Genomic DNA, 576,716 nt, shown 5'->3' on the forward strand with positions numbered 1-576,716 from the left:
CCACTGGGGATGTACCCACAACCAAGGTACATGCCGTTGACGGCAATTGAACCTGGGACCCTTCATTCCACAGGCCGACGCTTTATCCACTGAGCCAAACCAGTTAGGGCAGTAGCTAGATTTAATGATATTTTATATATCACTCAGATTTTTCTATTCAATAAAATTAACTACTTTTGAATTGGATAGAGAAAACTTCAAAGTACCCAGAAAATATTAGGAATTAAGAAAATGAGTGAATAAATGAGTACATGAACATTCTCCTTTCTCTATATTTCCAATGTTGGCTAGCCAAGTTCTTTGGATTTGGGCCCCATTTTGTGAAATCTATTATATGAGAGCTCACCACTGGATCTAGAAGGTAAAGCATAACAAGCTGACCATCAGTTGTCTGAAGATACTCATCCAAGGACTGTTTCTATGTGATTACTAGCAATAGTCGGTTTTATAAGGAATTCAGAGACTAGCCTTTTAGAATGGCTAGAGCTGTAACTAAATATGCACTCTTCCAAACTTTGTGCTGCCTTCCTCCTCAATGTTAAATACATTTAGTGAACAGGAAAATAACCTTTGTAATCCTGAATGGCTTGCCATTCCAGTCATAAACACTCTACTCCTTTCTAGCAACCGAAGCTAATTCCTTTTATGACCAAGCTGTGGCATTTGGTTATTTCCTTAAGCTTGGTACCAGGCACTTACCCTAAATTTTGCTCCTGACCTTTCCTGATTTGGGTGGGTTTGGGTGCCTCTAGATTCTAGAAAGTACTTTACTGTGATTGCTCTCTTTCATTTGAGTGGTCCTCTCTACTGCCCATTGCCTGTTCTTTTTTCTATAGGTTTCTCTTTCTTTTGATTTGGTTACCTGCTTCTGGCAAGGTGGAGCTTTCCCAAAAACTGGATCTGCAGCAATGTAATAGCAGTAACCCTTTCATTACCAGAGTAATTTTCTTCACTTGTTTTGAACTTCAGCATTTACTGGCAGCTGCTATAAAATTCAAAGGCAAAAATGACGTGCCTTTTTTCTGCTTTTAGAAGTCTAGAGTAGTTACAGTCAAGGTTATAGGGTTTTGAAGCCATTTTTTCCTCTTTTTTTTCAGATTTATTACCATTTTAAATTTATCTTTATTGTTGAAAGTATTACAATGTTCCTCCCTTATTTCCCCCAGGCCTTCACTGTAATATTATCTGTGTCCATGGGTTATGCATACATGCATATACATTCTTTGGTTAATCTCTTACTGCCCGCCCCCCAACCCTCCAACCCCCTCTGAAGCTGAGGTAGGCCTTTCCTCCATTTAAACAAAACACACCAACCTGGTAACAAAACTAAGGTAATATTTTCAAGATTTCTGCAGTTCAACCTAGAGGAGTAAATAAAAACTAGTTAGAATTTAGCATTATATAGATTTTGACTTTTTTGTAATATCTGTGGTCTTTTATTTTCTTGAATGAGTCAGTAATAAAGTTGTCCAAACAGGGAGAAAACCAAGGGATAAGACCTTGCTATCTTGGGCAATTTCCTATTCCAGACATTAGTCATGTGGTCTCTGTAATTTCATACTTACCAGGCTATATAAAGAGACTCATAAAATGGCCTCCCTGGGATGTAGCAGGCTTAATGATTATTCTAAAGTAGTTTAAGGCACCTGGATGAAAGGTGGCTGTAGTTATGAACACAATTCCCAGAAAATTTAAAAAACTTGATTTCTATAGAAATCAAACTAGATGAAGGGGGAAGTTACTCTGAATTTGATTGATACCTCTAGTAATTACATTTTTTAAATTATAGAGCTTCCTTTTACAATTTTAGCAAGACACAAAAATTGCTCAGAATTGGGGGTTTAGTATTTAAAGTGTAGAGGCCAGAGAGTTGAATTTCCAAGGAGGGCCCCCAACACAGAAATCTAGATTGAAACACATTAATTTATCTTGTAACATGCAGAAGTTGAGGCTTCACAATTTCTGGCTGATCCAGTATAGTTGCAACATTTTACCTACGGATATATATTTATGTAATAGGCACTGACAACATCAAAGGCTATACTGGTTTCTAATAGCAACCTAACAGTCCTGCCAAAGCAGGGAAGACTAGCGACATCCTTGATGCATTCTGTGCATACTCAACGTGCTGCAGGCTTTGTATTGTGGGGAAGTGGGGCACAGTTTCTGCCCTCAAAAGTGTGTCGACATTTAAATTAGGGCAGTAATGCTGGTCAGTGCTAGAGATTCCAGCAGAATTTCGACCTTGGGGAGGGTGTGTCTGTGTGTGTACTATGATCTGTTTTGAACCTTAGACCAAAAGACAAGACAAACACAAAATAACCACTTAATTTAATACTACAGTAATATTCTTTGAGCAAATTATGTAAATGGAGGGGGCGGAATTTTCCAGTTAACGATACTCAGTTCCAATTCATTTATTCATTCACCCACTCACTTATTCAACAGAGGTTTCTTGAACACCCGTTCTGCGCTAGGCACCGCCGAGCCATCACAGACGTGGTCCCTAACGCCATGGCGTTGACAGTCTAGTCCAGTCACTGAGGGACTTAAAACACGTTCTGGCATCATTGCTACTGCTATTGCACCGGGTGAGGATCGGCCCCTCCAACTCTCCCACGTGGGCCCGGCAGGTGAATGTGGGTGTGAGCGCGTGAGTGGGGAGTGTGAGAGCGCACGTGTGTCAGAATGGCGCGTGTCACAGTGCGCGGGCAGGAGTCGGCGTGGTACGCGTTTCCATAACCGCCGGAGCCTGGCTGTGCGGGCCGCAGTAGGCTAGTCTCTCCCACCCACGTACCGGAGGCGGCGCGGGAACCCCCGGACCCGCGCGATTGTGAGTGAGCGCGGGCGCGCGCGCAGGAGGCGAGGGGGTGGGGCGCGCCGCGCTGGCGGCGCTGCGCGCAGGCGCAGAGCGGAGAGCGGACCGCGGCCGCCGCAGAGTGCCCGGGGGCGGAGCAGAGAGCACTGGAGGCCATGGCCGCCGCCGGCTGCTGACGGGCTCTGCCCGCGAGCGCACGCTGCCGCGGACGATGGTGACCGTACGCGTCGGGCCGTTGCCGCCGCCGCTGCCGCCGCCTCCCGAGACACAGCAACCAAGGCCCGGCGCGGAGGAGCCGCCGCTGTGAGCCCTGCTGTCCCGGCCCCCGCCGCCGCCGCCGCTCTAGAAGAACGGGAGGGCGGGCGAGAGAGCCAGGCATTTGCGGAGCCTTCAGCCCTCGGCTGCGCCGCCTCGCAGGCAGGGACGCTGCAGCCCGAGGTGACCGCACCGTCCGCCACGGCCGGCCCCTTCCCACCCGGGTGCCCCCCATCCGCTGCCGGCATCCTCCCTTCCCCCATTCCGTCGCCGCGCCTGCCCTTTCTCTGCCTGCGCCCCTTCTCCCGTTCTGCTCTCTCCTCTCCGGCGGCGTCCACGTCCCTTCTTCACCGGTGGCGCCTACTCCCTCGCCAGCCCCTCCCGCGGTCCTCCTGGCCCCCTCACCGGCCCTTCCCTCCCGGAGCCCCACACAAGGGCCCCTTCCCGCGCCGGGTCGGCTGCCCCCCCCCATCTCCCCCACCCTCCTGGAGCTATCCCTCGCCTCCCCCGTCATTCCTAAGGTACCCTCACTCTGCTCTTTCCCCCATCATCTCCCCAGCATCCCATTTCAAGGCCTTTTCTAAGCTCCTTCCTAAGCTGCCCCTTTCCTAGTTGCTTCTTTTCTCTAGTTCCTACTTCCAACTTTCCTTCTTTCGCGTCTTTGTCCACTTTGCGTCCAGGTTTGTCCCCTCTTCCCTCTTGCCTTACCCATCTCCGGTCTACGCAGCCCCAAACAGCCTCCTTCTCTCTTGAGGTTCGAGGTTTGGGGGTTACAGAAAGGCCTGCCAAGCTATTCTTCGAATGGGGACCCATTTGCTGTGCATCCCGTCTGTGGGTCCTTTTTTACAGTAAGAGCATTCCTCATCCCTTTTTGTCCCGATCGCTTCCTCTTCCTCGCTTGCCATTCCTTCTGCACCCTCCCCCTCCGCCCCCTCCCCCCGCCCAGTTCGGTTTTTCCCACCCAGGGACCCCAAGACCCAGGCCCTTCTTTAAGGAACGAGACTCCTTCCCGCTCGGGGATAAAGAACTTCCCCGCATCTTTCTTTGGAATCTTTCTGGTGTTCGGCGCGGAGGAGCCAGCACCCTTTGCTAGACGAGGAGAGCCCCCTGGCACGGGCCTCTCTCCTGGCAGAGTTTTTGTGAACGTAATCCCCTACCCCACGGCGGCGGCGGCAGCGGCAGCGGCCCCGGCCCCGCTGCTGCTGCTGCTGCTGCTGCTTGCTTTGCAGCGAGCTGAGTTGGGGTTACTATAGTTCAAACGCGTCTGAGATCCGCAGGCGTGGCGGTGGGGGAGGAGATGCAGGGACGAGGAAGGGGGCTTTGCAGTGTGAAGGCATCAAAGATTAATGGATGGCTTTGCATCGCAGTTTACAGGAAACAGGAAACTAGTGTGAAAGGAAAGGAGAGGACTGTGTCTTTTTATGTTTTAAAATACGGAGTGTGCAGTTCTGACTCTTGAATTACGCCCAAAGGATGAGCTTTCGGTGCTGCAGTCGTGACCCCGGTAGAGCGCTGAATGGCAGAGGTAGCAGTTTTTACTTCCACTGTCTGGCTCCTTAAGTTGAAAGATTCAGAGTGGTCTCTATCTTTGCTGAGATTTGGAGATGCTGAGAAACTACGGGACTGTTAGTAGTTTATGTGGAAATCAGGTACATACAAAATTAGCTAGCAATGAGTGGGAGTGGGGAGGACCAGCTATATTTAAGACATGTGCCAATGCTTATGTAAGAAGTGCATACTCCTCCCCGGTGTTTTTGGCAGAGTTGACTTATGGTTTTAGGCTCTAGTCTTATCCTTTTACATTTTTTAGAGCTTATCATACTAACATATGGACAACTAGAAAATCTGTCAGTTTTAAGATTGGTTTTAGCTGATGGTAGAATATTTTTTGATTGGATGGGACAAAGGAAATTGATGATGAGTGGTAGTTTTTTTTTTTTCCTTTTGATGGAAAAAAGGTGTAGAAACTTTCAGCCTTAAATTATCCTAAGTATGTACTGAATAATTTTAAATTGGGTTATATAGTATTCTTATTTTTGCTTTGTCTTTTTAAAAGGGAGTTTATCCAGGAGATGTGAATACTATTCATTTTTTTGAAATATCACATTATTTTCCATTTCTGTTATTTACCACAATTGATCTATGACTTTAAAATTTTCAACTGAGATGAGCTATGACTTTAAAATTTTATGTTTATCAGATTGTTTGTGATAACTTGTTTGATTTCTTTAGATTTAAAACCAATGCAGTGTTTTCAGGGAAGTGTAGAATGAGGCTCCCTGTGTTTCCTAAACCACAAATACGAATGGTGAACCATACAGCGTTATACTTGTACAGACATTACTGTGTTTGTAAGTAGTGATTACTGCTTCCAAGCCTGGGAAAGTCATTTAATGAAATAATTGTGGTCCTGTTTTTGGTTAGCATTTGTTGAACCTTTTTTTCCCATTATTGGACAGAGAGGCTTTTTATTTTTTTTGAATTGTTTGTTTAAACTATTTTACTGGGTAAAGCATCTTTAAATTTTAGTCACATTTAGTTTATGTTACTTGCTGAGACATGGTGTTGGAGTATTACTTTTCCAATTCTTTTCATAGTTCAAGGAGAAAATTTTAAAATTTTTCATTGAAAGTAAAATGTATGTAACTGAACTGGGCTGGAAGTAGCTTATATGTTTGTTTTTAGGAGTGTCGAGCCTTTCAGTTTTCTTTGCCTTTAGCTTTCTTCCTTATTTTTGAGAATTATTTGGTCTTGTTTTGGTTTTAAGAGGATTTTGAGCTCCCTCTGACTTAGTATATGCTCATTAGATCTATCCAACAAGTCTAAGGAAAAAAGATAAATTAAGCTTGAACCAAAATCATAAAGGTATAATAATCTCTTTACTCCAGGAGAGAAGGCTCTATTTTGACTAAAAGCTTGTAATCATTGATTTGGCAGGTATGAGTGATTTCAGGTATCTGCAAATCAAATATTTCAGCATTTTGTTTAGGTGTTGGTTTAGTTTATGGTGCTAGAGTGTTGCATATGGTATTTATTTGTGCTGATCACTACTCTTATATGGCATTTCTACTTTAGAAAGATTAAAAATTATTTAGAGAAAATGTTTTTTTTTCTTTTTTTCTTTCCATATCTTTTGTGGGTAACATTTTAGATTTGTTTTTTCATGTATTAACATTGTTTCCTCCACGACCCCTGCACATGGCATTCACGTACAGAAATAAACGAAAAGTTTAATAAGCAATAGATTTGTTATTAAATGGACATATTTCATTCTATCCAAGGTCCTTCTTAATTTAGACTCTTGAGTTTACTATAGAGTTTGGGGCTCTGCCTTGAATATTCTTCTGTACTGACAACTTTAGGGATCCATGATTCTCTTTTTATTCTTGTTCTGTTTGTGAGACAGGAGTAGAGGTAAATACGAGGGAATGTGTACCATTGTACTAATGGTCTTTTGTAATGGTGATGATTCTTTGTAAGAATTAGGGAGGTTTTTTCCCCCAAAAAACAGTTCAGATCTTGATTTCTAATGCAGGGTTGGTTATTTGTTTCAAGTTTTTTCTCTACCCCTTAAGAGCTACAGTGAAGGATGAAAGTGGGTACATTTAAAAATAACATTAAAAAGAGGAAGGTTCCAAATCAGATGAAGTAAATATGGACCACAAATATTAACTCAGTAAATATTTTCTTTTATGTTGTTGTTGCTTAAAAAAGGAGTAGTGATTTATATTGGATTTTAGAATATGGAAAAATAGCTAAACTCCTAAAGAGCACATTGAGTTATCAGTTTAAACCACCAGAATAAGCTGTTATTTCCTGTGTGTGTGTGTGAGTATTTTTTTTGAAATCCTCACCTGAGGATAGGCTTACATTGATTTGAGAGAGAGAGAGAGAGAGAGAGAGAGAGAGAGAGAGAGAGAGAGAGAGAGAAAGAAACATCGATGGGTTGCTTCCTGCCGGACCATGCCAGATCTCTCAGGATGTGCTCTGACTGGGAATCAAACCCAAGACCTTTTGGGTGCTTGGGACCACGCTCCAACCAACTGAGCCACACTGGCAGGGCTCCTGTATACATTCTTAAGTAGATGGCACAAGCACATTACACTTTTTAGCAAGAATTTTTCTTTTTTTAAGTGCATCTCCACACCTTCCAAATAACACACGGATAGTCTAAAACATTTGGAAAACAGGAAAAGGTAGAAAGAAGGGAATAAAAATTACCCCAGCCCCACTGTTGAAAGGATGTTAATATTTTGGTGTATTTCTTCCCAGGCTTTTTTTCCCCCCCTTAAATATGAGCTTTGAGAAACTTAGGATCCTGAATAGTGTTATTTGCAATAAATGTTGATTTGAGATTTTATTTTTCAGTGCTTTTTTTTCCCTTAGGCCCACCTATTTGATTTGGATTCTCTCACCATATTATTTTTTCTTATGTAGGAAAATTATTAAAGTTGTCTTGTTCATTTAAAGTAACCAGAATTTCAGTATTTACAAAAACGTTAATTATGCGGTATTGATAGGATATGTGTATATGTAACGTGGGCAATAGGAATGATATGTGATTAGCCAACTATCAATGAAATTATCATTTTTTCCATGCGTGAAAAACTTATAATAACAGTGTGCCAAGTTGTGCTGCCCCCTTTTTTAAAAAAGAAATAACACAAAAAACAACTATCTGAGCTTGGAAGCAATGAAAATTAGAGGGTAAAATGGAAATACTGACAAATATTTAACTATAGTATAGCAATCTGTCACTATAATTTTCTTCAGAAATAAATGTTTTCATTTGTCTGAAATCACTGCCAAAGCTAGACATGTGTTTAGCTTTCTCAGCGAAATTCTTAAAAGGATATTGTCAGAGCCCACAATTCAGAATTATCTTAAAATTGCCCTTTACCCACCTTTGTCCTATCCTCTTTCTTGTAATTTCTTGGGTTAATTTGCAGCTCATTTATATAAAAGAGTATTCCACTGAATTGTCCTTTTAAATAGATTTGTCCAGGAGATCCTTAATTTCCTTCTTTTTCCCCTCTTCACTCTACTACTCATCAGCAATTCAGTAAAGTCGGGGGCTGCAGACTCACACAATGCCTGACTTCTTTCATGAGCCATCAAGCATGTCTGTGTATCATGGGAAGAATCTAAATTATTTTCCTACCTTGAAGGCAGATGATGGAGATTTCAGATTAAGAGTTTAACTCTAATAATTCAAGGAAACAGTATTGCAAATAATGGTTCCTTTACATGTACATATCCCCAGTTCTCTGGATTTTTTCTATAGCATGTAAATTCAGTACTTCTGTTTTGATTGTAAGTGATAAGGAAAAGGATAGACTGAGATGCTGCAAACTAAATATGTAATTATCAAATTTTTATTGAATTGCTTAGGTTTTTAACATTAATATTTAATGTTTTCCTTCATTTAGAGCTACATATATCTCAATTTCATAGGAGTGAATTTTTTATCGCAAATTAATTGGACAAAAGCTACAATATTCTTTTAGGGTATTTTTGTTGCTAAGTGCCTAGATTTGGAATTAGGGGCTTTTTAAAAATAAATTTGGAGGCCTGAACATTTTATCAGAATCTTAATGTGGCTAGTAAGTTTCATACAGTCCAATATAGTCTTTGAATAGTATGTGAAAATCCATTAGATTCATAAGAAGATATCTAAAAGCTATTTGGGGTGACTTGTTTTTATATATTGTGCCTCTTGAATTTTAGGTCTGCTCCAAGAAAAAACATGGCTGCAAAGGAGAAAATGGAGGCAGTGTTAAATGTGGCCCTGAGGGTGCCAAGCATCATGCTGTTGGATGTCCTGTACAGATGGGATGTCAGCTCCTTCTTTCAGCAGATCCAAAGAAGTAGCCTCAATCACAACCCTCTTTTCCAATATAAGTATTTGGCTCTTAATATGCATTATGTAGGTAAGTATCTGCATCACCTTTTGTCGTCTTTCAGTGAGCTATGATGAACGTTTATGAATCTTGTTTATAGTCTTACTATTGCATATGGATTATTAGGGGTAGAAGAAAACAGTTGCATTATTTTACTGGACGAAACTAGAAGGCAGAAGAAAACATTTTAGATTTTAATATGATAAAATGTAAATAATGAAGAATACTTTTCTAGATATTTAGCTTGTTTTAATTTGTGATTATTTGTGGTTTTGGTAGTGATTCAGAAAGTAAGCTTCTTAAAATGCGTTATTCTTTATTGTTCCAAACATCAGTTGAAAATAAAGCCTTCATTTCAGTTAAATGAAAGGTGGGAAATGATATAATATTTTCTTTTAAAATACTCCTTGAAATATAATTGATATGATTTGGAGTTAGTTATAAAAGTAATGTTGAGGGGGTTAAAGAAATTAAAGTCAAGAAATACTTTCAGGAAACATAAAATTCATCTACATTAAAAGTTATGAGTCTCAATTTTTTGGTTAATTTTTGGTTTACATCAAATGATAGCAACAATATATTTTATTTAACATTGCTATTGCATAACTCAATACATGGTTTGAATGATGTACTATAGTGGTTTTATTAATATTTTTACTAGAATTGCCCATCAACAAGTGCATCTTTTATAAAATTGTGAAGGGTTGTCCTTTCTCTATGAGATTTATTTTTATCTATTGAAGGACTTCTCAGGTTCCAAAGCCTAGCCCTGAGAACCCCTTCCAGCTCTAAGAGATTATTACCAAGTAAGTCATTGTGGGAAGAAATAAGATCTAGCAGAAGAGACAGTGTGTACTGGAAGCAGAACATCTGAATACAATAAACTGTCTCTCTTAGGTGGCACTACATTGGGAAAGTCTGTGACATGAGAAGATTCTTTTATGCTGTGAAACACTATAATTCTCAGCCCTTTATTTGGCTTTGTATGTTAGCCAATTTATGGAAAATAATTCCAGTCTGTTTTAGAAGAACAATTGAGTACTTGGCTTAGATGTTTAGCTTAATCAGCAAATAATTTACAGGGTGGTTTAAAAAAATGTGTTTATCATGTATATTATTTCTTAATAGATTTAAATATTTGTTATAAAAACAGCCATTTAGTAACCAGAAACATTAATTTTAGAAATTGAATGTGTTCTAGTTCAGTTGCCGTTCATGCCCACTGACATAACTTTGTGAATGTAACTCTTAAATACTCTTAGTATATGCTATGGTAGAGTAAGCTCAGTGATTACATAGTAGAAAATTTCAGCTTGAATAGTTTTTTGGTTGTAGAAACTCCTGTGTCAAAGTATTATGTAGGGCTTAGATAATGTTCTTGATTATAGAAATTTCCTCCTTAAACACTGTAATGTATTTATGTTCAAAAATCAACAAGCATAAAAAGTATACAGTGAAAAGTATCTTCCCCTATATCTGTTTCTCATTCATTAAGTTCTCACTCTGAGCCTGAACAAGCAGCTATTTTTATTTCTTTGTATATAATCTTAGAGATATTTTTGTGTATATATAAATAAGTATAAAAATGTTTTGATATATAAGTGTAAATATAACATATAAGTTTAAGTGTATATATTTCCCCTTTTTTGTACTGTTAGTATAATGCACACTATTCTTAACCTTTTGTTTGTTTTAACTTAATGACAAATTAGAACCATAACTACTGCTTTTAGATATTCATGAAATAAAGTTTTGTATTCTGTTCTGCCAAATCAAAAGATTCTGAGATAATGTTGAGTCCTCACTCTCGCCCCAATCGAATAACTGTTTCATACTAGCATAGTGTCCTTATATAGTCTATTGAACTAACCATTAGTGGACATTTTAGGTAGATCCTGTCTTCTATTTCATTAAGTATTGTACTAAATAATTTGGTATAGCCATAATTTCATCGGGTACAAATATATTGTTGGGATAAATTACTAGAAGTGAAATTGCTGGATTAAAGAGTGTATAGGTTTGTAATATTGAGCAATAGCACTCTCCGTAGGGTTTTACTATTTTGTACCTCCAGGAACAATGGTTGAGAGTTCCTGCAGTCCTACATCCTTTTCAAAGCAGTGTTATCAAACTTTCATATTTGGCTATTTTCAGTATGTGAAAAATGGATGTTTTTAAATGTAGTTTTAATTTTTCTCATTATGAGTGAGATTTAATTTATTTACATTTAAGAAAAATGTGTATTTCCTCTTGGGAAAGTTGTCAGTTAATGTCCTTTGCCCACTTTTCTATGAGATTGTTAGCGTTTTTTTTAACAATTTGTGGGAGAAACTTACCCTTCGAAATCATTTTTCCCAGTTTCAGTTCTCTTAATTATGCTTGATTTTTTTTGACATGCAGAATTTGTTTTTATTTTTATTTTTTAAATATATTTTATTGATTTTTTACAGAGAGGAAGAGAGAGGGATAGAGAGTTAGAAACATTGATGGGAGAGAAACATCAATCAGCTGCCTCTTGCACACCTCCTACTGGGGATGTGCCCGCAACCAAGGTACATGCCCTTGACCGGAATCGAACCTGGGACCTTTCAGTCCACAGGCCGATGCTCTATCCACTGAGCCAAACCAGTTAGGGCCAGAATTTGTTTTTAATGTGATTGAATTTATTGTTTCTTCTTTTATAACTTTACAATTTTGAATTGATTAGAAAAGCTTTTCTGAATTTATATGCATGCACAGTGTGTTACAGGTATAATTTTTTCCCCAGATAACTGTCCGGTAGTCTCTGTGTATTTATTAAACAGTTTTCCTGACTGATTATTATATACTAAATTATATATACTTACACAGCATACTAATATACTATATTATCACATACATTTTGTTCTATTTCTGAACTTTTTTTCCTGTCTTTATTTTTAAGCCTCATCCAAGGATGTTTATTGATTTTAGAAAAAGAATTATCTAGTCTTTTAGTTCAAAAGTTTTATTCATACTACTCTCATTTTTGCATAAGTATTCATAATCTCTCAAAAATCTTGTGCAGTATGTTATTATCACAGTTATTTTTCCACTGGAATGTGAAAATGGGGGTGCTGGTTCTTTTTTGTTGTTGTTGTTGGTTTGTTTTTTTGTTTGTTTTCTTGCCTAACCTAATGGGTCTCTAAAGGGTTTGAGACCCATTAGTTCAGTCTAAACTCCTTATTGTCCTTTACAAGGCTTTATATTGAGGCTTTTGCCACCAGTTCTGTCAGCACTATCTCCCAATACTCTCCCAATGTTCTTTCTATTGACACCAAATTTTAATCTAGCCTACAGAATTGACTGTCTTCTGAAAACACTCTGTGATTTTATGGTTTTCATTCCGGCTATTCTCTTTTCCTAGAATGTTTTTCCTTTCTTCCTCCTGGTAGAAAGATTCATTCACCCTTTGAGGTCCAGATCAAATTTAATCAGTTAATCAACCATAGCCCTTCGAATGTTTGCTTATTAAAGCAAAAATATTGTATCATACTTTTGTCCATGTCTATACTTCACTAGACTGATTATTTTATTCTCCTTTGGATCTTCCATGTCTAGGAATGCATATGGGTCATACTTTACATGTAATAATGTTGGTGGAGTGACTGGGTAATTGACAGAATGAATTAAATGAATATGTTCAATCTAGAGGATTTGGCAGCTGATTTTATGAGATGCACAGGGGAAGAGAAAGATAATAGATGGAAAGGAAAAGGATAGTTCATTCAAAGAATTTAAGGAGAAGTTTTATGCCATAGACTGATCAGAAAAATTCTTCAGCCACAAACACTAAAAATGCTTGTTAAATATAATAAATATCCTTTTAAATACCTCTATTTAGAACCAACACCCCCATTTTCACATTCCAGGTATTTAACAATATAAATTTGGGCAATTATTTTAAGAAATGAAAAGCGAATAGAAGGAATATCTGTGCCCTAATAAAGACCCATTAATAAGTGGAAAATAGTGACAGATTAGATTAACCAGATTTAGCAAGACCTAGAATATCAGACTGGGAAGTTTAGAACTTTAACGCTTTAGAACAAGAGAGTTGCCTAGATGAAAGTGATGGTTTTGAGAATATTACCCTGATAATGAAATATAGGATGTATGAAGATGAAAGGAGACTGAAAGAAGAATAGTAATTAGTATGCTTATATATTACCGAGTGAATTAGGATGGGCACCTAGGGACTGGAAAGGAAGGGTAACATGTGACAGACTTATTGAGAAAGACTCAGCAGGACTTGGTAATAGGAGAAAAGATGACTCAGATTTGAGTCAGCATGAATGGGATTTAGGAGAGTGAAAGAGGGTGAGCAAGCTTGTTGAGGAAGGAGGCAGGAGCTCAGTTTGTACTTGTTGTATATGAGAACATCTCACTGGAATATGACCAGGCGTCATGTGCTATGAGATGTCTACTTAGAATAAGAAATGATTAAGCTTTGGAGGAGGGGGGTAAAGAGGGAGAAAACGGGAGATATCTGTAATACTATCAACAGTAAAAAATATATTAAAAAAAGAAATGATAAAGTTTTTTACTTAGAAAAGAAAGGATTAAGGTTTTTTTTTTTGCTTATGTAATAGGTTCTGAGTAACTATTTGTCCATACCATACATCTAGAATGGTATATTTGAAACAACAAAATTCACTATTTAAGCTACATATTTTATACAGAGAAAAGCTGTTGTTCAGAGACTAAATTTTCTATGTTCATTTGAGAGGGTGAAAAGAAAGTGGAGGGGAGGATTTCGAGGGTAAAAGGAAATTCATGTCACAGAGTCAAAGAATCATTTTGAGAGCAGTTACCTTCGATGCTGGGACAAAGATACACAGGTTGTCTTCTTTAGAGTGGAAAGGGGGTTTGGTAGAGGATGTGTAGATTATATAAAAAGGGAATAATAGATGGTTAGAAAATAGAGACACTTGCTCGGCTGGTATGGCTCAGTGGTTTAGCATCAATCCATGAATCTAGAGCTCCCCATTGGATTCCAGGTCAGGGCATATGCCCAGTTTGTGGGCTCGATCCCCAATAGGGGGCATGCAGGTGACAGCCGACCATGTTTCTCTCTCATCAATGTTTCTATCTCTATCCCTCTCCCTGCCACTTTCTCTAAAATCAATAAAAAAAATTAAACAAAAAAGAAAATAGAGACACTGATACACATAGTTTATAACATTTGTCAGTGGAATGAGAAAAATAGGCAATAGAAAAAGGAGAAATTAGTGTGAAGAGAAATTTTCCTCAGGACTTGGGGAAGAGGCCTGCACGTTGTTTGAAAAGAGAGGTAAGGACTGGTATCGGGAATGATTGGAGATGAAGAAGGTAGAGTCTTTAGGAGTTGGAAAAATAAGATCTTAAGTGAAATGGAAGGGGAAGCCTTCGAGGGACATGAAGATGCCCAGGTCTTCCTCTGGGACTAGGGAATGGGAGCCTTGGTGTAGAACCAGTGAATGGACATCAGGAAGGGTAGATGATGAGAGGAGTCCGCTGTGCCTTTGTGTGATGTGTCCAATTATAAAGTACAAACACCTACAAAAGAAGTGAAAAGTGCTTTACATCTTCAACAAAAAAATCTGCAGTGATTTTACTGTGCTGAATTTACTTTGGTAGTGAAGTAAAAAAACCCTTAAGTTGTTGAAATCTAATTGGAAAGTAATTTACTTCAATCTCTTTTTATTGGTGTAATTAATTGGGAGACTAAATTAGAACCGTATTTTGTTTATATTTCTCTTAATTTTTACTACAGGTTATATCTTAAGTGTTGTGCTACTAACCTTGCCCAGGCAATACCTGGTTCAGCTTTACCTATATTTTTTGACTGCCCTTCTCCTCTATGCTGGACATCAAATCTCCAGGTAAGAATGTGACCCCATTTTTGAAATGAATGACTGAATTTCAAGTTTTTCTTTACCAAAAAAATTCTTTTCATGAACACAGTTAAGAACCTGAGGCTTTGGTAGGTATCCAAAACCTTTTTTTAAATACTTGTTTTCTAAATAAATATTAGCATACAGGATTAATAGCTGGGGTTATGTCTCAAATTTTATTTTTGCTTTTAAAAACAATCTTATATAAAATGGGCCTTAAGGTTATGTTTACAGTGATACCCATGAGCTTTTCTGTATTACCTGAGAAAAGAATTTCCAAAGACAGGCTATAGGACCACTTTAATAGTTACAGACTTCATTACTTTCATTATTTTAGGAAGTCAGTGTATATTGCATGAGAATCAGTATAAGATGCAACCATGTACATAGTGGATGATTAATATAAATTATTTGATGGGGTTAATTGTATAGCTCAGAACTTCTACCTCTTTGGCAAGAGTGTCTGTTTGCCTAGGTCTACTAGCCCTAAAATTTAAGACCACTCACTGATTATGAGTGTCCTACTTTGGAACAAAATGTTAAAATACAGGTGAACCAAAATCCACACAGTCAATGGAATAGAGTAGAATACATTTTGGAGTATTATTTCTTCTGTTTTGATTGAAATGTATAAAATATACTCCCTAGTCTAAGAAGAGTGACAGCTACTTTGCATATATAACAAGATATAATTATCTAGAGGTCTGAAACAGATATTGGTGTAGGCTTGAAATTTAATGTTGGAAATAGCATTTTTATATGACTAGAATCGAATAGTTGACTTTTTAAAAAGCCCCTTTCCTCCCGATTATAAAATAACATAGTACTGCTCACCTTAGACAATTTTTGGGAAACAGAACATTTAAAGACAGTAATAATCACCTGAAATTATGCCACCCAGAGATAAACCTGTTAAAATTCTGGTATGTCCTTCCAGTTTTTTAATACCTTTCAGTTTTCACCACTGCATTGGATATGAAAAAGTGAAAATAATTAAAAGTCACTGACAAATGGCCTTTCTTGTTGAAGCAGGAAAGGTCTTACTTCATCCTCCTTAATATTTCATCTAGTTAATTCTCAGAGGCTCCAGAGTGTTTCCCAGAAACCAGTCTTCTCACATTCCTCACCTCTGTTTCTGTCTGATTGATTTCCTCTGCTCAAAAAGGTACCTGGAGGGTGGGGAATTCTCTTGTCTTGCCCAGGGTATGTCCTCACATGTCAAAGTTGCAAAATCTGGAGCTGCCAGAGTAGTGCTGCATTTCTTGTAACCCTCACAGTGTTTCAAGTCAAGTTGTGTTTGACTCTCACGTGGAGGCAATGACTTTTCTAATTTGGTGTCACACAAGTATGTCCCTGTGTCTTAGGCTCCATCATGGGAACAACTTGGGCCTTCTCCTGTAGCATCGTTTTCTCCATAGGTCCAAGGGCCAGTGCTGACACACACAACATGCTGGCCTTCCCATTCCAATACCCGCCCCAAAACCTGGACACAGTTTCTCCTATGGTCTTACCCAGACACCAGAATCTCAGCTCACACTCAGAGTAAACAGAAGTTGTGTCTGTAGAGTATAATGCAGTACGTCACCCTTTTAGGGTATAAATGAGTGTCCAGGCACCTAAGAGCACCACATCTTTTGGATAAATGAATAGGTGATTTCATAGGTTCACATTTCACGGTCCTTATTTACTAATCCGTAACCATAGTGTCACTTATCAGAAAGATAGGTCTCAGTTTTCCTCACTTGTAAAATGGTGATAATATCTTAAGACCTATTGTAAAGTTTATGTAAGATAAAGCACGTAAAGCTGTTAGCCCAGTTTCTGACATAAAAGTGCTTAGTGAATTTTAACTGACATTCTTAAGTATTTTTATTAGCATTGTTTTATGAGCATTTTCCTATGTTGTTAGTTCTTAAAAAAATGATTTTGAAATGGCAGAATATTTTATGCTATAGCAAATGATAGCTTTTTATCTTTTTTTAAAAAAATCTTCACCCAAGGATATGTCTTTCATTGATTCTAGAGAGAAAGAGGAAGAAGGGAGAGTGAGATAGAAACATCAATAGGTTCCTCACCCACGTGCCCCAACCCCGACCAAGGATCTTACCTGTAACCTAAATATGTGCCCTGACTGGGAATTGAGCCTATGGCCCTTTGGTGCACAGGATAACGCTCTAACCACTGATCACACCAGCCAGGGCATGATAGCTCTTAAAAGTTAATAGAACTTTTTTTTTCTATTTTATTTTTTTCAGTACCATTTATCAAGTACCATATGATTTCACTCATGGAATTGAATGAACAAACTGAGCTGTGAAGCAAAATACAGATAAACTCATAGATAGAAAAGCAGGCAGACAGCACTGGTAGGGGGAATATTGGTGGGGGTGGAGGGATTGAACAAGAAAGTTAATAGCATTTTGATGATTAATCAGAGAAATCTCAAAGTTGAAGGTAGACCTATTAAAATTATTGCTTTGGCCCTAACCGGTTTGGCTCAGTGGCAAGAGCGTCGGCCTGGGGACTGAGGGGTCCCGGGTTCGATTCCGGTCAAGGGCATGTACCTTGGTTGCGGGCACATCCCCAGTGGGGGGTGTGCAGGAGGCAGCTGATCGATGTCTCTCTCTCATCGATGTTTCTAACTCTCTATCCCTCTCCCTTCCTCTCTGTGAAAAATCAGTAAAATATATTTTAAAATTATTGCTTTGGCCTGGCTGGCATGGCTCAGTGATTAAGTGTTGACCTAAGAACCAGAAGGTCACAGTTCAATCCGTCAGGGCATATATATGTCGGGTGTGCAGGAGGAAGCCAATCAATGATTCTCTCTCATCATTGATGTTTCTATTTCTCCATCTCTGGAATCAATAAAAATATATATTAAAAATTTGTTGCTTTGCTAGTTATAATTCTGTGTAAACACACACACACACACACACACAAAAAAAAAAAACAAAAAACAATGAACCTGCCCTTTCCCTCATGGTTTTTCAGTTTTCATGTGGTTTGTGGTATAGTGGTGCTGAAATCATGTAGCTCTATTTTTATCTATGGTATTACCATCCTGGCTTTTTTAGAGAGGTCACACTTCTATTATGTAAAGATAAAAGGATCAGCTGTAAAGAAAAGCCTTTTTCTAATTATTTTTGTGGCAATTTCAACTTTTTAGTTTTAATTTATGAAGTAATGCTTTTTTCTGATGTTTAAAGTTTGTTTTCATTATTAGAAAGTTTAAACTTACTTTAAACAATAAAAGAATTATAATAGAACTTTACAAAAATATTTCCAGTTCTTGATTTCATTTTGATCCTTATTATAATGCTTTGAGATTTACAGATAAAAAAAAAAAAACCTGAAGGGATTATTCAGACTTTAACTTGACTTCAGGTTTTCTGATTCTTAGTTCTCTTAGGGGAGACAGGATGGTTAGTGGAAAGAAAATTAGTTTTAGAATCAGACTGGGTATGAAATAGTTTTACTACTGAGTGAATACTATGTTACCTTGGCAAGTTGCTTCTTTGAAACTAAAGTAAGACTCATCCATCTTAGAGTTAGTTTTGATATTAACAAATTTCAAGAAATGACATATTTTAGTATTTATCCTCAGTATAATTTACCCTACATGATGCTATGTCACAAAAGATTTGCAAAGATGTGTTATTCTTGTTCATAATGTATCACATGTATAATTCATTAAGGCCGAAATTTTTAGTTTGTTTAAAAAACTGGTTCAGATTTCATGTAGCAGTTTATAACCAAGTGTCTTAAAAAATAAGACACTTTATTTAAAAACTAGAGGCCTGATGCACAAATTCGTGCATGGGTGGGGTCCGGCCAGCCTGCCCCGATTGGGACCGATCTGGCCAGGCCAGCCAAGGGGAGGGGCCGAGGATGGTTGGCAGGCTGGCCCCACCCACAATTGGGATGGGGGGTGTTTGGGGATAGGGCTGGCCAGGGGGAGGGGCCATGCGTGGTTAGCGGGCCGGCCCTACCCTCTGGTCCAGCTCCTGCTCGAACTCCCAGTTGAGGGACAATTTGCATATTAGCCTTTTATTATATAGGAAGGATAAAGCTTTATTGAAATGTATACATTGAATTTTACAGTATGTGGTTCTTTGTGCCTGGCTTTTTGCACTTAGCATATGTTCAAGGTTCATCCATGGTGTAGTATGTATCACTTCATTTTTCTGTCCAAATCATATTCTGTTTTATGAATAGACCACATTTTGTTTGTCCACTCATTCATTGATGGATATTTGGCTATTATGACTAATGCTGTAAACATTCATGGTGGACATCCTTTTTTTTTTTTTTTTTTTTTTTAAATATATTTTATTGATATTTTACAGAGAGGAAGGGAGAGGGATAGAGAGCTAGAAACATCGATGAGAGAGAAACATCGATCAGCTGCCTCCTGCACACCTCCCCCTGGAGATGTGCCTGCAACCAAGGTACATGCCCTTGACCGGAATCGAACCCGGGACCCTTCAGTCTGCAGGCCGACGCTCTTTCCACTGAGCCAAACCGGTTTCGGCTGGACATCCTTTTTTTTCTTGGAGTGGAATTTGTAGATCATATGACATTTATATTTAACTTTTTGAGGAACTGTCAGACTATTTCTGAAGTGGCTGCACTATTTTATGTTTCCACCAGCAGTGTATGAGGGTTTCAATTTTTCCATATCCTTGCCAGCACTTGTTGATATGTCTGTCTTTTTTAGTATAGACATCATAGTTAGTATGAGGATTCAAGTTTCTCCATATCATTGCCAACACTTGTTGGTGGCTGTCTTTTTTAGTATAGACATTGTATTTAATATGAAGTGATATTTCATTGGGGTTTTGATTTGCATTTTCTTGATGGCTAATGAGGTTTAGGATCTTTTCATGTTAATCTTCTTTGGAAAAATGTTTATGCATATCCTTTTGTCCATTATTGAATGGGGTTATCTTTTTAAAAATTGAGTTGTAGGATATTTTCACATGTCCTAGATACAAGTTCCTTATTCATTATATGATTTACAAGTATTTCCACCATTACTCCCATCTACTTATATCTAGGTAGTGTATAATACAGTCCTGAGAAGAAGAGTCACACTTTAATTTGGTACTTCAAAAACTGGTTATATATAAAGACATTTGCAAATATTAATTTATTAAATAGAAATTTTCATAAACTCTTGAAAAACTGGATCTCTGTTTTCCCTAAATACATGTACTCACACAATGAAGCTGATTATTCTTAAGTGAATAAAAAAATCTGTTTAGAATATGTCTGTAGAATGGATATGGCTTATAGTTCAGAAAATTTAAGACCCAGGGGCTCAGGTGGTATAGTATGAACATTTAATACTATATGAATTAAACTCATGAGAATTGAACTCATTAGAATTTGATAAAATTCTTAGAATCACTAAACTATACTCTTAATTTTGAGTGATGTATGGAATGTTACTTCAAGTACCAATCCTACTGTAATATTGAGACTATCAGAAATACAGGGGAAAAAGAAAACTTCAATTTACATGACCATTCCTATGAGGGTGTGCTCATGGTTCAGATCCACTGTTCTTTGTTTTTTTCTAAAACTTTTAAATTCTAGTTTTCTTAAAATTTCTTGCTTAATTGTTAGATTTTTGAATCAACATATCAGTTTTCATGTATGGCCTCAATTAAGAGGCTGTGCTTTTAAAAAATGAAAGTATACTTTTTTCATACTGGTCTGTCTTGGGTATATAAGTATGGTTTCAAATGTAAAAATTTCCCAAGAGTTACCTGTGTAAAATACAGGTAACCAGCTCTCCATCTTATGAAAGCTTGTATAATTCTTATCTGTAGATGAGGGTTTCTCTATTTGGGGGCCATTAGCATTTTGAGCTGGGCCATTCTTTGCTGTGGGTGGCAGTTCTGTGGTTTTCATAGAGTGATAGAGAAGAATTGCTAAATCACCCATGAAACTTAGGATTGTTCCCCAAACTGCTATTCTTAACAATTTGTCATTTAAGTTTTTAATTTTGATTTTTGGCAGTACTCTCCTTGCTGATTATGTAAGGGTCATTTCTTGTTTGGCTGTGGTATGCTAAAGGAATTCAACTTGATTGCTTAATAGGAAGTAATTTCATGGAAAAAGTAAATACAGCCATATGAGTTTGTTCAGAAATACTTGCCACATTCAAGCCGTTTTGAAACACAGTGAATAAAGCATTCATCAATTGAAGAAAAGAGGAAGGATATTTAAACAAATTTCCCCACTTTGATGTCATAAAACTTAAACAACCACTTTCTAGTGTTACCATTTAACTTACTGATTAATAAATTAAATTATCCCCTGCTGTGTTTCCCACCTATGCCCTAGAAGTTGTTTTCTCAGAGTATAAAGGCTTCTTGGCTATTACTTAAATCGTGTTGTTTCTTAGTAATCACATGTTATATGAATTAAGTTTAAAAAGGGATATTTGATTTGGTTTAAGATTTGTTTCAAAATAAATGTATAGACTACTTAAATTCCCTAGAGACTTAAAAGTGACATTTTTAAAGTGTTTTCCTCTTATGAGCCAGTTTTCTAACTAGTTTAAGGTTTTACCTGTGATTAATTAAGTATAACTGGGGACAAAACTTTGGGGAAAAGTAAGACAGGGTGGATGGAGGAAGAGAGCCAAAAGAGGAAATAGTTAATGTAATATTGGTGGATATTATTAAATAGTAGAGTAGAGAAATGATGCTTCAACTGGCTTTTTACTGGGTGTAAATTATTTAATAAGGTCATGGGAAGAAAGAAAGTCCCACACAATGGAGGTTTGCCTGTCTTCTCTGCATAGTAAACTCCCATTTCTGTAAATTCTTTTTCAGTGCTTGGAGGAAGGAGATGAAGGCCATTCCTGTATAAGTCATTATACCTAAATTTTTCCTTAGAAGTGGAAAGAGGAGTTAAGAGGAGAATACGCTTTTTATAAGAATTCTGTGCTTTAGCTGCTTCTGTCTGCCATCTGCACTTGGGATGTATCTAATCCATTCTTACCATTTTACTTTTATAGGGACTATGTTCGAAGTGAACTGGAGTCTGCCTATGAAGGACCGATGTATTTAGAACCTCTCTCCATGAATCGATTTACCACAGCCTTAATAGGTAAGTACTATAAAAGAATTAAAAGTGTAGGTAGGAACCAACCAGTTTTGCTCTTATAATTACTACAAAAAAAATTACTACCAAAAACAAACAAAACTCAGAGATTCTTTCAAACTACAGCCATTGGTAAATGTTCCCTTTTCTTAGTCTCTTTTCCCCTTGCATCAGTGCTTTTTATTTTATGTGTTTATAATCATACACTAGAAGCCCAGTGCACAAAATTCATGCACTGTGTGTGTGTGTCCCTCAGCCCAGAGTGCACCCTCTCCAATCGGGGATCCCTCTCACAATCCAGGACTGCTGGCTCCCAACCGCTCGCCTGCCTGCCTGCCTGCCTGCCTGATTGTCCCTAACCACTTCTGCCTGCCAGCCTGATCACCCCCTAACTACTCTCCTGCCAGCCTGATCAACGCCTAACTGCTCCCCTGCTGGCCCAATTGCCCCTAACGGCCTTCCCCTGCCAGCCTGGTCACTCCTAACTGCCCTCCCCTGCTGGCCTGGTTGCCCCCAACTGCCCTCCCCTGCAGGCCTGTTCCCCCCCAACTGCCCTCCCATGCAGGCCTGGTTGTCTCCAACTGCCCTCCCCTGCAGGCCTGGTTGTCCCCAACTGCCCTCCCTTGCAGGCCTGGTTCCCCCCAACTGCCCTCCCCTGCTGGCCTGATTGCCCATAACTGCCTTCCCCTGCCAGCCATCTTGTGGTGGCCATCTTGTGTCCACATGGGGGTGGCCATCTTGTGTTTTGGAGTGATGGTAAATTTGCATATCACTTCTTTATTATATAGGATTGCCTATAGTTGCTTGTGCTTTTTAGTGGTATTTTGAGTATTTGGGAAGATTAATCAAGCTAATTATGACTTTGTAAGATTAAAATAAAATGTGTAATGTGTTACAAGTTATTTATTACTATTGAAAGCCATTACCTTATAGCCAAAAATAAATTGCCAGAAACTTCAAGAACTTGAGACATGATTGAAATATTCAGGTAACAAAATGTAAAAGTAGAAGTGTTGGCTAAGGCCCCAAAACAATATAGATACAGTGTAAAGTGAGGAACCAGAGTTGCATAAAAAGAAGTGAGAGAAAACATATTTGTGGCTCTTAACCTCACCTATGCAAGTATTAAAAAGGTCCATTGTTGGAGATTAAAGGAGGGTTTCTTTTTTTAACTATTATTATTAATATATTTTTATTGAATTGAGAGAGGAAGGGAGAGGGAGAGAGAGAGAAACATTAAGGAAAAGAAAGAATCATTGATGGGCTTGCCTCCTGCATGCCCCCTACTGGGGATCAAGCCCGCAACCCTGGCATGTGCCCTTGATCGGAATTGAACCTAGGACCCTTCAGTCTGCAGGCTGATGCTGTATCTACTGAGCCAAACCAGCTAGGGCAAAGGAGGGTTTCTTTAGAGAGAACTGTTTTCTCTGAAATACTTCTCCAGCCCTTTACATCTAGAGAATTCAGTGCTGGGCCTTTGCAGGGGTGGGGAATGTCTGGCCTGTGGGCTGTTATAAGGCCTGAGAAATCATTTGGTCTAGTCCTGCCAAGGCATTAGGGGTGAGTTAATTAAATGTTTGACCAAATATAGCAGGCTGGTTTTTTTTAAGTATATTTTTATTGATTTCAGAAAGGAAAGGAGAGGGAGAGCAAGATAGAGACATCAAGGATGAGAGAGAGGATCATTGATGAGCTTGCCTCCTGCATGCCTCCTGCTGGGGATTGAGCCCGCAACCCTGGCATGTGTCCTTGACTGGAATCAAACCTGGGACCCTTCGGTATGCAGGCCAGTGCTCTATCCCCTGACTCAAACCGGCTAGGGCAAGCAGGCTAATTTTTAAGTTGATAATTTTGTATGGCCCCAGAGTGATGTTATAAATATTCAAATGGCCCTTGGCAGAAAAAAGGTTCCCCACCCCTGATTTAGAGAGTCACATGTCTTCTGTGGCTTGGGGGAGGGGGGGTGTGATACTATGGACTGGTGTCTGACCCAAGTCTGCAAAATCTAAAGCTGTGTCATCCAAAACTAGCTGCATGTGGGCACTGAGCACTTGAAATGTGGCTAGTGCACATTCAGATACACAAGTGTAAAACACACATCCAGTTTCTAAGACTTTGTACAGAAAGGATGTAAAATGTGTTGTTAATTTTTTTATGTGGATTTGAATATCTATATGATATTTGGGATATGTTATGTTAAAAAAATATATTGTTAATTTAGCTGTTATTTTTAACTTTCTAAAATAAGGCTTAAATTCCCTATAGAGTCGGCACATATGTAAATTAAAAATTACGCATGTGCCTCATTATAATTCTAATCTACACTAATAAAAGAGAAATATGCAAATTGACCATACCTCCGCTATGACCACCAGCCAACCAGGAGTGAGTATGCAAATTAACCCAACAAAGATGACGGGTTAATTTGCACACGCAGGTGTGGAGCGGCCTGGCGGGGCGGGATGCCTGTTATGAGGGGGATGGTGGGGGGCAGAGGGAGCTACAGGAGCGGTGCTCTGGCCAGAGTGGAGAAGACTGAAGGCTCTGGCCGGAGTGAACACTGAAGGCTTCAGCTTGAGCGAAGAATCCAGGTGGCCAGAGCAAAGACTCTGGCCGGAGTGAAGATGGAAGGCAGCAGCCAGAGCGAAGGCCTGGGTCCTGGGTGCCAGAGGAAAACCGGTGCTGGCAGCCAGGGGAAGGAAGGCCTATTGCATGAATCTTCGTGCAACGGGCCTCTAGTCTGATATAAAGGCCAACAGTGGAGTGGCTGGCTGTTGAGTTTTCTGACTGTGGAGTGAGAATGACTTGTGGGGTTCTTTGCATCTCCTAATCTGTTTAGGCAAAGGATGCTAGTTTCCTATGGACTGGGTGGAGGGATTTTCTTAGTCCTTCCAGGAGGGCCCTTTAGAAGGATGACAAGACCCCCAATAGGGATTGAACTTCCAAGATTCCCAGGAGTTGAGGAAAGAACCAAAAAACAGCCAGAGGAAGGTACATAGCAAGCCTCAGGGGTACTGCAGATGAGATCCATACTGATGGGGACAATCTCAGAAGAAACCATGTAATTGCCCAGGAGAAAAATCACTTTTAAATTCCCCCAATTCCAGGGAGCACCAGCATATCGTTTGTCAGTACACTTGAGTAAGAATTTCCTACGTCCCTCCCTCTCCTTCCCTATCTTTTTTAATCCTGGGTAAATGAGAAGAGAGGGAGATGGTGCTGGCAAAGAAAGAGGTAGAATCCTGTCATACCTGCTCCATCGTGGACCCTCTCACAAGGCAGGTTTTCATCCATAGTCTCATAGGCCTAGGCCAGAGTAAAGGGAAAGCCTCAACTTTAAATCAGTGTCCATTGTAGTTATCAGATTGAGACTGAAAATTAAGCTAAAAAAGTTATGGGACTTACTTTTGGGATAGGAGCACACTAATCTTCAGAATGGGTTTTAAAAGACAGTAGGAGATAAAGATAATGTTGCTTTATGAGTATATCCTGAGTTGGTGTATTCAGTAATGGTAACATTCAAGTGTGAGGATGTTTGGTAGGTTAGAAAGCTTGTAAATTATTCTCTCTTATTCTGTGATAGCTACAATTTAGTATAAATCTGAAACATTTTCTTAAATTGTTCCTTTCAGTAGTTATAATAGTATACTCAAATAAGATTCAATTAATTAGAAATAAAACAAAACCCATACACTATTAATAAGTAGCATGTTTTCTTCTGACTTTGATTTTAAAGTAACTCCTTTCCTTCCATTTCATTAATGAGCTTTTAATGAAAAACTAAGTAATTTGAATATGCTATCATTTATTAGGGTTGCAGATTTCTTGGAGATATTTCTAATAGTGGAATTTAGAAATCCAAAGAATACGTTGAGATTTTGATTTATTCAGACTTATAAGTGTTAATAAACAATTTCCTGTTCTTTTGGAGCTACTGAAGAGATTTCCACGAATTGACTCCTTCTTCCATCTAAGTAGGAGGAGAAGTCTGCTCTTAGAATCATAGCACATGAGTCATATTCTTCTATGAAAGAAGATAAGTGAAGCCTGTTGTCCAGAGCTGAGCACTGAGTGCTGGCGTAGGCTTGTGGGAATGTTCAGAGCTTAGAAGTTATCATTCTGAACAAGGAAATTTAAGTGTCATAGCTATGAGCACAGTGAAAACAAGCTTTGTCAGAAAGAAAATTCCTAATCTTTCCTAGTATTAAAGCATTTCCTTAAAAGTGAAGAAATACTACAATTTTATGAAGAAAATCAGCTCTGTCCTGTACCTCTCCGATCCACTCAGGTGTTGTTTTGCTGTTTTCTCTTTTATCCTTTTCTGGAAATCCTGTTAATTGTCTAAGATTTCTCCTACATTGAGCCCCTAACTTTCTTACGGTTCTGTTTTTTTTTTCTTCCTTTCTTTTTGTCTTTCTGAAATTTCTCACTTTATCTTCCAACACTTCTATTGCATTTTCTTGTTACATATTTTTAATATCCAGGAGCTTGTTTTTAATGAATACTTCTTTGTGCTATAACAGTCTTTTTTTTTTAATATATTTTTATTGATTTCAGGGAGAGAGAGATGGAAACATCAATGATAAGAGAGGATCACTGAAGTACTGGGGTATCAAGCCTGAAACCTGGGCATGTGCCCTTGATCAGAATTGAATCCGGGACCCTTCAGTCTGCAGGCCGATGCTCTATGCACTGAGCCATACTGGCTAGGGCATGATAATCTTTTTTATTTCTTAAATGTATTAGTTATCTCTTTGAAGCTTTCTTTTGTTCCATTTCCTCAGATCTATTTTTCTGTTTGTTTTGGTCTTTGTCTTTCATGAGACAGCAATGCTGCTCAAACCTGGATTGGAAACACCTGGTTATTTTTTTAAAATTATGAATACTGATGCTAGGCCCCAGCTGAGGCTAATTAAGCTATACGTTTTTACTTAAATACCTGGGAGTTTTTGGCAGATCATTTGTTTTAAAGTGAGTTATTAAGTTGGTGACTGGAATCTCTTTAGGGCTGAGAGTTTGACATGCTTGCTTTAGGGCTTAGCAGCTGGTATGAACACAGTAGGTGTTCAGGTGGGACTGGCTACTTTAAGTGTATGTGTAGGTCTTTTTACTTAGAGCTGATAGTAAAATACTAAAGGCCCGGTGCACGAAATTCGTGCATGGGGGGCGGGGTGTCCCTCAGCCCAGCCTGCACCCTCTCCAATCTGGGACCCCTCTCACAATCCAGGACTGCTGGCTCCCAACTGCTTGCCTGCTTGCCTTCCTGATTGCCCCTAACTGCTTCTGCCTGCCAGCCTGATCACCCCTAACCACTCCCCTGCCAGCCTGATTGGTGCCTAACTGCTCCCCTGCCAGCCTGTTTGCCCCTAACTGCCCTTCCCTGCAGGCCTGGTACCCCCCAACTGCTCTCCCCTGCAGGCCTGGGTCCCCCCCAACTGCCCTTCTCTGCAGACCCAGTCACCCCCAACTTCCCTCCTCTGCCGGCCGGGTGACCCCTAACTGCCCTCCCCAGCAGGCTGGCCACGCCCCCCGGCAACCCAGGCAGAGGCCCTGGGATCTGGGATTTATTTATCTTCTATAATTGAAACTTTGTAGCCTGGAGTGGAGCCAAGCCTTCTGCTTGCTCCATTTGGCAGCCATTTCTGTTGGGATTTATGTATCTTCTATAATTGAAACTTTGTAGCCTTAAGCGGAGGCCAAAGCAGGCCAGGGCTGCAGAAGCTTGGCTTCCTCCATCGCTGTGGGAAACCCTAGCCTCCTGCTCTCTCCAGCCCCGTGGCTGCCGCCATTTCTGTTGGGCTTTATTTATCTTCTATAATTGAAACTTTGTAGCATTGAGTGGAGGCCTGGGCCGGCAAGGGCAGGCGGAAAGCTTGGCTTTCTCCATTGCCAGGGAAACCCAAGCCTCCCTCCTGCTCTCTGTGGCTGCAGCCACCTTGGTTGGGTTTATTTGCATATTCCTTCCTGATTGGCTGGTGGGCGTGGCTGGTGGGCATGGCTAGTGGGTGTAGCGGAGGTACGATCAACTTGCATATTACTCTTTTATTAGATAGGATGTACACTACACATTTTCTTTACCTGAAACATCTGTGTATATCCATGTGCATGGTATAAGTCTGGTCATTATCCCTAAAGGGGAATCTTTCTGTCCCCTCTGTGACTAGAACCTGGGTGGCAGCAAACGTGGTAGCAGTGTTTGGAGATCTAGAGAGATCTCGTCTTTTGAGGTGCAGGTTTTTATTTTAATCCCCTCTTTTCTTTGGGGCACCTCACATGCCCTGGGCTGTTCAGGAGTCTATTCAGCCTCTCCAGAGCAGACTTTAGCCTTCCTCCCGGGCAGGGAAGCATATTGGCCTGGCTGAAACCATGCTGCCTCATAGCTCTGTTTTCTCTCCTATACAGTGTTGGCCTGTCTCACTTGGTGGCCTCTCTTCTGTGTGTTTTTTTTTTTATTGTAACGGGGTTTCCTCTTTTTTTTATGCCTTTGTGAATGTTTTTTCACATTATATGAATATCAGTTCTTTAAAGGCTAAAATTAATACGTGGGAGAAAATACCACATGTTTTATAGCAAGTAGGTTCTTCATAAACATTTGGCTTTGTGTAAAAATGTTGCCATTTTTGTATTCTTCTAACAGTAATATGAATGGAACACAAACAGAAATCCCAGAGTATTGTTTTGCTTTTCATTGGCAAGAAGGAAGATAATTTGACTAAGTGTTATTTTTTTTGGAGGGGGGGGCGTTCTGAGACTTCTAGATACCTTTAAAACAATCTTCACCTGAGGATATGTTTTTATTGCTTTTAGAGAGGGGGGAGGGCACAACCTGCGTATGTGCCCTGACCAGGAATTGAACCTTTTGGTGTACAGGATAATGCTCCAACCAACTGAGCCACATTGGCCAGGGCCCTGTATGCTCTTGAGTAAGAGGAACCATGTAATTAACCATGGCAGCAAAGATGGAAACCATTAAGGAAAAGACTGATAGGTTTGACTCTTTACAATAAAAACTTAAACTAATAGGAACAAATGTTATTAAAATAGAGAGGTGACACATTTGGAAATACATTCATATGGCAAACTAAAGTCTTAATCAAACAATAGAAGACTACATATTCAAGTAGAAGAATGGGCAGAAAGTGTGAATAAGAATTTCAACAAATAATTGCAAGTTTTTAAAAAACTTAGAAAATATTCCTTGCTCTTCCTTAAATTATTTTCACTTTGGCAAGTCAGTGGGAAAATGGGCGTCCTATACACTGGGTATTTTGTTTCTGCAGGGCAATCGGATAGTGTATGTCAAAAGTCTTAAAAAGTGTTTATTATAGTCTGTAGTCCCATTTTTAGGAATTGAGTCTAAGAAAATATTAGGAAATGTGCACCAAGTATCTCATAAATATGCAAAGCTTTTTATAATTATGAAATATTTAAAAACAGACAAATGCTAATATTATGTCATATACATTAAGTGTAATAATATACCATACAGCAACAACAAAAAGACCAGGTATATATTTTTATTGGTATGGAGAGGTATATGAATAAAATATGTATTAAATAACAAGAGCTGATTATAAAATACTAGAGGCCTGGTGCACAAAATTCGTGCACGGGGGTGTGTGTCCCTCAGCCCAGCCTGCACCCTCTCCAATCTGGGACCCCTCGAGGGATGTCCGACTGCCCATTTAGGCCAGATTCTGGTAGGCCTAAACAATCCAGGACTGCTGGCTCCCAACTGCTCGCCTGCCTGCCTTCCTGATTGCCCCTTACCGCTTCTGCCTGCCAGCCTGATCACCCCCTAACCCAGCCATGGGCAAACTACAGCCCGCGGGCCGGATCCGGCCCATTCGGCTGTTCTATCCGGCCCGCGGAGCCGAAAGAGCGGAGGGTTCTCTTGCTCTCCCCTCCGCTCCTTTGCTTTGAATTTATATTAGTTCACACAAACACTCCATCCATGCTTTTGTTCCAGCCCTCCAGTCCAGTTTAAGAACCCATTGTGGCCCTCGAGTCAAAAAGTTTGCCCACCCCTGCCCTAACCACTCCCCTGCCAGCCTGATTGATGCCTAACTGCTCCCCTGCCAGCCTGTTTGCCCCTAACTGCCCTCCCCTGCAGGCCTGGTCACCCCTAACTGCCCTCCCCTGCAGGCCTGGTCCCCCCCAACTGCTCTCCCCTGCAGGCCTGGGTCCTCCCCAACAGACCCGGTTGACCCCAACTTCCCTTTTCTGCCAGCCTGGTTACCCCTAACTGCCCTCCCCTGCAGGCTTGATTGCCCCCAAGTGCCCTCCCTGGCAGGCCTGGTCCCTCCCAACTGCCCTCCCCTGCTGGCCATCTTGTGGAGGCCATCTTGTGTCCACATGGGGCCAGTCATCTTTGACCACATGGGGGCAGCCATCTTGTGTGTTATAGTGATGGTCAATTTGCATATTATTCTTTTATTAGATAGGATTATGTACACTAAACATTTCCTTTACATAAAACATCCATGTATATTCATGTGTATGGCATAAATCTGAAAAGGTAACGAATAATATGGATGGATAACTTTTGTTGAGCACTTACTAGGTTTCAAATACAATGCTAAGGCTTTATATGTAGTACTTCATTTAATGGAACGAAGACATACTTTTGGGTGATAAAATTGTAAGAGATTGGGATTTTTTTCCTTTTTTACTTCTCGATATTTCCTAAATTTTCTATAATGATTATGCATAATCCTCTTTGAGAATTCCTTGCCTCAGCTTTTCAGTTTTAACTTTAATTATTGAGTCATTTGAGAAGGCTTTTATAGTGCTGTAAAAGCAAGTAAAGATCAAAAACTTCAGAATAAATGTTGTCACAGCATGATCTTGGACAGGTAACGGGCCCTCTTGGATTTATATTTTCCCCTGCAGACCAGGAGAGTTAAATATTGAGTACCTTTGTAAAAGGAGCTATATGTATAATAGCAGTAACTGAATTATACTATTGAATTAGACATTTTAGAAACTTTCTCCATATTACACATGCCATCTGGAATGGGATGAAGACCAGTGAATATTTGTGCTGCTTTTTTCAAATAATAGGGAATTGCTGCTCAAAATCCATAGAACATGTGAATATGTAATTACAGTCAGATGAAGTTAAAATTGGTCTAAGTCAAGGATGTCAAACTCGCACCTGCAGGCTGCATGCCTTGTTTATTTAGCCTGTGTTAGCCTTTGAGTTTGACATGCATGGTCTAAGTCCGTGGTCGGCAAACTGCGGCTCGCGAGCCACATGCGGCTCTTTGGCCCCTTGAGTGTGGCTCTTCCACAAAATACCACGGCCTGGGCGAGTCTATTTTGAAGAAGTAGTGTTAGAAGAAGTTTAAGTTTAAAAAATTTGGCTCTCAAAAGAAATTTCAGTCGTTGTACTGTTGATATTTGGCTCTGTTGACTAATGAGTTTGCTGACCACTGGTCTAAGTGATCTTAGACTTCTTCAAAAGCTGTGTCATCATCCTTATTGACGGGGTTTTGTTTTCACTTTGTGGACACCAAATCTCAAAAGTAAATGCCTTCTTCCCCTTTAGGTCAGTTGGTGGTGTGTACTTTATGCTCCTGTGTCATGAAAACGAAGCAGATTTGGCTCTTTTCCGCCCACATGCTTCCTCTGCTAGCACGGCTCTGCCTAGTTCCTCTGGAGACCATTGTTATCATCAACAAATTCGCTATGATTTTTACTGGATTGGAAGTTCTCTATTTTCTTGGGTCTAATCTTTTGGTACCTTATAACCTTGCTAAGTCTGCATACAGAGAATTGGTTCAGGTAAGACTGACAACCACACACAGGTAGATAAAACTCTACATAAGTACTACATATATTAAAGATTTAGTTCACTTTTTTTTCACAGTCCTGATCATGGTAACCTGTTTGATGGTTTCAAGATAGCAACTATTTTCAACCCAATTAGGAACATCTGAGATTCTTTGTTGGGATGTGCCATTGAGAGGCAGTAAAGGGGAGTGATTTCTCTGGGTTTTTACTCTGGTGCTGCTGTTGACTAGCTGTGTAATCTGGGGATAGCCACTTAACTTCACTTACCTATAAAATGGAACTGATAATAGCAGTTGTACTTAATTCAGAGGGTTGCCTTGAGATTCAAATGAGTTCAGTGCCAGGCAGGTGATGTTTAGTATGTATTAATTGTTGTAATGAAGACAGTTAATACATACTGGAGGTCAGATCCTGTTTTCCCCCTGATAATAGTCCTACTGTAACTGCAGTTTTCCCTCTATGTTTGCCTAATTTGCTTAAACTGAGAAGTTAAATAGTTCTGGACTGTAACATGATGGACTTCGTTTAGTACTTGAACTGACTTGCTAATATAACGTGCTTCTGTCTCCTACTTTTTTTCAGACTTTGTTCTAAAACATTATTCCTAGATACAAACAGTAGATATGCAGGAGATAAATATTTCTATTTGATTTCATCGAGAAATTGCAGTATCTATATATGTAAAAGCCTACGTGACCATCTGACCATTCAGCCAGTAACTATGATGTGCAATGACCACCAGGGGGCAGACGCTTTGACTGGTAGCTATGACGCGCACTGACCACCAGGGGGCAGACACTTAACGCAGGAGCTGCCGATCTGCAGTGACTTGGCAGATGCGGTCCTCGGGTGACGCACCCGGAACCAGAGAGGAGGGAGTTTGATTCCAGGGTGTGTTACCCGAGAACTGCCCTCTCACAATTTGGAACCCCTCGGGGGATGTCGGAGAGCTGGTTTCAGCCCGATCCCTGCAGGCCAGGCCGAGGGACCCCACTGGTGCACGAACCCGTGAACCAGGCCTCTAGCCCCCCCCCCCCCTCTCTCTCTCTCTCTCTCTCTCTCTCTCTCTCTCTCTATATATATATATATATATATATATATATATATATATATATATATATATATATATAAAATAGAGCTTAGAACTGACCTTGGTATAAAAAGAGAGTGTTGAAATGGGCATTCTCTTCTCTTGACTGTGTGTATATGACCTTAAGGTACAGGAAGCTCTCAGGTTGTCCAAACATACTAGATGAAGCAGGCTTTTGTGTTGTTGTGGCCCAGGAGCAGATTTCCCAGAGAAAAATTTTCCAAACACTTGACCTTAGCCTGAACTTCCTTCTTTCTTCATCTTACACAATGTTGGGTGATTCCTGAAAGTAGATCTTCCAGAGATGAGGTTATTTTCGGTCTCTTTATGAAAAGTTGCTCCAAAGGGAAGGTTGCCATTGTCTTCAGAGAGAGAGTGACCAATTTAATTTGTGTATTTTCTTCTTTGAATTCAGTCTCATGGAGCTGTCCTAGTTTGTAAGAAACAGTAGACATTGAGTAAGTATTAATGCTCACTGTTTAATCTCCAAAAGGGCAAAGTCTTCATTTTCAGTGTCATGTTTCAATGCCATTTTCAGTGTCAAGGAGTTGATTGCCATAAGATTCATGCATTACTTAGTGTGGCAGTTGAAAACACATTATAAGTTATGGAGTTAATGACCTGGAAGGAATTTTTTAAAGGTTTTTTAAAAAAATACGTTTTTATTGATTTTTAGAGAGAGAGGAAGGGAGAAGGATAGAGTTAGAAACATCAATGAGAGAGAAACATCATTGATGGACTGCCTCCTGCACACCCCCTTACTGGGGATTGAGCCTAGACCTCTCAGTTTGTGGGTCAAAGCTCAACCACTGAACTATACCAGCTGGGCTGACCTAGAAAGAATTTGATGGGCAAGAAGTGAAAACTGTCAGGTTTTTTAGTGATCTGCTCCTTGAATGGAAAGGAGAAAAATTACTCTACCTCTCTCAATGATCAGTTTGCTGCTAATAATAATTTGCAGCTAGTTGAGCCATTTCCTTTCCCCCTCCCCCTCCAATATTTTCAAGTTGGGGGAAAGAGAGGTTAATTTTTTACTAGTTTTTAGAAAAAGCATTTGATTTAGTGGTACAGATGAAAAAAAATTAAATTTAGAATACCCTGCAAGTGAGTGTATTTTAACTTAATACTTAAAAGATCTTTACCTACCTAGAGAGATACTAATTAGAAACCAGAACAACTTGCAACCCCATGTATTTTAAGATCTTTATAATTTATTGAAGAATCACATTGAGAGTTCCAGCAAGACCAGTTGACTGCTTTAGAGCATGTAGCCTGGCCTGGGGTGTTTTTTTTTTAAGGTATACCTTGTTTCCTGATGTTAATGTACTTGACAAACCAAATTGAGAAATGTTGCTTGATAAATACACAGTAGGAGCGAAGGAAAAAACTTGCTGATTTCCTGGAGGGACAAACTCGTTAATTATCTTTGCTTCACGATAAAGTAAACCTCTCCAGTGATTATTCTGTCTTCCATCGAACTATTTCTCATTGTTGATATTCCTGAATAAAACCTGAAAAATACTTCCTTGTATATTTTCTTTTTTCCCTAGTACTTCAAGCAATATTGCATTAATTGTGCTAGTCCTGATCATTTTGATTAAGATAATAGTAAGTTTAGCAAATCTCCTGGTATTGCCCTTGATATAGTTTTACTCTGCGCATAACTTTATTCCTGAACTATCAAGGCAATTTACTCTTCTAATTGATAAGTGTGTGTTAAGTGTTAATAATAATGCAGAAATCAATAAATTTTTAAAAATATGCTATTGGCTAACTATATGGGTAGAGTGACTTTAAAGGAATTTATTAGAAACAATCTTGCAATAAAAGTGATTCAATTTTTATCTGTAGTACTTTAGAATAAACTCTTAAGTTTAAAACTAGAGACACTGTGCATGGATTCATGCACCAGTGGGGTCCCTCGGCCTGGCCTGTGGGGATCGGGCCGAAACCCGCTCTCCAGCATCCCCCGAAGGGTCCCAGATTGCGAGAGGGCACAGGCCAGGCTGAGGGCCCCCACTGCTGCACAATCGGGCCGGGGAAGGATCGCGGGAGGGCTCCAGGGCATGTCCCGCCCATCTTGCCCAGTTCTGGTCGGCTGGACCCCAGCAGCCAAGCTAACCTACCAGTCAGAGCGTCTGTCCCTTGGTGGTCAGTGCACGTCATAGCAACTGGTCGAATGGTCTGGCACAGCATATTAGGCTTTTATTACACAGGATTGTTTATTAATGTGTGATACAAGATAAGATGTTTTTCTATTTATTTTCTTTTTCAGGTTGTGGAGGTATATGGCCTTCTAGCCTTGGGAATGTCCCTGTGGAATCAACTGGTGGTCCCTGTCCTTTTCATGGTTTTCTGGCTCGTCTTGTTTGCTCTTCAGATTTACTCCTACTTCAGTACTCGAGATCAGCCTGCGTCGCGGGAGAGGCTTCTTTTCCTTTTCTTGACCAGGTAACTAATATGAGTGTCTGATACCGCCATACCTTAGGAAGAGAACACTGAGCTAGGAACAGTAAGTTCTACAAATTAACTTTTATCGGTTTTATTATAGTACTTCATATTTAATTAAGATAGGATTTTCATTCAGTGGCTGTCCAGGTCTGGTGATGCTGGTGCCTTTGTTATTATTACCATTTTATAGCTGAGGACACTGTACCAAGTCACCCAGGTGGTGCTGCGGAAAAAGCAGCGCTGACCCTGAAACCCCATCTGACTTCAAACCCTGTGGCTTACCTATGCGTTTTCACTATGCCCCATTATCGTTATTATTATTATTAGTTTAATATATTTGTATTGATTTTAGAGAGGCAGGGAGAGGGAGAGAGAGAGAGAAACATCAGTGATGAGAGAGAATCATTGATCCGCTGCCTCCTGCACACCCTGCACACCCCCTACTGGGGATCAAGCCCGCAACCCAGGCATGCGCCCTGACTGGGAATCGAACCTGGGACTCTTCAGTCCACAGGCCGATGCTCTATCCACTGAGCCAAACCAGCTAGGGCACTATGCCCCATTATTTTTAATGTTTTGCTTCATTATTGAGATAGAGTCAAATAATTAGTGAAATGGGTTATTTACAGTTCTTTACTACTAAACCCCAAGGAATTCTAAGACTTGGTTTTTAAAGTTTAATATGAAAAAAAGTCCTTAGAGTCTTTTCTCACTTCACTGTCTTTGCTGTGAGCTTATGCTAGATCCCCATCTGCCATTTTTCCACTTGGAGTTGGAATCTTGAGCCCTCAGAATCTAGCACATGGGTACACATCTTTGTTCCCTGGCTCACTGTCGCCTTAAAAGGCAAGAATGAAACTGTCCTTCTGGAAAGTAAATACTACAGGTGGATAAAAGTCTTGAGTTTTAGTTGATAGAACCATTGTTTTCCAGCCATCCAAAATGATGGAACACAGTGTACTAAGTGGTACAAGGAATGAAAAGTTTAAGACAAATTTACGGTCCTTAAGGAGCATGTTACTTGTTAAGATCGAACATGTTACACAAAGTTAAGTATGAATAAAAATGTCATAGGGCAGTACCTATGTTAACAAAAACGTAGAGTAAACTTACTGGTACTAAGTCAGATTTTGTACTTTCTGAAAATAACACTTTTAATTGATAAGTAGATTCTATAAACATACAATAAATTGGTATCAAACACATTTTAATGGCCCATTATTAACTAAGTTTTACTGCTGTTTACTTCCGTGTAAATATGGAGGTTTTATGTAGAATTTTAAAATAATGTAAAAAGTAACTGAATTTAATGAGAAAGAGAGATAAAAATCCTGTGGTTATAATAATAACCTAAATATGACTGTGTTTTAAACCAGATTGCTATTCATTGTAAAGCACAATCAAATGAAGTATAGCATAGTGCAGTAAATAGGCTCAACAATCAGTAAGCTGTGAATGAATTTGGACTTAATTACAAAGTCAGAAAAATAATACTGAGATTTTAGATGAGGTTTAGATATATTGCCAAACTAATTTTTCTCTTTATTCTTTTTTTTATATATAGGATAGATTGATCCTCAAAATAAGAATGCTTCAATTTGTTTTTTTTTTAATATATTTTATTGGTTTTCTACAGAGAGGAAGAGAGAGGGATAGAGAGCCAGAAACATCAATGAGAGAGAAACACCAATCAGCTGCCTCGTGCACACCCCCCACTGGGTATGCGCCCGCAACCATGGCACATGCCCTTGACGGGAATCGAACCTGGGACCCTTGAGTCCGCAGGCAGACGCTCCATTCACTGAGCCAAACTGGTCAGGGCTCAAGTTGTTTTTTAATAGAGAAGTTCCCATATGGTTCTTTGCTTAATTTATATCTCTGCAAGTATTGTTTTTTGGTCTTCTTGATGCTCTTGTGTGCCAAGTTATATTTGTGTGTTGCCTTGCCAAAAAATAAAAACAAAACTTATTTACAAAAAGGAGGGTTGCAACTTTATCAGAACACCCGGACTAAACAAACCAACCAAAAAGCATACACAAACTGAAAAACAAAAAGAAGCTTCTTTTGCAGCTAGAAAAATAGAAACTAAAATTAATAAAATGGCTCATTGAAGAGAGAGGGGACAAAAAGAAGCTTCTTTTGCAGCTAGAAAAATAGAAACTAAAATTAATAAAATGGCTCATTGAAGAGAGAGGGGAAGAAAAAAATTTATAAATTTCCCAGAATCTTTCACTTCCCCAAAGCTAGGTTGAAACATCTAGTTTTCTTTGGTATGCTCTCTTTTGAAAAATAGCAACACATTCTTTTCTAAAGTAAGGGAAGATGAATGTGCTCCTCTTGAAAATGTAATTAGATCACCCTTCTTTGGGTGTAAAAGATTACTTTAAATATAGATAGAGGAATAATATGGACCTTCATTAAAATTTTCAGATTTTCCAGTGAGAATAAGATAAAATTTTTAGTGTTATTTTCAGCCATGATTTTCCTATTTTTTAAATTACTGGACAATATGTTTAAACATGTTATATAATGATTTCTCTAAGAAAAATGTCGAACATTTCAGAAATTAGATTTGTAAGAATGCCATATAATATTTATTCTTTTAGCTATCAGCCAGTAGAATTGATAGGTATTTTCATTCCTAACATAAAGCCAGACACTTTTTTCTCATTAGAAGGTATATTGGTCTGCATAAAATTAGATATTTTCCTATGAAAACTAGCTAGTAAGCAGTAATGTAGGAAGGATACCTATGTAGCAGAAGCATGGAGCTGCCTAGTAAAGGACTGATAGATTCCCCTGAATAAACTCCTCAGGCATCCAAATGAAATTAAAACCTGAAGATACAGGGCTTTAAACATTTCTTAGATGCTGTGTGAATGCTAAGTCCAAATTATTGGTACATAATATATATATTTGCAAAATACTTACGTTAATAACTAATATGTTCAGTGAATGTATTTCCATAAAATATGAAAATGTTTCCCAGCTTCAGTGTAAGATCTTCCAGTTTTCCTTGTAAGTGATATTCATAGCAAACTTTAATGTTAAATATCGATATTAAAATATTCTTAAATGGTCTTGAGCTATATTCTTGGACTTGCTTTAAAAATAACCCAAAATAAAATGAATTGATCTAAACCTAAATTAAACTAAGCCTAAATAAATTTATTTTATAGCATCAACAGTATGACGTTGAAGTGAGGTCAGGGACGTCAGAGCCAACATAGACCCTGCCCCATAGCAGTTTGGCCAAATAAAGAGTTTTGACTAGTAACTACGGTCGCAGTACAGTCAGAACAATTTGAACAGCCAACATTTTTCAGAAAGAACAGTGGACAACTATACATGTCCCTTTGAATATCACCAATATGTTAATGATGTGTTTCTTAAAGTTTGAACAAGCTGTAAGCCCTGGGAGTTTTAAGGAGATGATGCATTTGATGGAGATCCTAGATAAATAAAAATTAAGAAGCCTCTGTTTCAGATATGGTGCTGTGTACTGAATATTTGCCAAAGGGGTAAGAAAATGTAGGTTAGGATAATAAGAACAGATTTAAATTATTAATCAGGTGTTTAGGAGATGACATCTGAAATTTTAGTTTGGAGTGTTTTAATTAATGAGGATTAGGTCAAGTTTGGTGATTATTTGAAAGTTTAAGATGTTTTTATTCCAAATAGAAAATTTTTATCTGCCACTGTTTCCCCTTTTCTTCTAGTATTGCTGAATGCTGCAGCACTCCTTATTCTCTTTTGGGTTTGGTCTTCACGGTTTCTTTTGTTGCCTTGGGTGTTCTGACACTCTGCAAGTTTTACTTGCAGGGTTATCGAGCTTTCATGAATGATCCTGCCATGAACCGGTAAGTCCTCTACTCCGAATATTTCTAGACATTTAAATCTTATCTATAACTTGAAGAAGTAATGATAAATTCTTTTTGTTGATGCACTTTAGAGGAAATGGAATTTTGAGTTTTTTGTTTTTGTTTTTTTTAATGGTTGCAACATTTGGGTTAAAATACTATGAAAAAATAATTAAATGTCTATGTGTAAAAGGTGATTTTTATTCTATGTACATAATGCATATTGGACACTTCCCTTTTCTAAATTTGTTTTAGAGGTTTTTGATAGCTTATTTTAAAATCAGATTTCTATATTTGATCCTTCAAAGTTTTTTTAATGTTTGAACATAATTTTGATACTAATCAAAGTTTCAACGGATCATTAATGAGAATGCATAATAGTTAAAATCTAGTGGTTATTAAATTACTAAGATCAGGTTATTGGGAAACCCTGTTTCTAGAACTTGTCATGATGTCTGTTTAAATATAGGAGTTTCATTTATATAAGTTTATATAGCTTCTCCTTAAACTCTAAATTTTTATGGATTATTTAAGAATTAGTAGATAGTGAATATCTTGTAAATTGGGGGGGGGATTTTGGAGGAGTGTATATTATATTTTTATTACAGAAAATTTAAAAACCTGTGCTCTATAATCTTCCTGCCAGTCCCAGCCAACACCTTTGTGATGGGAATAAAGGGGAGAGGGCAAGAAAGAAAAATAACTCATGTGTAAATTGACAATTTAAAGTGTTCAAAAAGTACAAAATGGATAGTGATACTTTCCTCCTTCTACTTTCCATTTCCTCTCCCCAAGCCTAACAGCTATAGATGGTTACTTTAAAATTTCTTATTTAAAAGTATTTTTTCCTTCTTACCCATTTTTAAAAAATGTATTTTTCAATTACAGTTGACATACAATATTATATTTGTTTTAGGTGTACAACATAGTGATTAGACATTTATATGTGTTATGAAGCACCCCAATAAATCTAGTACCCATCTGACACCATACATAGTTATTACAATATTATTGACCATATTTCCTCTGCTGTACTTTACATCCCCGTGACAATTATAAGTTTAAGTTTTATCTATAACTTGACTTATAGGGAAAAGTGCATATATATATATTTTTTGGCTCATTTCTGCATGCTATACACACTATTGTGCACCTTATTGTTTCACTAATGTTTTATGTAGTGTTTTTTTTTATGTCAGTACATGTAAATACATCTCATTCTTTTTGATGAAAGCATAGTATTCCAAATGAGTTGATCTTATTTTTTTTTTTTTGCTGTTAAAAAGTAATGCTGTTATGAATAACTTTATATATGTCTCTCTTATTTTTAAACCCTTAATTAGGCAAATTTAAAACCAACAAAGCTGAGAGAGGAGTGAAATAAATTCTCAAGTACAGTCTTGTGTCACCCATGTCCTTATCAACTTCACCCACCCCATCCCTTCCTCCATAAAGCCCTGGCTGCATTTGTTTGGAGTAAATCCCAGATATACTTTTACCTAAGTATTTTTGTCTATTAAGTTTTTGAAAAAACATAACTATAATAGAATGTTTATTCCTAACAAAAGAATTCCTTGACATCAAATACCCAGTTGGTGTTCAGATTTCCCTAGTAATCTAAAATGTTTTAAACATTTTGTTTGGTCAACTCAAGATCCATATAAGACCGTATTGCACTTGTTTGATATGTCTCTTAAGTCACTTTTAATATTTAGGTCCCTACTATCTCTGTATTTTCTTTCATTTTATTTATTGAAGATACCACCAGTCCTACTTCATTTTTCAGAGTCTCAATTTTGCTGATTGTATCCCCATGATATCATATAACATGTTCCATCATTCACTATATTTTCTTTGATACATAACTTTTGTAGTACATTCATAGGAAAAATTATTTGTGGTAAGTTTATTGAGTTGAAGGGTATGTTCATTTTAAATTTATTAGCAAATTTTTCTCCAGAAAGGTTTTATCTGTTTATGTCTCATGCTGTAAAAATGTGTAATTCATTGGATATCTAAGAATGGTAGATGTATTTTGATCATTACCAAACTCTAGTTAGAACACTTATTTATCTCAAAAGTTGCTTTTTTCTTTTGATTGTATGTTCAAGAAATAGCTATTATATTTTGCTCATTTACTGATTCATTATGACTGTATATTATTACATTCATGTTATATGATAAGTTAATATTCTGATTTTTTTTTTAATCTAACGATCACAGATATGTAACAACAGACTGGGCGTTTAGATTGTTTTCTGTTGGAATTAAATGAGATTCTGATTGTTTTTCTGAAATTGTATGCTTCTTAGGGGCATGACAGAAGGAGTCACGCTGTTAATCCTGGCGGTGCAGACGGGTCTCATTGAGCTGCAGGTGGTTCACCGGGCATTCCTGCTCAGTATTATCCTTTTCATTGTTGTAGCTTCTATCCTACAGTCTATGCTGGAGATTGCAGATCCTATTGTTTTGGCGCTGGGAGCATCTAGAGACAAGTAAGAAACTTGCTAAGAGAAGTTTTTGTAGTATGCTTTACATGAGTTTGTTGTCTGAAGATTTGGATAATGTTTACAGACAGAAAATGGATGAATAATTGGTATTAACTTAAGTGAACAAATTTACATTTTAATTTTTTATATGGCTGACTTTTCTGTTTTATTTTTTCTCTTAAGATTCCTATAGTTAAAAGTAATATCAAAGGCCATTTATTAAAAATAAACTTTTCTTCAGAGAAATTTAATACTTTTTACAATTGTCCAGTTTTAAAATGAAGAACATAGAGCATAAAACTTATTTTAGTAAATACAGCAATTAATGCATTATTTTATTCTCTGTAATGCTCAAGGAGAGAAAGCATTGAGAGAAATGTAAATGAAAAAAAAAGACTGGAGGCAATCAGAGAGACAGGCATTTATGGAGTAACAACCTCATCTGATGGCCTTTTAGACAGTTGTAACTTACTAAGGTTGCATTGGGGAATCTCGACATATTATGGTACCAGATAAAATTGATGGCTGGATTCATGTTCATCTCATATAACAGAAATTTTAAGGAATAAAAGTCATTAATTTAGCTCTTTAATTTACTATTTTGACTTACTGTAGTTTATACAAGTACATTCTATAAGGAATTGCTTAAAATTCAGTGCCTCTTTTTTTCAGTATCTATCTACACTGATTATTGATTATTGAAATACCTGTTTTTATTGCTTCTTTGGTAGTGTTTAATGAGTAAGGGAGCAGGCAATGTTTTGGGAGATAGAATTTCAACAGCAAATTTTCAAAACATTCCAAATTAGCATTTTAATTATAGTTCATCAGGTTTATCTTTTTATCCCTAGATAAGAAACCCTTCTAAGGTGTCTTAGAAGCATTTAAGATGTTGAACTCAATAGTGAACTCAGTTAATAGCCACTTTAATTGGATTATTTTTAATTTAAGTACTGTTTTGTCTGGCAATATTTTTTATTATTAATTAAGCATATGTCAATAAGTTAAGATAATACTATAGAAAGTTTGGGCAAGAGAAAGGAAAAAAACACATAATTCCACTGCCATAAGATTTTTATTAAATTTTAACTGCTTAAATAAGGAGATAATATGTTTGTGTTTATATGTATAAACACAAAAATTAGATATAAATTTAAAGCTCTTTGCATATTATTCTAGTAGAGCCTTAGGAAGCTTAGTCTGGCTGGTGGTGTCCAAGATAGGTCTCTGGGGAGGAAGAGCAGCTAGTAGGTCTTGCCTCAGTTTTTCCTCCAACCTCAGCAGATGTGAGGATTAATATACCTGTCATCAGAGAGCATTCCTCTCACTAATCCTGCATTCACGGGAGCCGAGATTTTCATCACGGTGGAGTGGGCTGGGAGAGGGGATGGTGATGGCATATGACTTAAGAACACAAATTACTGTTAAAATTGTTAAGGTTTAATGCTACGAAAGCCTGAAATTGCTTTCAAATAGCTAGGACTGGGAATGAAACTGAAAGCAAACTATTGAGGAAAAAAAGAATTGATGATACCTGGCAGTGGCTGAGTGTGGAGACTAAGAGAAAAGAAACGAGTCAGGTGGACACACCGGGCCTGAGCCCTGCCCTGCCCTGCCCTTTAGTGCAGTGACGGGCTGGTGAAGGGTGCTCAGGACGGTATTTGTAAACACCTGTTAGCTGGGAATGGAATGGCTGTGTTACTAGGAAACAGGCACTTTAAAAGAATACTTTTCTTTCTCTAGGAGTTTATGGAAACACTTCCGTGCTGTGAGCCTTTGTTTATTTTTACTGATATTCCCCGCTTACATGGCTTACATGATTTGCCAGTTTTTCCACATGGATTTTTGGCTTCTTATCATTATTTCTAGCAGCATTCTTACCTCTCTTCAGGTAAGCCAAAGTTATTAACTTCGTGTAATAACTAAAACTTTTTAAGGATTCATGATAATATGTGGCCTATGTAGGTGATTACTTCCTACCTTCTTTACTAAAATATGTGACATTTATTTGAGCATAGGAGTTGAAGGTAGTTTATTAAAATACTAGGCTGTCTTGTCACTGTATTCTATTTTATCAAGGTAATTAAACATTGTACTTTCTCTTTTTCAAAATGGTATGATACGGAGCTGTTATGTAAATCATAAATTGAAGTAATTACAAAATATTAAAAGATTTTAGCACTTGTTTGGAGCACTTTTTTTTTTTTTTTTTTTAGTAAATACCATTCAGAAATATCCGTAGTTTCATGATGTTTATAAATACATGATGTGTGTATTACACACATACACAGTATTGTCCTGAAAATGATAAGCTTATTATAACTCAGAGGTGGATCTTTGCTGCCTGATCCGTAGGAAGTAAAAGAAAATGTAGCACTGGCAATAGGATTTATTCACTGTTCCTTGTAGAAGTAACAGTTCTTTCAAAGTGGAGGAACACGTATGACTACAGACTGAAGAAAATTCAGATAGAATTTTTATGGGTTTTGGTGACCTAGGGACTAAGAGGAAGGAAAGAGTCAGAGAAAACTAATTACTAATTAGAACTGTTTTAGGAAAGTTGTGTCTTAAGGTATGGCTTTTTGGTATCTAATACCTGGATTACTGAAATCACCCACCCACATTTTAATTATGTCACTGTCTCCTCTAGATATTAATATGGCATCCAAAAGTGTTAGGAATGTGTTAATGTTTAACGTGTATGGAAAACCTTTCACAGTGATCATACTCTGTTTTAATGTACATGACTTTTCTTTCAGGTTCTGGGAACACTTTTTATTTATGTCTTATTTATGGTTGAGGAATTCAGAAAAGAGCCAGTAGAAAATATGGATGATGTCATCTACTATGTGAATGGCACTTATCGCCTGCTGGAGTTTCTTGTGGCGCTTTGTGTGGTGGCCTATGGCGTCTCGGAGACCATCTTTGGAGAGTGGACAGTAATGGGCTCAATGATCATCTTCATCCATTCCTACTACAATGTGTGGCTTCGGGCCCAGCTGGGCTGGAAGAGCTTTCTTCTCCGCAGGGATGCTGTGAATAAGATTAAATCATTACCTCTCGCAACGAAAGAGCAGCTTGAGAAACACAATGATATTTGTGCCATCTGTTATCAGGTAAGTTGCACAGTAAGAATCCATGTGGGTGGGTCATACTGTATCCTTTGGTGTATCCCTTTGGACATTAACTACATTATCCAGATTCAAGTTAAATTTCCAGGCAGAATTATCTCCTGGGTACAAAGAACGTGGGCCTCAGAAATGATTAGACCTGATAAAATATTTCCATTTTATTTCTAAATTTAAGTTTTTAATTTAGTTCCTCAAATTCTAATATATTGTTATTTTCAACATTATTGCTCACCCATAAATAAAGGAAAAACAGGTCAGGTGTATTTTATATTTTACTCCTGAGTACATTTACACACACACACTTATATATATGCACTATCAAATACATACTGTCACTCAGGAGTCAGCAACTTCTGAAAAGTGGTGTGCCAAGAATCAACTCTTTTTCTTCTGGTATTCCCAGGGTGGGGAAGAAGTGTTACTTTACCTTCCGTAGGTGGAGAGAGTATGTGCTACCTGTGGATATCTGCGATGGTTACAAGTCTCTTTGTGTGGGTTGGGTGGGCACATAGGGTAGAGGCAACCAGTTGGTATCCTATTGCATTGGCCTACCTTTGGCACATGTGCCATGTATTGCTCATGATTACCTTCTATTAAAAATCTAAAGATGTCTGTGTCCATTGATTAGGCTTATATGCATGCATATAAGTCCTTTGGTTGATCTCTCCTCCTTACCCCCACTGTCCCCTACCTTCCCTGAGGTTTGACGTTCTGATTGATGTTTCTCTGTCTCTGGATCTGGGTGGGGCATGAATGGGACGTGGGGGGTAATACCTTAATTAATAAAGAAATTAAAAAAAAAAAATCTAGCCGAAACCGGTTTGGCTCAGTGGATAGAGCGTCGGCCTGCGGACTGAAGGGTCCCAGGTTCGATTCCGGTCAAGGGCATGTACCTTGGTTGCGGGCACATCCCCAGTGGGAGGTGTGCAGGAGGCAGCTGATGGATGTTTCTCTCTCATCGATGTTTCTAGCTCTCTATCCCTCTCCCTTCCTCTCTGTAAAATATAAATAAAATATATTTTTTAAAAAATCAAAAAAAAAATCTAAAGATGTTATTTAAATCAGCTTGAAAATATAACAACAAAAAACAGGCCTAGAGTTTAATCACCAGTCATGTGCAAAGGGGTGATTGAGTAGCAGCTTTTACAGCTCAGCTGTACTGTTGGGAGTGTGGACAGAAATGATGGGCAGCAGCAGAAGCTGCACGTGTAAAGCAGGGGTGGGGAGCATCCAGCCCGTGGGCAGTATGAGGCCTGTGAAATCATTTGGTCTGGCCCTGCCAAGGCATTAGGGGTGAGTTAATTAAATGGCCAAATATAGCAGGCTAATTTTTAAGTTGATAATTTTGTATGGCCCCCAAGTAATGTTATAAATATTCAAATGGCCCTTGGCAGGGGGAAGACCCCCCCGCCCCCCGCTCTAAAGTCACTCTTGGAGTGTGGTGAGTGTGGCCCGTGGGATAAAGCCGCAGAGTGTCAGTGAGGACACAGGGAACGTCCTCCCTCCAAGGCTGCTATACCATCTAGATTAGAATTTTTTTCTTAAGAGTAAAAGGCATTTATGTACCACACTTCATTGTTATTAGAACACACTTTTGGGTACTGGCAAAATACTGTTTCTTGGTTTGTTTTTGCATTTGAGAGGACTTGGCGTATAATGTAGGTTCCCCGAGTTTAAGTGGTTGCTGTTTCAGTTTTGGCACTTGGTGCTTAGCACCTTGTCATGTGCAGGACAGAGCCTCGCAGTGACAGATTCAGGGCACAGCAGCTCCAGTGGCCAGCCTGTGTCTAAATATTCCAGTGCTGGGATTTGAGTCCTCTTTCTATTTCCTGTTGTCACATCACTTTTTTTGAGGTGCTTGAACTACCTGCTGATGCCACACAGAAAATGGAAGTCAAATTGCTTAACTTCCAAGCTGGCTGCATTTCCTTGGATGGCTTTCTGCTTAATAGTTGACTCCCAGGTGTTACCAGCTCTTGACAAGGGATTTCTAGAAATTCTTTGTTTTGGGACTTTAAATAACCCTAATGGTTAGTTCACTAAATTATCTTAAATTTAAACTTCATGTCCTCAGCCTTCCCTCCCCAAATATATCTTAAGCAAGGAATATTAATGCAAAGTCTACCACCTCATATTCCAGTGGTTATTGAACTTAAATGTGCATAAAAGTCACGCGGATGGCTAGCTGTAACTAGATTGTGAACGGCATCTTCAGTTGTCAACTTCTGGCTCACGCATATGCATGGTTAACCAGCGCTCTGGGCAGTTCTGATGCAAGTTGAGAAACACTGGCTCGGCTTACACAGACCATATCTTGAAAATTGGATATATACGTTGAAACTGAAATGCTATTTCTTTGCCAATACCCTGGTGTTTTGTGGCTGATTTTGTCTCCTTGCCAATAATCTCATCATGGAATAATCTGTTCAACTGTGGAAAAGCCCTGTCTTCATCAGATTTTTCTGAGGTTCCGATTATACTTGTGCCATACCCAATGGAGACCTAGTAATTCTACTGCTTTCTACAGTTCTGTAATCCTTGCGTTTCAAACAAGGCAGAAACCAGTTAAAGAGGTCATTTCTTCCTTGTTTTTGGCTTTTACTTATTTTAAAAAATTATTTAGCCAGTGGTTCTTGCATTATTTGTAATGGGGGTGGGTGTTTCTCTGATGGCAAGAAAATTATTACTAAAATATAAAATGAGTTTTAACCTAAGATCTGTGTTACAAATTTTCTTTGGGGAATTGTGGGGAAAAAATGTGGCAACTATAACTTTTGGGGATATCATCAAAGATTGTAGATAATAAACACTTACGAGGTATCTTTATTCCCCATTAGGACATGAAGTCCGCTGTGATCACGCCTTGCAGTCATTTCTTCCACGCAGGCTGTCTGAAGAAGTGGCTGTATGTCCAGGAGACCTGCCCCCTGTGCCACTGCCACCTCAAAAACTCTTCCCAGTTCCCAGGGTCAGGGACCGAGCAGGCTCCACAACCGCGTGCTGGAGCCGAGCAAAACGCTGTGCGTCAGGAAGGGACCGAGCCGGCTCCACAACCGCATGCTGGAGCCGAGCAAAACGCTGTGCGTCAGGAAGGGACCGAGCCGGCTCCACAACCGCATGCTGGAGCTGAGCAAAACGCTGTGCGTCAGGAAGGGACCCAGCTGGCTCCACAACCGGCTCCACAACCACATGCTGGAGCCGAGCAAAACGCTGAGCGTCAGGAAGGGACCCAGCCGGCTCCACAACCGCATGCTGGAGCCGAGGAAAACGCTGAGCATCAGGAAGGGACCCAGCCGGCTCCACAACCGCATGCTGGAGCCGAGGAAAACGCTGAGCGTCAGGAAGGGACCCAGCCGGCTCCACAACCGCATGCTGGAGCCGAGGAAAATGCTGAGCGTCAGGAAGGGACTGCACCCCCAGACCAAGAGCATCCTCGAGGGACTGGAATGGAAGAAGGTTCCAGAGACAATAATGAGTGCATTGCCAGCAGATCAGGTAGCCAGGAAGGGACTTGTGAGCCCACGGAATAGTTTCTTGGTGCAAAAGATGAAGCACGTCCTGCTGAGGTCAACCCACAAGAAAAGCAGCAGGAGTAACGCTGTGTATGCTGGCGGGAGGCTAACTCCGATGGCATTTGTGCCCAGATTTGAGAAACAAATATATGGGGTGATTAGGTGGGAAATTTGACATTCCAAGGATCTAATCCAGGAAGTACTTACTCTCAGTGGAGACCACCTGCTTTCATGCCCTTGACATTGTGGGAGAAATTTTACAATGTATGTTAATCAAAATGTATTTATATATCCTATGCTGATGTTTTGTAGAGGTTTGCCAAGGAAATTTAACCTCAACAACTTCAGAAACTGTCCCTGATTTGTAAGGGATAAATAAAATCAGATTTGAGTGTTTGAAAGGGGCTAAAGAAAGGAAGACAACGTAAGGACAATCTGGGAAGAGGCAGGCAGAGTGGAACTGACATTTCACTTTCTATGGGACAGGATCATTTTTGTTACAAAATATGAGTAGTGACCAGCCCCTTTCTGCACCCCCTTTTCCCTCAGCTAATTGGAACTCAGTCTGGTAATTAAGTTTTGTACAGCACTGATTGAAATCAAAGATATAAAGGCATTAATTGTATCCAGAGATCGAAACACGCTCATACTTCGTATGTGCTTTAGTGGAGGGGCGGGTGGGCATTTGGCCTCAGGTACATTCACGTAACCTGAGACCCTTGAACTTTCTGATGGAGTCCTCAATATTTTGTGTATATGAAACTTTTGTTAATATATCGTACACTATGTTGGCTGTGTGAAGTAATCTAAAACTCTAATGAACACTTTGGAGTCCACATTAGTGTGGGAGACCAAAGTGGGAAGGGCTTTAGGGCACTGATAGAGGCCTTGTGTACTTTTCAATCCTGTGTAATGTTTAGTTCTTGCAACTGAATCAACAGTGTTAAATTATGGCAATATTTGCACTTGGGAATGAGTACATAACTGTATGATCACACTCTGCAAATGCCACTTTTAAAGCTGTTAATAGACTTTGCACCTTTTCTTTGATAAGGATGTGTCATATTTAAATTTTTACATTCATCATGGCTTTAGGTAGACCTGGGGGGGGGGGTACAATTTTTTTATGGGAATTTTGATATGAAAAGAAACTAGTCATTTATTTATACAATAGGCTTGATTCAGAAAGTGTTTTTTCAGACTTGGTATTCCTAATGTGGCTTGTGACTTTATTTTATTTTTAGTAGCAAATTTGGATGTAGACTGACAGACATAGCTGAATGTCTTAATAAATTTAAATTTGAAGATAACTATGTTTTTCCCCCCTGTGATTATTATTATTATTATTGTAAAGTGTTTTGTTCTTAGGAGACTTTTTCCCCCCTCTCCAGCTGGGTTTCTTATATCTTGATCCCTGTCTAAAATGCCCTGTAGATGACAAAATTTTTTACTTGAAAAAGGGCCAGTTCTTTGAAATCTCCTACACCAGTGATAGCAAACTCAGCTCTGCACAAGAGCATCTGGAGAACTTTTTTAAAAAAGTACACATTTTTTAACATTACTTCAGACCCATTGAATCAGCTTCAGGGGAGCCTGAGAGCGGGCACTTCAGAGCTTCCTGGGTGATTTTATCCAAGACTGCCATTAGCACTGTTGCACCTTTAGAAAAGAAGTGGCTAGATTAGGATGAATTTCTCCCTGGTGGAGCTGAAAGTTTCCCACCATCCTATTGGTGAGCCAGGTTAGGCAGCAAAAAGAGCAGATGGCTCCCTCTAGTGGTGGTCAGGCCATTGTGCAAGACCTAGCAGTGATCTCTGATTTAAAACAGATTTTTGGCCTTTGTGGAAAAGGTAAGTGTTCAAATATTAACCTTTTTGGTGCTTCATTTGAAGGAATTAAAATTGCAGATGAAGTTGAAATCATTTGTGTCACAGTGACCTCGGCCAGCCTTGAGCACCATCTACACTTCTGACCAAAGGATTCTCATGTACACCTAAGGAAAAGTAGATGTTTAATAAAAGCAGGGGCTTCTTTGACACCAAGTTTCACATTAGAATACACTTTTTTTTTTTTACCTCCTAATAGCATGGAGACCCCAGCTCTACTTGCCAGGTTGCAGCAGCCTGGTGGACGAATAACAGTCTCTCCGTTACTCAGTCTACCTGTTAATGCTTCTGCTTCAGTCAGGAGAGCTATCTTGTGTTGTAGTGATGAAAATCCTCCCAATCTCTGGCCCTAAAACAACAAAGGTTTATGCCTCACATCGCATATGTGTCTATTTGCTTTGGAGCAGACACTCAGGGATCTAGACTGAGTGGAACAGCCAGTCTTGAACCTTCCTGATGGCCACACCAAGAGAAAGGGCTCTGGGAGGCTTAGCAAGTACATGCTCCTCCCAGTGGTGGGTGCATGTCCCTTCTGTTCATCACCCTTCACCATCCCGTGTCTGGAACTGTGGTCACACCAGCACACGAGGGTGTAGACGTTCAGTCTTCCTCCTGTGGTCTGGGAAGAGGACACAGCAGTGCTGGTGACTACCACACCTCTGCTGAAGCAACATGTACTTTTATTTACTCATTAAAAACTCGGGAGCACACCTGTGAATTTTTCAAAATACACTGGTTGGTTGCAAACCTCTTTCTTAATTTGCTTCTTGTTCTAATATGCTGGGACGGTAGGTAGCATTGTCTAATGCCATCTGTCTTTCACATTTCTGTTTTCCAGCCATGTTTCCTACTCCCTGACTTTGGACCTGAGAAGACAAAGTTTAATCACCTAGTTTGTACCACGGAAGAGAAAACAAGAAAATCAGATCAGATTTCACTTATACTTGATCAAATGAAGTGAGAAAATAGCACATTCCTGATGGGCTCTTGTTAGGCCACTTTTCCTATCCACTTAATTTCTCAGTGTGTATGTACTTTTCACCCATGATCACTTTTCTCTTAGAAATTTTATTCCCTTATGAACTTTGACATCAAAGTTAGTGCTAAACAATCTCAATTCTCATACTAGTTATCAGTGTATATTTCTAGTTTGTGTTGTTTCTCATTTTAGAAAGCTGTTCTAGAGGTCTAAATCATGCTATTTGCACAGCATGTCTTTATAGAGGTCTGGTTTTCTTTTTTTGTTAATCCTCACCCAAAGATGTTTTTTCCATTGATTTTTAGAGAGAGTGGAAGGAAGGAAAGGAGGGGGGAAGAGAGAGAGAGAGAAAAATAACAATGTAAGAGATACACACTGATTGGTTGCCTCTCATTTGAATTCCCTAGTAGTCCAGTGGTCAGGGACTCCTTAGCCCAGAGGCTGGGTCTGCCTTGAGTCTCACGCCTTGATTGTCCCTGTTCTGAGCTGTACTCCATTTCCCCATGGAGCTGGTCCCACAGGTGTAAGCTGCAGGTGCTTGGGGTCCTCCTTGCTTTTGCCTTGTTGCACTGTCTGATGCAGTGTCTATGGCTGGGACCCAAACACTGTTTCTGACTAATTAGATCAGGCAAAGACTCAAAGTCTGCAGAGACCTGCCTCTGCCTGCAAACTGATTGGATTCAGCCTTGAGTAACCTTGCACTTGTCCACAGGTGGGGTGAGAGGTTTTCCAACTGGGTGGGGTGATTGCTTTTGCCTGGAGGCTAATTGTTATTCTCAGTTTCTTAATGGGCCTCAGAAATTCTGTATAGTACCTTAGGGCAAGGTGTTTTCCATTAGGGTGGGTCAACTGTCTTCCCCCCAGGCAAAAACCACCTGGATAGCAAATGTCAGCCTGAGAAAAATGACCTTTGCAGCATGGAAAATGACTCAGGAAACTGGGGTGTCTGCCTTCCAAGTGCTAACCCCAGAGCCCCCAACCCTGGCTTCTGCTCACCCAGCTCCAGTCATTCTGCACTCCCTCTGCTGGAGCCCAAGGTGAGTGGCTGTACACAAAACTTTGTGCATTGGCCCTTTAAGAGGGTGCCTGCATTTCCAGCAGTCTCTCCCTGGCAGACAGCAAGCTGCTGCTTTTCACAGCCAGATATTGTGTGGGTACCCTTCTCAGTTCTGGTGCTCTCTGCTGGGAGGTCCATCTTGGGGATTAGACCCCAGAGTTCTCGGTGGCAACCCCCTACAAGCTGAGCTATCTGTCTGGAACTTCAGCTGCTGTCTGTGGGGGCTCAGCCAGCCCTTCATGCCTCTCCTACCAGTCTCTATGTGTCTTCACTTTCCGTCCTTGATTATCAGGGTTCTCTCCAGTGAGACTTCAGTTGATTATTCAGGATGTTTTGGGTTTTTTGTTTGTTTGTTTACTTTTTGTATTTTAGTTGTAAATGTAATTCCAGTTTGGTCCTGTAGTGTGTCTGTGTAGCATCCACTTCACTGCCATTTTTAATCTGGAAAAGTATTTTAAAAGAATAAAAATCCCACCTAATCTCACTTTTGGAATTAGTCTTTTCAAGTTATTTTTATATCTGGTGATAGCAGACACCCCTCCCCCCACCATGGAGAAGCACAACCCCCAGAGAGTCATTTCCACTTCTCTTTTAAAGTTAACTGCCTATCTTTTGGTTTCTGAAATTCAAATACATTCCAAACAGTATAGCAATTCATCAGTTGAAGCACACCTGTTTCTCCCACCTTTGCAGACAAAGAATGCTATGACTTTAAAAAATAGGGTTACATCTTATAGGTAGTACTTGCTTAGAAAATAATAAAAAAAATACTAGGAGTCACTTATGGAGCTAGTCATTTTTGTAGCCACTCAGAAACATGCTTCCTTTTTCTCCAGTGGGTTCTGCAGTAACATGCAAGCTGTGGACAGGTTGAGAGTCAAGGAAGACATTCACAGTGAAGATAGCAAACTCTGCTATTAACCATGCTTCTGGCATCCTCTTTATTGTCCTTGCTCATACCTACACTGATATTCGGGTTCTTTTCCTAATCTATTTTTTAATGAAAGTTGACTGTTTGACCCTTAATTTCTCTTTCTATTCTTAATAGATGTAAGCAACCCCTTGCTTTCCTATTGTTGTTACATACTAGAGGCCCGGTGCACAAAATATATGCATGGGTGCAGTCCCTAGGCCTGGCTGAGGATTGAAGTGTGAGCATCTGGAATGGAAGGGCAGGTCCCAGCTGACCTCTGGGCCCTGGGCAGCACCTGGGCCCCTGGACCCCTGCACGCCCCCATACCCTAAGTCATAGCGCCTGAGTCCCCATGCGGAGATGCGGTGAGCGTGACCTGACGCCGTGGGCTGGGGTACAGCGTGGGCCTCTGGGCTGCCCAGTGGTGCTGCATGGAAACTGGGCAAGCAGCGCACGCTCTAATGGCTGGCCTCATGGACCGTTTCCTGCGTGAACCCAGGGGGAGCCCGACTGGCCCCTGCAGTCCTGGTGGCTGCAGCCCACCCAGCTCACTGGGAAGAGGCTGTGCGGGTGTGGGGCTGGCTACTTGTGGGCACCCAGCACCTGAGCACGGGGGCTTCCCTGGTGCATGAGCCCTGGCATCCCGAGGGAGGGAAGCAGAGGGAGTGAGAGAGAGCTTGGTGGACACCCTGCATTCCCACTGCACTTTCATCCTTGTCACCCCTGCCCCCAGGTAGCTGGCAAGAGGTCACAGCCCCCTGCCTGGGCGCCGCAGGAGGTTGGTTGCCGCCACCCACCCCCAGTTCCCTGTCCCAGCCCGGGACCCAGTCCAGATTGGGCGATCAGGGCCTGCTGGCTGCTGGTCACCATCTGTGGGGTGATCAATTGGAGCTGGGCCCCCCCTACCCCCCACTCCCTCAGTGCCTGGGAGCTGGATGGCAGCCCCGCCCCTGCCACCACCACTGGTTGCCGTCTGCGGGGCTATTGGTGGGACGATCGGGCCCCCACTCGCACCCGCCTTGGCTTGGCACCATCTGTTCACCTGCTCCACCATCCCACCGTGGTCCCACTCTTGTCGGGGCCCATTGGGTCCAGCAGCGCCTCCACTGCCGCCTGCTGCCAGTGCCACATCGCTGACACCTGCCATGTTCTGCACCACCCCCTGGTGGTCAGCGCACATCATAGCAAGCGGTTGAACTCCTGGTCGAAGGGACAATTTGTATATTAGGCTTTTATTATATAGGATTCTAATGTATGGCTTCCGACTTGCAGGAAATAATCTCCATGGATGTAGAAGAAATCTTGAGCCAATTCTAGATGGAATATTCTATTGCTTTCCAGGTGAGAACTTGCCAAACTGATTTTTCTGAGGGCCATCAGGCCTGCTAAGTTTCCTTTGATAAGTCTTTATGAGCCCCCTCGGGTTTAGAGAACCAGGTGGTGGAAGGAGGAGACTTGACTGAAGGCAGGATCTCTGGGCTGTACTTTTTACTCCCTTTCACGCTGTGTGATCCTTGGCCAGCCTCTGTTTTTCTGGGCTTCAGTCTCATCTGAAAAAAATGATCTCTGAGGTCTTTTTCTGCTCAAGATTTTGCTCATCTGTATTAATTTTTAACACTGATGAGTCTCATATATTTGATGAACCTCATATATTTTTATGTACTATGCAAATATTAAACTTAACTAAGGTTGGGTTTATTCTATGTTCCCAGTGCCTGACACAGGGCAGGAGCTCTCTGAGTATCTGCTGAGTGAACAAATTAACCGAGTCTATGGCTCCTTGTACAAACCCTATAGTTAAAAAAAAAAAAAAGGCAGAGCATTTCGCTAGTTCTAGTGGCAGAGCGCATAACACTGCGTGCCATCTAGATGAGGTCATTTCTGTGAGTGGCTTTTGATCTGGGGCATCCAGGTGAAATCTGGGCTGACGAATTTTGCTTTGTTCTATGGTTTGGCCTCAGTCGTGCATTAAACATCATGTGTTCCAAAACATTAGAATCAGTTGCCAACCACTTAAAAATTGCAAGCCTATAAATACAAATTTGAATTTTCCAGCTTCTCAGAAAACTGGAAGAGCTGGCTGCATGAGGTTACTCATGCCTGCCTGGCAACCGTTGGCAGGAGCCGAGGTGGGTTGAGTGGGCTAGTTTCTAAATTCATCCTGGATCCCTCCCCACCACGACCTGCTCTTGAAAATTAGATTGTTATCATCAAACTCTTCTGTTCCCATAAGAAATGCTGTGATTACTGGGCAAGTTTGGCTTCTCATTAAATGAAATTGTGTAATGCAAATATTCTGTACTGATCAAAGGGAAAAATGTAAAAAGAACCAGAAGCAATGTGGATAAGTCCGATGTTCAGATGGGAAAGTGTAGTCTGTATATTTATATTTTTATTTTTCTCTCATTACAGTAGTTCAGTTTTAAAAAAAATACTAAGTGACCTAGTCTTTCATTTGCATCTATTTTCAATTTGAGTCTATGTTTGAGTTTTGCACTCTGACGTTGCCAAATTGTGGCATGACCTTAGGCCAGTGTTTTTCCTTCTTTAATGGGCGTTGCTAGCAGGTGGGAAGCTTGTTAAAAATACAGATGCCAGGGCCCAGCCTCACAGGTGCTGATGGGGCAGGTTTGGGGTGGAGATTGAGCATCTGTTATCCTTTTACAAATTTTGCAGATGATCCTGATCCCGTGGAAACGTGAGAACCTTTGATCTAGAGTAAATATTCTTGCTCTTTTGGTGCGGGGGCGGGTCCTGATTTTGGGAACTACTGCTTTTATGGAAGAAGATTCTTAGAGAGGAGGCACACATGAAGACGGTTGCCTCTGAGGAAGGTCTGTGGTTAAGGATGGCAGCAGACCTCACAGCTTACGGGGCTTCTGCAGTGAAGCACCAAAGCCTGCAGGTGCACGCGTGAGATCCGGCCTCGTTGACCAAACATTTTGGTTGATTAACCACCCAGAAATGTCTGAAACTATTTATATTTGAAAGTAAAACATTGTCAGCCCTCCTCCCCCGCCCCCTCCCCAAACATACAGAATTAAAGAACCATAGGATTTTGGAAACAAATCAGCCTTTGGCGATCTAGCAGTGTGATGCACTTAGAATCCAATATGAAGGCACAAATAATAACACACCATTGCAAGAGGTGGCCTTTGAGGGTCCCCACCAACTACCCTGGCATGGGGGTCAGGGTCAGTGTGTGTATAATCATTCTCACTGAGTCACCCAGTCCTTATAGTGACGACCACCATGTATTTAAAGAGCTAAACAGAGTCAGAACTGGGGAACTGCCTTCCCTTTCCCTTCAGTTTGATCCCAAGGTTTTAAAACCCTGTGTCCTAGTTAACAGGGTTCACGGTCCACGTTTTTCATGCACCTGACAGGAGATGACTAAAGGCAGGATAAGTAGCATCACATCCTTTTTACCTAATATTCTCCAACGAAATAATAGCGGACAGTTGCCTTATGCTAGGTACTATTTTAATCCCTTTACACAAAATAACGCCCTACATTCAACCTGTTCATGTGAGTATTACCATCCCCATTTTCCAGATGAGGCAACTGAGGCAGAGAGTCATTCAAGGACTTGCTCCAAGTCCAGAGTGGTATTTGAACCCAGGAAATTTGGCTTCAGAGTCTATTTAATCTTTATAGTGTGTACCTATTCCAAAACACATGTTTTTCAGAATTTTTTATTCTTATACTTAAAATTTTGGAGGTGGTAGGAAAGACAGTTTAGGGACTACTTCCTATAGGCGTCTATGTTCTAGGTACTTTGCAGGTTTCATTCATTCAGTAGCCACCAGAGGTGATCTCTGTCAGATCCCAACCCTATTCTCTGACATGGACAACTGATGTTTTCTCCTTTCTATGCAAAGTGTTATAGAAACAGCTTCAACCAGTGTCCCATCCCTTCTCCTCCCTGTCCCCAACTAGCTTGCCTTTCCTATGTCCCCGTGGTCTCTAATAGACACATGTTGGAAGTTACTCCTAGACACCAGACATGGGCTCAATGTCAGGCACAGCCCCTGCCCTCATAGAGCCCTCATCGAGCATTCAGAAGACACAACACTAAATAAGACCAAAGTGTGGCTCAGCCGGTGTTGCTCAGTGGTTGAGCATCGACCCAGGAGCCAAGAGGTCACTGATTTGATTCCTGATCAGGGCACCTGCCTGGGTTTCAGGTTCCATCCCCAGTAGGGGGCGTGCAGGAGGCAGCCGATGGATGATGAGTCTCATGAATGTTTCTATCTCTCTATCCCTCTCCCTTCCTCTCTCTCTAAAAATCAATAAAAACACATTTTAAAAAAGAATATGTCCTCTTAAAAAAAAAAAAAAAGAATAAAGAGTGATGATAGGGAGCCCAACTTCTCTACTTCACCTGTGCTTTTGTGAAGTCCATTGTTCATAAGTCCAAAGAAAGTAAAAAGGGGTTTCAGCTTGTCACCCCTGGATTAATTTTTCTGTCCAATATGAGAACACATTCAATATTTAAAATTGAAGTACTCTTCTTGCCTTCTATGAGGCATATTGCTTCCACCCAAACCAGCTTTATCAACACTGCAGAGACAGGGTCTCAGAATCAGAGAGGCGTTCCCTAGCTGGAGTGTAGTGGTGATCTAACTTGCTGCACGTTGGAATCCCCTGGGCTGGGTGAAACCTGCGCATCACGATTTTGAAAAGCTCCCTAAGGGGTTCCTGTATGCACCAAAGTCTGGGAACCAGAGTGTCCAGGGGATCTGCACTCTTCAGCCCTGTCACTTTGATGCTCTGTAGGTAGAACTGATGGGCCTGGGACCTTGGCAACCAGGGTCCCTGGGTTGTAGCAGTTTCCCCATCCTGAGCCTTTATATTCCCAGCTCCCAACCTTCTCTTGAATCAGCTTCAGGCAAGTTGATCTCTGCTGCTGATATGGGCTCAAACTTGATAAACTGGCACCAGAGGCCTGAATCTGACTGGTTTTATTTTGCTTAGACAGTGTTTCTAAAAACATTTGAGCTAAAAGAAAGATTTCATATTAAAAATCTGGGCTCCTGAGTTTTCTGAAAAAATAAGAACTCTAAGCCCATTCTCACTGTGTTATTCAATAGGGGCTCCTGTTCCTTAAATTGGCATCTACCTCACCTCCAACCACCTAGTGCACCAGGCCCTACCCAGACCCCATCATTCTTGTTACCTATGACCCCTGCAGGTCATGTGACAGTTGCATTTACTCACCTTTTGCTAAATATTGATTACATACACATAGCGCTTTTCCAGCCATGGGTTGCTTCCTGCTTGCACAATTCACACACACACACACACACACACACACACACACACACCCCACTTTCCAGGTTCATGATCCCTACTTTCATATTCACTTTTCAGATCACGTCCACTTCTCTTTTCAAACTTTCCTAATGGGATAGGGTTAGTGGTGTTTTTCAAAACATTGCAAAATTAAGTAGAAACCCAAAAGTATATGGCAGACCAGGTTCTCAAATTCAAATGCCTACAGGGGTCAGGTCAGTAATGTCAAGGGCAGGAGTGGGCTGCCTGGGGAGCGCCAGGCCTGAGGAGCACTCGCATCTGAAGAAGGCAGCCCTCCCAGCTTCCCTTCAGAGGGTGGTGCTGTAGGACACTTGATGATGACAGGAGAGCCCACTGCTCCATCCAACACGGCAGCCACGAGCCACGCGTGGCTAGTGAGCATGTGAAGTGTGGCTGCTGAGATGGAGGAACTACATTTTAAGTTTCATTTAATTTTTATTACTTTAAGTTCAAAGAGCCACATGTGGCTAGTGACCACCCTCTCAAAACAAGTCTAGCTAAGTCTTCCTGATAAAGGTGAGTGTGGGTCCAGTGTGGCTTGGGTTGGTTGAGCATCGTCCCATGCACCAAGAGGTCACCAGATCAACTCCTAGTCAGGGCACATGCCTGGGTTGCAGGCTCGATCCCCAGGAGGGGGCATGTAGGAGGCAGCCCATCAATGTGATGTTTTTCTCATTGATGTTTTTCTTTCTTCCTCTCTCCCTTCCTCTGTCTCTAAAGTAAATTTAAAAAAAATGAAAAAGAAAGTTCATCAGTGGCAGAGTTTATATACCTCCCATCCTATGAAAGCATATAACAAGGGTCGTGTAGCCTGAGACATAATGGATGAAGAAAAGGTCTTCAAAGGAGAGGGAGCAGCAAGGGAAAGTCCTAAGGACCAGAGAGGACACAGTTGGCTGGGGACCTAAAGAGATTTGATGTGTCCGCTCTGTCCAATATAGTAGCCACTAGCCACCTAGGGCTATTAACTGTAATAAAACTTCCAACATTGAACATTCAGTTTCTCAGTCACGTTAGCCACAGTTCAAGTGCTCAATAGCCATGCATGGCTCGTCACTGCCATATGGGACCTTGGAGGTACTGGGCTTCTTTATTTTTGTACAAGTCTATTGGAAAATACTAGAGCTCAGGGGGTGTGGGAGGCAAAGCTGGGGATGGGGCCTCATGAAAGGGGCTACAGAGAGATTCGGGGGCCAGGCTGCAAGGTCCCAAGGGGCCAGTGCAGCTCATCGCGAAGTTTGGACTTGGAGCCGAAGGTTTGTCATCTAGGATGCTTGTGCTGCTGTGCTGTGTGGAAACGGATTGACGATTGGAAGGAGAACCAGAGTGGAGGGACGTGATAAGAGGGGTGCCAGTCCAGGTAAGGGGTGAAGATGTGGCCCTGGCTGGGTAGCTCAGTTGGTGAGAGCATCATCCCGATACATGAAGGTTACGGGTTTGATCTGGTCAGGGCACAAAGGAGAATCAGCAATGTATGCATAAATAAGAGGAACAACAAATCCATCTCTCTCTCTCTCTCTCTCTCTCTCTCTCTCTCTCTCTCTCTCTCTCTCTCTCTCTCTCCAATTTTAAAAGAGAGAGAGATAAAGATGACCGAACAGTTACACATTATCTGTTCTCCACCATCCACCATACTCGGCTCAGGAAAAGCGTACAGTCACCACTTGCAGTGGGGACATAGAATCACCCACTCAAAACAGGCCTGATTTCTCAGGAGAGGACACGGAGGTTCATGGTGGTTAAATACACCAGCTTCACAGGCCATGCAGCCAGTTCATTCCAGAACGATGCTTCTAATCCTCGGCTATTAGTTTCAAAACCTGAGATTAGCTTTTATTTTAGTTTTTTTCTCACATCAACTTCCCCCACACCCAGTGAGTCACTCCCTCTAACTGCAATCTCACCCACACTCTGTATTCCGTTCCCTATAAGATGAAGAGAATTATATTTTAGAGCTTTTTTTCTCTCTCAGAGCCAGCTTATTCTATTCCACATTAAGGATAATCACAGCTGGTTGGTTGAGTTCAATGCCAGAACCCGACCTAGATAAAAGTCTTTTGTATGTGATAGTAAATGTGTGAGCTTTTATGAAAATATGTGTGCCTTTGAGGAATTCTTCAGACATCGGGGGAATTTAAACTAGTAATTTATAATAGATTTTCTTGACTAGCGTGATAATTTCCTAATGAAAAGAGTGGGGCTTTATCGCAAACTGTGTGTAGCAGTGAAAATAAACTTTTCTGAGGCTCAGTATTCTCAAGCCTCTAGGTGTAAATTTACCTGTTTATTTTGCTCATTTTTTTCATTTGTTTTTCAAAATAAATCAAACTTTAAAAAACTCCTTAAAACCTTATTTTTGCTTTTTTGGTAACTTCTATTTTGATATAATTTCAAATTTACAGAAAAGTTGCTAGAATAGTACAAAGAATCACTGTGTACACTTCACCTAGACACACCAATTATTAACATTTGACACACTTGCTTATTTTCTTTCAACATATACACACACACGCATGCACAAAATAATTTTTGAACCACTTGAGAATAAGCTGCAGACATAATGCTGCTTTACCCCTGAATATTTTAGTGTGTATTTTCTAATACTTTTAAAAATATTTTTATTGACTTCAGAGAGGAAGGGAGAGGGAGAGATAGAAACATCAATGATGGGGGAGAATCCTTGATTAGCTGCCTCCTGCATGTTGTGGAGCGAACACGAGTAAACGACCACTGGAGTCCAGACCAAATTAAAATCTGGGGAGCCTTTATTAGCCGGCCAGTGACTGCACTGCCTTTCTCCACGCAGGGAGTCCAGAGAGCAGCCCCGACCCTTTGTGCAGGACCGCTTTTAAGCACATTTACCACATCTTGTTTTTGCAGAGCAAGCAATTTAAGACAAAACAGTTTTTCTTAAGTAATGTCAGGGTCATGTTATTGATGACCATGTTATTTACAGGGTCATCCTGTTCTTCAGAAAGCTGATAGTGTTCTATCTTGCAATGCTATTTTGTGAGGTGCAGCTGTGATTCAAGGCTAAGTCGACTAGGAGGAAGCATGCTCAAAAATTTCTACTCTCTAACACCCTACTGGGGATCGAGCCCTGGGCATATGACCTGACCAGGAATCCAAACTGTGACCTCCTGGTTCATAGGTCGACACTTAACCGCTGAGCCACACCAGCTGGGCTAATATTTTTATTTTACATAATACAGTAAATTGATCAAAACAGAAAATTTAGCACTGGGAGAGTATCATTATTCAATCCACAATATCTAATTCAAAAGATTATTCATATTTTACCAAGTACCCCGATAATGTCCTTTCTAGCTATTTACAACTCCTTCCACAACATTCCAGGCAGAATTGAATCCAGGATTATGCATAACATTGAGTCATTAATCTCTTTAGTCTCCTTAAATTGGAAAAATTCCTCATTTTTTTTTTTTTTTTTACTTTCATGGTATATATTTTTGAAGAGAAATAACAATAGATTCTGGATTATGAATAATATAATTATATATAGTACTAGAGGCCTGGTGCATGAAATTCATGCATGGGGGGGCGGGTCCCCTCAGCCACCTGCACCCTCTCCAATCCGGGACCCCTCAGGGGATGTCCAACTGCCGGTTTAGGCCCGATCCCGGGGATTGGGCCTAAACCGGCAGTCAGACATCCCTCTCACAATCTGGGACCACTGGCTCCTAACTACTCACCTACCTGCCTGACTGATCACCTCTAACTGCTTCTGCCTGCCAGCCTAATCATCCCCAACTGCCCCCCCTGCCAGCCTGGTTGCCTCCAACTGCTCCCCCCTGCTGGCCTGGTTGCTCCCAACTGCCCCCCCTGCTGGCCTGGTCACCCCCAACTGCCTCCCCCTGCTGGCCTGGTTGCCCCTCACGGCCCCCCCTACCAGCCTGGTTGCCCCCAACTGCCCTGCCCCCTCCCCTGCCGGCCTGGTCGCCCCACGCAGCCTGCTTGTTCAGTCATTACTGTGAGGGCATCCTGACCAATTTGCATATTACCCTTTTATTAGTATAGATGCTATAGATGATGTAAGAATTCATGAGTCCATATTAATAAATACAAACACAAATAAATAAGAAATAGGGAAAGCTCTTCTTTCAGTAAAATGATAACTGGTAAAAATGTAGAAAAAATAAACAGAATTAGAGAATTCTGTTACATTATAGTAATAATTGATTTAGTCAAGAATTACTATTTTTCCAGTTTATAATTTTTGTTTTTATATTACTTTGTATTAATTTCAGGTGTACAACCTCGTGATTAGACAATTCTATACTTTGCAAAATGTTCCCCCAGGCAAGACTTACTAATGGATAGTAAAATTAGCAAATAAAAGTTTAAGAGAAAAAAGATGTTTATATAGCTTCAAAATATTGCCCCACAAATATGTGATGAATTAGATAGGAAAGGACAATAACTTTACAGAGTATAAACCTGGCAGGTACCCTGTTAACCAAATAGTTAAAGTTAACACACTAATAATGGGATAAGCCATTATCACCTGTTTCTTGGTATGATGCACAACTTCACTTAGGTGGAATTCCTGTTAAAAAATAAATCTATTTGGTTTGGCTCAGTGGATAGAGCATCGGCGTTTGGAATGAAGGGTTCCAGGTACGACTCTAGTCAAGGGCACATGCCCGAGTTGCAGGTTTGATCCCCAGTGTGGGGCGTACAGGAGGCAGCCGATCATCCTTGATGTTTCTATTTCTCTCTCCCTCTTCCTTCCACTCTGAATTCAATAAAAATATACTTTAAAAAATAAATCTATTGCCCTGGCCGGTGATCTCAGTGGTTAGAGCGTCGGCCCCCACACCAAAGGGACCGCTGCCAGTGTTTGATTCCCAGTTAAGGGCTCGTACCTGGGTTGTAGGTGTTATCCCTGCCCGAGTCGGGGCACATTCGGGAGGCAACCAGTCCTTGTGTTGTGTGTTTCTCTCTCTCCCGCTCCAACTTCCCTATCCCCTTCCCTCCCTCTCTCTCTCTAAAAATTAATGGAAAAATATCTTGGGGTGAGCATTAAAACAAACAAACAAACTAAATCCATAGATATATTTATGAGGAAATAGACAAACTCAAACTGAGGGATAGTGTCCGCTTTTTTAAATGACAAACTTGCTCAAATCAAAGGTTGCATCAAAAGTTGCAGTATTGAGGAATACCACTAGACGTCACTGTGGTTTTACAAGTTGCACTCTGACTGTCTGTGATTTAAGCTGATAATTTCTTGGCTAAAATAATTTCAGTGCCCTTTGTAAGATTTTTGCCCAACCACATTGGACCCACTATTGGTTTTCTTTGCTTTTTCACCTGTACTCTAATTTATCTAATGTTTATCTTTAAGCTGACTCTGTTGTTTTTTTTTAAGGAAATAAATTTATAGGTGGATAACAAATGGAAACCAGTTCCACTTGCCATAGATGGAAGGTAACCGCAAAAATAAATGTAACAAAAACAACCTCATATAATTAAATTGGAGCTAGATACTAGTGTCTGCCAAAGACTCAGAGCCTGCGGCCTGACTTTTTATTTTATTTTTAAAGAGAAGTGTTAAAGAGAAGTTGAAGACAGACTAACCCTGCCACTTTCCCCCTGATGTAAGCAGAAGAATTGAGACTGAGAGCAGAAGACCTTTCTGTCCATGCTGTTCAGTATATTTAAGTCTGTATCCACAAAACCTACCACAATACTTCATATACCATCACCAGTCCCTGCTTTCATAAGCTGTTCTAAGTTGTATTATTCCCTCTCACCCTCCCTTTCTTCCTTTCATTCTTTTCTGTTTTTCTTTAACTCTTGCTTCTTCACTATTCCTAACAGACCAGAAATAATGTAGAAATCATACACTATTAATCTTTTTCTTCTATCTATAGTTAAGCTTTCGTTTTATTTTGCTATCCCTTTCAGTTTAGTATCCGTTTAACTGGCTTTCGTGTTTATTTAAATCTGCTTTTATATTCAGTCTTCTACCATTTAAACCGCTCACTCCCTTTTAAACAGAGGAGATGATATATATCCCTGTGCTGTCAACGTCGAAGCAATTATATGCCACCAAATGACTTGTGATTTGGCATCTTCTCCTGATAAAGGCTTGTGATAGATAGGATGTGGCAGAGGTCAGGAATTCTGCTGAGTACAACCTGAGGGGATGCTTCAAATTGCTTGAGCTTTATCCAAATCCCCCAGGACACAATCAGAAAACTGGTCCCCTTCAATTTTGGTGCAGAGGGTTTTCTTCTTCCTTCTTCACAGAGATTCAGAGTGAAGACATCGGAGGCTGAACCATCTAATTGCAAGCTTTACTCCTTCACATTAGTGTAGCTTTTTCCTGCTTTGTATAATTTGTTATAATTACTAATTTGCTGGCCACAACTAGGGGATTTTATAGGAGCCGAGACAATTTTTTAGCGACCCGATGTTACTAAATAATTTGAAAAGGGGAAGGCCAAGAATTTACATCAAACATGTTTTGTTTTGTTAATGCCTGAGTTGCAATTTAGGAAAACCATTATAAGGCAAGAAAATCAGGAAATGTGTGAAGATCATTATTCCAATTATTTTCTGCATTATAGTTATTCTTCCTATAGTTTCCTTTTCTCGGTAAGATGGATTTACTATGCCATTAGGAGCTCCAAACCTGAGAGGTCAGCTTCACTGGTCAACAAAACAGAATGCTTTTCATCTTGCATGGTGCCCTGTTCCTATCTGCAAGAAAACTACCTAAAGTGATTTCAGAAGAAATTTCCATGACATGGTTGATAATGAATCAATGGAAACTTTTTTTCTCTACACCAAATTCTGTAAAACTATACTCTTGCGACTCACCCACCCCAATTCAGAGTAAGAACCCCTGGGGTTTTTTTTTTTGTTGTTGTTGTTTGTTTGTTTTCTTTTCTTTTCTCAATGTTCATCCCTGTAAGTATGCTGAGATTCAAACCAGGGTGAGCAGATAAAAGATTTTATGAAATCCACTAAATACAGTAATAAAAATCAAATACAAAGCATGATTGTTTTGTGAGGGTTTTTTTTTTTTTTGTGAGAGAAATATTTGAGGTTTGCTAGAGAATTCTTTGGATTTCCCTTAGCCCTATTTTACTGGTGCTTAGTGTTTATGGTTCCATTACTCACTTTATGTTTATAGATTCCAGGCCCCCAGCATTCACTCAATTGCTTTATTATATGTTGACATTGGTCTTAATGAAGGATGGTTCTTTGGCAGAGCCTCCTTCCAAGGTTTGCTGAATATCACCAGTCAGTGAGCCCATTTCTGGAACTATATCCCAAGTATGTCCCCAGGGTTGCAAATTATACTTTATTTCATTGTTTCAAAGTGTGTAGAGCCAACATGTCTGTTTGAGATACTGAGCCAAGTATTGTCTTCCCAGCACATCTATAACTATTGATTCCTATGAGGGAGGCCTAATTATATTTGTGCTTATCTTAGGACTACAGCATCGAAAGAGGCCTTAAAGATCTCTCATCCCATCTAGTGCTCGGGTCCCCATTGAATCAGCCTTCTGTGATGCAAGTAATAAAAACCAACGCTGGGCAAGTTAAACCAAAAAGGGTATATATTTTATTAATAAAGGGTGGCTCATGAATAGAACAAGCAAACAAAAAAAAACAGCCCAAGAACCAGACTCTGCAGGGTCAGAAACCACATTCACTGGGTTTTAGGTAATAGTTCCTAATGGGCAACGTCTTTAGGAGTTACCCAGTGGTGACTTCAAGGGGATATTTGGGGGAGCTTTTAACACCCCCCCAAAAAAAAACACCCCAATTCTTAGTCTAGGCAGGTGAAGTTTCTTATCCTTTTTCAAAATGCTTTGCTATAGAATCCCAGCCAGCCCTCTCCCTTCTACACAGAAATAGTAAGGCTGGTACTGAAACAACCACGAGGGGGCATTCGGTTCGCATTTTCCCCAGCTCCATCCCCGAACCGCTGCGGAGAAGAGGGTTCTGAGGGAGGAAGCCCACTTGACTCGCTCTAAGTCATGATGTGACCACTCTTTGTCCAGGGTTATTGTGAAGTCTCAAGGCTGCCACAATAGGGGAGAGATCATTCCCCATAGGAAGGTAGGAGGCTCTTTTTCAAGAAAGGAGGAATGACCAGAAAACACATGTTCGCTGAACTTGCGGACGCCTCAAGTAGCTCTTGATGAGGGACTTGAACCAATGGTAGCGTTATGGAGGGCTGCCAAACCTATTTTCAAAAGAGAGTGGGATAGATTTTTTTTAAATCTTGAGCCATTTTAAAAAGCTTTATTAGGGTATAATTTATATGTAATAAATTGTATATGTTTACAGTGTAGTATGTGATAAGTTTTGAATACATATGTACCTGTGAAACCATATCTATAATAGATACCATATATATACAGGGTGTCCTCCAAAAATGTATACAGACTTTTTTTCTGGTAGCTCAATTGATGTTTCTTTTTTTTTTTTTTCATATTTAACCCATTGGAATTAATAACTTTTCAAAGTGTGTACACATTTTTGGGGGGACTATATATATATCTGTATTGTATATATACATATATACACCTATATAAACACACACATATATAATAGATTGTTTAAGAAGTGGTTATAAAGTGAACTTTTGTTAACCACCACCCAGGTGAAGAAATGGCATGGTATTGGCACCCCAGAAATCATCCCTGTACTTTATCCATTTCCAACCACAACCCCTTTCTCCTCAATGAGTTAACTACTGTTCTCGTGTGATAATCATTTACTTGTGTTTCTTCATAGTATTACTCATCCCTAGACCAGGTATTTTGGTCTTGCCCGAACTTAGAACTAAATATGGATGGAATGATACTGGATGACTCCTTTGCACCTTGATTATTTTGCTCAAGGTTATGTGTTTAGGCTTCTAACTTCTGGCATGATGGAGTGAGAAGGTTGACAAATATCATCCTTAAGTTGGTCAAAACTTCAAAAACAACCATATCAGTGCTCTGAAAATTTACCTAAAGCATACCACTAACTGTTGTCTTTTAATAGGCAGAGAGTTTCCATTTTAGGAGATGAAAGATCGGTTGCACAACAATGTGAATATATTTAACACAACTGAACTGTACACACTTAAACATGGTTAAGATGATAAATTTTATGTTGTGTATATTTTATCACAATTTTTAAAAGGAGGGAAAAGCCTGCTTGGAGAGTGAGCTTTCAACACTTGTCACTACACCTCTATAAACACAATGTACCCCCAATTTTTTCTTTAAAAATATAAGTACAGAAATTGAACTAGCAATTAAAACTATTATCACAGAGAGAAAAGTCCAGCAGATGATTTTTTATTGGTAAATTCTAGCAAATATTTAAAGAAGAAATCATATTGACCCTTCACAAACTTTTAAAAAAATATGTAGCAGGAAAAAAACTTGTAAACTCATTTTGTAAGGCTACTATTATCCTGTTACCAAAACTAGACAAAGATCTCATTAAAAAGAAAGTCCATGAATCTTCAGAGGGAAGGCAGGGGAGGGTATGGGGGGGGAGTAAGAGATCAACCAAAGGACTTGTATGCATGCATATAAGCATAACCAATGGACATGGACACTAGGGGGGTGAGGGCATGTGCCAGGGAGTGGGGTGGCCAATGAGAAAAAAAGGAGACATATGTAATACTATATGTAATACTTTAAACAATGAAGAATTTTTAAAAATAAAAAGAAAGAAAGAAAGAAAGAAAACTACAGAGCAATTTTCCTCAGGAACAGAGATATATTTTTTAAAAAAGTGTTTATTTATTGGTTTTTATTTGTTGTTCCACCTATTTATACATTCACTGGTTGCTTCTTGCATGTGCCCTGACCAGGGATCGAACCCGCAGCCTTTTCATATTGGGATGATGCTCCAACCAACTGAACCACCCAGCCAGGGCTGTAGAACTAAGTTTAAAGTACTACTACATTTTTAAAAATGCAAATTATGAAACATTTTGGTCTGAAGGTATAATTATACTCTTACGGTCCTGAGCTTACCTATTGTCCTGAACTTCCGTGCTGATGTGGCCCACACATTTCAAAATCCGGTCTCTATTCTGTTTTTAATCCTATATGCCTTTTGAAGGGCAAAGTTTATCACACAAGAAAATATTTTCTTTTTTCTTACTCAAACAACACACATATTCATGCCATTTAATTTCAGAGCATAAGTAATGAGTTCACTGTTCTTCATTCTCTAAAAAGTCAAGTGAGGTAAGAATAATGGCTGTAAAATACATATGACAGAAGTTATTTCCTTTCCCTGTGGTTTCCAACAGCAAGGACGATGGAGTCAGAGTAGGCAATGAGTGTACCGGCCGGCATGGCTCAGTGGTTGAAGCATAAACCTATGAATCAGAAAGTCATGGTTCGATTCCCAGTCAGGGCACATTGCCCGGGTTGCAGGCTCGATCTCCAGTGTGGTGTGTGCAAAAGGCAGCTAATCAATGATTCTCTCTCATCATTGATATTTCTCTCTCTCTCCCTTCCTCTCTAATAAACATATTTTTAAAAATATATTTATCCATAAAAATATATATTTTTAAAAAGAGTAGGCAATGAGTGAACATCACATGGGCTTTTCCAGGGACCAGGGTACTGATGTTGTTTCCTCAATTTGTGTGAGAAGCCAGAAGAAACCTGCCCCTGCCCCTGACTCCATAGGTTCTTGATGACCCACCTCCAATTCCAGAGCCTTGAGGTTCTGAGTGACAGAACCTCAGGAATAGCTGACTCCAGTCATTGGGGTGGTTCTTCCACATTGATTTTGCACATATGCTCAGAGTAGGGGCATGGCCTCTGTGGATGGCTGAGATTGAATGTTGTCTTCACCACTTATTGCCTTTGGGACTACTCCAAACTCTCACCCTCCTGTGCCTCAGTTTTCTCAATGGTTAGAGGAGGGAAAAGGACTGTTTTCACATCACAGACTTGCTGTGAGGAATACATGAGGTCATAAGTGGGAAGGATTCTGTCATTGGCATCTAAAAAGTGCTCAATAAATGTTGGATATTAATCTTCAGACTTGAGGAACAGTAGGCACATATTTGGTTAACTCACCTGGGGAGAGTAATATTCTTGAGAGAGAGTCTTGAATGTAGTTCAGAAATAATTAAATGCCTTCCTTGATTGAAATAGAAAGGCAATTAAGACAATGCAGCTTTTTTCTCTATGTTATCTAGGACATATTTTTCTCATTTCCTCCTGTAATGGGAAAATTTGAAGCTCGCACAGAATGGTGAAAAATTACTCATCTTGAGGTTAATTGTTCCCCAACAAATACATTTCAAATAGGGAAGGTGGGAAAGATTCCGGAGGTGTTGGAAGCCAACCAGTAGCATCCTGTTTGGGACGCGGGCAGGCCTAGGTGTCCTGTGTTGCCAGCATATGATTTTGGAAAAATTCTTTAACCCTTCTGGGTTTCAGGCTCCTTGACTATAAGTTAGGGGTAAAAAGTGGCAAACTGCAGTGGTGATATTGGCAGTTTTACAGGTGACAGGCTATAGGAGGACTCTTCCATTGTAGCTGAGCAACAATCCAAAACTTTGCAATAGATCCTGGGGAATTACTATAAAAGGGAGTTACCTGTTTACATAAAATGAGCCAGTTAAACAAGCTCCAGTCATGTTAGCCAAGCAAACTGTCTCCCAAATGTGTGTCTCTGATTATCTGGAATGGGGCACAGAACAACCCAGATATGTGTCAAGGTACAGGGTGGTGGGATGGAGAGAGAGAACAAGGACCACTTAGAATGTCGTAGATGTTGCATTCATTAATTTCTCCACACACATAATTATTTACTGATAGTGTTTTATTTATTTAATTAACAATATGCACTGGGAAGGCTCTATGAGAGAACCTGTGGGAACATTTCAAGGGGAAGGAGAAAAGAGCCTCGGATTGCCTGGGGTCAAGTTCATCCACAGTCACGTCCTCTTGATGACCTCCTCCAACAATATCAGAGCAGGCTAATGCCAAAATAACCCTAAAATCTCAGTGACCTCACATGATAGAAGTTTAGTTGTTGCTTGTAAAAAGTCCGTTTCCTCATGCAGTCATTGAGTGACCCAGATTCCTTCCACCCTGTGATTCTGATACATCCTAGAGCAGGGGGGTTAGCCAACTATGGTTCATGGGCCCAATTTGACCTACTATTCTTGTAAAAAAAAATTTGTGTGTAAATTAAGTTTTATTGGAACACAGCCACACTCATTTATTACGTATCACTTGGGCTTTGTAGCTCCTCTGACGCTTACAATGGCAGAGTGGAGAACTTGCGACAGACTCTATGGCCCATGAACCCTAAAATATCAACTATCAGACTTTTCACAGGAAAAGTTTGCTAAGCTCTAGAGCATTGGGTCTTATCTTGGATTCTCTGATTCAGCCCACAGAGGGAGAAGAAGAGTGGAAGATTTATGAACTATGTCTTCCATCAATTCCATCTGCGGGTTTTTTGTTTTTGTTTTTTGTCAGATCTCAGTCATGTAGCCTACCTAGCTGCTAGGGAAGCTGAGAAATTCAGCTTAGCAATGGCCCAGAAGGAAAACACATAGAAGTCCTCCATAGACAGGTACTGCACTAGATTCTTCCACTCATTCTATCCTCTGTGTTCTTCAAAACAACTGTTTAAGATAAGTACAGTACTACTGTGCAAATGAGGTACCTGAGGTTCAGAGAGGTCAAACAACTTGCCTCAAGGTTGCCCAGCATCAGAATAGTAGGAGTGAGGATTTGATAGTCAGAATATGTTGTTCTGAAGCCTGTGCTATTCTTTCTGAAAAAAATTTAAATTGTGGTAAAATATACAGAAAATGTGCCATTTAAACCATTTTAAGTGTATAGTTCTGTGGCATATGATATATATATGTGTGTGTGTATGTGTGTGTGTGTGTGTGTGTATATATATATATATATATATGTATATATATATACACACACACACACACACACATACACACACACTAGAGGCCCAGTGCACAAAATTTGTGCAAGGGGGAGGAGTGTCCCTCAGCCCGGCCTGCACCCTCTTGCAATCTAAGACCCCTTGGGTAGGGTCCCTAGGCCTGCCCAGTGATCAGGGCCTATTGGGGCTTTCCTGCCCCCCAGCTGCTGGCAGCTGGCCCCGCCCCCGCCGCTGCCACTGCTTGCCATCTGTGCAGCACTGCCCCCCCCCCTCCTGCCACCGGTTGCCTCCCTCTGCAGGCGACAGGTGTGGGGTGCGATTGCTTGGTTGGCCTGGGCCTCCCTCTTTGGGGCAATCGATCACAGAGCCCCTCCATTGATTGCCCTGCAGAGGGTGACCTGGGCCTCCCTCTGTGGGGTGATCGTGGGGCAATGGCTGGGCCCCATGACCAATTGCATTGCACCCACCTTGGCTGGCCTGACACCAGTACGTGTCATAGCATGGTTGTCTGGACGGTTGTTCTGCTGTTTGGTCGTTCGGTCGATTTGCATATTATGCTTTTATTATTATGGACTTAATATATGAATATATTTTTATTGATTTTAGAGACAGAGAGGAAGAGAGAGAGAGAGAGAGAGAGAGAGAGAGAGAGAGAGAGAGAGAAACATCAGTGTGAAAAATAAACATCTTGGCTGTCTCTCACACTGGGGATTGAGCCCCCAACTTGGGCATATGCCCTGACTGGGAATACATTCCGACACCTTTCATTGCATGGGACGAAGCTCAAACAACCGAGCCACACCGGCCAGTGCTGAAATATATTTTTGAAAGTGGAAGATTCCTAGATTTTGATAGAAATGTGAAAGCGTAGGGCTTTCACTGCAATGATTGTCTTAAAAAGTTAAACATAGTCAGGCTTAAAACTGAATGCTAACACAAAGTTTCCAAGCTCCAATTTCAGTCAATGTTTATTGGTGCCAACAGTGGGCTGATTACAAAGGGACAGAGGTTGATTTGATAGTAAAATGACTCATTTAAGCTTTCCCTATAATATATTATTAAGGAATGCTTTTCAGTCATTCAGAAAATGGTAGGACAATTGAGACATCACCCAGGACATAATTTTATAGACATGCCATGCTCCAATTAACCTATTTTATTGAATTCAGAACCATGTTGATGTTTGAGTGGCAATTTAGTTTCCACAAAACAATGGCATCCAGCACATTTTATTATTGTTCATTTATAAATCTTTGGTGTTGTGGCATTTTTCTTTTCCATTAACTTTGAAATTGGGTTTCACAGTTGTTTAAGTGTTATATGCATAAAGATTGTATTCCTAGTTTTATGCTATGCATATTTAAGAAGATAGTAAAATTAATTTAAATAAAAACATGAGAGAGCCAGGGAAATTTTTCTCTTTAAAAGGTGTGTGTATAAGACTCAAGTTTACAAGAGTCCACCCCACAAAGATAGTTCCCTTTTACAAAACACTGAAATTTGAATTAGGAAACTGTACCGGTCAGGACAGACTAAGTTAAGCTGCTGTAACAAGCAACCCCTAGATTCTAGTGGCTTAACCCACTTGCTTGCATTAAATCAGTTGCAGATGGGTAAATAGCTCTGCTTATCATGATCCTGATAGCAGGACCCAAACTGATGGATCTATCTCCAGTAATATTTCTGGCTTAGGGGAGCAAGTACTCTGGGGGTTTTCTGACCTTGAAGTAAAATGCTCTGGCTCAAGAAAGTCTGATGACCACACCTAACTTCAGGAAGAGGACTACAGTCTTTTTGGGTGCCCAGAAGAGAGAGAAACCAGTTGACAGCTATAATGTCTGCAACAAGAAGTACCCTGCATCTTTCTATAAAGGAGTGCCCTATGGCCTGGTTTTGACACTTTCTATTTCCTAGTAAAGTTGCAGAGAGCTTTCTTAATTTCACAGGAGTCTGTGGCTCCTGGGTTATAGCCAAACCCTGCTGCTTACCAGCCCCATGGCATAGGCAGCTCTAAACCTCAGCTCCTCCCCTGTGAAATGGGGGTGGGGGAAGTGGTGGGAAGATGTCTGTTGCACTGTTTGTTGAGAAGAGTCAAAGTAATGACTGGTGAAACCTCTTCATCAGTTGTAAATTATTATCTAGATGAAGGAAGTAGTATTATTCCTGGCAATCAGTCATGCCATGTGAAGGAGAAAGAACACATAATAATGATTTCACCCCACAGCACTTGTCACACAATCAATATTGTCTCACAAAACTTTCCCAGAAATTCACAAGAAATTTCCTTTGGTGATCAGATAATGAAACCCGAAGAGAGTGGTTCTCCAATAAAAAAGCAAAAATTTCCTCTTGGTTGGAAAATGACAAAGCATTTTACATGACCCTAAATCTATATGGCCCACTTTTCTAGCAGATTTCCACATTCAAAAAAAAAAAAAAAAAAATGAGGTTGAAGAAAAGAAGTACTATCTATCTTGCCTAAGAAACATTTTTTAAAAAGTTGGGATCTGTGTGGAAAAATTAAAAATGTTTTACTAAAGAGTGCTGAGGATAGAAACACAGGGAGAGTCTTATATGGTAGGATTGGCTCCTGAAACTGCTATCACCCAAATATCCCAGAGTTCTGGCTTTGTAGAGAGAACTGAATGGCACTCTGGTTTTGCCTAACACTCCTGTTTTCCAGATGAAGTAAGGTCTAGCCTAACACATGTTCCTTAAGCACAAGTTGGTTAGCCAAGTGTTCTTCCCTTCCACCAACCTGAAATTATAGAAATGAACACAATGGAGGAAGAAGTGTTTCTTCCACATAACTGTGAATCTGATCCGAGCCTATGAAATTCCCTTCACTGTGCACCTGCAAAGCGGGCAAAGGGCTCCCTGGACATTCTTGAAGATGGTCCAGCAATGATTTTGACAACCCTTCTCAGCATTTCTAAAATTCCGTTGTTTTCCCCATTTCAGAGTTTTCTAAATAGTGCTTTTGACTCTCAGGAAATGTATGAATTAAATAAGAAAACAAGAAACAGATTTCAGATGGAGTAACTTCATTCTTTGATTGTTCTACTTAATTAGATGTGGAAGCCTACATTGTACTCTAGGAGAAGAATTCTCACACTGTCCCCCAAAAAGAAAGGAAAGATGTGTTGCCTTCCTACGCGTATTTGTCAGGAGAGGCTGGATTTGCTCTGGGATTTACAGTAACGAAAGATGATTTCCCATTCATGCGAAAAGTCCACCGTGGGCTCAAAGGGTCTCCACTCCGCATTAGCTTTGCAAAGAGTGGCAGGGGGAGGAAACTGCGTCTGGGGGTCACCTGCATCTGTGGCACAGGTGCTTTTAAAGCTCCTGCCTATAAATAATGCATATTACTTCTGCTAATTTCTCATTTGTCAAAGCAAATCACAGGGTCACATCTAAATGCAGGGAGGTCAGAATACTTCCATTTTACTATGCACCTGGAAGAAGAAAAATTGATTTTGATGAACATCTCTGATGACTACCATACTAGGAATAAAAGAAAAAAAACAGACCCCTCCCCCAAATGACAAAAAGCCAGTGTCTACTACCAGCAATATGAATAAAAGCCCAAATCAGGATAATAAAATATCTGTCAACTCTACAATAAAGTCATTTAACACATTACTTTGCTGCAGCTAAAGTTTTCTGAATTTGTTTCTTCCTACAAGAGTATTGCATAGAACGAGCAGCAGGTACAAATGAAGTAAACCAAATTGGGGCTGGCTGAGATGAAGTTTCTAGAAAGTCATTATGGGCCAACTAAATAGGGAGGCACACTTATGCTTTCTGTAGATTTTATTAGACTCATTTCTCTGAGGAGAAATAGCTTCTTTATGACAGGACCATGCTAGTCAACAGCCTTTCTGAAATAATTTGATAGTAGGAAAGTTATACCCTGATCCAAAGAAGAGTTTGTTTTCATTTAAATTGCTAATAGGAGTAATTGTTTAATGGGTCATTCTAAAAAGAGACACTTGCCCATCCAGTGTGGCTAGGTGGTTGAGCGGCTGACCCAAGAACCAGGAGGTTGCTGGTTAGATTCGGGGTGAGGCACCTGCTGGGTTGCCAGCTTGATCCCCGGTGGGGAAGCGGGGTGGGGTCGGGGGGGGGGGAGCAGACAGACGTACAGGAGGCAGCCGGTCTATGTTTCTGTCTTTCTGTCCCTCTTCCTTCCTCTCTCTGAAATCAATAAAAACATATTTAAAAAATAAAAAAGGCCGTGAACCTTTAAAACTTAGCCTTTTGGGGAGATGTCTGGAATATGTTTAAACAACCCTCATTTGTTTCTTTTATTTGGGTACAATCATTTGCTTAGATACATATTTTTAAACTTTTTGTATATTACCAGCAACAAAGTGTTTCAAGTGGGGAAAACGCAAACTAGCTCAGAATGTCCCCTAAATTAAAAAATAGAGTTTTGTACTTTCCAGAATAATAAGCATTTTTTATAGTCTTTCTTTAAATCTTTCTTGGTATAAATCTACAAAGCAGGAGGAAAGGGTGAGAGTCAATGTCCACTGATTGACCGTTTAATTATATCATCTCCCCCCGCACTCGCCCCTTAAAATTTTATAACAGAGCAAGGTTAACATGAACATGCCAAACACAATAAACCTACTTTATTAGATATTTTATGTCCAAGATGAAAATGAAGACATAACAGTGAGATCATTTTATACAGAGGTACAGTGAATTCCATGTGAGTAGGGGAAAGTCAATTTTGTGTTTTGTGCTTTAGTTTTTAAAGCTATCATTAATAATGGTATCATAGTAAAATTTTATTGAGCATTGACCACAGTATGAGGGACCATATCAAGTACTTTGCAATTATTCCTCATTAAATCCTCACAGCAAACTTTCTTTCACAAATGAGGAAATTGAGGAGGAAGTGCCTTGACCAAGGTCATCTAGCTAGTGAGTAAAGGAATACTCTTTGGGGGTAAATCATTATAGTAACATTTCAGTTAAGGTATCTGATAACTGCAGTATGTTTATAGCCCAACTCTCTCAGAGAAGAAGGATTTAAATCTGGAAGTGGTTCGTTTATTCATAAGTATACGAATGCCCACTCTGTGCCTGGTCCTAAACTCCATGCATATGGAGCTGAATAAGTCTGCAAGGCGCAGAAGTCCAGAAAAGTGGGCTCTAGCATCAGACAAACAGACGTGGGTTGGGCTCTGCACTGTGACTTTGTACTAGAACTCTCTAGTCTCATCCATAAATCGGGAAATTATATTGGTGCTTACTTCATGGTTTTGCTGGGAAAATTAAATGAGATAATGGAAGTGCTTATAATGAACAGCACATTGCATAAGATGCTCCATGGTATGCTCAGTAAATAGTAGGTTTTAATTGTTATTTGCATTGTCCTTACCATACGCAACAGTAATAATCATTGTTGGGGAGCTCTTGATTGGGGAGGGGAGAGACATTTAAACATTTCTTATCCAATGTGATATGAGCACTAGGGAAATCCGGGAAGGCAAGGGTGATTGCCTAGAGTGGTCTGAAGAAGTTTCACAGAAGAGGTGAACTTTGAGCCCATGGGAGCGCAGCTTCTCAGGTGGAGAAGGGTGTAGGCATGCCAGTCTCCTGGAAGGTACAGCGGCTAGGCGACGGCAAGGCATGTTTGGGGAACCTGGAGGCTCCTGCGAAGTGGAACTCCAGGGGATCGCGAGGTGGCGCTGTGGTTCCACGAAAGGAGGATATTCGCGCGCCCACGGCTCACCGCATGCCCAGGGCGGCTTCCAAGAGGCGGGGCAGTGCTGTATTGCTCGGTTGGGCACGATCTTCAGACAGCCACCAAATAACGACAGTGATAAAGATAATAAATACAAAGGCAAATAACTCTGAAGCAGTCTCCGTTAGGACACGCGGCATCAATAATGATTAAAAGCGTGGAACTGTCCAGCAGGGATCATTGCGAGCGCAGTCCTGGTAAACTTGTGGGGCGCCCGTGGGAATCCCGTTCGCCCGCCCTGGGCGCTAACCTGCAGCCTCCAGGCGGGTCGGCTTCCTGCTACCCTCAGGCAGAAGGAGCAACAGTTTCCACACCGGCCTTCTGTGATCAGTGTGCACGCTGCCTGCGCCTTGCTTTTGACTGGACCTGAGATTTTAGAGATTTCTTTGCAGCATTTCACATGCACACATGGACACACGCGAACCACGTCTGGGCTCAGGCTCACACACAAGTGTACGATCCTCTGGCACACACACCCACTCGCATAAACAAGACACTTGGCACATGCACACACTATACACATGCACGCTTGTGTGCAACAATCCTCCTGGAGCGCACGCCCACACATGCACCCAAGTGCGCGCTGTCACTCACCGGCACACGCTCTTACTGGACTGGCCCACAAACAGGCAGCCACTCTTCGTTCATACAAGCATATTTACACACTCACATCACACACATCTTGCATCTCGGTAGCTAACAAAGACCTCCAAGCAGTGAGCGGTGCCTAAATATATATGAATTGTGACCTGGGTACCTTGTGCTAAACTCCACACTTCCCCATAAGGGGAACAGGCCTACAGCGCTCTCTCCCTTCCTCTCCAAATCTTCGCCAGCCTCAGTTTCTAGCAAATAGATTTGCATTTGAAGGGATGCTAATTTCCAAAGAGCCGCGAGCTCCCCCCTCCCGCATTTGAGCCTCCTTCCTCCGTAGAAGCAAGCGAGGGCCCTTCCCCGATTCCATTTTCTAATAGTGTGGTTGGAGGACTTTGGGGAAGGGTCCCGGTGAGGTATGGTCGCACCCAGCAACAGCCTGGGATTGGGAGATCCTTTCCGGGCAGTGCCCCCAACTGGATTCTCTCGGCTCAGAATACCTTTAGCTTTTAGCCATTTATGGCCATGCCAAGGCTATCTGGTCTGCCTCCTTTAGAGCACATCCGCAGGTGCCCAGATTTCTGTCCTCGGATGGGTGTCTCAAGCATCCCCCAAAAGTCTCGTGTTTAGCCCATTTCAATTCAGCGACTTTGCCCCCGCCCGGAACTTGAAGACCTCAGCTAGGAGTGGGAGAAGCAGATGACTGGGGTTCATTTAGCAAAGATGGCAGAGCCGAGGCTGAGTGGATGCAACCCTGGCGCCCTATCTCGGGAAGCCAGGAGGGTCATGAGTCCCTCTCTGACCGCAGGGTTACACATCCAGTCTTTTCATTAGGACTTTGCACAGTCCTTGCTTTCCCCTCCTCTCTCCCTTCTGCTGCCTGCCCTCAGGAGGCAACTTGCACCCAAGTTCTTCTGTCACCCAGATACCCAGGGGCTTGGGAGCGGAAGGGATCTGTGCGTGCCGGGGTGGGGGTGGGGGGGTTCGCACCGGGGGGGGGAGGCGCAGCTGCTGAGTGAGTGGTTTGGAGCTAAGGTTAAGGGCACAGGTTCTGGGTAATTTCGGGCGCGGCGACTTTATTAGCAGTGTGGCCCCGAACAGGCTGACTCATTTCAGTCACAGGGCGTCTGTTTCTTCACCTGTAAAACAGGAGTGATCTTACCTGCCTTCTAGGTCTGTTGTGGGAATTCAGTGAGTTTATGCCCGTAAAGCCTTCAACAAAGGAGATCTATTATTATCTGGGGACCGCCCAGGGGAAACCCCAGAGAGTGGGCAGGCTCCCTCTGAGAAAGGTTTGTTCCAACCCGGTGCCCCAAGCCCTCATCCTAGGCAGAAGAAGAGCTCACAAGCCCTGGACTGATCCCACCCCTCCACCCCACCCCACCCCCACGATGTTGTCTGCCTGCTCTCCACCTCTTAGCTGTCTGTGGGTACCTCTGTCACTCCCTGGGCCTCGGTTTCCCCGTCTTGTACTACGGGGGCTCCCAGGGGCCGGCAGTGTCCTTCAGACGGGGCAAGCAAAGGGGACCTTGTCGGCAGCGCGGGGTCAGAAACTGGGATCAGGTTGGAGAAATGACCCCTTCCCTTTGCCACTTGCCAGAGATGGCTGAGGGCGAGGAGAGAGAACAGACGGATTTCCGGAGCAACCGTGGCCCGCTGCTCCTGCGTGCTCCCGGAGGGCAGCGATGGAAGTCTCAGAGGGGCAGGGGCAGGGTTTTGACCGCGGGCCACCGGACCCTGCTGCTCCGCCATCCCGCCACCGTCCCGGGCCGCTCAGGCGCCGCTGCGGGGTTGTGCCGCGTTCAGGTCCTCACTTCCCCAGGGTTTCGGGCTGCCTGACACCCACTGCCACTCCTCTCTTCTTGCGGGCGGCGCCCGGCCTCTGCTACCCCCCGTCCCTGCCGCGGCTCCAGGGGGCCAGTCGACGCCTTCGGAGCCGGCGGTGTGCGGAGGGACTTGGCGCCTTCGGCCTTCATACTCCCCCCCCCCCGCCCCGCTTTTCCCTCTGCTTCTTCTCAGCAAACCAGGAGGCGTTTTTCCTCCGTCTCCCTCTCCGCGGTCTCAGGCTAGCGGCAAAAGGAAGCTGACATTTCCCGGGCTAGGTGGCCCCTTTGGGAGGCGCGTCTTCACTAGGGAAACGGAGATCCAGGGAATTTTCTAAGTGAGAGGTCTCAAGTCTGGCCTCCTGGGGGCGGACGAGCAGAGAGGATCCTCGGTCCCGGGGACGTGCGGGCCAGGCTGTTCCAACCCGGTGTCCCAGTATTTCTAGTTTGGCAGTATTTCTAGGCTCTGCTCTTTTGGGGCTGGCGGGGATGGTTCCACCTGCACCCCCCTACCCCGTACATCTCTGCGTCGATTGTTGCCCTTCAGGAAAGGGAATTGATTTCCCTATGAGTAGGAGGGTTGGGATATCCAAAAGCGAGAAGGTTTCAAAGTTCGGAGTGAGGGGTGTTGGCGGCTTCCTTCCTGGGCCTGCGCTTCCTTTAGCCGGGAGCAAGGGCTGGGCAGCCTTATCTACTTTTTGGAGCAACGGAGAAGGAGGGGTTTTGAGGATGCTCACTTCTACCAGGAAAGAAACTCTGAGAAGCTCTGCTGGAGAATTAAGTCCAGGGGGGAATAGCATGCCTTTCCTTCCCATTGCTTCTTCCACATATAAACCCATCTTGCTGTATATTTTTCTCATGCACAGGTTCCCCTCTCCCCCCACAACACACTTCCTTCCCCCCGAATTCTGCAGGTTTGGACAAAACCTGGAAATCTGCATGTCTATCCCACCCTCCCATATGATCAGGCTGCGTGGGGTTGGGCCTGACTCTTACAAGCTACCCTAAAGTTACCTCAGAGATATACGATAAAGCCTGGGCACGATTATCCATACAAGTGTCTCTCCTTGCTGGAGATGTGACTATAACGTAAAAAGGATGAAACCAGTATATACGTTATAGTCCCACCCTCCCCAGGTATGCTGTGCCTTCTCGAGGTGGTGCTAACCTGACATCAGTGAAGGGATTTTTCAAAGTTTAAAATTGCAGTTGCGAATTCAATATTCACTAGAGGAAATTCACCAAAATCTAGGGCTCTGCTGGCCTGGTGTCATCCTTCTTTGTCTCTTTTCTACCTTCTCTTTAGGTGGGAAGAAGGAATTCTTACTTAAACACTTATTACTGGGTGAGAACGCCAGGTTGAAAGCACAAGGACACCAGAAGAAAAGCTATGGCTACCCTCTGCTAGAAGAAAATAAAGTGTACTCACCATCCCAGGTGAGGCACCTGCTGCCCCCCACACAGCCAAAGGGCCCTAGTCTTCTCAAAAGATTCCTGCCCCCTCACATTTTCCCTCCTTCTATGGCCTGGCAGATATGGAGATTGCCTCCTCTTATTTAATGCTTGAAGATTACTGGCTCTGGGGCAGGAATTGGGTGGCTGGAAGCTTCGATTTCTCTGGACCAATCTCTCTTTTGAACCAGGCAGCTTCAGGCCCCTCAACAAATGCATCATTCTTGAGTGCTTCTATATTCTCCTTGACTCCCCCACCCCCATCCATCTGTTGTGCCTCATGATCCTGATCCTCAGAGAGGCTGGATCTCTCCTTTCTCTGGCACTTTTACCACCTCCCTTTAACAGTGATCTTGTCCCCCATGGTGTACTCCCTATCACTGGGGTATATTCCTCACCCAACTCAATTTGGAGTCCTGAATACTATTTACTGCAGAGTAAAATGGAGGCTCAGGTAATTACAAAGAGGGAGGCCTGGGTCTTATGCCAGGGCTATCTGGGACTCAGTGATAGGACTGTGGCCTCTGCTTCTTGGTCCCCCTCCCTTCAAGGATCCCCTCAGAGCAGGCAGGGGGAGAGGTTGGCTCTTGAGGACCCTTTGGGCCTTGAGATTAACCTTGGAACTTTGGGAAGTTTTCAGCAGGCCCAGTTTCAACTTTGTATTTAAATCCTAAAGAGATGGAGAAGGTCCAACTCCCTCTCTTTCGTCCCCACAAACCTACAATCCTTCAATTCTCTGCACCAACATGTCCCTCTTGCACACCCACTGTGTGCCAGGAACTCTGGTAGATGCTGTGGGAATCCTGATGGATCAGACAGAGCTCTTCAGGAGTGTCTTGGAAGAGATGGCATGAATTATGGTGCCAGGGAGAAAGTGATGAGCATGCTAGTGGTCCTGATGAGATGGTCTGAGAGCTGGGAGGCTTTGTGCATAAGAGATAAAGTGTTTTGAGGACAGTGGCCATGTACTGAAAGGCCTGGAACACAGGCTTTCATCTAGTTTGGGAATCAGGAAGTGCCTCCCACTTTCCTGCTTTGCCAAGAGTACAGAGCATAACTCTTGCCTGTCTCCATTCCATTCTACATGGGCATGTGTACTTTTCCATCACTGACCCCATGAGCTTCCTAAATCAAAGGGCCAAGCAAGGCCAGCAGAAAGGGGACCTGGATTTCTGGCAAAGATTTTCCCCGAAGGAGTCCTTAGCAGATTTGGCTGTAGCCAGGGAGTTCCTTTGAGGGCAATGAAACAGAAGTTCATCATGTGCTTATTAGAGGTTACAACCTGCTAAAAAATGATGGGGCACATTACCCAGAAACATCTACCTATTTCCTTTGCCAGCCTCAAGCATACATGCCAAAGGCCTGAGGTAGGAGATCTTTCCTTCCTTCTTTCCTGCTTTCCTTCAATCTCTCTCTTGACATATGCCAGGGGCAGAATTTGGGGAGGGTTTGTTCAAGCCCGCCCCCATTTGAACAAAAAGAATGAGGATGAGAGAAACCCTACACCAAATAAACGACTACTCAGAGGCCTTGTTGTTGCTTTGGTAGTGACTCTAAAGGAAAACTACTATGGGGGCGGAGGTGAGGGGCTGGGATAAAAAATGAGTCAATTTTAAAACACATCCTGACACAGTTCCAGTGAGAGCATTCATTCCACCGTTTACATATCCGCGGATTACTAGAGGGAGGTGAGCATATGAGGACAGTACCTCTAAAGCCTGTGGCCTCAAGGCTAGCGGCCAAGTGAGAAGCGTTTGCAGAGGCCAGACTAGGGGCAGAGCCCGCCCCCCGCTCCACCCCTCCCCAGCGTGAAGGCAGTACGCTCGGCGAGCCACCAGCCCCGACCTCCAGCACCCATTTTCCACCCCACCACCCCCTCCTCAAAGCGAAGAGGTGGGCACCTGGGACGCGCGTCCTGCTTTTTCTGCCTGGGATCTCCCGTCTCCTCCACTTTGCCCCCGACGTCCCAGAACAGCGGAGCAGGACGCGGGCAACGGCCCTGGGAGGGCGCAGCCTGTGCTCCTCCAGCGCGCTCAGGGCGCGGCGAGGATGCTAAACCGCAACGACCAGGATGCAGATCCCAGCTCAATCCCCGAGAAGAATATCCCCACCCGTTCCTTCTGTCCCCATTCTCTTGCCAGGCTCTGCCCTGCTCAGCCCCGCTCCTTCCAGCTCAGACGCTCGAGCTCAGCGGTCCTTCGCTCGCCACTTTGCGAGGAACTTTGGCCGGCTCCCGGGAGCCGCCGGGAGAGGGATGTTAATGAGGGAGCGTGGTCCTGCACTGCGAGCCAGCAGGCTCCTGAGTCGCGATTGGCTGCGGCGAGGCGGAAGAATGACGTTATGCAAATGAAGGGGCGGGCCTGGGAGGCGCGGGCCCCGCCTCCTCCCTTTGAGGTTAGTGTGCCTGTGTTTAGCTCTGGGGAGAGTCAAACTGGATTCCATAGGGAAAGCCTGCAAATCACTTCTATTTTAGCGAGGAGAAAACAGAATCTCCATCCAGCAGGGTCCACCCCTCTCTCTTTCTCCCTCTCCTCTCCTTCTCTCTCTCTCTCCCTCCCCCCCTTCCTCTCTCCCTCTTTCTCCCCCCTTCCCCCCATCCCAATCTCCCTCTCTGGTGTATCTGTCTACGGCAACCAGCGTCCTCCTCAGCTATACGCACTGAAGGAAAGAAACATCTTTGGTTGGGAGAGAAGGAGGGAAAAAAAGAAAGAGGAAAAAAACTTGCCTGGTTGTGGAAAATGACACTTGAAGTAGCAAAGCCGGCAGCGCGAGTTGAGTCTATTGTTTCTTAAATTGCCATCAGGGCTTTTTTTTTTCTTCCTGCTTCTTCAAGTGAAGGGTACCTCTGCAAAAGGAAACTCCAGCCCCTCCTGCCCTCCACCGGCCTGTGATCATTACAAAAAAAAAAAAAAAAAAAAAAAAAAAAGCAAAAAAAAAAAAAAAAGCACCCAAACCAAAAATTAACCAACCAAACAACCCCCAACAGCCAAGCATACATCTCATTTTTTTTTTTTTTGGTCTTTTCGTTGGATTTTCCCTTCTTTTTTTTCTGCCTTTTTTTCCGGGTTATCGCTCAGTTTTGAGCGACGGTTTACATTTTTTAAAAATTTGCTTTCTAGCCCGCCTTGATCTTCTAACGCGAGTTCACCGTCTTAAAAAAAAATCTCTGGCTGGCGTTTTTCTTTCCTTTTTTTTTTTTTTTTTAATATTTTCAAGGGGGAGGAGATTTTCCACAAGAAAAGGTTGTTTTCATGTTTGGGATTCAGGAAAGCATCCAACGGAGTGGAAGCAGCATGAAGGAAGAGCCGCTGGGCAGCGGCATGAACGCGGTGCGGACGTGGATGCAGGGCGCCGGGGTGCTGGACGCCAACACGGCGGCGCAGAGGTGGGTACCGCTCGGGGACCGCGGCCGGGGAGGCAAGCCGCGAGCAGAGGAGCCGGGAGGCGGTGGCGGCGGCGGCCGCCGCGGGGCCTGGCCGCATTCGTGCGGCCGCCGCTCCGCTCTGCTCGCCTCCCGGGCTCCGCGCTCCCGGGGCCGCGCCGCCTTAGTCGCCTGAGGCCGGAGGGCCGGGAGCTCCCGCGAGGAGCCCACGCTTTGCCGGCACTTTCCCCTGCCGGGTCTGTGACTGTTTTCATTTTGTTTTAAGCTAGAAGAGGCGAGAGTCTCACCAGCTTGATGTTGGATATCTGTGTTTTTATGACTGCTTTCTTCCTTCCTTTTCTTTCTCTTTCTTTTCCTTCTTTCTTTTTCTTTCTTTCTTCCTTTCTTTTTCTTTTTCTTTCCTCCTTCCTTCCTTCATTTCTTTCTCGTTCCTTCCTTTCCTTCTGCCTTGCTTTTTTTGTCTTCCCTCATTTTAAAACTTTCCTTCTCTTTCCCTTCATTCCTTTCCTCCCTCCCTCTTCTTCCTCCCTCCTTCCTTCCCTTTTACTTCCTTTTCACCCTTCTTTCCTTTCTTCCCTTTTTTTACTTCCCTTCCTTTTCTCTTCCCTTCTTCCCTCTCTTCCTTCCTCTCTTTCTTTCCTCTTCTTTCTTCACTCCTCCCCCTCATTTTCCATCCCTGACCCTCTTTTTTCTCTTCTTTCCTGTTTTCATTTTGCCCCAGAATCTTCTTCTATTTCTCCTATCAGTTTTTCTCAGACCACTCCGGAGAACAGCAACTCCCAACTTTAATTCTGACATCTCCTAAAAGTCTTCCCCACCCTGTGTCCATGGCCCCTCTAGCCCCTCTCCCACTCTTGGCCTCTGGGATGCTAGATTGTGTTGCCTTGAGGCACTGCCCTTGGAGATTGACGGGGGAACTTCCCTGGGCGCCCTCGGCACTCTTTCTGGGGACTCCTGGTCCCAAGTGAGAAATGGTCATTGCTTCCCCACCCCTCTAGGCCACCAGCTGGGCTTCAGGGAGTGGGAGACCTGGCGGCCCCAGGCCTTATCGGACCCAGAGAGGGCGGAAGGGGAAGAAGGAAGATGACTAATTACATCATCCTTATTTTCTCTGGGCTGCGGACAAGTGTCGTTAACACTGTTTCCATCCCCACTGTGTATAAAGATGGGGGTGGTAGGTAGTGAGAGTGAGTTGGATAACTGGGCTTGAAGTGAAAGTGTGTGTGTGTGTGTGACACGTGTGTATGTGTGTGTGTGTGAGCGCGCTTGTGTTGGGCAGGTCGAGCTGTCAGTGGCCGCCGCCCTGCTCCCCGGGCGTCCCAGCCTCTAGCCCCAGGTGGGCGCTCTCAGCCTTCTGCCCTAGTTGTTAGGGTTTCTGGAAAGAGTGTGAGGATTTCTGCGGAACAGCTAAAGTTTGTCAGGACAGGTCTTTTTAAAAAAACACCAAACACAAAACACCCCCAGCTCCCTTTTCCACAGTGACCACCCCTGACAGCTCTGCGTTCCACCCTTAGATTCCTTTTCTCCATGCTTTATGGGGTGGGTGGGGAGCATGTGGCTTCCCGAGGCCGGGCGTCCGCGCCTGCAGGGGTGCATGAGGTTTCCTGGAGGATGGTTTCAGCAGCGAGCAGCTGAGCATGTTCCCCATCCCTCCTCACCAGCCCACGGAGCAGAGACTAGAGAATCGAGGGGGTGGCGGGAACCAATTCCCATGCCCCCTCCCTCTAAGCTGTCAATGAACTGCTCTATTCCGCGTACGCGGGTTCACCTCCTCCACCGCCACGTTCCTTTCTCCCCACGCAGCGCGCGTCCGGTCGGAGTCCATGCTTACTGCGTTTTACCTCCTGCGCAAAACCCAAACAAAACTTTCGCAGCGCTTCTGCGAGTTGGGAGGGGGGATGCCCTGTGCTCCGCGCGGAGGACAGGACGCGCGAGAACACGCCAATCCCGCCGTCGGGTGGGCACGAGGCGTCTGAGTGGAGGGCGCCCCCCGGGCGTTTGGGGGGCAGAGGAGGCGCGTGTGTACGGGGCGACCAGGGGTCGCGTGTGGGTGTCCCGTTTAGCCGTCTAACTCTGCCTCTTTGGCCGCAGCGGGGTGGGTCTGGCCCGGGCTCACTTTGAGAAGCAGCCGCCTTCCAACCTGAGGAAATCCAACTTCTTCCACTTCGTCCTGGCCCTCTACGACAGACAGGGCCAGCCCGTGGAGATCGAGAGGACCGCCTTTGTGGGCTTCGTGGAGAAGGAAAAAGTAAGTGGGCGCCGCGCCGCTGCCCCTCGCCCGGCGGGGGAGCAGGCCCAGGCGCTCGGGAAGCGCGCTCCTCCTTCCGTGCAAAGCATTCCTAACACTCGTGCGCAGGGTCTCCCGAGCCACTTCCCGTCCTGGGCGAACCCCGGCTCCTTGTCCGGGAGGTTCTGCTCCAAAAAGAGTTTGCGCGGAGCCCCCAGAGTTGGAGAGAGGCGAGCCCGGCTTCACACGTCAGGGCGCCCGGGATGAACCCGCCCTCCACTGCGCGACCCCGCGCGGCTCCTGCCTCTGCTGGCCCAGGCCCGAGCCCCCAGGGGATGGGGATCGCCTGTGCGTGCCCCACGGAATTTTCTGGAAGGGAAGGGGGAGCAGTCAGGGTCGTGTTGGGGGGCGGCAGAGGGATCCCAGTTGGCCGCAATTTCTGCTGTTCCCGGGACTGTCCGGGCTCCCCGGCCAGGGGCCCGGATGGGAAAGTTGCCTCGAAGTCAGGCCACGAGCTCACGCCGACCTCTCTCCTGCGTCTCTTGTGTCTTTGCGTCCTGATGCGACCCAGGAAGCCAACAGCGAAAAGACCAACAACGGGATTCACTACCGGCTGCAACTCCTCTACAGCAATGGTGAGGCTCCCAGCGTGCGCGCCGGCACCTGGGGCTCGGGGCTCGGGTGGGGGCGCGGGGAACCGCAGGGGAGGAGAGCGCCAGCTAGACTCAGTCCTCGTTCACCCGAGTTTCGCCTGAAGAGGCTTCACCTGAGAAGCCCTTGAGTGGCCCGTGGACGGGCGTGTGGGGCCTGTGCTTACCTTCACCTGAGAAGCCCTTGAGCGGCTCGTGGACGGGCGTGTGGGGCCTGTGCTTACCTGGGGCCAGGTGTGGCTCCTCGGCCCTCGTTGGGCCGCTTTTCCCCTTCCTTCCCTTTCTAAGGCCGGTTCCCTCCGCTTAGGCCCAAAGTCTCTGGGTGGCTCCCGGGGACAGGAGAGCGCGCAGGGGTTTCCCTGGGAAGGCCGAGTGGCCAGGTGGGGCCCGGCCCCATTCCCCGCTGCGGGCTTGGGGGCTGGCTTGCTAGGGCTAGGCCCGAGGCCCCTCTCTGGACCCTGGGGAAGGGGGTCCTGGCTGTGCTTCTCGGGGCCTTGGAGTCCCATTCTTTGTGTGCTTGTTTGTTTGTTGGTTTTCGCGCAGATCCTCTCTCACTTAATGCTCCTTGTTCCCCTCCCCCGCTCCCCCAGGGATAAGGACGGAACAGGATTTCTACGTGCGCCTCATTGACTCCATGACAAAACAAGTAAGTTTCTTCATTTCGCGCCGCAGGGGTACTTGTAGGGCCGCCACATTTAGGGTAATCCAGAAGCTGGCTACTCCTAAGCGAGTGGGCTGGGACTCGAACTCTCAGCGTCAGGGCCGGCCGCGGACCTGGCTCTCAGCGCCGCCTTCCAAGTGCCCATGCACTCAGGCACTTGTGCCCGCCGCGTGGGGAAGATGGCTCGACGGCTCCTTAGGGAAACGCAGACCTTAGGACTACGGGCTGCTGAGTGCGGAGAATATGGGCTCAACTTTGCTTGACCCCGCCGGGTGCCCCAGGGGGCGCGCAAGGTGTCCCGGGAAACTGGTGAGGAGTGGGCCAGATGTGTAAAACCCAAACCACTTGGGCCTCCCCCAGGAGGCCTGGGGTAGAGGGAGCGGGTGGGGGCAAAGGCAGTTTCTCCAGTAGTGGTGAGGAGGGCTGAGGACACAGATGATCCAAGTCACAGATTTTTAAAAAGGAGGTGGTAGTGGTGGTGGTGGTGGTGTGTTGGAAGAGGGAGCGACAATTGTTAGAGAATATTTTGCAAAAATCCTCCTGCTTTTGCCTCTAAGTTTGGCAAGAAGCCAGGCAGCATGAGTGAGCTTGTGGTCTTAAAGGTACATAGACAGCATTTTCTTAAGCTCCCCAACAGGCATTGAGTCAAGCAGTATACATTAAGGTTGAGTTATGGTTTAAAAGATACAATTATGAGCCCAGTCAGAAAAGAGGCCTGACGTTTTAATGAGGCACAGGAGCTTTCCCCCGCCTTTCTTTTAAATTTTAAGAAAAAGTTTAGTTTCAGAATTAAGTAGTAGCTGGTTTAGGTAGTTGGAGAACTTAGTCACAGAAAAAAGAAGACAGCTTTATTGGGTGAGGGAAAGAAATCAGAACAAAGAGAAAAGTTATCCATTGTGTACCAACTACCAATTTAGTAGGAGGGTTAAAACGTACTTCCTTGATTGTGATTTAAAAAGATTTCCTTTGAAATAAGGGTGGTGATCTTCTTTCATTGATATTGGTTTGGAAGGTTTCAAATTAAGGTATATATACATATTTAAAATTTGTTTTTAGATAAGCATGTCTTAAGTATGTTGTACAAAATGCATACCATTAAGCTGTTGTAAGTTATAAAATCTATCAGCAAGAATAAATTTAATAACAGCTAATTTTTATTATTACCTCATATTTAATTGCGAACCAAGTAGAAAAGGAGGGTATGAAATATATTTTTAAGATAATAAATATCTATTGAAACATATTTCAAATATTTGCAAAAAATTGGACTTTCTTAAAGATCTAGTTATTTCTTGGTTGATTGTTCAGAGTAAATCCACATTTATACTTTTAGTCTTGGTCTTTTTTTTTTTTTTACTGTTTTTTATTGTTATATAGGAGAATTCCCTTTTAATTGGATATATTATATTTTGTTAATTTTTTCCCTGCCAAGCAGAAACACAAAAGCCTGATTTCAAGAACAGTTGTTTTTTTCACGATATGAAAACAAAAATGTCTTAAGTGATGTTTTGTTTTAAAAAAATTGTCTTTGATACCTTGATTATTCTTCCCTGCCATTCTCATCCCAGGAAAGAAAAGATGGGAGGGGGTGGGGAAAATATGAACTCTAATATGTATTCCATATGTATTCGTTAGAATTTACTTTTTGAAAAAATCTCCACATACTAGTATATAAGGCCTGTCTGCTTGTGCAACATTGACAACTTAAATATTAAATTATAGGCAGCACTATGAAAGCAACAGTTGTAGGGAGCACAAAATTAGGACATGTTTGAAGTGATTAACTTCTCTCAAAACTTTATATTAGACCCCTTACACAAAAAGTGCCACCAAAAATCAATTTTCCCATTAGGAAATGAACTGACTTTACACACTTTCATATGGTGGGAGAATACTCTTTTATGTTTTTATAAAGCAGTTTCATGATTTTTATAAAGCAATACATCAAATATCATTTTACTAACAAGGTCACAGAGCTTAAGAAAAACTATAGCTTAAGGCATCCTTTGACCTCTTTGTTATCATAAATTCTACCAGTTGTGTGTGTGTGGACTAGAACAAGATACAGTTTATTTTTAATAATAGCAGGTATGAGTAAGTCATTTGCCATAATATGACATCTCACTGGAAGTTAAAATGACAAATGTATACAATTCCATATTTTGGTGAGGAGTGACCTGAGAAAAGGTTTAAATAATTCTCTGAATTTAGTCTAAAAATATCAAGAAAAAGAGATTTCTTTTTTTGAGTCATACCTGTTTGCTTTCAGAATAATTTCCTAATGCCTTCTGTGTAGCTTTCACTTTGAAAGGCAATCTTTGCCCATTCTCCGGCTGCATGATTGTTGATTATGTGCTGTAAGAGTTTGGGAAGTAGGTTAGCTTCTTGTGTACACAATTAACACAATAGTCTTTAAAAAGCAAATCAGTTTGAAGAGGCATAACTTTCCTTAGCTGTGACATAATTATTATATTTTAGCCTTGATGAGTAAAACAGGGGGTTCTCATTTAGCTTGAATTATTCTATGATAATTAACTACCAAGTCTGATAACAAAATTCTTGAATTTTTTGATTTTAGTTAAATATGCGGTAACCCATTCAATCAGAAGTAAGGCTAAAGCTGACTGAATAAATGGTTAACCCCCTTCCCCATCACCCCCCCCACTCAAATTCTTCTAGATAGACTCAGGATTTTGATACTTAGAATGCAGACTGGAATATTTTCAGTGCTGTGATGAGTTCTAATAGCATCATAAGTTTCAGAGAGAATACGTAGCCACAGTTCAAGTCTTCGATTAGCTGCTGGTTTATTGTAACATTTTTCAGATCTGAGATACAGCGTTATGTGTGTGATGTCATATCTTTGCCTCACAAGATGGGGTTAAAATTCAAAGGGAATCTTTGGCAAGCAGAATCCAAAACTAGCTGTGTACTCCACATTTTCATAGAATGTCCCTGATCTTGGGTGGAGTTAGAATCATTGAGATCAAACAGAAATGTACTCAACCAAGATATGTTGGTATGACACACAGTATTTCACACCTTTTCAGAGTGTCTCATGACACTCTTTTGGATAATGACTCTTAATTTTGGACTCTCCCAGGAAGATGAAGCTTCATTAGAAGTGAATGTGTAAGGACCCGAGCCCCCTATCTCTCTGCCTCTCGTATAAAACACAGAGGATATAAGGATATTTTAAAAATTCATCCACCAACTAGAAAATAAGAGGCTTGCTTTTTGGGAAGGGTTGTTCAAAACCAAGTTTAGCTGGACTAAAAATAGGTTGTTTTTGTGTCATTGCTGTTTTTGGTATTCCATTAGTGAGCATGCAAAAACGCCTGTAGAATTCAGAACTTTATGGCTGTTGCATCCAGAAACAGCATCTACTGCAGAAGCTCAAGTGAACCTGGTGGGGAGGTCTGAGGTTTAATCTGCTTCATTTCAGGTTTTCATGTAGTATTTGAAATTGGACTATGTTCTGTGATTGCTTCACTGAGTTATTTATCTTTCAATAGTTAAAAAAAAAAAAGCCTTTAACTTATCTTTCCTCCTAATACCTTGCTTTAAAAAAAGTGACATTTTTATAATTCAAAGAAAGAGTACCAAAGTCCATAAAGTTATCAAAAACAAAACTCTCCCTGCCCCCAAACAAATGATTTTTTTTTTTGAAAGGGGAAAATAATGGCCACATAATCCTTGAATGTATGGTTGAAGGTAGGTGATGTGGTGAGGGAACTCTAAAAGGTCCCAGCACAGTGGGAGGTGCAAGGAACAATAATCAGAAATGCTGTCATATTTCTTTTCCCATCTAATCTTTATATATTTGTTTTGATGTTCCTGGTTCTTTAAGTTATTGATGCAAGTGCATTTTTCCTTATTGATTGTTTCATTATATCCTGCCACAGCTACGTAGATTTGATTAACAACCCTTTCAGTTCGTGGTTCTTCATTGGTAGATAAACACATTTTTAGTATATCAATAAGTTCCAAAGGAATTCACTAGGTCAGGAGAGAGGGTCTTTCATACATTTGGGGAAACAAACAAAAAGCACAGGGCAAGATTATAGTCAGGAGCCATATTTCAGCAGCTTTCTCTCTTCTTTGGTAAAACGTAAAAAATGCAGGTGATTTAAATTTCCTTGCACATGGAGGAATGAAGAAGTTTGGAATTTTTATGCATGATCAGGACCTGTGTTTGGGAAAATGTAAACTCATCACAGTGGAAAATGTGTTGTTTGGAGTCTGGGGGTGAAAACAAAGCTGATGGTTTTGGAGAGATTGCCGGAGCCAGATGGCCTAGTACTTCCCCAGTCTGGCGGTCCAACTGCTCCCTCCTGGATAATATACAGCCATTTGTTCGGGGATATTTACGCTAGAGCTGTTTCCATGTGAATGTTTGAACAGCATTAAAAACGAACATATTAGTAGTGATGCATTTCTAGAACTTGTATGACTACACTGATAGACTGTTCTTATGCCTTTACTTACATTGCTGAGAGGCAGGAATGAGGGTTTGGATATTGGTGAATTGTTTATATAGTTGTTGAACAAGAATAATTTGGTCTTAGTTAGTAATTAGAATATGTAAGCATTTGGAATTAAATTAATGGAAATAAGGGGAGCACCTACCTCGGAGCTCTGTTGTGAGAATTATATGAACTCATACATGTAAAGTGCTTCGAATAGTGATGGGCACACATTAAGTGCTTAATAAATTAGCTGCTATTATTATTATTATTATTATTATCCCATTGGGTTGACAAAGCCAGTTGAATCCACTAATATAGATGTAAATGTAGTTATCATAGAAGTGAAATATCTTTTATAATATGGGGTTGTTAGAATGATTCTGTTTTTATCTTGGTGTTTGAATAATATAAGGGATTTTATTTTTTTGAGACATAAAAGATGTATTCTAAAGCTAACTGCTTTTGGTACACATTCTCTTTTTATTCAGGGCTGTGATGTAATTGAACAGCATACTGAATATGATATCATTCCTTTGCAACTTTCCTAATTCAGTCCTGAAAAAGGCCTGTTTAGCTGCTGAGCTGAAATTACATCTTTGTAACTTGTTCACCAGTAGTCAAGCTGCTAATTGAAGCAAAATAATTTTTTATTTTATCCCACTATTAATGTTGGAAGGCTGTTTGACACAATTGTTTATGAAATGTCAGATGTGTAGTGTTTTCTTTGGCTCAGGTTAATTTCTAACTAACCTTCTGGAAATTTCTAGGATCACATTAGCCAGCACTTTTTTTTTTTTTTAAATGACAAGCAGTAGAACTTGGTGGTCAAATGTAATGATTCATATCACAGTATGCTGATATTGTAGGTGTTAGTATTATTTTTGATTAGTTTCAATTCTTGATAATTTGCTACCAAAGCCTTATTGACAGTCTATTTAGAGGACGCTTCACTTCTGGTTGAAGGAGATACTTTGTACATTCATGAACTCTTTTTTTTTTTTTAATGAACTGATTATTTAACGTGACACATTAGGTTTGGCCTTTTATTTTGTGTGGGAAAAATAGAGTAACATATATTCAAGGTTACTCTTTGGTTTAATTGGAAAATTAGGCATTTTTTGTTAGTTATACATAACTTATCTACCTTTCTTCCTCCCCCGCCCCCCAAACTAATGAGGACAAATCTCCTATTATTTGGTTGTAAACCAAAACGACTAATACAAACATTTTGTTTCTAAAACCCTTTTGGATTTTGACGAACCAAAGTCAAAATATTCTCCTCACCCTCTTTCTTTTGGCAAGGAACACAAAGAGTTAAAACTATTAGAAAAATAAACAAAGAAGGCCATGCTTAATTCTCTGTATTTCCTTTGGCATCCTATTGAAGTGTGATCCTGGAGTGTATGTTCACCATGTATTTTTTGTTTTACTGTGTGGTCTTTATCCACAGTAAGTTTCAATTAACTTTTAAAACCCAGTGATATTTTAGAAAAGCAGGATGAATCACACTTCACAAGATGCCTTCTAAAAACAGTGGCAACCAAAGCAGATTTTCACTATTGATTGATTATTTCTTTGCAAAGATGCTATAGGTTAATTTATAATTAGGCATTTGAAATTGATGGCATTTTATCCTCTCATGATAAACCTTCTGCCTTGTTGCGTAAGGATGTGAAAATTTAACAATTCCTATTTTTTTCTTCATTTTTGTTAATTATAAAACATTATTTGGGGAGAAAAAACAAACCTCTCAATATGAAAGTTAATAAAGTATTAAAAATAATTGCATATTTTCTTTCTGCTTAATAGAGGAGGGCATTAAAAAAAGGGAGGCTAGTCTATCAGAAAAATAAATCTCCAGTTATGTTGTTTTGACAACTTGTTTGTCAATTTCTCCAGGTTTTTAAAGTTGCGATGAAGTTAACTCTGTTTATTCTTCTACTTTTCTTCCTGAACAAGCATTCCTGCCACCTTAGGCCATTTACTTGCCATTGGTAGGATTAATATACACATTGTGTCCTACTTGGTATTGTATTTTTTGTTTCCTTGCTTAAAATTTCAACTTGCTTTACCATCCATTCACTTATTTAAATAATATATTTTTCTATGTCTTCTCTTCCCTGCCTGCCCATCTCTGTGACAGGCCTCCCATCCTTACTCCTGGTAAACACATTGATTTATTTAAACCACTGTTGTCTTTGTTGCTCTCACAGCAGACTACCTTCCTCACAGGGAGCAGACGCATGATTTACTATAGAGGATGAAAATAAGCCTTCTTCTTGGTGTTCTATTGTTTGGGCCCTAAACCAGCTGTCTATTAAAATGGTTTCACTTAAAATAGTCAATGCTGTTTATATGCTTCTGTGATCTCCCAGCTGATCCAGCCTCAATGAGCTTTACTCACACCCCACAGAGACACACATTTAAATTAGGAAGAAAAGCAGGAACTTCTTCCGAAGTTGGTGTTAAAGGATCCCTTTCCTTTTAGGCTTGAAGTCTGGGTTTGCTAAACTGTGAACCAGTCTTGGTGTGTGTACTGACTGTAGATGGTAGAGTTAATGTGTGGCTGCCAGTTGTGTGTACAAGCTGGAGGGTGAACTTGGTGGCATTTTTAAAAGTCTGTCTTATTTTTGACAATCTGCCTTAGGGATATTCGCCAACATGAATTTATCATGTTTCCCTATGTTGGATCTCATTAGACTGTTGATTTCCTGGCCCATACCTTTTATATAATACTGTGTGTGTGTGTGTGTGTGTGTGTGTGTGTGTTTCGTTAGTAACAAAAACCGCTTTAGGTGAGGCTGGAGGTGAATCCGTCTTTGACTGAGTTCCACTCCCTAGCTGTTACACGGAGGTTCCAGTTTACTCTAGTCAAAGGATTTGAGCTCTACTCACGGGACAGTGAAAAGGCTCCTTGTTTCACTTGCTTTTATTTCAGAAGTCACAGAAGCAGCAAGCGCTTCTTTCTCTGCATTTAGGTGCTGAAAAATATTGTTCTGTTGAGGCCCCCAAGAAGGGGACAGCAGAAACTTCATGCTTCATTTCTCCCCAGAGTTCCTAACAACTTCTGAGCAAATCCAAACTCACGCTTTCATTTTTCTATGCTTGATTTGGAGAAAGATTCTCCATTTGGACTCTGTTGCCAGAGGCCAAGTGGCAGTTTGGCATTTGGTAGAGATGTATTACAGAGGCCCTGGAACTTCAGCAAATGATGCTTCCTCACCAGAGATGAAAACATGGGGTTCCTGGGAGTCCATGGGTTATTGACTGTTTGGGGTGTCATGTGCATTTTTGCAGCATATCTTTAACTGAATATCATAATGGGCCCACTGATTTTAATGAAACTGGCAGCCGTAGTAAAAATAATACATGTCATCCAGAAATAATCAAAACAAGAAGGCCTGATGTAAGGGATACTCCCTCCTCCCCAAAAGAACAACGAAATTTTTTTTTTTTTTTTTGCAGTAGGGAAAACACCACCAATACCTGTGAATTTATTTACCAAGTTACTAGTTTAGCATGACAAAAAACTGAAATTGACACAGAGGTTATCAGGGATATTAAGAGAACATACAGAATGTAGTGATAATAGGATTTTACAGAAATGAGTGATTAGAATTTTTTAGCATCGTGCATGAGATCTAATCAGTTATTTACAGCATTTCTTTGGTTTTCCAGCTGTGATTGCAGAAAATAAAGCAGGCAGATATAATTTTTTGGTTCACAAAACATTTTCAGTTCACATAATGCATTTTTTTTGAGTAAAGCAACTTCTTGGGTATTTGAAAAGTTCCTTTAAGAATACAGGAAATCATCAATGCATATCATAACTAGAGGATGAAAATTTGAGGGATAATGGAATATTAGCATAATCTAGATATTTTCCCCAGAAGATAGTTGTGAATTACATAGGGTGTGGAAGTCTGGCTGATGATCTCTGTTGGACAACAGGCACCACCTTAACCAAATGGCCAGAGTTTACTGCCAGTAGTGCATCTAGTTGACAGTGAGATTTGATACACTGAGAACTCAGCACCATGTCTGTGTTATTCTGGCCCTGAATTATATAACTTTAGTGTAAGTCTGAGGAGACATCAGACAAACCCAAAATGAGGATGTTCTACAAAAGAACTGGCCTGTATTCAACAATGTCAATGCCATGAAATGCAAAGACTCAGGAATATTCCCATATTGGAGACATAACAACTGAATGCAATGATTGGTATTGGAATATGGTGTTTTTTTTTTTTTTTTTGGCTGTTAGGACATTATTGGGTAGTTGATGAATCTCAATTAAGGTCTGTAGATTAGATGATTGTATCAATGTTGCTTTTCTGATTCAGATCATTGTACTGTGGTTATGTAAGATAATTCCTTGTTTTAAGGAATATATGCTGAAGTATTTAGGGTGTGTCTACAATTTACTAATAAATGGTTCAAGGAAGAATAGAAAAGAATAAAGCAAATTCAGTAAAATTTAAATATTTGAAGAGTCTGGGTAAAGATATGTTGAACTTATATATCTTTGCAACTTTTCTGAAAGTCTAAAATTATGTCAAAATAAAACGTTAAAAAATGATAGGCTAACCATAAAAAAATCATTTTGGTGGGCCAGTGGTAGGGAAATGTTTTCTTTCTATGCACATGCTTTTGTAATTTTTAAATTTGTTGCTATTTTTGTTTTGTATTGGAGTTAGATATCTTAACCAGAGCATGCTCATGGGTCCCCACCCACAGTGTCTTAAGTTTCCCTCATCATTTATAGGCTCTAAAAGTCCTGGGCTCATCAACAAAGCACATTAGAGCCAACTAACTATAAGTTAGTTATACATCTGTATGTACCAAATAAGGATAGTTTCTGGGTAATTTAAGTAGTTTTATCACCAAGCAACTGAGGGTTAGGTGAATGTGGGAAAGTAATTTTATTAACAATTTGAAGCTGTATTATGCAGTGATACAGTGTTAAATTAAATGTATCCCAATGTGGAGAAAAGGAAGATGGGGGCGTTGGTAAATGTCTGTACTCACTGCCTCCCACAACCATGTCAAAATTACAACTAAAATACAGAGCAACCATCATCCAGAACCACTGGAAAGCTGGATGAATGGAAGTCCTACAACTATAGAAGAAGAAAGAACACTGAGACTGGTAGGAGGTTCAGAGGCGCGAAATGGGCTGGCCTGGCAACCCCATGTGGCGCTTTTTTAATCCGGAGGGAGATCCTCTCTGTGGAGGATGCCTGGAGGAGCAAGGGGTCCCAGCCCCTGACCAGACCCCTAACCCAAAGTCCCAGAGCTGGGAAATGAAGTCCCTATGGGCAGTAAGAACTACAGGCTGTAAAAACCATTGCAGATTGGGGCTCAGTGACACAGAGGCTGCTGGAGACCCAGCTGTTCCTCTTAAAAGGCCATCACCATGAACTGAACTTACAAGGTCCTGCTTCCTCTGAGCTCTAGCACTAGGGCGAGGCTTTAGGCAACACAGACACCTATGAGGAGGAACTGGATTGTCTGGCATTGGGGCAGGAACTTGGGGGCGGCTTTCTCCCAGACAGAAGTGCTCATAGGGATCATGGTTCCTATGCTGGGACCTCAGCATTGCAGGGATGATTGGCAGCCATTTCTGTTTGCTCCACCCGGGTGATTCCCTAAGACCCCATCTCATCCAGTTTACAACCCCACCAAAGCTGTGTGCAGTGGCTTTTGAATATGAATAGCCTGTCCTTTCCCAGGCCTTGCTTCATAGGTGGGCCTCATCTGGGCACTTCCAAACCCGATACAAAGAGGAGGAATCTGCAGATCTCTTTGTAGCTCCTGCTGGGTGGCCTCAGGCAGTGGCTGACTTTGCACCTCCCTGGAGAACCAAGAGCCAGTGTACCCAGTGGTCAGTGTCAGACCATACCAGATTATAACTGTACACATCTATAAGTGACACACTCAAGGGGCAGACTCAGTGAGCACCAAAGCCCCACTGAAGCAAGTCCTGTTCCATAGGGGTGTCTCCTGAACAGCAGCTCTCCCACTGTAGTGGCAGCTGGTCCTCACCACCAATTGCCTTGGAGGTCAATTCCTCCCAGTGATACCAACAGCAATCAAGTCTCAACGACAACAAGATTGTGCTCACAGCCCACAAAGGGGTGCACCTAGAGTGCCCAGCTCAGGTGACTGGGGAGGTTGGGCCACTGGGACTGATAGAACACCTATTACACAAGGCCTCTCTACCAACTCAAGGAGACATAGCAGCTCTACCCAATACATAGAAACAAACACAGGGAAGCAGCCAAAATGCGGAGACAAAGAAACATGTCACAAATGAAAGAAATGGAAGAAAGCAAACTACTGGATATAGAGTTCAAAATCACAGTTACAAGGTTACTCAAGAATTTTCTAGGAACCTCCCCCCAAAATGGAAAAGGACCAGTCAGAAATTAAGCATAACTGACTGAAATAAAGAATAATATACAGGGATTCAACAGTAGACTAGAAGATTCTGAGAATCAAATCAATGATTTGAAATATGAGGAAGCAAAGAACACACAACCAGAAGAGCAGAAAGAAAAAAGAATCTAAAAATATGAAGATAGTATAAGGAGCCTCAGGGGAAACTTCAAGTGTACCAACATTTGCATTATGGGGGTGCCAGAAGAAGAGAGAGAGAGCAAGATATTGAAAACCTATTTGAAGAAATAATGATAGAAAACTTCCCCTACCTGGTGAAAGAAATAGACTTACAAGTGCAGGAAGCACACAGAGTCCCAAACAAGAGGAACCCAAAGAGGACCACAGCAAGATACATCATAATTGAAAGACCAAGGGCTAAAGACAAAGAGAGAATCTTAAAAGCAGCGAGAGAAAAACAGTTCAGTTAGTTACCTACAAGGGAATGCCCATACGACTGTCAGCTGATTTCTCAACAGAAACTGTGCAGGCCAGAAGGGAGTGGTAAGAAATATTCAAAGTAATGAATAGCAAGGACCTACAACCAAGATTACTCTACCCAGCAAAGCTATCATGAAGGGTCAGATAAAGAGCTTCACAGACAAGAAAAAGCTAAAGGAGTTCATTACCACCAAAGCAGTATTATATGAAATGTTGAAGGGTATTCTTTAAGAAGAGGAAGAAGAATAAAAAGAAAATGATAAAAATATAAACAACAAAATGGCAACGAATACATACCTATCAACAATTGAATCTAAAAATCAAAATAAACGAATAAGAAATCTAATGAACAAAATAAACTGGAGAATAAAATAGAGTCAGAAGCATGGAAATGGAACAGACTGATAACTCTCAGAGGGAAGGAGGTGGGAGCGGGAAGAGATTAAACAAAGATATTATATGTATATATGCATTACCTATGGACACAGGCAATAGGGTGGCGAAGGCCTGGGGCGGGACGGGAACTGGGTAGAAGGGGTTAATGGGGGGAAAAAGAAGGACATCTGCAATAATCTCAACAATAAAGATTTTTAAAAAAACCCACTAAAATAAACAAGTAAATAAATAAATAAAATGTATCCCAATGCAGAGCACTGCTCTACTAATAGCTGTGAGTTTTTCTTTGGCTCAGGTATTAACATGTAGATCTTCCAGGAAGCTGAGTTCTCAGGGAAACTTCCTAGTGATCATAAGCAAAATGTTTGTACACACATAACTAAAAACAGACAGAGACATCTTGGCTGGTGAGGTGGTTTGGGACTCCAGATTTTGAGAATCGGATGTAATTCTTCTTAGTTTAGGGAGATGGCTCTGTGGCTTAAGCCCACACATATGCTGGCGAACATTACTGTATGGGTGGGTGTACACCCTGGAGAGCACATGTTTTCTGCCTGCTGGTGGGAAGAAGGGTTTTCCCTGATTGATGAATCATCTCAGAGGAGACAGTGAGTGAATGAATTCATTGATCATACCTCCTCCACTTGTTTTCTACTGCTCATCTCTGGAACACTATATGCTGGGGCTGGAAGTTGTAAAATGAGGAGGGAAATACATACAAATCCGTATAGTTTTCTATATTTTAAATCAATAGTATTTCAATCTGCTAAAACGGCTGGGTTCCCCTCGTCATTGATTAGATTTCTTTTATTCTGAATTGAGGATGAATTGTGGTTGTCTTGATGACAGACACCCATCTCACACACGGATGCAAAGATGTGTGTCATAATGAGGCCACAGAGAAACATAGCTGCTTCCACTCAGTTTGGGTTGATCCTTAACAAACTATCTTGAAACTATCAGCCCAGAGAGGCGTTAGCTCCTGAAAACTTCTGGGCCCGCAGCAGTGGGGAAGTGGTCAAGAACTCAACTGTGATAATTTGTTCTCTGCTACTTGTTTCCATTCTTAACTCAAATCCTGCCTTTTTTTTTTCCTTCTTTTTTTTTTTTTTTTTACAGGCCATAGTGTATGAAGGCCAAGACAAGAACCCAGAAATGTGCCGAGTCTTGCTCACACACGAGATCATGTGCAGGTAAGAAATACCTTGTTCTCTCCCTTTAATTAGCAAAGAGAAGATGAATTTGTATCTCCAATCTAGGTGAACTCAGGTTTATTTTGGGGTATATATTTAATCTTCGATTAGACAATCTAAAAAGAACCTATGGACTTGAGTATTTGGCACTAAATTGTCAGGCATCAGAGTGGTTCTCAATTATTTATCAGAGCCCATCCTGTAAGATATACATTTCCATGTTGATATCTGCACTTTTAATGGGCACAAAGCAGTACCCTCCCCTTCTTCCTTTCAATCGAATAAAATACAATATAACCCTTTTAGTGTTAATATATGCACTCAACCACATTGCTAGTAAAATGAGTAAGAGTTCTATTGATGTTAGCAGAAGCCTCCGCTTGATAAGACTTAAGGTATACAGTGGTTCCCGCTTTTAATACTTCCACTTAAAAATAGAACGTCCATACATAGGTAGCATTCCTCCTTAAACTGAGCGTGGATTTTCTGTCATTCGCCCCCCGCCCCCGCCCCCGACTCTGATCTCTTAATCTTAGTTACCCAGTGTGTAACTATGACAGTGTAACTAATATTTCTGAGGGCTGGTGAGTTTTTGGAAGGATAGCAAAGAGGAGTCCCTGAAAACTATAAAAATTCATGTCACTTGCAAATGAGTGTCTTTATTTTTGCCTGATACCTGACTGAAGCTACATTTGAAAACAGGCCCCTGGACCACATTCAGTTCCCTGATCTCAGCCAGTCCTCCACATGTGGGAAAGCAGACCAGAGAAGGAACACTTTTTTTTAAAAAAAAATTTCTTTATAGATTAAAGTATTACATATGTGTCCTTATTCCCCCATTAGAGAATGAACACTTTTTAACTTGCAGTTTAGGATTTTTATTCTTCATAAAGTAACAGTGGTACTTGGCTCCCAGTATATTTTGAGTAGTTGGATGAAGCATGAAGATGCCACTATGCATCAGAGAAAGGCTACTAATTGCTTTGTTAGCCATTCAGGCTGGGCTCAAGCAGGCTTGGCCCCTGACTATTACTGACCAATCCTGTTAGGGCTTCAGCATGGGTGGGCTTTATTTGCTGCTCCTGGACTTGTAGTGAACTCAGTCTTAAAGCTCTAGTTGGAAATAAATTAGAAAGGGCTTAATGTATAAACATGTTTACTTACTGAAATCTCAAATATTAACTTCTTTATCTAGAATTATGTATATGTCTGAAAATTTCCTTTTTTCTTTTCCTTTAAAAAACATACTTCTAATATATTATTATAAAATATATAGGAGTGTCACAAGTTTTCACTTCAGTGATTTGTAAACCTTGTTAATTATTCCAAAAACAGGTTGCTTTTCTCTAACTTTAAAGCAGTAGCAAAATCCAAAAATATGGTCGTAAATTTCTTAGAAGATATTACTAGGCAAAAATCAGCATTATACTGCATACAATAATTGTATGATTAAAGCTGAGTTGCACTTTACAGAATTAAATGAGTAAAACCATTTTGAAAAGCCTTAAAAAATGACCTCCTTTGTATTACTATTTTTCAGACTGTATTTTAGCTTCCCACAATTAACATGTTATTAGAATGAATTATCAATGTTCTATTACATGTGATTCTAGCAAAATAGGAGACAGACAGGAAGATGGATCTCAACCAATAGGCCACCTAATATCTATATATCATAGATTTGCATCTCAGATCTGCACATGTTTGGACTCTGCTAGAAATAATTCTGTTCTTGAAATACTTAAAGATATATTATGCCTTTCACACACAAGCATACCCTCTATTAATGCAGTTTATATTTTTCTTGTTCTTAAAATTCATTGGTCCAAGGTATTTTATTATGCTGGTTGCTGTGCTTTACTGCTGGTGTTCTTTCTATTTTTCAGAAACATAAAAATAGCAAAAATAAAATTCTCAAGCCACTGAAGGCAAATGATGATGTTTGTACTGCATGGCTGATAGGGAAAAGCTATATTCAAAATGCCATCCTGTTAATGTTACAGATTACGGTTTTTCTGGCTGCCTATAGATGTGTAAGGGGTACTGTTTGTTTACCAGGCTGCCATGACCCTATTACACAAACCTGTCATCTATTGTGTGGCTAACAGTCTTTTAAATTGCAAATCAGATGCTCTTTAGGGGGCTTTAGGAAAAAAAAATCTCACTTTCCACACCATCCTATTTCTCTTGATTTCTTGCCTGTTGTAAGTGGAAGTTGGGATGTGCTGAATTTGCACCAGGGGTGCAAATGCAGGCTCAATTATAAGCATAAAATTAGAGTCTGTTCACCATTAATCAGCCTGGCTAATTGCTATGCACCACCATTAGCCATATGGTGTGAAAGACAGCTTGCTCTCCCCAAGATGAAATTTCTCCATTGCAGACATGAAATAGTGAGGGCCCTGGATTCTAAAATAGCATGTTTTAGATATTTAATTTCTAAACAACTTTCCGCTGTGCTTTCTATCAAGGCTAACAGCACAATAAAACTTTGCGTTTATGTCACAAAAACTGTATATTTATAGTACGTTGGAGCGATAGTAAAGGAGACAGAGAATTTACATCGACAGGAAAGGGTTTGGGATGGTTCTGTTTTGTTGCGGAAAAGGGGGAAAAAGAAAAAAAAAAGGAAAGAAAGACAGAAAAGAAATGAGATAAGAGAAAAGAAGGAAGTTTTGTCTCAGGTGGCTACAAATTTAAGAAATCCATTTTGTTCTGTTGTGAGGATAACTCCGTGGCATGAGTTGACTAAAGGACTTGCCACCATTGGATTACAATGATTGCTACTCTTTGAGACAAAACCTTGTTGACTTGGTGGCATAGAGTAGTGGCATAGAGCTCTTTCTGTGGAATTTTGGGAGAGTTTCTACATTTTTGGTAAATTAGAATCTATCATTACATTTTGATAATACCTGGTGGTTAAGGCCTTAAAATAATGTGGCCCCATGAAGGATTTTTTTTTAAAAACTGACCTCAACCAGTAGGCCACCTAATATCTATATATCATAGATTTGCATCCGTAAGAGATTTGATTTTAAGTGCATCTCAACATCCTGTATTTAAATGTGACTGGAAAACAGGAACTATACCTGGTGGTTGAACCAGCTCCCAACCTCCCAGGAAGGCTGAAGCAGGTTTTCTCTCCTTCCAGGTCACAGGATGGTTTCTCAGGCTGGGTGCTCTGTTGAGGCGAGCGATCATTTTCCATGATCAGTGCCTGGCTTTTTGTGGGGCCATGGCTTAGTTCTCAGGGTCAGCCGCTCCCTTGATCAGGCCTCTTCTTCTTTCTCTTTTGCTGGCTTATTCTGATTTTCCCTTCAGATCCCCACTTCAGCGTGATTTCTTCAGGAAAGCCTCCCTAGCCCTTGTCCTGAATTGTATCTCCTTGTTAGGCATTCTTATTCTATCCTGTGCTTTTCCCTCAAAGCACTCAGGGCATTGTAACTGTGGGTCCATGGCTTGGATTCCTTGCTGGACTAAGGACTTGCAGGCAGGGAAATTACTCAGTTCTCCTCTGAGCCTCAGTTGTTCCATGTGTGAAATGGGTGAAAAATATTACCTCATAGGTAGTTGTTAAGATTAAATGCTATAACCTATAAATGCTTATCATGGTACCTGCCATATAGAAAGTACTGAATGTCTATTGTTAGTATTTAGAGCAGTGGCAGTAATATTAGTATTAATATTAATAGAAGCAGAAGTAGTAGTTGAAGCCATAGCAGCAATATCCAGTGTCTAGCTAGATATCTGGCACATAGTTGTTCAGAGTGAAAGATTGATAAGAGAACTTTGAAAGGAAGTGAAGCATCCCTTGGTCTGGCCTGTGGGATCGAGCCAAAACCAGCTCTCCGACATCCCCCGAGGGGTCCCGCATTGCAAGAGGGCTCAGGCCAGGCCAATGGACCCCACCGGTGCTCGATTGGGGCCGGGGAGGGATGCGGGATGTTGGGTCGCTGGGGAGGGACCGTGGGAGGGCTCCAGGGCATGTCTGGTCCATCTTGCTCAGGCCCGATTGGCTGGACTCCAGCAGCAAACTCACCTACTGGTTGGAGCATCTTCCCCCTGGTGGACAGTGTATGTCATAGCCACTGGTTGACTGGCCTACTGTCTGCCCCCTGGTGGTCAGTGCATGTCATAGAGAGTGGTTGAGTGGCCATAGCATATCATTAGCATATTACACTTTGATTGGTTGAACGAACGACTGGATGACCGGACATTTAACATATTAGGTTTTTATTATATAGAATATCCTATCTAATTAAAGGGTAATATGCAAATTAACTGTCACTCCGTCATAAAGATGGTGGCACCCATAACCACAAGGTGGCGGCGCCTAGTTTTCTTAGCCCTGCCTGAGTCCCCCAGTCCCAGGGGGGCGGCCGCTGAGAGCGGGCAGCATGAGCGGCCTAGTGGAATGCTTGCTTCGTTGCTGTGCCCGGCTTGGGCTGGCCCCCCAGAGCTGGAGTGGACATGGACAGGGACAAGGGGGCCGGCCTGCAGCCTCCGCAGCTGAGTGCAGGCATGGAGAGGAGATGGCGGGAATGCCTCCTGCAGAAGCAGCGCAGATCCCTCCCGCCTCCCACGGAATCTGCGCAGGTCCCTCCTGGCTCCCGCGGAATGAACACGGGTCTCTCCCGCCTCCTGTGGAAGCAGCGCGGCTTCTGGTGGTGCACTGCGGTTCCCACTGGCTCTCGCAGAAGTGGCAGGCGGCCTACTGCATGCGATATCACGCGATGGGCTACTAGTATATCCTATCTAATAAAAGAGCAGTATGCAAATTGACTGTACCTCCATTACACCCACAAGCCACACCCACCAGCCAATCAGGAGCGAGTATGCAAATTAACCCAACCAAGATGGCTACAGCCACAGAGAGAGCAGGAGGCTTGGGTTGCCCCTGACAATGGAGGAAGCCAAGCTTTCCGAACACCCTGGCGGGCCCAGGCCTCCGCTCAAGGCTACAAAGTTTCAATTATAGAAGATAGATAAATCCCAGATACCAGGGCTCCGCTTGGGTTGCTGGGGGGGCGTGGCCAGCCTGCAAACCACCACAGGCCCCTCACCCAGGCTGCCTCATGCCCCAAGGGAATCCCCACCCTGATCTGGGACACCCTTCAGGGCAAACCAGCCAGCCCCCACCCATGCACCAGGCCTCTATCCAATCTAATCCTATATAATAAGAGGATAATATGCAAATTGACCATCACTCCAACACACAAGATGGTTGCCCCCAAGTGGTCAAAGATGACTGCCCCCATGTGGACACAAGATGGCCACCACAAGATGGCCAGCAGGGGAGGGCAGTTGGGAGGGACCAGGTCTGCAAGGGAGGGCAGTTGTGGGCGATCAGGCCAGCAGGGGAGGGCAGTTGGGAGGGACCAGGCCTGCAGGGGAGAGCAGTTGGGGGGGATCAGGCCTCAGGGGAGGGCAGTTAGGGGTGACCAGGCCTGCAGGGGAGGGCAGTTAGGAGAGACCAGGCTGGCAGAAAAGGGAAGTTGGGGGCGACCGGGCCTGCAGGGAAGGGCAGTTGGCGGGGACCTAGGCCTGCAGGGGAGAGCAGTTGGGGGGGATCAGGCCTGCAGGGGAGGGCAGTTAGGGGTGACCAGGCCTGCAGGGGAGTGGTTAGGGGGTGATCAGGCTGGCAGGCAGAAGCAGTTAGGGGCAATCAGGAAGGCAGACAGGTGAGCAGTTGGGAGCCAGCAGACCTGGACTGTGAGAGGGATCCCAGATTGGAGAGGGTGCAGGCTGGGCTGAGAGACACACCCCCCATGCACAAATTTCGTGCACCGGGCCTCTAGTATGTGTGTGTGTGTGTGTGTGTGTGTGTGTGTGTGTGTATGTGTATATATGAGTGGGGAAGAATGGAGGATATATATATCCTCCATTCTTCCCCACTCTTATTTCATAATGTACTTTGTTCATTCTAAATGTGGTGGTTAAGGATGTTTTCATTCATTCTTTTAGCCCCTACTGAGTGCAAAGCACTGTGGAATGCCGAGCCCAAAAGGACTGAGTCCTGTCGTAGGAGAGCTGACAGATTAGATGAGACTTGTGGGCAGAGTACCAGACTGCTCTGTAGAAAGAGTTGACTGTGATCAGAGCTGAGGCAAAGGATTGTGGCTCTTCAGAGAAGACAGGACATACTTGTAGGCAGGTAGTAGCCTCAGAAATGGGGAGGAGGGTGAGATAGGACAAGGATTTTAGAGGATGCATGAAGAAGTGTTTGGGCCCGTTTGTTGGTGGTCTAGATAGGATTTCTCTTTGGAGAGGTCTAAAGGTGGGTGGCCCTGTGACCTGGAGCTGGGAAGAGAGTCAGGGTGAAAGACAACCCACTTCAGAGGTCTCTTCCCAAAGGTGAGAGTTGAAGCTATGGGCTTAGAAGGGGTTGACAAGGGTGGGAGAAAAGAGAGCAAAGGGTCCTTGGATACATTCTTGGGGAATAATCACACATTAGCAAGGAGGGAGGGTGTGTTCAAGAATTAGGGAAAAGAACCTTGAGCATCCAGGCCTTAGAAAGAAAAGGAGGGTGTTTCAAAGATGTGGGCCATCCATGTAAGTGCTAGGGAGGCTCCACATGGGTATGGAGACTGAGAAAAACAGCAAAAAGGTCACTGGTGAACAAAGCCAGTTTTTATGGGGTTAAGGTGGCAAGAACTGGTGGAGACTTTGGCAAGGAGAGGGTTGGACAGCAAAGAAACTAACTCAAGATGGAGCAAGTCTTTTTTTTTTTTTTTTTAAGAGAATGGGAAAACTTGCCCTAACCAGTTTGGCTCAGTGGATAGAGCATTGGCCTGCGGACTTAAGGGTCCCAGGTTTGATTCTGGTCAAGGGCATGTACCTTGGTTGCAGGCACATCCCCAACAGGAGGTGTGCAGGAGGCAGCTGATCGATGTTTCTCTTCCATCGATGTTTCCAACTCTCTATCCCTCTCCCTTCCTCTCTGTAAAAAAATCAATAAAATATATTTAAAAAAAAAAGAATGGGAAAACTTGACAATGTATATAAACTGAGGGAAAGAATGAACTTATCCTCACAACCATTTATCAGACTCTTTGGGTAATTCCTATATCTCCCTCTCCAGCCACTTTGGATAAACAGGCAAGACATTTTACATTTTATTGCAAAGCTTAGAGATTGATATGGTGTTTTTCTCTAGTTGAGAGAGCCTCTACTTATCGGAAAAACTGCATGTTCCTAAGATGAGGATCTGCCGGTCCCGTGACTAGGAGACATCTAGCCATTTCTTGCCGTGATTTATGGAGCTGCGTGTCAGCTCACTGGAGATACACCACCTGTGTCAGGCTGCTATGGAAGAGACTCATAAGTTTGCCTTTCCCTGGGTGTGCAGAATTGTCCAGGAGACGCACGAGCCTGCTGGGGAAAGGGCTGCTGTTTTGAGTCCACAGTGTACTTATGGCATCAGGTGCTGGGTATCCTACTCCTGTGACAGGCCACATTGCTCTCCTGCCAGTTCGGTCGCAGGTTGAGAAGGGACGTGAAATAGTGGGAGTCCTGCCCTGTGACAAAACAAATTAGGCAACTCCAAGCCCTCCCACACGATAGATGTCTGCATTAGGGAGCCAATACCAGATCTGAGTCTGGCACAGTGCCTGCCACACAAGTAGGAGCCGGAGAAACACCTTTTAGACTAGATGAAGACGCATCCATCACACAGTAATGAGGATATAATTATTACTGAGAGTTCTTTCACTACCATGGTAACTTTTCCTTTGAAATGCTTTTGCATTTGTTGTCCCAACATACTATAGTGTTTCTTTCTGAGTCCTCTTCTGCCTTACACGTAAAGGAATCTGTGCTCTTTTCAGCCATCCTTGGTTGATGCCTGTCTTGTGTATGGTGGAGGTTGGTGCCACCTTTCTGGGTTCTTCTGAGTTCCATGGAAGAAACTAGGGGAGGTTCAGCTCAGAGCACAGAGGACTCTCGAGGGCAGGGAACAGTCATGGGAAGAAGGACAGGTCTTTGCTTGGCGCTCGGATTAGAATTAGGGAGCTACAGGGGGATCCATGTCAGCTCAGTCTAAGGGAAGACCTTCCTTCTCCCGCTGACAGTTGATTTTTCATTGGAAAGTAATAATGCAATACAAAGCAGAAGACTGAAAATGTTTTTAAATAAAATATACACCCTCCATTATTCCCCATTCCTATTTCCCTTGCTATAGGTTACAGCTTTGAGGTATTCATTTATTAAATATTTTCCGAGGGCCCAGAGTGTACTAGGCTCTGTCCTGGTTGCTGGGGATATAAAGGTGAATAAAAACGTCTAAGGTCCTGTCCTCATGGGGTTTATATTCTAGTGTGAGTGTCAGACAATAATGAAGAAGATAAATCAATATTAAATATAATGTGGGGAGTGCTAGGAAGAAAAGTGATGCAGAGTAAGGGGCTAGAGAGCTCTGGGTGGTCAGGGAAGCCTTTCTAAGGCAGTGACTTTGTGCAGAGATTTGAGTGACATGAGGGTGTGGACCATGCTTATGACATTCTCTCTGTCTATCTGTCTCTCTCTGTCTCTCTCTCCCCCTCGCTTCCCTCACCTCCTCACATTTTTCTCTCAGAAATTGGACCATACAGTACATACTATTTTGCAACTTATTTTTCTCTCTTTACAATATAATGTTGACTTCTTTTCATGATAATTCATAAAACCCACCTTCATTCATTTTTAATGCTGCACAGAACTCCATATATACATGTACATGTATATATTATATATATATATATATGTATACACACATACAGACACACACACACACACACACACACACAAATATATATTTAAAGTGGGCTCATACCATAGACACTATTTTGTCATCACCCCAGGAGCAGAGCAGAGCCCAGGTGTCTCATTTTGGGAAAACTATATGATGCAGTGACATGGCCTGGGAGATAGGAACCTGTTGGAATATTTTTCATCCTTTGCCTAAAGTTTTTTATAAGTGATAAGTGACCTCCAGCAGCCCCTTGATTCTGTTTTCTCTTCGTTCATTCCCCCATTTTAGTCCTATTCTGTCCTTCCTTCCGCACTCCTGTTCTTCGAATCTGCCTGCTCCACTGGGTCCCTTGGGGCACAGCACAGAGGGGATGGTTCTTATTTATGCTATTCTTCAAATCCTCTGGCTTCTCTCTAAGTCATTTTTATTTGGGACAGTGCTTAAGTCAAAGGACAAATCTCTGGCCTAGTGTGGCCCTCCCTTGGGGGAGGTGGTTTGGTGTATGGGGTGGGGTGATAGCAACCCCCTCTTTCCATCGGGAGTGCCTGCCCAGAGGGTCAGCGTGGCTCTCTTTATCTGTCACCTTTCCGCTTTCATGGGTTATATTCCATCACCCCGATACGTTATACTCATTCATGAAGTTAATCAATCCAATATTTGCGCTTCTCTGTTCTATTCTAGGTTTTATGCTGCTCCTTAGGTAATTAAAATTGACAGTTTTTTCCTTTAAGAAAAATATGGGTTAATGAGGGAGGGGTGTGCAAGGAGAAAGATAGCAACAAAAAAACCACACACACAAATATATACATGCAAGAATGGACTTTCATTGTGTTAAGTGCCCTGAAAGGAAAAACAGGACAGACCTAACTTTGATTAAGGGCAGATGTCAGGGCCAACCTCTCAGAGGAAAGAGCCTAGAGGCTGAAGTCTGAAGGGGGACCAGGGGCTGCCTAACTAGGGAGGGGTCGAAGGAGAGCAGAGCAGGTGGGAGGCCTGGCCTGACCTGGGCCTGGGATCAGACTGAGCGTGCCTATCAGAGAGATTGAAATTGGCCAGTGAGACTGCAGCTTGGCAAGTTGGAGAAGAGTGACAGGAGATTGGGAGGTGGTCTGGCATCCTGTCATGCCATAGATTTATTCTAAGTGTTGTGGGAAGGCATTAAAAGGTCCTGGGCAGTGAAGTGACACAGTCCCATTGACATTTTGAAAAGATCACTCAGGCTGTTACAGGGAGTAAAGAGTAGGCAGCAAGAGTAGGCCACTGGAGGAATCCAAGGACAAATGAAAGTGATTGGACCAGGGTGGTGGCAGTGGGGAGGGAGAGAATCAGGTAAGCTTGAGATGTAGATTCTACTCCACAATTATCATCATGCAAGTTGGAGGAGACTGGAGGGCGGGGGGAGGGGGAAGGAAGAGGACATTTAGTCTGGGCAGGACCTTGGTGAGGGCGTGGCCACTGGGGACTTGCATTGCCCACTCACTGTTTTGGAAAAAAAAGGAAAAAAAAAAGGAAAACAGGAGAATATAGGCCATCCCATTCATTGGTTTTCTCCGTGGATAAAGGGGGCTATGGGGCTCTGTAGATGGGCTGCTTTTGGAGAGTTGCTGCCTCTGAGGAGGAGGCAGGAGCCGGGAGTGACAGTGATGCTGAGCGCTTAGTAGGTCCAGTCATGGAGCCCGGCTTTACATCCTTACTGCATTGAATCTGCGCCTCCTCACTTAGGGGTGGGTACAATCATTGTTCCATTTTACAAATGAGGGAACTATGAGCTGTGAGGGGTAAGGCGACACAGGTAGTTCTGTCTGATTCCAGAGCCAGTGTTTTTAACCACTGTGCTCCTCTGCCCTTGAAATGTAGGCATAGAGGATCAGAGTTTAGGGAGGATGGAGTTGAGTTTTTAACTTACTTTTTTGCATTCAGCCCAACTACTGTACTTCTCATTCCTGTTCCTCATGTGTCTTATACATTGGGACACTTTAGGCCTTCTATCCCCAGAGCACCAGCACTGCAGAACTCAGGCCCGAAGGAAATAGTTCCCTCAGAATCAGACAGGCAAAAACTATAGGGGGTGGAGTGGTTTTTAGCTGGGGCTTTGACAAAGGAAATACAATTCTTAGTATTGCTTTCTGAACATATGGGAGACACAGAATTAGCACCAAATTTGGAAGCTGATTCTCTTCTCAGGGATATAGTTACAGCAAGGAAAGAGACTTCCCAACTTTGGGGAAAGACTCCCTATGCAGAAGTATATCTCTAGGTCCTGAAAGTGAAGTTCAATGTTTGATTCTCTCTGGCAGCTCTAAATTTAGGCTCTGTGATTCACTAAGTCAAGTGTGTGTGTGTGTGTGTGTGTGAGAGAGGGAGAGAGGGAGAGAGGGAGAGAGGGAGAGAGAGGGAGAGAGAGGGAGAGAGAGGGAGAGAGAGGGAGAGGGAGAGGGAGAGAGAGAGAGAGAGAGAGAGAGAGAGAGAGAGAGAGAGAGAGAGAGATCATGCATGTGTGCCTGTGTAAGAAAGTGGGAGCAAAGTGCATATTATTTGTGCATGGTAACGTATAACCCTTGGTTAACTTCCTCACCTCCTTGACTGATCAAATATTTGCTTTTATAGTGTGCCCTTGTGGACAGACAATGTTTTATTTGCAAACAAGTCTCAGGTGCATAGGTTTCCATTGATCATGGATAATTTTCAAAAACCATAATTTTTTACCCTTTAGAAGCATCTTAAGGTCACAGCTGGGGTGGGATTTGGATAGGGGTGCATTTCTTGCCCATGGCTGCTTTTTCTGATCTAATAAAGAGTGCCCACTGGCAGGGCTGTGATAGCCTTTCGACCAACTGTCCCTAGTGCTTCCAGAAAACTTAAGTGTTGGCCAGTGCAAGACACAAAAGCACAAGAGGGCATGCTGGTCTCCACGTTGTTTTATCCCGTTTCTTGGTTTGTCTTAATTATTGTGTCATGCTTTTATTGTCATGAAGATGGTTCAAAAGCAAGCACTTGCAGCTTTAGGATTTTAGAAAGCCTTGGTTGAAGAAAATGTCTCCCATAAAAGAGAAAGGAGGAGGAAAAAGAATCCATTTAATACAAAATGACTGGAGGGGGAGAAATCACTCATACCTCATTATTGATGCGTTCCACACAATTAGTGTGATCTTGAGGGAAGAACGTTTGAGCCACCCACAACCCTGAATATTCTCATTGGGTAGATGTAATAATAATGCATTTCACAGTGAACCCTTCCAATACCGTGGGCAGTGATGGGGAGACCCCATCTTAGGGCTGTCAGTCCTGGCTCCCAGAGAGTCCCTTTCTCTCCTTCTTTGTGCAGGGAGAGGTTAAGCCTGGCCATTAACCCATAGGTGACCCAAATAGAATTTTCTGTCCCAGGGATCCATTGATTGCCAGGTATGGCTTTGTGGTAATTCTAGCATTTGCAACCCAGCAATTTGAACCTTCTGTCTGCCTAAATGATGATTTTACATTGTAATGGTTGTACTAAATCCTTTCGCTTTTGCTCCATAGCCGCTGTTGTGACAAGAAAAGCTGTGGCAACCGAAATGAGACTCCCTCAGATCCAGTGATAATTGACAGGTAGGGACCACTCTACTTTCACTGGATTCTTATTCCTCATTATAATGAAACACCTGCCTTGTGTCGCTCATGGGCGAGGGTTAGGAATGCATGTGGCCGAAATTTGCCTGTTGGTCATGACTTAATCCGCGCAGAGCTATTGCGATTCATGGGAAAGCCATATGGAATGTTCTTTGGAGGCCTGTTTTCTTGGATTGCTCCGGTTTTGTGTCTGATTCATGCTCCTAAAGGAATATTTTTTTTTTCCTGACTTTCAGTAGCTCAGTCCTCACGCTGTGCCAGGAAGCTTCAGAAATAAAATAATAATAGTTTGTGATTTATGAAATGTGGTTGGGTGCTTATAAATATTTAACTTTTATTTGAAAAATGTTTGAATCATTATCACTTTTAGCTACAGTAGTTCTGTTGGATGTAATCCATCTACATTTTAAGGTTTTATTTATGCATAAAAGCAGTTTTAAAGAGATCTGCGAACCAAGATTTTCCTACTGTTATTTCCTAGGTTTGATTGTAGCTTATACTGTATCGTAAGTTGATTAATTTATCCTGCTTGTCTTAATTATCGTGTTTTTAAACAGATCCATATTACTAATCTGACATGACCGAGTAAATCACTGTGGAACGATAAATCTGTTTTAGTTGTTCGGTGCAATTTGAAGCCAGTCTGTGCACATATTATGCAAAGCCACATTCCAAATATTCATTTTACATTTTAATTATTGAAATTCATTGTATGGAAACATGTATGATAAACCATTTGTTACATAGCACTACTCATTGAGAGTTAAATGGCCTGGAAGGTTTATAGATGCTGTTGGTTGTCAGCTAGGAAAAGAGCTAGCACCCTCCATTAGCCGGAAAAGAGTCTTGCAAGCAAGACTGACCAATCCCTCATTGAAGGAACCTACAGCTGAACAAAAGTCTTGCTTTTGGAGTTTGATAATATTGTTTTTTGACAATGCTCCCCTCCCCCCCACTTCTCTGTCTTCCTAATTCTTTTTATCATTTAGGGACTTGCCTAATCATTTTTCAGTGAACTGGAAAGTGTTTGCTTCATCATAATTTATGACAAAACATTGGTTGTTGATTTTGACATATGTGGTTCTTCAGGCTTAAGCCCAATTTTGTTTATTTTATTTTATTTTATTTTTAAGCCCAATTTTGATTGCCAAGTAGCTTCCTAAAGCTCACATTTCAATTGGATATTTTACTTAAATATTTCTCACTAATGTTCACTAACAACATACACTTTTGCCCGATAAATAAGTATGAATATACTTGATTCAAAGGTAACACAGGTAATGTTTGCGGTGTAGTGAGGTAGTGTGCTGTCTATAGAATTAGAATGACATGTTTATCTGAGACCACAGGCCTGCCATTCATATAATATTTTTTTCTGCAATAGAAGATAAATATTCAAATAATATAAAACAATAAGTATCACCTTTGTGCTGTTTGTTTCATTTAAGTACACCTCTTCAAAATACCACTTCTTATTTTAAGTTTTTCTTACTCAGCCATTAAAAAGAAAGTGTTCTGATCAAAGGACCAGCCCAGATCGTCCCCCCAAATTTGAAACTCTACGCATTTAGTTCTGCTACCCAGTTCCTTTTGGTTTAGATGATGACAAGAACTTACCTTGCCACACTCAATGAAAACACTTTTTTTGCTTGTGAATGGGTTAAGCTTTTAAGTTCTTCGTTTGGTTTTAAGCCGTGACTCTGATATAGAAGGTTGATAGGACTGTGGTTTGAATAACATTTGATTTTGACCTGTTCCTGTGGGTTGCAATGGCATAAGAAACTTGACTCAGCAGCGCTGTAATTAGCCCGGCCCGTGTTTTTGAAACAGGATTGTGTTACCTGGATTGCATTAGTGTGGCTTCTATTGTTGCCGCTTTGCATCTGTCCCAGTAGGGTACTTAAAACCTTTTCTTGGCTGGGGTAGTTCAAACAATTTAGGCAAAATAAGTATGCACTTTATACTGTTGGTGGCTTTTGAGATATTACTCAGGACATTTATCCTTTTCATTTTTTTTTTTTTCCTTTTCGGTCTGACAAAGTAGAAAACTGTGTGTAGCCAGTGTTGGTCTCTTAAGAGAGGAGAATTTTACAAACAGCTGAAACTCAGTGCATCTGCACAAGTCCAGCGTGTGTTTATTTGCTGACTGTTGCCACTGTCTCCTGTGAACTATCTTTTTAAGCAGTGATGCCAGCTGATATGCAAAAACCCATTTAACTATCCTTTATTTGCCAAAGGCTTTTAAAGCTCCAGTCTTGTCTATGCTGATATGTGAAACTTCCATTTTTAACGACGAGAGAAGAGAATAACAGTAAGAAAAGAACTCACACAAGGAAGGGCAAAATAGAAAAGATTTTTCAATTCCATACAATTGCTGCAAAGGAAAAAAAAATGAAGGCAACTGTGTTTGAATTTCATAGTTTCCAATTTGATTCTATATTACTGATTGCATAATATCCGTGTTACATGCTTAGGGTTTGATTTGTTTTCAGATTTATGGATGTGAATCCCTGCATATTTTGGAAAAGTAGGTTATGGGGCCTGCATTCAGTAGCAGTAGTAACTGTTTTTTTTACAAGATGCACACAGTATGTAATTATAGAGCTGAGGGTAGGCAATCGTTGTGTTAGGATTTAGCATAGTTTTAACACACAGTTACCTTTTGGGCACCAATACTTTTTAGCTCCCTTTGCTTGTCCTTCGGATTTTGGAAGAACACTGCTAAAAAAAAGACTTTAAGCAGTGGTTATGCAGGAAAACTATTTATAGGGTAGATAGAAGAGGCTCTCTAGTCATACGGCAATGGTGCAGGGTAAGCTATTTCTGTGTTAAATTTTGGCTGTATTATTTGCCACCAGTGATTTGGGGACATCAGCTTGGCATAGTCTATCCAAAAAGTGGAATTAACAAAATCAGCAGTAGCACACTATGAGGTAGAAAATGACTCCTTTTACAATTGTGACAATTTGTCGAGTCACTTCGAAAAGCTTTTTGGAAAATTCTCTGCAAACGTAGGAAGTGTGCATCTGTAGTTGACTGCCAGGTTATATTTTATATTTCTGCCTGATACCAAATGGCTTGTTGAAGAATGATAAAACCCAGGCTGTGCCTAATGATCCAGATATTTGGGCTGTGTAGACATGGAAAAAGTCAAATGTGTTATGTTTAATAGCTGATGACCAGGAACTAATAATAGCAAATTTCATTATTGTTGAGGTAAAGGGCTATGTATAGTAATTATTGTTAAGTAAAAAGCAAAACAATGATTTGCAGTTATTGAATTACAGTGGAGATTGACTTAACGTATTCACACAGTAACTCATATTTGAATTTAAAAGGTTTGCAATAAAATTCATGTTTAGAAATTGAATAAATCGTAGTTTTATTACCACATTGGATATCCTTGTGTCCTAACCTTTTTCCTTGGAGTTATCTAAGTTCAATAAATAAAACCTCATTAGACTATTCCCATTTCAACGAGTTTATTAAATTTTGCAGGAGTAATTATCATAAGCTGTGCTAATTTTTCTGGAAGACTAATGAGGGAGATTTTTAATTAGGTTTACTTTGTAAGAATCAGAAAAGATGATAATGACAAAAGTCACATAGGGTAGTCTGAATTGGGAACCCAGTTTTTCTGAATCTGTAAAAAAAAGCTTCAATTTTTTAGATGGAAACTTCTTTATAAATGCTTGAACTGAATACATGAAATGTGCAGAATGTCATTTTGTATCTAGTTGTTAGGATTACCATCCATTCTTGATTTGCTTCACAAAACTTTATTTTCCTACCCTCGACTCACTAAACTATCTTTAAGCAGTGACATGGATGAATACAGATGGTCTTACAAAAACGTTTCTTTCTCCAAATTATACTGCAGGATTCCTTACACATGGAGCCCTAAAATTTCTCGCCAGGTTTGTGTCACTTAAGCAGGATAGGGGATGACTCAATATTTGTGTTTTTTTTTTTTTCAAATTTATTCTATCAGAGTGCTTGATAGAATAGTTAGGCCACTAAATAAAAGGAAAAAATAAGGGCTTAGTTCTTTCTTTCCTTGTACTGTGGATCTTGAGCAGTTAATAGTGAATTTTTGAAAACAGAAATAATACAAGATGAAATTCTTCCTCAAATTATATTCTCCTGTCTCATGTGAATTTAGACGTAGCCCTTTCGGGATATGTAGCTCAAGCAACCTGCAAAGTTTTGAGTTCCTCAGAACCAATATTTAAAGCATGGATTTTTAAAGCCTGTCAATTAAGATTTTAGGCTTGCACATTGTAACCTTAACAGATTTGTCTTTATTTTCCATTTATACAAATTCTTGTATCTATGTTTGAGATGAAAGCTTTGACATGTAACATAAAAAATGCATACTGATTTCATAGAGTGAGAAGCCTAGTCTGTTTGGAATTACTCAAGGGTCTCCTAAAAAGAAAAAAAAGCATAAAATAAATATATATATATTTTTAAAGATCTTCCATATCTAGATCACTTTCATTTAGGTAACATTAATTGGGTATGTCTTATGTTTATTGGTTGAAAAAATGTTCAGGAGTGAAAACATTAGGATGCTTATTTTACCTGTTGATTTTACAGGATGTAAATCACCTGAATAGAAAAGCTTAACCATGTCAGGGTTGATGAAAGAACCGATTTTATTTACGATATATTCTTCATCTAAGAGATATAAATATTGTGATAGGACATTTCATAAAGTGCAGTGTTATCACCAAGCTAATTTCTTGATTAAATTGATCCCGATACATTTATATAACACGTATATTCATTTGTATAATAAGAAATAATATTAAAACTTTAGAATTAGCATATAATTGTGTGTTTTTTTCCAGCCATTGAGCAGGGTGGGGTATATCCTAATTTCTAAATTCACAATCGTGAGGTTGTGAAGGCATCTGGGCCCCTCAACAATAAATGACTTCCTTCTGTCTTTTATTAACAGAGGTAAACCCCCAAAGCCATTAAATTTTTTTTTTATCTTCTGTAAAAATAGTCTTCAACTAACATGAATATAAACATATACTTTTATTTAAGTTGCAAATGAGGCTTTCAGACAGAATTTCTTGGTTTCATTTAATTGACCTTTCAACTCTTAATATTTTGGTCTTTATCCAGTTTTTAGAAGGACCAACCACTAAACATAATCCCTCCGTAAGATATACAAACGACTTGTTTGGGGTGTGAAAAACCAGAGGTGTACCTGCATTTCTTGGAGTTCTGATAAGCCTTTATACCACCCGATTTCCTAACCTGGAATGCTGGGTTAAAGTAAAAGGAGGAGGAATTCACCTTTAAACTCGCCCCAGGCAGGATAATTGCTGTCCTCTTGGCAGGTTTGGGAGGTTGCATTTTTGTAAAAGCGACAAGCCAGCATCTACACCGAGCATGAATTTACGGATGTTTATTAAGTCTAGCATATTTAAACATTTGTTTTCTCAGTGGGAAATTCATATGCGATTATTAGGAATGAGACTTATGTGAGAGAGTATCATTCTAAATTTTATCACATATCAGATAATACCATTCTGAATATGAGATGAGCCCTGTACATTTCACTGCAGTTTGCTTCCGTGTTAAGAAAATAACGAATACAATAAGCTAATAGCAGCCTATATCCCATTTGCTACCAGCTATTCCCAAATACACAACCAGGATACATTAAAATGCATTTCAAATATGCTGACAATATATCATAATGCAAAGCACTTTTACATGGTATAATGCTACTGCAGACACTGTATAATGAACAACAGTGGTTTTCCTGTAAAGGAAATAATGGCAGCCACTTCCAAGAAATGTATTTAACGGAGATTCAGAGAATCAGCAGTGGATATGTGTAACTGGCCTGGGTGTCAGCTCATGGTGTGGGTTTTTCTTAACCCTATGTCATCATAACGTTGCTCTTGTAATGGTTGTAGAAAAATACAGAAAAGCAGTACAAAGTCCCCTGTGTGTCATCTGGCAACTTTGCACCGTCAGTTTGTGATGAGAATATATCACTGTATTAAATATGCTTTTACTTTTCTAATAGAAGTTGCTTAGAATGAAAATAAAACCACACTCCTCTTCAAGTTCAGCTCTTCATTGATGAATTTCACTCATATATCCCTACTTCCAGCACCTGACCAAACTCTTTAATAAAAACTGACCAGGTTTTTAAAACTCTATTTAGAGGTTCCTGCATATAAAGAGATAGTATTTTGGCCATTTTAAATTGAGGCAGTATTTGAAATAGACAACTAATTCTTCTTTCCCTCCCCTGCCCACAGCCCATCCCTCTCCATACAAACTGTGTAACTATATACAGTCCCGGACAATATAAAAGTGACCTAAATACTCCAATTGCAGTCAATGAAATATGGTGAACAGTGCAGGTTTGTCTTTGGTTGCTCGCTGCCTTTAAAGGTGTGGGTAGATGAAGATAAATCTCCCTCCCAAACTCTTTCTCCAGTTACAAGCCTTTGTCCAGAAGCAAATGAAGGTTTTAACGTTACAGTACTTATTGTAATAGAATTTTAATTGCCTTAAGTGTGAAGCTGAGTGCATGTGTGTTTGTGTATATGTGTTCTTCATGGGGAGGAGAGTCAAGACAACCCTCCCCCACTCACACTCGTCAACAAAACTGCATATGTCCATGGGACGTGGTGGTCATATATGGTAAATGACACAAACTTAGTGAAATAGATTGTGAGGAAGGGAAGGCCTTTGGCGTTTGATCCACATAATCTGAACTCCACTTTCAGTAGGGGTAGAGTGGTCTTCAGTGTGCTTTAGGGATTTTTGTTATTGAAGGTGAAGTGCTTGGTCTTCCAAACCCTACTCGTAAAGACTTAACTAGACAAGCTAGCAAGTTATAAAGCTGGATCCCACACAATAGCCTCCAAAATGGCCCTCGGTAACTATACCATCCCGCTCACTGTTTGAGGCACAATAGTTTGGTAATATAATATAAAGTATTAGTGTTGGCCAACACATCTTTAATAAGATATTGTCCGTGCCTTTGCCATATGCTACAGAGCAGCCTCTCACTCGGTGGGCCTTTTGATTCCTCTCAATAAGATTATTTCAAATGCTCTAATCCTGAATCATTGACATGAATACAAAAGCCTAGTGACATCTAATAGATGCCTCTTAGCTTTGCTTTTCCTCTTGTTCCTTCCCTTTTTCTTGTCTTTTTACCTGACAAAAAGCTTATAGACACTTGGGCTGCTCGGTCTCTCAGTAGCAGCATGGGGGGCTCCTCATGAAATATAAAGGAGGAAAAAGGACTGACAGAGGCCCGATAAGCTACAGAGTGAAGGGCCATAGATTAAAAGTAAATGCCAGTAAATCCTACCCTGTACACTTACTTGTTCTTCTATTGTTTTCTTTAACACTTTCGGGTCCAGGTCAGACGGGGGAAAAAAGAGAAAATGATAATCACATAGTGCCTAGGCATTTTTTAAGCTGGACACGGTTACTATACATATTGTATGGGGTTTGGGTAAGATTTTCAAATTTCAGTTCATGTAAAGGTTGTGGTGATAACTTTTCTCATGCTCAGAGGTTCCCTTATCTACCTTTCCAAAGAAATCATGATTTGACTAAAGCTTTGTTTTTTTGTTTTTTTACTCTGTCTTAGATCAGACAACCATGCTACTTGCAACTTATTTGTTATTGTTCCACAGATAAACTGGGATTTCCCCCAATTTTTTAATATGCTTCCCATTCATTAGTGTTTTGATTTGTTAGTAATATCTAAAAATAGCATTTTAAAAATAGTCTTGAATGCACTATTGATTGAAGTCCCTCACAAAATGGAAAGGTAGTTTGAAGAACATTGGACCTACATCAGGTTTGGTTACTGTCACATGTAAACACACACACACAACACAAAGACAAAAACAAAGATGAAAAATGAGAAGTCTCTTTTTATTAATTAGAACGTATTTTAGAAAAGAAAGTTGGCTAAGAGTTAACCTGGTTATCTTTGAAGCTATTACAATGTAAAAAACCCATGTTTCTCTATACGATCTTGGTGTTATCTTAAAGGTAGATTCTAATCTCAGAATATCTTTAAAAAACGGAGTCCTTCTTTCTGTGGCGATGGGAGTGGGAGTGTCTAGTTCTGGCCCCCGGCGTAAGTTCTCTGGCCAGCATCAGAATCCTGACCCTATGAGCACCTGAAAGCAAAAGCAAACCCCTAACCTTTGTGGATTAATAGTAACTTATGTCTGAATGATACTTGCAAAGTGACAAAGCAGGTGGTTAGGAACTTCATTGCCTAGCTCTCAGCCTGATCTTTTTCCTTCCTCAATTGCCCAGTAAAAAAAAAATTACTGTTTTCAGTATTTCATAATAGTCTCATTTTTTTTTCTTGGTGTTCACAATTCATACTTTCCATGTATGACTCTAAACTTCTTTACCTAAGCAGTTTTCTTAGTAGATCCTGCACTTAACTTTTGGGATTAAAAAAATAATAATGTGACATATAAATTGTTGAACCCATTGCTGGAGCAGTGTTTGAGTTCTGGTGTCCTCATTCAATTTGATGAGTGAACCACTACGTTTTGTGTGGAAAAAGCAGGCTACTCTCCTACTTTTTCCAATGAGAAATCTAGGAGAAGGCAGAATATTATGGAAAAGACATAGATTTTGGAGTCCATCATTTGTGGGATCAAATCCCTCCACTGCTACTTACCAGCACCTCTGCCTTAGGGGGCATCTCAGTTTTCCCATCTTTAAAATGGGAAACATCTTTCTATTTTGAAGAGTTGCAAGGGTTAAAATACCTAGCACTGGGCGTGGTACCTTGTGGGTACTTGAAATCAGATAGCTCTTGCAATTTGAATATATTTCATGTGGATTGTTAGTCTTAATGTGATGATTGCCATGGATCTTTCTTATAAGCAAAACTAACTCACCAAAGTTTATCATGGTAGCTAACCTCCTTGGATGAAGAGGCACTCAGTTTACTTTTTCCATAAATATTTACTGATCTTCTACTATATGCCGTGCACTGTTTTTAGGGTTGGAGATATAACATGGTTCCTGCCCTCAGGGAGCTTTCAGTGCCTCAGAGTTGAAAAAAAAAATTTTGGAAGAGTGAGTGTAAACAAAGAATATCTTGATAAAAAAAAAAAGAAATAGAGGAATGCTATTTTAAGTACGGATCATGATGCAGAGGAGAAAAATCCCTGGGCTATTACTCTTATCCCTGGGTTATTGAACTTGGGCAAACTCATGGCTTTATTGCACTCCTCCGAGGCAGTCTACACAGTGGTTAAGACCCACAGGCTGTGGAGTCAGACGATGTTGGGTCAAATTCAGCTCTTCCAGTGTTAACTGTGGGGCTGCAAGCAGATCATTTAACTTCCTTAAACACCAGTTTCTTCATTTTTAAGGCCAGAATAAGAGTAGAAGCTCCTCTTTTATAGGGTTATGGTGAAAAAAAAATGCATGGAGAGTACTTAGCACAGTGCCTGGCACATAAATCATATTCAGTAGAAGGTGGCTATTATTTTTTAAAATAAGGGCTGGAATGAAGAGATCTCTGAGGCTCTTTCCAGCTATGAAATTCCAATTTTAGTTCCCTGTGGTATTCCTGAGGCAGATAAACTCGTTAGGAGGTAGACTGTGAGCCCCAGAGGGCAGTGATTCATGTGTGCTGGTTGTTGTTGTATCCCCAGCACACAGCACAGTGCCTCGCTCCTGTGCAAGATGAGTATGTTTTTGTGAAATGGAAGAAAGAATGAAAGAAGCTAGAAATGCAGTTTGTTGAATCTGGTGGTCTCATCTCTCTGGGTAAAGACAGGCTTGTTAAAGCTACACAATAAAGTGAGAAGGCACTGCCATTAAAGAATGATGAGAAACAGAAAATGTGAGATAAAGATATTAAATTTGTTACACTTAAAAATGTTAATCTTCACACAATTACCATGCAAATCCCCTGGTTGCCTAACTGTTTAATTGATCAAGTAAATCACAGAAGAGACAAGTAAGAGAAAAACCCTGCTGTTGACATTCTCACAAAGCATATTTCCAAGAATATATTCTGGTAACTAGTATGTGTATTACAGACAACGTGAATTAAAAGGCACGTGTACACACACACACACACACACACACAAACACACACACACACACACACACACACACACAGCATCCTCTGTAAGCAAGCAGATTTCAGACAGTTTGGGGAGAGCTTTATTTTTATGGCAACTTGGTCATCTCCCATTATGATACCAAACGTGGAATCAGCATTAGGGTAACAGATGTTTTAGCAGTGCCTTTATTTTACATAATGTTAGAAGACTTAAGTTACCATTTTTTCTTTTAAAAGAAAAACTATATAGGTATATTTTGACATGCCTCTCATGATTTAAAGGGTCAATGAATTCTCTCTCTCTGTCTCTCTCTCCTTCTCTCTCTTCTTCCTACCCTCTCTCCCTCCCTCCCTCCCTCCCGAAACACCCTTCTCCCCCCACCCCAATCCCATCATGTGCCTGGTTGACTCTGAAAAAAGAGGCTTGGAGTTGCCCACAGGGCATCTCTTTTCCCAGCCTCCTCCAAGGCCACCTGGGCAGATGGGAGCTTGCCTCCTGTCCTTAGGACACAAAATCCAATCAGGCTCTGAGGCTTGCTAGTCTCTCTGACCTTCCAGCTGGGAAAGAGGAGGAGAAGCAGAGACCGCTCACATTTAATAGGCTTCATCTCTGCGGCTTAAGGGGGCTCCTGCCTCTACTGGAGGAAGGAAGTTCTCTCTCATTTTCCAGATAAGGTGTCGCTCATGAGGGCAGTGTGCTGAACTAATCAGGTTAATTGAGAGGCCTCAAATCATCCTCATTGAGGCCAGCTCTTCTTCCTGTTAAAGGCAGATAGTGCAGACAGACAGATGACACATACTGTAGTTTTCTCCCCCAAAGCCCATGAAATCTGCAGGGGTGCAGGTCATATAGGTTTAGCCAAGTGTCATTCAGGCTATTTGAGCATGGGTTCTTACAGAACAGGGTAGCATTAAAACAAAAACAAAACACAGTGCCTTTGAGCATCCAGTATCTTCTTTGCTTTTGCTTAGTGTTACAATAGCCTCAGTATTTCAGATCAGCCTGGAATGACTGTCAGTTAAAGGATCCAGATAGATTCCTCCTTGGCTATTTTATTTAAGATCAAAACTTAAGAAATCTCACTGTGATGTGTCATCAGTAACAAGGAATTTCTCAGGCTGTGTTTCGGTTCCTCAGCATCCAAACTGGACGTGGGGGTCCAAGCCAGACACCACGGTGCTGTAGCCCTGATTAATGGCACCTCTGGCCTCCCCTGGAGACCCCCTCCCCCCACAATGAAGAAGAAAACAGAGCTGGTTCAACTGAATCCCATGAAGGGTGGGGGTTCCTCCTCCCTCTTCTGCACTCGGAATGATTTGTCATAGTCTAATTTTAAACGCTATCATTGACTATTCTTTCCTTCGACCCCACCTCTTCCCCCCCCCCTTTTTTTCTTGGAAGTTCCAGGAATGACTTTAATTATCTCCACAATCAAATTCTCATTGCTGCCTCTGTGAAAGTGTGTAGTCATAGATCGCAGGGATTATTTTCTTTAGCACTTGGGGATAGAGAAACCGGTTGTTTCAAAATGAGAACCAGCTGGTTCCACAGAGCCCTCTTTAATGGGGAGCCACTTTGTACACAAACCTTGGCTCAGGTCAGTCATTACGCCAAGCCCCAAATCAGCAGTGTTTGGTCTAGCACCCTTTATTAAATGTCGAGTGAGGAGTGATTTAGCCGATATGATAATAATACTAATAATTAAAAAAAACCCACATACCCTGCATCTTCAGTTTTGCCTCTGCCAAGTACTTGGGTTTATAAGGAACATTTCTCAAACCTGTTCCTATGGTAATTATATCATAGACCTAGTTTACCACTGCTCTCTCCTAGATGCTGTGTGTGTGTGTGTGTGTGTGTGTGTGTGTGTGTGTGTGTGTGTAGCTTTAACCCTCTCCAAATCCACAAAATAAAATTAAGCTCATCTTTCAACATGATCTTTTATCTGACAAGCACAGTAGATAGATGAAAAGTAGATATCCAAGTTGGGTGTCCCATTAATAGAACCAATTGGAGGACAGAGATAACTACTATTATCAAACATCTTTGATGCCATTCTGTAAAATAGGGAGGAGGGTGATCCACCACATGTATTTTGCTGTCTTTCGAGCTTATGGAAACTGGTTTGTTGTCATACCATGTTAATCGCTAGCAGCACCAAATTCAATTTGAAATAAGGGAAGAACTTTCACTAGTTGACTGTACAAAATATTTCTGAGGCATGCAAAGAAGGAAAAGAAGCATAAAAGACACATAAAACCATGGGTAGATATTTAGTTTGTTTTTAGACCCTGAGTTGCATTTTTATAAGCTAAACTAATAAAAAGAACAGCTTCATAGAGATTTTTAAAAATCTAATTTAACCAAATTTTGTTTTACAAAGGTGAGACATTACTTTGCATTATTAATAAAAATGTATGGTTAATTCATTATAACATGCTTTTTTACATTAACATCAGCACAATAAAATAATTTGAGGAAAGGGTAAAAATTTAGAAATTTATTTTCACAGGTAGTTTGATCAATAAGCACTGGTTTATATGCTTTTACTTGTTTTTGTTTTAAGGATTTTCTTGTTAAAATATGGCTTGAGTAAAATTTTATTTAATAAATATTTTATTTGTTGATCAATTACATTGATTATATACTGTCTTTTTAGTTCTTAGTGTAATTCTATTGCATATTTCCTGTATCTGTATTTAAAAAAATTTGTGGGTTTTTTAATATAAAAAACAAATAACTGTTATATTTCCAGTCACTCAAATTTGAACTGAATTTTACTTCCTGTTTCAAAGGTCAAGGCAGACTGACCTCAACAGCAGTGTGGAGGCTGCTGAATTATTCATATCATTGACTTTGTGTCAGCTTCCACATTTGTGGAGAGGGATGTTTTATTCATTTATCTCATTTAGGGTTCTTCTCTGCACCTGTTTCTACCATTAAGTACCCTGTAATTTGCATTTGATGCTAATTTAGTTTCATATCAGCCTGGTCCCCTCTTGTTAATTTAATTTTCTAAGACCCTTTTCATTACAGTAGAACTGTTTTCCTCTTTAAAGCAAACATCTATACAAGTAATTGTATAAACTGCCTTTTAAATAATATCTTTTAGAAGATTCCATCGTTTAATTCCTTAATTCCTATAATTAGCCATGGTTTGATTAATGTTTCAAAGGGTTAAATTAAAATGCAGAATTACTCAAATGCATACTTGAATAATTTCTTATATATGGATGGCAGTGTTCATGTTTCAGTACTCTTCCTGATAATTCTCTAAACAGTGGTAATTTTCTTCATTTAGACTGCTGTTTAGTTTACTAATAGTAGTTTCTTTCAAATCATGGCATTCTCAACATTACTTTTTAAATTGTTAGCTTTTTCTTTCATTAAATTACAGATAGACAGTGGCTTAAAAATGTTTCTGCAACATTAATAGTGACATACCCAAAATAATCAGGGCAGAATTAGGTTTGATTCCTTGATATGTCATGGAAATTTGATATAATGGATTTCAGGATAATGTGTTACATTATGTGTCTGTTTCTCTTCTCCCCAAGTCTTTTTCTTTCTCTCTGCTGCTCAGAGGAGATTTCCTGGGAATTTCTGTTTCCCAGACATGGTAGTTTTAGCAAACTTTTGTTTGCTTCTTTGAGCACCCATTGGTCTTCAGTTGCCACCTAGATATTGTAGAAATTAGGAGAAATGTTGCTTAAGGAGGCCTCACTGAAATGGTGGCTACCTTGGTAGGAGCAGCCGTGTCCCTGGAGCATCCACAAAGCTAGCTGAATGCTCCATAAGAGGAAAGGGTAAAATTGGGGATTTGGAAGGCATGAGAACTAGCAACTCCTATAAGCTAGGTATGCAGGCCCTCCCTCCCCCCCCCCCCCCCCCAGGGTTGAAGAAAGAACTCTTCCTCAGTCGTTTCCCTGTTAACTGCCTGGAAGGTTGTTGACACAAACATGCAAATATTCCTCATAGGCTCACTCGGGTGGGAATTTAAAACAAGGGCATGAATAACGATTTGAAGTTCCAAGCTACACAGGAATTACAGAGAAGGAAAAGCTGTGGCAGTAGCTGAATGTTACCAAAAAATTGGCCCAAGCTCTAAGGTGACCCTTTTGCCACAGGTTGGGTTAGTTTTATCTGTTGTTCATACTCTCTGGGGAGAGCAAATGGTGCCGTAGCTTTGGGTTTCCAGAAGGCTCTCAGGCCTATTGAAATTGGAGTTTGAAGGCGGCTTCTCTTGTTCTCTCAGTTATAAATGATTCTTGGGGCCTCCCACAAACAACTTTGTAATTGTGGAAAATGAAAGGGAATCTCGGTTTTCTAGCAGACAGCTTCATCTGTCTGGTTTCCAGACAGGGCCATGGGTGGACTGCATGCTCCCAAGGGTCCCCTTCAGCTGGGGACTTCTCAGGTATGTCCCATCACAGAGAATTTTCTTATTCTTATGGAGCATTCAGCTAGCTTTGTGCTTCTGCTGATGGGTCTAAAACAACGGGAGATTTTTTAGGAATGAAACGTGGGATCTTTATTCATTAACAAAACATTTACTTACAGACTCTCTCTTCCCCGCATTTAGACATGTTTGTGAGCTCCACCAGAAACATTTTAATGAGGTTTGATTAACCAACCAGGTTTAAGTACAATAAGAAATATTTGGGGAGTTCTTAAGATGTAGGAAAGGTTTTCCCACCCAACTTTGGCTGATGCTTAGAATTCTGTTAGAGTCCCATCTCTTTAGCTAAGAGTCATTGCTCTCTACTAAGACATACCTAACTTTGGGAAGGCAAACACTGTCATTCTGTCTCTCATCTACCTCTGAGGGAATGAAATAAAGATTGTACATGAGTTCAGCTATTTGCAGTTTACAGAGCTCTGTGACCTACATTGTTTTAGTTCCCATGGCAACATAGGTAGGGGTTTTTGTACCCATTTCGTGGTTATGGAGAATGAATAATTTAGCTCTAGGAAGCTAGTAAATAACCTGTCTAGGTCTCAAGGGCAGGTTTTCTGAGGAATCTAGGTTGTTGTAGAAAGAGACCAGGTTTCCATTTGAGCCACATTGGCTCTCAGAAATTTTGGTGCAATCCCTTCATTTTACAGATGAGAAAGCTGAGGTCAAGAGAAGCTCGGTCACGTTCCCAAAGATCTAATTAGCCTCAGAGCCAGGACTGTAAGCCAAGTCCCTGGTTCTGATTCCAGTGGCTTTTCTCCTACTACTCTGGGCCACCTGTGTCCACCTCTGCTCTCCATGTCATCTGTGAGATCAGGCTCAGGGAAATGTATAACTTGTATTTTCTGGATTTTGATGCCAAGGAAACTCTGCACATACGTGTTAATTGTTTCTCAGGAATTATAACATGGGGAGGAGGAAGCTACAGAATACCCAATCGTAAAGAGTTAATTTAGTTTTAAAAGCTCACATATTTCTGTCATTTGCTACTGTGCTTGTTCATGCTATGTCATACTACTGTGCAAAAAAAAAAAAGTAATTTTTGTTTATACTCGTCAGAGCTACTTCATCGATAGTCATCTTCCAGTAGGTATTTTATAAAAGTCCTTTCTATCCTAGACATCTCATCATGAGCAGTTGTCTCTGACTATTATCTTTCTCTGGAAGGCACTGACATGTATAAATATTGAATTTGGCAAGTTTCAAAGTAAGTCCTAATTTAAAACAATTATCTTATATTTAAACCTAAACAAATGTAATAAACTGTCCCTTCCAGAAATAATAATAAAGGAAATGAGGCATTGCTGTAGAATATAATTCTGAAGAAATCATAGTGAAAGGGGGAAAAAGTACATTGAACTTCCTCCTCCTCAAAACCACCTTTGTGTACAGTGCTGTCTGAACAGGTTTGTCACACCTTTTGAACTGCCAAGGAGGGGGAGCCATGGCCACGGTGCTGAGAGAAATGAGTAGCCCCTGGCGTAGTCTCAAGCTGAACTGTAGGGGAGCTTTCAGATGGTAGGCTGGAAGGAGGAGTGAGTGATTAGCATATTTTGTACTTTTTCGGGATGTGGGCAGACAGGGGGAACAGCAAATATCTCAGTTTCTGAATGAAATGCCTTTCTGGCCTGCCTGAAATGATTGAGCTGATATGGGAAAATTTTCCTCTTGATACAGCGATGTGACTGAATATCAAGAGCTGTCTTCCTCTCCTTTATCCACTGTCTGTCTGGCCATTTAAAGCCCATGTCCTACTTTAAAAATGATGACATTTCAAATATATGTATTTTCTCTTCCTCTCTTTTCAAACTCTTCCCAAATTATCACAAACCACTCAACAAGCTGAATTTGGTTGTGCTCCCGAATGCTTTGATGTCGGAGTGCAGAGAGAATAATTCTGCTAACCCTACAGCAGGTTGTTTCATGATAGGGTAGGCTCTTGTTTGGAACCATGGCTTTCATTTCACAGAGGCCATGAAGACAGGCACCCATGATTCCATTGACCTTAAACAGGGGAAACAAAGACACCAGCATGTTAATTTATTCACTAAATGTTCAGAAAGCATCTACTGTATGAAGTAGGCGGTAGCCCCTAGCCCTGAGTGAGGCACTTCTGGGGCACTCACTTACTAAGGAAATTGCAGTCGGTTAGGATCTATTTTTTCCAAATCATCACCAATTTGATTGAGTCGTTCATCTTTCTCCTGCCATCCCCTTGGCCCCCTGCCTCACTCCCAACCTAAGATCTGAAGTAATTCATTATACATCAGATTCAGTGTAGGTTAATGCCCTACTATGCTAATTTTCAATCTTCAAGTTTACTGTTACCTCCATGATGAACCCCAAATCGAGTGTATCCTTCTGCGGAGAGAGCATGCTTTGGTTCTCTTATAGGCCTGATAAGTTAAACCCCTCATGCTGAAGTTGGAGTTTTCATTTATAATGAAAATGAGAAGCAGCCTGGTGTAGAATGCTGAACTGGGACACAGGAGACCTGGTTTTCAATGCGGCCTCCGCCGTTAGTTAGATATGTGAGCCTCAGCAAGTCTCTTACCTTCTCTGGGTTTCAGTTTCCCCATTTATAAAATGAGAGAATTGGACGCCTAGGATCTTTAAGGTTATCTCTTGCTCAATGATTTTAATCCTCTATACTCCTATAAATCTGGTCACCTCTTATATCTAACATTGCACAATAGCCTATTATTAAAGACTAGAGACCCAATGCATGAAACTCGTGCATGAGTGGGCCTTCGCAGCCACGATGGCTGCCCCGATCCCTCCCTCGCAGCCAGGGCAGCTGCCTCAATCCCACAGTTGCAGCCCTGGCTTAGTCCAGAAGGACATCTGGTCTAATTAGCATATTAAACTTTTATTATTATAGGTTTGCTTGGGCAGCAGGTACTATATGGGAAATAGCAGCTCAATTCTCACAGTCAGAATTGAACAACCAGCAATATTCTCCACCAACTTTCACTCCTCCTTCATTACCTGTCCCAGGTATCAGCTAGGTCAATGGTTGGTAAACTGTGGCTCGCGAGCCGCAGTTTGCCACTCTGTTGACTAATGAGTTTGCCGACCACTGAGCTAGGTAATAAGAGGGTAAGGCTTGCACAGCACACGTCTATTGCTAAAATTACCTTAAGGCAGGGGCTATTGGATGAGGTCATTAGGTGATATATCTTATAAGGTTAATTGAGCCAGTATATTTAAATTTATTGGTAGCATAACTTGGGAAAGATGGGGAAGGGATCTAGTAAAAAGAAAATTGCAGGCTTGTAAAGTGTGAGGCACACGGACAAACACTTTCGTCTACGTGAGACAGTAACCCCAAAAGGCTGTCAGCAGAGGCTACCTATGTGGCATCCAGAGTCATCTAACCAGATTCCTCCAGTTTAGACTTGTCTTCCAGATGAAGCAGCCTAAATGTTGATATATGAAGACACATACTCAGTTGTACATAGAACATGCTCATTGAATGATTAAGTATATCTCTTTTGTATCTGTACTTTTGGAGGTGGACAATTCCCTTTAAGGCCAAATAACTCTGAGTCTCTTTAGAATGAAGCTATGAGATAGTATGCTCTGCTAGAAAGTACCCTGTCCGTGTATGTGAGAATACAGTGTATATCCCTTAAACTTAAAGAAATTAGAATCTCACAAACTCCCAAAAACGTGTTTGTTTTTTTTAAATTTTGCCTTGTGCAGAGATGAGAGACTGAGAAATAAAACTTTATCTAGGGCAAGAGTAAGATTCTTTATCTACATATTTTTTTAAAATTTGAAATTCTTAAATCTTTACATATAAACATTATAATATTAGATAGGTCCCCAAGGAAACACATTTGTGAGTCCTCTGGATAATGACTTTCTGAGAATTCCAGGTACAGAATAGGCCCTCTCAGGATTTCCTGTTTTTCGTTTGCTTTCCTTTATTTCTTATTTTATGTCTAATAAACCTTTACTTTAAGCAGGATCAAGTGTTAAGACAAACCAACTACAGAGCTAATGTATAGAACATTAATTCTATAGTAATGCTCTATAAAAAACCAAAAGAAATAAGACCAACTATTAAAAGAAATCCATATGTCTCTGGAATTTTTATTTAAGTTTATATTAGCGATAATGACCTTGGTTCCAGGGAATTCGGTAACAATTAATGACCAGCAAGGGGTCACTGGCCCCATGGTGCTTTGTGCCAACAATTCCTTCCAAAATGGTCAAGAATTGGTCATTTATCCCAAGGAAGTGCCCTGAGGTGAGGTCCTTATCCTTTTGCCATCTGATTATAATTTAACCTCAGCTTTCAAAGGGCCCCTAGGAACAAAGGTACAATGGGTCATGCTTATAGTATTTTAAAGAGTTTATTTTTGCCATGCAATTTCTAATTGAGTGTCATCAAATAGAGTTATCAAAATAAAGTTAATAATTATGTTCCTTTTATTCTGGGGTGTGAGTACTCATTTTCTGCCTGAGTATCTGCTGGCTAGTATTGGTGTAGTATGTATCCATGTATATGCTTATATTCGTACTCTTGTGTCTGGGGTGTGTGTGTGTGTGTGTGTGTATGTGTGTGTGTGTGTGTGTGTGAGAGAGAGAGAGAGAGAGAGAGCGAAAGAGAGAGAGATGTATGCAGTATAAACAGAATAAAACAAAATTGGGATTATAGAAATTCAGTTACATCAGTTTTCCTTGAAGTTTGGCAAGCCTGTAGTTCTATAATACATAAAATAAGAGGCTAGAGGCAAAGTAAAATTAGTCTTTTCCTGGGGTAGAAATGACCAGTGTCATGGTGACTGGCATTGGCTTTTTCATGTTCTATGTTATTGTTGTAATTATTGGTGATGATGATGGTAATAATAGTTAACATTTACTATGCTACATATTTGCTAAGTATGCTCCTCATCTATAAAATGGGGGGGGGGAATAAGATGAGGAAGAGGGGGCTCTGAGAGATTAAATAACTTGCCCAAGGTCACCAGAGCTACTAAGTGGTGTAGTTGGGATGCCAGCCCTGCTGTTTTGGATCCCAAAGATCAGGGTCTTAATCATGACACCATTCTGCCTCTATTTAAAAAACTAACATTTCCATTTTCTGAGCGCAGCCTTTAACATATTCATTTAGGCAAATTTCCATCCTTTGCTGGCATAATCACTATTCCTTTTGTTGGTCATTGCTCCCCTGGGCTTCCCTCAAACATGGTCAGAGGTGCCCCGGACTTTTTAAAGATGGAAGAAAGGCCACATGGCTCTGCATAATTTGACCGAGACAGCTGTGCAGTTGGTTGTCTCATTTAAATTACAACCACAAAAAAAGATGTGCCAGGCTTCATTGACACAGGCTAAGGGCAGGAACACGAAATGGTTTCTTGAACCTGCCCTGGGTTACTGCCAAAGGTAAGCAGCCACGCTCAGCAGGGTCTCATGGACCACTGAGGGGGCAGTGAGCTTCACTAAAACAATTATCCTTCCCTGGGCCTCTTCTGACGGGTTGCAGCTCCAAATTCTCAGGGTAGAGATCCTGCCCGTTTCTTAATTGCCGCGTGGAATGGCTGACCGAGGCAGGAACTTGAAGACAATCTGTCTGAGAGTCAGGGAGAAAAAGAAAGATGTGGGATTTAAGAGGCTGGTGTTGCAAAGCATCCTCTTGACAGGCTGTGGCTCAGATTTAAAGAAACCCCAAACTGATTTGCTGAAGGCTGAACGCGGAACCTTGTAACCACAGACCAGAGAGGCATTCATGAGACCTGACAGGCCTACTTTTACTACAGAGTCTGGTACAAAGTTTCATGTGTGTATTTTTTGCGGTGGGCCTCCCCCCCCCGCCCCCCGCCATATCTTTTGGAATTGCGGCTGAGAGTCCAAAGGAGAGATTTCATGTGCAATATTTTCTTCTTTGATTTGAGATAATTATTAGCTTTTCTGGGGCAGCAAAGCAATACACCTATGTCTACATGACATAGGATGTCTTTTTTTTTTTTTTTTTTTGGTGGAATTTTTACATTACATTGTTTGCCCTCTGTTCAATGATTTTTAACATCCATTACTTTTTTTTCTTTACCATTTCCCCAAAACGTCATTTATAGTAGATGCTTTCCAAATCAGATTTGGTTGTATTAAAATTATTATGTCTTTTTGAAGCAAACACACGCACTCTTCCATAACAGTGATATAATATATTTTTTTGCATGTGAGTGTATTGTGAGCCCCCGTGTGTGTGTGCGCGCGCGCCACAGAGGTTTGTGTAAACATGAATGTAGTATGACTTCTCTATTGCCATTATAAGTGACTATAGAACATTTTTGAAGTCTGTTGGGTTTTAACAAATTATGGTAAAAGGAAGGTGGTGGGGATTACTTTTCCCCCTCTAATAGTAAAAAAAAAAAAAATTATAAGGAAATGAATGAGGACAAACTGCACGTGCGGTGCCGGGGGTGATGGGCTCGGAGGGCGGCCAGCGAGCGGGAGCACGGACGGGTCTTCCCCGCTCAGTGCCTCTCAGTGGTGGCATTGTGGGGACTGATGAATGACCCCTTACAGTCGGGGCTCCCTGCTATAAATCCAGCCTGGTGCCGAGCGCACTGCGGGCAGCGGAGCACAGAACAGGGGCCGCCGGTGTTTGTGTTGTTGTTAGCGATACGTAGCGAGTTCCTCCGAAACGGAAGGCCCCGGCTCCAGTTTGTCGCCAGTGAAAGCCGAAACATGAGTCGCACATGTGGACGGGAGGGGAGCCGCCGGCTGCCTGGGGTGCAGGGGGAGCTGCCTGCAGAGGGCCCGGCACCGCCACCACCCACCCCGGGCATTTGTTTGGAGGGGAATGAAGAGGGGGTGGGCGGGAGCAAAGAAAATAGCCCGAGGGGAACTAGGCAAAGGATACCCTGACCCCTAACCGGTATGGGCCTTTCCATTACATCTCACTACTTGTCCGAATACTTGAGAGAATTAAAAAAAAAAAGTACCCTCTGTGGCGTGGCTTTCAAATGGCTTTCTTTCTCAGGAAATCCTGTGTCTGTCTTTGGGTGGGGTTTTTATGGGTTTTCTAGGATAGGAGATGGTCTTCTTCTATCCCTTTAAGAGGTAAACACATGAAAAGAATGTAAATGTCGGGACTTTAACACTTCCCCCCCTTCCTAACATTCATATAATTGCTGTTAAGCCACATTGAAAACCCTGGGGCCTGGTGTGCACCAGGGTAAAGTTACATTTCACAAGCAGAAAATTGACTCACCACTTAGGAAAATTGGCTACCAATTATGTGTCAAAGGCTCTAAAGTCAACCTGAGGTTTTCTTTTTGCCAGAACGTGGAATTAAAAAGGGCCCAGGGGCCCAGCCTGTCCCCTCTCCCCCTCCCTGGAGGGACTTCCTTCTTGCCCGGAGTTTGAGACTTTCCTTCTCAGGCTTCTGAGTCCTGGTGAGGAGGGAGGGCTCCCAGCCGGGGAGGGACAGGCTGGGAGGAGGAACAGGGATAGGAGAAAAGGAGACAATCAATAGAAGTGAGTTCATGCGTAAGTATTTTAAAAATCTGCTTAGGACACACACGGGGAGAAAGTCACTCTTGCCCCAGTGCTTTTGGCCCAAGGTCTGAGAGCTGTGACTGAGTCTCCTGGGGCCGAGGGGCACTGGGGAAAGGGGTGCTGGGGAAAGAGGGGTGCTGAAGGCCAAGCCTCCACTGTCCTGGGACATCTGCTGTCTCTGGGGACATGGCACCATGTGTGGAGCCCTTTCTGGAAGCTCACTGATCGCTCCTGTTGTAGGAGGAGCCCCCCAGGGGAGGAGGGGGACCAGTTCCAGGGGCAGGAGGATCCATGCTCCTAGGGGCACGTGGGGGGTGGGGCGTGAAAAGCAGGAGAGAGAAAGAGAGGGGTGGGGAAGGATTATATGGTTACATGGGAGAGGGTGAGACAGGATATGGACGATAGTGCGGGAGGAGATGGAAGAGGGAGAGAGCCAGTGGTCTGTACATCACCTTTTGCCTCCCACCCTGTCTGCCCCCGTGCCCTGTATCTCCTCTGTGCAACTTTCTTGACACACTGCTTGCCTTCTTTCAAGGCCTGCTTTCTGTGCCTGTTGCAGTGGCTTATCCCAAGTTTTATTTCTTAATGCCTTGAAATCAAGCCTTATTTAGTGCTTCATTTTCTGCCTCTAGAGGGAGAGAAAGAGAAAGCGTTGGGACTTGCCAAATTGAGTGAATCTGCTGTGGTGTGCTGGAGAGAGTTAGTTTTCTAGGACAACCAGGATGCAAATGCATACTGGATTTTATCCCAAGATAAGCATCCCTCCTGACAACAGGATGTGATATGTAATAATTTTAGTGAGACAAACCATCCACATTTTGCCTCCTGGGAAATCTTATGCTTGCTGTTTCTGTTTGATTCTCATGTTGGAAATTTTCCAGACCTCTCAAGAACCAACTATCTTAAATTTTCAACGATTTTGACAGAGAAGACTGTTTTGTCGAAGGGACAGCAATTCTAGGGCTGAGTCTTAACCAAAAGATCTAATTTCAACTTAGTCCTAGCATCTTAGCTGGAACAAATAGAGAAAGAATTTATACTTTGCAGAATATATAGTTGACCTCAGTGTCTTTATTGTGTTAAAAAAAATGTATGTGTGAGTTTTTCCTTATGCAACAATTCAGAATGCATGGAAGTTTATGTTTTTCTAATCACGACACAAATAATTGGAGTGAATTCCCCCTTCCCAACCCCCATCTTTTATGTTTGAGTGATCTTTTCAGGTTTTAAGAATCTCACGGGCTCCCTCAAGTGATGCTTAATTAGAGAAGCCTTCTACCCACTAAGTATTTTCTTAAATGTATAATTGATTGTGCAAGGAAGGAAGAGTGGCAGGAGTGAAAATCATACATCATTTCATTATTAATGACAATGTCTAAATAAAATGCAGACTTTGTCATGCTAATGGATGGTTGAGTATGTTTAAATCAGAAGCTTTTCTTCTTTCTTTACTGTTCTGGGATCATTTTAGGAAGTTTACATAGCATTTAATATATTGATAAATATGTTCTAACATCCAATCAATCTCTGAAGAATGTGAGGGAAAGGTGTGACAAAACTAGTAACTGGGAAGCCACATACATTACCTCCTTTTTATTGTGAAGAAACTGGATTTTTACCAGGATTTAATTGACAAGCTATGCATTTAGCACTTACTATGTGATGTTTTCATGGCAGCACTCCACAGATATCCTCATAGAACCACAGAACTGCAAGTTTCTGAATAGCCCTCACCCTGGTTTCCATGTGGAATTCATTAGCCAGAGGGAAAGCTAGAGTATCTCATGGAGACTGAAATGGCTGCTTTCTTTTATTTAAATTTAATTTAATTTTTTCCATCACCATTTGTCCCCTCTATGCCCTCTTCCACCTCCCCTCTTCCCCTTTCAATTAGAAGCTATCTAAGTTTGAAATTCTCCTGAAAGTACTAGTAGACCTTCCAGAGGGATTTGGATGCAGGTAGTTTACGTGGGCATGATCCTAGGAAGCAGGAACTGAGGAGAGTGACAGGTAAGGAAGAAACATTGAGATAATGACACATTTTCAAAGTCACTGCTTAGGCAATAGGTGTTCAATCCTGTTGTGATCTCCTAAGAGGCAGACTAAAACATACCCACCCATTCCCCGCCCCCTCCCCAAATTATGCGCCTGAAGGACAAGAGGCTAGAACATTTATTTCCTGGCTCTTCTCCCCCTTGGATTGAGGGTTGTCCATGGATGCGCCTCAGAAGCTGTGCTTGCGTGTCAGCCAGGCAACTCCTACAGAGTTGGTGTGCCATGGAAGGAAGCCTTCTTGTGGTGACTTGCGGTCAGGGTGAGCTAGGTGGTTGAAATCAGAGTGGACTACGGAGATGGGAGGCAAGCACCAGAGGCATCCTTTACAGAACCTGAGTATAAAGTGCCTATGGGGAGGGAAGCTTTGATACTTGAAAGTTAATTTTTTCTTTATTGAGTACCTGCTGTGTGGCATAGTAGGCATTCCGTGATTCCCTGTTGAATCAATAATGCACAAAATTCATACACAATATATGTTCGGTGAGTGCTTATTGTGTGTCTGGAGATCTCTCTGTCTGTCTTCTTCTAAGTGTTCATGTTGTTAGACCACCTGTTGTGATTTTGCTTTGGAAAATATGGTACCAAAATATGGAAAATATGGTATCTATCTGTTGACAAATCCAGGCATTACAAAGATGAATGAGACATGATCTGAGCCCTGTGTCCTCAGCCTAAATACACACAGTTCTGGGGTGTGTGGCTCTGTTAGATGTTGAGTGTTTGCCTCCCACCAAGAAGCAAGGATCAGAAAGCAAGTTTGGGAAGGGGATTCTGCTGATGGAGGGAAGTGGCAGTAAAATGGGTTTTATGGCAACTGGTGTGAAAGGAGGCTGGGAGGAAAGTAGGGACCAGTGTGTAAGGGCCCTGAAGGCCATGATAAGAGATAAGGATTTTCTTTTGTGGGGGCCAATTTTACATATAGGGCTGAGAAGTTAGGAGGTGGGGACATAAAATCCATATTGAAGAACTTAGTGTCCAAATATGAACTCTCAACTGTGGTTCCTAGACCAGGTCATATTCTTCATATTACTTACAGATTTCTCTCTCCCTCCAGTTGTAGAAACTTGGGAATTATCCTTGTTGCTTCTTTATTCCTCATACCCGGCAGCCAGTATCTCTCAACTCTGTCTTCTTCACACCATCCACATGCTTACCATGCCTGTGTCCACCTCAACTCCTGCTATAACTCCAGGTTAATGTCTCTGCACCCATTTGACCTCTCTAGAATCCATTCATTCCACACAGAAGCCAGAGTAATTGAATTTTCAGAATTCAAGTTTCATAGTGCCCCTCCCTAGTGTAAAACCCACCACTGGCTTCTTATAACTTGTAGGATAATGTCCAAATTCCTAACTCATGTGCTAGCACACCTTTTCTAACCTCCACAGCTGGGTCAGTTCCCACAAGGTATGTTGTCACTTCCCTGAGGCCAGGGTCTCTGGCTGTTTGTCTACTATTTTATTTCTACCCAGCATAGTGCCTGACACTTAATGGTGATCAATAAATAGCTATTGGATGAATTATTGGGTAATGGGAAACTTAGCTTGTGGCTGTGGGGAGATAGATCTTGTCCTGTGGTGTGCTGTAACTGGCCTGCATGGGCTCATGAGAATCAACTGAGTGAATCTCTTCCCAACTGTGTTCAGTGGTCTTACACTGGTAGCTTGAAATCACTCACGGTGGGAATATTTACACTATGGGAATTGGCAAACACTGGGAAGTAGGAGTCCCTCCATCCCCTTTAGCAGAACATTGGTGATTCTGTCAGTCATGATTCCTATAAAATCTTTTGTTTTTCAAACTTTTTCCATATTTAGTCTTTGCTATCAGCACTGTGGAAGGCAGAGACCACATCTTATCAAGCTTTGAGTCATCAGCACATAGCAAAGCATATAATTCAATAAGCATTTGTTTAGAAAAAGAAAGCAAAGTAACCAGTAGCTTGAATCTCCAGTCAAGCAGTGCTGTCTGTCCCTGTCTGATCTAACCTGCTCCTTGAGAAAGGAATTTTGAAATGATATTTCAGCCTACTTTGAGCCTCTTTTCATCCTCTACTCCATTTAGGCCAATGACTCTTACACATTCTACTTGTGTTATAGGAGCATGTTTTAATAAGCAGGATTCTTGTCATCATGGACAACACAGCACAATTAAGTGAATAGTTCAATTCCACAATAAAGCTAATGGGTTAAATTCAGTGAGAATAATGAGGGTCTCTTTTGTGGATACCCTATTGCTCAGGGTATTGTACAGACATTTGAGGCTTTTTCTGCCCTCAAATGTCTGTACAATTGAGAGGTGCAGACCAATAAGATGTTAGGTGGTGTGCTAGAGTACCAAGGAACACCCATATCAAGGACTAGGAAGAAGTAATATTTGAGTTGGACTTGGAGGGATGAAAAGAGAAAGCTGTAGAGGGTGTTGCCCAGAGGCAAGGAGACCAAGTTAGGAAGTTACTGTGATAGTAAGGCCCAGAGGGGATGAAGTCTCAGTGAGTACTGGAGGCAGGAATGGAGGGAAGCGAACAAAGCATCAGATTAGCTGTGGGGAGGTGAGAGAGAAGAGAATGAAGGCAAACTGGCCCGATCATTTTCTCAGCCACCCCTTTTTAGGGTGGGAAGATGGAAGAATTGAAATGATCTAAATATGGTTTCTTAATGTTCATATTATCTTGACTAATCTTGATAAGACTTTATGACAGCTTTATCTCAAGCTGCTGCGGTTGCAATAGAAATTGGATTGTAGGATGCACAATTTGATTAAGCCAAACAGCTTTGGACTTGCATCCTATTTCATTGTCCCTGAGTTTCATTACTGTCATTGTCTGCAACTTAATTCTATTTCTATTTGAATCACTCATTAAGCACCTTAAAATTATGCATGTAGTAAATTCACAGGATAACGTATGCAAATAAGAAGCACCCCTCACCCTAGTTCTAAATAAACACTGTGGGTTTGTTAAATAAACTTAGGAGTTTCAGATCATTTCTTTTATGTAATGAAATTGTAGACGCATACTTCCAATACAGCTAGGACTCTTTCTTCCCTCTCCCTTTAAATACAAGGAGAAAAAAAATATTTTCATTTTGAGTCAGAAGTTGGAGAGGGGGGGGCATGCAGAGGAGAGAGATGAAGAGGGAGGGAGGGAATGTATACAGCTTCTCTTTTGGATTTTGGCAAAAAAGAGTAATTCCCATCAACTCAGCTTGGCTAAGAGAAGCCTCTAGATAAGAATTCTTGAGATCTCTGACTCTTCTCCACATAAAAATTAAAAAAATAATAATAAAAAAATTACAAATGATCTGGTCTTGAAGGCCAAAAGTGTAACCTTTGATGTTGGCTTTTCGGAAGTTAAATAATAAACCAGTTTCTTTTTTCTCATTTTTAAAGAGGACTGCTTTATAAAATCTATCTCTATAATAAAAAGAAAGAAAACATAAACAAAAGACACTCAAATATTTACACAGTTATTCAAAGGATTGAGTGTATTTTGTAAGGTCTAAGGTTATTTGATATTTTCCTCTTTTTTTGAGTCTTTGTTTTTAGCTCTGGTCCATTGAGGATATTTCTTTTCCCTGTGGTTTGGTTTATAGAAAATTAACTAATTTCCTTATAATCCTGGCCAAAGTTACATTAGCTATATGCAAATACAAATGAATGAGAGAGATGGTATAGATGAGATAGGAAATATTTAAATCATTATGGTTTTTATATTACAGTGCTTAATTAACACCTAGTGTTATTGAATAAATAACAAAACCATGAATAATTGCCTACTGATAGATAAAGATCTCAGGGACCCATAATCTAGAATAATATAATTTTGCTTTAAACTTTTTGTTTGTTTTGTTAAGCCTCACCTGAGGATATTTTTTCCACTGATTTTTAGACAGAGTGGAAGGGAGGGTTGGGTGGGGGGGGGGGGAAGAGAGAGAGAGAGAGAGAAAGAGAGAGAGACATTGATTGGTTGCCTCCTACGCATGCCCCAACTGAAGCTAGGGATGGAACCTGCAACCCAGGTAGGTGCCCTTGACTAGGAATCAAACCCAGGAGACTTTGGGCAGACACTCTAACCACTTAGAAACACCGACCAGGGCTAAACTTTTATATTCTGGCAATGTACTAGTACATACTAGTATTCACATGCATTTTGGGAAAGAAGGAGAATGATTAATTTAAAAATGAAGTGTATTTGTATTTGTTATGAGTCTAATTAGGGCTAATTCTACTAATGTCCTCCCTCTCCTGCACTCTAGCTAGGATGCTTTTATGAAAACATACCAAACTTCTCTTTAGAGTTTTAATTTGTTTTATTATATCAAAATTTAAATATCCAGATAGTAGTTTCTGGTGGATTAAAACAACAACACCAACACCAACCATAATGCCTTACCTTACACCTTTTGAAAGTCCCAATGTTATAATTTCTTAGTAAATAAGAGGTTGGGACCAAATATCCTATATTTAGACCATCATCACTTTCTACTTACTATGACTTAATTTCCTCTTAACAAACACTAATGGGTGTTCTATGTAGTTAAATATTCTGGTTAGTAGATAATTTCTTCTTGTGCTCTACACAGAACATCATTTTCAGATACAATAACATAGTTGTTATGATCAATATAGTTTTATTCAATGATTATGTGTTGTATAAAGCCCCTGGGAGAATTGTATAATGTGGTCTCTACTCTCAAAGAACTTCTTACCTAATGTCATTTTTCTATGATCCAGAGGATATCTTGGTGACTTGTTGTGAATTAGGGTCAGAATTATGACCATCATTTATCATTGTACTGTGACTGCACAAGTGCTGGTTAATAGAGGATTCAGAATGATAGAATGCCGGGTAAATCACATCACCTTCTCCTGGAGCCGTGTCTTGGTGAGCGGGAGCAGAAGCAGAGAATGGAACTGATATCATTTCCATCTGCAAGCCCTGGTGACGTATGAAGTGCGTGAGACATTTATGGCTTTGTTGCTACCATCAAAACCTTTGGCAGAGTTCTAAACTTATTTTGGTCTCTCTCTCCCTCTCCTTTTTTTTTTTTTTATTTTGTTAGCTATTTCCAGCTGTTTATTTTTATCTTGCTTTGAGATGCTTAAATGAAAGACATAATTTGAATCTAAATTGTGGTTGTTATCAGATCTGGCTAGGACAATTAGAGAGTGATAGCCACTTGGGTTCTCCTGGCTATGTATTGTGTGCTGAATTATAGCAAAGGTAAGTTTGAAATAGTGGCTCATTCATTCATTCATTCATTCACACACTGAGTACCTACTATGTGCCAGCAAAGACTGTTTAGACCTTGCATAGACCTTATAGTTGAGTAGGAAAGATAGTCATTCAAAGAATCACATAAATAAAGGCAAGATAACAATTATATTAGACTAGAGGCCTGGTGCACGAAATTCGTGCACTGGGTGGGGGCGTCCCTCAGCCCAGCCTGTGCCCTCTCACATTCCGGGAGCCCCGCGATGGATCGCCTTCATAGAGGGAGGCCCTGCCCACTTGCTGCAGTGCCCACCCACTGCAGTGCCGCAGCCAGGTAGCCTGGGCCTCCCTCTTTGGGGCCATCAATAGCAGGGCTCCGCCATCAATCGCCCCAAAGAGGTAGGCCCTGCCCATCCACCATGGATTGCCTTCACAGAAGGAGGACCTGACCACCCAGCACAGTGCTGTGCTGGGTAGCCTGTGCCTCCCTCTTTGGGGCAATCGATTGTGCCCTGAAGAGGGAGGCCCTGCCCACCCGCTGCAGCCTGCTGGCTGGTAGCCTTGGCCTCCCTCTTTGGGGTGATCGTGGAGCCCCCCGATTGATTGATCGCCCTGCCAGCCCCTGGCCTGGGCCTCCTTCTGCAGGGCGATCATGGGGCAATGGCCAGACACCTGACCAATCACATCGCACCCACCTTGGCTGGCCTGGCGCCAGTGGGTGTCATAGCGTGGTTGTCCGGATGGTCGTTCTGCTGTTCAGCCATTCGGTCGATTTGCATATTACACTTTTATTATTATAGATATTATAGATATTATAAAGGCAAGTGCAGGAGGAGGATTTGAGTGCATGTATTAGGGAGAAAAAGAACTGACTAATGGTGGTGGGAGGGTGTCAGGGAACTTGCCCCCAGGGAAGTTGTGATCAAACCAAGAGCAAATTCCTATGGCTGCATGCTCCTTTTAGTCAGAGTGGCACAGTAGAAATAGCACGGACTCTGGAATCAGATGGACAGGGTTCCAAACCTCCTGTCCATTCACTAGCTGTGTGACCTTGGATGAGTAATCTCATCCTTTTAAAATTTAGGATTTTTTTAATCTGCAAAGTAAGGAAAGCAATATCCATCTGCTGGATTGTTTTGTGTTGTAGGAGTAGTACATTCTTTTGTTTTTATTAAATATATTTTTATTGATGTCAGAGAGGAAGGGAGAGGGAGAGAGAGATAGAAACATCAGTGATGAGAGAGAATCATTGATCGGCTGCCTCCTGCATTTCCCCTACTGGGGATCGAGCCCACAACCAGGCATGTGCCCTTGACGGGAATCGAACCTGGGACCCTTCAGTCTGCAGGCTGGCGCTCTATCCACTGAGCCAAACCAGCTAGGGCGGAGTAGAACATTCTTTACATACCTGGTTCAGTTAGATAGTAGGTGCTCACTATTAGTTTTTTTCATCTATGACAAGATGTAAATTTTGTAAATCAGGCCCTATCCTTTCCAGAAAGATCTTTTAAAACAGACGTTTCCTGACTACCTAATCTAAACCAGCTCCCTATCATGGCATCCTGTTAAACTTTTAATTTTTCAACTGTTCATATTTGCTACATAAAAATAGTATATGTAATGATTATGCTAGGAAGCACAGTGAATAAAAACCCAGAACCCCTTATTGAACTTAAAGACTTAGTCTTTTTGAAATTTAAGATATTAACAAATATGAGACCTATGGTACAATTCTGTTCAGAAGATAGTTGTTTGTTTTTTTTTAAAGAAAAGCCAAAATGATGCTAACTATTTTAAGCCTCAATACAGTTTTTGTTGCTGGGAGACCAGAAAACAAATACACACAGATGTACATACACATAAAGAAAAAATTTTTTTTTTTCCTTTGGGAAAACAGTAATATGTCTAAGTTGGTTTGGAGGAAGTTGATTGTTTCCCAACCAGAATGACATTTGGGATAACATTTGAATTGGTTGACCATGGTTTTAGGTAAATAAACTCGGAAATAGGTCAGCTTTTTAGATGTATGGAGGGGGAGGGACTCTGGGCAAGGGTGCAGGAAGATGCTGAGTTCTGGTCCTGGCTTTGCCTTTGCCTTTGACCATGCACCTGAGATTTGTTTAGTTTGCTTGTCTAGGCTTCGTTTCCTCAACTCTAAATCAAGTTGATGAAATGACCTCGGAAGTTTAATGATCCTTCAGTCTGTGGCTCGTGACCTGTGCTCTTCACAGATCCAGGTCCCTCGGTGACCAGAGGGCATAAGCATGGTCCAGGCTCCAGTCAGGGAGCGAGACTGGCCGCAGGTGTACATTCTTTCATGCCAGTGTGCCATCTCTGATGGGTTGGTGCCTACAGCAAGCTTCTTTGTGTGGGAAAAAGTTCCCTTCCAATTACACAGCAGTTTTGTGGTGGCTGAGGGCTATAATGGGAAAGCTTTGCAGCCAAAGCACTTTCATTCATAAATTCCACTGTGCCACTCTCTAATTATTTTTCTCTTTTGGAGAGATCACTATTTTGTGGTTCCTTCTACCATAGCCATGCAAGCAAATGTGAGTAGATTGTCATGGCTTTTTAAGTCCCTGCAACAGATGGACATGGCATTGTCAGTCATCAGCAATATTTGGTGCAGTAAATATGAGTGAACTGACCCTCTAATATCTTCTAAGAAGCTCTCTTTAAAATGAACTACAGGAAGGAGCTGAAGAAGGGAGCTGGTTTGTTTCTAGTTTATGGATTTCTCTGGAAATAGACATTTTATTCTGGTAAAAGCCCTCTGTTCATCACACACAGCTCGATACATATGCTGAATGTCAACCCATTTGTGCAGGTGTGAATATCTATTGTAAATTATGGAAATTTAGGCTGCATATCTAAAAAAAATATTTTCTACATCTGTTTTTGCAACTTGCATTATTCCTGGGTTCTCTTTTTGGAAGTGACTAAAATGAAGAAGGAAAATAAAAGTAAATATTTAAACAAACACAGAAGAATCTAAAATAACCATACAGAATCCATATGCAACGCAGACTATTTTAGTGTTTATTTATTTTTTAAACACGAGAAGTATATTCTCTTAAAGCCAGTGTATTGTTCGCCATGGTGGCGATCTAAAAGAGTTATGCCTCATGAAAAAACTGTTCTTTGTAGGATCTTTACCCTGTGTTGGTGTAGGTATATACATGGAGCAGAGCATTAAAAAGTTAACATTTGGTTTCTGCCATGTGGTGTTTATGTTTTCATGGCAGTGATAAGGGATACTACAATTAGATTCAGCATAAGTGTAATTTCAGAAGTACTGTTAGCTCATTAAAGCATTGAAGATTGGTCAAGTTTAGCTCAAATAACCATGGATGCGTATGAGGTTGGGTACCGCATTGTGGTGTAATGAATTTGTAGATCATAACTCTGGCAAGGGCTTGCCTCCGTATTTCCCTTTGAAAAAGATGACGGTTCCTCTGTAGATATGTAGCACAGAATCTGTTTCTAAACAGCTCCAATAAAATCTGTTTATTGGTGTCTCTTGTCTACATACAGCCACCTGTCTAAAAGCATAAATTCACATGTATGGAGTGGTCTATTCTCCCCTGTATAAGTATATGTCACCCCCACCGGCATCAATGAAAGCTGTGTTCTTACCAGCAGGAGAATAGATTCATATGCTGTGAAAAGGTATGGAATTCTGATTTATGGTCTGTGTTGCTTTTAATGGATATACCTGCAACAGCCACAGAGCTAGAAACTGTAAGGTGTTAAAATAAAACATTTTACAGTGCAATATATTGCCTGCTTGTTAGTTAAAAGCACTACCAGGGAGCACATTTTAGCTAAATTTGGCAGTATTAAAAATACATGTGGTGTATCCTTGCCTTTTTTTTTCTTCAGTCTTGCTCTCTGCCTCTCTCCGAGTATCCTTTCCCTGTTTGGGGACTTGCTGCCTGTGACCTCCAGGGCAGCGAGGGTGGACATTCCTTGTGGCTTCAGATGAAACTAAAATGAAAGATTAAAGCAATTCTGAAAGATTTCATGATAGGCTACTGCCAACTCAGTTTCAGAAGAAGAAAAAGGAAAAGAAACACGTTTCTTGAGTCGCCTGCAATTTGGATCATTGATGGCCATTTCGGTGGTGTTCTCAGTGGACGTAACGTAGCTAGTGCTTTCAAACTCTTCATGCTAGGGCTCAGAAGCCTTTGCAGAACCGTTTATTAAATATTTAAGCATTTCCTCTTTCTGCCTCTCACTCAGCCACAGAGAGAGCTGGAGAGCAGCATTTTCCAAACCCAGCAAGGGACCAGTGGGCGGCCATCATTCCTTCGGTTTCAGGCAAGGGTCAGCTTTGTTTTGGGGGATGATTCTGCAGTAAGCTCCTTTCACCCATCACTGAGGACTCCCATGGTCCAAAATCCAAATGCTAACGAAAGCCCCTGCATGCATGTTCCCTGTAGTCTTTAATTGGGGTGGCTATTTAAGAAATTCATGGTACTTCAGAGATTGGTTAATATTATGTTTGAGCAGAAAACAATTTTAGGCATAAAATTTAGGGTTGCCTCAAGCAAGCTTTTGTTTTGTTTTGTCATCTTTTAGAGCTACTGCAGGAAATATTTTAAACCTAACCATATATATCAAGAACCCGTGGGCCTCATTATTGGAAATGCTGGGTTGCACTCATTCGATATTTTATGCTTTACATGTTTTTACTCGCTGCCCAGTTCTTGCTTTTAGGTGGGTATTAGTTATTCTAAGAGCTCTTGAGAAGAAGGAATAATGGTATGAGTTGGTTTTAAGTTTCATGGTGAAATTGCTTTTCATATTTAAATAATTTCTCTTTTGAAATGAGGAACTTCAATAAGAAAGTTATTTAATAGCTAAGTTACTTTAGCAACTGGCTTTCCTAGTTCTTTCTTAAAGTCTGGAATAGTGCTAAGATAAAGTATAATGTAATATTTAAAATAAATATACCTGGGGCCTGTGAAAATCCTACTTCACAGCATTTGTAGGAAAATGTAATGCATGCAAAAGTACACAGTAGTTTATATAGTGGTTTTATTTTAACTAGTACAATATAACAACCCGACATGCTGTGAAAAATAAATAACTTTTTGAAAACGCATTTTCCAAGTATGAAAGTAATATTGAAAAACGACAAAAGTAATCTCTTTTGCATAGATTCTGAAAGGGGGAGAGAGGGAAAGAATAATTTATGGTTTAATGCATAGAATTTTACAAATGTATGAGAGATTTCCTTTTTTTTTTGTGGAACCTGAAAGAATATGCTTTGCCATTTTGCAAAAAGACTCAGGAAAGACAGCTGACTTGTGAGAGAGCGTTTGCCAAAGTCTTGGCCAACTCATTTATACCATGGACTCTCTTTGTTTTTGGTTTGGGGGTTAGCAGATTGAGTAAATGGATTTCTTGTTATTTCTTCATAGGGAAAAAAGACTTCTTTGGCTGTTAAATTTCAGTTTTCCAAAGGAAGTAAACATTCCATCTCAGGCTTCTCACACATTCAGATAAACAAACCACTTTGAATCACATAATGTTTATGGAGAGGAAATAGCCTCTCCATTTTATAGATGAAGGTCCAGAGAGGAGGCGACTCACTCAAGGTCATACAGCTAGTCATTATCCAAACCAGGATCACTTTCTGCCCAATTCCATTACTGTTGACTGTCATACTTTCACAGGCAATTAGGTGCACAGGTACTAGACCAGGGACATTGAAAGTGTTGCTGATAGTCTTGCTAATATAATGGGTCAAGAAACCCCAAACAAACCAAATATCACTAGGTCATTGACACTACCAAGGTATGGCTTAGACGTATCAGCTCCTCCCAGTCCCACTCAAATACACACACACTCTGAGTTAAACTGGTGTTTACTTGCTGTGGAGTTTAGCTTCTAGACAAGTTTACAAGCTTTCTTCTCCCCATCCTACCCAACATAATCATACCCTAGACTTGTATTGATAGTCTAGAGCAGTGGTCGGCAAACTGCGGCTTGCGAGCCACATGTGGCTCTTTGGCCCCTTGAGTGTGGCTCTTCCACAAAATACCACGGCCTGGGCGAATCTATTTTGAAGAAGTGGCATTAGAAGAAGTTTAAGTTTAAAAAAATTGGCTCTCAAAAGAAATTTCAATCGTTGTACTGTTGATATTTGGCTCTGTTGACTAATGAGTTTGCCGACTACTGGTCTAGAGCCAACCACTGCATTCAATTTTAAGTTGTTTTGACCCTGAGTCTTGATATCTCTCTTTGGTGTGATCAGCTCGGTACATCTTGATTGGATAATATATACAAAAAACATGTTATTTTCTTTGGCTCTAAAAGTGTGAAGTATCTGGGCTGATACATAAGTGCTAAGTAGAGAAGGTCTGGGTGGGTTTGTTTCCCTCCACTGCTTCCCCTGGCTTTTTTACTTTTTTGCCATGAGGTTTGCAAGTCAAGAGGAAGAGAAGGTGAGTCTACCTTTCTATCTACCAAAAGGGATGTTTGTGGTGGGGCATGGGTCAAGGGAGAAAGGACTACTAAAATAAAATAAGATCATGAATCCCAGGGTAGCAAAGAGCAATGCAGGATAAGGGGCAAAATTAAGATACTAGTACTCCTTCTTCCCAGTTTCCCCAGAACTGTGATAAGTCCTTAAAAAATAGCCCTGGCAGCTGGCACCACCTGTCACTTGGGCACTGCCCATGAGCCTAGCTGAAGGCATTTGTGCAGAAACAGTTCTTGCAAATGGATCTCCCCCTCCCCGCCCCTCCAGTCCTCTTTTGCTAGAAGATCTAAAGGTGCCTGATGTGGCAGGTGGGAAGGTGACAGTGGTCCTCATTGCTAAGGAAGCTGGGGGATTCAAGTGATTAGCTTATCTCCCTTTCTATCAGAAACAGGGTACCCGGAAGTGCTGGATAATGGCTGATAAGATGATGGAGCAGTTAAAGCACAACTCTGGAATCCTTCTCTTCTTCCCCGCTTTCTTTAGTCTGTTTTCTTTTTCAGTTTCATTCCTCATTCTGCACACATAAAGCCAGTGCTCCCCAGGGCCCAAGTCTCTCCTGACAAAGGAGTGGGAAGAGGAGGAGAACTTTCATTTTATATCTTTGGAGAGACCAACCCAAGGACTGATTTTTAATGGTAAAAGTCAAGGTTCTCCAAATCCAAGAGAGAGATTTTGAGGAGGGGGTAGTTCTCACAATACTTCCATGTGTACATGAAATTGGGAAGGGCAATAACTTGATACATTCTGATCCTCCACATCCTTCAGTTTCCCCATTTATAAAATGAGGCTGAAAAATTACTTCTTCCCTACTCATACAAGTATTTTAGGGTCTGGTTACATAATGATAGCCAACATTACTTACTGCACACAAGACTATGTGGTCATCCTTATGGATAGATGGGGAAGATTAAAGCTTAGAGAAGGTAAGGGGCTTATACAAAATCTACAGCTAGTTAGCAGAAAAACTGAGATTTGAATGTAAGTGGTTTAACTTTGCAGTCTCCATGGCTTCCTCCAAATATGGCTGAAGATCCTTCACTCCTGTGGTTTATAGCATCAAATTCTGCTGGTAATTTAACCTTTGGTATTGTTTAATACCAAGAGCTGCCAACTAGATTTTTCTGACTTGGAATTCTCAGTTTCTTCTTGGCATTTTTGGGGTTTATTTTGGTGTGTGTGTGTGTTTCTGATGCTTCATATAGTAAAAATACAGGTAAAATTTTTTTTGTGTGATTTGGGAATTTTCCCTTTCTTGAAAGCTTTTAGTTGATGTTTGATGAGTCTTTATGTTTATTGCTCCCTTGATGAAACAGTGCCCTAAATTCTCTTGGCTTGATTTCTCCCTTTCTCTCTCTTTGATGGCTTCAACAAACCAATTATATAATAAAGCAACAAAAATAGAGAAATAACTAAGGCTCCTGGTTTTTGATTTTCTAGTAAGAAATATCTTCAATCCTTAATGTTTCATGGCATATGTTTTCCAAAGAGCTTCATGTTAAACTGGATCTTATAGAGTGGTTTTTGTTTTTATAGAGGGAAAAAATGGGGGTAAGGCACCGTTCTGAGTAACCCAGGTGGGTGGGAACCATACTGCAGGAGGATTATGTGCTTCACTCTTGGTTTTTATTACCTGGACTTCCATCATGAGTCTCAGGGTGGATTGAAATCCTATATTGAGGCCAAAAGTGAAAGGAAAACGAGGACAAAGAAATCTGCAGGGCAAGGGGAGGGGCTTGCTTAGCAAGAGCGATGGAAAACGACAATGAAGTAGCTTGTAGCTTGCTGCCTAATATGTGTAAAGCGTTGGTACAGGCAAGATGGAGTTAATTCAATAAAATAAATATAAAATACTCTCTCCTCTGTCAGGCCACGCTGGAAGCGGGTCAGAGGTCACTGAGCCGCTTCACTGGAGCACTAATCGATTTGCTGTCAAGGTGGCCTGCTGGGGTTTCAAGCCGGAGAGGAATTGAGAGGTGCTCTGGCCCAATTTCCATAATTGCTCACTGCCTTTAGTGTACAACCTTTTATGAAACACAAAAAATATATCATGGAATTGTATTGATTAGCCATTGGACTGAATAATTCACTTAGTATTTATTACCTGACCCCCAGAGGTTAAATAAATCCACTATCTAACTTGGGTTTGTGAGAAATATTACTTATTCATTGAAATGTGGGCTGATTATTGCACAATAGGCCTGTATCTTTGTTTCTTGATTTTGCAATCAAGGTTAACCCTTCTTGCATTTTGGGGGCCAATGAGTTGGAATACAAAAAGCACAGTTTGAGTGCTTCCCCAAAGAAGCCTAATATAATCACTGCTGGAGTATCATTTTGAAGTCATTTTCTTATCTTGAATTTGAGTCATTTGAGTCAAGTTTCAAAATGGCCCCCAACTTTATGGATAATGATGAAATGCAGGCATAAACCTGGCTTTCATTGCAAACACTATATTTCATAATAACAGACTTATTAATGGTGACATCTAAGCCCAATTTTATTACACCATTTTTGGAAGCTTATGCTATTGTGATAAACATTCATAAATTAAGTGTCCTGGGAAACAAAAGGGTGGGTAGGAAGAAGACTCTTTCAGTCTTAAAGATGAATCAGTCATGGGCAGATGACTGATATTCATTCCAAAAAAGATGATTTCAGGTAACTTGAAAATATGATGGAATTTTATTGGTAGGGCATTTTATGAATGTCTAGCCTTTGTGGGTAATCATTACTTATTTACAGGCATTTGTATATTTCTTTTACTCTGACTAAAAGCTAAATCCTTTTTGATGTGCTATACATCCCAGTCACAACTACATGGCATCCAAATCTAATTATTTTCTTGGTTGCCATGAGCTCTCACTGTCAAGTTCCAATCCTTCCCTGCCACCGCCCTCCCTCCAGAAAAGACGTTTTTAACTTTTGTGCAAAGCCTTTCTTCAGTTTCCTGTCCGCATCCTCCAGCATCTCAAAGCATTGTTTCTGAAGTTTAATGGAATTTGTTGTAGGTCAAGAAAAGGAAGCATGTGAAGCTTTGTTTTTTTTCTCTCTCGCTTCAATAAAAGGGAAAGGGGAAAAATTCATTTGAGTTCAGTGCTAACTGTATGTTTGTTGATCCTTTAACATTTCTGTATCCAGGATCTAACTTTGCGATTAATGGTAGGAAAAGCCAGGGCTCTAGTGTTAGACTCAGAATGGGTCTTTCCTGTGCTGTGTGGTGGAAGGAAGAGATGGCTGAAGAGCAGGTTAAATGTGTACAGAACTCCCCCGAGCAAGTTCAGGTGTGCCCCACTTCCCCTCTTCCATGTGGCTGCTCATGTGAATTGGAGCATTGCATTTAATTTTTTTGTATTCCATGTTAAAATGATTTTCTGATTAGCACTTTGGGAATTTTCAAGTTTGGGTTTTGGTGTTTGGTCTCTATATTTAGTTTGGGGGTGGGGCGGATGTGGGAGGGTGGAGAACCTTGGGGAGGGAAAGAGAGAGGGAAGAGAATATTAAAAAAAATTTTTTTAAAGTGGAATTTCAAGCCTTATTCTCCTTCCCCTCCTTTCTGTCTGTGTGGGGCTCAGTTAAATGGAGAACATAGTTAACAAAATGACTCAAGAGCTCCAGATAGCCTCTTGAGGTAATTTGGTTTTAAGCACTGAACAAAATGCATTCCCTGGATCTACTCATTTCAAGTGCTAATTGTAAATGCTAAATTTTTAAGGAAGCCGGTGTCATAATATTGTTCATGGCAATTCCAAAATAAACATTAGTGAAATGTTGTAAAAGTCTGGCGTGGTGTAAGAGATATGTTCCCCCCTCTTCACCCCTGTAGAATTCTTCTATTATTTAACATAGGCTCTGACATTAGGCACAGACATTGCATATGTTCAAGAATAACAATATACAGATAAGAGGTTTGTTCAAGGGTCTAGAAATTTAGTCCAAGGAAACTAAATAAGAGCTGATCAAGGAACCAGTGGTACATCTTGATGTCTAAATATAGCTGTGTTGGGTAGACGAGGGGAATTTATTCATATGGAAGAAATGCAATGGAAAAAGGCTGGATTTTGAATAAAACGGTCCCGGGTTTGAATACTGGTTACCATGTATACCTGGGTAAATTAACTTATTTTGTGTCTTTAATTTGTACAGCAGAGGTAATAGCACCTACCTGCACAGAGTTGTGGATTGAGGATTATAGGATTACTAGTATAGGATATGATTCTGGCACATAATGTATAAATAAGTGGTAGCTGTACTGTTCTTCTTCTTCAGATATTTTCTTAAAAAATATTTTTATTGATTTCAGAGTGGAAGGGAGAGGAAGAGAGAGATAGAAACATCAATGATGAAAGAGAATCATAGATCGGCTGCTTCTTGCATGCCCCCTATTGGGGATCGAGCCCGAAACCTGGGCATGTACCCTGACCGGGAATTGAATCCTGACCTCTTGGTTCATAGGTCCATACTCAATCACTGAGCCATGCTGGTTGGGTTATTCTTTAGATATTTGTTATAACCCATTGATATTGTTTGGACATTTTGGGGCTGGTCTTGGTGGAGATTCTAACCCAAAAACAACCTCCACCTTCTAGAGCAGTGGTCCTCAACCTTTCTAATGCCGTGACCCTTTAATACAGTTCCTCATGTTGTGGTGACCCCCAACCATAAAATTATTTTCCTTGTTACTTCATAACTGTAATTTTGCTACTGTTAATGAATCGTAATGTAAATATCTGTGTTTTCCGATGGTCTTAGGCTCTACAGCAGCGGTTTTCAACCTGTGGGTCGCGAACCACAGGTTGAGAACCACTAGCAGGGTCGCCTAAGACCATCGGAAAACACAGATATTTAACATTATGATTCTTAACAGTAGCAAAATTACAGTTATGAAGTAGCAACGAAAATAATTTTATGGTTGTGGGTCACCACAACATGAGGAACTGTATTAAAGGGTCTCGGCATTAGAAAGGCTGAGAACCACTGTTCTAGAGCATCCTGGAACATATCCCCCAGGTAATCTAAAAGGAAAGCATGGTTTGACATTTTTGAAAAAAAAAAATTTTTTTTTTAACCATGAACATTTCTTCAAAGAGGGGAGGAGTAGGGAAGATTTTTCAACTGCACCCACAAATATGGAGGTTTTGTTTTTTATTTTAACTAAAAGTGGCCAAGATTTCCCAACTGTTCTATTTTTACAAATTTTAAAAGTTTCATCGCTGGGTCAGATTTAGGGCTTGTGTGGGAAACAGTGAGCGCTGCCAGCAGCTCAGCCAGATTCCTGCTGTGTTGTGGTTTCCATGTATTTTTACATTCCGTGCATTGCTGAACTGTGTATAGCAGGGAGCTCTAAATCACCGGTGCTTTATGTGCATTTGCAACCTTCTGATTTGGGCTTCAGAGTTAATGCATTATGTTAAAACTGGAGAAGGTATGCTAGTGAGTCCTCCACAGATTTCTCCTCCCCTTCTCCCTGCTCCACCCCTCACTTCCCCAGTGGAGGTCGAAGGTAAACTTTATATAGCACAGGAAACATTTGGGACTGCTAATAAACAAAAGTTAGAAATGACGAGGCTTTAATTTTTGGATGTGCACACGCACGCTCGGGCACTAAAGAAAGCCTGGTTGAGATGGGGAGTTAAGGAGGGAGTTTCTGTTTCCAAGAAATGTATAGACTTCTTAAGGACAGGTTATATGTCTTCATGGATCGCAGGCATGTTGTTGGAGAGTTCTACATATAGTCCCTACCCATGCGGTGGTTCTCATCTATCCATCCCTACAGCTCCTACACTGAGTCAGCCTGGGATCTCTCAGGGCCTTCCAACTGGTGTCTGGGGCCTTGTTATCTTCACAGCCCGTGGCACCACATCCAGTCCGCTGTGCACACTCCAGCCACGTTAGTCTTCATCAGGTCCAGCCCCGATCATGTCGTTTCTTCTCACCAAAGGCCTCCCGAATGAAGCCTAAACTATTTAGCCTGTGGGCGTAAACCACCTTTTCAGCCTCCTATTCCTCAAATGTCCTCAAGGTGCCTCATGCTCTGCAACCCAGACGTCTTCCTTTTTCCAGACACTTGTATTGCTTGCTGAATCTCCAAATTCTGCTGGCTGTCTTTCCCTTCTGCATGAATTGGAGCCTTGCTATGGCTCCTCCAGAGAAACTTCTCCTGCCTCTCCTACTGCTTCATTTATAATCAGATTTTAATTAAAAAAATATATCTATTTAGTCAGCCAGTATTTGTGGAGTTTCTCTTCTCTGCCAGCTCTTTTGCTTGATGCTGAGATGCAGAGAATAATAATACATGGTCCCCTGTACATTAAGGTTACTTTTAGGCATATTTTTTCTTTAGTAAGTTATGATTAATTTAACTAAATTCCAGAAAAATTGGGGTAGAAATACAAAAGGAAAGAAAATCCCACAATCCAACCATGCACATAGCATTTTTAATTCATGTGCATCTTTACAAACTTACGATAATATGACTAGAATTCCGTGTTTTTTGTTTTAAATTCCAATGATATATAATTTTGTAATTACATGTAAAGTATGATATATATACAAATTTTCATGAATAGCTCATGTTTAATGAATAATAAATTATTTTCCTACGATTGAAAATTAAGTTTTTTCATTTTTCACTATTATAAATAATACTGATGAACATAATCATATTTATAGTGATTTTTTATCATTTGGATTATTTCTTTAAGAGAATAGTTTTGTTTCTCTTAAGTTAAGTATCAGCAGTCCCTTTTTCAGTAAACTCTGTTATATATTCAGGACCCTGAAGACATAAAACAGAGCTGTGCTGGGTCATGGGGTAGAATACCTAAACCCTTCCTTCCCTTTCAGAATCACCAGAGGCCTTGAGGCACCTCTGCAGAACCCGAGGGCTTCATAGAAAATACTTTCAAAGCCTTGTGATAAATCTCAGAAGAAGAATTACTTCTTCAGACATTATAAACATTTTCATGGCACTCCATGCATAACATCAAATGGTTTTCCAACAGCTTGAGTTCCCAGTGCTCAAGTCTATTATTTGTGAGAGTACCACTTTCTCTGGATCTTTGCCAGTATTGTATATTATCATTACACTTACTTTTTCCTCATTTAATAGATGAACATTAGTCTTACGTGTGCACTTCTCTTATTACCAGTGTGGTTGGGCATTTTCCATGTGTGCATTTATCATTTTCATGTCCTTTTTTTTTTTTTATAACTTCTCTATTTTCTTCTCATTGAGGATTTCCTTATTGGAATTATAGTAATTTTATTATCATTTTGTTTAAATATTTATACAATAAAGATAATAGCTATCAAAAATAATGCCTTGTACATATTTTATGGTTTTGAAACACATATGATTGATTCTTCTATTTTGTTTACAAAACAAATAGCTAAGATTTTATTCTTAAAAAATTCTGGCTAACCCTCCTTGGGGTAAAGGAGCCTTTGTATTCTCCATAGGAATTCCCATTGAGTTTTTTATATATCAGAGGTTCTGAAAATGCCGGTTGGATGGACAAAGTTCCTATCACAGCTCCTTTCTGTTTTCCATCCTCAGTCCTCTCCAGGTGCACCCATCTCCAACCCGGCCACGGTCCCTGCTGCCCAGGGCTGCTGCCACACATGTTAGCCTCACTGGCCTCCTTCTGACATTCCAGACCTGTTAATGTCTTGAGAACTTGCTGTTCCTTCTTTCTGGAACTTCTCATAAAGAACATTTATGATGGCCTCTTTCTTGCTTCTCAGCTCAAATGTCACCTTCTTAGCGAAGCCTTTCTTATTCACTTTTTCTTTTTTTTTTTAAAAAAACAACACATAAATCTTTATTGTTTAGATTATTACAGGTGTTCCTCTTTTTTTCCCCCCATAGCTTCCCTCCACCTGATTCCCCACCCCACCCCATGCCCTTCCCCCCACCACTGTCTTCATCCATAGGTGTAAGATTTTTGTCCAATCTCTTCCCGCACCCCTCACACCCCCTTCTCCCTGAGAATTGTCAGTCCACTTCTTTCTATGTCCCTGATTCTATTATATTCACCAGTCCATTCTGTTCTTCAGATTTTTTATTCACTTGATTTTTAGATTCACTTGTTGGTAGCTATGTATTTGTTGTCATTTTGTTGTTCATAATTTTTATTTTTACCTTTTTCTTCTTTTCCTCTTCTTAAAGAATACCCTTCAGCATTTCATGTAATCCTGGTTTGGTGGTGATGAACTCCTTTAGCTTTTTCTTGTCTGTGAAGCTCTTTATCTGACCTTCAATTCTGAATGATAGTTTTGCTGGGTAGAGTAATCTTGGTGGTAGGTTCTTGCTGTTCATCACTTTGAATATTTCTTGCCACTCCCTTCTGGCCTGCATAGTTTCTGTTGAGAAATCAGCTGACAGTTGTATGGGTACTCCCTTATAGGTAACTAACTGTTTTTCTCTTGCTGCTTTCAAGATTCTCTCTTTGTTTTTTGCCCTTGGCATTTTAATTATGATGTGTCTTGGTGTGGTCCTCTTTGGATTCCTCTTGTTTGGGGTTCTCTGCGCTTCCTGGACTTGTAAGTCTATTTCTTTCACCAGGTAGGGAGAGTTTTCTGTCATTATTTCTTCTAATAGGTTTTCAGTATTTTGCTCTCTCTCTTCTTCTGGCACCCCAATAATTCAGATGTTGGTACGCTTAAAGTTGTCCCAGAGGCTCCTTACACTATCTTCATATTTTTGGATTCTTTTTTCTTTTTGTTTTTCTGGCTGGGTGTTTTTTGTTTCCTCATATTTCAGATCTTTGGTTTGATTCTTGGGGTCCTTTGATCTACAGTTGAATTTCTGTATATTCTTTATTTCAGACAGTGTATGCTTAATTTTTGACTGGTCCTTTTCCATTTTTTTTTTTTTTGGCATTCTCATTAAGGTCCTTGAAGGTCTCACTAAGCTCCTCGGAGATCTCATCAAGTTTCTCGGTGGTTTTTAGAAGATTCTTGAGTAACCTTATAAATGTGGTTTTGAACTCTATGTCCAGTAGTTTGTTTTCCTCCATTTCTTTAATTCATGACATGTTTCTTTGTCTCCTCATTTTGCTGCTTCCCTGTGTTGATGGAGCGGTTTTCTGTGGTAGGTGACCAGTGGTTCAGCCTATCACCTGAGGTGGACACTCTTGGTGCACCCCTTTGTGGGCTGAGTGCAAAGTCTTGGTGTAGTTAAGCCTTGATTGCTGTTGGTACACTGGGAGGAATTGACCTCCTGGCCAATTGGCTGTGAGGACCCGTTGTGTCTATAATGGAAGAACTGCTGTGCTGGAGACACGCTTATGGGGCAGGACTTGCTTCAGTGGGGCTTTGGTGCTCACTGAGTCTGCCTTTTGAATGTGTCACTTATGGATGTGAGTAGTTGAAATCTGGTGTTGTCTCACACTGACCACTAGATACACTAGCTTCTGGATCTCTAATGGGGTGCTGGTTACCTACTGTCTGAGGCCACCCAGCAGGAGCTACAGTGAGAACTACAGTTTTCTTCTCTTTGCTTGGGGTTTGGAGGTTTTGGAGCTGTCTGACCAGAGCTGCAGTTTGTTAGGTTAAGCTGTGATAGGGAAGATCATTTATATGCAAAAGCTGCTGCATGGAACTTGGGGGGGTTTGTAGATTGTACGGGGCGGGGTCTCAGGGAGTCACTAGTCTAGGGCGTGGCAAACAGCAAGGCTGCCAGTCAGCCGTCTCCGCATTTCCAAGTCCCCGCGCCCCAGCACAGTAAACAATGATTGCTGCACGCACCTCTGCAAGAAAGCCACCCTCACTTTCCGACCCGATGGCAGATAGTCCAGCTTCTCCCCGTAGGAGTTTGGATCAGTTCAGAGTAATGGGAACTTGTCTCCCTTCGGGTTGAAAAAAGCAGCGCACCCAGTTGCCCTCCGCCAGCCCGATTTGCGCGCCTCTGTACCTCAGCTTTTCAGCGCTTGTGCACGTCTCAATGCTCTTCTCTCTTTCCTTCTAGTTGTAGAACTTCCACTCAGCCAGCTTTCCCGTGGTTCTGGGTGATAGACGTTTTATCTTTTAGTTGTAGTTTTGAAATTGTTGTGCGAGGCAGCAGTTTAGGTGTTTACCTATGCCGCCATCTTGGTTCCTCCACTTTTTCTCCTACCTCCCCTCCCATCTTTACATCTAACCATCCATTCATTTATCCATCCAACCCTCCATTCATCCTTGAACACATAGTATTTGTTGAGTCCACACTACCGTGCTTGGTGCAGGGGATACAGTAGTGAACAACACAGATGAGGTCCCTGCTCTCATTGGAGTATCTTTTTTGTTTCCTTGTTAATTGTACAATTCTCTCACTGCCACCCATAGAATGATAATTCCATGTGAGCAGATACTTTATTCTTCTTGTTCATCATTACATTCCAGCCCTATATATGCTAAATAAATAATTGATGAGTGAATAAGTGTTTCATCTCCTACCCCAACTTGATACTATTTCAATTGCTTAGAATGTTGATGGCATCTTTTCAGAAGTGTAGACTTTCTTAGCTGAGCAGGCCATAATTTTTGGGGGGTATTTTTTTCTGTTTCTTTTAAAAATTTTTTTTTAATTACAGTTGACGTACAATATTATATTAGTTTCAGGTGTACAACATAGTGATTAGATGTTTATGTACCTTACGAGGTGATTACCCCAATAATTCTAGTACCCACCTGGCATCATCCATAGATATTGCTGACTGTATTCCCTATGCTGTAATTTATATCCCCATGACTATTTTTATAACTGGTCATCTTCATTGGTTTCTCTCTTCCTGCCTTGTCACCAAATTCTTGGAGAGAATGAAATTAAGGATCGTTCTCTTATTTACCCTCACTCCCACCCCAGGTCTTCCTGTTCCCATCCAGCCACCTACTAGGTTTTGCCCAAAGGATGTGCTCTCTCTTTAGTGCAAGAGCCCAGCTTCCATTAGTGCTAAGGAGGATGATCCTGTCTCATCTAGAGCCTGCTGGGATTTTTCAAGCACTATCCACACACTTAAAATAGAGACACTTCGTAAAGTAGGAAGCAGTTACACAAAGCCCCAACTTCAACCTGCTTTTAATAATAGAAATCCTTATTTGCCAAGTTCATGTCAGTTTTTCCCTTGCAAGCTTTATTTGGAAAAGGCTTGGGCTGAAGTTCATTCTTCCAAAAGAGAGTAAAGGAAAGATCCATATGAATTTGGGGAACCCTAGGCATGACAAGCTTGAAAGTACTTTGTACAACTCAGGAGCTGCAAAGATCTATGTAAGGTTCAGTGATGATCTACCCTGCTGAGCAGCTGTTGTGTGAGGGCTGGAAAAGGAGGACTAGATGTTTCAATTCAGTGTTAATCAAATGCCAGCGACATGTTAGGCCCAGCACTGAGTAGTGGGGGAATGACTGTGACTAAGACGTGAACTCTACCTAATTGGGTTAACATTTTGGGACAGTGCTATCTGAGTCACCTGTGTTTGAATCACTTTGGTCAAATGAAGATTTCCAAGCCTCTGTCAGAATCAAGAGTTTCTGGGAACAGATGATTGAGAATTTACATTTTTGTCAAACTTCCCTGTGGATTCTTTTGCATTCTAAGGCCTGAAAAAACACAGGTCTGGTAATTATTGAGAGTTGAGTGTTAAACAAGGAGAGGGTCTGTCAGGGCAGCCTAACCTGATCTGGGAATGAGTAGTGGTCTGAGAAGGCTTCCTGAGAAACATTATTTCCAGGGTGACTTGGAGGAGTAGTAGTTAATGGGAAGGCAATGGGGTCTGGGCCTGGTCTAGGATAAACCATAGATTAATAGGAGGAAGAATTTAGTCCCTCTCTGAGAAGAATTCAGGTCATCAGAGTGAGTGAGCATAGTGTCCATGTGTTTAAACAATATTAAAGTTTGGGAGTACTGTACAAGGTAAGGGTTTCTTACTCATGACAAAGTCAGGCTACGTAGACAGTAACACTGCCCCTGCTGAAATGCTGGACATACCCTCTTCCTGTTTTCTAATGGAGGGAACAAATGGATCCTGGATGTCATGGCGATGAGAATAGGCACTGATGGTCCAGATAGATGCCTGAGGCCAGAAAAGCCAACTGGGTGGGGCTAATGGAAATTGGGCAGGGCCCAAACCAAATGAAATAGACCCTATCCCTTCTTTCTCTTCACTCTTTGTTTTGTTGGATTTTCCCCTGATGGGAATTTGTATGTGCTGTAGACAGATGCCAGTTTTCCCCTTTTAACTTAGAGACACAGGGAGTGTGAGGGACAGAAAAAGAAAAATTTGATGATTAGAAAATAAAGTGGCATGGACCCTGTTCTTGTCTCTCATGCTATGCTCTCGGTAGGTAGAAGTTAAAAAAAATTCTTAATCTGATGCCCTTGATTTAAGTATTTCAGGTTGCATTAAGCTTAGGAGAAGAAAAGTTTGAGCAGATGGATGGCTTCTAAGTCTTGTAGTTCTGACTTGTACAGAGCAGAAAGAACTGAGAGGCCAGTTTCCTGGTCTTTCCTGTGCCAGGGAACAAAGGCCTGGGCACCTCTGGGATGTGAGAACAATGGTGGCCAGCCTAGGAGTGCACATTAAGGAAGCATTTGAGCCATGGACTCTGCTGGCTATTGGCTCAGGCTTTCCCATCTTTGTTGGTAGGAAATGTTATTTTTGCACCCACAGTTGTTAACATTTATGTTTGCTTGGTTTGTTAGCACTGACTGGCTTCCCTCTATATCCTCTCTTTCCCATGGTCTAAAATGTCCTTATACTGACAGGGATATTTAAAACTGTGATTTCCCTGATTTGGGGATATTGATACTCAATCTGGAATTTTTCTTCCCTATGTTTCAATGATAAGAAAACTAGTCTTCATTAACACGGGAGCCTGCTCATCAAAATACATACTAAATCTGGCTGTAGAATTTGACTTCGTGACCTTTTTGGGTGGTGAATGTCAAAGACCGAGCCCCGGGCAGTGTGAAATAATAAACAACTGGGCTGTAAGATCCAGCTTGATGGGTATCATCTGAAATCACCTCCCTGAATTTATTAGAGTTAATCAATCCAGGCTGAAAAACGGAGCTAGGAAATCTCACCCACCATACTCAGTTTTATTCACACTTACACCAGGTAATAGAAGTTTGTGAGTTTGTTTCACTGGTGGATTTTGTCGAGACAATCAAAGGTGTCCCCAAATGGGCACTAGTTGGATGTAATGTAAAAAGTGATAAACCGCCCAAGAAGCGAATTACCAAGTTGTTTCACTTGAATTGCTCAGAGCATTTTTCCAAAGGTAAAACGTATCCCTCCTCTTCCAAGGTGTATGTTGGTGGTGACTAAAGTTAGCAGGAATCACATCTCATTTCAAACATCCAGGCAGACCTGTAGAGATACATTAAGGAGACGACCCGTTGAAAGAGAACTACCTATAGAAAAATCTTTCAGGGTTCAGGCTAGGGCAGTTGCTTGTGACCTCAAGGAATGGAAATAAAAAATCTGTTATTAGTTCCACGTTGGTTCTCAGGGCGAACGTTGCAGAGTGATGGAGGGTGTTAAGCTGTCAAATACTAGCAAGGGTTAATAAGGTTAAGGAAGAAATAAAAGCTGGTCAACAATAAAGCAGTGTGGGTAAATCAGCTCCAATAAATAAAAACATGTCACATCATGTATACACTGTGCAGGAAAAACAAAAATCGTGACACATTCTTGAGCAATAGTTGTAGAATTCTGCACCGAAACATCCCAGGTTATTTCCCTGGGCATCTGGCATGCTCGCTTGGAGACCTCAGCAGCCCCTTTTCCTTTCTGGAAACCGCTTAATCACTTTCCTTGTGGGAGAATTCTCTAACATCAATCAGAGTGCAAAATATAAGAAGAACAGAGTCAGTGTATAGCTTAGCACCTGATGTCAAGGGAAGGTCCTTATAAAGCACCATGCCAAAGAGGTGATTCACTTTCAGCCCCCTTTGACCTCTGCCCTGGAAAGAGAGGTCAGATAGATGCCTTCTGTGTGGGCTGAGTTTGCTTAGCAGACTGGGGAAATGCATGACTCTGGTGGCTAAAGGATTTTGCTGATTTTGTACATGGCCCATCAGTAATGCAAGGACTTGAGGAGCATGTAGCTGAAATTCCTTCACAACCTCAGACCCTTGCCGTTGGCCACAGCAAGCCCTCAAGAACAGGCAAGGTGGCTCTTTTTACTTATGTTGGTATGTAAGCCCCAGGTTCTGGCTCGGTTGTAAGTGGCTGGTAACTGGCCATTCTAGCTGACCCATGAGCCTCATTTTTATTGTTTCATGGCTACTTCCAGATCCTGTGGAGAATACTTCTGCTTTATCAGTCAGTCTCATTTAGACGTGATTCTCTATAGCATGAGTACAAGGAGTCATATGATGTATTTGTTTTTTTAAAGAAGTACACCCCCACTCACACATCCAAGTGAATAATTGCTCTTTTGGGGAACCATCAGTTTCTTTCATTTCTTTAAACCTTGTTTGCCCCTCAACTTGCAGCATATTATTTTGAGTATCCTTGATAGCAACAAGCCTTAGTCTTTGGGGGCTGTGTTTGGAAAGAGCCAAGCTTCAGGAGTCAAGCAGGTGGTCAACTTGGACGATTTTTCTTTGTTGCATTAGATATAAAGTACAAATGCTGATTTTTTTTGGGGGGGGGCAGTTTGGTTTGTTTTGCAGTAGGACTGTAAAGGAGTTTCCAAAAGACTGGTTCCAAAAATATACCAAGCAAAGGCCATAACATTGGAAAAACTGCATAGTTACTCGAAGGGTTAAGTTCTGGTAGGTGTGTTAGTTAAGCTAGAAGTTACCATTTTATAGTCTCAGGTTGTCAACTGCAGGACCAGTCAAGTTTGTGGAGGTGAGGCTTCTGTTCTCAGGACTGGTCTTCCAGCCGGCAATAAGAAGTTTATGAAAAGTGACCACAGTGACTTCTCTGCTTGGATCTGCTAAGCCTTTTGAACTCCAGAAATTGGCTTGTAGAGCATGTAGGGTCCTGGGATCTCAGCCTGGAAGTGACCCAACTCACAGAGACGTTTATCTGAATACTGTTGGCTTTCCCATTCTAAGGAAGTGAATTTCTTACCTTCAGCCACTGCTTTCACTGACAATTAGTTTTTCCTTGCTTGAGTAATCCTAGTAGCAATCTAAAAAAAAATTTTCATTCCAAAGAAACAAACTCATAAAGAGAATTGTGAATTGTTAAGAAAACATGCATGTTTCTCATATGCCTGTCCTGCCCCTCCCCCATTTCCCACTCTTTCCTTCAGCTCCACATGTAACGAAGGGTGGTTTTATTTAGACAGCAAGGCCTGATTATTTTTACATGGATTGATTTCCTATCAGTGGGTTCTCTCTGTCACAATGCTATTTTATGGCAAGCAAGATATTTGTGACTGTTGAACAGAGGGGGAGGTTTGGAAACTAGCTGCTAGAATTTTGTTTTTGTGAGTAAAAGGCAGGTTAATGTAAAAAGTAAGCAAACATAATCCTCTCCTATCACCAGCTGCATGTTCCAAATTATGCAAATTTGTAACTTTACAAATACAGCATGGTGTAGGCAGGGCTTCTCTGCGCCAAAGGTTTTAACTGCTTGAGACTATGTTTTCAGCCCGAGGTAGAAGGGCAGTGGAAAGACTTATGACAAAAGCATAGCTTGGGCATCAGACAGAACTGGGTTTGAATTTTGGCATTTTCCTTTCCAGTTGGAAGGCTTTACTTGGTTTAGCCTGAACTTCCTTTCTATACAATAAACATAATTCCTGCTTCATAGTGTTTTTAGACTGTATCTATCATGTAACTGTAATATCCCAGGATAAAACCAGCACTCAGTCTCTCCATTCTCTTCTTTTGTTGAAAGTTATTTGCATAAAGTGAATTGCACAAACTAAGTATTTTTGTGTGTGTGTGTGAGAAAATTCTGGCACTGATATAGAAAATAAGTTAACATTTGCTTGAGAGTACTCTTTTCTACAAGTGAAGCATAGATTTTTATGGCTCTCAATGGCCCCAATTTTTCACAATTCTCGAAGCAGAGAAATAAATCCAGGAACTTTGCTATATTGAAGGAAGAGCTGGAAAGGCCAGGTCCAAAATCAGGGACACTTTGGAAATAGTTGTTTAATTTCACAATTCTTTTTTATATTTTATTCAGTGAGTCACAAACATTTTTTTAAAAGTCAAATGCTGAAAAACAGACACTTGGAATACAGAAGTACTTACACGTTCTATTCTTTTGCTCTCTGTCCATCTGTCCATCTGTCTCTCTTTTAATACAGTGAAGGTGAGGAGTCCCTTTTAGAAGCACGTGACATTGTTTTGCCCACCCACCCTGTATCTTTATACCAATGGCCAGTCTTCAGAAAATAGAAAGGACTGCTTTCAGTCCCTTTCCTTTTCATTATATACAGACTGCAATTCAGAAAGCCTTTTTGCCTGTCCCCTAATTCCTCAGCCCATCCTTAATTAGTGTTTTTATGGTTAATCCCCACCATATATCTTTAAGAGTTTCACATGAGTCGGCTCCCTACAAGTTTTATTGCATTCAAAATAGAGGCAAGCTGGCAGTGTGTGATGGTGGGAATATATACAGTCACCACGAGGGGTTGGCTGTTACTTGTAATTGATTGCTCACTGAAGCCTGCCCGCGCACTTTACCCCGAGGCCTCGCTCTCCTCCATATGCCTAGTGTCAGAACTTGGAAGCCAGCTGGTCAGTCAGCGCACATCCTGTGGGAAGAGGCAGACACAGGCGGCCGGGTAGCCATCAGCCTCCCCGAGCACATTTCCTCTGTGTTTTGATAATAGTTCTGTAAGCTTTAATTATGCTGTGTGACAACACATTCACGAACTATCAAAATAAATCCTTTGAGGAGATGGCTGCTAATAAGTTTTGAAGCCACCGTGCTTGTTGGAGAGACGTAAGGAGCAAGGCAATCAGAGTTTTCAGGATCCCCCTCGACGTTGAAACCAGATGAAACGTTTTCTTGCCTTTTTATCGTGCAGACAAATGCTCCTTTTAAAGTGGTGCCCTTAAGAAGTTAACTGAAGACACTTATTGCAACACTCGAGTGTATCCAACACAAGGGCTTTACAATTAGCGGCGGTAATGTGAGCATAAAAGCTGTGCCCCAATATCGGTATATAATCTGAAGGAACACTGCGGGGTCCATTAAAGCCATTTACAGTTGAGACGGAGACTAATGGTATTAAATTATTACAGCTATTGCTAAGGGGGCATTCTAAGTGAATTCCTTCCAGCTGGGTTAGCTGTATGTGCTCGTTGACAACAGTGCAGTCCTTTAAGGATATGCTTGTTGTTCATGATCATTTAGACGTGATGCCACGTGCTTTACAGAAAGTATAAATAACACCCACCAGAAAGACTGGGAATTAGGGTTGGATGAAACTTGGCTTAGAGTTAAGTGGAACTGGGTAGTTCTTGGGCAAAGCCTGCTTGTCTTCACACACACATATAGACTCTGGTGGGCTCACACTCAGGAGTATCTGTGTTCAAGAACTGTGTGTGGTGGCAGTTTTTGCCTGGCTCCACATGACCAGGTAGACCCAGAAGTCAGTTAAGAGTTACTTGCATTGTTCTGTGTCATTGTTCTGTTTGGAACTCGGCAGAATTTAGGGAATTGGAGAGTTAGAAGAGAATTCTATTTGGAACCCAAGTGTTTAAGAAATAAGAACCATTTATAATCTTTCAATACACATTAACCTCTCTCTCTCTCTCCCCCCCCCCCCATGGGTATGATTGTCCTTTATTTGGATAAAAGATTATGCAAATCTCTTTCAAGGTTGGTAGCACTATTAACTCTTAAGATATTTTAGCTTCCCCAAGACCTAGTCAAACAGTGGGAAACTATTTTACAGAATAATTGAGCACTAGAGTCTTCGATTTCAATTTATTAAAGCAAGGAAGTTGCAAAGAGAAATTTGGGAATAAATGCCAAGTTGCTAATGAACTTAAATAATGCACATGGCACGAATCAATAACACCAGAGATACAAGAGAGAAAAGACTAAAATCACAGAGGAACCTGTCTTCTCAGGCAGGGGTCAAAAGTCATTGCAAATAAGATCAAGGTGGCTGCCATATTAGGAATATTCATATATATTGTACATATGCTATATATGTGTGTCTTCGTCCTATTGTATGCATTAAATTCATAAAGATAATTGAATAATTTTTGTTATTTACTCTTGTAGTTTACCTTGGTCAGATATATTTATTGAGCAGCAACTTTGTGAATTCCACTTTACTAGGCACTTAGGAGGGAGAGGAGAGTCCATCAGACATGCCTCTTGCCTCAAGGAGTTTGTAATCAAGTTGCAAAGAATAAAGGAACAGAAAAGATAAACTTGTTCAGTGTGATCATGTAGTGATGGTTGAGTAGATTGGAGTTTAAGAAGGGGTGAAATGTCTGAGCTAAGTTTGTAGCATCATAGAACTGAAGTGAGGTGGTGGTAAGAACAGATCTTGAAGTCTGCAGGGGGTTGGGAGATACCATGAAGGATTGCTGGGTTAAGGTAGAGCCTTGTCCTGTCCTCCCCCTCTGAGATCTTAGAGCCTATGCATCTTTCCATTGAAATAAAAATTTGTTTGCAAAGAATTCAAGGAACTCATGGTCCCTTTGAAGCCCATCAATTGATTCTTTGATCCAAGGTTAAGAATTGTTGCCTCACAGGAATGTAGGGTAATGCAAAGGGAATATAGTCAACAATATTGTAATAGCTACCTATGGTGCCAGGTGGGCACTTGCATTATCTGAGGGAACACTTTCTAACCTAGAACCGTGGTCGGCAAACTGTGGCTCGCGAGCCACATGCGGCTCTTTGGCCCCTTGAGTGTGGCTCTTCCACAAAATACCTGGGCGAGTCTATTTTGAAGAAGTGGCGTTAGAAGTTTAAGTTTAAAAAATTTGGCTCTCAAAAGAAATTTCAATCGTTGTACTGTTGATATTTGGCTCTGTTGACTAATGAGTTTGCCGACCACTGACCTAGAAGAATGTTTGGCTGCTGTGCTGTTCACCTGAAACTAATATAAAATTACGTTGAATGCAAACTAATCAACAAATGAAATGGAAAAACACATACCCATCGCTATTCAGAGGAGGAATTTTCAAACATATAGCATCAAGATACTTAAAAATACTAATACTCTGACCCAAGAATTGCACATATAGGAATCTGGCCTAATAGAAAAAATATTGATTTATAACTGTTTTCATTACAACAGTACTTATAATATCTTTAAAAAGAGAGAATGATTAAATGAGTTGAGGTACATGCAAAGGATATAATATCCAGTTATGAATGGTTTGAGGAGTAAAAAACAAGAACAACTCAATGGCCACTAAAAAAATGCTGGCTCGTGGGAATTGTAGGACATAAGTTTAAGATGGGACTGTTTTTTGTTTTTTTTCTTGGGGGGGCACTAAAAACCTGGAAAAGGAGACAGACTGACATAGGAGACAATAGAAAGACTCTAAAAAGACTTACAAAGAGTGTTAAAGATAGGCCATTGTCCACCTACCTGTTTCCAGGTGGTGAAACTGAGAGCCAGGGGCAGAGGACACCACCCAAGCTCCCCAGCTGGTCCTAGTGGCTCTTTATCATCTATCTGCAGCTGAGTGGACACTGCCCGCCTGGGGCAGGTACTCGTGGGAATTCCCAGGGTGGCAGCAAAGTGTGAAAGATGAAAAACCGACCTTTGGTTAACATCTCTTTAGCTGAGAGGCACGAAGAAAACCCAGGGCTATAGGAGAAAAGGAGAATTTTGGAGGAATAAAGGACAAAGGATGGGACCACCGGTGTGAGAGAAGCTCTACGGGGTATAGTTTTAATGCACAGAGATAATGTCAGTGAGAAACCGCTTCTTCAACTTTGCAACAAAGCAGAGAATCTTTGCAATCTTTGAAACCTTTCACTTCGGAAATATCCACAAAACAAATGGGAAAAACAAACATTAATGAGGCAGATATAAAACACTTTGGAGAAAAAAAAATTTAGCATTTTTATAGTTGCTATAGAAACACCTCAGCCCTCTCACTCTTGCTAATTAGTTGGATTTTACACATTTTATATTTGGAAATGCAAATCAGTTTTCATAAATTATTACTTGTATTTTTTTCAGTTACATTTACAGTACTGGTATGCAGATCCACCGAAAGTCTAGGATATTATTTAGTTATAGAATGTGACATAGTTATGTGAGCATGACATTTATATCCAGTAAGACATTGCTTAGTTTAAATATTCTCCTGTTAAATGTTGTGGGAAATTATACTGAGATTTATAATTTTTACAGAAGAAAATGAGAAAATGTAAATTATGCGGTGGCTTACTAAAGTGTTTTCTCATGGAGTCTTGAGAGAGAAGGGAGAGATCTGGCCCCCCTCACAGTTAACTCTAAATAATAAACATTTAAAAACTTTTCTCTAGTCGTGGGAATTGTGGTTGGTTTGGGTGTCTTCTGAACTTTGGGTACTAAACACTCGCCATCTGTAAACACTTACTGGATTCTCGCTGATTGGAGAAGACACGGAAATGTTTGGAGGAGTGGGACTACAGGACAGGTCCAAGATGTGGAGTGGCTGGTTGTCTTGCGGAGAGGAGGCGAGCAAATGCTCAGACTCAGGCGATGGGAATTGCAGACATGTTTGCTGTCGGTAGTCAGAAGACAGTCGGTGTGAAGCTGTGGACGAGGGCTTTCTTATTGAAAAGGGGTTTCATTGATAGACTAAAGTCAACTGCTGGCCCCACTTGCTGCAAGATTTGGGGCAGATTTATTGACCACTTCGAGCCAATTCCTATAAAATGAGGACCAAAAGGATGATTCCTGCATCCCAGAGTTTTTGTGAAGATGATAATAGAATGTTTATAAAGTGCTTGGTGGGGCCCGGTACATTGTAAGTGCTTAGCTAGTGGTATCATAAAATTATCACCACAGTTGATTTTCATTGTGCATGCATTTATCTTTCTGATTTCAGCTGTATGGAGTTGAACAAAAAATAAAAAAGAGAAAAAAATGCTAAGAGGAAAAGAACAGTTTAAATAATATTGTCCATTCCACTCACTGGGTACATGTCTCTGAGTGAGCTCTAGAGGTGAACTTACTGATAATCAGGCTTTTGTATACATATTAATGCTTATGCTGTAAACACATGTATACCACATTCTCTGTGTAGCTTAAGGGATTTTCAAGCACTATTTTGACTTTATGTAATTTTTATCTGACTTTAAAAGCTAACTCCCACATCACAGTTGAAGCCACTGTATTATTATTGTTGTTGTGTTGTTCATGTTATTATTAGAGGCCCAGTACATGAAATTTGTGCACGGGTAGGGTCCCTAGACCTGGCCGGTGATCAGGGCCAACCTCTGGGGTGACCAGCGGGGTAATTCCCCCTACCCCCCCCGCCCCCCCCGCTGGCACCTGACTTGGCTGGCCTGGCTGCCCCTGCCACTGCCACCTCTCTCCTCTCTCTGTGGCTTCGGGGTCTGCGGGCTGGGGACAGCTCCTGCATTGAGTGTCTGTCCCCTGGTGGTTGGTGTGCATCATAGCGACAAGTTGTTCCGCCATTTAGTCGATTTGCATATTAGGCTTTTATTATATAGGATTGGCCTGTTGTGAAGGAACCAGTAGGGCAGCTGACAGAATGACTGGAACCTTCAGTTGAGACCTTGGATTAGGTCTGGATGTCCCTGGGTGGTTTTGATATGAAGAGAAAATAGGTATCAGGGAGGGGTGGTAAAAGACTCTTAAATGTCTAGGGTGCAGGAGAGAGAAAAAAAAGGGGATGGGGCTGAAGGTGAGAGATGCTGGGAGGGGCTGTGGCCCAGTGCCAGGTCTTGACAAGGGGTCCTGGAGAGAGGAAACCAGTCTCAGAGAAATGAGAGCCACAGAGACGGGAGGGACTGGGTGACTAGCCACATGTGGGAAATAAGCAACACACAGAGAAAAATGTTTATATATGCTGGTATTCTCAGAGACCAAGGTCCTTTTAGTGATATGTTTGAATAACAAGGTGTTCTAATGCTTCTCAGCCTTATGTCTTCAGTTATTTGAAAAACAGAGTAAACAGGATCACTTTCTTCCCCAGGCTGATTTCCGCCCTTTCCTGAATCAATAAGCAAGAATTTGTTTCTTCTGTGTGTGGATGACCCCATTTAAATTCAGGGTTCATGGTAACATAAATGGTAAGTGGGAGGAAAACAAATAAAGTACAAATACATAAATACATTTCTTTTTCAGAATTTACCACATTAAACAAGCCAATAGTTTTGATGTTATCTCCATAGGTTGTGGCTGTGCTGTTTACTGTGCCAGCTGGGGGATGGCCAGGCAGGAAATCTAAGGAATTGAAGCAGTGGGTTCTGAGCGGGATGATGGCTTTTAAAGGGAGGTGCTGCAGTCATTTCTCAGCTCTACCTCCTTTGTGTTTAGTGGAGCACTGGAACCCAGGGTTGCCAGACATGGCCTTTCAACAGAAGCCAGAAACGGGTATTTTAATGTGAAATCTGATTTCAAATGATGGTAACTAATTAAAAAAAAAATCAAAGCCCAAACAAAATTACTCTGTGGGTTGCAAGCTTGCCACCCCTTCTTTTAGAGCGACACTCTCCAATATGGTAGCCCCTGCCTGGGGGTGGCTACTGACCACTTACAACATGGCCAGTTCAAATTGAGACATCCTGTAAGTGTAAAAAACACACTGGATTTTGCAGATTATAAAATATATTAAGGTTTAAAAAGATTAATTGCATGTTGAAATGATAATAATATTATGGATATGTTGGATTCAATAAAACATTTGCTAAAATTAATGTACCTGGTTCTTTTTACTTTTTTAACAAAGGTGGCTACTAGGAAATTTAAAATGACATCTGTGATTTGCATTCCATTTTGAGTGGACATGCGGTGCTCGAGTGCTTGAGCTGTGTTTTCCCTCTGAGGCAGTCTCTAAGTGTGTTTGTGGTTTTGGGTGGGTGAAGGTCCATACACTCACCTACTGGTGCAGTCCTTTCTTCTGTCTCAGGTCAACCTAAAGATCAAGAAAGGCCTGCCTTTTTGGTGTGCCCTCCAGCCAGGTCAGTTTTGAGCCAAGGATAGAGCTAAAAATAGATCTCATGCCTCGAGCTCAGGTTTTGGTTGGCTGGCAGGTGTGCACCCAGCTGTCCCCGCCAGAAGTGGTGACACTGACATCTGGCATCCCAGACATGGGCACGCAGCCCTTGGTACCTGGGCTCTTCAGAAGAAATGGTGAACTCCTGGGAACCACATTTCTTTTGTTTGCCTTTATGTTGCTTAGAAGCCTGTGTATAGTGGGGAAAAAGGAGCAAACACTTTAAATCTGCCCAAGGTGAGGACAAGCTGTCATTGGCACCGTGGGAGTCACGTCATGCTCACATTTTAACGGGTTCAAATGATTTAGGAAGTCACCAGAGGTGGTGGCTGGTCAGTGGGGCCACAGTGGAAATGCCAACTTGAAAAGAGGGAAAGCCCCTGGTCAGTTCTCCTCTCCAGCTTTTCAGAGAACAGTGTTTTCCGGTTGAATTGAGCAAGCGCTAGATTCAAATCCAGGAAATACTGTCCCACCTGCTAGGTGCTAGGCTCTGTATGGAGTGTCTTCACACACATTATCTCATTTAATTCTCACCTCATAAAACATCTCTGGTAACCTCTGTTGGGGTTTTATGTGCTTCATATCAAAAGAGGAGAGGATGAAAGCATCAGTCATCAACCATCCCCAGACCTGTAAGGAATTACATAATTTTCTTAAAGGCAGGAGAGATTGAATGCTCAGAGACTTTAAGGCTATGAGCACAGAGACTTTTACTTAGTTCAGCTTAGTAGTTCTCAATCTTTAGTGTAAACACAAATCCATAGGCAGTGTGGTACTTTATGAATGATGTAAGTGGTTTTCAAGGATAATTTTGACTATGTGTGATTGTTGTCTTCCCTGCTAACTTGAGGACCTGGCTTCCTGGCTAAGAAGTAACTCCTCTAATATGTGTAAGAGTTCTTAGTGCATGATCCCAGGTGGTTGGACACAAAGATGTGCAGTAAATATCCACTGTTCCCACGAATTACAGAATAATGTGCATTCTTTTTTTTAAAATATATTTTATTGATTTTTTACAGAGAGGAAAGAAGAGTGATAGATAGTCAGAAACATCGATGAGAGAGAAACATCGACCAGCTGCCTCCTGCACACCTCCCACTGGGGATGTGCTCTCAACCAAGTTACATGCCCTTGACCGGAATCGAACCCGGGACCCTTCAGTCCGCAGGCTGACGCTCTATCCACTGAGCCAAACCGGTTTTGGGTAATGTGCATTCTTAATGTAAGGGTTGGCAGGCTGGGGAGAAAACTCATGAAGCTTAGGCAGTGTCAGTGTTCCTGAGGTGAGGGAACAGAGGAGACATTCTTTGGAAGTGGTGGAGGCAGCAGAGGGCAGTATGAATGGGAAAACAGCTGGGTCCCACAGCTGCCCGGGATCAGAGATCCACAGGCATTATAGCTCCCTCAGGTACTTTGGTCCATTTAAGCCATAGTCATGTTATCTCCAGAAGGATCTTCAGGACCAGCTCTAAGATAAGCCCCTGCAACTTGCAATAGTGTCAGTTATGGGGCTCACAACTTAAAGTGCAAGCTGGATGTTGGAACTTTAGTGCTTGTTATGGAGAATCCAGTGAATTTCATCAGCTCTGAGAGTTTCCTATGAATTCTATCGTGTAGGGAATATGGTGGTAGTAAGCTAACATTTACTGAGGGCTTCTTATATGCCTGGGACTGTGCTAAATATTACAGTTACATCATATCTCATGTGATTCACACAATATGAGATTGGTATTACTCATCCTAGTTTTATATATCAGGAAATCAGGAGGTTAAATAATTTACTCAGAGTATCACGCTTTTCTCTATGTGACTACATCAGCCTTGGTTAGATTTAGCTGTAAGTGAGGGAATCTGTGCCCTGAACCTGCCCCCCTCAAAACCAAAACAAAACAGTGGCCTAAATAAGACAGAAGTTTATTACTTTCACATAAATGAAGCCTGGAGGTAAGCAGCCCAGGGCTCGGGGGAGGCTTGGCTCCACCAAGCCCTTAAGGCATGCTCCCTTTACCACATTCTTCTACCATCTGGAGGGTGGCCTCATTTCTGCTGTCCAGTATCCATAGACAACATCCAATGTTCCAGAAGCCTCCCTAATAGCAAAATAAAGGAAGGAGGGGGCCGGACAGATTCCTTCTCTTAACACACTGGATTTTGCATACAGTGTTCTGCTTACCTCTCATTGGCCAGAACTTGGTCATGTGATCATGTAGCTATAAGGGAGTCTGGGAAATATCATTTTTATTCTCAGTTCCATGCTTAGATAAAGATTAAAGATGTTACTACTTCACATGAAGGGGAAAACAGATATTTGAGGTTAGCAATGGATTTTGGTCACCCCAGTGACCTTGGACAGATCACTTAGGCTCCCCCCGATTTATCTGTAAAATGAAATGATGAGAATAGATCCTAATTCTAAGGTCAGTGTCCCATAGTGGTATCATTCAAAACATCATAGCTATTTTACACTGTAACACGACCAATCTTTTCTTACTCATGTTCATTTTGGGTATATAGTAACACAAGTCACTAGAGAAAGATGCTTGCTTTTACATTTTCTCCCTGGTATTCTAGTTCACTATTAAATAATACTTGTGAATTTCTTGGCTACCATGTAACTTTAGTTCAATATCTGTTTTCCTCTCACCTGAGGTGGTAAGATTCAGTGATCATGCGTTCTATAAGATTTGGCGAAGAAATCATGGGAGGTGAGATAAGTTGGTTTTCTTTCTTTTTCTATTGATACTGTCCCAGATGGTCTATTTTTCTTGTAGAACTGAATTTTACATTGTGTGCTTGGAAAGTTGTGTGTTAATGTAGCCATAATGTAAAATAATTTAAAAACTTTTTAAAGGGAGGGGTTAATTCTGAAATTTTACATCTGGACCTAGGGTGTCACTGTATAAGATTGGCTGAAAAGAGAGGCATACTTTTTAAAACAGAGGCTTGTACTCTTTTTTAAAAAATGTATTTTTTTATTGATTTTTAGAGATAGAGGGATAGAGAGATAGAAACATGGATGAGAAGGAAACTTCACTGATTGACTGCCTCCTGCATGTCCTCTACTGGGGATCAAGTTCACAATCTGGACATGTGCCTTGACGGGGAATCGAACAGGTGACCTCTTGGTTCCTGGGTCAGTGTTCAACCACTGAGCAACACCAGCTAGGCTTGTACTCTTTTTTGAAACACTGATAACTACCATTAAAATTCAACACCTTGGAGAGATAATTTTGTAAATTGGCAGTTACAGAATAGTCATGGGGATGTAAAGTACAGCATAGGGAATATAGTCAATAATATTGTAATAACTATGCATGGTGTCATGTGGGCACTAGACTTAACAGGGGGAACATTTTTGTAAGTTATTTAAATGTTTAACCACTATGCTGTACACCTGAACCTAACACAACATTGAATGTCGACTGTAATTGAAAAATAAAAAAATAATCAACACCTTTGATGAGGAGATATGCATGGGCCAAAGAGTGCTGTATCTTTAGTTTGGACCAGATCTTGACAAGTTTTGCAGGAGGTAGTGATGCACTGAATCCTAAGCTAAAATCCTTCAATGGCATCCCATCTGGATTCAGTCCACAGTGCAGGGCAAGGTCCTGGTGGTCTGATCCTGCCTGCCTCATTGGCCCAGCATTCTAGGTGCTCCGACCACACGCGTTCTCCCTCTGACCCTGGGGCTCTTCTGCAGTTTGATCCCCCTGCCTGGAGTACCTCCCTGCCCTCTATGCTTACTTATCTACTCCCCATCCTCCAACCCCACTTCCAGGAAAGCTCCTCTGAGGTTGGCCAGACTTCTTGGTTTTTACTCTCATAACATGGGCCACTTCCCCCCAGAATGCCCGTCTTGGGCTGTAATGATAGGCTTTTTTAGGTGACCATGTGGTTCACATCTGCCTTCTCCTCTAGTCTGTGAGCTCAGTGAAGGCTGGGTAGATGTGTCTGCTTTGGCTACCATGTCCCCTGTTCTTTGGCCCTGTGCTCAACAACTATTTGTGGAAGGGATTAATTTAAAAATCTATAAATTATCTATGGATCATCCTCTGGCAACTTATAGGACCTGCTGCTAAACAACTTTTTTTCCTTTGGGGAAAAAAAAAAGCTTAACAATTGCTCAGTGGGCATCATGGACTCTACCTAACACAGAAGTTTAATAAGTCAGCATTCTCTAAGCAGAGACTGGGGTGGCTGTGGCCCAACCTGGCCTGGTTAGAGTAAGGCCCAGCCAGGCAGCTTTTGAATGACACAGCGAGAAAGGCAGAGAATGGGACCCCTAAGGGTAGGTGGTCCACATGAAAGAGCAAGATTTATTTTTATTATGTTTTTTCTTAACTGAGGGCATCTTATCTAGTTAGTCAGGCTTTGTTGGAACCAAATTTTGTTCTTTGTGACATTTGGAATTAATATGAGGAAATAACTCTTTGTATTGCCTGGTATTGAAAATGTCAGTAAACAAACTCAGCAGTCACAGAAGGGGAGTGGGGGTGGTTCATAACAAAAGACATTGTTTCTTGGTGCAGGAGGTAAACAAGAGAGTATAGAACAAAGGTTTTCTCAAAATAGGCTTTTTAGCAAGCTTCGCAGCCTGGCTCTCGAACCCCACCCGCCTCCATTCTGCTGGAGCTGGGGTGCTGATGAGAATCCTTATTATTTTAACCAGCCTCCCGAACTTACCAACACAAACACACTCTTAATGTCTGTGCTGACAGCAGGCCTGGGAAGGTCCTTATAGGATCACAAAACAACCGGGCAGTTGAGGGCTTCCGGCAGCCAGCTAACAAAAATATACTCTCAGAGGATGCAGCTCAGGGAGGCGTGGGACCCGCACAGCAGTGAGCCTGAAAGCCGGCTTTTCCGTTTTTTTACAGAGCTTCACCCCTCACATCTGGTGGAGCTGTGACAATCAGCGTTAGACCATTTTAGAAATCAGATACCCTGGGTACCAGGAAGTTGATTTGCCTTCCACTTCCTTAAGAAAACACACATTAATATTTAAGCCGGGTTTTCATAAAAGAAGCGTTGTGTTGAGATGCGAAATAAAGTCAGGGGGCTGGGAGACCTCCCCCAGATACAGTGACCCTGATGCAATTCAAATCGTCCTCCCGATTTGCAAAGGAAAAGGCTCCTCCTCCCCCGGGGAACTTGTGGCATTTGGTATATGCTGTTTTATGGTGTGTGTCTATAATTTGGGAAGAACTGGACTTGAAGTTGTAACTTCCTTTTCTGTAAACAGAAGTTGGAGAGCCACGGAGGTTACCTTCGAAAGTGATCCCGAGAAACAGTGTTTAGGATTCCCACCTCTGTATTGTTTCTTTGCAGCTTTTTGCAACTAGAGGACTGTGTGGTGCACACGGTCCCATTTCTGGGCTCATGGTAGCCCTTGTGCTCATGGTCCAGCCTTATGCATTTTCCTACACTCCTTTGGGTCCACTCTGCTCTATGTGGAGCTGACATGGAGATTGTGTCCGATAAATCAGGCGAGACAATCCTGCTAGTGCCTTCTTGAATACAGAGTGAGATTTTTTTGATATGTCTTTCAAAAAATTGTGGAGACAAATACAGTTCTGAAAGGGTGAAAGGGGTTTTTCAAAGATCAGTGTAAATGGCTTACTTTAAAAATAAACATTTTAAATCACTTTGATCTTGGTTGTCTAAAAGATGCAAACTAGTCATGCTTCTGGGGAGTATTTTCCGGGGTTTTAAACCTAGCATAGACATTTCCTCTTTGCTTGTAAGAAGCTAAATAATTTTTGAGACAATAGAAGACATGAAGAAGCAATTGTGCAGCTAATAGGCAAGTAGGACATTGAAGGTACTGTAAGATCACAGGTTGATTTTGCATTTGCAAATGGAGATTTCAGTAGCTTCTCTTGGCAAAGTTATTTATAGATTTGAATCCTAAAAATTGCCTTTCCTCTCTTTGTGTTTATTCACCCACTCATCCACATGCATCGCATCTGCAGGGTTTTACCATGACCTTTTTTTGGGTTAGATACCTTCCTGAAAATTTGCTCATGCTATTCTCTGGTATGTCTTAAATCTTTTGTTTTACTAATTAGACTTTACTCTTTTGGAACATATACTTGCCTGTTCACCAGGCATCATCATTTAAATATGATTCCAACATTAACTGGGTATTTGAATGTACCTGTATTTGGTATTTTGGTATAGTGGTTAGCATTTTGAAGACTGCCTAAATTTTAGACTTTGATTAAGTAAAACAATTGCAATGGGAGTAAGTTCTGATGCACTTGAAAAACCCAACCACAAATTATTCAAAGATGAAATGATTTTGAGGTTTCCCACAGGTTTCTTTTGCATGGGAAGCAAGTGTCAACTGTACTAACATCACATACTATTTAATCCTTAAACTATTTTTCTGTTAGTTTTCTATGTGATGTATAAAATGGTGATTTCATGGATGGCAGAAAGTTGTCCTCAATAGATCAGCCATCTTTTTTCATATTTGTGCTATGAATTGTTACCCTAAAAATTAACAAGTCAAGCAATCATTTTTTAAAAAATATTTTTATTGATTTCAGAGAGGAAGGGAGAGGTAGAGAGAGATAGAAACATCAATGATGAGTGAGAATCATTGATTGGCTGCCTCTTGCACACCCCCTACTGGCGATTGAGCCCCTGCAACCTGGGCATATGGCCTTGACTGGAATCAAACCCAGGAACCTTTAGTCCACAGGCCGACGCTCTAGCCACTGAGCCAAACCAGCTAGGGCTCAAGCAATCATTTTCAAAGAAGATGCTCAAAGACCAAGATTGACATAGTAAAGGAAGTCTGATATTTTACTTTCAACTGGTTTCCAGTGGCATTTTAAAAACAGGGTTCCTTTTTCATGTTCTGTAGTCATGGTGTGAGGGTTGGGGTGCCGTGCAAGATACTTTGGGTGATTCTATGTGGGTCTCCTACCACTATAAAGCAATGAGCTATAAACGTGTGCTCTTCCTTGGGCAGATAGAATCACATCGTGGACATAGGGGAATCTGAATTAGGATATTTGAGTTTTAATCTGAGATCCTCCATTAACAAGCTATGTGACCCTAGGGACTGACTCTTAACATTTCTGGGTGGTGGCTTCTCACTTATACATTGAAAAGGGTTTGACTTGACAGCAAATTAAAAATATATAGAGAATAAATAAAGGCAAAGCTGCTATTGTTAAGAAGAACATGAGCCTGGGGTAGCCTTCCACTGGCTAGGCCTGTCCCCTCAGCCACGCAGAGGTCCCAAGACCCCTGGAGCCTCTGGCACCCAGTGTGGAAGTCACCTTCTATTGCTGGCATTTGACATTCCGTAAGTCTAAAAGAGATCACGTTCATTGGAATTTAAACTCATAAAAGCCATTTGACTTCTTTCAAGTGTCCTTTTGCTGATATTCCATATTGCAGAAAACTTGGGATATATGGGAAAGTTTACAAAGGTAACCAAAGTACCTCATGGGTGCCACTACCCAGAGATACACATTTGATATACTTTCTTGCTTTTCCTTTTCTTTCCATTTTCTTATATATATTATTCTAAGAAAATACACACACACACACACACACACACACACACACAGGATTTCAATGATTATCATGTGCCATAAACTGCGGAGTATGGTTAATGACAAACAAAACCTGATCATCTGTATGTACAGCTTTGAATCCTGTAACTTCTAATTAATAGGGTGTTATGAGAATTTTTCTAGGCATTTTGGGAAAGTATCTTAATGGTGATTTAATGTCTCATTGACCAGTCCCTCCTTATTGGATATTTAGGTTATTGCTGGTTTTTCACATCCATGAATGTCACCATGATGAACATCTCTGACTGCTGCTCTGATTACAGTCTTAGGATAAATTCCTTGATGTAGATAGAATTCCTAGGTCAAAAGTTTGACTTCTTGTTGTCCCAGTGATCTTATTTTAATTTTGGTTGGCACTACTTGTTTAAGTAGAAATAATCTTTTATTTTTATATGTGGAAATCTGACGAGTTGTTCAGACTGTGAGGTGAAAGAATATTCTGAAAAGTAGTGAACACGAAGCAGTTCTTCCAGATTGTAGAATAAAATATAGCTCCCGCGTCACTATTAAACGGGTCGTTGTCCTCATTGAGTGTCATGACTGAGAGTTGCTCTCCAAGTCAGAGAAAGTGACCTGCGGAATCAATGCTAACATTTGTCATATATCTGATTGCTAAGGTTTTTCTCTCCTTAGCATCGTAGGGTACTTACCATTGGTTTAAACAAGCACAACTTATGTCTTTCCAACTCCCCTCATTTCTGAACTCCTAGCTTTGGGGAAAAAATGTTGGAACGAGGCATTTTGGGGGGAGCATGAATGCATATTTAAGGTATGAATGCTTCTTTCAGGAATGATCTGCATCTTGGCTGGCAAACCTCTCAGGTGCACATAGGGGCCCTGGCTACTTGGTCATTCGTGGAGGAATATATTTTAAAAATGCTTTCTTGACCTTCTTCTAACTTGGAGACAAGCACATTCCTCACTTTTTCCCAACCAAAGCGAACAAAATTTTCATGTGCAGAGGATGTGTTTTCAGTGGATTAGACCCAAAGCCATGTTGTTCTAGAGGTCTTAGAACTGCTTATGTAGTGCACAATAAGCTTTGTAGCACAATTTAAATGTTGATTTTAACATATAAACAGTCATCCAAAAGCATTTCAGTGAAGCTGTTTTTAGGAATTGGCTTCAAAATATATTGGATAATGATTTTCCAAGCATGTTTGTGTGTGTGTGTGTGTGTGTGTGTGTGTGTGTGTGTGTGTGTGTGTCTTTATTTAGGCATATAAAGTTTTTCCTTTTACTTGGACCCCATAAAAGAAGTTCTGGGTCTGCTTTCTCTTTCTCTGGGCTCCCTCCCTTCCTTTTCCAGCTGTTTCTTTTACTCATCTGAGACATTAGACAACATCCTTTATTATGCCGACAATGACTTATTTATCCCTAATTGCCTGATTCTGAGGTTGTTAGGAAACTGTATTGACAACGATAATTTTCAGTAGTCTCACAATGAGGGCACACGAATTAACACAGATCCCAATCAAAACATGGCAAGTGAAAAACAAAGCCCCCACCAAAAGCATGTTTCTGACACTGTCTTTGTTAAGTGTTGCATTAATGGGAAGGTGACATTCTTTTGAGAAGTAAAGCATATGTAAATAGGAAGTGTTTTTAAAAATAGAATTCTGCAAGACAGACTCATTTCTACAGCTTTAGAAGGCAAAAAATAAGTTAGAAGTCTCCTGTTTAATAGAGAATAGAAATTGGAGCTGTTTTCCTGCTTCATTGAAGAGCCAAACTTTCTATTGTGTTGGGCATAGCTGGGTATAGTTGGGTATAAATCTGACACATTGATTCGTATTTGAATTTCATCACAAGTGAGAACCCAAGACGGACCTTTTTTTTTTTGACATGACTGTGAGTGTATGAGTTTGTGATATTGCAAACTTAACTGCTGGGCAGCATTAAAACAGGAATTACCTGGAGTGGAGTCTCTGGTTGCTTTGCGATTTGGCCATTATGGCTCTTGATGTATTTCTTTCTATAAGAAAGGAATAAAAGTGCTGCATTCACTAATGACCAAATTGGTTGGTTCCACTCATATGCCCCACTCTGCCTCTGTACCATTCAGTCCTTTCCAAGTTAATCTATTGTAAAATTAGATTGTAAAAATGGACACAGCCGTCGCCACCCTGGGACAATGCTGAAGGACTCACGGTGTCAGCCCCACTAAACTCCCCAGTGGAAATCGTTACACAATTCATTTGCGGTGTCACCCTGCTCCCCAAAGAGCTTGGCTTCCTTTTCAGCCCCACTTATCTCTTGGAAGTGTGACCCTTCGGTTTGACTGGCCCGAGAAGGCACGCAGTTTTCTCTGGATGGCGAAGCCCTCTCTCTAGGTCTGCATCTTAAATGGCAGAGATGCAAAAGCATTTCTCCAAACAGTGTTTCGAATTCATTTCTCCTTTATGTAATCATGCATAAACCGAGTAGTGCATCCAGTGAAGAAGAGAGGAAGAGAGGGGTCAGGAGGTGTAGGTTCCAGTAGAATTTAAATAGCCACTGCACTTGCAATTTTAAACTGTGAACACCTCCTCTGTTAGCACATTGGACAAGTCAGTTAGATGAAGTGAGTTTTCATGGTGTTGGGGATTATAATTCAGGGACTCTTAATGTACAGGTAAAAAAATTAATACTACATTTCAGGAGTTGGGGGGCAGTGAAATTTTTAAAATGAATGGGACATGTTTTTATTAGGAATACGCATTTTCCTAGGGAGAGATTTTTATCAAGTTCTCACAGGGGGCCACAGTCCATAAAAGTAAAACACCACTGTATTCTATCTTCCTAGTTTTTACTGTTTTATTTCAAAAGTTGACATCCTGTTTCCTTTTATGCAGAAGAGACCAAAGCATGCACAACACTGATATTCCTTGATCTTTAATTTCTTCTCTCTCGTGTGTCCCATAATAAATGTACAGGAAAGAAATATAAAACGCTACCCAAACTCGGTTAATAGCTCCGAGAAATGCACATTGAGAGTGCTTTAAAATCAGGTTACAAATATAATTTTCAATTTGCTGGGGAGAAAATAGGCAGAAAGAATCCTTCAGAACACAGAATAAATTCATTGTATGTGCATTATCGGCGTTGCTTCATTATGTTCCTCATTGGCCCATAACTCAACACATCTTTAAGAAGCAGAAAGTGCACAGACTGTCCCTATTGACAAGATTGAGGGAGGGGCACACACATGGAACTACTGTGAGCAGGGTTCTTGAAGTTAAAGAGGTGCCAGGTGAAGTTTTTTTTTTATTTTTAAAGGGGAGGCATTTTATTAAAAGGTTTGTACATGGCCCTTGGAATTAGGGTGATTTGACTGTAGGTAACTGAGTCATTTTATATAATGTTGATTTGATACAGATACTGCTAATTAGTAAATATACTTAAAAATAAAGCAAGTTATCTTGAAATGGAAAGATTAAGGAAAACATGAAGAACAGACTTTTCAAGACATGGGAAAGGCTGATATCTTTCGTGTGCCAGGTGAAGTTTTATTCTTTGGCACTGTAAAATCCCAAAGGCAAGCGGTGTTATCAGTGAAGGACACTTATGAGATTTGATTGAGAAATTTACAGCTCTTGGGGATTGTTTCCTCCTTTGTGGGGTAATCTGAATGAATGTCAAGACCTGGCCCTGATAGATTCCAGAAAATACGTCCATCTTAATTTGTGGGGGACCTAAGGGAGCCGCCGTATTGCAGTGTCTGTGTCCCTGTCACATGGAAAGCCTGGAGTTTGTAGGAGGGCACTCTTTTCCCTCTTTAAAATTCTCCATTTCCCACAACTGATTCTTATTATTCTGTGACATGCTGGAAGTGTTGCTGTGACTATTTAAGAAGTACGGACGGATATATTGCTGACTGGCTATTTACTGGAAGAGTTTCACATTATGTTGATTTTAAGCAGCTTTGCCATTTCCACCTCAAGCTTCTCAGGATGCTTAGCCTTGCCTCATCCTGAAGTTTCCGGAGTCCCATCAACAGAAGTCACTGAAGTGACCTATGGTGGGTCTGGAGAATTCCAAAGCACTTAGTAGCTGGTAGGGAAACACAGTATGTACTATATGATCAGCTAAGTAAGCAGTTGCAAAATGAGATGTGGCAACAATTACCTTCCCACTAAATGACTTTGATAGGTTTTGGTGATTTATTTATTTGCCTATTTTTTTTGTTTGTTTGCCATTTTGTAGCAAAATAATGGTCTTGTGGGAAGACCCAAATTCCAGTCCCAGCTCTTCTAGTCATAGCTGTTTGAACACTAAGACAGTGCTTTAGCCGTTCTGGACTTGCTTTTTCTCACCTGTAAAATGAACATATTATTATCTCTTCTTATGACTTAATGTGGTTAGGGTGTGAGGGAAATCAGAAATCAAATCAATAAGAAGCATTTTAAAACCAAATGGAGATTGCTCTTTTCCATGATAGAAACTCTCCCAACATTTCAGACTTAATCAGAGGCCATGTATTTTAGTGGATCACAGTTCTGGCTCTGGAATCAGACAGGGCCGGGTGAGCATCCTGGCTGGGCCACTTACTCATAGGTGATTTTGAGGAAGTCACTTGTGTAATCTGAGCCCCCATCTGTGTAACTCATCTTCAAAATGAGAGTAATGATAGTTCAAACCTTACAGAATTGGAACATGGATTGATTGAGAGGACTGTGCCTAGCACAGTGTCTGGCATGTGGTCAGTGTTCAATAGCTGTAAGCTATTGTTAGGGTTCAAGTCCCTTAACTGACATTGTTAAGCATTAGAACACCCTGAAACGCAGCCCTGCATATGTGCTCCTGGAATGAATGATAGGCAAGCTGTCATTTTAAGGGGAAGTCATCTGGGTTCTGCTGGTTAGTCCTAAGAAGGTAATACTCACCTTCTATTACAATCAGATTGGATCTTCAAGTAGTGGCAGAATGCCAGTTTTTCCTGCAGTTTTCAGTTTCCCGTGTCTTCCAGTGGTATTCAAAATACTTCACAATTTGATTCAAGAAATCTAGCACATCTTCAGAATAAATTATTACTGTCATTAGCACATTACCACCCAAGAAAATCTGTGCAGGAACCGAATACCCAGAATGAAAGTCTGTATGCGCATCAATTTGTGAGCGCCATGCATATGGGGATGTTTTTGTTTCAGGTTGCTTTTTGTTCACCAAAGCTAAACGCCAGGCACACCCGGTGGTGTTTGTTGATCTTGTGACTAACAGAGTTAGCAAAGACCCAGTTAGGACAGGTCAAACAGGAAGAAAGATAAGGATGCCAGCACCGAGAGAAGTCACAGAGGCAATACCTCCCGACAAAAGGGCAAATGTGACAAAGATGTCACCATCTTACCTTTTATCAACTTGTGTATGTGAATGCATCTGACAATGAACACATTCCCGACTTGCATTATGAGTGAAGAAATTGAAAGGAAAATCTATTTTGGTTGTTTCCATGGAACTTCCTTTTGACGTGCACTGAGGTTAATCAACTTTCCCATCTAGCGGTAGTCCTTTAGCTATCCATCCTCGCCATCGCTTTCTTTCCTAGTGAATCTTGTTACCTGCGGTTTAGCACCACAAATCATTTTCATGTCACAGGTTTCCAAAGGTGATAATTTCTTGCATTTTACATACTAACAATAAAGCATTGCTCCAAAGTCACTACAGTTTCAGATGCCCACATTACTTCATCCTTTTGAATATCATTCCTTCCTCCATGTACATATTACTATATAAAAATATATATAAGAAATTTCAGCCCTGAACCCAAACTAAAATTTCTTTCGTTAAAAGGTATGTTCATTATTTACTTTGAAATGAATGCCCTATGGATCCTTAAACCTGAGCTTGGAAAATAGGAAATAATTCACTCTGGCTTGAAAAGGGTGGGGATTTCTTTGTTTCTTTTTATATTTATTCAGGAAAAGCTGACAATCGTCCCACATTAATGAACTACACCATCAATCACGGAGTTGACAATGAGCGGAAAAGCGAGGTATATGTCAGGCTGACGGCATATTGCCTTTTTCAGCGAGGGCATGGCTGTTTATAGCACTTTCGTTGGCAAAATTCTTTTTTGCACTGAAACAGGAATAGAAAGAAGAATTAGAAAGGCAGCCAGTGGAAAGAGCTTTAGGTTTTGAAATTATGAAAAAAAAAATAATATGGGAACGTTGAGAAATGATTATCTTGGTAGTTTGTGTACCTATCTCACAGAACTTAGAGAATAAATGGAAAATGAGAGAAAAGAGGTTTTTCTTTTATTTCACCTAATTCTTCAGGGCTTTGTCTTTCCCCAAGACCACGCCAAAAAAGTTTCAAAGATTATATACATCTACTGCATTTGAACCCTGAGACTGTCACAAAAGTGAATTGATAGTAATGGATGTACTCTGATCTGAGCATCCACACATACACACACACACACTCTTACAGGTTTGAGCTGGCCATTGATAATGAAAATGGCTTCAGTGGCCTCAGGAAGTGGTAGAATTTTCTCCCTTCCCTGGATCCCACTCTACTCTAGTACCGGGTGGTAAGAAGAGAGCTGAGCCCTGGTGAAGTTACCATATCAGGCCCTATTTTGGAAAATTGTGACTTAGACCAAACAGCCATGTGTCTATATCACTTATGAGTGGAGGCCAACTTCATCTCTCTTTTGGGGACAATTTCTCCACTCTTTCTGAAGCTGAACAGCTCTGATCTGTTTCCACTTAATAAGTTGGCCAACAAAGACAAGATGAAGGCAATATTGGCAGCTCGTAATTAAGAATATCTTATGTGTTAGGAACAATATAGTTGTTACTTCTTGTAATTTTTGCAATAGCCCTGTGAGATGGGGGAAACATTATTACCTTTACAGATAAGGAAATTGAGGTTTGGAGAGATGAATGATTTGTGCAGGGTACCTCACAGTCAGTGAATGCTGAGTTATAATTTGTGGGTTTCTCTTAACTATAGAATTCAGTCTCTCCAATGCTACACCAGTGCTTTTTGAACCTTTTGGCCTCATGACCCCTTTATACTCTTAAAAATTATTGAGAATCCAAAGAACTCCTGTTTATGTGGCTCCTATTTATACATATTCACTGTATCATAAATAAAAATGAGAAATTTAGAAATATTCTTATTCATTTAAAAACAACAATAGTAAACCCACCACACACTAACATAAGTAATCCTATATAATAAAAGGCTAATATGCAAATTGTCCCCTCGACCGGGAGTTTGACCAGGGGGCGTGGCCGGCTGGCCAACTGCCCGCATCCCCTCCTCCCCTGGCTGGTCCCGCCCCCAATTGTCCTCTGTTGGGGTGGGCTGGCTAGACCCAACCCGTGCACGAATTCATGCACCAGGCCTCTAGTACATTATAAAATAAGAAATAACTTTATTTTCTGAAACAAAAATACTTAGGGAGAAGAATGGTATTGTTTTACATTTTTACAGATCTCTTAAATGTCTGATCTAATAGAAGTCAGTATTCTCAAATTTGCTTCTGCATTAGGTTGACATATTTTATTTTGCCAAATGTATATGAAGAAAATGCGGCTCCATAAATACATGAGGTTGGGGGAAAAGTAGAGTTTTTTTTTTTTTTAAATATATTTTATTGATATTTCGCAGAGAGGAAGGGAGAGGGATAGAAAGCTAGAAACATCGATGAGAGAGAAACATCGATCAGCTGCCTCCTGCACACCTCCCACTGGGGATGTGCCCACAACCAAGGTACATGCCCTTGACCGGAATCGAACCTGGGACCTTTCAGTCCGCAGGCCGACGCTCTATCCACTGAGCCAAACCGGTTTCGGCAAAAAGTAGAGTTTTAATAATGTTTTTTAGGTAACTATGAATACTGTTCTTTGATACAACATCAGAACTCAACAAGTGGTAGTTGTTTTTAAAGTTAGTTGCAGTGTTTCTTCTGAAAACATATCAATGAACTTTTGGTAATCTTTATATTAAAACCTATTGCTTTATCTTTCACTTTGAATGAATCTTTTATCTATCATGATTTTGCAACACCATGCATTGGTTATTTGGAAAATAATGACTCATGGAGATATTCACTGAGTCATAACATATTTTATTCTACAATATTAAAATTTTATATTCATTAATATCACAATAAATCTAATCAGAAAAAGTTATTAGGAAACTGCCATTCCCATAATTCATGGATACAAGTTTTCCAAAGTCCCAATTTTCACTGGAGAGCTTGAATTTGATCATTGGCAACACATGACTGTCAATTATTTTTCTTGAAGCGTCAGTCTCATTTTGCCCATATGTGAGAGGATGTTTGCCAGATACCCAAGTCTGAATAAGCGTTATTTGTCAGTTGTACTTGCAAGTAAAAATGGTGTTTTGCAAAACGAAAGGACTAGTTCAGCTTACAACCCCAATGGTTGCACAAGTACCTTACCTGGAACATAATCGTTGTCTTTCTGCATACGACAGAAAGTTTTGTTACTTCCCATTTCACCTCACAGAATATTAAGAAGTCATAAGAAGGGTCAAGATGTTATAAAATTTAACATTTTAATAAAGTTTAATAAATTAATAATTTTTACTACTTCATCAAGAACATTGTTAAGTGAAATGGTTTTTTATTGGGGCGTGTGTGTGTGTGTGTGTCTGTGTGTGTGTGTTTGGTTGTGTTTACTGTGAGTTCATGATGGTGAAGAATCTAACGATTGCTGAGTATAGTTTGGTGCCATTGCCTTATTCTCAATAAGCTACCATTATTGATTTGCCTGTCATTGCTTTTGCATCTTTCATATAAATGTCAGCACAGTGGTTTTATTAGGAAAATAGTTTGGGCCTCATGTATCTCCTAAAAGAGACTCAGTGACCTTCTGGGTGGGAACCTGGTAGAGGAGGGTAATTGGGGCAAAAAGGGGGAACATCTGTAATTCAACAGTAAAGATTAAAAAAAATCAACACACACACACACACACACACACACACACACACACAGACACTTACACATACACACAGAGCTAAACCTAGCAACTAATTTTGAAAGACTCTTGAAGAAAAGCCCTCATTTTGTTGAAGTGAAGACAATTGGAGATTTTTATGGAAACCTACGATAAGTACTAATATGCTTTTTGAAGTTATCCTTCCATTGTTTGGAATGCCCATTGGCCATATTTCCTATTTGTGGGGCATTCTACAAACTCAGAAATTGTCTATGTCTGAGACTACAACACAGATAGATGAATCTCAGAGTCGAGCCTCTGGGTAAGAGCTGTCAATATGGGTCTTTCATTCTGTTTCTTTTTCTGTGAGAATTTTTTTTTCTTTTCAAAGAGAAAATGAGACAGAAAAACTCTTGTATGCGCTTGAGGTTCGCTCACTGCAATCTGAGAAGCGTGGTGTTTGGGCTGAGCCTTTGAAGCTTCCATGACAGAGAAGCGCTTAGGATGTAGGCACTAAATTTTTCAGGTTGTGGATATTTTTTCAGTAGTAGGTGAAAAGCCTGCATAATATACTTGCTATCTGGCACAACTGGGGAATCGAACGTTTGTCTGATGAAGTCAACAGTATTTCCCAAAGTGTGCTAAGATACCACTGAATGTACCAGCATTATCCTGTAACATGATTTGAGGAGACAAAATAGATCATTATAACCCTATTTTTATGGTTGTCTTAAATGTGCTTGTTTTCTAAGTATAGTTTTTTTGAAAATAATTTTACTTAAATGAAATAATTAGTTTAAAGTAGAATTATCAAGTAAAGGAGAATAATGACAGTAGGTGGATTGCCAAAATGTTATACAAAGGGTTGAAGTTTGAGGAAGCTGAAATAGTTCAGACATGTTTAGTGCATTCGTTTACTTACCAACATTATTTATTGAATGCCTGCTTATTCTAGGTACTATGAATTCAGCAGTCGATAGTATAAACAAAGTCCCTGCCCTTGTGGAACTCCCATCCTAGACGGGGAAGTAAATATAACATATAATATGGGTGGCTAATGTTATAAAGAAAAATAAAGCAGGGTTTGGGGCTAGAAGTTGAGAGGGGGTAGTATTTTAGAGAAGGTTGAGGGAAAGCCTTGTTGAGAAGGTTGCATTTGAGGAGAGACCACCATGAATTGAATTTAGTTCATTTTAGCAAGCACGTGTTGGGTGTTTGGCTCTGGAATACAAATGTAAATAAGTGGTCAGAAAACCTCAGAATTGGGGGGCAAAGGTAATAATTATAATTTAATAGGCTGTATAGGATAAATTTAATGGTGATCTATAAAAAGGATGCTTTGGTACCACAAAGGAGGGGAATGGCTATTCCAAGCAGTGGGAAATGTGGTCATGGAAGGTATCCTAGAGGAGGTGGCTGCCTTGAACCATGTGTTTCAGCATGGGGAGGAGTTAGCAGGGGAAGGGGATGGTGGGAAGGCGAGGTTATTTACAGCAGAAGAAACAGCATGTGCAAAGGTGAAAAACATTCCTAGTAGGTCAAATCTGGATTTTGAGGGACTGATACATAGATGGAGGGTGAGCAGCACTAGGTTTATGGATTAACAAGTTCTAGAGAATTGGAAAGTGCAAATACTTAATACTAACTTATACAGAATGCCCATTGTTTCCTTTGATTCCAAAAGAGGATGAATGTCTAGTACCACTCTGCTCTGGATTCTACTCTTAAGAGGGCCCCAGTTTGGCTCTCCCCAGCCATACTCTGCCCTATGGGATGAGAGGTCCATGAAACCACCTGGAACCTGCATACCTTCAAGATCACACTCAGAGTTGTTGGCACCAGGAATTGGATGCCCCAATGGCCCCGAGTTCACTTTCAAGGCCTGTGTGGGTCCCTCACATGGATCTGTCTTCCTGGTGTGTGCAGCCTCGTCTTGAGGGGATGGACGAAGGGCTGTTTATAGAGGATAAGGAAGAAGATTGGATGTGAGGGTTGCACTGTTAATGTGTGTGTTTGCAAGGCCCCTTGAGATGCTGATCTGAGCCACAGTTGGGAGGAGAAGTGGGGCAGCATGGGGTGGGGCTGGCTTCCTGGTGCCACCAAGGTCTTGAGTAGAACTTTGATGAGCATAAGGATTCTAAAATCAAAGTTGGCTTTCCAGGTCATTACAAAGGAATATTCGTCAAGAGGGGGGAGGTATAACATATTTCATTTAAAGTTTGTCTTATAGCTTTGACATATTTAGTCATGTGGCATGTGAGTCTCCTTTCATGAAGAATGGGTCTGAGTATCATAATTCTTTAAATTTATTGCCTTTAAACTAGAAATACAGTAATAAATGTAGAGATGTTCAGTTTCTATAAGGCTATTAAACAGGCTTATTAAAAATGCAGGTTTTTGGGAGAAATTATATGAAGATGTGCCTCACTTTCCATAATTTCCCATGTTTTTGGCCTCCTTACTACCTCATAAGTTCATATTCAGAACTGAACTAAATAGTTAAGAATAAGTTCATATTTTGAAATTACTTTTAAAAAAGCAGGTTTGGAGAAAGTGAAAGAAAACCCCACATTTTTTGGGGGGGTTATAAAAGAAATCATTTTCCAAGTATAAATAATAATTTTTGTCACTAACCTATAGAATGAGAGTTAATTACAATATTTTATAAAAAGTTGGGAAAAATTATAACAAAACCATCATTAACTTATCAAGAAAGTATGTCAAGAAATGATAAGCTTACAAGTGATAAAGTCCAGAGTATATTTCTTGATTTGATTAATAAATGCTAAGTACTTCCAGAAAAATTCCTTTCTAGATAAAAAGGTCCAAGAAATCAGCACGATCATCAGATTTATCCAATAAAAGATAGGGCGTAGGAAAGAGTGTGTTCCAGATAAGTCCTGTGTAATACTCCTGAAAGCCATGAGGTCACCAATAAATTAAAGTTGGATTTGGGGCCCAGAATCTGTTAGAGCCCAAGGCTGGAGGCCAGACTGCCAGAAGCAGGCTGAGATCTTCAGGGAGGCTGAATCCTCCTGGTTGCCATACTTGATGCATCAATGAACCCAGTAGGTTCCAGTTAACGCATTTTGGGAGTCTCTATGCATCATGCGACAAAATTGCATTGCATGACTCTGACCAAAGGTGAGATCATTTTTCTTAGCTCATAGTTTCAGGCTCAGGCTGCCCTACCCATAGGCAGAGTAATACAGAATGTCTGTGCCCTGGGATATGAAGTGGGAGGGAAGTAAGATTTTATCACTCAGCTACCCTGTGCCGGGCAGAGTGCTGTGCTTTTTCTTTAACCGTCTCACAGCAGTCCTGCAAAAAGGTCGTAGAGGTTGAAGAATAAATCCAAGATCCCAGAGGTTCACCAATGGCAGATCTTGGAGTCCTTCAACTGTCCATGTAAGGCCTATTGTAGACTCTTTCCTCAGCACCATGCTGAGGGGTGACGAAAGCTTTCTTTGCACTGGGAGGTTGTTTAGCCTCCTAGACTCACAAGGCTCAGAAGGCCTTGGAGATTTTATAGTCACAGAATTCTCCTGTTGCTGGCACACCCACTGCCACATTCCCAGCAGGTCTAAGACAAACATGTCTAGAGTCTTCCCCGTCACTGAGCTGCTACTCTGCCTAAAATGTTCCCCTATTCCGCATTGAATGTTAATCTCATGCTAAATAAAATATTACCTCAGGAAGATTCCATTAATACCTAGCTTCAGATTATTTTACGCCATTTTTATGTAATAACCCAAGGACAGTAGGATGTTGGGAGAAGCAGAAAAGGGAAAATATGGTCTCTGGAAAAGGCCCTGGCATACCCTTTCCCCAATTTCATACCACTTGCCGCCATCCTCAAAATTCTCCCATCAAGGTGGAGAGAATCTTCAAGACAGAAGCTGACTTTTCTTCAAAGCTTGTCTAGAATATAGGGGAGAACCCACGTGACTTCTCTTAATCGATGGCTATTTGTCTACCATAAAGCTTTGTCTCCTCTGTGTTGCTGGAGACCAGAGCGTGCCTCTCACACAATCGATGATGCATTTCTGAAATGTTCAATCTAGAATGAATTTCAAAAATTAAAATAAACTAAAAGAACATGCTTTCTTATTAAGGATTTTTTGCATGATGGAAAAAAATCAACTCAAAATTTTCTGCATTGTTAGTTCAAATGTTCAAAAATCCAAATGAACTAGGGAACTTATTAGTTAGCACTGTCTAGAGTAAAGAATTCTTACCTAATAAAAAAGTCATTCATGAATTTTCTGCTTTATTAATTTGAGCAAAACAGTGGGTTGTTTTTTTTTTTGCCCTACTGGGTCTCTTAATGTAATGGTATATTTGAGATTTTGAGGTGGCAATGAATTGCTGATAAAATAACCATTCAAATGATGAAATGTAAAATAGTAATGCAACATCAGTCATTCTCATTATAAGGCATCAAGCTAACAGGATATGAATGATAAAGTGAGAGACAACTTCAGACATAGAGTTCCAAGAAATAGGTTACTTTACTCAAAGGGAGTGTAAGTGTTGTTCTTGGAGCTCTCACTAGCTGAGTAGACCCTGATGTCAGGGAATACTCTCCATTGGTTGAGTTACTCTTTTGCCTGTGGTTTTGTTAGCACAGCCCCCTGTATCAAGGCATGTTCAGCTTTTTCATGGTGGACTTTGTAAGATGAAGCTCCTTTGACTTAAGGGCAAGAGTTTAAAGAGGCTAATAATGCTGGCTTAGCTGTTGGATTTGGGTGAAGCCGTTCTATAAATAACCAAATGGTATGTGGAACCAGATTGCTCATTTACCCTGTAGAACGTTGGGTTAAGCTTTAGTCTACTCATATTGTTGGAGTTTCCCACTTGTCTCTCCTTGGTGGAAATGTAGGAGGAATCTCACAGTCATTTAATTGGGTAGCCACAGAAGTAGCTCATGTTGTCCTTCCTCTGGAAGACACCTGCAGGATTGATAAACCCACTCCACTGAAGGTTTGAATGGCTTACCTGAGGCCTGCTGCTGTCTGCCCCTTCTTCCTGGGAAATGTGGGAACAAGCCTCAGAATGAGAAGAGAACCCAAGTAATGTACCCCATTTTCCCATCGGCCTTGACAACAAATGGGTCATTTCTCTTCTCTGATAAAATGTGGAGGGAGACATTCATATCTTTATGTGCTTGCTTGCTTACCTAGGACAGGCTTACTTTCCTTGACTGGCTCCTTTCTCCCCAGTTGAACTGGAATGTGAGATTTTCAGTCTGGTTTGATTTTGGCCATGATCTGAATTTGTTTCTCAGTTTTACTTTTTCTGGTTTGTGATTGTGATTCTGACTTAGGCTGAATAGAGTCTGAGACAGTGGCAGTGGGAATTGCTTTGCACATTTCAAAGTGCTTTGTCATTATTAAGTTAAAAGCAATCCTTGCTCATAGTGTAAGTATCATTAGTCCCATTTCACAGACAAGAAAAGAAGTGGTCAGAGTGGTCAAAGGTCCTGTGCAAGGCCATTTAGCTTGGTGTCTGCCTTCAAATAGTAATTCCATTGTTTTCCAAACTAACCATGGCACTTCCTATTATCACTGTTATTTCTGTGAATAGGATTTTTCAGCCCAAAATATTGAGACTTTAAGAAACATTTTTTCTCTTGATAATCCATTGGCTCAGTAGCTGAGCCAGACCCTAAGCCCAGACCCCTTTGTAGGCCATACTCAATCCCTAACAAGTCTAAAGGAAACAGCAGAGCTCTTAATATACCCCTTAGTGGAAATAAATCCTATGAAATTACATTTCAGCAGCAAAATAGACAAGCACAGTAATTTCAGTGTAAAATGTGCAAAGTCTTATTTACAGAACATCTCATGATGCTGTTCCCAGATGTCTTTTTAAAGAAATTTTTAGTTACATGCAAAGGAACTGAAAACCAGGAATATAATTGGTAAGAAAAGTAAATCTGTCCAAAAAAAACATTTACAACAACTTGATGAGATATATATTTTCTCAGCATCAGCATAAAAGAAAGAACATTCTGATCCAGAAATGGTATGTAAGTAAATAAACTTTAATTGGTTTGACAATGCCCCTTTTCCTGGCAGTGCCAAGAATCCTAGCATTATAATTACACAGTTCTGGGCAGACATGTGGTTTCCATTAAGAAAGACTTGTGATTGACTGAGTTCATGAGGCATGTCAGAAAAAACACATCAATGTCTTTATAAGAAGGGAAGAGAAATGGATCTAAATGTATTTATAACTTCACAAGATATACATTCATAAATAGTTTTGAAAGGGCATACATTTCTTTAATTCTGATGAAAAAAAATCATTAAGGAAAGCCATTTGGGAGCATTTTGGCCTCTGCTTCTGTATAAACTCAACACAGTTAACTTGCATTGAGGCAAAAGGGACACCTTTTTGCCCTTACAAGGATTTATTTAAGGGTTCTGTCAGGAAAATGTTGAGAAATGGCTTTACCATTAACAAAAAGATTTTTCAGGTCCATTCTCTGCTAGCCCATGTGGTGAGCCAAGCTGAGTTTATTCTCCCTCAATTCTACCCCCACTCCAATTGTTTAAAAGAAGAGGAAAACTCGGGAAGTTAGTAGGTTGCTCAAGGTCTCAGAGCTAGTAAATGCTTTTAATTTAAAATGTGTTGCAAAAACATTCGAGGGGGTGAATTGGGTAGGTGGGGAGGGGTGGTTAAGCCCTTGCAAATGCAAAAAACTCCAAGGTAACACAGATAAAAGTTAAACAGTTTAAATTTATACGCAGAAGGATAAAACTGGCTAGGCCGGAGAAGGTAAATTTCCTCCAAGGACATTTTAAACTAAAATCTAATGAATTGTCTTAATCACCCAAAATGACTAAAATATTGAATAGTTCATTTTCTGCTTTTGCATGAATACTTTTAGGATGACAAACATTTTTAGGTCTGCCAAATACTGTCATCTTTTGGCAATATTCACATCTCGGTCTTGATATATTTTCTTGACAACAGAACTATTGTGTGTGTGTGTGTGTGTGTGTGTACTTTTTCTTTTCTTAAAAAACATTTTGTCAATAAGCAGTGGCAAAACATGTGGCTAAAATGACTATCTTCACAAAGGCATCTCTTACATAAAATATGAGATTTTTCAACTTAAAATACAAACCAGTGACTTCCTCAATGGAATGTCTCAAGCTGTTTTTATAAGCAGTAATTTGGATATTTTTAAGCAGCCATCTGGTATGCTACAGTGGATATGCAAAATATTATAGTTTGAAATTAATGAAACAATGCCTATGATGTCAGCAATAATAAAAATAACAATGAATAATAGCCACTATTTATCAAGTACTTACTATGTGCCAGGCACTGTGCTCTGTGGTACATATTTATTTAATAGTCTTATGAGTACTAGGAGATTATTAACCCTATTTTACAGATAGAGAAACTAAGGCTTAGCAGTAAATTCCTCAAGCTTACACAGATATTAGATAGCAGGACTGAGATGTATTGGTCTGCTCCCACTCTGACATTATTACTCTGCTAATCTTTCTCTCTGGATATGGAGGCATTTAGCAGGTCCTATGGCTAAGGCTCAGTGTTGGGATATTTTATGGGGTTCTCATACATTTCATTGGCTCTTGTTATCACTTGGTTCATCAGTGCTGGGGGCAATGGAGAGTGATGGGTTTCATTGAGATTAGCCCATGTTTAGAGTTAGATTATCTATGACATAGAAGCCTGGAAAATACAGATCCTTGAAGGACCACCTTACAGAAACAGTGTAATGCTCTTACTAGTCTATGTTTCTATAGTTCTTACAGAAAAAAGTGAAAATACATTCACGTCTGCCCATCCTAATAGTATTGCCCATTAGGTGTCACTATGAATAGTGACAAAGAGACCAAGGCGCAGGGAGATTAAAGGATTTGCTTGAATTTGCACAGCTAGTGTTTGCTTGAGTTAGGGCTAGAAACGAGACTTTTGGACTTCAGCCCATTTCTGTAGAGAATCACATTGCCTCTCAAAACCAAGTTGGGCCCTATATTCCAGGATTGAATGAGCGACATTTCAGGGAGAGGCGGTCTTCACGTGCCCATTCTTGGTTTCCCTGCCATAGTTCAGGCCTACCTTATTCCAGTAACCTTCTAACCTGTCACCCCGCTTAAATACTTTCCTCTTCTGATCTGTTCCTCCAGCTGCAGCCAGGGAAGACTTCTTTATAGAACAATTCTGATTAGTCCTCTTTCCAACGAGGAGACTTCAGTGAACTTCACAGAGCCAGGATGGTTGCATGTTGTCACAAGGCCTTCCTGACATGATTTCTGAGCCTGAGTGACCTGGGATGTCCCCACAACATGTTCCACTCCAGAAGAAGAGTTCCCTTGTGGTATCCAGTTTCCCCGATTATGGACTTTATACTGTTCTCCCTGCACTTTGCACCACCACAGACCTCCATCCTGCGTGTAGAATCATTCCCATCCTGTGCCAGGACCTTCATGTTTTGTTTCCTCCTGGAAGTTTCCTCTTCCATCTCTTAATCACCTTCTCCATTGGCTGCTTTGCAGTTCTACTGATTTTGTTGGGATCTCTCATGTCACTCATCACTTTCCACCCAGCTTTCTAGTTGTTTTTCTGTGTTTTCATCCCTGTGAATACTATAAGCGCCTCAAGGGCTGTGCCATCTAGAGACTTGCATAGAAATAGTGTGTCCGTGGCACTTAGCATGGCAACCGAGGTGGTCAACAGGTGTCTTGAATGAAGGAAGGGGTGAGCTCTAGCATATCTTGGGTGCTGTTATAATAAATTAATGTGTTTTGAATGAATGAGTACATGAATGAATGGCTGTGAGAGGCACTTGACCTCTCATGGACCTTTCCAGCATCTTGAGTAGAATTTTTCAAGTAGTTACTGCTGTCCTCTTTTTTCGGTGGTCATGGCTCTCATGGCTGTGAGCTGGGTTTGGAGCTACACAAAGGGAGGAGGACTTTAGTGAGAAGTGCTGCACCCAGCCTTGATTCCGGGATGCCTGCATTTGGTTTTAATTGGTGGCGGATTACAGTGATCACCGTGACTAAGCACTTAGTCTGAGGGTTTCCAAGAGCCTCATGGCCATTTGTATCCATCATTTGACATGAAGAGGTTTGTGTCTGCTCTCGAGTCTGACAAGAAATTGGCCATCATTTGGCATTGGAGCAGCCGTCTGCATTCAGGCCCAATTGTGCACTTTATTAACACTCAGAAGCCTAGCTCTCTGCAGTGGGGATTAAAAAGGAGGCTTCACAGAAAACCCTCCTTCCCCAATCTGACATTTCCTGTTTCTTGCTGGCATAAGAGGTTCAGTGACTGTGATATTGGAGGCTCAGTTAGGTGTTGGGGGTGGATGGGAGGACTGACCTGGTATCGGAGAAGCCAGAAAGTCACCATGTCTCTGGATGTGCCTCAGAAGCCAGAAACAACCAGAATCACACCTCAGGATGTTTCAACAATGTTTCTCTGGGGCAGAGAGAGAGAGAGAGAGAGAGAGAGAGAGAGAGAGAGGGAGACAGACAGAGAGAGAGAGAGACAGAGAGAGAGACAGAGACAGAGAGAGAGAGAGAGAGAGAGAGAGAGATAGAGAGAGAGCCTCAGCCTGTGGCGGGCAAGACCAGTGGCTTGGCTATCAGTTCCTTTCTGTTGGAATTGTGTATAAGCTGGTTCAACTGGAGATACCAGCTGCTGAATGAGGCAAAGGGGAAGAATCCCTTTGAAGAATTATTTTTCTTTTATCTCTTTCTCACTCCATTGACTCTGTTTTGTCCAATTCTAAACCAGAAGGAGAGAGACGGAGCAAAACATTGAAAGCAGGGATCTCTCCCCTGCATCAGTAGGGGCAACCTTAACATACTATGCACTTCTTTATATTTACTATATAGTTATTGATATGTTCTGAGAGGCAGACTCAGAAGAACAATGGGGCCTATTTAAAGCCTCTTGAGATTGCATCAGCTGATCCAATACCAACCCTATCCACTACACTGTTCACTTCCAAGGCAGATGGTCCTTTGGCTATAAGCCATAGAAATTGATTCTTGACAACGTAAGCAAAAAAAAAAAAAAAAAAGAGGTTTATTGGAAAAATAAATGATAAGCTTAAAGTTCCCCAAAGAAGAACTGACTAATTAGGTAGTGGGAAGGTGAGGATGTAGAGCAGCCCTAGGCATCTGGGTGTTATGATGCAATGGTCTCTCAGGATGGTGCCAGCCGAAGGCCTGGCTCCTACCATTTCTTCTCCAGGGTCCTCCTCTTCTTAAGATTCAACATCTTGGGAGAGAGTTGGGTTGGCCTGGTTTGTCTATCAGTTCCTTTAAGATTATGAAGAATGGGCTGGGGCAACTCATTAAAGGAATAGTATAATTACGGAGAGGTGGATTAGGCAGAAAAAATAACAGATATCCACAAGAATGAGCCAGGTCCATTGCAAATGGACTCACAGCTTTTTCCATCTTTCTGAGCAGAGGTATTCATTCATTGCACCCACTATGAGCACCTACTATGAGTCAGATAATGTGCTAGATGCTGAAAATAGAGAATTTAACAATGCAGTCATCTAGGATGTAAGATGTGCTCCAGAGAAAGAGTTGGGGAAAATGGTGTGCTTCCCCTGAAATAAAATTTTATTTTACTTTTTATTGGGAAGTTAGTTGTGTCATAACCCCCATTAATTTTCCAGGCACCCAAGGTCACATATAATCTTTCTACTTTTTTGTGGTCTTCTCTACCTACTTCTTCCTTGAAAAGTAATGGAAGATAGCTCAGGGTTATGGAGCCTGTGTCTAGCTGTGTGACTTTGGAAGTCTTGTGAACCCCTCTGTGCCTTCTTCATTCTCTCATCTGTCTCTGAATTCGTCCCTGCCCCACCTACTGTATCAGATTCTTGGGAGGTTCAAATGAAATAATGGATGTTAAAAGGCTTTGAAAAGTTAAAAGTGTTCTTAAAGCTCAGGGGAGTTTTAAGATTCTGTGGCTTTAGGTTAGAGGGCTGAATATGAGGCATGATGACTCAGTAAAGAAAAAATAATAGTAGCCCAACTTTACCCAGTGTTTATTATCCTCCAGGTGCTATGATAAGCCTTTACATAAATATCTCATGTAACGCTCACTCACTAGCCTATATAGGAAATACTAATGCTATTTCCATTTCCCGGAAGAAACTGAGGCTCAGAAAAGTGAAATAGTTTGCCTAAGTGCACATAGTTGGTATGTGGGAAGCCTGGCTTTTACTGAAAATCTGTCAGCTTTAGCTCCCCAAGCCCCCTGATATTTTCCCAGACATTCTAAAAATTAATTAATTTATTGATTGATTTTAGATAGAGGGAAAAAGAAAGAGAGAGAAATACCATTTCGTTATTCCACTTATTTATGTATTCATTGGTTGATTCTTGTATGTGCCCTGATTGGGGATCGAACCCACACCTTGGTATATCAGAACAATGCTCTAACCAACTGAGCTATTGGGCCAGGGCTCTCTAGAGCTTTTAGTTCTAGGATGGGAAGCTCATTGTTAGTGCAGGGTTAGAAACGTGGGCACTGAATCGGACAGCCTCAGCTTTAAATGTGTCTAACACTATGCAGCTGTGTGATCCAAATGAGTTATTGAGTCTCTGAGCCTCAGATTCCTTATTGCGAAATGATGGCGATAACAGTACCTTATTCATAAGGGTGTTTAGCAAAAGTACACACGAAAAGCTGTAAAAATAGTAATAATAATCATTATTAATTGGATGGAGAGTGATTAAATTGCTTAGCTGGGGCCCAGACAAGGGTCATATAAGTCTGGTAAATCCAATGAAATGAGAGAGATTAAATTCTTAAGAATTTGCTTTCCCCTTCCCCCAACCCCCTGCTTACAAAAGTCCCCAAATCTGTGGCTCCCTTACTTAATTCAGAATTCAGATGCATTTAATTTGGCCAAAGAATATGTATATGTATATGTATATGTATATGTATATGTATATTAATTAGAATTAGAAGCAAACATTATAAAATTAGAAGATTTTGCATTCAAATCTGTGTATCTGGCTATTCCTAAAAAAATAGAGAATATATAACCACTGGCTTACTTACCTGCCTGGCAACCCCTCTTTGCTGATTATAGTTGCTGTGTTTTTGTGGGGGTGCAATGCTTCCGTTGTTCTTGTAGGCATTAGAGTTTGAGCCCCCTGCATGAGAACCACCCAAGTCAGCCTGGAAGAGCTAGGGGAAAAGATAGAAGTGACTCTTTATATATATAAAGAAATCTAGTCTTGAAATTTTACCTGTTCCTAATTTTGTATAGGTCTTGTCATCAGCATTCACTTGAACCTGCTGTGCCATGATGTAGAGGGCAGCCCCCTATTGCAGACCAAGGAGGGGGAGATGAAAAAGAAAACCAGAGAAAGGAGAAGGGAGAGAAGAGAGGAGAGAGGAGAGAGAGAATGAATATGTTGTTTCTTAATTAAGCTAGGGAAGGAGACAGGGATGGGGAGAGACAGTGCGGCTTGCAGCTGTGTATTTATCACTCCATTGCCCCCTGACCCAGGGGCTGTGCTGGACGGAAGAGCAGGCTGATCGGAATGGCTTTGCTGATATGCCATTTCTGGGGCAAGTGGTTATTGATGAAGGGACTTAAGTGGCATGTGAAGAGCACTAGCCCTGGAGCTAATGCTCAGGGTCCCGCAGTCTGCACATCTCCAGGAGCTTGGCTCCACAGCACCCCCTGCACTTGGTTCAGTACCTGAGCTTCATGGGCTCACTGGCATCCGAGGCAAGGAACTGCACTGTCCTGCCCTCTCCTCTTCTTCTAAACACAGCACTGGAGTTAGCGATCTGGGCTGTTTGTCTGGGATTCCTGACTTTCCACTCTGATGCCGCTGTTTTAATGGCTTTATTCCTGATGTGAGACACAGGAAAACAGTGCCTTAATGGCTTTTGTGGATAACCGTGATTTGGGAGTTGTCAGCACTCTTCAGAAAGCGTATGTGGTTCCAGGACTTTGAAAGAAAGTGAGAGAAGGTTTGGAAAAAAAGAAAAAGAGAAACAGGGAGAAAACAGACATTTACTTGCCTTATATACCTTTTAGTGGAATATTAGGATTCAGAAGATTTTAGAGGTTCTCTCTCCCGGTGGTTCTCAGCCCTGACCGGATGTTAGGAATTCCCAAGACTCTTTATAACAAGTACTGATGTCTATTCCCTGCTCCGGACATCCTGAATTGATTGGTCTGGGGTAGAGCCCAGGCATCAGAATTTTTGAAAAGATCCTCGGACCACTGCAGTGGGACAGTCAGGTTGAAAACGCTGATCTAACACCTTCGCTTTCTGGTTAAGATAAATGATGATCAGTGACCTCCACATGGTCGCAGAGCTGGTTGGTGGCAGAACCATCACTAAAAACTGAGGCTGTCAGCTTCTCAGCTCAGGTGCTTGCTTTCCTGCCCAGGTTTCCTTGTAAACACCCTTCTCATAGATCTTGCATGGTTTTTGCCATCTTCTCTACCATTTATACTATTATAAAATAAATTTATTTACATCAATGCACTCTTTAAACTTGAATTTATTTACAAAGGAGACTCTATGGTGCTGCAGTATGTGCCAGTTCAGCCTCACCTGCAGTAAATGGGAGGTGACCACAGATACACACAGCGTTGTGATATTTGGAGCCAGACCCTGGTGCCTACCAGTGACTCTGCTAAGCATGGATTTTGGCAAATGTCAGGTGTTCCAGAAATGCTAGCACCAAACCGAGACACTCTCACTGACTTCATCAGAACAATATAGGAAATTGAAAAGGGAACGAACTTCTCACTTTGTGGTTCGATGTTACTTAATGGTCATGTACTTGGGCCACTAAAATCGTTTTGAATGTATTATTGGTATTGCTTTCTTTGCCTTAAAAAATGATAGTGGGACTTATAAGGAAAAATACTCTGAAGAAAGACCAAGTCCCCACAAAATAGAAAAATAAAATTTAAGTTCAGGTCATTAGACAGGAGACTTGAGAAAACTAGAGAAAATAAATTAGAAACCTGACAATCATCAGGAACAGAAGCATAGAAATCAATTTTCAAACCAGGGGAGAATATGGGCCTGTATGGCTTAGGCTCCCATTGGTATATTGTTGTCTGCACCCTCTGTCGGTGGTAGTCCCAACAAAATGGTCAGCTGGATTTAGAGGAGCTTGAGGCCCGTGAAATCATTTGGTCTGGCCCTGCCAAGGCATTAAGGGTGAGTTAATAAAATTTTTGACCAAATATAGCAGGCTAATTTTTAAGTTGATAATTTTGTATGGCCTCTGAAGGATGTTATAAATATCCAAATGGCCCTTGGCAGAGAAAAGTTTCCCCACCCCTGCTCTAAAGGCTTCCTATAGGTATTTTACCCTTTCTTTTGGGATTCCAATTAAGACTTGGATGTTTATGAGATTTATGCAAAACCAGCTGCTAACCAAAGGACTCAAATAGTATATATACAGTAACCAGCATCTGAATTTGATTTTTTGTTACCAAATTTCCATTTGAAGAGACAGTCTGTTTTCTTTATTTGGTCTAAAATACTAACTAAAATACTCTCAAGTACTTATAATAATGGCCTAACCTGGGCCTGGAACCTATTTCTGTGTTTTGATTGAACACATTATCTCTGGTGAGGCCATTGCCTCCTCCCTACACACCCTACCCCTGGCCCACTTGGTAGTGTTCACTTTCCAAATTGAAATATCTGCTTCATATTTCCTTTGATTTTTCAGTGACATTAGAGCCAGTAGGGAGTCTCAGTCATTGGGTCAATACTCTTTGGTACATTTACCTAAATGGCATGTTCCTCTTCATGTCATTGCATCCACGCAATAATTAAATGTACCTTCAAACAGTATTGAAGAGAGGTCGTCTTTGAGCTTATTGCTTAATTAGTTCAGGTTTGTCCTATAGTTTCCCATCACTGTGCAATCAATACTACTCCAGAGAACATTCACCAATATTGGAAAAAGATGTCTCTCATGTCCAGAGTTCAGATGGTATTGTAAATGAGTTGTATTGGAAAGAACAAGTCGGTCTTACTTTCAGAGAGCTTGCTAAGTGAATGTGCCTCTTCCAATACACTTCTGTACATAAAACCCCTCCACGCTTTCTTGGGGCCTGTTTTTCCTTTCTGTTTTCATGTCTTCAGGTTACTAAGAATTTCAACCAAATGAAAGATAGGGCTTTTTCCAAGCTTGCTGCCACAGGGAACCCTTGTGCTATTTTACCACCTTCTGGGCCATCACAGGAATTTAATGGAAAAGAAAAGCTGATATTTTTTCTAAGAGAACTCTGTCCTGGGCTTGAGAGCATAGGGACTCCACGAGGTGTATCTTAGATGAAGTGTGGCCTTTAGGACCGGGTGCCAGGGATGACAAATCCTGCAAAGATTCAGCCCTATGTCACACAGCATTCGTCTTGAATTTCCTTCCAGGCTAATGCTGGTTAAATTAAGAGCTTCATACATAGCATGCTGGGTGGAAGTTTGAGTCTGTTCAGACCACAAAATCTATATATTTTTTCTTAAGTATCCACTGGATTATAGTATCCGAGTCAAGAGATTATGGATATTTTATTAAGTTACTTTTAGCTAGGGACGAGTTTTTAAAGAGAGCAAGCTGGATTTGTGATGGGAAAATCCAGGTATGGCAAAAGGAATTAGACAGTGAATGCCTTGTCATGGGGAATTTTGTTTGGTTATTGATTCATTTGTGTGACCAATACTTATTGAGTATCTGCAATGTGTTGGGCTCTATGCTAGGATCTGGAGATATAGCCAGAAATAAGGCAGACAAAGTAATGGCTCTCAGATAGCTTAGTTTAATCTTGTTAATCTTTGCATTCTCCCCACCCAACACAATATCTGACATACAATAAATAGTCCCTCAATAAATGATTGTTAACTTGAGAAAATGTATGTATCTATGTGTACCCAAGTATATCCCCTCCATCTGTGATTTTAAGCTTTGGGCAGCTGCACCTTTGATTGAACCTTACTGTGCAAATAATACTATTAGTAACAACTGTAGCAGCTAATATTTATTTAATAATTGTCAATCGATTTGCATGCATTAGTTCATTGTCTCAGGGCACTTATCTATTTGACCCAGAATTTCTAAAGACATTTCTAGACATGTTCCAAAACCTATTGAACTTTATTACAGAGTTTCAATTCGTTTGTGGTTCAGTCTAGGCTGCTAGTCAGTTATTTTGAATTCTCTTCCCCAAGCCATAATTTGATAATTAATTAGCTCAATAGCTCATGTTGAGCACACAGTAGGCACTTAAGTAGGTTCTGGTTCAGCAAATTGGAAGCGATTTTAAATGATGTAATCACATCACATCTTTATAATAATGACTTGAAGCCATTATTTAATCTTACTCTGCTATATGTATCTCTTGATTTTTTTTGGTAGCGTTCTACAACACTGTTTTGATGAAATATTTAAAACAAAAGCAATCGCAATATTTCTAAGTCCACCAGTGCGGTTCTGCAAAGTAACCTCAGCTTTTTCTATTTTTCTAGAAGCTTAGGAATTATTTCATATGTAGAACAACAACATAAAACCTCTAAAAATACAGAACTCGCAGTACTTGAACGTTTGTATTTTAAAATTAATTTTTAATGAGTTTTAATATTTTAATATTGTACTGGATTTTAAGTAAGAAAGTTGTTCTTGTATTAGACAGTGGTGTACAATATTACTTCATGGGATAACACTTAATTAAAATACACTAATTTATGTATTTGTTTATTAGCTTTATTTCTAAAGCAGTGAGAACTTCGGCATGATTTTATGAAAAATGTAAATGAGGGTTTTGGCATCACTAATAATGTTAAATTACCAGAGGTAAAGAATGTATGCTTTCACTTTCATAACTTCATCAAAAAGAACTTTAAGATGTCGATTTGACATATAATAAAGATCACTTTTCAGTGAAAAGATTAAACTCCCATGAAAACAACCTTCTATTTTTCTAATTTCCTTTTGGCTTTATTAGGTTTTACCTGATTTGTTCTTGTCTCAAAACATTTTTTCCTTGTTTCTGTAATTGCAGGAGTCATTCTAATGCAAGGATATTGTAATAAGATTTTTTTTTTAACATTTGGAAATAGTTAGCTACCCTTACTCAATATGGTCCACTTTGAGTATTGATGTAACAAATGAGAAACACCTTATTGAATGGTATATGTTCTTTGCCAATTTTGCCTACCCTTAACTTAGATTTTACGCTCCTTGAGATGGGGGCCTGGTTTTGGGGAACTTTTGCTGCAGCGTTGTCATCCTTCATATTTTATTTTTTTAATTTCTTTATTGATTAAGGTATTACATATGTGTCCTTATTCCCCCATTACCCCCAACTCCCACTCATGCCCCCACATCCTTCATATTTTAGAAATAAGCAATAATATTATATAGCCTTAACCTAATTATCATGGAACTTATTAGCTTATTTTTTTCTCTTTTAAAAAATCGTTTAAGTCTCTTGATACAGGTGAGGAGAAAAAAATGAGAAGAAATAACATGCTCCAGTTTTTCAGAGTTTTATTTAATGTGCTCGAGACCAGTATACAAACACCTATTGTTTTTACTGTCCTGGGTGCCATGGATATGCCTTCAGGAGCATCATGTTTCCAGCAGAAAAAAAGAAAAGAAAGAAAGAAAACAGATTCAAAATGCATTTAAAAAGCAACAGCCCTGAGATATTTTCTCTCCATTCTTCCTTTGTTAGTTATTTATATTCACACTTCTTCACTTCACTTCGTTCCATAGTAAACAGCTTGCAGGGGGGTTGATGTTTGTTAATGAACTGTCAATAAACACATGTTCTCCCCGACTTCTTAAAAAAAGACTGTTTTAGGGGTGAGCATGCTGGTTTCCAATTCCTGTTCATGCTGTGGAGACAGACCAAGGAGTCTTGGCTGAGGACCGGCCGGAGCTGGGCACGGCTTGCCGTCACGTGGTGGGCGCGCAGCCTTTGTGCGGGAGGGAAGCGGCAGATTTTGATAGAGAGTGTGCAAGCAGTTATTAGCAAGTGGGAAAGTGTTTGGAAACAGGGGTGCTCGCATTCCCACCAAAGCTGGTGGACAAGTCTCTCCAAAGAACAAAAGGCAAACACATCCTCAGGGTGAGGACTTTCTTCTCTGTTGACATAAGAGAGACTCAGAAGCTGACCCATGTTGGGAGAGAGGACAAATAATAACATCTTTGTGGAGGGAAATGGGGTCCAATCAGTTTCTCCTGTCCTTAGTCTCTCTTTGGCTCTTCTTTTCTCTTGATGGCTCAAATCTCCACTGAAGTGTTTAATGAAGTCCTGTGCCTATAAAATACCAGTGGAGAGGAACCTCAGTCATTTGAAAAACTAACACTTTCTTTTCCACCGAGGTCCATCCCAGTGACTGATGGGCAGAGGGAAAAGAAGGAGACTATACTTAGGGGGTGGACATAGGCGAGAGGCCAGAAGCATGCTCTTTTGTTATTGGTACAGTCCTAAACTACACATTTAATGAGAGAAACTTAGACCAGCCTTTAAAGAAAATTATTTATAATTTCATTAGTATTATTGCTGCCTTCTATTCATTTTGAAACAAATTGTCCCAAGAGCAACAATTCTGGAAATGTGTGCTTTGGGAAAAAAGATGTTGAATTTCCCAGTATCCTTGTCTGTTTTGTTGTGTTGTTGTTTTTTTTTTTTCCTTAAAAATTTCATGCATTGTTAGGGAAGAAAAGTCTAGTCTAACTCACAAATGCATCCTTATTCTCATGTATATTTGATACCGGCCCCAGTCTAATCTGATAAAGTGCACTTTGCCTGTGGTGTCTTACAATAAGCTGGCTGCATTAGTGCCGGGAAAAATCAATACCGATTTATAATTTACCATCGCAAAAACCTATCACTTTTTATGACCCTCCATCCTGGCTCATTAATATTACATTAAAACACACACACCCACTGCAACAGGGGGAAATTGTAGCTTGTCAGGTTTACAGCCATAAAGAAACCTTTAATTGGGCTTAGTTTGGGAATTCAGGCACAGATTTTATTTATTTGTTTTCTTTTTAATATATGATATTTACCTTGGTGGATTTTAGGATGATGCCTAATATACCTCTCTATTTTTTCCGAGAGGAAAGAAGAAAACTGTGTCACAACAATTCTGAAATACGCTTGCATGTTGCTCTCACCCCATACATTTTAATTGTACCTAATCATATCCTTCCCTGTTTTTCTCTAGTCTCCAGACTCTTTCCACTTCCTTCCTTTTTCTTTTTTGTGTGAGTGTGGGATTTCATTCTCTATGTGGGAGCATTCTAGATGATGGTATTTCTCTTATCTTTTTGGCTTGTCATAGTTGATATTTATTCCCTCTGCCCCACAAAGAAGCTAAATGCCATCTTTTGCATTGTCTGTCTCCCAAAGAAAGGATGCATATTTGATAATTCTGCCACACTGAATGGAGAATACCACACTGACCCTGCCTGGAAAGAGTGATCATCCGTGCTGCTTTTTCCCAGCAGAGAACTAGTGTGTGTGTGTATGTGTGTGTGTCCGCCACTCTTTCACCTTAAAGCAACCCCAAAAGAAAAATTAAATAATACTCTTCCCTGAACCACGTCTATTCAGCAGCTTTACCCTCATGTGTTTTTAGACTTAAAAGTCTTATATCTAAATTCTTTCCAGATAATGTAAAAAAAAAAATGATGTCACTGTTTATGTTGGCAGCTGCAAGGTGCTCTATTTATTTCATACTATTCAAATAGTTTCCAGGGAATTTTTCCTGTTAATATCGTGAAGAACCAACCTTACACTGTGGCTTGTTGCCTTTCCCTTGCTGCCTGCAAGATTAAGGTCTCCACCCCATCCCGCCACCCCCCCCCCCCCAAAAAAAAGGAGGTAAAATGCAAAGTGCAAAGCAGAGCTGAATAAATAAATAAGGAAGGGGAAGGGGAAATTCACTGTGTCCTCAAGTGTGCAGTAGATCTGCACCATGCAGCAAATACGTGTCGTGATTGGGTTTTTAAAAGACGTCCGCCTCGCCCCTGACTGACAGGGCCTATTGATTTTTTAGGTTTCTGCCGTCATCGGTTTCCAGCCTCACAGCGGCCGCGTGTCGGGGGTCAGGGCGCACCGGGCTCAGTGAGCCAGCCCTCGCCACTTCCCAAAGTGAAGGGCCGCTGAAAGAAAATCAATCATGTCATAAGTGAGAAGCATCAAAAAATTTCCCCCTGTATGGCCAAGACCCATCAGCCTGTCTCCACTCAGTAGCTAAGGTTAGGCATCTGTCAAGTCAGGCTAGGTGAAAAGTATTAGAAATGCCAGTTAACCCATGGGTAGGCTGTGCAGGCCATTCTGGGATGACAAGGTTGGCATTTTCACTTAATTTTGGAGCTGGCATCACCCATTTCCTACCCCTTTAGGCTCGGTGTCTCTCTTCTCTTCTCCTTCCCGAAGGCAGGAGGAATTGGGGCCTGATACCCTGTTTACTTATGAACTGGTGGAGAGTCAGGATGGATGCTTCCTCTTAGTAGACCACTTGGGAGGACAGTGCTGTTGTGTTTTTACCAAATCACAGAGTCTGTTTCCCTAAATGAAGCAGATTCCCTCCACTCCCCCCTGCCCCCCATTTTGTATCTAGCTTTGGAAATGCACATTACCCAGATAAGTTTAATTGTAAAATTAATTGTGCACATCACACGGTAGGAAATTTTTATTTGACCACGGTGCTGATGTTTCTCAACTGATTGGACACTGCGTTGTTTTTTTCCTGTTCAACGAATTGGGAGAAAATACATTTTCAGCGCTCAGAGAAATGGTCAGGAGTGTGCCGTTCATTCTCAAATGCCTTTTTATATTTCTTATATCCCAGATCTGTATAATTTGACTGTATAGTTTGGCAAAGGAAACGTTACTCAGTGTCTAGCTTGGAGAAACTTTTTTGCATGTGCCTTCTAATTCTGCACTTCATAATTGGCTAAAATGTCATGATAGATGCTTTTCATGATATAAATTAGATGATGTCTTCTGTGGGAGAATGCTAGGCTTTGATTCACGTATTTTCGAGTGCATTTATTAAAATCAATAAAGTGAAAACGGGTAGTTTCGTTTGCTTGTCTGTTTTGCTGTACAGGAAAGGTGGATGGAGAACTGGCGGCTGTCAGATTGGCCTCGCTTCACTCAGTACCTCTCCTTCTAGGCTTCTCTCTATTGGTGGACATTGGTTCCAGGATAGTCACTGTTAATTTACGACCAGTTTGAGAGCTCCAGAGAAGCACTTCTTTCTAGAAAACTCGAAGTGGGAGTTTGTCTGGGCGGAGGGGCAGGTTTTAGGATCTCCTCCTCTGTATGCGATGACCACCCTGGAGCATCGGAAGAACCCGAAAATGATTGAACTGAATTATGTTGTAACTTTCCATACCTAAATCGACATTCACCGCCTGAATCAAGAGGGACACTCACTAATAAATATTTTAGCCCTCTCTGCTTCAGTGATTATGCTGGCCATTCCATACAGATAAAAAGACAAAATGTTTCTTTAATCAGTACTGTGATGTGAGACCGTTAAGGTAATAGTGCTTGAAACTATTAGAATCTCAAAGATATTGACTGGCTTGCTTTTGGCATGGCAAATATAATTACATCTTTAGGTTACATTTTATGGGTTTATACTAGTTATTCTCACATGAAAGAAATTGCTGTCCAGAATTTTAACAGAGGGGAAAATGATCGAGGTTGAAATCCTCAGCCGTCCGGGCGTCAGGAGCTGCTAATATACGATCTAATTGTGATCAATACTTTCTTTTCTAGTTTCTGTAATGACAAGGCTTTTGCAATAAAAACACTACCATCTTTTTGAAATCCACAGGATGATTAATGACCCAGGCCTACATGGGGAGGGGAGGGGAGTGTATTTTACATTCCTAGTGATTTATTATGGGTTTGGGAACATAGCTGGTGTGAATCAAGCTTGGGGAGGGGGAAAAGAGGGATAAAGAGGAAAAGTTCCCAACAAAAAAAATTCATTCTGCCTAAAATGTCTAGGTTTAAGTCCCATTACCATTGATGTGAGCTGAGTACTCTCATCAAGGGGCCTAGGAACCCCTGAGTATTTAGATTCTTTGTGTCACATCACAGGAAAGGAAATAAAGCCAACACCATGAACCAGGACTTTGCTCTGTAGGAATGGCTAGGTCAGCCTAACTCACATGTTACCTAAAAAGGAACAATTTGATTGTGTCTTGACAATAAATGAAAGCTTGGCTTTGAAGGTGCTCTTAGCCTGGTCTGTTTGCTTTTGTAGACAGTATATTGGGCAGGTTATTTCAGGTGTAAGAAGGGAAATCTGCTCTTTCATTAAGTATTAGGGACTTAGCTCCCTTTGGTGAAAACCAAGTCCAGTCATCTCTGACCTCCTTTTGCCTGTATGGGGTGCATTGCTGAGCTAATCAAATCCAGCTGGTCATTTAGACCTGGCAGGTAAAGTTTTGAGGAAGCCCCGTGGAGATTTGCAAACTCTACAGTATAAAAAAGTGAATAAAAGTGGTGAAAGAGGATCAAAAAAGTGTCTTTGTGAGCCCCTGTTCAGCTTCCCTCCCCATTGTTTATGTCCAGGAGTGTTTCTCATATGGCTCTGGTTAAGTCTCCCAGTCTTTCCCTTCTGGATTTCTGTTACAGGTTGACTGTTGACATTTTGCTTTAGGCTGGCACTTAGTGTATAATATTACTGATGTCTTTCAATCTTCCTTCCTTTTTTTCTTTCCTGTCTTGCTTTCTCTCTCCTTTCTTTCATTTCATCCTTTAAGTCTTTTTTTTATTTTCTTTCAAAAAACAAAAATTCTTTTGTTAAAAAGAGGTGAAAAAATATGAAGGCACTACATAGCATTCACAGCTTGGGGACTGATCCAATATATTTTCTGCCATTCTCCAGACACTTGCATTTCCTAAGAAAACTTCCAGTGTAGCATTGAAGTGAATGGAATTTTTTTTTGCTATGAAACAGAAAATATCCCATTTTCCTGCTTTGCTAAACACAGCTTACAGTAAGAACTAAATACAAAGGCTAAGGGCTCTTATTCAAGTATTTGTTTTCTTTGGTCAGGTCTATGGAAGGAGATGCAGAAGGTATAGGAGACTAGGTATTTACATGAGATTATGAATCATCTCTTTTCTCCTGAATCAGGCTTGAGACAAAAGGGATAAAGAGTGTTTTCTCCTCAAATATCCAATTCATCCTATCACATTTTCCACAATGACTTTATCCACCCAGGTCTTAATGTACTTCTCTTAGAACGTCTCATCAGTGACCAGAGCTTATGGGGTCTTTGAACATTAGACAGTACCCATTAGTCAAGGTCCCTGGGCTAACATCTTCTGGATGGCATTTTCTTCTAAGTGTGCCATTAGTTAGTATAATGGACTTGTGTCTGTCAGCCTTTGGGGCAAGATAGAGAGAAGCATCCAAGACCCTTTGTTAGAAGAATGGACTGCGTGTGTGTGTGTGTGTGTGTGTGTGTGTGTGTGTGTGTTTTCCCCCCTTCTAATCTGGAAACATGTTCCCAGCAACATTTTTAGCCCTTGAGAGACAATAAATGTTAATGGCTTCAGTGAAGTCTTTATGATCTCCTGGGTCAGACAGAAATCTTGTCTTTTTCCCTGAAAGTCTCAAATATGGATTTACAAAATACTCTTCAGAACCATTATAGTCTTTTGGGTAAATAGTTTTTATTTTAAAACATTTTTTATAATACACACATTTAAAAAGTGTTCTAAATATGTATTTTTACGATTGATCGTGACAGCTCCTTACAGAGCCATTATTGCCTATCAGGGAGATAATGTGTGTGTTTATCCAAGAAATTGTTTACAAAAAAAAGTCATCTCAAAGCTGCATATATTTCCAATGAGGATTTTTTTCCTTACCAATAAACTTGAGAAAAGTATGCAGAACAATCGAAATTTAAATTGGCTGTAAAAATCAGAATGTTTCAGAGAGGAGGATTTTTGGAATGTCTCTCAAAAGGCACTTGAGAAACTCCAGGAAGTGAATGATCAGAACTGCTGGCTACCCTTCCTTGAGACTCTGACCACAGGTTATCTAAGATTTGGCTAATTTGCCAGACTTTCTTCCTCAAGCCTGCCTGCTTTGGAAAGTTACAAGATAAGGCTTTTGCTCTTGTTGGGTTCTCCGAATCACAGGTTGCCATCTCATCACAGAGGGCTTGAAATCAGCCAGAGTAGAGTACTTGCTGGTTTATTCAAGCTTTTCATGAACATGCCATTAAAATTAATTTTATTGAATATGTCACTGAATAGGTGCTAGAAATTACAGGTGTACAGAGAATAAGCTGCATTAATGATGTTGGGGAACATGTAGACCAGTAGACAGGCTTGGGTGCTAAATCCTGCTATGGAGGCATGCATGAAGGGGGGCACTGGCAGAGTGCTTTAGAATGAGATTGGTTTCAGTTTGTAGGATTTGGGTGTCTGCAGGTTTCCTCGGGGTACAAGATGGTAGCAAATAATTGAGGGTGCTGGGTGAGGTGGGGAGGCCCTGAGAGAAGTGTGATTCATGGGCTTAAGGAAGAGTGAGGAGGACAGTGTGACTGGAACAGAGCAAGCAAGGGGAGGAGGGTTGTAGGTGATGCTGCCAGAGGCGTAATGGGGAGTTGGGGGGCCCTGTGGGCCATATAAAGATCTTGGATTTTTACTCTGTGTGAGATGGGAAGCCATTGGAGATCAAGGACAAATAGACAAGGTTTGCAAGCAATGTGAGGAAGATGCTCACCCAATAGGCAGATAAACCCTAAACTAAAGGGAAGCATTTCCAGGAATGCTTTGAGTATTTCAAATCTCCCGACATTTCCTGAATGAAACCCTAAAACCACTGTAACGTAAGATTCAGTTTTTTTTTTTTTTTTTAGAATGGCTTCTGTGTCCAGTCCACTAACAGGATTTTTTAACGGACCTTGACTCATAAAGACGCGATTTGGGAGATATCCTTCTCACCCATTACAGAGATGCTTTGATAACCCATTGCTAAAATTCTGTTTGAACTGTTTGTCTAGTTATGTGACAATTGTGTACCCAAATATGCATTGCCTGTGTTATAAGGGTGAATGCAATAAACTCAGCTGAGGCTCCAGTGGGAGGGTGAAAGAGAAGGGAGGGAGAAGGAGCAGCTGCAAATGCAGATTGAGGTGCTCAGGCAAGACAATGGCCTGTCCTGATAAGCACCTTTCCCCAAAGGTCATCAGTCAGTCATGGAGACTCAGTGTGGACACCTTGGCTTTTGTGTAAACTGAAGTTTCATTTTCCAGAGAAGCTAGAGGGATGTCTGAAAGGAAGGTTAAAAATCATTGTGGCAATTTGCAAGATGATCAGGAAGAAGAAATTCTTTGCTATTCATATCTAAATACTTGGTGACCCACGTGTAAGGGCCTTTAAGATATTTCCCTTTCTGGCATCAGAGCTCTATTCCTTTAATATTCATCTTTGATAGTAATCTCTCAAGGCTAGGGAGCAATTCCAAAGAGTGACTCCAGATTCTCTGCACTTTCACAAGGTGCAAGTGAGCGAGCACTCTGGAGCTTTGGCTCTTGAAGGCTGCATGGAATGGGTGTTGGTTGGTTCACCAGACTTTTTAGAGGCCAGAACAAAAATCTTTTTGCTAATTATACCTCTTCAGGCTTTGAGACCATTTTTGATGTCTTTGCTTGTGGTCTTTTGGTCATCTCCTTGACAATACCCTTCTATGGCATTTGTTTGAGAAAACAAAGAGGTCCTTGTGAGACTTGCGGCACACTTTCCCTCTTGATTTCCAGTGAATATTCATCAAGCACACTGAGTGAGCCTCTTTAGGCTTGGACCTGAGGTGGGAGGTGTGTGGTTACCCAAGCAAAAGCAAAGAAGACCCTAAGAGGGCGGCCATTGAGAGCTCATATTGTTGGGTCCTGGGGCTTGATGGTGAAGAGTGATTTCATTCATAGTTGCTTGCTTTTCTTAGAGGTCCAGATCCCAACTCTAGCTGATTTTTTACAATCACTCATTTGGCTACAGGGATACAGAATTCACAGGCCTTTCTGGATAGCCAGTTTCCCAGGACTGATGGGAATAAAAACAAATATCACTCACTCAGGGATTTTCATCATTGAAATACTTTCTACATATGAACTCATTCTTCTTGCAAGAATCAGGCTAAGCATTGTTATCCCCACTCTTTGATGGGCATGCCCAGATTTCATTATTCCGAAGATAGATTTTGAATCCACGATAAATGTACTTAGCATCATGGTCAATTGAAGATGAAAAGACCTGTTAGGTCACCCAGTATCACCCCTTCCTCTCCACCTTCACACAGCCAGAACAGGAAGCTCTCTGCAATGTACTTTCTGGTTCTTTGGCCAGGCTTCGTTTAAATGTCCCAGGGGAACCTCCCTATAAGTCTAACCTTGGAGAAAGGATCTACTTCTAAAAGCAGCTTTTGTATTCTCAGTGCTGTGACCACCCCCCTCTGCTGAAAGGTTCTTGGAAGTGAGAGGAGTATGGTTGGAAGTCTTTTTTCCTTTCTCTTAATAGGAGAATTGCCATTCCAAGAGTCACATGTGTATCTTTTTCTTTCATAGTAGATTTTTATATGCCTTTCTAGGTTTACTAACAGACATATGGGATTTTGAGTTACAGTTGGGACATGAGCTCATGAAATTAGTATTAACTGCTTTAACCCCTGGGTGCTCGAGTTTATGGAATAAGCAAGTCATAATCGCTGACCACAGCCATTAAAATCTGATGTGAGTCAACTTCGAGTACAAAGACTTTCTATAACCCAACCCTCTTGAAGCAGAAATGATCACAATTTAATATAACGAGAATAATTAATAAGGAGTGTGCCAGTGACCTTGAATATTAATATTGTTTCCTTTTCCTGTAAACAAACTGGGCTATTTTATTATTATTTTAGTGTGTAATTTGGCATAAACACTCCTTTTCACATAATTTCCCCAGGTGACTTTTGTCTCCTTGGCAATTTCCGGCTTTAATAAAGAAAACCTAATTAAGGAGGAGCTGTTGATTGGTTTGCTAGTGTAATTAACACAGGTGATGCTAATGAGTTTCTATGAAACTGGTGGTTTATGGGAAAAATAAACAGACCGCTGTTGCATATGGCCCAATTGATACCTGCACTCTGCAAGAAAGGGTGATTTCCTGGTCCCCTGTGAGTGGGTTGTGGGCATGGAATAGGCAGATAAAATATTTTATAAGATTCATTAGTGGAACTAGACCAAATGGAGCAAAAGTCTCAGTGTTAGGCGATATTAAAAGAATCTGATCTCTGGTTGTACTTGCTTGGTCTGTCTTTTTTTTCGTGTACCTAGAAGGGGCAGATTTCTTTTGTTCGAAGTGGGTTTCTGACTTTCACTGCAGGTATGTTAAGTTGGCAAAGCTCCTAGCAGCCTTTGTAGAGACATTTTAATTTTCATCCTCTTTCCCCCCTGATTTTGCCCATTAACCCTTGACGTTGCATTGGCCAGAAAAGCACATGGAATTCCTGCAGAAACAGACTCTCAAGAGACTTCTTTCTTGGCCTACAACGGCCTCCCAGGGAATTCTTAATATTTAAATTTTCTATGGCACCCATGCTACTCTGGTCTATCCAAAATTACTTATAAGAGACAAATTTTCTCTTTGTTCCCCCCTCCCCTTTCTTTGTTGGGCTGGGAGGGAAGGTGGGGACTGTGGTTCAGATTTCATTTAATAACAGTTTTATAACATGACCAAGATTCATGGGATCAATGCATATTTTCTCATTACAAATTTTACTCAGAATACCTGTCTATTATTTTTGATAATTTACAAATATCCTGCTCAATTTCAAATTAGGTTCTTGAAGTCTTTTATATAAAAGACCGGTCTATAATAAGACCTTTGATGTTTATGTCATTTTTCTGGACCTCTTCCGTGTTTCCTTGGTATGTTCTTCAAATCAGTTTTTAAACACTTGTTTTCTCTTTATTTTCATCTCATTTTTATCATCGGCTAGTTAATTCACTCTCTCTCTCTTTTTTCTGTTTCCAAACACGCCTGCTCTACTTTGTCTCTCATCTATTGCTATGTGACAGAAAAGCCAGAGACATTCTGTGTCTAGCAGTGCACCTCCAGGGACATCTTTTGAACTCTCATAATTTGTATTTATTGCCACCCACTTTGTAAGTTCACAGTTTAATTTGCCAGCAGTGGCAGTGTTAGGCCGACACAGTAAAACAAGATAACGTTAAAATGTCAGAATGAGAAGGGGCATGAATGATGCATTACTCCTACTAGGACTTGCTCTTGTCATTCCTTTCCACCAAAGTGATGTTAACTACCTTTTGAGAGCTTTATCTGGCTGGTATTACTCAGAAATAGGATCATTAGTTCACTGTTCTGATTAGGAAGCCGCTATGCTTGATTAACTCCTCTTGGACTAGGATCTCAGTGGAAGCATTAAATGAATTGCACTGACTTAGACATCTAGAACTAATTTATAATTATTTTTTTGCAATTATTTGTCGTTGTTGACATGTGTTTTTCCATGATGTGGTACTTAATGGGGATGAGTTAAACCTACTGGAGAAAAGACAAGCATGTTTGAGTTGCACTTGTAATCCACATTTCAGGGAAGGACTTCTAGATTTTTAAATATTTCCCCCATGGACAGATGCCAAGGCATCATTCTTAGCAGTATCCATGTACAATTTGTTTACAAACCTTTTGAAATTTCTGAATTTTGAAAAATGATTCTTTTGGTAGTTTTCTCAGAATCGTCCTGGGAAGAAACTCATTGAATTGATGTTTTCTCATGGTGGTGACTTTATGTGCAAAAAGCAGGGTTAACATGGGTCTTGAAAAAGCTTTTCAACTGATAAATCTAGGGAGAGGGACCTTCTCCTTCCTAAAACCAACGTACACCATTCTTTCCCTATCTAAATTTTTCTTCCCAATCTTGCTGCTGCTTGAAATCCTCATGTTGATTCCTTGGCTTCTGACCAAATACATAATTCTCTTTCCCCTTCAACACCCCCTCCCCCCCGTGCCCACGTACTCGTCAATGTAAGGTTCTCTTAAGAGTAGGTTTGTGTTTTTTTAAAAATATATTTTTATTGATTTCAGAGAGGAAGGGTTAGGGAGAGAGAGATAGAAACATCAATGATGAGAAAGAATCATTGATTAGTTGCCTCCTGCATACCCCACACTGGGGATTGAGCCCGCAATCTGGCATGTGCCCTGACTGGGAATCGAACTATGACCTCCTGGTTCATAGGTCGATGCTCAACCACTGAGCCACACCAGCTGGGCAAGAGTAGGTTTTGATAGAGAATTGAAAGGCTAGAAGGTAGATGTGGGCGTGGCATGGAAGAGGAAATTGGTTCTAGAGCAAGGACCTTGATGGTAGTGAACACTTAATTTGTACTCCATAGAAAAGGGCTGTTTTACAGTAAAGATATATATTGATTCTGGTCCACAATTTAAGGAAGTTATATTTAGTTCAGCCTTTCTGAAACAATAATACTTTCCATTCTTGTACTTCGAAACAGTACAAGAGAACAGGAGGGGCCTCTGTGCATCTCCTGCACCACTGTGGATACACTGCCTACTCTTCTAGGTGCCCAGTATGCATTTGTTAAATGGAGTGGATGAAGCTATCACCAAGAGCAGTGGCGCAGTGTTCCCCAACCCCCATTCAAGTACTTCCCTCTACATGTCTTATTTCCTGAAAGGGCTTTTTATCTGTGTAGATCCAGAAACTTGGGTTGTTATTACAGATGCCACTGATGAACCCGGGGTTACCCTGAGCATATTAACAGCACCATCTCATTATGTTCCTTCTCATATACTTGACGTCTGCCCTAACTTACTATTCTTCACTATCTGCCCAAGTCAGCCTATGGTCTCTTTGGAGATTTCATGACAGAACCCTTGCTATAGACTCAGATGATTTAGCCTTCAGCTATTTGTATTAAAAATTGTAACTATGACTTCCTTGTCCAAGAAGGTGATTCAGACCACATTTTCAAGGCCAAGCCAAGGCCTTGAAATGGGGGAGCAGGAAATCAGTGTAACAATTCAAAGGAGAACTTGGTTTCAGGGTAATGATGATAAAACCCTACAGGTACAGAAAAGAGAATCTGTTTGGTTTGAGTTTCTTGGGTCTATTAATCGCGCTCTAAGGGTATACTTTTTGTCAGGGTGAATCATTTATAATGAATTCCATTTTATTGATATTTCTCTCTGTCAGCCTATTTTTCAGTGATTATACCCTGTGTCGCCCAGAGCACTGATGCTCTCTGAGATTTGGCTGTAATGCTGCTTTTTGTAAAGAGGAGAAATGAAGGCAGAGAAAAATCAGTAGTTTTTGATAAGCCTATGTGAAAAGGTAGCCATCAAATAGAAAATATTCCCCCCCCCACCTCTATGGGGGAACCTTTTGATCAATTTGGGTCAACTTGAGAAAAATTAACTTTATTTCAAAACTGCTCTTATTTGGAAGTTCCCTTTCTATACCCTTTCTCAGAAGGGAAGGCTGGGAGTAGAATTCTAAAGGAAAAGCTGTTGGGTTAAGCAAATATGAAAAATTTTCCCTGCATCAAAGTTTAACATACCAATACATGCTTTAGGGACCCAACGAATGTGAGTTCCCTAGAAATAATTGTCATAACGGAATTATGATGACTTTCTCAAATCTGCCCCTCTGTGTTATTCAAGGTTTCCTGTGCCCTGCGTTGTCCCAGATAGAGAACAAAATGAAACTCTCACCAATTTTGTCTACCTTTTTTTTTTGCTCTAAGCCAATGCTTTGCAGTACCATTAGGATGTAGATTATCATATTTAAAACCTGTGATGACACCGTTGTACCCATCTGAATGATTAATCTGCTCATTAAAAGAGTGCCGATGGGCTAGTCTAATTGGAACATGGATCTTCTTAAAGGACGTTACAGGGTCGGGAATAGGAAATATTACTCATAACATAAAGTAGGGATTAATTATGCTACTAAATACTACTGTGTGAAATTTACATATGGGTCTGGTTAGAGATCAGGATTAGAAAAAGTGTAGCATCCCACTTTATAACATTTATGTCAACTTTAAGACAGGTGGTGTGTTCCTCCTTTAATCCCAAATCTTAAATCAACATTTACAAAAGCTGTTATAAACTCAAATGCCACAGAAGGCTTAGGAGATTGGGATAAACACAGCATGTGCATCAGTGAATCACATGATTCCACCGGATGGGCTTTGAAAAACAATTGCAAAGATCCAAAGCTGCAGAGCAATCTTTACTCTGCCTTAAACCCTAAACTTCTGGATGGTATTAATCTTCCTAGAAGAGGATGAGAGTACAATTGGGATCTTTAAGAAAATATGCAAATCCATTGAGCACAAGTTTACAAGCTTCCCCCCTTCCCCACTTTAATAACCTTTCTTTAAGCAAATAATATGTACAAAAGATGTAAGGGGATTGCTGTGGTTGCAAAGGGGACTGGAGAATTCCAAACTCCACGTTAGTGCCTTTCTGCTACAGGGATCCATGGCTGCTGTTAAAATAACAACAATAACCAAAACCACCTTGCCACGTGGAGGTGGGTCCTAGAATCTTGGGACTGAAAAGAATATCTTTCACAGACAGTAGTGTGGTGAGGGCCTGGGAGGGGTGGGTGCAGGATGGAGGGGGTCAATGGGGAAAAAGGGGGACACCTATAATACTTTCAACGGTAAAGATACATTAAAAAAAGATTCTTTTCTCACCCAAGGATATGTTTTTATTGATTGTAGAGAGCGAGGAAGGGCCCCTAGGTGCTCTGACTGGGGATCAAACCTGCAATCTTTTGGCATATGGGATGACACACCAACCAACTGAGCCACCTGGCCAGGGCTTGAAAAGAGTTGTGAAGGTCGTTTATCCTGTTTCCCTCAATTCAAGGCAAGGGACACAAAGCTTACACAACTGGTTAGCGACAAGCCAGAGCTAAAACCCAAAATTTCTGACTCAGTCCAGTGCTATTTTTGTAAGCAACACGGCATCTCTTGTCTGGTTACCAAATATCTTGACACGTTGGATTGTTTGTTCAACACGCCATGTCTTAAGATATCTCTGTTTACTGAAGTCAGATCTGTTTGACAAATGGGAAATATATTCTTACACATCTTGCTGTTTCCACTATTTGAAAGTTCATACTTTTTTTTTTGCTGGTAGGCAGATGTCATGCCATGTGTGTAGTGAAAAATGGAAAGTTGTTACTTCAGAGTAAACACTTTACTGTGCCGACTGGTCTAGCCAAAAAAGACACAGTGACAATCAGGGCACTTGGTTATTAGTGGGTCCCCACCTATTTAAAGAACTGAAAGGATTATGCATTCGTTTTTAGGGTGCTGTCAAGCTTAGAGTATTTCCTTGGCCTGGGGCAACTATGTGATGCTTCTGAGGTTGGGGAAGCCTTGCTTAGACTGAGAATGTTGGGCGTACAGGTACCTTAGCAGGTTAAAGTGCCTACCTGTCTCTGGACCCTCTCAGTCTGCTCTCCCCTCTCCCCTGCTCTTCATTGCACTTGTCTGACTGAGCTCACCCTCGTCTCTCATGCCGATGACTACAGTAATGTCTTCGTTATCTCTTGGCCTCCAGTCTCGACCCTGCTCAATCTGTTGTCTATACAGCAGCTAGAATGATCTTTTGGAAACCTTTCTGATATTACTCTCTTGCTTAAAACTGTCACTTGGATAGCCTGTCTCCTCATTGTCCCAGAGATAAAAGTCCAAGCTTTTTAGCACTGCATGCGCTGTCCCTCCTGGCCTCATTGCTCCCAACCCTCCTCCTTGCTTACACTGGGCCACCTTCCACTCACACAAACTTGCCATGCCTTCTGAGGTGGCCTGTGTCTTTGCACCTGTTTTTCTTGATAACTAGTATGTCCTCCAGAGTTCCTCCTTGCCTCGGCTTTCATCTGGCTATTTCTAACTTATCTCAGGATTAAATTCAGCTTTAGCTCCTCACAGAAGCCTTCTAGGCCCCACCGATGTAGCATCCCACTCTCTCACAGTGCATGGTGATGCCTTACCATACAACACCCCCATCCCCAACCCCTCACCCCCCACCAGTGAGCTCCCTGAAGGCAGGGAACATGTTGTTATTGTCTATTGTATTTTTATTTCTAGTGCTATGTCTGGTTCAGGGGAGGAAATCAATAAAGGTGGAAGGAAGGAAGGAAGGAAGGAAGGAAGGAAGGAAGGAAGGAAGGAAGGAAGGAAGGAAGGGAAAGGAAGAAAAGAAAAAAGAAAAGAAAGAGGGAGAGAAGGAGGGAGGGAGAGAGGGAGGAAGCCGGACAAGAATTTCCACCCTTGTAAGCTGTGCAAAGGAAACATCCTAACAGTCTTTGGTTAGCTACTCAGCCATAGATTGTCTTTCATTAGTAGCTGGTAGATGCCTTTTTATATCAAGCTTTAATGCCGTGGCCCAATATCTTTTTTTACCTGAGTATAATAGAAATCAGTTAACCACCTTCTCCAGTAGCACCTTATGAAAACACTGGTTTGCTGGTGGTGTTCCATGGTGGTGCCATTATGCTCTGTCACATGTTTTGCATGTCAACAGAGACCCATAATCAAAAGAAGAGGTTGAGAAGTAGTTTTCCAGTTGGAGAAAAGAAGCTTTTGTCATGGATTTTGAAGTACTCTTTAAGCTGGCATTGTGGCATGTCTTAGAGGTCAGTTCTAAAGATATTCCTGCTGTAATCTGATGTAAGAGAGACAACTTTCAAAGGAACCTGATATTATCATTCTGTAAAAGTTAACAGCAAAGTGTCATTGCAAAGCTGCTGGAAATCTTGGTTTTCTGCGGTAAACCTCTGAACATTTTTAAGACTCGCCCGAAACCTTTCTTTACAAATTCAAATCTGGTGGAATACTGTAACTGTCCAGTGACTGAATAGACCTTGGGGCAGAATATTCTTCAGTCAATATCATTCATTCCTGGATGTTCACAGTCTGCAAATGAAAATACACACTATAGGCCACCGAGAAGTTAAAGAGACAGACACACTGCTGTAGTTAAACCTTCATCAGCCAAAATGCCAGGGAAAGGGAGTGATTTGTGAATTTTTTCCAGCCTTCCTGGTGGAAAAGTATTTCTTTGTCTCTCTTGGCAAATAATGGGCTGATGAGGAGATGTGATATAGGAGGTATAGGAAGTTGGGCTAGATGCGAACTAAATCTTGGCTATCCCTGAGTTTTTCTCCTAAATTATAGAATTGTGGGTCTTTTGAGTCAGAATGGGACTCACCCACAGTCTGATAAAACCTCATTCATAAAGAAGTGGTGGTGGAGGTCATTAGAGATGACCCAAATGGCCCAAAGTCCCAGAGCGAAGTGGTCCCAAAGATGGGATTTATACATGGTCCTTGGACTCTAATTCATTATTCTTTACCCTATACTGGAAGTTCCTACATGGGCTTTAAGAAGTGCTTGCATTTTATCCTGTTGCAAGCTCAGTGTGGAAAGTAACATAAGTTAACTAAATTGTGGGCTGATAAAATAACACTGCTATAGTGACACCTTGGTCTTCATGATTCTCAAACAAAACATTTTCCCAGGATGTGCAAACTCCAAGTTGCACACTGGCAGCTGTGGTCATGTTTGGCTTGGGGAAGCGTTTTGTCTGGTGCTGCGGTATGGTTGCCTTTTAGATGGTGCATGGTCTGTGGGTTGCCCCAGTCCCCCCTGCTCCCAGTAGCTTCACTTGACCTGGTCTCAGAGGCTTTGGAATTAAGTGCTCTCAGTTTAGTGTGATCTTTTGTTTGGGATTTACAGGAAGGTAACTCAGAGATGCCCATTTTATTTTCAACCCTTCTGAGAAGGGGGCTCCATGTATGGGGTGGGCTGGTTGTTGACAATGTTGTTTACATATTTGAACGCATGCCGCCCCTCAAGCTGCCACCGGCTTTATTAAATCACTTAAACCAAGCCCGTGTTGCCATCAACATTCGTTCAAATCTGTCACAACTGGCAACCTTCAGCATTTGTATGAAAAGATGGCTAATCAGTGCGCGTCGGCACAGATGCAAGGCATAAGCAAACAAGATTAGTGCATTTGTGCTACTCACCACTCAGGTTTATGCAAAAGATATCAAGGTTTTTCTGTTCCATCTGGAAAAAGACTTTCTAGGATTTAGGATTTTCGTTTTTCTTCTTAAAAAAATATCTCTCTCTCACACACACACACCCACACCCACATATACACACCCCTAGGCAAACAAATAATTATTTTTTAAATAGAAATGCCCTCCACAGAATGCATTTCAGGAATATTCAGGAATATTTTAAGCCTTCATACGTTTTACTGAGTGATGGGTATAAGCATGTTATTTATTTCTTACTCCTAAAATGATTTTAAATTTAAAATTTTTTAAAATAAAAGGAGCGATATATGTTCTTTGTAGAAATCTGAGAGAATACACACAAGAAAACTAAAATTACCTCTTATCCAAAAACTTGAACAAAAACTCTTTTAACATTTTCTGTAGTTTGTTTAGAATACCTTCTATGTATATATTAAAACTGTGTATTTATAAAATTGAATTATACTGTTTTATATCTTGCTTTTTGTATTTAATATATTGGGAATATTTTAATGTATCTTATAATTTTTAAAAATTGCCTAGCATCACATCCTATGGATATCACTTATTTAACCATCCCCTTGCAGTGGAACATTTCATCTGTTTTCAGGGTTTTTTGTGCTTGTTAAAATTAAGCAATGAGCCACCTTGTATATAAAATTTGGGGTTGCAATTTGATTTTCCCCCCTTAGGTTAAATTCCTCAAAGTATAATCTTTGAATTAAAGGATATAAATATTTTTAAGCCTTCCAATACATGTTACTAAATTGCCCTCCCGAAAGATTATACTATTTATGCTCCTACCACCATTTGTAGAGATTTCCATTTACTGGCATCCTCAACAGAACTTCCTCACTTAAAAACATTTGTCAACTTAGTAAGCTGAAATATGGTATTCACTTCTTATTTTAATTTGCATTTTGTACTTATGGCTGAGGTTGAAAGTTTTTTGGGGGATCATTTATATATTTAAATTTTTGTGTGAATTGCTTATTCATTGTCTTTGTTTTTCTTATCTTTTCCTCACCAATTTTTACTTAGGTTTTAAACAATGAACACTTATTATTCACAGGAATTCATAAACAGCCACAGTCATCTGAAGGCCTGACTGGGGCTAGAATCCACTTCCTAGATGGTGCATTAACAAGGTGGTCAGTGGGAGGCCTCAGTTTCTTGCTACTCTGGCCTTTCTAGAGTGTCCTCCTGCCATGGCAGCTGGCTTCCCCAGATTGAGTGATTTGAGAGGAAGCGAACAGGAAAACGCAATGCCTTTTGTGACCCAGTCTTAGAAGTTACACACCACACTTCTGCTGTATTCCATTTGCTAGAAACATATCAGTGCGTCCAGCCCACAGTCAGGAGGGGCAGCGAGACCCCACCTCTTGAAGCAGCAGCTCCTAGAGAATTTATGGGCCTGTTTTAAAGCCACCACAGAACCTATCTTTTTCTTTTTTTCTTTCCAGTGTGTCTTTCCAATGGTTTCCTCTGTTTTTTGTTGGTCTTTCAGTTTTATTTTTTTTTCACATTCAGAGATTTAAAACTGTAACATAAGTCTCTTAACCATTTCCTTATTAACCCTTAAAATGCTTCCATGCTGATTGGTAAATAGCTGCTGTCCTAAGCCCCCACACTTATTTTTTTTCCTTCAGTTCATATCCGCCCCCCTTTTTAATTAATTAAAAGCCTCTCCCCTCGGCACATGGAGGAGGGTAGATCTGGTGCCTCCCAGACTGAAGATCTGGTGTCAACTCCAGTGTGAGTTCTGCTAGTTTGAATATCAACCCTAAGGACATAGAGGCACATGGCTTCTTTAAAATTCTGTTCCATTGATTGGTATGTCTAGTCTGATTCCCTTACTGAACAATTTTGACTTCTCTAGCTGTTTGTTTTAACAGTATACCTTCTTCCATTTTCATGACTATTGCTTCTTATTTATCATTATACTAGAGGTCTGGTGCACGAAATTCGTGCATGGGTAGGGTCTCTAGGCCTGGCTGTCGATCAGGGCTGATCTGTGGGGTGACCAGCGGGGTGATTGAAGGCACCCACTGGGACCCGCCTTGGCTGGCCTGGCACTGCCCACTCTCCAGCCCCGCTCCCTACCACCATCGCCAGTTTGCCACCCTCTGCGGGGCGACCGATGGGGCGATTGGGGGGCCCCACTGGCCCCTGCCTTGGTTGGCCTGGGGCCTGTAGGCTGGGGGCAGCTCCTCCATTGAGCGTCTGCCCCCTGGTGGTCAGTGCACATCATAGCGACTGGTTGTTCCACTGGTCGTTCTGCTGTTCGGTCTATTTGCATATTAGACTTTTATTATATAGGATATTAACTATAGATTATTTTTTAGGTTATAATACTTTTTAAAATATATCAAATATAATTATATATATCCTTAGGTAGAATTTTTATTTATAATATATTTTTTAGTTTCTTCCTGTATATTTTATCATTTTTCTTGCTTTTGGTAATAGTATTTTTCAAAAATATAGTCAAAATAGTTAGTATAGTTATTTATTGTTCAAATACGTTAATCACTCAGAATTTCTTTAAGATAGTAATTTTCCAAGTTTCAGAATGGCAATTTACTGCTTTTTAAATCACCCCTCTGTCGCTTAGATTTTTGATAAGGTGAACAAAAATTCTGGCCATTTACATTGTATAAATAACCAGTTCATAATGGTTTCAGGACACCTTGAGTGACACAGAGATCATATAGGCCAACTTATTGTTGCCATTCAAGCTACCAACCTTTAACTGTTTCTGTGAATGGCACACGGCATTGAACCTGGGGGGTTAATGTTAAGTTTTGAATGGGACGGTTTGAAAACAGCATTTCTGCTTTTATAAGATTCTCTCGTCTGGATACAAAGCTTGTTCCGGGGAATACCAGGTCTTTACTTCTCTGTGTTATAAAAATGATTGGGTCACTGTTAGCAGAGCCATAATACCAGTGGGATGTGTGTATTAACCTGTCTGTCGAGGGAACATTCTAAGAGCAACAGGCCTGTAATTTAGGCAATAGCGTTCATCCATGAAAAACATGCTGCTTTTGCCTTGATGCTAATCAGGAAACCATCAGACAGTCTTCCCTCTCTGAGCCAGGGCAGGGCGGGAAGGAAGTCAGCTGTCACCGTGTTTTTGAAGAAGAAAAAAAAACGGAGAGGTGAACTGAACTCTGTGATAAGAACCTCACTCTAAAGCTGCTTCCTGAATTTAAAGGTGTGGTAGTCCAATCAGCAGCACAAATTGGAGGCATCTGATTTGCATGGATTAACCTGAGTGGGTCACCACCTTCTGACAGGTCAATGGCACCACTGGGGATTTGAAGAAAACTTTGATTTTTCCTCTTTTCCCCTCTACCACAAAGCAATCATGCTGTTCTATTGTCACAGAGGATCCCTGCCTTATAAAGCGAAGCTTGTCATTTAAATTCATCCAAGTTAGGACACTACAGAGCCCTGTCAGATGTCAGTCTCAATACAGCAGGAGAATGTTTTTCAACAGCTTTCTAACCCCTTTGCCTGGAAACACAGAGGCCTGGATCAAGGGGGAGGGGCGCTGACTGGGGCTGGAGGATTCTGACAAAGGCAAGATTGGAATTTTTCATTTAAGGCAAGTTTTCTTCTTCTTTGCTTTTTCTTCTTATTTTTTCCTTTAAGCCTTGTGTAAAAGATACTTCCACAAAAAGGGAGTGGGAAAAAAAATCAGATTGATTGTAAAGACTCCTTCAGTCGAGGGTCTCCTTGAAGGCAGTTAAGCCCGGGAGTGATGTTGGTATTTTTCTGCATCCCAGGTGATGGCTGTTTGCCTGTCACTTCCCTTGAAAAATATTGTTTGGCTTTAAGGTGACTGTGAAATGTTTGGCAGAGGAAACATCCGTGGCCGAATATGGACAAAGAGCAATGGAGACCTTCCAATTAAGCTTTCTAGCCCCTGGCACCCCAATCGGATCAAAATTAGAGGCACATGCCATCACAGAGGGGTTCCTTCTGCTCCAAAGCACCTTTGGTCAGGGTGGGTGTGGGGGTGGGGTGGGGAGGGGCTTTGTTCCTTGAATGCAGTTAACCAAATGCTCAGGAGACAGGTTCCAGCAATTCTAAAGTACTCGCTCGACACTTACTATTTCCTACATTTATCAACAATTGTTCATTCACCATGTCCTTTAGGCCAGGTATTGTGCAGGCCTTGGAGACCCCACCTGCGACAAGATAGATGTGATTCTTGTCCTCCTGGGACTTCCTGTTACGCCTGCCTCATCAGTGAGCTTTTCGTATGTGTCTCGATCGTTGCAATTTCAATTCCTGATCCTTGATGGAAGGATCAATAGCTCATACTTTCCTGCATCCACCATAGCACTTAGCATTGCAAAATACTTGGTCTGTTGTTTGATTGGCTATATGGGTAATGTTTAAACTTTCGAAGCCTCGGTTTTCTCAATTGTAAAGCAGACATAATGACTCCTAACCCACAGGGTGCTCATGGAGAGTCAGTGACATATTGCATATAAAGCACTCGGCAGAGAGCATGGCACGGGGCGCTCACACAGTATTTGGGAACCGCTAGTATTTTTCATTAGTACAAGCAGCCAGTGTAGGTGTTGGAGGGTATGGCAGTGACAGCGCGCGCTTCACACCTAGAACCTCTGTTCTTGTTAATTCCACTGGAATCTTTCTTCTTGGAGTAAATGTCGCTTTCAAAGACCCAGTGATGATTTGGATGCTTGGGAGTAACTTGGAAGACTTAAGGCCATGATTTGAAACAAGTTCTCGGTGGTTGGTGAAGGCAGATTACCTGGGAGATGGTGTGTGTCTGTGCGTGTGCACGTGCTTGCGCTCATTTTGAAGATAAGTCCTGTAGTTAAGCTGCCAGTTGAAATTCCAGTTTTGGATTCCAGAAACAAAAAGCCTCTAGAATGTCCTTCTCATTTCTCTTCATTTTAACAACACAGATGTCCTTCCAGAGGTAGATATTCTCATTCTGCTCCTGGTGGAAACCATTACGTTTCCTGTCAGAAGGTGGTGACCCACTCCAGAGAACATTAGGCTGGAGCCCAGGGAAAGGAACTGCAGCATAGGATTTGACATGGAAAGGCCTGTGACATGCCACAGCCATGCCCCTCCCAGGTAGCAGTTTTGCTGGTAGAATAGTATCATGGATTGGAGCATGTGTGCTAGAGTTTGACCTGGGTTTAAATCTTGGCCTAGTCATTTATTATCCTTGTGACCTTGGGCCTGCTTCTAAACCTTAAATGCGTGCGTGCGCGCGCGCGCACACACACACACACACACGCAGAGGTACCCACAAATACTCATATTCATGTATTAATGCGGTGTCTGGCACTTGTAAGCAGGAACTTGTAACAAATCAACATTTCTCGCATGAATGAATGAAAACTAAGACTCCTTCATCAATGCCATCACTGAGTGTGTTTTTGGAGCCTCTCTTCCCCTCAGTTGCTTGCTGAACTGCAGCACCTTCTTATGACTGCCCCCCATAGTAGCACAGTTCCACTTTTTGAGGATTGATCTGAGTTTCAGAAACAGTCAGCAGTAATTTGTGCCAAGTCTGGTATAAAACATCAGCATATGAAGACTATTTCAAGTCAGAAGTGGGGTGTGCCTGTAAGGGAGCTGGAAAGAACTCTGCCCAGGTTCAGTAGAAGACCTACAGATGTGCTCGAGCAGAATATCCCAAAGCCACGGACTGGGATGGGTGGGATTCATTTTGATGTGCAGTTCTACTTTGAGAAGCAGTTCACACTTCAAGTCTCATTCTGGTCTCTCTGTCCTGCACAGAGACAGGGTGAGGTCTGGCTCTCAGTGATATGAAAAGATGAGTGCTAAGATCTGGTCAATTACTCCTGGGTTTGAATCCTGCCTCTGCCACTCAGTAACTCTAAGTCCTAAGGCTCGTTACTTAAGTCTTCGGCTCTATAGTTATTTCTTTGAAAGTGTTTATTTCCCTCTGAGATTGCAGGGAGAAAATGTTCTTGGTACATAATACTCCATGTTAAGTTTCAGGATTATTTCCCCCTTTTACATGATTTTAGTTTCCTTTTCACATATACTCAGGGCTATAATATTCCTTGGCTCCCGAAGACCTAGAAAAAAATGACCCGAGAAATAGATTCACAGGAAGCATTACTGCCTTGGTGTCTTTTTTACCCTTCTTGTGAGTATTTGTAGTTGAAAGATGGTGTCTAGAAGGGATAGTGCCTCATTAAGGGGACTGTGTTTCTAATTTTAGCCTCTCAGGCACAGTGAGACTGACATTGAGGTCAGGGTGGCCAAGGGGACCACACCACCTACCACATTGCTACCCCACAAAAGTGGACAGAAATGTTAAGCTTTCTGGAATCTGTTCCCCACTTCTCACCCCCTCCTTAGCTTAGTAGCCAATACCAATGGGCACTTCTGTTGCTTGCAGAAGCATTATTAAGTAGAGGAGCCCCCAAGAATAATTCCTTGCAAATGGATAGCACATTTGTTCTAATGACATGACTTTTAAAAGCAAATTAATTATAAACTGGTTGCAGTTTAATTCATTTTGTCTGGATTATGTGTTTGCAAGGCCTATGAGTACATTTGGCACTGTTGCTGGCCCATTTGGATTTTAATGCTTTTGACAAGCCACAGCTTCCTTGGCCCGGGTGAACTGCCTACTGCCATACTGTCCTCTAACTCGATGGTGCCAGATTGACTTTTCAGCTTCGGCGTGGGTCTTCAGCGTGCACCCCCACCCGTATCAGCCGTGCATTGACCTAAACATTTAGCGAGGCCTGGACCCTGAGAAAATGATGGTTAATCACAGAGAAAAGTTTAACTATTTGCATCAGCACAATAATACATAGGCACATAAGACTTTCAGTTCCCCAAAAAGTGGTTTAACAAGGTTGTGTGAAAATTTGACATCCTGCTATACATATAAATGTAAAAGCCAGGTTGGGAAAAATAGACGAAAATCTCCCCTTTAGTAAAGAGCACTATGCATAATTTTTTCCTAATTATGGAAGGTGTCTTTAAAATTTTTAATTTATTTATGTGCTTATTTTTGAAGCCTATGCTTTCAGCATGCTTATGAAACTATGGATTAACAATCCAGCAGGGCCTCAGGTCATGTCATGCTGACCGTGGACTTTTGGGTTCCTCTACACTTCTCACTCTCTGCCACTAGCTCCTCCATACCCTCTCCCCCTCAACCCCCCGCCCCCTAGGCCTTGGAAATGCCCAGCCCTTATATAATTCTTAAGCTACAGTGGATCTCTTGCATGCAGATTGGTAGCAGACTAATTAAGAGAAAAGAAGGAAACTTCAAAAACGACGTAAATAATTATCAATTTTCCGAGTTTGGGACAAAGCATTAAACTAGCACTACTGGGATTTGAACTTGTGACTCAAGGTGCCAACTTTTGTGAAAGGGGTCCACTCCCTTCAGACCAGCCAGGTTAAAGCCCTCAGCCTCTGTGTTTCTGCTGCCTCTTCCTTGGCGGGATGATCTCTGACATTTATTTATCTATGAGGCTTGCAAAATCATGGTCTGTCATAAGGGTAAATAAAACGTGTTGGAGTTAATATGAAGAAGAAAGGAACAATTACAAATGCTTAAAACAGTCTTAAAATATACTTAAGCAGAGGTTTGACACGTAAACACACAATTAAAGCAGGAATTTGTGATGGATGCAAGGATTTGACGGTCCTAGACATATTGTTTACTGGTGTAGTTAGCAGATGGATAAGTCAACTGATCCCAGATGTGCAGCTTATAAATATAAACTCACGTCTTACTAGTGATGTATGTCTGCAAGTAGCAAAGTACTTTCTCTGTAAGTCTTGACTATTTGCTGGGGGTAATTTTGTAATACTTGCTAGCTTAAAAAAAATAAAACAAAAGGATTTTTTGCCTCTTTCAGAAGTGTAACCAAATAGCTAGAAGAGGGTGCTTTTTTGGTGGGGTCCTTTTAAAGGACAGTTTTAAATAGGTTGATTTTCTTCCCTTTTAAGTTAAGATCCCTAGCCACAGTTTTCAGATATTTGTAGCTAATTAATTCTTAGGAAATCTAATCTGAATTGAATTAATTTTCCCTGTTAGGGCACATGAAGCAACTTTTAGAAAAGAAAAAAATGAAAACAGCTTTTGTTGCAAATAATTCTTGCAACTAATGAAAAGTAATATTGCTGTTCCTTTCAAATAATGCAATAACAAAACACCGAAATGAGAGCCTTGCATTGTATTGTTATGTTTGCTGTTTAAATAATTTAGCTGCAAAAATCTGAAGGCTGCTTTAGCTGTAATTAATTATTCATTAATGACATGCTAATTGCACAATACCTTTGAATATTTAACAAAATGCAAAAGCCAGGCTCTGAAGTTATGCTTTTAGTGTAAGGGCGGAAAAAAATCCTTTAGTTCATCGCTGCATCAGGAGGACCAAAAAAAAAAAAAAAAAAAAAAAAAGTCCTTTTTCAGATGTGAGGTAGAGTTGTAGTAGTGGCCTACTTTCCATTCACCATCTCAGTCCCCCTTTGTGCAGGGTAATATAATGTCCTTATCTAGACTTAACAATTGACAGGGTGGTAAATCCCTTGACTTTTGTCCAAATGATTTCTCTACAAAAATGGGTTAATTATCGCCTTTCCCTAGCTTTTTGACTAACAAAGGGCCCTGGGTCTCTTTTTCCTTTCTTTCCTATTTACTGTAAGGAGCCCTTTGAAATGTGATAGTTTAATCGGCAACACCTTCTACAGGGGAATACTGAGAAGCAGGCCTGGCCCTTGCCTGGAGCTCAGGTTGCTCTGTGAACATTACCTTGGTTAGGAGATATGACCTTTATTATGCCAAAGCCATCCTGGACTTTCAGGATGAAAAACTCCTGAGTGCTCGGTAGTGGACTTCGTTTGTTTCTGCTAATAAAAGCTGGTGGGTTTTTAACAGTGTCTTTTAGTGGGTGGGAGACGAAAGGGCAGTGGTGTTGAACTGGTTTAGTTGTTTCATTAATTCCCCTGCAAGGCTGCGAGTTTGCTCCCTGTCTCTGTTTCCAAGCTTCAAAGCTCCTCATTGTCTCCGACCTGAAAGTCAAGCAGAGTCCTGGTGGTGGATAAGCAGGGAACAGCGACTGGCTTTTCCTTTCTATTTGTCGTTATCACCATCTTGGTCCCAATTAGAGACTCCCCAGTCCCTAATTTAACACAAGGCAGTGAGCTGTGGGGCAGCTTGTCCTTGTGGTTGAGAATATATTTTAGGTACCGGGGCCTACTCAGTCATACTTCGCATTTGAATCATATTGCTATTAATGACATTTATGAACCCACATTGACGGGAAGAAGACCCCACTGAATTTGGGCATTATCAGAGAGATGGGGAATTATTAGCATACGCCCGCGTCTGGTCCATGATGGATTTTACTGTGCCTTGGAAATACTTAGTGATGAAATGAGAAATCGCCATGTACCTGCCAGGAAGAAAAAAGAGCAGATTAGAGAAGGAGGAGTGTTCACTCAAGTTGATGCCAAGTGCCCTCTTTTGCATTTGCATTGTCTTTATTGGGAAATGTTACATCTGCTTGTAGTCATTGCTCAACAAGGCAATGTATAATAGGGTCCCTGGTTAGTAAACGCATGGCATCACAGGCCCACCCAGCCAAAAGTGTGTCAGGGGCAAAAGTGTTCGTAGTCAATTTAGGAAGTCACATCCTGCTAAGTTAAAAATGGAATAATGTACCCAGGAGTTCTGGGATTGCAAAATGGCAAACCATGCCTTGAGTCAGCCTACGGTCAGTCATGTTTTATTTGGCTTAAACTTTTCTCTTTTTAAGTTTAAACTAATACTAAAAAATCGGGAAATTTATATACATTTCCAGATTTCCATCTTCTCTTGAAAAGTCAGAGAAGGTCTAAGTAACTGATGCCCTTCCCACTGGACAACAGTTTGTTGGAGCTAAGTACCCTGGAGTAGTCCCCCTTTGGACACCATACCTGCCTGCTCTCTCACTCCTGATAGGGGATTTGAGGTGGGAGCTGCTCTGCATTGGAGTGGTCAGGGAAGCTGACTTTTGGACAAAGTCCACCAATTAACTCTACACACTCCTGTGGTATTCAGCCATGATGAGATTTCAGATGGTTCACATCACTCATTTATAGATTCCCCTTTCCCGTATTCAAAGATGTCATGAAGGTTGTCTTCAGGGCCACTGGGGAAATACCTCCTGGGGAAATACCTCTGTTGCTTTCTGCATGGTCCTCAGATCAGTGCCAATTTCATCAACATCTGAATTACTTAAGATATCCTGTATTTCTTTTCATACCTAAAATTAACCCTCATTAAACATTTTCTCTTTGCAGGACACTGAGCTAGGCATTTTTCACATGAGTCAGCTCCTTTTCAGGTCCATAAAGGCCAAGTAGCTGTAAATGGCAAATACAGTGAAACATTTGCTTGGACTGAAGTTTCGCTGGGAAATAGCAGTATGAAGAACAGGTTGCTATCTTCATTGGCTACTGACTCTGGGCCTGGAGCCTACCGTGGATCATCTTTTCTTGTGTGTGTTCACTAAGGATGAATGAATGAGGTTGTTACATAAAATCATGCTTCTTCCCGAGCCCTGAAGTAAATAACGTCCAAGGGAGTGCCCAGAGAAGCCAGTTCCATGGGTGTTAATTAGAGGCCTTTGAGCCAGGAAATAGAAAAGCATTGGTCATCCACTTCTCCTTAGCCCGCTGCCTCTGTGCAAGTTAGCCTAAAATCTTTCATTTTACTTAGCAGTATCAGGGAGATATCTGTGAACAGGCACCACCATACACCTCTGGGAATTGTTTAGAAGTGATACAAGTCTGTCAAGTGAAAACTACTGCTGTGAGGAACATGCCATAAACCGCGTGAATGCAGGGACCCTTCTTCCTGGAAATTTGGGTTGAGCTCGGGAATGGTGGTTACCAGAAGAGAAGTTGTTCTTCTTGTGAATTAAGGGATGAGAATTCAACAAGTGACAAGCAGAGGGTGGAGTTTCTTGGTTAAATACAGGTAGGGTGCATTTGAGTTGGAGCACATGGATAGCTGTGAAGACTCATTCAGTGCACATTTATTGAACACATATAGTGGGGAAGGTCTTTGTTTGTTGAGAGGGGCATATATAGACATCTGAGCCAAAGTCCCAGTTTGGCCATGCTTAGATTTGCACAGGGATCACTTTTTTGTCTTCTAGGAAATTATTTTACTTGTTGAGGTGGCTTCTTTGGGGAAAAATCTGAATGTAATTTCTCTATTGTGATATGTCCTTTTACTGATGAAAATGTTTTCAAAGAGAAAGAAGCATGATAAAAGGGCACAACATCATGGTATAGGAACTACTGTGATACAAAAATCAAATCTTCCTACATGCTCCTGTGGGTTAATAAGGGACAAGTGGTTATAGATTGGGATATTCATCAATATAAGGAATAAACTTGGGAATTGTATAAGATTATACAATTTTATACAATAAGGAGAGTAGGAAAAGGTATGCGAGAGGAGACAGAACTTACTATTCTCCTATACACACACAGATGAAATCACAAATGTGTTGTATAAAAAAGGAGGGATCTTGAAATCCATTGGCATTTCCAGAAAATAGTTCATGACCTACTCCTGTTGCAAATGTGCCTTTTACCATCACAAGGTGACAAAATGCCACAATCCGAGTCCCAACTACAATTAAGGGCCTATGTGATGCAGCAGGCAGCCATTCTTGAGAGTTTTCATCGTATAATTAAACTGAGGGCCAGGAGGCAGGAAATGAAGTGGGGGAGGAAGGTCCAGTTGAAGCATATTCAGATATGACATTTTCTGATGTCGATAACCATCGAGAGCGTGGCTTCTCTGTCCATGAAGACAAGAATGTCACATGTCAGTCAAAGGCAGAGCTGTCAGGTGAGCCAGGCTTGAGGCTGAGGGGAGCCATGGAGGGCCCATCTGGCTCTGGTGGAGCTCAGCCTGGACTATTCTCAGGCTGTAATTGTCCTTTCTTTGTGTCAAGGGTGTCCACACCCAGATTTCTGATGACACTATGAATATGGAGAAAGAGCAGGTAGAGCAACATTTCGAGCAGGGATTCTAGGCCACGCTTAACCCCAGTGGAATAGATAAAAATAACACATCCAGCAAGCAATCTCAGATTTATTTTTTTTGAGAGCCATTTTAAGTAGTGTTGGCTCTTATTCTGTATACGTGTGTCGTACCCCTCATATTCTTCCACGGGGGCTTTGCTGCTCTATTTATATCATGGAGTCAACCACCTTCCTGCTCTTCAGCTAAGCACATGCTGCCACTGGTCTGCCCTCGGGCCTCCCCTGACATCACAGGAACAAGCAGCTGTATGAGAAGAACCCAGATCACCCTGAGCAAGGAAGGGAAGGAGGGTTCCATCCAGGGAGAACATTGGTGACGCTTGACACGGTTACGCACCTCCCACCCAACCCTCGTTACAGGGAAAACTGGGAGGTCTGCTCCTCATGGCAGTCCTTATTTTCGGCTCCTTAATAGTCCTAGGAAGCACACCTACCCTCTGGGGATTAAGGATTTGTTTCTTTTAAGGGCCACACTACAAATTCTTCAGTATAGGCTAATCTTTTCCATGTTGTAGTTTCAGAGAAAACTAGTGTTTGATAGGCAAAGGTTGGATTTTAATGGAGTAAGGATGCTTTAGCTATTCACAGTGGGGCTTTTAAAAGAAGCTGCTCCACGTGTCTACAGATGAGGGAAATGAGTCTCATTCCAACTCTACATTCATGTTTAACTTTGCTCTGATGTGATACTCCTCCTTTACCATTGGCTGCAATCCTCTGCTTGCCTCCCAAATTCTAACATTGAAGGTTATCTCAGCACAGATTAGAAAGGATCCTAATAACTGACAAACTTAAAATAAGTTTTATCTCACCTGCTTATACCAGTCCATTGTCAGTGGCAGCCTGGAGTACTTTGTTGAGACGTATAGGAAGGAAGGAGTGCTAGGACAAAGCGGTGCATACATCTGTCCCTGCACAAGAGGTAGGAGTGGAGGTGACTGTCAGGTATTTTCTTTCGCTGATTTTGCCAAATCTTATTTTTTGTAGATCATGAGACAAGTGATTCTAGGCTCGCTTCTGCCTTCCTATTCTGCTTTCCATTTCATCTGAGACTCCAGCGTGGTTCTAAATTTTCCCAGGCATGCGGGCTGCCACTTAGAATAGGCACAAGAACACTCTTCTATAAAATCCACTCTGCCTGTCTCTCTGATTCTAGAAGGCAGGCGGATTCTGGAGGTTAGGTCAGAGGTCTTGGGTTTGGATTCTGTAAGGGACCTGTTCTCTTTAGAAGCTTTTCTGTAGGGATTTGGATCTGATCAGGGAATGCCACTTACAACTCATAGCACAATTGGAATGAATGGCTATTTCTGTGTTAGCTGTTTCATAGCTATCTATACAGCTAGGTTAGAGGCTCCAAAAGAGTCGTTTTGTTATCTCCATTTATGTGTTCTCAGAGCCTAGCACAGTGCCTTGGATATAGTGGGTACCCAGTAGAGACTTGCTAAGGGCATTGAATGAATGGACAACAGGAAACTTTTGGACTCTGGAAGTCAGCCCTGAAAGACCCCTAAACACTGTCTAGTTAGAATGATGACTGGTCTGTATGTCATTCTGGCCACTCTGCATTAATGTGACAAGATGGGAAATTCAGTTTGTTCAGATGACTGCCCTGGATTCATCTTTGACTCATGATTAGTCATTCTAATCCTTCAACTAGAGCAGTCCTTCCCCCTCCCTCTTTCTCTGTACCTCCCTACCCCCTCCTCTCTTTCCCTCCTCTCTCATTTTTCCTTTCTCCTCTTTCCCCTTCCTCTTCTTCCTCCTCCTCCTTTAAAAATATTCTTGTAAAGACCCTATTATTCTCTTTGCCATTTCTACCATTCTCATCCAGACCTGTATGGGACTAGCCTGGGACCATTGCAGACTTTCTAGGTGGCCACAACACCCCTCATTTCTCTTTTACAGTATATTAAACCCCACTGGTCTGAGCTTCTTAAAAGCTTCTTTATCATACCACTCCTCCTTAAAAAACCTTCACTCATTCCCTACTTCCTTGTCTATGAAATTAACACCCCTGTTTGAAATTCATGATAACTGGTGATCTGTTCCCACTTACCCAGTCCTAGTGTCCATGGAAGCTAAATAACAACTCTCATTTATTGAGGGCTTACCATGTGTCCAACACTGTGCTGCTTGCTTTTTCCCTGTGGGGTTCTAGGTATTGCTGTTATCCCCAATTTTACATGAGATTATGAGGCTTAAAGAAGTACAGTAATTTGTCTAAGTTTATATGAATCCTTAATGGTACAGCTAGGATTTGAATGTAGGTGGTCTGGTCCAGAGCCAGAGCCTTTGACAACTAGTTCATGATTTCATGTTTGCTATACTGTGTAGATTACTAGGTAGGAATTTCATAAATACAGTGACACAGTGCTAAATTTGGTCCTATGTAAGGACAGTGCTCCACAATGTAACGAAAGCATTTTTATAAAGCACTGTATGTATGTTTTATTTCATAGAGCACCGTTTCCCAGAGCAATCCCCTATATGATCTATATGCTTTTATCTGAATTATTACTTACTTCTTCCTTTCTTGTTTTCAAGATAGGTAGTAAAAAGAATTTTCATATTTATAAAATGCATCTTTCTCTCATACTCACATGCTTTTTGTTACCTAAGAAAAGTACTAAAGAATTATCATCTGAAAAGTATTTGCAAATATACTCTAAGGCTCCAAGACGCTTAGCACATCTTTGAATCCTTGGGCGGAGCAGCTGAGTTTGAATAATTCACTGGAAACCACTGATGATGTATGCATGCAGGTGAGCATGGTGTGTAGATGGGTGTGTCTGCAGAAGCAGGAGGAAGAGCACAGAGGGACAAGATGAATGAGTATCCTCCTTAGACACAACATTAACAGGCTTGGACTGCAAGTGGTTTTGTTTCATTGGTTGCTTTGCCTTGGAAGAACCAAGAAGAAGGGCATAAGAAGTCATTCGCCAGAAGACGTTCACTACCTTTGGTATGTTCCCTATGTGACCAGTCCAGTCTTGATTGCATGGATCCATCCCCCCATATTATCAGTCTTCCCAAAATGTGTGTGTCTGGAATGAGTCTCTCTCTCTTTCACAGCAGACCTGAGGATTTGCTGCTTGAACAGCTTACAAAAAGCCCCAAGTGCCATATGTTCATCCTTTTTGTTTTCTGTCCACCCCAATAGAGCTGGTTGTAAGCAGCAGTGGAGGATTGTTTCCAGTTTTGTCTTTTCTTGAGGCGAGAGCTTCACCCTAATGATCTTCTAGGTGGTTGACATTTTCAATTAAATTCTACTCAGTCAGACAGACATAACTTATCACGAGAAACTGTCAGGAGCTGTCTCTTGCCCAAATGTTACACAGATAATGATTATAATAATTGGTTCAACTCATCCATAGACTGTCCTTTCATCTGAAGTGGTTTTATACCAGGGTTAGTCCACAGGGAAGCCCCCACCCCATTGGGGATTCACTTCCTGTTGAAATCCACCCCCCATCTGACCAGTAGGGGGCAGAAGACTAGCTCTGTGAGAAGAGCAAGTTTTATCTCCTACTCTTATAAAAGGCTGGAGCAAGCATGCCCTGTTATTAAACAGCCTGTCCTCTTTGTCTCCCCAAGAATGTTCTAAGAAATGCAGCAACTGAATAGCATAGCAAAATGATTGAGATCCTAGGCTCTGGTGTCAGACAAACCTAGGTTCAAACCCCTACTCTGCCCTTTGCCAGCTGTCTGGCTTAGGAGAAATCTTTTTACCTCTCTAAGTGTTCGTTTTCTGGTCTTTCACATTGGCTAATAACACTGGAGCTGGAGAAAATTAAAGTGAACATGTACTTAAATGGCCTGGAATCCTGTAGTTCTGCAAATGGCAGTAGATACTGTCACAATTATTACTCCTCTTCTGACTTACTCCCATCTGATGTGGGACCTTCCATTCTTTGGCAATTCCCCCCTTTTGGTTTCAGCAGGTGGGTAGGTTGAGTAAACATCCTGGGCACAGTCTCCAGATGAAGCAATTTGCAGGTGCTATCTCTACACCACTGCTCAATGGTTACTTTGTGGCTCTCTCACCAGCAAAAGCTGCAGCTAACAATTCTGCTAAATTGAAGTAGGGGCAAGGGAAACCTTCCCAGAATGCACTGAGCAAGGTCAAGTGCTGCAGCTGACCCCCAGGTAAATGAAGCATGAGGGCTGGAAGTTGGGAGGGGACTAAGGAAACTCTGGGCAAAGTCCTCAATGAAGAGAATGAGAAGAGGGCATGGCCTATTCCCCGACACTCTTTCAGAATTTTGAGTTAAAACATTCAGATTCCATAATTCAGGACTTTCATTAGGTTGGTTGTTATATATCCTGGGCTCTGAAGATCTAAGAAGAATGGATTTCCATGATGGCAGTTTGTTAGACAATTTCTGAGGCAAGGGGCCACTTTATAGTCCCCTCTCCTAAGAGAACACATGGTTAATTCTCTCAGAATACTGACTGCTCAGTGATTGGTTGCTTGAAAAGGAGTAAACGGTAGGTTTTCTTATAAATTATAGTGCAAATGTCCACTTCCTACCAAGGCACACTACAGAGCAACATCTGATTGTCACTCCCTTGTGTATATAATAAAGTCTCAGCTCTTTACTCAAGATACTTTGTGATCAAAATAGCTTTGCTACAACTGAATTTTAGTTTAATTCTATTATTGAGCCAAAGGTGCTCATTTTCAGCTTCTAGGCCTTTGCTTATTCTGGCCTCTCTATATGGTTATGCCTACTTTCTGGGTGTCATCTCCACACCTCATGTTCTACCAGCCTCTTCTGGGAAGTCTTCCCAACTCCTTTCCCCTAACACAGCTGGAAATACATGTCCTGCCTCTGAATTTCCATAGCTCCATGTCTCACGGCACTTTTAGCTTTGTATCTTGGTGTACCCATTATTTATATGTGTGTCTTCTCTCTCTGTCTAGTCCTATGTCCTTGAGGATTAGTTTCTAGTTTATCTTTGTGTTTTCCAGAAGACCCAGCCCTTGTCCTACACACATCTAGCACTTGGGGTGTGCCGCATTAAGTGATCCCACAGAGCTAAGGCTGGGATTTCTTTGATGTGATTAGAGGGGCCCTAATCCATTCTTTGCCAGATCAGGAAAGTCTTCCTAAAGCCGACATGGAAGGGTAGGTCCTGAAGGAAGAGGAGCGATGGGATGTTATGGTCTCCGTGTTCCCTCCGAATTCATATATTGAAACCCTGACCCCCAATGTAGAGGTGGAGTCTTTGGGAGGTGATTTGGTTTAGATGATTGTCAAAGAGGGCTCTTACCAGAACTCAACCATGCTGGCACCCTGATCTTGGACTTTCTGGCTTCCAGAACTATGAGAAATAAACTTCCCTTGTTTAATCCACCATAAACTGGTATTTTGTTATGGTAGCATAAGCAGATGAATACATTACTGCAGATAGAAAAAGCATGAGAGTGCTTGGGACAGAGGGAACAGCAAGGACAAATCCTATAGGAAGAGGGAACACAGGTTGTTTGGGAACCCCTAAAAGGCATATAATGCTGGAGTAGAGGCGGGGAGAGGAGGAGGTGCAAGGTGAGGCTGCAGAGGTCACTGTGTGTCTATAGCCCATGCTACCAATATTGAGCTCTCCTCTGGAAGCAAAAAAGAGTCATGTGATCAGTGTGGAGAATATATGAAACATATCACAATTTTATATTAGCTTTTCTGGATCCCATAGCAGGGATAATGACTTTCTTTTGAATTGGAAAAGGTCTCACACAAAACAAAACAAAGATATCCTATTTCCAGGAGCCAAGACTAAGGAAACTGGAACCAATGTTAACATTTCTCCTTCAAAGCCGTGGAGGGTCTCTTGAAGTGAATGGGAATGTTTCTTGAGTGGCATATTGAGAAAGCACAATGGCGAAGGGTGTGTGTGTGGGATACAATGCTTTAGACTTTCGCCAGTGGGTGCCTGATGAAATACATCTTGACGTGTCATTGAAGTGTGGAGTCGAGCAGCCCTGTGAGGTCACCTGTCCCACCCCCTGTGTGGGGAGATTGTGCCTCACACTCTCTTTCTCTGCTCTTTGTCCAGTGGCTTTATGCACCTCAAGTGATGGGGCTTCCACCGCCACCCTGGGGAACCATCCCACCCTTGAATTGAGCCTTCTCTTAAGAAGGTTGCCCTGATATTCAGCCCAAGTTTTCCTTTCTGTAATTACATCCCATTCCTCTCTGCTCTATCCCTTCCCGTGACCCCGAGCAATGCTTTCCCTTCATCGGTGTGCCTACACCCTTGCTCAGGGAGAGTATTTGATCCTCGGTCCTTTTTGTTGTCCCTGAGCTTTGCTTATTCCTGCCTGGTGCTGCAGGAACCCTTATAAGTAGCTCCCGTGGCTGCTCTCTTTAATCCTCCTGGCTCCCCTGCTTTGATTTCTGTCCAATTTGCCTATTTCTTTCAGGGGCACTGAAGGGCCCAGAATGAATCCTAGGCTTCCTAACTATAGTTTTGATTAATCTTTTATATGGTAGATGTTCTCAGGGATGCTACCCCAGGTTGGGTGGAAAATAAAAATCTTTCAGAAAGACAGAGCTGATTTGAACCCCTGTGATAGGACTCCGGGCACTTCAGAGAAAAGTGAGTTTGACTCCAAGGACCACCCCACCCCCATCCTTCTGACATTCATGCACCTGCACTTCACTATACTATTGAAGACAGAGGAGACCCACATTTGGGTGATCAGAACGACCCTCCTCAGTCAGCCTCACTAAGTCCGGCCTGTTCCCCAAGGCCAAGCTTTTGGGTTCACTCCTCCAAGACACCTTCTTTGATCATCCTGACTCCCACTTTGGTACAATAGATAAAAGTCATCACTCCTTCCTATGAATTGCCATTGCGCTTTTGTAGTCCCCGCGCTTGTGGCACTTCCGGCTTTCTGTTTTATTCCTTTACTCATTCAGCAAACATTTATCACCCACTCTGTTTATGACATTGTAGTGCACATTGGGGGAAATGGAAGAGCAGCAAAATTAAAGCCCCAAGGCAAAGTTCTTGCCCTCCAGGAGTTTCCCCATTCAGATGCTGGAGTGGAAATTGTACAGCAGGAGTGACTTGGAGTAGATTATCATGCCCAGTGTAGATTGTGAGTTCTTGCACATGGGCAGATCGCTGTCCGATTCATCTGGGTATCCCCCGCAGTGCCCTGCATGTGCCTTCAGTGTAATCGGTTCTCGGTCATATCTGTATGGAGCATTAACATGTGCCAGGCAGTGTGCTGAGCACTTTACATGTGTATCTCAACTCTGTGACTACTTATATTAGATTCATTTATGAAGGAGGAAACCAAGTCTTAAGTATATAAGGCCACTAATCTGAGTCACAGCTGGAAAGTGTGGAGCCGAGGGTGAATTGAGACGCTTCACCTCCCATGTCTCTTGATCTATCAGCTGTGCTATGTACATGGATCATCCATTCATGATAAACTGAGATGGGAAACTGAGGCAGGAAAGGTGGTTCACAGGGTAGCAAATCAAAGACCATTTTCCTGTGATGCCCAATGCCACCTTCCCTGTGCTGGTATTGACAAAAAGCAAAAGTGGGATCAGCAAGGTGTGTTGTCAGACACCCTGGGAGCACACATAAATCTTACTTGTCATTGGTGGTGTTGGGCAGGGGATGGGAAATCAGGCTTCTCTCATTTTCCTCCTCCTCCTTCTTCTTCTTTTTTTTTTAAGAATCCAGTAACATGTACATTCAATCAGTCCATCTACTTGACCAAATCCTACTTGAGAATGGGGGCAGAGGAAAATGCCACCCAGGGCCAAGATCGCTGCATAAAGATGAAACATGACTCACCTGTATATTTGGAAAACCTTTGGGGATTTGGGGGATTTTTGGTATCATGTTAATATTATATACTCAGCACACAGTAGGTGTTCATTATCTGTTTGTTTAAAATGAATACATGACAACCACCTCTGGTACATTTTGTACTTTTAAGGGTAAGAGTTATTCCGTTGCATAAATGGCTAATTACAGTGATGGTATATATGATAATTTTTAACAGTCGCTAAAGGGAAGACAGTAGTCGTGTGAGTTTGCCATTTTGTGTCCGCTGCTCCTTTTATTGAAGCCTCTTAAGGGGGACAGATCTGGTGTCTCTCCTGCTTACTGTGTGTGTGTGTGTGTGTGTGTGTGTGTGTGTGTGTGTGCGTGCGCGTGCGCGCGCGCGCGCACAGCCAGAGCCCTCAACAGTGAATATTGGATGTTCTACCAGCTGGCCTGCCCTGGGTTCGCTTACGCTAATCTAGGAGTGGGGCAGCAGCACCTGTGCCTGGGGCTCCCGGGAGGCTCACTGGGCAAGCGGGCGGCTATGCTGCAGCAAGCACATTTGTGTCATGTCTTTGGAATGTGTCCTCAGCTCCTTGGTGCACATAAGCTGTGCTCTCTGTGTTCACCTTAACTGTGACCTTGGAGCATGTCCTCCAACCAGCTGTGGCCTCCTAGTTCCCTCTGCTCTTGGATAGAGGAGTTGTAGGAGGGTAGAGAGCTGGATGAAAGGCATGTACCTGCCCAAGCACCTTCCTTGAGGCCAGGCAAAAACTGGGTCTGTCATTTCTCAAGATAAACACAAGTATCAGCTTTCCTTTTTAATAGATTAGATATATTTTTACCCTAACAGATTAAATAAATTTTGTGTAGCCATTTAACAGCTTGGGCTCTGGAATCAGCCTTCCTGAGTCTCATCCCAGCTCTACCACTTTCTTATTGAGTCTTGGGCAAATTAACCTCCATGAGTCTGTTTCCTCTTCTGAAGAGTGGGGATAATAATAGTATCTGCCTTGTAGACTTGTTAAGAGTACAGTCATGCACATAAAGCACTGAGCTCAGGGTCAGGCTATAATTATCACTTTTACTTCCTTTAGCAATGGCGTTCAGGAGACTATGTACCAGGCACTGTGCTAAACATTCTATATGCATGATTGCATTTGGTCTTTACAGCAGACTTCTAAGTTCACTGGGGCTTCGGGTGATTCAATAACTTGTAGGGATTCGAATTCAAGTTCGATGCCAGTATCTGCACTCTTTCCAATTATTTGATCCTGCCCATTGCAAGGCTTGACTGAGAGTCAAAATTTGAATGGCTCATTTGAGCCAAGGAAGATCCTTGACCTTGAGAATTGGGGAAAGAGAAAGGAAAAGGAGAGTCATATTTCCCTCTGTCTTCCAAATTACTACTTCTTCTATCTCTACAGAGTAGCATGTCATCTAGTCCTCTAGGTGACAGTAAGGAGCCAGTTTCGTCTGGCAATGGTAGGGTAGCTCGTGTGTGTGTGTGTGTGTGTGTGTGTGTGTGTGTGTCTAAGTGTGTGTGTAGTGCACTGTTCTGAACTGGCATTGCAGAGATTGAATGAATGAATGAAGGAGGGAGTTAGTATGCACATAAATGACAAATAGTTCTATGTGTGAGTCAGCTGCTAAAAGCCATTCATAAGAATCTGTGTCATCCTCATTACTTGGTAATCACATGGCACACCCACTCATATACCCAGCATACATGCATTATCATTGGTGTGTGTGTACTGGACATGACGAAAACGTCCTGTGGGTCCATATGGTAGACACTGAATAAAGAAATTTTTTCTTTTTTGTGATTCAGTAGAAAAGCAAAACACAGAGTAATTGAACCTTTGTGACAGTACTACAGGCTGCCCTTCCATGTGGGTGGAAAACAAAGGAGGTGCTATGTTTCTCCAAGCGTGGTCATGCATTTGGGTCCTTTCCTTTGGGGTATGAACACATTCAATTTATTTTGTATGTTTACTTGAAAGTGAAAAGAAAAAAAACCTTCAAAATTGAGTACCTACCATTTCTGCAGCTCTCTGATAGGTGACTTAGCTTTTCAGCACACTTTGAGAAAAGCCGTGCACAGGTTAGGAATGATTGGCTCGGAGAGGTTAAGTCACTTGCCCAAAGCGACAAGTGTGCAACAAAAGATGCAAGCCTCGGTCTCTGTCCTCAGCTCTCTGTCCTCTCCCTCAGCCTTTGAAAGGGGAAGACAAACAAGCGAACAACCCCTGGTTTATTAGATGAGTAGTTTAAATGCATTTTATTTATTCTCCAGTAGGGAGAAATCTGTTATTTTTTCTCAGCATCCCCAAAGCCCATATAAACCCAATTATATTACAAATGTGATTGGGAAATGTTGGGCAATTTATCGATCCCCTCATGTCCAGCTGACCAGGTGACTTGCTGGGAACCTCTTTCCATGTCTTCAATTTTGTTGTGATTATGTCATCCTTCTGAAGGATGATGGTTGCCTTTTGTGGTAAGTTTGCTACATACAGCTAAACTCACCTCTCTTTTCTTTAGTAGAAAACATTTTTTTTTAAAGAAAATAGTCTTTCTAAAACGGTATAATTAAAGTGTCAAAACATGTTCTCTTCTGTTCCTTGAATTTTTATTTTTCAAAATTTAAATAATACCCAGGATGTATATATTGACAGTTTTTCACCAATTAAGAAAAACCACCACCACAACTGACTCCCAAAAAACTAAGTTCTGAGTGCAATACAAACTCATTTAACCTAACTGGAAAGTGGCTTCAGAAGTTCCAAGGAATCCAAGGAAAAAGTGTTCATCACTCTGTCAAAGAAGTAGAGGAAACCTTTAAAGAAAATGCGCCCCCCCTCCCCCGCCCCGAGGATCTAGGGAGTGCTCTGGAGCAAGCAGGGCCTCCCATACTCCTGCCTGGTACAAATCTGCAGGAAACTTGGCGGAACTGAGATTATCACTGCAATTATGAAACACGAAGGCTTCTTTTAAAGGTGTGTTCTGGGAGTACTACTGCACTGAGTGCCTCCTAATAGTAGTTCTGGGCGTTACAGTATTCTCGGAGCTTCGTGGGGCTGAATACTTACGAGGGTTGTAGAGAAAAAAATGCTTGGACTGATTATGTTGTAAACAACAAAATGGTATATTGAATTATAAATTATACCATTATATAAAATTCCTAAGACCATCTAAGTGCATTCTAGAAAAGAAACTCTAATATTATTGAACTACTTTATAATTTTAATACTTTTAATTGAGTAATTTTTTCAAAGTATAAAGACAAAAATTCAAATTACCTTTCATCCCACCTTACAGAGATAACTGCTATTTGCACTTTGGTATCAGTTTTCTATGCTGACTTAAATAGATGTATTGAAATCTACTGGTGTGGGGACATAACATATATATATATACATACATACATATATATATATATATATATATACACACACACATATATATATATATATACACACATACACACATATATATAATGCCTAATATTACATCTTCAGTCCTCTTCTTTGTGGTTATTATCTTCATTCATATGTATTCTTTGAACATGTTTTTAATGACTGCATAATATTACAGCACATGGATAGATCATCATTTATTTAACCAATCTGCCAATGTGAGACATTTAAGTTTTTAATTTTTCATTATTATAAATAATGCTTTGATGAGCATCTCTGATTTTCCTCTGGTGGATTCCTAGAAGTGCAATTATGGGATGAAAGGATATGAATGTTTTTAAACCCTTGATGCAGTACCAAAGTGGTTTCTGGAGAGGCTGTGCCCGTTTTTGCTGCCATCCCTTCCCCGTCCACGTGAGTGAGAATGCTCATGTCCCTGCACCCTCTCCAGCACCGATGCTATCGTTCATTGACATCTTGGCCATTTTAGGAAGGGACACTTGGGTGATTACTAACGTTAAGTTGGAAAAACCACCAAGAGAGCTGAAGTTTAAATTCCAGACAGTAAACCAAATTGGCAAGGGCATCCTGCTGCTTCCAGAAATGTCCTTTTCTTAATTCACATGTGAAGAATTAAGAAATTTCTACTTCTGTGCTTCCATGAAGCTGCCTTCACACTTTGCAGCCTTGTACAGTTTTAGCAGCCCCTGAGCCTGTCGAAGTATGTTCTTGTGGCTCATTGATGCACATTCGTTAGGGATTTAGAGCTATTATCACCTTGGTAATACTTCGGAATCATTTTAATTTTTTTTCCCTATGCTTAATCCTCCACTAGGAAGCTGGCGACCTCTTTACTCCCATGCAATACCAGAGCATTTTGAGTTTCCCCTGCATCTGATTGGTTGAAAAATGACAAGCTAAGTCAAAGTTTGATTTGCTCCACAAAAAATTGAGTATTTAATTTTCTTGAGATGTTTGAGGGAGTTGGCTAATCATTTTGGTGGAGACTTTGAGAGGGCCCTGAAGAATTCTAGGAGGTCATCTAACCCAGCATTCGGCCCAAGGATCCAACCAGCCCAAACCGGGGATATCATGAGGAAGGAAAGCAATTTTTGATTTTCATTTTTCAGTCACAGTAGTTAAGACAAGTATCCTGAAAAAGTCCCTCAAAACCTATCTGTCCTGTCTGTGGCTGGGCAGTCGGGAAAGAAGGGCAGAGTTTGGTTAGTTTGCTGTGAATTAGTGGCATTGTTGGAAGAATAGTTACTCCTGTCAGTTATGAAACTTGGTGGGTCAGAGTGGGTTCCCTTTGGCGTTAAAAGCAAGCTCTAGAAAGGGGAAGCTTTGTGTGAGAGCTCATCACTGTTGTCTAAACAGGGAGGGTATGAGACTGCCACTTTGATGAAGGGTTTGTCATTAACAGTGGTTGCATTCCAAGAGAAACAGAAACATTGCAGGTCTTTTAAATTTCTATATGTTATGAAAATGAGTTGTTGATTGAGTAACTTAAAAAAACCTAGAGTGAATATTTTGAATTGCAGAGGTGGTGTGCCTTAAGAAGGGGAGCAGGGGTTATCCCTGCCTGCTGTGCCTCTGACCAGGGATACATCACCCTGCTCAGTTTTCCCCATCTGTAAAATGGAGCCATTTTATTGCTTCCCCCTCGAGACCTCTCAGAAATGTGTAAAATCGTTTTTATTTCTTAGGAAGCTTGGAAATTCACAATGTGATAATTTCCCAAAGTGGGTCATGCAACCCTAATTGTATTTGGGAGGCTGGAACTATTTTAAACGAAAAAAGTATTCAAAATGTCCTTATTCTAGTTCAAATCAAATGCTGAGTCACATCAGTGTAGCCTTTGCAGTGGGCGGCCCGAAGTGGGCAGCTTTGTGTTGTTAGAGCAGCAGAATCCAGGCTCAGAGGACCATCTTTTCAGCCCTCTTTTCACTCCCTTTGATTCCAGCTTCCCTTGACTAGTCATTTGCATGCTCATTTTTGTTCAGTTTCTCACTGGCAGAGTTTGTTAATTACTGAACAGGGGAGACTTAAAAAAAAAAAAAAGAAAGAAAACAAAATAGAGTGAGCCTTGTTTGCTAAAGTTTTGTTTTAGGTCCAGTCAGTTGAATTGGCACCAAAAGGAAGAAAGAAAATGCAAGAGATACACCTGACTAACTTGCATTTCGTATTTTCAACCCTCAAAAGTACAATGCTTATGGTAATGCATTTTATCTGTTTCGAGGGAAAACAATCACCTTTGATGACATTATAGAATAAACACATTTAACAGCATGCTGAATTGCTGAAGTATCATTTTCAACGACCTCATTAGTGTCACTTAATTAAAACTTCCTGCTCTTGACTTTGATGCTGGTACAGGCAAAAACACAGAGGGAATTGAACAAACAACAACAACAAAAAAGGGGGGGGGGTGCATTTTCTAGTGATAAATCACAGAGGTTGCTAATGAAACCAAATTATGTACCTTTTTCCTGCAACTCGGATAAAATAATATGAAACACACAGCAACTTTGCATCAAACAAATTAATCAGCTGTCAGCAGATTTGCCTTATAATAATCTCTTGCACTTATTGATCATTTAATAAAAGGGGGGGCTTCTTTTTTCTCTGTACACAAGCATTAGGTTGGTGATAATTAAAGCCTCAGCTTCAGAAATGCCATAATAACCGTTAATTAGCAGGATGCTATTTTCAACATAATTTGCTAATTAGGCAGTGAGCTGCTATAGTGTATATACCTAATTATGAAGGGTCTTGTGCCGTAGACACATGTGACTGGAGTGTAAATGACACCATTACAGGGGTCCTAGCGGATTTTTAAAAAATATAGTTTGTTCAGAGGTGCTTAGCTCTTTGGGGAGATCTTGGTATAGGGAATATTACTCTTGGTTGTTTTGCAGGAGATTTAGAAGAGGAAACATTATATGGGACTTTACCATCTCTTTGATCTGGACAGTGGACAGACAGGATTAATAATTCCAAAGGGACTTTGTGGCCCAGTGCCTACTGCAAGGGCTGATAATTTAGGCAGCAAAGTTGTGCTTTCTCCACTAGCAGAAAATTATTCTCTATTTGCCTGCCACATGCAATTCATCTGTGGACCACGATGCTGGAAATCTTTTAATACTCCATGCCTGCCCTATGTTGATTTTTCCACCACACACTGGTAACCGATAACATGTATCTCTCTCTGCCTGTTGGTCTCTTCTCCCTCTGTGTTTCCCTCCACATCTTAAAGAAAATCTAGACTTTTAAAAAATGCATGTTGATTTTTGCCTGGGTTTTTTCCAGCCAATTCCCTAACTGCCTTGATTAAAAAAAATTTTTTTTTAAAGAGAGGAATGATAAAGTCTGAAAAGTAAGGGTGAGCTCTCATGCAAAAATCTCAAATAATATGCATATTAGTAATATTGATGAGTTTCAATGTGGCTTTTCAGCGGAGTGTAAGCAGAGTGAGATCATTTGCAGATATATAAACTAGCTTCCAGGATCATAATAGCCGATCTCTTTTAAATGTTTTCACCTTGTTTCAAATAAAACTATATTTCTTTATTCCCTTTAAAGGAAATGAAAACTTAATTCAATAATAAATGAGCTTCAGAGCAGTACAAGAGTCACTTAACTTAAATCTTTTTGTAGAGGTTCCCACTTAAGCAGCTTGAAAGACAGTAAATCACGCCGGAGAACGGACATCCCAATTTCATTGCCGTGCTGGAGAGCGCTGAATTAATGGCCTTCTCTTTAGAATGTATGGATGCGTTTTCCAGCTGCTGAGCCTGACAGTGTTATAGCTCAATTAATGGGATTTTGATGTAATTGCAGAGAGGGGACGTCATGCCGAAAAATTATATTTTTTCGTAAGAATTACATTTTATCATCCAGATGTGAGGGGGAGGGCTTCAAGGCTGAATATGATAAGTAACAGGGCCTCTATTTTTATTTTAAAATAATGTGTCTCTAAAGCAGGGAGAGGATAATGAATCAACGTGGTTACTTATTGAGCACTTAGTATGTGCCCTACCGTGAGCTAAGCGCTTTCCTCAAACATATTATGCAGTCTTCACAAGTCTGTGAAGCAGGCCCTGCTGTCACCCCCATTTTTTCAGATGAGAAAAACGAGTCTAAAAGAGATCAGGCTTGTAAGGGGCAGACCTGGGAATCGAAGCCCTGTGTATCTGACATCCTGAGGTCTTAGTTAACCACTATATGGGTTGCCTCTCTAAATTGCCATCGGTGGAAGATGGCAGGATCCATGAATGTTTAAAAGCTTAGAACGGTTTCCTAGAACATCATAGTGTAGTGTTGAGAGAAAGAAGTTTCGGTCAGGCTGCCTGTGTATGAAGCTGAGATCTGCAATTTCCTAGCTGTGTTTGACTTTAGGCAAGCTATTTAAATCCTGTGATCCTGACTTCCCACAACTGTAAAGACAGAATAATAATGGTGATGCTCTCATACAATTTGTCACAAGAATTAAATGAGAGAATCTGTGCGAAGTGCTCAGAACAGTGCCTGGAACATAGTAAGTGACCAGGAAGTGATAGCCATGCTTACTGTTAGCTAAACACCAGCCCGGAACGTCATCCGTCTCGTCCAGTGCATTTTTTTTTTTTCCTCATCTTATCTACGGGGTGTAGTCTGCCTCTGGGAACTTGGTTGCTAGTGTTTTCTGGGAAGGACCCGGAGTGGCATTTAGCGTAATACAGCTGTGCCTGCTGGTATTGAGGTATGAAGACACTTCTTTCTTGTTTCTTGTTTTGAAATTACTGTGTTGTCAGATTGTAGAGTGATACTCTTAGGGAACGGTACGCTGTGTGCCCGTCAGTGCATATAGACTCGCCAGCCGGCATGAAGAAGCACTGCATTCAGGGAACCCTCAGGGACTCCAGGGGGCAGAAAGAAGAACACACTGTTGGCACTGCCCTCGATTTATGAACTAAAACAAAGTTCAGGAAATCTCTGGAGTTATTCTAGGAAATCCAGTTAGGAAAAAAAAAAACACAGAGAAAAACAATGATGATGATGATGACCATAGCAATGATGGTACTGACAATAAGTACTTACTATTTGCCAGACATGGCGACGTTATCTTTTTCAAAGCTCCCGTATCTCTACAGATGAGAACTGGTGTTAGCCTGGGTACATGTTTACAGTTGAGGAGGATGAAAGGGCAAAGAAGTTAAGTAACTGGCCCAAGGTAATATAGCTGTAAATCTTTCTTGCCATTCTCTCATCTCAGCCTAGATGGAGGGCAGCCTCTTGGAGTTAACCCGAGGCATGGGTGGAGGGAGGCAGGCAGAGAGCTGGATTACTTTTACTTCTCATTCCTCCTTGCATCAACAAGGAAGGCCTGCTTTCCCACTGGCTCATCACTTTGTAAAGAATATCCTCTATGTGTGGTTGTATTGATTGAGTTGCAATTAATACATATCTCAAGTCTCTATGGCCAAATTTGTTAAACAATATTATACACAAATAATGTGCAATAAATCCTGGGCATTTTCATTGCTGTGGGTCAATGATTTCATTTAACTATGATAGTTATTTCTTATAATACACAGGATTGGAACATTATAATATACTTTAATAATCCTAATTTGTTATGGCAATGTCATTACTTCCTTCAGAATCAATATGTAAAAATTAAGATTAAATTTCAACACCATATGGATGCATTTATATAACAAAAGCTCCATCATTTGAATAAAAATGTGCTACAGTGCTTGGTACAGCTGTTGAAATGCAAAATAATAGGTATAGGTAGGTTCATTACTTTTGTAGAATAATAGTTATGGAAATAATTTTTTGTTTGTAGAAATGCAACTTATATGTCAGCAGCACATTTTAATGGTGGCCATGCAAATGGAATGTGTCAAATAAGTGCTATGATTTTACTTTCTGGTAAGCCTCCAAGTTTGGGGCTTATTGAACGAAATTCGTTTTGTACCATTGGCTTCTTTTTCTTTTTTCTCTATCCCACCAAACTTTGTACCTGGGTAGGTGAGTACTGAAAGTAGTATCTTGGATAGAGTTGGATCATATTAATTAACATTCTGATTCCCTTCTAAGAGCATTATCTTATCCCATTTTGCCAATAATGGGGTAATTAATTAGGATTAATTAGTTTGCCAGTAGATACCCTCTCATCTCTACCCATTACCCCCCTCCCACCACCATATAACAATAGCTTAAGACAGAAGTTTATTTTTTCCCTCCTGTTTAGGAAGTCCAGGGCTAGGTGGTGCTCCATGGGGTTGGGTCCCTGGCTCCTATTTTGTTACTGTGCTGTGCATGACGTCAGTTTCCTATTGGTCAAAAAATGGCTGCCGAAGCTTCAGCCTTTACCTCCACGTCACAGCCAGTAGAAGGAGGAAGAAGAAGGGCAGCTCCTTCCCTTTTAAGACACTTGAGGAAGTTACACTTACTACATCTCCACACATCCCATTGGTCAGAATTAGTCACATGGCCACACAGGAAGCCAGAAAATATAGGAAAGCTCTGTAATCAACTAGAAATTAGGGGTCCTATTACTCTGCCACAGTCTGTCTTACCTTCTAGGAGTCATAGACCTTTTGAGAATATGATGAAAGTGTGGTACCTCTCACCTGAAAAATACCCATAGGTGGATTTACAAGTAATTTGAGGGAATTTAAGGACTTCTTCTTTCTTTTTAAATTTTTTAAAAATATATTTTATTGATTTTTTACAGAGAGGAAGAGAGAAGGATAGAGAGTTAGAAACATCGATGAGAGAGAAACATTGATCAGCTGCCTCCTGCACACCCCCTACTGGGGATGTGCCTGCAACCAAGGTACATGCCCTCGACGGGAATCGAACCTGGGACCCTTGAGTCCACAGGCCGATGCTCTATCCACTGAGCCAAACCGGTCAGGGCAGGACTTCTTAAAGTCCATGAATCCCAGTGAAGAACCTCTTGTTTTAAAGTTTTTATTTTTTCATTCATTTCTCCAATTATCCGTTTATTCAAGCATTCAGTAAATATTTATTGTGTACTCACTATATGTTTACTTTATTCCTGGCAATGGAGTGGTGAACCAGATGGGCAAAGTCCCTGTTCTGATTGGTCTTGCTTTCCAGGGGGTAGCTAGACAATGAATGAGACACAAGTGATACATGCTGGGGGGAAAATAAAGCAGTTGAGGTAATAGAGAGTGGAGTGATGGCCAAGGGTGCCAGTCACTTTGGATTGGGCAGTCAAAGATGTCCTTTCTGGGACGATGACCTTTAAGATGAACTCTGACTGGTGAGATAGAGCAGGCTATACCATGAGCTAGGGGATGGGAGGAATATTTCAGGCAGTGAGAACAGCATCTACAAAGACCCTGAGATGAGGATGAGTTTAGTACATTTCAGGAACAGAAAGAAAGCTGGGCAAGTGTGGCATGACTAATAGTCAGGAACTAGGTCATGGTAAGGGGTGTGGATTTCATTCTAACAGCAATGGAAACCATTGCAAGGGAGGGGAAGAAGGGCGTGTGATTCAGGTGATCATTTTAAAAAGTCCATTCAAGCAGATGCTACAAGCAGAATGGCAGATGAGACGGAGCAGTGACAGCGGACCATTCTGCTGTAGCTGGTGGGAGGAGAGAAGGATTTACTCTGCTTCCCAGGTCTGTGCTGAACACATGAAGGAGATTTGTGGGTCTGCCAGGGCCTTATGATGTGGCTTTAGCAACACACCGAAAGTCTTGCATGTTTAGAGACACAAGGTAAACCCCATTGAAAACCACCTTTGTCTCTGCAATGCCCCTGCATGGGGAAGGTAGTGAGCATTCACAGTGAAAAGGCAGGAGAATTGCCGATGATAAAATGAAGCTACAGTTTACCAAATAATCTGTCTTCCCCACCAGTTGTTTATTCACCCAACATGGGGCAGAGCAGTTGTTAATGGGCTCCCAGGGCCCCAGGGGGAACCCAGTAGGGGAAGGTTGTGGGGGGAAAGTTAGATAACTAAGAACTTATGATTTTATCTTGTAATTCTCACAAGGGACGGTGTTTTGTGAATGACACATCTGGGCTGTGGGGAAGGTCTCAAGTGCTTAAAACAACAAGCAATTAAAACAGCACAACACTGTGTGAACTTAGTTTCAAGTATGATCATTAAAATGATGCTGAAGCCGACAAGGCTAAATAAAGAGGCGGGATGATAAGCCACACCCAGTTGGGCTTTGAGCTCAGAGGACATTTGAATCTTCCTTACCTTGCCAGGGGCAAGAAATATGAGTGTTTTATATCAGAATCACGGAGTTCGCATCTGAAAGGGACCTTAAAGTGCATGGAGTTGGTTTGGGGGAAAACGTGAGGCCCAGAAAAGGTGTGACTTGTCCACTGTTTCTTTTGATTTACTGTTTTTTTCCTCTAGAGCCAATTAAAGGAGCCAATGGTATGTATTCCTTTGGTATAATGTGACTATTTTCCAGGCCTGCCCCCTACCCAACCAAACACTATTATGTCTTTCCCAGTATCGTAGAAGCTCAACAGAGCTGCACTATTTAATTGAAACAAAATTTCCTGTTTTGAAATCAAATTGGCTCAGTCATCTGAGATCCACCCTCCCAAGCTAAGGAAATATCCTTAAAATATATTGAAAGCTGCAATATTCTCTCTCAGGAATAGTTGAAAGATGGATTCATCTTCAACATTAAAGATGGACTAAAAATGTCAGAGAAGTTTTAATTTATAAACTTTATGAAAGGGGGAGAGAGGAGATTTTTTTTGGATAAGGCAACGTTGGACATTAACTTTGTTTAGAATGTGAAGGGTTACAGCACCTGTTAAACTATGTTTTAAAAAATATTTCCCCATTGGGAGGGCTGTGCAAAACGTATTCCCTGGACCTGGATGATGTTAGAGCTGCAGGAGAAGCTGATAGAAACGAATTCTCTGCTTCTGAGCAGCCTCGCTCTGCACTGAGGGAGAGGTTCCTGCCACTCTGCCTGGGGTTGCTGGAGTCTGTTGCAGAGGCCTGGGGGCTCCATGGAGAGGTTTTCTGCATTCAAATTGTCCCTCCCCCTAATAGACAACCTAATTGGCTAATTGTAGGTTCAGCGGATCACTTGGGCTGCAATGAGCCACTTCTTACTTTGCAGGTAGAAGTGGCCACTTGAATCCTGAAATGGTCTATTGTGAAGGCAGTTATTTGTGTGTCCAATTCCACCTGGACAAAGAGTAGTTAGGGAAAAAAACAAAAATGTAATAAACAATGGTCCTTGAGAGATAATCCCTCTGGTATCTGGCTCAGGCTTTCTCACTTCTGAAGTGACAATAACAGAAACAGATAGTTATAAAAAAAAAAAAAAAAGCCTATTAAACATAACACATGCAAACATCCTATTAACTCGAGACTTAATTTTTCCCTAGTATCCTTCATGTCAAGCACGTGGACCACCCGTGGGTTTTCAGCTTCATAGGTTTCCATGAATCTACTTTTCCAAACCCTTGGACTTGCTGGGGGTAATTTAACTGGCGACTATACCTTTTAGTATAAAACAAACTTGCTAATTTATAAAGCGATGCATGAATTCTCTGTGTTATTTTAAAAACTCTGGAGAATTGCAGGATCCATTTTTAATGCTGGACTCACTATCTTAAAATGAAATTCAAGAGCTGTTGTTTACATACACCCTTTTGATGTGGTTGGTTATTGTTATGTTGGGTCAAAGGGACCTACCTGGGAGATGACAGACGCAGACACCCTGCCACCAGTTTTCCTTAGAAGTGCACAATAGCAGCCAAAAAAACCCCACTGGGAGAATAGTGGGTAGAAAGTTGCTTTTGGGGGGAATTCCAGGAAAGAGAAGATTGTGACCTCCGTTACTGCACAGTGTCAAGGACAGATGGGAAGAAGGTATGAATCAATATATGTCAACTGCACAGATGGTATAGCCATACAGTGTCCACATCCTGATTTTCCATCCCCTGAAAGTGAAATTAATAATGCCTTCATTATAGGCAGTAGCTGCCAAGCAGCTGAGAGGACCCAGCACAACTCAGGGCCCTGCTCTGAGCATCTGAGCAAGGTGTTTAAAACATGAGGTCTCTCTCTCTCTCTCTCTCTCTCTCTCTCTCTCTCTCTCTCTCTCTCTCTCTCTCTCTCTCAGATAGGAATGCTATGGATCATAAGGGAGAAAAGGAATCATCTTTTGATGATGAGTTGCAAAAAGTAATACACCAAAGACAGGGAGACTGGTGATTTTCTGCTTTGCAATATTTTCATGCCAGGGCACCTTTTTCCAGGACCTGGCTATGTCACAGGGAGAGGGTTAACTCTGGTGTGCCAATTATTGAGCTCAGGGTGTTGAAGATCTCAGACTAGGGTTGGAAGTGGAGTGTAAAATAAAAATAAGCAACCACAAACCACCAAAACAAGTATTGGCACATCTCTACAAGCTCTGGCTAGTAATGATGAATTCAGTATTCATCACGTGGACTAATTAATGCGCGCTAGCACATCCCAGTGCAATTTGCAAGTCACAGATTGTGTTAGGTGATACAAATGACTCATTTGTGAACCTGAAGGATGACCTTTGGCAGGACTATCTGCTGACCTCAAAAATATTAAAGAAAGGTTATTTCACCTTGCCATTGTCTCCAAATGCCAAAATAGCCCAATTAAAAACCTTGACTTGGAACCATAGGAGCAGATGCGAGTCCTAAAGGGCATTAATTATTTTCAGTGTCAGCTGGTTGTATAACTGAGGCCAAATGAGAGTTTGGAAAGCTATTAAGACCCTGTGTTACATGCACTGGGTCTAAGATTTGAATTCAGAATAAGGCACAGATTTCATCTATTTTAGGCAAGCTGTGTAGTATTTATGCTGGCTGTCCTGTTAAGAATTAAGGGTGAACGTAGGTGAAATGAAGCTCATCACCCTTGCTGGGGTTCTCCCATTTGCAATCATCCATTTATTTTCTCAAGTCTATTTGCAGAACCATCATTAGTTACCATATTGTGAGGTCAAAAGCATAAACATGTGTTTGTTATTAGTTTGCTTCCAAGCGGACTTTTCTTCCTCTCTACAAGCCTAAACACTACAGTGATTCTGTAGTGTTTCCCCCACAAACGTAGCGACAGATGAAGATATGTACCCAAGCTAGGTTCCCATATGGCTAATTTCTACATTTGTTTTAACAACACGCAGATTTTTTTTTTTAAGGCAAATTAAAACACAAGGACCTCGGTATTCATGGCATTCTCTCCAGTTCTGTCGTTTTTGTCTCCAAGTATATGTTAGCAAGTCATACCAATGGAACACCCTGTATTAACATGAAGTGGGCAATCTCTCTTCTGTTGGGAAGTTGCTGAATCTTGATAAACTTCACATCCTTTGGCTCACAAGACTTCCAGTGGCTTTGGGGATGATTTTGCCTGTGGCTCACAGCTTTCGCATCACCAATTTTCACAGTGGACATTGACTGCCAAGACTTACCACATGTCAAGGTGTTATAAAATAGGAATGTTTGAAAGCAGGGAGTAACATGTTGATTTTAACATCTTTATAGTTGAAGTTTAAGGTTTTGATTTACTTTCTTCTCCAGTTTAAATGAATGGAAAAGGAAAATTTCATTCTTAGAAAAGGATTGAATAGTGTCGTGGGAAAGCCCAGAGGATGGGGAATCAGACAGACCTGGGCATAGATCTTAGTTCTGTTAGTCACTGTGTAAACTTGAGTATGTGACAGCGCCTCTTGGCTTCAGTGTCCTCCTTATCTGTGACGTAAGAATCATAACACCTGACAGGATGGTTTAGAAGAGAACATGAAGCCATGTGTATATATAGCTAGGACATTGTGGCTATCGTTATTTTCATTACAGGGGATTTAGAGAACATCTTCAAAGATGCCATTTCCTGCCCCCTCTGGATTTTTCTTTCTGTTCTCTTGTGGGGCTGTGTGCAATATATATGGCAGAAAACATGACTTAGAAATCAGTCCTGCCTTGAAATCCTTCTTCAGTTGGGAAGTTGCCGAATCTTGATAAACTTCACATTCCTGTCTATGAGCTGGGGTAAGAAGACCTACCCTAATGTGTTTCTGTGAGGAGTAAGTGGGATAGCGGATGACTGGGGTGTTTACCATTTGTTATGTGTTTGAGAAATAAATGAAGCCCTATTGTCCTTGCCTCCAGAACATTCCCCCCCTTTGTCCCCACATATGCCGCTACCGAGCTTTCTGTCTCAACTCTTCCTCCAGGTTCACTGGTATTCTGTTCTGAAAGATGAGCACCCTTGTTGGAAGACATTTCCTCAGAAATTGACAACTTGTAACTTTCCATTCAAGGTTGAAGGAAGATCTGCTTCCCCAGTCGGTGTCTTTGTTTCCCTGTTCGTTGCCAGCACAGTCTATGGTGATAGCCCATGTTACAGATCAACATCTGGCAGGCACAGATTGTCTCACTGGCCTCTCAGATGTGGTAGATTGTATCTATGAGATAAGAACCCTCATAGGTGTTCCTCCTTTGGCTACTTAGACCACATGTTACCCAAGTAACATGACTACCATTTTTCTCTACAAGGTTGCTATTATTCTAAACTGCCACTTAAAAAAAATCTAATTTTATTATAAGATCCTCATAAATGCCAGCAGTTAATGAAAGCAGGTTTATTTCTTGCTCTTTGGGAGGTGGCCACCCATGTCAGCATTGGAGGGTGTCTGCACATCCTTGCAGGCCCAACAAGTGGTGAACAGATGGAGTCTGAATTCAGAGCAGCTTTACCAAGAAAAAAATTCTGTTCTTTCACCAAATGAGATTTTCAACATCCATTTGCAAAGAACTCTAAGCCATGGTATATTGGGAGAGTTGGCTCCATTGGTGATGAATGCATGAGCTGAAAGGCCACACAAACTCTATCAGCTCATAATTTTTATATACAAGCCCACCCTTGACTTAAATTTGGAGAATGCACACATTTTTAAATGCACATGCTGACTTTGTGCCAGAGCGGAACTTCCTGTTGAGCAGTGGCTTGTCTTCAGTTTGGTCTAATGCCTTAGCCCCAGCACATAGGATGCTCCTCTGGGTGCTTGGTAAAAACAAACAAAAAACAAAAAGAAAAAAACCCCTAACCCCATGGTTACACCATTCTCTTCAGAAAGGATCTCAGTGTAAAGAAAGGGATAAGTGTGAGGATGGAGGTGTGTGGGCGAGAGATGGGTTTAATGACATGAATACTAAGGTACCTTTATCACAAACGGGGTTCGCCATAGAGGCAGTATTCCACTGAGGGTTCAGTAAATTACTGAATCCCAGTTTCTCAGTCTTTCTCCCTCAGGTGAAACCTCTTTATCTCTCATTTGTGCTCCCTCTTTTAATCTCTCTCTGTTAGCCCTGCTGGTCATTGATCATTCCATTATATTGGTTCTTAAGTCTTAGCTCACAGTGCAGTCACTTAGGAAGCTAATTAAAGATGCAAATTATTGGACTTTACTCCCAGAGAGTCTGTGTCTATAAAGTCCTGGGTGGGGCCCAGAAATTTGAATTTAAACATTACCACACTCCACCTCAACCACCCAAGAGACGCTAGCATAAATGGTTCTTGAGCCATATTTTGGGAGCAGCTGGACAATGCTGATGGAGAACAATTTGCTGCCCTGTGAGCAAGGTTGAATGGCATGAGAAGACCAACTTGAGGAGCTTTTAGTCATTTGAAGAGTTATCACTGCATCAGTGAATCCTTGTAAACAATCTTATGTAATACTCTTTCTTCAAATGAAATCAGACACTGATCCCCGAAGAAGAAGGGGGACAGAGCCCTGCTTCTTGTGCTCTCTCCCTCCCTCCCCAGCGGCCCCAGGGAAGGGCAGCTCTACAGTATTCTTGGAACGCACAATCCATTTCTTCCCAAAGTGAACTTCAGTGAAAGCCTGGGTCCCTGGGTCAAGTAAAAGCACCTCACTAGGACATGCAGTTTCCAGCTCCAGCCTCATCTCTACTTGGCAGTGTGGTCTGCACCTCTCTGAGCTCCAGTTTATCCCTGTAGGAAAAAGAGGGGTTTGTACTAGATTGTTTTTTTTTTTTTAAAAGAAGTTCTGTCCTTTACAAAATACCTTTGTGACTTTTGCTGTAGAGGAGGGCCACTCAGAATATTATTTATCCTATGTTTGTCTTTATAATAAAATAAATCTATTCACTATTCCTTACTCAAATATTTACTTAGGTTATGAGCTGAGCAGTGTTATCTGTGAAATCCAGTTTAATGTGCTAATTATAGTTTTCTTTGCTAATATTCATGAAAGTAGATATATAGGCACTGAAATATAAAAGCGTATAACTAAAGCCAGTGGTGTGCACTCACCCTTGAGAAACATTGAGCTGGAAGACCTCTAAAAGACCGCCCTGCTTCATAGTCAGTGGGGTTAGTATCCAGGTAGGTCGCTCTTGTTATTACCTTGGGGATTTGCAGATGGTGGCAGGTTATAGAGAAAAACAAAGAACTCCTCTGGGTGCCAGAAGCATGTGAAAGACTAGGGGGAATGGGGAAGAAAGAAATTGCTTGTACTGCTGGGAAGAATGAGGGCGCTTGAGGCTTCGAGTGTACATACAAAGGATCCAAATGGCTCAAAGAGAGTTTTTAATATTAATTTTGTGGCGACATAGGGCCACCAGCTGCTTAATTTTATTTAGGTCTAATAGGGAGCGTAGTAACCAAGAACATCATTGGTTTCTTGTTTGTTCCTTTTATTGAATGTTAAAGAGCTAACAGCTTTTATTACAGATTTCCCAGGGCTGGAGTTGGCTAGTTAGGACAGTGGCAACATGGGGCTTCTGGGGCAGAGTCCCAGGGAAAAGCCTTACCCAGTGGTGCCCATCATGTTTTGGAAAATGAGTTGTAAATATATGGATTTCAGGAGACACTTTGTGGGAGGCAGAGGATGCTAAAAGGTTGCTCGGGGCACACATTGTAGAATGAAGGATGTTGATGACATGTTTGTTTCATGCAAGGGGGAGACAGTGACTCCAAGTGTATACCCACTGAGCTGGTGTGGGAATGGCACAGACAAACTTACCAATCGTGGTGGTCCAGAGCATGAAAACAAAATGCATTTGAAAAGTGAGGGAAACTGTAGCACAGTTAAATATGCCCAGCATCTAAGCACACTGTGATGAAATGGAAATCAGCTTAGAATACATAATAGGGTCAAAGCTTAGGCTCCGGAGACAGACTGACCTGGGGTCCAAATACTGACCCTGCCACTTCCTGGTTGTGATTCCTTCCTTGAGCAACGTACCTATCTTTCTGAGCCTTGGTTTATTCACCTGTCAAATGGGTATAATAGGTACTTCCAGAGCTAACTTTAGTATTTAATGACTTAAAGAACTTTGCACAATGTCTGGCAATTAGAATTATTTATCAGTACATTGTAGGTGCTAATTTTGTCATCAACATTATGTGATAGGTTTATTTTATTTAGTTTTTCTATCAAATCCAATGAGGTAGTAGTATAGGTGGCCCATAGAGAAGGCATTGAAGTTGCTACATCTCTGGTGATTTCCCAGAAGTGCTCAATGAATGACCTTTAATGACACACTCTTATGACTAGTATTATTCTTGAAAAATTCTTCCGTGATGATCTTGAGATAACTGTGACTGAGTTATCACCACATGATTCTGACTAAGGTTTCAAGGTTAAGGGGTCTTTTGCATAGAAAATTCCCATCCTTGGAAGTAAGGCACTTCTCAGAGGGTATAGGAGAACTAGATAGAAGTCCAGAACCGTGACGTGGTTCTATTCTGCCAACATCAACCAAATGTGGAGCTTTTTGTCAGCAAGGAAGTCACACCTATTGTCAGGGGCGACAGGTGTGGAAGGTATAAAAGAGCAAGGTCTGACAGGGTGCTGTGAATTCCGAGAACCGGACCCTTGCTGGTCAGAGACTCCCATGCAAAGGTTCTTAATAAACTCTCTGGTGCATTGAGTGTGAAAGCCCCAAATAGGGACCCCCTCTTGAGACCACTGACACTTTTGCATTGAGTTTTGGAATTGATTTCTGGAAAAGATAAGGAAGTTTATAGCTCCTTTTCTTGTTTTTACTTACTCTGTTTTCATGTTCATGAACAACAACAGCAAAAAAGAATGCCAGCATTCCCTGTGACATTAACCCTATTCCCCACCTCCTTGACCTCCACAGTGAGATTGCATGGAGCGTCTGTTTCTTTAAGGGCCAAGCTATGCCCTGAGTGTTTGTGCCATAAAAGAGTTACATGTGTGTCTCCAAGGAGTCTCCTCTCCCCCAGTTGCTTTATATAAATGTCCAATTAACAGCAGTGAAAAAGTTCTTGCTCCTAGCCTATCTGACAGAAGAAACAATGGAGGGAAACGGAGACAGCCCCACTGCGATGGCTATATCCTACGTCTGTGATGCATTACCATAGACTCCGTTCCACATGGTTTTGCATTGTCTCTTCTTACATTTATCCTCGGACTATTGTTTCCTTTTGTTCAGTAACAGCTGGAAATGGTAAATTCATGTGTTGAGCCAATGTTTTCCTTTGCCCTGGCATTTCTAAACATTTATTTTCCTATGATCCAAAAATACCAGCAAAGATGCTCTCGGAAAGATCTTCATCTCACGCTGCCCATCGCCCTCTGATGCTGTCCCTTTAAATGAGGCTCCAGCGTTCACTTTCTGAAGTTCATTAGCTTGTGTTATCAATAATGTAGGATAATATTCTGGTGGAGCCTGAGTGCCTGGCCCGCCCCGTTTCCACTGTCAGTTTCCTTGTACCCTAGCAGTCCAGTGAACTTGATAAGTGTCCCATCATCCTGTTAATCAAATTACTTATGAACTAAAATTGACAGTTTTCATTAATTATAAAGGATTATTCTAATTGCAATTCAAATTTATTCATTTAGAACAGACGGCATTCAGTAATATTTCAGGAAATTTGCATATTAAATGGAGAGGGTCGTCCATTAAGTATGGTAATGTATGCATATTTCCTTATTTTTAACTTCTAGGCCATATGCACTGCTGCTACTTCAGCAGGTGAAAAACCAGAACGTGCTTAATTTGTTCAACAAACACAGGGGCCAGAGCACATCTTTTGGCACCGGGGACTGGCACCCTTCTACCTTATTCCTTCTGCTCTTCCTTTCCCCACCTCCCATGGCCCCGAACACAGCCAAAACCACGGTTGATCTTTCGAAGAAACTTTTTTGATAAACCTGGGCCACCCCCCCCCACCCCCCGCCTTTTCTTTTTCTTAAATGTAGGCACAGCTGGTACGGGTTGATTGAAATGTTTTGCCATAGAAGCTGTGTTCATTAATTTCTTCAAGATGCTGAAGTAGGCATTAAGGTTGCCGGCTGGAGTCCTTCCCTGTGACATGTGGAACAGCAAGGGGCCTAATAGTCAGCCTTGTAACATCAACTGGTTACCCCCCTCGTGCGGCATGAACCTTTCCCCTCCAGTGAAAAATGAACCTGTCTGAGACAAAAGCGCAAACCACGCATGCAATGAGACAGTGCCATTATTCACACCATATAGGCTGTTTTCAGAGATCATTAAAAATCATATCGCCATGATATTAATAAGCACCTTCCCTGATCCAGGTCTCGGGTAACAGGAAGGTATATTTAGAGCCACCCTCACCACCTACCTAATCTGAGATCATGAATCTGGGAGGGGAAAAAAATGTCTGTAAGATAAAGGCTAACAAGCTGGTGTGGTCGGAGCCACTTGGCTTTTTAAACAGCTGGTCTGTCCCAGGGTTCCTAGCTTCCATCCTAGTGGGGAAAGGGAGGGTGTGAGCCCCCAGCCACAGCAAGTTGTTTCCGGTGAGTTTTGCCTCTAATCCTAAGGAACTGATGATATCTAGTCTTAATGATTTGAATACAGCATATGCCAGCTCATTCATCTCCAAAAACTCACATAGAATAACTGGCTGCTCATTTAGCCTGGTTTCAAGTAGACTTGTTTTTCATTTTTCTGCAGTTAAACTAAAAGCTTTGTTGTTCTACATACAGATATTCTATTTGCTGAGCATATTTATTTCAGTCTGTTTGTATAGCACTAGGGCTTTCGTGGCCATATGTTATTGATTGAAAAGCCTCTGCGAACTCAGATTCTGAATAGGCGCTGTGTCCTTGGGAGGTGTCCGAGAGGCAGAGACTGAGGGCCGGCTCGCTGCCTTGCCAAACCCATACTGAGGTCCCTTTCCACTGCTCTCCCTCCTCCCAGGCAATACCTAAACGTCCCATCAATGCTTTGGTTGTTTACACAACCTCTCCCCAAATCTCAGTGGGAGCATGCAGTACCCTGTTCCTTCTTGTTGGGGTACAGCCATCCTGCTAGCATTGCTAGGAACGCCACTGAAAGCACAGACCACCAAAGGCTATTTTAGAAAACAGTGATGGAAAATTCTCAGAAATCATTCAAGCCCACTGTTGAGTCCAGGGAAACATCCCCCCTGTGTCACATCTTTTCCTCCGCTTTGTTCCGCGTTCGAACCATGAAAGCCCTGGTCCTAATCTTGTTTCTGATGAGCGTGAGTTTTCAATGCAAGTTTTAAAAAATTTAATTGTTACTGATTACTGACATGCAATAGTAAAATAATATAAAAGAATGCTGCAAATGATTAAAGTAAAACTTAACAGTGTATGCATTAAAAAACCCCCATAACTCTACTTTTGTTATGGGAAATATTAAGTTGCATAATGTGACCCAGTGGTATAGGATAATTGCTTAAGAAGCTGTATTATACAGATATTTTGTATATTGTATCCTCATGTGCAGTATTCTTGGTGATTAATTCCTCAGTAGAGGTAGGCTCTCTGGAACAGATGTTGATTATATCAGAATGTGGGCCGAAAGTGATGCCAGGAGTGGAGAATGGGCACGAGTATGCCAGGCATCCTCTGGAAACTAGTGAGGGACATTTCTCAGAAATTGCTCTTGCAGTCAGCATCCATACTATCTGCAAGATTAACTTCCAGGTCATTGACAGAGGGCTGCATAGTATCTGATGGAGGTTGATGGAGAGAGAGAAGGGTAAGAACACAAGACATGTATAAAACATGATGTAGAGCTAATGAAGAATTAAGTTCAGTGGAGGGAACTAACCTCTCTGAGCTCGATTTCGTTTATATCTGCAAAATGGAGCTCACACTAGCCTTGCCGTTTTTCATGGGGCTGTTGTGAAAATCCCTTAACACCCATCTGTTTCTCAGACTCTCCTGTTCATTAGAATCGCCCAAGAATAGTCAAAATTACACATTCCTGGGCTTTTTTAGCTAAAGATTCCAATTTAGTAGTTCTGGCGTGGGGCTTGGGAATCTATATATTTAAACATTCTCAGGTGATTTTTATCATCCAGCCCGTTTTGAAGGCATATACTGCTCTACAATATACACTACTCTTAGGGAGATAGACTTGCAAAGTAATTAAAAAGTGGTTCAAGACTGCACCTTTCCATAGCATTTTAATGGGGAAAGCTCTAGATTATAGGAATGCCAAGAATTAACTAAATTCTGGAATTTGACCCCTGGCCAGGTAAGTTACTGAGATCTGTTGATGAAAACAATGGCTGCATGAATGTGCGGTGTTGGTGCACAAGTGGGATCTCTATTTGTCTATCCACAAGGATCCATGGGGAAGAACACTTACCCCACTGCCCTACTTAAAAATGTACAGCCCAGACTCCGTAGCTGAGCCCTGAGTCAGCAGCAGGTGCTTTTCAACCAAATGTCTATCAGGGGTCCTCAAACTACAGCCCGCGGGCCACATGCGGCCCACCGAGGACATTTATCCGGCCCGCTGGGTGCCGCTGCCTGTCCCGCTTAGCAGCCGACTCGTCCCGGGCCCACAGTGCGCAAAGGAATTTGTTCATAGTTTTTTTTGTTTTTTTTAAACTATAGTCCGGCCCTCCAATGGTCTGAGGGACAGTAAACTGGCCCCCTGTTTAAAAAGTTTGAGGACCCCTGTAGGTCCTTCTGTGAATGGGTTCTTTATAGTTAAATAGACTCTGGAGGTGAAACTGTCATTACTTACCCACTAAAGAAATGAACCTGGAGATGTGGAAGAGAAAGCAGTCTCCTGCCTGTGAAAGCATATGGAAATGGCAACAGAGTTCAGGTATGGCTATATTTATTAACCATTATGGATGCAGAACCACTTCACACTATGTCAGAGTAGAATAAATTGGATAACAATGGGATGACAGCATCATCTAATCTAATATCAGTGTTGCTTTATTGTTACATTTTAGCTGCCAGGTTGGGCGCTGAGATTCTCTGCTCCCAGTGGTTCCAGTTGAGGATTAAAGCAGGAATAGTAGGTGCCCTGTCTGACTTGAGGTGCCCTCAGGCCTAAGCAAGGTGGGATGGCGTGAGTGAGATGATTTACTCATTTTCTGTGCTATCATAGCTGAAAATGCATTGCTTCTTCAAGTTTTGGTAGACATGGGTTGTAGGTTGGTTTTTGCAGAAATGGGAAAAATGATGGATCTTCTTTTTCTCTCCATCCCAAGGATTATACACAATTTAAGAAAATAGCTATCTTTGTCAAACACTTTTTGTTCATCAACTTCTTGTAACTAGTGCATTGCCAGGCTGGTTAGAGATGGAAGTAAATGGTGTGTCTCTGGCCTCTTGGGAGCTGACAGCTTTCCTTAATCATACTGAGTTAGGCATGAAACACACAAAGATAAATGAGCAAGATTGAACATTAAACGAGTAAATTAAATGAGGTTCAAACATTTTGTGTAAAGTGGGTGTTACATTTAGTTTTAGCATTCAGTGATTTCACGAAAGGGAGGAGATTTGCAGAGTTCCCCTGCTCAGATAGGTGACTCATTGAGGCAAGTTTTCTGGGAGTTGCTAAAGAAGTTCCTCAGAAGGAAATTCTCTCTTGCTGGGCTGTAAGCACTGCTTCAGCTCCCCCTTCCCCACACCCTCATATACACACACTACTTTAAAATATTGGAGATTTATTTTTATTTGGAATGGAAAACTCTGGATCAGCAGGAGCTAATAGGAAATAGAATTTTGTAGATTACTTGAGAACAGGTATGCTTCCTTTGGGGGCCACAAATTGGACTTTACAATTTCCTATTGCTTAGCAGCAACAAACTTCAGCCAGCCTTTGTCTGGGGGCATTCCAGTACTTTTCAAGATCCTACACAAGTTACTGTGATGTGCATCTAGAGAAGAGAGGCTCACAGTCTCCAGATCTTTCCATAAACCATAAAGACCATTTGTTCTGAGAAATAGGTAAAGATTAGAAAAAAAGATTACCAGGTATTTCTGAGATTAGTCTGAGGACATGCATCAGTTAATTTTTCATTGAACAAAGGAAATCACATCTAAATAAAATATATGGTTTTAAAAAATCATATTTTTAAAAATGTTATCTTTATTGTTAAAAGTATTACAGGTGTCCCCTTTTCTCCCCCAATTGACCCCTTGACCCCACACCCACCCCTCCATGGCCTTTAACACACTATTGTCTGTGTCCATGGGCTATGCGTATATGCCATGGGCTATGGGTATATGCATATAAATTCTCCGGTTAATCTCTCCACCCTCATCCCTATCCAAAAAAAATTACCTTTGCTGCAGAGATTAAGCATACTGAATCTTTAGGGTAGGATCTAATCCCAATGTAATTGATGCTCATAATTCTTCTTGAAATGTTTTCCAAGTAAGAGGTGTGTTTAGGATCTAATGGTGTCCCATCTCCCTCAACATAGCCTTATGCTGGGTTTATTCCAGTAATTTTGAAGTACTATTAATGGGAACTAAAAGTGGCTTTTTCTAAGAGAAATGTTGACAGAAGGGTAGGCTTTTGTGAAAGATAGATCAACATGTGAAAGGTATTTTTAAACTGTCATTACACTGGATTCTGGAATGGTTTATCTTTGGAAGAACCACTGCTTGGTGGGTGGCTTGGTTCTGCTTGTTATCGTGACAGTTTATTTCCATTTTACAGATTAGGACACTGAGACCAAAGGAGGACAAATAAATTGTTTCTGCTGGGTAATAGAGTCAGTAATTAAATGTGAGACTTATTTCAGAGCTCAGTTAGGATGGTAATGCCTCTTCATTCCAAATGGATGCAATTGGGAAATCAGGAAATATACGTCTGATTATATTAGAAACCCTAAAATGTGTTCTTCTAGTTCTGGCTCTGATCTTCTCCATGCTTCTTACCTGAACTGGAACTGCCAGCACCCTTGTAGTGACAAGAGCCATTTGTCCTGAAGAGCAAGGAGTGCAAGAGGGCTGAATTCTTCCAGACCCTACCAGTGATCAGTGTGTGCCCTGAGGCATGGGCTTTGATTACCTTTAATTAGTATGCATAACTTTAAATAGTCCTAATGGTCATAAAATGATCTGACTCTCTTTAATATGCAACCAGAGTTCTTGGTGCTTTCCCCCCATAAGCCCTTATTTGGCATTCATTTCTTTGTCTTCTAAAACAAAACACAGAAAAGAAACAAATTTTTAAAAAACCCAAAATAAAAAACACTACCACCTTCACCTAAGCATACTGAGAGGTTCCATCAGAGAGGAAATGCAAACATTTGATGCAGTTTATGGCACATCCATACATTTCCGTTGTTCTTCTTTCTTGCTGCTGCCTATGAGTTTCCTTTTCCCCTGTGCCATAATATTAATGTTTTTCCCCTTGCTGGCTTCCCAGCCTGGGGGTCACAGCTCCTGTTTCACAACACGAGACACCCAGCCATAAATCTCCTTTAAATAATACAGACGGCAGGAGGGTCACTGTGGAGAGAGCCAGTCGGTCTGAACAAAGTGGCATTGATGCATGGCAAGTGGAACAGCTTGACCAGGACCCTGCTGGACAGGTAGAGTGTGGAGCAGCCTTTAGTTAAGGAGTGGGAGGCATGCGCTCTGCATGGTTCCAAAGAGCCAACCAGATCTGGTTCTCAGTAGGATTTGGCTGCCAATCACAGGCTTCCTGAGAATAATCACATCACCTCTTCCTGGCTCAGGCTGGAATGCCTGATTAACATAATTTGTGTTTGGAGGTGCAAACACATCTCTTTGGGTATAAACCTGCATTTTTTGAGGCCTCTTCGCCATATTTAAAATACTGAACTGCCAGGGTGGAAGTGACAATGCACACCTGGTCGGAACACGTGATGTACTTGAGGGGAAGCTGTTTCATTATTCCAGGACCGAGCATGGTTAACTCAAGGGATTGAGAAAAGGCGGGCTGAAATTTGAACCTCAACTTGCAGAGGAGCGCCATTAGATGGGGAAAGAGATGAGGGCTTAGCCAGGGATTTGTTTTAGTCAGCAAAAATTTTAACATATTAACACCCATGGGCCAAGGTATCATGTTAGGATCATGTATCTTGTGACTATACCTTTTGTGAGCAAAGGTTATATATGTGTAAATCTGTATAGTTACACATAAAATATGGGCCAAATGTACAGAAATAATTAGTTTGTGCATAAAGATATATAGTGCATGTGTGTGTGAGAGACACCCCAATAATTTAGGAAATTGACAAGCATGCAAAGTAATGTGCCATATAAGTAAAGATGGGGCTAGTGAGAAGAGCCACAGTGTTTCCTCTGGCAGCTTTTCAGACTTTGTGTGTTGGTTATCAGTTGCCAAACTCCAGCTCAGTAATTTTCGTCTGCTAAAGGGGTGTTGGGGCAAAGATTAGCATCTCATTTTGTTCATGTTTCCTTGAACTCCTTTTTCTGCAACTACTTAGTCACACTTTTGAAAAAAGCCAATGTGGCTTTTAATTTCTCAATTACCTAAGTTGTTATAGTGGTGGGGAGGGGTTTGCATGGATGGAATTTCCAGAATCTACTGTGCGCATGGTAAATGCACTGAGAATAGAGTGCACATCAACTCAGGGAATGATTACGCTGGTCCTGGTTGGTTCCACTCTGAGCATTTGTTATTTTTTTAAGTTGTTGACATTAATTGCTTCTGTAATGTCATAATTGCTCAAAAGATACACGTTTGGGTGATGGCGGTGGTGAAGGAGGAGAACTGATTCAGTTCTTACTCATTTAAAATAACAAATGATATTGATTATTCAACAGTTCATCTGATGGAACTAGGAGACCCATGAGCTTTGAAAGGTTTTGGATAATGTTAACTTCCCAGCCTCCTGCTTATATTAAAAAAATGTTGCTTTTTCAACTTATTCAGTTTTACACAGGTCATCTCAGAGATGAACCAATGTCTTACAAAGTGACTCTAAATGTCAATGGAACATTTAATGATAGTCTAAAATACATAAGCATTTTCTCATATTTGTAAGCCACGTGCATAATTTTGGCCTTAATCTTTTTATTTCATTAGTAAATGTATATGTGCAATTCTGTGAAAAAGCTACTTTTTGTTTCTGATTTTGTTTAACGGGATGACTTTGCAGACCTAAGGGAAGCATATTGACAGCCTTCTGTGTGCCTGTGCTGTCAGCTGGCAGCCTACTTCCCTCCTGGTCCCAGCTACCCCACTGTTTACCTGTCCGGGTCCCCATTGGAATGACTGCTGGCTGAAGGCAGGGATGATATCTGTGAGGTTCACTATTTTACCCCTGGTTTATGGCTTACTGTTTTCCTGGGCTTTCTTGATTTTAGCATCAAGAGTCCCAAACACAGGGTGCCCCACAGTTCCACGCCATCTTGGCCCACAGATGCTCGTCAGTATTCCCTAGATAAATGACTCCCTCCATCCTACAGAGCTGAGAGTCAGGTGAGAGGAAAGTGCACTCAGCTCCTGTTTAACACCAGTCAGGATCACCTTCCTGCTGATGATGATGGAGGGGGAGGGCCGGCACTGTGTCTTCTCTGTTTCTTTGAATTTCCCACGGTGGTCTAGAAACCCTTTCAAGGTAGAACTCAATCAAATGCTATACAACATGTGATCAAATACCTAGCTGTTGTGTAGTGTAAACTCAGGTTCTGTTCATTCCTGGCTCCACGAGGCCAAGCAAACTCCTTGCCCTCTCTATCGTCATTCTCCATCGTCCTCACTCATAAAATGGGGACGATAGCGGTACCTTCCTCACAGGGCTGGTGCCAGGGTTCACCGCGTCAAAGGACAGAGCGCAGTGTCTGCTCCATGTGGGTCAGGTGCATGGTGTGTGCACACTGTTTCTCCTCTTCCCCTGCACCCCGCACCGCCTCCAACATGAGACAAATGTCGAGCTTAAAAGCAGGTGACAGTCTTTTTGGTGACATGTCCTGCTAAACCGAATTTGGAGTTGTTCTGGTGTATAGTAGTTTGCCTGGAGAAAGAATACACTTTCCTGTGTATGACTGGTTTCTGAAATGCTGCATCTGTGTCATCCAGAGTCTACTGGACCTCCGTGCACTTTGCTGACATTGGAATGATAGGCAGCCAGGCAAGCACTCGGTTAGAGGTGGGATAGGGAAACTGTCGCTCACAGATTCAGGTCCAGGGTGAGCATGAAACAACACCCAGGCTGGCTAAGAGGGAAGCTCTGGAAGGAGGCGTATTCCATATTGATTCTGTCTTTACCCCTCTCTCCTCACCGTGTTATCTTCCCCAGGCTAGGACCTGTGTAGGTCAGTTGCAAAGTCTCTATGCTGCTAACCTCAAAGAGACGGAAAGTATACTTGGGTTAAATGACGAATCAATCAGGAGCGATTTATAAATAGCTTCTTTTAATGAAGGCATGTGTTTCATGGAAATAATCTCATAAAAATGACTGCTGTATTTTGCTCCCCTCCTCTCTGTCCCCGTATCCTTCCTGCTACCCACTAAATGGGAAAAGGGCAAAGGTTTCCTTACAGGTTCCTTGTTTTCTTCATTTTTCCGCCGGCGAGCAGCAGAATAGAGAGGAAATGTCACTATTTTGCCTTTGGAACTTTAGTCATTAAATCCCCTTTGCCCCAGCCCTGACGTTGCATATTTCAATAATGAGCAAGAGAAATTGTTTTATGGCAGTTTAATAAAAGCAGAAGACAAATGTTGCTTCTGTGCAAAGGAACTGAATTACACACTTCATGAACCAAATTAGTACCACAACATTTGGCTTTGTTCGAAAGGTGATACACATTTATGGGCCCATTTTTCAGCAAGATAAATACGGCACAGGCCAAGATTTCCCTGAAGTAAATATTGTAAATAATAAAAGACTCTGCCAAGGAAAGCTGAGAAATGACTTAATCCTCACCCAGTTACGCCGCGATGCCAAGATGCCACTGTCCGGACTCTCAAACAAACTGCCCGTTTAGTCAACTCATCTCATGATTAAGAGAGTGCAAGGCCCTTTAATTTCCCAGTAATAGTCAATATTCCTCAATTCTGGCCTTAAAAAAATATTCACATAGGAGCCAGGGCATTTTATAGCATAAGTAGATTTGATTACCAAGTAACCAAATATATTTTGAGGGCAGTTTGGAGTCACACGGCAGAAATGTTTATGCGAATAGGTGCAAATTGGGAGACTTTTACAGAAAGTAAAAGCTATCACTCTGGGCCTAACTCGCATCCTCATTTAGTTTCAGCTTATTCCAGTTTGATTTCAGCTCACGTTTTCTGCTAGCAAAATGGGCTGAATGTTTTTGTTCCTTCCATGCCGATTGTCCTGTGAGAAGCTGGGGTGATGAAGAGAACGCACTGAGATACTCCGGTTAATGTGAGAATTCACAGTGCAAGCCAGTGCAAGCCGTCAATCTGGCTGCAGGGCATGTCACAACAGCTCCTGTAGCAGGGCCTGCTGTTGTCTTAGTGCTGGAGGCCAGTGTAACTGCTGCCTGATAGAAATGGGTTGAGTGGTAAGGTTTGAGACAGGCATTAGGGAGTGGTGGTGACTGAGATAAACTGGTGAGCATGTGTCCTGTCTAAGGCTGCAGTCTCTGCTGCGTCCCAGATAATTGTTGCCATATAGGAATGTGGAACTAGTACTGCTGGAATGCCTCATTTCCCAAGAAATGAGGGAAATCTTGATTTTTTTTCCTGTGAAATCTCCTGATTTTTAAATGCTAGTCACAAAAAAAAAAAAAAAAAGGCTTGTATCCCAAATAAAACAAAGGCCATGCATGGGCTCAGAGTTTGTGACTTCTGCTTTGCAATTTAGGGTCCAAAATAGGGCAAAACAAGTACACCGTGATGGACAGCATTTAGTCCTGGGGCTAAAGAGAGCAGCTCACATTGTGCCACGCTCTGTCCTAAGCTGTGCGTGGTTTACCTCATTGAATCCTCCTCCCCCATGTCAAGTAGGCATTATGAGTAGGTACTAGTATGTTCCCAGTTCCACAGATGTGGAAACAGGCCCCAACAGGCTGAGGTGGGATTTGAATTCAGATCAGCTCTGTGAGTTCTTAAGCACCAAATTGCACCTTGATTTGGTGGTGTGGCCCAAATTGCAAGTACAGTGGAATAGGACTCAGGGACTTGGGTCTTGGTTTTACAGCCGCCTTCCTTTGAGACTGGGTTCTTTATCTGAGGACATCCTGAGCCTCTAGTCTCACGGTATCAAGTGGAGATAATACCACCTGCTCGATTTGCCTCACAGAGTGTGGGGAAGGATGACATCAGAAATAAGTGCAGAAGAGTGTGGAAAATTATGAAGTACTCTGTCAACACAAGCGGAGATGGGGGATAGTGCTCATAATTAATCAGAGGACACAGAGAGGTGAGACTGTGAAGCCGCTGATTGTCTTTGGATCAAATACAATTAAAAAGCAATCCTTTCTTGAGTCTTCAACTCAATAAAGTGTCTATTTGTAGAAGTGGCTTAAAACTGAACTCACTTTGAAAATTAATCAGCCACTGCTAATGGCTGCGAAGTTAGCAGACTGCATGTATTTTAAGGGAAAAAGAGCAAAAGAGAAAGCGATCCACCAAACAGGAATTAACAGCCTGTTGTCTGCCAGGCTTGTGACAGGGAGGACAGAATATGAAGGCCCCCCACTGCCAGGGCCTTCCACACCCCCTAATCAAGGGACTCCCCTTTGGAGAAGCCAGAAAGAGAGGACATTGCTGGCCGATGTGAAACTGTTAATTGATGTTGGCTAGTGGAGGAAATGCATCATGACCCAGGTACACTGAGCAGTTGAAGAGGAAAAAGGAACAGAGACACATAGGAAAGGTGGAGGTAAATACCCAAAGGATGATGCAGAAAGCTGTTTATGAGTATAAGCAGTGGGTAATCTCCTTATTTGTGAATGAATGAGCTGACATGGGGAAGGGGAGCTTTGTGGATTCTAATCACAACCCCAAGGAACAGGCTTAGGCTTCCTCATGGAAGGGGCTCTTTCCTCATTGACATGTGTTTTCTTCCTCAAACCTGTATCTCCAGCTAATGGTGGTGCCAGTTTGTCCTCTCAACTTTGATTCAGAAGATCCCAGCTCTTTTTACTTGCAAGATCTACTTTGCTTCAGGAAACTTTCTTCAGTGCTTTCTAAATGACTTGGTTCTCCTTCTCTTCCCTCTTTCACTCCTGCCCTGCAAAGTCTCTAATACGCCTCCCATAGGAACTCTCCCACCTTCGAGCTTTGGTCTCACCACCGCCGTATGGAACCCTTGCTCACTCTTCTGTGAAAACAACTGTGTGTCTTTGGGGATCATGCTGAAATCTGCTCTGCTCCTACAAGAAGTGTTTTTGGCCTCACTCTACTTTGATCACACCATTATTCAAGTCAGTTTAGGATTTGGGCAGAGTCCCTTCAATAATACCCTTGTTCTGTTATTGATTTGTAATTACTTTAGAGGTGGAGTTTTGATTGCATCTTGGGGTTGTCTCCTAATTTGTGATAGGACTTGTTAGCTTTCAAAGATTTTCTTCTCCTTTTCCATAGCCATAAAAAAAATACACAAGCAATCTTTACTCTCAGTAAATGGAGGGCAGCATACTGTAGGGGTAAGAGCATGGGCTTTAGAATCAGAAAATTTGGTTTTGGATCTCTTCTTCACTACTTAATGTTAGTATAAACCTAGGGAAGTACTACTTCTCTAAACCTTGTTTTTCATATCTCTAAAAAGGCAGTTAAAAGAATACCTGCACATATACCTAATATATACCTAGGTAAAGTATTTAATGTATGTTTTTGTAAATTCTTAATAAATGCTAGCTATGATTATTGTGATAATGCTGAGTGTTTGTTGACTGACTAAATGTATCGCTCTTCCTGGCGCATAATTAGTGATTGTGCTCAGTCAGGGCTGGGTGTTGAATGAATGAATGGATGAACAGATGATTGAATGAATCCATGAATTCACTTGAGCCAGAAGACACAGATATGTTCACTCATTTATTGTTGACTACCTACTGAGTAGTAGCTGGGAATATAGCCGTGAACAAGACAAACAATGTCCCTGTGATCATAAGCTTAAATCCTAGTGGAGGCAGACAGATAATAAGCAAATTAAATAAATAATGCAGCTAAGTTTTCAGATGATAAGTTTTAGTCATGCTAGGTGAGTGTGAGGAATATTAGAGAGAACTAGCAGTATTTATCTTATAATCAACCCAGTGGAGACTAGTGAATGGGTTCCAAGGTCCAATGAGATGTATGAGAGGGAGACATGTTCTGTGTTACTCCCAAGAGCAAGAACCGGATCCAAATGATGGAAGCCAACAAGAAAACTGAATTTGAGTTTAATTGAGACACTTCTGGTTCAGTAGTCTAGGAGTAGCACAGACTACCCGTGGGGGCAGGGCGTATGTCATTAGAAGAGGATTCCAAGTAGGATCTGAGGGACATTTTAACATAATTTGTAAGGTTTCTTTGGAGAATTTCTAAGGTTATTTCCAGAGTAAAGATTCTAGAATTATCCATGATCCAGTAAACAGAAGAAGATAGCACCTGAGGAGGAGTTGTGGTAGAATGGGAAGAACACAGGCTTTCTCAGAGGATTCAAATTCCATGGTCTGCTTACTATTTGTGGAACCTTCCTTAACTTCTTTCAACTTTACTTTCTTCCTCTGTAGAATGGGAAGAGTCATAGGAATGAAATGAGAATTCAGTTAACTAAGGCATGTAAAGTAATTAGCGTAGTCCTTGGTGTCCAATCAATGGCACTTGCTATTGCAATAGATATTTCTGTGGTTATTGTTATTATCACCAAAATTGGGAAAAGTCAACTTAGTGCTCTGATTCAGGGGACCTCCCTGCTGAGGCAGTGACTGGGGAATAAGTCAAGGCAGTAGTTAAGGGTAGGTGGGGAATAGGTGGTAGCTGTCTTGTTGCAAAAATGAAAGATTGAGTACATGCTCCAATTCCCAGGCCCGTTTTCAGGTCATTGCCCAATCAGAACTACCCAGAGAGCTCTTTCTCCTCCCAGGTGACAGACAGTGTCCTTTTCTCATTTTGTCCCCTTCTGAGCTTCCCTTAGTGTTAATTAAAATTTGATTTTGATAGGAAAGAAATAGCTGGAGTAGAAAGGGATGGAGGAATAAGGACACAGTATGATTTGTTTCTATATCTCCCCTTTCCTCCCTGAGCTTAGCATCCCATGTCTTCAGGGAGATGGCCCTGATGCTATACTCATATATGCCTTTGGATCTACACATCTTTGTGTAAAATATAACCCCAGAGGGAAAAACATAAGATCCTCTTCTTCAGTAAGAACCTGCCAATTCTTCTGGTCCAAAATGACTTCGTGTGAAAATGCCCTGCAGAGGCAGGAAGCAGCTCCCGAACAGAAGAAGCACGAGACACATCTGGAGAGAACCCAAGCCGGGAACCTGAGGGCCTGACCATCTGCCAGAGGGCCAGATGCTGCTGCTGGAAGGCTCTTGCCTCCCGGCTTGTCATCTGGGTCTGATGATGCCATCCAAAAGAAGGACCACAGAGTGGGAGGGCAATGAGCAATCCATCTTCTCCCACTCACAGTTTTTAATTGTGTGACATGGCCTGGGGGGTGGGGTGGAATGGGGAAAGGGATTAATAGTTTGCCCACAAAACCACACCTTCTTCATGGAAAAGGCCATCTTACAACAGATGGCTCTGACCACCCAGAATGTATAGAAAATCACCCCATTAAATATCCCTTTCTTATTTACTCTGAATAGGATGGACGAGGAGGCTTAGCTGTGTAGTTGTCAGTGGGAACTGCCATCTTCTGTGAACTTGGGAGTGTACTGAGAGTTTCTAACCAATTGCACTGGTCATTACATTACAGGGTTTCCCGTATTGCAAGTGTTCTTCCTATTAACAGCTTTGGTGTCTGATTTTGGTCAAAGCAGATCATTTGGATTCAGAGGGATATCCTCTTCTTTTCCCATTGCAGAGGCAATCAAGGGTTGGTGCATGTGGCACTCATAAAAGGAAAATGATCAAAATCACACACACCAAAAGGACTATTAAGTTCCGGATGAGATGACCACTTCGTGTGATTCCTACCATTCAGGAATGTCTTTCTGCCTCATAATTGCTCACTGACAGATAGACAGACGTACATGGTAAACGTGTAAAAAAAATGGTAAATGAAGTAGCATTCTCTCTTACGCCAGCATACATGTTTTATGCTAAAGCCGTAGGCACCTAGGACAGTTTTAGCGAGGGCGTGTTTTCAGTGCCAGGAAATGGCTGTGTATTATGTTTCTATATGAGTGTATGTGTGCTTTAACTTACAAAGAATTGCAGGACTTTCCGGGTTCATGTTAGGCATAAATTGTGTTAATTTTAAAGAGGCACCTGTTGGAATAGTTTAACACATTATTTTTAATCTCACATAGTGATTCAGATACAGGATTGTGTAACTCAAGAACTGAGAGAAGGTGATCTGCATTCAACAATATCCGGAGAATTATACAGTATAAGTCTAACCATTAGGCTGCTGGTAGTGCTGCAGTCATTAGGACAGTGGTCGGCAAACTCATTAGTTAACAGAGTGGCAAACTGCGGCTCGCGAGCCTCATGTGGCTCATGAGCTGCAGTTTGCCCACCACTGCATTAGGAGAATGACTAGGGAATCTTGAGCTGGCACTGTGTTGTCACCGTTCATTGTAAGCAGGTTAGGGTGTCACTGGGGAGGGGCTATTTTAAGTTTCATCTTAGGAGTTTTCTTTTCAAAGGGCTGGTAGGACCACCACCTCAGAGTCTTACTGCCCTGAAACATGGGTCCTTCCTGAGACTCATAGTTATTTTGTGCAGCAACTGCTGAGAAGGATTGCTTCTCCAATAGAAAAGCTAGGTCCCCAAGAGACAAAAGAGATAATCTGCTGCTTAATGTGGGGATGACAGTTGCACTGAGTGTAATACTAGCCGTGGAAAGTCTGAGGTTTTGAAAATAGCAGAAGTGGAGAAACCAAAAATGTGATGTCAATTTATATTCAAAATTGTCTTCTATTTTGTTAAGGCTGACAAATGTCCCACTTAGGAAAACCTCTGATATTGGGTAGTTGAAAAGAAATAAAAGCTACTTTATGAAAATGAAAAGAAATATCCTATTTCAAGATGGGGGCAAATGCCTCAAGGCTCAGCGGTGAAAGGATTTCTGGTTCTGGTTGGTGATTCATCTCAAGGACTTGAACACATTGGACTCAATGAGTAATTTCTGAGAAAGTGTAATGAGGGGCAAACACTTTTCTGTCAGCATCAGAAATTCTTATGTCTGGCGTCAAGTGTTTAGCAATGGTGTGGAACAGTTGCCGATGCAAATATTAGTAAAAGGAGAACACCTGGAGCTACGAAAAAGGACCAGGGGGCTATTCAGACCCAAGATGATGTTTCTGGTGTCCAGCAGCTGGTTACCTACTTTCTATAATGATAACACCATTTTTGATATTTTTTTAATGTTTCAAAGACCAAGGGTAATCTTAAAAGTCATGGTCTTTAAATAAAAAGAGATTAGATTCTTCTGGGGAACTGGACTCTGCCAACATATTTCCTTTTACACAGTTTCAGGATTAGCAATGACCTTACAATGGCAAATAGTCATAGGTAGTGTTTGTCAATCACTCTGGACGCATTGCCTGTCACCTTTTGTGCATCATCTCATTTCCTCTCAGAGCAGGTACTATTATTATCCCCATTTTTGATTGCCGAAGCTCCCCTACTCTTTACGGATTGAGACAAGACATTATTCTCCTTTCCCCAGCTAATCGTTTTATAAAAGGAAGGTGAAAGTGACTTAGTCAAAACAGCCACAGAGACCGTGGCAGAACTTGAACTTGAACCTGAATCAATCTTGTGGCTCCAGGTCAGTGTTTTTTCTGCCCTTGGATGAGAGCTCTTCTGAAGTTGGTTGCATGTAATTAACATGATCAACTTGAGCAGTTCGTTTATTAATTTAATGTATATATTAGCTCTTCTTTTGAATTAGATGAGAACAATGATGCTTTTATTTGTTCCACAGTAGTACTGAGTGGCTAATGGACCCTTTATCAATACAAACTGACTGCTCAACATATCTTTTGAGTTAAAAGTACTTTGGGCTGAAGTCAACGGCCCCAAATTCCAACTCTACCTACATTACTGCCTGGCTGTATGACCTTGGGCACATCCCTGAAATTCTAGTGGAGCCACCGGGATAGGTTGGGTAGAGGGGGAGACATCCAGTTTGCTCCTGATCTTCTAACTAAAGAAATGGGATATAAAAAATGGGAAACCTTTAGTTTTTTTCTATAACAAGTTTTAAAAAGCTTTGTAGAGTCATTTTGGCTACAGAGACAATTTTGATGGAGTAATGAAAGAAGGTGGCAATATTCTGGAAAACAAAGCAACCGTCCATATTGCATTCAATATACCCTATGTGTGTAAATATGTACAACACATGTGCACAACAACAGAGGAACAAGAACTTTGAAAAAATACAGTTTAAATCCCAGCTTCTGCCACCTAGCTGTGTGGTCTTGAACAATTCAAGCTTCTTAAGCTTTGATTTCTTCTTCAGGAAACTGTGGGTAATAACACTGTCTTAAATGGGATTAAATGAGAGAATTATGAAAACAACCAGCTCTTGAGACATTATGAGTCATCAAAAATGGCAGTTATTATTGAATGAAATATTTATTGAGTAGTCAGTCTTTCAGAAATGTGTATAAAGACTAAGGAGATCCAACAAAGTATGGACAGCCCTCTGGATGCTCACTATCTAATCTACAGGAGATGAATTAAAAAACAAACAACCTTCTTGCTATCAAGATAGTAAATAGTATTGAGCAGAACATAAATGAATATTCTGTGTTCTGGTCTCCACATAAGATTTCACAGTGGCCCTCAAAAGCTCTGGATCCTTAAGTGGTTAAGGAATACTTTATTGTGATTGCAAGTGGTTTGAAACTTGCCTCAGAGAAGGGTAAATGATTAATATTAATAGTTTCTTCTTTTGTTGTCTTTGAGTGTTAAGGATCTTTTCTTGTTCAACCTACCTTTGTCCTTATCATTTTTCATGTGTTATGTGTTGTGCAGAGTAATTTGGAATTTCACTGTTCTTTCCTATATTCTTTGGACCTCCTCCTCTTCTTTGCCTCTTATTTTTGCTGCATTTCTGGAGAAGAAATACATGTGTCAATAGTTCCAAAAGTATAATGTGGCTGATCTCGGGTATTTTATTTTTGGAACTTGGAAGCTGCTTGTCAACAGCTGGTTGGGGAACTTGAACTTCAGATATGTTTACAGACTGGGAGAGGTTGCTACCTTTGTCTCAAGGGACCCAGGTTAGAGATCGGGTTGTTTAGGCTAGTTGTCTTCAGAATTTCCCTTGGCTAGATCACTACTTCCTATTCAAATTGCTCACTCTTCTCCTCACAGAAAAGATCTTATTCATTGATAATCCTCCACTGGAATGACAGCATTGTCTTCAGTCCCTGACCTGGGTGGTTGACTTCACTTCTTCAAGCCTCAGCCTATTCATCTGAAGATTGGGCATAATATTTGGGGTTGCTGTGAGTGCTAAATGAGATAGTGTATATAAAATGCTTAGGGAATGTAGCAACCACTCAGTAAATGTTCATTGCTTTGTTACTAATTTTATTATCATTATTATAAAACACTACCAAAATATCATTTTTATTGCCTTTTTATACTTTTAGAATGCTATGCAAAGTACTGATAGTAAATGCTCAATGAATAATGTTTTTTTTTTTTTTTAAATATATTTTATTGATTTTTTACAGAGAGGAAAGGAGAGGGATAGAGAGCTAGAAACATTGATGAGAGAGAAACATCAATCAGCTGCCTCCTGCACACCCCTTACTGGGGATGTGCCCGCAACCAAGGTACATGCCCTTGACCGGAATCGAACCCGGGACCCTTCAGTCCACAGGCCGACGCTCTATCCACTGAGCCAAACCGGTTTCGGCACAATGAATAATGTTGATGACCACCATGTCCTACTGGCATCTGACTTATTATTGATGTTTAGAGAACCTATAAAGGAAAATGATAATCCATTCTCTTCAACTGGCAAATGAGGGAATTTGGACAAGGTTCTTACATACTGAAATTGATTTTGGTATTCATTGTAATATTTTAAAATTCCATTTAATGCTTTTATTCATACATTTCAGTGATGAAGTATTACATAATACGCAGTATGTATAGTATTTGTGCCATATTACCTTTCTAATACTCAACTGAATTATAAAACAAATCTGGTTCCGTAAGTGGGTTCAGATAAGGGGTTGTGGATTTAGAGATGTGGAGGAACTTGTATTTTGTAATGCTTTCACATACATTAGCCCAGTGGTCGGCAAACTGTGGCTTGCGAGTCACATGCAGCTCTTTGGCCCCTTGAGTGTGGCTCTTCCACAAAATACCACGGCCTGGGCGAGTCTGTTTTGAAGAAGTGGCATTAGAAGAAGTTTAAGTTTAAAAAATTTGGCTCTCAAAAGAAATTTCAATCGTTGTACTGTTGATATTTGGCTCTGTTGACTAATGAGTTTGCCGACCACTGCATTAGCCCATCTGATGGGCTGCAAAAGTCCATTGAAATTGGCAGGGCAGGTGTGAGCTCCATTTTACACGTGAGGGAATGAAAACTCAGGGAAGTGATGATCTGCCCATCTGACACAGTAAATGGCTGAGGTCCCATGTCCTTTCCACCACACTCTCTGCTCTTCTCTGTGATGTTGAAAGAACAACTAATCCTGCCACCGAGGCCATGGAGAAGGTGATATCGGGTGTGGGCTTTAAAGGATGGATCACTGTGCAAGTCCACCAATAACTATAGAAAGGGAGGGGCTGGTGCTTCTTACCTTCTCAGAGTCACGGAGAATAATATGTCTCTTGACTTAACCCAGGATAATCTCAAGAGCTATGAGCAACCAAGGGGAGAAAAAATTCTGAAAGGGATAAAAATATATTTAGGTATTAGGAGAATTTTACTATATTTTCTCATATTTGTGAATATAGATAATTTTCAAGGACCAAATTAAAAAAAATTAAATATCCTTTTCCTTAACTCAAGCTTGAAAAAAGAACAGAAATCAGATTTAATTCAAATAATACATATTCTTTCAGCATTATATTTTTGCATCGGAATTGTATGAGGAAGTTTAAAGATGGTTTCATTATGCGGTATATACTCTGCCAACTCTATCACTTTTGCCAGGAACTTGGAAGTGGCATTCAGATAGCATGTAATTTTTTTATTGGTAACTCCCCCTTCCCCCAGCCCTTTGGTCATTTGTAGGGCTTTTAATATTTTGGCCAGAACTGCTTAAAATACATGTTAAATGAAGCTTCTCCACCCCCCTGCCCCCGTTTTTAAATGGCATGGTCTCAATCATTTAAAATGTTTTAACAGAGCTTGTTGAACAGCACCAAATCTGTGCAGCATTTCTCAGATGATATTGTCCTACACCTGGAAGGCAAACCCCATTTTGAAACAGTAATTTGGTCCCCGAAGGGCCCTTTGGGCTCTGTCCCGCTGCCTGTCCTGGCTGAACTGTCTAGGAATAAAGCCCAAGATAAATGGGGCTGGATTTATGCAGAGTAATTTAAAGCCTCCTGCCTATGCTTGTCTTTCTTGTAAAGAATACACTTGGAAATTCGTTTTAAGTCTGAGGCATTCCTTGAACACCTGATTTTGCGATTTTGTTTTCTTCCTCCCCCTTTGTAGAACCTTTATTAGAATGCTGACGAACCTTGGCCTCAGCGAAGGATTAAGTGAGCAGATTCTTCAAGTAATAAATCTGAAGACATATTAAAAGCAAGGAAAAGGGATTTCCCCAGTGTTTTGGGGGGATTTATAAGTGCCAAAGGCTAAACAACTTACAAGAGAAGTAAAATTGCTCCTTTTTCCAACCTGGACATGTTCTAATATTGTGATACAGCGTAGAATTAAGCTGGCTTACTAAATAGAAAAATGTAACATAATTGAAAATGCACAATACAGACAGGAATTCTCAATACAGCAATGCCCTGTTGTAAAGATTACACTGATTTATAAGGAATGCCTTAACTCCTAATCCCAGCCATGCAAGACCAGAGTTGAGTTTTTTATAACCAGGGACAGAGAAGAAAAGGCTTAATAATATATATTCCCAAAATTGAATATAAATTTGGAATTGGCGACTGAGCAGGCCATTCATTTCTCTTAAAACAATGTAGCCATGAAAACATTTTTATTATATTTTGACATGTGGATTTCCAAAGAAGTTCAGGCATTCTCTATTTCAGACATGACGGGTGTAGTCAAATCATGGAAGAGTAATGAAAATGAATGGTGTGTGGGGGAGAAGAATAAATACTGTGGGACATAAACTGCTTAGAAAAGATCAGCAAAGAAGAGAAGTGTCAGGCTGATGGAAATAAAAACCAAAGGCATAACCTTATGTATAAAGTAAGGCTTAGAAAAAACGGAGGGGAAGGGGACCTTGGAATAATGCTGAGGGAACAAAATCATTATGGCTTGAAATCAAGGATAATAAAGAGTACACATTGAGTGCACAATTTTTTTTTCTTTTTCGTTCTTTCCTTTTTAAATGCATCTTCTCCAGAAAAGTCATATCACAAGGTCTGATCAGAATGGGGAATTTTGTGAGCTTGTTTATGCACCAAGGAAACAGACTTCAGTCTTGTGGTCTGATGACCCCTCCATCCCAACTTTTTTCCTTCTTCCCTGTGATATGAGAAAAGAATATGTATCCCTTATGCTGAATTAGATGGTATATAGATGGGAGGAGGAAATATTGTTGAACAGAACTTAACAGGAAACATTGTGAGAGAGAGAGAGAGAGAGCGAGAGAGAGGGAGAGAGAGAGAGAGGGAAGGAATAAAATGGGTGGGGGGGAAGATCTTAGGGAGATAATATTCCCTGGTATGTTGCACATACTAATTGTGGGTGAAATCAATAAAGGCTACATTGGCTTATCTACAGAACAAGGGGAGCTTTTGATTGAACAGTAATCAACTGGCAAAAATAAGTAAATATTTAAAATAAAATAAAAATAAAGTCAGTATTAACCTTTGATTCATTTGTTTTTAAGTGAGATGAGAAGAATGAAAAATGAAATCCCTCAGGAAAGAGTCTCATAGGAATTGGAAAGCTATAGAAGTAGGAGAGAGTTGAATATTCAAGACATTGCCAAAGAGAATTTACTGAGCCAAGAGTAGCTAATTACTGTGTGTGCATATAGTATACACATCCATACACATAAACACACATAGTGTACATGTATGTTCACATATGTACACACATATATGGACATATACAAACACACGTGTGTGGGCACACACACACTATTTAGCTCACTCTAAGAAGGGAACATATCAGGGAACTAAAGATCAGCCCAAAGTTGGGACCTGGGAAAGTGGTGGCTCTGACAATGGCAGGGCTTTGGCACAGAGGAGAGCTGCTCAGGCAATTTATATTTTGTTTGCAAGGAAGTGAATACTAGAGGAAGCACACACATATTATCAGAAGGCAAGTGGATTTTGCTACCACTAAAGAAGGATGAGTTCCTCCCCACATTTAAAGGGATGTAATTCCTATTGAAATCCATTTCACTGCTCTGAGTTTTTTAACTTCAGAAGTTGGCAAAACACAGGAATGGTGTTTTAAAGCATAGAAAAGCAGTGGCAAGAGTGAGGCATGGGGTTTAAAAATACCCCCCCCCCCCAACTTCTCCAAATCAGAAACCATTGTGCTCAAACAAAATCCAATATGAACCCCAAACTAAGTGTGTGCAGCCGGAAAAAATGAGCTTTAGTGCTTTCTGACTTTAGAGTAGTTGGCGATTCTTTCATGGAAAACAGACTAATGTACTAGTTTGTTTGTGGATGAGCTTCCAGAACGGATAAAAAAAATCTGTCTTGTGCTCAAGATTTAAGGTGTTTTGTCTTCAACATTTCGGGCAAGGAAAGGAAAACTAATCCTGGCCCTTTGAATGCCCATCATAAGATAGACACTAGCCCAGGACGCAGAGAAAAAAACATTGATGCTAAGCAATAGTAAATCATGGCATGAAGACTTGGCTAGAAGAAGGGCAGAACTAATGCCACCAAAGATTATTAGGTTTTATTTTAAAATGTTAAACAGAAAACCTACACCTTCATGAGTGACCCAACCCCAAGTCAATATAAAATGGCATAATCTCGGCTGCAGGATATAAAACTTTCATCTATTTGATACTAGGCTTAGCAGCAGGCTGGTGGGGGTGGGAGGAGGAACAGAAAGACAAACAGAGGCAGCAGACAAAATGAAAGTATAAATAGAAGTATTGAATATACAGTAACCTGGAGGAAATTACTATAATGCTGTCTTCAGTTTTTATCTCCATTTGTAACAATGAGAAAGAAATGTCTGAAGTGTGCAAGATAATGCTATAGGAGTCCCAAGTTTAGACAGGAAAAAGGTCTATGTCTTTAGAAAAGAAAAATAAAAAGACTATCAAAGACCTATTGAGAGGTTTGCATGGTTTTGAGAGGCATGTTCAAGTGGCTGGTGACTATTTGTTTCCATGGCATATATGGGGATAGGGCTTTTCAATTAATGAGTACTAGGGACCATCTTTGAGTTTCCTTGTAAGAAAACATAATCACTGCACTGAATAAAGGCCTTGTGGCCAGAACAGCAGGGGTTAAACAATTCAAAAATTAAAGAAGTATAACACTTAGAAAAAAACCCCCACAATATTGTTTGATCCTTTATAATATCCCTTTTGTGATAGTTTTTGCTTTGCAAAGTTCTTTTGAATCTAGAATATATATTTTCATTCTCACAACAACCTGAGGGATAAAATATTATAGCTTCCAATTAATGGAAGAAAAGTAGAAAAAGTGAGTAGAAAAGACCTATATTTTTGCTTTGGCTGTGCCAATAGTTCACTCTGTGTCTTTTCACAAATTCCCCTAATCCCTGTGGGTCTTGAATCTGCAAAATGGAAAAGTTTGAGCAAATGATTGAGGAGAGCTTTCAGCTCTGAATTCTAGGAATCTTTGGTTGCCTAGTTTCACTAATGAATTAGAGATAGCAGAGGCTAAAACTTTATTCTCATCATCATTGCCATCAACATACTTATACTCAAGCTTTCTATTCATCTTTACCTACTTCCCCGTATACAAGCAATAGAGAAATTGCTAGATGTGGACAAATTCATTTTAAGAATTTTATCTTAGAAAAATAAAAGTCGAGTGACAATGTGAATCCCTTCAGCTGTCTCAACCAAAAACCTCGGCTTACTAGTAAATATTGTCTTTAGCAGAATTTTTGAGCCCTTCCTTTTCTCCATATTCTGCTTGCAAACACCTCCTCCCCCCATCTATTGATTCACATACTAACGGTTCATTCAGCATATATTGAATGCCTTTGATGGGCTAGACATATTGCATTATGGGTTTAAATTAAAGGAAGATAATTATTCAACCTATTGGTGAGAGAAATAGAGGGAAGAAAATTCTACTTTTATTGGCTAGAAGGTCACACTTATTGAAGGATAGTGCAGCAGGAGGAAAATATGGTAGGACAGGGGAGAGGAAGAGGGAGAGAAAGAATCTTTGTGCATAGATGGAGGTGCCGAGTGTTCCTGGGGTGGTAGAGGTGCTAGGAGAATTTTATCATGGGAGAGGTGTAGGGGACTTGTAGAGATACATAGGAGAAAATTCACATAGAGATAGAAATCTTAGCCTTTTACTTACTTTTTTTCCCCAACTGCCTACGTTTCTCTTCAAAATATATCAGTACCAGTTCCATGTCTTTAATATAATTTGTCGATTTTTTTTAATCTGGTGGAGGTATACATTTTAATTTGAAAACATAGTCCTCGAGCATGTTTCCTGCCAGCCCACTGAACAAATTTAGCACATTGGGTGTGAAAGCTTTCTCCAGCTATGTAGATTTATTAGCTTTATGACTAAAGACTTGGTTCACATTCTTGCCTCTTAGTAATGTACACAACTTTTCTGAAGACAGTTTGGCCCGCTCACATTTTATTAGCCATGATACATGGGAGCCATAGTCAATACTCTGACATTTTAATTTTAACTCAAGCATTGATTCCACACTCTACATATACAACATGCACAAACATACACAGATGACAAAACACAAGGAATGAATTTTAAGAGCCTCTTTTATTTCTTAGCCAACAGGGAAAAAATGGAAAAAGAACTCAGAAGTAGTAACTTTCAAACTGTCCATGTGTGTTGCCTTTTGTGGCTCTCTTTCCTGACCAAATAAATAATTTGTAAGGTTTTGATGACAAAAGATGCAACTTCTGCTGAACCCTCACCTGCCAGCTCTACTCCATGCAGTCTCACTTAGAGATTTAAGCAGAGAAATCATCCTTTCTTCCATCTCCCCTGGAAACAGAGAGCCCAGCAGTGAGGTTAATCATTTGAATTTTGCCAATTCATATAGAGGCAAAACAGAAATAATTCCTCATCTTGGATCCTGGAAATGTGTTGTCAAACTTTTTAGAGCACAAGGTTAGACTTTTCTTCCCCTTTGAATCATAAATATGAGATGCTTTAAATACATTGTTTCATAACCCAATCTCCCGCTGAAGTGAATCCTACAAGGCAATATAAAATGGAGTGGAAATCACTTCTAGAATGCCAGGTTAGAGCGAAAATATAAAAGAAGCTTCTAACCACAGAGGAGCTGGCTGGGAACGAAGATAGAATCTGCCCCTGAAGGTGGTCATTCTACACAGTTACTCCCCCTAAGCTTTTCCTCAGAGTGTCCTGGGAAAATTTTTCTAAGGATAGTGATCTAAAAGGTATTACACATGGAAATTAGGGTAAAGCCACTTCTGATAAACAGGACATTCTAGAGATGAACCTGGCAAAAAGCTCGCCACCGAGGAACTTCATAGAAACATTACAAGGATAGTTCAATAGGTACAATGGCTGTTTCTGAAAAAAACCTATTTTTAAAATCCAGGGAAATTAAATTGTGGTAAACTTCGTGGCTTATTTTTAGGATCAGAGATTTTATATATTGTTGGCTTAACTGTTACCACTCAGCTGACATCCTATGTACCTGTTAGTTTTAGTGACTATATTTTTCCCATAAAAAATGGGGACTTGTGGTCTTATAAGTCTAAAAAAATGTTATGAGAACAGAATAGAAGCCGTTAATTTGCTCAGTCATTGAAAAAATATTTATTAGTACCAACTTGTTTTTGCCACCCAGTGTGCCAGAATGAGTCCGAATATTTGAAATTGAGATTTCTAAATTAAATAAATAAATAAATAAATAAATAAATAAATAAATCCAAGTTTCTACATCTATGGTGTCCCCTTTTGAAATATAAAAGTTTTCTTTTATAAAGAGAAAATTTCTATCTATGTTTTGTAACTGAAACAGATATTAATTTTCCTCATGTCTATCCCTATGTTTAAATATTAGCCTCCTAGTATGTTAGCAGCTCATGTAGACATTAGGCCAGGATGAAATCTTGTTCATTTTGGAAGAGAAACAGAAATACCTTCTATTTTAAGACAGCTCAAGATCGGCGTAGGCTCTGGGATTGGAGTTCCCCATGGTGAACACCCTCCTTTATGCCCAAATCTGTACAGAAATGCTTTCATCTAAAGAACGTGCCTGAGAGTCCTTTGGACTCAAACGCATCAATGCAAAGCAAATGCCCATCCGTCTAACTTGGAATGCTACACTTCAGAAATAGCCTGGAATTTGTCAGTTATTGATGAGTATTGCTGGAAGACACAGAGCGTCTGGCTTCCCACCAGAACTCGATTGCCAATGCAATGCACGTCTGTTGGGTTTCTAAAATTTGTGGTTGAGCTGTTGGTCCATACTGTTTTTCCAGTGTGACATGCTGATGACAGAAATACCTCAAATTATGACTTTTCTTCTAAGGGGCTGCATAGGTGACAGCTATATCCTGGCAGGTAATCTGGAAGGTTGGCATTGATGGGTCCCTTTGAAGGATTAGGACAGGAGACATGGGCATAGGCAGCAACACACCTTTCCATTCATACTGAGCGTTGCCAGCAAGGCCAGGTTCCTAAGCCTGTTTCCTTTCTTCCTCCTGCCTTAGAACGACCTCTTTCAAACTGTGCTTGGAGTGGGGGTTGGGGAGTCATGGGGAGGGCACAGGTGGAGAAGTACTTCCGTGGGTACTTTGCATAGCAGACCACTAGGTTCAATCACGTAGTTTCTGACATTTTACTGTGCTAGGAAGGGAACAACAACAACATCAAGATATAGAACATTGTGGCAGAGAATAATGGCTAAGAACAGAGATTCTGGAGCTTGGCAGACCTGGGTTGGAGTCCCCGTTCTGCCACTCAGTAGTGCAGCATGTGAGTTGCCCGGACCTTGTTTCCCAGTCTGTAAAGGAGCCAGTATCTTCCCCACAGAGTAGTGATGAGGCTTTGATGAGCAGATGTGGGCAAAGTGCTAGCTGAGTGCCTGGCCCATAACAGGTGCTCAATAAACCTCAGATAGTATGGCGGTGGTAATTACTATGTGTGCCATTTCTTTCCTCATAGCACCCTGCAGCGTGTGTATTATTAGCTGATCTTCTCCCCATCCCAGAACCAACAGTCCCACCATCTAGCCAGCTTGGTCAGTCCCAAATGTGGATGGCACCTCACTTACTGTATTTTGCTAAGATAATAATTAAAGTGAGTAAAACTTGATTCAATATCATTGTAGCTGTTCTGTTCCATGAACCAAAAGAAACCTCTAAAAATACTAGGACAGTGGCTTAAGCACTTAAGGGAGGAAATATTAAGAAATGACAGTATGGTGCCAGAAAATGTCAAAGGCACAGGGCATTTGTGTGCCTCTTGTGGTAGGTTTGTCTTAGAGGAAAGAAAGGTCCAGAAAGACCCGTTGGCTTCCACGTCAGTGCTGAGCTCACCTTGTGCCCTCTAACTTTTCATCCTGTGGACGGTGCTTGCTGGTTTCTGCATGTGGCTCTTGTAGACTGCGGCTTCTCCTGGGCAGGGGCCCCTTGGTTACCGTTGCATCCTGCCTGGTTCCTTGCAGGTGCCAGAGTGAGGTGGCTACCAGCAGCAGAGAAGGGCACAGGCTCCGGAGGCAGGCACTTAGCTTACCAGCGCTGTGACTTCAGCCAGCTGCATAACCCGCCCAAGCCTCAGCCTCCCCATTCGTAAAATGGGGCTAATTATTCTTGTGGGTTGTTATAAGATTGAGTACAGTAATTTTGTAAGACACTCAGCACAGTTTCTGGTACCGATTCAAGGCTGCCACTTATGGAATCCTTATCACTTCACCCAGCACAGTGCCTTTTCTATCAGAAGGGCTGGTGGGGTTTGCTGAATGCTTTATTAACTACCCATGTAGCCTGAGTTTGTGTTTATTTATACTGATGCAAGTTGTTTGTATATATGTATACATAATGTTAAATATAATATTAACTATACAATATGTAATATACATATTAAAGTGAAGGGAGGCTGTTGCAAAAGAAAGGGATATTCATTTTTGAAATATATATATGTATGTATATTTATATATGTATATGAGCATATACATGTATATACAGACACATACATACGGGTGGCCTTCCTTTACTTTCTCCAACATTATGTATATACTAGAGGCCCGATGCACGAAATTCGTGCAAGGGGCTCGGCCCCTGCTGCTGCGGCGGCTGCCGCCTCCTTTGCCTTGGCCCCCTGCCCACCGCGGCCGCCTTGGCCCTCACAGCCCCAGCTTCGTCTGGGAGGTCATCCTGAAGAATGTCTGGTCCAATTAGCATAGTATGCTTTGATTATTATAGATTTTGAAGAAAAAAATATTGACAGGATCAACCTTGGTTGTTGCAGGCATTTTATGGGCGTGGAGATCATCTTCTCTTCCATAAAGAAGTAATAAAACAAAAAAGAATGTAGGAGGAAACACAGCTAAGTAAATGTCTAACCCGGCCAGCTACGCAGGTTCATGCTGGTTCACGCCGAGCAGCAGGGCGCTGTGACACGTTGGGTGCACGTGTAGTGCTGGGTGCTCCATGATGTGTAACATGGGCACGCGTTGCTCCATGAATATCCCTGTGTTATTGAAACCTCTTATTGGAGAAGATATGTCAAAAGACCACTATCTTTGTAGTCCAAAATCAATTGCATCTCTATGAATTATTGAGTTGTTTGCCACCACTTTCCTGTCCTTTTTTATCCTAAGGGCTCATGGTTGTGATAAGGTTGCGTGAGAAATTATTCCACCCCCCCTTCAAGAAACTTGGTGTATTTTTATCTGTGTGTTGCCACAAAAATAATTAGGAGTGCCTACCTTCCTCCACACCTCTCTTTCCAGCTCTGTCATCTAAATATTCCAACACTTAGATTGTGCCCTTTGCTGGTTAAACACGAACTTCTAGCAGATGGCAACCCAGAATGTGTGTGTGGCAGGCTCTGGGGGCTCAAACTAATTTTAAAGAGAAAACCCTCATTTTTCCTGTGACAATGAGCATGGCAATCATATGCTTGCATCCCATACTGTTGCACAGCCTTTATACCAAACGGGAAGACATTACTAAATGAACATTTCTTGCTCTTGTGTAAATAGGTAGATTAATGGCATTAAGTGAAAGCCAGGCCTGCCTGAAATGTTAACTTCCTTATGGGGTTTTGAGTTTCTCTTATTTTTGATAAATGGACCAATCTGGCAATAAAATCCTTGCACAGTAGGTTAATAATGTCATAGCTGAACTGTGAAATAGTAATGTGTGTACCATCTCTCGGCAAACAATAATCCTTGAAGCCTGATAAATCTATTTCCAGCCCAACTGCATGTTCATTGTTACCTACGACTCTCTCTCTCTCTTTCTCTCTTTTTTTTTCAAATACAAAGCAGTTTTGTCACGTGCATTTTTAAGCAGAAGCAACTGGAAAGTCAGAGACACATAGGCCCATGTCCTCAGGGGGACAGGTTTGTTTTCAGCCATCCTGAGCTCCTGCTGCCCTCAATGTCTAAAGACCCTCTGTGGGTCCTTGCATTGCTGGTACAGGGGCGCTAGCAACCCTCCAGGCCTTCCTACGCCCAAAGCACTGATGTGCTGCTGGAGGCAGAGAGGGACCAGGACCTGGGAAGCAAAAATGCCCCCAGGCCCTTCAGTTTGTATTGATCACTTAGGAAGAGGCAAGGTCTGGTGCTATTTACCCCAAGTCTCTGGTGACAAGAGATGTGATGGGGAGACTTCTTTGCACTGGCTTCCTGTAGAGCTGGGAATATAGAGTCTGGCAACTGTCTGCAGGCTTCAGACAGCCCGCAGCACACACCGACTGTGTGCAGAACTCTTTATCGCTGTGACTCTAAACAAAAGATGGCCCAATGCCCTCCTTGATGTAGGTTCCCTGCCCCACCTATGGCTGGTCACGGGCAACTCTGGGGTAAAATTCACACTGTGTGGGTAAAAAAGAGCACTGTATCCAAAAATCACAGCCGATTCGGAGGGACTATTTCAGCGTCAGAATCTAAGTAGCTCCGGGCAGTGCACATAAACTTGACAAACAGGCTACTTTAGTCCTGTCTGACTGTATCAGCATAATAGGGCAATGAAGCTTTTATTCATTCAAAGAAAGGTTGAGTTTGATTGGCAGGGCAGGCTGCCTGAACGCAAGTGGCTCTTTCCCCCAACACTTCACTGCTATCAATTACCGTTTTGAATACGAAGTGTTTCTAATGTAAAATAATGCCAACCTCTGCCTCTATCCTCAGGCCAGAAAGCTTCTTTGTGTTATTTATTCCCAGGCTGTGCCTGTTCCTAATGAACCTTCCTCTCTCTGCTGGGGTTTTTTTTTTCTTCCTTTCTTCTTCATTCCTTTCAGTATCTAATTCTAAATGATGTTAACGTTGCCAGCAGAAGTGAGGTGGATGTGCCATGCGGAAAACATTTCTGTTCTTTATTTTAATCAATAACCCCCTGGGTGAATGACATTTCCACCTTCGTGATTTAAAGTCAGAAGACCTGGGGATGTCCATGTTGTGCATCACCCCAGGTTCCAGAAACAAAGGGGGCATTTTTTTGTTTTCCTGTAACTTCCCTTTCTTACTACAAACAACTGGGCTCTGAAGTTGATTTTATTTCGCAGTCAACTTCTGTCTAGAAAACTGTCTAAGGGAATGGACGGCCGTGCTTATTGAAATCGGCAAGTGATTTGTTTTAGCTGCCATCTGTTGGCCACTTAGCTATTTTAATGCGATGCCGGGGACATTATCTGACTTTGTATATTGCATTTTGATCTGCATCATGTTTGAGAAATGTCTGAAAATGACTAGAAGGGAGAGGACTTCGAACGGTTCTGTTGAACAAATATGTACATATGTTAATACGGCGCTGGGCACACAAGTGTGCGGATAGTCAAGTGTGTATGTGTATATAATGTGCCTTCCCTAATCATCTTTATGGCCAGACTGATAATAAAGGCTTCCACCTTTTCTTTTCTCCACATTTCCAATGAACCCTCCTCATGGAAAAGTCATTAACTTTGAGCTTTCCTGGTATCCCTCCCCATTCTTCTAACGCTGCAGGTTCTCGTATTTATAAGTGTTTTGAGCGAGGCGTGGCTGATGGGGCAGCGTGGTGAGTGCCCGCGTATGTGTATCTGAGGTCTGGATGTGGACAGCAGGCTCTCTTCTTTCCTTGCTCAGAACACCCAGAGTTTGAGAGTGCTTTGTCTGTATTTATCGAGAGCCTCCTAAAAGGCAGAGGGCAGTTTGAAAAGTGCGCAGAGCAAGGAGTCAACAGGCCTGTTTCTGGTGTGGCTGGGCTCCCTGCCTCTACTTAGTTGTGTGATTTTGGGGCCAGTCATTTAGCCCATCTCCTGCACCTTCATCTCCTCTGGTGTAAACGAGATGATCGTACCCGGCGATCTCTGACTGCCCTCCCTGCCCTAATGTTCCAGAAAGTCTGGTTCAGGAGAAAGAGAGAGGAAAAGGCACAGGGCCCAATCTCTGTCCTCTGTCTTATTGAGACCACAGGAATTGCTCATAATCACAACACATTGCGGGACGGGGGCTGATCAGATGCTAACTTGGCCTCCTCTCTGTTTTTACTCTCCTCACTAACAAGCTTCCTACAGCTGTTGAACATGATTTTATTTTCCTCAGTCTTGCCTTCCTCATGCTGTTCTTGTCTGCATAGCTCCTTCCTCTGAGTCTCTGTAAGATGTGCTCCCTGCTTTTCTTTTCTCACATTCATTAACATTCAGGTAGGAATACACAAGAGTGTTTCCATGTGAACTTCCCTCTCTTGGGACACCTTCTTTGCCACAGTCACCTTGCTCGGCACACTGGCTCCCTTGGGCAAACTTGCTTACAAACACTATGTAAGACTCAACCTTATTTTGCCACATCAGAGACACATAAGATGCCTCTGGTCTATATATTCACCATTATGATCATTGATAACAGTTCAGTGCCCAGGTTCATACTGTACAGACCAACCATCCTGCTCTAAACATTTATGCACAAAACCTTTGGGCAACAGAGGGACATATTCAATAATAATAAGGCAGAGTGGATGGAGAGTGAGTAATGGTATAGATTGGACAGAAAACAAAACAAAACTGGGAGTTTTAGCTTCAAACTTGAAATGATGGGAATCTCCTTTCTTCTTCCATTTATTGGACTTTAGGAATATGTGAAGAAATTTAGGCTGGCTAATGGTGGAGATGTGGGACCCTGGGCAAATGACTTAACTTGTCCGAGCTTCAGTTTCCTCAATGAAAAACGAGGGCAGTAATAGTATCTCCCTACATCATAGGGTTGTTGGGGGATGCAATGAGATAATGAAATGAAGTAAAGCATTTGGCAGGGCACCTGGCCCACAGTAAGGATTCAATAAATATTTTCCATTGTTGCTACTGTTATGTGGAAGTCATAACACCAGAAACTAGTATCTTAAATGGAGATATTTTCTCAAAGAAGTGGGGCGCCAGATTTGACTCGGGAAGCTCTGTAATCAGAAACCACCCCAAATCTTTCCAGTAAACCCCCATCTTTCCTCTCTACTCCTCCCCGTGTCAATTTCTCATGCTCATTTACAGGTTTCTTCTTCTTCTTCTTTTTTTTTTTTCTGATAGTTATAAATATTGATCTGTTCCCACACCATAGCAGGTCAATATTCTCACTGCTGTTAGTTGCAAAAATTGCAAGTGATTTATTACTAGTGAAAATAGTTTTTTAGATTTTTGCATTTGCATACCCAATTTGTTAGGATTTTCTGGGTCGTTTTCTACTTGCAAATGTGCTCAAACTTCTCCCAGGAGCAGCAGCGACCTCCCTCTGGAAGGGAGAGCCTGACACTTGGTTTGCACTTGGTTTGGTTCCATTCAGCAGCCACATGAGGTTATGTTCTTTTCCATTGTGACTCAGGAGTTGGCATTTGTGTTCTATTTCTTGTTGGTTTCACAGGCATCAGAAGCTATTATTCCCATAGCAAGATATGGCAAATGGAAATGACTTCTTCCCTAATTATTTGAATGAGGCTTCCTGAACATTACCGGGAAGGGACTCCATGAAAAGCGTGCATCGCCACAAAACTTTGTACTATAAGCATTGTATTAGGTCTGCAAAGGTCTTTAAAGAGAACACCAACTGAAATGGGAGAGGATGTGCACGCGCATTTGTTGTATTTGGTTATTGTCATAACTCAGGGTCACCAGAATGTCTCGTTAAAGGGAGAACAACCTAACAGGGATGAAATAATTTAGTCTCTATTTCTTATGAAGCTATAATAATATTTTCTGAGCAGTCAGCTGAATGCCTCCTAAGTTGCCTGGGTGACTACAGGGCTTAAGAAGTTCTTCCATGGAGATAAATAAGCTGTCAATTCATGACGAAGAAAATCAAACTCATGGTGTTGATCTTGGCCGGGCTGCCTGTGCAAGTATGAAAGACATTTTTGCCGAGATGTAGCACAGCCCATGTGTTAGCAGTTAGTACTATGATGCCACACGGCACCTCTACTAGCCTCCTTCAAAAGATAAACATGGTTGTCAAAATAAGGAAAAGAAAAGATTAACCCATTCAAGTGCATGTAAATAATAAATGACAGTCTAGCTCCCTAGAGTCCACAAGAAGAAAAGAGGTAAGAGTCCAGAGACTGGTTTTTATTCAGTTGTTGGGTCTGCTTTTCTGAGCACCTTTTCAAGCTGGGGTTAGAGCTGTGGGATGGAAGCTCCGGGGTGAAATCTGGATGCAGTGGGAAGGGAGGTGGCAGAGGGAGAGGCTTAAAAGAAACGCATCCAAAGCCAATCAGTGGACTTAGTTTCTTACTCTCTTACAATATAACAGGGCATTTCTCTGGCCTCGTGGTCTAAGCCATGCATATTTTGGAGTGAGCACCTAAAAGAAAATACCAAGCAGGATCATTCTGTTTATACCAGATGAGTGCACTAGTGTGAAAAGACCTGTATGTGTTGTCCCCCTGATACTAAAACCTAGAAGTGGCTCTGAGCAGAAAGAGAGGGAGAATCATACTCATTTTTACTTTCTTTGTATTAACAAAACCAAAAGAGGACTATCAAAACACAATACTGGCCTGCCCGTCCACGCCCCAAATTGTTGTCGTGGGCTTTATAGATTCTCGAGATATTTTCATGCCTCAGATCCAACACGAGAGGTACATCCAGAGGAGGGGTGGCTCAGAACTTTTAAAACTGAATGATAGGGGAATGCCAAACATTTTATGGAAAGGTCTTGTTTTTCTTCAAGCTCTGGTGGGGTAGGTCATAGGCAGCCTCTTTTTCATTTGCTCTCAGAGGTCCAACAAAGCAGCAGGCGCAGTGAAGTGGGAAACATTGTGTCTCACATTGAGGAAGTCCCCAGTAAAAGTCAGGCATCCCGTATCATAGCCGAGGTGTAAGGAGAAGCTTTTTACATAGCTTCCCAGAGAGTGCTGCAGATGGGAAGGGTCATGGGATTAATAGTAGGAGAGACAACCTCTCTAAGCTCCGTTTCCTCATCTTTGAATGGAAACAATAACAGTACCGAACACGGAAGTATTGGGGCGACTAAAAGAGACAGAGCCTGAAAGCAGGGTGCTCACCTTATTACAAGCTCTCCATAAATATTTAAAGTTGTCACTGATTTTTATTGTTGCTAGTATTATTATATCTTGTATTATTATTGGTCCTATTGTTTTAGTTACTCATGGGTGGTAGTGAGTATGCCATGGAATATTTTTTAGCCTATAACTTTTCTCATCTGCAAAATGAAGGAGTTGGACCAGATGATATCTTAAGGTCCTTTCCTGTATTAAGACTCTGGAGTTCTACAGGTTCTTTTTTGTCGGCACCAGTTGAAAAATGCACATAATCATGACGAAAATATCATAAAGCTAGGTCCCTTTGTGAAGGCACTAGGAGAAGTCTGAAAAGTTTTAGGTCATGATTGAAAATGCGATTATGGTCAAGTTGACTCTAGGAAGCCAGTAGAGTTTTCTCTACCCGCATGGACATCATCTGGGTGTGTGTAAATAAGAGGCGGGTAACAAGGATGAACACTAATCTCTACAAAATGCAAAGGGATATTAACTCTTAAGCAAATAGTGCGAGTACATTGCACAGAGAAATCAGGACATGAATTCATATGATTTCATTTTTTTTTTTTTCCCAGCTGCGCACATCCTTTGGTTACAGAAACCGCTCAGGACTTACGCTATTGCTCATTTCCTAGTGAAGTGTGACGTCTGGGCTGCTCCTTAAAATACGCTACCTTGTTTCTCAGGCTTCTACCTCAGTGTTATTTGTTTTGTCTTATAAATGTAGTGGAAGCAGAGATTACAGGTATTCCTCCAGGAGTAATTAGAAATAAAAGCTTATTTCTGCGAGGGAAGTTTTCAGGGAGGATGTGTTCTTGCTTGAGTCATAAAGAAGTGATACTGGTTTCAGTTTCCATTTTGATGCACTGGAACTCTATACTTTTTGTCAAGTCCATTTGGAGAGGTGAAAAAAAAAATCACTCAGAATTCTCTGCACAAGTTTGGGTTAAAAATGGCTTGTCCTTCTTCCGGGCAGATCTGTTCCTCCATCCCTCTGTGTTTGGATTTTAAGAAATAAATCCAAGAAAGGAAAAATATATAACTGTGGGCACAGTTTCTGTAAAAGAAAGGTATGCTGGGGATCAAAGAGAAACCTTGTCTCAGAATACAATTTGGCCCAAACTGCCTGGTGTGTGTGTGTGTGTGTGTGTGTGTGTGTGTGTGTGTGTGTGTGTGTGTGTTCATCTCTCCATGATTCATTCTGAGGGCTGTTTTAGCCTTCATAAAATATTCATGCTAGTTGTGCATGGTTCTATAATTGCCATCTCAGGCCTTGAATTATTTATAGGTTGTACTGTTCACATAGTCTCATTTACTGATAGAGAAGATAACACCATACGAGAGGAGCCCAAACACTCTGAGGCCTGTTACTTTGCATTAAGTAGTGGAATTATATTACTGTAGGTGTAAAATGCTGGCCCTTTTCCCCCCTCCTCTCCCTTTAATATATCATTTTTGTATTTATAATATGCTAATTGTCAGGATGCTGTTAAGCCTCATAATTCCTGCTGAGTTTTGCTGAAATCAAGATGTGACTGAAATGATTTAGCTCTTGATCCCAGAATGATTGTTCTAAAAAAAGAAAAAAAAAAAAACACCTGTCTTTACACACAGCATAATTTATTGAAATGATGTATGACTCTACATGCATACCTGAGCCCTTTTGTTTTGTACTATTGATCGGTTTGTATGTCTCAGTGTTAACCAACACGTGGTTGGTTTAGATAGACATTTACCAAGGAGGCTTTCAAGCTTGCTGTCCCTAATTAAATACCGAGTCTCAATTCAGCGTATGACAGTTTCTCTGCACCTGTTTATTTTGCCTTCTTAATGCTCCTTTCCCTTTTCTGCCAACTTGATCTCTATTCCACATACATCACACTGTTTTGAAATTCATTTGAGGGCAGGAGTATACTGTAGTTGTATCTCTTTTTCCTTTTTGTATTATTTAGTTTCAAAACTACATGCTAATGTTAATCAATATCAAAAGCTAGATTCACCACACAGTCCGCTTTTCTGGCATTTCACTATTATTCTCCATGTTTAAAGAGGAAAAACAGATAGAAAAATTCATGACAGCTCATAACCGACTGCTGATGTATTTTAGTTTTCTCCTGCACCCGTGGTAACTCATAAATTTCCTGCTAGTTTAGGAACTTCCAACTCCATACAAATCATTTAACAAACCTTCCTCCATCCCCTCTCCCAAGACTGATCAATCCTTTTCCCTTCAGCCTTTATTCCATCACACAATTGCTCTCCCTTCCACGTGTGATGGGCACTTTCCTACCCTCGTGGCCGCCCACCCACTGTTTCTCAAAGTACACCTGCGTCCTGCTGGTGGTGCAGGGGTGACTTTAAGTTGGCAGGCAGGTGATTTGTAAGTGGTACCTTTATGTGGTTTTAAATAACACTGAATCCAGTAATGAGGAGATCATTCCATGTAAAATTTCCTTAGTTCTTCTGATTAGGCCAATGTCCCAGCTTGTTGCTCTCTCATACTTGCTTTATTTCCCTTTCTAATAGATATGCCTTGGCAGGAAATAGGATTTAACCAAAATTTAGTAAATTTGTAAGTTTTGTTTTATTGACTTCTGTTTGTATTGCTTCCCTCTATCTAAAGCAAGTGGTGTTGGTTTTCATTCATAATAGTAAATGGAAAGTGTCATTTAAAAATCAATTTATTGGGCATGAAAAGAAGTGAGGTATCAAATATTAAATACATAATATAGGTATTATGTACAAACTAGAGGCCCCGTGCATGGAATTTGTGCACTTGGGGGGGTGGTTCCCTCAGCCCTGCCTGTGCCCTCTCACAGTCCAGGCCCCCTCCGGGGAATGTCTGCCTGCCATTTCAGGAGCGGGCCTAAGCCCACAGGCAGACATCCCTCTCGCAGTCCAGGAGCCCTCGGGGGATGTCTGCCCGCCTGCTTGCTGCTCCTTACCATTTGGCTCACTACTCCTTAGTACTGCTGTGGAGGTGGGAGAGGCTCCCGCCACCGCTGCTGCGCTTGCCAGCCGTGAGCCCGGCTTCTGGCTAAGTGGCACTCCCCCTCTGGGAGCGCACTGACCACCATTGATCATCTGCCCCCTGGTGGTCAGTGCGTGTCATAGTGACTGGTCATTCCCTGTTCGGATGATTTGCATATTAGGCTTTTATTATATAGGATGGCAAAAATTACAAAAGTGTTTATTTTTTATTTTATCTTTTGTTGTAAATCCTCACCTAAGGATGTTTTTTCCATTGATTTTTAGAGACAGTGGAAGGTAGGGGGGGGCGGGAGAGAGAGAGAGAGAGAGAGAAACATTGATGTGTCTCTACACACTGATTGGTTGCTGTCTGCATGTGCCCCAACCAGAGCTGGGGATTGAACCTGCAACCCAGGTACGTGCCCTTGATCGGGAATCAGACCCATGACCCTTTGGTCCAGGGGCTGAGACTCTACCATTGAGAAACACAGGCCAGGGCACAAAAGTATTTTTTATGAATGACTGAAGTTCAGGGAGCACTATGATAATGCCATAGCAAAGGTGCATTCTAGGGGATTCAATAGAGCCAAAGAGCATGGTGAGGTTGAGTGATGGGCAAAAATAGGATGTGGAAGTAGGATGGTAGAGGGAGTGAAGGTGTGCATTTTTTATGCAACTCAGCTTTTTGTCTTTAGACAGTAAAAAGTTCCACGAACTAAATGGGGTTCTATTCAGTTTTCTTAAAAAAACACACGTTTTTTAAATCCTCACCAGAGAATGTTTTCCATTGATTCTTAAAGAGAATGGGAGAAAGAGAGAGAGAGAGAGAGAGAGAGAGAGAGAGAGAGAGAGAGAGAGAGAGAATGAAATTGACTTGAGAGACAAATCAATTGGTTGACTCCCGAATTGCCCCGAGCAGGGCCAGGGATTGAACCACAACTGAGGTACATGCCCTTGACCGGGAATCAAACCCTTTGGTCCTTGGGTCTACGCTCTAACCACTGAGAAAAACCAGCCAGGACTAAATTTTCTTTTCTTACTAACTGAAGATCCATTGATGGAAAATGTTTCTAAAGTCACAGGAGTCCCCTTTTGACCCCTGTAAGACAATGCAAGGGGTGAAGCTATCATTAATGAATGAGGGCTTTTAGGACTCAGGTGGTTGTCAATGGCAGTGGATCTTATAGATTAACGTTGATAGGAGTGTAGGAACTTAGTGTCTTTCTCTAACGTGTCTGAGAGCTCTTGGACAAGCTACATTTCTCAGTAAGGCCAAAATATTAGCTTGTTTTGTTATCTAAAGAGGATGTGCTCTGGGAGACTTTGGCCTATGCTCAGGGACCACGCCTGGCATTTCATAACAACACATATATTCGTCATATTTGAATTAATGCTAGGGCTCTGATTAACTAATATTTCCTTAAAAATATACACACAGAAAAGTGAAGTATGATTGAAGATTACATTAGCTTGCTATTTCATCTACTCTGTGTATCCTGCAGAGTAAATGCCTATGTCTATACACTGGGGGGTGACCGGGGAATAAATTATACAGTTCTTAGGAGCTTGTGACAGACACTTCACTTGACAAGAGTGAATTGTGTGCTAAGCAGGTTTTAAAATTAAAATGCAGATGCGAATGTCTTACATTCTTATCCCCCTCCAGCCTATCCCCCCAAATCAGAAAATACCCAAACCTTTTTCTCTTTGGGTAGATAGGGGAGTCCTGTCTAATGTCCAAAGGAAGCTTAAGGCCATCTTGGGCTGGGGATGACTGTGTCCCTCCTGGCTACTCGTTAGTGTCTGTTTTGGCAACAGATTTGAGTTGCAAAACATTTTTAAAAATGTCTTAGCCAACATTCTGTAGTTTGGAAAGCCACAGCTGCAATGCTACCAGGTACCTCTGTACCTAGTCTGGTAACTGTCTTCTTTCAGACTTTCATCCCATTGGTTCTGACTGTTCCAAACTGGTGCCTCATGCTTTTATGAAGTTCAATTTTAAAATAGTGAATATGTTGTATTGTTCTGGAAAGAGGTCCTGGACCATGAGGCCAGGTCTTAAGAAGGTTGTGGCCCCAACTTTGCTGCTGGTCAACTGTGTATCTTGGGCAAGTCCACCAGGCTACCTGAGCTTCTGTATCCCCCACTGTCAAGAGACATGATTGAACTCAAGCTTCTCTCTTCTAATATTTAATGGTTCCTTCACTCCCTGTTTATACCTGTGATGATGGGCTGGCCCTCTTATAAAGTCATAACATCATTTATCATAACATAAACAAGACTTACGTTGGGCACTTTTTATTTCTGCCTCCTCAGTCATGTGGCCATATGTCAGAATGACTCACTGACTATTTCTTTCCTATTCCAGTTGTTCTGTATATTACTATTATTCTGCAGTTTTTAAAATAGCAACAGTTGTGCTAATGCAGTTTTATGGCATTTTCCCAAGGATACCAAAATGTGTTTAGAACATTATTTAATCAAAAAGGGGAGGGAGGTAACGAAGAATTGTAGAACTTTGTTTTGTCTAAGTACTTGATATTTGATTCTGATACCTTAGTCTGTTTTCTGCAGCAATCTGCATGTCCGAAGTTCAAACGCTCTAAGCTTCTGTGGCTTTAGACTCATATATGACTTGAAGGGAAGTTAATGGGCAGGTAGACAAGCACCTCGCTTCTCTGGTATTTCTGCCAAATGGTGTCTGGTCTTTCCTTGAATGTGTGCAGTCAGGGAACCATGGTCTCACGAAGCGGCCCATCTCTCACCATTAGAGTGTTCTCTCCTTCTGCTGAGCAGAAATCTGCCTGATGAGCTGTTCACTCTTTGGTGCTAGTTCTGTCTAATGGACTTCTAAAGAACAGAACTGCTGCTTTATCACCGAGAAAATAATTCAGGCACAATTCCAAGTCACTGGCCTGGATGAAAAGACAGGATGGTGAAGTGAACAGGGAATGGGGTGGGGGGGCGGGGTGGCGGTGGTTGGAGTTGGGTGGCTTCCCAAAGATAAAAGCAAAACAAACAATGAAAATGTGGGGGGAGAGCGTATTCAGGATGAGTATGAGGGCCTGTGCCTAAGTTGAAAATACGGCCAATAGGAGGGTCTCATTGATTTCATTTGGTAAAGTTATGCTAAAATGTGGGAGAGTCCTCTCTTCTCAGCCCCCACAAACTGACCTACAATCCCCTTCTCTGCCGTGGGCTCCACTGAAACATGCAGTGTGTTCTCTAAAGGTATCCCACTCTTGGGTCCCTGATAAGCAACAGCACATTGGTATGCAAATTGTTGCTATTCCCAGGGGGTTTTGCTGAGCTTGGTGAGGCCTCTGCTGGGAAAAAACGCTTTCAGCTGTCTCCTCCTGGGGTGATATCTTTATAGAGCGACCAGAGCAGATAGCGTCCTGCATTTTGTTCTACACAGTGCCCAAAGTTCTAGTGCCTTCCATTTCTGCCTCCCTTACACACACACACACACCCCAAGTGCCTTTTCCTCTTTACACACTCTGGAAGACACCAGCCCTCGAAGGGGAGAAAGTTGAATGCGTCACTTCAGACCCCGACGAAAAGGTACACCTATCCTTCTTTTCTCTCCTGGCCCCTCTTTGTCAAGGGAACATCAAGACTCCTCATTTGCTAGTTGCCATGAGTTGGTTTTATGAAGTCATTTTGAATCTTTTCAGGAGTAGGTTACAAGTGAATGCTTTCAACATCACACATGTGGAAATGGTTTCAAGTGTTGTTTATGCCATCTCCACCCCACCCCACGCCACCTCGCGTCTCCAACACGGTATTGTCATGGCTCTTGCTTGTGCAGGATTTCAGCATCTTTTTGTGTGCATGTGTGTCCCAAATTGTGCAAACACAGGAGGCTAGGGCACCAAGTCATCACTCCACTTGCTGGTCCACTAGCCTTTCCAGCTGGCTGTGTGGTATGTGACCCTAGACTGTACTTTGAAACCATTTTCCTGAGCACCAGACATTGCCCAATTTTCAAATAAGAAGAGAAATTCCTTTGCATCACCATCAGTTTCTCTCTGCTCTTTGAGGGTGTGTGAAGGGTATTAGTACTTGAACTAGAGATGCGCAGACCCCAGGAAAACAAGTTGGGCAACATGGTCCCTGCCAGGCCAAGTGCAACTTAAAACACTTTTCTAATAAACACGTAATGAAAACATGTTTGCAGTGCTTATCATGGTTTCTTTTAAATATTTGAGTGATAATTTTTTTTTAAAAGCAGCATGTTTAAGTCTTTAATGTTTCTTAGATATAATTTGGAAAAACTCAGCTCTCAGACACACACAGAATGGAAGTCTTGGTAAACATGGGTTTATAAAACATGAATCTTTGTTTAGGCTTATAAATGGAAGCTCTTATCTGTTCATATTAGTTTAATTACTCACTGGTAAAATGGGGAGTGTGGCAAGAGTTTTAGAAACCACTTTTGTATGTTTGTTTCTTAAACAACTCTAATTTGAATCTTGGGCACTGTATTTGAGCTAACTCCTTGTGGCCAAAAACTACATAAGAGAATTCCCAGATATAGATATACAATCTTCAGGGGGAAATTAAAAAAAAAAGTTTTTGTTGGTTTTGCATAGTTAGGTGATTATGTATCTTCTGAGTTTAGTAGGCAAGTAGAAAAAGGTAGGTGGAAATGGGCTTCCTGAGCTACTGGTTTGAAAGCCTGTCAAAGAGGGAGCATAATAAAGACCCTGTAGGACCCATTCCAAACTTTTAAATACGTAGTTTAAAAAATTCTGCTCATTTCAGTGTCTATTCTAGCAATTAGTTTCTGGAATTAAGATGGGATAGCAGAGAGAAAGAAAACAATAATAATAAAAAAATCTAACCATATGGAAGTTTGGGCACACTCCGAAAGACGGAGAGTTACATTTTTCCAAAATCAAGGCAGGTGGAGAGAGTTGTTTTCTATGAGAACTCAGCCCCCAGAGCTGTGGCTGTACGTGTAGACTCCCAAGGGAATCCCGGGCCTTCTTTGACCTTAGAGGTTTGTCATTGTGTGTAGTGTCCAACCCAGGTGGGTGAATATTCTTCTGACGGAGCTGCCTCTGACACAGGCAAAGTGACAAAAAGAGGCACCAGTTAAAGAAGCATTGTCTCTCTTCTTGAATCTGATGAAAATATGGAGGCTGAGGTACACCCTCACTAATTATTTTGTGATATATGAAGTCATGGCTCAGAGGAGATATAAACTACTCAAGTCAAGCAAATAAGTCCCCTCTTCCATCCCGGCACCCAGTGATCATTTTGCCATAAAAATGTAGATCCACTGTCTGTCGATGTTTTCGGCATCACATCATCCCCTCCCTTTTCATCACTGCCACTGGGCCTTCATTGTTAGTCAGGTTGTCCTGAAGCCTGACTGGAAGCAAAAGACTACAACTTATAGCACATTTGAAAGAGACGTTGACCACATTTGAGGGACTGTCATGGTTCCCAGTGATGCACATTCCATCTTTTAGAGATGAAAGTGCAGATGGTTATTGCACAACTCTTCACCACAAATTATGCACCATATGTATTCCACATTTGTTCCTGTGAGTGTGTTGGCAGGCTTTGTTAGTCCCTGCAGGTATGTCTGTGTGTACTTAGATGTATGTAATATGTGAATATATATATGTATATATGTGTATATATATTATATGTAATACATATATATAATATATAAATATATATAATATATATAACATATATATATTACTGGAGTCCCCTGTGTATATTTTAGCGTTTGGAAAGAAATCATCTTCCATCATTCCTCACTCCCTAGCTGTTGTAGACTGGGCAGAACATCATTTGTTAACAGCGACAAAGCCGCACTCATAAACGCCGACATGTTACATTAATTTATAGGCACTGAGTGACTTATTAAAAGTGACGTGTGAAATATAACAGGGCCCGGTATGGATGATTAGGTTTCGGGCTTTGAATTGTTGACAAGGCAGGAGTAATGAATTGCGGGACACCAGCTACTGCGTTTCCCCCTCATTAGTCAGTATTAGCTGCATTAATAGTAATAATTGGATATATTCATCATTTAAAATGTTTTAATAAATGTTTGGACAGTACCCGATCGGAGCTGTCAAATATTAGGCTGGAAGGGTTGTGACAAGAGAAAAATGATGATGTTCCTTAGGTGAGAGATTTATGCAGCTTTGGGATGCCAGCCTTGACTTTCATTCCCGAAGGAATCCGAGTTCAGATGAGTTAGGGATACAAACCTTGGAAATGGGAAACCTGACTCTCTTCTGCCTCACAGGACATTTCTGCAAGAAGACTTTGGAGGAGGACAGAGGATGTGCCTGTGACTAGTTTGCTCAGAATGGTTTCCTGGGAAGAGATTACATGCGGATACAAGTTAGCTATGTGGTCTTGGACAAGTCGCTTCCCCTTTCTGAGCCTCTGTTCCTGCACATGTGAGATGATTCATTCAGGTCCCTTTGAGAACTAACATTGTGTGAGTTTGATCATCAACTGTGATCCTAGAAATCGAGGTAGACCTCTGACTTCCCCAGCCGACTTCCCCTTCCTGCACTCTTACCAGTCTTTACTGAGGACTGATGCGTGGGCTTCGATGAGCACGGAAAAGGTGGATGAGACTCATCTCTGGCCCCTAGGAGGGTGATCATGAAACATCGTTCAGTACATGCAGCGTTATCTAAATCATATGGGCATCATTGTATTTTCTATAGTAACTGGAGTCTAGATGCATCCCAATTTTGTGGTTTAATTCTTTATTGATCTTCCTCTTTTACTGTGGTCAGATTAGGGCTATTGTATTACCTAGAAAAGACCTGAGGGAGGGAGGCTCAGTATGCATTTACATGGTTCCTAATTCCAGCCCATTCCTGGGACCTCACTATGCAAACACAACTAAACAAAGCAAAACAAAAATAAGTGTATACTCAACTTGCATTTGAACAAATATAGATTTAGACCAATATGGAGAATGACTGAGGTAATGTAATAATAATCCTATATAATAAAAGGCTAATATGGAAATAGACCGAACGATGGAACAACTGGAACAACCGAACAACTGGTCGCTATGATGTATGCTGACCACCAGGGGGCGTGTGTGGAACATGGTGGGCATTGGCTGCGGCGAGATGGTGAAGCAGGTGAGCGGGGGGCGTCAGACAAAGGCAGGGCGCCGGTCGCTGTCATTGGGGCGAGCCTCTGGTTGCTCCTGTGTACAGTGGTCCTGGCCGGCACTTGCACCCACTGCCAGTGCTGGCTCCACTCGCATCCACAGCCAGCTCTGGAGCCACCACTCACACCCGCTGCCAGTGCCCGGCGCCGGTCCTGATCACTTGGCGCCATCATTGGGTGTGAGTGGCAGCTGCTGGCCCTGATTGCCCCTGAGGGCTTCTCCACCTCCCCCTGCTTCTGAGGGGTGATCAGGGCAGCAGGTGTCAGCGGGTTCGAGTGGGGCCGGTGCTGTCAGTGCATGGGAGCAGCGGCAGCAGGAGTGGGGCTGCCGGCAGATGGGACTGGGGGCCGCGGTGGGAAGGGCCGGGCTGGGGCGCGGAGGATGGGCTGAGACCCACCCCTGTGCCTACCGCAGCCTTGTGGCCCACAGTTCCTTTCAAGGTGCATGAATTTGTGCACTGGGCCCCTAGTAATAAAAATAATAATGATAACAATAACAATAGCTAGTAATAATAGACTAGCTTAACTTTATTGAGCATGTGCTGCATGCCATTCAAAGCCCTTTGGACTCTACACATATTTTCTTATTTAATCCTCACAGTATTCCTCCCAGGTAGCTATTATAATTCCCGTTTCACAGATGAAAAGACAGAGGCTTAGAGAGGTTAAGTGGTTTGCTTAAGATCTCATGGTTGATAAGTGGTAGAGCCCAAATTGGAACCTCATTTGTCTGACTTTAGAGCTCTTCTGCCTCTAACATTGTGGGGGCCTGCTCAGTTCGGATGACGTAATGCAGGAGGGGTGTTGTCTGATTCGAGAATATTTGGAAAAGTGTAAACAGGATGGTGAAGCATCTGGAAATCCTGAACTGAGGTGGCAGAAGAATACAGTTTGCTTGTCCTGGAACAGAGGCCTGGGAAGATAAAGGGGCCACTTGATCTCAAGGTTTATCTTGGGGCAAGGGGAGGAGTGCTGCTCTCTGGATGCAGGCTAAAAATGAAATTTCTGAAGGTGACTGACAGGAGGGCAGAGTTCCGTTCTGAGGAAGAGGGAACTTCATTACAGTGCTGTCCAGTTTGGTTGGGAAGTGCTGCCTCCCCATGTGGGACTTTCTGTCAGAGCTTGGATGAGCCTGCCTCCCTCTGGGATCCTTCCCACCACTTTTCTCCTCACTTTTCTCTTGTTGCACTGGCCTTCGCGCTAACAGGAATGCTCGGCCCCTGGATTTTGGCATGGCTGGCTCCTTGTCTTCAGGTCTCAGCCAAAATATCATTTCCAAGAACTTCACTGACCACCCTTTTAAAAATTCCCCCTTTCTACCAGCAATCACTTCCCATCTGCCATCTTTCCTCTTCATACAGCTCTAATCAGTGACAGACATTTCTTATGTGTGAGATTTCATTTTACTTTTTTTTTTCTTTCTTCCCCACGAGAAGGTCAAGTCCAAGAGGACTTGTCTTCCACATTCCATCTTTGGTTCCCAGGACAGGTGTAGAGCTGCCAGAGCCACAGTGTGTTAGGGACACGGGGGAAGGGATTCCTTCTTTGGGAGGGAAGCTACCCTCGATAGATCCTATATTACTCACTCATTCTTGCAGCCCAGGAGTACCCCAGTGTTACAATAGTTCTCATGTCTCTTTGCCTTATTGGAAAAACAAAAACACTTTTTGAGATTTTAAAAGACCTCAACACCAGCTTTTGGTTGGTTTAGAACCAGTGCTCTTTATATCTAAGATAGCCTCCCGGCTCATGGGTTTGATTTACTCCCTCAGGACCTCTGTGGGCATTTTGTACCTCTGCTGCTATTCAACTTGGGGTTCATGGGTACTAGCATGAGATTTGGCATCATTTATGTGACGTATGTTTAGAATACACCAAAGAAAAAGTTTGGATGATATGAATGAGACTTTATAGAACTTGCGTTTATTATTACAGATGACATTCTTTATTTCAGGGGAAAAAATTAAGATTATTGCCACATAGTATAAAACTCTGGATGTTATTCATTAGTACAATTTGATTTTGCAAGCATTCCAGCATACGTTCTTTTACAATAAGCCATAATGCTCTGCACACACAGTTCACAGCTAGAATGTCTTGGGGGCTCTTGGTGCTCTCAGTTCATTTATTTTGGCTTCTCAGTTATTTCTCAGTTTAAGGTGGCATGTAATAAAATAATATGGCTTACAAATCACATTTTGAAGATTGTTTAACATGAAAAAAAGGATAAAAAATCTGTATATAATAGTAAATTTGTGTATACATGAAAAGACTGGGAGAAGAGATGTAGGTGGTTTTTATTAATTACTTTTGAGTATGTCAACATTTTTTTAAGAACAGGAAGTCAACACTTATAATCAGAAAAAAATCTAGACACTATTTTTAAATATGCCAACTGGAATTTTAAAGAGGTGTCTACATTTCAGATACCATATAGTAATAATAGTAAAAAAGATTGTGTGATGCATGATGGCAGAAAAGTGGGAATTGGTAAGGTCACATGCAACAGCTCTGGCTCTAGCATCTTGTTAGGCACTGGAGAAGCATTTATTTAAGGCAGCATTTGACTAAGCTAATTCCGGACATTTCTCTCAACTCCTGTGCAGTTGGTTTTAAGTTGCAGGAAAGATTTCTGGCTCAGGCCAATGGAGGGAGCATACATAAACATGGGGTTTATTTTGTCAGGGGTGTTCTTGAGAGACTCAGTTCTTTGCTGATCTTTTTTTGGTTTTTTTTTTGGTGGCCATTTATTTACTTTTGAAAATAACCTCTGCAGACCCTCACTTGAGTGAAAAGAAGATCTGTTCTTATGGTAGGGATCAGTCGCTGACCAACGAGGCTCTAAGAATTGAGTTTGAATTCAGTTACTGCTGTTTTTAATCTACCAGCTGATTGGCTTCATTTCCATAAGTGATGGATGTTGCTTCAAATATTTTCAGAAATTCCCAGCCGTGGCATTAATAATGTTGCTCCCCACCTTCCAGTTTCTTTTTTTTTCTTGCCTTTAAGTGGGGCTCATGATGATGGACATTCTTACCCATTACCTTGAATTGTACAGAAACTTAGGGGACGAGTGACTGGAAAAGGTCCGAATTGATTCTGCTCATCCCTTTAGTGAGTGCACGAGAAGAGAGGAGATTTACAGTTAAGGTCCCAAATGAGACCTGGATGTTAAAGTTTTTGTTGAGGATTTAGGAAGGCTGAAGCTAAAACTGAGTGTCATCTTGGAGGTTAATCCACCCGGCTCTGGAATGCGTCTTGCTGCCTGTGATGCTGACACGGCGGAACAGCTGAGGGTGAGAGGCCCTGAGCTCGCCTCTATGCAGGCATTGGAGGTGTAATGATGGCCATGCCAGGGTTCTGGGGCAAAGGTGTTTGTGCCCTGAGCTATGCATGCAGTGGAAACACAGGATGCTCCATGGGCTGGGACCAAAGGGGAGCTGGAACAGGCAACTGAGCAATTAGAAATGTCACTTGACTATATTGCAAAGCATGAAGCAACAAGCCTTTTAAAGTTCAAGCTGACAATGTGGGCTAAAAAAAAGCATGGCAGTGTGTGATTCAAGGGTGAGAGGGTTTTTTCTTGTTCTTCTAAAAGTGAAAAGCGCTCAGTTGCACCAAAGAGAACCATACAAATATGGTGGCCAAATCCATGGCCAGTGGAAACCATCAGAGGTGATTCCTTTCCACATGATGGTCTCTTGTCTCCAAACTCTGACTCAAGATCCTCATTCCTGTACCTGAGAGCCAGGGTGAGGAGGCAGGCAGGGAAAAATCGCCTTTCACTCTCTGTATGGTGATAAGCTAGATACCAGTTGTGTAGTGAACAAGAACATGAACTTTGGCCTAGTCAGACCTGGGTTTGAATCCAAGTTCTCACACTATATTTGTGACCTCAGACAAATGGACTACTAAGACTGTTGACCTTAATAGTTGCTACCTTAGGGTTGTTGTAAGGATTAAATGAAATACTATCATAAAAGTGCTCAGCAAATGATCTTGTACATAGTAAGCACTCAAATAATAGTAATGCTAATAAGAAGAACAAAAGTAATAGTAATCATGATGATATTATCATTATAGCAGCAGAAGTAGAAGGATTATTGCCAATACTGGAGCAGTTTATTCATCAATATTTGTCTCATTTCTCTGAAAGTCCTAAAGTAAAAAATTTGATCCATATCCAATTACTACCATACAATTGATAATTGTGATACATAAACAAGATTCTGCCAAACACAGTGGAGGAAACAGGATTGTGTAAAATATGATTCCTCCCGGAGATGCTTATAATCAGAGAAGACATGTAAATGCAGATAACCAATTACAAGGTGCTAAGGGACCAATATGGCATAAATCATGGCTGTGAGAAGTTAGATAGGGCTGTTTTGGCCAATATGATCAAGGAGGCTTTGGCATTGGCCTTGAAGAATGGATTTGATTTCTTTTCAGTAAACAAAATTCCAGGCAGTGGGAACAGTATGTACAGAGGCTTGGAAATGGGAAATAACAGACTTCCAGGGAATGGTGAGGCATTTGACCAAAGGTTAAGTGAAGGGCATCTTTGGAGGAAAAAATGAACTAGTGAGTTTCAGCTGGGAATGGCCCCAATTGTGGTCACTGAGATTAGGCAACGTGTCAACTCTAATAATCCCTTCAGGTGTTCACGGCCAAGTGAACCAGCCAGACTTAGGCATGGATAACCCAAATACAAAATGACCTTGGTAAGAACCATAAGGAAGATACTCACAGATCTTGAATGCCTTAGGTGTATGGAGGAGCGAGGCATTAACTCCAAACGGGAGAATCTGGGCAGTCTATTGGAAGGGGAAGAATCTTAATCCAAGTAGATGGATGGAGGGACTTAAAGAGGGAAAGAAAGATCTTACAGGCCAAAGAAATGATTGAGCTAAAACTTGGAGGTTGGAGAAGACTTATTTACCAGTGAATGTGGGCCATAATATGTTTGTGGGCTCACAAGGTTATTCTATTTGGGGATAAAGACCAATAGAGTTTCCTGCCTGTCACTTGGATAAAATAGAGGACAGATGAGAAAGACCTCTCACTTGCTATTTTTTCACATTCCAACTGAGATGTGTCTCTTGTAGGGAAATGGAGTGGGTGGATTCTGCCCTTGATAGATAAACACGGGGGAAGAGGATTGCTGTGGATGTCTCTTAGGCCACCAGCGTGTCCCAGGCAGGAGAAGCCTGCCCGTATCTGCTGCGCCTGTAGCTTACTGTATAAGGGACCAGGACAACTGCCCATTTGATCCATCATCTCATGTCATGCACGAGCCCCACCCCTGATCTCATCAGGAAGGGTTTACCTTCCACTCACCATGAAAAAACTACTACAAATGCTCCATTTAAGCCAAAGATCCTCTCCTTTCCTCTGAGCCCCCATCTTCTGGACCAGGCTGTGGACCATCTCGACATGAAATACTGAGGCACACTTTTTTTTTAATCTGTGTTTCAGAAAAAAGGGAAGCAGAAATTTAGCCTCTACTAAATGGTTGTCATTTAAGCTTGGGTTTCTGTACATTACTGTCATGCTGTCTAAAAGAAAAATAATCAGGAGAAAGGGCAAGCTGAGTGTCTTCCAGATTGGCTACTTAATGATGACTTTGTTATCTAATGGTGACTTGGTTTTGAGAGGTCTGTGTGCACTGGGCATGCTCCTCCCATCCTCTTGAGCAAATGGGTTTGAAGAAGCATTACCTGAGAAGGTAGCATGTGTCCGGTGGGCCTGCTGTTCTCTTTAAAGAATTGAGGTGTCTCAGCTTCTGAATTGCTGAGGCACCTGAACTAATGCTAGTTTACCACTAGCTGGCACCCAGTGTAATGCCAGTGTCGTGTTACAATTAATAGTCATTCTGGTGACTGTCATCACTTACTCTGAACAGGGGATCTCCACAAAAAGTATGACACCATTACGCCCGCTAATTCAAAGGCATTGTGTGAGCTATGACAGACCCCGGTTGATTTGCCTTTTATGCTTATTCAAATGAGTAAAGTCTAGCAATTTAAATGGAGTGGAGGGAGAAGAAATTTTAACACATTTCTGTAGATAAGCCCAGGAAGGGTCAACTTGGGGAAAAAAAAGTTGTGTTAAGGAGAGTAATTAAACAGGCAGAGAGATTGAATATTAGTGCTTTTACAGAGTGAATGAGGATAAATTCTGTTAATTATATGCCTTTCTCAGTACTAATGTGATAATAAAGTACTCTAATTCTGGAGAGGCTTGTCACAATCTCAGCTAAAACATTGACCCTTCCACTAGGTGAGACCAAGATGCAGCTTATAACGCTTTCTAGCAAAAAGCAAGAAATCAGAGTTAAGTGGATTTTTTTTCTCCCACTCTCAGTGTGTTTAGCATAGAAAACTGCTACCCAACACCATCAAGAGACTGTTGGTGAATGGACTGTCTCACTGAGGCACGGAAGCACTTATGCTTGCTTTTATGTTTAGTTCCTAAGGGAAGAAATGTGAGCAATTCAAAGAGTATAAATAGCCCAGTGCAGGATTCTAGTACAACGATTAACAGCATCAAAAAGATTACCCTCAGAATGATGGTGACATTTCAGTATTTGAAACTTTAATCTTATAAAGTTATGTCATTGTGAATGAGTGGGAGCTTGTGTGAGGGCAACAGAGAAACAAAATTGGATGGTTTACAGCATTCTAATTATGGTGAGAGCACAGAGGAGAGAATTTAGGGACATTTCTTTGGGAGAGTCAGGGCAGTACCCTAGTGCAGGTAATATTTGAACGTGGCGTTGATTAGTGATTAGTTGTTCAGGTGAGAAGGGATAGAAGAGGGAAGGAGGAGGTATGCCAGGAGAAGTGGTTTATTATGGATGCAGCATAAACTCAGAGGCAGAAGGTGGAAGTAAGGAGTAGGTTTGGTTCAGGTCATGAAGGAAAAGGGGTGCTTTGGGGCAGAAGGAGACATTTTTTAACAAATTAAAGTAGGCATGAATGCATGTTGATTGTTGCATCCCCAGTAGCATAAAAATCTAGTTTCCTTGAGAGCTCCTTTGAACTTCAGTTGAGCCATTCATCCAATGGGGGTGATTCTACCCACCCCTGACCCATTTTTCAAGAGTTTTATTAGAAGATCAATTGAAAAAAAAAGTTAAAAAATAATTATTTTTAAAGCAAATCATAGTTTCAAGCAAATCATAGCCTGTTACTTTTTTAAATTGATTTAGTGATGAATTATTGCTAATAGAACCTAGTACAAGTGTGAATACTTATTTTTCACCCAAGGAAGTTTATCCCAGTGAGTAACAGAAGCCTGCTACTTTCATATAGTTGCACTTTTAACTTGATCCAAGGTTAAGGAGTGAGCCCTACACTACAGTCTTACTCTCTGTTATGAATTAGATCATCGCCCCAGGTCTTGGTTCTGCTACTTATGGTGTGTATGGGATCTGGGGCTCAGCTCTTTTACTAACCTTTCTGGCCTCAGTATACTCATCTGGGAAAGAGGGATATTAATAGGACCTAACTAATGGGGTATATAAAGATTCATTGGAATGATTCCTATAAATGCCCAGTGCCTGGCACATGCTGAGTGAAGTGAGGGCTTTCTAAGTGAAAATGTGATTCCAATGCCAGGGAGGCCTGGCCTGATTCACGTACCCTCCCATTAAATGTAAGAAGGGATAAAACTTGCTTGTACTGGGTTGACGGTGGTTTCTTTCATAAAGTCTCAAATTGCAGATTTTTCAGGCTATAGATTCTTATAAAAATATGTCATTGTAAATGAGTGGGAACTTGTGTGAGGGCAACAGACATTCATTCTTCAGATTATACAGTCTCTAGTACTGTCGTTGGTTTTACATGCAGCCTTATTCACCCATTGAAGCTACCTGCCTGGATATCTATCTATCTATCTATCTATCTATCTATCTATCTATCTATCTACCTACCTACCTACCTACCTACCTACCTACCTATTTATCTATGTATTAATGATGGTGACTTGAGAGGAGGCCTAGGATGTTGAAGTTTTATAACCTACAAGTTACCAGGGCTCAATAGAATAGAATATTTTCTCTTTTACACACATCCTATTTTAGGATTCTCTGTTTTGCCACCTTCTCAGCTTCATCATTCTGCCCACATCTCCATCTCCACTTGGCTCCACCTTTCTTGTAGGGCATTGTGTGACATGAGCTCCCTATACCTTCTCTCCTCCCCACCTATCAGAGTTTCCTTGCCCTGTGATCTCTGTTAGGTGGGATACTAGTGGATTATCTTCTCTTAGGATTCATCTCTAAGAGTAGAATTTTTCAGCAAACTCAGTCTCACATTTTTCCAGGTTCAACTCTAGTAGAACAAAATCCATGTCTGGTTTTAATCACTCAAATAAAAATCCTGCAGCTAGCTTGGTTTGGGCCTGGTTGGATTGCCTTGGGTCATATACCCATCTCTAAAGCAGGCTGGCCTGGATCACAGGTGCTGTCTGGCCCAAGTGTAGAATGAGTTTATGCCACTGAAATGCAAGGACTCTTGGGTGGGAGCCAGGAAGTTCTCCAAAAGGACAGTGGAGGTCTGTTACAAAGTGGGGGAAATGGGTTCTGGGCAGTCAACTCACAGATTCCTTCCATAATCTTGTGAAAACTGTGGACTCATTCAATAGAAAAAAATTGTGTGCAAAAATTTGGGTACAATGTTGAGGTCCTCAAGAACCCCAGGGAGGCCATTCATGGACTTTAGGGTAAGACTATCTGGACTAGATAAATCCTAAAGTCTCATCCCATTCTAGCATTCTTAGTTTTATTAACCAGTTGTCGAGATAAGAGATAAAAGCCTCTTTGGAGTTTTGTTTCCCATGTTTCTGCTTTTAAACTGAAGCTGTTTAAGAGTGATGTAGAGTGGGGAGCAGGAAAGGGCAAAGGGGTATGATCTGGAAGCTACAAAGCACCTCAGAAAGTCTAAATTATGTCATTGTTGGTCAACAATATTGCTGTAGTTTCATTTTCCATCAGCCTCCTTATGATATCATAAGAAATAATGCTTAATAAAGTGTCAGACTCTATTTTGCATTATGACTTTAAAATGATAAATTTATTCTTATATTTTTATGGACTAGAACACACAGACTTATTGGATCACCCATAATATAAACTGGAATAATTTGGAGCTCATGAGATTATTATCATTGCTCTGTGGGCATGAGGCTCACTGGTCATTTTTATTTGGAGGCTGATCCTGAGCTTTAAATCCAAATTAAGGAGTCACTTGTTTTTGTCTGAACTCTGCTTGGGTGGGGTGTTGGAACACAGTGGTTTTTCTCGATGAAAGCCATTGCTCAAATTAAATTCATTATCCTCAATGGTGCATGAGCTCGGGGGATGGGAGGCAACACGTGGTGATGCTGAGAATGGGACCAGGGAGGATGTGTCCAAGAAGGTGAACAGACAAATGGAAAGAGATTTTTTAAAGGGCAGTGAAGATTTAAAAAGCTTCCAAAAGAATTTTCATCCTTAGCAAGATGCCTTGCTTTCCTTTTGGAGGAACAGCTTTTTCTACTGATGCTTTTTCTTTCTTTCTTTTTTGGTAGAAAAATTGGATTGTTTCTTTTCCTTGAAGCAAAAATTTTTCAAATATCAGCTTTCTTTGACAAACAGGAAACTCCTTTCTTTCTCTGTGTCTCATGCTGAGGATGAGGTGGGATGGGTGAGAGAATTTAATTTTTCAGAGGTGATTTGATGTGTTTTTGCACCAAGTCTCAATGACATGATTAGATGGCCACCCCTTCTCTGAACTTCACTATTTCTGGTACAAACCATTATCATTGCATTTATCAGATGGTATTGACATGACTAATGATTTTTTAAAAAATTAGATATTCATTCTTAAGATTTAGTGTACATCAAAAATGTTTGCATACCTTTCCTTCTAACCTTCTTCCACCAGGACAAGTTTCCAGACAAATCTGACACAGTGGGCCTGAGAACTATACTTTGGTGAACTTCTATAAGGACAGGGAGGAAGTTGTCTCTCTGCTTGTACTTAGCATGTTGTTGGTGCTTAGAAAATACTTACTGAATGAGGGATGGACTGAAGGATGAAATGGATGACTTAAGGAAATAAGCTGAACCAAGAAATGGCAAACCATCAAGCACTTTCAGCACTGGGTTTCAACAAAGTCATCCATCAGAAGGTCTGTAGAATTTTGGAGAGAGGACATCCATTTCATACTATTTGTCACATTGCCTTTTGTCCCTTTGGGTTATACTTAAATGTTTTAAAAACAATGGCAAGTTTAACCTAGACATAATATTTTAAATTTGAGGAATTTAATAATATTTTGACGGTGAGGAATTTTTAAGTAGGAAACTGGGGACACCGATGATGAGGAAACTGCCCAGTTGATATACTTTTATGAATTATGCATATGGGAAACTAATAAATGATCTACATTTTACAGAGTGTGAGATGGATAACTCTTAACTGTTCTCGTTTAAATTAACTGGCAAATCTTAAAGCATGAAGACTTTGGCAAAGACACCTGTCATTATTTATTCATTGTAAAATGGGGGCAACATTCTGTAGGTTCTATACTGAATGATATTTCAATTTTTACAATAATAAAGTTGTTTTTTTTTCTTAAATTAATGCCTATTTAGAGAAAATTCAGAAAATAAAAATATGGAAATAGATAACTTTTTTGCGATCAGAGTTAACTGCTATTAATATTTATAGTCAGTTTAAGTCAGATATGTATTTACTGTTTTTCATATATAGTCGTACTAGGTGCTGTGGGAATAGAAAGGCACTTTAAGCATGTCTGTAGTGTCATGGAAGAGGCAAACGATTACTCAGCTAACTGGAATGCAGGATGTAAAGACTAGTGTGACAAGAGATGTAACAGAGTAGAGGAAGAAGTGATTAATTCTAGCTGGGGCACTTAGGAAGGTTTCATGGGCATATGCATTTATGCTGCACCTTGATGGCTCAGGAGGGTTATGGGAAGTTGAGATGGCGTGGGACCCAGGAATGCAGCCTATAGTGAAGGCAGGAAGGAAGCTTCATGCTCAGGGCATAGGATGTAACTCGATGTGACTGAAGCAAAAAATGCTGAAAGGTGAAGAGTAGGGGACCAATGTGCCGGAAAGATATAATCTTGACATTCCCGATCCAGACCCTGACAGAATACCCACAACAGGTTATTACTTTTGAAGTATTCAACCTTTCTTGGCAATTACTCAAATACTCTATCATCCCCAGAGTTAAAGAGTTTTCTTGAAAGTTTGATTTTAAGTGCTTTTCTTCTCCTTCACTTCCCTTTTGGAGAAAAACTTGAACCTAAGCCACAATGATAGTAGTACAATTGGAGGTAAGGGGAAAGAATTAATGACATGTTAGGTTCTCTGGGGATATTATTAGAGTAAATGAATGACACTGAATGTTTATACTTCATAAAGTCTTGGAAAAAATAATGAGGTGAGTGTCCAGAAAACCCCACATGTTTCACTTACTGTGGATTTGAACTTTCTGATCTCTCTCTGGCATTTATCACCTCCACAGAGGAAATTAATACTGAAACCTTTTGAGTCTTTAGGAGGGAAAGTGAAATTCTCACATCAGATTCTAAATGAATATGTTTTAAAACCTTAAACATGTGAGTATTAAACAGCCTTTCATTTTCAACCTGTGGTTTTCTGTCTGCAAGAAAGGATTAAAAGATACTGCCTGGTGTAACCGGTAAATACAGAGAGCACAACTGAATCCTTAAGACGCTGTTTATTGACTCCTCCCAAGAGACCCATATCACACTGGGTTTGCTTTGGCCGTCATTCTCCAACTTTGCTTTGGCTCTGTGACCAGACCCACCCACTGGGCTCTCATTATTGGTTAAAATACATATGAAATAGGTGACAGTCATGAGAAAAATTGGAACACATTAAAATTTATAATTGGGAATATTGTGGTGACCATACCAGAAAATTTTATGCTAACTTTAGCTCTAATTGTGGATGAATTTGATCGTGATGATAAGAGTATAGCCAGATATGACAATTGCCATACTCTCATAGTATAACACATAACATACAAAGAAATGAGTTTAGTGGATATAGGCTTTGGAGCCAAACCGTCTACATTCAAATCCCAGTTCTACCACTTACTAGATGGGAAACTTTGGGCAAATTACATAACTTCTCAGCATTGTTATCTATAACATGAGAATAAAGATAGTGCTTTACAGGGTTGTAGTGAAGAGTAAATGAATTAACATATGTGAAGTCTTAGAACAGGGCATTGCACATGGTATACTCATGTGTTTGCTCTAATAACCACTAAGTTGAGGTATTGAGGTTCCTCCTACCTTGTGTTTTGTGCTTGGCTCTATTACTGAAGCAAAGTTACCACTGCACTTGCATTTTTCCAGTGTGGGGAAGGCTTTGTACCAGTGACCCTGAGTTCTGAGGCCTGATGCCTGTCTCAATCCTATCCCCACGTCAGCAGGAGCTCTGTGTCATGTGATTCCTTGCAGATCATGTTGCTTGGAATGGAAACAGTTTAAGACACATATGTCCTCAGTCTGTCCCCAGCCCCAAGAAAAATGGACCAACCCTTGAGTTATTTGCTTCATTCCTGCTGCATATCAAACTATTAGGATGATTCCAAATGTCTGTCCAGGTAATGTTTATACCTTAATACATTGTGGCAAGAAGCACTTGGCATTTGAGGAATATTTGTGAAAGAGTATCTCTGAAGATGAATGCCTTCGCTACCACACACAAGCCTACACTGCTTTGGACGAGTCAGACTTTCTCATCTAACTTTCCATCAAACCTTGCAGTAGTCATTGTTAAACTACAGCACTCTTGCTCTGAGTTCTCTTCTCCCTTTTATTTCAAAATAATTGCAATTTATTTTTCCCCATTGGCCACGATTTATTTTCCTCTCTGCTCTCCTTTTACAATCCTGCTGCCTTTTCCTACCTTTCAGATAGACGGCTAGCATGAGGACACCTATTTGCAGTGGGTCCTTTTTCTGAAAACTTTTTAAATTCTTTGGTCTGTTGCTATGCTATCCCAACACCTTTTTTTTAAAAAAAGTTCTTGCCTCTAATTATGTTCTTTTATCAAGGGCAAACTCTGAGCTCTGAGGTAATGAATGCTTTTCAAGTTGATCATGTTCACCCCTTCAGGCTGAGAACACTTTCCAAAAATGCCCAAGATCTTAGGTACCTTGGCCAGGGGAAAAGGTAAACTCCTTGAAGTCAGTGGCCAATAATAGGGGTAGCCACATGCTCCCCCTTGGGATCCTCAAGATAGTGCCACAACTTGGTATCATTCCACTTTCCACTGTGGGACGGAGAAGAGGATTTGCTTCAACTATGTAGAATCCCTTCCCAGATCTCATTTCTTCCTCTTTCTTCCTTCCTCACCTCTCAAACATAACTGCACAGGTTTGAGTCAAGGCAGGTCCTCTCTCAGTAATGCATTTTAATATCAGAAAAGGAGAGAGTGGGCCTGGCAGTGAGCAAACTTTGCCCTCACACAGCCCACCCCTGTGACATCTGTGGGATTTTGGCTGACTTCTGTGTATCATATTTTCACATGGATGAACTGTACTCTACCACTTCTGTGTACCAGGAACCCAAAACAGTGTTGACATTGAAAATAGAGTTTTCTCTTTCTAGCTGTTTTAGCTTCCCTGTTTTCAAGAGCGACCTATTATTTTTCATGGCAGTGGCCATGGGACTCTTGTTTACCTCTCCACGGAGGGCTGTCCTGAGGCACTGATGGTATTTCTGAAGTAGCCCCTGGCAGCTCGGGTGGTCTGGGTAGACATAGCTGCTTTCTGGTTAAATATTTTCAATTTGGGAGAATTCCTGGACTCCTGGAAAGTCTTCCTTGGTTATATCTGGGCAGGGGACTTGGTCTTTGGAGGCAGACGCTCTGTGCTTCATTGTCAAAGCAAAGATAATAAATGCAGTTCATGGAAAGAGGCCCTTTGAATCGTGAGGCATTTTCTTCTCACCCTCCAGTAAGTGTCTGTGTGGGAGCAGCTGGAGCTTCACACAGAAGGGACCCCACAGTTGTCTCCACACAGCTGTTTCCAGCATCAGGTCAGTGTGAGTCTCCGTGTCCTGAATATCTTTGGGAAGGATCGTCTGCCACATAACCATCTGCAGGCATAAGTCAGAGGAACTTTCAGGGAGCCTTAAGACTGCAAATGGGGGGTTTTATGTCTTGGTTTAGGTGTGCCTTGATGCTGTTCTTTTCCAGCCTGGACATTCTGAGAGAAGCTAAAAACATTCAAACGTGATTTTTCAGAATTTGGGTGGGAGAGGTAAAAACTCAACCTGCTCAGCCTGGATCTATTGCAATGCTTTGCATAATAATTAATGATGTACAAGCTGTTGCTTAATGGACGGTTTTACTGTGTGTGCCCTTCAGTTGTGACTAGCTGGAGTCCTCCATGATTTAAGCGGCTACCTCTCTTCTTTATGTGTGTCTTGGCCATTGGATCAAGCTGTTGGAGTCATACTGTCTCTCCTTGGTTTCTGCTTCCTCTTTCCTTTTTGTAGATCATTCAATGAACTTATGCTTAACTTTCACATTCAAAGAGAGGAGAATATTTTCTTGTATCTGAAAATCTCAACATCTCTGAGTGCTAGGCAATGACCAGTTCACAGGGATAAATGATGAAAATAATTATTATTCTTTCTATGCTTGTTGCTATTTAAACACTCCACATATGATGCTCATTTAATTATCAATAACCCTCTAAAGCAGGGTCTGTTATCCCCTCACCCCTTTTACAGGTGAGAAAATCGAGGCACAGAGAGGTAAAATAACTTGTCTAAAGTCACACAATTAATTCAACAGTGAAGCTAGAATCATGATGAAAACCACACAGTAGTCCTGGGAGAGATATAGTGTTATTCCCACATTTTAATGAGGCCACTGAGTGAGGGTCAAGGGAATTGTCTAAATTTACCCAGGCTTGTCTTATCTCCAACCCTAGCTCTTGTCCAGTATACTCCACTACTGTCTGTATTGTAGAGGTCCTGGATTCTGTTTGGTTGAACAGATATTTACTGGAAACCCACTGGGTCTGAGTCCTGTGCCATGTGCTGGTTATATGGAATTGACTTTTTGTTATTTTACATGCTTATATAGATGAGTCAGATCCTGGTGGCTAATTCAGTGATTTTTCCTTTTGGGAAAGCTTGTAGGTGCCTCTGGTGTCCAGTACCATGCTAGTCACATGGAAGCTACCTAATATACTGAATAACTATTGGCTGATAAAATGTGCTATCAGTTAATCATTGAATAAACAATTTTGTTCTAGCATCCTCTGTGTTTGATTCAGTTAATGTTTAATGACACGCTGATGTCTTACATTTGCCTGACCGATGAACCTAAACACTATTTTTAATATGATACCACACTTGGTTTTATGACCGTCACTTTCCTAATTGAGGTAGTAGACTAAAAAAGTTCAGTGTCAAAGGCTAGAGCTCTTATTGGGTTCATTTTGAAAAGCTAACATTATATTGGAAAACCCAAACAACTAGTAGTGAAGGATGCTAATAGTAGCTTTTATAACTAATAAAACTGTGTACCTGTTACCACATCTCCTGCTCTCTCTCAATTTTCTCATATGCACAATGAGGAAATTAGACTAAGTGATGGTTAAGGTCACTTGTTAGGTCCTGTAATTCATGGAAAACACACATATTGTAATGAGTCCTTTTTAGTCATGCTATGTATTAGTTTAGTTTTGGCTGCAGTAAATATCTTAATTTTATTGTCTTAGTTTTCTTGCCTTTTCAATGGGTTGATAATTTCTGGCACTCCTAATTTATATGACTTTTGTGAGGGTTCAATGAGATACCAGGGATACACGTGCTTTGAATAGTATAACACACGTAGGAACACAAGATGACGTTATTCATATTGAAAATTAATGATAAAGTGTCAGGTTTCTTAACACTCTTCCTCGCACCTCCAAAAGACTGGAGTTGGGTCCTGGTTGGGCTATTTCTCGGAGTTTATGGAACTCTTTGGGACGTACAGGGTCAATAGGGCCTTTGTCCTGCTGCAGGTCCGTTTCCCACGGTTGGGGCAAGGCTGCCACACTCTTTCTCCTGACACACTTTATCAAACACACCCGCCACACAAACTGGGGTAATTCGTCAGACAAAAGTGAGGTTTTCAGTTACAATAACCTCCGCTTTGTGAAAAGCCCCCTCGGAATCTGAGACCTTCCCCCTGGGCCAGCAGACGTGTCTCCCCGGCCTTACAAATGCCTTAAAAGCAGCCCGATAAAAACTACCCCGAATCTGTGTGCCACGTCTAACTCTGTCTCTTGGTGTGGGATATTTTTAACTCCTGCTTCTAACTCCTCTTGGTTCCTTTAAGGAAGCCTGATCGGCAGGGTCAGACACTTGGCATCTACTTAGGGGAAAACTTTGAAAGAATTTCTGAGGCTCCCCCTGGGGTAGAGCTGGCTCTCCCCAGAAGAATCGGCCTTTCAGAGCGTCTTTGCCACATAAGGGCTTGAGCTGGGCCCCAGGCACCAGTTGACGCTGTCTCTCCCCCACGACAGATGGTCAGGCCTTCAATTTCAGCAAGTGATCCTCTGTCGAGCTTCTGCCAGCATGCCGAGTGACAGGGCAGCTTAGGGTAACGGGGATCCGGTGTGTGCCCCACATAGCTTTTGTGCTAACGATGGGCTGCTGACAGGCGCCTTGCCCCTGCTCATCCTGGAGGCAGATCCCCGCTCCCTTGATTCTGTTTCTCTCTGGCAGAGCTGCGTCCTGTTTGCCTGTCTTTCAGAACCCATTTTGGCACCAGATGGACCCCCTCACGGTGGCTAGCAGTTGTCTGACTTGAAGATGCCAGAGGGTGTGCTGACAGCTCCTTCTAACATAACCTGAATCTGGCTGTCGGCTCTGGGCTCAAATGGCTTAAACACACACAGGCGGCAAATATTATCAACCCTAGGGAACGAGGGAGGGGAGAGAATGGCAGTGCCCGCTACTACAATACTTACGTTGCTAGTGTAGAGATAATAATACTAATAATTCCTCTTGCTTGTACAATTACTCATATTTACTCTTATTAGTACAATTGCTGTTGATAATACAATTAGTGTTCATATCAGTACTGTACTACTTCTGTTATTACTAAAATTACTATAGCATAATGGTTAAGAACACAGACTCTATCCAAATTTGAGTTCTACTCTTTCACGAAGTATGTGTACCATGGTGGGAATTGTACACTATTGTAGACTTTAAGTGGGGGAAAGAAGAAGAAGGGAAAATTTCTTTTTAAAAAAATTTTTTCATTTCATTTAATTTTTTTCATCGCCTTCTATCCTTCCTGTACCCTCTTCCACCTCCACCCACCCCTTTACCCCCCATAATCAGCACACTGTTGTCCACGTCAATGAGTTCTTTCTCTCTCTTTTTTCTTTTTTGCTCAATCCCTCCACCTCCCCAACCTCCCTTCTCCTCCCCCCGAGCTGTCAGCCTGCCCTCTATAGTTATAAGAATTTCACTGACTAGCATTTTAATGCATTATGATATTTTTGGAAATTATTTGAGTCTGAAATCCACAGGCCTAAGTGAAAGGGAATGAAGACCTTAAGGTGGCTTTTAAAGTTGTTCTTTCCTCAAACCTGGGCGGGTATGGAAGGAACATGCAGGTGGCCAATGTAAATGCTTTAGAAGGCTGCCTTTGATATCTGCTTCCTTTACCTGATGGACTTGAACAAAGCACTGCAACATAAGAAATAACTCAGAAAGCTATAGGGTGACCATGGAGTTTATCATCCATAACAGAACGCTTTTGCAAGTTAAAGTGGGCACTATTAATACACTTACACAGCAGGCGACAACTGGGATTGTTCCTGGCAAGGTGGGACCTTTGGTCACCCTAGCAAGTAAAGCCCCTGGGCCTCACGTCTAGGAAATGTTTGAGAAGCCAAAGGACTTTAGACAGTATGCAACTCTTACTTGCTTCTCATGGGTACTACTAAACTAGGGTATTTTATTTGGAGATGCTAAGTTAAAAAGTGTCGGCTGTTTTTTTGTGGTCATTCAGCATGTATTTTGCTGGCTCATAATCTGTGACTTTACAGGGCTTGACTTACATGTTATTAGGGACCGTGAGTAATTCTCAGGCAATTATACTCAATTGGAACCTACCCTAAATGGTGGTGAAGACTTTCTCTCTGCCTGAGTGAGAACCCTTCCTTGGGGGCTTAATCCTTTTGCCCCTAAGAGAGCTGCTGGCAGTACTGAGAGCCGTCCATTCCAGCTCGGATGCAAAGCAAAGGCTAAAGCTTTCAAAGAAATACTGGTTCTAACACTGTTCTGAATATTTCAGAAAACTGGCCTAGAACACACCGCCCAGAAGCGACGTACTACTTTTTTTCCTTTCGGTGTCAGGACTGAAATGCTAATCACGATCATTTCTTTCTTCACAGGTTCTTCTTGAAATTTTTCCTCAAATGTAACCAAAATTGCCTAAAGAATGCCGGAAACCCACGTGACATGCGGAGATTCCAGGTGGGTCTGTCTTGTCTTTCTTAAATCTCAATAATGACATGAATATCGGGAGAGGGTACAAAAAAAAAAAAAAAAAAAAAAGACTTAGGCAGAAGATAGAGAGTACAGTTGTTTCCCCAGAGTGGAGAGCAGGTGAGGTTCCTAGTCCCTCAGGTCTCTGCTGTCTAGGAGTTGTTGTTTTTATTAGAGAAGAATTGGGACCACACCACCTGCGTGCACTGGTTGAGCCTAGGGTGGCTTCCAGAATACTCGCAGGCTTAAACTACCACAGGTTAAGTGAAGTACACAGAAACAATGAATTCTTTGCCTATAAGTTTACAACTGGAAAACTGGTACATAAGAGCTTTGTTCTGTTTTTAGAATTTACTACCTTTTTCCTTCCTCTCTCTCTGTTCTTCTATCCTTGGAAATTGTTAGTAGCAATTATCATTAAAAATGGACCCCTGAAAAGCAGGGTGTTTCTAGACTGACAGGGGTGACAGTTCTGTTTCAGAAATGTCCTTGTACGGCTCATGTAAATGTCCTGAAACATCCATCTGATCTGCCACCATTAAAAGCATGAATGGTATGCTAACCTCACATAATTATACATTTTCTAAAGGAAAAAGAACGTGAGAACAAATGTGTTAACTTCTGAGACACAGAATGGGAGTTGGGTTTTAGTAAAGGTGGTTAAGTTCTAGGTAGGTGCTTCTCAGACTGGAAAGTCAAGAATCCCCTGGGGATCTTGTTAAAATGTTAATTGAGGTCTTGGGGGACGGGGTGCAGAAATTCTACATTTCTAACAAGCTCCCTAGTGATGCCAATGCCATGGCCATACTTGAGTAGCAAGGTACTAGCGCCCCTCCCCCACTGTGTTGCTCTCTAATTTTATGGCTAACTCATTTGCATGGCCATTGTTAAATTTCCCATCAGAGTCATGACCCATATAGGTATGCCCATAAGGTCTGTATGGTGCTTATAGTATACTCTTAGGTATAGTCAGCTTCAAGTAGATTGAAATGTATGATCTTGAGAAGCTCTTGAAAATTTTTAACTGCACAGTCTCTGATGGAGAAAGGGAAGGGATGATTCTGAGCATTGATTTTTGAATGTCAAAATCTCTTAATCTCCAAGATGATTGTTTTTTAAAGGGGTGAGACTTATTGGTCTCATGAAATAACGAATTCAGTGAAAAAAATAAGACATTCTCTCCTGAGATCTGAAGCATTTCTCTAAAATCACTTTGGCCTTGCCAACTTTTGTCTTAACAGAGATCTATGGGGGAGAATCCTTAAATTCCTAGTTTCCCAGAAAATGTTTCTCCTGGCTAGATTCTGATCCCATTTTGGTAGACTTGGGCACTCTCATTCCCACACAGGACTTTTTGGGTTGCGTTGGAGTCAGCTTTGGGGACAAACCAACACATATGATGCCACTAAATGTGTTGCTAAGTTCCTTGAAACGTGAGGGTGAATTTTAATATAAACTGTTTGGTAGTTTGCTTTGCCCTTGAGAGGAGCCCTATACCTTGTTTGAACAAGCTTGGGTTAGAAACAAAGCATCTCCAGGCACAAAACAATTCATATCTGAGAGACATATCTAATGGCTTTTGAATACCAGGATCAACTTTGCTGTATTTCTCAGGGAAGCAGAGCTAGAGATGGACTTTGGTGACATTGGGAACCTAAAGAAAGAGCATTTGTGTAAGACTTCTGGGGACCTGTTTGCCCTCATAGGACCTGCTAGTAAAATGTCTGAAAGCCTTGAATTACAGGAATGTAACTCTTATGTGAGATGAGAAACCAATTCAGTCTGTTAGTTTTGAGTCTAGAAAGTTTTACAGACAAAAGAGTTACTCTTTGTTTAATAGAAGGCCTACTGAGATGAGGAGACATGAGTTAGATTTCTGGAAAGCCTCAGTTTCCTCAACTGTAAAATGGAGTAAAAATGATGATTCTACTTATTTTACAACATATGAAGGAAAGACAACATTTTGCATGCATATGTAATCTGTAAATGATAAAATAAAATGTAAGCCTTTGGAGAAAATACTTGAAATAAACTAAAGCTGGGTCATTATTTCAGTACAGGATTTCTCCAACTTGGGACACAATTCACATTTTAGAATGGTTAATCCTTTGTGGGGAGTGAGGGGTGGGGTGGGGGGAATGATAGTCCTGTGTTTGTAGTATGATTGCAATTGTCACTGGCCTCTACCACTAGATGCCAGTAGAGATACTCTCCTCCCCCCAAGTCATGACCAACCAAGATGTCTCCAGGCCTTGTCAAATGTCCCCTGGTTGGGGTGGGAGTGCAAAATTGCCGCTAGTTGAGAATCACTGGTTCAGTCCTATACTTGATGACCTCTGGCAGACTCTTCTCGGGGACAGTGGTTTTATCTCAAAGAGCACACGCTTTGTCTAGGCATGAGAGCTGCCCGACATAGGTCATACTACCCTTCAAATACATAATGCTTTATCTGAACCACGACAGTGCTTTCCTATGATTCTCCAACTGGTCCTAAAGTAGGTAGATGGGTCTCAATAAGGGCAGTTACCTTGGCCACCACAGAGTCAGTGTTTGAGTTGAAGAAGAGCTGCATCTCTTTCTATCAGCAATGACAAATTCCTTATTGCATCTCAGATTTAACCTGCTTTGTTCCATCACTAACTCCTTCCTTCCTGGCAGAGGATGGAGGGAGCCTATGACAGAATGAATATTGACTCCTTTTTTTTTTTTTGAATATTGACTCCTTTAGTTTTGTATCTGCGTACGCTTACACATTTCATGGATTATCCTTTTATGCAATTAGCACATAGTCTTATGCATGTAGGCACATGGGTATTTATGCAATCAGAATGGATGAATTGCCTCAATAGAATTCAAGTAAAACTTCAAATATCTCTTATTCAACCTTTCCATTTTTTCTCCAGTCTTGTTTTTTGTATCTTTTCATGCTGGTAGCCACTCCATCCTTCTTGAATCCATCTTTTTCCTTGGATTCCATAACAACATTCATTCATTCTCAGCTCCTCCTAAGATATGCTCTTGTCTGCTTTCCTATGAATGTTGGTGTTCTCCAAATTTCCTTTTGAGATACAGAACTCTTTTCATTGTATAGGATCTCTGAGTATCTTCTCTACCCCCAGCATCTTAATCACTTTTTGGGCACTGAGAATTCTTGAGTCAGGTTCCTTGAGACCTGATATCCTAATTCAGACCAGCTGCCTGCTGGATATTTCCAAGAACTTCAACTCATTTAGCCCCAAACTCAATGGTCATCTCATCATTTTTTTCCCTTGTGCCAGTGCCCAAGCTGGCTTCTCTTCCTATGTTCCCTGTTTTAGTTCGTTCCTAACTGCATCAAGTGCTGGGGAGAGAACTATTTATATTTGTGTCTATATCAGTGTGTTCCATATACATGTGTATAATTATACATGTCCCTGTATGTACCTTGATGTACATTTATGGACATGGGCCATAATGATGATGATAAAACTAACATTCATTGGGTACTGATGTGAGAGATATTATGCTAAGCATTTTACATGAATTATCATTTTTATCTTCACAATATCCCTGTTGGGAATGTGTAAATATGGATTATGGATTTTACAGATGAGGAAACAGGCTTAGAGAAGGTAAGCAAGTTGCCTGACATCACACATCTACTAAGTATTGAGGCAGTCTGACTCAGATGTTATCTAAGGTTGTGGAACTATAAAGAACTTGTCCAGAATCTGTTGACAGGTCCCAAATGAGACAATAAGGAGTTCTCTCAACATCTGAGAGCCACAGTGGCTACCCACAAATATGTGCTGGAATCTCAGCAAAGCTAAGGAGGGGTTTTCAAAAGAGGCATTTGCCCTAATAGAACCTAAAGATACCATCTGGATGAAGAACATTGGAACAGCACCAAAGTTTGCCAAGCAGAGGGTAGAATTGTGTGGAAGGGGAGAAACCTGAGCCTTGTTTCTGAACAGAGCTACAGTGTTGGTCAATTTGTAATTGTATGAACTTTAGGAAAAGAAGCTGTTATTCAGAAGACTGCCTGAGCTTCACTGAAGCGGTAGAGTTTTAGGCCAGTTCTCTAGGGCGAGAAAGACCCCTTACCTAGATGGAGCCTGAGTAAAGCGGCCCCTCAGTGTAAAGTGGCATCTCAGAGTACTCTGTTAAGAAATTCTACTGAAGTTCCCAGATCTTAGGAGTTAACCAGGAGGGGGGAGGTTTAGTCTTCCCTGAAGCTATCCTGGCTGATAGAGATGCGTCAAGAGACAGTGGTCAAATGCTTCCTATGAACAAGTCTAATAATTTCCATCATTTTTGTCATAGCACACTAAGTGGGAAGTTGGTTTCAAATATTTTTACTAGTATACTGCTGTGGCCTTCAAGGGGGAGTGAGAGAGTGTCTTTTTGGCATGAGAAAACTGGTGTACTCTTTATATCTCCCTGTGGCTTTTCCCAGTTACATTGAAAATCCGAGACCTGGAGACATCTGATTGGAAACGTGCTCTCCTGCCTATTAAGTGGGCTCTTTCCAATTGTCACGGGTGCTCTTTTTCTTGCACCCATTTTGTCTGCTTGCCGAGCCAGTCTGATCTTCATACAGTTGTGCCCAGCGTGTCTCCTCTGAACAGCAATCAGGGGCCTGTGTAGGTGACCAAGGAGGACATAAGAAAGGTTGTTGATCTCTTGACATGTAAAGACATTCTGTCAAGCAAACTCAGCCACACAGCAGCAGAGCTTCTGGTGTGTAAACAGAGACTGCTTAATTACACAGGTCATGTCAATTAGTGTGACCCTAGCGTTTTCAAGAAATTAATCACTTTCCCCCAAGCTCAACTATGTTCATACATTAAGGCAGTATGGAATTAACCTTGTAGAAAATCTGGTACAATTATTTTTTTTACAATGGATGTTTTCTTTTGAAATCCCCAGGCTGTGGTTAGGGTAACAAACTTGCTTACAACAGTGGATACAGGCTTCATTCAGTTCTAGTAGGTGTGGGGAGTTGGGGAGAGGGTGGGGGTAAGCTAGGATGGCAACAGCTCATGACAGGGAGAAATTCACTGTGACTAAATGAGCCTGTTTCTTCATCTTGACACTAAAAAGATGCTAATGTCACAGGACTGTGTTAAAACCATGTCATGGGGCTGGTTTTTAACTGACAGGAGCTAGACAAGTCAAGGTTAAGAATTAAATCCTTATCAATAGCTTTTCTTGTTGGGGCTGGCAGAATGAGGATGGAGAGGCGAGGAACAAGAATTGGGTACAAGCTGTCATCACAGTTGACACCGTAATACCTGGAGGCTGTGAAGTAAAGTATACATTTCCAAATCCATCTCAACAAAGTTTTTCCAGAGGCTATAAATCTATTTCTATGTATAAATGTTAGCCCCGTGACTACCAATGAATGTAAATGTAAGATGTATTCATTCATTCATTCATGTCTGCATGCACTCAGTAGTATTTATTGATGTGGTAGGTAGTGAGTATATTGTGATGAACAAGAAAGGCAGAGTGTTTGTTCTAATGAAACTTGTATTCTAGGTGGGGTCTATTACTTAGGGTGATACTAGCTGCTGTAACAAATAGATCAAAGAATACATAATGGCTCTTGTACAAGAAAAGGTTACTTCTTGCTCATATAATGTATAAGGCAGGTGTTCTTGTTGGTGAGCGGATCTTGTCCAGGGAGTGATATGAGGATTTGGGCTCCTTTTCGTTTTGTGTCTTCACTTTCCTTTTGGTTCTAGTTGTCTCCATCTACCCAGCTGAAGGCTGCAGGGGGCATGGAGAGGGCACATGGACTTCTTAAAAGCCCAGGCTAAGAAATGACCCTTGTCAAATCTGCTCACATTCCCTGGCTGGGCGTCTGCCACATGGCCATATATAATAAGCAAGGGAGGTCTGCAAATGCCTAGTCGTACAGCGCAAGAGAAGAGAAAATGGATGTACACTGAATAATTATCATCAGCTTCCACATGTGTACAAATTTATAATTGCAAATCATTAAAAATTGTAATTATTGCTGTAAAGAAAATTAAACAGGATATTACAAGAGAGAATAACAGTGTGGGGTGGGTGATGGGAATCTACTTTAAAGTAGGTGGCCAGGGAAAGCTTGTGGGGAGATAACATTGATGCTCAGAGCTAAAGGATAAGAATAAATTGTCCTGGGAAGTGCCAGAAGAATAATCTGTCCAGAGCGAAGAGAACAGCAAGCTGGAATTCATGTTTATCTGAGGGGACGAATAATTGTCCTTCACTTCTTAGTCATTCAGAGTGGAGGATAGAAAATATGAGAAGAAACCACCAAGTTGTACATCCAAAATTCCCACCAAAAATGTGTGTTCTCTTTAAAATGATGACATGGGAAGCAACATTAAAAGGCAACTCTCTGTCTTTTTTTGGGGGGGGGGGGGATGAATTCTATAAATTGTGGAGGACCCTTGTTATTTATTCAGAAACCCACAGAGGCTCTGAATCAATATGTCATAGGGTATCATTAAAGGATTCTTAAAATACATGCCTAACCTCTGCACTTTTGGTCTGCTTGGAAAGGCACTTAAATAAAGACGAAAATATTCGCATCCCTTTTCTTTCTCTCCCACTGTCCCCCACCCCCTGCCTCATATTGTTTTGACAAACAGCACATTTTGCAATTAAATTCTTTACCAAACAGAATGCTAGGGGCCCGGGCTGCAATCACTCTGCTCATACGGAATAATTTCAAGATGCACCACGCTGATTAATTATACTGAAAGCAGCTCTAATGATAGTTTCTGAATCCAGGATTAATTCACAGAACATGGTAAATACAAATGGCGGATTTTCAACCTGATATATTAAACCATTACGGCTTATTGGGCAAATATGTGTCTTGGCATGAGCCTTCTGCTGGGGCTCGGCAGAAAATATGCATCAGTGAGAAGGAATCCTTATGAGCTGGATTTGTTGAGTGGTAGCTCTGCACTTAGAGGAAATAAATTCCTATGTGAAGTACAGCTGCTATTGAAAAAAATGTAAAATACATTAAAAGATAGATATGAAAGTGTTCGGTTTGATCAGTGTTGCCAATGGATATTGGTTCTGAGGATGCCAATACTTATCAAGACTTTCCAACAAAAGATATTATTATATGCTTTCACTTTTTCAGTTGTAACTTTTATAGAGCTCTTAGTATGTGTGAGACACTGCAGTACTCAGTATTTTACATGTATTATCTGACATTTTTTACTATCGCTCTTTTCCTTGTTACTTTGCTCCAAACAAGCTCATTGGCCTTTCTTCTCTTCCTTCATTTCTCTTTCCCAAATATACTGACCTCATTCCTGCCTCGGGGTCTTCACACTGGCTGTTGCCTCTCCCTGGGAAATTCTCTCACTTCATGGGTAGGCTGAATGCTTCTTATTTACTCAGGTTTCAGCTAAAGTGTCCACTCCTTGGAGAGGCCTTCCTTAACCACTCAATCAACAGCAGCACCACCTATGTAGGCACCCCTTCCACATTTTATTTTCTTCTTAGAACTTTTCATATTCCAAAATTTGCTTTCATTGCTTATTTACTTATTGTCTAAAAACCCCGCTTTGCCCCTGCTAAGAACTAAGCTCTTTGTGGGCAAATACTTCATCTGTCTTGTTCATTGCTACTTCTCCAATACATGGAATAATGCCTGGCAAATAGTAGGCCCACAGCTTATTCTTATGATTAAGTGACTTACCTTAGGTTACAAACCAGTAAGTCATAAACTTGGTTGGGATTCAAACTCAGGAATGCCTGACCCTGGAATTGGAGTTGTTGACCAATATGCTATTTTCTTCCAATTTCAACATCCATGTGCATAACCCGTTGGTAGAGAGCACACCAGGCAATTCTGTATGTGTTGGCTCACTGCTGCTTAAAATGGCCAGTGTACACGTAATTGGAGAGCACCAGTTACAGGCCAATGACACCGTCAGGAGTCATCAAAAGTATCCTGACCCAGAGAGAGAAAAACACAGTTCAGGTCACCGATGAACTTTTTATGTGTAGCACGTGTCACAGTTCAGGAGGCAGAAACTGAGTCTAGTTCCCAAGGATCCAAGTTAGTTTCACATAAGTATCTGAGGATTTAGAAACATTCATCCTTGTCTTACTCTTAAAAGAAGAGAGAGTTTTTGCCTTGAGCCTTAAAGTATGAATTTAATTCAGTTACTCACTGCGTATTCTAGCAGTTTCACTCCGTTACATCCTGTAGGTTCATGTGTCCTCCATAATTTTTAATGACTTATTTGGGATCTTTCAACCAGATAGAAGCTAGCAATCAGGCAGGTTTTAGAGAATATCTCATTCCATATCAGTGAAGGTTATTTTAAAGGACAAAGTTAATGAAGGCCTTACTACTGCAGACCATTTTTGTGTAAAAAATACTTAAAGTGTAGTCAGTCATGTAGGCACCAGAGGTGTTCTCTGGAAGATACCAGGGGAGTCAGAGGAGAGAGACCTGAAGCCAGGAGAGTGTATGGAGAGGCCAGAGGCTGCTGTGGGTGAGAACTGGACCTGAAGTCTGGAAGTTTCCCTTCAGGCTTGCCTCTGCTGTGAACTTGTCCTATGACCTTGAGGAGGTGTTTAAACCGTTCGGGGCCTCAGTTTTGCTATCTGTAAAAGGAAGTGTTGGGCAAATTTGTGGTATCATAACTCTTGAGAATTTCTTTTGTCATTTTGGTTTACAAACCTTATGTGATGACATATTTTCCAACCTAATGGCCTTTATGGAGTAAAATTTGCCCTCTCTATTTTAAAATAATTGAAGCCATGTGAACCTACCAGCTCAGAGCTTCTCATCTGCGTGAGATAACCAGTGTTTCCATATGGAGATGATCTGATCCATGTCAACAAAAGGAAATCACTGCATGCTTTAGTGGCAGCCTTGCTGTGGCTGCATTTAGGATTCCCTCTCTGCAGTCTTGTCTCCTTTGGAAGCCACTAGATTGGCTGATCTCTTGTGACTAACATTTGAGGAGTCTCTAATGAGTGGTTTAGCAGAAAGATGGGTGGAGAATGTGGGCTGTGTGGGGTGGAGGGCAGACATTTGATGGAATAGAGTTCATTTTATAGAGCAGTTTTAGATTTACAGAAAAATGAGGGGAAAGTACAGAGAGTTCCCATAGACTCCCTCAATTTCCCCTCCCATTTCTCCTAACATCTTATATTAGTGAAATACATTTGTTACAGTTGATATACTAATATTGGTACATTATAGTCAACTAAAGTCTTTCATTTATCTTTGGGTTAACTCTTTATGTTATGTAGCCCATGGATTTGGACAAATGCAGAATGTTATATATCCACAATTCAAGTATGATCTAGAATATTCCACTGTCCTAAAATCCCCTATGCTCCACCTGTTCATCCTGATGGTCACTGATATTTATACTGTCACCATAGTTTTGCCTTTTCCAGAAGGTCATATACTTGGAATCATTCAGTATATAGTCCTTCCAGATTGGCTGCATTCATTTAGCAATATGCATTTAAGGTTTTCCTCCATGTCTTTTCATGGCTTGATAGCTCATTTCTTTTTATTGCTATTTAATATTCCCTTCTATGGATTACCAGTTTTGTATATCCTTTCACCTATTTAAAGACATCTTGGTTGCTGATGCCTTTCATTTAGGTCAATTTTTATTGAAATAATTGTAGATTCACACACAGTTGTATAAAATAATATAGAGTGATCCTGTGTACCCTTTACCTAGACCTCAATAGTAATATTTTGCAAAACTATAGTACAATATCACATTGTGCTCTATAGTATTCATACAGAATATGAACATCGATACATCCACCCATCTTATTCACATTTTTCTAGTTTTATGTGTAGTCATTTGTGTGTGTATGTGTTTATAGCTCTATATAATTTTATGATGTAGAGGTCTGTGTACCTATCACCACAGTCAAGATATTGGGTATTTCCATCACCACAAGGGTCCCTCTGTTATGCTTTAATGGCAACCACATCCCCCTTCCCTTTGTCTCTAACCCTTGGCTAACACTCATGTGTTCTCCTTTTCTAAAATTTTGCTATTTCAGGAATGTTAAGGAAATGGAATCATGCAGTGTATTAGTTTGCTATAGCTTCCATAAAAAAACACCACAGACTGTGTGGCTTAAAAATGGAAATTTATTTTATCACAGTTTGGGAGGCTGGAAGTCCAAGATCAAGGTGTGAGCAGGGTTGGTTTTCTCTGAGACCTCTCTCATTGGCTTGCAAATGTTCGCCTTCTCACTGTGTCCTCACATGGTCTTTCCTCTTTGCACTCACATCACTGGTCTCTGTCTGTGTGTCCAAATTTCTTCTTCTTAGAAGGACACCACTCAGATTGGATTAGGGCCCATCCTGAAGGCTTCATTTTAATGTAATCACCTCTCTAAAGGCCCTATTTCCAAATATGTTCACATTCTGAGGTACTGAGAGTTAAGACTTCAACATATGAATTTTGAGGGTGAGGAAACACAATACAGACCATAATATGCAATGTGCAACCTTTGGTATTGGTTTCTTTCTCTTGCTGTATTTCCTCGGAAATTCATCCAGGAGTATCAATAGTTTGTTTCTTTATATTGCTATTAGTCACTGAATGTAGCTTAATGCCTTTTTATTTCATGTGCTTAAAGCCAATGCATTCAATACCTTCTATTAGGGGCCCTAAACTAATGCAAACATAGAATAAGCTAAACCCAGAGACAAGTAAGCCATATAAAACCAACTTTAACATTAATTCCCTTGTACCAAATTACTATATATCAGCATTGAAAACCAAAATATATAATTTTTAAAAATAATCATTTAAAATTAATTTGCTTAAGTGATAATTTTTTGAGGGAGGTACTTACTATCAAGATACTCTAAATTTAAATATTAAAGATATTGTTAGGGTCTGACCTTTCCCCTGACTCCACATTTATTGTAGAAAAGTTTAAAGATACAGATCTCAATTCTTTGGGGACCTTTGGTCATAACCCTTCCTCCCATAGGAGCTGCTACTTCTGTTAATGTGACCTTCCACCCATGACTAAATTTAGCTGCTTATGTCTTTTTGAAAATCTGCTCATGAGACAGAGATTATGCTTTATGATTTCTGATAAAATAGTTGGGACATATGCAGTCTTCTGCCTGGTATGAAGGGAGGAGGGCCAACTTGAGGAATGATAGTGAGGAAATGTGAACTAACAACAAAACTCCCAAAGAACCCCTCATTCCAATGAAGTATTAGGAACACCAGACTGAATTGATCAGCTGTCTAATTTATAGACTGTTTGCAAAGCAGTAAGATTTCATTGAGTTTCAAGCCCAGAGTGTAACAGGCTGAGATGTAGATGAGGTCTAGAAAGCAAAATTACATAAATCAGTGAGATCTTGCAATTCACAAGAGGCCTAAGGTATATAATTATGTGTTGTGAGCACAAAGGTCTTTAAAAATGGCTTCATTGTTAGACTGATAAATACTTTCTGTATCTTTTATTTGAAAAAACAGTTTGTGCTGGGTCCTCTTCATGGCCCAGTATGTCCTCTCCAACTTTTTTGAGCATCACAAACAACAGCTATACAAGTACTATTATTGATACTTGCTAATTGCTCAGTATGAACCAGGAACCATACTGGGAACTTTACGTAATGTCAGCCCCACAGTAACATTGTGGCCACTATGATTATTTCCATTTGAGATTCAGGGACACTGGGGCTCTGAGAGGTTAAGTTAAAGTCATATCCACCAGGAAAGCTTGGGAATCAAGAATCAAAATTTGTGTGTTGATTTTTTTCTAATTCTAAATAGAGGAGAGTACTAGTAAACAGCAAAAAGAATAAGCTTTAGGGGTATCTAGATCCGGGATATAGTAGAGAAGATTCTGAACCACCAAGATGAGCCAAGAAATTGAAAATGTCAATGTAAAATCTTTAGAGTCTGTGGGCAGCTGCAGACTTCTCTCCTGCCCTTTATATTCCCTCACACTGCATACCTTCTCCTAGAAGGTTGAACCCTGGTACATGCTGGGTACTCATCAGCACATCTCTGGATTGCTATCTTAAAAGGGTATGCCCCTTCATCCAATAGAAATTTGATTCCAGAAAATATACATGCACACAACCCTAAACATGTCCACTTAGCCCAGCTGTGGGCAAACTACGGCCCGCGGGCCAGATCTGGCCCGTTCGGCTGTTCTATCCGGCCTGCGGAGCCGAAAGAGCGGAGGGTTCTCTTGCTCTCCCCTCCACTCCTTTACTTTGAATTTATATTAGTTCACACAAATACTCCATGCATGCTTTTGTTCCGGCCCTCCGGTCCAGTTTAGGAACCCATTGTGGCCCTCGAGTCAAAAAGTTTGCCCACCCCTGACTTAGCCAATACTTATTTCAGGAGATATAACTTGGGCATCCTAGTGAGTAAATTGGCACAATTTATTTCAAAACCATCCTACAGTAACGTTGCCCAACAGAACATTTTGCAACGATCTGTTCTTTATCTGCCCTCTAGCCACATGTGACTACTGACCACTTGAAATGTGGCCGTGGCGACTCAGGAACAATGGAACTTTACATTTTACTTAAGTAGTTTTCATTTAAATAGCCATCGGTGTGGTGTGGTTACTGTATTGGGCAGTGCAATTCTAGAGACTAAAGATTTAATTCTAGCAGCTATCATAAAATTCTAACTAGACATGTTCCTCATATTCCCTTCATGTCATTCCCTGGGCAGGAGAATGAAGAAGTGGGTAGAGAGGGAAGGGGTAGTCGAGTCCAAACGTAAAGTCATTTTCCATGTTTATCTGTCCCAAATTCAAGCTGTGCTTTGTTGACAAAATTTGGGAAGGTTGCAGATTTGGCAGGCCTGTCTGTCCCCTTGCCTGCATGAATGTGTCAGCACCTCATTAATCTTGGGTTAAACTGTAAAGGCCCTTTTCCCTCCTACCATGGGCCTATTTTTTAAAGGACACTTCAGTGCCCTTTTGCATTTCACAGTGAGATTTTAAAAAATTTATAACTTGCTCTGTGGATTAATTTAAGCCTATATTTTACTTAAATATATCCTGATCGTTTCCAAATTGAAATGAGAGAAATTATTTTGGAGATATAGGGGAGTTAAAATGTATTGTGCCATGAGTTTCTGAGGAACATATTGGGTGTTTATTTTCTAGAAATTAAAAGCATGAGGAATCTCTGTGTTTTCTTTCTTCAATTTAATGACTCTTTCAATGAAATGATTTTATCACACATGTGGTCTTGGTGATTCTTCTCTTTCCAAGAAAAAGACATAGAGGGTGTAATGTTTTGTGTGTTTTTTTCGTTAACAGTTTCTGTCATTTTTGTCCAATGTAAGAAGGAGATGAAAATGTCTTTAAACAATACTGGATATTTTAAGCCTTAAGCCTGTAGTGCTTTGTCTTACAGGTGCGTGGTGAATTGTCATCGTCGAGAATAACCACTTTCTGTATTTCCTGGCACTGGAAACAGTTACCGTTTGGGATTCCTTTTATAGTTTCTTCAGCTAACGACTCCAGTGACCACTCAATTGTGGTCTCGTAGTAAATCAAAATTTCTTTGAAAGAGTCAGCTCTGTTATATAATTGTAGATGTCCTGCGAAGTCATCTCCCTAACTAAAAAGAAAGGCGAGTTTCCGTTGCCTCAAATAATACGGACTCTGCCACCACACATAATATTCTTTGAAATGAAAAGAATAGGCCATTTTCTCCTCCTCCTCCTCCTCCTTCTCCTTCTTTTATAGTAGCCTACAATTGATGAGACATACACACGAGCATCAGGCTGTGTCAGATCCGGCTGGTCAATCGTGAAGAAAGAGCAAAACCAAGCTGCAAAAACTGCTCCTTCAGACTTACCTCCTCCCATGAATGACTTGCCCTAGCTGGGATTTGGGGTTTCCCGGTGACTAAGGAGAATGCTCTCAATGGTTTACTTTGTGTTTTAATAAAATAGAGTTAAAATAAAATCAGGGGATGGCCTAGTTCCTGCTGGGGTCAAGGTGAGGGCCCTGAAGGAGGATTTAGAGGACCCCATGGAAGCCCTCCCTGGGAGGCAGCATGACCATAGGCCCATGTCCTTCCTTCTGCCTCTGGGTCTGACAGACACCAGGGGCTTGGTATAAAGAGCGGGGCCTCAGGTGGGCTCAGGTGAGGGTCTAGAAGAAAAAACATCAAATCAGCCCAACCCCACGATGCTATGGAAGCAGTGTGTGCACAGCCCACAGTTCATTGCCACCTTTGAGGCAGTGGGGAGGGAAACTTGCCATATTTTGCCAGGAGGCTTTTAGGTCAAAGTGAGGAGCAGGGGAACTTTTAAGTTTGAGGGGCGTTGATGGGTGTAGGGGTCCACACAGGGGGCCACTTGGTCAGGCGTGGCCGACAATTTGCAGGCGCAGGCCAAGGCCCAGCACTTTCCCCTCTGCCCAAATCAGGTGACGAAACTGCCCTGTTGCCCAAGACTCTAGAATTCAGTGCCCACTTTGGCCAACTCAGAGCAAAGGCTTCCCCAGAAAAGGGGGCCTCGGTGCGTGCCAATTCTTGTAAAGCGTTTCACCTCTTCAGAAGCTAATGCCTCTCAAAACCAAGAACAATTAAAGCTCGAGTCTTTCCAAGCAACGGGGGAATTGAGCAAAATAAATCAGAAATCCTCAGCTTGGCTCTGGAGGCTCGCCTCATTATGAGAGCAGATCTATTAGCCCTCTTGCCATTGTCTTTCATTTCTCAAGTGAGGTGATTCTAATTAAATTAATCTGCATGTCAATCTATCGGTGATCAATCAAAGAGCCTGAGGTCCCCCCTATGCTGCAGGGTGCTTGCGGCTGACAGGGGCTGATAATGGAGGAAGAAATAAACTGTCGAGCAAAGTTAATTAGTCAACATAATAGGTGGATTAAACGGGAGCCGGCTGATTGCTGTTTCCCATGTCAGAGCACGAGGTGGGAGCTGAAGCTGCAATTACAGACAATTATTATATTTGGTTGTAAGAGGTCGCATGAATAAACATATCTCTGTGGGTTTCAGTTTTAATCCTCTTCCCCATTTAATATAAGGAGAGGTGTAGGTCATTTCTTCTCATTGTTTTAGTCAAAATTCCCTGAGAAAACACCTTTCCGGCAAACTGAGTTCAGAATCACTTTATAAGGTGGCCAGGGTATGTGAATTGTACCCTGGACCCATGCCACCATTTGGGAGTCGGGGGCCGGGGGGTGGGGGGGGGAGCTTTGAAACACAGACCTAAGACCTTTCTTGAGCAGAGATTTTTTTTTTTTTTTTTTTTTTTTTTTTTTTTTTTTTTTTTTTTTTTTTTGCGGCAGGGAGCGGGGCGGGTGGGAAGTAGTGGTGATGGTGGCAAGGGGGGCTTTGGTCCAATTAACTGAACGAATGTAGGAAGAAAAAAGTACAAGAATCCCCTAAAAAGACAACCAGGAGTGCAAGCTGCATCCCAGCTCTCCGTAAAACCTCTCTTTTTCTTTTCTCTATCCTCTTAACCCTGACACAGGAGAAGGAGGGGAAAGAGGGGGATATTTTAAAGATTCAAAAGATTTTTTATTTGCATGATCAACTGTGATATCTGCTTCAGTGTCTAAACTGAAGGGTAATTTAGGTGAAACACAACCACCCTTGTGTAAAAAAAATATGCTAATAAAGATCCTCTTGTTAAAATTATAGTTAACAGTGTACCTTCTGCTGTATAACTATAAACTGTGCAATTTTACTTAAAACTGCATCAAAAGCGTTCCATGCCAAAGACCCACTCATCAATAGCTCCTCTTGTTAGAGTTGTACAGCATAAGCACCAGTTATTATGTGAAATCGCGATGCAATTTTCTTCAGCTCCCAGCTGTTATTTATTTAACTTGAGTTTATTACCCTCCGTGCTTTTATATTAAAATGTTCATCTCTCTCTTCTGTCTCCAGGTCGTGGTGTCTACGACAGTCAATGTGGATGGCCATGTCCTGGCAGTCTCTGATAACATGTTTGTCCACAATAACTCCAAGCATGGGCGGAGGGCTCGGAGGCTTGACCCCTCGGAAGGTACGCCCTCTTATCTGGAACATGGTAGGCGAATCATTTTCATTGGTTGGCATTGTTACCTTTAACTGTGAACTTATTTTGGTTTCTTTCTTCCAACTCCACCACATTTTCTACCCCATTTCAAATTTCCAATGTCCTGTTGAAGAATGTGGATGCTGAGTAGTTAAAGACAGGGAGATATCTTTGAGTCTTGCCCTTGCCTGTTGCACAGTTTTCTACCCTGGAAATGGGTTGATGTATCTTTCCTTTTTGTTGAGACAGAAGGAGACCTGGATTGCTGCTTTATTTTAAGCTTTCACTTGACTGACAAATAAAGGCCAAAGCAGGATCTCAAAAAATCATGACACATTTTGAGCTTACAGTTGACTTGGTTGTACAATGAACTCCATCCTCCTTGCAATACTGGTGGTGTATCTCTGTGACTACATATTTAACTGCTTTTGGAGATAAAATCCAAAGGCTGGGTTGGAGGCACTATCTGAATATGCAGCCCCAGCTAAATGTTTCTCCCACGCCCTGTGCAGACCCCTCCCCTCATCACCACATGGCAGACCCTACTTTCTGTAGGTAGCCTTTGGTGGGGAGAAATCACATTTGTCTTGAATTTATGGCTAATCAGTTGTGCCTTCGAGTGAACTGGAGGAAACCAGATAAAAATTTAAATGAAGAAAAGTGAATGCCACTCAAAAGAACCATGGTCCAACTGAGTATATGTGTGAATGCTTCAGCACTACATGTATGTGTAACGTATCATCCATACTTCCATCTGTCCATTATCAATGCAACATCTACCCATCCGTCTTCTCATTCCATCCATCTCTCTGTCCATCTATTCATTTGTCTATTATCTACCTGTCCATCCATCCATCCATCCATCCATACACCCATCTTTCATCCATCCATCCATCCATCCATCTATCCATCCAAGAAACAGTGACTGAGTCTACTGGATACCAATCACCATGCTAGATTTTCGCCATCTCCTCAAATTGAACTCTTAACTCATTTCCCTACTTCACTTTCCAGTTTGCTAGATCAGCAGGATTCTTTGTAAAACACTACCATACAAATTAACACTGATGGCCTGACTTTTCCATGGTGTGAGCAGTCCATGATGTAGTCCACAAGGTAGAAAACTCCCTTTCCTGCCAGCATCCCAACTGAATGAACACACCACTATCGTCATCTTTTGCCTGATTTTATTTGCCTGTGCTTATGGAATACACAAACTATGCTTTTTATTAATTAGCCAGATGTAACACTTTCAGAAGGGATTCTTCACTACATCCAGTTTTACAGTCTTTTTAAGGTAAACCATCATCTTTCAAAAGCTGTTACTTTATGGTTTCATTAGTGTTGAGATGGATGGATATTACTTTTTGCAGGAGGCCATTTGAAACACTTGCTCATGATTACATTCACAGTTCCATTTCTGTACTTAAAATTATTCTGATCCTCACTTTACAGTATTATTGCCTTCTTAATACCTTTGGAGTCACTTAAGGCATTGTATGACTGGAGATGTTTAGGTAAAAGGAAGGCGGAAAAGATAAGTAAATACTAGTGGGGACAATTTGGAGAGCTCTGGCTTAAAAGCTGAAGTCTTGTTTTTGACTGTGACCGGTGTTACTGTCCTGTCTGGGACACACTTGACTGTCACTTTGAAATGTGCCAGTCATGGGTTCACAGTTTCAAAATGTGCTCCAAGTGCAGACCTCACTCAGCTCCCAGTCCTGTCCTTGGGAAGCTGGGGAGAGAGCACAGGATGCCAGGCCAATCGTCCTTCCACTGAAGAAACCAACACAAAGAGCAGAAAACAACCAGATAGAAAGGACGCCTCTTGCTGTGGAGGTCAGGAACATTATTTCGCATCATGATGTGTTGGAAAGAGTCTTACAATTGGAGTCAGGGAACCTAAATTAAATTTGTAGTTTCACCTCTACCCTTGGTGTGACCTTGGACAAGTCACCTAATACCTTTTGGTATCCTTAGTTTCCTTCTTAGTAAAACAAAGGTGATGATCTTCGGGGCGGGGGATGGGGTAGAAAAGGGCTACCCCATTTGACTGGGGGCAGGTCACATACACAGGGGAAGTGGGCTGGGTGGAGACTGCGGAACAAGAGACATGCTCCACCGCCCCAGCCCCAGGCAGTTGTCACCAAGGGGAGTGAAAGCCCAGTGGGGCCAGATGTTCCATTTTGGCAGGACTCTCCTAATTTTTAATTGTTGGTAACTAATTACAAAATTTTAAGCCCTGGAGAGAGAAGAGGGGGTAAAAGTCACCTAGGAGGAATATAGCCATGGGCTAACAATTTAGAGTCTCTATGCTTCCTCCCAGCTCAGATATTTTTATTTCTAGGCATACACATTAATATGTTAGTGGTGATATTCTATTATTATTAAGTTTCTTATTTTTAATTTTTAAAATCCTCACCTGAGGATATGTTTTTATTGATTTTTAGAGTGAAAGGAAGGGAGGGAGTAAGAGAAAGAGAAACATTGATGTGAGAGAAATATCAATGGGTCGCCTCCCATTTGCACCCGGACTAGGGATAGAATCTGCAACCTAGATATGTACTCTGACTGGGACTCAAACCCTCAACCTTTTGGTGTATGGGACGATGCTCCAACCAACTGAGCCACCCGGCCAGGGCTATTTTGTGTTTTAAAGACAACATTTTATTCCTCTGCTTCAGTTTACCAGTCCACAACTGGCCGTGTTATTATTAGCATATGATTCAAGGAAATGATGACATTTCACTATTTATTAATGGTTAATCATTGTTGGGGATGTGACTATGTCCTACCCCCTTTAGCTAGGGGGCCTCCCGCTCTCCAAAACCTTACTTCAGTTCTCTCCAGAAGATTCAAAGGGTAGACAGCTCCTTAAGGTTCTTAGTAACAACGGTGCCATGGAAATCTGCTTCTTTGTAGAATGAATCAACCAACCACACATAACCACCCACTCATGTGGACACTTCAAGTTGATAGCTACATAAATATCTACTCAGCAAAGGGTGACAGTGGGCTCTTTCATTGGCGGTGTGTGGGTGTGGACCTATGATGATAACTCACGTTGATTTGGGGTATGATAATACTTTATCTGGCCATTGAAAATTCCTATTTGCAATTGCCCTTTTGAAGACTTACAGAACCACGCCCCGCTCCTTGGCCCCTCCACTTTAGCAGCTACTGCACAGTGTGACTACCAGGTATTTTCGCCTCTTAGGTGACCTGTAGGAGCCTTCGTTTTCCCTCATTCTGGGCTTTTCACCATCTCGTTTACAGGTAGCCTGAATTATTTTGAGCTGCTGCACATCTCTATTTATAGCCTGCATGTCAGACAGTTGGAGGAAAGTTCCCTTTCGTGGCTCAAATCTTTCTGCGAATGAGAGAAATAGAGACCATGCTTCACACTCATGCAGTCTCCCTGTGTGACCCACACACTCATCACCCTTGTGCTCACATAACTGTCCCTGTATTTCAAGTAAAAGAATTGCCAAAGGCAAATTTATTTCCTGGAATCTTGTGTGATCCACAGAGGGTGAATGAATCCCTGCTTGCTGAAGCTGTTGGTAACTGCTCTCAGCCTCTTTTTCCTCATTCATAAATACGGAGATGTACGGGGAGTTTAAGGCGTTGAGCTTTCCTCCTTAAGCAATAGCTTTTATGGGAGAGGTATGGTTGGGGAGAGAGGAAGCCTCAGGACATAACTGCTCTCAGTGTTCCAATTTGTGAAAAAGTGCAGGCATAGGGCCAAAGACACTGAATTGTCGCCACCATGGTTGTGGGCAGCTCTGGCTTGTGTGCCTTCCCTGTCTTCGTCTCACTTGGGTAAATACTTGGGATTGTGCACTGGGGATCTTCAAAGGGCTTGGGGAGTGTTAATATTGCCCTTGTTCTCCTGAGTTTCAGGTTGTGTTTACTTGGGTTTAAGGCCAATTGTGGCATTAGTTTCTTTATATTTTCTACCTGCATGGCAAAATGTGGTGCCCTCGCAAAGCTATAGTGCAGGGCCCCTGTGAGCTTGCACGAGCTAACACTTTATTACCTAATGATCTAATATGCAACAAGGCAAAGAGCTGGTGCTCATCATCCTGACATCGGTGCCGGGAGAAGTGACTAAATTGCTTTATGTACCATTAGCGCTCGCAGCTGTGGTGAACTCACTGGCAGCGTTTATGCAAATGCCAGTGAAGACACTCCAGTGGCTTTGTCAGGAAGCCGTCTGACAAGCAGTTTAAATGCTCATTTTTTTTAGGGGACTTTAAAAATTTTGATGTGCATGTGTTTTTCTCACTTCCTCCTTTTTTTCTTCCCTCCACTCTCCCCCCTTTATGGACTATTTATTCCTGATCACTGGGGAAGTCTGAGCGGGCAGGGAGCCATGCCCTGTCCCAGACTGGGGTTAAGGCCCCAGTCAGTTCTTCTTCAGATTTAGGGATATTTATTATTGTTGTGCATTTGTATTGTATATTTCATATTTATTTGAAAAATAAGTAGAACTGTTATTAATCAAGAACTTTTAGAAGATGAACATTTTAATGTTCATGAGTTCTGACCTGAGGTCCTACTTGGTTTCTTGGCTCAAATACAGATGCTTTAACACACCCCTACTTTTTAAAAATGGAAAACGGTGGACATTTAGCTTTTGTGGGCATCAGATATGAATGAATTGAATTTCCCTTCAAAGTAATTATACAGATTGAGATGTGAAGAATACTTGTGCCAGGATCCCAAAGTAAACAGAATCAAAACAAAAGTGGGGTTTGGTCAAACTAAAAGTACTTGTAGAAGAGAGTGGTGACAGAATCACTGGGCCTTCTCCTTGCTATGATTATGGCGTTAGAGAAAGAGAATCCCATTTGCCCCACCACCAGTTAGCTCTGACCTTTCCACTGTAGTGTCCCCTCCCAGCTGTCCCTGACAATATGGTGTTATTCTTGCTCTTTAGCATTTGACCTTCTTTAATCCTTTTGCTCCAGACAGAAGCAGTGTTTGCTTCCGTTGCTTGCCCCTGGGTATCCAGCCCCATTGCCTCCCGGTGCCCAGCTGCACTTACATTTGCTGTTTAATGGACATGGAGAGAGATGGGTCAGGCCTGGAGATTACTCCTTGGGAGACAGCATAGAGCTTCCAACAGAACAGAGGGGCCTCCTCTTCTCCCCTCTGTGTAACGAGGCCCTAAGAAGGAGCCAGTGAATCTCAGTTGGGTCTATTAGAAATAGCATCCACCTGTCTGACTGGAGAGCTGGATTCTGGTCCTGACTCTGCCATTAACTAGCTGGGTGACTCTGGGAAGCCCACTTTGCTTCTGTGGCCTCAGTTTTGTATGTTTCTAATGAGACCTGGGTTGGGTCATCTTTAGTCCTCCTTTTAGCATGCCCGTTTTTGGGGTGTTCTGAACTGAAGCATTGACACATGCCTTCCCTAGTCTGACACCTATTTCAGGAGATGCCTTTGGAGAGACAGGACTTCAGGAGAACGGAGAAATCCCCTGGCTATTTCTAGGTTAGCCCTTCCTTTGGATCTTTATCCAAAGAATAAGGTGTCAGCACAATGAACTTCAAATATTCCTTCCTCCGTTCATTCATACTAAGCATCCACTACATGCCAGACACTAAGCTAGGTAGAGTAGCCCAAGGCAGATACAGTCACTGTCTCCAAAGACTTTATGATGTAAATAGAGAAGATAGACATTAAGCAAAACTTCTAACTAACTCCTTAAGAGTTGTGGATAAGGAGGGACCACAAGAGGAGTAAGGTGTCAGGGAAGCCTTTCTATGAGGAAATCACACTTATGCCCAAACCTAAGAGATGAATAAGTCTTCACCAGGCAAAGGGGACAGAAACAAATTTTCAGTCAGAGAGAACAGTGTACACAAAGGCTGTTTTGCTTAAGTGAGTTCAAGGCACCAAAAGAGACAGGGATGGCTCCTGCTGTTCCAGCCACCGGGAAGATGGCAGGAGAGGAGGCTGGGCTGGCTGCCGAGGGCCAGGTCATGCAGGCCCACGTGGGATGCTCAGGCCCTGGTTGTGGCAGTTGTGAAATGAGGGGGAGGGTGGAGAGACACCAACCAAGCAGGGATTTGATGAACTCAGTTGTAATTACATGAACTGCTTCTGTGCCATGAGAGCCCAGGGCAAGATTGCTCTGAGTTGCTTATAACTTTGCCCTTCCCTGCCAGCCTCTGGAAGCTCACCAGGGAGTTGGCTGTGCCTTGAAGCCATCCCCCTGATCACTTCTTATTCCATCAACAGTGCATGTGTTCAAAATAGGAAGAAAGTCAAACATTTGAGGGTTCTTTTTCTAGATGGTTTTGGCTTATGCATTCACTTTTTTTTTTCATAATTAGCTTAGAAAAAGTTTGCCTATTGATTTCTTTTTGAACTTGTAGAGACATTTTTTTTAAAGGCTTGCTGTTATTTGACCTAGGAAATGTAAATTACTTGTCTGATCCCCAAATTAAAATGGGTTTATTGGAAATAAACCAAACAACAAAGAGAAATGCAGCCTCCCGAATGTCTCTCTCCTCTGCCACCATGGTCAATGGCCGAGTCACAGCACATGCTGAGTGGAGAGCCATTCAAGTATGGAGGCCATGCAACAGATCTCCTAGAGACCCAGAGAGGGGATGCACCAGCTCAGGCTCACATAGCTACTTTCTGTCAAAAGCCATTTAGTACTCTCTGCACTTGTCATGGTAAGTTGGCTGGCAAGTGTGAATTTCAGGGGTTGCACAACTAAAAGGTCACTTGGTTACACAGGATGTTGGAGAATTGGGGGTCCACCCCTGATGCCTCTGCAATCCAGGTTGGCCTAGGCTTGCAGGGACCTCTGAGATTCCAAGGATCATGAGAAGGTTGTCTGTAAAATCTCTCCAGCCTCGTGACAGAAACGCACCTTCAGATCACACGGGCAGAGGATGAGGGACCCAGAGCTTTGCACTTAGAGTTTCAGTGAGAACTCCAGCCAGGCCCCCTTTGGCAAGAGCATTTTGGTGAAGGGTCCAAAGTTAAGTAGAACAATAGCAGCAGCAATTTTTTTTTACCGAGGGTGGCATATTACATCTTATCAATTGATTTTCCTACTTGAGAAAGCAAGACAGATGTAAGAACAGGACATTAAGGTTAAGAATATCCAGATGTGTCACAAAGCAGAGCATGATGGCCCCAAATTTTCAAGCATCAAATCAGGCCTTTTTCTTTGAGGAGTGGGGAACGTGTCTTTTGTCTTCCCTCACGATGGAAAGGACTCAGCAAGAAGTCAAGATAATGAACAAGGACCTAAGTGAAGACTGACGTTCATTGTGCCCCCTGAGTAATCCATAGAGCAGGTAATGCCAGAAATCCCAACACTGGGAACTTGGTAGCCAGCAAGCTCTCAGGGGCAGGCAGATTAAAGAGTTCATGAGCCACAGGTCACTGCGAAGCATGTGGTCCACGTTATCCTTGTTTGAATATGACACACCAACAGCATTGGTGACAAAGGTGAAACAGTGCTCAGACTTTGCTGTCTGGCTTAATGATGATCAGGCCAGATATTAATATGTATTGTTATTGCTATTATTGTTATTTTTGGACTAATATCAACTAACATTTATGGAGCATTTACTATGTGCCAGCACTGTGGTGATCATTTTATTTATATAATCTTATCAAATCCTTACAAATATAAGGACCCATAATAATTATTATCTCCATTTTACAGATGAGAAAACTGAGCTTTAGAGAGGGTCAGTAACTTATCCAAAGCCACAAAACTAATCAGACCCCAGGTCTACCTAACCGTATAGCTCTGTGTAATAGTAGAAGTATCAAGAAAACGACAGTACACACTCATTGAGCCCTTCTCATGCTGGCACATAGCTGCTATAGACACCCCACTGTAAGATGAAGAAACTGAGGCTAAAGAGCATTTAGGCAACTTGCCCAGAGATGCACAGCACATAAGCTGTAGATGTGGGTCAAACCCAGGGAACACTTACCACTTGCTCTGAACATGATGCTTAAATTATTTTCATCTCCTCTCTCATGTTCCTTTTTTTTTCCCAATACAAGGAAGGCAATTTATGCTGGTATCTTAAATAGACCTTTCAAAAGTTAGCCCAGAGCACATCTTTTTATTTTTTGATGGGCATGCTGTGTATGTTTATGTTTACCTTATAGTTCATTTTCCTTCAATAACCTGTTTTTCCCGTGGCTATACCACATTGTGCTAGTCAAATAAAGAAAATGCTGATTTTATTTGATGACTGGCATGTTGTCTTTGGGGCTGGCAAGTTAACAAGGAGGCTGAGAATATTTTATTTATTTGCAAGGATCTTCTAACTCATCTCTGTAGAAATCATATGTTGACCATATGGGCTCTCTGGCATGTATGCAAGGCAGAGAAAAAGGGGATCACGAGAAAACTGTGAGATTGTGAGTTAGGTGTGAGGATACTTGTATCCTTGTTAAGGTACTGAAGGGTTACTAAGCCTCATGCTCCAGATAACAGGGGAAACTGATATGGATTCTGGAAGGCTGTTTCCTTACTTAAATTTCATGGCAGACCAATCAACTGTGGGAAACTTTCAGTATTTGGTATTTTGTATGATCTAATAAATGAATGAGCCACACCTAACTTACTTTAGTAAATATGTGGGTGATGGTGTGGGGAAGGAGAGCAGCACTTTCTGCTTACATTTTGGACAGAAAATGGCAGACTTTTTATTTAAAAAGAAAAAATATATATATATATATATTGATTTATTTCAGACAGGGAGAGGGAGAGATAAAAACATCTATGATGAGAGAGAATCATTGATGGGCTGCCTCCTGCACGCCCCCTACTGGCAATTGAACCATGACCTCCTGGTTCATAGATTGACATGCAACCACTGAGCACACTGGCTGGGCAATTGCAGGCTTTTTTTAAGGCTAATTTTTAAATCTTATATTTGATTACAAAAGCATCATAATTCCAGTTTTGTTTATTTGATTGTTAATTGATTGTTCTAAACCAAGGGCCTCATTCCACTTACTTGCCTGAGTACCTTCCCTCGGGAATTTTAGAGGATTCAGATGAGGTGAATATGCCAATGAAAGTTTCTCTTTGTTGCCACACACATTCTGAAGATAATATCTTTAGGGGCAGTGTGGCCAGGAGTAGGTTTGAGTTATATTTGACTGAACATTTTCAGTTATATGTCCTTTGATTTCTTTGGGCCTCAGTTTCCTCATCTGTTAAAGGAGTGCAGCCTTGGTAGAGCCCTTTAAGCTCTGATGATCTGTTGTTTGAACCCTAATGATTCTGTGAGAGGTCTATTTCCGGGGGTGCCATACACACTGCCTTGATGAATGGCCCCCAAGGTCATGGTCATTCCACAGGACAGATCTAAGGCCAACTTCCCTTCCCCATGGGCATTTCTGCAGAAGGTTCACAGTGGGTTCCAGGAGGCCTGGAAAAGCCACAAAGTGTGGCTTACACAGCCACATCTGCCTTAGGTGGCTCTAATCTGATGTTCTTTTCTCTGAATTCCTTCAACTGAGATGGTATAGTGTTCAATCCACTCAGTGTTCAGCAGTGAGCTTTAGACTAGGTTTCCCATGCAGTATGTGAGATGGGAGAACATGTTTTTTAAAAATTAAAAATATATATTTATCTATTAGAATGCAAATATATATATATATATATATATATATATATATATATTTATTTCAGACAGGGAGAGGGAGAGATAAAAACATCAATGAAAAAACAAAAATCACCAAAGCATTTTAAAGTCTCATAGCTATTATTGCTTAGGGCAAGACTGAATTTAAAGAGAAAGTAAGTCAATATAAACAGAATTGCAACTAAGTAATAAGTCATAACGTAAGTGGTACTGAGGTGCAGCAAAGCCAGGACTGAAGTATGGGAAACAGTTTGACAGTTGTTAAGGGTTGGGAAGTAGTAATTCTTTCCAGTTACCAGGAAATAGGACTCTGGGGAAAAAATTTTTGAAGTCAAATATTGTTATTTAAAAAATATTTTAGCTCAATTTGCTATTAAAACAGACTTAATGTCCGCATAGGATTTTAAAAATCAAAATATCTCCCACTCTGGCAGGTGTTTCTCAGTAGTTAGAGCATTGTCCCATGCCCTAAAGGGTGGTGGGTTCAATTCTGTTCGATTCTGGTCAGGGCACATACCCAGGTCTCGGGTTCGCCGCCGCCGCCACCCCCCCCCCCCGCCCCCGCCCCATAGGCATGCTTGCAAGGGACACCTGACTGATGTTTCTCTTTCATATTGATGTTTCTCTCTCTCCCCCTCTCCCTTCCTCTCTCTCTGGAACAAGCATGCCAAACTCAAAGGATAACACGACCCAAATAAGTGAGGCATGTGGCTCGTGGGCGGTGAGTTTGACATGCTTGCTCTAGAATCAATGGAAAACACCCTCTGGTAAGAATTAAAAAATGAAAACCCCAAACGTCTCCCAAGCTGTTAACTCTGCATTTTTACACAAGTAGTGTCTGCATGTTGAAGAGGAGAAATTAGTGCAGAAAGGGAGGATTTGAGTCAAGAAGAGACTCATCCGGGTCCACCCAGGCAGTGCATTATGATAATATACATGGAGCCAGCTGGACACTGAGCAGAGCTGACATTGTCAGGGCCAGGATCCCCCATCAATTTCCAAGATAGGATTTGAGTTCAGATGACAGAAAGAGCAGCAACTGTGTTGAAACTGATGCATGGGGGAGGGGTGGGGCAGGCAGGAACCAGCCAGGCCTAAAGACAGGAAGTGCTGGTACCTCCGGAAGGGGGTAGCTCTGTTTTCTCATCTGGCTGCTACCCTTCCTTCTAACCTTAACATCTGTCAGCAAGATCCACCTGGGCCCTTGCATGATGAGAGCCCACTGTAGGGGGAGCTTACTGGTGCTAATTTTAACCCCCAAGAGAATGGAGTGTCTGCAGCTGGAGTGAGGGCCAGGTCAGCCTAGGAAACTGGATTCCATGGAGTCAGTTGCTTATCCACCGAGGAAGCACAGTGAGGGTGTAGGGACAATTGTTAATAACCACCGGAAGACTTCTCAACGTTTAAGCTACTCTGTTTGGTTCCTCAGTCTCTTACCAATTCTGATCATTCTTCTTTCGTTCATGTGCTTATTCACCCATTCAATCATTCATCTATTTAACATATATTTATTGGCTGCCTGCTATATTAGACAATAGGGATGCACAGGTGAACAAGGCAGGGATAGCTGTTGACATTACAAGGCATATAGTTGTGGGTGTGCGTATCTGTGTGTTGATATTAAGGAAATAATTGCACACAGAATTATGTAAAGTATAATGATGGTAAGCATGATAAGGAAAAATATAGACTGCTAAGAGAGCTTTCAACAGGGGGACTCAGCGAAGTCTGAAGAACCAGGGACACTTTTAAAATTTAAAATAAAAATGCCATTTCATTAAGCAAAGAGGAAAGAGCTTTCTAGTTGGAGGGGAAAGCATGTCCAAAATTCCATGTGAGGACAAAATATCAGAAACTTGTGGAAGGGCTGTTTGGAAAGGTGTGCTGGGTCTGAGATCCATTTCTGAGAAAACAAATTTGGAAATTTCTCCTAGGTTGGTTTCTCTTTTACTTGGAGATATGATTCAATGTATTTTCTTCATCATAGGCTAACAGAACTCTTTGCCCAGGAAAATGCTAGCTTTAGACCAGTGTTTGCAGTGAAGATAATTCTGCTCTTATAAGAGCAGGCTCTGAGCATCTATTACTATCCGGTTCAGTGCTAAGCACTTGGTATCATCTCTTTTAATGCTCTCAACCACCATAGGAGGGCACTACTATTTTCTCCATTCAGCAATGAGGGAAACTGAGACCATCCTTCAAAGAGTTGGTTGTGGCTCCTAGAAGAGTTAGGTAGCAGTGGACCTCCAGGTAGCTTACACAAGGCGGTCATCACCACTGTTCTTTTCCACTGTTGAGTCAATGCTAGTCCCCTCACGTTATACTTCAGAGGTGGAAAGAAATTCTCCTGCTATTTGATCACGTAATATAATTCCTGCTTCAATGGAAGCAAATTGTTACTCAAAGGCAAATTGAAAAGCCAGATCTGTGCTCAATCCCCAGGGAACACTAGTTGGCATATGCAGTGATATATGGGAAGATGCTTTTCTGGGTTAAGATAAAAAATCCTGGTATCACGTCACGCTATCGGGCATCCCATCTCAGCCTCCCTGTGCCAGCCCTGCAACTTGAAATACTCAGTGGACAGAAATGAAACTTCATAGAAATTAGGTGATCATCATCCTTATCAGATGAATATGATGCCATCAGCATGACTTGAGCATCCTCAGAAAGAAAAGAAAAAAAGAGATTTACCTGGAGAGGAGCAAGAGAAAGTCTGAGGCATGGATTGTAGGACTTTTCTGCCAGCCTACCTCTGGTAAGTTGGCAGGGAGATGACCTAGTAATTAAAATCCTGCTTAAACGTATGCTCAGTCATAACAGAGGCTAACAGACCTGGGAAACCAGATGGTAACCAGAGAAGGAAAAGTAAAACACAAAAGTAACACTCTGCAGCCCACAGGGCATAGAAATAGATCTGAATTGGCCAAGTACTTATCTGACTACTAAGCATGAAAGCAGAACCCAAGTACTAATATATTTTTATCCCAATCTGTGAAAGTAATCAATATTTTATATGCAAACATATGCTCCTGTGTTGCTGGCTTATTTAGTAGACAGTTGTAATCAACTGGACATCAGTCATTCAAACCCACATTCATCACCTGTAGTTCTGGGGAAATGTGCAGCAGGAAAACATGGGCAATCAAGGCACAGGCAATGCCAGGTTTGGGGCCTCTTCTCAAGACGTGACTTTCTTTTAATCCTTACCCAAGGATATTTTTTTCCCATTGATATTTTAGAGAGAATGGAAGGGAGAGGCGGACACACAGAGAGAAACATCCAAGTGAGAGAGACACATCACTGGTTGCTTTCCACATGCACTCAGACCAGGGCCGGGGATCAAGCCTGCAACCTAGGGACGTGACCTTGACTGGAATTGAACCCATGACCCTTCAGTCCATAGGCTAGCACTCTAACCACTGTTCAAACCAGTCAGGGCCACATGGATTTCTTTCATCAACTTTGGGGCAAAGTAATAAAAGTTTCAAGAGAAGAGCATATATAAAATACATACAAATAGCAGTAGACTTTAGGTGTTATTTAGAAGACTGATTAAAATTAATGTGGTTGGTACAAATGGTGAACTTTCTTTAATTCCTTATTGTTGTCTACTTCTCTTTTGAGCACAGTTGGCAAGCCAATAATATGAGCACCTACTATGTGCTGGGCCTGAGGTAGATGCTTTTAGGGACATTATGTGTGGGGTGATGGGTGAGGGGAATGTGTCTCAGCAGTTCCAATGTATTTTTATCATTTCTTTGTAGAGGAGGAAAAGAGAATTTTTATCATTCTTTGCTAAAATCTGGCTGAACCATCAAACCAGCTGTGTTCTTCCAGTAACTATTATGTGCAACAAATCCAAAAAGTTGTACCTCAGATTCCTCTACCTTTCAACTTTGGTAATACCCTAGAAACTCTTCTTGATTTGGTTAGCTAAAGCCTGTGGAATCCAACTCTTGTTGTTGAAAATAAAATTAAAAAAAGAAAATGGGGAAAATGTTATTAAGGTATTGTTTTATGATAACCTATTTAATCAGTAAACTTCTAATATGTTGTATATGTGCAAAATTATATAATGAGCACCGTTTGAAAATGTCCATATTGAGAATGGGAGTTAAGGGGAACTACCCTTCACTATAAAAATGTAAGTTTTCGTGGTGCTGCTATCACTGGTATTAGATGTTTAAACTCTGTGTTTAGCAGCCCAACTTGTAACAATAGAAAAGCTTCTCAGCCTGGAAGTCTGGCAGTGTTTTCAACGTTCCTGTGTTTAAGTTGGCACCTGCGGCATTATATTAGGATGCCATATTTTGAACTTGGAAATAGAAGAAGGTAGAGACCGATTTTACTATAATTCATACATGGGGCTGAGTCTTAAGGGGAAAATAACTTTACTTGGAAACAGAGAAGTAATATTCTGTAAAGTTAATAAATATCCACCCTCTATCTTGGGAATAAGGAATTGCACAACTAACATTTTATGGGACGTTGGCTGTGTTTATATGATTACAGTGAATATTTTAGCCAAACTGAGCAGAAATTTTAAATAAATACCACAGTTTAAGGGTAGTTTGGGTGTTTTAAATATTTGACTTTGTCAACCAATGTGGATTCTCAAAGTCTCAAGTTCAAATGAGTCTCTGAGATCAGTTACCTCATTTGTAAAGTAGAAATTTAGATTAACATCTGCTTACCTACAACTCAGGGTTGATATTAAGAATAATTGAGATAATGTAGGAATAAGCCCTTTGAAAACTTAACATGCGAGTTAATTGTCAGGTATTGATTAAGTGCAGAGAGCTGTCTATCCAGTTTGTGAATGAATGAGGTCCCTGCCTGGAAGGGATGCATAGGGTTGATTGACAGTAGGGTTGATTTACATAATACATACATGCCCAGCTACACACATTACACACATACATATATCAAGATAAAAGTTTAAGGAAAAGTGCAGTAAGTTGGCAGATGACTGGGAAAGACATGAAGTTCACTGAAGGGCTAGTGTTGTGTAGACGGAGATGGAAATAAATAGCTTCACACAGAAAACCAATCTTCTTGGCAAATACTATTTGGGTGGAAGTGAGTGATACAACTTTCTGAAAAAGAAATGGTAGGGGTGTGCAAAGTATGTTTGGAGACAATGAATATGGAGAGCCTGTCATCGAGTTCTTCATTTTCTTCTTCCCCACCTTCCTCCTCCTCCTCCTGCAACTTCTGGTCTTCTTCTCTCTCATGTTTATTCATTGCACACTCTGTACACGCAAATTAACTCATGTAAACCTCACAACCACCTCATGAGGTGGCTTCTCTCATAATTACTACTTCCAATTAAAGTGGTAGAAATGGAGGCTTAAGGAAAGTAACTTGCCCAAGTAATTTGCTAAGTGATGAAGCTGGAAGGCAAGCTGAGGCCTCCTGAAGCCAGAGCCAGTGGCCTTAACTGCTGCCTAGACTTGCCTGCCGTTGGGGAGAGCTGGGGAATGAGGTTGGAAGGCAGAATTGGCCAGACTCATGAGGTGGACTGATCGTGTAGGCTAATGGGAAATACCAGAAAGCTTTTGATCAGGGCAGGAACATTTTGAAAGCTGGCATCTGAGGGAGGAAAATTAACCTGGGTTTTGATATGTAGAGGGGAATTTTCACATAATTAAATCCAATAGTAAAATGAATCACAAACAGGCAAGTGTGAGTGTTTGCTCTTTGGCATTTAGATTGAACAGCCCAGACCCCACCGAGTAATTGTTGAGAAAGCTGAGTCAATCCTCATGAAGTTCAAATGGAAATGGAATTCCCACTCTCTTTGCAGCTCTGTCTGGATAAATTTGATGATACACATTCCGGTGCTGGTGACGTCACCGATCATCACCACGGAAACATCTGTGCTCTAACAAACACTGGAGTGCAGCGTCACTGAATGTGTCAGGGAGGAGAGGAAACTGGCTCAGGACGATAAGGCTCTCCAGAATAAAAGTTCACTCAACTACATTAGCAGTGGCAGCCTCGGTCGTGGAGAGAAATATAAGCATTACTTTTCTGAAAAGCACAAAGCGTGAGTCATGCATTGCTGAAGGTTGGGCAAGGTTGATTTCGAGATGCTGCTCACATTCAAAACTCAGTTTCCTTAAAAAGTCACTATCTATGCTGTCTTACATGATGACAAAGAAATCCTTCAGGAGCAGGGATCTGGTCTCCCAAACAGCTCACAGAAAATCTGCATGGCAGAGGAAGGCTAGCCAGGGACTGCTGTGTGGTTCTGGGAGAGGCCTCGAACAATCAGAAGTAGAATTGACCGTGGTTGTGGTTTGTGTTTATTGTTTGATGAGTTAATGGCAGTATTAGTTATGTAGTTGCAGAGATTAATAACTAAAAGATGGTTCTTGGCCCTGAGCTGAAGTATGTTTAGGTTTAGTTTGTATGGTCCTTAAAGAAATGATATATTTGTTGCTTTACAATGAAAAATAATGAGAAGTTATATATAAAAATCTGGATTTGAAAATTTTGTTTGTATTCAGAAGATCTGGTAGTGCTGGAATCACATTCTCAAAGGACAACAATTTGATCAAACCGAGGATTTATGTCCCTTTTAAGTGGGGCATATACTCTACAGTTAGCCACAGTCCCCACCTCTCCCATGGTGTTGCTCCTAGCTAATTTTAGTTACTTACCTTCCTGTCTGGCCCATGAGCATTTGATTTTGTGATCATTGGTGGTGGTATTAGAGAGTAATTATTCTTAGCAAAGCTCTTGGCTTATGGAAGGCACCCCATAAATGGTAGCTCTGATTATTCTCAGGTTAGCACTGTCCAATAGAACTTCCAGTAATGATGGAAATGTTCTATCTCTGTTCTGCCCAACATGATAGTCACAAGTCACATGTAGCTATTGACCACTTGAAATGTGGCTAGTATGACTAAGAAAATCATTTTTTTTTAAATGTAAGTAATTGAAAATTAGATTTTAATAGCCACATGTGGCAAGTGGCTACTGGATTGGGCAAAGCAGATTTAAGTAATGGGATTGAACATCCAGTCAGGCATCCTTGTTTAGAATAAAATGTGGAGAATAGACGCTGGGGTTGAGTGTGTGGGCATGTTCATTTTATAAGAGATTACTTCCTAGTGGGCTTCATCACACAGCATCACCTCCTTTCAGAAAGGAAACCTCCCCTTATTACCCAAATAGAATTCTTGTCGATTTAAGGAGCCAAAGCCGTGTGTTTTCAAGATGTTGACTGTCCATTCCTACCAATAAGAACAAGTCATCTGAAGCGTGAACGGGAAGGTTTGCTGCTCTCTGCTCCCTGACTGTGCTGTTAAGGGTACTGCATAAACATAGAACCTAGACCTGTGGGTGGGAAAGCCTAACTGTTTTGATGAGCTGCTTGATTGACCCTGTCATTCATGAGAGCATAGAGCCCAGAGCCAGTGCTGCCAGGGGGACTGTGGAAAGGGATGGAGGCCTGCTGACTGCTAGAGGGATCCTATATTCCTAGAGCCAGGGCTCCGTGGGCTGCCTGCCGTCTCTGCGGTTTCCACCACAAGCACACATTGGTCACATCGAATGATCACATTGCCGTAAACCAGCTACAAAGTGGGATTCTCAAAGATCCCTCTGTCATGCAACTTACTCATTTGCATGTTGTTTGCCCGAAAGTTTCTGACACTGACCTGCTTTGCTGAGCCCAGCAGTCAGAACCCTCCCTTCCTTCCTTTGTCACAGGTCTAGAACCCCATAACCATTTACCAGACTTCGGCCTATTGGTAACTTAGAAGCCTTTGTCCTGAAACTTGCCCCAAGCCAACTTGTGTAGCTGATAAATAATATCATGATTTCTAGGGATTTATGCACAGGAGGGCAAAACTGACATCAGCCTGTTTCATTCAAGATGAAGCTCTGAATTACACCCCCCCTCCAAAAAAGGGCCTCATTAAAAACACAGAAAACCTAATGAAAATGATAGAAACTGCTATTGAAGCAAATTTTGTCACATGATGACTAATACCAATCCTCTTGTAATGGGAAGAAAAGAGAACAAAACACATATGAACATATCCTGCTTGGGTCATTCATCTGGTCAGAGTTACATATCATCTATTCTTACAGTCGGATTCTGCAGAGAGGAGGCCCCTTCTTCCTTTTCCATCTCCATGGGCAAACATCCATGCAAACCCTTCTGAAGACATGGATGTGAATGAGCCCCAGGATTCAATAGGAGAGAAAGACAAAGCCCTCTAACAGCAACAACAACAAAAAGTAGATTCTGCATACTTTTAAATTCCTTCTTAGGAAAATTCTTCACCAAAAATGTGTTCTAGAAAAAAGACCAAGCTTATCTCAATGGAGACTAACGAAATGTTAAATTTTCTGCATGTATCAATTTTTTAATGCTGAATTTAGGTTCAGCTCCAAGACCCAAGAAGGCTAAAAATTCATATTCAGATAAGGAGAGAGAAACCTTGGCGGACAGATGGAGCAGAGTTCGGCATAAAGGTTTAATCCTATCAGGCCGATTCCTGTATGACCATCTGGGTAATCCGGCACAAACATTCAAGGCCTGTTAAAAATACGACTCCAGCCAAGATTAACGTCACACATTTTCCACTAGACTTGTTCGTATTTGCCTTTATGATTTTCCAGGCCCAGGACGATGGCTTGTGAATCAAGACTTGATTATTCCTTGATGAAGCAGTGACTTTTTTTTTTTAACCTGAAAATTGTTTCCTTTATACAATACTAGAGGTTCAGTGCACGAAATTCAGGTCGGGGAGGGTGGGCGGGTCCCTCAGCCCAGCCTGCACCCTCTCGCAATCCGGGACGCTGCATGTTCCAGTGACCATACTTTTCATACAGGTGAAAGGCATCTTGCTATTGTATGGGCAGCTACATTTTTTTTGCCCTGATTATAAAACGTAGTACATAACATGATCCTTCTGAGGTGGTAGTACCATTTTCCCCATCTTATGGGTGGAAAAACTGAAGTAGAGAGAAGTAATTGGCTTTGTCACACAGTTATAAGTGTCAGAATCAGGGCTGACCACAAAATGTGCAAGCCAGAGTCCATGCATGTCATCGCTGCATCATCCTGTTTTTTCATGTTAGAGTTTTAATTTTTAAATCGAAGCAACTGTTCCCAATATATAGGGTAGGGTCTCTAGGCCTGGCCAGTGATCAGGGGTGACCAGTGGGTGGGGCTATCAGGAGGCCCTGCTGGCACCCACCTTGGCTGGAGGCCTGGTGCTGCCTGCTGGCCAGCTCTTACCCCCACCCTCCCGATTGCCATCACCAGTCGCCTTCCTCTCGAGGGGCTGACACTCAACACAGGAGCTGCCCCTAGTCGATTGAGCATCTGTCCCCTGGTGGTCAGCGCACATCATAGCGACTGGTCATTCCGCTGTTCGGTCGATTTGCATATTAGGCTTTTATTTTATAGGATTGGGTGTCCATTTTTGGAAAGTTATTTTCATTTCCCTTTCTTCCTTGGCTTTGATAACTAGAACTTTTCTCACAACAGGATAAACAGGAGAATTGGGATAAAAATAAATTTGTGCATGAAAGTTCTTTTTGTCAGGAAGAAAGAGTTATTTACTTATTGTATAATCAGAGGCAAGTGAATTTATTATTGTTGCAACGAATATCACAATTGGACCCATGAATAATTCATTTTGAGGATTCTCTCACCCTCCATGATAATTTTTCCCCATTACTTTGCAGTGGTGTGGCTGACAATCATAGAACAAGAGAGAGAAGAAATAAGGAAGGCTGGTGCTAGTATATGTTATTAGTTGCTCCAGGATTAATATTTTGTGCATTTCAATTTTGGATGTGACAGATCAAACATGAGGCAGAGAACAGTACATTCTCACGCCCTTGAGCTATAAAATTCTAAGCTTCCAAAGTGTTTTTAACAAACATTTATTTTTACATATTATGAAACAATGCTGTGTTGCATGTCATTAAATCAATAAGTCTTCAACAAGTCTTAACAAGTGCAATTTAGAAGTTATAGGTGCATCAAAATGTCAAGATTTTTCACTGCTAAGTCGTTAAATAATGGTGTGTAGTGAACCTGCATAGATGTGGCTCTCAGGTAAACAAATTTAGAAATACAAAAGCGCTTGCCCTGGCATGTTCAGATTACAATTGTTACACCAAGATTTGTTTTTCCCTTCCTCGAATGCCATGTCCACCGACTGTTGAGGAATTGTGCTAATTCAGAATAAAATAGGAAAGCTACAAAATATCCAGGAGGTAGATACCCTTGGGCTTGGTCTTTGTTTAGCAAATGGCAATAGCTTGGAATTTAGCCATGGTGCTAAATTTAGATACACATGGTGCTAGCTATCCCTACCAGGTTAACCCTGCCCTGATATCGATGGGTGTTGGATCTGCATTTCCATCTTGTGACCAGGACTTTTCTCTTTTTCTGTGAGAACCATTAATGCTGTCAAAGCAAAGGGCTTTCTTGCCAAGTGAAGTCACTTTGGAATAAAGGATGAAAAACACTTGAAATTCTTGATCTCCCCATTTAATATTTAATAGATTTAATTGCATCTGGAGTTGAGAAATCTCTATATCATGGGTTACATTTCTCTTGAAAATGACAAACACATCTCTCTCTCTCACACACACAGAGGCTCTTTTGCATAGATAATATATGATTCTTTGCCAAGTAATATCTAGATATGCTAGTGGATGGAATAGTAAATACAGACTAATAACAAAACAAAATTAAAACCTTAATAAACAATAAAATGCTTAACTGCATAATCCAATTACTGAAAAATAAAAAGGAAGGCAGAAATAAATCTGGTAACTCAAAGCAAGAGAGTAAGAGTTACAAAGATTGCTATCTCTTGATTCAGGAAACTATCCAGTTTTTTGGTCTATTATCTGCCTATGAGTCTGCGGGGCCATTAGGATTCTGCAAGTGAAGTTCTCGCAGGCTGGTGCTAGGGTTCAGGTCAGGTATCATAACTGCTACTGGTTTCTAAGGCATCAGAAAGAGCGTGGGTAGACCCTGAATAGATTTGCCTCCTGTACAGGGGGAAAATAAGGAAAATAAGGAGGGCCAGTCTTCTAGGACGAACACCCGGTCATCCTTCCTGGCCAGTAGCTGCCAGTTGTCAGGATCAGAGAACACAGGTGTTGGTGGCACTGAGCTGTGTGCAGTTAGATAAGTTATGTCACTCAAAAGACCTGGATATCTGTGTGCTGAGTCCAAGTGGGGATACGTTGTGTCCCCATTGTCTCTGAACACGTTTCTCCCAAGCACAACTTCACCCAAATCAAGTAGAGATGAGGGAGAAAGGCCTGAGACTTTATGGGGCCACAACTGTCCTGAAGAAATGAACTGGGCTCATGGGTTTTGCAACCCATCCTGCCAAGTCTCAAGAGCATGGGGCAATAAAATTAAAGCCAATTCCTCATTTCTGAAAAGATTGCCATGAATATTCATTCCAGGCAAATGAGAGACTTAAGGAAACATTCTACTTTGGAAGGGCGGGTGCCAACTCCACCGCCTCCATGGATCGAGCTGGCTGCTTAGTAAGTCACTGGACTGGAAGTTCCTAGGAAAGTTTTCCAATAAACTACATTCTCTCAGTGATGAGACTACAGGGCATTCTAGTAAATAAATAAACTGGCTAATGGGGAGCTGATGATAACTACTAATTATTTGCCAGCATCTAGGGTACTATCTCTCAGGCACAAAACACAAGTAGGCACTTGCTGCATTTTGCCACAAGTCTACGAGGTGGGCACCCACGGGGCAACCACAGCTAAGAGAGGGGAGGGTAAATGAATACTTCAGGGTCGCACTAAGGGGTCGATGTGTAATGTAAACAGCTGGTGCTCTTCCCTGTATTCTCATCTTATAACACTCTGAATGTGAAAATCCACTTAACATAATTGCATCTTTCTGGCTTTACTCCGAAGCCACGCGGGCTGATGCGGACATCGTCTCCGCTGTAAGCACCCGTAACCCGCTCAGTGGAAATGCTCATCCATAGGGAGTTCTGGTTAATAAAATGCTGGAGAAGGAGAGTCTACATCCTTTTCAAAGCCACACACGATGGAAATGGGAAAGGACCTTATACCCGCGTTGGTGGGATTTCACCTTGAGATTTAGAATGGGATTAGAACATTTCTAAATTTGTGCATTTTAGCAACTGATCCAGTGTTGTTTCCCCAGCGAACTTGAATACAGGAATGGGGACTAAAAACTCAACAGTGGCTCTCTAGTGAGGCCCCCTTAATGGGGCATCAACTGTTGCGAAAGCCTGGTTTGGGGGATAAAAGATGATAAACACTGAACCCGGATCACCTCTACAACTCCCCCAAACAAGTGAGGTATTGATCACAGCACAAAGAGATTTCAGAGGCGAAACTAAGAGCAGCCCCAGGACCCTGCTGATTGCCGCACACAACACTAATTCACCTCAATGGGCAGGCACCTCTGAGCTCAATTAACCCTTATTCCCAAGGCCACCCATAAACCCCGAGGTAAACATGGTTCTCCTGGCCCTTGCTCTCTCTCCGTGAAATAGATCATTTCTATTGGAGGCGGAAGGGTGATTCCCGCTTATAAATTCATCTTGCTAATAAAGAGCCTGATGCTCCAATGCGAGTGAGCAGGCACTCGAATCTTGTAACATTGATCCTGTAAATCAGAAAATTTTAAACCGCTGAGGGCATCTGATATTTCTTCTGCCTTTCGTGGCTACAGGGAGGAAATATAAACGCTCAGGAGGTAGAGCAGGTAACATCAGAGTCGCCTGGCACTGCTGTCGGCACACAGAACATTAGTTGTTAAATATGTACTGGAGGCCGAACAGTTTCTTTCTCCCCCCCGCCCTCCCCACCTCCTCATTCTTCCTTCTCTTTTCCTCACCCCGACCATTGTTCAGAAGCAAATTGGAAATCTGGTAATTAGGCCCTGACTCACGGTGTAGTATTAGAGTCTTGAGCCAAAGTTCAACACCCTGAAATGAAATTTAAACCAATTAATCTGTTAGATTTTTATCGCTTGTCCGTGTTTTCTCAGCAATTCCCCCAGCACGTGGCCTTTGATCAACTCTCATGCAAACGCTAAAATGTGTGCCTGCTGCTAGCAAGATGGGAATGACATTAACATGGTACTCATAAAACAATCAGAGCAAAGAAGCCCTCAGACAGACAGGGCATAGTAATATTTAATAAAAGTGCACACATAATCTCCAGAATTAGCATTTTGTGCCTTGCAGTACCTTTGGGAGAAGAGCTTTTATTTGTGGAGTGATCATTATTATAACAAAGAAGAGCTACCTAATAATTTCCACTTTAACTCAGCAATGTGCCACGAGCATTTCAGAGCCATTATGCTAAACTGTGGTGGGGTAATCACGTTATTGTCATCATGTGAAGGAAGGAAAATCTCCTCTACTTTGGTGGCTGTTGGGGGTGGGGGGAGAAGTAAAAAGAAAAAGAAGAAGCAGCAAAAATACCAACCCCTCTGAACTTTGGTGTTTAATAAGGTTTGCAAGCAGGAATTGGCTAGCAGTCCGTGTGGATTCCTAGACGTGTGAAAATTCATTGGTGAGGAAGAACATTTATTAATTAAGTCAAGATTTGGCTGGCAAAAGTGGTTTTGTATTCAAACCCCCTCTTCTTCCCCCATTTTGTAATATTTTCTTGGAGATAGAATTTTATTAATTATTAGACTCCTGGGCTGGATTTATAAATCTTTTCACCCTCAAAGTCCACTGACTACATCTTCTGCGACTATATTAAAAACACTCTCTCCTCCTCTTACCTCTGGTCTCCCTGGGTATTCTGAGCTCAGGAGAAGTAAGTCCTGCGCTGTTAGATGACTGAGCTTCCTCAGAGACACCCAAAAGGAAGAGGGAAGGAGCGGCTCAGGGTCTGTTACTCAGCACAGTCTGGCTTTTAAAAAAATCACCACCAGTTTGCTTTTAAAAAGTACAATCTTTATCTCTTACAGAGTTAAATGCTCTGCTGTTATTTAATTTTTATGTATAATTATTACCTTAATATGTGCTCACTGAAAAAATTCAAACCCTACAGAAGTCTACAGAGTCTAATTTAATGGTCACCTTTCTCTGTCAGTCCCATGCTGGTCACATTCCTTTTGCATGTGGACCCATTGACAAGAGTTGGTGTACATCCTTCCAGACCTTTGTTTATCATCGTGTTCACTGGTAATTGCATACACGCACACACACATACATACAAATTCACACTCATGCTCTCACATACTTATGCACATACAGGCTCATATATATAATTTTTAAATAAACAAGGTTACACTATTCTCCAGATTACAAATTATGTTTTTCCCTCCCTAATGTATTTTGACATCTACCCATGTCAGTTTATGGAATTTCTTTTCATCTGTTGTAAGGACACTCCTAATATTCTATAGTATGGATGTACCATGGTTTGTTTAACCACTCTCTAGCTGGGGGCACCTAGACTCTTGGATATTTTACTGTCAGTACTGCTGTGGGCATTTGGGTACCTTAGTTTGGTCATGTTTGCAAGTATTTCCTGGGCTACATTTAGTCTGGCAAATTCATGACTCAGGTAGAAGGGTAAAATGGTATTCTGTGAGTTAAGTCTACTCATCAGCATTTGTTTAGCCAACACAATTTATTGAATTAGTTGCCAACATTTAAACATTTGGAAATTTCACATAAAAATCTGGGTTCCCATCTCTTTTTCTGAAGTCTCACCCCCAACCCAGGCCTGTGTTTGTGTGCAGTTACCGATGGCTGGAGCTGAGTAGCAGTGACACTTTTAGATAGGGGACGTATTCAGCAAACTGTCAGTGTCCTGTCATTCCCCATTGCTTCTCCAGTTCCTAGTGTCAGTGGCCATCCCTCCCTCTCATGCTTGTTCTGAGACTCTGCACTGTTTTATTCATCTGTGTCTCTTGACTTGACCTGTATGGATCTGTCAGTTCTTAACACACCTATTCTTGGGCCTGGTCTTTTAGGTAGAGTATTTTCTACAATGCACTATTGACATTTTAGAGTTCATCATGTTGGAGGACCATCTCAGGCAGTGTTAGATACTCAGCATTCTTAGCCTCCTGGTACTAGATGCCGGTAACATCTCTTTCTCACCCCTCTCTCTCGGTGGCACAGTCCATGATTCCTTTACATATTTTCCTAGCTTCCCACTGGGGAAGTACTACAGAGCTTCCGCTCAAGACTGCTAAGACATCCAGCTGTGTAAGAGCACCTCTAGAACCAAGTGAGGTCTAAACTTAGAAAGGGCTGCATGACTTACCTGTTCTAAAAATGGCGTCTAGTCTCCAAGCAGGGACAGTGGCTGACGCTGAGTATTGAGGTAGGATGGACCAGGAGGTGAGATGTGCCACTCTTTTCCTGGGGTATTTCCTTCAAGACTTTTTGTCTCCAAAAATCTAATAAGATAGTGTCATATATTGTCTCCTCACCAAACTTGCTGCTCTTTCTCTCCTCTGACAAGTTGCATCTAGCTTTGTTTCTGGACAGTTGCTCACAAAATTTGAAGAAACAATTTTTCTCAGGAAATGTTTGAAAGCACAGGCACAAACACACGTGCACACACATTTACATGCCTTCTGTATCCTACAAATAACAAACGGAAAGAAGAGGAAGAGGGAGGGGCTCAAGTCTAAATCCAGCAGGTGTTGGCTATGCTGTTGTAACATCTTAAGTATAGGTGAGTCTCAAAGATACACCAGCACATTCTGTCTCCTTCTATACAATGAAGAGAAAGCCTGGAGGAGACCATATTTATCTAAAGAAACATACTTGTGTGACTAAAAAACAAACTAAGAATTAAAAAATTAAAAGAAATCCCCAAGCTAATCCAGACATAAACACCAAGACTATTTTGTGTTTTATGAAGGTAATCACAGGATCCACATTTAATACCCCTAGATTCCTCACTTTCCCATCAGGAGGGACTCTCTCAAGGCCAGTTCGTTAAACCAATATCCCATTCTTCTCAGAAGTATCAAGAGATAGAGCAAGACCTCTTCTATTCCACTCTAGCAACTGAATATACTGAGTTTGAAATTAAGAGTTAAGATTTTGAGATATTAACTAGAATGTTTCCAAGCTGCTTTTATTTGAAGAATTTTACATAGTTGTGGAATGTAGTTTATTTCTCTCATAATTTGCTTGAAATCATACATCATAGTTTATCATTGGTTTGGGGTACTTGATTATGCATGTAAACCTGTTTTACTTTTAGAGAAAAATGTTGCTTAAGAAGAAGTCCTAGTCCCGTGGAACTGTGAATCACAACCTTTATGTGTGTTAAAAATTGGACAAGAATTTTTTAAGTCATGAATCATTTACATTTTCTTGATTAATTATTTTGTTTTGGGGAGAAAGTGGAGGAGAGAAAAGGCATCCGAGCTGCCCAGTTTGAGTTGTAAATGCATTACTCTGAGTTCAGCCAACGTGAAATGTTTAGTTTGGATATTTCCTAATTTCTCTGTGCAATTTTATAAGATTAATTTGAACCAAAATCAAACCCACTCTGCTTGCTTGTGTGGCTGCACGTGAGCAATGGTCCCATTGCGCTGGGCTTCATATTTTCTTTCTTGCAAAAGTTAAAGCATGACTTTTTGCCAAATTTGACAAAGTCCAATAATTTTTTGCCAGTTTTTTGTCTTATTAAAATTAACTGGTGCTCGCGTTGGCTTCAATACTTGGAAAGTCAGCCTTGGATACTTAATAAATTTTTTTATAGAGGAGGGTCTCATTTTCTCTCCTGGCACAACACATTCCTCACTCTAGAATTTTGCTTTGGTCGTGTTCATAAAAGTAATCATGGCAAAAGCAGCGTGGCATAGCAGAGTTAAAAATCCTCAGGGGAAGGAAGGTGCCCTCTGAGACAGTTCTAAAACATAATCCTACAATTACATTTATGCCCAGTAATTCTCTTGAAAGTACACCATGCTCATCAGGCAAACCACCTCCAGTCTGTTTGGAATTGCAGTATTTGCAAATTATTTCCCATCTCCAAGGGCCATTTATAATGGAAAAAGAAGAGATATGAAATTCTGAAAAAGTCAGTTCTAGGAGTTTATGCCTGGGAATGACAGCAAAACAAAGGTCATGAGATTCTGTGGTTCAGCCCTGACTCAGCTGTGCAGTTGCATAATTCACCCCAAGTGACCTGCACACGTTGCACCTATAAAAAGGAATCCATAACATTTAATGAAAAAAATCTTAATGATTTTTAATGAGGAATGTTCTACGTTAGTGTTACAGACAAAAGGCATTCAGCAAGAATAAATTTTTGCTCGTGCCTCCTTCCTGCTTCCCATTGGACAGAAATGTTTGTCTAAAAATCTGAGCTCTATTTTCAGGATGTATATTTCATTATGAAGCAATTCTATAAGTTTTCCAGTGTGTTCCAAAGTCATTCATTGTTCATTTTTTATAATCTGTAGTATTTCGTAAGTTAAATATTGCTTCTATTTCATAAGGTTTCAGGTTTGAAAACGATTTGGGGAAAACATATGTCTCTCAATAGAAAGAATGAAAAGAATGCTTTTAAAAACTGAAATTGCACCCTAAGGTTTCTGGTCCTAATGCGGCTAAGAAATGCTGAGATCTTGCAGGACTTTTTGTTCGTGAAAAGATAAAAGATTTTTTTTTTCTTTTTCTCAAGTCTCCCATCATTAAAGTTTGATTCTAACACCAGACTCCTTCTCTTTTTCATGTGTGTTGAAAAGCAGCTACTCCCTGTATCAAAGCCATCAGCCCGAGTGAAGGATGGACGACGGGAGGCGCGACTGTGATCATCATAGGGGACAATTTCTTTGATGGGTTACAGGTCATATTCGGTACCATGCTGGTCTGGAGTGAGGTAGGTGTTGTCTGAACATTAATATCTAATAGCTTGATCTAGTGGAAGATCCTGTCTACACTTGAATGTCTAATAGAGTGTGTGGAATTTGTGGTGCCACCCTGGGTGGGCCAGCACCAGTGTCCAGGACTCCGGGAAACTAGGAAAGATGGGTTGGGCTTACCAGGAGGCAACCCTTTTCACTGAAATGACTTCCATCCCCTGACCCATTAGCACTGGGAGAGTTTTTGTTTGGTCATTTGTCCTGTTGGGCTTGCCATGAGGTGGAGGTCCTATTGGATATTGGCAGTTAGAAAGGAGATACGAGGTCACAAAATCCTATAGGAAAAGCCTCGTCCAAACTCTAGCAAGGGAGTCATCTGTGAATGTTTGCAGGTGGAGTCTCTTGTAGGCCCATCCTCAAGGAGCACCATTCAAATGACAGTAATAATCTAGGGGTAGGTGGTCCTTGACTTATTCGGTGACTCAGAAACTGAGCGATTTGCCAGGGGAACCTGGAAGAACCAGACCTAGGAATTTACAGGTCTCAGGCACCTCAGTGCGTGACAGCAACCAAGGACTGTGATCATTATTTTAACGTGCCAATTGACTTGCGTAGCAATAATCAAGTTAGATCAAGATTACAAAATGTAAACATCACCACTGTATAGATGCCATGGCAAAATTGCCTTTGCTTTCTAAATTCTGAGCCTAGACTTCCCAGCCAGATAATCCCTTCTCTTTCACCTCACCAAAGTTTAGAATAAAAACAATGTTAGGGCCACAAGGTACCATATATTGGGCCCATTCGTCCCACTCGCTTTGCAAGTAGTCATATGAATCGCTAAACTTAATTGAGATTTACTCTGGGCTAGGCACTGTGCTTGGCTTGACATTGATCATGTCACTCTCTCTACACCACCAGGTAAAGACTCTTACTTAGCATGGATCTTGTCTTGATAAGGATACTGAGGCTTAGAGATACATCCTTACACAACTTGAAAGCAGCCATCCAGCGCCCACGGAGTGAATGTGGTGTGCATGTGGCCACACAAAGAAGTCAGTAGGCAACTGGAGCTAGAACTCAGATTTTCTATTTCCATTTCTAGTGGTCCTCCCGCCACTGCTTATCCCATCTAGACGTTTTATTTGTGTTTTCTCTTTAGAGGGGCCATAGAGATAAGCAGAATACAGACTTCGATTGTTGATTATGTTTATCTTTCCAAAGCTGAGCCTGTCTTTTTAAGCTTTCTATGTGCACTTTTCACTGCCAGTATCCACCCTGGCAAGCCCCTTCCAGCCCTGTCTCTCCCTTTGTGTTTCTCATGCAGCCCGCCAGTGGCATGTGCTTGGCCAGAGAATCAAAGCTCTGGTAAAGCTGAATCAGGGATGGGCTTCTCATTCTCCCAGAGTAATTGTAGTCCAAGTTAGAACATCCCAGGCATGAGCTCCCCATGCTGACTGCAGCCCATTCTCCGTCAGAACCATTGTGTTGTAAAATTAGCAGCATCACATACATGGCATGTTTGACTGCCAACCAGTTGTCTTCGTCCCTGTTGAAGATAGCAGTCTACACAAGCACAGCCTGAAACAGGTCTTGTGGGCTCTATCTCCACCCCTTTCTATCCATCATTCTGTTACTTATCCATGTCACTGCAGTCAGTGTAAGGTCTGAATGAGAAGTGGGGCTCAGAATTGGCAGTAAGTCTCATTGAGCCTCTGAGAATAAGGTGAGTTAGTCTGAACTTCATTTAAAACCTTGTGCCAAAAACGAGCCAAACAAAGCACCCCTGTCTGTCTTAGCCCAAGTGCACTACACTGACTGTGGAATACGTTCATCCACGCATCAGGAAGTCATTCACATGCGCCTCCACCTTGTTCCCAGTCAACCGAGTAAACTGAGTGTCAGAGGGGTTAAGAAACCTGCCTGACTCCACACAGCCCAATAGTGATAGAGATGGGATTTGAGCTACAATGTACATTTTTACAAAGGAAATAAAAGCCCAGGTTAATGAGCAAGCAAATGGAATATTGAGAGAGGGAAGAAGAACAGAAAGAGGAGAAAAAAAAAAACACACAGATGGCATAGTAGTAGTGGTAATAATAGTAGTAGTCAAGTACCTTTTATTTTGGTAGGGGCAAAAGATATCAATCAATTTTGGGATCATTTTTCTAGGCTTCCATTGGATAGAATGAGAACTTGATACTGTGAATATTTAAGAGAAGATATTTATGAAAAACATATAGAAAAATGCAGAGTATGACAGATTTTATGTAATGGTTATTGAGCATTTAGTTTTTGCCAGGTACTAAGTATTTGTTATGGCTTTCATGCAAGTCTTATAACATCTGTATACTATGTCATTTTCATTTTACTGATGAGGAATTGAGGCTTGGGGAAGTTAAATGAGCTGTTAGTTATCAATTGGGATTTGAACCTAGACAGTCCAACTACAGGGCTCACCTTATTAACTGTCCATGATTTACCCTGTGCCAAAATTTGACCCAAGGATTTTATCACTTTCTAGTTGTATATGTTTGTGGTGGAGCCACTGGTTGGTAGGACGATTTAATCCTTATGAAAGGTACATGCCTTGTGTTGGGGGCAGAAGGCAGCCTTTTCCTTTGTCTTAATAATTGATTTTAAGCAAAACAGTTAACCTGTTTGGACCTCATTGCTAGAGTAAGCCCACTATCTATCTGAAATCTTTGTCCCCTGGCCATGTGGTTTCAAGGACATGCCACCTCTAAAATCGAGGTCTTCTAATCCTATATAATAAAAGCCTAATATGCTAAGTGTCCCGTCGGCCTTTCAACCAGTCAAAAAGAATATGCTAAAGGCCACTTAACCGCTTGCTATGATGTGCACTGACCACCAGGGGGTAGACGCTCCGACCAGTAGGTTAGCTTGCTGCTGAGGTCTGGCCGATTGGGACTGAGGGAGACAGGCCAGACAAGCCCTGGAGCCCTTTTGCGGCCCCTCCCCAGCTGGCCAACCTCCTGCATCCCTCCCTGGCCCCGATAGTGCACCTGTGGGGTCCCTTGGCCTGGCCTGTGCCCTCTTGCAATCCGGGACCCCTCGGGGGATGTCAGAGAGCCGGTTTCGGCCCGATCCCACAGGCCAGGGTAAGGGACCCCACTGGTGCACGAATTTGTGCACCAGGCCTCTAGTTATAAATAAACTTTGATTTCTTCTCCATTTTCTCATTGTATAGCCTAAAGCTCTTAGGAAGCAGGTTTGTGGGCGAGGACAGGCAGGCAACATTTTAGATTAGCAGCTGAGTCTTTTTTAGCTAAAGAATTTTTAAAAAGAGCCAGAGAAAATAGGGCTGGCTTAATTTTCCCTCATCTGTGCTCTTCCCCTACCAACCCAATCTTTTGCAAATGAGTAGTTCAGTTTAGCTCACTTATTGTCCCTGAGGGTTGGGAAGAAGAAAGGTGGCACTCCGTTGGTCCTAACTCAGGGCTCTCTCCTGCGGGATCCTAAGTTTGAGGTGAACTACACGGCTTTTCTGTGAGTTTGGTTCACTATCTTTGTTACTTTTCCTTCATTGTTTCTAACCCTTCATTTTCTCTCTCTCTCTCTCATTTTAAAGCAACTTCTTTTATTGATATTCTTGTGCTTATCCTGCCTTACCCCAAAAGACTTCAAAAAAACACACGAACCTGTAGCCCCGCTGGTGTGGCTCAGTGATTGAGCCTTGACGTATGAACCAGGAGGTCATGGTTCGATTCCTGGTCAGGGCACATGTCTGTGTGTGGGCTTGATCCCCAGTAGGGGGAGTGCAGAAGGTAGCCAGCCCATCAGTGATTCTCTCTCATCACTGATGTTTCTTCCTCTTTTTACCTCTCCCTTCCCTTCTAACATAAACCCAAGAAAACCAACAGGGTTGATGTGTCCTAATTTTTAATGTGAGTTGAGTATTTTCTTGGTCAGAGATGTACTTGGTTGCTTTTGATTTCCCACCAACATGTGATTTGGAGGAGGAAGGGGCCCCTGCTACCGGTTTGTAAAGATAATCATTATTTTCGTATCTCCTTCTGAATTCCTCTAATTTCTCAACAATGAGGACTGGCTGGCTTGCCTCTAGGTGTCTAGCTCTGGGCTAGGTACTATGGGTGATTAAAATTAGGCTTGTGGAAGCTGGTGTTTCATTTGGAAAAACAACTTGGTCCCATGAAACAAATTAGAGAGTTTCATAATATGTTTATATAATCCAGTGTTCAATTTGCAGTTGCAAATTTGAGGCAAGGTTCTAGAAGGCAGAGGGAGTGGTGTACCCAGAAGTAGGCTGTTTGAATAACCAATCAAGCTTCCTGTTACATACGGGTGGGTCTCTGTGCTAGACAATTGAGGTTCTCACAGTCCTTTTATTTAATCACTGAACTCTCCGAGAGAATTCATACAGCTTAAGGTAATTAAGCTGCTGGTAAAGAAAGTACCGTGGTGGGATTGGCTAGGAGCAGAGGGTGCTGAGAACTGCAGACAGACAGTCACCCCAGCAAAGGCTGAAACTCAGTGGGGTAGCAGTGGGCAAGGAGCCAGTCAGGAGACCTATATACTGACTGCATTCCTTCGATTGCCCTGTCAGAGCATCCAGATTTTAGTCAGTGTTGGTCATTGGGCCTCAGTTTCCCCATCTGAAAATGAGGGGCTTAGATTAAATCCTCTTTGAAATCAGCTACAATTCTAGTAATTCCTTCTATCTAGAGTTGACTCCGTTGAGGCTCCCTCCAAAGTCAGAGGGCTGGGGGAGTGATGATGGGTAAGAAGTGGCTTCTTTTCTTCCACTATTGTTCTCTACTTTTAGAGCGAGCACACTTGCAATATGCAATTATCATGTTTATTTGCAAAAGGCTTCTTTGAACTTCATCAAAACCACTTAATTAGCCACAGAATTGGATCTCCCTCTTGATATGTCCTTAGTATTTTCCCCCTCTACATTTCAGATTCTGGTATCTGATATAAACCGGTGACTTATACCTCAATGATGCTCTGATCATCTTCCAGATAGTTCTGTGGAATACTGTATACCAGCTCTTTAGATATCAATAGGTACTCTATGGGAGACAAGGGAGGGAGGTTTTTCTTGGTAAGTTTGGGAAATGTTGAGTCAAATAATTCAACTGGTCCTTGGTCTAGGACTTTGCAGAGCTTTGGAGAGACTGGCATGCACTATGAATACCCAAAACATAGTACATGGCATGTCCCAAACGTTAGGGACGACAGAACCTTTTTTCAGGGATCACATTCAGCAAGATATATTGGTGATGGCTGTGCATTTGGATTTCATGTTAATGAAATAAAGTCATGAAATTCAATCATGAGGTGGTTGGGCTGGGGTAGAGGTGAGGGAGTCATCTGAAATATTTGCAGAGTATTATTCAGATCAGACCAGGAATATTTAGAGCCATTATTCTTTAATGCTGTGAGGCTCTGAACAGAATTTCCTTCATGTTTTGCATCTAGTTTGAGTCAGTGCATACTTGGCATTAGAGGCCATGCGACTTTGTAGGACAGGAATATTTAAAGATCTCCAGGGCCACTTGGCTCAGATGGGAGAAGCCAGAATTTCACCCCTGTATGAACAAATTAGTTGAGTGTTTTCTCCAACTGCATTCCCAGAGGTAGGGAGAAGTCACATGGAGACACTGTGGAGGAAAACCAATGGGTGAATGTGGTTGGGTAAATGGCAATTTGGGGGCTGAGGAGCGATTTTGCTTCTTGGGTCCAAAAGTTGGATAACGAGGTTTTAAAAGCAGTTCTTGATTGCTTTCCTTTTTCCTATCTCCACTTTCAACGCTTGTTTGTGTACATAGCTCAGAGGAAGGATTGTAAATAAAAAAACAGTATTTGTTCCTCTGTGACCTTAGAGAATGAGTGGCTACAACTCATATATGTTCCCACCGGAAGTTTCCCAGGCCTTTTGTTGGCCCTCGATTTTTACTGAACCACATGTAGAGAGTCACACACTCTGAGGGCTTAGCGGAACCTCTCCAGGCATCAAGGGCAGCTGCTTTATTTTGGAAGTGAGGGAAAAGAGGTTCCAGAGCCGTACAGTGACTTGCCCTGGGAACGCATTAGCTACTTAATGCTGGGATTACAGTCCGGTGCTCCCAACACCGACCTCCCCCACCCATTCAGCTTCCTCTCGCACCTAGTATCCATTTGACTTTTAATATACTTCCTTTTAACATACTGCCTTATACTTCCCAAATTTTACATGGCATCGACACTCTAACACTCGTTATCTCTACTACATTTATATGAGAAACAATTCCACTAATATAAAAAAGGAAATTACGAAGGGTGGAGCAGGACACCCTCTCAAATATTATCTCTTTGAAAATGCTATAATGTAAATAGTTGTGTCATTTATTTTACCTACATTGAGGCTTACACGTATAAGTTTAATTCAAAGTTGATTAAAGGCATGGGTTTACAATAATTCTTTGTCACCTACTTTTTCCTAAATATGTAAGTAGCCAAGTCTATATTGAATCTATACTTACTGATTACCTATTAAGTGGAAGATTCTTAATGAAAAATTATAAACTTTATTTTTAAAGAATAAAAGGAGCACTCTGAATCAGTCACGATAAATTTGGAATATGACTTTGAAAAACACCTTTCAAGCCCAGCTTATTTTTATGGGAAATCATTTCAGAATGAGCCAGCATATTAAAAAACAGATTAAAAATAGTCTAATGGCCTTTTTAATATGGTTACAGTTACAGCCATGCTCACCTTATTCCTAAAAATGCTTTAGTCTATATTTTTATTTTTAATGGCTAAGGTGCTTGAAATTTATCCTCTACATTCATAATTACGGGATATTTAAAAACGACTTTAAGATGACATTTTCAGCTCGTTGTTTACGGCACATTCAGGAGGTACACTCATGTGCCTATAACTTGAAAATGGAAACCATGGAAGTGTAATGGGTTCTAATTTGAACAGGAATCAAAGACAGAGTTCATACCGGACTGCAGTCATGTAACACCTGTGAAGAAAATAGTTACCGGTATAGTGTTGTGTTTATTTCATACTAGAGGCCCGGTGCATGGATTTGTGCATGGGTGGGGTCCCTCAGCCTGGCCTGCGCCCTCTTGCAAGCCGGGACCCCTCAGGGGATGCCAGTTTTGGCCTGATCCATGCAGGGCAGGCAGTCTGACATCCCCCCGAGGGGTGTAGCAGTGCCAAAGTGGCAGGCGGCCAGGGAGGAGCCCCAGCTAGGGTCGGGTGCAGCTCCACAGCTGCTCATCCAGCCCTGCTGTGCCCATTGCCGCTGCCACCCAGTAGTGCCAGCCATGAGCCCGGCTTCTGGCTGAGCGGTGCTCCCACTGTGGGAGTGCACTGACCACCAGGGGGCAGTTCCTGCATTGAGCATCTGCCTCCTGGTGGTCAGTGCATGTCATAGCGACTGGTCGACCGGTTGTTCTGGTTGTTCAGTCCTGACGGTCGCTTAGGCTTTTATGTATATAGATATATGCTCAGTGTTAATTGCTGGAATGGCTCCTGGTGGTCAGAACCAACCTTACTGGCTTCCTTTTTCTTAAAGCTCCTTGGTTTGGGATTCCAGCACTCCCCTCAAGGCTCTACCCTTTCTTTTCAACATCCTTGCCCACTAGGCATCTTAACTTATGCTCCAGGCACATGGAGGTGTTGGCTGCTCCTTTTACTGTAGTGAGTTTTCGCCTTTGCATGCTTGTCTTGCTTACGCCATTTCTCCTTCCACGATGCTTTTCACTCCTTTCTGTGCCCAATCTTCTTTTCTTTAAGATTCAATAAAATATCACTTTTGACTGTGAAGTCTTCCCGCACAGCACCAGGTATTGTTTTCTCTTCTTTCTGAATTCCTATATGGCCATATAAGGTTCCTTATACCTTTCTATCTTTAATGTTATTTAAGGGGCTGTTCTCTCCTTCAGAGGCAGGGTCCATGCTACATTCAGCTTAGTCTCCTACAGTGTCTAGCATAGAGCCTTACACATCAAAGACATTAATTTATACAAATTTATATGAAACATTGTTGAATGATACTAATTAATCAATTAATTAATTCAAGCAAATGCTCCTCATTAGCAACTGTTGTACTCAATGATGCCCTAAAGTATCAGTACCAGACAGACAGATTGCAGTTTAGTTTTTGTAAATGCATTTGTGGTTAGGTAGTTTATATTTAGATATATTTGTTGTACGATAAGGCTGCATATAAATAACTCTGTGTAAATCTGTTGATATGGTGAGGATTAAGTATTAATAAAACTAACACTTTGTAGTGATCGATGCCAGTGAGCCCTTCTCCTAACTCATTACAGGCATATCAATTAATCCTTATAATAACACTAATTACATAGCTGGCCCCTTTTCCCTATCCCACCTCCCTTCCCAGATAGTGAAACTGAAGGTTAGAAAGGTAGGGGTTGAGTGACTTTCCAAGGGCCCACAGCTGGTAATTTGCAAAGCCTCAACTTGAACCCAAATCCATCGGACTCCAGAGCCACCTCTTACCATTTAATAAGAATGTAGTGAAACCTCATTTATCCAGAGAAGTGTGTGACAATGACCTTAAACTTCCCAAATTCAGAATGATGTCAGAAATCAGCAAAAAAAGTAAACACATAAAATAAAAAACCTTAGGGTAACCAGAACAGTAATTTTTAACAAACTATGTTATCTTTTCCCCCAGCTCCTAGCAAAGGAACGAGCTAGAGGCGGGTGGTTAGAAGCAGGTTCGGGGACAGCAGAAGTGACAGCTTAGTGTCAAGGGCAAAAATGGAGCAGCCTAAAAAGCAGATGAAGAACTTGATTACTGTGGAGCACATTGATGAGAGCTCACAATGCCAGTGGCCCTGAGTCATCACTGTGTGCTCTCTAACAGTGACGTGTGTGATGCGTCCCTGCACGGCTCCCAGCGAGAGCAGTTGGGATGGCACAGTATTCAGAGGGGTTTGGCTTTGGTTTCCTGTGCCACTCACTTCCCGAAGGGACGTGTTAAACGCAGAATTACTGAATATATATGCAAGTATAATGTATGCAGTATGCAAATACGAACTAAACCACACACACAAAACAAGTTAGAATGAGTCTCTGTTTAGTATTTTGATGTCCTTTTCTTAGAGCTTTGAAAGACCCTACAAGTCTTGCTGAAAGGTGAATTAATTCCCTGCTTCCCCATCTGTCAGCCTTTTGGTTCTTAGAGTTTTCTTTCCTAATTCCATAGGCAAAGATTCGGCCCACAAACCGCCAACATTGCTAACAAACATTCAGCCTCTTCCCTAAATGTATCCAGCTTTGTTTTTTCTTTCTTTTATATTTTAATTTCCAAACAAACAAGCAGGAGCCCAGGACCCTAAGCCAGGCCTGATTAAGGAATGATGTCCCTTCTTGACTGAACTTAGAAAAACAAGCCTTGAGAAAGAGCTCATTGTGCTGTTTCAAACCACAGGGCCTGGCGTTGCCGGGCCCAGTCCCTCCTCCTGGAATACTGCGGACCTCAGGAACTCACCAGCGCTTCTCCAGCTCCCAGATGGTCAGGATGGGTTCCAGTCTTTAATGGGCCCAATTGGCTCGAGATTTACATCCTGGGAAGAGAGCTGGAGAAAGTTTATTTAAAAAATAAATTACCAAAAAATAAATAAATAAATCAACCCACAAAACCAAAGGTAGTTGAAGCATAATGTATTCCGTTTAGCTTCCCTTCTCTCCCCCCACTACCCAAAGCTGTTATTTTGAAAGATGATCTTGTTGCTGTTTTGTTTTGTACAGTTAACTGCATTGACTTAGGGACCTGGGTAGTTTTTTTTTTTTTTTGTTTTTTTTTGTGAGAAGAATTGAGTGGTATGTTTTTGCAAATGCTTATTGAGGCTGCCAGGAAGTTTGTGGAGACGAAATAAAAATGATTTTTTTTTTCTTTAGTAACAAGATTTTTGAATGGGGTGGTATTGATTATTTATTTTGTAGGTTGATAAGGGACTTCACTGAATCTTTATTCTAATTATTAGGGGTGGTTAATGGCATCACAGAATTTATTCATTCAGCATTCAACAAGTATAGGGTGAGGCAAAAGGAGGTTTACAGTTGTTTGTATGGAAAATATGATCTATACCAGTGGTCAGCAAACTGCGGCTCGCGAGCCGTGGTTTGCCGCTCTGTTGACTAATGAGTTTGCCAACCACTGATCTATACTAATAAAAGGATAATATGCTAATTAGACTGGGAGACCGGCCAGGAGGGCAGTTGGGGGCCATGAGGCTGGCAGGGGAGGGCAATTGGGGGCGATCAGGCTGGCGGGGAGGGGGGCAGTTGGGGGCAAGCAGGCCGGCAGGGGGGGCAGTTGGGGGCGAGCAGGTCGGCAGGCAGAATGGTTAGGGGTGATAGGGCAGGCAGGCAGGTGAGCAGTTAAGAGCCAGCGGTCCTGGATTGCAAGAGGGATGTCCCTGTGGGGTCGGGCCTAAACCGGCAGTTGGACATCCCCTGAGGGGTCCCATATTGGAGAGGGTTCAGGCCAGGCTGAGGGACACTCCCCCCCACCCCGTGCATGAATTTCGTGCACCAGGCCACTAGTTAATAAATAATAATACAAGAATAAACTCTGTGCTTCACGTACTCACAACTATAAACCTACTTTTGTCCCACCCTGGGTTTATTGAGTGTCTACTAGTTCCAGGTACTAGTAAAACTGTAAACATCATAGTGAAATCAAGACAAAGTTTATATCATAATGGGCTTATATTCTAGTCGTGAGAAACAGACAATAAGGAAGTATATCTACACCTCTATACTCTGTATCTGTGTCTATGTCTATATGAGAGGGATTTCAGACAGTTTTAAGAAATATTGCTAACTATTCAAAAGCTGGCTTTCAAATTCCCCATGTACTAGTAACTCAGTTCCTGAGACTTGACGTTCAAAAGTCTCTGACATTCATCCATAGAGTTTATCTCTGGGAATTCATGGAACCCAACATATTTTGCTAAACACTGGTTTAAATTTATGTTGTTGAAAGGACAAAGGGAAACCAGAATGTTTGTGAAACAGTAACTGCCTCCACTGGCGTTCTCTCACGTTCCCTGAGAAATCATAGACTGCCTTTGAGACAGGCAGTTCTTGGGAACAAAAAAATCTGTGTTATGAAACCCAGAGAAGTCTGATTAGGGAGCAAACCAGAATACACGGAGGGCCTCAGAAGAGCTGGCGTCCCCTGATTTATGTCATATCCACTTCGGGGGAAACAGAGATATAATACGGAGATTCAGCCAGGACAGTCGCCACAAATATATACTTTTCATATTTCAGCTTCCTTCAGGAACTCCCGAAGATAATTTTTAAAAAAAATGCCATCTTTAACTACAGAAAGATGAATGTTCCAGAGTGGAGGGAAAATCAGTTTTCTTGTTCGCTCACTACCACTGTGTTGTCTCTTTAAAAATCCTTGGATGATTTGGTTCTGAAGCTTTAATTATGCTTGTATGTTATGGTTTCCTTATTTAAGTGTCTGCTTCATGTCCAGCACTCAGCACCCCCTGCCTATCTCAAAAGAGATGGATATTATTATCCTAATTGAGGAGGAGGGAGAATGCTGTGAGAATTATTAATACATAAATTAAAAAATTAATCTGGAAAGTGCTTTAGGGTCCCCAAAGAGCTCTTCCCAAACACAAAGCATCTTTCACATTATTGTAAGTACTAGAGGCCTGATGCACGAAATTCGTGCAAGAGTAGGCCTTCCTTCCCCCGGCTGCTGGTACCAGCTTCCCTCTGGCAGCCGGGACCTGGGCTTCTCTCGCAGCCCTGGCTTCTTCCGGAAGGACGTCCAGTCTAATTAGCATATTACACTTTTATTATTATAGATTCCCACAGCGCAGATAGGCTGGGGCAGTAATGAGATGAGTAAACTGAGGCACCGAGGGTGACAGTGGGTGAGTGGGCCAGCGTACCTTAGAACCCAGGCCCTTGAATGGGTAATACCTAAAAATCACCCTACCAGGGGCCACTTTAGGCATTTTCTAGTCATTAGTGTTAACCATTTTCCCAGAGAAGAAACTTTTCCTTCATTTTACCTCTTCTCTTTAAGTCTTTGCTTGTTTTGGACTTTTTGAAAAAATAACTTTTTAGTGTTGAAAGTGATTAAGGCTAAAATATTAAATCCTAAGGCCAGTAATGAAAAATCACTGGTGTGCTTTCTAGTAATCCCAGTTATTCTTTTGGTTTTGTGGCTTGGAACTTCAATTTGCATTTATTTCATATAGACCCACTGGTTGGAAAACACGCATAAAGGCTTATCTTGGAATAGCTCTTTTGTTTTGCTAAGAACTCATTCTCAGCTAGCCTCTCACCCATGAGAAGGGTTTTTTTTGAGCACCTACTATGTTCCCAGATAGAACCTTTGAAGATGTAGGAGAAGCTGAGGACCCAGCCTGTCCTCTCAGGGGTGGAGCTAGGGGGAAAAGCACACAAACCAGCAATTACAGAAAAGCAACAGACAGGAGCAGGGAGGGACAGCCTTCATCATATAAGTATGGTCGGTTATCAGTCAGGCAGGTTTGCCACTTCTGATTGGTTCCCTGATCATATTTCTTAACTCGCTTGAAACTCATTAGCTAATGCCCATACCTGCCCCTCATAGTAGAGGACAGTAGTCACTGAAGCAGCTTCACACAGTACTTGGCACATAATTAGAAGACAGCAAAAGGCCATTGCTACAGAAGTCACAGTGGAGGTCGTCACGGCCGCCCATTCAGTGTGTATTAGAGGGCTAGAGATACTACGTGCCCCTGGCTCCCAGAGCAGGAAGTAGTTCCCAATTGCCATTTCCCCCAGAATTCTTCATGTTTTCATTAACAGGTATTTAAAAATGCTAGGCACTCGCATTTACCTCCATGCAGGTCATACTTCTGCAAGAGGCTTTTGTCCTCTCCCATGCTTCTCTCTGGGTTGCCAGACTTTGTGGACTGTCTCTTTTGGAGTTTTGCATCCACCTCCATGCACCCTCCTTCCCCCCCACAATCTTCTGTGCATTCATAGAAAAGAGAAAAGTTCCTCTCTCCTGTTTCTTACCCTTCTGTGGATGACAGGCGCTATCCACCGCCCCCTCTCACATGTTCCATCTCCCTCACAGCCACAGTAGCTTCACTTGCACCCAGAGGTCATAGCAACGTGCCTCACCTGGCCCAGCCCCACAGACACTTCTGCTCTTGTGCTCTGAGTCTGGAGAAGAAAATGTTCAGACAAGCAGCCCATCCAGGGTTGCCTTCACGTGCTGGCAGCCTCTCCTGGGGCCTTGCAGAGACCATGTGTGTTTCTTTCATTGTAATGGAACACTTTAAAATGATTTCTTCTGATTACAATGTTAACGAATTCTTACTGCCGAGGAGTTAGTGAACTCAGAGAGGTATGCAGAGGAAAATTAAATGACCCATAACTGTCCCATCTAGTGGTACCTCTCTTGATACTTAGATGAGTAGGGGGATGTTTAGGCAAGGAATAGCATGGACAAAACAAAGATGTCAGTCAAGGATTGATATTCTTATGTATCCACATGCCATACTTTCTAGAATGTCTAAAGGCCAAATGGGAAATATGACTAGAAAGGGAGATGGACGTCAGGCCTTGGAGCACTCTGCATATTATTCCAAGGAGTTTGGAATTTGTAAATGGGGCAGTTGAGGCAGCTGAGAGTTTGAGTCAGGGAATGGCATGATGAGGTTGTATTTGAAGAAGATAATTCTGGAGGAGAAAGTAGAAATAGAGGGAGAATATTTATAAAATAGTCTGAGTGAGAAATGGTAATAAACTGAATAGTGGAAAGTGAAGAAGCAGAGCAAGTGGTGTTCAGATGTGTGTGTGGCGGGGAGGAGGGTGGAGGAGGGAATCAACATGACTAAAAGGAAAACTGAAGGGAGGAGAAATAAACATGATCTCCAGTTTTCTATTTTGGGTGTTTCAAAGGATAGCATTCCTTAAGTGTGAAAGTGAACGCAGAGGCAAGAAATACATTGATAGGTAGTAAGATGATAAATTTAGCTTGGGTCACATTGAAATTGAGGTGGCAATTAGACATGTGTGGGGAGATTCTGTTGCTGTTGGTAATCAAGGTTTGGTGCTTAGCCAAAGAGGTCAAAAGCTACAGGTAGAGATTTAGAAGGGAGTTTAGCTGAGGTGGTTGAGTCAATGTGTGAACTCAAGAAATGTTAGGCAAGTAGAAACAGAGGAGAATATAGAACAAAACTTGTGACAGTTCTCCAATTAAGAAGTTGGCAGGAAGGAAAAGTTTGAAAACGAGGAACACAGGAGCCTATGAATAAGAAATGCGGTCTGGAAAACACTTATTTGCAGGCATAAGAGATTGGTTTCCTTTCTGGTGTTTTAAATAATTTTGGTTAACTTGCCCAGCCATCAAATTTCTCATCTGGAATACATATCCCACAAGGATGGGTTTCAGAGATAGTGGCTGTGCAAGTGCTTCGGTAACCATTAGACACACTGCAAGTCGTCTATCTTATAATTAGTGTCACAGTGGAGACTTCCAAGATGGGAGAAAGTAGTGTCAGATGCTACAGAGTTTCAAGAGAATATTTATTTTTAGCACAACTCATTTGATTTGTAATTTAAGGAAGTTGAGTTAAGAGAGTGAATCTGTTCTCTAATCACTTAGAACAATATTTCCCAAAGTATGGATCATGTTTCCCAGGCAGTACAGGAGACAAAATTTTGGATTTGACACAGACGTTAAGTAGAACTGAATCACATGGTGAGAAAACCATTCTCCGTTTGTTTCTCATTGAATCCTTTGGGTTTATGTTAATAGAGGAAGTCTCAGTTGGGGCAGATAAGTCTGTCACACCTAACACTAATTTCTATTTTCAATAAACTTTTTCAGGTTGTCAACATGATTCAGCTAGAATTTAACAACACCAAATAACTTTAAGATTACCATCTAGAATACCTCCTTATTTTGGCAGGGGATACCAATTTTTTAGTTACAATAGTGATAGAAAGTTTCCTTTTTTTAAAAAAATATTTTTAAACAAAAAGGTAATCAATTTTTTAAGTACATAATTATATAGATGACATACAGATATGTAAAACTGAGAAAGTGGTATTTTAATGATGGAAGTTTGGAAAATTTAGACTTACTCGAGCCCTTCCTCTATCTGTTGCGGAGAGTGACTACCTTAGTTCAACCAGGTTGGAACGATGTAGGAAATTTATCCCGGAATGTGTGTGTGTGTGTGTGTGTGTGTGTGTGTGTGTGTGTGTGTGTGAGATCTTTGGGTCTAGACTTCCAGATCCAGACCCCTTCCTACCTCTAAGATGTTGTTGGGTCAATTTTTGAAGCCACTGGACTTTTTTGAATGTTTGTGTCCTTAGGTGTTACAATGAGAGTGTTAGTTTTAAATGATTACTAGCATTCTTTTGAGAAACAAATTCTATGATTTTTGGAGTTATTAGTAAATAAACCTATGCTTTCAAATGGATAGAAGTAAGATAAAATATTTTTGCTCTGTAAGCCATCAATATCATGTGTCAATGCCAGAGACTGTTCCCAGACTAACATCCACAGAAAGAAAAATACCAGTGAATTCATTTTCTAATGATGACTCATATTTTGCCTCACTTGTGAAGCTTAATGATTTCTAGAAGAAATCTCTGCTTTAGTTGGGGCAGTTGACTAGAACTGAAAATGAAACTATATGTGAAAATGTGGTTCAGTTCTCTGAGCCTAATGCTTGATGCCAGCACCCTACTCTCAAATCAGTAGTTTAATCAGTCATATCTAATCAATTAAAAAAAGCCCATAAATTTTATTCCTCAGTGTAGCAGCACATCTATAATAATAAAAGCATAATATGCTAATTAGACCGGATATCCTTCCGGGCGTCTTTCCGGATGACCTTCCGGATGAAGCTGCAGCAGGCGGGGGCCGAAGCAGAGGCAGGCAGGTGGTGGGCGGGAGCTGAGGCAGAGGCAGCCGCCGCAGTGGCGGGGGCTGAGCCTCTTGCACGAATTTCATGCATCGGGCCTCTAGTAGGTAATATAAGTCCCTGTACTTAAAAAAGACATCTTCACTCACCTACTTACTAATATCTTTCCATCTTTAAAAATATTTCCCTGAATAAAGAGAGGGGAGGTGAAGGATTTTCTAACTGGCTGAAAGTCCTCCTAAGTATTATTGTGAATTAACATTATTCTATATCCTAAGTAATTCTTAAAAACAGAAGCATACCACCTATTTGGAATATAATAATAGGGCGACTTTAACCATCAAAAACACAGCCAAGGATCAGGAAACATTTGAAAAATGGATATAGGATAAGGATAGAAACACACACACTGTCTTTGGATCTGAAAAATTTGAGTTTGTTACTGGTTCTTAAAAGTTTCCATATGGACAATTTCTTCTGTATGGGTAGATAGTATTTGTCACTGTGGTCTTTGAACTACATCATTGCCACTTTTTGCCCTAATGAGGATGATCTTATATAAGCAACTTAACCATTTTAAGATTTTGTTTTCACATCTGAAAAATAAAAGGGGATAATAATAAAAGCCATTGCTCTGGCCACATTAATATTCACATGTAAAATCCGCAGGAATGTAATAGATGCCTCCTAGGACCCTCAACATGTGTTAATTCCCAACACTGCAAAGAGACTACCTGAACAACTGAGATTAAACATGCACTTGATTTTGGAAGAGCATCTTTTACTGCCCTTTAGAGCCTCTTTCTTTCTCAGATTCTCTGTATAATAATAAACTTGATTACCTGATTTCAATGCTTATAAATAAGAACAGCAGATTAGAAGGTACAAAGGATACCAGGAGGAAACAGACAAAGAGACTGAATAAAATAGAACTAATTTTAAAACCAAAGCTACCTGGTACCATTTGGTATGGGGGAAACAGCCTCTTATAACCTCAGAAGTCACTTAGGGCTTTTCTATATCACAGCAAGATATAATAAGGGGTATTCCGAATGAAGACCTTGATTTCTCAAGGCTGAATGAACTGATACATACTTTGCTTATTTTATAAAACATAAAGTGCATTTGGGTAGAATTTCAATATGAAAAGAATGAAACTTGAAGTCAATATTGTTTTGTGCCTTCTCCGGGTAAACCCTTAGCCATCCAAAACACTGGGCCATGGCAATGGACTCAGCATCCAGGGGTTTTACTGAAGTATCTTGTGTGACTCCAGCAATTAAGCTAAAGCTCCATACCTTCTGTGGTAGTAGATAGGCCTTTCTAATCATTTTATGATTTTTGCGCCGATAGCCTTTTCTTTATTTTTCCAGAAAGAGCGTTTGATAGAAGTTACTGTGGACTTCAGCAATATCCACTTTCCTCCAGAACTCTGTTAGGACAGTGGAGTCAGGCAGGACCCACTGGCTGGTATTTGTGGGTGTCATCTTGATTCTCATGGTAACACCTGTGATTCTCGGGGCAAACATTTGGATTGGGCCTGGCTTACACATTAAAACAAAAGCCCATTCTAAGTTATACCCATAAGGACAGCACACATATACGCTGGTACAAACTGAAGTACTAACCCATAGTAGACTGACTCAGTTCCACAAATATTTGAGCTAAATGGATGTAAGAGAAGTTAAGTAGTGGGCAATGGCAGACACCACAGAGAGAGAATATATAGAATCCAGCACCATCAGAGGTCAACCCTTCAAATACCAGGGCTGGATTTTTCAAAGAACCAGATAATGCCAGTTTTATGGCCACTAATAAAATTTCAGTTATATAAACAAAGATAAAGAGTAATAAAAAATAAATTCTGCTTCGTGGTGTAATCTGATTGCCACAGGGTTCAGAAACGAGCTTTCTCGTTGTGCACGTGGCATTGTATAATGGACCAGTGATCATTTTGCAGGCCCCTCCCCAACCTTCCATTTCCCTTTTATGGACAGTCCTTAGTTCTGCCAGATTCATAAACTATTCCAGGGAGGCAGGTTAAAGCCCTTTGATTGTGCCTCTGGTAGTTAATGCGCCAAATGGTCTTTAGGGGCATTTCATCGTGTGTTCTGCAGCTAATCAGAGTGCCTTGGCCCAGTGATTTCCTACCTCTGTGCTTTTCACATGTTTAAGGGCTCAGTTCAAATACCAGGCCCACCGACTTGTGGAGAGACACGACAGACCCCAGCTCTGAGTGGGGTGTCTGCTTTAAACAGAGATTTTCCAAAGGATATCCTGGTGTAGATAAATCATTTCATTAGGCCAGGTTCACTCTGCAAACCAGGAAGCAGAGTGCCTGCCGTGTAGGAAAACTCCGATAAACTTGTTATGGCTGTGCTCTGAGCACTTGTAAATATTGTTGTCCGTGTCTTTTATACAGGCTCCTTCGAGATTGTATTTAAACACTGACAGGTTCATTATGTGTTTTAAAGCTTTGTTTATTGAGAGCTGATAGCAGAGTTGCAAAAATGAGTCCTTTTCATATTGCAATGACATTTTTTTCTTCTTCCAAATGTCTCCCCTAGTTGATCACTCCCCACGCCATCCGCGTGCAGACCCCTCCTCGGCACATCCCTGGCGTTGTAGAAGTCACACTGTCCTACAAATCCAAGCAGTTTTGCAAAGGGACTCCGGGAAGGTTCATTTACACAGGTAAGAGCCACTGCGGGGTGAGCACGGGGCTGCCTTGGCCTCATGGGTCTTTCACTTGATCTTGTATGTATAAGTGTGTATTTTTTTTTTTGAACTCTAGTTTCTGTTAAGACCTGTTTTCTTTCTCTATTTCACCATATGCATGACCAAATGAGTTGCTGTTTTATTATTATTATTATTATTATTATTATCATTATTATGAATTCATCTGGATGGCCATGTTGAATGACAGGATCCGTCAAAATGATGGGTTGGATTCCTCAAGAAGCAGAATGAGAAATAAGGGAAGGGGAAAAGGCCCTAGGCAATCCTGAGTCTCTCTGGATGATACACCATCCGAGCTTGGGTTGGTTTGCTTTATGGAGTATGTATGTGCTTTAAAGAACAGTGCGACTTTCTTCCAATCTGGGCATAGCTTTTGTATTGTAGGTAGTTGGTAGTTTGCACATTTACTTCTGGGTTGGTGCTTTGTTTCCCTGCAAGCTGCAGTTGGCATGTGGATCTGCCTCGTGGTAAGAAGCTAGGGTTACAGGTAGGAGGTGAGTTCCCTCCCATCGGTGGAAAGAAGCAGGCAGGTTCTCTATGGAAATACACCACGTGCATGGTCTGAGTGCCCACTGTGCACTTTAAGAGATCTTCGGATTGTGCTGTGCAAACTGGATACGCAGGGATCTGTTTACCATTCAGATTTTGATTCAGTCGCTCTGGGTGGGAGACCTGAGACAAGTTCCTGGGTGTGGCTACTGCTGCTGGTCCAAGGACCACAATGGGACTCATGTACCCCTGCTTCTTAGTAGTCATCCCTGCATAGCTATCTCCAGGAAGTGGTCCCAGGTTTCCGTCTTCATTCAATAAAGGACCAGTGCAGCGAAGGGATAGCTCTGTTAACACATCCTAATTATAACCATACAATTCAATAGACACATTTTATTTTGCTGTGACATTTTACCTCAAAGCATCTTACCTTTTGTATTTAAATACCAGGAACAAAATCAACCATGCTTCTTAGTGTCTGTCTCTCTTTCTCTTTCTTCCCCCAACACCCGCCCCCCCCATCAAAATTATAAAGACAATTAATGCATCCTGACCCTTGGAAATGCCTCTCAGCCCTTTAAACAAAATGCAGGTTTGGTGCCTGCTTGACAATTAGTTTTAGTTAATTGAAAATTATAGGATTGACCCAAGAGGAAAATTTTGTTTGCACTCCAATCACTTTTACAAATTAAGGAAAATTACCACAATTTTGTTTAGCTAAGGTTTCACACTGAGTTCAAGAAATTAGCTCAGCCATCCCAACAAAGTCAGCACTTTGTTAGTGAGCACTTGAAAAAATAATAGTCTATCTGGAGTTTTGTGGTGTATACAAACGAAGCATAGAGAAAGCGACGATGCTTTATAGAAGTAGGCCAAGTGTTTTTAATTAGGCTCATTGGTTCAGCGTAAGTTTTGAAGAACAATCAAACTAGCAGATTAGCTGTTTCTTTTAAAGCTAGGATTTCTTGCCATTCATTTTTCCCATGAGAACTTCCACATAGCACTACTTTTTTTTTTCTTTTTTTTACAAGCCTCATTATGGGCCTGCAGGAAAAGGACCAATTGCAACTTCTGATACTGTAACATTCCCCACCATCATTCCAATGGGTGGGAGTTTTTCACAATGTTCCTCGCTGAACTCGGTGTTCTGGAACATATTACAAAACCACAGAGGCCAAATGTTTTCTCTGAGGAGTTTGGACTCTGCTTTTGGCCGAAAACATTTAGGCCTCGCTGGCTGCTTACTTACTCTGCTATTAAGAACAAGAAAAGGAGAAGAAAAAGAAGAAAATGCCGTGCGGTGGGAGGTACGAGAGGCAATCAGGCATGATTCCGCCTTGGTGACAACATCCCTGCCCATTAATGGTTCCATTTTGTGGTCAGGTCTCATTTAGAAGAAATTATTTTTAATCAGTGTTCAACAAAATATCCCCTTGAGCCACCTGGCCATAAAGATTTTTGTTTTTTGTTTTTAATCATCCCCATTAAATTACTTAACTTCTCAAAAGAAAATAGCTAGGGACCCATCATTATTTGGAATTTTTTTTAACCATTTAAAAAAATTGCCATCAATTTAAGAAATCACATCTTGGAAAACCCGTATCATAGGGGAATTAAGATCAAAGGTAAAAGTGGCATATTTGCAGGTCTAGCAAAGTAGTTAAGGATAAGAGGGAGAAATCCTGGGGGTGTGTGCACACTTGTAAATGTACAAGAAATGTAAAGTATGAAAAATACTTCTGCTGGCCTCAGACTGTGGGCAATAGACAAGAAGACTTCGTTTTATCAGCATTCTAGAAGAGAGCCTAACCTCTCCCCATGTGGCAAAAAGAAAAATTTGAAGAAATTGGCATGAAAACTTCCCTACTGATGTAGTTGGCTGTTCACAGTCACGGTGACATTATGTCCTTTCTAACTAAAGGGCATCTCTGTTAAAGGGTGAGCTATACACGGGCCTCTTGATCATTGAGCATGAAATGCCTGTACCCAGGGTCACTTGTTCATGGTGGTGCTCCCAGCTCCTGTGACTATCTCAGTTTACTTCTCTGCTTGTCACCGCTCACTAGTGAAGGCATAGAGAAGGGTGGGAAACACCCTCCTCTGTTCATTATATGAGAGCACAGGTCAGTGTAAATGTTAGCCCTCCTCTTCCCTCCACCCACAGAAGCTCACACTTCATTTTCTTGAACATCCACAGTGTTTCAAGATGTGAGCTTTGGTTTTCTGCATAGGGAGACAGCCCTCCTGTTTCTTAATGGAATGTCACTTGGAATTTTTTCCTTAAAAAATAAAAAAAAGAAATATCCTAAGACTTAAAAATAACAATCCAAACTGAGGCACAGTTGCTATTTTCTGAGCATGTGTGAGAGGGTTTGGGTGTGTAGATGAAAATCCATAATCATTAGAGAGAGAGAGAGAGAGAGAGAGAGAGAGAGAGAGAGAGAGAGAGAGGAACAGCATGGCCTAATCTATGCAAATAGCGGCAGACTTTTTGAGGAGGGAGGGAAGGATTTGACTAAACACAGTTTGCCTGCAAGCTGACTCTACTTGTAAGGACTGTGAGCGCACCCTCCATCTGCCGTTCTTCAGCCCAGGGACATGTGAGGGATGCTTAGTTGCCAGATGTGTGGGTCTCCTGTGGTTGCCCAATCAGAATGCAGGGCAGATTGAATCCCAACTTTATTAGACCAGAGAAGCTCAACAGCACTTCCCTGGTCTTATTTGTTGTGGCCAGTTATTCTTACGGAAATCCAGGGCAAGGCTGACTTTAAATGCTCAATGTTTTCTAATAGAAGGAAGCAAACACCCTTTCCAACCACAGGACTGTTTTCAAAGCCCTCCCTCTAATCGGGTTTCTGGTCAGTCGGTCCAAGAGGAAGCAAACCTCCCATAAACCCCCAGGGCCATGGAAGGGGGTCTTCCCAGTGCCTTTGTTATTCTCCCAGCTTGTTTTCCTGCAATTGTGACATCTTTAAGAGACTTGGATCTTGTAGGATTGTAATCTCTCCGACTAAACTTTAAGTAATCTTTGGAGCTGACAAAAGATTCTTAGGAGCCCTTAGCTGCTTCTTCAAAGTTCTTAGAATTGGTTTTCCTGTTAAGAAGTGGCCAAATCCAAAGGCAGTTTTTACTTCATTCCAGTTATTTCTCCATTGGAGAGGCTGCTACCTTTAGGGAAAATGTAGCTGGACAAATGGGCCACCAGGACAATGTTCCGCTGGCTTAGGTGTGCACGAAGAACTGTATACTGCCTGCTCCCCACAATGTTGGAGAAAGCTCCAAGGATAATCATCTAACCACTCAGATGTTTGGTTAGATCACTCAGACTATTTCAACCTCCAGGTTGTCCCATTCTTAACATTGTTCACCAAACTTCCTGTCCCTGTGGAAGGACTGAACCAAATCCCTACATATTAGTCTCATAATTAACTTTGAAAAAAAATTCTTCCTGGAAATGTTTCCTGTTTGTACCTCATGCCCAAAATAACTGCATATAGAAGGGCCATTGTATTTTTGCTGAATCTGCTGTGAAACTCAATGACATGATTGAGTGTCTGTCAAATTTTTCTTTTTTCTCTCCATTCCTTTTATATTCTCCCTCTTCCCCCTCCCTCTTTCCCCCCTTTTCATTTTCTTTCCCCATTCTTTCTTTCCTTACTACTAAGGATCATGGTACAACATAGTGATTGATTCTTGGGTTCAAGAGATCATAGGTGTAGATCCAGCTCTCAAACTTGACCGCTTACTAGAGAGGTTATTTTGGGGACATTGATGGCTCTGCACCATAATCACCTCATCTTTACAAGGGAATCATACTTTACTGGGGTTTTTTAGTACCAGGGAAATGTATGTAAAGTACCTAGCATGAGCTAGCATGAGAACCTAGCCAGATATTGGGCGTTTGCTTTAATGACTGATGGCCATCATTATTATTCATTCATTCCTTGCTGAGTCCCTACAATGGTGTAAATGTATTGTCTGTCTTCTCAGCATTTCCCTAGAGGTCTAAGGAATGTCCTTTAGGAATTTTAGTAACAAAACTGTAGGCATCAGGAAATTAAAGAAACAAGTAATGCCAATCAACCACAAACAAAAAGAGCAAACTATAAATAAGGTAAAAAGAAAAAGATTTATAAATGTGAATACAAGAATTTTGGTAGACCAACTATTTTCTCAGGAATGGCCTCAAGTAAGACATGTTATAATAAGGCAGCCCTGATTTGTCAGGTTTTCTGGTGTTGGTTTTTCAGGAACAACACGCACCTGTTCTCTTATTTCCTACCCCTAAACTCCTACACCTCCTCTGGAGGTCACAGCAACATGGATATAGTCCATTCTCAGGCCCCTTCAAAGGTGTTTAAGTTATAATCAGCTTCACCTCCAGGTTCAAGAGGTTTCAAGCCAGAAAGCTCTGTTTTTAGTTCTTGGAAACCTCCTCCACAAGTGAAGGCTGGGGATATACAGGCATCAATTTTAGGTGAGAAGTGGGGAGTTGCACCTAATGAATCTCATGTTCTTTAGCCTCTTTGTACACTAGTTCATTGCCAGGTTAAGCCTCCAAAAAGCCACTTTTCTAACATTACTCTGCTGAGAAACCTTCCCTATTTGCTCACTGTATGTTAAGAAGTAGCCAAGACCTTGAGGCTTGGGGTTCACAGGTCACTGTGCTCTGGGCCCAGTGCTTTCTCAGCTCCACTCAAGCCAGGCTCCTCCCTCTACCTCAAGCAACTTTGGGACATGGTAATTTCCCTGTAAGATCCAGTTCATACTCTGTTTCCCCCTGAAGTGTTCTCTGGCCACTGAGGTGTAGTGGACAGAGCGCCGGGCTGAGAACAAGGAGGCCTGTGTCCCAGCTCCAGCTCTACTGCTAACTGGCTCTGAGACAGGGGACAAGTGGTGGCTGACATGCTCCAGACTCCAGGTTCTTCATTGTAAAATGAGCCAAGTGGACTAGGTGACTTGATGTTCCCTGTGGCTCATCTCGAGCCACTGGAAGTCTCTGTCCTTGGAACTCTATTGTGACATGTGCTGAGACCACTTATTCCTCATTCACTTCCTTATGCCCTTTGCTCTCTTGTGCTGTTCTTACATAGAAACATCACAAAAAGTCCACAAGCTGCATGAAGAAAGAGCTAGCTACCCTGCCCCAATCGTATTCTATTTGGCACACTATGTTGAAACACCTTGACTCAGTATCTTACTAGCAGTAGGGGTCCTCTAGTAATTGATTGACATATTGCCCAGGATCAATGAATCCTCATTGGTTTGTGTGCTCTGGATGACATGCGATGTAAATAAGTGCTGTTAATTAAGAATCCATACTTTTCACTCAAAGTTTTGCATGTAGAGAACCCAGTATATGGGGTTGCTGTTAAAGATAGGTGGCTCTGTATTATAAATACTCTTCATTTTTTTAATCAGTAAAAATTACTTTTTTAAATTCTTTATTGTTTAAAGTATTACATAAGTCTCCTTTTCCCCCCATTGACCTCTCTTTGGCCACCCCCACCCCCAGTCTGTGTCCATTGGTTATGCTCATATGCATGCATACAAGTCCTTTGGTTGATCTCTTACCCCTCAAACCTCTCCCCGCTCTGTCTTCCCTCATAGGTTAGACAGTCTGTTCGATGCTTCTATGACTCTGGTTCTATTTTTGCTCATCAGTTTATGTTGTTCATTATATTCCACAAATGAGTGAGATCATGTGATATTTATCTTTCTCTAACTGACTTATTTCACTTAGCATAATGCTCTCCAGTTCCATCCATGCTATCGCAAATGGTAAGAATTCCTTCTTTTTTTACAGCAGTGTAGTATTCCATTGTGTGGATGTACCACAGTTTTCTAATCCACTCATCTGCTGATGGGCACTTAGGCTGTTTCCAAATCTTAGCTATTGTAAATTGTGCTGCTATGAACATAGGGGTTTCATTTCTGATTGGTGTTTCCGTTTTCTTGGGATATATTCCCAGAAGTGGGATTACTGGGTCAAATGGAAGTTCCATTTTTAATTTTTTGAGGAAACGTCATACTGTTTTCCACAGTGGCTGCATCAGTCTGCATTCCCACCAGTAGTGTAAGAGGGTTCCCTTTTCTCCGCATCCTCGGCAGCACTTGTCCTTTGTTGATTTGTTGATTATAGCCATTCTGACAGGTGTGAGATGGTACCTAATTGTCATTTTGATTTGTATCTCTCTGATGATTAGTGACTTTGAGCATGTTTTCATATGTCTCTTGGCCTTCTCTACGTACTCTTTCGAAAAGTGTCTATTTAAGTCCTTTGCCCATTTTTTGATTGGGTTGTTTATCTTCCTTTTGTTAAGATATATGAGTTCCATATAAATTTTGAAGATTAAACCCTTATTGGAGATAACATTGGCAAATACGTTCTCCCATGCAGTGGGTTTTCTTGTTGTTTTGTTGATGGTTTCTTTTGCTGTGCAGGAGATTTTTATTTTGATGTAGTCCCATTTGTTTATTTTCTTTTTAGTTTCCATTGCCCTAAGAGCTGTATCAGTAAAGATATTCCTATGGCAAATATCTACTATTTTGCTGCCCATGGCTTCTTCTAAGATTTTTATGGTTTCCCTTCTTACATTTAAGTCTTTCATCCATTTAGAGTTTATTTTTGTGTATGGTATAAGTTGGTGGTCTAGTTTCATTTTTTGCATGTATCTGTCCAATTTTCCCAACACCATTTATTGAAGAGATTGTCTTGCCTCCATTGTATGCTCTTGACTCCTTTGTCAAATACTAATTGAGCATAATGGCTTGGGTCAACTTCTTGGTTCTCTGTTCTGTTCCATTGGTCTATATGTCTGTTCTTATGCCAGTACCAGGCAGTTTTGAGAACAGTGGCTTTGTAGTATAGCTTGATATCTGGTATTGTGATTCCTCCAACTTTGTCCTTCTTTCTTAAAATTGGTGCAGCTATTCAGGGTCTTTTTTTTAATCCAGATGAATTTTTGGAGAGTTTGTTCTAGGTTTTGAAGTATATGCTGTTGGTATTTTAATGGGGATTGCACTGAAACTGTAGATTGCTTTGGGTAGTATGGACATTTTAATGATGTTGATTCTATCATCCCATGAACATGGTATATTCTTCCATTTGTTTATATCTTCCAAAATGAGGATATTTCAACAGCACCTGCATCTAAGGAGAAGATAGGTCAATGTAAATACACTCCTGACAGTGCGAGGGAAAGAGCTCCCTTAAAGAAACTCAGACAATGGAATGTCTTTTTTGGAAATCCAAAGATTTGGTAATTAGAGCACATTTTTATTGGTATTATATATGTCCCAACTTTCATGTGATTGAAGAAATTGTTTCTTTCTAGGCATTAGAGTAAGAGTCAAAAGACCTGGGTTCTAATTCTGTTTTACTACTTTCTTTTGTTACTTTTCACAAATATTTGTGGATTGCCTGTTTTATTCTAGGCAATGTTTTAAACCAGTTCTAGGCGATTTTCTAGAACTGTATAGAGCAAAACCAGACATAGTCCCTGTTTTCATTGATCTGATAGTCTATGAGGGAGCATGGACATTCATAAGTTTACTATTTCAAACCTGGTGAGTGCCCAGAAAAATAGGAAAAGAGTTTCAGACAAGCATATAACAAAGGAACCACAACTGATCAGTTAGAGATTTTCTTTCAGGTAAAGATGCATGAGCTCCAGTTTGAAGGATGACTAAGAGTTAACCTGGCCATCAGAAAAGGGTTGGGTAGGAAGGGTAGGGTTGGGAAAAGAGAATAAGTATTCTAGCAGAGAGGAGCATGTAAGGAGGCACTGAATGGCAGTAAATATGGCATCTTGGAAGGCTGTAAAAATTCCAGGGAGGCTGAAACATCAGAAGAGAGAAAAGCAAGTGAGAAGCCTGGAGAAGTAGTTGGGGACAAGCCAATGCAAAGCTTTGTAAGCAATGGGGAGGAGTTAAGTTGTCATCTTAAGAGCAGTGGGCAGTCCTTGAAGTGTCATAAATGACAGGTGGACATGACCCTATTTTCACGTGGGGGAGAAAAAACTGGCTGGATGGAGCATAGGAAACCAGAATGGATGTTGGTAGATCTGTTGGGAGGCCATTGCAGTTGTCTGGGAAAGGGACTTGGTGACTTTAATTTGGGTGAAAATGGCTGGAGATGGCATAAAGTGAGAGGATTCAGGAGGTATTTAAGAGGAAAAATGCACAGGACACGGAGATGGGTTGGATGAGAAGGTAAGGAAGACAGCAAGCTTAGGCTACCAGAGTTTTGGCTTCCTCTGCTTAATAGATGGTGGGGACATTCCTCCTCTGGGTGTCCCAAGGGTCTTGTATCAATGAAAGAATGGGCATGAACATGTTTTAACACATATGTTAATTGTTGTAAAGACATAGCTAAGCACATAGGGAGAATTTGGGGAAAGAAGGCAAGAATTGTTTTCTTTTCTATCAGATCATTTTCATTTGGGATTCAGCTGAATGAAGGCTGTGTAATGAACACTAGACTAGCAAGCAGTTCTGCCTTAGTGGTGTCCTAATTGGAAGAGACCCAGGAAGAAAGAAAAATTAACAGGCTGCTCCTGTCCACATGTCTTGAATATTACTCCAAATGAGCCATTTACACACAAAGAAAAGAATTCAAGGCAGAGGGAATGTTTATTCTCTGTGCTTTTGTGATTCAAAGGGTAGGTCCCAAGCCTCTTCTCTGCTGAAGGGAGTTCTTTTTTCACAAGATATGATTGCTTTTGATCTGATGTATGCCAATATGATGGATGACCCTGAATGCCCTGGTATTTGTAAAGTTAAACACTGTTGGTGCCACAATGGGTACAACAGCAGCAAGAATCACTAAAAGTACCCATTGTACTGTGACATCTGTAAAATGAAAGCTGTTCCTGCAAAGAATAAGGCTGGTCTGAAGGAGGCACATTATTTTGCATATTTTATGTACATACTTTTCAAGAAATATGACCTTTATTTCCTATTTGGAGTGGAGTGTAATCAGGACTTGAGTAGCTAGTGTAACAGGATCATTAAAAGGGATATTTTCACTGACATTAGAGGTCTAAATGGCCACTAGGCCTTATATACAACCTTGGCTTTTTCCTGTCTACCCGGAGTTAATAAGTGATAAGGCCGGGAGAGAGATAAATCACAGAAATCCCTGTCCAAAGAAAACATATTGACTACAGCCAAGCAAATAACAGACCATAACCAACAGTCTCATTCATCATTCATGTAATAGGGATATAAAGTATTTCCTACCAATGAAACCATATAGAGGGAAAGGCAGATAAGCTTCCCCAATCTAAGACATGTGATTTGGTTATTAAGGGACATGAACTATTTGTCACATGACTTTAATCTTTAAGATGTGTTGCTATTTCTAAACTATAAATTTCTGGTCAGGGATTAGAAAGCTATTAACAATAAAGGTAGAAACTGAGCTTTGTATGTATTCTTGTCAACGTAATGCAATACTATAAAGTCTTGAACCTCTAATCTCTTTAGCATGATATAACATGATTTGGTTTTCTAAGCCAATAAACTATTTGGGGGTTTTCAAAGCTTTTGTTTTTATTTTTTTACCCAGCATCATGATAAATTAACCCTTCAGTTTTTAAATTATATATGTTGAAACTTTCTCTAAGATCCTAGGGATGGCAGGGGGGTGGGTGGGGGAGGTAGCCTAAACTAAATTTCTTTTTTTTTTCCTCCTTTCCTGAGATTTATTCCAAATGTTTGATGGAGGATTATTTTCTGTCTTACTTGTCTGTGTTTGCAGAGGTATGGATGCTAGTCTTTCTGTTCATTGTTAACTAAGTGATGTGGCGCCCACTAGAGTATTACAACTCGCTTTTCTTTCTTTATGGCAAAATAGTCCAAACTGATTTCAGATAAATTAGAAAGCATCAATAGAAAATAATTGAAATAGTAAAAGTGCCCACATTTCCACCAATTCTTTAAACATAAACACGCAATAAATATTACATATTTTAATGGCACATATCTTGTCTTTTTTCTATGCATATATCTACCTCATTACTAAAATAGGGTGATTTATTACATAATATTAATTTGTTTTGTGTTTTTCCACTTAACAGTGTGTCATAAGCACCAGGACATTATGAATTGAATTTAAAACAGTTTTGGTCTTGAATAATCATTTTACATCTCAGCATAATCTTATAATGAGATATATCCTTATTTTCTTGTTAAAGCATAAATACCTTGAATTTGGTTCTTGTCTCTTTTTATTCCTGGGAATTTACAACACAGGGTCATTAATCCTTTACTCACGTTCTTGGTGGCCACATTGGTCAGCCATCCATCCTCAACTGAGTGAGCCTAGGTAGCTCTGAGGGCTGATGTCTCAGAGGTTGGAACCAGCTCCTAGCTTCATCACTTGCAGCATGGAGCCATTTGTTTTCATCCTGAACCACCTCTGGGGGGTCAGTGACTTCCATAAATTGCCCCCCTGCTCCATGAAGCAGTACTGTACTTTCTGTAACAAAAATGGGAACTCATCTACTATGCTTAACATATATGCAACTTAAGTCCGAAATTACAACAGTGGGCAGGTAAACTTAGAATACTTCCTGAACCACCCTCCCTAGGAGATGAGCATGTCCCACTAGCATTCTGAACTCCTTTCTTTTCTCTCCTTTGTCGACTGGTTTTCCACTCCAGTGGCCTTTCAACCGTCGTCCCTGACTTTTATCCTGTGTTTCCTCCTATTCCACACTTTTTATTTACACTGTCTCCTCTCAGTCTTCTTCCTCTTTGCACCACTGAGATGTAAAACATGTTTCCCCTGAGAATCTTTGTACTGTGGGCTTTATTATTGCATTATGTTGGCATCATGTAAAGACAAGAAAACTTAGAAAGGTGAACGACTCCTTCATGGTTACGTAGTTAATAAGTGGAGGAGCCAGGATTTGGACGCTGGCTGAAGGAGACAGGAGTCCACACTGTGGCAAACGTCTTGAGATGCTACTTTAGCTCATTCAATTTTTGGAATTAGGTGACTCCCTCAAATTAGAGTGTTGGTGATGGTCGAGTGTGGGTATTTCTAGTACACATCAGGTCTGACAGAACAGGGGCTACATATTTTTTACCAAATCCCATCCTTGTGAACATAATGCATATTTGTGTAGAAAATGTTAAAAATACAGAAAAGTGTGAACAGATCCATTATTCCACCCTGTGAGAAAATCACTGTTAATATTTTTAGTACTTTAAACATTTTTCTTTGTGTGCTCTCATGTCCTTTTATCAGAGTGAATCACAGTATGTTTATGTAAGTTTGCATCCTGTTTTGCAATTTAAATGATAAAATAAACATTTCATTTGTTAGTTCAAATTCTTCCTAAATACATTTTAGTATGCATATAATAGTCCATCTTATGGCTGCATCATAATTTACTTACTAATTCACCCATCATTGGATAGCCACATCTTTCCTCTCATAGAACTTTTCATATCATATATGCCAGCATAGGGCATGATCTTGCATATAAGGTGTTCTCCATTTTCCTAGTGAAAAGTTTTTATGTTTTAAGGCCAAGGTAACCATATACATATTTATAGAGATTACTGAATTATTGAATGTCTACTTTTATATTTTGCATGTTATTTTAGTTACACATTTAAAATCATCACATAATTTACAATATTTACAAGTGCAGTTGGCCCTGCAACAACTCAGTTTTGAGTTTTGAGGATTCACTTCTATGGGGATTCCCAGTATAAGTAGACTTAGGCAGTTCAAACTCATGTTGTTCAAGGGTCCAAGATCCACGGTTGGGAATCCACACATGTGGAAGGCCCACTTAAATTACACTCAGATTTAGGGTGTGCGGGGAATTGGTACTCCCAGCAACCACGTCGTTCAAGGGTCAACCAGATAACTTTTTCCGCTTTTAGGCTTTATACTTTATAGCCATCAGCCTTTCTTTTTTTTTTTTTTTTGAAGAAAATCAGAACCAGAGCCATTTTTAATCTCTTCATATTCTCTTCTACATTGTTTGAGATGCTGCTCTTACTGAATCTATGCATCATGCTTTCCCTGGAAACTTCATCCTAAGTCATAAGTAACCATTTGCTTTATTTAAATCTCCAAACATAACCATTTTCAGCAATGTTTTAAAAACTGATCTTTGAAAGGCTTATTTTGAGGAACATTTGTAATGGTGAGATGCCAATGTCCTAGTAAAAATTACTCTATTTATGTGAATTTTCTATTCTTCCTTTTTGTTTTGACTAACTTCTTCAGCTGACCTCTGTAAGCATCCCCAAACCATCATCGATCATGGTTGTTTTATGCTCCAAACAGTACTTAGTTTAAAAAAGATAATTGGGAAAGCATATTGTCATAGGAGATACTTTAAAATTATTCAAACATATAACAAGGGAACTATTTTTGTGAGACGGATATTCTTTTTCTATATATTTCAGGACATTGATGTTTCTTTCCTGCCAGTGGGTCATACGCCATTTGCAGTCATGAGTACAAATTGAATACTATACCCCATGGTATTTTTGACTTGAATAAAAGTATGCTCCTTCTCTTAGGCAGGCCTCATATAATTCAGGGCACTGAAAGTACAGGTAGAAACATCTCATTAATGTCCAATTGGAGAATTTCAGCCAGACCTCTCTCTCGTGGTGAGGGGGTGGAGAGAAGCTGGGGCTCCCTACATTGTGGCAGAAACAACAGAAGAGCAGACTTCCCCTTGTACCCACTGCTCTGCAGCCTGAAATGTAATTGTTCATCTTTTTCCTGTGAACATAAACTGTGGTTCACTTCTTACATCATGGGTGGAAGGCCTGACCGGCTGGGCAGAGCCACCTGGGATCTGCCTGTGGTTAGCTTCAGGAAGTCCCAACCCCTGGTTCCTATGGAGTTAATGTAGGCCTTTGTTTAATGTCACAATGTATTCACATTTAAGTATCTCACAGAATAAAGGCTTCCCAGTCATTCTACACATGTGTATTGTTTCCTTTTAATGTCAACTGATTTTTTTTAAAAAAAAATATTCACTGAGGCCAGGCTGACTCTGTGAGACTATTGGGAGGTTTGGGTGGAGGAACGTGTCTCTGGAGAATTTGCTGTAAGCAAGCTTGTAGGTCTCGTACTTCTATTTCTTCAAGTCTAGGAAAGTGAAACATGTGCACTGTTTAGTTCAGAAAGCAGAGGAAGATCATTTAAAGGCTTAGACATTTCACTTAATAAAATTATTAGCATCAAATCGAAAACGTTACTGTGACTTGTCAGAATGTTATATGTCAGGACCCGAAGTACAGGCTTGGATGTTCAGCCTCTGAGTGCCTTGTCTTTGTGTCTTGCCTATGCAGTTAAGTAAAAATACTTTAATGAAGTCTTTACAATTGACCAAGTCTTTTCTATTCAATTTTTTTGTGTTTGTTTACCTGTGAGGTAGGAAGAACAAGCATTTTCAGCCCCATTTTCAAGTATGAAAAATGAGGTTTAGAGAGAAGTGAGGTGGTTTATTTAAAATCATTTAGGTCATGTGGTGATGGGTCTGACATCAGATCTCTTTTACTCTGAATAATTGGTTATACTTTATGGCATCTCATATTTTTAATCTACAAAATGGACTTACCCTACTTTTACTCCTTTTTTTTGAAGTTTTTTTATGGACATTAATTAGGTTGGGGGTTTCTAGAGTCTTTGGCTGCCTCCCTGGCACTGGCGCCTGGGTTACATGTAGCACTGTTATTTTTAGCACTTACCACTAGTTGATATGATCTGAATTATTTCTGTGTTCCCTTGTGTGTATAGTCTGTCTCTCACTAGAACATAAGCTCCATGGTGAGTCCTGTCTGTCTGTTCACCACTGTATTCTCAGGACCCACTACAGTGCCTACTGCAGAGAAGGAACACTCAATACTGATCAATCAAATCAATGAATGGAAGAAAGTATGAAGGAATGATTGATAAATTTGGCCACAGATTTATGGGATGTGAGCCTTAAAGATAACCTAGTTACCCAGGTTGCTGATGTCTTTACAGATGATGAAAACTAGGCTTCCAGAGTTTAAAAACTTGGCTGACGCCATTTGGCTGGTGGTCGATCTTTATACCTGAGTCTTTTTCTTTGACTGATCAGCAGAAGGCTTATCTCCACACTGCATATATTCCCTGTAGGCTCACTTGTAGAGAAACTGTTTAGCTATAGATTCTGGAGTCAAGACAGACCCCCAGTTTGAATCCTGGCTCAGTCCATTTCTAGCTTGTGTCTTAACCCACCTAGGACTCTGTTTCCTCATCTATATAATGGGGATGATACTGTCTCAAAGGCTTGCTGAGAGGATTCCATTAGATAACGCATGTGAAAAGCTTAGCTCAATGCATGGCATATAGTAAGAGCTCAATTAGTGGTGAGTCTTATTTAAAAAGGATTCGAGAGAACAGACTCCTGGAAGTCTGAATTTTAGAGATGTAAAGGCCCTCAGAGGTAGCCTGGACCAATCTTACCATTCTGTAGAGGAGGCAACTGAAGCTTTCTCACACCAACACATGGTTGATTTACATACAGAACCAGAACAAATCATATATAAATGGATTTGCTAATTATCTTGTCACTGGACTTCCAAATACACACATATATGAAGACATCACATTTTTGCATGTATACGAAAATCATCTAACCAACATCACCATGGTTATTTGGGAGGCTCCTCTTGAATTATTTCAGGTCATTAATCTGAGCAGACTTTCAAGGAAAGAGCGAGACAGTAGAGAAGGCTTGATTCCTTGGCCCTCCAGTATGTGATCTGTTAAAAATAAAAAGTGTCACCTACATTCTTGTTCTGATCTGTTTACTTCTTGTGTTTTTCTGTTGACAAAAAGAGGAGCTTTTGTTCACTTCTGAGTAAATCAAAGTCCAACAGAAGAATCAGGTGCCCTTTTCACTAATGGGGAAGTGGAGTCACGCAATTAAGGACATTTCCTTCCTCCTATCTTTTTGTCAAAGCCCGGTAGGACATCTGTCAGACCCCAGCAAGCTGCTGGGAGACCTCCTCCCAAGGTCCAGAGCAGAGAGGGACTTGGTGGGATCCCCCTTAACACCCTGTCCCCAGCCACACTCTCGAGTCTAGCACCTGTGGGGACGAGTTGGATATTTTCTCTTGGCCGCAGGGCTCTGAGCACTCTCCATTCTGCCTTTAAGCCTCAGTGCCCTGGAGGGAACTGATATGATAGGCATTATGATAGGCATTGCTGCACTTAATGACCTTCCTCTTAGTGAATTTGGAAGCAAAATCATCATCTTCAGGGTCAATGAGAGAGAGATAATTGCAATGATGGCGAGCAGGGACAAGATTAAGATGTGTCTGGGGAGAGGTCTCTGCTGTGTGCCCTGGCACAGTGAGGTGTCTGCTGCCCAACTGGCTGGCAGTGAATGAATGCATGAAGTGTTGTCAGCCTGCCCTGCAGCTACCCGTGTGGAAGGTATCACTGTATCAATGGCATATCCCAATTCATTAAAACAATGCATATCTTGTAAGTGGGTTCTGCTTTAAACCTTACTTGGTGCTTGTGTTAGAATTCAAATAAAAGAGATTTTTTTCAGACCATCCTAAAAGGGCTCTCAATTGTTGGTGAAAAGCAATAACAATAATTAAAAAAAAAAAGGCCAGTTGTCCACTGTTACTAAATCTAAATGTAATGAGTGGAGTAAAAGTAAAATATATTAATTCCACTTTTTTAACTGCAGCTAATTAAGGGTAGCTCATTTAAAAAACAGACCTAATTTAACCACTAATGTAAGTATTCAATTAGAGTTGTTCCCACTGCTTTCTTCTCCTTGGAATACTTTTTCATATACTTACATCTGATGCAGTCATAGTGTGAATCCTTCTAAGGGCCCAGGTTATAATGGAAAAGAGGTTTTAGGACTTCATAATTGCCCAAATTAAGTAATATGTACGTAAATGGAGGCTTGAGTTTAAATGGTACCCTACAATGCTATTAGGAATTGAGTCCCTATATCCTGATGCCTACTGGCCAATCGGAATAAAATGCTTCCCATTTTATTCTATACCACTTAGCATAGTTTATTGCAATATTAAGCACAAGTTACAAGAAGCACATTGTTGTTTAAGACTCATTGATTTAAGCAGAACTATTCTTATAAAGTTTCGTAGGCTTTTACATAAAAAGAGAAGAGGCCATATAAAATTATAAAATCTTAATGCAATATAACAGCCTATAATATTCTCCCATTTTCTAAAGAAGCCACCAAATTTTTTTTTTAACGAGTTTATTAGAACCACTGTTTGTGAATTCTGGGATGTCCTGTCTAATTAGACTTAATGGATTTAAGCATTTCTCTAATGAAATCTGTAGCTTAACTCACTCGGGGTTATATTCCTTGTGCCCCTGTCCTTAAAGTGATTTTACTTTATTTTTATTTGGGGTGGCATTAAAAAGAAATGAAAGACTATGATTCTGCCTCATTCTCAGATGGATATAGTGAAAAATACAGTGCTTATTATGAAGTTAATGTGAATTACCATGTAATTACCACTGGCTGCACTGTAATGATTATTTAGTTACCACTGAGCATTCTCTGCCAAGTAACACACATTATTTCATAGGAAGCATAGAATTAACTGAAGTCATCCCGGGACTCACGGAGGGAGCATATTCCCGATCTCTTTCCTTAAGTGTTGGCGCCGCTAATGTTAACATCTAAATAATCAGGCTCGGAGCAAAGCGACAGCCGAACAGGGTATGAGTTTACATGATTTGATTTGCGGATGTTTTAAACACTTAGCAGGAGAGAGCTAGAGAGAAGCCAATTAAATCTCTCCAAGGTGCATAGAGTTATCTCCTTTGTGAGAAACAATTTAAGGGGATTGCATTGGCTCTTTAACTGGAGGGGAGAAGCAGCATTAGGAATGAAATTTCAGATGCAAAGTGCTGATCAATCGTGCCTCCTTTCGCGTTCTTCAGCTTGGTGCTGCTATTTGAAAGGATTTGCACTTTTAATTTGCAAGCCCAGGGTTCTGTTCAACTTTTTCTCCACAAAATGTTCCTTTGGCTATTGATTACGGTGTGCCTCGTTTAGAGTAAAACAAAAACAAAAACAAAAAAAACATGTCAGAACACCCCGTTCCTTTCAGACACTGCATCTTATTTAGTGTACCGGAATTCCCAGTTTAAAGTAATCACAAAATTTATGGAGAAACGGATAAAAAAGGTTGTAAAATATCGATTGGGGGAAAATAATAACACAACTCATCTATAATAAGAAGAAAAATGAAGCAATAATTCAGGGGGTATCGAGCGGTTTGCTGCTGGGAGTATTGATCCAGTCCTTTACGGTATAAGATCGCACCTGAGATTGCTCTGAAAGAAAGAACAGCATTCCTGCGCTCATTATTTCTCAGATACGATCGCCTTGTTACACGGGCCCTGCAGAGCTGGGCTTGCAGCTGGGAGAGTGGGACCCGCAATCATAATAAATAAATAAATAAATAAATAGCTCAGAAATCTATATTGCCTTAAAGCCACTGTGCGTGGTCTTAATAACACATTGGCTCTGATTTTCTAAGTCCTCCGTTGCCGTATAGCAGCTAATGACAAGGCCGATGCTGTGTGGTTCGCTGAGGGACCAGTTAAATCTTCATCTCATAGAATGGGTTCTCTGTGTGGTGGGGAGTCTTGTCTTGGCTGAAGAAGCTTGTGTCTGTGGTATTTCTTCCTAAGTCCCTAAATTAGAAAACAACCCCTTTATGCCACTTTGGACTATGAAAAATGTTGGCTTTGTTTGATATTTCTAGACAATTTTTTTTTTGATGAGGCAGTGGTGTTATTATTCCTGAGCAGAATCTTTTAATATGACTCAGAACTTTGAAATAATTCACGTTCACAAATCATGAATGTATAACTTTATAATTTCTAAGATGTTAAATGACACATTAACTCAGCCCTGGGCCATCATCACAGTAACTTCTTATAATGGCAGACTATATTTCATTGCTGAGGAATTCCAGGTTCTTTCTAGACTTTAAGATGTTCCTATAAGGAATGAATATTCTTAATAATTTCAAATATTCATAAATGTTTTGCTGTCATACTACTCTTTTTTCTTTTCATTTCTTTTTTATTTATTTTTATTTTTTTGGAGGAGAGGGTGAAATAATCTTAAAATTCCAATTTAATAAAACATTTCTTTAGCTCAGTGCATAGAGTGTTGGCCTGTGGACTGAAGGGTCCCAGGTTCGATTCCAGTCAAGGGTACCTGCCCAGGTTGTGGGCTCAATCCCCAGTGGGAGGCATGCAGGAGGCAGCCAATCAATGATTCTCTCTCATCATTAATGTTTCTATCTCTCTCTCCCTCTCTCTTCCTCTCTGAAATCAATAAAAAAATTATATTAAAAAAAGTCTGATGCCTGTTATGTTCCAGGCACCTGTTAGACTCTGTGACCCAGAAAAGTAAGGTTCTTGCCCTCAAGACACTTATATTCTAGTGAGGAAGGAAAGCAATGCCAAAGCTGAGAAGTGAATAATAAAATTACCAGATTGGTAGACATGTTATGAAAGAAATCAGAGGGGTGATCTGGTAGAGCATAATGGGGGCAAGGATGGCTTCTTTAAATAGAATTAGTGCGCCAGGCCGGTGTGACTCAGTTGTTGAGCACTGACCTATGATCCAGGAGGTCACTGTTCCGGGTCAGGGCACATGCCCGGGGTTGCAGGCTCGATCCCCAGTAGAAGGTGTGCAGGAGGCAGCCGATCAATGATTCTCATCATTGATGTTTCTCTCTCTCTCCCCTCCTCCCTTTCTCTCTGAAATCAATAAAAATATATTTAAAAAAATAGGATTAGGAAAGTATATAATGAAGAGCACTTCAAGCCTGTGCAGCATCACCCAGGCAAACACGTTTTTGTTTCTAAGCATCTGTGCATTTTCCCCAGGGCTGGAGACGTTGCTGTCATTTGCCCAGAGCTTCACTTTCCCTCCCCACCCCCAGCCACTCTGTGATCATTATCTAGAAATATGAGCCATACCGGCTGACTATGTTCTCAGCAGATCAAGCTTCCTGAAATTTCAATAAGCATTGATCCATGTCATTGCGCCATATCCTTGAAATTGTTGTTTCTATAATATGTGTCTCTCCAGTTCTGACTCTAAAAGGAGCACACACAAAAAGTTCCACGGAGCAAGAGGCTGATGCCTGGTATCAATAAAGGGGGATAGAGAGACAAGGGTGGAGAAGCAGAAAGAATAAAACATCTTAAACATCAAAACTAACTCCCAAAATAGCGTTCAATAAACTGCAAAGCACACCCCTCCTTCTTTATCCACAAAGTAAGATTGAAAATCATCACAGCATCTTAAACTGTGAATATTGAAATTGCAAGATGTATGATACATTTAGTGCAGACGCTGGTGAAGTGCAGGAGTCACTTTAACTTTGTCTTTTAATTTTCAAGATTTATCCGCTGTAAGGAAAGAAAATGTTTATAAGTGTTCTTTGGTATTCACAAAACATATGGTTGCCAAACAGTGCAAAGAATGGAAAGAAGTCATCATTACGAAGCTGGATGACTCAGGAAACAGGGTGATAAATATGGGAGTGACAACGTATTATCTCAGCCCTTTCTAGCTCCACATTTTTGAGTCATGATGATCCCGTGTACCACTGCCGGGAGTATGCTAAGTCAGTTTGGAGCTAAAGGAGTTTTAGTTTTAAAAGAATAACCAGACAGTGTGTGGGAAGCACAATTACAATAAATGATGTCAAGTCATCTCAGCTTGAATAAATATATATTGTATAATTTGCTTTTGCACTTTAATTTCTTGCAACAAAAGGAAAGTGGCAAGCAACAAGAAAGCAATTAATTGCAACAATGATTACCTAGCTTCTGTAATGCCTGAATTTAAAAACACACACATTAAGATTATTTTTCTAATAGTTCTTTTTTAAAAAATCATTCATGCTTTTAAATAGCAGGTGCATTTGAATTGTTTTAAAATACTGCTTCCCGCCCTGCCCCGCCTTGTTGGCAAACAGATTGTCAAAATGAGCTGTGTGGTGGTTTTGTGTTGTCCCGAATTCACGAAGATAAATGTCATATCCTAGCTAATCTATTATAATCCTTCTGTGTGTGTGTGTGTGTGTGTGTGTGTGTGCGCGCGCACGCGCCTTTTAATTCGAGACAGGCCGATTATTGAAAAACAAACTTGTGGCTGTCAGTGTGATTTCCATGTGCGGACTAACTCTCTTTCATCAGCCCGGGGCCGTGAGTGCAGTCACTCCAGTAGATGTTGAAGGAGTGAGTGGATACAGAATGAATGAGTGCAGGAGAACCTGGCATTCTCTGGCCTTCAACAAGTTACTTCACCACTTAGACCTCACTGTTCATATCTGAATAATGGGGCAATTAAACATATATTCTTCACTAGTTTGTTGTAATGATTAAAATAGATAACATGAGTAAAGCACTCACCACATTATAAGTGGTGCCCATTAAGGAATCAAAGAAAATTGATGATCTGACAGTCTGTTTCTAGTGCATAGTACTATGCCTAGACCAGAGTACAGGCTCAAAAAATGTTTATGGAATGAATCTTCTTATTCTTATTAATTAATAACAATGGCTATTGCTGCTGACACTTAAAAGGCACTTACTATGTTCCACACACTGTTTTAAGTATAGGGCATACTTTTAGACACTTAATCTTTAAAAAATGAAGAAATAAGTACTATTATTACCCCCACTTTACACATGAAGAAACTGAGTCAAAGGGGAGGTAAGAACTTGCTCGAGGTCATGAACCAGGTGTGCGTACAGGCAGACTGGCTGCAGACACCAGGCTCTTGAGCTTATAGCTTGCCTTTAGCATTTAGGCACAGAGGTAAAGCTGCACTGTGCCCTCATCATTCATGCATTCCCCGATGCTTATTAATCATCCTCCGTATGTTAGTTACCATGGATGCCATGTATAAGATGGGCACAGTCCTGCCCTCATGGAGATGACCATCTAATGGGTCTGGTTTCCTTAAATTTCATTCCATCCCATGCTTTACTCAGTGACTATTAGAATGAGAGGCATTTAGAGGTCTTATTTGATGCAGGAGAAGGAAGGCTATATACATATTCAGAAATGAGAATAGAGGGTAAGCCTGCAAGGGAGACAATTAAGGTGGCATTGTAACAATTATTATGGGTTATCCAGCGTACATCCTACTTTCTCTTTAGAGAATACAGGATGCATGCCTTCTAAAGGCTGAATCGCCACAGAGGCCCCTTCCTGCTTTCCAATGCCGTGAGCAGGTTTGTGGCCTTACCACCTGTCCCATGCCAGCCTCTGGGTGGGGCTGAGTGGAGCGTTGCTGCAGTCCAGCCCTGGGGGCACGCCTCTGGGTCAGCCTGTGAAGGGTGACAGGGTATCTGGGAAGAGCCCACTTCATCTTCTTTTCTGAGCATCTGGGTCAGAAGTCATGCTTTTGACAGAAAAGTCCCACCAACTGTTTCTTTAGTTTTTTAAGTTGAATTTATTGGGGCGACATTGGGTAATAAAATTATACAGGTTTCAGGTGTTCACTGCTACAATACATCATCTGTATATTGTTTTGTGTGTTTACCACCCCGAATCAAGTTTCCTTTCATCATTATTTATCCCTCCTTTCCCTTCTTCTACCTCCCACACACCCCTTCCCTCTGGCAATCACCATACTGTTGTCTGTGTCCATGAGTCTTTTTTTTTTCTTTGCTTAATCCTTTCATCCTTCTCACCCAGCCCCCAACCTCCAGCCCCCTCCCCTCTGACAGCTGTCAGTTTGTTCTCTATCCATGAGTCTGTCTCCAGCATTAACCTCAAGGACACAGGGATTAGTGGCCAATAAGGGCCTGCATTTTAGATCTGTGGCAGAATTTCCCAATAATTGGTCTAAGCATTCAAACGGTGTCCCAGGCATAAATTTTACTCTTCTCTGCTTGCCTTTCCTGTTTGCACTTGTCCTCTTCATTACTCAGTCCATTCATTCCTTATTTTCTTCACATTTATTGAGGAATGAAAAAAATAGGCAGAAGGAAGGATAGAGTTTACATTTTGATCACCTTAAGCACAATGCCTGGCAGAGAGTAAAATGTTCAGTAATGTTGATTCAACTGACTGATGATGGATGAATACAAAGAGAGTTAGAAAACTACTATGTTTATATTTTCAGGAAATTATTTTTTAATAAGGAATGAGTTCAAGTAAAATAGCCAAAGTAATTTGAAGAAGTAGTAAATCATTCAATAAAAAAGGGCAAAAAAAAAATCAAATTTGTCGCAATAGGGTTCGGTGATTTTTACAAAACAAATCCATTGCTCTGGACTCTCCCAGTTTCCTCTGCCTCTGCCTGAGGTCGCCAGCCAAGATGACTGATTGGCCTGGGAAAGGCTCTAGAGTAGCGGTCTCCAGCCAGTGGTCTGAGAGGTCCAAAAGGTTGTCGACTGCTGCTCCAGAGCCGACCTCAGAAAGTAACTGTCTCACCCTTGGTCAGAAGGCGGGCCAGGCACTTCGCCTGCAGAGGCTGGGAAAGTGTAGTGTGGTTGAGATTTGGCTGAAGGGAAAGAGCCTGCCAGGGTGAGAGTGTGGGTCTCAGAGGCCCAACCAGGATGGGCTGGTGGGAGCCCACGTGGACGGCACAGTGCACTCAGTAAGCTAGGACTCTGGGTCAATTCCAAAACGTACTAAGGTTTGCTACTAGGTTGTCTAAGCTATTTAAGTACCACAGACATGTTGGCCAGCTTAGAAATTTCGGGATGAGAGCCTTAGAAAAGCCCCACTGATTTCACATCTTGCTTTTTTCCATAGGAAAGCCACCAGCTCTCTTGACCTATGGCTCTTTCATTTAGAATCTTAGGGGATTGGTAGGTGGCCTTTCACCAAACTATGATCTGCATGTTCAGGTACTTGTGTTCGCTTGTAGGGGTAGACCCTGTCCCAACTCCCTCATCGGTCTTCACAGAGATTCTCCCAACATCCTCCCGGGGAAACCATTTTCCGTAAAGTCCTTCCCCCTCCCTCTTGCTTTCCTTAAGGATGTGTGTGTGCTCAGCTGATCAATGGGCCCTGCTTTCTGGCAGGCATTATACTTACAAGTCTCAGCCACGAAAAAAAATTCTGTGAGAATTCCAGGTCCATCAGACATCTTAAAATGCCCTCACATCCCTGTGCTTTCTCTTATCTTTAGACACTTAACTAACTAATCCCCAAAAGGGGTTAAGGGTTTAAAAACAAAATGAACTTCCTAAAACAGAAGGAAGTCTCTTACGTTCCTGTGTTTCATTGTCTGCCTTTTATTAAACTCCACTGTGTGCAAAGTGTGATGCAAAGTACTCAGGGTACAAACACGAATTGGGTGCAGAGAAACCGCAAATAGAGGGCAGCTGTGTTGGCAAATGATGCCAGTCAAAGAGATAAAAAGCTCTGGTAGGAATCTAAGTAAATGGCTGTGGCAGGGCAGCCCAGCCTGGGAGTCCAGGGAACTCGGACCAGGGAGGGGTTTTGCCTAGGGGACCAAGGGTATATGATTCCTATGAGTTCCAGTCTTCTGTTTTCTGTTATTGAGTGTCATCCTCTTAAAAGTGGGCTGATGTCATATGTGAAAATGATATAAGAAACTATAAGAAGAATTCTGCCCCATCCCTTATCTCCCTTTGTTTTTATCTTAGTTAAGATATGTTCTACAGTTTTCCAGAATCTATGTACAAGTAATTTCCCAAGCTTATTGTTTGCCTTGTTCCTCTCTGCCTTCTTGGCTCTCCCCCCTCCTCCGAGAGATTTGAGGGTATTGAGGGTATTTTTACTTTATTCACCTTTCTATGGGAAATCCTGTACATTCACCTGAATTCAGTTTTGAGTAAGACACGTTACTTGCATTGACATGGGGAGAGTTTCACACCTTTTCCCAGTGTTACCAAGACACTTTTCTCAGAGAGCAATAGGTGCTTATAATGATAAGTCAACTATTTGGGGTCCTTGTCAGGTAAGGATAGTGTTTCTGATCTGATGCCAGAGATTTGGAAACAAGGCTGAGAGTGGGAGGCATAGGTGAGGGGCTTTTATGGGTAACTTTAAAAAGAATAAATGAGTCCTAACCAGTTTGGCTCCATGGATAGAGCATCGGCCTTCGGACTGAAAGGTCCCAGGTATGATTCCGGTCAAGGGCATGTACCTTGGTTGTGGGCACATCCCCAGTAGGTGGCGTGCAGGAGGCAGCTGATCAATGTTTCTCTCTCATCGATGTTTCTAATTCTCTATCCCTCGCCCTTCCTCTCTGTAAAAAATCAATAAAATGTATTTAAAAAGAAGAGTAAATGAACGAATGAAGCACACCTTAGCCTTTATTTATGAATACCGTTTCTCATTTGTTTCTCTCTTGAGATGCCCTTCTGTGGATCCCCTAGTTAGATTACTACAGTTTTTTGAGCATTTTGCTATGAAATCCTCCCATTTTGCTGTAGCATCTTTGTGTTCTGACTTCACATCATTTGGGCCTGAGATACATGGAAAAGCTGTGCTCAGCCAGGTCTGTACTCAATGAAAAATCATCGCCTGAGTGTTGTGTAACTTGAGTGTTACAGGTAGGGAAGGGCCTTTCACCAACACCAGAGATTTACTGACTTTTGGACAGGAAAAGTTGGCTTCTATATTTCAAGAGAGTAAATCACCTCTTGTTGATTGGGATGCCCTCAAAAGACGTTTTGGATGGTGAACCTCAGTGAGAGCTTAGTGCAGTAATATGTTTTAAAAAAATGCAGTTGACCAGAAGTTTGCAGTTTTGACTAATGGGATTATTAGTCAATGAGTAATACTTCAAGTTTGCCAAGTCCCAGTTTATTGCTGGACTTTCATAAGCCAGAACTTAGTGTTCTAATAGTCAGAGGCACACTTTGCTTGGGACTGCAACCCCAGATAGAAAAATATTAGCAAATACTACATTTTGGCCAAAGAAGAAAACCTCGGGGTATGACATTCTATGGGGTACTCAGGTTACTATTTGGTCTAACAAAGTACAGGTAATCTTTGTGGTTGCCACAGTGTGTCTGAAAGTAAGCATTATTGGAAGGAGGAATTTGAGGAAGCCGTGGTGGTTCTCTTTAAGTCACATGGGCCTTGGAGAATTCGCTCAATGGCGATGTACAATTTTAATGCAATGGTTTATTTTCTGAACATTTTACTTTGCCCAACACATAGAACTAGTCTACATTGCTAATAAGGTGAAAGCAGTGGCTAATTTAAGGACTAAAAAAGAGTACATTTAACCCAATGTAAGGAGGAAAAAACAGCTGGGTGATTGATTTCATTGTTTGCACTCCAGCTGGTGATTTTGGTGTGGCAGGCACACATCATGCATTTCCTGTCTCTAACATGCTAGTTGTTGACCACTACCTTGAAAAGAGAAAGCATGCTGGTCAGACTCTAAGAGTATAGACAGACTCCAGCTGATGGCTGTAATTTCTTTCCATTCCAAATCTCTTTCTTGTCTTTTGTTCTGTGTCTAGGTGTGCATTTCAGTGATTTCAAGGTTAATTGTTTTAATGGTTGGTTCTTTGGTAGTCAGTGGCAGAGAGTGGGATGGGGACGTGCACAGCCTTTTCTTATTCAGAGATTTCCTGTTGTACAATGCGTTAAGGTTGTCAGCTTCTACTCCCGTTTCCCTTCATTCTTCCTTTCTTTCCCTTTTAACTGTAGCTTGTTTCACCAAAGGGAGAAAGACTAACTCAACTATATTATCCTGTGTGATTGCTTAAACCGTGTTTAGATACAAAAAAAATTATTTTATGCTTTTCTTACTACCGTTCATGATAGCCATTTTGCAAGGCATCGTTTCTAAACTTTGTGCTTTATTATTCTTGCAGTGTGGAGCGAGCAAAAACAAACTCTAGTTCATAATTCACTTTAAAGAACATACCCTTTCTTTCTATTTTCTTGTTAAAACCAAATTGTGTGCAATTTGTAGTAAATTGAAACCACATTTTTCACTTAACTTTCCAAAATTAAAATTTATGGGGAAAAGAAGCAATAAAACAGTTACAATCTGGTTATCTATAATTATCTGTGTGGTTTGAGCAGTTCCACATTTGAAAAAAGTGACACTGAGAACGTATCAAGATTTTACAACCATGGGACATTTCACTTCTCTTTTGTTGCTGTGGAGCCAAGAACTCCTCAAAATGCTGAAAGTTACGCTATGAATTTAGAGATCAGATGCATGAAGAGGAACTCTTAAATGCACGGAAAACAATGGACAGCATCTAAAAATAATTGTTTTTCTCTCTCAATACTGAAATTTATTACAGTAGAACTTACCATTTATATTCTGTTATTTCAAGTATTGTCTTTGATTTCAGTTGCTTTGACATTCTCTTGTCACGCTCTATCTGGTAGGAAAAAAAACACCAAACAAAAAAATGCCACAGAACCAGGGAGACACACTGTTTTTACTTGTTGGCGCCGCCATTGCTGTATTGGTATCACAGATTCCAGTGTGCCCTTCATTGTTATGGATCCCCAGGAAGAGGATCTCTGAAGTGCTCAGTGGCACTTTCCTTAGATTAACTTGTGTTTTCATTCCTCTGCTCTTTTGATATTGCCATCTCATCACCTCCACGTTATAACAGTAAAAAGTTTTAATGATTCAATTCTAGTTCTTAATATTTCCCTTGGAAAAAATCTGCCTATATCTGGACAACTTGATGTAGACCTGGTGAAGTACTTCATTCATACACCTTTTCATTCAGTAAACATTTATTGAACATCTACTTAGTTCCAAGTCTTAGGCTTGAGTATAAGTAAAGGGTAGCAAACAAAACAGGACAAGCAGAACTGGCACGTAGTAAGGATCCCAGTGAACCTCAGCCCATCGTCAGTGTTCTAGACGTGCATGGAGAGACAGAGCTTTGACAATGACAGAAAAACCATTTAAAACAATCACAGTTGTGAGTATTGGCTTAAATTCAACAGAAAATTACACTCCTGCCCCAGATGAGCTTATCAAAAATCTTATACACACTCAGATGTTTTGCAAATATTTTGACCTTGTTCATTTCTTAATTTGTAACTTTATTCTGATTAGGACAAGTCAACACTTTATTTTGTTTAACAAGTATTTTAAGTATGTAAATGTGCTGCACTGTTCTAAGTGTTTTACAAATAGAGGGTGGGCAAAAGTAGGTTAATAATAATAAATATTATAATAGTTAATACATAATAATACAAGAATAAACTCAGTGTTTCTTGTACTTACAAGTGTAAACCTACTGTTGCCCACCCCTGTATTGATTCATTGAACCTCTTAACATCTCTATGAAGTAGGTAATTTCTTGTGCTGATATTGCAGATAAAGAAACTGAGGCACAGAGCTATGGAGTCATTAGCCAGAGTTAGTCAAGGGGTAAGTAGAAAAGCCATAGTTAGACCCAGGCTGCCCAGCTCCAGAGTCTATCTTCTCACAACTGCTCCTCTGTGCTGTCTTTTACAAGTATTTCAGTATATTTTTTTGCTAATCTTCACCCAAGGGATTTTTTTCCCCCATTAATTTTTAGAAAGAGTGGAAGGGAGAAGGAGAGACAGAGAAACATCGATGTGAGAGAGACACATCAATTAGTTGCATCCTGTTCACACCCTGATCAGGACCGGGAAACCTGCAACCAAGGCCCTTGACCAGAATCCAAACCAGGACTCTTCAGTCCTTGGGCTGACACTATCCACTGAGCAAAACTGTCTAGGGCCAAGTGTTTCAATATGTATACAACCATATGCCCTCTATGCCATGCACTTAAATGTGTGCTGATCCGTGGGTGTCCGACACGTGGACACGTCTGGTCAGACTCTGCAGAGAACTCAGCCTGCTTGCCGATGGGCAGGTTTGCAAAGAGGAGCCACCAGAAGCCCCTGGCATGAGACTGTTCTCAGGTCACTTTGAACCAGGAGCAAAGGAAAGGTGTGTCAGATCTTCCATCCAATCCAAGGTGTCCATCTGTCCATTTCTCTGTCACTTGTTTATTTATTGCCTTACAGGTTTATGTCATTATGGTGATTATATTATAGTATACATTATATAAAAATGTATGCTCATTATAGAAAATCTGGAGAAAACAGGATAAAATAAGAGATCATCCATGGATAACTGCTGCTAACATTTTCATATATTTCTTTAATACTTTTCTATGTATAACAAATACATATAAACATCTTTCATATTTGTGGTTATACTGTGTGTGTGTATACTCACACAGTTTTATATCCTGCTTTTTTCACACAGCCTACTGAGCATTTCCCATGCATTAAACCTTCTTCATAAACATAATGTTAAAGGCTGCATAATCTCCTACAGTGTGGATTTACTAAATTTACTTACCCATTCCTCCACTGCTGGATATTTAAGTTGTTTTACATACTCTTAAAATGATACACAACTTGTTATTTTTTTTCTAACTTTGGTGCTTTAAAAAAATCATTGTCATTTCTGGCAATTAAATGTTCTAATCCTTCTTAAATATATATATTTTTAAATTTCTCAATAAGTCCTGTTTTGTAGGAGATAAACTTTTTAAAGAGCCATTTTTTGAAATGATTTTGTTTTTATTATTTTAGTGTTTGCACTATAAAATAATGCTGTAAAATAGAGAATAGTGGAAATAAAATATGTCCAAGTATACGAATGAACTCAGGATTAGCCTAGGAAATTCTATCTAGCCATAAAGTGAGCATATTAAAGCTCTAGTATATATTAATACAACCAGCCATACTTTTTAATGTATAAGTGTTTAATCTATCAGTGTCCTTTCTCTCTTTATCACCCATCTGCAAACTGGATTCATTTTGGATAATTACCTTTGGTACTAAATGTATATTATCTGCTCAGTTGGGAAAGAGATTGGAAGGAATTCAGAAATCAATAGTAATAAAGTAAACAGAGAGAATGGAATCTATTTCCGCTCTTAGAATTTATTTGAATCCACTCTACTAAAGACAGGGCCCCTGTCTAATGGACGTTGGACAGAAGACCACAAATAAACTCCAATGGGGCTAGCTTCCCTTTAAGAATTGATCTGATATTTCAGTAAATATTCTATTGTTTAAATATTAAAATGTAGGCCTTTAGTGACCCCCCAAAAATATTTGACTTGTTTACAGGATAGATTTTAGTTGCTCTTTCAGTATTTATATATCGACAACTGGGGTGTGCCTCCTTTATGCTCAACCTCTCTGGTTTTTATGAAACTATTTTTGATAGAGAATTGACGTTGGATTCACTGGTGTTACACTAACCACAGTCTCATGGTCCAAAGGGAAATAAAACCCAGTGCCCCATATTGCTGACTATAAATGAGGCTCTCTCTACAGTTTCAGTGATGGTGTGGTCATGAGGAAAGATAATTTAATACTCAGACTGGAACAAGTCAGTGGCACCTCTGCTTCAGCACGAACATGGGAAAGTTAGTTTACCTTACCCAGACCTCTGAATATTCTGGCAGGCTAACGAGAGTTGGAATTGGCATGCCCAGCCTCCCTTGTTGACATTCTGAATCCCACAGCCAAGAAAATATTCCTGCCACGTAGAGGAAACTCATAACTGCTGTTATTCAGTGTGTGTTTATCTCCCTCATGTAATACGGTTATTTTGTTTCCTCCAAATCCTAAACTCGATGGGAGCTTATTGGCTTATGTCACATCTAATGGCATTACTAGCAGGTGTACTGGGTTGAACCCTCCTTTCCCACAGTTTCCTACCAACATTGTAGAGTGGCTGGTCTGGGATGCCAGTGACCTGATTTGGTACCTCCAACACCCAAACCCAAGGTCAGGGCTGTAGTGAGTCAGGAATCTCTTTTCTGTGTTTATGGAATTATAAGCCATCACTGATTTTAGAATCTTGGCCAAAGGGAACACGGTTAAAACTCGGAGTTTATTTCAAAAGCAAAATTAGGCTTCTTAAGTGGATCTTCCTGATGGTTTCTAATATTTTCATGACATTAAAAAAAATCTCACTAGACCCCCAAAGAGTTCCCCATGCAGTAAGAACTTAAATATGCTCGTATCTTTTTACAAAGTCTAATTATAAAAGTCTTCCTCATCAGAGACATAATCTCACACCCTCCTGACTTCGAGAGGCTGCAGGCTCGGTGAGAGGTTCAGCTGGCATAGTTCTCCCTCAAGAGGCTTGCTGCCCCGAGATTGCACTCAATCTCGGATCTCTTCCACGGCGACTTGCCATGCTATGGGAAGCAACCTGACAAGACTCTTTTGGGGACATAGCTCGAGCCCCTGCTAAGACCTTTTTTTTGTCTGGAGAGAGAAAGAAAAGTGGAACTTTGAAACTGGCCAAATATTTCAGGAGAGAAAAGTGCAATTCATTTTTTCTCCCATCCCACTCCCACCCCCTTTTATCATTATACCATCCCTTTACATCCAGGAGACTATTTGCAAGCCTTGTCTTCTCTCCGCAGGCACATTTGAAGCCTGCTTAACTGGTACTCAGAGGGCTGCATGGCATTATTTGAGAATCCCTTGCAGTTGGCTCAGAGCAGTGATGGGAGGATGTCAGTTTTGCAAGGGCAGCATTATTTGCTGTTCTCGCTGCTCAGCCCCAGAATGCTCGTTTGCTTGGGAAGATGAGTGCTTAATGCATTCGCTCGTCCCTCTGCTGTTCCCTCTGCATTCCTGCTGAATCTCACATTGCTCTGAGCAGGGCCCTGAGAGTGCCAGCCTCCGACAAGCTGGGAAGGCGAAGACTCTCTGAAATGGGGCATTCATGGTTGGTGAACCCAAAGATACTTAACTGATGTGTGCATTCAATTAAGATGAGTTTTCGGTTATAAGACTCCCCAGGAGAAGTGGCCTTCTTCTCATTTCTGGGCTATGAGCAGCTAATGAAGAAAACATATCAGAATTTCACTGCGTACCGGATCTGCCTCAAGATTCCGTACCATTTTCAAGTTCCTTGATTAAGGAAGACTTACCCGGCAGGATTAAACAAGCTGGGAGGTGATAACGGAGCAGTGTATGTCACTTCTCATCTTTGTATGGGTGACATCACCACCATACACCTCACAGAAATGGTTTGGGGCTTAAGTGTGATCTATTGTGGAAAGTGTCCCTTTTAAAATGTACGTCCTACTGGAATCCAGTCTTTATATAACATACACAGATATGCACTTACATTTTCAAATCGAAGCCAGGTAGTTTTGCTTGAGGCATCTTTTATCCTCTGTTTTATTCTGTGTTGCCCTGAAGGGAAAGATAGTACCACTCTTCCAACGTATTAGCTACTTACTTCCCCAGGGGCTGTCCAGTGCAAAGGGTGAGTAAGTCCGTGGGTGGGTGCCAGAGACTGATTGCCCAAGTTCAAATCCTGGTTCTGCTCTTACTGCTGTAACACTCAAGCAGGATCTGCCACCTCTCTGTCATCCTCAGGATCTTCCCTTGTCTGCAAAAAGGGTGATGATAACAGTAGACTTCTTAGGGACAGCTAAAAATTAATGGCATATAACAATGCTGAGCACAGTTTCTGGAACATTCTAACTGTGTATCAATTAGAATTCTTATCACAGGTATATGTAAAGTCAGAACACATTGTTTTTAAACCCAGGGGTTTTTGCCAAGCAGAATTTAAGAGAGATTGGCAAACAAATAAAACTGTGGACACGTCATTGACCTACTCCATGGTACTCTCAGGATCCCGGGAGCCTTCACTGGCCTTAGCTACTTTTTGTGTTCACTTTATAAAATGGCAGGGCCTTTGGGCTTTGAAATGACCAGCAGTTATGTAAGAGGCGGGTCTTGTAATGAAGATGTTGCCATCTGAAGGGTAGGTTGGATATCCTTTTCCATAGGTACAATTTAATCACACTTCTTTTCATTGCCTACCCTCCCCTTATCCCCACACTAACAGCCTCACTTTTCTCACCTATGAAATAGGAATACCTACCTCTTGGGGTGTTGAAGAAAAAACTAAGTTAACAAAAGTAAAATGTTGACTGCCACTTCTCAATGCATGATCCTTATTATTTTCAATCAGGCTTCCGTGGAGGACTGGTACAGGGGACCTGGGGTGGACTAGGTCTAACATTTGCGCTTTTGTTCTGAGTCAGCTGTTTACTAATTTTCATCTTGCACTGATCACTTAGGGTCTTGTGTTTTGTTTTTTAAAGGAAGGGTCTTTTCAGCAATAAAGTTCTAAAGTTGATTGAGTGGCTGTGTTTTTGCCCCTCTCTTGGACCACATCAAGATCAAGTTGTTAATTCCAGAGTTAGAAAGGAGACTTAGAAGAATGTATTATTGCTTCAAAGTTGTGTTGGTAGCGTTTGAAGAATGCAATCCTTTATGTTTGATTTTGCTCTTAAAGGGTCACAGTACCTATTGTCCCGATATAATCATAGAATTTTTCCATCTGGGACTAGGTCAGCAGTTTATCAAGCCTGGTCTCTCTGCCCCCACAGATACATCCCAGCCTCTGAAAAGCCCAGAAACAATATCTGACACCATGGCCTCAGGCAAAGTGAATTCCACAGATGGAGTTAAATATGTATTTTTCATTTCCTCTAAAATTCACCAGCCTCCAAGCAGGGCCGGCAGATTGTAGAGACAGAGTATGGAAGGAAGGTCGCTTCTTTTACCTTGTTCCCATTTATTATTCAGTTTAAGCTGCTCCATCGCACCCATTAATTTAGAGGAAATTGGAAGATTCGGTTGGGAGAATTTCAGTCTCTAGCTCTAGTTTGGAGGAAGAAGAGAGCCTGGAGGAGTTAGAGTAGGAAATACAAGACAGTATTTCTGACGTTTGACAAGGCTGCTGTAGGCCTGTGCCCACTTGGAAAAATAGAATTCCCAGAAGTGGTTTGTGTGGCCACGGGGCCTGCTTTGGGGGAGGCCTCAGAACTTGGTGATTTAGCCTCTAAACCTAGTCTTTCATCCTTTCCATTCATGAGAGTGGCTGTCATTGAGAATTTAACCATACAGGTCATTTTTTTTTAGTAAAAATTAGTCTGTTGCTCTGTAAGGAGACTAATGCTATTCTTCAGCAGCACCCAGTCAGAAAGTCCGTCCATGATGCATGTACCTTAGGAGAACCATCTGTAAGTCTTAGAAGGGCGAAAGAGAGGTATCAACTACATCTCTTCCCAAACTGAAAAGAACCCAAAGTAGCACTAATGAGAAGTTAGTCATCTTTAAATATGGAACATGCCATGCCATTCTTAAAAGTTGCTGGCATAACTTTGGCTAAGCCTTTCTCCTACCCCCTATAGCCACATGCCCATGATATTTCATATAGACCCGGGTAGCCTTTCAGGCACTAGGGATGAGAAGTGAAAGATCACAGCATGGCAGTGGAGGCTGGTTTATTTCTTTGGGTTACATTAGTGTATTAACAGAGCGTTTGCTCAGAGATCAACGGGAATAGCCAGCATTTCCCTTCACCTCCTTGACAGTGTGCTCGTGTTCCCTACATTCTTCTTTGTCCTCTACATTTAGAGAACATATTATACCAGCATGGTAATTGTTCTCTGATACAGTTTCTAAATCCTTCTCTATTGTTTGAAGGGGTGGGGGGTGGTGGCTCAATTCAAACAGAATCTGAAAGTCTTTGGGTTGATAATTTAGTGACAGATCCATTCCCTTTAACTCTTGAGAGTTGACATAGGCATTATTGGAATAAATTTACTACAGCACCTTTAAACAGAGATTTGGTAAAATAAGTTAAAAGTAAAATGCTGGGTACCACTTCTCAATACATGATCCTTTTATGTGACACAAAGAGTCTTCTGTGCACCTGGCTTAGGTGGGTAGGTGCAAGCTTTTTCCTCGATGAAGGTCAGAACCAGTGTCAAATTTACAGCAAACCCACTTATGATGCTTGCTGATCCCTTTGGTTTTTATCGTCACAGTAGGTTTAACCTGACCAAGAAGTAATTACACCATTATTTTTTATGTGGTGCTTTATTACTTGCTTTTCAAAATTGGTTTCCAGAATCTCATGAGCTAATAGCAACAAATGTGCGATTGTAATGTTCACTCTGTCAGGAGATGTGGGGTTATTGCGGAAGTGGCCACATACCCATTGCCCACACAATGACTGTTACTCCAAAACAAGTGAATTGCTTAACTAAACAGCTATTGATTGCAAGTCATCAGAGACCAATCATAAGACCACCAACATCCAAAGGAGACGATTACATTCTGGTTATATATACGAATGTATTTTGTCAATATTTTGTGACAAGGAGGCCCAGTATTGCATGGCTCACAAGTCTAAATCTAACATGGGTTAGAAGCAGTAGAACCTCATTGGGGTGCCTCAAGTGGTCAACAAGGTTCCATGCACTTCTTAAAAGAGAGGTGTCAAGATTGGGAACAGAAAGAACCAAGAGCCATTGAAATTCCCCTCATCCTATCCCTTCCAACTTGAACAGGAATTGATCAAATCTAAAGGTGAACTTGGCATCAGCTTTTGTCTCAGGGCTCCTAGAGTTCTACACTTTTCCTTGGGACTAAGTTGACTCTCGTTTAGGACCGAGTGTCTCAGATACTTCTTGTCATTAGCTAAGCTTCAGTTGGGCAAACAGGTTTGCCAACAACCCTTACTCACTTGGTGTGTTCAGATCTTTGAGTGAGGGTTACTGAGTGAGACAAGACAACTGATTCTCGGGGTTAAAGCATTCATGAGTCTTCTACAATTGTTTACACCTACATTAATGATCTTGGAATGGTCTACTTTGGAAGCTTCTCTTTAGACCTCTGCTGGTTGATTACCCAGCTACACTAGGTGGTGTGGACAGCCCCTTTTGTTTTAAGCTCCCCATTTAATTTCCGTGACATATTTTCTCCTGGTATTCTTTCTAGTGTTTTTACCTGCCTGTGTCCTTTTGGTCTTCAAATCTTTATCTATTATTTAACTATCAGTGTTCCACATAGTACTGTCTGTCCTGGGTTCTCTTCTCACACCAGTGGTATCTTGGCATTTCCCATAACGCTAACTTCATCCTTGGTCCTTTTCCTCAGTTTCAGTTCTTCTTCTTTTTTTTATTTTATTTTATTTTATTTTATTTTATTTTTTTAAATATATTTTATTGATTTTTTACAGAGAGGAAGGGAGAGGGATAGAGAGCCAGAAACATCGATGAGAGAGAAACATCGATCAGCTGCCTCCTGCACACCTCCTACTGGGGATGTGCCCGCAACCAAGGTACATGCCCTTGACCGGAATCGAACCTGGGACCCTTGAGTCCGCAGGCCAACGCTCTATCCACTGAGCCAAACTGGTTAGGGCCTTAGTTTCAGTTCTTTATCTCCAAACATATTTACACGGATGTACTATTGCATTTAAAATTCAGTATGTCTGAAATTGAACTCATGACTTTTCCCTTCTATATATAGTTTTCTACTTGCATTCTTTATCCTGCTAAATGGCCTATCCATTTAGTAGGTAAATTAGAAGTATCAGAGTCTTTATTCTTTCTAACCCCTCATATCTAACATGCCATTGAAGTCATCTATATTGTATTCTAAAATATTTCTAAAATCTCCCTTTTCCTCTATGAGCACCTCATCATCAGTTGGTCTTTCATTTTCCATTTGGATTATTATAATAGTACTGACTTTAAAATCCATCTTGTATTGGGCTCTTATGGTTATGTCTTTGAACCATAGATCTGATTGTGCTACTCCTATGACATGGAAAACCTTAAAAAGCTCCTTGTTGCCAACCAGATAGGGTTCTTATCAAGGCACCTAAGGCCAATACTGTCACTCATGGTTACTCTTCAAAACTCTACACTCAATAAGCTATGCTCTCCCCAAACTGGAATATCCAACATTATTTGAACACATCATGTCCTTTTATGTCTGTGCCTTCACTCATGCTGCTTGCTTCTTTGGCCTGAAATGCTTTCCCCACCCTTTTCAACAGAACAATCCTATTTATCCTCACATGTCCAGCTGAAATATGACCTCTTTGGTAAATGTTTCCCTAACTCCACTATAAAGAATTATCTTTTCCTTCTTCTGTGAAGTATACTATCAGGACATCAGTAATGCTGCTATTTGTATCTTTTTGATTAGCTTACAGGCCTGTCTCCCCACTGGATTATGCACTCCTCAAGGTACATCACAGGAGAGTTTTTCAAATGGAAGCATCTCTAGCTGGGGATGCACAGGAAACTACACCTGTGTTGTACTTCTTTTTCTTTTTTCATTTTCTTAAGCACACAGCCTTGTAGACAGCAAGCATCCACTTTTATTGAATGAATTAAACAATGTAAAGAAGCAACCCCATCTTAATTAGATGTCTCCTATCTATTTTTCTTCCCATTTTACATTGTTTTAACAAAATTATATTGCTTTATATTATTTTAACAAAACATGTATTGTTTTAAAACAATTGTGCCCTATTACAAATAGAGCTCTATTTCAAGGTAATACGTGAGACCCAGAAGTGGTGGGATTCTTTGAACAGTAGTTTCAAATTAGTGTGAGTCTGGGCAGAAAGACTGAGCCCCAGAGACAAGTGAAACATACTTGGTGTTCTCCTAGGATCCTACATGCTCCTATTGAATTTATCACAGTGTTTCAGAGTTCTGCTCATGGCTTTCTGCTCCTCTAGACTCTGGAGTTCCTTGAGAGTAGGGACTGTGCAGTATGTATAATTAATCCTGTATGCCATCAGCCCCTATTTCTAGTACATAGCAGGTATTGTTAATAATAACAACTGCCTGTTGAGTATTTATTACATGCTCAGCACTGTACAAATAGTACCCATCATATCTTTGCTTTATAGAGAAGGAGGAATTAAAGAATGTGACTTTTCAAAAGGCACACAGCTGGTCAGTGTTGTAGCCTGCATGCAAACCTGGCTGTTCTGATTCTGAAAGGGTTAGAACAAAGGGAAGAAGAGTGTCTGTTAGAGAAATGGAAGTCAAATTAGGAACTGGAGTAGGAGACCAAGGTTTTCATGGCCTGTAAATTAAGGCCAAATTGCAGGTAGAGGAGTATATGAGGATCGAGAAAAGCACTAGAAAAGTACTGTAAGCCAGAATTATTAGAGACCTACTCTGGAGGCTTCTTGATTGTCCTAACTTGGTTGTTCTAGAAAAGAGGTTAAGAGCAGGCATACTGCCTACTTTGAATCTTTGGCCTTTTACTCATTAGCTTTGTGGATTTAGGCAAGATATTTAACTCCTCTGAGCTGCACTTTTCCTTCTCTGAATAATGGGAATGTCAATAATACTTCTTTTAGGGTTGCGATAAAGGTTAGATGGGTTAATCCATGTAAAGTTCTTTGCACATAGTAAGTTGTTAGAAAGTGTTAGCTGCAGCTGTTATAATAATTATTAATAGAAGAAAAGACACAATGAATGAATACAGTGGGTCCTTGTAGCATCTTAGCATTTAAGTAATTCTATGCCTCTGAGTGGATCCATGTTCCCTAAACTTATAGACCAAGGTGTCCCTGCCAACCTACAGAGGGGCCATGAGATGTTTCAAATTCGAGGGAAATGGGTGATACTTTAAGTCTGTCTGATACCACACAGACTACTAATTTAAGCTAGTTCCTAGCTCCACACTAGATTTTACTGCATACTGATGGTGTCATAGCTTAGCAAAGCTGAATTTTCAGCTGTTACTGCCATCAAAAGGAAGTATCTTGTGAAAACCAATGCAGAATAACAGAAAAAAAGGTGGCAATGTCCAAACTTATTCCAAGGTTTGAGAAGTTGGGCAGTGCCCAACAGGAGTGCACACTCCATGAGTAAGTTGTTTTTATTTTAGAATGAAATAAAATATTATACATATATTCCAATTCTTTTGTATTTTTTCAAATGGCTTCTAAGTTGTTATAATAGAAACATTAAAGCATTAAAACTGTTTGGACATAAGTAATTAACAAAACAGAACCTCTTGGTATATTTCTTTTGGCTTAGAGGCACTGCCAGTAGGTTGCTGAGATGCTCAAGGCACTGTGGATAGAGTAAGTTTGAGAAGCTCTGGAGTAGACAATGAATTAAATTATAATCAACATGTGTGTTAAAGCTAGAAGGAGAGGGTCCCAGACTCTAATGTTCAGGTAGAGGAGGCTTTCTGGCTGAGTCTAAGGTTAATGATACATAGCGATAATAATCACTTAGGGTCAATACTGGAGAAGGCTGACTTCATTTATTTTATATCAAGATGCTATTTAGGTTGCAGTTCAGGCTGATAAAAATGCGAGACTTATCTGCAAGTCATTGTAGCTCTCTCCACCGCCTACCTGTTGTAAGTTCTCCTTGGCTCCACTAACATATTACTAAATAATCACTTAATCCCCCAATTATCTGCAAGTTATAAGCACTTTACTGTCTTATTAGTAGAATTAATAATGGGTTATTTGGAGTCCCTTTTGTTTATCTTTTCTTGGAAGTTTTCCCTCCTCCCCACCTAATGGTCTGTGGAGCTGCTATATATACCTTCATTATCCAACTCTTCTGAAACTGGTCCACTGGCTTTGACGGCATGATTCTGAGCAGTGGGAGAAGTGTTTCAAGGTGTCTCATAAACTGTGATATTAACAATCACAAGTAGTACCTCAGCCCAGAACTCTGTGCCTGGTTAGCACGAGGCTTGGAGAAGGGTTTCTTCGCTTCTGAGCCTGACTCGGTGCCGTTCCCCGCTGAGAGCCGTGAGTTGCTGGGTAGCTTGCTCCAGGAGAGTAATAAGTATTGTTGTTTAGCAATTGTGTTGTTGAAATTCAGCTCCACTATGTCTGACAGTATTTATCTAAAATACTTTCCCTGGTGCGTGTTCAAGTTCCAGTAAACCGTGTCTTATTGTGCGACCTTTTCATTTTCCAGTGAAAAGGGATCAGCTCGTCAGATAAAAGCTACAAGCCGAGTACAGGAAAAATGCGTGCTCAGAAAATCCAAGCATGATTGAAAACAAGATGTGTTAAATCAATGCGGTTTATCGCCTGCCTATTCCCAGCAATTGCTGTTCTAAGCTCATTCTGAACACACACGGGATGATAAAAGTACGGTGTCAAGCACTCGCTGGGGTGGGAACACAAGAAAACATGTTTATCAGACAGGCTGGGTGATTTTACCCCCTTGATAACAGTTATTGTCAAAAACTCTTTGGGTAGAAATCTGAAGAACAATTATAGAAGGAATATTACTCTTGTTATAGCAGAAGATATGCCAGTAGGGAAGAAAATTATGGATTTATCCTTACATGTTAAGAAAGAAAAAACAGAGTGTAGAGGTTGTCAATACTCAAACACCATCATTCATTACACAATGAATATCATCCTCTTCTTGTTCAAATATGATCCAAAATTTTAATTTTTTAATTTTAATTTTTGTTAATCCTCACCTGAGGATATTTTCCCATTGATTTTTAGGGAGAGTGGAAGAGAAAGGGAAAGCCAGAGATAAACATTGATGTGAGAGAAATACATCGATTGGTCACCTCCTGCAGGAGCCCGGACAAGGGCCCGGGCCGGGAGGATCCTGTAACTGAGGTACATGCCCTTGCCCAGAATTGAACCTGGGACCCTTTGATCCACAGGCTGATGCTCTATCCACTGAGGCAAACTGGCTAGGGCGGATCCAAAATTTTTTAAACAATCCAAAATGTAAAAGATTGAAAGCAAAAAAAAAGAATACTTTATAAAGACCTTCAAGCTTCAGTTTGCACAAGGGATTTAATTTTAGTTTTAAACTTGCATCAAATTTGGAAATCCTAATTAAGGCTCCTGGAAGGCCACACCGTTCAGAACACATCATACTCAATAACAGGGGCTACTTTCTCATCGACTTGATTACAGTTAGAGAGCAGTAACTTCTCCCTAATTATGGTACCTTCCTTAGTCCCGTTTTAGATAGAGTGGGACCCTCCAGGGCCGTGGTCAGCAAACTGCGGCTCGAGAGCCACATGTGGCTCTTTGGCCCCTTGAGTGTGGCTCTTCCACAAAATACCATGGCCTGGGCGAGTCTATTTTGAAGAAGTGGCGTTAGAAGAAGTTTAAGATTAAAAAATTTGGCTCTCAAAAGAAATTTCAATCGTTGTATTATTGATATTTGGCTCTGTTGACTAATGAGTTTGCGGACCACTGCTCCAGGGCAAGGAAGGGGTCTGTTTACCAAGAGGTGCTCTATGTCTGCCCATGACTTCTCAACAAGGATCTTTTAGAAAATACCAGCTGGGTGTGGTATGAAATCAGTTGATTTAATGTATATCAAGAGCATTTTGTGCCTCCTTTTCCCCGAAAGGCTAATCAACTTTTGAGAGTTCAACTTAGACCTGGGAGAACTTGATGAGACAGCAAACACAGTTTCTCCATCATTTGTGGGGCAAGTTCAAAAATAGCAAAATGACCTCCCCAAAAGGTTGTGTTAGTTGACATGCCGAGCCGTAAGTAAAGAAATCAGGCCAAGCGACCTGTATGGAGTCAGGAGTCTGGGAACAGAATTCCTCCTCGTGCTGGATTTCTGTTTCTCGGATATTTAGTAAAAAGGGAGCAGTTTAATCAATTTGGTAGCAGGTCTTATCAATATGCTGCAAATGGAGATTCATCAATATTTTTTTAAATGTATTCATCTTGGAATAGTAAATAAAACACATCTGTTCTAATTTATGCAGCCAGCCCTTTCTGTGCCTCAGTTTCTCACCTTCCAACTAGGGACAATAATTTTTGACATTCATATTAAGAGAATATTGAAGGAATCAATGAGAGAGTGTCTAATAGAGCGCTTTGCTATCCCTGGGAAAAGGGTCTTAGATGACCTGAGAGTATGTGGAAAATGACAACTCTAGAAGTAGTCATTCATTCTTTTTTTTTTAAAATATATTTTATTGATTTTTTTACAGAGAGGAAAGGGAGAGGGATAGAGAGTTAGAAACATCGATGAGAGAGAAACATCGATCAGCTGCCTCTTGCACACCTCCTACTGGGGATGTGCCCGCAACCAAGTTACATGCCCTTGACCGGAATTGAACCTGGGACCTTTCAGTCCGCAGGCTGACGCTCTATCCACTGAGCCAAACCGGTTTTGGCTAGTCATTCATTCTTAACATCCATTAAAAACCTTCCGAGGTCCTTATAACTTAGAGACTTGAGTTCAGGTTACAAAAATCTTAAAAACTAGTACTCTTTCATCAGTGAAAATTTTTTTGGGAAAATACAAATCCCTTTAACACAGGATTTGTTACATAAATTATGGCCATCCATATAATACGATATACTACAACCATTAAAAAGAATGAGATGGATATAAATATGTATATAATCTATACTAATAATCTATACTAATAATAGGTAATATGCAAATTGGTAAGGATGCCATCACAGTAACAACAGATCAGCAGGCTGCAAGCTCAGCAGGCACGGGTGGGCGAGGACTTACAGTGTCGGGGACGGGGGCAGGGCCGCACCAGAGAGGCCTCTCCGCACGCCTGCACCAGGGGCCCACAGGCGCGCGGCGAGGCTTCTGACTCGGGCCTGGCTGGGGGTCCACAGGCACACGGAGGTCTGCAGGCCTCCCCAGTGGCCCGGCCCGGGGGTCCGCAGGCCTCCTCCGGCTCCAGCCTACCTCTTTGGGGCAATCCATTGAGGAGCCTCAGATGGGTGGGCGGGGCTTACCTCTTTGGGGCAATGGATCGCGGGGTTTCTGCACTGTGACAGGGCACAGGCCAGGCTGGGTGACCCACCCCCTCCCTGCCCCGGTAGTACAGATTTTGTGTACCATGCTACTAGTCCAGATATAAAACAGTATTGTGAAAATGTCTGAAAACATCGTACTAATATAAGTAGAGACTATATATGAGTGGGCTATTATGGGGCTCTTTCCCCTTTTCCGTGTTTCTTTTGTATTTTTATACGCTAAAAATGTATTTCTTTTAAATTTAGAAAAGCAGTAAAGCTATTTCCATTTTGCAAAAACAAAAGAAAGTCCCTCTTAATTCTTCCTTCCTGCTCTTGATTGCTTTTGCTCCTGGAAGAGTTATTCATTTCCAAGCATTCACAAGCTCTTTGCCTTCCAAGTGACAGTCCTCAGGGTCTAGCATTTCTTTCTCCAAATGTCTCCACAGTTCGTCCTCTTGGGCTCTTGTCCACTTCCCAGATCCCTTTCTCTCTTCATTCTTTGCTTTTCCTGCTCTGGCTCCACACTTTGTAAAAAGGACGCAGCCACACAAACCAACTGATTGTACCTTCGGCCGAGAGAGGTATTCCTTCCTTCGCTTGATTTTTGAATCTCATAGTTGTTGCCACACATCAAGGGTTTTGAAGACGACTACAAATCAGAAGTCAGAGCAAGTTCAAAGCCAGTTTGGAAATGTTCCTTTGGCTCCTACGTTGGTAAATTCTGCCCATGTTGGCTCCATCCTGACGCCCTTCTGGTTCCCTTACAGCTTTCTGGGAGCCTCTTCCCAAAGCTCTCCCGGATCGTGCCGCTCCTGAGGCAGGGCGCCAGGCTGGAAGAGCAGTCACACCGAACACGGGGGCTTCACTCACAGGGGATTTGGTTTAGGTTTCTTAGGGAGTGCATCCCCTCCACGGGAGAGACGACACCGAGTACCGTTCCTGCCCTAAACCTCTAGGCAATGAAATGTCCATATGGCTGCAATGTAGCTGATCTCTTCAGGGACCAGATTTCTGGCTCTTGTTTAGGTTTTTGGTTGGTGTTTTTTTTCGGTGTCTATATTATAGTCAGTCTTAAAGACAGGTTCAGGAAGATAACTTGCTGTTTTATTGTTTACCTCTGGTTGTTAATTTAGTGACTAGGGGGAAGGGGGGTGGAAATAGGGCCATTAGGGAACAAAAAAGCTCAGCCTAACTTGTATGCAATAACTCCCATCCCAGAAAGGATCTGCCTTGAAGGGGACCACTCTGTTGTTACCCCTCCTGTTCAAATAGAGAGAAGTCACCAGGGAAGGTTGGAGACCCAGGTGCTGGTTTTATCATTGCCTCTGCTCTGAGGTTTTATTTATTATTTGGCATAGAGTCCTAGATATTTGCTTGGGCATTAAATGGCAATAGGATATAAATATGACCTTCCTAATAATATCTGCATTTCTTTTTATTTCCAGTCAGAATGACATCATGTCACACAACCATTAAAAAAAGGAAATTAAACCCCCAGAAATATGTTTAAACACGGCAGTGAGCGGCTGAGCTATAAAAGCAGGGAAATCTCTGACGCTGGACCGGCACCCAGCACCCCCCACCCCCACCCCCCTTGTGCTGGGAACACAGCTCTAACCCGCCTCCCATTGTTTCCAGGAATAAGTGGTCAAGAAGTTAGGGAGAACAGAGCAGGGGTTTCTCCAAACCTCCGACAAGAGACAAATCAGCTTTCATAGCTGAGAATGTATCCGTCTTGACAACGTGATTTTAATTTGCAAATAAATCCCCTTAAAGAGAATATTCTTTATTTGATGTGTTTGTGAAGTGGATTTAAAAAAAAAAAAAAAAGATTCAAGGCATGAAAAGGCCCCAATCCGCACATATATTTAGTTAGGATTTGCTCATCAGTTGTGAATGGATTTGGTAATCTTGTCATTAGTGTTAGTGCATAAAACCTAGACACAGTATTGAGAATTTTATATGCCCAGAGCGTGTCATGCTGCGTGAAAAGAATGCGTAGACACTGTGAACAGTAGTTTGTGGAACCAGGGCTGTTCTGGTTTGACCAGGACCTCGGTGGAAGCCGGGGAAGGGCTCTACGTAGACTGGTCCTGCGTAGTTACTGGCATCCTTTCGGGGAGTCTGAGATTGTGCGACTGGGAAGGAACCCAAAGCCATTTATAAGCAGTCCCAACACATGGCCAGATGAAGTGGTTTGAATTTTTTTTTTTTTTTTTTTTTTTACCATTTCATTAACTTTTACTTTTTGAAAACAAATGACTTCGATGAAGCTGAAACGCCAGTCCCCTGCCTATATCCAGTGCTTCCAACCAATATCGGGTCCCAGTATCATGTCATAGCTGTGAGTGGGAGGACCCTTCTGTAATCTCCACTGAGATATCTGCCCTGAAAACTCGCTCTCCGCTGTAGAGACAGTTGATCTTCCTTTCATGCATTGATAGGGAGAGATACCGTAACATATGTACACAGCTCCATGAGGTCCTCCGCAGCTTATTCAGTTAATTCCTATTTTCTCTAACTTTGAATGGGTCAGTGGAAGACATGGGAGTAGGGGAGGTGGAGGAGGGTCAAGGAGGGAAAATCGTGAGGGAGGGAGACTTGACTTGGGGTGGTGAACACACACTACTGTATACAGATGATGTGTTGAAAAAAAACACACACAAACTAAACCAAACAAACAAACAAACAAACAAAAAAACAGATGTCTGTGGCTCCCCAATAGCCTGATCACTCTTTAAATCCATGTGTTCCTGTTCAGTGTGGCCCTAGTGAAGGCTGTGCCAGATCCAGAAGCAGAGGTGGGAACCCCTATCTGACCCTCAGGGAGGCAGGAGAATGGATTCTGGATGGGGAGGGCAACCTCCGTGAGAGCTGGTGCTGCATCCCAGCTCTGTCATCAAGTTCGTTCACTTGTCTTTTCTTTTCTTTCTCTCTCTCTCTCTCTTTTTTTTTTTTTTTTTTGGTCAGATTAAATATACCTCTCGGAACATTTACTTTTAAGGGTATATGATATTGTGACACAAAACATTCCTACAAATGCCGTCTGAACACTTGGTGGGCACCAGACATGGTGATTGAATCAGTAGAGAATTTATTATCTTGCGGAATTTTTTAAATGCTCACCTTGGTCCCATTTTATTCTGATCATGTAAAAATGGAGGTCTTTCTTGTTTGGGATTAGGGAATTTTTCTAAACCTCTGAAACCTCCCTTACTCTGTTACTATCCCTTCCTGGCTTAGGGCGATACCCTCTCAAATGCTATTCGGAAAGTGTGGCCTCCGTGTTGTGAAGCAGGGCCGTATACACTGCCCTCAGCATTACATTCCTTTTGCAATTTACAGCTTCATCCATTTGGTGTGTGTTTTTTTTTAACCTAAAATGCTCATGCTTCTTTATTTGTGGTTAATTATGCCAGATTAAGGTTTTTTTTTCTTTCTTTCTCTACTGGATTCTCGGATTTGCCCCAAGTTTTAGGGGAAAAAATTGATTAGGCCCATTTCTGCTGGTGTCCCCTGAGCCCTGTGCTTGAATACAATGAGGTCACTTTGTTGAAGGATTAACTTTATATTACATTCTTGCAGGGTAGATGTATGTCCCTAAGGTACAACTACCCCCACGGATGAAATAAATATACCATTCTTTATGATTCCTCCCCGTTACCTTCTCTGTTGATTTTCAGAGAGTTTATGAATAGTCACATATTTATACAACTGGCCAAAAGTATACTACTTATTTTTCTTATGGTCTGTAATAACCTATGCAAGGTTATTAAAGGGTCTACAGACCCCTTTTAAGGCATAGTTTCTTATGTCATTACTTTATACAAGCAGGTCAAATTCCATCTCGGCAATAATCTCTTGCTCTTAACCTTTTTCTTTGATTATAAAAGTAATATATGTTCATTGTGGAAAATGTAGAGAATGCACAGCAGAAAGAGAAGAGAAGCATTTTAAGACCCTCTTTTAGGCAGTTTATACACAGACGCATTTTCTTCACTCTCTCTGTTTTTTAAAAAAGGAACCTTTTAGACATATGCTCCTATAAGCTGCTTTTTAGCCTAGCCATATAACATGCCAGTAAATATTTCCCCCACTTATGGCATTGCTTTTGAGAACTGCATTATATTCCAGAAACATTGAATCTGTTTTCTGGTGTTTTCTTTTTGTGTGTGTGTTTGTTTTGTTTTGTTTTAAAAAATCTTTATCAGATATTTGCTCTCACTCAGTCATTGGTTTAAAATTTTTCTCTAGTCAGTGCAATCAGAGAAATCATCAGACACCTTTGCATTTAAGACAAGCTTTGTCTTGCATATCTGTAGTGTTATCTTTGTGCTCAGCACCGGGACAATTGCACTGTAATGTTCAATTCCTAAATTGAGGGCGGATTAACATATTTAAAGATCTGCGCACAGAGCAAGTCATAAAGGCATGAGAAATAAAAGCCTTTGTCTTACCAGCTGAAATATCTCCTCCAACACAGTATACTTCCATAGAATAGATGCTTACTTTTCTTTGAATAATGAGTTTATTATATCTAATTCAATTACTCTTTGTGTCAGCCGAATGACTTCTCCTCAGCTCTTTAGCTATTCGTTCTAGCTGATATTTGAATCGGTTCTTTTAATTGCAGATATTAAGTGTCCGGTCTTTCTGCTGTGTGTTGGCCACATGGCCAGAGAAACCCAGCTGGACTCCCCTCCCACACGTCAGACAGTCATTCAGTTAGCAACCACAGTTCCTTGACACAGAAGGAATTAATTCATTTTGCAGACAACTGAAGGGGTGGGTCAATACTTCAAATTTTATTGTTGGTTTGGTCTGAAAAATAAAACCAAGGATTGGAATTTTCAGGATGCTACATTATGTCTTCAGATATTAAAATGATGCATTTAATTGTCTAAAGCTCTTTTATGGTCAAACTTCTTTGCTGGCAATTAGCATGATGGGTGGGGGATGGATGTGATATATAACTTAAACCTAGGTGCTCATTCCTGTCGCCCTCATGCATTTCTTGATTAAATCCCATGTATTTTACGAGTAACAGCTTCCCTGCATAAAGAGCCCTATGGCTTTTTCTTTACAAGTCTAATTGAAGAAAAAAAAAAGAAGAAGAAATTCTTCTCAAGGGTTTAGAGAGTAATCATAAAAAATGAGAGGAATAATAAATATTGTGCCTTAACTCATATGCTAGCATAGATAGAGAGATGTGGTACACCTGGGTATAATTTTAGTTAATTTCCACAAGAGACAGGTTGAAAGTTTACTGTTTAGAAGGGGAGGGAGGCATAGCTAAATCTCATATTTGCAAAAATGATTACATTATCTGAAATGAAAATGCTACTCTATTAACAAATTTCAATAAGCATTGCATTTGGGAAAAAAATCTTTTAAATAAAAAGTTACCTGAATTCACTTTAACTTAAAATATACAAGTGAGGAAAAAGTACTTATTCTGATTTATGTGTCTTTTGGAGGTGTAATTATTGGCTTTTTACTCACCTATGGAAAACAATGTACTTTTGTAAATGGATTTCTGGCCACTTTATGCAGCCTTTTTTTTTCCCCCCGTATTTTTTTTTTTTTTTTTTTACAGAAAAAGTAAGCACTGTCAATCAAGGAATTTTAAGGTTTATTTCCTCTTTAGAAATGATTGATAGCCTTTTAGATTTACCAGTTGACAAGTTAAAGGGTTCTATTGGTATAATTATGTACTAAATTCACAGTCTTTCAATTTAAATGTCCTTTTAAAACCGCAAGATTATCATACCTGTATTTTGAAAAGTGGGCCAGTCAGTTTGGGTTGGTATACAAATTGCTTCCATTAGCCTTGGGACCTATTTGAATTTAATACAGTTTTTTAAAGTTAGTAGTAGTATGAATCTTACTTTTAAAATTTAGGTTTAATGGAAATTCATTTTAAGTAAAGCGTGTGGCAACTTGTTTTTTAACGTATAGCTAAACCTCAGAAGTGCAAAGACTGTCTTTTTATTCAGTATGGGAGAAAATATGTGGTTGAACACTTGGCTTACATGAAAAAGAGAGAAGAAAAGAACCTCCCCACCCCCCCACCCCCCCACCCCCTTATTTAGATCTGAGGGTAGAGGATGGAGCTGCCATCTCTCCCTTGTCCCAAGAAGAAGGCTGGAGATATTTCACATCCTGGGGAGGAAAGTTCAGAGTTCACTTTGTATTGTGTTTAATTTAAGGGTGCTTGGAAGAGGGTGTAGTCAATATGAACACAGCAAGGCCCATTGTCTCCAAATATTGTTACAGTTTTGCTCTTCAGTCTATTAAACAATCATGGAGACCTGGCTGCTCTAAGCCAGTGCTCGCAGAGGCTGGTTTTTTCCTGAGGTAATATTGATATTGGTGAATAGTCTGCCATTGTAGATGGGAGGATGTTGTATCAATGTCATTGCAATGCCTCGCTCTTTGCCCCTCCCCACACTCTTGCAGGCTTCATTGCCACAGAAGGCACTGAGACACTATGTCAGCTGAGGTCCACTAGAGATTTTGCAATGAAGCAAGTACTTTGAACTCTCCTTCTTTTTAGAATCTGTAGACATCCTTAGACAGGCCCTTGAGCATTTTGACCTCAGCTTCTGACTAAAGTAAACCCTAAAATTTCACATTCAATACCATTTGACTTTCTATTTTCAATAAGGTAAGGAATATAAAATGTGGCCGGAAGAACAGAGTTCTTCCCTGTCCTATGAAGGGGTCTTTTGAGAGAGTCCCTCCTTGCCATGGTGGTAATGTTCAGCAGAGAAAACATTCGTCTTGTCGTTTCATAATCTAATTCAGAGGTTATCAATGAAGCTTTGGACTTCCTGGTTATTTCTGGTTACTTCCACATCATCAGTGTTGCAAAAATCATGTTCTTGTTCCTGAAATGGTTCTAATTGTGTGACTTGTTCATTGTAGCGCTCAATGAACCCACCATCGATTATGGTTTCCAGAGGTTACAGAAGGTCATTCCCCGGCACCCTGGAGATCCTGAGCGTTTGCCAAAGGTCAGTACACCTCTTCTTTGGGTTACGGTCTCTGGAAACTTGGACTTGGGTGATTGGCAGGAAACTTTGCCATTGGTAAAAATCAGTTCATAGATAAGCAACTCAGTAATCTTTTGGCTTTGTGTGTTTGGTGCTATAGGTAAACAAGCACTTATGTGCCAGGTAATATAGTACTTCTTTTTACATATGCTATGTCATTTCCTCTCAAAACCCTCTGAGATTAGTCCTGCTACCACCTCCATTTTGGGGAAGAAAATGATCAAGCAAAGAGTGGTTAAATCATTTGCCCAAGGTCACAAAGTATGTAAATTGCTAAACTGAGATTCAGATCAATATAGTCTGGGTCCAAAGTTCAAGTTGTTGTTAATCACTTCAAGACTCCCACTCTCAAGAGGAAAAAGAACACTGCTTTTCTACCTGCATGGAAATTCATACTCATCCCCGTCGAGGGGAGGACAAAAAAAAACCATATTGGTAGATCTTGCAACTGGACAAATAAGACAGGACCTCTTTCCTCTAGAGGCATTCCACCTAACTGGGAGCTAAGGTGAGAAATTAAACAAGAATTCAAGGCAGAGTAACACATGGCATACAGCAATACGTCATTAATCCCCAATGAGGAAAAAAGAAAGTTCGCATTTACTGACTCCTGTTCTGAACCTGTTGTCTGTGATGGATATCCCCATCTCTGTACCCAAGGAACTCGGAACCTGTGTGGGAGAGATCACTCTACCCAACACCATACATGACAGGAAGAACAGGTACATTTAACAAAAGTGCAGCCAAAGTTCTCTGAGGACTCAGAGGAGAGAACAGTTAAAGGCTAAGGAAGTTTGAAGGACAGAATGAATTGAGCTACCATTCACTGTTTACTGACAGCAAAATGGAATTTCATTCACGACACCAGTGAAAACTATTATAAATTAAATGAGTAGGTGAGAGGTCTTCTCTTGCTACAGTACGTCTACAGATAGGTCTGTTTCTCCTCATAAAGCACTTAGAAAAATGAAGTTGGCATCCTTCCTAGCTCAGTTAACCTCTTTGGGAGAGCCATTCATCATCAAATTCTACCTGTGCACCTGCTGCCTGGGGAGGCAGAGCCACCTGTCTGAACAGGCCTGGTTCAGGAGAAAGCTGCTCAGGAACGGAGGTGCAACGTGAGGGGCCAGGAGGGTGGAGAAGGGGGCGCTGCTTCCCGGAGAAAGGAAGAACTGGGATAGGCAAATGCGTCTGTCCTCCACCTAGACAGCAGAGAAAGAACCACACAACCTCAGCCTCAACCCTCGGCTTCCCAGAGCAGCCTTGCTTCCACTGAGTGCTGTTGGTAAAAGCTTCTTGAAAGCATTTCACCCGAGGAAGAAGTCATAGGATGTGTCAGTCTGCCATATCCTTGTCTTTGAAAGGGACCTCCCCCTTACACACCATTCCCTTTCACCTTGACTCATGTGTGGTGAGCAATTAAATAATCTAATGGTAACAGTGGATGACAGTCTACTTCCATAGCATAGATGTGCAGTGGAAAGATTTACCTTCAGGTTCCTTCGTCTAGCAAGAACCTAACTCCCGTGCATTTCCTAAGGGGGAATAATTGGAAATTTCATTGGTAATTTTATAGCACAATGATATAAATAATGTTTATCTACCTGAAGGTTTCTCTACAGTAGAAAGAAGGCATGGGTTCAATACCAGATTCTTCCCATTTGGGGATCATCTTCACTCTGCTTTTGACATTGGATGGCTCTAGAGCAGCCGTGGGCAAACTACGGCCCGCGGGCCGGATCCGGCCTGTTCGGCTGTTCTATCCGGCCCGTGGAGTCGAAAGAGCGGAGGGTTCTCTTGCTCTCCCCTCCACTCCTTTACTTTGAATTTATATTAGTTCACACAAACACTCCATCTATGCTTTTGTTCCGGCCCTCCGGTCCAGTTTAAGAACCCATTGTGGCCCTCGAGTCAAAAAGTTTGCCCACCCCTGCTCTAGAGTCTGCCGAAGGGACTGGAAGGGCAGATTGGGGTGGAGGGTGGGGTGGAACTTTAACTGACGGCAATGACTATGCAATCTGGGTCAAAAAAATTTTTTTTAATTTTAAAGCAAAATTCTTTAACTCTGTGGGCTTCAATTCACTTCTCGGTCAAATAGAGATGATAGTATTTCCTACTTTTGGGGGTTGCCACTTTAATCACTTGCTTTGCACTCGACAGAAGGTAGCTATGCTTATTTGCCAGGGAGTTAGAGTGGGACCCTTGCTTCTCAGAGCTCTTCCCTCCAGTCTCAGCAGAGCAGGAAACCCCAGTCCTGGTGAGCAGCTGGGTCTATGATTTATCTTCTGTGCCTCAGTTTCTTCCTCTACAAAATGGGGATATAATGGTGCCGACTTCATGGGGCTCACTAAGGATTAAAAGAGGTAATCCAGTGGGTGCCCTTGGCACCATATCTAGCTCACTATTGCCACTCTCTTAAGTATTTATTGAAAAATATAGAAAATGAATTTGGTTTCATCTGGAAGAGGTCTAGAGAAGCCAGGCAGTTCTTTTCTTATCTAGAAAGAAAGAAGACAAGTAGGAACACAGGATTGAGTTTTGTGTGCTTACTTTTAAAAACATTTTTTTTCTGGCTGAATATCACGTTCAGAAATGTTGAACAAATAACCCAGGCATGTGCCCCTTCGTCCCCGTGGCCTGATGGTGAAACTCCCAGCCCCTTTTCCTGGGATTGGGACGAGTAATCAAGGACACAATGGGCTTGTGTGTTAAGGAAACACTCTGCAGCTTGCATCTCTCACTTGCCCGTGCGAGGACTCTGGCAGGAGCCCACCCCAGGAAGCTCCGTGTGTGACTCAGAGCGGAGGAGTGGCTGTCCTCTTGGCTCTGAGCCTTAAGGTGGAGTGAGAGTTCAAGAGCAGGGTCAGGAAGTGGCGGATGGAGCCAGCACAAGGTATTCCTGTGCGCTTGGGAGGCTTATCCTCTTGCTGTCCATTGTTCGGGGGATCAAAACGGCCTCCGCCTTTCTTAGAGTCATGGTCAGTGTTTGTCAAACAGGAGTGTTTCAGTGAGCCGCGGACCACACACCTCACAAAACAAACGGCACTTTATTAAACCCATGTGTTTGTGAATAGACAAAGCTAGATTCATACCACCACCCACATATTCTGTCAAATGAAACTGCTCCCAAGACCAAGCAGACAGCGTTCCATAATAATATGCCTTTGTATGGTGGCGTGTGCTTTTTCAAAGAACTTATACATGCTTTGTTTTATGGGAGCCCCTCTCGTGAGAGACGTCAGGGACGCAGACATCCCTCCATTTCCCAAACGAGAGCGCGGGGGCAAGCCGTTCCTTCTCTGTAGATTATTTCGTCTCTGAAAGTCTCCATTGGTGATAGCTGCTGGACACAGTTTTAAAACACTACGATTATGCTAACCCCAGATGTTTTCTGGTTTCCTTTTCCACGTGCACGTGGGGAGGGCGGGCGAAGGTTTTTAAATCACAGTGTTCTGTTCTGTTTCACACAGACTCGCCTTCCTCCCAGATCCTGGCAGGAGGGAGAGAGCACGTGACCAAGTTTGGGGTGAAGGTTGACTTTTCTTACAAGGTCGAGGTGAGGGGGAAGGGGACTGTGGTCAGTCAGAAGCTCTGAGGTGCCGAAAGGTATGATGCAACCCAGAAACATTGAGCAAGGAGCTCTCTCTGTTCTGAAGGCCAGAGGTGTCTCTGTCCCCTTTCAAATTGCTGGTTGTCTTCTGAGTGGTCTGCGAGCATTAGTGCAAAGGCAGTGAGTGACAGTAGACTTGAGTTAGCAAGGGATCCCAGGGAGTAGGTAACATTTAATTGATGCCTATTGTGTGCAAAGCATGGCTTTGTCAAGGTTGTTGATGGGCAGAGAGGTCAAGAGAGATGGCTGTCAGGCTAGACCAGGGGTGGGCAAACTTTTTGACTCGAGGGCCACAATGGGTTCTTAAACTGGACCAGAGGGCCAGAACAAAAGCATGGATGGAGTGTTTGTGTGAACTAATATAAATTCAAAGTAAAGGAGCGGAGGGGAGAGCAAGAGAACCCTCCGCTCTTTCGGCTCCAGGGGCCGGATAGAACAGCCGAACGGGCCGGATCCGGCCCGCGGGCTGTAGTTTGCCCACGGCTGGCAGACGTGGGTTTTGAAAGCCAGATCTACTTGACTCAACATTCCCAGGTTAGGTTCTCTCCCTAAATCAGCTGCCCGCAGTATTGCTGTCGGGCATTAATGAGATAATTGTGCAGAGAGATCTCTCTGGCATTTAACAAGACTTCAGAAAATGGAGGCTACAAATGTCTATGAGGTGGGTGCTCCCCATTTCATAGGAACCAGAGCCCCCAGGGGGCCAGTGACTCCTACAACATCTCAGCCAGCGGCTAGAGAACAGGTTTGAGCCCAGGTCTTCAGGCTCATTGTTGCCACTGTTCCTGCTTCCCCCTCAGATCTGGAAACCGAGGTAACTCGGCCTTGAGGTGATTAGCTTCCCTCTCCTGTCCCTCACCTACACCTCACCCCATCCTACTCGAGCTCCCACCAGCTTTCTCCCACTTCCCCACCCAGAGGGGTGCCTGGGGACCTCCAGGGGGCCAACATGTTTTTTCTCCAAGAGCCAGTCCCTCTTTTGGAGAAAATGAAGCAGTTTGAGAAAAGTAACAAAGGCGGCATTTGTGTATTTTGCTTTATGGAGCTGAAAATATCTGGTAAATTGATCCAGTGGGAGTAATAAATACACATTACTTTATCTTGTTCTTCATGTGCTATACCCCTGAGCTCTGATAGAACAACACCACTTAATAGACTTAAAAAAGAGTAATTACACTCACTGGTTGTGTGATTTTTCAGCCCTCCCAGCCCTGCCTGACCTTCTAATTTAGCTCACCGTGTCTAACTAACGCATTTATATTCATCTTTTATGAAGCATGTATGTTCAGGATTGACTTCGGAGCCTTTTTCAAGCTGTCCGCCCAGGTCTCCAATCTGGTTAGCAGTGAGGAGGAGGAGCTAGCTGTCTCTATACATGCGCTTGTATAGGTAACGTGTGTATCCGGCTACTCACAGCATTTTTTATCCTTTATGAAACATAATAAAAAGTATTTATTACATTTTTACTTTAAAGCTTTTATACATTCTAGCATTATTTACAGCTAAACATGCAGGCAAAAGATGTGAGTGTTTTAAAAATGATTACTGTTAATGTTTCCGCTTGTCAGAAGTGCTTAAATTCTTTTGCACTTTGTCTCAAAACTTAGTACTGTTGCCTTTTAAGAACAACACGTTTAAAAGATCTTGCAAGTCAGATTTGCAAACACTGCTGACAGTTCGTGATGAATGATATTGCAAAATCTGCAAGATGTTTGTCATTTCGCACAGCCGAAATATTAAGGAACAGATTAAGAAATGCGAAACACCCCATGGAAAACAAACATCCCAAACAAAACCCCAAACAAGCCCCAGCCAAACCTTGGGCCCAGAGAGCGCACACCCCAGAGTGGGTCCCTCAGCCGGGCTCTCTCTCCCAACTTCCCACTCAGCCAGGGGGGCCCGATGGTTCTCAGTGCAGTTTCCCTCACCATATGGTCTCCTCATTACCATACACTGAGGGTCCATATGGGAAACTTGTGAAATGAACTGTATTCATTTTAACTGCCAGATGAGCAGCCTTTTGCTTTGCAAGCTTAGCTTAAGTCATCTGCTGTCTTCGTGTTGTTATGGCAACACGGCACCAATAAAAAATTCTAATCTACTGTAAGTGATCACAGTATTTTAAGTGTTTGCCTATAACTGCCCTCACAGGGGAGGATGGAGGGGGAGTCATCTTTGTCCAAGGAGCAAAGGGCTGTTCTTCACTCCAGCAGGTGTCAGTAAGGAAGCAGGTGAGGTGCAAGGGCGGGTGCCCGCAGATCCCCGCAGTAGGTGGGGATTGTAAGGAAGCTGGGTGGCAGAGGGATGGACCGTAGTGAGGAGGGACTGTAGACCCATTGCGTGGGTCTAGAAAACGACTGATTGTCAGAACCCTAGTCCTTCTGGCAGACACGATGCCCGGCTGGTGTGGTGCAGCCTGTAGAGAACCCAAGGCCTGAACAGCATGGGCCGCAAATCCTCATGGAAGCTTCTTTCATTGGCCCTGGACAAAAATCTCAGCCCCCGAGACCCTGCTCTTCCTGTACGTGGGAATCAGTCATTTCCAACACCATGCTAATTAAGAGTACCCTAAAGTAATGGAGGCAGGCAGCAGCATTCTTCAATATAAATCATTCTCGCCTCCGCAGGCCCACGAAAGGTTGCATCCTTGTCGCTCTGTCTGTATTGAAAGTGAATGTTTATAGTCTCAGTTCATCGGTTCACATTAGCCTCATGCTGAATATTTAAACACAGAACAATTTGAACACACCATGAAGGAAGACAGTGACTGCACTTTCATTTGGAACAGCAAGGGCTCATCTAATAATAATTTAGTAAATCAGCCATTTAGTGGCTCGGTTGTGCACTGTGTCATGCCAAATATTATTCAGTTGGACTGTATACTTGCAGAATTGAAATTTAGACTCTAGTCGCAGGCACTGTTTTTGCTCAATGGAGAGACAAGACCCAAAACCGCCCTCCCTAAAGAGCGTTTGTGTTTGGTGATTTATCATAAATACAGAGCTGGGGCCAAAGGAACCGGGCCGCTGTATACATTGTATTCTAATTATGCTGTTAGTGTTCTAGTCTTTATGCAAAGACTATCAGTGATTCAAAAGCCACAGTTGCACCAGTGAAAATACACATATAAACTCTGCATAACCACATTGCCTGATAGCAGCAAAGGGGGTGAATAAGGGTTTCAGAAAAGAATAAAGAAAATCCCTACATCTTTATCTTCCACACCATGACACTGGCCACTCTCTCATCTTATTAACTCATTTATTTTTTAATTTGAAGAAACTCTATTAACATTATATCCAGGAACCAAAGTGACTCAAATAAAAAATACAGACACAGCCCTAGCCGATTTGGCTAAGTGAATAGAGCGTTGGCCTGCAGACTGAAGGGTCCCAGGTTTGATTCTGGCCAAGGGCACATGCCTGGATTGAGGGCTCAATCCCCAGTAGGGGGTGTGCAGGAGGCAGCCAATCAATGATTCTCATCATTGATATTTCTATCTCTCTATCCCTCTCCCTTCCTCTCTAAAATCAATAAAAATATATTAAAAAAATACAGACACAAAAGCAAATCATAGGTTATAATTCATAGACAAAACACTTTTAAAATTTATTTCTTTATTTTTCTATTACAGTTGATACTCAATATTATATTAGTTTCGGCAGAGTGGTTAGACAGTCATATACTTTACAAAATGATCCCCACCCTTTAAAATTCAAGCACCTAATGGGCCCCATTCATAGTTATTTCAATATTATTGACTATATTCCCTATGCTATACATTATTACATCCGCCTCATGATAATTTTTTAACTACTAATCTGTACTTCTCCGGACCCCCTGCCCTCTGGCAACCTCATCAGTTTGTTCTCTGCATCTGTGAGTCTGTTTCTGTTTTGTTTAATTTGTTGTTTAGATTCCACATAGAATTGAGGTCATATGGTATTTGTCTTTCTCGGTCTGACTTATTTCACTTAGCATAATACTCTCTAAGTCCGTCCATGTTGTTGGAAATGGTAAGGTTTCATTCTTTTTTTATGGTTGAGTAGTATTCCATTGTATATATGTACAACCTTTATTTAAAATCTACATACTAGAGGTCCCTCGGCCTGGCCTGTGCCCTCTCGCAATCTGGGACCCCTCGGGGGATGTTGGAGAGCCAGTTTCAGCCTGATCCCCGCTGAGGGACCCCACCGGTACACGAATCCATGCACTGGGCCTTTAGTATGCATATAAGATCTTTGGTTAATCTCTTCCCACCCTCTCCCCTCAGAGATTCATCAATCTGTTCCATGTTTCCATGCCTGTGGTTTCTGCTGCTGCGTTGAGCATCTGCCCCCTGGTGGTCAGTGCGCATCATAGCTACCGTTGGTTGGCCAGTCGCTTAGGCTTTTATATCTATAGATATATAGGTGGGGACTTGCATTGCTTCCATATGTTGGGTTTCCTATATAATAAAACCCTAATATGTAAATCAACCAACCGGCGGAACAACTCGTCACTATGATGAGCACTGACCACCAGGGGGCAGATGCTCAATGCAGGAGCTGCCCCCAGTCGAGGCTGGTAAGCAAGTGGCGCCAGGCCACCAGCCAAAGTGGGTGCCAGTAGCGCCCCCCCCCCCAATCACCCCACCCGCGTTTGCCCCACAGATCGGCCCTAATCATTGGCCATGCCTAGGGACCCTACCTGTACACGAATTTCGTGCACTGGTCCTCTAGCAGTACATAATTCTGTGATGAATGTAGGGATGCTCTTTGGGTATATACCCAGAAGTGGAGTTGCTGGGTGATAAGGCAGTTCCATTTTTAATTTTTTGTGGTAACTCCATACTGCTTTTCACAGTGGCTGCATCAGTCTGCTTTCCCACTAATAGTGCACATCCTTGCCAGTACTTGTCTGTCAATTTATTGATGATAGCCATTCTGATAGATGTGAATTGATACCTCATAATAGTTTTAATTTGCATTTCTCTGATGATTAGGGACACTCAGCATCTTTTCATATGTCTGTTGGCCATTGGTATGTCTTCTTTGGAGAAGTGGCTATTGAGGTCTTCTGCCCATTTATTTTTAAATATATTTTTATTGATTTTTTACAGAGAGGAAGGGAGAGGGATAGAGAGTTAGAAACATCGATGAGAGAGAGACACTGATCAGCTGCCTCCTGCACACCCCCTTCTAGGGGATGTGCCCTGCCCACATCCAAGGTACATGCCCTTCACCGGAATAGAACCTGTGACCCTTCAGTCTGCAGGCCAACGCTCTATCCACTGAGCCAAACGAGTTAGGGCATTCTGCCCATTTTTAATTGGACTGTTTTTTGTTTTGTGTTTTTGTTTTTGTTTTTTTTTTGTTTTTTTTTTTTTTTTTGGTGTTGAGTTGTATGAGTTGTTTATAGATTTTGGATATTAACCCCTTGTAGGATGCGTCATTGGTAAATATGTTCTTGCATTCAGTGGGTTGTCTTTTCATTTTGTTGATGGTTTCCTTTGCTGGGCAAAAATGTTTTAGTCTGATGTAGTTCCCATTTGTTTATTTTTTCTTTTGTTTGCCTTCCCTGAGGAGATATATCAGAAAAGAATATTGCTAAAGGAAATGTCTGAGATTTTACTACCTATGTTTTCTTCTAGGATTTTTATTGTTTTGAGTCTTACATTAAACTCTTTAATCTAGTTTGAGTTTATTCTTGTATATGGCATAAGAAGGTGGTCTAGTTTCATTTTTTTGCATGTATTGGTCCAATTTTTCCAACACCATTTATTGAATAGACTGTCAGACAAAGCACGCTTGAGTATGATTTCAAAAAAATTTTGTCTCTGCATTCTCTTGTCAAAAACACAAACTGTGGGACATAGTACATTTTCTGCATCTCTCCTCTCCATCTTCCAGAAAATGTATGGGCAGATTCCATTTACCCATTGTGATAATATACACAATTTAGGGACTTAGTGTCCCCACCTGATTCTTTCATCAGCTGAGTGTAGCCTGGATCTCTGTACCCCTGAAATTATACAGGGTGTCCCCAAAATGTATACACATTTTAACAGCTGATAGCTCAATTTTGAAAATGAAATGTATTTTAATAAACACTGTCTTTATAATTACTCAGATTTTGGGGGACACCCTATATAGAGACTTGTGTGTGTGTGTGATGAGTATGCACACACACATGCATGCATATATCATTTTTCTGAAGAGGGAGATTTAGTTTCAGTTAAAAAGCACAGTACTCCTAGAGGTTACAAGTCTCACTTTTTATTTTATTTATTTTAACTGACTTATTTGGCAGCGAGTTACTCTGTTTGTCCCTATGGTATCACGCCCATTTTAGAGATGAGGACACTGGGACACAGAAAGGACAGATAACCTGCTCAAGCTTCTGCAGCTGGTAAATGGAGGGTTTCTATCTCACCAGCCTTCTCCACCGTTAGTCCATTCAGAATCTTTCGCAGTATTTTGCAAATAAGGTTTCAGATAGCACTCAGAGTGGATAATACACGTTGACTAAAAAATGCATGAAATTTGTCCACATCCTCTGGAAACTAAGTGGGGGTTATCGGTATTATTCTCAATGTGTGTGCTGAGCCAGGTGCAGGTATTAACCCTGCTCTGCAGACCACGAAGTGATTACAGGGCAGGGCGTGGGTTTGAGCCAACTCTGTTGGACTCCAGAGCCAGCATCCTAAGGCCTGCCTCCTAGAATTAAGAAAAGGGAATTTCAAGGAGAAAGAAAAAAACAGAACAATTTTGCAAACCAGTCTTTAAAAAAGTATCCCTCCACTTGGCCAGGGGTAAACAGGGAAGTGGTAGCATAGACTAAGGTTGCCTTAGCCAGGTGAAAGTGGCAGCAGGGGTGTAAAATGCACACCTGTGCACCTTGGGGATCATTCTCTTGTGCCTTAGCTACAGAGTGATTGTGATAGGGACCTGTAACAGCAGATTACTCCAATTCTGGAGCCTCTTTTAAAAAAAAAACATATATATTTTATTGATTTTTTACAGAGAGGAGGGTAGAGGGATAGAGAGTTAGAAACATCAATGAGAGAGAAACATCCATCAGCTGCCTCCTGCACACTCCCTTCTGGGGATGTGCCTGCAACCAAGGTACATGCCCTTGACCGGAATTGAACCTGGGACCCTTCAGTCTGCAGACCAACGCTCTATCCACTGAGCCAAACCGGTTAAGGCTGGAACCTCTTTCAAGGTATTCGTTAGCACTGAGATCTCGACGACGGGGACTAAGTTTAACCTAGTTCATATCACACCCCATGTAAAAGAACATTGAAGATGATCACTCATTTATTCAAGAAGTCACAGGAGGAACAAGGGGCTAACTCACTTCTACCTGCCCACCATCTAGTATCCTCTTAAAGACCAAAGCCGTTAGAAACAGAGATGCTAGGAGGTCTTCAGACTTGCTCACTGTTTTCAGCCTTGAGTAACACTTCATTTAAGCCCTGGAGTAACAGGGACTGAGCCCCAGTGGTCTGCAGGCAGTGCACTTCCAATGCAATTAGAGTTAAGACCACCTGTAAAGCCCAGGAATCATCGTTCAGAAACATTGGTCTGGAGGTCCATATAATAACAGATGATGTTCAACAATGTCAGAAGCAAAAAACAAACAACCCAAACTATATTTATGCTTCCCTGAGGTATATTTAAAGTACAGTGTAGTTCCAGCATTCACAGATAACTTACTCAAGTTTAAATATACATACTTAACACATACAATTGTGTACACATGCCAAACGCACACACATAGAAATACTCATATGTACATGTGACAATACATCTCTTAGTTGACTCAGTGGTCCTTTTACTTTCAAACCAGGTATTTCTTCTCCTCCACCCTAAGGAAAGGGAAGCCACAGCCAAAAGACAAAGAGAAACAGAAGTAGTTAATATTTGGCTTTTGTGTTTCTAAGAGCCCAGGCCTTGGCGACTTAAAAGGTTTTCAAGGGTAATTTTGAGTGTAGGCAGTTTTTATTTCATGTGCTGACTTTACAACCTACCCCTGAGAAAGGCACCTCTGCCCATAGCCTTCTCTTTAAGCCGAGACTTTTATCCTGATCAGAAAGCCGATTTCCAAGGCCACTCAGCAGGACCTAACCCAGAGCGCTGGTCTGAAACCGGTACAACGGATTGGAATCAGAGGAGCCCGCCGGAGGTGGCCAAGTTCAGCTCTGTACCTCCAAGCGGGTCAGGTTCACAGGGGTGCAAACACCATTTTTCACTGTGTTTGTGGCAGGAAGCACCCCAGGCTCCCATTCACCAATTACCATGACACCATTTCGAAGAGAATGCCAGGAGACCAAAAAGACGGGGGGAAAGCCGTTGTCATAACTCTTCTCAGGAACACCAGGTTTCACAATTTATCCTTAACTGCTGACACTTGAAAAGTCGCACATTTTGGTAAAATGAATCAAGCTGTAATGTTTCTTTTATGAGATCTCCTTGCAGGAAGGGAGGTCCGGCACCTGGTGGAGGCCGCCCTCAGTTATCCATCACGGTAAAGGCAGCTGTCCTAGCCAGCTTCTCAGAGGTCATGCGATCGAACCAACAGCTCTTACAACTATATTATTGCTTACGGAACAGTAATTGAGGCACCAGATAAAAATTACCTGGTCTAATAGGCAGCGAACAATTTTCACTCAATAAAATTATAAGCCAAATCATTCATTTCATAACACTCTGGCTAATTTATTTGTTGACCTTTTAATATCCATAGCTCTTCAGTGGTATTAACTGCAACTCAGACAAAATCTCTTGTTCATTTTGCTTTCATTGATTTTTTTTTTTCTTTTCCATTGAGGCAATAACAGCTGCTTTGAAAACAGGCTTTTTCTTTCCACTGTAAAAGTCAGTCATGTAAGTTAGCATGTCTTACATTGACAGAGCTGCATTAGCTTACAACCTACTTTAATTTCATGTGGTTCCGAACTCTTCAGTACCACGTCTAACAAAGGCAACAAACACCTCCAGCCAGATGATCCATAATAAAACGTTTAGAAGTAAGAGAGCCCTCATCTACCCTGAACATAAAATCACCTTGAAGGTGAAAGGAGGCTGAGAAGTGGCCGCTGCATTTACTTTAGACCAGACCAGACCAGCATGCTTTTGATGCCTCTTGTATCAGTAGCCATAGACCCCCTTCTGAATATTTAATTCCTTTGTTCTGGAAATTTCTGCAGATTTCGATTAAGGTTTGAATTTTATTTTCCTTTCAAGACGATGGGCAACGAGTGTGCTTGGGAATATTCTGTAAGTTTCAGCTAACGCTTCTTATATAATAAAATACGCTAAAGTCTTTACAATGCAGGACAGTAAAATATAATTGTTACACATTTGGCATTTTATGCCTCTCTAGGAATAACCACTTGCTACCTACGCCTCATCTATGCTCCTCCTTTCCATTTCAATTTACTCTAAAGTGGTCCTTAGCTGGAATGAGAATGCCCCTTTCAACAGAAACATGTTTAATTATATCCACGCTAAGTGTAAGTGACTCTTCTCAGTCACAGGGCTTCTGAGCAAAGAGCTTAAAGCGTGACACTAAAGGTTTCTAATGATCTCTGCAGTAAGCTCCATTTCAAGTTCATATTACCAGAAAAATGAAAAATTTGAGGAATGTCTCAGAGGATCAGAAACTAAACAGTGCTCAAGTATTATTTTGGTTTGTTTCACTCTGTCCCTCACTGCCCTCATTATATGATTTTTAAGAATGCAACATCGACCATGGTGGAATTTTCCATTTGGCTGAACCAACACAAAGGAAGTTGGGACATAAAACCACCCTCCACAGAAATACCTCTCAGCACAACTAGTATTTGTTGCCGTGTGCATCCAGCTCTGTGGGGAATGGGCAATTCCAATTGATTTTTGGCTTTCGGGATTTCCAATCTGTAGTGTCACCCAGACTTTCAGGAGCAGGCAGGGAAGGAGCTGGAATTTAAGGACTAGTGAGCTGAATGTACTGCTCAAAACTGGACCCTCCAGTCAACTCCGGAGTGAGGAGGCATGTGAAATCATTGCTGGTTTCACTGATAGATGCTTATCACCTTTAAATCAGGAGTGGTTTTTGCCACTTCGCTTCTTTTTATGCTGCTGGTATCTGTGCCCACCGTGTCCGACACCCCTGCAAAGGCAAAGCAGATTGTTGGTAAGTGGGGGTCAGGAAACCGTGCTGTGACAGAGTATTGTGCTGCTTTCTCTGGAATCACCCACGTCCACTTGCCTTTGATGCTTGTAGTTTAGCTTCTGTTTTCCTCTACATCCTGCAAAACATCATTTCCCACTCTAGGGGGCAGAAAGCCAAGCACAGATTGTCCTCCCGAGTTACGGAAGCATTCCCTGGACCTTATTTTATGAGGGAGTTCCCAGAGTCTCCAAATCTGATTCTGAAACTTGAAATGCATTTTGTGTTGGTAAATGGGTGTCCATCTGGCTTTGTGAGTTGGCTTCTATGTGCTGTGAATGAGGGGTCATTTAGACCATCTCCCCTGCTTACCTGGGTTTGAATTACTCGGAACAGTGAATTGGGTCTATAAACGGGCTCACTATTAGAGAATTAGCCAATCCTTCCTTTCTCCCTAGAAGGTTAGGTGTAGGCAGCGAATATGAGCTTATCAGCCACACACTTGTCCATGGAGGATAATAATCATCAGAGATTTTACTCTCAGGAAACCGAAGGAAAGATGAGTTGACCATGTCTGCATATCAGACATGCTACGCCTGCTTCCCAAAAATGTGCAAATTCCCAAGTATTTCTAAGGGCCTAAGAGGACAGCTAATAAAAGGCTAATGTTCATCAAGACCAAACTCCTGTTGCTAGGAGCCTATAACTTGAGATAATGTCTGTACCCAACATGATTCATTACATTAATCACAAAATTAAAATGTAAGTGCAAGCCAGCAGGAGACAAAGAGTAAATCCAAACAAAGAAGGGACATAAAAAAAATCCCCGCAGTGATCAAGACTTAACTTTTGGGAATTTATATATTGGATTGAAAAGTCTGGAGCCCAATGGAGCACCAAGTTTAAGTCTCCTGCTTTTATAAACCACGCCAAATATGCGACGTTGCCATTTAACCATGTAAATTAAGCATGCACTTTTAAAAATCACTAACTATCTTAGAATAAACTCTTCAACAAGAATTTCTCAGGTTCCTTGATTTGGTAAACGTTGTGCTAGAGGCTGAGAGAAGGAGACTGAGACATATCGCTGGCCTTAAAGAACCTACAGCCTAGTGTGGAGAGCAAACACTCACACACTTAAGAGTAGAGCAGAATGACCCTTGTAGCAGAATGATGCTTGTACTCCTGTGCTGGGTGGTACAGTCAGCACTATTTTTCAGAATAATGAGAGAGATTAGGACCTGGGGTACCAGTGAAGGCGGGATTCATTCCAAGAGAATCACATAATTCTCAAAAGCTCAGGCTCTGATGTCTAACAGGCCTGGGATCCCTGCTCAGCCATTTATCAGTTGTGTAAACTCAGGGAAAGCTAGCTGACCTCTCTGAGCCTCAGTTTCCTCACCTGTGAAATGGTGATATGGACAACACCTTAACAGGCTCTCTGGATGAGTCAATGTTCCACTTTCAGTAAACCATAGTTATCTTTGTCATTGTTATACCACCACCACCATTACTAAGCTTTAGAGGGTGGGAACGAGTTTTCGCAGCTTGAAGCCAGCATTTGAAATACAGGAGAGACAGAAGGAGTGAAGGTGTAGAGAGAGGAAGGAGCCCCACATTTTACTCCCAGGCGAGGAAGAGTAGCTAGACCAGAACAGTGAGCAGTTCTTTATATGTGCAGGGTGATAAGATTGGATAAAGAGGGTAGGAGCAGACTGTTGGGGGGAATCTTTTGTAATCTCAGTAGAACCCTGTAACTTGATTCTGGGAAGACAGTGTGCTCTGAAAGGTTCAAGTAATCATCAGTGTGTGACCACTGGGGCCACAGGAAGCTCAAAAAATATTTGCTGATTGATTGAGTTGCAACGCAGGGACCACAGCAGAATCTTCCCTCTGTATCTGTACCCCACTCCTCATTATGATGGTAAAGGCTCCAAACCCAAGTAAAACCTGGAACAATTGCACTTGGGCTATTTCTCAGGACACCATTTGCCCTTCTGTCTTCTCAGCATGTCTGTAAACTTGAAATAGATTTGCTTTTATCCATTTTTTCTCTCTTCGAACCCCCATTCATATAATTACCAATTGACAGTCATGGCGAGACAGGTGCAACCAGGTTTTAATTGTGAGAGGAAAGTTGTTGTTTTCAAGAAGTAAACATTTTCTGTTTCTTTAATGGAGAAGAAATCTGAGGCCATGAAAAGAAAAAAATAGTCCAACTCAGGATGAAACTGAGAACAAGCATGAGCTCTGTAAGGAGACTCCCAGGCTTTTCAATATTTAGGACCTAGTATTTGTCTTAATTCCCCTATGGAGTATTTTTTAAAAATCCAAATATAGGATTAATTATCCTGGAAGAATCTAATCTCTACCCTCATGTTTTAAACTGCAAGCAGGGAGACGTTTTAAACATTATGAAAGAAGAGGAAATCTCTCCTGACAAATAAATGCCTTGAAAAATTAGTTATTAGTACTAGTCAAGTGCTCTTTCTTCTCAGAAATATTAAAATTGCATATTAGAGTGGAAGGATCCTTATTCCATGCTCCCTCCTAATGCCACAAAACTAAGACTTGAGGAACAATTTCAGAGACAAAGATGATATGAAACATCCAGCTCTTCCCCTTATAGGAAATCCCACCCACCCCACATCCCAGGCTCAATCATTTCCTAATGTGAAATTACAGATTTTTCCAATTACCATATAAAACTGCAAAAAAATTACACTTGTGACCACAGAAAAGATAGCATACACTATCAATTTGATTTTAAAAGGCATATATCTTTTATACTACCTGTCATTGTTATAATGCCTTTTACAAATTTAATCAATACATTTTAACATTCTATATACTTTAAGTGCAATATACAATAAATATTCAAGTTTCATCTTAAACGGGCTCTAGCCTTTAAATTGTTAAAACGGCAGTGCCCTTTCCATCTACTTACATAATGTCATAAAATATACATTTCAAGGTAAATGAAGTCAGCTACTTCAATTTAGTCCCTCAAACTGGTAGTAAATGAGAGGTTAACACTATGGTGCCAAACCCATTATTGAGTAAATTTAGCACCTTGGACAGCTCTGTAAAATCTTTATTGCTTTCCTGACCTGCTCGTCATGTTCTGTCGGTGTGTTCAGGGGCTCTCAGCCCTGATTGAAAGGCAATATATTAGATCCCAACACAAACACGCTTGGGGGCTAGTTCCCTGGGAGCGTAATGACATGGAGGTGAGAGCAATTTTCTGGTCACCGAAATCCAAGCACCTTGCAGGCCCGTGGCACTCACTCATAGAGGACCCGGACATTTCCCTTCTCCTTCCCATTTGTGGAAATAACTAATAGAAGCTGAGTCACATGGGCAAAGCAAGACCAAGATGTGGGCTCTCCTGTGAACCCCACAGTGGACGCCGCAGTGGGGGCGTTTTGAAATGGGCGAGATATCATTTAAGGACATCGCTGAAGTGATAAACCAGGTTCACCCTCCTCGAAACGGCTGGTCTGAAGCTGTGTGGGGCCGGTGACCCACCCATAGCAGGGAGCCAGGTTGCAAAGCATGGCCCACCTTCACGGATCAAAGAAGGAGTCAACCTTAGGAAACAAGATTCAGGTGTTCCATTTTCAAAGGATTAATGGTGAGGAGAGCTCTGGGTATCAACATGAGGAAAAAACCACGTGGATTAAATCATTGAAAACCTTTATCACACAATATATATGAGATTAAAACATATAGCACCATGGGTAGCTGGCCTTTTTTTCAGGTTCACAAAAACTTCAAAGATCTTGGGGTTTGTATTGACTGTCCCTCCTCCCTGGTTCTGTGCAATTAACTAATTTTCAAGCACCGCTTGAAATCCTCGACGACACCAGTGCTCACAAGTGCAGAAACTACCCATCTTATGGCTCTTGACAAAGAGGAGACTTGTATTGTTTTTTTTCTCAAAATTAAAAGGAAGAAAAAATACTTTCTCTGCCAACCCCAAAACACTGACATAAATATGTATCTGAAGAAATAACTGAACATAGACCCAGAGAAGTAAAATCCTAGTAAGTAAACTATCTGGCTCTTGTTTTGTTTTCATCTTCCCTGCGAGCCAGAGAAAGCCGCGAGGTTCCAGAGAGAGCAGTGGAGCTGAATTTGATCTGCGGCTAGGGTTCAGCGTGCCCAACGCGTGGTGAATTATTAACTGCTGTGGTCAGACAATACTGCAAACAAAAGGCTGTAAATTAGCTGGTTGCTTGCATTAGAAACATAAAGGAATTATTTCAGATGTATTGATTCAAACCCCATTGATTCTATAATACTTTTCACTCCTGCTATGAAAAATAACTGGACTGTTTTTGTAAATGGGGTCTAGCAGCTTAAGGCAAGCATAAATGTTTATTAAGGAACTGAAAACCCCTCTCCCTCATTTTTTAATTTAGGACATATATAATAGTAGTCACTGCAGTATGACGAATATTTTATCTTGTGTTATGGAGACGTTAACATTGAGAAATGCTAATATGTATCTAAGAGCTTGTCATTTCAAGACTTGTTCTAGAATTTTTGAAGAGGCTATGGTGACGGCAAAATGAATGCAATTATGTCCCTATTTTCTGATCAGCATCTCCAGTGTATGAAAAGGGAGCTGTACTACGTCTCCATGCAGAAATTGATTGTGTAAAATAAAGTTAGACTTCTTTTTGAAACTTTTACCCACAGCAAAAAAAAATTGTAAACATGTCTTTTTGCAAAGTCACCTCTGATAGCCAAGCACGCCTTTAGGTTTGGTTCCCTGATAAGCCTCCATTCTACATGTATCACATTTTGCAGTATAAATGAATCGGCAAAAATTAGGGCAAAATGAAGAGGGAAGGATTGCTTTTGGTTGGAACAACAACAACAAAAAATTACCACTACACACACTTTTGTGGAGTGCCGTATATTATTGGCAACAAGCACGCAAGCTAAATGGGGAAGCCTACCTAAATGAAAAGATGGAGATACATTTTCTTCAAAGGGGAGGGGAGTGAACAGCAGAGCATAGATCTCGGATGAGAATGAATGAGCAAATAGGGAAGATGCTAACAGTCCTGGAACAGAGAAGAATCTCTACGAAGGAGACACTGCCGGTCCTGAGGACCTGTGTAGAGGGAGCACCTGGGGGCCGGAGACCCCTTTGGTGAGAGCCTTCGACAAGCAGTGCCTGGCCGAGGCGTGTGCGTTGACTGCGTCACCCCCTTATGTCGGGATTGTGCCACACAATGGAGATAAAGAAGTTTTAATGCTACATGCTTCTAGTAGCTGAAGATTGATTGGAAATCCCTCGAAAATGACCTGTCTGATAAGGTCATGGTGCCTGGAATAAGCAATTAAGTGCAAAATAAACGCATCTTAGGGATTCATAACATGCACTGAATGACATCGATTGTAGTCATCCAGTAAATGACCTCGCAATTGTATTCGGCAATAAACACATGAGCGCTTTATCGTGCCTATGGCAGGCGCTTGAGTGATGTATTTTATCTTGCAGCACCAACGATGCTCACCTTTTGACTCGATTAAGTGTGTATGTGAACAGGGACAAATTGGTGATTTAGCGCCATTCGGGGGTTCCCGGAGCTACTGCCTTCAGAGCAGTGCCTTGGCAGAGAGTGGTCAGGATAAGGACAACCTGCCTCCACTCAGAGGCCTGTGTCTGCTTCTCCCGACAGGAAGTCATACTCAAGAGGGCCGCAGACCTGGTGGAAGCGCTGTATGGGATGCCACACAACAACCAGGTGAGCGAATGGGGCCTCCAACCTACGCGGGCTCCACATTCAATGTAAGGTCTCAGATTCCTTGGTGTAATGGAAACGTATGGAACCTATAAAAGCCCCTTGCACGAGTTCAGTGTTTAAGCCATTCAGACACATCACGTTGCAAAGCCATTCAATTCTTCTCTCTTCTTTTGTAAAATTTTTTATTGCCTTTTCTACTGTGATCATTTTCCTTACCAGAAGAGGCATTCTGTTTAAAACGAAATCTTCTGTGGGAATGTACTTCATGATGGAGGGAGAGAGTTACTGGTGCTTTATTTTATTCCTCAGGGTTTTCAAGCCAATTGAGGAGGGAAAAAAGGGTTTAATTTCTTCTCCTAAAAAGTATAACAAGATCTGAATATAACTGTCTTCCTCTATTTCATAGAGCACATTCTTGTATGAGGATGCAAGTATGAGTCGGACAGATTCTTCACTCTTTTTGTGCCACCTGAGTCAATGTGAAGGGGACACAGTCCCACTAATACTCAGGGACCCAGAGAGTTATCTATAACCTGCCCTAAACTTCAGTAGGAGCGGGGGCTGCAGTGTGCGTGCGTGGGTGTGGTGTACTAGTACAGCCTCCGCGTTCCTGTGTGTCCCCAGGGAGCTGTCATAGACTGCGAGGTGGTACAGGGCTCTACAGCCCAACTCTCTCCTTAAACAGGCGAGTTCCCCCATTTGTGATATGGGGGTGATGACGAAGAGACTAAACCCGAAGGTTTGCAGAGACGGGTGCAGAAGTTAATGCCATTATCCATGGGAAGCCCGGAGCATGGTCCACAGTGAGCCGCTGACCATGGCGTCACTGGGGTATGATGGGGTAGCTAATGGGGGTGCTCCTCTTACTTTCCAGGAGATTATTCTGAAGAGAGCGGCTGACATCGCAGAGGCCCTGTACAGTGTCCCCCGCAACCACAGCCAGCTCCCAGCCCTCACTAACACTTCGGTCCATGCGGGCATGATGGGCGTGAATTCCTTCAGTGGACAACTGGCCGTGAATGTCTCCGAGGCCTCGCAGGCCACCAATCAGGGTCAGGAGCCTGCTCTTCTTCTTCCCTGTTCCCCTGTCCCTTCCAAACCTGAAGCTGCGGACCAAAAGGGGAGATTCCTCGTCAGTGTGCATCAGGCACTGTTGTGGCATTTTGTCGGGGAAGCTGGTAGAGGGGGCTGTTGAGATGCGTGCCTGGAGCCACCACTGCACCAGACTTTGCACCATCAACCAAGAGTGACAGACTGCAAAGAGGGCGGGAATTAAAGTTCTGAGGGGCCAGAGCACAGCATCCGTGCCCAGGGAATAGGAGCATGTTCACTTCAGGGTACATCTTGTAAATTGGGATTTATTTCTGCTCCAAAATGATGATTTATGGGCCCTGCATTGCCACTTCTCAGGGCACTGCTAAGTATTTGTGATCTCCTAAGAAATGTGCCTTTGCTGGCTTCCCATTTTAATCAGAGCCAGCACCACCAACCCCTCCCATGAATCACGAACCCTTTCCCTCCGGGCGCAACGTGGGGACAGCCATTCCCTGCCCCATCTTCCAGGACTGCCACCCTCACCCCTGGTTTTGTCCCCACCCCTCAGGTTTCACCCGCAACTCAAGCAGCGTCTCACCACACGGGTACGTGCCGAGCACCACCCCCCAGCAGACCAACTATAACTCTGTCACCACAAGCATGAATGGATACGGCACAGCTGCCATGTCCAATTTGGGTGGCTCCCCGACCTTCCTCAACGGCTCGGCTGCCAACTCGCCCTATGCCAGTAAGTACAGATGTGTGTGCTATGTTTCTGCAGGGAACTCAGCCTTATACTGTGTGGCCCACTGTGCAGCTCTCTGGTCAGTGCCCTGCCAGCCCAGCATTGACCCAGGTGATGCTGCTGGGGGCAGCACTGTTTCCATCAGAACTTTGCTTCAACCCAAAGCAGCAGTATGATATCATGGCAAGAACCCAAGCTTGGAATCAGATGGAGACGGGCCATTAACTCGTGGCCCTGGGAAGCTGATCTCCTCTCCACGTCTGTTTTTTGGTCTGTAAAATGGGGAGGAACTAGCCTCCACTCCATTGACTTGTTGTGAGACTTTGATAAAAGAATGCATGCCATGAGCTGTCCCTGGTGCCTGACCCATGAGAGGCACATGCAGTGGATCTAAGTACTAATCATAATGATAATAGTGAGGGGGCAGGTAGTACTATAGCACAGTAACAGTGGTCTAAAGCTTAAACTCTCTTCCTTTAGGAATATGACTCCTTTGTTTTCAGTGCCTACAAACAACACAACTTTATTACCTTGAGTTCTAGAGGTCAGAGGTCAACAATGGGCTGGCAGGACTGGGTTCCTTCTGGTGGCTCTGGGGAAATTTGATTTCCTTTGTTGTTTTAATGGTTGGAATTTTTTCCCCTTTGTGTTTGATATGCACTTAAAAAAAACACCAACCAATGAAAAAAAATACACTTTATTTTTTTCCAAAAACCTGGCACAGGAAACACACACAGACACAAGAAATGTTCTTGGCTCTTGTCTTAAAGAAGTGTACCTTAGGGTATTTTTTTGGTGCCACATTTAGATTGCAACTAAAAAGTCTCAATGAACTGGTTACAGGTAAAATGTGATGTGTCTCTACATTCTCTTGGTCCCCCTCTGAGGATATTTATATAGACAACCAAGTTCATCTTGGACAGTGTGGGTGACTCTTGTTGTGTGAAATGTGGCCAAACTCTTAGGCATTTGTAGGAGGATAGGGTGATAGAAGATGTATTGTTCAATGAAAGACTATTCATGATTTTTTTTTAATGAGGTTTAGCTGAAAATACTGAAAGTGATGCTGTCTCTTACGGTGGAAATGTGGAGAGTGCGAATCCTTGGAAAGTTTCAGTTATTTCTGAAAGCAATACTGAGGGCCTTTTGCTTTCTGGGCTCAGTGTGAGCTCAATATTTCTACTTTGTTTGGAATCAGCTTGTTGAACATTTAGAATTTCCCCCCAATAACCCGCTTACATTATGTCTGTCTGCTCGAGAGTCGACGTTGAGGGCCTGCTCCACATAGATTTTGATTCATGGGAAGGTTGTTCCTCATAGATCTATCAGTTCAGTGTTCTCCCATCTACTCAATCAGAAAATGTTTCCATCATGACCTGAAAATTAAAAGGTGGCACTCTTAATTAAATCAATAAACTAATTGCTATATGGTAGCAATTCAATTTAAGGTGCTTGGATTGCTCCATCTTCTCAAGCCCGCACAGACACCGAGAGACTTCAGCCTGAGATTGCATCTGTCAGCCCGGAAAACTTCGAACACTTAATTTCCATTAATTGATTTCCTTAGTGCTCACAAATATAGTATTAAATTCTCAAATAAGCTCTCAGATGGGACGGTTTCATCTGCATAAATGCAAATAAAACAATAAACACCAAGCCCAGCAGATTCAAATTTTTGCTTCCATAAGACTTAATTATTCATAAACCACTCATGTTGAAAAATCCCTCACAGGATAAAAAAAAAAAAGTAAAATAAGACATTCCACTGGTGAGCTTGGTGTGCTGGCTGGTAACTAATAACGTTGTAACAAATGGAACTGCTAGACTATCTCTCACCCCTCTCTCTGCTCACACTCCCCACCCCTAAATACACATCACCATCTTATTTGCCAATGAGATTAATTGCCTTCCTCGGTAAACCAGCAGGATTTCAAGTCTAGGAATATTTAAAAACCAAACCTCCAGTGCAGGGGTTTTGCAATTTAAATGGGTGTTATTATTGAGCGTATTTTCACATTTACAAATCCTAGGAGATGTATAAAAATGCTGGCCTCATTAAAAGAAAAAGTACAGTTTAGGATATGTTTGTGGAAACTCCGAGGATGGCGGTTGTGTGTTCTGCTGTATAAAGCATTCAGGGCCTTCGATGGTGTGCCCCCGAGAACCCATTGCGAGGGGTCACTTCCCCGCTGGCAACTGCTGCCTGTGACCAATTTGATTCCCACTTTCTCAAGTCAATAGGCCAAGGGTAAGCCCACCTCCACAGCCCCTGGGAGGCTGGTGGGCTCCTGGGAGGGGAGCCTTTCCCCCTGGCTTTTTCCTCAGCAGGACGGTGTGGCAGAAAGAGCACTGAGCTGGGGTGTGGTTCCTGGCTTCACCACTCTAGCTATGGCCCTTGGGCAAGTCAATGCTACTGTTTTCTGAGTTCCAGCTGGCTCCACTGGCTCAGGTGTAAAAAGGATGTAATAGGCCCCGACTTAACTTGCTTGGCCGATGACATAAGCTGAAAAAGATGGGAAGATGTCTTCTGAATGATAAAGCAATAGATAATGTTCATGACATAATAGGAGAAATAACACAGTAGAAGGAAGTACCTAGAATTTGAGTTAAGTGCCTGGGAATCACTGGACAGCATTCATACTCTTCCTAGGAGATGACGGAGCTAGAAGGGGAATAGATGGAGATACTAGTCTTGAGTGTAGAGGACTTAAGAGGGTGCAAAATCTCTGTCTCCTAAAGAAATCAAGTGATGGTTAGTGACCAGCAAAAGAGGAGAGGACCATGGTTGGTAGAGAAGGTGTGTCTCCCAAACTCTTTCGTATTCCCAAGCAGCTAGGTGTTCTTTCTCTCTGAATTGCCCACGTCAGTTCTCCCATCATTGATAATCCACATCCCCACTCCTACCAGACTGGGAGTATTTACATAAGACTCCTCCTATCATACTGCTTGCTAATTCACAACCATTTACTTTCCACTTCACAGGGGATAGACAGGATTTGGAATGTTGACTTGTAGTTCTGCATTAGCTACAAAGGTTGCACGTGACAGTCTATTTGTCCACCTTGCCTCCTACCCACCTATCCCTGTGCTGTGGAGCACCAAGGTACAATCATATTAAGGAACCCATACCATCATGGGGAGAAAAGGGACCCACACAACACACCTCCCGCTGTCAGTGCCTGCAGTTGGAATCCTGGTGTTGCCTTCAGTCGTCCTTCCTCCTCACACCCTCTCCTTCCGGCAGTGACCATGTACTCTCAGGCTGGCCTCCTTCTGCCTCATATCCCCAACCCCTTTGCTAGAACCTCAGGTTAGGCTCCACCAGGAATGCTTTCCCTGACACCTCCTCTGTGAAGCCTTCTCTGGTTTCCCTTTCCTACCTCTACAGAGTTGGCCAGGCTCACTTTTGTTGCTATTTTGTGCTACCCTAACCCTTGTAAGAGCACTTTGTTCCCTGCTCTGGGGCAGTCCAGTGCCTAGCATGCTCCTGGCACATAGTAGACCCATAATAAACACAAAGAAGATCACCACCAACTGAAGGTAGCACGTGCCAAGTACCTGTACCAAATGATGAAAGCAGACCAGCTCCTGAGCGTTGGGGAAGGCTCATGCTGGAGGGGCAGTCTGAGCCCCCTTGCATTGGGATGCCAGGAGAGCTGCTAATCTCTGCTTTCCCATTGCCTCTCCCAGTCGTGCCATCCAGCCCCACCATGGCCTCTTCCACAAGCCTCCCCTCCAACTGCAGCAGCTCCTCCGGCATCTTCTCCTTCTCACCAGCCAACATGGTCTCAGCCGTGAAACAGAAGAGTGCTTTCGCACCAGTTGTCAGACCCCAGACCTCCCCGCCTCCCACCTGCACCAGCACCAATGGGAACAGCCTGCAAGGTAAGCCCCAGGCCCCACCTGGCCAACCAGATGCCCTGACTCCACCCTCCCAGGCCTGAAGCAGATGTGTCTCTGCTGCAGAGGGGACCAGCTTCTCTCTGCCCTCATCTCTTCTGTTCTTCTGTGTTCACTCTCCTTGGCCCTGGCCCCAGCCCTCCTCTGCTGGACTTGCCTGAGCAGCCCTCTTTCCAACTCGAGGAATTCTGCTCAGGCCCGGGATTTGCTCGAGAATACTGTTTCCGGTTACTAATGCCCTTGTTTTTCTTTTCTCCTCTTTCATTCACTGTGGTCGCCATAATCAGACCAGTCTTTTGTAGACTCTAGCAAGTTCTCCACTGCAGGGTCTCTCCCGGGACTGTCCTTCTCCTGAAGTAGGTCACTCAACCTTCCCTTCTGGTTGGCTGTGTCAGAGTGAATGTGTGTGGGGCTGATAACGGGGCGGGGGTGAGCTATGGCCTGATCAGAGCCCTAACATTAGAGCAGCATAGGACAAAAGCTCAAGACTTTCTACTGGCAGCCCCAAACCCCAAAACACCACTAGAGTATTCATTAAAATTGTTCAGTCTCTTCCCTGTCATGGAGTATAGAAAACAATAGAGTCACCAAGAGTTAAAGTGACCTTTTTGTTCATTGAGAAAAATAACACCCACGTTTTGAAAACGAGTCCACCACTTCTTACATTTTTCTCATGTGCTGGTGTCGTGGTGTGGACCTGCACCACCACATTCTTTTTCCCACAGCAGGGTTGTGTGATAGGTACTCACCGTCAAAGTGCATGATCTCCAAAAGCTGGTATGGCTGACGCTGGTTTCAAACTCAGGCTCAGAAACTCATCTCCTCTTTCCATCTCCCAGGCACTTTACTACTCAGGGGGTTGGGGTGTAAAACAGATGTGTCCAGGGTTCCTAAGGCAGCTGGCAGAGAAATATTAAATGATCAATTAAACGATCTGCTACCATTTGTTCAGCACACAAGAGGCATGTGCTAAAGACTGAGCATGCTTTGTCTTACTTGATCGCCACATCTTCCTGATGAAATATGAGGACTATTATGGTCTCTGTTGTACAGATGGTAACACTGAAGCATAAGGAGAGTAAATACCTGCTCACAGGCCTAGCCAGTCAACGGTGGGGACGAATGTAAACCCAGCAGGGTCTGTGGCCCTAACCCCTGGCCTACACAGCTCTCTATGGTGCCTCCCTTCAGTGGCGGTCACACTCCTGGTCACTGATGGAGGGCAGCAGACATGTTTGGGACCTCTCAGCCCTGTTCCTTATGTATAAGTGCATGTATATTTATATTCATATACACGTGTATGCTGTGCTGGATACTTGACCTTGGTGGAACCTTACACTGATTCTGAAAACCTTATGAGGTCAGAACTATCCCCATTGTAGAGATGGGGAAATTAAGGCCCAGTTTGCTCAAGGTCACATAGGTAGTACTGAACACCTTTCCATGCCATGCTTAGCAAGGCAGGAGAAAGAAGGGATGGAAAATGGGGATTTAGCCCAGGTTTTAGAACTTCTGGATTCAGGGAACATCTGGTAGTTTAGGGGTGTGTGTAACGATGAAAGGGCTTCAAGACAGGGACACATACTACGTTTGTGCATTTCCCCCCCCCACCCCCCCCGCTCGCACTCCCCTACCTCCCGTCTGCACAGACTCCAGAAGTACCGAGATTGCCCCCTACTTCTGGTTATCCACCGCCTCTCTGTCTAAGATACAGAGCGTGGAGGGTTTGAGGGTAACTTGGGAGTGCACTGTCCTTTCCTTCTGATTGAACATGTGTCCAGGAGATTCTTGCTGGTGGTTTTTGTTTTACTGACACTGTCATGGACCAAACGTCCCTACTTTTGGGGGGTGGCTGTGTGGGAGGCATGAACAGAGAAATTAAAAGTCAATTCTGATGCCATCCTCCATCCTACCCCCTGCCTGCTCCACTCCCAACCAGGACATTCACCTGGCTGGGCCCCCGCACACCCTCTGCACACAATCCAGGAAGCTCCTGCGTGGGGCCTGATCTCCCCGAGCAAGGTGGCAGTTAGACTCTGTGCTCCTAGAACTAGAACCAAAGAATTACTTCATCTTTCGCTTTCTGAATCACACTTCTTCTGTAGAAAAGAACATAGTGGGTTGTAGAATTTCAGGTAAGAACCTCTGGCATGTTACATTCCTCCTCCTCCTCCTCCTCATCGTTACAGTAACACCTGCTTCCTTTGGACCCCCCTCGTTCAGGATTGTGATCATTAAGGCAGGACAAGTGACACAGGAAGAGTTGGTTAAGCAAATTGACCATGTAAACAAGATTAGAGGTGACACACGTAGGCTGCTTAAGTATTTTAAAGGCCTATTACCTCCAACCACCACTCTGCTAATTGTACCTCATCCTGTTTTCTTCTATCAAGCCAGCTTCTTAAAGACCTTATCTCCAGCATCCCTTCCTTAGCCTCTGCTAGTGACCGAAGCCCAGCTATTCCCCGAGAAAGAAGCACAGCAGCCTCCCATGATGGAGGTTATGATGATCACAGCCACTCACATGGGAGAGCTTGATCTCAGCCTGGCTTCTGCATTGTCTCAACCTCCCCACCACCCTTTGATTTATGCTGTGTATTGTCCCCATTTTACAGATGCAGAAACCGAGACTTATAGCCAAGATAGCTCATTGATGTTACACAGCTAGCAAGTGGGAAGACCGACCATTGTAAATCCTATGCTCTATGGCTACACTATAGTCAAGCCTCTGGGTTAGGCCCTTGTAGACTACACCGTCCTGACCTTAAAAAGTTCCCTATGAAGATCAATGCAACAAACACCCCAGGAATGAAGGCAGGTCTGTCTGGGGGGAGGCTGGGCACCATGCTGCGGAAGCTCAAAGGCAAAGATTAGGGAGCATGCCTACCAGCCTACTGGAGAGGGTTGCCTTTGACATGGACCATGGGTGAAGGGAAGGCAGGATTCAGGCAAAGGGACATGGAGGAAGGGGCATTGAAGCAGGATTAGGGAAACCTGAGCCAGGGTGTCACCAGTAAGCCCCTCAGCACCCTGGTGCACGAAGTCCTTCATAGGAAGTCATTCGCCCCATTCTTTACATACATCTGATCACTCAGAGTTTCCGCTATGATCCCAGCTGGCTTTCTCTCCCAGGGAGGCACGACCTTTGACAATTTACCGTATGTCTTGAGAGATTTTTTAGGACAAGGTGACTCTTAATCTCAGTCCTTCCAGAGCCTCAGAAGATGTTTTGTTAAAAACCAGTTTCCATGTTGTGGTGAAACATGTCTAGAAAATGGTCCTTACTGAATTGCTGTCTTGGGGATCCATAATGTACCGAGTGCACGAAGGGCCCCGAGACATCCTGCAGCCAAATAAACAAATGTTTTCCAAGCTCCTTTGCCCATAGAACCCTTTTCTGAATGTTAAAACCAGGGAACATCCATAAAAAACTTGGGAAAAGGCAGAGTCATCTTCCCTTCTTTTCTAGGGAAAGCCATTGGTAAGTCCCGATGCTAGACTCCCCGGCGTGCCACTCCCATAGGGCAGACTTGAGTCACCTAGCATGCTCATTGTCCTGGAGACATCCTCCCCTTCTCCCAAAGCCACGGCCCTGGAGCAGGGATTCTCTGCAATCTCAGGCCTCAGAGGAAGGACTTCGTTAATTGAGAGAGGGGCAGCCCGGAGAAGGCTGGCACCATGCCATTATCCCTCCCCCCCCCCCATGTCCTCCCCCAGTGTTGTGATTTTAAACCCTAACCAAGTCCCTGACAATCTGGGCAGCGAAAAGTTAAAAATGAAAGGCCGACCGTGGCTGGTGCGTTCAGTGGTTAGAGCGTCGGCCCACACTGAAGGGTTGTGGGTTTGATTCTTGGTCAAGGACACGCACCTGGGTTGCAGGTTCACTCCCTGTCCCTAGTCTGGGCACGTCAGGAGGCAACCAGTTGATGTGTTTCTCTTCTCTCCCCTTCCATTCTCTCTGAAGCGCAAAGGAAAAAATATCAAGTGAGAAAAACAAAACAAAACATATATATAATATATATATAAAACAAAAGGCCAGAACACCCAAATACTGAGAGTTTTCTTCCCCTGCTTGGCTGAAACTCAGACTGGCCAGGCCCACCCGACCTGGGGTGCCATGCTGTCCAGTAGTGAACCCTGTGGAATTGTCTTTTTGTTTTGGTTTTTTTTTTGAGCACGTGTTCCATTTGTGTAAGGTCTTCCCTTATTCTATTCCTGGTTAGCTCCTAATTCTTACTCATATGGTGGTTCAAGGAAGCCCACGCTCCAGAGTCCCCCAGCTCTGCAAAACTTTCTATTTTGTTTTGTTCTTACCAAATGTGGAAACTGTACTGAAAAAGAAAGCACTGCCTTTCACACCAGTAGTCCTCCGGGCTCCTGTCACTGGACATGGCCACCCAGCTGCCGGGGAGGGTGGCAGTGCCCTCCGTCTCGTGATAAGTTTGGCCCGTGGGGCTCTCTGAGAGTGTCATGTCCTCATGGAGATCTTGGGTAACTCAACATGCCAGCGGCGTTTCTGGAACATTCCAAGCTTCAGACACCCAGCCCTCTCACCCACATAAGCAATCCTGAGGATTACAGCACAGACACGGGCAAATGGCTCCCGGTAGCTCCGGGGGCACCCCTGCAGTCTGCCGTGAAGTTTGTTTATGAAACGGCCTCTTTAGAGATGTCTGAGCTCAGAGGCCACATACGACGATGTTTTCCCAAAATGTAAGGATTCTGCACTGAACTTTAGGAAGTCGCAGGCGAGATATAGCGAGCTGTAACCCCGATGGCATATGCAGAATTCTGGGTGTAGGCACACATGGGACTTCTTCGGGAGACAAGTCTGAGGGTCAGGGAAGTGTGGCAAACCAAAGCCACCCGCTTGATAGCCTCAGATATGTTTGTTTGATTTTAATTATTTGCCAACCCTATGTACACTGAGCTATTTAGTTTTGTAAATCCACACCTTTACCTTGTCTGAAACAGCTCAGCTCTGGTGGCTCGGAGCAGGCATTCCTGCACAGTGGTGTTTGGTGGGAGCTGAGTCCCTGGCCCTCCAAAGAAGGTGTGCGCTGGGCGGAGTCAGCTCAAGCCCTGCTCAGGGCGCTGGTGTTGGCCATCCCTGCATTCCAGATTAAGAAGAGCTGTTAGCTGTGGACTAGCACAGTGGTCGGCAAACTCATTAGTCCACAGAGCCAAATATCAACAGCACAACGATTGAAATTTCTTTTGAGAGCCAAATTTTTTAAACTTAAACTTCTTCTAACGCCACTTCTTCAAAATAGACTGGCCCAGGCCATGGTATTTTGTGGAAGAGCCACACTCAAGGGGGCAAAGAGCCGCATGTGGCTCGCGAGCCGCAGTTTGCTGACCACTGGACTAGCACACCAGTTAGCCTTGCTTTATAATGCTTAACATGGCCCTGGTGGAGGTTTAATCTAATCATCCTAACACATCATGCCAGGAACCAAAACACGGCTTAGATTTTTTTTTTTAGTTCTGCACATCCAAATGGGAGCGTTTCAGGCCCCAACTGATCAATGGTGGCTGAATCCATTGACCAAATTAGCAGAAAGCTTGTCACTTTCCACTTTGCTTTGCACCATATTGACTCTGCCCTGCTACCTGGCTGTGCTGTGCTGTGGGGAAATTGCCCTTCAATGCCAGGCACACAGATTTGGGGGGCAGGCAGGAGGAGGCTTGCTTCTTTTTGCCATAAGCTCAGAAAGGTCTGCCTTTGCTAAGGGTGACTGGGCTCACCTCCAGCCTGGACAGAAAGGTCCTCATGGAGGTGGGGGTGCTGAGCAGGCACTATGTGGAGACCCCTTACCCTCGCTTTTGGAGCTACAAACGTCTTGAATTCTCAAGTGAAGGCTTGGATTGAAATATGGAGCTCCCTGTTTCAGTCAAACAGGGCTCAGTGGACTCTTAGGGGGGCTGCATTTCCAACGGATCCCAACTCTTTGGGGGTTTAAGTTGGTCTGCGTTTGGCAAGAGGCACTTCCTGTTTCTAAGAAAAATGGCTTTTGAGGGCTTAAGAAAAAGGCTCCAGGAGCGTTTGGACTGCAAACCGGCTCTTGCAAAACAACATTTGGATGATTTACGTGTAAATGAATCAGAAACATGTGGATTAAATTTCCTGTGAATACAGATGGGTTTAAAAATTAACGGAAAAAGTGTTTGGCAAAATACTTATTTTTTAATTGAATCTAAAATGTCAGGGGTGTGTGTGCCTCCCCCCACCCCAACCCCCACCCCTCTGGGGTCCGAGCCCCACCTAGCCTCCCCCTGTGTATCTACTGCAGTTTGTGTTAATTGGGGTTCAGTGTGTTTTTTAATGGCACATTCCTCCAGACATGAGATTTGGGAAATGAAAAGGGTCACTTCCTAGATGCAGTCATCACTGATAAGAACATTCATTTAAATGTAGAATTGCCAATAAAAAAAAAAAAAAAAGCAATGACTTTCTCTGCTTGACAGCATGCTAAGCCACCATTGAGAGGCAATGATGGCCACCCCTTGCTTCTAATGAAAGCATCACTCTCATCTCTGCGTATTTCAAAGCTGCCACCCTTACTAATTATGTTTTAGACACATCCCTTTATTCCTCAAACCCATCATGTGAAGCATGCTGGGTGGCAGGGTACCTATTTGATATCAGAGGAATCAGCCCAGAGAAGTTAAACAACTAACCCAAGGTCACCCGGCTTGGTCATACAGAAGGTTTGGGTTAGAAAAAATAGCGGCTAATCCCTGTGAGGTCTTGCCTAGGAGCTGAACAGGGGCCAGGCACTGCCCATATGTAGTTTTACTTAAATCGTCAACAAGCCTGGCAATATCACAGCCTCAGCAAATGCCGACGAGCTACGTTTTCTAGCTGAGGACAAGAAGGTACCTCAGGGGACCACACTCAGCAAGCTGGGCGGCTGAAGGTAGAAAGCCCCTCTATGGGATTCCCTGCTCTTCTACACATACTGTGTGGCCTCCTGACTGAACGCTGGGAGAGATTTTTGATGACACTGACAGCCTTCCCTTTTCCCAGGATCTCCCCCCAGCTTTCTAAGACTACAGCTCTCTAGGGGCAGGTGCAGACCATTCTAGAAGCCTGGATGAAGCGGTGGTATAGGAGACATTCTGGAGTTTCATGCATACCTGCTTTCTCCTTCTCCTCCTCCTCCTCCTCCTCCTCCTCCATATGGTCTCCCAGCTTCACAGGCCCATGGACAAGGCCTGTGGCAGCTGCCACTGCCTCTCCAGTGTGAGGACGGCGTGAAGGTGCTTGGGTTGCTGGCGCTGGCATCAGTCTGGGAGCTAACGGAGCACAGAGACACCCATGGTGTTTTGTGGAAAGTGCTGGCAGTTGGGATGGACCAGGTTTTCATTCTAGATTCTCCAAGTGAAGGAGAAAGAAAAGAGTGACAAATCGAAAAATCTCACTGTTCTGCAAGGTTTGGGCTGTGACTTCCCCAGCAGTATTCCAACGATGCCCCTTCCCAGCGATGTTTTAAAATGGAAATCAGACTTGGAGGGGTGTTTAGAATCTTCTGTTCTGTTCTGTTTAAGACACATACCCAGGCTGGCATAGTAATTATCGTTCCTAATAAAGTACCTGTATATTCCATACAAAAGCTCAATCCTGGGAGGAGAAGAGCACTTTTGTGGTGAATAGTCAACCAGCATAGTGGTGTGGGGGTGTTTTTTGTTTTGTTTTGTTTTTGTGAGAAGTTTGGAGGCAAAACCATTGACTTTTGTCTTCTCTTTCCACAGCGATATCTGGCATGATTGTTCCTCCCATGTGAAAGAATTGCCTTGAAGAATTTTATTAATGAAGAGGTTGGATTCTGCTACAGAGAGTAATCTGATACAAGTCCCAGAGTGGAACTTTTAACTCAGGCCTTTTTCAGAGGAGTCACAATAACTGCAGATTTTTAAACAAACAATATCACCGACCTTACAAATACTGAAGTTGGAAGGGATCTTGTGAGTGCAGGGTGTTGGTTCAAGTTGTACCTCCCAGATGTTTGGGGGATATATTTATTCTGTGTCGATAAAAGCAAATCCTCTTTTTCTTTTCTTTTCTTTTCTTTCTTTTTTTTTTAAAGCTTAACTCTGCGGTCATTTGTCTTTTATAAACCGTAAAGCTGTATACAAGGGACACTATAAATAAGACCCCATGTTTTAATTTATGATGTTTTTAAAGCCGTGTAAAGGGAGAATGAAGTGGTGATATTTACAAAAAAGTGAAAAAAAGAAAAAAAGAAAAAAGAAAATTAAAAAAAAGCTTGTATGGGACAGAATAGGAATGCCAGTTAGATTTTTTAGAAAACTAAGAGTCGGCTTTTGCGCCTTAAAGCATATCAAATGGTAGTTAGCTCAGACACTGCATTTTCAGTATCTAACTTAACATGCCACCCCTTAGCAGTGCAAGCTTATTTCTCTCTTTTCGTATCGTTGTCTTAAGTAACTGTGTAAATAAATACAGCCTGGAGAGTCAAAATTGACCGTGACGTGATCACACGTTTCCCTTCAACACAAAAATCCAGTGCCTCTAGACAGATTGTTAAAAAACTGCATATTTAAACCTGAGATCATTCTCGCTTTTAATTATGTCAACTTCGTCGGAAGCCGATGGCCTCTTGAGAGCTTGGTGGCACACAGACTGTGTGAGAACCTCCTTTGAATCTTTATGGAACAGGGTCCAGGCACGGAATTCCACATTATGCCTCCAGTTATCAAGCCAAAATATCCTCTTCCACCCCCGCCATTTACCAGGTAAAAGTTTACTCTTCCTACAGGGGACTTCCCACCGGTCCTCCCAAAGCTGACAAGGGCAAGATGGCAGGCATTTCCCATTTCCCTCCGAGAAGGAGACAGGGCCTCTCTCGGTGGCCCCTCGCATCGGTAACATAGTAGATTAAAAGGATAGGTAAGTGCTTTGGAATTAAGAGTAAGAGGAATCTAGGAGAAAGGAGAAGTAGGTTGAGACCTCCCAAACATCGTTTTCTGTTCTACGGCAATTTTTTGCTCTCATTATCTGGGAAGTGTTCTTAAAAATGAGAATTGATAGCAAAGATGCAGCGAAGCTATGAGGATGCATTTGCCTGATATTTTTTTTTTCTTTGCGGTTGTGTTTTTGTATGTAGTTATAAATACTGTAGATTTTTTGTGATTTTTTTTTTGCCAAAGTTGTTGTTCTATTTATACATTTTAATGTCTTAAGACAGTTTTTCAATATCACAAACAGATTTTACCGCATATTTTGCAAAGGAAAAAGAAGCTCACTACCTTTAGCTTGCACATACTTGCGAAGTTAATGAAAAGGCTTTCTGTTTTAAAGGGGATTTTGTAAAATATCCATATAAATAATGTATTTATCTTTGGAATTTGTACATTGCTTTCCCCTTCTTCCTTTTCCTCCCACCCCCAATTTATTTTATTGTGTATGTTTGCTATGTGAAAAGTGCGTATTTGTTTGGTCACCTACAGTTGTATTAGCTGTTCCAATGTGATTTTTAAACATTTCATTTATAGTTATTTTTAGTATTGTTTTAAACCATGCTTCAATTTTTTTTAAATTTCCTCCCCAAAGCCATTGTCTATTTTTGTATTATTTGTAAGTTAAGAAGTTTTTTCCAATATATGGCAAAAAAGTAGCATATTATTCTTGTAGCATTTAGTTCTGTAGATTTAAAAAAATGTATCCTTTGCTTTGGAAGCTTACAAAAACACACACCCCTAATGCTGTTTTACTCTATTAATATGCATGGAACCTCTCCCTCTGGAGTGACGCATTTTGTGCATTAAATTCGGGGGAGAAACTTCATAGAAATCAATGAACATTCTTTCTTAAGTCTGCTTGTATATTTCCTCTGTCTTTCACATAAATATAAACCAGCAGATTGGATGCCTTAACAATGCAAATCATATCCATTTCACTTGTACATTGTAAGTGTGCACCAGAACTGTCAGTCATCACTAACATTATAAGAAAAAAGAAAAAGAAAAAAAAAAGACAAAGAAATCGAAAAGCACAAAAGAACTGTTTTGTTACCTTAAGACAATGTAACTTTTTCTAGTAGAGCAAGAAATTTACAACAATGCTGCAACTGTGCATGCCCCCATATGGATTTTGCAATGGTTTTCACTAGACTATCAGAGTGCGATTTTTATGGGTTGGGGTGGGTGAGGGAGGGGAGTTGCGGGAGGGAAGGGAGGAGGGGAGGAAAGCTGATTTTTCATGGTGAGAAATAATAATGATGATTAATAATAATAATAATAAAAAAACTGGAAAATGTAAGCAAGGTGGACGCATTGCTTCTCGGTACTCGGAAAGGTTGTCTGAATTCGTGTGGTAAGCACTGGCCTGAAGAAGTGTACAATTTAAAGCCATATTTTGTCTGGTGAGCCCCTTAACTGTTTGTGAAGGGCCGGTTGGCCGGTGAGGTGTCCGGCTCAGACCCCAACAACAAACGCCACCCATCTTTCAGCCATGTGTAGTGGTTAGAACTTCTCTTGAAAGTCCAAAGAGCCTTTAAAATATGTTTAATTTGTGTCTTGTTGCCTCTATTTATATTGATTAGATGAAAAGACGTTCTGGCCCTCTGACCCTCTTTCTCCTACACAAAACTTTTACAAGTAAACGATGTTCCCCTAAATACAGAATATGGCTTTAAGAAGAAGATGAAATAGAGAACTAAGATTTCAGTGTTGGGGGAAAAATACAGCTTCTGGATGACTGGATTGCATAACATGCCCTGGCCTCACATTGTACTAGAATGCAGCTTAACGAAGTCATCTCTAAATCTACTAACCTTTCACCTTCTTATCAAACTTTTTGAATAGACACACACTGTACAGTTCAATTGTTAGAGAACCTAACTACTGTAGAGATTGTTATAATTTTTTTTTTTTTTGCAAAAATTCAAGCTGTAAAAACTTTTCAACTTTCACAATATTTAATTAAAGTTACTTCCTGTCTGTGATGGCAGCTCCTAGTTGTGTATTCATTTCAATATTTCAGATGAGCCAAAGTCCAACATAACGTAAAAGGTCTGTGTTTGCAATTGTTCAGACCAGTGTTGACACCCAGAGAGAAGAAATTAGGGTAGTCCTGGGACACCCACTTTCTTTCCTTGTAAATCCTTGGGGATTTGCTAATCTGGGATGCAAATTGCACACGCACAGCGTACTGCTGCCCTCTGCTGGCAGTAGCTGGACGCACATGTGCCCTTGCTGGCCCACAGAGGCACCCAGAGCCCCCCAAATTTCACCAGGCACGCAATGAGATCCCCTGCTGTGACTGAGCTGTGAATCCAACACCTGGCCATTCTAGAACACCATCCTCCATGCTGCAAGTCTGAACTACGCTCTTCACATACAGCTGCTAATTAATCCCTGTGAGCCTTTTGCCCAATTAATTATGTGCCCTGGCTCATTGATGAGGAGGTGTGTGCGAACTCAGAACCTGCATGAGCCACAGTTTTAAATCCCATGTGGATGAGACCCGTTCCCTGTTGGATAAAACCAAATCTTTGTGGAGTCGAACATTCCACAAACACCCGATAGGTCCATAATCCTGTAAAACTGTTTCTCTTTAAGTTTTATCATGATCATAAGTCTCCCCAATTGTACATTCAACGCTTTTCCTACTTTGCAGTTGTTGGACATGATAAGGTTAATGATGCTTGTAAAATGTCTGGAGAACTCAGCAAATAGGCCGTAGACCAACAGACCCTGGGCGGGCAGAGCTAACAAGGTGTCACACGGGCACCATCATGGTCATTTGTGCTGGGCATTGTGGATGCACATTTGCTCTGGAACGGAGCCCAATGTGAGATAATGACAGAGTGTAACCAATTCACTTAGTAAGTAGAGAAGCTGCCACCCTTTTCTTCAAAAGGGAATCTACGTTGATTAGTTTGGTCGTTATACATATTTGGAATTCTATAGTAGATGCAGGTCCCTGTATTAGATGCAGAAGATAAAAAAAAAAATGAACAAGAGGCATCTGCCCGCAGGACACTCACCATCTCAAACAAGACAAATGTACAGTCAAAGTAGTCTAGAATGGTTAGAGTGAGACAGGCAGCCACGGAATAAAATAGATAACCACACCTTTACAGATTGGCTTCTAGTTTCCTTAAGGCCTATTTCTTGAAAGCATTCATTCATTCATTCATTCATTCATTCATTCATTCATTCACCTTGAAGGTTTCCTATGCACCTGGCACCAGGCGAGGCCTGGTGGACTCCATCATGGGCACAGAGACACTGGTCCTGTCCTCATGGACCTTACAGTTGAGTGGGGCAAGCAGACACTATGCAACCACACACGTCTATTCTAACAAACCAACAATGGCCATGGAGAAAAGTCCAGTGTGCTCAGCAAGTCAATGACAGTGGGATCTGACTTAGCCTGAAGGGCTGGGGAAGGTTTCCAGAGAAGGTTTCTTTGAGCTGAGATGTGAAGAATGAGGTAACCAGGTGGGTGGGGCACGTTGGGCAGAAGGAATGAAGGCAGGTGTAAGGACCTGAGTTTGGAGCATGAATATGGTGCACGCAAGAACAGAAAGTCTGTGTGGATGGAGTACACATGTGTGCTTGGCACTGTGCTAGATGCTAGGATGCACTAGGCAGACCAGTCATAATTCCAGCCTGTTGGGTCTAAGGCACAGCTTGTACACTCAGAGCCCCCTATTTGTCCACAGGGGCTATGCTGGTTCAACAAGGTGGCGGGGGGCGGGGGGAGGCTGTCATGGTAAAAACTGACACAGAGCACCTCACTCCACATGGGAATGTGGGCCCAGTGGTGCCCCTCTTTCATATTTTAAAAATGCCAGATAAATTGTTGGGTTCTGGATTTTTTTTTATGTGAAATTTTCATTTTTTAAATGTTGTCATCTAATCCAAAAATAGCGCTTTCAAAACACTGCATTGAGCAAACAAGGTCCATGAGCTCTAGAATGTCAGTTTGGGACGTCTGGCTGAAACACAAGTTCCTCAGAGAGATGTTTACACAGCCTGATCTGAAGGTCGTAGCCATAGGTCCCATCCATGGAGATCCAGGAACGCTGCACAGAAAGGCACGCCGGGTGCTGTGAACAGGAGCTCTCCCAGTGGCCCGAGGGAAAGCGGGGCGTGGAAGGCCATGACCAATGCCTCTGAAGCTGGTGATATGAGAAACCACCACTAAAATTAGTGGAAAGGAATAGGGATTCTATGGAAAGATGGACTAGGTAATCATGAAAAAAAAATGCCCTCTTCTCTGCAACGGGCAGTAGCCACATTCAATGCAAAATGTATAGATTGGTTTTGTTTCTTTTCATCGCCTTTTGCCTTGCAGAAAGGCCCTCACGAGAGAGTTCCTTTTAAGCAGACTGCCAGGTAAGTGCACGCTTTCCCACACTCCCTGCTCAGGGCCATGCTGCCCTTCCAGCCACTCACATTCTCAAGAATGTTGCTCCTGGAATTATCCTCTCTCTCCAACATCATCAATTTCTCCTTCTGCAGTATTACTTTCTGATTAGCATACAAATATATCATCTTAAAAAAAACTATTTTGACCTCACTTTGCTTTCAATCTGCCCATTGCCTTTCTGCTCCCTTTTATAGCAAGTCCCCTCTAAAGTAGGGGTGGGGGATGCCCGGCCCATGGGCCATATAAGGCCCGAAAATCATTTACTTTGGCCCTGCCAAGGCATTAGGGGTGAGTTAATTAAATGTTTGACCAAATAGAGCATGCTAATGTTTAAGTTGATGATTTTGTATGGCCTGTGAATGATGTTATACTCAAATGGCCCTCGGCAGAAAAAGGTTCCCTACCCCTGTTCTAAAGGGTCACGTGGCTGTCTCATTCTCTTCTTCATTCCTGTTCTCTTGTTCCATATTACAATAGATGTTTACTGTAATGATGATTAGTGAGGAGTCTTTAACATTGCAAATACGGTATCAAATGTACATTTTAGATCATCGGGGTAGCAGCATAGAGGATGAATTGGAGAGAGGCAGAGGGGAAATGGAGGACAATTAGGAGGCCATCGCAATGGTCCAGGCAAGGATGAACCAATAGCTTGAACCAGGAGAATGGAAAGGAGGAAAGCAGATAGAATTAGAGATATTCTACATTGCGATTCTAGCCAACCACACTGTATTATATAGATCAAAGTTGCTGAGAGAGTAGGTCTTTAGTGTTCTCACCAACAAATGAAATGGTGATTGTATGACTTGATAGAGGTGTTAGCTAATGCTACAGTGGTCATCACATTGCAGGTCATAAATTAACATGTTGAACGCCTTTAATTTACACAATGTTACATGCCAGTGATATCTCAATCTCAAAAGAGAGATTCAGGGGTCAGAACAACCAAAATTTGTGTACAACATGGGGATGGAGGGAAAGAAAAAAAGACAAGATAAACGCAGTTTTCTGACTGGTTGATTCCTCAGACTGTTTCTCAACTATGAAGCTGTGAAGCTCGATGGCGAAGTCCCTTCCTCTGGCTCCCTCGCCTCCCTTCCCTCCCACCAAAGGCTTCTATATTTACATCAGGAATGAAATGCAGTTTCCGGAACTGGAAATATTTTGCTATTTTTTTTCTTCTTAACTTAAGCATCAAGCGGTTTTATCTCTTCTCTCTGGAGAGTTATGCTACAGTGGGACTGATTTTTATCTACTTAGCATACTTCTTTCCCACTGATTGTAGAATTTCCACATTCTATATTAAGAAGGAGAGTTCAGAGCCCCGAGAGTTCTAACCATGGGCCTGGAAGCTGGCTTTCAGTAGGAAATGTCTTGCCCCAGGGGGTTATGCTCTAAGGAGACTCTGGTGCTCCACAAAGGAGTTGACAACATGTCAACAACAAAGAGGGCTCATCCTTGAAGTCTGTTCTCTCAATAACATAGATTTGGGTGGGATTCTGCTAGGACAGTAGTGGCCATAGAATGAGGGGAGCAAGGAGAGATGAGTTAGAACCAGGCAAGTGCTGTGTCTTCTCTAACACATTTGTTTCTTCAAGATAATATTCTTACCAAGGACTTCCTTTGTATCAGGCACTGTGCTAAAGGCTGGGGTTAGATTGTGTCTTAAATAGACCCATTTCCTTCCTCACTAGTGCCTGAGGAGGACACATACATGAATCACACCATCATACAAACATAGTTTCACACTGAGATCAATACTACTATTACCCTAGTATGTCTGAGAGCACATCTCTGCACACATTCAAGCTTATTTCAACACCCAACTGGATTCCTTATTCAAATCCCTTAGACTCAGAGGCTCTTAAAAAGAATTTAAATCTAAATTCCACAGCAGCCCTATCTGGTTTTGCTCAGTGGATAGAACATCAGCCTGTGGACTGAAGGGTCCCAGGTTTGATTCCAGTCAAGGGCACATGCCCAGGTTGTGGGCTCAATCCCTAGTAGGGGGCATGCAGGAGGCAGGATCAATGATTCTCCCTCATCATTGATGTTTCTAGCTCTCTCTCCCTCTCCTTCCTCTCTGAAATCAATCAATGAAGTCCATAGCAATACCTATACAACTCTCTTTACTCTTTCTTATTTCTCACCTTACTCAAGAGGCCCCTTCCTCAATCTATCTGACAAAAAGTCTATTCTGAGTTTGCATGATTTTTCTTTTGACACCCTCCCTTTCCCAGCTCTCTTATTGCATGATTTTCAACCAAATATTTTTTTTCCAGCAAGAAAACCCTGCAGTGCTGGGGGCAGGGGAGCTACCGGGCTGGTTAAATAGGACTCCCTTTGGTGGGCTATGGGAGAGGAGAGTCCATACATACATCCTTGTTAACGTTTGACCTGTTGTGTTTTGAGAGACAAGAATAGAGAGCTATGAGCTCAGAGAGCAAGATGCATCAATCTGCTTGTGTTTGGCAGAAAACCACACGGACCAGGAAGAGCAGGAGTGAGCTCAGTGAGTGGAGAGGAGTGGACAGGGCATTTCAAAAGGAGGCAGCCGGTCACCAAAGAGTGGATGCCTGGTGTCATTCGATTTCTCATAGAGCACTGCTCCTTCTCACCCTTCCCCTCCTTTAGACATCTCCTTTCTCTGCTTTCTATCATCGTTGCCTTTGTCTCTATGTTAGGGTCATTGGTAGCTCTCCAAGTAGGGCCATTAATCTGGTGATTCCAGTTCCCAGCTGGGTAGCCCTTTTCCCTCTCTTCCCCCTTATCCCTACCTGCTCCATGAGTTTATTGTATGGAATTCTAAGGTCCTGCTCAGCATCTCTTCAATCCTCTAAAAGCAGTTTCAAAGGTCAGGGATCCCCAATATTGCTCTTTATCATCCCAAGGTAAACATGCCTACCACACATTCATGCTTCAGAGACCACCACAGCCAGAGTGCTCTACTGAAAAGGCCAGCATTGAGCCTCCCATCTTTTCCTCCACCAGCCCAGGATATTATGGCACACCCTCAGGTCCAGGAAAAGGTTAATTTGCTTTATTGAACCCAAGGGTGAACCAAGGTTCAAATGGAAATAAACAGGGAGATGGTATCAATGGTAATTGTCATTCCCTTATTAGGGCCTTCTCTCATGTTAGGTAATATTCATAGAAATTTGTTAAATTCTCATGATGGTCATGTAGCATGGAATGTAACTATCTCCAGCTAAAAATGAACTGCTCACTAACCTTGTATGAGGACAGAGGGTCAATTGGACCTTGAAGGCCATTTATTTAAGACATATGGATAGAATAGTTAGTGTATTAGCCCAATAGTCAGGATATACTGAAAATGACTTCAAAACAAGAAGCTCTAATTTTCTAATTCACAGTTCCTCATCTATTAAAAAGAAGTGACAATAAGACTATTTATCTTAAAAGGTATCCAGGAAGATAATGTTAAATAAGCCACATAAGGAGTTATCATTTCAATGCCTAGCTACTCTGTCAATATTAGAAATTGTGATTCCATTATATGTGTGTGGTGTGTGTGTCTACAGATGAATAGATACATGAGTATATACAGAGATATATGATAATATATTAAACTGATCTAAAACTGATAGATATTAGGCTTTTTTCATATTTTTTGATATTATATGCAACATTATGATGGACATTCTTTTTTTTTTAAAATATATTTTATTGATATTTTACAGAGAGGAAAGGAGAGGGATAGAGAGCTAGAAACATCGATGAGAGAGAAACATCGATCAGCTGCCTCCTGCACACCTCCCACTGGGGATGTGCCCGCAACCAAGGTACATGCCCTTGACCGGAATCGAACCCGGGACCCTTCAGTCCGCAGGCAGACGCTCTATCCACTGAGCCAAACCAGTTTCGGCATGATGGACATTCTTGATTTAAAAAAATAAAATTCTTTCAAGTCCTTTCTACTTCTTAACAGCTAACTATACTGTATCATCAAAATACTGATAAAATTAGTGTAAATAGCATTTTTTATCTGAGATAGTTACAACACATTGGAAATACCAATATGGGCTCTAATTTAGTGATTTCAAAGTCAGCAAGTGGGATCATTCCTCAGTATAATGACTCAGGAAAGCAAGTAACCCAGGGGACAGAAAGCCCCTTGCCTGAACTGTGATGAGCAAGGAGACCACATTGCTAATTCCAGTATACCCATCTCTGTTTTCATTGTCCATAAGGTGGTCTATATAGGGCAAACTAATAATCATTAGAGATAATGTTGGAATTTGATGAGGTTAAAACTAGTCACCAGGCAATAAACCTCAACTATGAGGAATAAAACCCAAGAAAGGCCAAGCTTTATTTCCAGTATTCCTCAATGTACTTCTGCTTTTTCTGTCCATAGACATCTCTCAAGAATGAACTGATTCCTCTATTTGTTCAACAGGCACTATGCAAGGTGCTAGAAAAATCACGGTGAGCAAACCCAGAGTGGTCTTTGCCTTCAAGGAGATTTCCCTATAGTGGGAGGGGCAGACCTTAATCAGATATTTATGTGACTAAATATAGTACATTAACCTGTTCTGAGGGCTATGTAGGAAGACAGGAAACCAAGAGAGCATCTGTTAGAGACCTGACTATGTTTGGGCCATCAAGACCGACTTCCCCTGAGAAACTGGTGCTCATGCTGAGAGCTGAGGAATCTTGAGGCAAGAAAGAGCATTAAAGAGGGAGCAAATATCATGTGCAAAGGACCTGAAAAAAATCAGTGTGGTTGGAACAAGGGGAAGAGAGGTGAAAGGTAAGGCCAGATAGCAAGACCCAGACCATGCAGAGCCTCGTGTAGGTCAGGTCTTGTGCAAGGAGCTTGATTTTTATCTAAAGACTAAAAGGGAGCCCTGATGAGGTTGACTCTGCAATGCATTGACCATCTACCAAGAGACTCAGGTAGATATTGTCAACAAGTATTGTGTATGTGTGTTTTGGGGGCCGCTGAGAAGACCATTCTCAAACAACTCTCCTTCCACTAGTGAGCACCCCAGGAGTGGAACATAACAATGAGTTCTGTCTGCCTCCTCATACCCAGGTGTCACCTGTCAACTTGTAATAGCTGGCTCACCGTTACCTTTCCACGAAGCCCGCTGTGTTTTACGCAATACCTAAAAGGCCTTGCACGGCTTGATATTTATTTTATTTCAACTATCACTCTTTTTTTGTCAAGTGCAGTCTCACGCACAGCAGGTGGACCGTCATAGTTTAAGGAATAAATAGAAAACTGACGGCTCCCACCCATTAGCTAATGGATTACTAAGCAAGAGAGACTATGTTCCACCCCAGTGCACTTAGCCCAGGGTTGTTAGGAATTTTAAAGACTCCAAGCTAACGCTTCATGGGCCCAGGGGAAAGGAGCTCAACCTCAAATAGGGCTCCTCTGATAGACAGGTGAGTGAGTGTGGCTATCATTATGTAATCACACAACTTAGGAGTTATTTATTTTCGACTGCGCAACACATTCTAGAAACATATTGGAGACCCTTGGCCTCCAGCTCCGTATGTTTGTGGCTGTAACTGGCAGACAGAAGGACCCTGATGGGAGAATCAATCACTCAGCCATCTTGCTTTTCCTCACTCCATCGGCGTCCCAGTATTTCATGGTGAAAATGCATACAGGAAAGCAGGCTGCATTCGACACCTCTCTGAAGCAAAGGTGCCCGATATCCTGTTATCTGGAATGCTCTCTGCTTTTGTAAATTAGCCACCTCACATGTTGTTCTGAGACCTCCTTTCCACAGTCTTTAATCAGTTGTTTCAGATATATGTGTCTCATTAGCATCTGAGCAAGGCAATCACTTTTTTACCCTGAATCTCATGATTTTATTGGGCTATTAAGAGCTTGATTTGTGGGCAGTGGGAACAGCAAGAGAACTCATGCCATTGATCACGTTACCCTGGAGGGATCTAGCAGAACGAGGAAACCAGCAAGTGGAGCCCCCAGAAGCACAGGCAGGGGAGGCGCCGATGAATGAGGCGCCAGAGCCCATATCAGGCATCCACAGAAGCAATGGTGATCAACCGCATCGCTGCCCTGGACACCGCTGTTTGGTGCGGGATGAGTCCCAAACAGCCAGCCTGGATTGCATCTGAGGACCACACAGGTCACAGCAGCTCAGAAAAGATAGCAGGGGCAGAGAGCTGACCTCCCAAAGGTCTGGGAACCATGCGAATCGGCTGGCACTAAACAGCACCCTTGGGGAAGCGGGGTGGAGGAAACCCCGACCTGACACACCTGCATGCACCCCATTCCACTGACGAGGAACCAAAACCCAAACTGTGTCTAGAACCAGGGCCGGGTCTGATTCCTGCACATCTGAGAGCCCGTATCTACAGCTGCTGTGTCCGTTCCCATAGGGTCTGCATGTATTTTCTACGTGAGACTCGGATTTTAAACACGAACTCTGAGTTGCTTGTCTACTGCATGGGGAAGGATAAACCCAGCCTCTCCACACTCTCACAGTTTGCATGGAACGGCATTCATGTAAATATTCCCCAGAAACTCGTCTAGCCCACATCACCAGAGGGCGGCCCGACAGCGCCAGGGGCTCTTCCAGAAGAGCGTGGGTACACGGCTGCCCGCCACCCACAAAGCCTCTCCATCCAATGTAAACTGAGTTTCAAGGTGATTGGGGAGGAAATTTATACAGTTTACAGGTTTAAAGGCGCGGCTTCGTCCCAGAGGACAAGCAAGGGAGTGAGGAGCTGCTAACATTGAGAGGAGGGGAAGTGAGGCCGCCCCAGGGGACAAGGAGGAAGGAATGCAAGCGGAGATGGAAAGAGGGCAGGTGAGGATCCTCAGATGCTTTTCATCACGCTGCTGGGCTCTCCCTGCTCTCAACTCCCCTGAAAAACTGTCCTTCGGGGCCCAAACTTCCCTTGTGTAGTGTCAGCTGGAGCTGAATTGGTAGGGAGTTTGAGCAAAATCATTTCGGGCATCTCAGAGCTATGCATGCAGGCAATGAAATGGCATTGTTTCCGCTTTCCAAATAAAGGGGAGAGTTTTTGGTTACGGAGAACTCAGGAATGAGAAGTGAGAAATGGCTGAGTCCCACCTCCCTGGTGAGCAAACAAATCTCAGAGACCTGGGAGAAAACAGTCTGAATAAAGATGCGGGAGTTGGGGGGGTGGGGAGCAGGCAGGGCAATGCAGACCCTGTTAGCTTAGTGCAACTCTTTCTCCCTGGAGATTGCATAATTGCCGGGGCTGGAAACCACAGGACATTTCTTAGACTCTTCTTATTCTTACACGCTCTGTTCAACCACCAAAGACAACAAAATTCCCTGGGCTAGGCCTCGGGGTCCTTATAATTTTCCAGATTACCCCACGACATAATTGTATGGTTCCAAATGGACACGCTTTGTGCTTTCCCTTCCAGCTCCTTCCTTTGGCAAATGAATGGGTGTTTTAAATGCAGCACCTTTCAACACAAACAAACTAATAAAAATCTCTGAATCCAGAAAAACAACTGCAAAAGAAGATGCACAAAATGGTTTGTGCATACGATGCCGAGGTGGAGAAACCAGGGTGAGGCACGTTTTCAGGCAACATTCTACCTGGGACATTAAATCGTTAAATGCCTCATTTGGTGCTGGTCGTGTGGCTGCTGTGATGTCTTCTCTGGTCTCAGTATTCCATATCCATTTAGCAAATATGGAATCTGGGAGATGGGCTGGCTGATACCGATGTCCCTCTCCATGCCCACAGGGCACGGTCACTAGCTTTGAAGCATAACTTACCCTTTCTCATGCCACCTTGCAGACGAGCTAGAAAATGGCAGAGAAGCAGACACACATGTATGCATGAAAAAATATGCTCTAAACATCTCAATCTACTACCTGTCTGGTACTGGCACGTGGCATGCATCCCCAGTGCTCAGGGGAAGCAGCCTGCCTGCCCTCACAGCCTTTGATATGCAAGGAGCTGGGGATAAACCAGCCACTCTATAATTTCAATTGTAGGCGTCTTTGGAGAGGAGTCCTTTGGCAGAGAGGTGCCACGGCCCCAAATTGGACTCCATAATAAAGCCCTCAAAGCTGAGAGATTTTGCAGAATTTAATGGGCTTTGGGGGACAATTTTTACAGGCTGCTTTCCAGGAACACAAATATTCAAATGGCTCAGCCCCTATTTGAAGGCGCATCTGAAGGTGCACCCTACAACCTGTGTGTAGCAGGTGCTTTTGAATCTTGTCCTTGAAACAAAAAAAAAAAAAAAAAGGAAAAGGAAAAGAGTAAGAAAGCAGTGCCTCCTGGGACTTTGCCAGCGGAGACGCTGGGTAAGTGCAGAATGACTACAAGGCCCTGGCAGGAGTCCTTGGGGCTGCAGGGAGGAAGGGATGAGAGAGACCGGAGATGAGAAGGGCCCTCAGCAGCCATTGGGGAGGCAGTGGCGGGGGAGGAGAAAGGCAGACATGCACTAGAAACAACAGAAACACAGGTGGAAATGGCCTTGTGGGAAATCAGCCTGTCAGCAAACAAAGCTGGAGCCTGGACACCCAGCCTCACCAGCCTGGCTCCTGGGCAAGGAGATGGTTCTGTAAGTAAATTAGCGGCGGCTTTGACTGCTTGGAAATTAACACCGACACCGTGAAAGCAGCCACGCTTCCCTTTCATCGGGAGCAGAAGCGCTGTGCTTCACAGAGGGCTCTCTTTTTTTGTTTGCCAGCCCTCCTCTTATTTTGCTTTGTTTTCTTGGGGAAAGTAAATTAGAGCCGCTTACTTCAGCAGCACAGGTTAAAGAAAGGGGAAGAGGGAAGAAGGAGAGGAAGAAAAGAGTTTCATTTCATGTACCAGTGGTTCAGAACTTCATTTAGAGCTAATCACACCCCCACCTTCCTCCGAGCCATTTATGCCGGCAACTCTGCCTAGACTGCCAGTCTGGAGGCGCGGGCACCCTGAGCTTTGCGGGAAGCACACAGAAAGGCCGGGGTGAGGGTCCCCAGGGTTCTGTGGATGGTCAGGCAAGTTCAGGTTCTGGAGAGGGATATTAGCTCATGGTCAACAAAGCCAGGAACTCACTGTCAAGACCTGCCCCGTGGGATGCAGGCATGTCTTTCAACTCGGGTTTGCCTTCCAGAAGGATGGCTGCAATTTACTCAGCGAAATAACAGCCTTTATGAATGTGACCCAAATAAGCCAAACTATCTTTATACTCTGGGGAGAAATCAGAATTTCTTCCTTTCTACCCCTATCCTGTCCTACTAATAACCCTTCCCCCCAGATAAACTAAACCAGAGATCCTAAAGAATCAATACCTTTAGGAAAATTAGCATATTACAAATCTCTATATCCAATATCCTATTCGTTAAAACTCCCATATTTTCATGGTAAACTCAAAATTGATGGAAGTAAAAGACTTTGAAGACTCATTCTGGGCTGCCAAAGGTGCAATTATTTGATCAAATTTTACAGGAAATTACGAGTTGTCTCTTTATGCTTTGGGAAGATGATAATCTGAATACAATGGTCATGGTGACCACATAGCGGCCAGAATTCTGGGTGAGCCTGTGTGACTCCAGCTTTCTACCTCCTCCCCCCGAAACCGGAGGCACATTCATTCCTGAGCCAGCACACAGACCACCTGACTCAGACCCCTCTCTTTCTTGGTTACAGCTGCAAACTCCCAAGTAGACAAGAAACAAAAGTCAAAAGAAAACTCAGCCCTTGGATACCTGGCAGTAAAAAGCGAATTTTAAAGGTCACAGGAGAAATCCCCCTCACGGGAGGAAGCACCATCACAAATCAGCTGGTTGGCGTGGATTGAAGGGGCTCTGACTGAGAAGGACGTGGACAGTAGCGGTGCCAGGAGTGACAGGAAAGCAGAGCGAAGAACAGGGCCTGTGTGAGAGGCTGGGGATGTGAGCTGTGAGCCACAGTGATAACAGGGAGAGTGACCCACGTTGCAGACGTGGCACATCCCAATCCTACTGGGTCCCCCAGTCCCTCACCGCAGAGCCCTGACGGGGAAGGGTCCCATTTTCATGTGATGTCACAAGAACCTGTGGGTCCTAAGATCCAGGGGCCAGAATGCTCGCAGGGCAATGGCTTTGTGTGAAAAATACCAATGCGCTCACTGAGCAATTCTGAATAACCAATCTATCCACTTAATTCATACTGCAGGGTAATTCCTACAGCCTTTGAGGATTTGTTGTTTTTCCAAGTTTTATATTTAAGCAATTAGGAAAGTGGTCATAGGTTGGTAAAAATTAACAAGCATATAAAGCCACCATTTGGAGAACAAATTGAGCCCCCCATTCCCCCCCACACACACACACAACCAACACAAAAGAAAAGGAATGCAAATTCGCATAGCACTGCATTTAAAAGGCATAGCTATGCTTTGTGTTGAAATGGAAACTTCTGAAATTTGAATTCCACACAAAATCCACATTTAACCAAGCTAGTTTAACAAATCACTGAATTAAGAGATGATGAAAATGCAGTAGATTGAACACAAAAAAGGCTTTAGATGAGAACCTCACCCTCTCATCTGTATAAACCTGGGCTCACAGCATGCACACCGTCCCTAATTCTATCTAATAAAACAATAATATGCAAATCAACCATCACTCAAACACACAAGATGGCCACCCCCATGTGGTCAAAGATGGCTGCCCCCATGTGGACACAAGATGGCCGCCACAAGATCGAGGGCAGTTGTGGGCGATCAGGCCTGCAGGGGAGGGCAGTTGGAGGGAACCAGGTCTGCAGGGGAGGGCGGTTGGGGGGACCAGGCCTGCAGGGGAGGGCAGTTGGAGGGAACCAGGTCTGCAGGGGAGGGCGGTTGGGGGGACCAGGCCTGCAGGAGAGGGCAGTTGAGGGGACCAGGCCTGCAGGGAAAGGCAGTTGGGGGGGGACCAGGCGTGCAGGGAAGGGCAGTTGGGGGCAACTAGGCCAGCAGGGGAGGGCAGTTGGGGGGGACCAGGCTGGCAGGGGAGGGCAATTGAGGGGGACCAGGCCAGCAAGGGAGGGCAGTTAGGGGTGACCAGGCTGGCAGGGGAGAGCAGTTAGGGCCAATCAGGCCAGCAGGGGAGCAGTTAGGCTTCAATCAGGCTGGCAGGGGAGTGGTTAGGGGGTGATCAAGCTGGCAGGCAGAAGCAGTTAGGGGCAATCAGGCAGGCAGGCAGGTGACTGGTTGGGAGCCAGCAGTCCTGGATTGTGAGAGGGACATCCCTCGTGGGGTCCCAGAGTGGAGAGGGTGCAGGCTGAGCTCTGAGGGACACACCCCGCCCCTCCACCCCCGTGCACAAATTTTGTGCACCGGGCCTCTAGGATATAAGAGGAACTTTCATTCTGAAAATTCAGAGACCCCAAAGAATAGGACAACATAGGTCAGACTGAACTTTGCCAGATGCCTGTGGCAGATGGCCCCCCTGACCCTTCGAGACCTGGTGTACGGTATTTGAAAGTTTTTGACAACTAGATAATTTGTCAGATTGGTCATTTAGTGAATCTGCTTTTGGAAAATTGACCTGGAACCTGCTCAGTGGCCCTCAAGTGTACAGGTGTGCCATGGTGAACACTGCTGGATGGCATTGGGTTGGGTTACAAGCAATTGCTCCTTGAAAGGCATAAAAGCAACAAGATGCTGCTGAGTTTTAGAAACGACTCTCACCATCAGGTTTCATGTCATCTAAGCAAAGAACAGAAGAATGCCGAAGTTGTACCAAATATAAAAGAAGAGATGCACATTTGAGTATAACTTGTTGAGTGTGGGAACAGTAATGGATAATATCTCTCTCTCTCTCTCTCTCTCTCTCTCTCTCTCTCTTTCTCTCTCTCTCTCTCTCTGTATGTATGTATGTGTGTGTGTGTGTGTGTGTGTGTGTGTATATATATATATATATATATATATATATATATATATATATATATATTTTGCAGGAGCTGCCCCCTGGTGGTCAGTGCGCTCATAGCTGGCAAGCGCAGCAGCAGTGGCGGGAGCTTCTCCAGCCTCCATGGCAGTGCTAAGGAGTGGTGAGCCAAGTGGTAAGGAGCAAGCAAGCAGGCAGGAAGGAGCAAGCAGGTGGGTGGTTAGAAGTGAGGTGTTCCGGATTGCGAGAGGGATGTCTGACTGCTGATTTAGGCCTGATTGGGCCTAAACTGGCAGTCAGACATCCCTCAAGGGGCCCTGGATTGCGAGAGGGCACAGGCCGAGCTGAGGGACCCCTCCCTGGGCTGAGGGACACCCCCCTCCCCTGTGCAAGAATTTCATGTATCGGGCCTCTAGTCTATATATATAAAAACCTAAGTGACCTTTCGATCCTTCCATCGTTCAACCATTCGACTGGTAGCTATGATGCACAATTACCACCAGGGGGCAGACGCTCCGACCGGTAGGTTAGGTGCTGCTGGGGCCCTGTTGGCCCCAAATCTGGTTCACCTGCATCCCACCCCAGACCTAAAGAGGAGGGATCCCAATTCCTTGCGGAATCGGCCATGGGTTAGCTTGCTGCTAGGGCCCAGTCGGCTTGGAATCTGGTTCACCAGCACCAGATTCACTTTCAATGTGCACAAATCTGTGTACTGGGCCACTAGTACGGAATACTTGTTCATGTGTGATAGAGGTGGTTTAGGCACAGCGGATTACACTGATGCTCAATCTTCCAAGCTTCTTCAGAAACAACACAAAAGTCAGGAGTATTCTCAACCTGTGCACAAAGGCAACAGGCTGCTCTAGCTTCCGCTCAAGCTCTTTAACAAGCCCAGAGAGTCTAGGTCAGTGGTCGGCAAACTCATTAGTCAACAGAGCGGCAAACTGCGGCTCGCGAGTCGCATGTGGCTCGCAAGCCGCGGTTTGCCAACCACTGGTCTAGGCCACTGCCACCTCCCAGATGTGTCCATGGTTCTGACTTCTCAGCAAAACAAGGACTGCCGATTGCCCATGGAGCTCCTTTGTGAACCTCAGAAATGACACCTCATCCTTTGAGATGCCTATTTTCCTGGGTCACAAAACGACTATAAGACACGGATTTTGTTCCAAGTGGACACTTGATTGTCCTCTGCAGAAAAGTTGTGACAGTAATTTCACCAAACTGTGGAGCGAACTGTGTGAATTGTGCTCCCTTGGTTATGCCATGCTTGTGCAGTGTGTGAGCTGCACAGCTCTACGGGGCAGGACACAGCCTGGAGGCTGTGATGCAGACATTGAGGCAGGGGCTATAACTGAAGGGATGACTTTCTATAATTGGCTCTCGGTGCCTTCCCAATGGCCACAGCCAGCCTAGGGTACAGCTCAGACCTACCTCATTTCCTTTCAGGCCTTTCCTGGAATATCCTAGTTCTGATTTCCCAATTCTACTCAGATTTCAGAGTTTGCTTGAAAAATCCATGAATTAAGCCAGATACTTCTACCTCCAAATGACCATCTCCTTTTCTAAGCTATTCATGATACTTATTCTGCATAAGTTATGCATTGGTATGGTTGCAGTCAACTGCTGGCATTCACAGGGTTAACATACTGGTTCAAACATTTTCCTGAAATGTCCAATTCAGGTTTACTGGACATTTGGCCAAGGCAGAGATTTAGGGCTGGAGCTCAGCAGGACTCCTGTGAAGGAGCCACTCTGTTACCTGGTGAGTGAGGCGAACCTTTTACTCAGAGCTTACTCAGTGTTGTTCTCATCCCTGCATTTTATGACAAAACTAGAGGCCTGGTGCATAGATTCGTGTAACGGTGGGGTCCCTCAGCCTGGCCTGAGGGGATCGGGCTGAAACCAGCTCTCTGATATCACCTGGGGGGGAGGGGGGTCCCAGATTGTGAGAGAGTGGTTCTCGGGTGACACACTCCAGAATTGGGCTCCTTCCTCTCCGATTCCCGGTGTGTCACCCGAGAACCACAGCTGCCAAGTCACCGCAGCTCGGCAGCTCCTGTGTTGAGCATCTGCCTCCTGGTGGTCAGTGCGTGTCATAGCTACTGGTTGGACGGTTGTTTAGGCTTTTATATATATAGATTGGACATATTGGGGCATTCAAATATGATGCTGGATTAATCCCTTGTGAGAATCTACTCTACATTCAGTTTAGTTTGAACAATACGCTGTCTTATAATGTGCACCAAACTTTCATTTGTTGTAGTCTTACCTTCCCCTTGGGGGCAGGATTCACATCACATATTTTTGTCTTTTTCCCAATACCTATCTCAATTTAGATCATAGAAGAAATTATTCTCAATAAGAAATTGCTGAATTAAGAATTCACACAACACAACAATACTCTAAGCACCCTTAACCACAATACGAGGGAGATTGGTACCAAATTATTTCTGGTAGATCTCATGACTGATTTTGTCCCTCCAGTTGGCTGTGACGTACAGGTGAGACAAAGAAGAATTGGATTTCGTCAAACTACTGCAGTTTACTAGTTTAGATCTAATATTATAGGTAGTGAGGGTTAGAGGTCCATAAAATCTTACCCACCAGACTATGCCCTTGTAGATGAGGTCCATACTTTTAGAGGAAGTCCAGGAGAATTTAGTGGGATCCAAAAGAGGCAAGTTCCTGGTGCACAGTTATGAGGTTATGAAATGGGGGGAGGGGGGCTCTATTTTTATTCCAGGAATGTCCTACACGATGCCTTTTGAGAAACCCCTGGAGGGGCAGTTCATAGCTCTTCCAGAAGGAAGAGAGAAGGGACTATAAGGACAAAATCAAGGGAATGTAGTTCCCAAAAGGCACCTTCCAGGCTGTACTCCATGGGCCATAGCGTCAGGAGATGTCAGGACTGCCTCACTTTTCCCATAAGTGTGGGAAACACATGGAGTGGTCTGGAGAATAACAACACATTTGACATAATAGAGGCTTCATTTGGTTTCATCTGGCCTTTTTCAAATATATTTGAACCAGGAACCCCACCCCTCTTTGGGAATTTCCATTAGCTGCCCCCAGAACCAGTGCTGCATGGAGTGTGCACTGGGAAGGAAGCTTTGCAAATAGGGAAAGTGGCACCAGACAATTAGAAGACAGCTATGGAGACTTTAATATATTTAATTATTTGTGATGAGAAATGTATATGCCAAGCAACATATACCTATATAGGATGTTTTTATATAGTTGGCTAAGAAGAATTTCCAATATATAGGGTATAATCCACAATTACATAACAAGGAAGCTGAAGATAAGGATACCTTAAACGAGCCTAAAGCACAGCATCTGAACTTCCTTATGCTCTGCATGGTAGGAAGCGAATGACTTCATGAAAACACACCAGTGACTCACCCAATAAAGCCTCCAGCTGGTCCACTCTTTCCTCTTCTGAAACATAAGCAGGATGCCCCAAATGATTCCCATTATTGACCAGAAGACAACCCATAAAATCAGGCCAATAACTTGGGAAGAGAAATATTTTAAGGATTTGCCTCAAACCTCAGATGTACAAGGCACACATGTACAAATTAACTTTAGCTGCAATAAGGTGGGTATTTGATGTATGGAAGATAACAAGAGGCCTGCATGTGAAGTAGGATTGGAATGATGGAAAACTCCACAGCGCACGGCCAATGGCTTCTGTAGAGTTGTTGAATAACTATATTCATGGAGCAACTTCCAAACAAGATTGAAGCAAGATAAAACATTTCTAGGGCAGCTTCCCTTTAACATGACATGCTTAGAAATCTGTACTTTCCAGAATCTGGGACAGAGTCACTTGCTCACCAAGTGAGGAAAAATGAAAAACCTTTGACTGTGGAAGATAAGGATTTAGGCGAGTCTGGAGACAAGACAGATTAAATCTATTCCACTGAAACTTAGATATATAATTTCCCTCCAGAGAACACCAAAGACTGACAAAATAAACAAAGAAATAACATGTTTCTTAACTTGTGCAATGTGACAGTCAGTGGCAGATGGCAAAACAAAAAGCAAGGAAATAATGTTAGAAGTTTTCCAATGTTCCTCGCAAAGAAGGAAGTGGAAGGCATGTCTCTCTCCCAAAAGAAGGGCTAATAAGAAGTGACTTTCAAAAATCCCTTTATAGAACACTTCTTATTTTTACTATAGGTAGTACCCTGCAGGTTGGGGACCAGGAGGTAAGATTACCCAGTTTGACTATTCAGAATTTTCTAGGGTATGTGCTTTGCCTTCAAACACTCTCCTCCTGGTAGCATAGCTGTCAACAGAATCAACATCACATCTGCTCTCAGGCCATGGTGTGGGGACAGGACCCAGACCTGGCCATGGGGAGCACTCCTTTCTTCCCTAGCCCTGGGGATTGTGTTCAGGATGTGCACAGGACCTCTGCTGGGCCAATGAGAATCATGAACGGGGCATTTGCCAGAGCTAGCAGGAGTGAAGTGCTCTTATTTCTAGGGGGCATTGCTAAACTAGACGACTAAAACCTGGAGCAGGTGATGGCCACCTTTGCTACTATTCGGGGAGGGCTTGTCTGAAAGAAAAGCTAAGGGTGAAGAAAACAGGGCTAAAATGACAAGGATATAGATTTCTGGTGTTATCTGAATCCATGAGTCTGACCATGGTGAACTTTTTATCTACATGAATTAGTAAATCTATTTTATACATATCTAGCTTGAGGTTTCCTTTTTCTTCCCTCGCCTTCCCCTATCTTCCTCCTCCTTCTTCTCCCCGCTCCTCCTTCTGTTCTTTCCTTTCCCCTCCACCATCTCCTCCTTCTCTTTCTATTTTATTACCAACCTTACCATAAAGAAGCTGGGCCTAGACCAATTGTCATATTGAATGATAGATAAAAAGCTGGTGATTGCAACTAAGAAAGCTGTGAATATAATAATTGCTTTCAGGGCTGTGCTCAAAGAAATATATGCCTAAATCTGATGACTACTTGATGTTCAGCATTTTCATCATGCTATATGCTAATTAGCTGCAAATCCTAAGAAGTTTGTATACTTTGTTGTAAGTACCTCCTATATATATGTCTACATATGTACACATATGCACTTCATATATCTGATCTAACATAATTATAGCTAAAAATAGAAAGAACTCAGCCAATATATCAGTATGCCCAGCTAGAGTGTAAATTCAGGGAGGGCAGGGTGAAATATGCCTCCTTTCCCACTGTATGCCCAGCCCCCAGCATGGCCTGGCACATGGCTGGCATTCCATTTTTGAAAGGAAATAAACAACACGACTTCCTGTATTTGCTTTGGCGTGTTCAAATTTATCTATTCTCAGATCCAAGGAATGTTGCCAGTAGTTTACTATTCATCAAGCAGGAAGACAGATCAGTTGAAACATAGTTTGATGTAAATATTGGAAGAAAAAGAGTTAATATCCTAAACAGATCAAGAGTTTGTATGCAACTTGGTATGCTGATAAGCAAAATTATGTTTCAAGTATGTTAAACACAATATTAAATCTCCATATAGACTTACTCCTTTGAATTTTAGGGTTTGCTAAGATCTTATCTTTAAACTTCTCTTCCTCAGCTCTTGTAAAAGGAAATGCTTTCTAAAATATGTCAGCCTTAGAAAGGATTATTCAATAAATGAGGAGAAATGGTTATTTGTTAAAAGACAAAAAGTTATATTCTTATCTTATCCCATATACCAAGGTATATTCGACAAATGATGAATTTAAAGGTGTAATAAATAAACTCTTTATAGAAAAATAATGATAGATTTGGCTTGCATGACCAAAATGGTATAAAGAAATCAACAAACAAATGACAAACTGGAAAATAATACTTGAACTATAAAGTGGACAAAGGGCTGACATTGCAAACATATACAAGTACATGAACATGCAATTCACAAAATAAGAAGTCTAAACGGCTGTTGCACATATGCTAACAATGATCAACTCTTGCAGTAATAAAAATTACAAAAATAAATTGATATAATTTATTTGGCCCAGTCAAATGGAAAATATGAATAACAATCATAATCCCCAATTTTGGCAAGGGAAATGGGCCCTTCCATAAAATTTGATTGGAGTACAGTTTCAGTACAAGATTTTTGGAGGATGATTTTAAATGATGCACTAAAGGCTTAAAAAAAACCTTCACAATTTTATTCCTCTTCACCAGCAATTCTACTCTTAAATTTTAAAAACATATAGAGATGAATATGATGATTCATATTTTAACAATTCAGACAAAAGGTCAAGCTAGAAACAACCATCATGCCCAACAATAGGGAACTGGGTTAAGTAAGTTATAGTCACAAGATTGAATGTGAGTTATAGTCACAAGATTGAATGTGTTCCTGCTCTATTGCCATGGTAAGATGGTAGTAGCATGCTGCTACGAAAAAAAAAAAAAGCAGGTTATAAAACAGAGAATATAGTACAATACAATTTTTGTCAGAAAAAGAATACATGTATTCAGATGTGCACAGTCATTGAATAAAAGTGCATAATCTAAAATATTAACCATAATCATTTTGGGTTAATGGGACTATTGATATTCTTGTCTCTGCCTTTTTCTTTGTATTCAAATGTTTCTGAATAGGGTATGTATGCATTAGCACACAGAGAAAAGCATACATCATATACATATAGCATGATGCATTTTCAGAAATTATAAACCTATGTACTCAGCATCCAGGTCAAGAAACAGAATATTTCTATCTCCAGAATTCCTCTTTTCCCCTCTTCCAGTCATCAGAAGGGGTAAAGTCGTATCCAGAACTGACAGTTCTTCCAATTGCATGATTATGGCTTCAAAAAAGTATAGAATGGTTTTGCCTGTTTTTAATTTTATTTAAATGAAATCATACAGTATGTAGTCTTTTATGTCTAGCTTCTTCCATGCAGCATGTTTATGATACATCCAATTTATTGTGCCTGGCTATAGTTTACTTATTCTTGTTGTAGAATATTCCATTGTCTGAACATATCACAATTTATTTATGCATTCTCCTCTTGATGAGGATTTGTGTATAAATAGTGTTTATGTACAGTTTGGGGCTACAATAAACAGTGCTGCTCTGATTATTTCAGAACATGTCATTTGGGGAACATATCCTACACAATAAAAGGCTAATATGTAAATAGACTGAATGGTGGAACAATAGGAACAACCGAACAACTGAACAACCGGTCACTATGGTGGGCGCTGACCACCAGGGGGCATGTGCGAAACATGGCAGGTTGACCATGGCAGAATGGTAGAGCAGGTGGGTGGGGGAGCCAGACCAAGGCGGGGCGCTGGTTGCTGTCATCAGGGCAAGCCTCTGGTGGTTACTGAAAATTCTTTGCTCCCACTCGCCGCAGTCCCGCCCGGCACTCATACCTGCTGCCAGCGCTGGTCCCGCTCGCACCTGCTGCCAGTGCTGGAGCTGCTGCTCGCACCCAGTATCAGCACCAGCCCTGCTTGCACCCACAGCTGGAGCTGGAGCTGCTTCTTGCACCCGCTGCCAGTGCCTAACGCTGGTCCCGATGATCACTGGGCACCATCAGTGGGTGCGAGCGGCGGCTGCTAGCCCTGATCGCCCCTGAGGGCTTCTCCACCTCCCCCTGCTCCTGAGGGGCAATTGGGGCAGCAGCTACCACTCACACCCACTGATGGCGCTGGCCCTGCTCGCACCCGATGCTGGTGCCAGCCCCAATTGCTCCGTGCTGTCAGTTATTTTCGGCAAATGCCTTCTAGAAAGGCTTTTCACAAGACAAGCACCCATTCAGGTTTAAAACAAAAAACAAAACAGACAACCTCTTAAAGGAGGGCTTCTTGGGAATAACCAGACAGATCAAACAATGAGAATGAGGTCTGAAGGGCTCCAATGCCACATTGCCCTTCTCAGTGGCTGCCAAGCTATAGGTTTTCACTGTCGCTGTGGGCTGCAGGTGTTCAAGGCCATTGCAGAGCTGGGTGTGTGTGTGTGCGTGGTGTGGGAATAGGAAAACCTAAAACGCCACAAAATCTCAGTTCTGGCTGAGATGCTATCATTAAAAAGAAAATGCCTTCCCTGGATTACTATAAGCCTTGGATTAATTTTCAAAGTTCTAAAAAATGAACTCTGATCATTTTTGCCAGTTTCCTCATTGTTTTTGTGGAGGATATCATATTTGGAAGCCTAAAAACTTACCCCATTTTCGTTGACATCACTCTATCTGCCTTTCTAAAATGTAATTGCCACCACAATCCTATGAGACAGAATGATTGGACCAGAGTGCAGATTAGGAAACTAAGACTGCAGGGGATTAGGTAACATGCTCAGGGGTACAGTTAGGAAGTGGAGGGCTGGGGTTCAAACTCTAGTTTGAAACTTCTCTGCTTGAACTCAACACTACACGCTCCAGCGAAGGGAAGGTGGCGGCAGACAAATGCATCGAGCCTTGGCCTGTTCCTCTCGGAACCATCATTTCAGGACATGCAATGGGACTTGGAGAGTCCCATTATTTTCCTTAAGTGTAAAAAGGAGATTGTATTACACTTCTCTTTCTAAAGCCTAGGAATCCAAAGATGCTGCATACAGAAATAACATCATCTGAGGTCCTAGAAAATTGACGTTATATAGGAAATAGTATACTAAACAATAATATTATATGGCACTCTTAGAAAAATGCCAAGCAGGCCTACACTATCATTGTCTTCCTGGGGGAGCTTCCTTCACAAGCGGGCAGGGCCCCTTGCTGTGTGGGCCAAGTTCCACGTGTAAAGCTTTCTGGCTGACATGACTGTCAAATTGGGGTTTGGGCCATGTGTCCCTCCCAACTCTATGATGAAATGAAAACAATAGCCAGGACTATACCAACTGGAGGAAAAATGTCCTTCACCCTCAGAAGGATTGTTTTGTTTCTTCTGTCACCAGAGTCTATGGAAACATGGAGCTCCATTTTTCAAGTGAGTGATGGAAATAGGACTAACAAGTGGTCCCAGATTCAGTCATATGAAAACAATAACACATTCTGTGACTTGGAGGTCTGGAGGTTTATGTTGGCACCAACTGGAATGCTAATGTGCAAAGAATCTGGTCTCTCCTCTCAAACACTAACAAACACCAGTCATTTCCTACTGATTGGTTTCAACCTAACAAGCATTTTGTTGAGCCCAGAAGAATATTTCATTTTAGAGTATTTAGATTATGTTGATTACTCACTTATGAGCCATAAGTTGGTCAATGAAGAACAGATTGCTTCAACTTGGAACCCACCCTCCCCCACATATCCACTCACCACCAGCACCACCACCACCACCCAGGATTAATACTCATAAACAAAAAGATACCCCATGAAAAGGGATCTAGAGCTTTCTTAAATGCTTCATGAATGTTGGGGTATCAGAGATCCCCTCTGAGCATATGACAAGGGCTGTGAACACCTTCTCCTGTGAAATGGCCCTATCAATAGCATTGCACATTCATCTCGGGGACCATGGGCTCTCTAAAAGCTCATCTGTCCTTGAGAATACTTTTTTCTACAGCAGATCTTTGTCCAGACCACTAATGCCTTGGTCATATAGATTTCTGAGAGCATCTCACAGACCAACTCTAAACTTGCCACCTTCTGATTTAGAATTGTGCTTTGACCTCAGAGTTTGGTATATACAGATGCACCTGGGTCATCATTTCTGGAAGACTGCTATCAATTAGGTGAGCAGATTCTTATAGAGAGTATAAAGTGTCATGGAACACAATGCAGCACCAGTAACCTCATGGAATGGTACTGATTACTTAGGTATATGTGTGATTGCTATTTCTCAAAGAGGTAGTTTTAATAGATATGTTTTCATTTCATATTAGTATATATAGAAGATATTAATGCAGGTATTAAGAAATAGGGAAATAGGAGGTCCAGTTAAGATGGCTGTGTAGGTAAAGGCAGTACTTAGAACCTCTTACAACCACACCAAAATTGCAATTAAATTACAATTATAGAATAACCCTTATTCAGAACTGCCTGACATCTAGCTGAACAGAAGTCTGATAACTAAGAATATGCAGAAGAAGCCACATGGGGACTGGCAGGAGGGGTGGAGACATGGCATGGGCTGGTCCCACATCCATGTGTGTCAGATAAAAATCAGAAGGATATCTACAAGAGATTCACTTCAGATTGAAAGACAAATACAAATTGAAAGTAAAGGGATGCAAAAAGATATTTCATAAAAATGGAAACAAAACAGAAATAAAGCTGGGGTAGCAATACTTATACCAGACAAAGCAGTCTTCAAAACAAAGGCTACAACAAGAGACAAAAAAGCACTCAGCAACTCCACTTTTGGGTATTTAAATGAAGACATCAAAAAACCTAATTTGAAAGGCATATACAACCATATGTTTATTGCAGCATTATTTACAATAGCCCAGATACAGAAGCAACCTCAGTGTCCATCAATAGATGAATGACTAAAGAAGTGCTGCTTATATGCAGTGGAATATTACCCAGCCATAAAAAGAATAAAATCTTGCCATCTGCACAAACATGGATGGACCTAGAGGATGTTATGTTAAGTGAAATAACCCAGACAGAGAAAGACAAATGCCATATGATATCACTCATATGTGGAATCTAGAAAACAATATAAACAAACAGAACAGAAACAGACTCATAGGTGTAGAACATTCTGATGGTTGTCAGATGGGAGAAGGGTTGAGGGAATGAGTGACAAAGGTGATAAAAGATTAGTCAGTTAAGACCTCACCATGGTCACATGGCTTACATAGGTCTCAATGAGAACTTATATCTGCGTTTCAAAACAAACGTTTCCCCCCTGCACCATCCTGTCCACTTTGCAGATGGGAGCGAAGCTCAGGAAGGCTTAGGGTTTGCCATCACCAAATGAGGGTAAGTGTTGGCACAGTCCTCTTGAGTGTCTGAAGAGGTGCTTGCAGCCCTCTACTACAGGCATGTTTCTCTTCTCTTTTCCTCTTTCTCACTACATGTCTGCTTCCTCACGCCACAGAACTTATTTTCTCTCCCATTTTGCTTTTTGAATTTTCTAAAAGAACTTAGAGCTAAAAACTCAATCCTTCACGTATGTGGGCATAGTCATACTTTAGATCCAAAATCTCTGTAACCTCCATGGTATTGAGGGAATTAAGTGTAGTAGTTCAGGGTGAAGGTTTGGAAGACTTTCTGTGATTTAAATGCCATCTCTGACACTACCTTTGTGGCCCCATGCCAGGCTTAACCTCTGCTTCCTCTTTCTCTCTTTCCATCCCCCCATTCTCTCTCCACCCCACCTCCATCTATCCCACATGAAAACATAGCAAGAAGGCAGTCATCTGGAAAAAAGAGAGTTCTCACCAGAACCTGACCTACTGACACCCTGATCTCTGACTTCCAGCCTCCAGAGCTGTGAAAGAATAAATTACTATTGTGTAGGCCACACGTGATTTGGGGACTGCCATTTTAGGTAGTCTGGGAAGGCTTTTCTATAAAACTGACATTTGCGCTAAGACCTGACTGTTGACAAGAAGGCAGTCAAGTGAAGATCTGGGATTAAGGAGTATTTTCAGTATGAGGGGTGTGTAAGGAAGTCTATACAATTATGACACAGACAACCTTGGATATCAATTTCCCTCTCCTCCATTTCCCTCCCACCAGGGTCTACCAGTAATGCCTCAGGCCCAAGAACTCAGTGCCCTTTACTGGTACCTTCGGTCCCACCCATATCAGAAAGCCTTCTGGGCTTGTTATTTTCCTCATTTTCTTTCCCCATCAAAACCTGTCTTTCCTATGGTCCATTGCCTCAGTAACTCATATTTGTTAACACACCTAAGGGACATAAGTTACTCCTCCCAGGTGATCTCTGCATTTCACAGGAACCTACTAAAGGAGACTTGATTCTAGACAACTCACAGAGATGAGGGAATCAGGCATTACGAGGGCCACTGAGGAGTCATTTTAGAGCAGATGGTTCCTATAGTTCCCACACTACCCAGCATAGGAAGTATCTGTTCTCCTTCAGGGATGTCTTTTCCTGAGGGCAGACATTACCGTCTGTCTAGAATACACTCCAAACTGACACTTAAGAATAAAAATTTCCTCTTCAATTCCAAGCACAACTGAAAACAGAGATAGGTTGTGATTTTGGGCAAATATTGACAATATATTCGATAGATCATATCCCACTACATAAGCTCTATGTTGAGTAATTCCTTGTGAAAGGATTTTAGATCAGTATCTGGGTTTTAAATGTTGAACCACAAAGGAGTTACTGAAACCTCCTTAAGCAGCTAAAATCTAGTTCCCAATTCACAAGAAATTTGGCCAAGGAAGGTATTAAATAGAGTGGTATCACTAGTCAGAGTTGATGAAATGCAGGCACAGAGATGGTACCAATCAAAAGGGAAATTAGAATAAATGAATATTAAAATATTTAAATCTGTAATAATGTGTTCAAACACAGTTCTGAAGAACATTATCATTGGAAGTGAGAAGCCTGTACTAAGTCACTTACAGTCTTTTCTAAGCAACCTTCTTCCCTCATATTAGCATTAGGATGATGCTAGCTTCAGGTGTGACAGTGTAATTTAACTGCACTGTACACAAATTACTCTGGTTCTCACTCTGGCAAGGCTGAGCTCCAATTCCTCCTGGCAGACCTTTAGCAATTGCTATAGTGCTGGAAAAGCAAAAAGGGATGAGGCATTTAGGAACAAAATTACATATAGTCAGGACAGCCATTAGATTAGATTTACGTAGAAGAACACTTCTAAATTCCAAGAGTTAGAAACAAACAAAAAACCCAAGAAATAGAGATTTTGCTATTTCTGAAATGGCCTACACAATACAATATGTTATAGAGTACAGTGATAGGAGACACAGCACCAATGTATAGATCTTTGATTTTTACTGTTAATCATCTGAAAGACAGACTTCTAATACTAACCTAAATTCATACACACATGCACACCCACAAACATGTGCTTCTTTGAAGTTCAAAAGGTCAAGGTAGTTTCTGCCAAAACATATACAGAAAATATATATTTTAATGTTCAATGAGCACCGTTCAGTTTTCCTGGTTAGAAAAATGGAGAAGGCAGTAGTTACCTCAAAGGTTTAATGAGGATTAAATGAGGTAGTGGATGTAAAGTACTTAACACAGTGCCTACCACGCAGTAAGAACTTAGTAGAAGGCAGCTGCCATTATTGCTATTATTATTGTGATCAGCCACAAAGTAAACAAAATGATTCACATTGAATGAGAGTCCAGACCCCAAAGTACTTCCTTATACATCATTACATTTGAATCTCAAAACCATCTAGGGAGATAGGCAGACAAGAACATCATTCTTGCAGATGAGGAAGGTAAGACTCAGCAAGAATAACTGATCACAAACCTGGAAATACAGCCTAGATCTTCTAAATCCTAGTGATTCATAGAGCAGCTCTTTGTTGATCTTAACTTTTAACACCCTGGATTTGCATGCATGCATCCATCCATCCATCCATCCATCCATCCAAGAGATATTTCTCAAGAGCCCACTTAACACCAGGTATTGGTCCTAAAGCAGAGGCCACAGCAAGTGCAGAGTAGAAAGGGCACTGAGTTAAACCAGAGTTGTGGTTTTACCTGATAAGTTCAGCAAGGGAATCAAGGATGCTTGGCAGTCGGTGATTATTATGATTTACTATGGGATTGAAGCTGAGGAGGGAGGAAAGAGAGGACTTGAAGGTAGAAAGGAACAGAGAAAGAGTGATAGGGTCAAGGGATCAGGGGTCCTGTTGAGGTGGAAAGATGGTTGAAGTCCAGCCACTTTAGAAAGTAAGCTGGAAAATTACAAATGGTGATAAGAGAGTAAGGTATGTAACACTGAAATAAAGTGTGGTTATTGCTAGTTACAAAGTTTAATGTATAAAAAAAGGAGTGAGAGGTAGAGGTGGGGGAATGGACAAGATCGTTGGAGGAGTGGAGGCCACAGTATTGAGAAGCCACAGTCGTGGAAGGGTTATTTATATGCATGTTGAAATTATAAAGTTTCCATTCATTCATTCATTCATTCCTTTTTTTTCATCCAAATATTTGTGTGCTGATCAAGAGAGAAAATAAAGCTTTGTTGAGAGCGAGGTTCATGAAACCCAACAAGAAAGCCACTGCAAAGCCCAGCTGTACCCGCCTGGGTGTAGAAGATAGTCTTTGGTTGGCCTATATCATGATTATGGGAGCAGAAAGAAGATTTTTAAAAAACTCTACAACTTACAGAAGTTAACTTTAAAACTCCTTTTATACCCAAATAAACAATTAACCCAGAGGAAAATAAAAATCGCATACTCTAAACATCCTTCACTGCTCGTTTTAAAAGTTATGATTATTATTTGGCCTCCTCAGTACCCTGCATTCACTGTGTTGATATGTGTGTTTCCTGGGGATTCTACACACTCCAAAATCTGAAGAGTAAGCAAAAACATTGCCTCTGCTTCCACCCTTCACAGTTTATAGCCACATTTACATAACATTAAATAAGTCAACAAAGGCATCATTAGCTCCCATTAAAATATGAGCAAAGAAATTTAAATGAACAAGACAGGCTAATTGGTAAGTAATGTTGTGTATCAAAAATTATGACTGTAAGATACCCCAGTTAATGAGAAGCCCTACAATCATGTTTACTACATATTTAAAAATTAAATGAAGGTGAATAAACATTAACAGAAGAGAGGATTTTCTCCTTCACAGATGCTAGTATATCTGTTTTTCAAAGTTAAAATTAATAAGGATGATTTTATCCATCTACCTGGACAAAAGATCTCCTTATAACTGATGTGATTTTTATCTTTTCTGTTCTTCGTGAGTCATACACACAGAAGCCCGGAAGGCGGGAAAGGCAGAACTCTGAATTGTACCAGGGACTGGGCCCCTGTCTGATCACAGGCTTTAGTTGTTAGAGACACTCTCCCTCTTTCTTTCTCTGGGGCGGGGGGGCTTGGCCCAACCCTGGGCAGAGCATGCCCTTCAGTCAGCCATAGGAGGAAGGCAATGTGCTCAGCAAGGTCATGCCAGAGTGACTACGGGTCCTGCTTGCCTAAAAGGATCACCTGAGGTAAAACTAAAAAATGCTGATGCCTGGGCTCCACCCCAGACCCATGTAATCAGAATTGTGTGGAGGGAGCCCAGGCCTCTGTACTTTAGAAAAACTTCCCCACTGATTCTAAAGAGCAGCTAAGGTTAGAAGCCCCTCTCACCTTGTGGGCTCCAAAGTGTAAGTCCTTTGCCTAAACATTTGTCTGAATTTAAGCTTTTCCTATGCTAGAATGGTCTTTATCCTAGGCCTAATGTATCTCTCTTCATTCATTTAAATTGCTCCAGAAGTCTCAATTCCTTAAAAAGGCTTAGTTCAGCATTGGATCATTCAGTATCCATAGTGAATAGTGAAAGTAATTGACAACCTATTCTCTGATACATATGGGGCCAGGCCCTGGGAATGCAGGAATGAACAGAGCAGTTGGGTGCTATTGCTCTTATGAGTCTCAAAGAAGATATTATACAGACAAGTAAACAATTATGTTCTTGCAATTCTGATCATGATTATGTGGGAGTCATCCAGGGAGCGTTTTGAATGTATAACAGAAGGGCTTGACCTTGTCTATGAGACCTGGTGGGGCTCCCTGAGGAAGTGCAGCTCAGAGAAGACCTCAAGGATGAACTGAATGTAGCCGAGCAAAGAAAAGAAGTGAGAGAGGCCACAGATGGTGCAAAGGCCCTGAGGTAGCAAAGAACAAAGCAATTGTCATGAATTAAAAACAAGGAGGGCGGGCGTTGTGGTTCTTGTGGAATGAGCCACCATGTAGGAAGGCCACAAGCAAGGCTAGTGGCCGTAAGGAGCATGTGTTTTATTCTAATTACAGTGAGAAGATATTCTTGCAGAATTCAAGTGAAGATATAGTGAAGATATTCTTGTAAGCATGTGGTTGACAGTGTGTGTGTGTGTGTGTGTGTGTGTGTGTGTGTGTGTGTGTGTGTTAATTTAGTGTGGAGGTCAGATTGAAGAGAACTAATGTTGATATCCAGGGAAACTATTTTAGAGGTTTGCAGTGATCCATTGGTGCCGATGATGACCTGGACTGGGGTGGGGGCCTGGAGATGAGGGGGAGTGTCTGAGATTCCAGCTCATTCACCCCCACAGGTTCTTGTCTGCCATGTTCACTGGACAGTGGAATCCCCATGCTCACAAAGCAGATACAGGCCTTACCAATAAATAAATACAAATGGGCATGCCTGGGAATAGTACATGGCCTGAAAGACCAAGAAAAAGATTCTTTTATGTTGGCCAGCTGAGCTTTGGAGTAATACAGAGACCTCTGTGGATCATTTCATGGTGTATTGAGCAAAGTTCTGTTTGCAATTGGCAAGTTGGAAAAATAAACGCCCATGTTTGTTTTCACTTTCTACTTCCTTAGTTTGTCCAGGGACTCACACAGCCCAACTCTTAGAGCTGTCCTTGGGGACTCAGGAATGTCCCATGGAAATCAGCCACGGAATGCCATTAGCCCCTCTGAGAACAAGGGGAATTCTTGATGTCATTCCATCACCCAAGAGGGTACCTGGGCTGCCTGCTAGGGCCGGCAGGTATGGACCTCCTATTGCGCATTACTGCTCTCATGCTGACCCTGAGGGCTCTTTGCTCTTCCAGAACTGGGTGAATGCTGTGAAGGATCCACAGACGAAAGAGCTTTTCCTTTTCTGGAAAATGGTACTCTACCAGTGATTACCCACAATCTCATTCAAGGGAGTGTGTGTGTGTGTGTGTGTGTGTGTGTGTGTGTGTGTGTGTTTGAGGATGATTTACTAGGCTGAATCCTATTTGGGTGCCTGGTTTTTAGGGAGGATACAATTTGGGTGTGCCATCAGAATTATTTGGAGGATCTGCTAATAGAGTGTTGGGCCCCACCCCCTGACTCAGAGTTTCTGAGTCAGGCCTAAGGTGGGGCCTGAGAATTTGCTTTTCTACCAAGTTCCCAGATGATGCTGAAGCTCCTGCACTAAGGACCACACATGAGAACTGCTACTCTATGCGATATAGCCTGCTGATCAGTAGTATTCAGTGAACACCCGAGTCATCAAATGCCTCCTGTTGGCACATAGTAAAGGTTAATTTAAGCAATATTATCAACTCTTCGTCAATGAGTGAATGAATGGTTCAGGATGGATCTTTGACCCAAGACATCTTGGCAGCATCTAGAATATTCACCTGGAACGGAATCATATTTCTATTGACACAATTTATACTTGGTAAGGCATTATCTCTGTGGGCAAGGATTTTTTAAGTCCAATTATAGCAAAGAAAACAGTCGAATATAAAATCGCAATATGAAGATAATCTTTATTTTTTGACTGACATATCTAAAGTCACTAAGCACTTTAGGCACCTGGGAGAAGAGGTCTTATTGCTTTGTACATGTTAAGTTAGCCTTTGATATGATATATTCACAGAGTAGGCAAACTCATTCAGTTATTCATTTACTGAAATTCTTATTGAACAACTACAATGTGTTGGGTTGGCACAGGAGAATCTTAACGGTATAAGAGGACTTGGGCTTTATTTAGTGAACCCCTTTTCTAGATACTAGTGTCCCCCCAAAGCTTTTCCATCATGGATGACTGTCTAACACCACCTGAATGCTTCTAGTAACGGAAGACTCACTACCTCACGTGACAGCCAACCTTTGAATTATGGCTGTTAACCTTCCTTATGCTGGGATGAAGCCCCCCTCCGTGGCTTTTCTTCTGTTGGTCCTATTTAACCTCCTGGGGTAATAGAGGATATTTAATTTACCTTCCCCCTGACAACCTCATTTGATAATGGCAATGGATATGGCCCAGAGGGGCAGAACATGGGCATAGGAGCAGGTTGGCTCAGCTCTGAATCTCAGTTCCCAAACTTACTAGTTGCGTGACTGGGCGAATTTCTTAACCTCCTTGTGACTGAATGTACTTATCTGTGAAATGCGCATCATATTATGCCTCAAGTAGTGGTTTTGAAGGTTAAAAATTTTACTACCGGTCATGAATTTAGAACAAGAGTAGGCATATAATTAATGATAAATAATACTGTTACTCTTATTATTATTCGTGAGGAGGTCTCTTGTCCTTTCAATTTTAGACTAAGCATCCCTATCTTGGACAACCACAATATGACCCCACACTGGCTACTCTCATCTCCTTGTTTTTTTTCCAGAGCCAAGTGTGTTAGATGCCTCTTACTTTGGTGATCAGAGCAGAGCTCAACACCAGGAGTTCTTTGTCCAGCAGAGGATATAGAAGGGCTGTCATCCCCACTGCTCCTAATTCAGCTTTGTGATAGGAGTGATGTTAATAATAACAAAAATACATTGTCTATTATCTATCTAATAATAGAGGATTATGCAAATTAGCCAGGATAACGTCATGACCAAACAGCAGGGACCTGAGGCTGTATGGTGCCTGGTCGGGGTGAGGGACCTCAGGCCATGCCCCCCTACTCTGCAGAGCTTGACGGGGGACCTCAGGCCATGCCCCCCACCCCAGCGGGGCTTGATGGGGGACCTCAGGCTATTCCCCCCTTGCCCCAGTGCTGGGCCAGGGGACCTGAAGCTGTACCCCCCACCTGGCGCTGGGCTGGGGGACCTGAGGCTGCGCCCCCCACCCAGAGGGGCTTGACAGGGGTGTGACAGTCCAGGTCTGGGTCTCACTCAATGCGGGTGGGGCTGGCAGGGTCTGGGTCTTCTGCGTTTTCGAAGCACATGTGGGTGGTGGGCAGGGACTTGACTCTAGGTCCCACAGCGCAACCCAGACTCTGACAGGAGGGAGATTTTCATATACATTTTACTAATTTTCTTTCATCTCTGACACTTCTATTATAGAGAAAGGGCAAATAGCAATATTAAAATATTTCCTCTAATTAATTCCCTTTTAATGTACATGAATTTTGTGCACCGGGCCACTAGTATGTAAATATTATGCTATACTCTTTGAATAGTACATCGTTCCTCATTCCTACAATAGCTGAGAAGTTGCACAGGGACATGTCACTAAGAGACAGAGAAGCCAGGATCCAAACAGGTCCTCAGGCTTCAGAGGGGAATCTCTTGGCACTCTGCATGTGCCTCGCTGCCTGCAGTGAATCGCCAAAGGATGACAGGGCCCTGACTTTGGCAGTCAGGGCAAAGCTATAAAACGATCTGCAAGCCCCGCAGCCCTGATGGGAAGCGTTCAGATTACAGCCTTATTTATTCATTGCTGCCATGCCGTGCTCTCTCTGATCTCTCCCCCCAAGTCTCTTGGGTTGGGCAAAGAAAACACTCTTGGGAAGAATATAATAAAGCCCTGAAACCATTCAGAGGACCAAGCCCATTGCATTTCAAACCAAAAAGATGAGAACGCTCACAGAAAGAATGCAGCCCCTTGGGCGTTACCTTATCATGCCATCCAGGCAGAAATGGGTCCACATTGTCATGATTCTTACTATTACCGAACAGTTTGCAAAAATAACTGTCACCTCCAATCAGCACTGCCTGTCCTGAGCAGGGAGGGTCAGTGGATTAAGAGCAGCAGCAGCTGACATTTATTGAACCCTCCCTCTACACCAGGCTCCCCACTGAGGGCTGCCTCACCATTTCCCACTGTGGCTTGAGCTAGCCCAGAGAGGGAGCAACTATGCCATTTCCTTTCTCACACAGGAAGCCTGAGGAAGCTGAGACTCAGGCTGGGGCTGGGCCTTGTCTCACAGGTGGTTAACCTCTGAGTTATTTGACCTTCATTGCAGCCATGGTTCTATCTTTTATTGTTGTTGTTATTAACCCTCACCTGAGAATATTTTTCCCATTGATTTTTAGAGAGAGTGAAAGGAGGAGAAAGTTATGTGGAAGACACACATTGATTGGTTGCCTCTCACACATGCCCTGAACAGATCCAGGGATTGAACCTGCAACTCAGGGATGTGCCCTTGACCAGAATCGAACCTGAGACCCTTCTGTGCAATGCCCTAACCACTGCACAACACCAGCCAGGGCCACAGTTCTATCTTGGAGCTGTTTCCATGCAGTTCCATTTTTCTCTGACTAGCTGTCCAAAGCCACCCCAGCTCCATACACATACCATGGCCACCGTGACAAAGGGAGTGCCAGGTGCAAGCCAGGGTGTTCTCTGGGGGTGGTGGCCTTCCTGTGGGGAGCACACAATGACCACCCCTTAAGCTCCATACAAGGCTCACAGAAAATTCTCCAGGAAGGACTCGGCTTTCCTAGCGGAGGAGAAGGTGGGCCAAACAGTAAGCGCAACTCCCTAGTCACAGCAGGCATGCACATTACAAAGCACCGTCATGGCTGGTCAACCATTCGCTCCTCACCGCTGCCCTGCAGGAGGGCTCAGCATCCTCAGTTGTACAGGTGGGAACCTGAGGGCGCGAGGCAGTGGAGTGGTTGCTACAGGTCCTCCGCCAGATGGGGCAGGGGCAGGACCTGGGCTCTGGAACCTGTGCTTATCTATTTTCCCTTTGCTATCTTCTTTTTAGCTTTTCATTTAAAACAAAAATATGCATAAGTAAAAGCTTGAACATGATGGGGGAAAAAAGAAACTATAAACAACCAAAGAGAGAAAAAAGTGTAACCACCCAATTCTCCCATTCTAAGACAACCTTTGTTAACATTTCGGTCTAGTTCCTTCAAGGCCTTTCTTTTTTTTTTTTTTTTTTTGTTCCCCCCAAAACACATACATACTTTTTTTTAAAAATAAAGAGATATCATACACAATAGTTCATGGCCTATTTCTTACTCCCTCTCCCCCCCAATATATCATATCTGTGTTTACATGTTAGCACTTATGATGCTGTGTATATACCCACGTTTCACAACTTATCCCATCCCACTGCTCCGATGTCTTAAACAAGAGGGCCCTGCTCTCTCCAAGGCCCTTCGGGAAATGATGGGCCAAATAAAACAAAACAAAATAAGAAGCAAAACTTTCCTTTCCAACAGTCTTAGCAGGACCCTTCAATCTCCCCCCTCCCCTGCCCCAAATCCCACCCGAACACAGGGCAGCCTCGGGTGTAGGGCAGCTCCAAGCCAGAGTGTACCATGCATTCAGAGAAGCGTCTTAAACTCAATCCAAGCCCGGAAATCACAAAGGGTTTCCTATTGCCTTCGTCGGGACAGGGTTTCGTGTTTGGTAAGACAAAGGAAGGGCTAGCATTACTGTATCCTGACCACGCTGATAAAGGTGAGGTCTGCAATCTTATCTAATGTCCCCAAGCCTTTGTCGTGGGCAGGCAGAGAATCCACCTGCTGGCTCGGACTCTCCCCCAAAAAGAAAACTGCCCAGCCATTGATGGAAGACCTTTCCCAAGCTCTCCCCTTACCAGGCATTGTCCTGATTATAACCAGATCGCTCTCTGTGCACATCCAGGCCCTGCCGGCTGCCCCCAGGATTACATTTGTCATTAGATACAGAATGCCCACTTTGGAGGTTTGTCATCCTCTGCCAGATCAGATGAAGCTTTCACTTTGAAGAAGAAGGAAAAAAAAAGAAACAAAAAAAAAAAAATAAAGAGGTGAGGAGAGACGAGACCAATGGGGTTAAGCATGTATGGGGACTGCAGTAAATGAATTGGCCATGGATACTTGCTTAAGGGTGTGCTGCGGCTCCCATTTCTGAGCCACATATTCATTTATCCCCACCCTTCTTTGCATGTGTGAGAGGGAATTTCCAAGTGGAGTAGCCTTGCATGCTTTGAATCCACGCCAACAGTCAAAGGTATACGACAGGCATGCTGAAAGCGAGAGGAGGCTGATGGAATCTGAATAGCTCTGGGAACTCACCCTCTCCTTCCTCTCCTCGGAGCCCCATTAATAGCACATTGGAAACATCAAATGATTCGATTCTCTTTTCCTTAACTGCTATTTTGGCTCCTTTGCCATCCTCCAACTGTATTTCCCGTGGTAATTATTACATTTCCTTTATTTCCAATGTCAGCTTATTTTCAAAGGGAAAAAAATCACACAACACAGCTAAAGGAGAACAATTTGTTATATTAAGCAAATATTTACTTGCATAATTGTGATACCCATACCTATATTAGCACAGCGGCAAAAGCAACAGCATTCATTTCGGAAGGACATAGCCTGCAAGACCTTCTGTCTTACTGGGGATCAGCCAGGTGGGTAAACGGTAACCAACTTTCCCTCCGAGGCCAATGTCCCATTACTAGTGAGGAATTTTCTCTTCTTTCCCACTGCCCCTCACCTCATTTCTTCAGGAAAAATTTTTAACAAGTTTGATAGATTAATCTTTATCCTGATATTACATTTAAGATGTAAAAAATGTTATAAGGTTAAGAATGATCTGGAAACCAGAATGTGAGAACTTTTTCTTTTTCTGGAAAATGGGTCTCCAAAAATAGCCTCCATTTATTCTAATTAATATCTCTCCTAATAATTCCTGAAAAGAAAAGCAGGTAAATCCAAAGAATTATGTGAGAGGAACTCTTGCTACAATACCGTCTGAGCCTTGCTTGCACACAGAATCAAGCAGGAGGTAGGTCTGTCCTAGGGCCCTTGAAAGACAGTTTTTGAGCATGAAATTAAAGGTATGCATATTAATATATATAAAGTTGAATAGCCTTTTTGGTTAAAACTTATAAAACATTTATGACATGTTAAAATGTGATGTCATAGATAATGCTATAAGAAGTGATTTTGTTTTTATATAGGAAAAACCAATCTCAAGATCATTTCATGTTAGTGGGCACCTGAAAAATGATACTGCCCACACTGAGAAGCAGTGTTTTCTCAATTAGAGAGTCAACAGCTTTCCGATCCAGGTTCCTGGTCACTAATAGGAAAATATCTAGTATCAGAGGTGACCCTGAGATTGACTCTTTCAAGATTCAAGCACGCAACGAAGTAATTTGAAGAGCTGAGTTGTTTACAACATGGGCTGTGCAGTCCGATCTGGGGGAAATCCCAGCTCTGCCACTTACAGGTGTGCGACACTGGGCATGGAACCTGACCTCTGGGAGCATCACTTTCCTCTCCTGTAAAAGAGAGACCTGGAAATCGCCCATCACACGGAGTTGCAATCTTAGATGAAATATGAAGTGTTTAGCAAGGTTCCCGGCACACAATAAGTGTCAACCAACAGTATTCATTGTCAATGCGTGTGCTAAATTGCAAAAGACTTATTCATCCACATCATGAATGAGAAATCCAGGGACCAGGCTGGAGACGGGAAGTGCTGGATATGGGTAGGAAGGGTTGGTAATGCAGACGTCCATTTTAATTGCAACTTGAAACTGGAATCTTGACCTCCCAGAGTGGCAGCATGATCTTTTGTCATCAGAGCCTCCATTAGTCAAGAGTAGGACTTGAGGGTAAGGCAGTAGCTTTCAAATTATCCACTAGCATACCATGGGGATCTTTTACTTCTCCTCTAGAATCTTCTGCTAAAGTTATGGAGTTTATGGTTCCCATAATGCACATGTACAGTATCTATTTCATTTAATTTGCTATTAGCACTTACAGTTTCGCTTACTTCAACACAGCTGGATAGAAAGAATTGAAATCAACCACCTATAGTAGAATTGGAATGTAGCAATCAGCAGTTGTACCTGCAAACCCACCCTACCTATCTTGTGGCATAGCACAGATTCCATTTAATACACAATTATTAAATGCAGTTTTATGCCAAGCATGGTCACTATGCTTTGCCCAGCAAATCAGTACTTACAACAGCTATGTTGCACCTAAGTGTCACACAAAGGTATAAGAGACTTTTGTAAACATAAGCCAAATAAGCACAAACAAACAAACAACAACCTTATCTCTGTAAGTAAAAATTTAAACTTCAAATTTTCTTAACTTGAATAATTGAAATAATTGGCAATTTTTTCTAGTGTTGGGTTTCATGGTGCTGGAATGCTCCATTACAACCCAAGTGTTTTTGGAGACTGGTATCTATTTAAGAAAGAGCCCTGTGAGCTCTAGTTGTAGAAAGACACCTACCTAAGCTGACTCACACAAAGGAGACTGACCTACTTCTGGCCTCACATGGCCTGGAAATGGAAAACCATCCACTTGCCAGGATCTACACTGACCATATTTCTCTTTCTGGGAACACGTCATCTTACATCCTTTTCTCTATGCAACTGATTAAACTCCACTTCTCTGAGCAGATTGGCTTTCTCTGCTAATCCTCTGGTTTGCAACTGGCCAAAAAAAGGCCACCCCATTTCCATCTGAATGTGACCTTCAATTTAGGGACCTACCATTGTCTGCTCTCAGGTACTGGGCCTCTTAATTCAGATTTTCAAGAGGAGAGAATTGGATTAGTCATTGCCTAATCCATGGACTGGCTCACCTGAGTCATGAGTCTACTCTTATCTAAACAGCTGAGATGGAGGAGAGATTTCATGGTACAATCCTGGTGGCCTAGACTCAGCACTCACAAATATGTCATTATGAAGCCACGGGCTCAAATGCCTCACTTCCATTCTCAACAGAAAGAATACCCACTGGTAATGAGCACTCCTGATGTAACGTGTCAAACTACTTTTCAAAGTTAAAACCAAAATAATCTGATGCTTCTTCAGAAGGCATGGATTCCAAATGCATTTAAAATTCTCCTGTCTCTTCCCATTCTGACTCTTTCTAAATTTCTTTCAACAGGTATCTTCTGTTGGTTTCTGCAGGCTGTTTATTTGTGCCAGAGTACACACATAGTGAAATCGCATCAATAGTCACAGAGAGAAAAATATTTTCTTGCACATGCCTGGAAATTCTCATTTGAATCTAGATTTATTTTATACGTGCTAGAATTTCAGACAAGCTAATGAACTTATATAACTGTTTAAACACTCATGCTGAATACAAATTGCCAAAACACACAACAGCCCGTTGTTTAGCATTAATTCTGAAGATTGTTCCAGAAATAATATTTTCAGGACTCTCCCTCTGATGAGATGGGGCCAAAAAACGTCTCGTAGGTCTTTCAATATATAGCTAACAGCCTAGGGCTATATCAAGTTCATTGTTTATTAGGACAAAGACTTTCACTTCCATAACTTTCTCCTTTCCCTGCACAGGAGGGAGAAAGCGGGGGTGAGGTTAGGATGGGGGTGGGGGGCCTAAGGCCCATTTTAAAGTGTGTGAGAGTTGGATACTCCCAAAAATTCCAGCAAGATTACACACACGCACAAAAACTCTCATCTGGTAAATATTACATTCTGTTTTTGTCTTTTCTTTAGTTTTTACACAACTTGACAGCCTGTGGTATTGTGCCACATTTCAGAGCTAAGGTTTACAAACATCTGGCTCATGGGCAGCATTCCATTCCCCATGGCCCCCCAGTGTCTCTGGGATACAGTGTTTGCAACATACCAACCGAGGTGGAAAACAAGAGTTTTCCTAGAGAACAATGGCGGTGAGCAAGGCATTTTGCTTCACAAAATTCCTCTGCAAAGGCTGGGCCCTGGAAAGTTAACCCACTTGCTGCCACCGCCTTGAACTTTGAAGAGTTAGAAATCATTGGACGCCCGTGCTGAGCGGCCTATTAAGGGCATCCCTTGAAATCCCCAGCAATATGAGAATTTCCTCACTAATAACAATGAAGTGATGCAAACTCTTTAGTCATTTTAGTGCTTTAAATCCTCCTTCCACCTTGGACTCTATCCATATAGAAATAAGAAAATATTTCCCCTTTCTTGCATGGAAGAACGGATAAGAGGATCATACATATTGGTTAAAGCATGTGGCCTAATTCCTGGTGCTTTGTAAGAGCTACTTAAGTTGTTCCTTTCACCATTGTTATTATTTCCATGTTGTGCACCAGTGTACAGAGGAAAGTTATTTTTAGGTGGTCACATTTTTTAAAGTTTAATTATAATGATTGATGTGCCATTTCTCTGCCTCTTTCTATCTTTTCTTCTCCACTGATGCTATAATAAAATACTACTTCATTGTCTAAAGCAAGACATTCCAGTGGTCTTATATTTCTTTTTAAATAAAAGACTGTTGATTTTGAGTGCTTCCTAACAACTTTACTTCCTAAGAAACAAACACCACGTTTTCTATATCATATAAGACAACCCAAAAAAAGAGACTGTCATTTTTTCCTCAGGGGATTACCTCAACAAGTCTCCATTACCTCAACAAGTCTTCAGTCCACACTCAAGAACTGAAATGATCTGGACAGGGGAAGGTCCATAGATTCTTAGGAGGGCCCATTTAGTCCCTGCAATTCATGTGTATGCATGGCATGCACTCCCAGGAAGAGGGCCAATAGCTTGCATCAGATCAAATAACAAAACATAAGAGGTTAATGAATAACTAGTTCTATCAAGTGAGTGAAGATAGCCAGAGTAAGGAAGAGATCTATGTAAAATTATGAAAGAAGCAAGGTCTCTCTCCTCTAGGCACACCCTCTGGATATCGGCCCTTATCCTTCCCCAGACAACAAGTACCCAAATGCAATCTTTCCTCACTTCCAAATGAAAACTTCATCTTGATTCCTAATTCACTCTGAAAATGTGCACAACAGAAAACATCTACAAAAGGCTTATTTTTGGAAATTGAAGTCTTTGGCTAATGGGAAAAACTAGGAACTACACTTTCAGACTCTGTCAGCTGGTGAGTGCTTCAGGCTTACAACCTGCCTGTCCCAGAGTCACCAGAGAGATAAGAAAATTGTCTTCCTCAAGGGAAATGTGAGAGGTGATTCCATTGGGAGCCACAAATAGCTCTTAGCATCAGCTCTGTGTAATCGTGGGTTGCATTCTTACTCTACCACTCGATGAAGGAGGAACCTCATGCATGTTACATAACAGCCCAAAGCCTTAGAACCCTAATTTATAAAATAGATACGATTGTAGTACTTTCTTTATTGGATTGTTGTCAGGATTAAATAGGAAAACATGTACATCAAGGGTGTGGTATGATCTCTAGACACAGTAGGAACTGAATAAATTTTAACTATAACTGGTTCTCTCACTGAATCCTCATAACACCTCTAGGTGGCACATAGTAGTCTTCTCATTTTGCAGATGGGAAGACTGATGTTAGAAAGGGAGAGCAACATGAGTGCTGCCACCTGACCTCTAAATGGCAGGGTGAATCCTTTTCATCACACAAGAAATTTCTCTAATGCAGTATATACATCACTCACTGAATGGGAAGTTAATTTAGATGGTAAATGGGAAGAATATGTATGCATTCATATTAATGCACATAGAAACATTAACTACTACCAATCTCATATCTCATATGTTTAGAGTGAAACCAAGAATTAAAAAATTAAGTTGGTTTAAAAATAATATTATAAATTATAATATTGCAGATAAGAGTACGAAATGGCTAAAATTATAGAAGCAGAGAAGAAAAATATCTCCTCATTAATGTAGAATAGGAAAAATATAAGAAAAGGGTCCACACTCAAGGACTGAAATATGTATTTTTTTTAATTCATCCTAGAATTTCAATATAACTTGGCGACACATCCTTGCTGCACCTGTTAGAGATCTGATTATGGCATTTGCCTATGAGTCAAGCCATAAGTTCCTTCCAGAGAATGTTGGCACCCCACATGACCCAACTAATACCCCAGGGAAGAAACCACTGGTAATGGTCCTGAAGAGAAGAAGGTTATAAAAATGAAGCTAGGCCCCGGAGGGCATAGGGGCACACATGGTAGAGACCATAAGGGAAGAAATTGCATGGTGCAATGGTGCACCCCATTTTAAGCACAATGTTCCCCTTAGTTCATTCATCAGACCCCCATAAAGTAGCACCTGGTACCCATTTCAATGCTATGAAATATTGCCCGTAGATGATGTTTTCAACCCATTTTACTGTTGCTTTTTTATAAAATAGCTTTCTCTTCTTTCTTTTAGTATTTTGTCATGCAGCCTTAAACTCTGGTGCTGGAGAAACAAGAAAGTAGTAGGGTTGTTGATTTCCTCTCTTACTTGCCTTGCTTGCTCATTACTCCCAAAGGGAGCTATTTACGCTTTCAAGAGAGGAATGAGGAGGAAAGTCCTTATAGAGAAGCCCAGTTAAGCCATGAAGACTGGGCAAACAATGTCATCAACAAAGAAGTAGTAAAAAGAGAAGGAGTTTGGGGACCAGATGGCAATAGGTTCAAACTGTATCTGCATTTTAAGGCTTAGTCACCTTGAATGAGTCATTTAACTTTTCTGAGCTTACGATTTTTCCTTAAAAAAATGCTAGCATCAAATACCCCAATGTTGTCATGAATATTAAATAAGCACCAGCTAAGTAAAGAACCTATACAATAGTGCTCAACAAGATTTATCTATCTATCCTTTCTATCTCTTGTCATTCCAGTGTCTTGAATCATAGGAGTTGGTATTCTGTCTCCATTTCCTGGTAGTAAACAGGAAGATTCTAATCTAATGCCAAGTGCTCTTCCTGCATCAGACACTCTGGCAAAGACCATATTCAAACCCTTGTCTTTGAAAGTTTCCTATGTGAAAACTGTCAACACAGGCCTGTGAAACATTAGCCAAGATCTGCTTTCATGCAAGAGCAAAGTCTCACCATATCCAGGAAGATGAGCTTTTCCACTGGAGGTGCCAAAGAGCTGTGTACCTCTCATAAAATTCATCCGCCTTGGAAAAGTCATGGCTAACGCACTGTGTTGGAACACATTTATTTTTATAGCATGACAACAGAATTTACAATTTCTTTCTATGTTTCCTTCCTTCTCTTCTCCCTGACCATGTATCTATTTTTTGGCTTCTTGGCACCACAAGAAGATCCCATGCCTGTAGCAAATAATTTCTGAACTTTTTAACATCAATTGGGGGCCTGTGCCTCCCATTAGGAGATCTGGTAATATTTAGAGTCTAGTAGAGGGTTTACAAAAATAAACCACTGTATCACCTTGGGCAAAGGCAGAACTAATATTCCAACGGTAGAGAACCAGGTAAAATGAGAAGAATCCAGTCTATGTATCTCTACCTACACCACTGTAATCCAAGCTACCTTCATCTTTTGCTTGGATCATTAAAATGGTCACTTAAGCAGTCTCATCATATTTTCTAGTACCTCTCTAATCCATTTTCTAAGAGGCAGCCAGAGTACTCATTTCAAACACAAATCAAATACCAGGTCTCTAACTGTTTAAAAATGCTCAGTAAATTCCTATTCCCAAATAGATAAAAACTAAAATCTTTAGCATGGCTTGAAAGATCATTGATAGCTCTTCTGCCCCATTCTTTCCTGGCCTGCCACTCCCTATCTCTACCCATACAATTTCCAGATTATGTAGAGCACAGACCTAATACAGTAAGTTTAGGACAGGTTCTTTTGTGATTATGCCCTCACATTCCTTTCTGGCATTCTCTTATGATATATGCTTATCTTAACTTATAATTACTGTATATAATCAAATGCACAATTATTTTACTAATTTCTCTCATTAGACTCTAAGCAAGAACTTCATCAATTTTGCTCATCAGTGTATCTCCAGGATCTTGTTTAGGGCCAGGGACAACAATCATACTAAAAATAGACATTATTAACCAGTTCTAAGCACTTTAGATGTTAACTCAATTTCACAACAACTCATGAAGAAGATATTATTATCCTCCTTTGAGTAATAGAGAAACTGAGGTACAGAAAGGCTAAGTAAACTATCCCAAAGTTCTACAGCTGATAAGTGGGACATCTGGGTCTTGAACCCAGGTAATTTGCTTTCAGAGCCCATTGTTTAGCATTAATTCTGAAGGTTGTTCTGGAAATAATATTCCCAGGACTCTCCCGCTGATTAGATGGGGCCAAAAAAATGTCTCGTACATCTTTCAGTGTATAGCTAACAGCCTAGGCTATATCAAGCTCATTGTTTATTGGGACAAAGGCTTTCACTTCCATAACTTTCTCCTTTCCCTGCGCAGGAGGGAGAAAGCAGGGGTGAAGTTAGGATGGGGTGAGGGGCACAGGCCCATTTTAAAGTGTGTGAGAGTTGGATACTCCCAAAATTCCAGCAAGATTACACACAGACGTACAAGACGTTTTTTGGCCCTGTCTCATCAGAGGGAGAGTCCTGAGAATATTATTTCTGGAACAATCTTCAGAATTAATGCTTTATCTCCTGTACTTCTGAAATAGTAGCAAGTTCTCAAGTCATAGTAAACACCCAATAAATATTTGTTAATTCAATAATGAATAATGAACAGATTGTTGCTTAATTGACCCATCAGGAGGCCCAAGGCCCTTGAGTTTGTGGAGGATTGGGGAAAAATTATTGAAATGGCAAGTCCGATGGTGCAGAAGGTCAGCATCATCTGGCAAACCAATGTGGTGGTGAATACTAAAGCAGCAGTCCTCATCAGTTGTGCTTGTTATACTGGAAGCTGCTGTGTTTTTCTTGCTATTTGGAAATGCTGGCAGGCAACATCTCGGCTCCTGACTAAGCAAGAGCAAGTTTAAATATAGATGAGAACTCTGAAAATGCTGCCGTTGAGGCTGTTACAGGTGATGGTATACATTTTTTTTTGGTAGGCAAGCACATTAAAAAGCTTTTGAAAGTGAGTGTGAACCACAACTACCCTTGAGTGTTTATCCCAAGAGTTTTTAATGTGATGCTGAGACCATTGTCATTTACTGAAGGATTTGTCTATTTGCTATGAATGTCAAGAGACTGAGAACTTGTCTATTTACTATGAATGTCAAGAGACTGACATTCATAAAGATGAACAAATACCTTTTACCTACAGAGGCTGTGCCTTCGAGGAGGTCATCTGGGGCTGATGGCAAGAGAACAGCATAGTAGAAAGTCTAGGGGGATTCTTTTGTCCTAAAAGAACAAGGAAAATGGCAAAATAGGGATTTTGCTGACCTCCTCAAAGGATTTAACATTTGGAGAGTTACTTGCTCAACACTTAGTCAACAATATGGACAGGGGACATTTACACAGACCAGAGCAGAGCACAGGCCAGCAGGAGTGATGAACAGGAGGGGAAGATGGCAGCCCTGTCCTTGGAGAGCTGAGACATTTGTTAGGAAGGTCAAACACTCAAATAATGTCTCAGCAATGCTGCTAAAACAACTAACATACTAGGACAAATGAAGAGTGTGCAAACTGAATGGCAATGTGAAAAGGACAACGAGAGAATGTCATTGGAACCAGTTTAGACATTCACTGGCCACTATGTGTGCCATGTTAGAGACTGGAGCTATATGAATTATTTCTATTCCTCAAGGATCTTAGAGTTCAGGTGTGGAGACATATAATCTCTGATATGATAGGAGCTGAAACCAAGATAATCCAGTTTCTAGAAGACCAAAGAAAAACTAACTTGGAGTGATATGGGTCAGGGGAGGCTGGTAGAAGAGATGTAAAGTGGAGAAGATGTATTTCAGGTTGCACAGGTAACCAGGATTTGAACCCAGGTCTACCTAGCTCCATATCTCCTGTACTTTCTATTACACCAGGTAGTCTTCCAAGTCATTCAATATTTATTGAGTATTTGTTATATGTAGGTACTAAACCATAAGGCTTGGATCCTGCCCTTTAAATGTACTAATCTTGACCCTTATTTACATAAGAGCTTAAGCAACTGACCCAATATGATAATTTCAAATGGTATTATCTGTTGTTGAAGTCTAAAATCTAGCTTAAAGTAAGAACTCAATAAATATTTGATGAGTATATTGAATGTACAAGTAAATGAGTATATTCCTCCATGAATAGGTGATGAGATTGTAGAGACAGACTGGAGCATACAATGAAGGGCATTGAAGGGTTAGTCTGGAATAAAATTTTGAGGGAGAGGAGGGCCATGATATGGCAAATATAAATCAAGAAGAGCAAATATGAAGGGCAAGGAGGAAAAGTGACTAGGTTAAACATAATACTCTCAGAGCTTTAGTCAATGACAGCCATGTCTGTACCACTGAACATCCTCCATGTGCCAGATTTTATATTATGCCTTTTTGTATATATGGCTAATTCATACTACAGACCTGCAGTCAGATGGTGTAATTTCCATCATATAGTTAATGATAGAGCATAAGAAAGGTTTATAAATTGGCATAGCAAAAATTGGATATTGGATTAAAATCCAGATCCCTTGACTAAAGAACCCATGTTCTTTTCAATATCCTCCCTTCCAATGAGCTGCTAACTTTAAATAGTACATGTTTATAATATAGACATGGTCCCAGGCCTAGAAACTACCTACTTTTCCATATTTTACAGTCTAGATGACATAGATATTCATCTGTCCATTTGTCTGGAAGTTTAATGTATTGGGCCTTGATTGTAACATTTCAAGTAGCAAAAATTCAATCCTTCATTCACTCCTAATCATTTATTGACCACCTATTATCCACTTGAAATTATCATATTGGGTCAGTAGCTTAAGCTCTTATGCAAGGTAGTTTTCTCAGTATTGGAGTTACTAGTTAGACCAAGTCTCTGCCTTCAGGAATCTTATATTCTAGAGAAATGGAAAGAAACCCACACAAAACAAATAAGTAAAATAGATGAATTTCCAAATGTGGTAAGCTTACAAAAAGAATGAGAGCAAGTCCTGAAACAGTGCTTGACTGTGGGGAGGGTGGAGCTACTAAAAGTCAGACCTTCCCTGAGCAGTGGCTTGAGTGGTAAGATGAGCCAGGGGTCAGCATATCTGGGGGAACTATGTTCCTTGTGAGAAGAGAAGATATAAAGACCCTGAGATGGGAATAAATACAATGAGTTTAATAAACAGAAAGACACCAGTGTGACTTGATCCTACTGGGTCAGAAGAGTAAAAGGAGGAGTTGAAAGCTGTAGACAGGTAATCAGGAGACAAACCAAATATGACCTCATAGACTATGGTAAGAATTTTATTTTGGTTGAAATAGGAATTAATTAGATAGATACAGGCAAGGAAGAGAATCTTCTGACTTCTTCATGGAATATAGATTTTGAAGGGCAAGTTAGAAGCAGGTAGATCAGGGAAAGGCTTTGCCTCTGTCCAGATACAAGGTGATGGTGGCATAAACTAAGATAGAAGAAGTAGAGATAGTGAGAAGTGGTAAAATTTTGGAATCTTTTTTAGATGTAGAGTTTATGAGACTTGTTGAAGGAATAACTGTTGAGTCAAAAGAGAAATCAGGACTAGCCTAAGTAATAGGAAGATAAATGGAATGTGGAATCATGGAAATCTGGAGCAGATAATGTTTCAACAAGAAGGTAGTAGTTAACTGGTATGAAATAAAACTGAGATCAAGTAAAATGAGAAAAATGAATTTTAATCATATATAGCACCTAGGTTACTGTGTAGGTATCCTGCCCAAAGATCCCTGACTGTGAGGGTGAGTGAGGGCTGAAATCCAGCCCCTGTATGCATTCACCCAAATCTTCCTAATCTAGCCTCACGCACTTCATACCTGCTGTTTCCTCCACCTTGAGCACTCTCCCATATTTTACTCTTCCCTTCAGCCTGCTCCTCTAAAACTAATTAATTTTTTCTCATTCCTTTAAGCCTCAGCTTAAACAGCTTTGCTTCCTCCAGAAGACTATCCTCACTGTCCCAACTTCTGTATTTCTTACTAATCACAGCAGAAACAGAATTAAATCATTAACTGGATGATTAAGCCTTCCTGATATGTCTTTCATGCTACTGTGTAAGTTCTGGGTAGGCAGGACCATGTCTGGCTTGTTCATCTCATGATCTCCATTGCCCAACCAGTACCTGACACACCGGAGACAGAAAATGCCTCTTCACTGAATGAATGAACGTATGAATGAACAATTAGACCTTATTGAAGCCTATCTTGCTCCCTTTGGAACTGGATTGATTATTGCACCTAGAATATTGTCTCACATGTTTTCAGAATCAGTTTGACTGATCTTTTTATCTCCTACTAGAGGGCCTGGTGCACAAAATTCATGCACTGGAGGCGGTGGGGGGCGGGGGGGGGGGGGCAGAATCCCTCAGCCCGGCCTGTGTCCTCTCACAGTCTGGGAGTCCTTAGGGGATGTCCTATTGACAGCTTAGGCCCTAAGCTGCTGCCTAGCCTCCCTCTGCAGGAGGCGACAGGACAGGGGATCAGGGGATGGTGCCGTCCCCATCACCCTTCCGCTGCCGCTGGTTGCCGCCTCTATTTGCCGGCCTTCCCTCACACCCCCCATCACCATTCCCTCCCTCTGCCCCCTGGCACGTGCCTTGGCTGGCCTGGTGCTGCCTGCTCACCAGCCCCACCCCCCCGCCAACTGGTAGTTCTGCTGTTCAGTCGATTTTCATATTATGCTTTTATTATATAGGATTATACCCATGATGTGCACTCATAATATATTCCAAAAGGCAAGCCATATTTTGACCCCCAAGAGCCTTCTCCACACCACAATATAAGGATTATGAGGAAATAGAAATTTTTGAATAGATACAATTCCACAGTGAATAAGTAAAGGTCATAAATATAGTAGGTTGAGGGTTAGTGAAATTCCTGATAAACTAGAAGCAACTCCACACTTTTCTTTCCTATTAGAAAGTACTGTATTGCATGTGAAGGACAGTGATATAATCCACATAACAGCCCTCAATTAGTTATAATCAACATAAAAATGTCTACAATAAACACAAAAAGTCTTGATTTCATTATGATAGAAACAAATAGTTCTTTATTTTTCTTCAATACAAAGATTCCTATTTTGATAACTACCTTATTATATTTTTCATAAACTTTAACTTTGAACAATATCAAATGCTACAAGTAGGAAATACTGTTGAGAATGAATCATGTAGTTCTGGCTTTAATACTCAAGTAAGTTAAAACTGGCTCCTGTGATGGTGAATTTTATATGTCAAGTTGACTAGGCCTTGGGATGCCTAGACATTTGGCCCAACATTATTCTGGGTGTGTCTGTGAGAGTATTTTGGAAAAAAAATTAACATTTATATTGAAGGACTAAGTAAAGCAGATTGTCCCCTCCAATGTGGGTGGACTTCATTCAACCAATTAAAGACCTGAATAAAACAAAAAGTTTGAGTAAGAGAGAACTACTTCTGCCTGACAGTTGTTTTTTTCTGGGACATTGTTTTTTTTCTTGCACTTGGACTGGAACATATACCACTGGCTCTTCTGGTTCTCAGGCCTTCAGATTCAAATTAGAACTAAACTATTGGCTCTCCTGGGTCTCCAACTTGCCTCCTGGGTTTCTGTTCCAAAGTGATACTGTTGTTGCCAGTAGGGACTGCAGATCTTGGGACTCCTCAGCCTTCATAATCACATGAATCAAATATATATATCTCCATCCTAGTGGTTCTGTTTTTCTGGAAAACCCTAACTAAACCTTGAGTTGCACTATAGTAATCCAAGATTTTCAATAACATTTAGCCAGGTGGATTTTGTATAATGATACTAGTAGTTTAGTTGTTGAAGAAGATCAAAAGTTGGTGACTAGAGTAACACATGAAGAAAGCTAAGAGCACCTCTTTCTTTCATGTTCTAACACAGTGTTTCTCAAAGTGCAGTCCCTACTGGCAACAACAGTTATCACTTTGTAACAGAAATGCAAGTTACTAGGACCCACCCAAGATATCAGAAACTCTGGGGTGGGATCCAGAAATCTGTGTTTTAATAAAGCCTTCAGGTGATTTTTGACTCATTCTAGTTTACTAATCTAGACGTTAAACATGATTGCTCATTAAGAAGAGAATAAATAACTTTAAAATATGGAACCAAGTTAAAAAAAAAAAAAGCAGCAGGATCCATGAGTCCCAACCCACCAAGAATGAAGAAAATGTAGCCATCGAGGTGAAAATAGAAGTCAAAGATCAATGGCTGACACCAGGGATAAGTGGGTTGCAAGATTTGTCTTCTAAAGCCAAGGGTGCAATTTTTCCAAATACCAAGATTGAAGCAAATCAAAGTCAAACTATAATAAAAGAAAATTGGCTTCTAACATAGTGTAACTAAATCCATTCAAAACAAAGCTTCAAAAATTTGCACTGAAGTCATCAGAAGATATCTGAGGAAGATTCCCACCAACGTCCTGGTTAAATATTATATATAATATGTTCATATACAAACTTATTGAGAAGCGTGAGAACATCAAGTAGAGCATAGTTTTTGAAAGCTGGGAAGCTCGAGAGAACGGAGATGGTTCCCAGAGAGATTAGGATGTAGGGAGAAATCCCTTCTTCTTAACCCCAATTCCACCTCTCCCCACATGACAGTTGGCAGCATGGCTGAAGAGAGATCCCTGAACCAGGCTATGGGAGCATCCAAAAAAAGCAGGAGGCTTAGCACCTGGTCCAAGAAGAACATACAGTCAAATGGGGGCAATCAGACTAATATTTTCTAAACCTTCACCTGAATTCACTGGGACACTAAGGTGGCAAGTAGCAAAAACTAATTCCTGAGCAGGTTAAGATAAAAAAAGGAATTTATTATAAGATATAGAGGTATCTCATAGAAATTAAGGGCAGGAATTGATTGGATATGCAGCTAGAATGAGGAAGTTGAAGGGAACTCTCTTCATCTCTCCCTTTCTCTTGTCCCTGGTGTATCTGTTTCCCTCTTCACTTTCTCTGCATCTCGGTACACATGGCTGACTTTGGCCTCTCCCAGTTAGAGTTTCCATGTTGACTTCTTGCCACACAGACAACCTGTTTGTTCCCTGTGCTAGTTACAGACTTCTAGAAAAGAATTGCTTGAGCCTGTGTATGTCATGACCAATTTGACCCAATTTGCCAGTGAGGGTATAGACATTCATTACAGAAATGGCTACTGGGGTCCATGCCCATGGAACTAGAAAGGAGCAGGCCATTTCCAGAATAATAATGAAGACACTTCAAGATGACTACTGCCTTATCAGTGAAGTATATCACCAAAGATAAACCAATTAGTTTTCTCTATCTGAAGACTTCTTAGGGAAGGGTGGTTAATGGGTTTAGTTTGGAAAGGTTTCATGGGGGAAGTGTTTATAACATCTCTTAAAGCAGTGGTTGAGAGATGAACTGAGAAGCAAATAAGTGGTCACTCACCAAAGTTTGTAATCTTTGACCTTCACTACTAAACTAGTATCATCACACACAACCCACATGATGAAATTTTATAGAAAATCTTTGAAAGTATTAAGGTGCAATTGAAGAATATGATAACACCATCATTTTCACTTATTTGAGTATTAAAGCTAGAACTACACAATTCATTCCAGTGTTTGATATCCTTAAAAGTTAAAGTTTGTGAAAAACATAAGACAGCTATCAGAATATAAATTTTCTTATGGAAGAAAAAAAAAAAGATCTTCCTCCCCACCCCCATTATGATGAAACCAAGATATTTGATAGATTGGTGGGATTCAATGTAATACAACTGAGAACCACTAATATGAACTACATTGGATGGATAACTAAGATTTACCTGGATTTTCCCTCCTAATATCTAAAAGAGAAAAAATTTGAATGTAGTTTTGTTGGGCAAAAAAGCATTTATATATACTTTAAGTTAAGACTCTTCCATATCTCTTTAAGTAATGCATCATGTCTATTATGTTATTTTAAAAAGTATTTTAAAGTATGTATGTAGAATTCACTTTCCTTTAACATCTCACAAAGATCTTTTGGATAAATAAATACCTTTCATAACATATTTTCCTAATCATGCACATGACTTCAGTAACTCTAGATTTTTCTCTCTTGTGACTCGTTTCATGTTTTTGTTCTATGACTTTATGAATATGTCTACATAAAAGAGGTTAAAATTGCTTCACTGTATAGCATAACCAATCACTCCCACAAACTATCTTATAAAATAGTTCCTTGAAATGAGCTTAGAAACAAATCCCTGCTTTCATGGTTCAGAGTCAAAGAAAGCAATCAGTTGGCCTGTACACACACAGAGGTTCTTCCATCCCCCAACACAGACTCCCCTTGGCTCTATAATAGGCCTGCAAATTTCTGACTACAAATTAGGCTGGTAAAAAGAAAATTACCTGAATTGGATGGCAATTTAAACCATTCTAAGTCAATAGAATCTTAGTCTCAATTACTTTGTTAGATTATAATGTAGCCCAAACCCATATTTAAAAAAAAAAATTAGAGTGAAGAAGGGGGGAGTGGATAGAAAAGGAGGGAGAAAACACATTGATCTGCTGCCCCACCCATCCATGCATTCATTGGTTGATTCCTGTATGTGCCCTGACTGGAGATCAAACCCATAACCTTGGTGTATCGGGAGGATGCTCTAACCGGCTGAGCTACCCAGATTTTTAAGGGAATAAGGTACAGATCTGGCAAGCTAGTACTTGAATACGTAAGACTTGAAAAGATCACAGAATAGAGAACTGAGGAGCTTGTCTATTTTATAAATTCCTAGGGCTCATTCTATGGTGCATTTGCTCATCAGACAAAGTAATTCAGCCAATATTAATTAAGCATGTACGGTGGGTGGCAACACCATTCCAGGCAATGGAACAAGAGAAAGAAACTCAGTTTGGTGGCTGAAAGTAACAGATATTTCCTAATTTGAAATCCACAATAACCCCAATTAAATTAAGTTGCCTCTAGGTCCAGGGAAAGATTATTTCATAAATCAAATCAAAGGCACCTCTTCAGGAGAAAGCTCATTGCTATCAAGGATGCTCTGAACTTGTAAAGGCCCAGCAGTGAAGTGCTCAGCACTTAGGTGCTAGTTTATTCTGGATTGTGGTGGAATGGTGTTGCTTGAGGAAACGTGTCTTGGATTCCAGCTGTTGGGATCAAATCCACAGAAGTTAGAGGAGTCCATTTCCCTCTTCCTTCTCTTTCTGATTGCTGGACATCATGTGAACTTAATCGGAGGTGAGAGGCTGGGGGAGGTGGGATCATGGACGCTCAGCAAACTCAGTGGCAGCCTCCAATGCTTTCCTTGTTCGTTGGTCTGAAAACTGTGACTCAGATTACTACGGTTTGGGAATTGAAATCCTGACATGAACAATTAAATTCTGTATTTATATTCCTAGCAATTTCATCTTGTCATTTGCGGTTTTCTTCAAATTACAAAACAATTAAATGAAGAATCTGGCAAAGAAATTGAACCAGATGCAAGTTTCTCTTCTCTCCTCCTCCCCCCACCCCCTTTTAATGGCAGGAAAAAGAATGTAATTTTAGTCTTCCCAGCGCTTCAGCTGTGGAACAGCTGAACAGCATCTTGAAGGAGAAAGTGTCTCTCTCGCTGAAGAGTGTGATGTAGTGTTTTATCTGCAATGTTGACGAGGAAAGCCCTTGAAGAACAGAATCCCCTAACACACACATACTCCAACCACAGCACTTATTATCCTGACACTGTGATTTAGTAACCAAAAGGCACAAAAGGTGTCATTCTGGCCGACCTTTGGGTAGACAACATAGTTAAGAAGTTCCTTGCAAATGCAATACAGCTGAAAGTTTATTCTTAGACACAAAGTTAAGATCTAATATCTGAACTGGTCTAATAATATTCAGAGTTTTGATTTTTTTCTCTCAAGATGGGTGATGCATAAGAGCAAATACATTTTTATATACCTCTCACATTCTCTACATCCACTTTGTCAGAGAGGTCAAGAACTTACTTTTGATGGATTTAGATTTACCACCTGCATAAACTCATTGCACCTCTTAAAGATCTTTCCGTCTGTAGCTCTAGCAAAGCATCTGATCAACAGGCCCAGCACACTCTTATGGAAACTTGGAGGATAAACTCGATGCCATCTGGGAGCAGAGCATCTCCAATCAGGCAACGGGGTGCAGACAATTTGGGAGACAACCCATATCAACACACCCAGAAAATGTGGCTGTACACTTCTCAGTGAAGCCCAAAGTGTCACGTTACATTTTATTCTGAGAGAGGCGGCAGAGCCTCTGCATAATGATTTCCTATGCTGAATTAGAGAAAGAACTTTTCCATTTTTCCTGACCCGTAACTTAATATCAGGCAAAAAGGCTATTAGGTGGAGGAAATGCTATTTGCTTGAGTGGTTCCATTTTTGTCACCACCACCTTCCCCCACCCCCAAACATACACACTGACTGAGAACAAAGAAAAGGAACCTTTCTGAATTATGCTTGTACTTCTAAGGAAGAAGGCGAAGCGGGGAAAGCGCAGTCTTAGAATCAGACAAATAAGAGTTCTGTTGGTATTGGCTGTGAAACTTATTCTAGGACAAGTTATTTTCTCGGTACCAAGAGGTTCTCATCTAAAACAAAACAAAACAAAACAAAACAAAAACAAAAAACAATGAAGAAATAGCATCACCTACAGCAGGAGGTTATTGTGGGATAAGGCATGGAATACTGGGATGAAGCAGATCTCAGTGGAAGGCAGGCCTGAATGTGATCATTGTCAATGCAGAATCTGAGCTAGACTGAAGTCCCACCACCTCTGATGACTTTAGTCTTTGCTCCCTCTTTGTGTCCACAAAGTTGAATACCAGTACTTCCATGTTCCCTGGAATGTGCATTCCTCTTTTTGTATTTATATTATGTTTTCCTTTCCTAGACTAAGTGACCCTCATTTTCTAAAAAACATAATGGTCCATATTAAAAATTTAGCAAGTTCATATAAGAAAGTAAACACAAATTACCCATGATCTCATGCCTAGATAATAACATGTTGATGAACATCCTCCCAAGATTTTTGTTTTTGTTTTTTTGCTATAGAGTTGACCCTTAAACAACATGGGGGTCAGTGGCACCCCTACATAGTCCAAAATCCACATGTAACTTTTGACTACCCTAAAAGTTAAGTTGTCCCTCAGTATTGGGGCATTGGTTCCAGGAACCCCTGCAGATACTAAAATCCACAGATGCTCAAGCCCAGTGTATAAAAAGGCATAGATCAATACATACAGGCATCTTTCTGCATCCATGGACTCCCAATCACAGATCAAAAAATACAGGTATTTATCAAAAATCCACACATAACTGGACCCACACAGTTCAAACTGGTGTTGTTCAAGTGTCAACTATATCTGGCTAGCATATTATAAAATATGTTTTCTCACCTTCTTTCTCTCTATTCATACTGAGAAAATTTTACATATTATTAAAACACTAGAGGCCTGGTGCACGAAATTTGTGCACTTGGGGGAGCGGTCCCTCACCTCAGCCTGCCCCCTCTCACAGTCTGGGAGCCCTCAGGGGATGTCCCTCTGTGGGAGGCAACCAGGCTGATCAGGGGAAGGCGCCACCCCCATCACCCCACTGCTGCTGCCACTGCTGGCTGCTGCAGCTACCAAGGTGTTTTCATCAACACAGAATCCAGTCCCTTCACCACGAAAAAATGACAGCTTTCTTTAGGCATTTTCAAGATGTGTCTTTCATAGTATATGACTTTTTTTTCTTTCTTTTTTTTTATCCTCACATGAGAATATTTTCCCATTGATTTTTAGAGAGCATGGAAGAGAGAAGGAAAGACAGAGAGAAACATCAATGTGAGAGGCACACTTTGATTGGTTGCCTCCTGCATGAGCCCTGACCTGGGCCCCGGCCAGGGAAGAGCCTGCAACCTAGGTACATGCCCTTGATCAGAATCGAACCCGGATCCCAGCCATGGCCACGGGGCTGGGGCTGGGCGTTGGCCCCCCTGCAGGTTTGTGTCTCCACTGCTCCAGCCCTAGCAGCCCAGTGCCGTGGCCACAGGGCTGGGGCTGGGGGCCAGCCCCCCTGCGTGTTGTTCTCTCCAGCTCCGGGGCCAGGCCGCCCGTCTGTTGTTCTCTCAGGCTCTGGGCCTGCACCAGGCCCCTTCTCCTGAGCTGGTCGTGACTGTTATGGCATCCTGGCTTAATCTGCATATTACCTCTCTCTCTCTCTCTCTCTCTCTCTCTCTCTCTCTATATATATATATATATATATATATATATATGCACATACATATATATATATATATATACACACATACATATATATATATATATATATATATATATATATATATATATTCTTATGAAACATCATTTCTAATGCCTATTAGTATATCATTGTAAGGATCTAAGATAATTTAATTAAACAACTCCATATTATTAGACATTTAGGTTGTTTCCAAATTATTGATTTAATAAGCCAAAATATTTAATGTAAGATTTTTAAGTGGTAGATTATGATTTTTATCTACTTGAATGCCATATTTGTCTAGCACATAACCATGGATTAACACAGGTTTGTTGAACATCTTCTGTGGATCTTAAGATGTGTGTTTGAGATTCAAAAGTATGAATGAGCATGGGCCTCAGAGATTGGGGTATATCAGCAGCTCAATGCAGAGGGCAGGTATAGAAGCCCCATCCATATATATACTAGAAAGCCATGCATTTGTTTTAAAGAGCACCATGTCTCTACATGTCTCTTTCTACCCTCCTCTTCCTAGTATATCTTCTTTAAACCTTCCTTATCTCAGTGGACTTCCAAAATACATGACTATCCTACCTTAGTAGCCAATTTTTGGCTGTGTGTATGTGCATGTGCGTTTACCTTTTTTATTGAAGTAATATGTGCATATGGAAAGTACACAGAGTGTAGCTCAATCATAAACTGAACACACTGTATAACCAGGACTGAGTTCAAGAAATAGAACATTTCCAGAAGCCCAGAAGCATCGGCCCTTATTGCTCCCTTCTAATCACTATTCCCAAGGGTGAGTAACCACTATCTTAACTTCTAACAACATAGCCTTGTTCTGCCTGATTTCGTACTTTCTGTAAGAGGAATTGTACAAAGGCTCACCCATGTTGTTGTGCATAGTTCTGAATTGTTCATCTCACAGTCCACTTACTGTTTTCACAGTGTGACTTGAAAGCAGCTTTTCAACTTCTATGTTTTTCGGCAACAGAAACTTCCCTTGACATGAAACCTCATGCGGGATTCCCTCCTATGAAACACCAAAGAGAGAAGAAACTGTGCTGGTAGAGGTGGGAAGTCCGATCATCCCCTATTCCCTCCCTTTGGCCCACTCTCTGCCCTCTCTAATACACCCTCAGTGCTATGATGATGGCTGATTTTTATTTCTACTTTATACTTTTCTCTATGTTCTAAATAAAGTTTTATATACATACATATGTGTGTGCCTGTGTATAGCCATTATCAGCTTTATCCCATAAATATGCCACCTATTAAATGCTACTACGTGCAAGTCTTTCAAAATTATATATTCCTCACTTTAGTAAGTCAAGCCATGATGGTCACAACAAAAACACATCCAGATCTGGGATTGGAAAAAGTCTAGGGTGTCATGTTTACAAGGGGAGACATCAGCTAAGATGTCAATATCCTGGTCCCGAGTATCTACAGGCCAACATGAGATGCCTCCTAAAAAGGGAGGAAATAGCATCCAAAGACAACCAGAGTCAACATCATCACAGTTTCACCTGGATCTGCCATTACGGGAGTCACAGGAACAGCTGTGCCCTTGTAGAAAGAGAGTTCTTTCTCTGGAATATGAGGAAAATAGCCCAAGTGCACTGACTGTCATCCCTTGTAACCAAGTCAGCCTTTGCATTGGTCAAACTGGATGTGTTTTTCTTGGCATGGCCAAGCTAAACTTTTGTCATTCACTGAGCAGACATCCACCAAATTAGAAACACTGGGACAGGCAATTTCTCTGATGTTTTGGTTTCAACAGTACTGATCTGTGATTATTTCTCCAAACAAAAAGAAAGTGTTTGACAGAGACATTTAAAGACCTAAAACAACTTTCTTATAGGAAACACATGCTCCTTCCCCAAATTAAAACACGCCACTATGCTAATAGGAGAACACTCAACAAGTGGAATTTGCTAGGGATTTGTTGTGGGGAGGGGTGGGGACTGAGGGAGTGATCAGAAGGTAGGAGACAAATGACTTTTGTTAGCTGTCCTGAACAGATGCCAAGAGAGTGAAGTCCAACAAATGTGTCCTTAAAATGACCCTATTATGCACATTGGGGAAGTATCTTAGTGTTTTTCCTGGGACTGTACAACGCTGAGCTTCAGGAAACGTATCGAGAATGAATTTCTGGTTTGCATTAGTGCCTTCTCACCTAGTCCCTGTAGTGGACTATACAGCTCTCTAGGCTTGAAGGCAAGTAGATTTGTATGCAGGTAGGTGGGTCTTTGTAACTTCAGTGGTGCCACTTGACTTAAAAACATCAGTGCCAGCTCTTTATCAGAAAGTAGTTTGTCTCCTCATTTTCTTGCCATCTTCAACCTCCCACCCCATAATATCATCAATAAAAGCAAAGAAATGCCACCTCCTCCCCAAGTAACATGCGCTGTACTTGAGAGATACTTGGATTTGGAAATGGCACATTTGTAAAGCACAGTAGTCAGGAGGACACTTTCACAATTAAACACTTTTAGTGATTAGCAACACTAAGCTTATCACTAAAAAAAAAAAAAAAAAAAAAGCAATGAATTCAGCACAACTCTAAATTATTGTCCACTTAAGGGGTGGTTTCATTACATGCAAGTGAGTAGCCAGGACCTTGAAGTGGAAAGTGCAGGGAGAAAAGTTTTGCCAAAGTCATGTTTCCTTGATTTATTTTTTAATAAAAATTAGGAGAAATACTGCCAAGGTTTCCCCCCATCTATCATTAACTCATACATTTGCTATCATCGCCATGAGTTTTAGAAATCTCCCTCCAAATTTTGTTTGGCTCTAGCCAAGTTCCTCTTGCTCCATTGCTGGTCCCCAAATCATCAGGGATCCACAACTCTTTTTTTTTTTTTTTTTTGGTTCTGATTTGTTTGTTTCAATGTGTGTTTTTCTATATTAAGGGGAACATTCCCTTCCTGGCCCAGTTCCTCCCATAGCTTTCCCTTTACTCACACTTTCACTTAGCACATTATAGCCCCACATTAACATGTAAATGGTATCAGGAAGGGATCTCACATTAACCTCCTATCAATGATCAGACCATGTGCCTATTTCTAGAAAAATTAATCACTCCTCCCTCTGCTAAGTGTCATACATGCCAGTTTTTCTAAGCACTTTCTAATAGCATGTAATTTACTCTCTGTAAAAGGATGACTCATTAAATTTTACCTATTTTGTTTACATTCATAATATTTACATAAATTGAAATGTGGACAGCCCCCCAAAAAATTGTGTCAAAGTGTGTGTCTTGCATTTTCATCCTGAAAGTCTAGTACAGGCCTGGGGAGTTTGCATGTTGCTTTCAGAATGGCTGGGATGTGTCATAGTGCTTTGAAAACAAGGCCTCCCTTGAAAGCAAGGGCAGAAGCAATAGCTGATGCTCAGTAAATGATTGTGAAGAACAGGATTCTAAGTGGGCCACTAAGTCTGCATTTAAGAAACAAAGAACCCAACAGCACTTGGATTGGTCTGGGGGTAAATGTGATCTGACAGAGAATTTAATTGCTGGAGAGAAGTGGTTCCGATCCATTGGTGACAGCTGGAGACTTCTAAAACAGCAGTTCTCAATCAGGGGTGATTTTTGCCCCCGTGGAACCTTTGGCAACGTCTGGAGACATTTTATGTTTACACAACTGAGGGGTGTGCTAGTGATATCTAGTGGGTAGAGTCCATGGGTGCTGCTAAACATCCTACAATACACAGGACCATCCCCTCATCAAAGAATGATTCTGACCCACAATGTCAGTGGGGTGGAGGGTGAGAGACCCTCCTCTAGAGCACTGAGGCAGTGGAGGGGGTAGGGGGAGTGGGGTGGGGCTGAAACAAAAAAGTAATAACATGTTCTGTGTATCTGGGGCTTGAGAATAGGTTATTTCCTTTAATCTGGCAACAATTCCTTCAGGTAGAAATTATTGTACTGTTTTATAGATGAAGAAACTGGGGTTTACACAACTAGGTAAGCAGTAGAGCTAGAGCTGACATTTGAACCAGGATTTCTTAATCTCTTAACCACCCCCACAAACTTCTCCTCTACTAGAGTTATTAGATTCATATTTCCATTTAATAAAATTAAAGCTGGCATGTCACAGGTAATATCATGATAAAATGCAGGAAGAATAAAAAAAAATAAAAGCATCATAAGAAAAGATAGAATGATAAAGAGCCAGAAGTAAAAATACACAATGATGGACAATGACTAAAAAGCTGGCCTTCAAAACTGGCCTTGACTTTCCAAGTGGACAAAGTGAAAAGGGAATTGCAATCAGTTATACAATACACACTGATCTTAGATGAAAAGCCCACCAGTCTTACAAAACTTATAAATCCAGCAATTTTGGGATTTATCCAAAGAAACTGAAAACTTATGTCTACCCAAACACCTGCACACAGATATTCACATCAGCTTTGTTCATTATTGCCAAAACTTGGAAGTGACCGAGATATCCATCAGGAGGTGAATGAATCAAGTGTGGTGCATTCACTGCTGAAAAAAAAAATGAATTATCAAGCCACAAAAAGACATGGAGGAAATTGAAGTGCATATTTCCAAGAGAAAGAAGCTAATTTAAAGAGGCTACATATCCCATGACCTTCTTGAAAAAACAAAACTAGGAAACAGGAAAAAAATCTGGTGGTTTGGAGGGGAGGGAGAGAGAGGGATGAATAGACAGAGAACAGAAGATTTTTAGGGCAATGAAACTCTGTATCATAATATAATGGTGGACACATATCTTTATACATTTGTCCAAATCAGTAGAATGTATAACACCAAGAGTGAACCCTAATGTAAACTTTGGGCTCCAGATGATGACATGTCAATGTAGAATCATCAAGTATAACGATGTCCCTCTCCAGTGAAGGGTGTAAGTAATGGGGGAGGCTGTGCATGTGTGGAGATGGGAGCTATATGGGAAATCTCTGTATCTTCCTCTCCATTTGGCTGTGAACCTAAAATTTTTCTAAAAAGTGAAGTCTATTTAAAAATAAAAACAAAACACCCCCCCTAAAAGACACATCAAACAAAACAAAACAAAGAAACCAACAGAATTCCACTGTTCAGAAGTAGATTTCTGAGGACTGAGAATACTCTTACAGTCTTTGTAAGTAGGCTACTATGTGTAGACTCCAAATTATCTCTGTAATAAATAAAACTGTGAGTTTTGTTTGGCCATTTCTTTCAGCATTCCTTGGTGCAAGAATCCAAAACAATTTGTTGAAAGTGATGGATTATACATGGACCAAAAAAAGGTATGTGTCCCAGGTGTAAAACTCTTGTGGTCTGACCGAGTTCAGGTATCCAGACCAGAATGATGGTTAAGGGATCCTTACCTTCCATTTTCAGAACTCAGTTTCCACATGTGAAAAATGGGAATGTTAATAGTTTGTTAAACAATGGTTTATAATTTTTAAATTCACTCAGCAATTGTTAATTGGATGCTTACTTGGTATTAGCCACTGTCTGGGGCCAGCACCTAGGTTTCAGAGATGAACATGACAGATATGATCCCCTATGTCACTGTACAGCTTAATGCAGAGAAAGAAATTTCACTGTAACATACAACGTAAAATCATACATCCAACGTACGTTTACCAAGTACCTACAATGGGTGAGGTGCTGCTATGCAATGGGTACAGCCAACGGTTTCTTGTTGCTTTAAATTAATTATTGTAAACAATTTTCTCCTTTTGGATTCCTGCACTAAGGGAGGCTGAGTGACATATGGAACAGATCCAGGTGGGTATAACTTTCAGGGCTGCTCTTGTAAAGGTCTTGCACTTTAATCAAAAGGGTGCCATTCACGGTGAAATCTAAGTGAGTGACATTGTTCTAAAGCGGTATAGTGTCCAACCTGCGCTACTGCACTCCTTGGTCATCCATCTACCCATCTTACTCCAGACTACAAAAACCATTCTGGTTGATCTTGAGAAAACAATGCCAAGCTTCTACAATATAGGGTCAGATAAACCTGTACTTTACAAATGTGCAGTGTTGAATCTATCGGTTCCATGAATCCAATGTGCCCAGTCAGTGTTACTAACACCCACTGCCATTCAGTGCTGGCAGAAGGTTGTCTGTCCTCCCTGATCACAAGGACATAACGAGATTCATTTCCTCTCTGAATGGAAGCTCTACCAAGAGAAAAGGGAAAGAGATTATGTTTTGTCACCTCTGAGCTAAAACGATTGTATTTCCCTAAAAGCCATCATCCTTTGACATTACACTGGTAGGTGCAGGGCACCCCATCGTAATTGTTTTAATTGATGTGCTTTGTCAATTCTAACCCCAGATTAGATTCATTCTTCTCCATAAATCTCACCAAAGTGAGTTTGATTTTTCCTATGAAATGACATTTAGCTGCACAAACATGCTCAATCGTATTTAAGGACACAGTGGAGAACACCAGCATCTCCGTGATATAAACCCAGCTCAGATAAAAAAAATCAGAAGCCTTCAAACTCCTTACACTTTCCCCACAAAGAGTTCAAAAGGTCTAATTCTTCCAACTTAGTTCTTGTCCATTCCAGATCTTAGCTGGGAAAGGAGGATGCAAGAGTTTATTTTAAATTATATTTGGCTTTAAAAGCCCACTGTGTTTTCCATTCTGAGAATGAACAAAAGAGAAGTGTGGTTGTCTGAAAAGACAGAGAAAAAGCTGTGCTCACTAAATCATGCTATACTCTGTAGCTGTTTTGTTACTATTACTTCTAATATGACCTAGTGTACTGTTAGACAAGATATATTTTTCAGATAGCCTACTTGACCCTGAGAAAATTTATATTCTAAAACAGCAATATTGATGTGGATCTAAGAGATGCTCAAATGAAGTTCAAAGAGTTTCATAGATAAGATGTTTCAAGATATAAAACTATCAGTTGATGATATGCCAGAAGAGTCATGACCTTTATTGATAACACATATTTTCAAAATGAAACATAATGTTAGATGTTTTCCTTTAATCAAAGGCTAATAAATATGTTTCCAGTTTTTATAGTAAGCTTATACTTCAGAAATTTTATAATTCACACCCAGAAAACAAACACCTTAAGAAATGGGTTTTCTGACCAAGGGAGGCAAGACTGATATAAACCCTTAAAAATGGAAGGCCAATAACTGCACAATTAATTAAATGGAGTCTTCTTTTTGTGCCTTTACGAACAAATGCTAGTTGTGACATTATGACAATGTTATGACCCTTACTGTCTACAATATAAAATTACCTAGACCATATTTTGTGTTTTTCTCTAAAGAGGCATAAAATGGAATACGACAAAGATCTATTATTAATTACTACTCAATCAAAGAAAGATCTAATGTGCATGTATACAATGAAAGATTATTCAGACACATACACAAAAAAGAATGAAATCTTGCCATCTGCACCAACATGGATGGACCTAGAGGGTATTTTGCTGAGTGAAATAAGTCAGACAGAAGACAAATGCCATATGATTTCACTTATATGTGGAATCTAAAAAACAAAATAAACAAACAAATAGAACAGAAACAGACTCACAGATACAGAGAAAACATTTTGACGATTGCCAGATGGAAAAGAAGTTGGGGGGTGGGTGAAAAATATGAAGGGATTTGAAAGTATAAATTGGTAGTTACAGAATAGTCCCAAGGATGTAAAATGCAGCATAGGGAATATAGTCGATAATATCATAACTATGGATGGTGCCAGGTGGGTATTAGATTTGTCGGGGTGATCACTTAGTAAATTATATAAACATTTGATCACTGGGTTATACACCTGAAACTAATGTAATATTGTATGTTTACAGTACTTGAAAAATAAAATTAAAACAATTTAAAGTAAAAAAGAAAAGAATCCTGCCATTAGAATACTGTGCCTCTGTCTTTGTTTTAGGCAGCTGAATTTGCACTGTACTAAGCAGATCTACTAGGCTAGGATTAAGATATGTTTATATTTTTTCATGGTCTAAAAATACCCCATTCTATGCTCCAAAGCTAAGAATGGTTGTTTTGGGGTTATAAGATAATGGATGATTTTAAAAAAATTTCCCCATTATTTTCCAAATGAATTTAAGAATAGAAATGTCTTACTTTTGGAAGGAGAGAAGAAAAATGAACTATTAAAATATATATTTCCAGACAAAGGAATTGGGATATTAGAAAAATCCGCTATATTTAGGCTCTGGACTTGGTAAGAAATGATGTAACCCTATCTATTAAGTAAAGTAAACCTCAGTCTAGGAGTTTTTCCTAAGTGCCCGAAGCAGCAGGGGCAGTTACAAAGTCACTGATTCCGATGCATATACATTTTTATCATTTATCTGAATAGTGAATTTTAATATTCTGCCTTCCTTCTAACACTAAGGAGCTGGTGGATAGTAGGCATTCAATAAACATTTGTTGAATTTCTATGAATGAATAAAGGTCTTCATCAGAAAACCTGAGTTCTGAGAGGTTAAAACAGTTTGAGTAAAGAGGCATCATAACTGTTGGATAGTCCCCCAGCCCATGGCCTTTATGCCCACTGTGCCCACGTCCTTACTCACCGAGGCTCTGTTTTCTGCTGTGTATTAGGCAGACACACAACATCAGAGCATCGCTGTCAGATGAAGCATACTCTGATTCCCTCACCTTTACTGCTGGCCAAAGCACTGGGCTGCGGATACCAGGCAAAGGGACGAGGAATCTTGCCAAGTGCTAAGGGAAGCCTGCTTTGCCTGGCTGCCAATGCCTGGGATTTGGCTTGTGAAGGCATCTGTTGTGGTTGTGGATTTGGGCTGAGCAATTGCTGATGAAAACACTGTGAGTAATTCTAACAATGTCACTGCGCACTGTTGCCCTGGTCTTTCTCCTCCCTGGGTCATGTTTCCAGGCACAGATGACTCGGAATAAACACTAATCAGTAAACTGGTCAGAAAAACAATGCCAATGCCAAGATCTGCCAAAAGTGCACTAATAGGATTCTGGGTTCTGATTTCATTTTTAAGTTGGTGTGGGGCGAGACGGGAGGAGGATTCAAAGAGCAACAGCAGGGAACTGATCCTCTGGCAGATTAAGCATCATCAATCTTTCTCATTTTCTGGAGTTAGAAAATGAAGTCTTAGAAAGTTTGTGCCACATTATTTTTTCCACATGTATTTATGTCATAGAGGTTGGATGTCCCAGAAGGCTCAAATTATCTTGCTTTCTCATGCTTGATGGCTTTCTATGTCAGTTTGATTATCTATCCTTATCTATCTATCTATCTATCATCTATCTATATTTTAAACACTGCAGCTCTAAAAATATACCCGCACCTAAAGGAGAACTTTATCAGACATATCCCCCATTTTCCCCAGACATCAGGAGCAGAAACTGTCTTTTGGGTTAACAAAGCCAATGGGAGGTCTACAATGTTTATACTTAGCCCCATTAAAATGTAAACTTACAAAAGGATCATTAAAGTGAGAAATACTTCAGCTCTTTATTTTTTAATCCTATAGTAGTCAAATAAGAATATTTCTTACTGCCACCGACTCCCTTATCCTACAGTATCTGTCCACAAAACATTGATCGGTGCCTAGGCCATAGTTCATCATATGGAATACCCAGTCCTCCAACATCCAAATTTATATTTCTCTTTCTTGCAGAAGAATCATCATCATCATCATCATTATGGCCATCATCATCATCATCATCTTTCAGATCGAGTTCTTACTATATGTCAGGCACTAGATTAAATAATTTACCCACATCATTTAATCCTCAAAAAAGCTCTATGAGGTAGGTGCTATCATTACTTCCATTATCCAAATGAGGAAATCAAGGTGCAGAGAGGTTAAATAGCTCACTCAAAGTCACACATCTTATGAAAAGCAGAGCTAAATACCAATGCGGTATATGATCCAGAGCTTGTGCTCTTAAACACTAAGATAGAATGAGAGGCTTGAGAAATCAAAGTGTCTCAAGGGAAGAGGGGAACTTAAAGTTCATCTGTTCCTGATATTCTTAACCTAAGTGGCATATTAAACTCATGTGGGAAACTTTTAAAAACTGGTGTTCTCGTCTCAATTGAATCAAAATCTCAAGTGGTGGGACATGGGTACTAGTATCTAATGAAAGATCCTCAGATGACTCCAATTGAAACTGGGGGTGAGATGTGGTTCCCAAATTTCACCAAAGATGGTGTCATCTGGATTGCTTTTATTTTTAATGTAATAGATGTATGGAGATATAATTCACATATCATATAGTGCATCCATTTAAAGATTTCAATTTGATGGTTTCTAGCATATTCACAGAGTTGTGAAATGATTACCACAATCAAGTTAGAACATTTTCATAACCCTCAAAAGAAATCCCTTATCAACTATCAATCATTTCCATTTCTCCCCAATATCTCCTACCCCTGTCTCTACAGATTTGCCTATTTTGGGCATTTCCTATAAATGGAATCACACAATATGTAGTGTTTGCAATTATTTCACTTAGCATAATGCTTCCAGGGTTCATCAATTTTGTATAATGTACTTCTTTCTTATGACTAATATGCCATTGTATTGATTTATTTATCTTGCATTGCATTTTGAAGATACATATTTCTAAGACCTACTTTATTAGAATCTTCGAGGTGGGGCACAGGTACAATGATCATTCAATTTGAGAATTACTTAATTCATATTCATCCACTTACCACATTTTTGCATCCCCCTCCCTCCAAAATATTTTGTTGATTGTTGACTCATCCATCTTTCAGTATGGTCAGAAAGTTCTTTCTTAGCTTATATCTAAAATCATTCTTCCTTAAAAAATAAATATTTTTTTCCTACCAGTTCTGGTTTCCCTTGCAGAACCACACACATATTATACATTATCTCTCATCAGATCTTTCAAGTCAGCTCTGAGGATGATCTCAAGATATTTTTTCTGCAAGCTAAACACTCCAGATTCTTTTGAATAATTCAAAGATGAGGTGGCTTTGAGTTCTTTCAACTTCCTGGTTGCATTCAAGTTGAGCTACAGGTCTCTTAAAATATAGTGCCAGGAATTGATCATAACATTCTGAATGTGACCCAGACTCATTGATAGGCTGAGTCAGTGGTCGGCAAACTGCATGTGGCTTGCGAGCCGCGGTTTGCCGCTCTGTTGACTAATGAGTTTGCCGACCACTGGGCTGAATGAACCTACCATATGTGACCTGTGCAACATCACATGTCAAGCAACACAGGCTAGCAACAAAATCCATTAAGACAATTCAAATATTTAACAACTCTCAGATGACAGGGAGAGAAGTATATTTGCCTGCAAAACATATTGCAAATGTTCTTTCCTCATTGGTGTCCTTCACATTGATGATCTCTAATCTCCCCAGAGCTCTCTCCTACTCTTAATTCCCAAGCAAGTACTATTTTGATACCCAGCTGTGGGTGCAGTATGGAGTGGAGCTTCATTCCTCTCACACCATCCTTTTACTTTTTCTGTTCTCCCTTGACAGAATTTTGTCCCTTTCCAGACCAGCCTTCCATTCCTACCTTTTCCATTTCTCCCCCCCTCTCTCTTCTGTCCCATTTAAGGCCCAGCTAATAAACTTGGAGTTCTTCTTAGAGAGCAAGGTGATAGAGATGCTGAAGCAACAAGAACAGAATGCTCCTTAATGAATGAGGAAAGAGGAAGACTATAAATAAATACTGACTTGTTCTTATCACACAAAAGTAGGAAATAGTCTGATGTAAGTTCAAATACACCAGTTCATGTCTATCCTCTCAGAAACTCCTAACTCCCCAAAATCCTCAGATTGAAGCCAGTATCCTGTGCTTCCAATGATGGTCTGTCTAAGGATTTTTATCTTCCCGACTCCTTAAAATTGTTTCATTCTCATCTGAAATGGTTCAATTTTGACCTCATTTGAAAACTCTTTTCCTTTGGGATACACGGTCCATACCTAATGATGAAAGCTACTAACAATAGCATAGAGTGCCTCCAAGACAAATACCAAAAAGAGCCCCCTGATGGTGTTATTAAAAAACAAACAAAACCTAAATGAGTCCCCAGAAAGTATGCAATGCAGAAGCTTTTAAATTTTGTTTGCTGCAATAAAGAGAAAAGAAGGTGATACGCAGTCTTACACAAACTCTCAGCCTACCAGAGAGATGGGGTAGGCTCTTAAAACATAGTGCCATGAATTAACCATAACATTCTGAATATGACCCAGGCTCACTGGTAGCCTGAGTGAAACTTATCATATGTGACTCGAAAATAAAGGGCTATAACTTCAAGTCCATGTTCAACATCATATGCCAAGCAATACAGGCTAGAGATCTGTGAATCATTTATTGTTCACTAGATAATCAATTAATCTGACAAGGGGTTGCCACCTAAAAATTCAGAGGGCTTTTCATAATGGTAGTTTGCAGTATTTTATAGAGCCTTGGCCTCCTAAACATCCTCTACGTGAGAGGTATCTTTAATTCAATTTAGATAGTTAAGTGTTAGCATTTGGATCTGCAAGTCTTTAATAAAGCATGCTGGATTGGAGTATCTCCTCTGGTCACTTTTAAACAACAAGCAGATAATTAATATGACTCAGATAAGCTCCAAATGACTGCATGATTCGGGAGCAAACAAAACTTTATGAGTTAAGCCGAGAACCCTTGATATGCATAGCAATATTTACCTAGACTTCATGCTGTAGGGGAACTACAACAGAAAGGTTTTTAGCAGCAAAACAGGGATGAAAAACCAGGTTAAGCACTAGAAACTCCTTTGGGAAGCCCACCATGTTAAACGTTTTACCTGCATTAGCTCATTAGTCCTTATAACAACCTTATTAGGAAGATACATTAGTATATTTCTCAGGCCTGATTCCACCACTTATCGTGTAAATGTGAGCATATTACTTAACTTTCCTTTGGCTTTGTTTCCTCATATGTAAAGAGAATATCATAATAGCATCTACTTCAGAGGTCATTGCCCAGACTTAATGAATCAGTTTATGGCTATCTTTGGGAACAGCATAATTTCAATTACAGAAAGAAAGAAGGAAGGCAGGGAGGGAGGAGATGGAGAGGGAGGCAGGAAATAAGACAGGCTAGAGACTCTGCAGGGGTGGGCAAACTTTTTGACTCGAGGGCCACAATGGGTTCTTAAACTGGACCGGAGGGCCGGAACAAAAGCATGGATGGAGTGTTTGTGTGAACTAATATAAATTCAAAGTAAAGGAGCGGAGGGGAGAGCAAGAGAAGCTGATAGAACAGTCGGATCCGGCCCGGGGGCCGTAGTTTGCCCACGGCTGGGCTAGAGTGAGGCTAAAGCCATAATAGGTAAAGAGCAGCTGTCACTCATATTAGGTTGTTTGGTATGATTATAGTTTGCAAAGTGACCCGTTTTGTGCTTAGACAGAATTATGAAGTGGTCTTGTTTTTTTGTCTCACTTCCTCATGATCCCTGAGTAACTCTGTCTAATGTTATGTTTGGTGGCATTGTTTACATCCAAACAGGAGGACATCATGGCCTAGCTTTGAGTTCTAGGGCAGCTCCTAGCAACATGGAGTCCTAGTTATATGTATCAGGCCAGTTCCTAGATGTCAAAGTCTGTTCTTCCTTAGATTCATTGGTGTATAAGATGAGAGGAGACACTCAACGGCAAAAAGACTAGTTAGTCATTATAGTAGAAGTAGGATGCCCTGTCCATGCATCATCTCATTGAATCTCAAAACAACTCCACAAGGAGCCATTATTCTCTCTATTTTCTAGATGAAGACCTCAGGCTTAGAAATGCTAAATGAATAGCCCTATGTCACAGGGTTATGTCATAGTTGGTAAGTGGAGCAGGGGTTCAATCCCTGACCTGCTTGACTTCATCTGATCATGACACTACGGAAATTCTTGAAGCCAGGGGCTATGGAAGAGAGCTTCCCACCCCATGTGCACACTGGAGTCATCTGGTTAACTTCCTAAAGGATGCAAAAGCTCTAGCCTCAGAGATCCTGGTTTGATTGAGCAGACTGGGCCTGAGCATCAGTGTGTGTTAAACACATCTCAGGTGGTTCTGATGTGCAACAGATTTGAAGTACAGCACAACAGGAGAAGGGACCTAAACTATCCGGAGTTAACAATGGCAATCAGTAACCTGGCTAATGCCCTACGGCGGAGTTGGGGAAAAGCTGAAGTGTTATTTTGCAATCTGATAGATTCTCTCATGAGAAAAACAAAAACATGCCAAGTCTTTCCCTCAAGAAGGCAGACTAACATTCAATATCCCCAGTCTCCCTGAGCATCATGGCAGCCAAGAATAGCTCCGCGGACAGACACAGACTTCCTCAATTTCATCGTTAAATGGTAAAACAAATGAGCCGCTTCTAAGAGCTTGAATTCTTGTGAAGAAATGTGCTCAAGTGCACTGGGTCTTTTCCTCCTATTCTCTGTGTTCAAACAGAGAGGTATTAAGTAGCTTACCTAATTCTTCCTTCCAAGTAACTAGGAGTAAAAATACACTTTGGGATCTGAATTTCATCCTTAAGTGGCTTAAAACCTTAGCATAACTTCAGAAACCAGTAGGAAAATTTATTGGGGGGTGGGGGGTGGGAGGGGAATACACCAAACCGAATTATAACAAAATAAAGTGAATATGGCCATAACTCCATTATTGAAGTCTCTCTCCAAAAGAGATATTTCTCAATTTGAACAATAAGCAGTTTGATAGCCACCAAAGAAATACACCACAAAAGCTCATGCAAGAGATGGTAGCATAGGTAAACGCCTGTACTCGCTGCTTCCCACAACGACATCAAAATTACAACTAAAATACAGAGCAGCCATCATCCAGAACCACCAGAAAGCTGGCTGAATGGAAGTCCTACAACTAGAGAAGTAAAGAAAGCCCACTGAGACTAGTAGGAGGTGCGGAGGCACAGAACAGGCTGGTCAGGCACCCACATGTGCTGCTTTTGTAATCAGGAGGGAGATCCTCTAGGCACAGGCTGCCTGGAGGAGCAAGTAGTCCCAGCCCCACACCATATCTCCAGCCCAGGGTCCCAGGGCTGGAAAAAGAAGTCCCTACGGGCAGTAAGAATGACGAGCTGTAAAAAACCAGAGCGCATTGGGGCTCAGTGCCATAGAGGCTGCTGAGACCAAGCCTTTCCTCTTAAAAGGCCAGCACCGCAAACTGAACTTACCATGTCCTGCTTCCTCTGAGCTCCAGCAACAGGGCGAGGCTCTGGGTAACACAGACACGTACAAGGAGAACTGGATTGTCTGGCATTGGGGCAGGAACTTGGGAGCAGCTTTCTCCCAGACAGAGGTTCTCGCAGGGATCATTGTTCCTATGCTGAGACCTCCCCAGTCACAGGGCTTACTGGCAGCCATTTCTGTTTGCTCCACCCGGGTGATTCCCTAAGACCCTGCCTCATCCAATTTATAACCCCACCCAAGCTGTGTGCCTGTCCTTGATCAGGTTAAAATCTCTCAAACAAGCTGCACCTGGGTCAGGAGGCCCAAACCTATCAAAAAATGGCCCAAAACCAGGCACCAGCACTAGCCTGCCTTGCTGCATAGCTGGGCCTCATCTGGGCACTTCCAAACCCCATACAAAGAGGAGGAATTTGCAGATCTCTCTGTAGCTCCTACTGGGTGGCCCCAGACAGTGGCTGGCTTTGCACCTCCCTGGAGACCCAAGAGCCAGTGTACCCAGTGGTCAGTGTCAGACCATAGCAGATTATAACTGTACACATCCATAAGTGACACACGCAAGGGGCAGACTCAGTGAGCACCAAAGCCCCACTGAAGCAAGTCCTGCTCCATAGGGGTGTCTCCTGAACAGCAGCTCTCCCACTGTAGTGGCAGCTGGTCCTCAGAGCCAATTGGCCTGGAGGTCAATTCCTCCCAGTAACACCAAGAGCAATTAAGTCTCAACTACAATAAGACTGTGCTCACAGCCCACAAAGGGGTGCACCTAGAGTGCCCAGCTCAGGTGACTTGGGAGGCTGAGCCATTGGGCCCTATAGAACACCTACTACACAAGGCCACTCTACCAACTCAAGGAGACATAGCACCTCTACCTAATACATAGAAACAAACACAGGGAAGCAACCAAAATGCAGATACAAAGAAACATGTCACCAATGAAAGAAATGGAAGAAAGCAAACTACTGGATATAGAATTCAAAACCTTGATTATAAGGTTACTCAAGAATCTTTTAGAAACCTCAAAAAAAAAAAAAGAAAAAAGGGGGGGGGGGGGGAAAGGACCAGTCAGAAATTAAGCATACACTGACTGACTGAAATAAAAAATAATATACATGAATTCAAGAGTAGAGTAGAGGATTCTAAGAATCAAAGCAATGATTTTAATTATGAGGAAGCAAAAAACACCCAACCAGAAGAGCAAAAATACAAAAGAACCAAAAAATATGAAGATGTGTAAGGAGCCTCTGAGACAACTTCAAGCGTACCAACATTTGCATTATGGAGGTGCCAGAAGAAGAGAGCAAGATATTAAAAACCTATTTAAAGAAATAATAACAGAAAATTTCCCCAACCTGGTGAAAGAAATAGACTTACAAGTCCAGGAAGCACAGAGAGTCCCAAACAAGAGGAATCCAAAAAAGGCCACACCAAGACATATCATAATTAAAACGCCAAGGGCTAAAGACAAAGAGAGAATCTTAAAAGCAGCAAGAGATAAGCAGTTAGCTACCTACAAAGGAATGCCCACACGACTGTCAGCTGATTTCTCAACAGAAACTATGCAGGCCAGATGGGAGTGGCAAGAAATATTCAAAGTGATGAATAGCAAGGACCTACAACCAAGATTACTCTACCCAGTAAAGCTATCATTTAGAACTGAAGGTCAGATAAAGAGCCTCACAGACAAGAAAAAGCTAAAGGAATTCACCACCAAAGCAGTATTATATGAAATGTTGAAGGGTATTCTTTAAGAAGAGGAAGAAGAAGAAAAAGAAAAAGATAAAAAAATATGAACACCAATGGCAACAAATACATACCTATCAACAATTGAATCTAAAAATCAAAATAAATGAATAAGAAATCTAATGAATAGAATAAACCAGTGAATAAAATAGAATCAGAGGCATGGAAATGGAACAGACTGACAATTCTCAGAGGGAAGCGGGGGAGCGGAAGAGATTAAACAAAGACTTTATATACATTACCGATGAACACAGACAATAGGGTGGTGAGGCCTGGGGTAGGGTGGGAACCGGGTAGAGGAGGGCAATTGGGGGGAAAAAGAGAGACATCTGTAATAATTTCAACAATAAATATTAAAAATATATATGTAAAAAAATAAAAACTCATGCAAGTTGCAAAACAATAAGTGGCATCAAATATTTGTGGTGCTTGAAAAGTTGGGTTAGCCTTTAAATAGCAGGTATGTCTCAGCCACAAACAGGAAGTGAGCAGAGCTTGGGGATGTGATTGGGATTGGGAAGGTCAACACTGGACCTGGACAGGAAGGAACTAAAAATGACCACATCCCTATTGAGCTGATACATGTGTGTCTCTTCCTGGAAAGGAAAAAAAAATTAAAAGCTTTCCATAGAAATTGTCTATTGACTGCCTTTAAACTGAAGCCTTTGTCTTGAAACTATGGCCACCTAACTGATGAGGCAATTACATGGCGCCAGCAGTCGCCAACCTTTTGGACCTCACGGACCACTGGTTGGCGACCACTGGCATAGACCATGTTTTCAATGTTAGATACTGCTGATGGCACGGGAGAAATGTTTAGGGGATTCACGTATGGATTTTTAAATTTTGAGTAGTTTTATGTTTATTGAAATGTGCCTCAGAAAAATATACTCAGTAACACTGGCAAATATTGTTTCTTAAAATAAGGCTAGAGTAGATATTTACATAAAGTTGGTAAGTATCTGATAAAAAACTCAAAAAGGATGATAGCAGTTTGGGAAACACTAGTGTAGGAGTTAACAGAATAGGCGGTTTAAGCTCCTGCTCCACTTCTTATGGGCTGAGTCACTCTGGACAAGTCACTTAACCTCTCTGAGCTCCCGTTTCCTTATGTGTAGTGTAAGGTAGCCTGTTGAACTATTGGAAGCCAGAGAGGGTTGAAATTGCTGAATTTGCCAAAGGAGCTGTGAAGATGCTCCTGCAGGACCAAATTTCTGAGATCAAATTGGTTTTATCTATAAAATATTAAGGAGATATAATGTTAAGTGAAAGCACATTCACAAAAGTTAGTTGGTTAGTTTGTGGTCACTTATCATTAAGAAGCCAGAAGACTTTAATATTGCCTCATCAGTAGGGGATCCAGTGGGAGGATACATATTCTTTGGATCTTTTATATTCTGTCCCTCTCCTGTTCATCATGAAATAATCCTCATGATGGGGGTGGGACCATGGTTACAGGTAAACATATATTAGTCCCAAAGCAAGACAATTGAGACCAGCAGAGTAGTTAAGGACATGGGCCATGGAAACTGAGATTTGAATTTGGATCGCCATTTCTCACTTAGCAATTGTTGCACTATAGGAAACTGAAATAGCTCTAGGAAGCCTCAATAGTCCCATCTGTAAAAGGTAGATGGTTATTGCTACCTCATAATACATTCCTTTCTAAACTGTGAATGGTGACCATGTATTTTTGGTCATCACGGTAGGACCTCAGTAAGTTTTCTAAATGAACAAATGTATGAATGAGAGGCTGTGGGGAGACTATTAGGTAAAGTCTGGTATATTGCTCTCAATACATGGCAATAGTAGTGGGTGGATATTTCTCATGGATATGTTTTGGTGACTCCTAACTTATGAACTTCGGGGGCAAAGCACATGCATGTGCTAAACACAAGTCATCACTGTATTATAACTTCACCCCCCGCCATGGTGACTGGCTTGGAGATGAGCCAATGACCCAGTCAGAGCAGTGAGTCTTTGGCAAGGAGTCCTGGAAAGAGACTATTGGTTTTTCCTTCTGGGAAGTGAACCAGAGAGAATGTAGGATTTGGGACTGCTGTGGCCATTCTATGTGTATATGGAGCCCAACAAAGAAGCCAGCACCAAGGGAAATGGAGAGGGAGAAACGGGGACCTGGTAACATGATTTGTCCTGCATTAAGCAATAGGTAAAGTCATATCCACCCTGGTCTACTTGATTACCTCAACTTTATCGAAAGCTTCTTGTTTGTTTTACTGCTTACAGCAATTTGAGTTATGCCAGTGCAGCAAAAAAGTATTCAGATATAGCAAAACTATTATCATCATTATAAATAAAATAACAAATTAGGAACAAATGTCTGCAGTTCAACAACTTAACATTTTCAGTTTTGCTTGGGCAAAATTTGAAGAACTTAGCTTCAAGTTTTTCCTGTCAAAGACAAAACACAGCCACTTCCTTCTTGAGTGGATTATACTGATTCTTTCCTGATGTCCTGAGAGGTGGGGATCTTCCTGGCATGAATATTTACAAAGGGAAGTGCACACAGTATGTTTTTCTTTTAAATCCCTTAAAACATCCTGCCTACCTGGCAGAAACAGTTCAATCACCTCTTTCCCTGGCAGTGATTGCTTTCAATTCCCCACTATAATTTTCTCCTTCTCAATTGATCTGTGTGATACCACCTCCTCAAATCACAGACAAATTACTTCTGAAAGTAACATCTGGGCCCACAATTAAATTCTTTCACACATCAGAGACTGCTTATTACTGGACACTGGACACATGGTATGATTTCAGAGTTAATCAACCACTACCTTGAAAATGAAGTTTGAGGCATCAAGAGGAAAGACAACTCCAAATTTCCCCCTTTCTCCACTTAAGGGGTCTGGGTACAGATAATGTTCTGTAATCTAGGAACTTGGGAACTATTTTTATAGTTTCCATTTGCATTTCCCAAAAGAATAGCAGTAACTTGCTCAATGGGGCCACAGGAATGGGATACAAATGTCTCATATTATGTTTCTCAGTCTTTTAAAATCACTTCCAACATGACACTTTCAGCTTCCACCCCCATAGGCATATAACGTAGAAAGCACATTAGAACTCGTGAGAGTGACTTTTGTCCTAAGATGTCTTAGATTCCACTCAAGTTTATAAAGACATAATCACTCACCAGTGCTTAGCAACACATGACTTGGAGAACCATATGCAAATGTGTCATGACCCATGGTTGAGGGTCATTGGGTCAAATTGAGAACCAAAAAGCATCATAGGAGAGTCAAGCCGCCTCTTGCAAATCCACTATCCTGTCACCTCCATCCAGTTGCCTCCTTTAGGAGTCACTCCCCTTGCTGAGTAGAGCGATTTTTCATAACTAGTGGTGGAATGAGATTAGTATGCCAAGTTCTGTTTGAGGATGTGGCAAAAATGAGTGAGTGGGGAATACAATTAAAAGTGGTGGGATGATGAAGTGACACATACTAGCAAGAACAAATAAACAAGGGATCCCATCCAGAATCTTAGAAGGTTTTAGATTTAGTGGAGACTTCATGAACGCCTGGGATCAGGGCTCTCTTCTCCCCCACTTCACTCTAGAAAAACCTGTCTTTGGAGAATTACTCTTCTCTTAAAATAGGCACTTTGTGGAAGGGAGAGAATACCAGGTGAACCACATGTGCCCTATCTGGCCCATTATTTATTTTACTGCTACACTTTAGTGGGACACAAACAAGCAATCCAGGACTGGGAGACCTCATCTTATTTCTCAACTCCCTCCTTTCCATTCCACTCCCCATTACTGTCAGGGTTTTATTATTTTAAGAATTTAACGTTTGTCCATTTACATTGGGGAGACTTAGGAATTGACTCAGCATAATACTTTTATGATTTTATTCACAAAGTGATATGACAATTGAAAGCCAGACATGTTTCAGTTTCCTATGATTGGAATTCCCCCCAAATAATTTTGTTAATAAAATACTAGAGGAATATGCTGCATATAGAGTCACCCTAGGAGTCCTTCTGTGGGCAGTCAACCCAACTGATTAGGAATCTGTCAGGGACCAATGCCTAGTATACAACAAGCAACAATCTGAGGGTGAAAATACCTATATTTTATTTATTTTTTTAATGTTTTTATTGATTTTTAGAGAGAGGGGGATAGAGAGATAGCAAGATGGATGAGAGAGAGACATTAATGATCAGCTGCCTCCTGCATGGCTCCCACCAGAGCTTGAGCCCACAGCCTGGGCTGCGCCCTGACAGGGAATCAAAATGGAGACCTCTTGGTTTGTGAGTTGACACTCAACCACTGAGCCACACCAGTCAGGTTAGACCTATATCTCTATATATCTCTATATATAAAAGCCTAAGTGACTGGCCAAACGACTGACCGGCAGCTATGATGTGCAATGACCACCAGGGAGCAGATGCTCAATGCACAGGCATGGAAACATGGAACAGACTGATTAATCTCAGAGGGAAGGGGGGAGGTGGGAGGGCTAGATTAACCAAAGATCTTATATGAATACTAGAGGCCCAGTGCACGGATTCATGCATTGGTGGGGTCCCTCAGCCTGGCCTGTGGGGATCAGGCTGAAACTGACTCAGTACACAGATTTGTGCAACAGTGGGGTCCCTCAGCCTGCCCTGCAAAGATTGGGCTGAAACTGGCTCTCCAACATCCCCCCAGGGGTCCTGGATTGTGAGAGGGCGCAGGCCAGGCCGAGGGAACCCACTGGTACACAAATCCATGCACCGGGCCTCTTGTCTATGTATATAAAAGGCTAATATAATAAGTGTCCGACCGTCTGACTGGTCGCTATGATGTGCACTGACTACCAGGGGGCAGACACTGAACTCAGGAGCTGCTGTGATGTGCAATGGTCATTTAAAGAGAAATGGCACTGCGGACCTGGCACCCACAAAGCAACACTCGGCTTCCCCCAAGTGGGACACAGGCCCACCACCACTGTGGAGCGACACCCCACCAAATCACAGCCGATACTGCTGAGACCCCATGACGCAAAATGCGGTCCACAGCCCAGCCAGCCCAGAAACGGTGGCTGTGGGCTCTGGGTAATGATGTCACATAGCAACACCCGGCTTCCTCTCCCTAGCAACTAGCCTCCTTGGAGTTTCTTTAGCCAAGGAACACAACTTGTTTTATAGCCAGGTGGAAACATTTTAGACTTTAACCAAATGTCTGTGAAGCATTTTCCTGTGCCTCATCTCATTTGATCCTCACAGAAGTCCTAGAGTAGGTAGATAGGAGACTCAGGGGAATCCTATTTTTTTTTTTTTCATTAGCCAGAAAATGGAGATTTAGAAAGCTTAGAAACTTGACCCGGCTGAAAAGAAGTAAGAAATTGTGGACCATGAAAATGACTTCAGGTTTTCTCACTGTGCAGAATATAGTCAAACACTACTGCAGTTAAATATTTTACCCTTTGTTCTCCCTGCATGATCTACAATAATAATCTGCTTCGTGTTGATATTTACTGCTGCATTGCTGACAATTACCTGAAAGAGAAGTTGGGGTGCTTCACTGGGCTGAAAACATTTTAACTACCTTGGAAAGCAGGTCTAATTAAGCAAGTTTATTCTATATATATAAAAGGCTAAGTTGACTCGTGCATGCGCCATACATATAAAGCTCTCGCTGGTGCCAATCGCACATGTGTGTTTCCATCTGTCATTGTTGATCATGAATTTGGTTGACACTTCTATTATAGAGAAAGGGCAAATAGTGATATTAAAATATTTCTTCTAATTAATTTCCTTTCAATGTGCACAAATTCATGCACTGGGCCTCTAGTTTTAAATAAAATAATGTAGGGAATTATTTTTCCATGTCCTGGTTAAAGCTTTGATATTAATATTGTGCAAACTATATAATATATATTCAACCAACATTTGTCTATTGGCTGTTCATAGAATAATCTAAGACTCTTGGGGGAAATTCAAAAGAAATGGAAAGCATAGCTCATTTCCTCAAAAAATGTTTAGTCTAACTGGAGAGAAGAGACAGGAGACAGCACTCATTAGGCAGGTGAGTTTCAAAGCAAGCTGATTAGACTTAAGTAGCAATTAGGTGAAAGAGACAAGTCAGAAAAGGGAGACAGTGTCTATTGGAAGGAAAGCATGCAGAAATTTGAAAGAAACAAAGGATGACTACCAATGAACCTTCAAGTCAAAAATAAACTTGAATAAATAATATTATATAATCAAGTAACACTCTTTTTTTCCAAGATTTTTTATTGATTTTGAGAGAGGAAAGGAGAGGGAGAGAGAGGAAAAGAGAGGGAGAGAGGGCAGCCAATTGATAAGAGCGAAGCATCAATTGGCTGCCCTGGCATGCTGCCTACCTGGGATCAAGCCCGAAACCTGGGCATGTGCCCTGACCTGGAATCCAACCAGCAACCTTTTGGTGTACCAGATGCCACCCAACCAACTGAGCCACACTGGCCAGGGCTCAAGTATACTTTTTAAAGCACTCATTGGTCTTCTCTGACCTGTCCAATGGGTCCTGGGGTTGTAGGGAATCAGAGAAGAGCTGTTTTGCCCATTTTACAGAAATGGCTAGAAAATCAATTGATTTCTGCCAAGTCTCATACCAAATGAAACATATTCCCTGGAGCTTGGATGTCCTGTGATTTCCTCTTATGCCACAAGTTTAAACACATAGAAGGAAATGGGCCTCTTTTCCTGCCTCTGTGTAGAATACATGCTGAGAACTGATAAATGCTGGAAATTAAAGCTATCATGTTTAATGAAAAATCGTAGTGCATTTCAATGAGCATTTCTAATTATTATTAACTAGAGGCCCGATGCACAAAATTTGTGCATCGCAGCCATGGCTGCCTCGGACCTCACAACTCCAGCTTCATCTGGGAGGTGGTCTGGACAGTTGTCCGGAAGGTCATCTGGATGGTCATTCTGTTGTTCAGTCTAATTATCATATTAGCTCTTTATTATAGGTTTGATTTTACAAATGAGAAAACTGAGGCTCAGAGATTGAGTCATTTGTCTAATATGGTAAAGCAGGAGCTCAAACCCAGGGTAATCTAGTTCTAAATTCTAAGTTCTTAATCACTCTATCAGGCTCTCTGAGTGAAGCTGAGACTAGCAATACCAGTATCACCCAGGAATGCAAAGTCCCAGGCCCATCCCAAACATGGAATCAGAAACTCTGGGGGTGGGGCCCAGCAGTCTGTGTTTAAAAAACTACTGGAGAACTACTGCCTAAACCATTTCCCTGACTTGAGCTTTTGAATGTCTCTGAAGCAGATGAGTCTGCACCTGCCAACCAGTCTATAAATGGAGCTGACTTGGGAATGAAGGCACAGGCTGAACAGGATGACACACTCCAGGGGTTACAAGCGCAGCTCTGCTATCAACCAGCATTGTGACCTTGGACAAGTCCTTTAACCTCTCTGAGTCCTACTTTCCTCATGTGCTCCAGAAGGCTGCTGGGATACATGATTTGCATTGTCCCTTCCTGCTCTAAAACCCCGTGTCTCTAAGGCAAGCAGTGCAGGACCAGGGCAGAGTTAGGTGCTATGTTGAGCAGCAGACTCAGAAGCTTGGAAGAGAAGATGACTCAGGCTTACAGTTATTCAGGAAGATTTATTATTGAAGGAGCTGGGGGCTGAAGCTAGGGTGGGTTCAGACACGAGGAGGAGCGGGAAAGACAGTGCATTCCAGATGTGGGAGCCAGAGGTCAGGGGCAGGGGTTAGGCGAGCCAGATGTGCTTGTGAGATCAATCTGAGCAGATGGGTTTGAGTACTATAGAGACTAGAGAAAGCTTTCGCCTCGACTGGGAAGCAGAGCCATGGAATGTACTGGCTAGTGGTTTTCCTTTAACCTGTGCAATGGTCTCAACCAGCGGCAATTTCTGGTTGTTACAACTGAGTGAATCTGGAGGGTGGGAATGCTACCAGAGTCTAGTAGGGAAAGACTAGGGATTTGGGGATGCTCCTACCATTTGTAGGACACCCCACCCCCATACTCAGGATTCAACGGCCCAAGATGTCAACAGTGGCTAGGTTGGAAATCCCTCAGCCCACACAAGAGCCCTAGCCTGATATCTAATAATCAGTTTATTAGATAACTGGAAGCAACAGAGGATGACTACTAGGTCCTATAGGGTTCCAAGTACTTCCCAGGCCTGTTCTCACAGCAGCCCTCTGTGCTTATTTTTTACAAAACAGACTTGATTTTTTAGAGCAGATTTAGGTTCACAACAAAATTGAATATAGTTTTGCCCAACTGGTATAGCTCAGTGGTTGAGCATTGACCTATGAATCAGGAGGTCATGGTTCGATTCTGGTCAGGGCACATGCCAAGGATTGTGGGCTCAATCCCCACTGTGGGGCGCACATGAGGCAGCCAATCAATGATTCTCTCTCATCATTGATGTTTCTATTTCTCTTTCTCTCTCCATTCTTCTCTGAAATCAATACAAATATATTAAAAAAAATAAATAAAATACAGTACAGTTTTCCCACATACCCCTGACCTCATATACACATAGCCTCCCCCATTACCTGGGCTCATTTTTAGGAGCTGCTTTTGATCTGTAAGAAACAGAGGCTCACAGAACCTTTGACACTGAGCTCACCAGTGCCGTGCTGGCATTGGGACTGGGATCCATGGAATCAGAAAGCCAAGGCTCTTGTGTGTTACCTAGTTCTTTCCACGGCCCCGCTGCCTTCCCTGTTGAGATAACATGTTAGCTCTCTTGTAAGCACACAAGGCAGAAAGGGACAGGCCAAGTCTGTTCCTGAGGACCCAGGGCCCCTTCATTCAGAGCCCTCCAGACTCTCACTATTATTTTACAGGACAAATCAAGAAGCTAAGGCATCAGAAACAGACCACAAAATGACTACAGGGTGTGAAGAGTCTACATGAAATTATTGTTCTCCAGGCATTTAAATGCCTCTGCAGCCTTTCCCCATTCTTTCCAGAGGAGTCCTGGGTATCAGCTGATAGAGGAGGTGAACCATGAAAAATGCTGGGTTCCACTCAAAGTAATTCCATTAGGGGCAGAAATGGCTTGCTGAAACACGAGGAAGGGAAATCATTTGTAGCATACCAACAGCTGGGCCCAAATGACATCACTCGCCAAAATCAAAGGAAATGAGCTAATCAGATATGCATAAAAGCCCTTTTTGTTTGCTTGCTTAGAAAGTTACTGTTTGCTTTCAAGCTAGAGGTAAAAAAAAATCTCTTTGAAAAATTTTGGCCCTGACATTTTGCTTCTTTAAATTGTTTTCATTTATCAGAACAGACGTGCAATAAAATGCTTGAAATGTTCTCAGGTCACTGCATACTAGGAGGAATTACCACAGCAATGTTATTTTTCCAGGTTCCTGCCAGACATTGGATGGGCCTTAGCCCCATGCTCTCATCCTTAATGGGAATAAGAAAGGGGACAATAGTTATTGTCAAGTTCCTAAAGTAAGCATTATCCTCCCCAAATGAGGAAATGAAGGCTTGGAGAAGTTACATAGGTGACAGCTCTAGAAAGAGGCAGAGCCAGCAAGCAAAATCAGGTTTGACTGATTCTAAAATCCCATTCTCAGTCCCCTACATAACACTCAACCAATGTTATTTATTCTGAAACCAAATATATATCTTACCCCATGGCTTCCATCTTGATTGAGGCATTTTCCATTTGAGAGCACAGGAGACAACATTGATTAAACTCTTAATATGTGCCAGGCACTGTTCTAAGTACTTTATATGAATTAACTCATTTAGTCATCACAACCACTTCAGGAGGTGAATTCCGTTACTGTCCCCATTTTAGATATGGGGATACTCATGCACAGGGAGATTACGTGAACTTGTCCAAGGACACAAAGTGAGTGGTTGGCAGGGCCAGGAGTCAAGTCAGGTGGGCGGGGTATGGAGAGACCACGCTCTGCAACCACTCAGCTACATTATGTAATTAGAATTAACAATGAGGCTTTGGCCGAAAATCTGCACTGGAAAACTAAAATATTTAGTGATAGAATGGGCTGATACTCAAGAAGGCACCGTCTTTTGGAAGCCAAAAAGCCTATCTGATGTTTATTTAGTTAGATTTGTTCTCAGAAAGTTCAGCTGAATTTATTTACATTTCTCTGGAAAAGGAGTTAAATACTCAGTCTGTGTACAATGGCGCTAGAAACCATTTGAGCCATTCACAGTAAAAGTAAAATTTTGAAAAAAAAAATGATGCTACTCTAGGTGGCCCAGAAACTATATTCAGGGAAGTTTTGAGGTTCTCTCTAAAGCCCAGCACATTCTGACTGAAGATGAGGCTCTTCCCTGTGCTGGAATCATGGTTGACGAAATCATGGTATAAATATGACACCTCAACGGTCCAGGCCCTGGACAGGCCACCTCCCAGAGCTGGTGTAAAGCCTTCACCCATTGTGTCACTGAGCTGGCTCTCACTCAAGGTGATCACAAGTCTGCAGGGAGGCAGGGCCCTAGGTGCCCATCACATTCAGGGAGACCCTTCAGCTTGGTACATTCTCCCTACAGAAAGTATCATGCATGCCAGAGTTGGAGACCAATTGCTCTGGATTAAAAGAAAGAACAAAAGAAAAGACTACACGCAGATGTCTGGGTGTTCAAACTTTCAACCTTTAGGCAACCAAGTCCCTGGCTAGTATGGTGGATGGATAGAGAATTCTGGTCTTTTTGATGGCCTGAGGGACTAATTTTATCCCCCTCTATATTAATATTCAGCACATATTACCTTAATAGACAGCAGTAATGGATTTGTTTGTGCTGTGGGTGGTATCACATAAATGTGTGTATGTGTGTGTGCATGTGTATGTAGTGGGGAGGTGGGTGTGGTCTCAAGATGCAAAGTCAGCTCCTAGGTAGAGTGTTTTCATCCCACGCTGTGTAGATAACTCTACTGAGGTCTTCAAGCAAGGGCTCCAGTGAAGGCCAAATATAATTCAGCAAATACACATGAACCTGAAAGTAACATGAATTCCTCACTTGCAATTCTCAGCATGAAGGGACTACTTGATACATACGGCCTTGGCATAGTGGTAAGAGAGGGCGCTGGACCCAGAAAGCCTGGGGGTAAATTTCTCTTACTAGCTGGGTAGCTTTGAACAAATTACTTAACGTGTGTAAAAAATTATTAACTCAGGATAGAACTCCCTCACAGAATTGGGAGGATTAAAATGAAGGGAAATACAAAAAAGGTCTTAGAACAGTGCATGGCGCATGGTAACTGGTCAATAAATCTTAACTCAAGAGCTTTAAACTCTCATTTCCTCTCATTCTCTGCAAGTTGCCCAGCACTGCTCCTAAACCTTAGCCCCAAATTCTTCCTCTAGTCCTTTGTCTCTTCCCCCTCTTGCTGCTTCTGTATCTTCAAAAGCTAAAAGAATCATAAACAGAAACAGCCAGGGAGAAATTGAGTGAATAATACCAGAACTCTGGGATTAAGTAGGAAGATGCTCAGGAAAACCTGTGTTTTATTTTCATGGACACATAAGGCATTGCTATCATCTCATTGTCTTCATCATAGTTGGATGCAAGCTCCAAAGAGCAATTAAGAATAGGTGCTTTGAAATCAAAGTTCTCTGAAGCTTTCCTTTGCTGAGACCATAGCTAGGTGCAAGAGTTGACAAAATCTCTGTTTCCTTTTGGGTAAAATGTAACTGGTGATGCTGACCTTACTGAGTTATGATGAGGTTTAAAGTCATTAATACTATAGTGTGCTGGCCTATAGAAAGTGCCCAGTAACGGGGAGTCATTCTTATTATGTTTTTCTAGTTCTGCAAAAGTAGGAGGCAGATCGGAAGAGAACTTCAAGATAGAGACTGTCAGACTAGTAGGAAAGGTATTTTCAGCTTTGCCCCTAATATTGCAACCCCTAGAACTTCAATCATTCGCCTCCTGGTCATTGCTGGTTTACCCCGAGTCAGGAAATCCAGCCTCCTTGCAAAGAATCCACCCATTTTCTAGAAGCTGCCTAAGAAAGAGTGAAAAACAAGGCCTAGTTTAACCAGGTTGCCACTCTCTGAGCATAAGTAAAGCCACCCAGAGGGCCTATGAGCAGAGAACGAGGAGGGGGTGCAGGTCCCCAGGCCCCAAGCGGCAGGCCGTCTTCCAGGTTTAATTGCAGTGCATTTCTGAGGTCTGTCGTCATTCACCGAGCCATGATGCAAATGCCTCAGCAATATGGGTGGAGGGAAGTTAGAGTATCTATGAAAGACACACAAAAACATATGCTGACCCCTTCGAACCTATGACCATATTGCAAGTGGAGCCAAACTAAATGAAATCAAGGTCTCTGTCCAGCATTTGAGCGCCAGTGAAAATAGGAACTCGGTGTTTCTCTAAATTCTCAGAGTATATTACCTTAGTCGTAAAATTGGGGACTTTCAAATCTAATTTGTTCAGCGCTAGCGCTGTTGAAGGCTGGGCAGGGTTCCAAAGGAAATCACCTCCACGCAAACAGAGATTAGCAGCTCTCCACTGGAGACATATGGGAATGATTCCCTATAATCTTCAGTAATTGTGGCTGCATTACATTCAAATCCTGTTTTCAATTTTCTTAAACTTCTAGACTGATTGTGTTATTAAATCATGCTGGCTGATGTGTTTAATAAGGACCTATTAAATGTTTATAAAATTAGGGAAATAAATATGGGCTTTTAGCCAGATTGCCCAATGGATCTGGTAACCTATTGTTACAATAACAGCCCTGCTGTTAAAAAACTGGGTCTCCTGACTACATACCCTGGTCCTCACTTTAAAACACCATCCCACATTCGAGCAGGACTGTTTATTCCAACACTGTATTCGCTAAAGAATTTGCCACCACCCCCGCTTCCACTCTGCAAAGAAAGAAACACATTCAAAGAAGACTAGCTCACTGTAAGATGTCGTGTCTTGGCTGACAAGAAATATCACCGCTGCTTCCAGTGAAGTAGTGATAACACCAATTTTCAGAGAAGACCCAGAGAGACCCGTGTTGTTGTTATTGTTGAAGCCTCCACCTGGCCTAATTTCAAACTGGAAATTGCACAGACATTCTCCCAGGCCTTCAGAGGAAGGCATGATCGGTCTTTAGAGGGGGAGGAAAACTTGGCTAGGATTTACACAGCAAGAAGAGAGAACAAATCCAATCCAGTCTTCAACAGAGGGGCTTCCTTAGGAATGATTGGGGATCATGGGTGATTTGATCTGATGGCTCTTGGTGACCTGGCTCGGACTAGTTCAGTCACCTTTGCCCCCTTGGCATTTGAAAGCAAAGACTAGAAAAGCCTGCAGAAAAGATTGAGACACGGATGGCTGCTACCATTTTAGTAGAAGGCTCACAACCTGGGAGAATGGGCTGCCAGGCAGGGGAATCTGCATCCAGCGCCACAGTCATAAGACTTGACCTGGGAAAGGTATTCCCCTGTCTCTAAAGTGAAGATGTTAACAGAATTCACCTCCAAGGGTTGCTGTAAGGATTAAGTAGAACTATAACGCATGTCAACCGTGGCATCTGGCCCTTGGTAAGGGCCCAAAAGTGGTTGCTAAAAAATGAGAAGTGAAGAAGTAGATAGAGGTCATGGTCCAATCTATGATCTCTTTTAAAGTGCTCAAAATAATTAGGATCCTATGTTAAAAATAAACATTAATACAATATTAACTGTCTGAGTGCACGCCTAAGTGTGGCATTACACGCAATACGGCATAACTCTCGTCCAAAGCAATTCCCTAACACAAAACCATAACTCCAGGCCTCCCTGCCAAAACACTCTGGGCCACCTGGTCTTAAACCACAGTTTCCTACACCCTGGACCACAGCTCGAGTAATTCTGTTATCTTCAGGGCAAATGCAAACCCCACTTTCTTGGACAAATTAACCTTCGAGTTTTCCCTAAGGAAAGGGAGGGCAATTAAACAATCTTTCTGGCACTTAAAACAACAACAACAAACCACATCATTATCTTGATATAAACACACCCCCTTAAAGTATTTCTAACAAGTGCATACCAGCTTCCCCCACTCACCCATGGCTGCCACCCCCAATCCAGAACATTGTAAAGTGACGTGGGAGCTGGTCTGATTCACATTAGGGGCTCTGAAAGGTTGGCGCAGAATTGGATATAAGGTTAATATTTGGCAGAACCTTGTAAATGACCCGATTGTTATTTTATATTGCCTACAGCCTCCAAGTCACTGCTGCGGCCAGAAAGCCCCGAGTGTGGCCTGGGGAGCTCCACCGAGCAGTGTCACCAGCCTGCTCCATGGAAGGACACGCTTGCTCTGTGTGTGTGTGTTCCATGCACACGTGCATGTGTGTGTGTGTGTGTGTGTGTGTGTGCATCCATAAGGCCCAAAATACAGCAGAAATTCAGCCTGGCAATTATTTTTACGAATTTTTTTTTGTTTGCCCTCCGGGGACTTTCTCCCAGTTTAATTGTCTAAGGGGATTGTTTCCTTGCGGGATTTTATTTCAAAATGTTCCTGTTAAAATTTCTTTCGTAGGGGGAAGGAAATAGGGAATAGAATTTTTTTTTAATCTCCTTAAATACACAAACCCACAATCACATAAAAATGCACCAAACTGTGTATCCTGAAATTAATAGAGGTGTTTCATGATGCAAAGATTTTTAAATTATTTGTCTAAAGAAATGTTTAGAATTGATTATATTAAAGGTGTATAAATCTTGTGCCTTGGAAATGAATTCAAGTAAGCCAACCACATTTTAAGTTAAGACAAACAGGGGGAGAGATCATTTGTCTCCAGTTATACATGAAATGGCTTATAATAGTGGATGCCGAGTTCATGAAGTATATGTTCAAACTCCTTTGATATAAATTCCATCATCAGCTCACAAGGAAATTGTATTTATGCATAAGACAGTGCTCTCTAACATGAACTCCTATAAATTATGAGAACGGAAAACCCAAATTTATAAGATGCCATTTCTGGATTTATTTTTAATGCTCTCTCCTGCATATTACCAAACAAATGCCACATTAGCAGAGCATGAAAGGCTTTTTACTGGCATAAGCTATGGCCATGAAATTCTCAGCACAGGCTGGTGGGAGGGGTGAGGCCCAAATGGAGAAGCAATGAGAAAGTCGGAGAGGAACCGGTGCCCGTAGGGTTTGGGAGGCCCAAAGGCCTGTGGTTTGCTTTCACATGGACAAGCTGGTCACTTTCCTTTGAAGGAAGGCACATGTCTAAATCCATTAATGATGGCAAAAATGGGGGATTAATCTTCTTTTTCCTAAAAAATACAAGTTTGTGTTTCCCTTTCCAAACTCCACATAGTAGATTTCACCCAGTTCTCTGCATCTTTCACTAACTCATTCAATTATTCATGTATTTGTTTATTCATTTATTCATCAAGTCTTTATTGACTGCTATGTGTCGATCATTCAGCTCAGGAACTGAGGACAGAGAATGAACAACAATACTGCGAGGTAGCTAGAATGTAAGCTCTGAAGTCAGTCTGCCTGAGTTGCACACAGAGAAATAATAATATTAATAGTATTAGCTAACACTTATTGGCTCCTTACTCGGTGCTAAGTTTTTACATGTATTAACTCATTTATTCCCACACCCCCATGAGGTTAGACACTATTATTTACTTTTATTTTAACAATGAGAAACTAAAGTTAAAAGTAATTTATCATAGCTGCTAAGGAGAAAGACTAGCATTTGAACCCAAGGCTTCAAGACCAGAAGATGTAATCATCGTGCTGAACGGGGTGGGGTGCTCCCAATTCAATCAACCAACCAGTCAATCATTAATCTCCCAGCTCTGCCCTTCACTGACGGTGTGACCTTGGACAAGTTAGTAGACCACTCACTCACTCACTCAGTTTTCCCATTTATAAAATGGGGATAATAATAGTGCCTGTTTCATACCATCAAGAAGAAGAGTAAAGGAAAAGATGTATCTGTGTGGCACTTAGTCCCTGACACATGAATGTGCACAGAATTAGCTTTTAATATTTATTTATTCTCATTTTCATTATCTGGTAAATCTCTTCTCTCTCTTATTACATACAAAGGATGCATTAAGACACCACGATTTAATTCTCTCACAGAACCTGGTTGAAGAAGGGTCAAATTCAAACAGTAATCAACAAGCAGAAATACCAAGAAGGTCTTAGATTATTACGGTTACCTGACTGGTCCAAGCCAAACCACCAGCATAATCTAGTAAAAACTGCTGACACCATTTTGTAGTTCATGGAAAGTTTGGGGGTTGTGATGGGTGGGATCCCGTGGTGAGCTCTCTGAGGTGTCTGCCTGCAGCCCAAGTCCCTACCTGTGGCACAACGCTACCTGCCGCCCAGATGTCAGTCTCTCTTCAGGAAAAGCTTGAGGCAGTGCATCTGAACACTTAAGAATTTTGATTATTTTCTCTTTTTGAACATTCCAAAGCCCATGAGGGCAGGATGCTAAAATATCAAGATGCACAAGAACATTCAAATGTCAATACTCAATAAGAACCCATCCTGCCCCAGGTGTGGGCACCAAACCCTTCGATCTCTGTCTAAAGAAGTCAGCTATTATTTTTTTCAATGTCTTATCTTCTGTCTCAAGCAAGTTCGGGTTGCAAGCAACAGAAACTGGTGCAGAAAGAGAATTTATCAAAAGAATATAGGGTAGAATGCCAGTGGAACCAAACTCAGAAACTATCAGCCCGGAAGATGACCTCAACCTGCCATAGGAAGGTGTGAGCAGCTAGTGCCTCCTCTGGGACTGAGAATTCCATGCCAGACCTTGTATCTCTGGATCAGGCTGTCTTGGGGACTCTCCTTTCTCTACTTTCCTGGGAACTACATCTTGCTCTGCCCACCATCACTACCAAAGAACTTTCCACAGGCCCTGCTTCTTTGTAGCTCTATCTTAGAATATAAAACTGGCGGGGGGCGGGGCGGGGGGGAGTGTGGCAGGAGTTAGGTGGTTGATAAATAATTGGCCAAACCTAGGTGCATGCCTCACTGTCAGGGGACTCTGGACAAAAGTTTCTGGCATTTTCAAATTCTGTAGAAAGAGATAGACTCGGCTTGCCTCTAAATCTCAAAAGGTGGGGGATTTGAAGTAGCGGGAAAAAAGGTTTAGCTGCTACCAACCAAAAATAGGAACAAAAGTCCACTATATCTTTCCTGTTGGACAGGTGAGTCTCTGGGGATGATTTTACCTGTCTCTGCTCTGGGACATCTACAATGTTGGGACATCTACGATGTTGGGAGCCAGTTTTGGTTGTCACAAGTGGAAGTGTTACTATCATCCAGTAGTTGGAGGGCCAGGGAAGCTGCTAATACCCTACAATGCACAGGACAGCTTCCCTCAATAAACGATGACATGGCCCAAATGGAACAGTGCCAAAATGAGGAGACATTGTGTGAGCCTGAAAGTGCCATGTGGATGTGGACCCTCTCTGGTTTTTCTCACCACTGTGCCCTGACAGCCATCAAAGGGTTGTATGTATTGAACAAACAAAAGAAAAAAGGTGTATTCATAGATGTCCTTGATTGTCCACTAGTTTTAATAACAAAGGGGCAAACAGGTCATTTCTATTTGCTCCTGATGTTTTTTTGGCCACCGTGGCTCCTAACACATGGCTATCCATTAAACAGAAACCTAATACAGTGCATACTTCTCAAATGAATAAATTCGGGGTGAAATCCTGAGTCTAAGCAATGCCAACAAAGCTCTCAATGATCGGGCGTTTCATTAATTCTTGAACCTCCTCTCCTCACTCTGTTCCTACCACACTGGCTTCCTTTTTATTCTTCCTACGAGTATGGCAGCCATGCTCTGCTCTCTCTGCCTGGAATGTTCTCCATCCTCCTCCCTCCCAGGTACCCACACGGCTCACTCTTTTCTCTCCTGTGGGTCTTTGAGGAGACAGCCTCTTTCCAAGTAAGCTTATTCTGACTGTTCTAAATAAAGGTACATCTGGCACCCCACCCTTGGCATTCCTGGTAACTTTACACTACTCCTTTAAAAAAAACACAGTCCTATAATTTTATATATAACTGATGTATTTACTTTATATAAATTTAATATAAATAAATTATTTACATATATAATTGAGATACAAAAGAACTGTACATATTTAACGTGCACAGTTTGATGACTTTGGGGTTGTGCAAACACCCATGACACCATTACCTCCTTGTGTCCCTTTGGTTTTGTGTGTTTGGTTTGTGTGGTAAGAACACTCAGCATGAGATCCACCCTCTTGACAAGTTGTGAAGTGCATGATGCCGTATGGCTAACTATGTAGTAAGTAGACCTTTAGAACGAATTCATCTTGCATAATGAGAAACTTACACCCATTAAACAACTACACTGATCTTTTATCCCCCATGGCACATATCACTTTCAAAGAGAGTACAGAATTTATAAATATGTTGTATCTGTTGTATATTGTATGTCTTTCCTCATTAGAGTGGTGCTTTTTGTTTATCTTGCTCATGGTGCATAGAACCTGTGACATGTGCCTAGAATGGTGTCTGACATATAATAGGTGCTCAATAAGTGTTTGTTGAATGAACAAACAATGGAACTAACCCCCCAAGACATGAGCCAGACTGAATGTATAAATAGTACCCCCAACTGATCTTTAGAGTTCGCAGAAAGGCAGATGCATGATGGTGCCACAGATGCATAAGACTTCTGGGTGTTTGGCAGTGTCTGGGGCTGACGCTGGGAGTAGAGCATTGCCCTGCCAAGTGCAGCCTCCTGGGGCCTCCTGCGTATCAGACAGGAGCCCAGGGGGTTCCCAAAATAGCCTCTCCTCCTCACAAGTCTAGGAGGGAAATATTAGTACCAAATTTTACAAATGAGAGAACTGGGGCTCAGGGAGATTAAGTAGCTTTTCTAAGGGTAACAGATCTAGAGATTACAGAGCTAGGATTGCCATCTGGATTTTTCTGGTTCCAAAGCTCATGACCCTGAGCCCTACAATGTTGCCAATATGGACAGGAGTGGAAGTCTGAGCCTGGCCTGGTGGGGCAGTTCTCACGGGGCTGGATCTCAAAATCCTGCATCAAATGGGCACATAGAGATGAAGAATTTCCAGATTCAAGGGCAAAGGCCTAGTGTCACTGCATGAGAGACCTCTCCAAGCCATTGCTTAATTTTTCCGGCTGCTTCAAAACAATATGATAATGTATTGTGTATACATAACACTTTTATATTAACCATCTGCTTAGAACCTCCCTAAAACCAATGCATTATCTGGACCACAAGATAATTTGTCTCTATTTTACACATGAGAACACAGAGGTTTGGAATGACGTAGTGATTTGTGCCAATATGGACAGGGGTGGAAGTCAGTTCTCTTTCTGCTCTTTTACCTGCTGCTTAACATAGTGTAGATAAAGAGCCACACTTATAAACAAACAAGAATATATACAGGTAAGTGCATGTATGTGCATACATATGCATATGAATATATAGAGGTACGTGTTTATTCATATATGTGTATATGTGTACATGCTTCTATGTATGTATGTGTATGTGTGTGTACACCTGGTTACCACCTCGGCTCTTAGGTTCTCTGCATGCTCCAGACACACCTGGAATTCAGGTAGTGACAGCAAGGTGCTGGGAAACATCCTGAAGGAGATAGGAGTCAGGACATCTGGTCTCTACACTTGACCTTTCCCCTTTCCCCACTTACCAAAAGAGGACTCTGGTGATGTGAGTCCCAAATTAGAATAATTCCCTGATCCTCACTTAAGCCGTTGGGTTTCTGCATATGCTGCCTTCTTCCCACAATTTGTTTGCTTGTTTGTTCTCTGCCTCTGACCAGTTAGTTCCCATCCATCCATCATGTGCTGGCTTGAACCTTTTTTCCTCAGCAGGGTTGTCCTTTCTCACAGAGCCCTGTACTTGCCTCTCTGGCATCTAGGACAGCAGTTGGAAACCATCTTTCATCTGTGAGTTGTTTGAGCAAAGCCTATCTCTCCCTGCTAGACCATAACTTCCAAGCAGACAGGAGTAGGGTGACTGTCCCTGGCTGCCACATGCCCAGGGCCAGGCCCTGGCTCACGGTAGCTGCCCCATCACTCTGTGTCCATTGGATGGATGTGGGATGGGAGCCGGGCTTGAGTTCAGCTCCCACTAAGAGGAATTTGTGGGAGGAGTAGCACCTTCCTAGATCAGGAAGCCAGCAGTGGTTTCTCTCCATAGCAACACTTTAAGATTAACCATATTTAGGACATTTTGATTTTTGACTAGCTATTTCAATGCCTGTACTAGATTGAAAAAAATTTTTATCATTAAGGTTTTTGTGAATCTGTGACATAAACATCAGATGACCTGGATTTCATCTTTCCACTGTAGCCTTGCGCCTCTCCCATACCCGATCTACATCAGATGTGGCCAACAGCTCTTGGGCTAATTTAAATAATTAAGATTGTTTATGCCAATGAGTTGAGTAAAACTTCACTCTGCAAAGTTTCTTGGGAGTGTCTGTTGGCAAAGCCACTTGAGCTGAGCACACGGGAAACTTAATCTCATGACCCATGATTCCACCCTGTTTTAAAACAAAGTGTTTTCCCAGCTTAATCACTTTCTTTCTTCATCAATCACACTTCATGCCAAATAACTTTTGGTCCATTTCAAAAGGTAAATCAGTACCACACAGATGCAGACTGACTACCACCAAAGGTATTCTAAATACCCTCAGAACATCAGTGTTCCCATAATGACAGCCTCACTGGGATAAATATACAGACTCTCAAGGTGACTACATCGAACATGGTTGTGTTTGTGTGGTTTGTTTTGTAAGGCCGTCAAATTGTGTAGTCATAACACAAAATTTCTTAAAGTTAGATGGCTAAGATAAAGCCAGTTTTTATAGCATTTGATTTAAGCCTCTTGATCTTATTCATGGGAGATGAGGCAGTAAGCAATGCTATCTATTGATATATTCCTTTAGCCCACTAGGCTGTAATGTCAGAAGGATGGAGATCATGTCTCTCATCTGACTGTTGTGTTTCTAATACTCAACACAGTGCCTGGAGGCAATGCATAATGGTGCCAACACATTATTATTTGCCCAAGACAATCTCTGTTCACCCTGGGTTGTGCTGCTATAATTCTGAAGAGCACCCCCTTTCATTCTTGGAAATGTCATAGTGTGGGAGATAAAATATGTAGCAATAAGTGTTTTTGACTGTATCATGGATGAATAGCTAAACAAATGAGTCACACATCTCTCATCTAAGATATGTGATGAATTAATAAGTTGGTTCTATGATTTGTAGTGTTTGCTGATTTCTGTGGTGTAAATGCTCCCACTATGGCTGATTCTAAGCTACCAATGTTCCATCACTGAAGGTGGGGTTGGGAAGAACTGGCTCCATCACACCATTATTCCAATAACCCTCAGTTGCACATTTCTGAGACACCAGATTGAAAATGGGCATATGGTTTTTTCCAGGGATGATAATAAACAAAATCCAACAACTGATATAACACAGATTCCAGTCCATCAGAATAGATGCTGGTCTAATCCATGCAGGTAAGAACTGCAATTAGCCATGCTGCCAACTAGAGCATCCTGGCCCCACAGGATGGAAGCCACCGCCATGACCTCATCTGCCCTGTGCACTCACTTTCCAAACTTGCTGACTCAGTTTGTTAAAGATAGGGCAAGGACAATAGCAATATGACTTCCAGGCTTGCAGCAACCTTTTGGTGCTTTCCGGAATTTTGAACAGGAGCAAACTAGACCTCCCCTGTGTGGTGTGCTCTCCACAGCTGTGAGTGGATCACAGAGCATCGCAGAGCCCTGCTGGGAACCCCTGCTGGCCTGCCCTACTGGAGAACACTCCACAGTCCTTTGTTACCTTGATGTGGAGTTGAACTGTAGAGGAGTTAGACAACATAAGCCAGAAATATTCTCAATGTCCCTTTGATTTAAGTAGGGGGAAATTTTTTTTAAAGATAAAATAAAACATACTCCCAGGCCATCAGGACCATAGTTCTTAGGAGATGTGGGCAAACTTTCAACTCTGTGAAGAAACAGGTAAGAGCTCAAGCAGATGAACACAGGCAAATTGTTAAAGGAAAATGAGGACAAATCACAACTCTTCCTTGGCATCAGTCTTAGTCCATTTGGCCTGCTATAACAAAACCAGAGAGTGAGTGGCTTATGAACTATAGACATTTATTTCCTATAGTTCTGGAGGCTGGGAAGTCCAAGATCAAGGTGCTGGCAGATTCCACGTCTGGTGGGGTCTCCTTTATAAAAACATTAATCCCATTTATGAGGACTCCACTGCCGTGACCTCATCACCTCCTGATATCATCACACTGGAGATTAGGTTTTGATCTATGAATTCTGGGAGGACACAAATTCAGCCTCTAGCACCTCAGAAGGAGGCTGGAAGAAGCTGAGGGAAGCTGCTGTTTTGATGCTGGAATGCATCCCATTTTCTCTGCAGAGAAAAAAACCAGCAGGCAACATTCCTGAAGGTTGTCTAACTCCTGGAAGTCAGGGTCTTCATGGGAAGGTGGGGACATGCCTAGCAGACAGAGAAGGGAGATGAAGTTGCTGCCAGTTTGGAGAGGAACTCTACGTAACTAAAACTGACTGCCACCAACATTGTAGGATTTGAAGACATTGAGAACTCAATTCCTGCATCACACACAAGGGCTGACTGTGGGGTCAAATGGAGCCCATACTTGGAAGGGCCTCACCTTTGGTTTAACGCTCTGCTGTTACCATTTTGAAATTCTCAATAACTTGAACAAGAGACCTGGAATCTTCATTTTGCACTGGGCAGTGAAAACTGGATTGTGGCTTTCCAAGGGCCCATTAAAGAAGTTCAGGTTATAATTTTTCAAAGAGTGTATCCTAGAAAACCAATGTGTATCATGAGCCACGAAGGGACGGAGGGGGGCCAACAGAAGTGTGCATTACATTGAACAGGAAGGATCAGGAATTCTTTCATCTGTTAGCAAGAATGCATTTTACCTGAGCAATTAACCCATCATAACTAATCAGAAGGCATAGTTAAAAGAAGGCCATTTTGAGACACAGGATAAGTGAGGATAGCATAAAAGGTGGCTAGTTTTTAGAAGGAAGCCCAGAATTTGCAAATATTATTTCCACTTTGCACATATAATTCCCTGAATTTGCTTCCTTCTCTTTCTCTTTCTTTCCTCCCTTTTCCCTCTCTACTCTTTCATATAATTGTTCCATAAACATGTATAGTAGACAATGGAAAGTATAATAAGAGAGATAATGGTAAAGAACTCTGTGAGTCTGGAAAAGTGAGACTACTTCATGCCCAGCTAATGGGAAGATACATTTGGAGAAGTCAGCATTGTAGCCTGTTTTTGGGAGATGGGTAGACTTGGATAAAAGGTGATAGGAAGGATTTCTAAGGAGAGAGGATGCAGAACAAAGGCCTGAAATGAGAAAGCCCGGGGGTGATGATTGAAAACAGTGCATTGCTTTGTTTGGCTAGAGCACAAGGTTCATGATTAGGAGCAGTGGGAGGCAGAGCTTTCATTCCTCTATTCATTCTTTCCCTAAATATTTCAGATGAACAGAAGCTGGTTTAGAGAAGTGGATGCTTAGCCAAGCAACTGGTCCTTATCCACTAGTCTTATTTCTATCCTGCACTGTGAAATATAAATTCCAAGTTGGAGAATGTTTCAGTTAGGACAGGCTCAGTTATGCTATAGCAATAAGTAAACCCCCCATTTCAGTGGTTTATAATCTTAACAAAGGTTGATTTCTTGTTCATGTTTAATGTGGACAACAGATCAGCTGGAGACTCTGCTTTACCCCATGCTGTCTCCAGTCAGGGATTCAGGCTAAAGAAGGAGGTACCATCTGGAGCTTCGCTAGTTGCTATATGGGAGGGGCTAAGAAAGGCAAACATTGGCTCTTAAAGGCTTTTGCCCAAAGGAGGCTCATGACACCTTCATTCACATTTCCTTGGCCAATGCAAGTATTATGATCACAACCAACTTGAAGGAGCCAACGAAGATGCAATCCTACCATGGACTTAGCCAAAGAAATATTGGAAATATTTTATGAATATTTATGAATATTGTATGAATGGCACTAATGAAGACCACAGAGAATCTCTCAAGGTGATTTGTTCTAAGGCACCCAAACACTTGCTTCTGTCTATGCACAATATGATTGGTAAGCTGTTTGTTTTTGCAGGCCCATATTTTAGTGTTTTAGCAGTTTAAATTGAGAGATTTATTTATACATCTGAATAGAAGTGCGTAAATCAATTTTTTAAAAACTTTTTACCAATTTTTTTTTCAAATTCATACCTGGCAACTGTAGGCATTTTCATTATCCCAGCCTTCCTTGATTTCTCACCACTTTACACAGATCTCTACAGCTTAAACCACATAATCAAGTATTACTTATGTGTTACCCCTGAATTTTCTCTAGTTCAACAATGAAACATGTGCTACCACTTTCTCCTCTTTTCCCTAAGACAGACATCACTAATCAATCATGGTCCTCTTTTCCCACAGAACTTAATTTGAATTCTCAATAGAGTGTTCCAACTGATTAAACCTTTAAATAAGATAAAACTAATTTATCATCCTCTTATAACATAGAGGGAAATGCTACCTAAACCCACACTATGTTATTATTTTACATATTTATTGATTTGTTGATTCATTCATTTATTCAGCAAGTATTTATTGAGATACAACCATGTGCCAGGTACTATTCTAGGCACTGGGGATGCTGATGGCCATGATGGCATAGTTTCCCAGTGGAAGTAGTGTCCTAATACTGTAAGGTACATCAATGAGTTTGTGTTTAGGAGGAAGAGACAAAAGTAAACAGCACTGCAAGGAAGAGTAGAAAAATTTAAAGTTGGAGCCAACGGAGTCTAACAGGTCAGAGGAGGAGCTGAAAGCCAGAGAGAAAAAAATAAATGTCTCTAGCAACAATAACAACAACCACCCTCCTCTACCTAAAAGCTCAAAACAATGAACACTTACTTACATATTTGCTAAGACGTGATTGATTATTCTTCTCAGAGGTAACTATTTTTATAGATTCATTCATTCATTTACTTATTCACTTATTTAGTCAATGTTTTTACTGAGCATTTACTATGTATCAGATATTTGATAATTCCACAAGAATTTAACTACAAGATGAATATCCTGCCTTCAAGAAGTGCCCAGGTTGGAGTTTGGGGGACTGGGCAGAGGCAGGGAAGACTGACTGAGAAGCAAATAATTACAAGACAGAGCAATTACAGAGGTGATGGAGCCACAGAAGGAATAGTCATCTTTGGCCACACCAGCAAAGCTTTGAAGAAGGCTAGAGGAGTGGAGTTTTCCATGAGGAAGGGAGGACAATGACATTTAGGGGAGCTAGAGAGGTAGAGCAGGGCAGAAAGTGACAGACTGGAGTGAGCCTGGGGACTCTGACAGGAACCGCCAGCTTCCGGGTGTTGCATGCAAGAAGGTGAGGTTGGGAAGATTTGTAAAGACATAAGCAAATGAAGTTCTTAGGGTGGAGCTTCAAGGGGGAGCGTAGGAGCCTGTGAGGTTTTCCTGACACCAGTGAAATCAATACCCAGGGTGCCACCCATTCCACCTGCACATAGAACTATCCTGATGCCAATGGTGCCCCGTCTCCTTTGTTCTGCTCTTGGACTCACCTTCCTTCCTGCTCTATAGCAAAAGAACCTGACCTTTACAAAAGGACATTATATTCTTTTAAAAAAGAACGAACTCGTGACTGCACTGAAGGGTACTTTCTCCGTCGGTGGTATGAAAAGTTTCATCTTTTCCAACCTGAGCCAGCAGGCCTCCACAACACCAGAACACCTGTGTCCTCATGGTCATTCATGGTTAGAAGCCCAGAGTCATAAGCATGAGGAGTTGGGCTTGGCCTGAACCCCTAAACCACCTCAGGCTACAACAGGAGCTCATGTTGGGGATACTGTTTGTAGCATGGGCCCCTTCATTTCCTCCTCTCTTTGGGGACTTCGTCTGTAGGTTCATGTGTGTGCTGAAGCAATGCTACATGCTCACTACATTTCCTCTTCCTTAGCAGGCAAAGACTGCATTCCTCCACTTCCCTGTCTCGCATTGTTATTTTTAGACCATCTCATTTAATCCTGCTCAATGGAATGCACATGAAGTAAGGCTCGGCCTTTAAACACATCCCTTGTGACCCTCTAGCTCTCTCTTCTGCTCTGGCAGCCTGAAGGCCGTGGGGCATTCCTACATGTATGCATGAGAAATACACTCCTGTGGTGTTAAGCCCTGAGATCTGGGGCTTGTCTATTGTGGGAGATAGCACTAATTTCCCTCATGACACCTGAGGCAAAACCTGATTTCCCCCAGCCAGTACAATGCTATTTCCTCTGGACCCACTGAGACCTGGATCTCATTTCCATGTTCCTTGGCCAGGGAGTCTGATTGGTTTTCATTCGCTGAAGCCAGGGCCGAGAGCCCACTGCAGAAATCAGGTTTCTCCCACGGGAAGCATGTGGATGGAGCCGGTGAGAGGATCAGTTCTTAGGAAATGGAAGATGCATTCTACAGAAGGTGAACCTGACAAACAACTCAGTAGGTATCTCTGCTAAGAATCTTCCCAAACCCAGCTGGTGTGGCTCAGCAGTTGAGTGTCCACCCAGGAACCAAGATCTTGCTGGTTCAATTCTCAGTCATGCCCAGGTTGTGGGCTTGATCCCTAGTGCAGGCTGTGCAAGAGGCTGATCAATGATTTTCCTCTTTCATTGATGTTTCTATCTCTCTACCCCCCTCCCTTCCTCTTTCTCTAAAAATCAATAAAAACATATTTTTTAAAGAATATTCCCAATGTCCCTCCAGGGGCACCAGGAAAGAGACACCCACAGAAAGAGAGCATCTTTGGAAGAAAGGGTATAAGCTCTGCTCTGCCAACACTGGCCCTGCAGCTTTCCTGTGAGCACCGAGATGCACGAAGAGTTCAAAGGACCACTCCCTTCCTCAGACCCTTCGCCCGGTCCCCAGACCTCTGTCATGGTTGCTTCCAGCTGTGAAAGGCCAAACTGGGAATCAAACCATGAAGCTGCAAGTCATTTTCCATAAGCCATGGAACAGCTGTCAGATGTTTGTGAATTTGACTCAGTACCACCCAGAAGCTGGATTCTGTGGGCAAAAGGGGACATGCTTCCAAGTCAATGACACAGCTGGCCACGCCCTCTGCTCTTGTGGGAGGAGGTCACCTTCTGAGGGAGATAAAGAACTGACAGCAGGGTGTCCTTGCACCAGGGAAGAAGAGGCCCCTGTCCATCCTTCAGTGCTATTTTGTAAAAGCTTCCTGCCCATGGGGCTGTGATGCTTTGTAAGAACAAACAGACATTTGTGGCATCACCGTCTGCTGACAGCCTTCCCTACAGGCAGGAGGGACTGACTTGCACGTGGCTTACTTATGGGCGGAAGATGCCTCCAAACCTTTCAAACCCTCTGGACTCACCTGCCAGCCACAGGGAGAGTATTGGTCGGAGGGGGGTGGTAGCTTAAAAACATATGTTTGTTTAATAGGAGGGAGGAGTTGGTGGCTGGCAAGACCAGCAAAGCCCTTGAATAAATACATGGTGATTGCAGGAAGGGAAGGGAAGGCAGTTGGGAACCTGAAGCTTTGCTCCAGGGAGGGAGCCGAGCCTCCTCAGAGAGGACGAGGACCAGATGACAGCACAACAGAGTCTGAAGGGAACTGTGGGACTTGGGTGGTTGGCCCTACCCCGCTCTTTCTACCTCCCAAAGATCACTGGAATACATCCAGTCTTCACCTCCTTGCCAACTCTTTTGGCCTGGCTATTACAACAACCTGCCGGCTTGTCTTCTCACTGTCACGCATGTTCACTTCCACCCCATCATCACTAGCAGCCCAGGTGATGTGTTTGGAATTGGAGCAGGAGTCTCCGGTGCCTGACCTCTCCCAAGACTTAGAATGAAATCATCTCCTTAGTGCAGTCATGACTGGGCTGACCCCTGCGTGGCTCCTTAGCCTCACCTCCACCCTCTTTCACAGCCTTCAACCTTGCCCGGATTTACTATATTCAGCATTCAACATGGAGCCCCTGTAAGCACCAGGCACTGTGCTAGGTATGAGGAAAGTAAGGGCAGACAGCAGACAAAATCCCTGCTCCCTGGAAATGATGTTCTGTTAACCACAAACAAGTGGGAAAGTGTTAGACAGTGAGGATGTGCCCTTAAGACCATCGCAACTGGCGATGGCAGCTAGGACCAGGCAGTCCCTTTACACTGGGCAGAAGGGGGCAGGGGGCCGCCCCAAGGAGGGGGCTTTCAACCTGTGCTCTGAATTACATGAGAATGAGCAGAGATAGCAGCAGAGGGGTCAGCCACTTCCATGGGCAGGCAAGGCAGAAGCCAGCATGGCGCGCTCAGGGAGTGAAAGGCTAGCAAGAAGCAGGAGGCGAGTAGCACAGATGAGGTTGTGGAAGTCCTCAGGGCCGCCCCATGGGCCCCGTAGCCCAGGTGGCGGTCTCCTTCAGTTTCCTAGGGTCACACAATGCTACCGGGCTGCCGGGCTGTGCCACAGGCCCTGCGTCACCTCACAGTGGAGTCCTCTTTCCTCTCCAGTGCTTTCCGTTAGCTTCAACAGCACCTCCTCAGAGAAGTCTTCCCTGACTACTGATGTAGAAGCCACGTCCCCCTTTTCTCCATCACTGTACTCTGCTGCTTCCTTCCTAACACTCACCATGGTCACAGATTCATGCAATTGATTCCCTTTTATCCTCCTGCTAGATTATAAATGCCTCAAGGTCAAGGACCATAGTTGTTTTCATTTGCCAACAGACTGACTGCCTGGTACCCAGCATCGATGTTCAAACATATTTTTTTTATCAAAATAAAGGATCTGGGATTGATATAGAGCAGTGGTTCTCAACCTTTCTAATGCTGCAACCCTTTAATACAGTTCCTCATGTTGTGGTGACCCCCAACCATAAAATTATTTTCGTTGCTACTTCATAACTGTAATTTTGCTACTGTTATGAATCGTAATGTAAATAGCT

The 576,716-nt window shown here is 41.6% G+C and overlaps 2 protein-coding genes across 10 annotated transcripts; both read left to right on the plus strand.

Moving 5' to 3' along the window:
* Window positions 1-2,936: 2,936 nt before the first annotated feature.
* RNF145 (ring finger protein 145) lies at window positions 2,937-49,616 on the plus strand. The gene is made up of 11 exons (XM_080674049.1): window positions 2,937-3,256; window positions 8,801-9,003; window positions 14,747-14,855; window positions 21,898-21,989; window positions 31,534-31,769; window positions 35,144-35,319; window positions 39,039-39,179; window positions 41,492-41,674; window positions 43,412-43,559; window positions 44,428-44,784; window positions 47,637-49,616. The coding sequence occupies exons 2-11, from the start codon at window positions 8,820-8,822 to the stop codon at window positions 48,327-48,329; spliced, it is 2,319 nt and encodes a 772-aa protein (XP_080530175.1). The 5' UTR covers window positions 2,937-3,256; window positions 8,801-8,819; the 3' UTR covers window positions 48,330-49,616.
* A 34,137-nt stretch (window positions 49,617-83,753) lies between these two features.
* On the plus strand, window positions 83,754-473,715 carry EBF1 (EBF transcription factor 1). 9 transcript variants are annotated; one of them, XM_080671567.1, is made up of 17 exons: window positions 83,754-84,407; window positions 86,496-86,652; window positions 87,203-87,266; window positions 87,872-87,927; window positions 100,806-100,879; window positions 113,127-113,195; window positions 327,076-327,157; window positions 343,080-343,221; window positions 370,597-370,730; window positions 389,207-389,333; window positions 438,426-438,514; window positions 457,997-458,062; window positions 458,937-459,114; window positions 459,666-459,845; window positions 463,533-463,727; window positions 464,030-464,098; window positions 471,498-471,538. In XM_080671567.1, exons 1-16 carry the CDS (start codon window positions 84,274-84,276, stop codon window positions 464,095-464,097), a joined length of 1,815 nt encoding a protein of 604 aa, XP_080527693.1. In that variant the 5' UTR covers window positions 83,754-84,273; the 3' UTR covers window position 464,098; window positions 471,498-471,538. The 9 variants fall into 9 exon arrangements, with proteins under 9 accessions (XP_080527693.1, XP_080527694.1, XP_080527695.1 ...); XM_080671568.1 differs by having other exon boundaries at window positions 370,600-370,730; XM_080671569.1 differs by having other exon boundaries at window positions 343,080-343,197.
* The last annotated feature ends 103,001 nt before the right edge of the window (window positions 473,716-576,716 follow it).

Source organism: Plecotus auritus (assembly GCF_963455305.1).
Source record: "Plecotus auritus genome assembly, chromosome: 6".
In the NCBI taxonomy this organism is placed as follows: Eukaryota; Metazoa; Chordata; class Mammalia; order Chiroptera; family Vespertilionidae; genus Plecotus; species Plecotus auritus.

What these genes read in the sequence shown, in the direction of transcription:
- EBF1 (XM_080671567.1), top strand. Translation starts at nt 84,274, where the DNA reads ATGTTTGGGATTCAGGAAAGCATCCAACGGAGTGGAAGCAGCATGAAG. An exon ending in GCCCTCTTATCTGGAACATG is followed by an intron (nt 343,222 to 370,596) that starts GTAGGCGAATCA and finishes TGTGTTGAAAAG; the next exon opens with CAGCTACTCCCTGTATCAAA. An exon ending in CTCGCAGGCCACCAATCAGG is followed by an intron (nt 459,115 to 459,665) that starts GTCAGGAGCCTG and finishes CCCACCCCTCAG; the next exon opens with GTTTCACCCGCAACTCAAGC.
- RNF145 (XM_080674049.1), top strand. Translation starts at nt 8,820, where the DNA reads ATGGCTGCAAAGGAGAAAATGGAGGCAGTGTTAAATGTGGCCCTGAGG. An exon ending in AATGATCCTGCCATGAACCG is followed by an intron (nt 39,180 to 41,491) that starts GTAAGTCCTCTA and finishes TATGCTTCTTAG; the next exon opens with GGGCATGACAGAAGGAGTCA. An exon ending in GCATTCTTACCTCTCTTCAG is followed by an intron (nt 43,560 to 44,427) that starts GTAAGCCAAAGT and finishes CTTTTCTTTCAG; the next exon opens with GTTCTGGGAACACTTTTTAT.